Below are 467,732 nucleotides of genomic sequence, written 5' to 3' on the forward strand. Positions count from 1 at the left end.
AAAGTATAGCGGCAGCTGAACAACAATCTGACAGACAGAATGTTTGTCATGTGCAAATACATTTTGAATACCTATATAGTAGTTAATACCTACCTATGTATTATAATATTGTTCTATACCTACAATGCTGTATAAGCTATATTATATGTAAACTTACAACGGACTACAAATAATAAAAAATTAGTTTTGAATCGATTTAAATTTAGAGGTCTGACTATAGTGCCAGACTGCCAGAGTGAACTGCAACCACGCAAAACACCTATGATCCTTAAAAGGAACTCATGAAAAATACAGAAATTAAGATAACACAAATTGATATGTTTAAGCTTACAATATACGCTAATATTGTTATTTAAAGTTTATATTACCTATATCCGGCTATATGAAAAACAAAATATAAAAATATAATGAAAAACTGTAAGTATACCTATAATATGGCTCTATAGTATAGCATACGTCATAAAAGTTAACTGTTGATTCATGACTATTCAATATTCGTAGTAGATAGGTACTTATTTACTGTTAATATTTTGTTATACATTTGATATAAACCATCATAAATCATCGTATAAACATAATTTATTACATCGTTCCTTATCGATACTATAATATACTATACAACATATAGGTTATACCTAGCACCTGGCTATATACACGTCATTCTATCACGCTTGTAGATAGAACTGATCAAAGCGTATTTTTAAATTTGTAATGAAGTAACATTACAAATTGGCCGTGCCGTAGCTTGGTAGGGGGGCTTCAAAGCTTAAGTCCCCCTTGAAATATCAAATTGCAGGAAATTGTATATATTCGCCTGTCACGAGCACGAATTGTTACTCGTTTCTTGTATCTACCATCGTACATCGTAGTATTGTTTGCTGATGAATATTCACATAGAGATACATATTGATTCTGAAAAAATAATTAATATGTTTGCTTCAAAAAAAGAATGACGCTTGAATTTTAAATTATAAACAAATGTTATTTATTTATTTAATTTTTTTATTATTATTAAATGTACTAAAATTTGTATTTTCAGTTATTTTTACAATTATATAATTAAATAAATTTATACGGATAGTTCTTTTTTGCATGACTGCATGAAAAAATTAAAAATAAATAACAAAGCAAGTGGAAATTTTTGAATTCAATATTCTCAATATCATTCCATGAATTGCAGTGGCAGTCAAATGATTTTGTCTTGGGAGGGGGCGTAAAAAATAAAACAAAATTTAATACAATAACATAATAGTATAATGTACATAAATTTAATTGTTATAAATATTAATGAAAAAAAGTCATGGGAGGATCTATCCCCTCACCCCTCCACCGTCGTTAGGAGGTTCAAGCTACCATAAATTGAAATGCAGGGGCCATGGCATTCCTTCGATTTATCGAAAATTCGGCTTATAGAAGTTCGAGTTATCGAGATTCCCAGGTTCCACTGTATATTGTAAAAATCCTGTAATACCCTAGCAATTAAATATTATAGCCCCCCCCCCCCCCGCAAAAAATATCCAGGCAATAGCCTGCAAATTTTAGTAAATTTGTAGTTTATCTACTACAATCGTGATGGAAACTTAAGACTTTCCCCTTAGATAAGGAATTGTGGCCATTTAATTGGCAGCATTAACAATACCGAATTCGACTACCTATCTACATATATTTTAATATTTTGCGAAAGATAAACAAGGAATAAATATAGATTTAAGGCCCAGTGGATGTATTTCGTAGTAGGGGTACTGGACCTCCCCCCCCAAAAAAAAAAAATCTCTCCAAAAAAAAAAAACTAAAATTCTTACATATTTGCAGAACCCGATTTATGTAGGCACGCGCGGACATATTTTTTTCCCGTTAAAAAAATATTATATAAGATATAGTTTAAAATTCGTTACGCAACATATGTTCCTTCAGCATGGTTTTAAGTAATAAGTATAGAAATTATACATTTATAATAATACAATTATATATTTTGTTCAACTTCCTCCAAAAACTGCATAAGGACGTAACTATTACAAGATATCATAGTTTATATTATATAAACTATTATTCATATATTATAGTTTATCATAGATTAATTATGTATAAACTGAGGAACCCCCCCAGAAAAATTTGAAAATACGCCACTGAATTTTAGCAATAAGCATGTTACTTATCTTATTTATTTGTATAGGTACCTATTTAATATAATAATATTATCTAGGCTCTCCAGTATAAGTAAGGCACTGTAGAGAATAGAGATCTTTATAGCCTTATAGGGCTCTAGTATAAAGGTCTATGCTCAGCTATAATTTTTTATAAAGGGGCCGAACTGTACCCATAATAATATCGATGAAACATGAATAAGTATGGGTACGGTTGGGATACCACGTAGATAACACCCTTGATATTTTTCATTTGTCTTACTGGCAACACTGCTGTCACGGTCGATTACGATAAGACTATTGATAATATTTGTTTTTATTATTATTATTAATATTATTATGATTATTGCTTTAATTTTTATTTGTTACGACTACATAAATAATTTATTAAAAGAAAAAAGACGATTGATTCAAGACAAATTAATATTTACACTTACAATATGTCTACATTAATATTTACTGTATAGACATTTTTAAAATACTGTAAACTTCAACACTACTTTAAACGTCAACATCATTATTATACTTAAATTGTTAATAAATAGACTGCAAAATTGAAGGTAGAGTCAACATATTCATATTTTTATTTTATGATGTTAGAATTGGTTTAGACATATACATATTGTTTTCATATCGAATGACTTAATTAAAATATTCATGATTTATTGTGAAAAATGATTTATTTAATATTATTTTGAAACATATTGTAGATATTTAAGAAAACACATTGAATAGTATTTATATTAATTATTCATACCTAGCCTTGTATTCTTAAAATATATACAAAAATAACAAACCTTAATACTTTTGTATTAGTTTTCAACTCGATAATATTAGAATTTTAAAGTTTCAAAAGTTCTATTGTTTTATATACCTATATATGTAATACTGTAATTTTTTACAATTTTGTTTAACTGCATGTACTTTTTTATTTATTTATACATGTAAGCTGATTAATTGAAATTAAATATTATTATACAAAAGAAACATAACCATTTATTCAGTATACTCACTTCTATATTCTGCTTTTAATGAGACTCAGCATATTATGGTAATTACTTAAATGCCTGTTTCACAATAAAAATAGTTTATTAATTACAATATTAATATATTTTTAATATTACATGAAAATGTAAATAATTATTAAATAATGATCATGTAATTAACTTTAGAATAGAAAATTATTAATATATCTTCTTTTGTAGGTAGCCATTTAGATACACAGTTAAAATTATACTTTTATTTTAATATCAATAATTTATAAAATAAATGTTTATTTATTTTTAGTTCATAAATTTTTACATTTAGTAAATAAAATATAAATATACCTGGAGGGGCTGAAGGTTGAGTTTGCCTATGTCATAGGTGAATTGATAGTTGGAGAATTTTTATGAAAAAAAAATTATTAAAAATAATTATGTCATAGGTATTTAAAAAGACCTCTAACTGTATCAATGATAATAATTAGCAAAATTTAAGATTGTAAAAATAATTATTATAATATATTTTTTTTTGCATCAGGTACGTGGGATTGGTGTTCTCCACCCGTGCATCTCTTTTCATCCCTTGGTGCACGGTCTAGTGCACTACATATGGGTCCAATGGAACCAGATTCACCTTTGCCTAATCGGCTAACACACGTCTCTGATAAACATCCAAGATGTATGTTAGCCGAATTCAGTTCTATGCGCCGTCATCGTGAATTATGTGATGTTGTTCTCAATATCAACAATCGAAAAATATTCGCTCACCGTAACATTTTATCTGCATGTAGTCCTTACTTCAGGGCTATGTTTAACGGAGACCTAGCTGAATCACGACAAACAGAAGTCACTATACGTGATATGGATGAAATAGCAATGGAACTTTTAATTGAATTTTGTTATTCCGCTCGAATCACAGTAGAAGAATCTAATGTCCAAACTCTTCTTCCAGCTGCTTGTCTGTTGCAATTAACGGAAATACAAGATATTTGTTGTGAGTTTTTAAGGAGGCAACTCGATCCATCAAATTGTCTGGGCATCAGAGCATTTGCAGATACACATTCTTGTCTTGATCTTTTACGTGTAGCCGATAAATATACACAGCATAATTTTCAAGAAGTTATGGAGAGTGAAGAATTTCTTCTTCTTCCAGTTACACAACTAATCGATTTAATTGCCAGTGATGAACTTAATGTGAGAACAGAAGAGCAAGTGTTCAGCGCTGCAATGTCTTGGGTGAAATATAATATTTCTGAGCGACGACAGAATCTTCCACAGGTACTTCAGCATGTACGATTACCTTTGTTAAGTCCTAAGTTTCTAGTTGGCACAGTAGGGGCTGACTTATTAGTTCGTAGTGATGAAACATGTAGAGATCTCGTTGATGAAGCTAAAAACTATTTACTGTTACCACAAGAACGACCTTTAATGCAAGGACCCCGAACTCGACCTCGCAAACCTACTCAAAGGGGTCAGCTTTTATTTGCCGTTGGAGGTTGGTGTAGTGGAGATGCTATAGCTTCAGTTGAACGTTATGATCCACAAACAGAAGATTGGAAGCTACAGGCACAAATGAGTAAACGAAGATGTGGAGTTGGAGTAGCTGTACTTAATGATTTGTTATATGCAGTTGGTGGACATGATGGACAATCGTACCTTAACAGTATAGAACGATATGATCCTCAGACCAATCAATGGTCATGTGATGTAGCTCCTACAACTTCATGTCGAACAAGTGTTGGAGTGGCTGTTTTGGATGGTTTGCTATATGCAGTGGGAGGTCAAGATGGTGTACAATGTTTAAGTCATGTTGAACGTTATGACCCCAAGGAAAATAAATGGAGTAAAGTGGCTCCCATGACAACAAGAAGATTAGGTGTTGCTGTGGCAGTATTAGGAGGTTATTTGTATGCAATTGGTGGTTCAGACGGACAATCGCCGTTAAGTTCTGTCGAACGTTATGATCCAAGACAGAATAAATGGACTGTAATGGCCCCAATGTCAACAAGAAGGAAACATTTGGGATGTGCTGTTTATAAAGATATGATATATGCAGTGGGAGGCCGTGATGATTGCATGGAATTAAGTAGTGCTGAAAGATATAATCCACATACAAATTCGTGGTCACCAATAGTTGCTATGACATCTCGGAGAAGTGGTGTAGGTTTAGCTGTGGTTAATGGACAACTGTATGCTGTTGGTGGATTCGATGGAACAGCATACCTAAAAACAATTGAAGTATATGATCAAAGCCAAAATCAGTGGCGGCTTTGTGGAACAATGAACTATAGACGTCTTGGAGGTGGTGTTGGAGTAATGAGATCACCTCAAACGGATAACAATTTTTAAACTATTTCAGATTAACAAACTGTTTATTTTATTATATAATTAATAGTGTAGATTTATTGTTTATATTGTTTTGTCTCAAATTATAGTATATCTCAGTGATATTCTACTCTACTTTACTCTAATCAGTCACTGAGATGTATTACAGTTTGAGAAAGATTATTTTTAAAGTGCTATTGTAGAAATTTTTTTTTAGCAATACAAAGCAACTTAAAAATATACCTATTGTAACTTAAAGCTTTTAAGATAATTTTCTTTGATGTATTAATCACAAATAAATTGATAATACATATAATATGTGTAAATTCGATTGGATAAAAATATATATATATTAAAAAAAAATGTAAGCTGATACAAATTTAATTCAATTAGATAAAAGAATAATTTGATATAATAAGATATTTTTCACATCCCATTATAAAAAATAAATAAATATTTTTAAATCAAAATCTTATTTATAATGTTAAATGTTACATTTTATAATTTGGGATTGAAAATAATATCTATTTAATTAATATTTAATAAAAATAATAGATTTTAGAGATGTTATAATTGTGTACTATCAAAGTATCAACTGTTAGAAAAAGTATGTTCAAGGTGATTTCTAAGTAGACATGTTTGACAACCTGATGTGTTCTGTTAAATTGTATACTGAATAATTTTAAACAGATCAATGTTGCGTTATACCATTTATTAATTTTATGATATTTGGGAGATGTATACATTTTATGTATAAAAGTTAAAAGTAAAATTTAATCATAAATACTTACATACAAACAATGTCTTCCTTTTATTTTGTTTAACTTAAAAATAATCTATGAGTTTTTAAACTATGTTTTAAACTCAGAAAATAATTATAATATGTACATTGTCATAAATTAAAAAAAAAAATCATATTTATAAAATATTGAATCAATATTCAATATTGAAACATAATATTATTTAATTAAAAAATTTTAAAACAATGTAAACTTTTTAGTTTTAAAAGTAATTAAGACCAAAAAATATGTTTTAGTGTTTTAAAAATTATATAAATAGTTATAATTAGGACTAAGATTTATTTGTCTGCAATGAAAATCTGAACTATGCACTTAATTAAAAAAAAAATATGCACTTTTATTCATTTTTCAATATGTGTAATGATTTTATATACTTAGGCACATATAGTGAGTAAATATTTAATTATATGACTACATTTAGAAAATTTAACAGAGCCATAATTATGTATTATAAATTAATCATATTTTAACTAAAGGAATCATCAATAGTTAAAATACAAAATAAACTAACTGAACTCGCCTTATTGTTAAACAATATTACATGGTGTTAGATTATATTATTTATATTTAACCATTTCAATTTGTGTTAGTTATATCCCAAAGTTATACCTATATATATACCTAAAGGTTAGGACGGTTAGGTTGCTGTTTGATCACTCATCAAAAAAGTTACCCAAAACCTACATATGACTTCGGAGTTCGGATGAAATCGATTCATGATTTTCAAAACGCAATTTCGAAAGCCTGGCCAGTTTGAGCTTGAACTCGACTTTCCTGAATAGTGGTTTAGAATCTAAACCTTAGATGGCAGAAGCGTATTCGTCATCATTTTCTAACCATACATCATACATCACAATTAGTCGTCGGTCTGTTGTTCAGATAAAATAGGTCTAAAAACGTTAATCAGTTTTAAGAAGCCGAAAAAAAATCAGAATAGAAATGCAAACTGGAGACTGCGCACTGTCGCACTGAACATGCCAATGCCACGTATAGTGATATTAGTTACATATGAATTTTGTAAGTAATACAAATACAAACTAACTACTGTGATTTATTGTAAACTATATCTTATTTAAACACATTTTTATAAGTTACGTGTTTTGTTTTTTCCATCTTTCGCTAAAAAATAAAGATTTTTTGGGTTCGATACCGGATACCTACACATGAGCACGCCACATAGAGAATAACTTCCTCAGGAAAAAACAGGATTTTTCTAAATTTATACCTGCTACATTAAGCGTATCATCCTCAAGCTTTATTTATTGATATTGCAAATGCTGCTTTTAGAGGAAACTGTATTCTTTTAAACTGAAGTACCTATATAGGTACCTATCTAAACTGTTTGTAACAAATATACTGTCATATATTATTTTCCATAGTAGCCAGTTGTAACCTTTTTTTTATTTTTGTATTCTTCTTTGTTTTTGAAATAAAAATGTCCAATCTGTCTGGTAATTATTTTAATTAAAGTATTTTTCGTTATGCACACATTGTTTGTGCAAATTTATAAAATATTCCTAAGTTCAACACATTCACTATTATCAGTATTATCATCAATTCGTATTTCACATTTTCCACATGAACATGAATCATAAATTATATTCAATAATTTACGGAAAATATTCCTATGATAATTTAAAAATAATTCTAATTAAGGATTTCATTAAATATTTGAGACAAGCGAAAAATATTGTGCACATTGCCACGTTGGAAAATTGGAATCCTACCACAACGTATACCTAAGACTCGAGTGCATGCCAAAAAACATTGCTATTGTATCGTTATTTACTGTTTTGTCGTAGGTACTGTTATATGATTGAGATTTGAAAGTGTAGAATGTCCGGACTCAGAATCGTAAGTGAACCTTTAAAATATTGTACGATAACGAGAAAATTGAAAATCTCCCAGACGACGAGTACAGACGTACAGTATTGTTTATTACTAGCCTGCGACGATGAGGCCCGTATGTCCGTTATTTTTCCAAAGATCATTAATCATTATTATATCGTTAAAATGTTAATTATTTAATATTACCCACTTAAGTATTGGTAATATAATATTTTAACGTGAATTTTGATTTCTGTACTATACCCGTTTTATACTTTTTGGTGGATCTTTTTTTTAATATAATATATTTCTTTCGATTTAACTCTAATATATGACATACCTATTGACATATTTTTCCGATAAACAAAGTCTTTTCCTAATTATTTTACATTTAATACAATGACGATCAAGTAAAGATATTATTATTTATTATCAATATTATATTATTTTGTAAATTAATATGATTTAAATAATGTATTTCTGTTTAGCCTCTTTATTTTTTATTCAACTTTAGCACAAATACTAACTATTTACTGTATAATTTGCACTAAATCCACCCATAAACCGATAAATAGGTAATACCTATATTGAAGTCATTAATCGATATAAAAACTATCATATCTTATGACGAAGGCAAAATTACACACATAATCATAATTTCATCAAAATCAGTTGAGTAGTTTCGGAATGCATCGGAACATCATACGCGTCGATAAACTTCTCGGAACAATTCAATATTCATATCTATAATATACATTATATACACGCTGATTGACGGAAAAAAAGGTCAAGTTGCAGGTAACTGGAAACTCGCAAGCCGCACAATTATGTAAATAGGAATACAATTTACACGTTTTTTTTTAAATTAAAATTATCAATGTTTCTATATACTATATTATGCATGTTATAATAAACCTTCCTCTTGAATCACTCAATCAATTAAAAAAAACCGCAACAAAATCCGTTGCCTAGTTTTAAAGATCTAAGCATACTTAGGGACAGACAGCAGGAAGTGACTTTGTTTTATACTAGGTATGTAAAGAAGATATTATATACCTAACTGTCCAATGGGTCCGAATTAAAGATAGTGAATCGACATTTATAAATTTATGTATTTTTATGTATACCCTATGAACTGGTTGGCTGTTTTACAACATCCACTGGATACAGATATATTGTATATTATATTATATTATATTATTATGTACTCGTATAGGTATTTTATATAGGTACCTCTATTGATTGTATATTTGTATTCGTTATTTATTTTATAAGTATTTATGGCATTCGTTCAACGGGTCTGGACGATAACGACAGCGCCGTCTATCGCTGTTGTATTCAACCATTTCAACCTTTAAAGCAGTTACATGTGAAAAATGTTCTAAGTCGCTCACTTTCATTACTTTGACACTAGACGGCGCAGCCACATACAATTTTAGTTTAATTTTTTAATTCAGCTAGGAATAATAATTACGGAGTAACCGAGTTGACCGGTTGTACAATAATTTAAGACAAAAAAAATAAAAATACTCCTAAACGATTACTACGACGTTTTCTTTTTTTCCTCTCAACCACTCAATCAGCCGTATAGGTTTCTGAGAAGTTCTAAAGGGGTTGATTTGGGTTCCCAAAGTAGGTACGTCCAAGATGGATGATTCGAACCATCAGTCAACCATACACGGTACTACCATACACGGTACTATCATGAAATTGAAAAAAAAAACTGGTTAAAATTTTTTTTTAATAAGACTACGAAAGATAGAAAATTTCATTTATTAGTATTTTAAAATAAATTTACAAGTACTAAAATAATTATATCTAGGTTCTACACTATCAGAGTATCAGACTCTTTTTAGTATAATTTTTTAATTTCCATGTTTAAGAGGGCATCCACCTCTTATTCTCTAGGGTCATCGAGTTTCACGATATACCACTGGTTATGTACTTATGTTAGATATAGGTACCTGACATTTCGATATATTTATTAGTTATCTTGTACTACGTGTTAAATACTTTCGTAAGTATATATTTTAGTATTTTACATAGGTTTAGTATTTTAGATATGTCATTTAATTCTTTTATAGAATGTAAGTATGGAAAACAAAAACAACGTACCTGTAGCATATATGTACACACATACACACATATATTATATATTAACTACTACAGATTATATGGAAATATTTTTACATAATCTATGATAATGACTGTTATATACACATACAAATATATTATACATTTAGATATGTTGTATACATTTACTATGCAGATATCTACATCATTTTATGAGTATTTCGTACCATTTTATATTATATATATATACCTACCTATAACTATAGCTAATATAATGATCACAAGTGCCTGTATGTAGCATTTCGTTTATTGTATATATAGTGTTTTATTTTAGGTGTTTAAAATATTGTATGGACTATGGAATATGGATGATATAAATCATATAATATTTTAATATTTATTTTATTATTTTGCCAATGCTAGTAGGTATACTCGTAGGTTGTATATATATAGGTACTTATTGTTATTCGGTTTATATAATATAAATTATAATTTAATTTATTAATCCACATTTCAAATATTTCCTAGTAGTTAATTATGAACTATAAAGATGCATGTATGATGTCTCCGTCTTGCATATACATCATATATACAAAGTTGCAAATTTGCGTTCAACAAAATCCACTTAATGTGGTTAGTTTTAATATTAGAGTAAATTTAATTATTATCAAATTTAAGTGTAAGAAAATTAGCTAGGGAATCTCATAGGCTTTTATTAATATTATAATCTTAAAGTGAGTTATAAGCATTTTAAAGTTGTAATATTTTACATGGCTATAGCTCATTTTAAAATTGTAATATCAATAAAACCATATTTTTAACAGGTAAATTTGCTCTAATATTGAACCTATAACAACATATATTTTTAACTATGAACGTTTTTAAATATTAATATTTTACATACTCACAGTGGTGGATTCAAGAGGGAAGAGAGTTTGACCCCCTCCCAAAAAAAAACTATAAGTATAAGCTAATTATATTATCAACAGTACGGCAGTTAGCAGTACCTATTTCGCCAACGCAATAAAAAATTCGTATATAGTCAGGTATGCAGTATCAGGTATATCTTAAAAATCCAGTGCCTGATGTACGTCCATATATCGATCGATTTTTTTTATTATAGTTATTCGTTGAATACCAGAGAGTAACGTATTACATATTTTATTCTTCTTCTACTAGCAAATTCAACAATATTCTTTTTTATTTTTAACTACCCTTTTTATAATCTTTATAGTTTAATAGTTTATTTGTGATGATGAAATTCCATAAATCATATTTTCATACTCATTATAATACCTATTCTACGAGTTACGAATTTATGTTTATGACGTGCACAGTATACATATGTATTTGATTTTTTATTTATATAGTGCATTAACTTCTGTCGTGGCCCAAAGGGTTTTAAAAAAATAAATATGTAAATTTTAGAGTGCTTCAGCTGTAGAGTAATAATAGTTACGTACTACAAACAATATAAAAAAAGGTAGGTACAATTGAACTGAACTTACACAATTCGGCCAGTTTTAAATGTAATATACATATTAGTTACTACTTACAAAATATTTTAATAATACGAATACTATATATGTAATAAGAAAGCACAGATTATGATGGGTCAGGGCATTGGCATAACTTTGGGGGTTTAGGGGGACTTAGCCTCTCTGTATTTGTATTTAGCCCCCCTATAAGGCTTTACTTTTTAGCCTCAATTAGCCTTCAAATTATTTTTAACTTTGGTTTTCTACGACTCTAGCCCCTGTAACTATTAAATCCTAGTTACGCCTATGGGTCAGGGGTAATATTTTATGTTATAAGGTTTATGTTATTATAGTGATAACTGCAAACATAAGAAATCAAACTAAATTATATCCTATAATAGGTAACGCGTTACGATTATTCAAGTTTTGTATCAGACTATCAGAAAAAAAGATTCTTATGGTAGTGGGAGAAGAATGAAGATTATAATATGACACCTAAGGTCTTCCAGATAGACAAATATAAATATTTAACGCGTTAAGTATACATGGCTATTAGATATAGCCATATAACCATATAGGTATGGGTGCATCGAAAATTATCCATTTATAGTAATTTATTAGCGTACCTAACAAATAATGTGTATACAATTGTTTGTAAAAATGTTGAATTTTATTTTATCGAATATTGTAGCAGCACGAACAATTTATCTAATAAATTATATACCTAGACTTATATATATATACCTCCGTGGTCTCATCATGACCTTATTGTGCGTGCAGTCTCGCAATTACAAGGGAGAGGTGCAAACAAGGCGACACCCAGTCAAAGTGTAAAAATATCATTTTTAGGGGCCCAATTTTTTAAAATTCTAAAACATATTATCTACATTTACAGTAGTCAGTAATTTGAATTATAAAAATTGAAAACTGTTTATGAATGAATGAATGAATGATAACAAAGTTCATTCGTAATTTTACTTATTTTTTCATAGTAGATTAATTTCTCAACAAATTACTTTGGATAAGTCTTTTGTTATTTTTTTTTTACTATAACAGTAAAAGTTGCTATTGCAGAGGTATTTTTTTAAACTTGAGCCAAAACATTTTTTTTTCAAAAATTTCATGAATTAGAATCGTTTATCAAACACTGTAGTTCTAAAAATGCGGGATATTCAGCTTTAAACAAAATAATTATAAACAGAATTCTCCAATTTATAAAAGAAGAAAATATTTTTTTTATATTTTTTCTTTATATAATTAATTATTTTTAATTTTTATACATAAAGTGTTATAGTAATGATAACTGATAAGTTTTGTTTTCAAAAATATAAAATATTTTTTAAATTAATAAAAAATAATCTGTTTTTATTAGTACCTATTGGCTATTACTATAGTTAAGTAAAAAGATATTGAAATTTATTTTAATTAAGTACCTACTTTTTATTTTAAATAGGTAAGTGTTTTTATATCATAATAATATTAATAATATATTTATAATGATCACTGCTGTATACAAATTTTATTGACACAAAGGTGGAAATTTAATACTATTATTGCCTATTGGGCTAAGTAATTAATACACATAAATATTATTGATTAATGATTAGCTTGAATTACTAGCTATTATTAAAATTACATTAAAGAAAAATTATTTAATCTTTAGTAGAGTAAACTTTTAAATTTCGAAAATGAGCAAATTATTTTGTACTTAATTAAAATTGCATTTCTTTTTAAGTCTATATAGGGTTGGAAAATGTTATACACTGTTCCTCTGATATTGTTCTTAGTATTCTTATAGGTAATTGTTTAAAAAAAGTCGTATATATAGAGTTGTAGACATATGTACATATTTTTATTTTATAAGCGTTTATAGATTAAATTGTCTGTTTCCTTTGTTCAGAATTGTTTTTTCTTATTCCTACATATGAATTTTTGAACTAAAACACATTTTACAGCAAGCTGAAGTAAACTCATTGGTTTTTATAATTCATTTTTAAAATAATAACAGTCGGTTATTGTTAGCAAAGCATTAGTTAACTGTACAAATATTAATTATTATAGATTATTAGACTTTAATAGTAGGTATATAACTAGTTGTATTTCATAAAAATATAAATTATACATGTAAATTGATGTTTTAAGAAATCACGTCTAATACTATATATTTAAATATTTTAAAAAGTACCTATCTTCGTTAATAAAATAAATATAAACTTAAAGTATATATAGTTTTTAAATATTAACATAATTTATATTTATACGATATATAGGTTTATATTTTAAAATAAACAAAATAAATATAACATTTTTAACTAAATTATAATTTTTTAAATAATTATTAAAATGAACTTTTTTAACGAAGATAAATTATACTTTTTAATTGCGTTTTAAGTTGTTGTACTTGGCACAAAATACAAATTTCATTATTTAAATTAAAATAATTGGTTTCAAAACTTTTTTTGTCAGAAATGGAAATCGGACCTTATTTTTACATTTTGGCGTAAACAGCATCACCTGGCGAGCTATATTGTTTTATATTATGTATTACGTATATTGAACTTGGCATCATAACATTTTCATATCTATCCACTACGGTACACTGTACACTACTCAGTATTTAAGTACCGGTAGATTCATGTAGGGATAAAACGGAAAATAACTGTTATTTTAGTAGAAAAATAACGTTTATTTGTTGACACTAATAATGTCAAAACTAACATTTGATTTGAATACAATACTTGATACCGGCTCGCGTACCAGGGGTGGATCTAGGCCAAGATAACGGGGGAGGGGGCGAATTTGAAGGCAAACATGATATCTATGATATTTACGAAATATGAATAATGAACTATGAAGTAATTACGTTAAAAACTTAAGCCTGAGATGGGAATAGCCGATTGGATCCGCCCCTGTCACGTACATGGTTATATGATATTATGTATTCATATACGAGTTTGTTTAGGTTTTTAGATGCTGATCCAGAGTCCGTTTTAATTTTTATTAAATCAAGTTTTGTGACAACTTGCTTAAAACTCAGAACCATTTTGAATAGCCAAAACTCAAGAGGTACCTATAGGTACCTATGTATTACTAACGTCTAACCCCATAGTTCAAGGAATATTGTACTTATTTTTTAAATATCATTTTAAATATTATTTTAACTGTATTCCCTTCTACCGAGATCCAGTTGGATTCAGGGCTCCATCAATTTATTCAAAACGATTTCCACAAGAGAAATTATAAAAAATACTATTTTCAAGTTAGGTTGTGGGTTTTGAAAATAATGTACCAACTGGCTACTTCATTTAGTTCCATTAACTAGTTACCCGCCTTTGGTTAAAAGGATTGCAAATGGTCTGCAATTTTTAATTATATAGGTATACCGTGACATCGTGTATACATATTAAAAAAATAAAAAATAATATGATACAGAGACAAGTAGGTATAGGTCAGAGCCGTTGGAGGTATGCGGCACACAATGAGCGATAACACAATAAATCGTTACGTAATCGTGTATAATATAATAAACAGGAACGCAGGATGTATAATAATAATATTACGCAATATTATACCGTTTTTTCTGGAAATATTATTTAAATAGCAATACTATTTAAATATTTAATAACTAATGTCTTTATTGTGCACGCAGCACGGCCAGCACGCGAAGTTGACATGTGTTGTGTAGTAGGTCCACGAACCGTAAAAAGTTCACGACAAAATGTACCACAATACGAAAATAATAATAGTCAGGACTTGGGTCGACCAATCTGGACCAATACACGATCGGGTACGAACACCGCCTACACGTCGTCTACACGCATTAACCGGACAATAATAATATGATATTAACACTATTAACGTCTAGATCGGCCCATTACTGTGGCGATTTACATATTATTATTATTACAAGGTCTTGTTTTTTCTGATTATCCGCACGTCTCCCAAACAGCATTGCCAACTGCCGCGGCTATGTATGCTTAAAATCTATTAAGATTTATAACAATTCTATGCGTATTCTATACGGTCCGCGGCGCGTCCCACCGTTTTCGTCGGACGCTTTTCACTGATAACTGCCGAACGACGATGATAACAGTCGTGGTCAGTGACGATAACTACCTACAGACACTACGGACAGTACGTGAATATTGTCTCAGCACAAGAAGCAACACTAACACAACTCTGAACTCGCAACTCTACCCGATTTCCGAATGAAAAAATATAAACCGAACAGTACGCGATAATAATAATTATTATTGTTTTAATTTTACTCGTTATTATATTATTGTTATACGTGCCATCAGAATTTAATGTATTCATTTTAAATATAACCAATGGATTTTTATCGGAACCAATAACTTACTATATTAATAATTCGTGGATCTTCGCGCCTAAGTAGTTGAAATTTTATTTCATATTTTTTTTTTTTTTTACAAGTTATTACGTACCACATAACTTATAACATAATATACATAGATATTACGGAATTATAAGGTACCTGTCTTTATTATTATAAATATTATTGTTATTGTCTGGTGTTACAGTCGATCGACTGTGTTCTGTTTTACTATCGTAGTACAAAAAGATATAATCATCTAACACAATCATACAGGTTTTTTGATTGCAACCTAAGTTTCTCATCACCTATTTGTACTATTCGTATATTATCATATATTTTTCATCGCTCTGTTCTGTTTGTTACAATATGTTTGTTTTGGATTTTTGTATACAATATTGTCAATACCTATATACCTGATAATTAGTTTAAAAAAAATATATACCAACTTATCGGCCTGATTGTATCTAGCAAAACCATTCAGTAATATTTTTCAAGATGACATCATATTATATCGTTATAATATTTATTCAACAAATTGTGCCTTATTATAATCTTTCAACTAAAATTAATTGAGTTGTTTTATTATTTTAGTATGACACAAATGGAGGACCAAGAGAAACAATTAGAGTTTGCGTTAGCATCCGTTCAAAAACAAGGGGTGCATATGAAAATGTGCTTGGATAAAAATAAATTAATGGAAGCACTTAAACATGCATCTGCTATGCTTGCTGAACTACGCACATCTCTATTATCACCAAAGAGCTATTATGAACTATGTACTTACTACTTAATAATTTAAATTCAAAATCATATATTATTATTCACTTATTATAATTTTTTTATGGTATGTTTCCAGTTATGAAAGTAACCAACGAACTATGTTATTTAGACTTATATCTAGTAGAAGAGTTTGAACGAGGTCGTAAAGTCGATGATTTATATCAAATAATACAGTATGCTGGAAATATTGTACCGAGGCTGTATGTATTTTCCAAATTTTTTTAAAATCTTTTTTAATAAGTATTATTATTTTTTCTAGTTATTTATTGATTACGGTGGGTTTAGTTTACATAAAAACTAATACAAATTTAAAACGAGACCTCTTAAAAGATCTAGTCGAGATGTGTCGTGGTGTTCAACATCCTTTACGAGGCCTGTTTTTACGCCATTATTTATTACAATGTTCCAAAAATGTATTACCTGATATACCAGATAATGAAGAGACTGAGCACCCCGAAGGCACTGTAAGAGAACCAATTAATATTAATACATTTTTATAAAATAAATATTTAATATGATAGTAATATTTGCTACCTAATAATTTTAGGTACGTGATTCAATTGATTTTATATTGATGAATTTTGCTGAGATGAATAAACTATGGGTAAGAATGCAACATCAAGGGCATTCTAGAGAAAAGGAACGTCGTGAAAAAGAACGTGAAGAATTAAAAATTCTTGTTGGAACAAATTTGGTCAGATTGTCACATTTAGATAGTATTACATTGGATAAATATCGTAAAGTAAGATATTTTATATAATTAAAAAATACAACAAAATATTATTAACATTTGACATACTACTTCAAAAGTAAATTATTTTTAATTTAAAATTAAGTTTTAAGAAGTGTCTCGCAAAGACCAAAATATATGTTTGTACTATTATTTAGTTTACATATTATTTTGCATAATAATTTATTAAATGTTTTTACGTACAAGATATTTTTTTGCGCAGTTATATTTACATTATTTGGTTATTTAAATTCATGAAATCAGATTCTAGTAATAGAATTTGTTTATTTTTATTATATTTTATACATTACATAAAATGTAATTATAGAATAAAAGTGCTCAAGTTTATTAGGTTAGAACATAATATGCTAATGTAATATGCCCTCTATTCAATAATTTTAACTTTTAATTCCAAAACTAAAAGTATTAAGAGGATAATAAAATGCCACTTATATAATCCCTGTTTATAAATGAGAGTAATATGGAAAAATTGCTGCATCTTAGTTAATATTTGAGTTAAAAAACTAATGCAAGAATACATTTGTTTTGTGTACAACCAACATATTTTTAGATTTTGTTATGAATGGCTGTGGTAACTAAATTTACAATGAAATTTGTATTTTTTTAATTGATTTTTAAATTGTAAAAATAATTGCCTTAACAATTATTTTGTATTCTTGAAATTATTTAAACCTATTATATTTGCTAGGTAACATTACACTTATGTTAGGAACCACCTGTTCATAAATTATATAGAGAACACAATATATGCATGTGTTATCTCTGTCTTACAAACATACAACATGGCAAATTTTCTTTCATCCATTCTAATTTTGTGTTGTTAATTTTAATATTATAGTGAAATGTTTATCAAACCTAAAGGTAAGAACATTAAGCACTATTTGTGCCCCTTTGTTAATTTTTACTATGCTATTTTATTATTTTTTTAAGTAAGTTATCTATGTCTAAAAATATTAAAATCAAAAAATGCTTATAATTCACTTAAGAATTAACATTTTGTAAAAACCTACCAGAAAGTAGAAACTCAATTAATATTTATACTTTTAAGTGTGACAAAAGATTAATACACTCTAATTTTAAAGCTAACAACACAAAATTGAACCTGTTGAATAAAAATTTGATTTGTTATGTTACCACTTTGTAATATGGACACAGCATTTGCAGGTTTGACATTCTATTAATAGATTATTTTAAATAAATATATCTTATAATATATTTAATATAAAGTATCTGTAGTGCTTTTAATCTATCCTATAAGCAATCTAATAAATTTTAATAATTGCCAGTTCTTATTTATTAATTATAATTTTTTCAGGTTGTTTTGCCTGGTATTTTGGAACAAATTGTTAGTTGTCGAGATGCCATTGCCCAAGAGTATCTTATGGAATGTATAATACAGGTATGTTTAAATTGCATAATAAACTTAAGAAAAATGTCAAATTTTTATTCTTTATTATATAAAATTATTCCTTGAATTAATTATAGTGTAGGAGTTGATGGATGTTCTCTTTCCTCATATTTTCCAAGTTTAGTACTCTAATTGTTAACTTATTTCCTTATTTTATTTTTTACTGTATACTCAGATTGTAAATGTACATAATAAAAAAATAAAATAAATAATTACTTTAACAGATATTTTATATTTTCTTGTTTTGAATTTTCAAAATGAAAACTAAATTTTAATTATTTTAAAATACATGCTTACAACTGATATTGATCTATCTAATTAATACTTCTTTGTTATTAGTTATTCAAAAGGTCTTATATTTCTCTAACATTTAAATTATTATTTATATGAATTATATCCTTAATTTAATTTTAAATTACTTCAGTTATTAATACTTACTTTAAACATATATAGGTGTTTCCTGATGAATTTCATCTTTATACACTGAATGTGTTTTTAAAATCATGTTGTGAATTGCAACCATCTGTGAATGTAAAAACTATCGTCATTTTAATGATAAATCGTCTAACAATATTTACTTTCCACAATTCAAATGCATCTGAAGTGAAATTATTTGAAGTACTCACTGAACAAATAGCCAATATTATTCAGGTAAAATATATTTTCCTTTTTTTTAATACTTTAAAATTCTGAATTGTTACTATATTATAAAATGTATGCTCTAACATACTAACATAATTATTTATTTATTTTAAAGAGTCGTGATTTACCGCTTGAAGATACTGTGTCGCTTCAAGCTGCTATGGTTGGCTTAGCTCTAAAATGCTATCCAGAAAATTTAGATTATGTGGATAAATCTCTCCAAACCATTTCTGATACATTTGCAAAGCGTAAAATTGAAAAGTATGTTTTAAATTAATCTATATCTTAAAAGAATAATAATATATGTATGTTTTTAATTATAGAATCAGTCATAAAAATCCAGTATCTAGAGAGTTGATGGCTTTAATGAAACTGCCCATTGACAATTATAATGATCTTCTTTTAGTGATGAAGCTTAAACATTTCCCTGAAATTATTGAGTATTTTGATTATACTGGTCGTAAGACTATTGCTATTTATTTATTACAAAATGCTGTTCAGTGCAGAACAATGATTCCATCAGTTGAACAGGTATAATACATTTTAGTATTTTACATATTAAAATATTAAAAAAAATAATCATCTGGAATGCATAATAAAATAAATAAATACAATAAATATATTTGATTATTTTTGGTATTACTATCAAAATAGTTTACAGTAGAATAATTAATATAAAATTATCAATTTTTTACCTTTTTATTAGACTGAAATTGTTCTTACAATGGTTTCTCCGCTGGTTAAAGACCAACCTGATCAACCAGTAGGTGAAGAAGATCCTGAAGATTTTGCTGAAGAACAAAGTCTTCTTGGAAGGTTTGTACTCCATTTTTTAGTTCAAGATTTATAAATTATAATATATGATATCTATTTTTAATTAATATAGAAATTATTTTAATTAGATTTGTTCATCACATGAAAGCAGATGAACCTGATTTGCAATTTAAAATTTTAATGGCAGAAAGAGAACATTTTAGTTTGGGAGGAAATAAACGAATATGTTATACATTACCACCCCTTGTATTTCAAGCATATCAGTTGGCTTTGATATATAGTGGAAAAAGAGAACAAGTATATTAAAAAACAATCGATTACATAATAATCATAAGATCATGTAATAAATATTTTTTAATTTTAAGGATGAATTGTGGGAGAAAAAATGCCGAAAAATATTCCAGTTCTGCCACCAGACAATTTTAGAATTAACTAAAGCTGAACTTGCAGAATTGCCACTTAGATTATTTTTGCAAGGAGCTTTAACTATTTCTCAGATAAATTTCAAAAATTATGAAACTGTGGCCTATGAATTTTACTCACAGGTATACTGTTTATTTTCTATTACATAATTGCCTACATTCTATAATATTTATTTAAAATATAAAGGCTTTTACACTGTACGAAGAAGAAATCTCTGAGAGTAAATGTCAATTAGCTGCCATTATTTTACTGATTGGTACATTTGAAAAAATTAATTGCTTTGATGAAGAAAATGCTGAACCTGTTCGTACTCAGTGTGCTCTAGCGGCATCTAAATTACTTAAAAAACCTGATCAATGCCGAGCTGTAGCTATTAGCTCACATCTATTTTGGTCAGCACAAAATAATGTTGGACAACCGGTAAGCAAATGCACAATACTTTAGATAGATTGAACTTTAGATAGTATTCATAAATTCAAACTTAAATGTTATTCAAACTTTTGAAGTTCGTTGAATGTTTAAAAATTTATTCTAACAAATCTTAAAATATTATAGTAAAACAGTTTACATTTAAAAATAAAAATAAATCTGTTGTTATACTCTAATTTGATTAATTATTGCATAAGATATAAATGATATAATGTGTATGAATTTGTACATTTTTTATTTCTAGCTTCAAGACGGCAAACGAGTTATGGATTGCTTAAAAAAATGTGTTCGCATTACAAAACAGTGTATGGAAGTGTCTGTTCAAGTTCAATTGTTTGTTGAATTATTAAACTACTATGTTTATTTCTACGAAAGAGGCAATAATAATGTATGTGTAATTTCAAAAATATTTATTTTAAATTATCTAGCATTGTTAAAAAAAACAATTGCATCAGAAATTCAGAAATATATAGAAGTTTTAAATTTTTAGGTATCTGTGGATATATTGAATCAGTTAATAGGTCAGATAAAAAAGGAAATAACTGGTTTAACTGCAAATGAAGAAACTGAACAGATTACAAAACATTTTGAAAATACAATTGCATATTTACAAAACAGAATCGATTCTGCGGATACAGAAGATTCAGTTTTTAAAGCTTTAGAAGGCTTAACGTTATAATATTATCAAACTTAGTTTATTAATTAGGTCCAATATATTGATAATTATGTTTTTATTTATATTCTGAATTTTTATTTTATTTTAAAGTTAATCACTGTTTATACATTAATTATTCATATTATTATCACTAAAATACAAATAGTTGTAAACATAGCTATGAAATTTGTACTTTTGTGATTTATATATAATATAATTTAAATAAATTATGTTAAAATTAAATTATATTATACTATATTTGATTATTATAAATATTAAATAATTTTAATATTAATATACTATAATTGGTTTTTATTGTCATCATATTTTTTATTAATAATAATTATTATTTATTTTTTTCAGTAATAAATAATAATCAATAATAACTTGTGTTAATAAATTATAATTTTCCAAAATAGGTATCTCAAATAATCAACTCCATATACTTTACAACATTAAGGATTAGCAAATTTCATAAACATTTTTGTAGTGTACTCAGCATACTTGTTTGCCATTTTTATTTTTGCATTAGTTATACCACAGAATAGATGTTGTAGCATTCTTGTAAATATTTTTTAAAAGGAAATATATTTAAAAGTCGTTGTAAGTTAAATAAGCAATAAGTAAACTTGGTAGGTCTACAAAAAAGTAAAAATTATAAAGGTCAATATTTTAGTAATTTATTATTTTAATAGTAAACATAGGATTATAATATGTTGCTGAGTATGTGTATGTAATTAGTACCATTGATTACGGATTTAATGTTATCAGATTTATGATAATAATTCAAATTGAACAAATTGACTTTGGAACAAAATGCAACAATCTGTTCGGCACATGTTTTTTTGCTGTTATCAGTTTATCACAAAAATATTATTCATATTATCAATTATCATCAATCATGAGGTATTGCCGAAGCCGCACAATCAACGACGAACATTACTGACTACTAACTGTATATTTTCACACTTCAATATTTCAGTATTTACTTATGAAACCAAATAGTTCGTAATGTTCGTAAAATGTAGTTATTAGTCCATACTGTAATATTAATGTATAATAAATTCTTGTTTTTACTATGAGATAATATATACTACTATAATGATATCCCGAGTATCTTCTCGGTGGCTCGCTTGTTCGTCCCGGCACGGGCAGCACGTTTCCAAACGACGGCTGTGTGTCGGTAGTGTAAAACTATTCGAATACAAAGTAGATTTTTCAGAGAGGTAATGCAAACCATACGAGTTTTATGTTATGATCAAATACGCTAAACGTCATTTCAGGAATTCAATAAAGCTGTCTGGAGGCAAATATGCACGTCTATCAGATGGCTGTGCAGTTGCGACGCTCGGCGACACCTCCGTCATGGCAACAGCGGTGAGCAAGTCCACGAAATCGTCGTCTAATTTTTTACCTTTAACCGTCGATTATCGGCAAAAAGCAGCAGCAGCTGGTCGTATACCTACAAATTATCTACGGCGAGAACTTGCCGTATCTGAACACGAAATACTTACAAGTAGATTAATTGACCGTTCACTGCGGCCCCTGTTTCCTTCTACTTACTGTTTTGACACACAAGTAATTTACTTTTTATAATCATGTAAATAAAATGGCTGTTCTTTGATGTTTATTTTTATTTTTTTAGATTATGTGCAATTTATTAGCTGTTGATGGAATTAACCACCCTGATATACTTAGTATAAATGCTGCTTCAACAGCTTTAGCTCTATCAGATATTCCTTGGAATGGTCCTGTTGGTGCTGTTCGTGTAGGTCTGTGTGATAACAACTTAGTTACAAATCCAACTCGACGTGAGTTGTCCAACAGTGAATTAAATCTTGTTGTTGTGTCAGCTGCTAGAAACTTAGTTATTATGTTGGAAGGATCAGCAAATAATGTTCTCCAACAAGATGTGTTGAAAGCAATTAAATTTGGTGTTAAAGAATGTCAGCATATAGTAAATTGTATTAATAATTTACAAAAAGAATTTGGAAAACCTAAAAGAGAATTTGAGACAAAGAATGTAGATGACACCAATGGAAATTTAGAAACTGTTATTGATAGTTTATGTGAAATTAAACTTAGAGAAATATTTACTAATGTTGATCATCATAAAATATCTAGAGATACAGCTGTCAAGGATGTAAAAACAGAAGTTTTTGAAAATCTTAAATCAAATTTTGATAATTTAAATTTAGAACTTTGTTCAGTAATTTTTGATAAAATTTGTAAACGAATTTTTCGAAATTTGATTTTTGAAAATGATACTAGGTAATTAACTATAAAAATGACTTTATTTTTTATACCAATAATGAAATTTTAATTTGTAGATGTGATGGTCGTAAACTTGATGATCTTCGAAACATATCATGTGAAGTTGATTTATATAAACCATTACATGGGTCAGCATTGTTTCAAAGAGGACAGACACAAGTTTTTTGTACTGTTGCCTTAGACTCGATAGACTCTGCCCTTAAACTTGATCCAATGACTATATTAACAAGGTTAGCCTAATATGTTGTTGTAATTAGTATATTATAAAGATATTTTTTTTATATAACTTATTTAATTTTGAATTTTTTTTTAGTGGCATCAATGAGAAGAACTTTTTTTTACACTACGAGTTCCCTCCATATGCTACCAATGATATTGGTCGAATGGGTCCATCTATGAGACGTGAAGTTGGTCATGGTGCTTTAGCAGAACGAGGATTGAGGTCAGTTGTTCCTGAAAACTTTCCATTCACAATACGACTTACATCAGAAGTTCTTGAATCGAATGGTATGTGCATATTTTAAAAAACATTTTGTAAATTTGAATGTTTTTACTAAAATTTGTTAGGTTTGTAGGGTCGTCGTCTATGGCATCTATATGTGGTGGTAGTTTAGCTTTATTGGATGCTGGTGTACCTATTTCTCAACCTGCTGCTGGAGTGGCTATTGGCTTGATCACCAATTATGATGATAGTGACTCGACACATATTAAAGACTATAGAATTTTGACTGATATACTAGTAAGAATATTAATGTTTATATATATTTTTCTTAAATATCTTTATTATTTTGATGATTAATTTAGAGTAATTTTTTAAATGCAGTATATATTAAATTAAATGTTATTTTTATTTATCATCTTAATTTTATTGTTTATATTTAAATTCTATGTAATTCAGGGAATTGAAGACTATCTAGGTGATATGGATTTTAAGTTAGCTGGTACTAAAAAAGGCATTACAGCATTACAAGCCGATATAAAAATTCCTGGGTTACCATTAAAAATTGTTATGGAAGCAATAGAAGCTGCCACAAGTGCTAAACATAAAATTATAAATATAATGAATACAACTATTCAAAGTACAAGGTATCACGTTTTATTTTATGGTTAAAATTTCTTCATAGCTAATATTAAAACTTTGACTTTAGGAAGCAAAAAAAAGATAATTGGCCAGTAACAGAAATATTAAATATACCAGTACATAAAAAGGGTAAACTACTCGGTCCAGGAGGAATTAATTTAAAGCGTATTTTACTAGAAACTGGTGCACAAGTAATTATAACCCTTAATTAATTGTATATACTATATATTAAGTCTTATGGTTATAAATTTATTGTATTAAATATTGATTTTTTAAAAGATTTCTTCAAACACGGAAAATGATGGGTTTACAATTTTTGCACCTAATCAAGATGCATTGAATGAAGCTAAAGAAACCGTTGATAACCTTATGGCTGAAAAATCAGAACCTCAACTAGAATTTGGAGCTATTTATAAAGCAAAAGTAGTTGAAGTACGGGAAATTGGAGTGATGGTCACATTGTATCCAACTATGCAGCCAACTTTAGTTCACAATTCTCAATTAGACCAAAGAAAAGTAAATACATTTTTTTAAGTATTGAATGTGGATAATAATAATAATCATACTGTGTTACAAATTTATTTTTCTTGTGACATTTTATAAGTACATTTCACATTTTTATAACCTAATATTTTATTATCATCAGGTAAACCATCCAAGTGCATTGGGAATAGAAGAAGGACATGAGATTCAAATAAAGTACTTTGGTCGAGATCCTGTTTCAGGAATAATGAGACTTTCAAGAAAAGTACTACAAGGCCCATCTTCCAGTGCACCACGGAGTATTGGTGGTAACAGCACTAAGTCAACATGAGTGAACTAATATTTAGTCACTTGGAACCATAGAAATGAGTATTTTTTATACATTCGAAATGTGATTATTTGTATAATAAACTTCTTATAATTAAATATTTTGTTTTTATATACACTGAAATTATGTTTTTAATTAATATTTATTTCAACACCATAATTAATGTTTGTATCTAGTTGTGTTATATGTTATTTGAAATAATAGGTACTACTTTCCTAATTTAAAAATAAAAATAGTCAATGATTATGTACTATATTGAGCACCATTTACGAAACAGGATATTGGTGATGTATTATTATTATGAATTTAAATAGATGCTATAAATGTGTGTTTGTAAAATGTGGAGGCAAGCTATATACTAGTTTATAAAGGTATTAGATGTTTAGGAATATATATCTATTTTAATTTACTCAACGTAAATTGAATGACTACAGATTTTAAATAAGTAGTAATGACTAATGCATATATGACTAATGAATATGTAGTTGTAACTAACCTTGTATTAAAATGTCAAGCCCTGCCTAATATCTAAAGCAAAAAATCACGACTTAATAGATGTGAAGTGCAGTTAGATAAAAAAAATAAAAAATAATACTAATAATAGTTTCTAAATTATATAAAAATATAAATAATTCTTTTAAAACGTCAAACTAATTTTGAGTAAATGAGACTTTTTTTTTTATTAAAGTATCACTCAATACGCTTTTATATGTAGGTACCTATGTATATGACATATCGCCATGACCTTGTAATGTAACATATTTTGGTTAAAACAATATAAAATATACTATTGTGAATATTTCTCGTTACATTATAGTATAGAATGAAGTTAATTTTTGTTGAAAAAATATTAAAACAACGATGGAATTACTCTAAATGTATGAAGTATAAAGGTATAATACTATTATTCGTAATATGTTTTGTTTCTGATTAGACTTAATTAATTACGTATGAAACATCGTAGTGTGAAAATTACATCGGAGAATTTTCTAATTAACATATATACATTTCCATAATGTAGTAGGTTATTTAATTACATTATTCGTCATCGAGTTTTATAAAAAAAAGTAAATGTATTTGATACCACAAAATAATTTAAAAATATTTAGTTATACAAGTAATAAGTATAATTGGTAGTAAATATAAGTATACATATACATAAAATATGTACGTCCAATTTGTACCTACCTAAATATCGATTTCGAACCAAATAGTGTTACAAAAATATATAAATAGGTAGATAGGTACACTTGGATTTGATCAAAGTTTGTTAAATAATAGTTTGTATTAATAGTACCTAGGTACTTTCTAAAAGGAACATGGGTGCGATCAAAAATCATATACCTACAATCTACATCAATGTCATTCATTGACCATCAAAACTAGCCAAGTCATTATGGTCATAAGCGACATAAAATATAGATAGGTAAGTAGATAATAATAATTTATAATGTCATCATGGAATTTAGAGGTGATATTTTTTTTTATGAATATGAATTCAATTAGAGTGGAGAGTATAATTTGTGTATTTACATGTTTTGTAATTTTTAGAATATTTCGCTTCTATTGATATGCAAATATTATTATCTTTATGATGTTTATGTTCATTTTGACTATGATCCTTTGAAACGTCTTGGAATTCTTTCCAAAACGCCCACTCGTCACGTACTACGTCACTACGATGTTATGTTAAAAAGCAATTAAATTACCATGTCATAAAAAGGTCAAAGGATACCAATTAGTTGTTTAAATATTAAGCTAAATTACTAAAGTTATCCATAGGGGTGGCTGATTTTGTTTGTAGTTCGGTTTTATGGTGAAACAGACAAAAGTTAAACTCATGGTGAGGGAGGCAGGGCAGGGTTTGCTCTTAAATTTTTGAACGATATAAAACCGAAACCACAGTCTTACATTATATATTTACGATAAAGAGTTAAGGCCAACGTTGAATTGAAAACACAAATTCCGCTTACACATAGGTATATAGGTAGTATAACTTTAAAATAAATTATTTAAATTATTTTGTATAAATTATGTTTATGCCTACCGTAAGAATAATGACAAAAGCCGTATGGTTTTATCTGTTTAAGTAATTATTTTTAAAAATATATTCACAACTCTTTATGTGTATCAGTGTATGTGTATGTCTTACAAATGTTCAGTTAAATAATCTCGTAAAAAAATCGATATGGATAACATATAAATAATAAATAATAATGTAATTATATTGGGTAACACATGGGACTCGTTAAAATAACATGTTAAACATAAAAAAAAATCACTTTGGTACATCGTTTCCCACGTTTGCTTACGTTACACCGATTAAATAATCATATATACATCGATTTAATAAATAAATAGTCACACAATTATAATAATATTTTGTAGTATGTTCTTGGATATAAACATATAAATAAAAAACGTTTATGCTACAAAAAAAAAAAAGACGACATTCTACAAAACTAAAAAAATATATGATACAATATATATCAATAGGACAATAGTAATAATAGTAATAACTAATAATAACATCAATTCAATTAATAAACGTATATGACGAATAACGGGTTAGGTATATACCCACTAATATATTATTATTAATTATTATATATTATTATATATAACGTGTATACTGTATAGGTATGTATAAGATAAGTCTATATCGTATTTATAATAAATAATAATATTTACATTACAATAATATATTTTATCATAACATTCATAACATTAAATTATTATAGTGAGATCATCCGATGTCATGGCGTGCTTTCAGGATGGGGTTGGTGGTGGTGGTGGGGAGGGGATGTTTTTGACTACACTCGGGGACGTACAGTTCGGGAACCATATTATGTACATATCGCTATAATCCGTATAATAACTCTTATTACCGTAGTCTTGCGATTGGGTAAGGTTAGACGTCATCTATATAGACTTAAACCCGACCTAATCCGCATGCATATTATATGCGCTGAACTAATATGATGGGGCTGAGAGGTAGTGGTTTGTTAGAGGTAAAACGGTGCATAGAACATATGATATTATGTAGGTACTCATGCCTATGTATAGGTAATAGGCGCAAATCATCTAAAACTATTATAGTGTGTTTAAGCATCGAAGACGTTTTAGAGGAAACATAGGTATCCATTATATCTGATATCTCTTTATCGATCGAATCAAATAAATTATTAATTTAAATCCATTATAGGTGGGTAGGTACTATATAATATTATTTATGCAGTACAAATTATTTGTATTTGCTTATATGTAACAATACAGTTAGGTATAATATTATTATTTATTCAAAATAGTTTCTTCGTTAAGGACTACCTAGCTACATGTCTTCCGGTGTTCGCCGCGGAATAAATTATAATTCATAAGCCCGACAGTCTATATCGACCCATTCTGGTAGGTGCTCGAGATTTTTAATTATTTTCTATATAATCACTGCAGGATTCGGGGTGCTATATAATATTATGGGTTTAAAATAAGTAGGTATAGGTCGTATTAAATCTAGGCACCCTTCACACCCGTGCGATTTGCGCCAGTATAAACCACCGTATACATGATACGTCCTGCAACTGAACAGTTCATAAACCTATGTACGTTCCGTCGTCGTTTTAACACGATATTACGTATTATGTTATACTTAACAAATAATACTAATAATAACGACGTGTTCTCTATTCGGTCGTGACGGGGTTGAAGTGTGCGGACATGGGGCGGCGTGACGGGGAGGACGGTCGAGCGTCGTCCGCACCCCGTCACCAACACTCGTTGGTGGCGGACGACGACACGATCGCGGTGACCGGCAGCTCGACCACGGACGCCGAACTGCCGGGCTGCAGCGTCGAGTTGTAGTGGCCGTTGCTGGGCGTCCGGGCGCCGCCCTTGCTGGCGTTGTCCAGCAGCTCCCTGTGCATGGCCCGCCGGCGCTTCGATATGAACCACAGCCGGGCGAAACACTTGCGGAAGTTCTCGGACAGCACGCCGTACAGGATGGGGTTGACGACCGTGTTGAGCAGCGCGAACAGCAGGCCCATGATGAAGTGGTGCGACCGCAGGAAGTAGCCCGTGTCCTCCGTGTCCCGGCTGCCGTCCACGTAGATCAGGCACATCACGACGGTGATCGGCAGCCACATCACCAGCACCACGATCACGTTGATCAGCAGCACGCGCACCACGCGCACGTGTTTCCTGTACCGGAGCTCTTCGTGCCGCACCAACACCTGTTGACCGAAAAGTAACGTCCCGTCATCGGATTAGATAATGTTACATAATGATAAAAACATAAACTATGAAATATAACACTGCAATATTATAATAATATTATATTATTTGCTAGCCGTGCCCGCACGTGTTACCCGCGGCGACCGATGCCCGTAGATGTGACCCCTTCTTGAAATACGTAAACTGTATAGGTATGGATTTTTGAGTAACAATAACCGTTTGGGTGGTTTTGACCAAATACGAAACGGTATATTAATAAAAAGTGAGTCAATCGTGTTCGATAAAAAATAAGTAATAAAAAAGTAGCTTATGACACATGTTGTTGAATCTATTGATGACAATCGTATGAAAGATCGGTTAAACTCTCTTCGGATTTACATAAGGTTCATCCGTTGTAGGCGTTTTATTTTATACACAATAGTAGATTTATACTTGTTAATAAATTAAAGCTGATCCCGTGACAAATAAATGATGTCAGTGGATTACCCTGTCTTAAACTCCATAAAATGTAAGCTATGTACATATAACTTAATAATGATTTGGGTGGTTTTGACAAAATATAAAATACAGTTGTACAATTAGGTATATATAATCATAATAGCTGAAACAAATATCAATGTGAGCCACTTTTTAAAATCGGTCCGATCGCGAGGTGCACATCCTCGGGTATGGGATTACTTTTATGAACGGGACAAATTTCAGAACCATGACTGCGATGGATTCGGCGTCGAACAGATATCAATATTGCCTTTCATTAATATATTATATTAAATATCTAAATTATATATTGTACGAGTATAAGTAACGGGAGCGAAATCAAAGCGTTACATAATATATTTCCCACCAGGGTCCATTTTTCAAATTTTGAATCGTAATGCGTTTAAATATAAATTGCAGTCATAAGTCTCTATTTTTATTGTGAATATTAATTAGTAATGTTTTTTCTTTCTGAAAAGACAAATAAATCCATAAAAGAATCATTTGCAATAGAAAAACATCCGTAGTAATATACATAAACAAAAATAATGTTAAAATATACATTGTATGTGTATATAAAAAAAAAAATTAAAAATAAATATAGAATATCATATTAGTTCTGAAATATTTGTATTAATTTTTTCCCGGGAGACTTAAGGTTTTCCACTGACTCATAAAGTAAATAAAAAAAATCATTTCAAATCATATTACAAATTACATTATAACTTTAGTTTGAAATAAAAAATAAACGAGATAATGATTAATACCTATAATTATATTGATTAAATTCTTATTTTACAACACATGTGTAACTTTAAGCAAACAAAACAAATTCTGAAATTAAAGCTATAAAATATAACGTGTTATCTAATATTAATGAATATCTACAAATTGTATAAATTTCAACAAAAAATCATATCTGTAGTAATGTAAAATGTTCATCATCTCACGTTGGACAAAACTACTAAAGATATGTACCTAATTTGTTCGAACCTTGGTTTTAAATGCATAATGCGTGCACTGCATAATATTGTATACAGACGGGTTTTTTAAAATACGATTTATCCACTATTTTGATAAGTATTTGAAATTTGAAATACTGAATAATATTATTTATATTGAACTGCTTTTCTATAATAAATTGTACTGTAAAAAAATTAATTGATTTCTTAAGAGAGTATTTTCTAAAAATGTAAAATTACTACTTAAATATCTATATAATAATATCAAACAGATAGTTTTTCTTTGTAACTTGTTGCGAATGTTCCGAGTATTATCATATTTTTAAAATCGGAAGAAACACTGATTTTTTTATGTAATTAAACTATAATCATTGCTAGTATACAAATATTATATTTATTGAAATATTTTTAAAAAATTTTTATTTTTTTTATAGATATTATGAGTTACTTTGTATAAAAATTAATTTTCAGAATACTATTAGTTACACATTAAAATACGATTGGAAAATTATAATTTTAACTATAAATTATACAAGCATTTTAAACTTTATGACATATTGACATATTATTATACCTATACCATATTATAGAATGTACCTATTTCTATCGTCTATTTGAGAAACTCATGTTTTCCCATTATTGCTAGTTCGATTAATAACTGATGGTTCAAACTTTTGATGAAAATCCAATAGACTTCATAAACTACCAAGTAACAAGGAATTTCTGAATCGATATTATATTATGGATATCAAAAATTCATAAACTTTTTCCCGCGGGAATTTCGAGTACCTAACTCTTTTAAATTTTCAATATTATTTGAGGTAATTTTTTTATTTCCAAACGATTGTCACCGGATAAAGCTTTTCACTCGTTTGTCAAGTTACGCCAGTGCCTTTAACACGAGTATTCTATTCATTAATGTAATGTATATTTAACGTATTTCTTGGACAAGAATCTAGAGAGGACTTAACTTTAAAACTGTTGATGTTTTTTTTTGTTGCCTAGTGACTTCTATGCATTCAATTTATTTCGAATGTCTATGTCGAGTGATTTCGTGTTATTTACTCGTTCATACACTAATGATGAATTATAAAAACAACCTCAATAATTTCTATAAATAAATGCAGCAAAAATATATTATTAATTATCTGTATATCTGATACGATTTTAATTATTTTTTTTTATCCCTATTAATAATAATATTTAACTAACAAATTACTAACGAGTCTACGATATTCATGGTATTATTAATATTTTATGGAAAATTAGGTCAAATAGTTTATTATTTGATATTTGTAACTATTATAACTTATAGGTATACGGTATACTTAAATGCTGCGATTACCAAAAAAAAAAAATTTTTGTGTTTTAACACTCAAACATAAAATCAAAATAAAACGTGAACAGTTATAATTTATAAATACATTTATATTATATATTTATTTAATAGATAAAAACTTCTTGTTTAATAACTTATTTTCATTATATATATATAATACATTTTTGACAAATCATAGAAAAACATTTGTACGGCGTTTATAGTAATTTGCATACCGCGAAATCCATTTTTCAATTATTTGTAACTAATTTGAAAATTATTGACGACAGTTTGTAGCCGGTCAGATGAATTGGTGGAGTGAACTTCTCTATCGTACCGTCACCCTTAATACTCATTTTTCGTACTAATATTTTATTATTGGATTTAAATTTAACACATTATTGATTACAGTGACGAAATACTATATACAGTAAACTAACATTCCCTTTATTTAAAAAAAAATGTAATTGTATTTTGTTTTTTATTTGTAATATAAATTGTGTTTAATAAATGATATCAATTTTAGATTGATAATAATTTAAAATCTAGTTCTTTTTGTATGATATTAATATTAATTAATATTTTTCTCGGTAAATTTTATTGTACGTTTTCTCATACAAAATGAGAAACAACAAAAGCGTAAAAAAAATGAAATTTACTGTTTTTATAGAACTATTAGAATTTGTTTAACATATTTTTTTGAACGTTTTTGTTTTATTATTGAATTTTAATTAAAAATCTATCTAACATAAACTTTAATCTAGTCTATGAAATATAAAATGCAACTATTAGGTTACCTAATTAAAATTTTTTTTTTATAATATATGTGATGTAAATAGATTAATATTCAGCAAATACACTTATTCTAAATAGTTTTATAATTTGTATATTTTTATAATAAATTAATATTATATATTTATTTTTTTATAATTTTGTATTTAATTAGGTACTTAGCGGTAAAAATATATGTCCAAATACTTAGAACCTGATTCAGTCATAAGTTTATTATAGCCATTAGAATGTTTGATGAAAGGATGAAGGATATTTTAAACGTATATAGGTGTAAGACAAACAGAATATGAGTACGTGCATATGGTACAATATAGAATCTTAATATACCTATACATACTTAATACCTAACTTAACCTAATTAATGTAGGTGTATTCGAAAGAACTCTCACGATTTCTATCAACCATATGACACGACGTGTACAACTGTACAACTCTAATAAGAAAAAAAATAACATTTAAAATACAAAATTCTGAACATTAAGTGCTTATTGTCCTTTCGTAGTTTCATGTATATTTTTATGATGAATATATAGTTATGATATACGTTGTACGTAATCGTATATACCATCTGTTGACCTGCTGTGTGGTATGTCCACAGGCATTACACGTAAAGGGATCCAACAAGGATTTTTCTGTTTTTCAATTAATAATAGGTAAATAATTAATTAGTAATCCCGTGTTTTTCTATTAACGTGATTTTACAAAAGCACTAAAAAACTGGATAATGGATAAAATATATATTTTCATCTAATACAGATTTTTGTTAAAAGTTTATTAATGTTACTATATAAGTAGATTAACGTCGAAATGCAATATAAAATATAGAATCATGTTAGTGGAAAACGATTGAAGGGTCATATTTTTTTTTAAATCTTTATTTGCGATTAGTTTCTATATTTACCTACTATATTATATTCGTATCATGTTTGAATGCTTTTATATATGCAGAGGCGTGGTCAGAAATGTTCTGTGGGTTGTGGTGGATGGAAGCATATATTTTTTTATAAATCCTAAATATAATTATATTTATTTAAAATATAGACGATAGTTCGTTAAAATAAAAGTTTGGTTATCTTTGTTATCAAAAAGTTAAACTGTTTTTGCTAAGAATCATTTTTCATGACATTAAATGATTTTTTATAGAATTCTAATTAAACACATTCATTACAATACAAATCGTACTCAATGAAGATTGAAGAAATGAAGACTGAAGAGGTACTCTTGACTTATATTGTACAACAGAGCGGTTACTTACTTTTCTTTTTTAAATATTTTTTATTATTACAATTTTTAAATGTTCCTTTGAATGATAATTAACAATGTCGATGAATACATTTTTAATTTAATATTCTGGCAGAATATTTTTCTGAGGATTTAAATGTATAAACATTTTAGACGAGTATATATTATGTGCAGTTAACATTGAATTACCTAGTTATTAGTAAGTATTTACAATTTAAATTAGCGAAGTGGCGTGGCACAGGGTTACCTAGTGTTGGTCTACTACTACACCCACTTTAACTTATAAAGTAAATGTTAATTAATTTTAGTTGAATAATAATTGATTTTGAAACTTTTTTCAAATCAAGTTTTAAATTATTTTAAAATTAGCAGACTTGCAGATCTTGTACAACATCGCATAATAATATAAACAATCATAAATTAAGTGTCTATATATAATATATTATAATTATTACAGTATAATAACCATAATTGTAATATTTGCATACCTACAATTAACCCGGCCAGATGTAGACCGACAACACGCGTTTCCATCTCGACCAGATTACCAGGAAAAAATCAGTTTCTGTGTACTTTCAATAATATAATTAAACAAAATATTTACGGGAAACACAATAACCATGACGCGGTTGCTACCCATAACCACAGTACTAGAATCGTGTTTGGGGGCTACACGTGTGAATGAGCCACGCGCTCGTGGTAGGTATATTTATTCTCTACCACGTGTGCTTAATAATATATTAATATATTATCATATTGCTTGATGCCCCTGTCGGTACGACACAATAGTTATTATATTATACACTTTATCGCGTCCAAAAATAATGATTGTTACACGCGCGAATTCAGACTTTTGAGCTCCGATGATAGTGTGTTATATGAATTTATATTATGTTATATTGTAATACGTACTAATACACAGTGTACGAAATTCTTAATTTAAAAGTAGACTACAAGACGTATATAATGGCGAGTCGCGAATATAATACCGTTTGTTTCCAATTGTTGCGCACTGCGTGACAAGTGAATGAGGGGGGGAAATAAAATTACTTTTTTTCAAGTATTATTAATATATATTTCCAACATATATTATCAATTCGGTAGTGCTAATAACGAGCGACGGTATGTATTATACACGTATGTATATAATTTGGAATTCACGCATGACGCAGAGAGACCCCACAGCCACGCAGTCATTTTGGCAAGTCGATCCGGTACATGGGCTTAGTGGTGAATGATTGTGCAACGCAACAATATACCTACGTATTACGTTTTCAATATTATTCTCATATAATATAATATATAATGTGTATATCTAATTAGGTATTTATACTATAATATATGCGTACGCACATGTCAATTGGCAGTTGATACCGGTAGCGATGTACGATTAAAATATAAACGTGTTAGCAATGGTAAAATAGTGGCGAGAGAGAGAGAGAGTTCGATCGGAGTTTTTGTTGAGCGGTCATAAATTAAATTGTAATAATTTTTTTTGGTATGGATAATGTAACAATATCATTGCGATATTTTTTTAAATAATATTATTATATATTGTGTAGTTTAACGCTATTTCACGCGAAGACACTTTATAGATAATAAGGGTTTTAAATCCTAAGGCCTTAGGCCCTTAAGGGTTATAAATTATCAAAAATCTTACATTTCTACCTAAAATTTTGTTATCACGAAACATTCTTGAATCTTGATCCATTCAAATTTTGAGTTTTTTTTTTAATATGATATACTTACGTATAATCTAGAGTAATTATTACAATACTTTATATTTTTTCAACAAAATGTAATTTGTACTGTTATGTTTAATTTTTTTCTATTCCAAATAGCAATTCAAATTTTTAATTTCACACTCCTCAGCAGCATATTATCTTAGAAATGTAAGATCTGACCACGCATATACTATATTTATTAGATATTGAAATATTATGATTATTTTTTATAAAAATTTAAATTTTAATTAGACAGAGTGAAATGGTAAGCGATATTTCGCGTAATTTGTGATAAATTACTCCTATTATATTTTATAAACTAAATATATAAAACTTATATTAATAAATATCTTTAATATTTTATATTGAATAGGTAAAATTATCTGCTTTAGCCAATAACAAATAAGGCAATACACAATATATTAATATTATAATATGTATTGTATACTTATACTTTCCAAAAAGGGTAAATACTTTAAAAAATATTGAGTGCTTACTGTTATTATTTAAAATAAATAAGAATCATTATTCAATAATGTATATTTTATTAATTATGTACCTATGCACCTGGCCGAAATTGCGATGTTTTCTTCTTTTATTTATAAGAACTAAAATACGATAAATAAATCGAATGTTTTGAAATATATATAGATATTTAAACTATTTATAATAATATTTATGTGCTAAATCTATTGAAGTACCTACTTGTAAAATCCGGTCGCTATATTTCATATCATTTTCGAATGCAGTTAGGCAGTAAAAAGAATAATGATTTCGTATGCAACCGGAGGGCCGGATGTTGTAGGTTGAGGAAATAATATATCGTATACGTATCGCAGTGATTAAAAAATATTAGGTATATACAGTACAATATATTCACCGGAAATCCATTTAACGTAAAATACTGTTATGAGTGTATTTTAAAACCTATTAACGCTTTTGGAAAAATATTTGTTATGCATTATTTTAAAGTGTTAAAAAACAAAATGTTTCTAAAAACATGATATTGTTTACTATTTGTTTGTCGTTATCATTAATACATTTTTTTAAATGATAAATGCTTCTTGATTCTTTACTTCAAAGAACAATAGTTTTCGGAATACTTTGATTAATAAAAATCTAATTTCGAATGAGTAGTTTATGAGTTATGATTACCTAGTTAGATTTTTAAGTTTTAACGAATTGAGTGGTATAGGGATACCCTGCAAAATATTGTGTGAAACGACTTAGTGTTTTCTGTAATAATGAATCTATATTTATGTTAAATGGTTCACCTTGTATATAGGTACACGGTAATATTGCTAGAAATAAATTATATGCCTACCACGTGTAGCCCGTGTAAGTACATGTTTTTTTTTTTTGAAACATGAGACTTAATTTCATAATCCTGTCATTCAATTCGTTCACAGACATAGTAATTACTAATACATAATTATTATTTTACGATCACGTGTGACGTCATGTAACGATAACCTATGCGGTGTAACGGGGCAACTGTATAGCCACCTCTGGGAGCTTCCGTCATCATTACCTGTTTACTGGTGTAAACGTGTAGTGAGTCATTTACAGTGTCATAATATTTTGTTTCGTTTGTGTGGTGAGGTAGGGGAAGGTGATGTTAATTTTTTACATTAATATTTCCTTTGAATTTTTCGTATGTATTACAAGCACCACTCAATACAACTATTGCACGAATATTATAGGTAAATATTATAAAAATAAAATTACATAATATTTAAATGATACATCGATAATATAAAAGAATACAAATTTAATATTTCAGTCACGACTACAGTAGTTTCCTGTAACATTTTAGTATATATATATATGTACTCACACACTTATGACTAAAGGGTAAACATAAGTTTTGCTATTCTGTGCTAAAGTATTTGCTCGGAATTTGGCAATATTTGGCAGTATTTTGTTAAAAACTGTTGTTACTACAATTTGTATTTCCTATTTACTGTTTATATTAAAAAAAATCGTTTTATATTTTATGTTTTCACCTTTATTTTTAAATTTAAAACTATACACAATAATTTATTTCCGTAAAATAATATGTTTTCTCGTAGTTCTAAGTTACTGTTATGCCATATATTGCATACATTTCGAAATATAATATTTTAAAATAAGTTATGAGCATTTTTAAATATTGTAACGTTTTACACGCTTATAACTAACGAAGCTAAATAATATAATTGATTAATGTTAATTTTATATTATGTTATATACATTTGTGAGATAGACTAGATAGAGGCAACATGCGGGATAGACGTCTTCTTAAAGTACTCGTATACCTACTTGTCAGTTAGATATATAGGAAAACATTCGAGTTACTTAGTAAATTTTATTATATTTATGTGAGTAATTTTCTAAAATTAATTTTAAATATATAATATCGGGGCAAAAACAATTGCGGGGATATAACTATTTATATAGTTTTGAAATTACTATGCAGCTGCATTACAATTTGTGCGTAACCAATTGAGACGCATATGCCTATTTAAACAAAATTATATTAGTTTGTGTTGTGTCATTGGCCGTGTACTGTGGCTATTATTTTAACAGACGTACAGTAGTTGTTTGGCGATCGTTCTGTTTATCGATTGTAATTTGTAGTTTACCATTATTAACAGTCAGATCGTTACAATGTTCACTATCGTCGAAGTCTCTAATTAATGTGTAATTCTCTAGTGAGTTAAGACATTTTTTGAATATATGAACGGAAAGATTACATTCTACTGCCACTTACCTCGACTACTACCGTGGACTATAAATTAGTACACAATGTTAAATAACACAAACATTTTAAGTTCGTATTTTAATTCTTATACGTTGCGATTTTCAGAAAAATTATCCGTTAAATAATTTACAGTTGAAGGAAGAAGATTATTTGAAAAATATAAGCTTGTATCTCCGCTAGACACTACTTAAGTAGTACAACAATTTTTAGAAATTTAAAAATATAGTTAAAAGTATATTAACAATTCCAAAATTCAGATTGTATATCTTATTTTAATAACTGCATTATTAAACATATACAAGGGGGTGAGTATTCTTGACGAATCACGCTTTGTTTTTAATTTATATTGAAAATGCAATTTTTTAATTCTTTTAAGTAAGCTTATTAGTTATTTTATTTTATTATTTATGTTTCCCAATAGGTACTGGTAAAATCAATATAACCTATATAATATACTTGACATTTTTAAACTTATAGTCGTTTTTACTTTTAGTAATCTATCTAATTTACGTCTTACACAATTATTTTTTTTATAATGACAAAAGTTATACAATTATATAGGTAAATAAGTGTTGGATATTACGCAGATAAAATAAACGATATTCAATATTGTATAATAAAAAATACAAAAGTATACGTATAATACTAAGTTGTATATAGGAAGCATTAAAGAAGTTCTTGTAGCCGCGGGTACAAATAGTTTGATGTTTTATTCATCTTGACTCCGCTGTGCGCCACGGGATTTAATAATTTAAAAATATGTTTTGTTGAACATTTTCAAATTACAGGACTCGTATGAAATCATCATGGTATTTTAAATTATATATTCTATTTTTGAATACATTTTTCTTTGATTATTTGTAATATATATATTATATATTATTGTTTTAATGGTTATAGGATGCCGATGATTACTAAAATATTATTGAAAATAGTTGTTTAAATTTTTCTCATAGAACATATTTACACGCTATATTTTGTGCTATATTATAATATATTAAAAAGTAAAAACCCAAACCCGATTTTACTAGATAATTTTTGGCATACTATCTTTAAGTCAATTTAATATAATATAAAACGACATTATTATAGATAAATCGCGTATGTGAAACATAGAACATATTTTGTTTTCACGTTAATATATCCAAAAGGATATTGCAGTATTTTTGTGATTATTGGTGACTAGTAGTTAATCTTAGAAAATTTATATTTAGCATTTATTTTATGGACCACCTATATGTTACAAATTTATTACCATTTCTAAACCAATAATATTTATATCTATTTTTAGAGTCTTGGAACATAAAATTCTAACACCTCGAACGAGTGAAGTAATATATTAGAGTATTTATGTGTACAGTGTATACTGAAGGTGAATTAAATGAGTAATGTTTGATCAATAGTGTTCGAAATAACGCAATGTATGGCTGTGTATAGTAATAAATAAATGGAAACTATTACACAATCTAAAAAAATATCTAGTCGATTAAATAATATTGATTATATTTTTTAATTGAAATAAGCTTAACAGTAAAAAAAAAAAAAAGAAAAAAAAACGATACATCAATAATGAAATATCTAATTGTTGAAACTTGACTATTATTTTAAAATGTTTATTCATACGAATACGTCCGTTTTTTTGTATAATTTTCTGCACAGTACAAAGCTAGACGCAATTAATAACGATCAAAAGGTCTACTGTAATAAAATGTATAAAAATTGTCTCATTTGTCGAGTAGTATAAATATATATATTGTATATACCTATAAATACTATTCATCTGATGACGCTGTAGCATTCCGTTATAACTATCGGCGAGCGAGTGTGTTATTGCAGCGTTCAATTATATATGTACATTAATATTTAATATAATATGTAGTATTATACATTTTACTCGTGTAATTATATCAAATACTACTCATTGTAAATGATGACGATTTCTAGTCATTGAATCGAACACTGATTTTTTTTTCAAATTACCTAGTTTCATTAGAAAAATATGTCTGTAGACTTAAATTGAAATTAAATATAAAAAAGACCCCCTCTTAAAAGTATAAAACCAGTACAAAATAATACAAATCCTCGTAAGAATAACGAACATCACACTATAATAGCTGGCTAGTAATAGAAAAAGAAACGTTGTACTCGTTGTCTGGAAGGCAACGGCATCGGACGAAACCAGAATTTAGTTCATTTTCAATTCAGAGTTCAAACGTTAAACACGACCACACGAGAGTAAATATGGCTGCAGTCTACGAATCAGCCAACATAAATTAAATCGAATAGGTGCACCGACTCACTGTTGTTATTAACGAAATCATCGGTAATCGTATATTATCGCAATATGTACAATGATTTCGTGCATTGAAGATACAGCAGTTGACGAACCGACGACGTACGTAAAATTGCAGTTCTCAGTTGAAGCCATCGGATAGGACGACAGGGGGTAGGTACCCCTGAGAAGGAGGAGGCACGGAGTTTGGCGATAAGTCACTAACGCGCATTTTCCGGCATCCCGTGGAGTGACGAGTTCACGGGTGTCGCGTGCTAGGTTATATGGACGCGTTACACTGGGGGTAAGCCGAACCGCACCCGCCTTTTACAATCGAGCGGCCCGACGGCGACCCGGTCGCTGTATTATAAGCGGTACCGGAGTGGACAACCGAGTGCTACCTTATTATAACGGCACCAACAGCAGCTATAATAGCAATCTTTACTAATTTACGAGAGATCGACAATTAATCGTTACGTAACAATGCGACCGACTGCTCGGTGGACACGAAACGTCACGGATAACGGTATATATAGTCAGAGCGAGAATGTACTGCATCGCGCGTACAAAGGTATAACGACAAATGGTATAAAAGTTGGAACAGCCGGCGAAGAAGCCGGACAACGACGATAAAAACATTAAAAACGTTTAACGTCGAGTGAGTTGCCGGTCACGGACTATATTGTTATGTGATATTAACGTCAATACGTCATTGATAACAACGGAACAATTACAAGGTGACCGGCTAGCGTTTGCATCACCGGCGAAGACGCGCGATTTCGATGTGATGCGTCGTCCGGTATAATAGTGAATTTAACGGGTAGGTATTCATAACGAAACTGATGCGCCACCAATAACACACGAGGTTGACTCGTGTGATGGTAATGCAAATTACATACCAAAACGTTAGACGAATGGTGAATCGTCGGGCGACCGTACATTTTACGCACCAAAACGATACATGGTTATGAGTGTACAAAACACTCGCCACACGATCTACACTAATTCATTTTTAATCATATGTATAACATTTGTTTTTTCCATTTATATAATAAAACTTTTAAAAGATTATAATCTTCAAAAGACTTAACATTCTTAGTGAAGATATTCTTAACATAATGGCTAAAATTTCGCGAAAATTAGATTTAGTATTGTAATATTTTTTTTTTATATCAATGTTTATACTCAAAAAAAGTAGGTGTAGTACTTAAGTAGGTATAGCTAAAAAATTTCGTATGTTTATTAAAAAAAAAGTTCTATTTTTCTATAACTGATTTTCAAAAACACCCCCCAAAACTTTTTTCTGCGTACGTCCCTGAATACTGTACATCATTTACAGTATTTGATTATGTTATGGTTATGGGATTTGGGCTAGTGAGACGAAATTTGTCAAATGCTACTGTAGTAGCACTGTAGCAATATAATAGATTCAACAAAAACCTACACAGATAGGTACGAGTAAATACAAAATAAATATATGTAACAATATAATATATGTAACATTATTCTTTTCATGAGGTAAACGATTGCTATAAAAAGAAAGAAAATAGTCTAGATTGATTTAAGTTTAAATTATTTTTAAATTTTCACTTTTTTATTATTATTATTACTATTAGGCGATTATTCTTTGATTTTTCTCGAAATAAGTTTATTTATTGATAATAAATATCGCTTATCAGTTGATGATCTGACAGGAGCTAGGGGGCCCCATCGATCGCGGGGTCCTAGGCACGTGCCCAAAATGCCCAATGGGAAAGAAGTGCCTGACTATGCCAAGAACGATTGCCGGTAGAAGTAGCAAACACGCGTTTAGCCACACCAATATGCAAACAAGCTCCGCGTTGATTCACAAACCACGAATTCGGGTTCACAGCTACGTCGTCTGTCGTATGGCGTTCCCCTTTTATGGTATTCCGATTGGTCGTTTTAATCGTGGTATCATTCACTAACCACGATCTACCGCGAGTTGGCCGAGTTCAAAACTGTTTTTTAGACAGCGCACGTCACGACAGACGACGAGGCTGTGCGTCCGGCTCGACTTTACATCTAACCTGACCGGCACGTGACGTATTATCGTTACCGTATACCACGGTGTACCAACCACCGGTACGTCGTATATCGTGACGCGAAGACCTAACCGTATGCCGTATGCGCGTGTACGTACCTGCGGCGTGGAACCGTTGGTGGGCGGCGACAGGCTGTTCCGGGACGCAGTGTGGACGGCGGTGGACCGATGCGAGACGGAGTGTTCGATCCGCCGTCGGGTCTTGTTCAACTTGTGGAATATCCGCTGGTAGTGGTAGACGAACAGCGACAGCGGCAGGATGCAGGACAGCGACACCACGGACACGGTGAACACGATGGACATCTTGAACGTGTCGTTCTTGGGGAACACCAGCGTGCACACGTTCACCGCGGTGCCGCCCATCACGGCCTGCTCGTGGAACCAGAACGGCACTGGCATGAACACCGCCAGCGCGATCAGCCACGTGAGCACGGTGAGCACGGTGGCACGGCGGGGAGTCAGCTGAGATCGGTATGGCGGCACGACGATGCACCGGTGCCGGTCCATGCTGATCAGCGTCAGCGTCCACAGCAGCACGAAACCGCAAACGAACTGCGAAAACGACGAAAAAGTCACGTTAAAATTATCTCGAAACAATCACGATCGTGATATTATATAATATTATATTTAATTTGTCAGACTATAACGGTCAGTGCTATTTTCTTTTTGGAAATCCGTTATCATCTACCAGAGCACGTGTCGACTTCGTTATTAGTAGCTTATCTGACAACCTTATACTAGTATAAGTACAAAATTATTTTTATTCGCGATTTTGACAAAATTCGTTAAAATTTTGATTTTTAACGCCTATAAAAAATTGTTGTAGATTTATGTTAAACTTTTATTTTATTTCTATTAATAATAATTTATGAGGAATCTTATATTAAACTTTTAAGCTTTTCGATAGATCAAATATTTTTTTATTGACTCTAATAGAAAAAAAAAAAATAAAAAAAACATATCGTAGATTTAAATTGTGTATATTATAGACAATTAAATCTGCGATATTTTTATTAAATAACTTGATTAGAGTTAAAATATTTTAAAAATTATTCCATTTGTAGAAAGTCAAGGTAAAATATTTGATAAAAATTGTTGTCATACTATTCGCTTGACAATATTTTATTTTTTTGGATTTGCTTAAATAAACATGATACTAAAATACGTCAATTATAACACATAAATTAATTTAAGATCTGTGTTATATGAACAGCTTCAAGAACAGCTCGTAATATAAGATGATTAAAAAATATTGCGTTCAACTAAGTAGGTAAGTAGTATTTTTTTAGAAGGTCTTCCCCAGAATTCAACCTTGGATTCGCCACTGATAACAACCAATGTTTGTGTCGTTATGACCGGTCTAAAATTGTCGGTTGCAGTCACCATAGCTAAACCAGGTACATTCAATTTCATTGACTCAGTAAAATTATGGTTATGTTTGCAGATATGCTCGAGGTCGCGATCTCTTTGAATTGAACTGTACATTTAAATTGAAATATTTGTCGCGTCTAGTGACGACGTGAGGCCCTTATTTTCTATGGAATATGCGTGAATTGGTGAACGTGCGTATATATACATAGGGATTGGCAATTTGTGGCAAAATCATTATATTATTATTAAATAATTCAAACTATATATTATAAACTAAAATTGAAATCGCAACATGTCTCAATAGTATACACCACAATTTATAATATAATGAATAAGAATTAATATTAAAATATTTTACAGCGTAAGTTCCATTTGGAAATTATTATTACGTTTTGCAAGGTATAGAGAACTTATATCGTGTAATAGTTGGTATGGGTATATTATACTATATTTTATACTGAACTAGATTATTTTTTAATGAGCTATACTTCTCTTTTATAGTTTTATTGATTTTATAAATAAATTATGATAATATTTGATGGGTAAAAACGTACATTTTATAAAATAGGTATAGTATTAAATATATTTTAATTTTAAAAACTTTACGTCTACTTATACACATAATATAATATATTCATAAAAATTTTTTAAATATATATGTGGTACTTGAATTTATTCTATATACCCTCGATTCATGATCGCCCGATTGCCATATATTATAAATTTATCATTTATAATCGTTCGCAATCAATTTAATGTGAAATAATAGAACATATTATATTCTTAACGATATAATAAATAAAGACTATATAATGACATATATATAATACGATGTTCTAATTTTTAATTTTAATTTTAATTTCGTATTCCGCGCAATAAATAATAGAATTATGTATTATTAGATAGATGACAATTATTTTAGTATTGTGGATATTTTCCTTCATAACCACAATCTTTTAGTATTTTATTTTACATTTAAAATTTGTACGATTACCTATAAATTACCTATAAAGCTAGAAACTTTAAATATAATAGTAAATTATCGTATGGTAGGACATCGGTCGATGATATAATAATTGTTATTGATCGTACATTTTAAATGTTGTTTCTGGTGTAATATTACGGAAAAGTATATTGATTATTGATTCGATATCTTGATGTTTTAATAATTATAATAAGATATAGTTGTTACAACTGTTATATTACTTATATTATTTATTAAATCAAAGTTGACATGAATATGAAATATACACTGTATAGAGTGGAAAGAGTTTTAATTACGTCACATTAATTACCTAATTATAATATTATCCAGATTACTTATCGTTTGTTCTACTGATTTTATTTTATTTGACCTTGAGTATCTGTAACCGGATAATAATACCTTTAAGTCATTGGGTGACGATATGATTGGGAATGTTTATTTATATTTGAGAATGAATAATTGCTTTAGGACAGAAAATGGATTCAATATTTTTTCTTTAAGTCGACCAATCTGAGACTTACGAGAAGAACATTCGCTCATGACAATATAATATTGTTCTGAAATTGAGAGCTGTTCTTATGTTCTGTAAAATAATTAAAATTTATCGTAGAAGTTGACAAGGTATATAACCATTATAACCTAATAATCAAAAAGTATTAAATACTGTGATATGTACTTACAAAGTTGTCGGATGCCATATTCTGAGTGATTTTAGATAAAAAAAAAAAGAAAGATAGCATTTTTATTATGTTGTTATTATTTATTGTAGTAATGTATTACATTGTATAAGTGCGCACAGCACTCGCAAAATAATGAATTGGCTCGATAACAACAAATAAATATTAAAAACATTGTTGAAAAATAAATCGTTGTGTTGTTTTCGGCAATTGTTAAACTCAGAGAAGTAGTACCTATGATATTAAACATGAATGCTATTATGATTATTATATTATAAGTAAAAACAAACAAGACGACGACGATGTTAACAATTAGAGCGTGGGATAAGAGAGAGAAAATACGATTTACAAGTAAATTATTGGTAATATAAAATAAATTAAAAACATATTGGGCCTAAGCCTTAAGGTGTATATTTCCTACTTCCCGCTAGTTTATCTTATATTATTATGAACTTTAAGCTACGAAACAACACGGCTCATAAATTATTAGTATAATAAATATATTAATATTCGTATAGAATAATATGGTATTCAAACTTATCTCAAACGTTGAGTACTTATGTAAATATATTGCACACGCGGAAGGCACTGCCACTATAATATGTACCTACATTTTCCAAGAGTTTAAATAAATAAATAAAAGAGTTTAAATTAATAAGCTTTTAATTTCTTTTAAACTTATACAAATTATGATATTCTTTATTTGGTCACCATAAAGCTTAATAACAAAAAAAAAAATTATATAAAAACAAAATTAAACTCAATGTACAATGTAGGCAATTATTATGAATCTAACAAAATGTACAAAAACCATTATATACCTATGTGTGCATATACGTTTGTTGATTAATTATAGTTCTTAAATTATTTTTTTTATTTTTTAGGTACGAACGTGAGTGTTTATTTATATAAAGTTTATAATATATTAATTAAGTATCTACTATTTTACAATAATATTTATATAATAATATATAATAATAATATTATATTTAATAATGAATAATGATTTTAGTTAATGCATTAAGTTATGATACGTTTTTAGTATACAATATTATAATAGGTACACCAAATATTCTCAAACTTCGATTGTTGACATTATTTAATTATTATGCATTGACGTGGCGTCGTTTAAAAATACAAAAACTGTCGATGCGCACGATTATGGGGTTCTAACCACAATACCCTTCCACTGTACAGTACACGTCAATAATGATTATACATAGTATTTTTAATTTTGAGTGACAAAATTGGTGGATATTGCAAAGGATCTTTACTTAATCTCCTCCATTTTTGACGTACACTAAATGTGAAATACACTGCATAATATATAATATTATAATTTTATAATACATTTATGTTTTGCGAATACATTATGTTAGCCAAAATATTTGAATGGTTTCGTTCAGTGATTTTTATTTAAGCTATAAATAATGAGTTGGAATAACCATCCGCATCAGAGCATAATAATATCAAATATAATAACATGCATCATGCGTCACTTTGATGTACTCAAGTCACAGCTGTGATAGAGAAATGACTAATTTGTCACATTATTATACATTTCGGCGAATTCCTTTTAGACGGTAATTACAGAAGTAATTGTATTTGAAAATATTACTACGTTTCGTTTATATATATATCATATCATGTATGGTATTTTGGTAAAAAAAAGTATTTTCAAGTACTTAGGACCTAAGTCTTAGGTGTTATTCATATCATGTTATTGTTGACTAATAATTAATTTTTTATTTATTCGGTACTAACAATATAATACAATAATAATTTTAACCCAAATTTTGTTGTTAGAGAATTTAAGTTACATAAAAAAATAATAAATACTTATAAAGGGTACATACTTCAAATACCTAACAATATAAATATGAACATAAAAATATGTTAGTATGCATATAAGTGTAGACATTTTATTTAATTTTTTACTTTTCACGATCAAAATAAATTAGTAAATTAAATAAAAATACAAGAAAAATAAAATAATAAAATATATTTTCCATTCAAAACATACATTTTATGTATTTATTAAATAAGACATTATATAATTATATACATTATACTATTATACATTTAATGTAATACGGAAAATTAAATCCAAATAATATAAATCAATATTATAGCTAATTAGTATATTTAAAGGTATTAAATATAATACCTGACCCAAGTTCTTAGCAATATAGTTTTTATTAGAAAATATTATTTATTTCGTTAATTAAAGGGTAAATAGGTACTGTACGAGGCCCGACTATTCAATCATAAGTTAAAACAGTTTATGTTTGTATACGAGATACAATACTATATAAAAATGCCATAAGTTATTAATTTATTATTTATTTAAAAATGTATAATTTTAATATTAACAGTAATTTTTAACGACGACAATTAATAAACTTTTAACGGTAAGTAGTTATTTTTTTTTTCATTGACCTCGAAACTCGGAAGCAAGGATAAAATATATTAACAAAATAATGATAATATTGGTTGGCGAGTTGTGAAACTACATTAACAATACAGGTAAACAAAATAATAATTATGTAATAATTAGTCTAGACATTTTTTACAAGTAAGGTTGTAAAATCCATTTTTAATTTTCAATTAGGAAAGTTATTTTTGTCAGAGAATCATAAATATATAATAATAATAATCAAATCGAATTTTTTTTCTTAAGTAAATAGACAATAGTTGTTAAAATCAACAAGTATTATATTATATTGAATTGATGTCGTTTTATATAAATTTCCAATAACGTATTATTTTTATAATTATTAAAGTACTCCGAAATGTATTAAATTGTTCGACCTCGTGCATATATAATATGTACACTTGAAATGAATGCAAGTAATGCAAGTAATATACATTTTATGATATAATAATTGATCAATTTGATTGATTTATATCAACTGCACGAATAGTGCGAATAATATTATTCACATTAAATATTGTATATTATATCAAACGTTTACATTTTATACATCACTCAATAGTTAGTCGATTTAATAGTTAAATTATTATTTGTATTGAGCTTAAATATATTACTACACTACTATAGTATATTGTATTGTATACAATATTAATAATCATAAAAATATTTAAATTCGAGTATTAAATTCATAATGGAGAAGCTGATATTTTGTTGTTGGTATATAATAATACTTAATAAATACACATGTATATTTGCAATGTTCTACTTGAGCAGTTGAATTATATAACTACGTGTACCTATATACGTATTTTTGTGATGCATTTTTTTTATGTTTGTAGTAACTTTTAAAAGATGGTTGTGACCAAACCTTGATCTTTGCAATCGCAATAATACGTGTGTTAGTAGTATGGTAACAATGCAATATTATTTCGGAAAAGTGTAGGTGGCAACATTTATATTTAGATACAATAAACTCGTAAACATTATTGATAAATATTTTTTTTCTTTCGTAAACAAATTATTTTATTGTTTTGTTATTTTTTCAACTTGATAATAAAATAATAAAAGCAAAAATTAACTTTATCTTAAATATATTACAAGTGATATAACAAGTTGGTAACTGTTTCGTGTGTAAATTCATACTTCATAGTGCACTGTAAGATGATACTATTATATGCATGTAACTTGTATATTACCAGCTACACTAGAGAAACAAATGAGTGTATACGAGTAAGGATATATATTAAAGGTACAGCTAAAAGTTTCAAAATTCAAATTAATCTATATCTTTTATCATAAATAATATTAATAATAATAATAATAATACAATAAGATAACAACGTATAGAGTGTGCAGTGTGCAGGTATAACAATACGTCAATACCACAGCTGCAGCGAATGCGTCACGAGATCAGTCCGAATACGATATCATCGCTCAGAAACTATTCCTCATTAGTTTCAAGTTTCGCGATTGTTTTTAATATGATATCATACACGGTCATAGAATTAAAATAAAAGGATCCTATATTATTCTGTAGTATACGCATATGTATTATATATATATATATATATATACATATATACTGTAAGAACACAATCCATTCGTCGTATATTCGTTCAATTTATAATATTACATTGATTTATAGAACATAATAATATACACAACGTCGCGTCCTACGCGCACTTGAAACTCAAATCACGACAAAAACAACTTTTCACCCATGGTCAACCGCGCTTTGATTCAATCCAATTCGAGTTATAGATAAAATACGTATTTTATATTTATATGTATAGATTTAAGTAGACGTTATACTACACTATTATCTGTAGCAGGTGCGGCCATGTCATCACAAGCGAAAGACGTTTTAATTTTTTTAGATAAATATTGTGGTTTGTTTAAGGTTAGATCTATATATTTATATAATAATATAAGGATACTTATATAAATATGTTGGTGGAAATACAACTATTAATACTACTTCAGCTCGGACAAGTTGTCACGAGTTTGATGTAATTTTATTTATTTGTTTACTTGAATTGTTTTCATAATTTCATGGGTGTGAATCCAGTTGCGAATACATTGATCACGAATAATTAATTCGATCAAACGTTATAAAATAAATAAAGGACTGATAATACATATGAAGGGTGGATTAATCGTTTTTTTAAAACTATTCAGAGTATAAAATAAATCATTCTAAAATAAATGGTTATTGGGAAACGATTGAAAAATTTGAATATTAAGTTAGGTAGAAGTGGCAGAAGTAGAAGAGCGCAAAATAGTTTCACATAATCTTGGAAATTTGTTTAAACTATACGTAGAAGTGAGTAAAATACGAAAAGCTTTAACAAATTGTATAATATACACTATTACACTATAAATGCATGCGATATAAAAATGGTAACTATGAAATATCGATAAATACGTAATATCTATACAAAATTAATTCGGTGAGGTTGGATAATAATGTTTCTTGGATTTTTTTTATTCTGGATTGTCATATGATATTCTTATAAATATATATAATTTTTGGCGATGGGTTTTTCGATTTAATAATTCAATAATGTAATTTTTTTTATTTAAATCGTGTTTCGCACTTTATTCAGTTGTAATTTTCTTTTTTTTTATGATAATAAATCATGTCATGGTTTTTTCTTTTCTTTTTTCGTACACAGAAATTACGACGAATACACCGACAGCCGGAGCCGTTGTTTTTATCCTATATAGGATATTTATGTTTTATAGTCCAAATGTCCCATGTATACGATGTGGGAAATAATTACTGGAGGTCAATTACCGTACGCCCGCCGTGTCAATTAGTCGAAAGAGACTTTATAATAGATTTTAATTCGGCTGCATTAACCCTATATGTATACATACAAAAATGATGCGCACATTGTAAGTATACCAGACAATATCAAGCGATATTACATACACATACTAAACTAATAGTGCAGAATACCAATCTGCTGTACTATAATATCGTGTAGTATATTACACCGCGGACTTGTGTTGTAGTCGTAGTGTACGATGTCATTTTTTTTTCAACCCCTACTGCACACGTGAACCCGCAGGCGTTAATCATTCCGGAGATAATAATAAATGACTGTGTTAACAAAGACCGTGACGATAGTGTATAATCGAAAACGTTTATGTATAATGCATGCAGACGTGTCCCGGACTCCCGATGTACCAAGCGAGTTAGGATTTATCACAAACGTATATACAAACACGTAAACACTGCAGTATAATATAACTATTTGATCGTTATAACGTCGTTTTTAAGAATTATCTACAACAAACGTACCGAAGTAATGCATAAATGGTCCCGTCGCATTCCTCTGTTTTTTACCTAATAATCCTGCTTCTGTTATCCAATGAAACTTAATGCAAGTACCAAGGAAGTGCTTAGACTATCGGATCAAAAAAAGATAACTAATCTTTTCGAGCTAATAACGGTTTATAACTCAACAGAAAAACTACAGTTGTTCAAGTAAAATAAAATAAAAAAATATAATATTATATAATAATAAACATAATAATTTTTTAAGCATGCTTATCGTATTGTTATGTTAAAATTATGCATAATATATTAAAATTAAAATTTTTAGAATTTTTAAGTGCACCTAGTTAAATACAATGTTTTTGAATACTTAGATTTTCACAACATTTATAGAGTATCTTGTGATGATACCAACTTTGGTTTTTCAAATGAAAATTTTTAATGTTGGTATCATAAAAGGATTTCCTTTTAAATATTGTGCAAAATCTAAGTATTAAAAATATTTTAGTTAACTCTTAAAAATTCTAAAAATTAATATTTTGATAAATATATAATTCAAACATAAAAAGATAGGTAAGGTGTTACCGCTTTGCTGTACATTAGGTGTCGATTAAGTCACTGTTATAGGTGTGTTAAATTTGAATATAATATGTTATATATATATATATATACATATATCATTCTATACGAAAAACGATTCTGAGCGGAAACGGTCTATCAGCCTATATTAAGTGATAGTTTTTTGATAAAGTTATTAAAGTATTTTTTTTACTTTTAGTATTATAGTAAATTGATATAATTTTTCCAAAAATATTGCAGTTTTTATTATATTATTACTAATGATCAATTTATATAACACACAGTTTAATAATATTTTTCTGTGAATACCGTAAAATAAAATAAATATATATTTATAGTTCTTATTATAAATAAATAATATTTAAAAAGAAAACAAAAATATCATATCGTATAGTAAAATTCATAATAATTTAAAACATATAAAAGTTTAAGTTTCCACGAATAATGTTTTTAAATTATAACAAAATAATAAACATATCGTTATTAAATAATGATATTAATAATATAAATATAATATTATTTTATCATTTAAATAAGTAATTTTGTACAAATTGAAACTTATAATGTCTATAAAAAAAATAATATAATTGTCTTTTTTATTTTTATTTTTTTAGATTTTATGGTTTCTGTATGCACTACTTATGACGGATCTCGTATACAATTTTCAAAACATAGATACAAAAAAAAAAGTTTTAATGAATTTTTAACTACAAAATAGTTAAAATTTTAATTGTTACGAAATTTTTTAAAATCTTGCTTCAAATGTATATACTAAAAAAATTGTGCCAATGTATTTTTAATATATTTATAAACATATAAGAATAATTAAGTTTTCGAGAATTTTAACGCAGTGAATAATTGTAATCGACATTTATAGAAAGAAAAACTAAAAAAATTGAAGATTTCTCATATCTATAAATAATTCAAAAAGTCAAAACATTTTGGAAATTTGATCGTATAATGAAAATGATAATATAAATATTTGGTGAAAATATCAAGTACCTATATCTATTATTATTATTGTTTGAAATAAAATGAAATATAAACAATTTTTTGAGGAAAAAAAATATTTCACCATAACTTATCGGGCACTCATCCACAAAAGAAAAATATATTATAAAATCAGTACATTCATCGTTCCGCTCAGAATCTGAAATGGGGTGAGTATGCTTAAAAAGTCACCCTGTATATTATGAGTTATGACGAACCACTATTAATCATATATTATATTTAGAACGGACATGCAATGTTTATATTACTAGGATGACGTAAAAAAAATTACATATATAGATAAATGTATAAATTATACATACATACACATTAAAGTCTAACCGACGAAAAATAAAAAGTATATAATAAATGGTTTCCAGCATTGATGACGACACAGTTTTGTCACCGTATAGCACAATAACACGTGTCTGTTAATATTTGTATGTTATATGTATATTTTACTATGCGTAAACAAAAATATCATTGCAGCTGATTAAAAAAAAAAAATTAAAAAATCGTCGGACATGACTATCAGACCATACACGTGATACTGCATCACACAGAGATTCCATACGTCAGTTCATATTGATCATAAAGAATATTTTATGTGTTTGAAAATAATGTTCGTAAGTTAAATATGTTTAAAATTTAAATTTATAAGTCTATAATTGTTGTTTATAAAACATAACGCCACGCGCGCGTATACACACACACGCGCACACATATACCTATATAAATCGGTTAACAGATATATTATTTTGTCCATTTAAATTTTAAATACAATTTTGTGTAGGAGGTTTTAGCGTGCACTGTGGAGTGTTAACTGACAAATATGTGACTTTAGTCCTCCCTTCTAGGAGTTTAATAGAATTAAGATTATTTAGTTCCATTTTCTATATATTTTAAACAATAAGATACTGTTGAGTGTTGAGTTAAATCAAAATAAAATAAATAAATATACACGCACATAAAATAGTACGTATTATTATAATTGAATATTTTGTATACTTAGTACCTTTAATACTTTTATATATTAGGTATTAGGTATCTCAGTACCTATCTGTAGATAATTAATATAAAATAATAAAGGTAATTTTATTTTTGATGTAAATTAATAATAAAGAAAATAATTCCCTGCGGAGTTAAGTTCTGAAGTTGCGTTAGACATTTAATTTGTTCGTGTTTAAAAAAAAAAAATTTATGATAAATTATCATTAAAATTTGTATTTTAAATCACCACGTATAGATAAGTATAATAATACAATAAATGTAAATTTATTTTTGATTCTACATTAATAATTTGTAATAATAATATGTCAACATTCATACTGGAAAATAATGAACTCAAAATATCAACTAGGTACGTTTAATTTTTGATTTTTAATTATGTATAGTATTATTAGACGAGGTTATTTGAATTAAATTTAAATTATTCTTTATTATAATATTATATATTTATTTAGCGACAGAAAAAAGTTAAATCTCAAATTGACTATCTACCGGAAATATGTGGGTTGATGCACTAAAAAACTGTTCAATCTTTCTGTCTGTTATCTTCGTACTTTGCTGATACATTTTTGATTTATTGAAAATTAATCAAATAAAAACAAAAATCTGTTGTTTACATCGTATTATACTAAGTACAATATTTGGGTCAATAAAGTAAATCATATGAGAAACTTACACAAAATGTTCTACGAGCACATATATTTTGATACAACATAAAGTATATAGTCCTTTTTACTATAATGTATTAAAATCGGTTTTATATTATATAAAAAAATTATTACATTCAAAGTATAATTAATAGAGATTTATGGAAGTAAAATATATATTTATTTGTACAAATATGCGTATTATTTTACATTTTCTAAGCTAGATAATCACAGAATTCTTGTTATTGTAGATTGAATCCACTAGCTTTGCTGAAGGTCTTTTGAATATTTGTTTACTTGCCTTCATCTAATATTGTTTAGATGTGACTTAAAATTATTCATGAAATATTTGGTTGTTTAATATGATTACCGAGTTCACCGAATTCAATCTCAAATAATATTATTCTTGTCTAAACGAAATATCGACACTATACCAGTTGCACATATTTAACGCTACATTTATAACATCTTCAGAATAATGTGGCATACTCAATACTTTTTTCTGTTATCTATACCTACCATACATTATTTTATTAATTTAATATAAAAGTGTATCAGACATATTTTAATTAAATAATGTTCAAGGTCTAAAAAAATCATATCATAAATTGATCTGATATATATTATATATTAGGTCTCATCATCTAATTAATTTTAAATTTAGATATTATGTATATATAATAGAATAGGACACAGATAGTAGGTATTTGTGATATTGAGTTGAGTCCTAAAAATACTTCTGAGTTATAAGAGTCGAGTCCGACCAATATATTTAGGTTATTTGAATTGAGTCTTTTCAGCTTATTAACGTTATCCAGTAGACACCACGTGGAGGTTGACTGATTAGTCTCCCAAAAATTATTTTCTCTTGTTTACATTGTTTTATTTTATTTTAAATAGTAAAAATAATAAGAATAAAAAACATAATTAACTAAAAAAAAATATTGAAAATAATAATAGAAATAATCATTAGGTGCAGTAATATAATAATGTAAAAATTAAATAATTGCTAGTAAAATTTTAATTAATATTAATTTAAAAAAATAAAATTTTCAAATTTGTTTATCTACTCCCGCAAAAATTGTTCATTTTCAAATGTTTTTTTTCATATGATTTTATTGTTTTGCTTCGTAATTTAATATATATATACCTGAATGTATCCCCAGAAAAGTGTCAACAAGAATAAAAATATTTGGATTTCTCGAATTAAAAAATGCATTTAATTTTGCCTAACCTTGTCGTCACCGGCTATATATATATATATACAGTTAGATATCTTATCTATACGGTCTCAATTCAAATATATTAAGATAATAAACTGGCCTCAATTCAAATTTCAAATACATAAAAGTAACATGGATTAAATTCAATGTTATCCGTATAATCAGCATACATAAACTGCATGCCGTATGCATAATAAAAATATTGGGTTCCTAATGAAGGGGTTTTATGGAAAGACTGGGGGTCCGGGACTGTCGACCTCTGCGTTGGATAAACACGCAACATAACATAGCACAGTAATCTATATAAATGGTACGTTCCACTTAATTGAAAACCATTTTATTTTAGTAGTATTGTGTAAACATTGTAAATGATGAGTATGTATATAAATTAAAAAATACTGCAGATATTAATTTTTGTTTTTAATAAAATTAATTTTAGGTCACGAATTGGATACATTATATATTCCTTATTTCTGTCGATAAATTTTAAATATTACATACATGTAAAAGTTTTTTTTTAATTTGTGGTAGACGAAAGACAAATTAAAATAAAACCGATAAAAATTGTTCAAACAATTAATAACAAATCGAGCAAACCACAATGTAGAATTTTACAGTTCGAAAAACTTTTGATGGGTGACATTTAGTTTAATGCAATTGCCGTGTTTCGGGAAATATCTCTGTGACAGTGGCGTGCAATCCTGTTTTCAAAAGTACATAAGTAACCTTGAATTTTAACAGTATGATATTAATGCATGTGTTATTATTAAACTTAATTAACGACCAGCGGTGTGTTATTATTTTCGAATCTTAACAAGCGTTTTTATCCCTGAACTGGTTTTCACACATTCATACACGTGAATTGATTCCAAATTGAGGTTTTTTGAGTTTCATTAATTTATGAGTATATATAGCATTTATATCAATTTACTAATAAAAAAAAAATTTATTATGTTATTGTATGTCTAGTTTGAAGTATTTATAATTTTAGGTATATTAAAAATAATACACTATTTTTATCAGTAGTTATATTATTGGGTTTTAATTAAAGTTTTTTTTATTAATAAATTTGATATTTTTAATTTCATAAAATAAGAAACAGAATGTTTTTCTAAAAATGTATATAAGTATATTTTATTTTATTACTACGATTTAAAGTTTAGATGCTGTGCAAAGTAAAATGACAAAGGATATCCTGAAAAACTTGTGCTCTACTTATGTATCTTATATGTAACCGTCCATTAGTTTAATAACTATAGTAAATACTAGCAGATTTATAATAAAATTGTAATATTTCAAAGTTGAATCGATAAGTAATTGAATTGATTTTATTAATTTATATTTATTGTAAATAATGCACAGATTTAAATATCGTAAAAAAAAACATCGTAGTAAAAATAATATTATGAAAACAAATAAATAATACCTACTTATATTTTCTTTTTTTCTTTTACGTGGAATTGTTTGTGGTGAATTCAGAATTGTGATCAAATTTTATCCATATTTACAAAATAAACAAAAACTGCAAAATACAATTTTAATTTCTAAGTTTTTAATTGTATCAAACGAATTTTGTATTTTGAAAGCGATGTCTGAGGACATTTAGAAACAAATGCAATTTGTATTTAAATCCACGCGTTATTATAATATTAAAATCACGGCTGACCACTTTGACTAGTCATGCTAATATTATATTATGTCATAATTCATAACTATATTAATAACAATTTAATTGCATATAATCAGGCCACACTATGTACTGAGAAACGTTACGGTGCAGCACATAATAAACGTTTTTGTGTAGGATCGTGTTTGACATTGTTAAACGTTTATTGAAACTATAAAAATATGTAGTGCAGTGTCATCGAAATTTCAAGTAAATAGGCAATTTAAAGAAGATTAATTATAATCGTTTTTAAAGCAATTTTGCGAACATAATAATATGGTATCACAGCAGAGTCTAGGAACCACTGATCAAAAATACAAAATTATTATTATTAAATCGAGTTTTGCCAAATCTATTCGTAGAATCCGCAAGTTTGTATATTTTTTCTTAAATTATTAAAATTTTCGAGCAACGTCAACAACACGTTATTGTCTAAAGGCACTATGCTAATTTATGTTATTTTATCAACTACATATTACGCACAATATGTTTTCATTTAATTATTAACACTTTACGTTAGGGCAAAATATTAACGGTAATATTATGTATACCTCATATTCAAAAGAGCTAGGTAATTATTTCACCATATACATAATAATGTCATTAAATTTTCTGCGAACTTCGCGAACCAATAACTATGCATTAATCCTAGCCCTATGGTGACAAGTACACAATTTTCACTTTAACATCGAAATCATTTGTCCGCATATTATTACGGTCATTTAAAACGGAACAAAACTTTTTTATGGTTTTATGAAATATTAATGAGTAATGTCATTGCGGCTTGCGTTAACTCAAAAACCGTGTTACGACAATATTACTATGACTTTATTTTTCAATTACTTAGCCACACAAAGGAGTGAAAATCAATTAATGATCAATGCCATTGTGTATACTTTATTGTTGCAAAAATATCGTTTATTCGTTATTGCTTTGAATTGGTTTCTTCCATCGGCATGTAACTTGCATGAAAAACTTTTAATATTTAAATACATATATATATAGCGGAATATGAGAAATAAATTAAAAAGGACATTGAGTACAACGACGACAATTTCAAATAAAAAAGAACATTACGATGTATATGAACTGTAGGTAATGAAAGTTCTTTTCAATAAAATCATATAATAGTTAGCGTAAAGTTTAATTATATTAAATTTTACTGTGTCACATTTTCTTGGAAATTTATTTTTATTTTATTAAAACTGATCGTAAAAGTCATATACGTAGGTTATGTAGTTTCTTACTGTATTTTATTTCACATCCATTTCGATAGAAACTATACGTAGGTTATCTAGAATAATATTATTTATTTATTTTATTTTTATCGAATCTGATTTAACTGAAATTATTATAAACAAGTCATATTTAAAAAAATTGAATCACAAAGTAAATCCAGTTTAAACTTTAAGTTTTTTTTTAAAATATGATTTTAATTTGTTCAAACTTTAAAAGACAAACAAATGGTTTGATGTTTAAATCAGTATAGTTTTCTTAAATCGAGTCCAAAAAACACTCGCAATCATCGTAATACACGTGCATATAAAATATTTATAACTTCCACAGTATTCATATTATATTTGTTTAAATAAACTCAACTGTTTGAAACTTTAAATTTAATGAATTTAGAATTTTCCAGATAATTGACCTCGATATAGTGGTTCTGGGAAACATCACTACGCCAAAGCAGCAACGATGACTCATAGTGTGAAAAGTTTGATAGAGTATTTTTATATTAATTTATTAGGCCTAAATTCTAGTGTTACAAAATAATATCTATAAGCACTGGTCAATGGCTCACAATTACAATTAACTGGTGAATTTTTCAAAGGAGAGAAAATAGAGTTTAATTCTACTACCTTCGTATCAAACCTAAGAAGTGTTATGGAAGAAATTTTCAAACAGAAATTTAATATACGAGTATAAAATGTTTATTAGAAAATATCTAAAGAAAACTGATTTTGTGTTCATACTTCGAGGAAAATATAAGAAAGCGTTATAATACTCGTGCCAAGGTCCTTCAAAACGTCAGAAAAGAATGAAAAGTTTTTCACCATATTGTTTGGAAATAACAAAACCAACACTATCTTGGTTAATTGATTAAAACCAATTTTCGTCTTAAAATAAGAGAACCAAGTAGACCCGGGAAGGAGAGAAAAGTATGCAGTTCCAGACTGTGGTGAATATAAAAAAAAACTACTCGTAGTGGTCAAAGAGCGAAGTTAACAAATACTTATATTAAAGGTGGAAGCGGTATGGCACTTATATACGATGGTAGTTAAAAAAAATAGGTTTAAAATTTTTTATGGATTATATTTACTTAGTCAGTCAGCTAGTTTTTCTTGCTTACCAGTTTTTGCTGTTCTATGTGATATATTAATATTATTATTAACTAATTGACTTTTTGTGTTTTAAATATTATACTGCGCATTCATTATATATGCACACATCAGGTCAGAACGTACAAGAATACATATCATAATAGACTAGGTATGCATTATGTCAAATATTTTGAAAATAGCGGTTTATTAGTGAAATTGTAGTTTGTTTAACCTAGGCGTATACATTATGTTTATCAGTACCTACCTATTCAGAAGTCACATATTTGAATGTAGGCGACGGTTACGTCATCATTAAACGTAATTATTATTGTGAATCTACCGTGTACGTACAATGATACCAACACACTGCATACGCATTTTGTAAAAGGTGTTTGTGGGAATTATATTTAATTTTAGAGTCCTAGTTTACCGAAATTAAAAAATTAAACAACAGCAAGTAGTGACGCTAGATACTTTGTGGTGGTGGCGGGCGTCTCCGTGTAATGACTAATGAGCATACAACCGGATAACTATTGCATTATTACAAAATAAAAAAATTAAATAAAATAGAAGTATCTCACCAGTACAGTGTATACATTCCTCCAAAAAGACAAAAAGTATATATAGTATATAATACCCATTGTACGCATGTATATATTATAAATTATACATAATAAAGTGTTTATTCAGAAACGTGACGAGCATAATGGATACGTGACCGAATATATAGGACCCGAATTATAAAAATCTATTTTTATATTTTATCGAAAGTTTTTTTTGTTTAATATCGACTTCAAAGTTTAAAAATAATAAATTAGACAATTCGAAATGCACGTGTATTGAATATTACGTATAACTATACAAGTATATTTTTGCACTTATAACATATTTTGATTGAGTTGTTTTGAAAATGACTAAAATCTGGTAGAAGTAGTTAGTACGACTAGATCATAAACATAATATAATACATGTATTAAATAGGTAGTAGGTATCAAGTATGCACGTTCCACGCGTATTTAGTATACACTTAATATTATTACACGGAAAATGTGCGAAGGAGGCATCACAAAATAATATTCTAACGAGTATTACAATAACATCATAATTTATATTAAGTAAAATAATGATAATAATGATTATCCATAGTTTGGAAATTGAGTTGTGAGAAAGTGCGAGTTTGAGTAGCACGACGACGTTAAGGTATGGATGACAGGAAATATAAAGATAATTTAGAAGATTCTATCAACGCAACCCTCGAGGCGATCAGGGCGATGATGTCGACCTCTAAGCGAAAGTCAATAAACTCGCACGCGATAGATAGGTACTCGAAGTCTTTAACAAACATTAAAAACAATTAGTACCTACCTAGTATGTTTTATAAAATTTTATAATCTATAATACATATTTATATATTTATTTTTTCATGTTATCCGATGTTACATCTACGTAATAAGATAAGTGATCCGCGCTCGTATTTATAATTGTATAAATTATACGAATCGAAAATATTATATAATATATGCGGTGGATGGAAGTAACGAACTGTTTTAGCGTTTAGCAAGACTAAAATAATAATTTCCCACTGTGTATAACGTAAGTTTCGCTACTTTTTACAAGAATTTACCGTTTTTAACACATTAAATACAATATATCTATATTCAATTTAAATACTAGAATAAATAATAATCTTTTTAAAATGTAAAAAGAACTGTATATATATCGCCCGATATAATAATTGAAATTCAATCACTGCTATTGCCCAATATGTAAGCATAACTTTTGTTTAATAAATAAATAAATATATATATTACGTTTTTGTAAACACAAGCAGATTTAACAAGCTCACTCGAGATTTTTTTTTTTTTGAACGAGGGGACATAATATAGACGTTAGTCTTAGAATAAAAAAAAGAAAAAAACAAGGCCTATACAGTATTATGCATGCTAGTTTTTATCTTTCGACCACTAATTGTTATTTGTATTTATGTTGTATAGACCAGAGCTTGTAATCGAAATTAACAATTTTAATTTCAATTTTACTTATCGATAATTTTTCTGATTTAAATCTAAAATAATGTAGGTACTAGTATTTATTTTAATATTTTATTGCTTTATGCATTTATACTGTTGCGCAATATTGATTTAATAGTTTTATGATTTATTGGTAAAACCTTAACATCATTTTTTTTTATTTAATATATCAATTAAAATATTCTAATTTTGATATGTACGAGAAAATTATTGTCGTTCGTGCATTTCATAATATTCGTCATTTCGTGCGGCTTTGAAACGGGCCAAAGAAAACTAAATATTATTTATTACTAATTAGTAATTACCTGCTACAGATGTATAATATTATATTCCTATAAGCGGTTGTTAAATTGTAAATTGAAATTATTAATTGTTTTTAGTTTTAAATTGATTTGTATTTATAAACTATAGACCGATTAGTATCGATTTTATTTATTATTTTTAATAAAACATGTTGAATATCATAAAAAAACAAATTTTAATTTGGAAATGAATTTTTATTTTTTGATGATTTTTAAACGATTCGAAATTTATTTCAAGCCCTAGTTTTGGCACGCACCTGCGAGTAAGGCAACAACCGGCATACAAAATCGCCGAACGGCCAGTCGGGCCGAACACGGACGTAGGCTAGCGCCGGCGTGGTGACGGCGAACAGTAGGTCGGCCACGGTGAGGTTGAGCAGGAAGCAGTTGGTGACGGTGCGCATCTCCCGGTATCTGAGCACGGCCCAAGCGATGGACACGTTGGCCATGACGGACGCGGCGAATATTACCATGAACACTGTCACCTCGACAGCCGACTCGGCCTGCTCGTCGCCGAACTCCGAGTAGAACGTGAAAAAATACCTTGGACCCCATCCGCCCGTCGTGTCGTTGCCCATCAGGTACGACGTGTTGAACAGACTCATTTTGTGCGCCGAACTACGCTAGTCTCCGAGTACCGTGACCGTTATAGTTTGTACAGAGGTGCCGCCGCTGCTGCTTGTTGGCGATAACCAGGAAAGTCACCGCAGTCGCACATCTATGCAATAAAATCATTACAACCGTATTATTACACCGGGTGGTCACAAATATTTTCTACGGTTTCAACTAAAAACGATGTTAAAATAAAATAAGAAAAATCGTCTAAATCTATAGACCTTAATAATAATAGAGGTACATAATATACATAGTTGATTATTTTGTATAGATAAAATATTGAAATCAATAAAATATGGTATTCAGGTAAAAAAAGACCGTTGGGAAGGACCGTTCTCCACATCCTCTCCACTGCGTACGCCACTGATAATATATATGCACGAGGTGATAAGATGGTGGAGAGGAGTATTTCGTTAAATGGACACCATATTTTGGTATGACGGCGTAAGTAAATTAATGGACTCGTATAAATTGTACGAATCGTATGAACGTCTTCCACGTGTTTAAGGGAGAGGGGGCAATATGGGGGATCGTACTACCCTGAATATTTCTTCGTGTACATTTTTCTTCAGTTATTGAAGAGTGGAAAATAAAAATATATATTATACATTAATGAAATATAGTAAAATCAGATCTATAAAAGTACATAACGAATTGTGATTTGATAGTTAAAATTAACTAAGTATTATAAATTATTATCTATTAATACAACAATATCTGCGTATTTATAGAATTATAAAAATAATTATACATTTTTTAAAGAATCTAATGCCGATTGCATAATAATCGCTAAACATTTAATGTATCAACAGTGATGAACATATTGAAAAAAATGCTTCGGTTAAGATACAAATAAACATGTTATTAATAATGTTTATTATATGTTATATTATTGTAATATCGATGCATTTTCAATTTTTTTTATATAAATCTATAGTGTACAAAGAGAGGTTTTTAATAATTTTCTTAACTATTATACTTTAAAATAAATAGGTAATGAATAAAATACACGTGAAAAAGTATTTCGGAGAAGTATCGCAAGCTGCAGGGATAATCAAAAGGTGAAAACTATAATAATTTTGTTTGAATAAAACAATATATTTTTGTATGATATTTAAATTTATATTTTTAATTTTTGTGTTGAGTAAAATGTGATTTATTTATGAACACACGTATCACACATGGCATATAGGTATCATTTATACGATCTGCCAAACAAAAACTGAGTGGAAGAAGTTCAATTAGCATAAGTTATAAGGGTATATTGTAAATGATAATTAATTAATAGTTTATATATTATCTGAATATGCCCATGTTGTTTATTTATGCAATGTACACTCAATGCTGCACTGTCACAAAGTCTGGAAAAATATTTGAATTTATGAACGTGAAGTTAATTTTTGATTGGCTTTTTCGTGTCATCTTATTAATCCTTTGAATGAAATTGTGAAATATATACATTTTTAAACACCTAACCCGGGAGTATATATATATATATATATATATATATATATATAGTTTGATACAAATGAAATATTATATAAATGATAAAATAAATTGTGTGTATAATTAATTTTTTTGGAAGCAAAGTTTCAAAAGTTCTATAAATCCTTCTTAGAAATTCAGTTCATTAGGTAGGTAACTAAATTTGTTTAATACCTATAGGCTATTTTGAGAACTTTTCAGTAGTTTTCAAGAAAATATTCATTAGCACTACAAACAAAGATCGTACGAAAAATCGGAAAATTCACATTAAATTTATGTGTCTTTTTTTTTAAATTAATTTTTTGTCCATACATTTGTTTTTTTTCCTCGTGATATTCGTAGAGCTGAAGATAGATATTTAATTTTGAAAAACACCTTTATTCATATTTTAAGCTTAATGATAAAATATGAATAGTAATAATAAATAATTTTAATTATTTGTAAACTATGTATTGTGATAGGTACCTACTTAAAGCATAGAGCTTAAATAATTTTTAAATTAAAATGTCAAGTAAGACAAATATTTTATATATTTTGAGTAAATATCAATGTAATAATATGTCTCCTACGACTGATATATTGCTGCCTAATTATGGTTTAAGCTTCTTATTGATTGACAATAATTATTCAAAAGTATTAGTTTACGAAGACATTTTTTTTTTATAAATATTGACTAACTTAATATTATCTTTGCTTGGAAAATTAAATTCATAAAACTACATCACCATTATATCACATTTGGTGATTCATAAGGATAAATAAGAAAATTAACTGTATACAAAAAATTATTATTATATGGTATTATAAGACCTCATAATTTCATATTTATTTTAATGTGAAAATAATAACAGTTTATTTTTTGACTGCATACGAGTATATAAGATAATATTGTTACATAAAGTATTTTTAAATGTAAAAATCACGAGGATATTAAACTGTTAATTATTCAGATACAAAGTGAATTCAAATATAAAGTTAGCTTCATTAATTTAGTTGTACTCAATATATTTTTAGTATATAATAAAAAGCTTGGGTTCTAGGAGAGAGAAAACTTATTTATAATTGATAAGTCAACAATATATTTTTACCGGCAATGAATCAAAAATATTTGTTTATCATTAGGTACTATTAGTATTAGTTACCTACTTTATAAATTAGAAAATAAAAAATAAATTAGAGACATAATATCTGAAAATCCTTAAAAAAAAAAGTTAATATGTAATTTTGTTTTTCAATGAATACAAATACATAATAATATAATAATATAATAGGTATTTACTTTTTATACAATTTTTGTTTTATTGATGGTTATTAAAAAGTTTAGTTTTAAAATAAACCTATTCAATAAAAAAACTGTTAAACGAAACCAAAAACAGTTCAAGATTTGGACATAAATATTTTTATATAGGCATATAGATAAAATACAAATGTATTAAAAAAATAAGCAATATATCTATTTTTTTAAAACCATCCAAAAACGTTTAATACAATATCGTATTTATTTGTGATAGATCACATTTGCAATCGAATTATTATAAAAATTAAAAAATAATAATAATAATAATAGTAAATAGCTACCTACGACATTTCATATCCATAGGTTGTTATGAACAATAAATACATTTAAAGAAATAAATGAAAATGGACTGAGATATGTATAGTATAATATGATAATAATATAGTACAAACTAACACTACGTATTGCCAATTGGCTTGGTCAGAATAAGTCTGCGATAAATAATATAATATTTTAAAATATTACTAAAGTATTCTTACAAAGTTAAGTCACAATACTAAATCGATTTGTGCACATAATTTTATATTATATTTTATAAAATGGACAGGTGTTCAAGAAAAATCTTACACTTAAGACTTATTCGCAATTGCTAAATAATATAATTACTTTCCGTCACAAGACAATGGAATAATTAATATAATTTTAAAACAGTAAGGTATGGTGATATATGGTTTTCAGATATCTCTTGGAAAACGGAGGTTAGTACCTAATAAAATATTTACATAGATACACAAAAATCTTAAATATTGTTTGTCGCACACGACATAGCCATTAATGTACGACGCGTGGAATATTTAACACTTTTAACTGTTCTAAACGTGCTAACAGTTCAAATACACATTACTATTTTTAACACGATATTATTTTATCGCCCATACGTAATATTAGTATTGTTCAAGTTTAGGAAAACTAAGCAAGAGAAAAAAATATATAATAAAATAAAAATAGTAAAATATATTTACAAATCTCTTTAGCTTTATAAAATATAAAATATTATGAACGGTATATTATATTCATAAAATATACCAATAGTACCTATATAATATTATAATACATTATATTTTACACGATACTATTCGGTCAGTGATACTTTGTTTTTGATGTACCTACAGAATTTATTCTATGACTTGACATAATATGTTTTTTTACTTAAGTATTCAAAATTTTAAAGCATAAGTCTGTAATTTTGAATAAATAGTACATAGTGATTATGAAAATTAAATTATTTAATTTCTCAATAGTCATTCTACATAAGATACAATTAAAATAGAATATCTATGTTTATTGCCTTGCTTATAAGTATTTTAAGTTTTGAAAAATGGCTCAATCTTGACTTGCGGTTTTCAGGGTAACAAAATGGTGATGAAGATGTGCATGACATTGTATTTCATTATAAATCATTTTCGTCGACTACTATCTCTAAAAATATAACGATTAAAGATTTTTGTTTTACACTTCTTCTCAATCTTACTTAAACGAATGTACAAATTTAATTTAATACCAAGAATATTTTTTTTTTAGAAAGTAGTTTGTTGTGTACTTTATTAAAGTACATTTATAATATTTAATAATAATTATTTATAATATTTGAAGGCTTTTATAGGTATATATGTATATTTTTTTAACAATGAAAACTGTATAGTGCTTTTAGAATTAAAATGTAAATATTTTTGTTGGGTTATAAAATCAATATAATTCTAATTGACATAATATTTTGAATCTATTAAATAAATTGGATGTGGCTAAATAAAAATAAGCAATGGATAAATTTTTTATATAAACGATTAGTAGCTTATATAATATCTATATTATTTAAATTCGAAGTATTGAGATATAATATGGGTACCAGTTACATAAGAAATTGTATTGTGTCAATTGTATACAAACCTTATAATTACAAACTTAAATTAAAAAAAAAAAAAATCTAATTAAGTAATAAAACATAATTTATCATATTGATTATATGGACATTTTAAAAAACAAATTAAGTAATAGGTAACTAGGAATAGACAATATAGTAAGATGGGCACTTACAAGGAGATTACTTACGATTAAAGATTTTGAACATTAGTGAAGTATTATAATGCATGTTTTATGAGTAACCTTGTACTAAATATCCATGTCTTGGTTATAAAAATTGAAAATGTATTAAAACAATAAAAAAACTAATGAAAACGTAAAATATTCAAAACTAAATATTATATAAGTGGTCTGTATTTCTTCAATAATATTTCAGTTCTATATAGGTATCTAATTGATGAATTTTTTTTTCAAAATTTTTTTTTTTTCTCGTGTATAATAATACTACCACTTCTTAAATGTTTAATGTTTCAGCCAACTAACTTATCAAACTAATAGATAGTTTCACATGAAACATTTGTTACACTCGTTTTAGTAGACATGAGAAAGGTCAATATGAAACATTATGAAATAGTTATAATGTTATAACATACAATGATTAAAATATATTAATATACAGGGAGTCCTAAAAATAACGCTTTTTTTTTTAATCAGTTGCAATTTTTTTTGTTTTTATGTTTACAATATGGTTCTCATCATTTTTTTAATCTATTATCATTCGGGTTTGTTGTTGCGTAATCAGTTTTTGTCAAGTGTCACCATGGATCGAATTTAAATTAAAACACGTGTGTTGGTTGTTAAGAACTTTTACCAAACTAACGAAAGTGGCACAGAGACTATTTCGTAACTTACTCTAATGGGATGTTGCTCCAAATGTGTCGTAAATTTTTTTTGCTAATGAAAAATTCGAAAAAACTGGTTCTATTGTTAATCTCAAAAGCCCCGGTTAGGTTAAGGTGTCCTCCTGAAACTCATCAGAGAGAACTGAGAGGCAGTTGTTAAATTATCTCGACCGCACTTCGGCCTGTAAACAAGCTAGAGGAGAACAATCAAATAATATTATTTTTTATACATAAATCGGATGTTATATTGTAACTGTATATATTCTTTTTCTGTAATATTTTGAAAAATAAAATGTTGTTTTTTAGCTTATTTAAAAAAAGCGCTTTTTGGGACACCCTATATATAATAAAAATAATTTTTGTTTGCATTTTATTAATACAATCAAAAATAATGTCATTTTTATTAATTGATAATATTCTTCAATTGATTAGAATATTGATATTTATGTTATTGCACATTTCACGACCTTCTGCAAACAGGAATCATATTTTTCAATAATTTTAAATAGTGTAATTATTCAGTGTAATTATTAATTTAAATTTAATAAAATTCAAAATGTCGAGAATTTAATTTTTAGATTATGTCCTATATATATATATATAGATACATTATACTGCCATTTGATTGAAGTATATCTCGACAGACTATATTATAAAAATATAAACCAAGTCAACTTTAAGCAGTAAAATAAATCATGTGTGAAATAAAAACTCGATAAATTTGCTACAAAACAAGCTTGTCAGTTGAAGAACTCGTGTTAATAACTTAATTTTAGTGACAGTTATTCATTGAGTTTTAGTATTTAACTCGTGTTTAATGTTTCTATAACAAGTTTAAGAAACCACTACGTAAAATAAAATATTAGGCGAACTTTTTGTTTTAAATAACTATTATTATTTTAAAATTACGTTCAAGAGTTGATTATTATTACTTATTGATTCGTATGAAACTTTTATATATTTAAACAGAAACTGTTGTTAGACACAATGGTTTTACAATGCTTATTACAGCAAAAACTATATTATAATATTTCAGTTGTCACTAAAACAATAATATTGATAATTTTAATAGACGAGTGTGTAAAAAAACTAATGAAATATCATAAATCTGCGTAAGAAGACACAGCAATAAAAAATTCTATGTTCACACACGTATTATATAATAATAAATAAAAACTTCTCTCTAATTTCACTCATTGTGATAACATATTATTGAAATTAAAGTATAATTAACCTATTAAAACAATTATTAAATATTTTAGTATTTTGTCGGAATGGCTTTGATTAATATTTTAGTTTATATTTTTTTTAGTAACCTATTTCTAATTATAAATAATTTTCATAAAAATAAAAATATTGAAAAATCCAGCCAAAACTCATATTATGTTTTTTTTTATAATTATTAGGATAGATTATAATATTTTAAGTTCAACAAAGTAATCACAATGAGTGAAATATAGAGAGAAGTTGTAATTATATTACTGCACATGGTAACATTAAGAAAAAATTATACTGGTATTATTCGCTCTTAACATGTATACGCAATATTCTAATCATTATTATAAATTACTGAGAAAAGATTAGCTCTGTAACTAGGGAGTTCAAATAAAGATGTGTCATATGTGTGTGTGTATATTTTTTTTTTTTTGACAGATTATTGAAGTGTTCACGTTTGGAATGTGTTTTAGTACGGAACATAATTAATATTCTATTAGTTTATTGTAAATATTTTTAAATGTAAAACTACAATATTTGTTTAGTAATTTTTGAATACATAAATTAACCTATCAAATTCAAATAAATAGGAAAATTTTAATAAATATAAACATAACGTAACATTATGCTATTACCTAAGTACTCCAAGCGATTTATAATGAGTCATAAGGATTTAAAATGAGTCATAAGGATTTATAATGAGTTACAAAACGTTTTGTTTCGATTATACGCAACAATATAATTTAAGTGGATGGTACCTATATAGTATTTGAATACATAATACTTTCTAATGGAATAATCTGATCGAATTACTTGCTTAAGAACAACGTATAATATGTAATCGTTCAAAATACAAAATAATATGAGATATAATGATATAAATATCGAATGTAAAATTTGTTTATTGAAATTATTGAATAATAATTTATGATTGTTTCTATAGAATGACAAAAAAAAAACGAATTATATTATAATCTGTATGAGAAAATGGGGAAGTCTCTCTGTATTGTTATACATTTTGAGTTAACCTTAGCACTGAGTAGGCCAAAGTAATGGATGATTTAAATTTGAATTAGACCATAAATAAATTTAGACAAAATGCAATTTTGAGCAAAGGAGACAAGTAAAACAGCAACTATTTCTAATAATATTCTTTAATTTATTCGTATTTCTATTGGTAATTTATTGTTATTTACATTATATTATTCATGCTCTATATTAAACTAATTTTTTCCAATAATGTTGCACATATCATTGTTATTAACTTAAATATAAATTTATAAGTCAATAGTTAATAATTACCTACGTAATTACGGTAGAATAATGGGAATAGTTCGTGATATAAATAGCAGAAAATTAGTTCTATTCTAATATCTAAAATATTATTCGGAATACACATAATTATCAATGTTTTATTTTTTATTATTTTGTATCAGGATAATGGGTAAATAATATTACACATTTCAATAGATTTCTTCGTTTATTGTTTCTACAATTTATCACATAACTTATTCGAATAGCCTATTATATTTTGAATTCTATAATACCTTTTTTCATTTCAGCATATATTATTATTTTAATTGAAAATTAAACACTATTGTTATAAACAAAATTTGTTATTGTTTAATGTTTATAATAATACTATGACCGTAAAATATTATAATTGGGGTGAGACAATTGCGTCCCTCTGATCGTTTAGTCATAAGCTGACGGATAACAAAAAACATCTTTAAGTTACCGTAAGAGCTTCTGATAATATATAAAGATGGTAAGAAAATACATTTCTGAGAAATTTAAAAGCCTAAACTAAAAAACGTTAATTTTTTTGTTAACATATTTGTTATGAATTTATATCTAACACGTTATTGTAATAATATCGAGAACGACTTTGGTGAGATGAAAACATATTACTTATAATATTGTGTTCACATATACCCACAGCTGTATTTTAAATAAATACTTTTATTGATTTTATCGAGTGTCGAGTAATGCTCTTTTTACATAAATTGTATATAGGCTTATGTAAAAAAAATTTTGGAATTGTAAACACACACGAACTCGAATATAGTAATCCCCAGAGCTTTCTGATACGTCCAATTTGAACGATCCTTTGCAAATATTTGCTTATATTCGTTTAGTACAGGATATTTATGCAGAAATATCATAAGTTTTTGATCTCGAACTCGATTGAATTGTATGTTATATAAAACCTAATCAAACACGCGTTTTGTAAATACCCACACAGTCATACGAACTAGTCATATTATTTTTGTAGATTTGCAGCTATACAATTTGTATAATACAGTGAAACCCCTCGTAACGGACGTCTCTAGATATCAGATTCTCCGAATAGTGAATACATTTTTTGCGAGAATATCCGTTATTGAAAGGTATCACTGTATGTTGTTCGAGAGATGAGGGTAAACAATTAATCGAAACTTTAATCCCTTCTCAGACTAACAAAATAAGTATCAACAATATTTTTTTAGTATTTATGGCTGGAATAAGATTATTTTAACAGTAAAAAAAAAACTATATTTTAAATAATTTAACTAAGTACGTATCTATACATTTTCAATATTAAAAAAATATATATCAGAAGTGTGAAGATATGCACCGTTTATCACCCCTGAATACATAAATCATTATGATGTACTCACAGAATTTCGCATGCCAACCTAATCAAAACGAGCACAGAGGAGGAAAAAAAAATAACAGTAACGGCGGCTGGCAAATCGTTCACATTTCGTCGTCGGTCGAACGCTCGATCGTGTATGATAAATTATTTTGAATATTATCGTCCAATAATCTAATTTATTAATATTATATTGTTTATTTCGTACGCGGCAAATTTCACGGTTACGGACTGTCGGGACGAATAACACGCGCAACGACATGCACAACGGACAAGCGTGTGGACGTAACTCTGGCAGCGCGTCCGCGTGCGACTCGCCGACGATGTTTGCGGATTAACGCCACTGTGTCGCCCCACCCCTACCGCCTAGACGTCACGTGCGCGCGCTGTGCGGTAATGCGCTTAAACGATATTGTATCTCCGTAATCGACCGAACCGATCATCGTAAAATAATATTTAAATTACCAAATTTACTTCAAACCTATAATCACGTTTTTATTGGGTAGGAGTCAATATTGTAGAGACGGAAATAATATGCGGTAGTTGTTGAGTGAAATATTACGTAGACCATATAAAAGAAGTAAATCTCACTGCACTGCAGCTCGTGTGTTTATTAGTCAAGCTTATATAGTTTGTGGGGATAATTATCAACGATTTTTTGAAAAATTGATCGCATTTTTATTTGTTACTCATTTTTTTCTAACGCGTATTTTATATACATTTGAATGTTTGGGTCCGGAATAAGGGCTGATGTTATAGATCCACAACATACTGATAGTGACCGAACTAAACTATTCAATTATTTTACCATTTTTACATACATCCGTGACTGTTATTTCACGAATAGTGTTATTACATAGTCGAAATATTTGCAAGAGTGACACTAAAACAATATATGTTATATAAATTATAGGTAGGTGCACTCTGTGGCCAGAATACGATACATTTGTAGACTCTGTTACCGGCTATCGTGTTTACGACTTTGCTGTGTTTGAAACGTTAAAAATCACTACCGATATTATAAGCGATGTATGCACGTCAAGTTCTTACGTCGTGATTTACGAGTACGAGTCTAAAATATGAAATACGAAATATTATTGAGTTCAACGTGTGTTTAAACACTTACGTTATAGAAACGAAAATACACGTTATAATAGACCAAACAAACTTCTAAACCGCACATAATTACGAGTTTTAAAATGTTTATAAATAAATAATATTAATAATAATTTTTCAACCATATAATATATAATATCCGTTTTGATTTATAGAATAAAATTATCGTATTGTTTATCAAAAGTGTATATATATACTAGATACGACACTGCAACGATTATATACAATGTATAATATCATGTTGTATGACATACGAATAGGTATACATTATGTAGAAAATATCAAAAAAGGTTACAGATAATATTTTTAAAGTCCTAAATTAAGTGTGATGGAAAAAAAGATATTTACAAATATTGCAACTTTTAAAGAAGAATGCTGCTTAGTATATTATAATTTGAAAGGTTATTAGTTAAGCCCTTTAATTATCTTTTCAGCTATTGTGTTTCTGTGATTAGTGTATATTTATCAATTGTCTATACCCATACGGTAAAATATTTTCAAAAAGTTGTCTTTTTATTACAAATGAAATTAACGGATAAAAATTATATTCTTGACAGTGATAAACATCTAATGTAGAATTATTTTCAAAAAATACAATTTTTTCTACAATTGTTGAAAAATAAGAGTACAATTTAAAATTTTTTCTTTAAATAGTAAAAAAATCATTTTTTATTAAGCTTTTATAAATGCCATACTAATTATCCACTGTTTACAACAGAAATACTAAAATTTTGTCGTATATACCTATATCGAATGCAAATGAAGAATATAAAAATATATTTTTCAGTTTTGAAACTAACACAACATTGTCTAATATCCTCTTTAATAAATTAATTTATACAATTTATTGCTTTCCATATAAAAAAAAAATAATATATTTTGTAAAATAAATTGATTGGTTAAAGATTGCCCATTATCTTGCAATCATTAAATTAAAAAAAAATTCATTATAAAATGAAACAAACATTATTTAACAAAATATGTGGTATTAGTTTTATAATTTTTTTAATTAGATTAAGTTGTATAATACCTATTATTTAAATATAAGTATTTGTTTTTCTAAAATATTATTGTACATAAAAATGTACTGTGTTTTTCCTAATATTTGTTGTTCGTAAATTGTTATTTTTATAAATATAATATACATCTTTATAAATGTAGTTTAATTCGGCACTTATAGATATAGTTATGCCACACTAGGTACAATACAATTTTTTTCTTTATTGTTTATGGTGCACATACGGTACAATTACAAAAATCTATTGTATTACGTGAATAGTTATACTCTTATACTTCTGTTTTTTTTTCATGTATTTACAAATTCGAAATGTGTTCAATAGATAGTAGAACTTTTAACTTACGAATCTATTTATATTAAAATGAAAGGTTAGGTTTTAACGGATTTTTTATTCCAAAGTATGTACTTATAATAATTTATTGTTAGTTAATTTTATTTAAAATATATACTCTGCAAGCTGACACCCATGTTTATTATATAAGTTAAGTGTACAATACACTACACCAGTTTTGATTATAAATTCATTTTAAGTACACAAATTACAGTTTAAACACTTCATATTGCTGTATATTTTGTTATACAATGAATACACATGAATAGCATTATGAATTCAACTTATCAAAGAAAACTACAAGTGTAATAAGTAATTTAAATTCAGTAAATTTACTTAACATTCACACATGAATACTCAAATTCATTAAAACTGCCACAGATGAGTGCATTTAGGAAATATAAATAATTTGTATTTTATTTTACTGAATTGAAGGCAGGTACTATATTAAATACTGCTAATATAGTTTTAACCGTAAAGTTTAAACGTTTTCAGTTTCAATTGTACGCCTATGCAAATTGGTAATATTATTCTTGGGCGCATCGCACCAGTAGAAGTTTTATTGACAATACTAATAATATGCTAGTCTTCAATGTACAGCGGAACAAAACATCGATAACTATAAAAATATATTGGAAACAGTTCCTGTATTATATTATATAGATGTGGAATGAGAAAATAATAATATATTATTCAATATTCACATCCCGTTTGTTTGAAGGTACGAAAAGATAAATGCTTTTTTTGCCACCCTGCGAATATATATTATAGTTAACGTTATGTAAGTTATTCTTCTAGTGAATATAATCTATACAACGAGATGTTGAGCGAAATAGCTATAAAGAAAAAATGAAAAAAAGAATAGCTCGTAATAGTTAAGTAAATTTAATATCATGTGTAATATATACTTAATACTTACGTAATAAATTTAATATTTTTTTAAAACACTTAAAAATTTTCAAATTAAAATTCAGATTTATAAAGTCAAAGTAAAATCACGAAAATAATCAAAAAATAAATGATTCCGTATAGTTTTATATATTAGATTGTACTTTGAAATTAGTTTTAGAAAGTTATGGATTTGTTACCAACATGAAACAATAATAAGACAAGTGTTGTCTATGTACAGGGTTAAGTAGATACAGTATTAGATTTGACATTCTAAGTCATATAGATATTATGTTTGTATTATAATAAAAACCAAAGCGAAGTTATATCAAGACTTTTTACAGATGAAAATACATTGATTTTAAATTACCGTCTGAACAGTAAACACGACCTTACTAATTTATTTTTATTCTCATAATTGTAACTAATGGTGATTGGTGGCAAATGCACTTTCTCGTAAGACTCACGAATCACGATTTGTTTTCAGTATTCTATTATTAGAGTAATGTTGGGCTGCATTAACAATAACAAAACATTTAATGAATCAATATTATATACTAATGAGTTGTAAAATGGCTACAAATGGTTGCTTGAATATAATTTAACGTTTTATGATTGGTATATTATATTCAATTAAACTATTAAATTAATTCATTTTTTTATTGAACTTAAAATTAGTATAGTATAGAACTTTACTATTGTATATAATATTTAAAATTAATTGCATGCAGATAATTATTATTATTTATTTATAAAAGTGGAACCTTCTTTGGAAATTGCAGATACTCTCGACTAATGTCAACTATATACCTAGTATTTATATTAAAATATTATTAAGAAATAATTCAGTTGGATGATCTTTATTTTCATATTCAAAGAAAACTAAATCTATTATTATAACTTATAAGTTACAAGTTATAAGTTTTCATATATGTTAGATTATACTATATTTATTTTTAACTGATTTTAGTGGCTTAGGGCCAAAATATCATACAGACTTATTACGGCCACATAATTCACTGTTTCCAGAAGTAATAAACCGTCCCAGGTCACTATAATAAATGCTCCAGTTAAATGCACTTTTTATTTATAAATACAGCCAATTGGCTATACTACAATAGAGTAAAAATAGTATCCGACTACTATATAGAAATCAAAATACAATAAAAGCAAATGTGCACATTAATTACTACCCAATAAGTACTATAAAAAGTATATAAAAAGTGTATAGTATTTTAAAACGACCAAATTTTATTGAAGTCTGTAGAAAGTGTACTCTAAAGGCAAAAACATTCTGTCCTATCCACTATAAGATATGATTAATTTAGCTTTCTAAAAAAAAAAATGTTCTAATCAATAAACCCTAATGGTATTAAATCGATAATACACAAAACTAATTTTTAGACTTTGTGAAGACATTTTAGATTCTGAGAAAGATATATGGGTTTTAAAATGAATGAAGTTTTGTTTTCTATAAAATAAAAATGTTTTATTTGTCATCATGATATAATTTTTAAAATATGTTGGCTCTTTTAGTGCTATATTTATAGACATTTGAAATCGTGGATTAGTTTTGTTATATATTTTTTTGATTTATATTAAAATCAATTTTTCTCAATTAAAAGCCTTAAAATATAATTAAAGGTTCCTCAAAAGAGGTTCCTTTATACAAAATATAAAGTCACAATGCTTTTGTTTTCATTCTAATTTCTTATGAATTCTAAAATGCCTATTAAATATAATATTTAAATCTTATTTAACAAATATAAAACACATTGCCAATACAACTATCGGTATTTACCTTTACTAATTTTTAATATTTTATAATTTGTAATGTATATAAATAATTACAAAAGACTAGAGTACGGTTGAACACGTTGTGAAGTTAACCGACAATTTTTTATATTATATTAAATTATATACTCGTATATATACATATTTTAATATTTATATGTATATTTACGTATATATTTATAGTGAACACTGTTTTTATTTACAATTACAGTGATCTGTGTTATGAATGTGTGATGTGAAATGACGTTTTTCTGTTCTGAAAACATCAGGTCATAGGTATAGTCATTTTTTTATGAAAGCTAACAATATTCATCATGATTCGTGAGTCATGACTCATGACTATCTATGACTTTTGACTCACAGATGCCATGAAACAATAATTTTGACCTGAAGAATGACTATACCTGTGGCCGGTGATCGACGATATCGAATTTCGTATTGATCATATTTTACTAATTTTATGATACTGTACTTAATTTCACATTTAAATGTATAGCTATTATACACTTTAGTGTATATGACCACGACAATAAGTAGTACCTATTTCTCGCCGCTTGCACAGTGACACATTTATTGTATATTATGGCGATAGAATTATGTGATCACTATATTCATTAAAATGATTCAAAGATTGACTCACTTAACCGTGTTGCATATAATTTATTAAACAAAGCATTTTTATATTATTTATGAATTATAAATAAAATGTATTGGATACGTCATTATTGTTAATACAAAGCATAAACATAAATGTAGTATAATTATTAATTATTATTACTTATTACTTATTATGACAATATTAATGTATATTAATATGGTATTAAATAGTAGAAGTTCTACTACTCAATACCATAACACTGTACGAGTGTACGACAATGAATCACACATAGAAATACACAACATAGTCGTTGTATAGACTTTCTCGATTTTAATTTTCAATCAAAACAAATTGTTTATCAAATTTAAAGTGTTTTCGATGAAATTTTTGTTACGTAATGATACTTAAATAATACATAATACGAACACCGTTTTACGGTTTTATTAATCGGTCCCACAAATTTGTTGATTGACTTTGAAAATATATTATTTCTTGTACGTTTTAACCGTCTTAACGGTTCCAACCGAATATAAACAATACGCAACGTGTGGATCAACGAACCCAGCTTACTACTAAAATTGTGTTTCGATTTATCCAATAACATTACTACATTAGTTAATAAAGTAGTATTAAGTATGCATATTGTAACCTTGCGTGCATGTGGTATTTATATTGTAGATTAAAAACAAACTATTTTCATTACTCATTTTAGTCTTGTTAAATTTAATCAAATTACCGGATAAATGTAAACTTTTCATTTCATAATGACATAAATGTATGAATTTGTTGAATATTTAATAAGATATATGAATATATTAAAAACACAAAGAGTCCGATAAACGATAATTATTTTAAGTTTTACTAAATATTAATGCTTAAATACTTCAAAATGTTATTTTGAGATGGTAAATGTGTTATTTTTATTAACTAGAATAGTATATATTATATTTCAGAGAAAAAAAACGTTCACTGAGTGTAACTTTAATTATCACTTTATGGTGAACTTATAATAACTTAATTGTATTGTCTTTCATTGTAGAATTTAAAATATTAATATAAATTTCATGTTAATCATTCATAATAATTATATTATTATATATTATTCACTAATTCGCTATAAGCCAGCAAAAAAAAACATATTATCAACTCGATTTAGGTGTGTTCTTCACGTTATTCGACTGATAAGAAAAAAAACTTAGAACCATATCATATTATCTTCCAAGTAATAAAATACAATATAAATGTGCCTATTAGTTACCATGTACATAACTAACAATAGACTCTATAATATAAATCCAGTTCTTAATAAAATTAATAAGTCCAGTTATTTTTTTTAAATACATGAATCAATAGTTCTAAACTGTGACACCTGTTTATTTACCAGCTACGATTATTTTACGATTTATGTTATGTGTATAATATTATACTATTGATATACAAAATAACAACTTATATGCAACTGCGTTTTAAATTTAATGGGTTAAAATAGTATCAATATTAGGTTAAACACCTACAATTTTCGATTGGTAGTATTATGATTTATTTGTTTTAATATATAGTGTTGTTAGATAAATATTATTGTAAATTTTAATAGCTGGTTGTGATCTTAAAAAGTTGTATAGCCACTGACCTAAATCTAAATTAACCGTAGAAATTTAAAACGTTTAAGTTAGGTAATAGACTAAGATATATCTACTATACAAGTATTAAACAATATGAAAAGTACATTAAATTCACATTACCATTATATCTGTTTGCTCCAAATTGATTTTGTTTGTAAACATATAAAATTATACTGTAGATATTTTATTTTATTATATTAATTCCACATAATATGAGAAATTATAGTAGACTAAACTTGAATAAATTCATGTAAAATATAAACATTTTGGTGAGTCAGTAAAACGTAAAATAGTCTGAACTTTCTGAACGAATGCTCTCATTTATTAAAAAAAAAACATAATATGGAAGGTGTATTATAATTTACAAGCCTATATGGTACTAAAGTTAGTTATATTTGTGTAAACATTTATTATATTTACAATTATTTCGTATTTTTTTTTTTTTATATTAAACCGTTTATTAAATATAATAGAAATACATGTACAATTAGTATACTTAATAAACATTTTGGTTTATCTACCTTCTTTAAGCATAGCTTGAGTTGAAGGTAGCGAGTTATTACGAGTTGTATATTAACATAGTTTATACATCTATATTTTTTATTGTATTACTTCGAGTAAGCTTAGATAATTTAAAAACATGTATTATAATTTTATGATTTTATTATTTTAATTATTTCAAGTGCATCATTATGCGCATATTATTTTATTATATTATTTGGCGAATGAACTTTTCTTTGTATATATATAATATGATATAATGTCGTGTCCTTAGGTATAACGATTTGCAGCGTTTGGTAATAAATTATAAATCGAACGATGACGTACGTAATATTTTTTCCGGCTTACTTTTACCTTTGCTTGTATTAAACGACTATATTATTATGATATAGGTAAAAGCCTAGCGAAGGAGGGATACATATATGTCTGCCATTGACACTGATTTGTATTCACATCGTTCTTGTGGCCGTCAACAAAAAAGTTTCATACGGTTCCGTATACGGAGAAGAAAACCTATAACTTCAAGCACACTTATTACAAGCAATATAATTATATGATAAAAAATAAATAATCCATAGTAACAAAAAAAAGGAATTGGTCATCAAACATTAATCACATGTCAAATATTTTAATAAGAAGAATAATTTTTTAATTGAACACCTATTATTTTAAAATCTATTAACGTTTACGAATACATTTTTCTTACATAATTTACAGTCGAATTATATTTTTTTATATTTTTGTCGTTATATTTATTTTAAGTTTTTTAATTTTTTGAATGAACATACATTCATATGTAGTTTTTAAATTCATATTCTGAAGCAGAATATTTTTTAAAATATTTCAATACCTACAAGATATAAGTTTGGACGTGTAGCTTATGAATTATAAGTATTTAAAGGTTTGGTAAGCAAAATTAAGTGGAATGGGGATACTCCGAAAAATGTTTATCTACTACTAGTTACACGAGTTTCTTGTTAAATTTTAAATTTAAATTGAATTAAAATTTGTTCTTGAATGATATTGAATGAATGTAATTTTTATCAAAAAGTATTATAGTATAGTTTTAATATTATACAGGACCCCCCCCACAAAAAAAAAAAAAGAATTCCAATTGAACTTATCTAATGGAGTCTACGTAATTTATTTGAAGAAACACTTAACTGTATTGCGCATATACTATATACTATATTATATAAAATTGTTAGAATATAATGTGTTTATAAAACTTCAAAATAGTTTTAACGGTACGAGTACTTGTTATAGCCACTACTCTAAATTATTAATGTAAGACAATTAAATGTGTATGCTAATAATTTTTATAATTTATTATTGTGTATACAAATAATTAACAAGCAAATAAATAAATTATATTTTTTGATTATTTATAATAATATGGTTTATTTAATAAAATAAGTAATACAGTAGACAATTTAAGTGATTATCAAGTATAAAAGTGTATATTTAAAGTAATTAATAAAAGTTATTAAATGGCTTTCCTCATCATATAATTCGCACCTACTTATATACAATAATTTTAATGTAGTTTAAAGAAAACACGAACATTTTACTATTTTACTAAGGTTATTATGACGACAAAGAAAATTAATTAACTTTCAAGTTGGCAGTTTATATTCTTTAAACAACAAGTTTTATTTTATTTAAAAATATTATACAACATATTTATGTATATATTATATTGAATAATTATAATTGAATATTCGTATCTATATTTAAATAATTAAGCAAGTTAACATATTTAGTTTCTAGATTGAAATATATTTTTTACATAACTGATGTACTCGTGTGTAACTGTTTACCGCAACATTAAATCCGAATTAAATAATACATTTTATAATATATTATATACATAATTAACTGAGCTTTTCTTTTTTATTATATTAATATGGATTGCATTTATGGCTAAATTACGTTTATATCGTAGGTATGATAGAAATTAAAAAAAATATTACCATTTATTTAGTTATATTGTTGTTTTGATATTTAAATATTAAATAACATCAAATTAAAATTGTGTAAATAATAATTTTGGAAAATACAGGTACTTATGAACCCTAATATTATTATTATTAAACTATAGGTAAAACAGTACATAATTTATAATATTATGATGACATTTAAGTGTTAAATAATTACGATTTGTTATGTTTCTTTCTTTATTAAAATAGAAAAACACCAATTTGCATTTATCGAATACCAGTTTTCTTGGGTTTTATATAAAGAGTACAACTGTGCGACCGCGTTTAAGTAGATTGAAATAAAAATATTTTAAATTTTATTCTAAAATCCGCGAAGAAGTACTATTTCATCAACTAGGTTTAAAACAAACCGAACTACATTATGGTTTATTTTAGTTTTTGTTTAGATATTAGTATGGCTAGTTAACTATTGAAAGTACGCTGTATGCATGATCTATACAATGTTATTATGTAAAATATGCATTATTATTGTATAAGATATTATTAATATATCAATATTATAGTGCAATTGTAATAATCCACTGAAAAAATGCAATGTTGTTTCACTTATATATATATATATATATATATATATTAGGACATCGGGTGAAGTAAACAAAATTATCTGCGCGGTGAAATATAACGTTATTTAATGTATGAAACGATACAGCTGATCTCTGTCATCACTGTGTAGTACGATTGAACTTTAAGCTACATACTACAACAACCCAGAGAAAATAAAAATCGAATGGTTTAAGTATACAAGTATCGCATATATGAAATTACTAACTATAATCTATATAATTCATAAAACAATATAAAACAGATACTATACTCGAACACGTCGAACGTATACAAAAACCGTATTTTTACATTAAACAGGGATGTGTTATATAGAACGTTGTTTTTATTGTTTAAAAATTAAAAATATGTATACTACGTGTTTGCAATGTGCACTTATTATAGCTGGATACTATTATATAATAATAATAATAATATAATATATTTATAGAAGAAAATATTTTCTGCGTACGAAAACTACTACAAACGTAGAATTAAAAACAATTGATATTATTATGATATAACATTATTGTAATTGTCGTAAAATAAATAAGTCGTTGCTGGCGCACTGCTATTATGTATTATAATTTATAACGTATACCTATTCAGTGATCAATCATTAATATTTAATAAGTGTTAGTGCTTAAACAATAACAGAAAACGGTTTCGCGTTAAAGCCGGAGGTCAGAGGTGAATTTTAAGCCCACCATAGCTCATAGGTAATTAAAAAGTAAACGGCCTGTCGCGTATAATATTATGAACTCTGAAAAATAGTTTACAAATATTTTTCAGTTGTTACGACCCATCCGTCAGACACGATGACACGCGTGACATTATTGTTGGACCCCGATCAACAATATCGTGACGTCAGCGCGATGCTAGATGTTTATCAATCGCGAATTTTATTTTTTAACGCCTGTTTATATATATATTTCAAAGTTTCAGGCGAACGGAATATTGACGGACGAACGATGATGACAGGCAGGACTTGCAACGGAAAATTGTTGCTGTTCTATACGGAGAATCGTCAATCAAGTTGCATTTGATCTAATTTTAACAAACTTCAATCGAATGACATAAAAAAAAAATAAAAAATATATATAAACGAATTTTTCCAAAAAATATATGAGTTGTATATTTAATGTTTGACTCAAAAAATACAATTTTAAACGATTATTTAAATTATTTAAATTCAATTATTTACCAGACGCATCATAATACTTTTAAGACTTATGCAAAACAACTCGACTTTTGTTTATGTTAATGTCAGATTTAACATTAATAATTATTTTAATATCTTAATTGTTTATCAAATTCGTGGAATATTTTTACATTTATTCATTTTAATAACATCATATTGTTGTCAGTAAAAACTAAAAAAATATCATAGAATATGTTTGATGGGGGAAAAACATTTCGTAATATAAGTGTAATATGTCGTTGGTAATAGCCAATATTAATTACAGAATTTAAAAATATCTCAAATTACATCATCTCTTCTGGTTTTATGTTTTAGACAGTTTTGAGATGAAAATATTATATCAGCGAAAATGTGACAACTTGTGATGGGTTTGTAATAAGAAAAATAGAAATATAGTAATCAAAAATTAATAGGAGAGCAGATGATGACTGATAGTGAAAATAGTAAAAACGATTAAGTAGTTCATAACCCGTTAAAATTAAACTTAATATAATTTTTATCTTTATAATTCAAAACACGATTTGGCTGGTTGACAAAGTTTATATTTTTAGAACTCAAAGTTCGAATAAATCGTTAAGTATTAAAAAAAAAAAATTATATATTATATAATTTTACCTATATCGGGCTATTTGTGCATATAAGAATGCATAATTAGGAAATACTTCAAAAACTCTTGAGTTCGAGTTGTATTAAACTTTGTGTAATCGAATGAGATGTGGACAGAACACCGGTCCGTAACTGAAATAAATAGTTATTATTAGAAAGCTGATAATGCATATATACAACGTAAGAATGAAATGTTATATATTTTGGTTATACGTAATATTGAACTCTATTTACGACTTAATGTAAATACCATTCCAAATTGTGCACTTAATCGAACTAACATTTATTTTATATCCAATAAACAAAATCTAATATCGTAATCGCCTATCAAGTATATTTTCTGTGGGTAGTCCACTACTCACACTTGATAAACCTCTGAAGTTCTTCAACAATATATTATTATTATAAGTATGTTTAGTTAATATTTATGTTCTAAATTCTGAATGTATTTATTTTAAAATGCTGTGTAAAATACTAAAATACGTTGCTTTAACTTCTTTATCAATTATTAAATATTCCTTTAAACATTAATAAGCAGATGAGTTTTAAAAGGAAAATAAATAAATTTATCCAATTAAAAATATTTAAATTATATAATAATTTATATTTAAAAACCAGAGAAGTAGCTCTCGTTATAGAGTAGGCGTCGAACGTAAAACTCCTATTTGAGTAGGTCATTGTAACGGAGGTGACCAAATGGATATCGAATTCAACAAAAAAAATATTCTCAACTGAGACAAGTCAGCCTTAATTTATAAGAGGATATTTAATTATTTATTTATATTGCTGTTAGTAATTTATATTTTAATTAATATGGTAAGTATTGAACTAATTTTTCCAAAAAATAGTAGCATATATTATTATTTATTAGATAATAATAATCATGATATTATTTAAAATAATATCATTAATTTTATTATTAGCATATATTACTCAATGGTCAATACTGACTTATCGTAAATTGGTGTGAATAGTTCCATGGTATATAAATAACTTAAAAAATCGGAATACACTGAAAATGCGATAGTGTGTAGTAAATCGTATAATACATAGTATCAAAAAGTTTCGAATGCCTGTGAATAATAAATCCAAAATTTTTACAATTTTATCAATAGGTCTATGTTGTTATTTTATAAGGCATGTTTTATATCAAATTCAAATCGCTTAGTTTATATGACGTAAATAATATTTGATTTATTAGTTATTAATCATATCAAAGACGAACGATGATAGTCATATTTTGTTTTGCAATGAGTCATGATATATGAATGGTGTGTGTAATAATTCTAACGGTAACCGTAATTTAATAGTTGAAAAAAAATTGGCGAATTTTGTGAAACTAGCATTACACTGGAAATTTCATAACCACAATATTATTGTATGTTTGTATATCATAAGAACAATAAGTGTTTTCTTCCTTACAAGTAAACAGCATTATTCAAGACATTCGTGTTAGATGTGTTGCGTGCACATATAAGTTAGGAAATTATATAAGTATAATGTTATACTAATATTAGTATTACTTATTTATGGTTTTAGGATTTAAAAACAAGTAATATTATTATGATTAAATAAAAAATAAAAATAAAATAATTTAATTTAATATAAGGCTATACAATATTTAACTCAATTTTGGTCTATGCTTGTAACAATCATAATGTCAGTAATATAATATATTATGCATACTACAATATTATTATAATTACAATTAATATTTTTTTAGATTCCAACAAAATTAATTTTTTGTTAAAATAGATTCTATCATGCTGTTTTTTTGGTAGATTATAAATACAAGTAGATTGTATTATTTTTGACTACAACTAAAACCGTACAATAAAAACTGGATTTTTGATCATGAGATTGCTAATTGCTAAATATAAACAAAACATTTTTAATATTTTGTTGATACATTGTTACCTAAAAAAGTGTGAAAAAAATAAAGTATTATAATTACACTCCTTATCACTTGATTTTGTCTCATTACTCACGTCTGACACCCACACTCTACACTATAGTTTACAGACTATAATTATTTAATTTACACGGTCGACTAAATATCTAAATAGAATAGTTAAGCCAATCATCTACGACTATATTATTTATTATTTCCAGACAATTTGAATTAAATATTGGCAAAATTTTACTTTAAAAATTAAGACTTATTAATTATTAGATAATAAATTTAAAATCTAAGTATATAATTTAGTTGAGCTTATAAATAAATAACTCATCAGTACTAAAAAATTCTAAGATTATTCTCCAAGTCTATATAACACTTAAATTTAAATTTTTAAGTAAAATCATATATAAATATAATATTAAAATTTAAATTATTTCATAAAGTTATGTGGTGATTCATTATTTTTTATTATTATTATATTAAAAGTTATTGTAACAGTTCCATAGGTACTCTACATTTATAGATTTTCTTAAGTTAGTATATTACCATTATTATATCATTGCCTGGGTAGTATAGCTTTTTGTCAAATGTAATCTATATAAGTTTTAAAAAATAATGTATGTTGATAAACTAGTATACATATATTCAGTGGATATGACTTATTTAGTTTTGGAATTTTTAACAACTTGATGCGACAAGAAGAATATAATACCAAAATGGGTACATGTACCAGATAACTGGGTTACTTAGAAGTGCACGCTTATTTAAAAACGATGAATCTATTGTATTTTGAACTGCAATTGTTGTTTCAAACACACCGAGTTAAAAATTGTGGTGGGTATACACTATACAATCATCGTGTATAATGCACAGGACCGGTTTCTTCTGATGATCGCATTAAGATGAATAATAACAATAAAGAAGTTTGACTCTAGTTCCGCGGTTCAGTGGGTTCAGGTGCTTATAGTTTAAAGTATAGACCCTATACAGTAGAATAAATAAATGTGTTGGTTATCTTGTAAATTTAAAAATATTTTTTAACGATAACTGAAATTATAATATAGCATATATATTTATCTTTTTTTTTTTTGTTAGATCTACTTTACTTGTTTAAAATTGTTTCAAACTATAATATCGTTCAAAAGGAAAATATTTAAATTTCTTAAGTACGTTATGGTATTTTTTAAATAGTTTAACAAAATATTCTTTACAGCTATGTTAGAAACTTAATTAAATGAACTAAATAATTTTAAAAAATGTATAAAATGATTTATACACACGTTCATACTAATGCCTATATTTATTTCAAATACTCTGACAGTTAAAATATACTCAACACTATATTATAAAGAATTAAATAAATATATAGTAAGACATACCCATATTAGCTACACATTTAATTCAGTTCAAGTGGGTTGGAAACTGTAGAATATACTGACTCTATTAAATAGAGTCGGTATATTCTAAAGAAAACATTTTTATCTGACTCACATAAATATAAAATTAATTTATTAAATTAAGAATATTATAAGTTTTTATTTATGTCTTATTTGTAGATTCAATATGAACGTCAAATTTAGAGAAAAAAAATGTATTACTCTTACATTTTAAATTATTTTTAACAATTTTATAAGGAATTGAAACGGTTATGGAAATTTAATAATATGTAAATGGTAATTTTTATTACCTTTATTGAAAACGAGACTGTTATAAGATTATGGTTCACACATTTTCTATCTGAATCTAATAAATAAAAATACTCTCATAATATCGAATTCACGTCACACACGGAATTAAAAAATAATTTTACTCGACTTTAAGATACAGTGATTACTTTGTATTAATTCTAAATTTAAAAATACACATTTATTCATATTATGTTCAATTTTAAATATGTGCCATTTTTAGTTCCTCGTTTATATAAAAATCAATACATTGTATATTATTCATTATAAGTATTTATTAATAGTATTATTAATATTTTTCAACATTTATAGGTATTATGTTGGTTATATAGAGCATACAAATATACAATTAAACGAATTTTTAATAATTACTTTTTAAAGTTCATATAAATAATAAATAGTAATATAATAGTAAAGATACTACTAAATTAATATTCCAGGTTATTAAAGTTATAATTTATACAAATTATTTAATTATTAGTATTTATGATTAATATTATAATTTATTATCATCAAAAATCATTGTGTAATTTTTTTATAGGTACTTAAAATATATCTATATCTGTTGTCTCCGTTATGTCAGTATACTCGTATCATCCATTTCCACCTAAAAGCTAGACACCTATCTAATATATTTTTTTTGATCAACTAAATAAATAATCATACTATATATCCATACTATATACAGGTAAAAAAAAAAATGACGTTTGGGTGATGAAATTAAGAATACGAGAGTCATGTGACACATCGTTTTTGTCGGCTTGAATTAGTCGTGATCCATTGATCAAACGGTCAGAGCGTGATGACCGACTTAGAAAAAACCAGGAACTCCTACGCAAAATGTTTCATCTCATTTTTGTATTGTACCGAGTGATATATGACCATTTTTGATGGCTAAACCGTTTAACCGTGACTAATCTGTACGTTATTGTATTACTTATTTTAAAACAAACTAAAAACATATTGATATTTATATCAGAAGAATAAAATTTAGTACACACATAGGGATTGTGACACCACGTGAAAAGATAAACAATAAATTCAGAAAGTGCACATTATTATGATGTATGTAATGACAATGATATTTATATAAAATATAATGCATACAATTTTAAACGATTCATTAGATATTGATTCTACAAATATTAATATTATAACGACATAACAATAAATAATGTTATATATATATATTTATTAATATTTTACCTAGGTATGTATATGGTGAGAATATAATCAAAAGATAAAATAATTAATTATCATAATATGAGTCATTAATATAATCAATAATAATAATAATATAGATAAGGACTATTTTACAAGATTTTTATTATTATATACCTGTAGATTTTGCAAATTGTCTAATATTGTACATTATATAATAAGTATTTATAGGACCTATTATTTTAAGCATTGTATTAACTACAAATACAATTTGTAATAATAAAATCACATAATATTCAATCAATATTAGTTTTTATATATATAGGAATGTTAATTATGCGATTAATATGTGCGATTGTTGTGGAACAATTTTTGACTTACCACAATATATGCAAATATGAATTTTAATATTTGACTAGAAGACTAATAAAACGTAGTTGTATTCAATCTTAACCATATTGGCAATGCATACACGGAAACTTTGAATCACCTCCAAAACATATAAGAAGTGAGCAAAGGAATGTATTAAACGTCGGAATGAAGCGATCAAAAGGCCCCTTTTCATACATTTATAATAGTTCCATTTAAAGTTTATCAAAAGCAACTCACATTTCATTCGTACCTGTTTCGAAATGGTGTTCTGTCTGTTTTTTTATTTTAATTTTTCTCTGTACAGTTAAATCGCAATAATTCGAAAAGCTTGACAACTCTAATTTATTTTTATTCCCCTACAAATATAAATTATACATAAATTAATATAAATTCGAGTTAGATATCTCGAATAATGCATACCTATATATCTCGAAGCGAATTTTTATTTCCCTTCAACTTCGAGTTATCGTAATTCGACTGTTTTATGTTATATGTTATCAACGTATTTAAAATTTGAAACTCGAATTAAAAATGTAAGAACAAAATCAGCAATAACCATATGAATATTATCTGTAGTTATATAAATTACATATGTTATTTATATATGAATTATATTACATACTCGCATTATTAGGTACATATATTATATGAATAGCGGTACTAAATAATGATTTTTTTTTTCTGTAATATAAAATAAAAATCAATGTCATATTTAAAATATATACTTTATACAGAAATATAATAACTTACTAAATTATATTTGTTTGAAGTTTTTGCCATTTCATCAATTAACATAATTGGATAAATATGTCTAGGTGTATATGGCTCGTTGCCAAATAGTTTAATCTTTCTTGACATTTAGGCTGTAATAATAATTTTTAAGGTACTTAAAGTATAACTTGAGAATAAATGTAATGTAGAAAAAGATCTTGATAGTGAATAAATTATTAATAAGTAATAAGTATTTGTAATCATTTAAAAATTATTGGGTAAAATTCTGGATTTCAGTGAAAAATGTCGATTGTTATAGTTATTTTTGGCGATTTGAATGCATAATTATTACATTTTTAAACTTATAGTAAAATTATGACTGTGATTTAAAATGCTGTTACCATCTTATAAAAATAAGTTAATGATTTTTTATTCCTTAAAAGTTTTTTTTAGATATTAAATCAACAATTAAACCTTTGTAAATATCACATGAATTGTTTGTTAATATATTGTATTGATTTGTATTTTGCTGGTTGTTCGGAGTAGAAAAATGTAACAAAAGTTTAGAAATTACATTCCCACCACATCATTGTAACTTTTTCCAATTAAGTCGTTCAAATTGAGTCTTATGTTTCCAAGAATTTTAAGTCTAACATTGGTCAATACTTTATCACTTACATCATTAACTTCCATTTACTGTAAAAAGGCTTCTGTATTTTTTTTTTTTGTTCATTATAAATATAGCAAACTATTTTTTCTATATCTATGGTTGATAAAAAAAAAAAAAAAAAATATTAAGCCGAGAGGATTTTAACCCATGACCCCCTCCCCTAATTGTACCATTGGATGGTGAGAATATTATCAGATATGTTATTTTTAAATGTTCTTTGCAATAATAGTATAGAACTATTTATTGTATAGGTTAGGTTAGGTTAGGTATATGAGGTTACAAGACATATTATACACAAAATTTCTACAGATTTTCCATTTGGATCTATATAAGATGATAATATTATATTAGCCATGACCACATAGGTTATATGACACACATAATATTTTGATTGCCATTATAAATTTAATTATTATTATTATCATATTATTATCTTAATCATCGGAGAAAATATATACATTAGTAATCCTTCCAATACCTATATTATTATATATATAACATAATATTAATGCATATAATAGCTGATATACGATATGGTAGATAGTAAGTAGTACTGTAGTAGTAACCAAACCTATAACACGAACGTTACGCCGTTATTATTCGCTATGCAGGTACTGACTTAACGTCGTATAATATACTTTAATACACATTGGTCTATTTTTTAATTAGCATACCGTTACATTTTATATAATTCGATTTTCTGCATTTTTTGTATTTTTCACGTTATTTTTGTCAGTTATACGACTTATACGCGTTGGTAAATTGAAACAATCGCCTTTTATTCTATTGTCTTACAATCGTCTTACTATTGTTGTTATTATTTTTTACAAAGTAATTATGTCCATTTTAGTAAGATGTTCTCACGTCCGATCCGCATTTATATTTTTCATATAGATATTTAAACCGACAAATTATTTTTTTAATTTATACGTTTGTAAGAATGTGATTGATAGTAAATTACTCAAAAAAAATCAATATGATATTATAATATAATTAATAATGATGACAATGTAGCATTTTTTAAGTAAAAAGTAAGGTATTTCTTTATACATAAATATAATACAAGAATTCGCTCAAACAAAAATAAATACTTCGTGTTATACTCTATTTGGTTATTGTCTTAAATCAAAAAAAAATGTTTAATTAATGGTTGTATACATCTAAACTATATGGTTTTACAGTTAAGTGTAATAATAATGATAAGATGCATGTCATATAAGAGAAATGTAAATAGGTATCATAATATCATAATTGTATTTAAAATTAATAATTTAATTAAAATGTAAATTTGTCAGTGTCTTATAAATTTTCAGATCGTAGATATTCAATCTGACAACGCATAATAAAAATGAGTTTAAACGGGTCCATATAATTTGGACAGACAGCTTTTCTTTATGAATACTGACAATAGAGATTATTATGTAATAAGTTTTAAATTATAAATCTTTATTTTTTAAACTCCTATCATTTTTATTAAATGGGTCACTAAAGAATAAACTGGATTTTAATATAAGATAAAATTTTCCAGAAATAATAAACACAACTAAATAGTGGTATTGATCAATAGTATAATAAATAACGGGTTTTAAAAAATATATGCAAATATAAATTTAAAATAATAAATTATAATTCATCATTATGGTCATCACTTATCGTCAACTCATTCAATGAGACGAAGTAATTACTAGCTTTTAATTTTTAGTTTCATTAGTAAATAATGTTGGTACGTTGAATATGTAACTAATTGGTTCAATAAATTAACTATTTTATTTAATAATTTAAAAATATAAATATATCTTCACAAAATGAATAACTGTATGCAATACGTTTTCATTACTCGGTACTAAAAGTTATTATTGATTATACCAAGTAATAGTATTATATAATACATTAAATAGTACAAGTTTATTTAAAAAAATACATTCAATATATGTATAGGTAATTTATATAGAGAAATAAAATAAAATGTAATCTCATTGAATTTTCAATTTTTAATATTTGTAAATATAAAATTAGAAAACAATTAAGAATAAATTATTGATTGTACTCACGAGTCAAAACATATTTTCTTTTTGATTTAACACAATATTACTATAAAAATATAATTATCGAAGTAAAATTTGTTTTTTTTTGTATAAATAAAATTTTCTAAGAAATAATAATTTTGTAAGATTATTTTTGAATTCTCTTATTTAAGTATAATTAATTTTTAGTCATATATTTTATTACAATGCATTTTTGCATACACGGTTTTGGTACAAACTTATTTTTGCATGAGTAATATTCTTTATGGCTTTATTGTAATAAAATAAAATAGTTATCCAACAGTTGTTATAACTTTAATTTTTATTGGTTTCTTTTAATAATGAAAAATTAATTATGATTATTCATTAATAAATGAATATTATTCTTCATTTTCAAATAAGTTGTTTATTTGCAGTAAAAGCTATTTACTTACATCTATTGAAATCTAAGGAAATCGTAAACATGCTATTCATAAATACATAATTTATATAATATTCTGAAATAAAAAATAATGTTGATTGAATAATAAATATGTAATATTAGGTATATATTATAAAAATGTGTTATATTTTTATTTTATCATTGTATTATAACATACCTATATTTTATATTATATTTTCATATTTTTGAAAAATAACCACTAATACTAACAGGTTATAGATAATTTAATTTTACGTCTCATCATGCACCTCTTATGGAGTTTATATCAACATAAAATAAAAACCAAGGGAAATATTAAACAATTTTAAACTTTCGGTATCAATTTAGTATATGTATACCTATCGTTCAATCACGATTCCCGAATCGGCCGACTCTATCAGCACCGTCAGAAAATTTGTCATTGTCGCCAGTTTACAAGACACACTTAAAATGATTTTTAAACTATTATACATTACAATTTTTATAAACCGTGTAGGTACCTCAAAAAAATATTTTAAATTCAGTAAAGAGAAAAGTAGCTGAAAAAAATATTTATAGACAATTAAAAGTTATTAGAGAAGACATTTTTTACTCCCCTGTAAATTGAATTAACACAATCAATAAACAATAACGACATAAATCGAATATGAAAACATATATACTATGCATAATAAACATCGAAAAAAATAAGCAAAATTGAAAAATACATACAATTATATGCTCAAAAATGAATTACCCGGTTTCAGTTTGTTATAATTATTACAAAAAAATAATTGACAAGTTTAAAAATGCTTTAAAAACATTTGTAACACTTAAATATTTGAATCTAAGATATTTATTCAGAGACTGGATTAACATAAAAGATAATCTTTTTAATATTAATTTTTTGTTAACCTATAATAATAAACACAATATATTATTCGATTGTGAACTAAATATTAACGTTTCAAATTGTTGTTTACATGATAAACAACATTAAGTAGGTAATACTAAGATACGGCGATAATATTACTCCGATTAGTGACAATTAGTCAGAGGATTTAGTTTATCATAATATAGTCCACTAAAAATCTTGGCAAATTTAAAATGCGTCATGTTTTTGTACATTTTTATAAATTGTGTTAAATAATAACAATAAATTATTTTAGCATAAAAATATTGTATAAAAAAAAGTTGAAAACGGTACCCTAACCTGATAAGATGTTCTGTATTGCTTATTTTTGTATTTTTTATCTGTAGCTTTTTGGACGGTAGAATTTTCATTTAAATACATTAATATATTATATATTAACATAATTTTATTATATATATATATATAAAAATTCACGTCATCACGACAATGATCAAAATTATTGTTAGCCCGTAAATGGAAAGATAAATGAGTGTTTTTTAGAGTTAAACCCCTTAAAATTTATGATATTTTTATCAGAATACCTTTTTTGAGTCTGAGTGCATTTCAACCATTACCTGTTTTTTACCTGTGTGTAGTTCTTTGACTAATATAAGTGCAATTCGATAATACCTATAAAAATAAATGAGCCATATTATGTCTCCAACAGATAGACAGCTATTTTGCAATTACCACCCTAATATTATTGTACTTAATATGAAATAATAAATTATTTATATCTAAATGATTTACTTTTGTAATATTTTCTATTTCTGATTGATTTAATTTAATGGCATAATAAATTCAGAATGCTGAAAATCGATACATGCGTTTGACACTTAACTCGTTTACCATACTTCGGTTTAAGAGAGTGGTGTATTATTATTTTAAACTTCAACACCAGAATTATTGTTTTAAATTCAGCGATTCATCGCTAAACTAATACTAGCAAAAAATGATTATATTCTTACCTAAAATTGTGTTTGAACCATGTGATTTCATAGATATTTATTAATTCGTTTCCGCTGCTTTTACTGATGTCCCCATAAACTATAATAATATGAAGAAATTGAAAAAAGATAACCTTTATAGAATAAAGAAAAATCAATCGGATTATGCCTAGACTCACGACGAATATAGCTAATATAATATATGTATATCAAGTCTGGTTCACGGAATTTCAAAATGTCCTACGGATATTTGACTGTGATAATTATTTAACCCAACCGTGAGTGTATATAATAATATAATATGTATGTGCGTTCTATTTGTAGTCGTCATTCGAGTATCTCGTCACTTGTATATGGACCGCGTTCTTTGTAAATCGCTGAATGAAACCAGGGCTGCAGGAACTTAATTATAAATTATTTGAGTGCGAAATTAAATGGAGAAAATGGGTGTGAAATGTCGGCAAAGAGGGACGTGACGCTGATAATAGTAATACGCTCGAAATGTACACACGCGATACACAATCACATTGGCGTCCTATTGTCGTACGCCTTGGGCCGCGGACTAGAGTGCAACGCACTCGTTCTGGTCAGCGTGCATTAAACAGCATCCAATTATATTGCTATTACCCGTGTATTGGGTATGTGTATTGTGGTTCTGACTGAAATCTATGCGACGTATCCACTGGTGGGATGATCCTTCGACCGGGCCCGTAGATATCGACACATCAACGCACGAATAATACTCATTATCGTAAAAAAAAAACCGGTAAAATTAGTACCTAAATGTCCTAAATATTAAACATATGTATTTCTATTTAAAATGATAAGTATTATTATATTAAAAATGTTAATGTTTAATATCATCTAAATATTTTCCTAAGACTTCTAAGATGTTGGCCAAACTCAGTGTGATATCTTCTGCTTTAAGTTACAATCACTAGATAACTTTATTTTATACTATCAAATTTACTAGTTTGTGGTATTTAAGTAAGTTTAAGTGTATAAATATTAGTGCTCATTAAGAAACATTTTTAAAATAATACATTTGATACTTTTGCGTCTGTGCAGGAGACAAGTTCATTATTTTATTATTTTGTAAGCTTTTAAATAATGGTAGTAATAGTATTAAAGTCATACGTTATGACGGATAACCATCAAATAGGTAGTTTTGATAACAATAAAATGAAACGTCGTAATCGGTAACATGTCTAATAATAAACAGCTAACAGTGTCTTCAAAGATATATAGTAAGACATTTTTTTAGTTTTTCATATTATACTTTATTATAGTTGTAACATTACAATTATTTTCTTAAAAATAGGTTTATGATTGTTTTGCTATTAATTTTGAATAGACTATTTCGATATGTCAAGATATCAAATATTACGACAGCATAATATAATGTATATCTATTATTTAATAACATTTGTTAGATTAAAAACTGAATCAAATTGAAGTGTTTTATCAAAAATTGAATTACGCAATGCTATGTAAGTAAATATCGCATGTATCGTTCATAAAAAATATTAAGAATATTTGTTCGATCAGCAGATACTATTATTAAAAATTAATAATTCATTCGTATTTTCAATTTTGTAAGTACATTTACAAATAGTATTATGTATGTGAAATGATTAAGTTTGCGTTATTATCACGGATTCATGTGCATATACATTTTTATTTAGTGTTTCGATGAAATTCGTAAAATTTTTAAAATGTTCAAATTATTTTGTAATTAAAAATTCATAATTTTTTTTTTCATATTTAAGTTTTGAAAACTTAATACAAGGTTCATTACAAGTTTTCAACTTATATCAAAAAAAAAAATTTTATCGGGTGTCAAATTAATGTTTTATGAGCGCTTGAATTTCAAATTTTTACGACATTATATTTTCACAGGTTAAATAATTATTTTCAATTATTACAGTAACCCACTCGACTTTTACTACACAGCAGAGCGGTATCCTTTTTTCCACCTTTTTTTAATTCAACATGTTATAGTATTATTTTTCAATGGTCGGAAGTCATTTTTTTTTATACGTAACGGCATAATAATATAATACTACTACACTATAAAAACATTTCGTTACAATCATGACTTATTTTATACAAATGTAGGAGTCTACTTTAAGTATTTTTTTTTTGTTAGAAATAATATATTTAGGATTTATTCAGAAAAAAAATTTAAATCTGAATTTTAAATTTATCAATGTTCAGAAAACGTATATATATTTTTAAACATATTTAATCATGTATGTGACAGTGATGAAATTTAATTATTTTGTTAGAATGTGTAAAATTATATTTAATTTAGAATGAATCGTATTTAGTTTAGTTTATTATAAAATAAATTTATTTTATTATAGCTAGGTTATTCTAATGGAAATAAAAAAATTTGCGCTTATTTAAAAAAAAAAAAAAGTATATTATTATGGTTATACTACATTTTATCGAAAAAAAGCAGTACGCGTAATATATAATAAAAATTTGTTAGCTACTGTAGCGTTCACGTGTTATTGCTACAAATACCTTGACATCTGACCAAATTTATTATTTATACACGAGTATTATGTGTTATTATTGTTTTTTTAGGTAGGTATTATAATTGATAAGTGTTGATATTTTTTATTTATTTTTATTATAATACATTGGATATTTAACATTTAATTATATTCGTTATATTTAGGTTGAATCTTGTTCATAAATAATTTCAAACCAACATAACATAAAATACATTATAAATTATAGTAATTTAGTATAATCATTAGAAGACTTAAGGCTTATTACAAATGTATTTCAAATCCAATTTTGCTCCGAGTGAGTGAGACACTAGAAATTGGTGTTACAATATTAATGATCAAATAATCACTGTTCTGGAATACGATACATAATTAACTGATATTTGATGCTGCACACAATGCAATTGTTTCCTGCACGTCACACGAAGGTGTCAATTATCCATCACAATGAATAGAAAATTGGTTCAAAACTGTGAAAACGTGCTGTACGCAGATAATACTTCATTGGTAATTTGTAGAGGATGTATCGATGATTATTGATCCAAATTATACATTTTAAAGAAGGTAAATGTCCTAAGATAGAAAGAAAAATGAGGTTACAATACGTTAGTTTTTACGGGCTGTGAACAACTGTAATTGCCTCAACGGTCTATTTCCGTAAGATAAGACATTAGATTTATTATTTAATGATATTAATATGCGTAAAATCGTTAAATAAATCAATTTTGATGTTTGTATCATAAAATAGCTACATTTTGTTTCAGTTTAGAATAAAGCTCACAAAATTGTATAAAAAATTAATATTATAGTTTGTTCAAAGTCCAAAAAAAAAAAAAATAAAGATATATAATACATATATATAAATAGTACAATATTCAACAAATCAGTTTTAATTAACTAATAATTACAATAAACAAAAAACATTGGGTTTCAATCAAACCTGTGAAATTTGATTCTTTTTATAAATTACTAATAATAAATATATTTTGTATTTGGTATAATATTATATAACACAATACAAGTCTATATCAGAGGTTACACAAAGAAGTCTGTAGACCCCCCTTGTGTCCATGTCAACGAAGAAAAAAAATGGGGCTGCATAAGATAAAAATAGGGGTCCTCGAGAGTTATTAAATCAAAAACAAGTGCATCGTAATTTTTACGAAAAACATGTGTGAGACAATGCGAACGAAAAACAACATTATAATTTTTCTTTTATTTTATCAGTTTTAATTTTCATTTCTTGTCGTTTAAATAATTAAAAAATTAAATAAATATTGTCATTATTATAAAATGTTCATTCCGTAGTAAACATTATTCAAGTAAGTAGCTCCGTGTAAGCTATTAAAAACACCATTATATTTATTTGTACAAATTTAATATTAAGAGTTCGAAAATTGAAAAAATTGATACCTACGTGGTTTACGGGAGAAAGACGTTTAGGAACCTCTGGTCTGTATGTACTAAAATTTAAACTATGTACATATAATACATAAATATGATAATTCAAAGTTCATCTTGATTCTTGATACATAAAGTACTAAAAACAAACTACTAGAAGGACTTTCTGGTACTCCCAAATCTTAAGAGGACATATAATTTTTCATCAATAAAGAATTAGATGGAATGTTTACTTAAGTTATTATTATATACCTTTGTAATAATTTTTTTGATTCAATTCTATTTTTTCAGATGACATTGCAACAACATTTCTTACTCCAATTCGCTGTCAGTACATACGTTTATTTTCTATTGGTGTCCTCAAGGTTTATGGAAATCATATTTAACACTACAATTCATAATAGATAGAAATTATGTCAATTTTTAAGGAATGTCTAGCTAAGATTGTACATATATTAATTTAAACATTTACTAAAGTAAAAAAATGATATTTGTAAATGATAATATTTATTATTGTATGTCTTGCGATGAAACAAACATTTTTTTGCTTTAATTTTCAACATTAATGATATTTTGAAATATTTTGATTTATCGATATCAAAATTTCATTGGGTAATTTTGAGTTTTTAAATTTATAATAATAAATTATAATATTATAGTCGTTAAAAAAATTTTAACTACATATAAAATAAATTATATTGATATAGTATTTATTATACTCATATAATTTTTACAAGTTATAAAATATTAATTGATTAATATTAACTGCTATACTTTGCAAAGTATCGTTGTTCATATAGACAAACTACGTTCTAAGCATACGACTTAGTATAGGAATATATTAATTAACCTAAGTATATAAATTAAATAAGCCGAAAACCACTCGTTTGAATTTTGATTCATTTTATCAAATATTAAAAAAGGTATATGATTAAAAATTTACGGAAAAAAATGATGACTTTTATTAAACAATAAATAAATATCGCCAAAGCCTCCAGAACACTCCTGAAAAAAAATTAAATTTTTAAAACATGAAAAATCAGAATTTGAATAAATTTATTAAAAACAAAAGAAGTGAGTATACTTCGTGAATCACCTATGTAAAAAAACAGTAACTATTACTATTCGAGGTTCATATTTGTATATAAATATTAGATTTAGACGATAATCACGGATTGGCTAAAATTAATTAACCCAATAATGGGAAGATTATTAAGAAACATTGTATACATTAAATGTATAATATGTAATCAAAATTCAAAGCTACTACCAGGCTTTATAAGTATGTACCTACATCACATTTAAAAGTGTTAGTCCTTTAGTAAAATACTATCATTAGACGCTGAATACGAAAAAAAAATGGTCAATGGTCCGAAACCACTTGGTACGATCCTCTGATTATAATTATTTTATCTTCATCCACTATATACTTACTATATTTATAAAATATAAAAAATTATAAGCATTAACTACAGAAATAATAATAATTATAGTATTTTTTTTTAAAGTTAGATTATACAATTATGGGGGTACTAATGTCTAATACATTAAGAACTGAAATTATGAGGTTTTTTTTTATAAGGAACTTGAAAAGTATTCAGTGAATGACATTAAATCAACACAGATACATAAAAGTAATAAAAATTGTGTTAAGTACTTATATCATAATAAATTGGAGACAATATTGAATAACAAGAGCTTTAGAAATTTAATAGAATAAGAAAATGTACCTACGTGCATAAACAAGCGGGCATTAAAATTACTGTAGAAACAACTATAGTTGTCATCAACATGAGAAAAATGTTTGAAATAGATATCGAGGAAAATATGTTAAATTAATTTCTTAATGATATCACAAAAGACGACATTTTTAATAAATCATTTTGTAGTCATTAATACATAATAAATTAAATTATGTCTGTGTAATAGTTACTAGATATGCCACAGAAACACTATATTATAGTATCTTTTACACTATTATATTGTTATACAATACCGTTCAACTTATTTCCACGTGCGATCTAATTCACAGGCGGTTGTCTTCATTATTCAACGATAATTAAAAAAAAAACCTAAAAGAGACGCTTAAAGGTTCTGTCGTACATTTCACACACGAATTTACAAACAAGTGCATCTAGGCTCGACGTTTCCCACGAATTCATTATTTTTTATTTTGTTCTTTTCGTTTAAACTTATACTATGTAATTTTATTACTTATTCACCAACACTTATTCGTATTGAAATCATTTTCGGCAAAACATTTCACATAATATACTTTGGTGTCTTTCTAGAATAATACGAAAAAACTCAAACGAAAATAAAAAAAATACGGACAAGATACGAACGCGGAACGCACACGCCACCGGTTCGGGGTCACCGCCGCTGGAGGGATAACGGAATCTTCGGTCGGGGGGAAGCCGACCTGCAGCAGCATCAGCCAGCCGGCTGGTCGCGGTGGTTTCCGCGGTACGTCCGGTTTCTGGTGGTGGCGCAACAGCCGCCGCCGTCGTCGCGTAGCTCCTCTTCCTCGCCACCAACACAACCACAGACGCAGCTGACGACGAAGACCACCTCCGCAGTCCGCCTCAGTGTCGTACAAGACGTCGGTGCCGCACAACGTTCGTAGCGCCATAGTATATTATAATATTCCAAACGCAAACCCCTCTGACGTGTGCGCGTAAGAATTATCACTTGGACGTATTATTGCGATTTCGTTCGTCTCAATAATAACAGTACCTAATACCGACGGGTACAACAGTAGTTATACTCTCCTGCGCGTCCACCCGCACTACCGCCGGAGTCGTCTACACGCACCCACCACACCCCACAAAGAAAACCCGCTACAGCCGACGATTAGGGGATTACCGGAAGCAGGTATTTCGGCCGTCCCAGAGGCCTGGCATTTTTTCTGTGCGTTCCCAAACACGATTGTTTTGACGACGCATCCGTCCCTTTCCGGTCACGAGTGATAAAGCCGACACATTTCTACACTGAGGTAAGAACCGAAGACTAACCGTATCTAATAATTATTATGAAAATGAAAATCCATAATATCACATTCAATACGCCGCCACTATTATATTACTTAAACTTCCGAAATTTATTTTAAATGGTTTGTGCGATCACTAGGGCATTGACTTGATATGTTATTTATCTATAAGCACAGTTATTAATAAATTTAAAGGTCTGCACTCTGCAGATGGTTTCATAGTTTTTGAACCAATTAAATCGTTTCAGTGTGGTATACTAAACTTGAACTTAACAAATCATAAGGACCTGGTGTTTATATATCATTATATTATGCACGTGCAAATCGAGTATATTATATAACTATACATATTTTGTGTATCGGAACTGCATTGTATAATAATTATGTAAACACACTTTGTTATTGTTCATTTTTTATTTATAGTCTAATATGTTTCAAAAAAATATTGTGAATACACTAATAGCCTCTATCTTATATGATTGACATTGATTATTCTTAAAATCAAGTATTTTTTTTTAATTTTAATATTAGTAAAGATTTTATCCTTAACCAACTAATGAATTGTTAATCTCTTAATTAATTATGAATTTTTTAGAAATAAAACTGAAAAAATTACGAGTCGGATTTTATTTATCAAATTTATGAATAAGTAGTGTTTTGTGATTTAGTTTTTCTTTAAATAAAAAGAACTGTTTTTCAACAACATAATAAGAAACCTATATAGTTATTTTAATTAATATAAAATTGAAATTTCAAACAATAATTATTATTTTTATTGGTAAATAGTGATAGTCTTGTAATTTTTATGAATCATTTTTTAAGAAACTTTAATATTTTCCTGTCATATAAAATGTCCTAATATGTATTAAGTAAAAGTATACGGTAAATTATAAAATGTTTAACCTCGCTAATAATTTATCACGTTATTTTGGTATGACTCAATACTAACTCAGACCATTAATACATATAGGTAAGAAATTCATAATAAATAATTTTTCACGAGGTATAATAAATAATAATTTGATCTGATTTTATTTTTATTCTTGGTTTTGGAATAAGTGTCTATTATTATAAAATATCAAATTTCTCACGATCAAAATATTGAAATGCCCGTTTTTCAATTTGTTTTTTAAATAAGAATTTGAACAATATTCAAAAGTTGTAAAAATATAGCATTTTACAATATCTAGGTACTATTATATTACTTATTAGTTTTGTATTGTTTTAGTCGAATATCTATTAAGAATTTCACAAAAATATTCTTTAATATTGTGTTTTTGCATTTGTAGTCACATATTGATATTAAACATTTCACGATTTGTGATGATCGTTTAATGGATTGGTTTTTTTGTTTTTTTTTTTTGTTATTAGTAATTTAATATAATATGATTAAAACTAATTTAAGTATAAACTATGTCTTTTTTGATGCGTTTCTCGTGTTTCGGGAGTTGGTATAAATAAGCCGCTACTAGGAAACAATTAAAGTAATATTATTGTCACGATACATGGTTTAACCGTAAAAAATAACTAAAAAGTTACAGTCACTGAAGGTGACATAGTTTTACCTTATTAATAATTCAAGAGGTTTTCAGTTTGCACTGAGTCCTCAGGACGGTAAGTTGACGTAGAATTTCGCTCAATTCGTAGCATTAATATTGGAACATTAATACGTGATAGAATTATGATATCTAGGTCAAATCTTTCCAAAATGTAGAAGTAAATAATACTATCGATAAGGTTTTCCTAATGTTTATATATTAGATATTTTATTAGATCTAATATTATTTCTATTTAGTGTTATTGTATGAATTATATATTATGAGAATAATATGTTACTTATATTTTAAAGACTATACCTAATTAATAGTTTCAATAATTTTATAAAAATATAACGTATTAGTTCATTATTATTGTATTTTTAGCAAGAAAAAAGTATTTTTACTTTATGTTTGCGTGTCTATTAAATTAAACTTTTATTTTGAGTTTGTCGGTTCATTGACTGTTCAAATGAAATGCAATAAAGATAGATACGTAACATATATAATACCTTCCTAACCTATACCTTCTACAAAAATACAAATTTTTGTTTATTTTATATTAATTGAAAATTACATTTATTTAATTTGAAATTTATTTTAAAAGTAAACCCCTTAAAAATGATCGTAACCGAATCCTTTTAAATATATTATCATTATTATAACAGAAATCTAGAAATTAAGTTATCCTTTTTATTTAAGGTAATAAAGAACAAAACGCTTTATGCGATAGGTATTTAAAATGTAATTCGTGTATACCGTATAGCATGGGTCATGAAATGGTGGCCCGCAGACAGCATTATATGTGTTATTGTTGTTAAATATTATTGTTTTTTAAATAATGTAAATATGTACTTAACATTTTGATGGCCCGCAAAAAAATTTTCCGATTTCTAATGTTGCCCTTCAAAAATATTATTTGGTGACCCCTGCTGTATAGGATGTTAATATTTACATTAATAAACCACATTATTAATTTCTATTATACTATGGAGATCTACATCTTATTGTATAATACCTACTCTATTAGTATCCGTCATGAAAATATTGTCATTCACTAGTATTATGTTTTTTATTTTAATAATATAATAGAAATTATATAATTATGGTCAATAATCACTATTAAACATTATTATATAGTTTGTTTCTTTATAGTATATATTGGACGTTAAAATTGCACGTTTATTCAACAAGATAATATCATACTGATATTATTGTTGTGGTGTCATCTTAAAAACTAGTTTTTCGTCAATGGTTTTTAATAATTTCTTGTCTACAAAGGCAACAACGATAATGATAATAATTAATATAATGTATATAACGATGTAATGAAGATGTTCTTATGGCAAATAATTATGCGCACTTTACGGCCGCGTTACACGTTCCTTAGCACAGCAATAAACGGCCGTCGACCCGTAAGCCATAATATACAAACCACTATAATATACGTCTACTTATAGCTATAATTATTTAATACCGACGCTGTAATACTGCAAAAACACCGGTTAGCCGATTCAGCGTAGTTTTGTGGCGGCAGTCGGACAGGCAAACATCACGGAGCAAATTATTTGAATTATGTAATATGTTATTTTACACCCTTTTTACACCTGCGTTCCGATCCATCAAATATCTGATTTGTTCAAGTCTGTTTCGCATATGTTTTACATATATGTACACGTGTATATAACATTATAGACGTATCGTATCGTAATCATAATTTCGTGAGCACTATAACTATTTCACATCGGTAAAAAACACAATATTCGATATAGTCAATTAGATAGGTATAGGGACGTCCTATAGTTTTGGGTATGATCTATATAATATACCTTTATCATAATATATTGATGCATAAAACTCGAATACAGACGAATGCATAATGTGCGCGTGTATCGATTTATACGCAACACAAAAACAGTACAACAAACTGTTATAACATGCATCTATATACCTATACTACTGTAATTTCCTAAACATCTGTAACGATCAAAAGATTCCAGTATACATCACTGGTCAATAAAATACAATGTTTTGGGTCAGAGAACACTGGATCGATAAATTTCCGTTGAAATTAATTAGCTGTTGTTGTCGTCAGACGTTTCTGACTATAAACTGCCGTAGAGTAACTGTACAATTATTCGCGTTTACCCGCCGCAAATGATGCATTAGTCAAAGTTGTTAAATTATACGGTTTAAAAATAAAATAAAACAACGAAGAACTAAAATCTGTGTCAAATTCACAAAATTATATATTATGAACGTATAGTTACTACATATTTTTGATAAATCGTTTCAGATAAATTTAACATACCGATGGAACTGTAGATATGAACGTGTTGTAACATAATTATACGACCTGAAGCTTGCACTACACTCTAAAGGGTGATGATAATATTATTATTTTTTCCAATAGATACTATTATTATACATATATATATATATATATAGTTATATTATGTTTAATTAAAACAGTAAATAATACTTAAAATAAACGCAATCGTCGTTCATGACGGTTATTTAAATAAAAAATAAAATCCTAAGCTAGCATTATATATGTTCAATTATACCTGTGTGGCATAATTTTAATAATACTTTGATGAATGATTGTACTTTATTATTAATAATAATAATAATCATATACCGTCAAAGTGTCGATTTTATTTAATACATTTTACCGCTGTTTTGCGTTCATTTTAATATATTAATTCACGAATACGCTCTCATCTTATTGAAATGTATATTTTATACACGTGTAAATCATACAGTATATTATGTAGATTAATAGATTATGCATATTATTAAAGTTATGAAATTGTATTTCTCGTTTGTAACGACGTTGTCATTTTTCGTTTCTTGTCAACGTGTAAATTGTAATCAACTTTTTATTCACGTCTTGACAATGCACAAGAGACACGTTGAATTCGTTATTAGTTTATTACCTACTCTTCTGTATATAAAAAATGATAATAATAGAGTTTTAGATATTTTACATATAATATTATACTCGTATTGTACGAATCGAGATCGTTGAAGTTTTTGTGTGATTTTGTGGTATAATAACCGCATTATATTATTATTTCCGTTTCATAATATAATTGTCCAACGACAGAGGCGAATTCCAATCATCGCCGCAATATAATGACTACAACAGTAAATTGTAATATATTTTTGTTAATGAAATTTCATCACCTGTGGTACATAGCGCAGGTATCATGCTGTGGACCGAAAAATAGCACCGTTTTGTTTGTTTATTATTTTTCCATTTAATTGTTATTATTATTCTGTCTAGATTGCCATGATGCGTATAGATAATAATATAAATAGAGATAATAAATCTGGCCAGTCGTGTATTATTTACGGGGTGGAAAATTATGAATCTATGACGTCCAATAATGAAGCAAGTTTATCAATTTATGATATCTTAAGAGTTGAGGGTATTGGAAATGTCTGTGTCCAACAAACAACATTACCTAATTTAGAAATATTTTATTTCTAACGAATGTCAATCGATTATTAATGCAATAAGAACTTTTAAAAATGTATATTATGAATACCATGCCAAGTGATTTACAGAACAATTTTGTCTTATTGAATTTTTTTTTTTCGTAAAATCTACAGAAATGAATTAAAAACGAACTTCAACATTTATTGATATCGTTAGATTTATATAAAAAAAAAGTCGATCATTCGAATACGAGCAGTTCAATTCAAATTCGTTTAAAGAATGCGGTGTTCTGTCGATGGTCATCGCTTGCGGTCAAGGGCTTAAATGGCGATTTATAGTTTTATATTATTATTATAACATATGGCTGGCATACCTGCAGCTATAGCAGTATAATATACACAACACGGCACGTCGATAACACCATAGATGCATTATTATTTATAATAACACATATATACTATATTATATACAGTTCGTATTCACTCGCGCATACCACGTAATATCGTCTTATCGCGAAGTCGACGAGCATTATAATATTATAATATACGTAAGTACTGCAGAGCATCTCGTTCGCCCAGAAGAACTGGACGTCGTCGCGTTATTAAATCTCAGCCGTCGGCCCGGACCGGTGACCGATCCGCACACGCCGCCAGTGTTTCGTCGACCCACTTTAGTGTTCCGAGCTTACCGCCGCCTTCGCCTCCTACGCACGAGACGTGCATAATAATAATACACGATAATGATAATATATTATATATTATACGATATTAATAATAACGTCTAATATACCGTCGTCTCCCGTAACACGTATTTAACTCAAAGTGTGTGTATACGCACACGTATATAACATTATATTATTATTATTATTATATTATGCATGTACGTCCCGAGTGGAGTATCAATCTTATACAAGCGACTAGGCATCTCATCAGATATAATATATATATATATATTATATGCGGGTATAATATATTTACGTCTGTGACGGATCTTCAAATCACACCGTTTCTCACCGTCCGTCCGTCAGGTAATACACCATTATAGCGCGTAGACACGACCGCCGTCGCCGCCTATTATAAGTTATAACGGACACGTGTGCTTGTGTGCCTGTGTGTATGTGCGTATACAATAATATACGAGTCGGCCGTCGCCGCCGCCACCGCCGTACAGACCTACATCTCGGACTGTACAATATTATTATATTTATTATTATTAAATGATAGGTAGGTATACGTTCGCGCGCGTCGTCTTTGGCCCGTTTCGATATCGTGTGTGTGTGTGTGTGTGTGTGTGTGTGTGTGTGTGTGTGTTATATACGTTTCATTTCGTCCGTCTCGTTTCGCCGTAATAGATTATTATTATTTTACGATTGTGTTTCGATCACGTCGTGTATATATGTATATATATATATGTAATATGTGTGTGTGTGTGTGTAAGTGTTGTCCGGAGACAACTCCGTCGGTCGTTCGCCCGAATCGCAACTGTACAAGTGTGCGCGCACAACAGTCGGCGAGTGAACGTATAAATTCAAACATCCGTCGGCCAGTTGCGGAGATGAAAAACGTACTGTACCTATATATACCTATATATATATATATATATATATAATATAATATTGAATGCGATATAAATGTATACGGTGTACACGTACGGCGACGTGAAGTACAATTATATTTAAAAGTAGGTAGTTTTTTTTTCTCCTCTTTGATTGTGACTCAAAAAATAGAACAGTTATACAGAACATTGTCTATCTCTGCCCCCGTCGCCGGTCGATAATAGCACTGCGGTTTTCCGGACTGTCGGTTTTTTCCACCCGAAGCCGTTTGTCAACCACCCGCGTGCGAAAATGCGACGACGACTAAAACTATTATGATACCTACGCACGTGTAGAACATGTCGTTGAACTCTCCCGTGTCCCTTGGTAGATGTGTCGGTTCGTATTAAATTATACCAACTGCACATTATATGCGTATGAATATTGCACACGGATTCAATTCACAGTAACACTTCGCGCAGAGAATCGGCTTTAGCTATACAATATGTTTATTGGTTGGATATACGCCTGCAGTCACACGACGTGTTATTGTATTGATAAACGATGTACATATGCATAATAATTCACTCGTATAGGTACACATTGTAAAGTAAATGTAATGATGTTTTGATTCTATAATATCATGAATATATTATTACGTGTACGAATATTATGTATATATTATGTGTAATGTGTATAAGTGCACCATAAAGAAACATTATACTATAGTCGATCCAATATTGTTGGATTTTATTATTTCGGTTTTTTCATATCTCAACGTTACTTTCGTAGTGACGTTCTTGGTATCGTATTCACGTGGTCATTCAGCTGAAACTATACTGACCGTTTTCTTTGAAATTTAAGTAGCCCAGCATTCCATTGAAATATAAAACAAAAGTTAGACCTTCTATATATAATATAATATGTGGTACATATGTTTAATTTATTTAAAAATATATCATACATTTCTTAGAACTATTTCTAAAAAGGACTAAAATCGTTATTTTTCTAAAATTAAAAATTCTCTATTATTTTTAAAAAAATATTAGACTTTTTTTACTTCTTTAAATAGAAAAAAGATCAAATTTTCTACCAGAAACCACCTTCAAAGTTGAAAATCAAATTATTTTTACTCCTCCAAAAGGCGATGATAGACAAAAACGATCAAATTATTATAAAATCAATAGATTCATAGCTGCGCTCAGAATCTAAGTTAAATGTTTGAAAACCTATTAATCTATATATATATATATAATATTTCAGTATGATAAATATTACGCATACATTTATTTGTATACGTTTATGTAGTTTTTTTTTCGAGGCAGGATTGGTTAATCCATTTAATTTTTGTAAAATTTTATTAGCTTAATTCATTTAATTGAATTTAGCTTGGTATCTTGAGCGGTGAAGCCACTTCCGAGGACACTCCTGATAATATGTACTTTTTTTATCAAAAATATTTTTAATTATATTACCTATTCGATTGGGTAATGTAAGTATTTATTTGACATTTTTTAAGGTTGTTGATTTACACGAAATTATAATCAAGTAAAATATTAATACGAAAAATACAAATCTTAGGTGATTTTAAAATAGCATGAAAAAAAAATGATAATATCTATGCGATTATTTGTTTAGTTATTATACTTATTACTAACATGGTATTACGCAGTCTACCGCATGAGTAAGACATGCAATTATTGTTAGAGTTGTTTTTAGGTATAGTGATCGAAATCGATGTACCTATTACTACACTATATCTATTTATATATATACTATAATATATAATAATAACACTGTAACACGATATACATGCAAATTACATAGTTGAATCATCAGATCCACACGAACCATATTATTTTATTTAACCTGGTAAAATATTTTGCTTAGATCTTTATCACTATATCGCCGAAGCATCGTGTTTATTAAATACGTCATGGTTTTATACTTTATTTGAACGTTAATACTAAGTTAAACCGGTGAAGCACAAAGGGTACAAGAGGTCTTTGACTTACGGTTCTTACTAATTGTGGTAATAACACGTATATCTCGAATGCGGTATATTAATGCACCGTTATTCCGATACACTTTTTAAAACACATTTCAGACTGTCTGGAATATATTTTACGATAAAGCTACACACACTTTCAATTTTTATGAACATTTTTACTTACTTAACAATATTTATTACGTTTATATTGTGCATTTAAAATTGAAATGTATATTTTACAATATACCATAAACTTATTAAATAGTATAACGATATTTTAAATATTATATTATATATTTTGAATTCATATTTACCTTAGACTTGTCCTCGTCATTTAATAATGTCTTTGAATAAAAATGGATATTTTTATAGATATATAACAATATTTTGCATTGTTTGTTTTAAATTAAATTATGTAATTGAAAAATTTTAGCTGAAACCATTATCAAAATCAAAGTAAATATAAAAATATGAGATATAAAATTATTATATTATTTTAAATTGACCGACGCGTCAATTACAAAAATAGTTTTGTTTATTATTTAAATTATTTAAATAATACGCTTTCTCAGCAAAAATGTATTTCTCATAATACTTTAAAAAAAAATGTAAATAATAGCATAATTTATCGCATGAATAATTCATAGCAATATTTATATTTTGTAGTTTTGAGTTTTTCTCCATTTTTTTTTTTTTTTTTTTTAGGCATATTGCAGTAGTTATTACAGCAACGATACGTGATTGTATATTTTGACGGTCCAGTTCTATTAAGAGCTCATTGGATCGTTATATTCGTTATATTTATACACTGCAGTTCTGCATAAGAACGATTAATATCAATGTGTAAATTACACTACGTAATCAACAATTCAAAAGTATAATAATTATTGTTATAGCGTTTCATACAGTTCGGGATCTAGAACTAGTAGAACTGTTGACTTAACTTTAATTGGATTTTAAGCTATAAGCACGACATTTTTGTAAAAATGTTTTAAGTTTTGTAATTTAAGAGTAATATTGCTGAAAAAACATTTATTGGTACTGAATTATATTATATTCGTATACGTTACTAATGCAAAGTTACATCATTAGAAATTTTACATAAAAAATATCGTCTTTGTGACCATCGTCACCTCAACTAAAGAGGAAAATATGAGATCGCATTGATATAGTTGTGGTGTATCAAAATTATTATATATTCTTATACACGGGTAGGTATTTTAAAATATTGTATAGGTAATGTAATCGACCGTTGATTTTGTTATCCGGGTCGTCAGAGACGTTCTGGGGTTTAATTTCATTTGTATGGGATATTTTTACATTTTTTTATTTTTTTTATTCTATTCATTTCCATTCGTGTTCGATCGGTTTAACAACCAGCTTGACGAAAACGTATTTATTGTTATTCGTTATTATTGTCACCTTATCGACCGGAAACGACGATGTAAGTACACGGTGTTTTACCTGCCGACAGTTTCCGATAAATTGCATAACGAATTCTCACGGTTTTACTAGATAATGGAACATACCACGCGTACCACCGAATATACTTCTATGTCTTATTGTTATCCGCGATTGTCGTACCAGGTATGATTATTGTCTCCAGGTGATTATTTTGCACCGCGGCGGTGACGACATGACGTAGTGTTGCAGGTGCCGTGACTGGTCGGCCATCCAAAACATTTAGCTCGTCGGCGATAATATAAGTACGTTTACCGTCATCGATACTGATTCTTGTATAACGCGCATTTATCCGACTTGGTATTTTTTTCTTCTTCTACTCATTGTTCTCGAGTATGTCAGTATTACATCGGCAGCGGCCACTGCGGGTGTAATAAAGACGTGATGTGTCGCCACTCGCGGAGAGAATGCGAATAGAACACGAGTATAAGATAGCCGAAGACGACTATGATGATGACTAAACCTCGTACAGACGTACGTAATAATATAGTAATAGTTTACTGTGACGGCGGATCGAACTGTGGCGCGTAATTCACGGCCTGCCGCCCAACCGTGTATGATATTGTTCTCCGGTTCATCGGTCGTCCATTAGCCTGAATGAGCGACATTGTGCGAAGCGTATTGTGTACCTGCTGCAGTAACGAGATGTGTTTTAATGACAGCTTTTAGAAAAATCGATGACAATGATGTCATCATGCGAAGACAACGAAGATCGACGATCGACGAGACGAGAATAATATGCCAGAATCCATGACGCGCCATCATACAACGCATTCTGTACCTGCATGCAGACGAGGGGTACATCGAATTAAATATTTATTCGTAAACATCGAAATCTAGGCCAATACCATAATAATATATGATCTGTCGCGAGTGATTTTCAAAAACCATTGGTGGATATTTAATGCGTTCCTTTAAAATAAGCCAGGAGGCCGCAGTTATGTTGATCTATTTTTTTTTTTTGCAATGCATTTTCACTGATTTATGTTTGTTCAATTGTAGTATAGCTATAATCTTCCTTTTTAGTCGCACGCAATGAACGATTTCCAATTAATCGGTCCTGTAGAAATCATCTTTATCAAATTATGGCAGCCGTCAATTTGATTATTGCGTCTATCGAACAAGATTGGAATATAGTTTAATACCTGGATTTGAAACTAGTACGAACAAAATTTTTCTCTCCATTATTTTTAATAACGACTATCGATGTAGAGAAGATACAATTTCTCAATTTGTAGGATACTTATCTAGTATTGAATGAAGAAGTTTTGTGTTATTACCTTGTGTATAGTTATATAAGTTATATAAAAGAAAAAGCTTCTGATTTTGGCACTCTAAATGCAAAATTAAATTTAAAAATAGTGCGAGTGTCTACTGTATTGTTTTAAAAAAATATTGAAAAAAATGTACTGACTTAATATGCTTACTGTCTAAATTGTAGCTAGTAAATACAGTCATAAATAATTATAACAGGTAAAAATACACAAAAAATAAAAATGCAAACGCAAAATATTAAATAAAATTATTACATAATTTTAAAATAAAAGAAAATGTACGCTGTAGGTATTTATGATGATAAATATTTTTATTTTTAAATCTTAACCTTTAACAAGATGTAAAGACCAGTTATTATTGTTATTAATCAACATTTAATTTAAAAAAAATAAAAGTTATAATGTTAAATTGTAAAGCTAATGATAATTTTATAATTTTTATAGTTAACACAATATTGTTGACTAAAGTTTATTTTGTAAAATTTTTATAAATTTCTTCAGGATTTTCTACATTGAATGCTTGATGTAGTGAAAATGAGTTGTTAAAGATTTGATGTAATTAAGTATACTTGAGACAGACGATCACTAAATATTTGGTTGTTTGTCCTTTGCATGTTACTATAGGTTGATATTGGTTCTTTACTGATAATAAGAAGCGCGTTACATTTAATGCATCTAACTGATGGATGTGCCCTATTTTCACTCGAGTGATTACCATTTACTAACACAAAATTTAATTTTATGAAAATATATAGTTTCGTTAAATGTATACTAAATTGTTACCTCTACATGGACATTATAATTACAAGAGTATTAAACTTATATTCATAACAAAAATAATTGATTTTAACCATACTTCGAATCATTAAATAATAATTTATACAGTTGAAATTGAAAAATAAAATGTATGCACCACAGCTATGTTATGAGATTGAAAATACATAATATTAAGTTTTATTTTTTTTAAATGTAAATAATTTTTTATGTCCATCAACTTCTACTATAGGTATCTACTATTACCTGGGTATTTAACGTTTAGAATAATGAAAAATAATAAATTAAATTTATTAATACAAATATGAAATATAATATAATAATTGTCTACATTTTAATTATATGATAGTTATAACTTATGAGTGAAGATTAAATTATAACAATAATGACTAATTATAAAAATGTATTTTTTCAGGAAAAACTAAACAAATATTACTACTATTTATAAATATATTTTAATCGAAGGTATATATCTTTAAATTTATATATCTCTACGTATATAGTGCTTTTATTTAATAGGACGCTACACGCTACCCCAGTCCTAAATAGGACCAGTGAATTATCGAATTATCTACTTAACAACTTAATGAACTTTACTTTATTTTCGTATATTTAATATTAAATTTAATTATTCTAACTAATTTTCACGAGTCTTGGGTTAGTAAAAGTTTTGAAACTCGGCGGGCTAGTATTTACCCTATCTGGCATTGCGCTGCCCAGATTAACGAAACCATGTAATGGTCAACAGAATGCGCTACTCTAAATGTAGTGCTTGTATTCATTTAAAGGGTATTAAAAAAAAAAAAATTATCTTGAGCGAATTAAAAACTATATCATGGGATTATTGTAAAATCACTACCTTTTCATAATTCAAAGAGTTCATTATCAGCTGTACTAAAGATAGGTTTTATAAGTTCAATTATTTAATCTATTCATTTTTAATATTTTATTATTTTATTGTATTTATACAAAAAAAATTATTTTATTCAACGAACAATTTATCCGTTCAGGCATAGATAATAGTGTCATCTATTTTTCTATATAATTTTGTATTTTAATTACTATTGCTGCTCCTATATCATTTATTCACCCAATGACAGAGTATATTCACATATTCACATTACACATTACAAATGTCCTTTGCAGATTGAAAATAATAAATAAATGTTATTTGAATTCAAACTCGTCAACAAAAAGACAGATTGGTAAAAATGTATTTATACTTTAAGTATTATTAGGTTAGACTAGTGTCTATTAGACATATTATTAAATTAGATTAAAAAATAAATAACGAACAAAATATTACTTCCATCATAATTACACATATAATAAGTGCCTATAACTGTATTTTTTTCAAATATGTACTCTTATTATTTTTTTAATTGTCGTAATAACAACACTAGGTATAACATTTCTAGTCATCGCGTGTTAATATAATATGCACAGTTGTACAGTTATGTCCAATCGGCGTTCATAAAGTTACATCATCATCATCAACAATTAAATGTATATTTTATAATTTATTTTGCATAATTCAATAATAGTAGTTATTGTTTGTAGTAATGATTTAAGCAATTTTTCTACAGCCCTGGATAGACCGGTTAAACGACGATACGTCGATAACGGTTTTCTGTTAGACATGCTATTTGTATTTACAGAGATACATACAATATGTACTTAACGTTACTTTTAATTTAATGTTTGTTTTTGGCAGGGCTGGGTATAAAAAATGTTTGTCTTTTCTACACCTCATCTTGAGATCATTGACCCATAAAACAGAATCACTATACTTGTTTTTATATGGTAAATGATATCGTCAAATGTCAAATGAACTACAGGATTTGTATATTATTTTTATTACATGTCGGCGTTTTATGTGATCAGATTATTTTCTGTTACATACGTAGATTGGATGCTTGTTTTATATATTCTTATAATTCTCATGATTTCGTTACATTTCTCTTTTATGAATTTCGACGAAGTTTATGGGATAATGCGGTTTTATGCCTTATACTCGTAATATAATTGTTTAGTTAGTTACACATTTTAAATTAGTATTGATTAAATCTAATCAAATAAATATACATAAAATATTACTGCTTAATTAAATAATTTAATTTTAAATGTTTTAAAAAAACATTAAATATAGTAAATAAACTATATAAAAAAAAAAATAATAATAAATACATAATTAAAAATATGTAAATTCATTATGACATCATTAAAAGCAAGTATACTTGCTTAAATGTGCTATTTCATAAATAATATTGAAAAACATTTTAAAATTATTAAATTTTCAATCGGGCAGTGAACGATTTTTTTAAAATATACATGAATGATACGTGTAACTCAAATCATTGAAAAAAATATTATACGTCCTAAAAATTAAAATATGCATATTATAATATGATTCGTTATAGTAATTTAAAATACATTGACAATTTGAGTGATTTGATTTTTTATTATATAAATATATTTTTTTATTATAAGCGTTATGTTGATTTTTTTTCTTTTTACATTTTCATTATTACCTAATTTTCTTTATACGAATAATCGATTGTTACAGTTTTTTTAATAATGGTTAGTTTGACCGTGTGTTTAGTTGACAAAAAATCAATTAACACGACATAAACATCGATCCGTGGAAATTAAATGGAAAACAATTGTAATATCGCAGACTAACGCGAATTACCTACATTTTGATACAATTGAATCGAATACGAATCAAATTTTGTTTTTTTATTTTTCGTAAACCAATTGAGTAATATAATATTCTATTGAATTTGGTAATCGCACGAGTACGTGTAGATATTTTAGTCAATCGATTCGCATTCATATAGACGTATTTACATGTGGTTAAGAAGTGCAATACGAAGAAAACCTTCAAAAAATAAATTCGGATTTGTATTAAAAGCATTAAGGAAAAATTCAATTTTTGATTCGTTACGCATAATAATATTTTTACATATTATATCGCATTTTTTCTTAGCCATCAAGTATATTTGTAATATTATTTCAATGATTTTCACAAAATTCATTGACACGAATTTGAAAAAGGTTTAAAAGCTATGGTAACATATTAACCCAGTTTGTAGAGAAAATTGCCCGTGCAATTCGATGGAATCTAGTGTTGTCGAATGATAATCGCGATGGGTAAATATTTCGCACAATAAAAATTGAAAAAGAAAAATATTAAAAAAAAATCGTTTGATAAAACATTCTTAAAACGATAATAATATACATTTTTATTTTTGTTGTGTGTTGTGTCCTCCGCGAACGAGCCAACGTTCGTCTCGCTTTAACATTGGCACAAGGCCGATATGTCATGGAAATATAATATCTTATGTCCATTAGCCTCTTGAAAATAAGAAACGACACAAGTCGTTGACTGATTGTTGTCATCGTGTTTCATCAAACACTCATGATAGATAAATGTAAAAACTACAGCCAGTTATTATTCTTTGGCGGCATAAATTATATCTTTGATAGATCAAAATCACTAATATACCTAAATGGAAGTACCTAATGACCAACCGCAGTCATTGAATAAAACCTATTGCCCTCCAAATTGAGCATCTTGCATACAAAATCTTTATTATTTGTATGCTTAGGACCTTTAAAAATATTGAATAAATAAATTGCAATTGTAATTGAAGTAATAAATTATTTAAAGTGTACTATTTAAGTAAGCCTATTTTCCTACTTTATACCTATGTATAAAAATATATGTTCTACAAATGTTTAATATAATTACATCTTGTTTAAATGAGTATATATATCTAGCTATATTTATAAGATTTAAAAAAATATATTTTTTAGAGTCTAAATTGTCAATGTGTTATAAAAATTTTACATTCACAGTCGTTTTCACGCTCTGGTTCATGCAACCTATCTAAAACAGTTAATAGCATACAAGTATATAATTTAGCGATGATTCGTACTAGTTTGTTTTTACAGTTAAAATATTAGATCATGTTAGAAAAATACCTCGGAAAATATTCTTGTTGTACTATTTTTACTATTTTACTTTGGATCATTAAATTATCAAACATTGACTCTTAATAATTTAGTATTAATTTTTAAAAACAATAACAATAAAAAAATGAATAAATATTATGTTTTTTAGGTTTCCAAAACTAATGTAAGATTCAGACATGGCGGGTACCGATACCCGATGGCTATTGATCCTGTGTTTGCTATCTGCAGCACAATGTGTTCCTTCCAAGGTAACGTCTCAACCAGAAACAGATTCCGAAGACTCAAGAAGAGTTCTTGGTTCAAGGTTTGTTAATAAATATTTAAAATTATATAACCAGAAATTAATTTTTTTTTATTTAATTTAGTGTGGTAACGTCTGTATCTGTAATAATGGATCATGGAAATGGCACAAAAACATATTTTGCCGATGGACAAAGTAAAAACGTGCATAAACCTACTGATACCATAATCGGTAGTCCTGGAAATTTATTATCGCCAGACCGTTATGAGTTTTATACATTTGACGAAACGGGAGATTTAGTTAAACGATTAATGACATTAGATGAAATACATGGTTTAATTGCTGGAGCAGATCCAGAATCAGTAATGGCTGATGCTTCTCCTACATATTATCATGATGCACTAGCGAGTCATTCATCGGAAGCACTTATGCACTTACCCGCTTCAGATCTCGAATCACTAGATGCACCAGCAGTTCACAAGGTTTTAGAAAGTGTACAAAATGTATTGAAAAATGAAATGGCAGCCAACTCAGGTAAACCTATTCCTTCTATGCCTAGTACATCTTTACATCGCCCTGAGTCAGCTTCCGCATGGTCAGCCTTATTCCCAGGTCTAATTGAAACTCCAGATGACGTAGCTCATCTTTCCGGATACTTGCTTCCGTCCAAAACAACTGAGTCAATAGACACACCATCGACTAAAAAACCATTGTCACATACTAAGGCACCGTTAGTATCAATGCAACCTCAATCAACGACACTTAAATTGCCATCGTCGTCTATAAAAACACAATTGACCACTACAACAGAAAAAATAAGGTCAACACCAAAGTACTCTACTGTCAAACCTGAAGTAACAACGAAATTCACTCCAACACAGTCAACAACACAATGGACAACATTTAAACCATCAACAACTAAAAAACCTTTTAAGCCAATACAGTCATTTGAGAAGCAAAAACCGGCACTGCAAAAGCCAATTTCAATGTTGCATTCAACTGCTAAACCTCCTATTATTGCAGATAGTCTTGAGATAAATAAAGAAATGTCTGCTTCTATATCAGATATGCTGTCACAAGTGACTGACAGTCAATCGTCCAACCACAAACCTTTACAAACTAATGATTTAGTAGAAAAAGATAGTACATCAGATTATGTACCAGAAGAGAGTTCGCCAGAATTAAGTTACTATAGTCCAATAGCAATGTCGTTGAGCACTGGTGGCGCATTGAAACCAGTTACAGAAGCTTTAACATCTGCAAGAAAACCTCCAACTACAATGTCATTTAAATCTACAACTACGGATATACCATTTTCGCAAAAGACCGCTCCTACCATTACAGCAACAAGATTTTCACCACCCAAATCTAATATCACCAAACCTCGACCATATACGAATGCTACTACAGCCTCTTATATCACAAAGCCATCATCGATGAATAAATATACTGCAACTACTCCTCCAACTACCAGAAACAACTACCATTATCCACCAAGTAATATGTCAACTAAATATATGCAAAAAATTACACAAACTACTCAAACTTACCCAAACAAATTACTCGACAGTTTCGTAAAAGTTGTTAACAAAACAATAAATAATGCAACTCTTAGCGTGAAACAACCAATTGATACATTTTGGAATTCCACAGAGGAGACAAAGAATAAATTCGTTAAAGAGCCTGTTAAAGTTTTCCAAAGCAAAGTCACTTCATCTCGACCAAACGGCATAAATCGAACAAATGTCACTTTGTCAAATCGCATACAAGAATTAAAAACTACGGCTATTCCAAATTTCGGATTTGGTTCGTCTACCACTACGGTTCGTAGTCAAACAGAACCCGATAAATATGTATCAGTAAAAGTGGAAGAATGGCCAATTACTGCTCAACATCCAACTGCCTACCCTTCAACTACTCCATACATGAGTACTGAAAAATCGTTCTTTTCTAGCAATAGTCAGTCACTGAATTCTGTTACGGATGCTAACGTCATTAGAGATTTAATATCGTATTTTATGACTAAAACGTCAACAGCTTCCAGTATCTCCACTAGTACCGCATCTCCAACTACCGTCAGTGCTGAACAAACACTGACTGCAGCCATATCAACTACTACACCATCGGCAATAACTACTGTAACTGGAATTCCAATATCAATGATATCGTCCACAGTTAGAGATTTAGTGACACCCTCAACAACTACTACTACGACAACAACAACGCCAACTACAACAATATCAACGAAAACAGAAGCTACGACAGTGGAAACCACAACGACATCAGCGTCAACGACAGCAGTAATGGAAGCGGTAAAAACTGCCGTGGAAGCTGCAGATACAGGTATAGTTTCAACGACGACAACTGCGGCGTCAACGAGTGCTGCGAATACGATAGCGGTCGGTACAACGACTGTTCAGATGACAACTGGCACACCGATAACACAGACGACGGCCAGTGTAGCAACAGGCTCGATATCATCCACAACAGCGACCGGAACCACGATTGATAATGCGACCGCGGTTACATTTACAACACCGGAATCGGAAACGCAATACGTACCTGTGACACATTTTTTGCCAGAATTACAACTAAAAGATAGACCAGAAATTGAAAATAACAACAGTGCACCGGGCGTAGATCTGATGCTCAAAGACGGTATAAATGCGGTAACTAGTATGTTGCAAAACACACAAAAGCCAGCGGTGGCAACGGTTCTTGAAACGGACTACCAGGAAATGGGTGAGCGCCCTTACGAAAAATTGTCTTCGGTTGAGAGTAAACAATCATCTACCGAACAAACCAGCCGGAAACAAGCAACGGTCAAATCAGACTTCGACGAGACCACCACATTTACCATGTCTGAGAACCCAGCAACACAGGATTTCTACGACTTCACTACAATTGCAGCGGAATCGGTCACCAAATTCCCAGAGCAAAACGATACGATCGCCGCGGAATCGGTAACTACCAACGACACAGAACAGGTTTTGCGTAATTCAGAACTAGGCTTGGAAATGCTGACTGTGTTCAATGTTAGTTCCACCGATGGACCTGGACAAGCGGCTAAGTTGGCTGATTTGTCATCAGAAACGCAAGTGTTATTCGACACTACTACGCCATTTGAAAACCGAGGCGCCGCTACCAATCCGGCGACCGATATTGAAGAACCTGTAACTACAACGTTTACCCTTTATGTCCCTCCAGTGACGAAGGATTTGACGGCGTCAACCGTAACTGTGCCGTCTACATCGACCACCACGACGAAACCACCTTCACCAGCACCATTAGTGAAAGCAGCGACCGTAACACCAGCATCAGTAGCAACAGTAACAGAAGCATCAGTAGCTACAGCAACAGCATCAACGACAACAGCAGCAGCAGCAGCAGTATCAGTCACGGCGTCAGAACCTGAAATCCAAAACTCGACCACGCCAGCAGCCGAAAACTCTTCCGCGGCAGTGGCAAACTATACCACTTGGTCTACGCCAGCCGTAGTCACGCTGCCGCCTGCGGTCAAATCACCTGGACCTTCATCCAATGCGTACAGACCACCAATGGCTAATAGTGCATCTCCGTCTACAGTCGAGCTGCATCCTGCGCCGCACGAGAGCATGGGCATGGAAGCTAGTGTAGCGTTCTTGGGCGATGACGTGCGCCGATTTGCCGACCTTTGTAACGAGCTGTCGTTCAAAATGTGGACAGCCGTTACCGGAAAAGGTCAAATAGCGTCTAGAAGTCTGGTGCTGTCTCCCTTCGAGCTAACCGCCATGCTGGCTATGGTATTCTTAGGTGCCCGTGGTTCCACTTCCGGTCAGATGAACGACGTACTCAGGCTTGATGATATGGTGACATTTAATCCTCATCAAGTGCTTCGGAACATAACGCATTCAATAACGAATGTCAACAATCCAGGAGTGGCCACCGCATCTTTTGTCAGGGAGATATACAGCCACAAGGTAATATAATTGTTATCATAGTAATTTTTTCGATATTTGTCATCCAAACTTAGATTTAATAATATGAACATTATTTTTACCTCTCAAAATACTTAAATGTGTTTTTGTATTCACACGTTGTCATTATTTAAACAACTTTTTTTTTTATTCAGGGAAATGGAAAAATATTGGAATTCTATAAAGAACGAGTACAGCAGTATTACGATGGGCACGTAGAAGAAGTTGACTTCAATGCAATTGGAGACGTTTTAAGGAGACGAACGAATTTATTAGTCAAAAGACAAACTTTGGGTCGTGTTGTGGAATATCTTCGTGGATCTGGCTTAAGTTTGACACCGCCATTTGCTGCATTCAGTGCTAACGTATTCCAGGTAAAAATATTTTAATTAATAATAATTTACAGTTGTTAGAAGTAACTATTAATAAGAAGTATAAATCTAGTAAAATATATACTAACAAAATAAAGACACTTTATGGACATTAATTGATACGAAAAACAATATACATCATAATATATTCTTTAATAATATAATATTATCGTTCTATTATCACTCTGCATTTTGAATTTACTTATTTTAAAATATTTAAAGGTGAAAATATCATCTAGGGCTCCACGTAAGGTAAACTTAAAAATATAACCCAAAGTGATAGCCAAAATAATATTAATATTCAATCTCCAAATAGTTCAATGATTGTAAATTGTATTAATCACAATGTTATATAAGATTATTAAACAAACAATAATCGTTTAATAAATTTGCGGTTTAAAATTAGTTTGCGTCTATCGCACGTTACTTATGCGTCCCGTTCGTGTTACAGACGAGTTGCGAGAGCGCGTCAACCGAAGGCCGCGACGGTGAAATGTACTTCGTGGTGAGACCGTCGACCAGACAGCGACGGCTGGTCCCGGTGCCGGCGGCCGTGTGGCGCAGCGGGTTCCTGGCCGGCTACGAGCCCGGACTGGACGCGACGGCCGTGTGCCTGGGCCCGGACTCGGCAGTGTCCACCATACTGGTGCTGCCCGGCCAACAGGGCCAGGTGGCTCCGGGCGACGGGCTCGCCCGACTGGAGCAGCGGCTCATCGAGACGTCCTACCGGCGAGGCGGCTGGTCCCGCGTGCTCCGCAGCCTGTTGCCCCGGCCCGGGCTCGAGCTGCAAGTGCCGCGGTTCTCGCACCGGTCCGTGCTGAACGCCACGGCAGCCCTGCAAAAGATGGGCCTGCGCGACGTGTTCAGCGATCAGAAGGCAGACTTGCGCGGCGTCAACGGCCTGTACGACCTGTACCTGTCCGACATGCTGCAGGTGAACACGTTCAGCACGTGCGGCGAGGACACCATCGGGGCCCGACACCACGTGGAAACGTATCCGGCGTCGCCACAGCGGATGGGTCGCGCCGGTCGCCACGGTGGCCGAGAAAGCGGTCGAAACGACGACGACGACAGTCACACGAGCGGCGACGACGAAAGCCTCACGAGCGGCGACGGAAGTATTCACGACGGCGGTCGCCGGAAACGCGACGCGGACGACCTGCCGCTGCACAGCCCGTACTCGCATCTGCCGCTGAACCTGCGACCCAGGCAGGCGAGGCTCCCGGACGTGCCGAGGCTCCGGTTCGACAGGCCGTTTTTGTATCTGGTCCGGCACAACCCCACGGGAATGATCATCTACTTGGGCAGGTTCAACCCGAGGCTGTTGCCTTGAACCGTCGTACAGCGACCGCGATAATAATTAACGAAATCGTTGTTGTTAGTTATTGTTGATATCGTCAAAAAATATAATCTAGCGTTATAACTATGTACACACTATTACACTATTGCCAAACGATGATTTTTTAAAGTGAGTTTCTATTTTTAAAATATAAAATTGACCGCAAGACATACCTCCGTTTTTGCAACCAAAAATTGACTAATTTACACACGAGTATAATATATTGTGTTTGGCATTAGGTTTTATGGAACTAATCCGGTCGATTTCACTGACATTTAACAATAAAAGTATTTAAAAATGATCCATTATTGATATTTTTCAAATAATTTTGTGATCTTGGTAAAATCGACATCCTAAATGTTTATTTAAGTTTAATATTATATACGATAATCTTACATTTTATTTATAAAGGTATATTTATTTTTATACGTACAATTTATCATTATTATTATTATTATTATTATGATTATTATCATTTTTCAATTTATTATTATAGTAATAATTAATTATACTAAATGCGTTATTAAAAAAATTGTGACACGCTTTGTGATATATATTTTGGCAATGTAAAATTACATATTTTATATATGATAATTATATTAAATATTAGATTTTTTATACGTAAAATAAGGTTGTTCCTAGTTTTTTTAAACGAATCATGTCTACGTTTTTTTTTTATACAGAATAAGTAAATCCATGATTCCGTTTTTTTGTAAACTTTTATTATAAATAAATTATCATTTATAATAAATTTACACCAATTAATAAATCTGCAGTTGAATTTATTTTAGGTTTAGTCAAAATTATAATTATTTGATTATTTTTTTTGTAATAATAAAAAATTAAACAAGTACCTGTCTATTGTATTTAATTTGTACTTAATTCAATTTGTAGGTTGATTTTATTCAAAGGGCAACAAGTTTGTGTCTTTAATTTTATTTAATCGTTATTTATAGAATAATCAGTTTTTGTGTGCTTATCATATTATTGGTATTAAATTAACGTTTTTCAAAATACGAACAATTCCTCAGGTTTAGTAGTTATGATAAATAATTATCGTGTTATATTTTTTTTTCAAAAATAGTAAATAATATAATAATAATATTTGTTTTTTTATCATCAAAAATTACACATACAAATCTTATACGTAAGTCTCATTTCACAATAATGTATAAACAAATATTTATTGCCGTCAACTGTTGTGTATAGGACATTTTATAATATTGTTGTAAATTTTATGGACATAATATTGTAATATTGTTGATTGGTCAGTGATAAACTATTATGCTGATGACTACGTCAACATAAGCATTTAGGAATAATTACTGATTTTAGAACACTTAGTTGGAACACAACTCGATCTGGGTATCTTGGTATCATAAGTATTTTATTATTGTACATCAATGGAATAATTAAAACTATGTTAAGTAACTATTATTTAAATTATCATAGATAATAACGTTAATCCAAATAGTGTAAACAAGATCAACAGACTTTTATGAACTAATGTTAAACCGAAAAAATGTGAGTCATGAAGATCAAGGATTTTAAGTCTGGGTAATTTTGTCAGTCGGAAAAATAATAAAGACGATTTTACTCGTTCGTGGTGGATAAATGATCAACGTATTAAAACTCGGTTCATCGTAATATAGTATAAACATCATAACACGTGTGTAATGGGCGCGATTAATAATTTAGTCAAACGCACTTTGTAACTTAGATAATTTCATTTAACATGTAGATACAGTAATTGTTGTTCCGAAATTGGCTTAATATAATTTTAGTTAAAATTGAAGTTTGAACTATTCTAAACGTATAATAGGTAGTTAATTAAATCAAAATAAAATAATTTATCGTAAGTCATAACCTACTATAAATAGTATTACTATAACAATGCAGTTGTAAAAAATAAATAACGAAGCTAGGAGCTCTCTTTGCTTTAGGTTGGTATCGGTTACCTCGCCGTTAAGTAGTCACTATAATAATGGTTGAGTACATATTGAATTAAATGCAATAATCAATATGTACTAAAATATAATTCTGAATGAAAAATATGGGTTGATCAGCATCTATAATATTTCTAAAGATGTTAAATGTTATATTATATTTATATTATTATAATTGGTATTATTTTATTCAGTAGGTTAAACAATAATCTTTGCTAAAAACTGTTACATATTTCACATAATTATTATAAATCAATACAAACGGACCATACAATAATATGGCTAGGATATCTTATAGTATAAAATTATAAAAAGCTTAAAATTAGTTTAAATATTAAATACTACGATAGTTTAATTTTATAATGTACCTATATAGAAAATGATAATAATAGCGGATTTTTCCGTTTAATTAAAACAAAATAATTGAAATGCATTTAAGGAAAACCCGTTATTTTACATTTAAAATTTAAATACCCAATATAACGTTAATATAATTTTAATTTTAAACACTTACATTACAAAAAAAAAGGTGAGAAAGTGCAGTATCGCTCTGATGTATAGTCGAGATGGGGAGTAGGTTACTATAACTGATGTGTTAAATTTGAATGCAATAACAGGTATCATTGTATACGAAAAACGATTCTGAACGGAGATGATTTGTCAGTCTAGGATAATTAGTAGTATATATTATATTATTAAAATAATTATAATAGGCATTTCAAGAAAAAAATTTAAAAAAATCGAAAAGTAAATTGTCTGAAAAGTGTAAATAGCTTAAAAAAAGTCAAAATATTTTAAAAAATTAATCGTAAATAGAAAACGCAAATATAACATCTGGTGAAAATTTCAAGTATTTACAATCATTAGTTTTTGAGTTACATCAAAATAAAAAAATCGATTTTGTCGAAAACTGATTATGCGTAAAAATTCCCGTTTTTCCATCACTTTTTTAAGGGTTTTCCTAACACTTTTGAAAACTACTATACATTTTTCAGTTTTGACCCCCAAAGTACCAACTAGATGAATTTTCCTTTCCAAAGAGAGGCTGAACGCTGAAGTCAAAAATCAAAGCATTATTTCTACTCCAAATCGTGATGACAGACAAAAAAAAAAAAAACATACATCATTGTAAAATCAATACATTCCTCACTTCGTTCAGAATCTAAAATAAGTTAGGTATATTATCGATGTATTTTAGCTATTTGGTTGCTGTAAGAACAAATGAGAAACCTTTATAAATATGTATATAAAATATACCGTTATTGATTTCATTAACTCAGATTGAGCATTAAATGATAAAAAATGTGTTTTTAAATATATTAATTACATAATGTAATTTCAATGAACTGTCGTTAGTAATGAATGAAGTATGAACAACTTTTTTAATGTGAAAATAATAAGGATTAATCAAAATACATTAATGGCTTATAAAAATGCTCATCTTTATTCTTTATTTATATTCACTTTTAACAGTTCTAACACCCTATTAAATCGTGATGTTGTTTATGATATAAAATAATATTTTTAATCATAATTTCTTATTAGGACCAATCTCAACCCAAATATTTACGCCGCTATCAAAATGTAATCCTAATGACAAAACACAGATTAATGTACTTCGATAAAATAAGTGTTCTAATCAATTAGACATCTGATAGGTACTCATCTCATAAGAATAGATACATTTGATGACAACTGTAAAATTTTAAATATAAACATAAACTTGCGTAGGTATATTAAATGTTTATCATATAAACAAAGATAACCTACAGGCTAAAGACGTCATTTATAGAACAGTAACTGATTACAATTTTTATGTTTAATTAATTATAGTAACTAGGAATATAAAATAAAAAATAGTTAAATAAGAAAATACACGCTCCCCGAGTGTGATTTTACTATGGAGTTCTGTGTAATGTTATGATACAATCTTTCGATTGAAAATAATGAATATAGTTTAAGCGTACTATATAGTTAGTTAGTACTTTGAAGATTTCTTGCTGATTATTAATAATTAGTCTAGTTAATAGCCATCGATTTTCTTGTTAGTTTCTTTAAGTTTAAGAATAAGTAAAACTTTAAAACAAAATCCAAAAAATAATGGTGATATTATTTAAATAATAATAATAATAATTTTTATTTCTTGCAAACAATAAAACATAAAAGATTAAAATATTATTACATAAAATATTTAATAAAATATATTTTAATAGAATTAACTTTGGTTATTATATTACTTTAATAATTCATAGGTAATTATTGTACCATAGTACAATAGAAAAATTAAAATAAATAATTTATTTAACTAAGTATTGTAATAAGAAGTTCAAATCGATCAAAATATCTCCAATTAAATCAATATTTTTAATGTTTAGTTTTATACTATCATTAACTCTCGAAAATGTTGTGAAATAATATTAATTAGGTATCATGCAGTTACAATATTTACGTATTTACTACTATACTACTTTACCGGTCAACTATTATTAAAATGATATAGTTTTTATTTAAAAATATATATAGCTACTAATAATATATATTTATTTATTTATTTATTAATTTAGGGAATGCAACTAAAAAGTGGCAGCATTAATTTTATTGCACAAACAATCAAAACACGAATGTGATTTGGGAAAATTTTCGAACTTTAATTCATGGAAAAAAATTAGGTTTATGAAATAAATTATAAAATTGGTTTGTTTTTTTATAAATTAAAACTCACAAATTGTCCTGCAAAAATGTTTTATTTTAACTATTTTATTATCCTAAATAATTCTTAAATGCAAGAAGTATTCAGTACACGTGGAAAGGTACAGGAATTGTCAGGAAAATGAAGGGAGTATAATATATTCACAGTTCAAATATATTTTGTAAATCTAGGTATAAGATTTTTTTATGAAATCTCTACAGAAATATTGACTACTGTATTACTTTGTTTTTAAAATATTGATAACCAAACCTTAAAACTTATATTGATTAACAACTCACAAGAAAGGAAAATAAAGTTATTCGGGTATTATTTTACTTTCTTAATATATTATATACATGTGGAATTCTTTTATAAGCATTTATAACATACAAATATAGTTTTTGAATTTTGCAGATTGAACAAAACCATAATAATATTACCAAGCTAAAATTCGGAGATTGTTTCACATAACATTATTTATAATATTTCAAATAGTAATTATTATTTTGTGTTGTTATTTAGTACCTATGACAGTTAACCGGGAAATACGCGTATAGCTTTGCTACGTAATAATAGTATGTATAAAAAAGTATAAATAATAATAATAACCGGAATAATAACTATGTTTATTGTCTTCCACTTCTTGTAAATATAATACTATTATATATTATTATTAATATTGTCGTGTATTGTAAATTATAAAATCATTCACCAATAAGCAATATTGAGTTCGTAGAACAAATCTATTAGCTATTTAAGACGAAAATTACAACGCCATGAGGAAATCTACATCATACTTGACTATAAATTGTAAGTTTATGCTGAACTACTAGAGTATAATATTATTTATTAACTATACACACAAAGCACGGTCCAATTCAAATAGGTAATACAAGTAAATTATATTAATTGTTACTATTAACATAGGTATATACCACCTATCCATACGTAGTAAAGCGGTACTTTTAAGTAAATATTTTGACGTCTCTGATGATCTGCGATTGCTGACGTGCGTTGTATCACATGTCCCGGTCGTTATCGACCATTCAGGGCCTTGATCACTATGCACGTGAAGATAAGACTCTCGTTTGTTATATCGTTCGTTTCAATCAAAATATTATACACATATAACAATACATGTATACATGTTATATAATATTTATATAAGTATAGCTTAATAGTGTAACGGATGCACGCACGCGGTTCCCGCATCATCGGTACACTCTTTATCGCGGTTTACGTACATTCAATGAATCTCGCGTGGAACCAAAGTGCGCGCTCCGTCAAAAGTCCCGGAACGTTCATCCAGCGCAGACATGAGACCCGACAGTAAACTCAAACTGAAATCAGAATGCTTCGCCATCAACAGGTTACAGCTGTTGGAATACGAATATCACACTGCCCTCGACGACCTTAAAAAAGTGCGTAAATCGATTAGCAATTAAACGTATACAATTAAATTTATAAAATAGATTTGTTTATTTATAATAATATGTATGATATAAATTAATAATCGTAAATAGTATATTATAATTTAACAATACCATAACCTACGTATGGTCTGCCTAGGTTTTATTTATTATACCTATTATAGGTAATATATTATATTGGGTTTAGGTTAATTAAAAAAAAAAAAAAAATCAATAAGTACTTATTACTTATTAGGATTATCGTAGCTAAATTAAATAAATATCTTGTTTTTTGATCTATAATAATAATAGTCATTGTATGATAAAAAATGTTCGTGACCATACTTTAATATAATTTACAATATTCCGTATATTATATTTATACCGCGTGTAAATTACGGGTTGGTTGAAGTATTTAAAGTGACCATCGTTTAATTTAGAGAAGTAAAAATAAAAAAATTATATTTATACCCTTGTATTTTAATGGGTTGTATCTCCGTTTAAATTGTAAATTTATAAAACTTCAAATTTAAATTTGTATGGTTATCAGTTTATCACGCATTTTTAGATAATTAAAAATAAAGTACTATTATTTATAAAGCTCAAATTATGGTCTATCTACGAAACAATAATAAATTTAGTTATTTTCTGTATAAAAATAACAACTTAAAATCTAACTTATTAAATACCAACTCGACCACTCGAGTACTTACTAAAATCACAGAAATATATTTTTAGTTAATTTTGAATTGACCAATAACAATACTAATATTATTAGTAAGTATCAATTATTACCACATAATTATATCCACTGGTTATTTTGTATATATTTTTTTATTAAAATATAACATAGGTATATTTTAATCAAATTTCAAATTTCAAATCGAATTGTTTTACTTCTTATAATATTGTTCTGATGCGATTTACAGTTATAGAACATTGTGTAGGAATTAGAAAATATAAGGTATTAAGGTAATTTACATACATTTTATATATAGTATTATTTTCTATATTTTGTTATTAAGGCCCATTATTTTCAAATTGGTGATTAATTTAAAATGTATAATCACATGATGTTGATGGAAGCTTTCATATTTTTGGTTGTCAATGGTTGTGAATTAATTACCCAATGTTAGAAAATAATAAGCAATAGCTATAGACGTTAAAGTAATTCTGAATTCAAAATAAATTGTAATATAATATTAAATTCTTAAAAATCAAAAATCTATTTAGTGATATTTAAAATATACCGTTTTAAATATGAATTTAATATCAAGTTATGTAAGCTAAGTAAAAATTTTTGTTTACAACATAACTACAACTTCGATTGCAAGTATATTATTTATTTATAATATTAGTTCAATACAAAATATTGTATTCGAAATCGTATTTATATAATATATTATATTTATTTACAATATGTAAGGATTGTAACGCATAATATGCTAATATTTTGTTTTTCATTTGAAATAAAAATGTAATTTATTATTTGTCATAAGAGTACCTAGTTATAAATTATTCTAAAATGATCGATTCGATGTTGTTTAATCAAGCATTTAACAATGCGCATTATTCTTTATAATATAATATTATTGTGGAAAAAATAAAACTGAAGACTGATGAATTTCTATTAAGTTTTCTCATATTATATTAATACATCATCTATACAATATTACAGTAGGCACCTAACCTGTATGATTTAAAAAAATATGAACTATTATTTTTTTATAATTTTAAAATGCAACCCCCTCAAGGCCCCATGTACTATGTACTGTCTTCACGAATAATTCTGTTACCTTTAAGTTGATTAATATAACTGGTAAACTAATTTTGCTATTTATGCACTTCTAAGACGGTTGACAAAAACAGCCTGTGCAGATGAAACATAGAATATGTACTTGTGTTTTGCTCGGAACTAGTAAACTTAATCCGGATAATTTTTTCGAGAATTTATATAGGTTTCTTAGAACTACTTATAAAGGGCACCTAATATACAAACAGTTTTTATCATTACATTTTAAATGGTCATTATAAAATTATATTCTATAGACCAAAACACCGCGTGTTGACGCGATAAATATGGGTTGATACAATCTAATACAAATAAATATCAGAGCGATATATTATATTTTATTACAAAAAAAAAATGTAACTTTTGAGAGACTCTTTAAGCACAGTTATTTATGAGTAAATAATTATTTAAATTATGTTATTTTATATAAATATTATAACATACTTATTATCAGTGACGTTTAACGGTAAAACATGACGGGTATATGAGTTCAAACATGTATATTATATATTTTGTTATTGTATATACGCGTGTCATTTGAACTTCGATTTATAGACTATAGTGATTATGACTACCGTTATGTATGTATGTGTATACATATTTCAATGTTTGTTTATTGTCAACAACCATTACCGATGTCGATTACTCGAATACGTCTGACAGCGGAAATAATAAATACTGTGGAATTTTTTTTCGACGGCAGTGTTAAAATCATTTAAATCATAATCTATACGCGCCACGAGTGACTACCCATCTTTGAACACTGCAATAATTATAATTAATTATCTCGATAAACCTGTTATCTAGTTTTGCTAGGTACCGCTTACGTTTATAAGTCGCCCATTACAAAAAAAAATATTTTAACCAATATTGAATCGTTTGATACAATTTTGAACACTGTAATTAAACTGGTTTAAACATCATATTTCTTAATTATTTGTTTTATTATCACCAAACTTGTATACTGGGAGAAAAGAGTTGAAAGTTTCCCCTCCCTCCCAACACTTAAAATGTTTATACTATAATTTTAAGTTTGTATTTTGTATTGCAGGTTATGCATATATGATTTATAACTCTATACAAAATCTTATTCCCTTTTAAAAATAGTTGTTTCTGTTTACTTATACCTCAATGCCACTATATAACTTTTTAGTTAAACCTACATTTTATGAATTTTTCCTTTGAATTCATTCCACATATTTACTATTTTGTTCTATTTTAACTAAGATTAAACACTATGACGCACTTTTTGATCAATTATCCGACCATGGTAAAAACCAAAATTAGAAACAAAAGACAATTTTGCTTGAAATTACTTTTACAATTGTAAATTTTGTTTTGTACAAAAAAAAATAAGCAATAATAATCAAATAAACTGTCGCTAATAGGTGACTCTTTAATCAACCACTTTCGTGCTTTATTTACTCTTAGTATATAAAATAAATAAGCTTATTAGTTATTACCCATTTTTTGTATAAATTGTTTATTTTAAATTAAAAAAACAAGCACTGTCATACAATATACATGATTGAATATAACTTTTTATTTGTTAAAAAAGTTAATATTTTTAATAGGTATTATTCTAAAAAGTTAAAAATATAAAAATAATTATTTTATTAAACACGTTATTCGATATTAAATGTATTTACTTAAAATTTAAAAAAAATATGTAATCAGAATAATTTTATTATTTTTTCATTGCCTCAGTAAACAATAACATTATTATAATTGTAATTTTTGCTATGAAAATACAAACTTTATATTTATGTTTTTATAACTTAAGCTGAACTTTATACCTATTCTAAGTTTTACATAATAAAAGAATAACAATTTATTGAAAATACGGAAGCAATAATAATCCTATTAATTTTATTGTAAATAAAAGCGTACAAAAATAATTGTTTCGCCATATTATAATTAGTATTTACTATTTAGTAAAGTTATAAATAAATAATAATTGTTTTCTTAAATCATAATGTCTATAATTAACTGTCTTCCTTTCAGCTATAATAAGAAAATATATGATAACAATGAGTTTCAAATTTTTATATGAATCAAATTATTTTTTATAGCAAAGATCATAATGATAACTCATAATATAACAACCGATAATACTTATAAAAACAACACTTATTGTAGGTACATTACATTAACCTTTGACTTTCGAGTATCATAAATATGATAAACTGATAACTTGTGTGATATTACTGATATTAACAAAATAATCAAAAGGTTTTCAAAACGTTGTGTACTAAGAAAAGTAACTCGAATGCACCCGTGGCTTCATAAAATTCTAAATATATAAAAACTGTTATGTAAATTATCGTAATATTGTAATATTTATATTATGTTATGAGTTTTGACTCACTTTCAATATTCTTCAATTATTATCTAATTCTAATACTTTGTTTAATTGTCACATTTAAATAATTATTAAATGCACTTCAAAATCCAGTAATCACCACTACGAATTTTTATTAGTATTATCTTACTTAAGTATTGTTAGTTTTAGTTAAGTAAAATTATTGATCTTTAAATCTTAACGGTTAATTACAACCAATTTCAGTTTTGGTTTCCTTGATACATTTTACATACAATCAAAGATATTATTATAAAATAATTTCAAAATGAATTATTTGCAATACAACTATTTATTTATAATCGATGTAAATAGTGTTTCAGTCATGCAGTATTTACATTCTTATTTAGGTACCTGCACACATTGAAATACGATAAAAATCAATAATATTCTAGTAAATGTATATTATTACAAACCAAAAATAATGAAATTTATTTATAAAGTTATTTCTCTGATGCAGGATCAAATATCCTTCAGTATTCTCTCCGACGTTTGCCTGCCAGTTTCACTGCTGATCCTCGTAGTAGTATGGGGTTACCAATTGAACGCCATGACCATAGACACCGATAGCGGAGACAACCGTACGATGTTACTCGTGTGTGGCATTGGACTCATCGTGGTCTCGGGCACGGCATGCGTTTACATCGCCATACGAACCTCAGTTATGCGACCGGAAGTGGAGGTGACCACTTTTCTCCAGGGAGAGGTAGTAATATTTTAAAATTGTCAAAATTTTACTAAATTATTGTATAGGCGCGTGGGTTGAAAGAAAAAATTATTTTGAGTGGAGTAATAATTATTTTATTTTATCGTTTAACTATCATATTAATAGTTAATATATTAATATTATATCCTGATACACATTATTATTTATTCATGTGGTGTCTTAAAACGACATGTTATATTATTTATTTTATTTTGTTTTGTGGCGCGGCGCAATAAGATAGGTTAAAATTGTACAGATAATAATCTAAGCATGCAACTAGAATAGCCAAAACAAATATATTATATATGGTTATATATATATATCAAATACATTTTCGATTTCTTATATAACTAGCTATTTTACGAATGAGATTTTAAATGCTTTGATATAAAAAAATAATTATTTAGGATCTCTTAGCTATATTAGACTATTATATAATTGTATTTTAACATTGATATTTTAATAAAATATTAAAAATGAAATTGTAAAAACGCAGTTATTGAATTACCATTATGTTATAGTCATAATATTTTGGTATCGTTTGTTTTAATAAATTAAAGATAATTGCATTATTATGTATTTAATAACTATTATATATTTATAATTTATATCTATTATATTTTAATTTTCAGATGAGACCTTTACATTCTGAACAAAAGAGATCTCAGTGTTTTTACTATCAAACTATACCTGGCATACATAGGACTGATAAAAAACCAACCGACATTTTTATTGTGTAAAATATATCAATTTTTTTTATACATCCATACTTAGTCATTTTTATTTATAATATTTTAATAGAAATAATTACATATTATTTAGTAAGTAAGCTCAATTATATTGTCTGTCTAATATTTTTATATTTGTATGTTATATTATTTTATTCCGAAAGTTCGTAATACTTGTAAACTGATCAGTATTATTACTGAACCTATGTGTATTTATGTGACTTTCAGTTAATTTATAGTTTTTTTTATATATAATTAATATTGTATATACTATTTATACTATTTTAAATTTATGTAAATAAAACGTTATATTTAAATAGATAAAAATAATTTTTATTGTACTTTATTTAGCTACTTAGCTAAATCTATACGAACATTAATGTGTTATAATAGTATGGTTTTTTTTATTAAAATATATTATACCACGATTTATTGTACGGCGGTTTGTATAGGCAGTTTTAATACATTTGTGAGTAGAAACCAAAGTTTACAACATTCGATTTATGTAGTAACACGGCGCTTCACTTATGTCTCCTATAATAGTATTCCGACAAAATATGTCGAATATTATAATAATTTAAATTTGTCTTATTCTATTATTTTTAGTTACTTTTAATATTATAAATTGATATTAGTAATAAATGAAGTCAAACTAGCTGGTTTTAGAAAGAACACTGAGTAGTGATCGTGAGTAATATCGATAGTAGATGTATATTTTTCACAGTTTTTGGTATTATGACAGATATACGTACTATCCATCTATGTATAACGTTTTTAAAAGTTGATGAATAAATGATACGGGACCTGGTGGCAGCATTGTGACAAACAGTTCCCACCTGTTCCTTGTTTTTTGGAAAGAAAAACAAATTAAGGTATACATACTTTAATAAAATTATTGTATTAGAATTAGATAGACGAACATAATAAAAGTCTTATCTTGAAAATGTTATTTTGCATTACAGTATAACTATACATTTTAAGTCAATACTCGATGAAAAATTAGTATGCTTCTATATTTTCATGCTGAACGCGATACAAATAAATGTTAAATATTTTTGTTGTTAGCGATTTTTTTTTTTTTATTACATAACGATTGTATTCTATTAATAAAGGATGATGTTCAATCGTACAATAAGTAATACAAAACATAATTATATACCTTGTATCGATTAATAAAGGTAAACTCCTGCGAAGTAAAGGTCACAAATATAGTATAGAACTAAAATGTGTAAAATAGTAAAACTTTAACTGTAGCTGAACCACAAAAAATAAAAAATACTACCAAAATATCGATTTCAATAACTATAAAATCCTCAGTAAATAATTTACTCACAGAAAACTAATGATGAGAAAAGGACCAAAACTATTCTGGTAATTTGAACAGAGAAGATGATTGGGAAGATATAAGCTAGTATTCTGGTAGTTAGTTCAACTAACTTAAAATATATCACGGATGAACAGAAAATCATTGCAAAAATAGTTAATAAAGCGGTACATTAAAAACACACGTGAATGAGGTGACGTGATAGAATTCTCAAAAATTTCTTGGGAAAATTGGAAAGCCTTAACAACCAGCATATTTAAACAATCGTTGGTCGATTTCGATTTTAGAGAAGTATTACATTACTTGCGTTGGATTTTATCAAAACAAACCTATTAATAAGAATACGCACACTCTGCTCTGGACGGAATCCGAAAATGGTAAATTATTTGTTCGAATTATAAACGTGCTCGGTGTCGATATCGAGAACGAATACCATTGTGAAAACGTCAAAGACTATTATCACTTACGTGTTCTACTTTTTAATCACACCGTATACATCATAGCTGTAATACGGAACGGCCCGTAGTATGTTATATTGAACACACGAAAAATAAAAATCGATCGACGAATGGCGACAGCGTTACGGCCTGTAAGCAGTCTGTCTGGCACCGTTGCGGGCGAACGATCACACGATACAATAATATTATTATTATATTATTCTATTCGGTTCGGCGCAGTGTACACAAACGACGTGGCAGTGTTATTTTCGAGCTGTATATCTACTGGTAAGTGCACGAAAAATATCTAAATAATATTAACAATATTATCATATTAATTATCATTAATTTATGTTTGCGAATATCCGAAATATCGGTGATTATCTAGCTAATAATTAATATTATTTCGTGACATTTTAAATGTAATTCGTTTTTGGACTGATAACGTAAGTGTATTTTACCTCAGTCAATTGAGGGTCACGGTCAGGGTTATGATCGTAATAATATTATGTTTATTATTATCTTCTCGCGTGTATTCCTATTGATCGCGTCATTTTAATAATATGCATAATATATTATACCTGTTACATACAGTTTTATCGTTGTACACTTGTACGATTAGATTGACTCACCAAAAACGAAAAATTTAAGTAGGTAACATTTTTCTCATCCATATCGACCTTGAATGTGTAAAGCAAATTGGTTGTTGATGCCATCATAGCCGGCATCGCGTATGGAAATAAAAGTACAATTATATATATTTAAAAAAAAACATTAAAACACATAGAAATTTTTAAAAACAGAATTTTATTTTTATTTTTAACGGTTTTATGAATTATGAAAAATGTTTCACTGCAGATAACTGTTCATCTTTAGTCATTTTTTTTTTTTTGTTGTTTTCAAAAATAATGCTGACAAATATTTTTGAATGACATAGGTAATAATTTTTTTAATTCTTCGATTGATGCTACATCTTATTTTAAACCAATATTTTCCATTTTAATTAGTGTAAATGTAAAAGTAACTTATATATTCATAACATTTTTTTTTAAATTAATTAACACGATAACATACACTATAATACAAGTATTTTGGGTCACAAAAAAGTTTATACAATGTCCGTTAATATGTTCATAATACTATTAAAAAAATTCTAAGGATTTTTATAAATCAATGTTGCGTGTAATATGAATGTAATACAAAAAAGCTTTTAATGTTATTAATTTTTTTTAGCTTCCTGTTTATTTTAGATATTTCTGCAGCCTGAAATGTGTTCACTAGCTTAGTTAAAGGTTTTCATAGGTAATTTTTAGCACTATTAATATTCTATACAAAGCTTTAAAGACTAAAGCTTAGATAATATTACACTTGAATATTATCAATTCAAAGTTAAAAGTCTAATTACTCTATTTCCCAATAATAATATTACATATGATAATATACGTGTATGAAGTCATGTAGGTATAGTATCTATTTTAGTTCATTCGGTTCACCGTTTATAAAATGAATCATTATTTTTAATTTGTCTTTGCGGTAGTGAGGTGTACAACGATTATTTTAATCTTTATAAATAATTAATAATTATATCATAATAACTGACCTAAGACTATTTTAAATAAAATATATGATCATAATAATTTTTGTTTTATTAAATACCCATCTACTAAATATATTGTTTAACTATACCGGTTACGAGTTTTCAACACCATAAATATAATATTTTTTAAATATGTATAATTTTTTCGTCGTTGTGTTGGTGTAACGCGAAATACATTTCGTACAGCTGGACCGACAGCTTCGTGTATTTTATAAGTATGTGTCACTGGCGGATTTCCAAGGACATTCATAACACACTCTTCTATAGAACGAAATATATATATAAATATTCACCGTACACAACCAACCTTTAAGTTTAACATATAAGTTGCGTACAAACATATTGTTCATTATTCAGTGCAAGATCGTTTTTATTGCGTTATAATATGTACTCACTTACAATATAATGAATAATAATAAAAGTTCATTTTTATTTATGATCACATTGTATTGATATAATATCTAATTTAAGTGTCGATTGACGATGGATTTTGATGTATAATTTTTTTTCAATATTATTATTAATTTATTTAAATAGAATTATACCTTTTGGAACTACTTTTAAGTCAATCAAATATTTAAACACATTATGTTCTATAAAACCATAGAGTGGAACTCGCCGTTTGATGTGTAAACATTTAACCATTGAATGCTATGAATTTGTGTTATGTACATTAATTATATATATATTAATATGTGCTAATAAGACTGGTGACGTTAATACAAACATGTTTCTTCAATGACACATATTACTTTATATTTATCAATGTTGTTTATAACTATAAATACATAATGGACCTATATGTATCATTGAAATATATTTTGTTTGTCATACTTCAGATAAAATTATACAGTAATATTTTGAACTTAAACATCAAAGTTAATTTTATATTAGGTAGTATAAGCTATTTGTCGACTCTATAATATGTATTTTGATAAAAATATAAATACTTAAAAATATTAGGTTAACCATATAAAAACATTTGAGTGTGTGTTAAAAAGGGAGCAATGAAGCGATCGTCATTCCCCTCAACAATTTTTTGTTATAATAGAAATTCACTGGGTTTAACTCGTAGTTTAAATATTTAATTCCATATAGGATAAAAAAAAAATGTTGATAAATACAAAATATTATTTAAAAAAAATCTTAAACATTTATTAATTTATAGCAGGTAGCTCATATGACGTATAACTAATCCCAAAGTTTATTTTGCTTTCTTATAGATACATATAAATAACAATAAATACATGCGTAGGTAGTAGTCAACAGTCGAAAATATACACTGAATACCTATCTCAATATTATATTTTATCGTGTAGGTATTATAATATTATACAGGTACTTACAATACATTATATTTATCTAGTTCATTACGTCATGTTTATATTTTCAATAAACTCCTAAGACTTTGAATTTATTTCAACTCGTTCTATCATTCCAAAAATAGTAAATAAAATGTAAAAGCATCTTTAGAGATTAGTAATTTAAATACATTATATTATTTTAATGCTCGTTATTTAAATTTATGAATAAGTAAACATCCGACAAAAAACAACTTTCATGAATAAAATACAGAGATACATTTTTAATTATTTTCACCCGAAATTAATAATAAAAATTATGTTTCTCTTGTTCGTATCATAAATTATGTTTCTAGCCAACAATGCGACAGACATATAAATGTAAATAGGAGGCTGAAATTTTAAGGCTCATCATTATGTGGTAAGTATACTGGCGGTGCGATATAATCTGAATATCTGATGTTGAATTTTATAAGTGTTTTGATAAACTATTATCTCGAATATCATTCATCGTTTAAATTAAACACTATTGTATTTATCCAGGACATCATGCATGCATTGTTTGAATTCCTATATTAACTAAACGCATAATAATGCGACCACGAGCGAGCCCTCTGTACACAATAAACGCACACCGAACGAATCAATTAAAAATAAATTTGTGATTTAAGGACGCTCCTCTCATTGAAAAAAAACTCACGTATGCAATACACTATAACTATATAGACGGAACGTTGTATGGCAGATAGTGTATATTATTATTATTATTATTATTATGTTATGCTACTATTTCACATTTTCTCGTCGAGAATGTTACTCTGAGAGGGGAGGCGGCGCAATCGCCTGTGGCAAAATATCATCACGCTTTTTTTTTTACTATCGCCGCGATGACTCACGCAAAATTTTATGCCGACAGACGGCAAACATTGTAATGCGCTCGCTCAGTTCGTGCCGGCCAGTTAACGAGTTAACTATACAATAATTGAATATACATTTTATTATAATTTATAATATAATGTAGGTACCTACGCTACGTACAATTATTATATTGTTATACATTTTTTTTCGACTATGTCACTTTAGTAATTAATTTTCATTTTTTTTTTCGTTTTAGAACTCCGTCGACGACACTAACCACCCGATATCAACATGACCTACTATACGACTAGGGTAAGTCGTTGTATTATTATTATTATTATCGTCATCATCACTATGACAGGCGTAGATATAAACATATTATCTTCACCGAAAACCCCGAAACGGATATACAATATTGCCATGAGAATCCATCATGGGTAATTATTAGGGGCTACATTTTGGAATCCACGAATTACTTGCTTCCTTTTTTACCGGGACGGGCACGTCGCTTTATTTAGATACTGAAAATAATAACGTCTGTTGAGCTTGGTAAATAAGACCCAAACATATTCCCAGTAGTTGTAATGATGTAGTGCGTGGGTTTTAAATATATCACGACTCTTATTGTTATTGTTATTTTGTTTGTGTTTTTTTGTGCAGTGCACTCCCACGGTCCGCCCGGCAGCCGATTTCGATGCCGAAGCCGACGCAGCCGTCCTTAGAACAGCCATGAAAGGATTCGGTACGGACGAGCAAGCCATCATCGACGTGCTGGCAAGACGGTCCAATACTCAGAGACAGGAGATCAAAGAAGCTTTCAAGACACTCTACGGAAAGGTAATAAATATATTTAAGCAATGAAAACATATTATATATTTACATAAACTCTTTTTATCTGTGTATAATATATATAATATATTTAGTATATAGTACAATAAAACGATCAAGAGAGAGCGTCGAGATTATGCTGCGTGGTTTACTAGTTTTCGGTGAAAGTCTGAGAAAATCGTAAAATTACGTTACTTATTCATCATCGTTCATCGTAATACGGATAATACGGCGTGGAGCGTAGTATTAGGCGGAGGCGTTAAAAATTCATGTTTCAATCTTTGAAAGTTTAACATGCATATAAGCGTAGTGTATACGATCGATGGGATATCGTTGGTGGTCAGTTTGACCTTTTACATTATTTTTTTTTTTAAACCACCAGTTTCATAAACGCTATCATACGACATCGCATATTGTACTATTTATAATTTACCTAACACAGTATACATACAACGAACAATGATAATAGTTATAACATTTGTATTGTAATTGCACACTCTAGCACTATAGTATATTAATACTTATATTCGTTTGCTGCGTGTTTTGCGATAATGGGAATAAACCGATTATTCGGTTGACTTTCGTTTGTGTAGGAGTGCACTGCCCATAAATAAATTAACCGAGGTATTGAGGTACATAATATAATCTCTATGTATATGTATTACTTTGATTACCTATGCTATACCGTGTAAAGCAGTAAATGGTACCTACCTACAAAATATTGTGAATTATTTTATTTGTATAGATTTTTGAGTTTTTGAGTAGATGAAATAGAAAATGAATCCGACAGCGCCGAATACCGATGTTTGCATTGCAATTATATTACAATTATAGTTTTTGGAGAATGGAGATAACGCGTACAAAATTATATATTAGTATATTATATTTCTATTCGACGAGTATTGTGGTTTTGTTACGATGATAATTTATATTTGTGGCTACCTATTATCGCTGTACCTATATAGGTTTATCTACACGATGTTAAATATAGGTACACAATAAATATTTTTTGGTAGGTACACGAGAAGAAATCGGTTGCGGTAATGCGGTGGGATATCGATAACGAAATTCAAATGACTGTATTGACATGCGTGATAGATAGTTCTTGAATTAGAGGGGGTTGGAGTGCCCCTTCTTTTTAAAAAATATCTTAGCGTACGTCTTATGATTATATTCCAATCAATAGGATATTTTAATCGTCAGATATGCACATTATTTTAAATTTTTAAATATTTTATTTTCTAATTTTTTTCAATTCAAATACTGACATTGGGTATAAAACAATAAGGCTTGAAATCTTCATATCATATTATATATTTTTTGTTTTAGTTCCAATTGAGTTATTTAAAAAAAAAATCGGTTACAGTTTTTAAAACTACAGAATTACGGTTATTCTAGTTCAAGTTTCAGTTATAATTTAACGTTCATTATAGTTCGTTTAACTAAAAATTAAAATAAACGTTATAATTATACTACTGACTAATGAACCACTAATAATTATTAAATTAAAATTATCTGAAATTTAATAATTTCTGATAAATCATATAATTATCAATATTACACGCGTTATAGACTTTGAAATTGAAATTATAATAATTCTATATGGATAAAAAAAAGATAATATTTGAATTTAGATGTATTTCTTCTTCTTTAAATATTTGATTCATAAATAATATCTTAAATTGGAATACATCCGTTTATTATATTATTTTATTATAAATAAATAGTTTACATAGAAAGATATGCTTATTTTCCAACAAAATTATATTTAATTATTTTAAGCATTCTGTATTTAATATATTATCTACATCATAACATTTTTATTTTTTTCACAATGTTATGTGTTTTTACGGTATAATAATATAATCACTGCTAGTTCGTTCAAGAATGCATCGTTTATATACATATTATTATATTAAATCTTTGTGTAGGTACTATACCGTAACTGTGCCAAGGACATGTATTCAAAAGATAATTATAATGTACGTATACGCTTTTTTCTCTGTAGGATTTAATCGACGATCTGAAGAGCGAACTCGGTGGGAACTTCGAGAACGCCATTGTCGCTCTGATGACCCCGCTTCCTGAGTTTTATGCCAAGGAGTTGAAAGACGCCATCAGTGGTGTGGGCACCGACGAAGAGGCTATTGCCGAAATCTTGGGCACGCTCAGCAATTTCGGAGTCCGCACAATTTCCGCTGTCTACGAAAAACGTAATAATATATTAGTGAATCTGTATTAGATATACTCGACTCGAGTTATTGAGTATCAATGATAATATATTTGAATGCACGGCATTACTTAAGTCATATTTATTTGTATCGTTTTACAGAATACGGAAACTCGTTGGAAGACGATTTGAAATCCGATACTTCTGGATCTTTCCAGAGATTGTTGGTGTCTTTGTGCTGTGTAAGTAATAATCGTAGTATATAATTAATATATAGGTTAGCTTATAGGTAATATTATGCGTTATTAAAAACCATTTTTGTAAAACCAACATAATAATAACGTTTGATATACCTATCGTGCATAATATAACGAACAGGTGTCTATATAATACGATATAAAATATAATAGCATTATTATTCACTATTTATTATAAAATAATACTTCAGTAGACAGTAGACACCCATTTTATGGATTATTTAGTAAAAAAAATGTATTTGGCTCTATCACATATTTGATTTCCTATGTATACAGTGTAAACAGTCAACGATGATAACTTTATAAGATCTATTTAAATTGTATGTTACATGTATATTATAGGTTTGATTTTGTTAGAGAATGAAGTAGCTATGTATTTAATAAAACATCAAAATGTAATACTTTATTTCCAATAACACATACTGACATACGTTTCACAGTCGAACATAACATATATATATATATAACTATATATCGGCACAATGGTAACATATTTATATATTGGTGTGAAAAGCTAGCTTAATTTACGTGATATTGTTGCAGACTACGGGTGTTGAATAACACGGCCGTAGTAGGTACCAACAGAGGTGTTAGTTGTATATTATGTAATAATTTTACTTACACCATTGTGTACCACATAAATATATTTAGTGTTGTAGTGTATTTACTGTTAATATAATTTCGTTAGGTAACTGTAGAAAAGATAGCAAATATCGATTAGTAATCATCATAGCATTGCGATACCTAGCTTGATAGTCTTGCAATACATGACATTTAATTAATTATTTCGTATAGAACAACGAGATGAGAGACTTGATGTGATACTAATTATTCGAGTGATAATAATATGCCCACAGTATCCAATTAATTGTTATTATGTTACGTTTCAGGCCAATCGCGATGAAGACGTGGAAGTCGATCGTAGCGCCGCGGTTGCGGATGCTCAGGCTCTTATCGATGCAGGTTTGTAGTTATAGTAATTATACATTAACTTACTGATTTAGTGATTTGAATTAATTACTTATGCTATATCATGGTTATAACTCATAAGACTGTTTATATACGTTTAAACATTGAACAACCATAGTAAATATACAAGTAATAGTTACCTAATAATAATTTTAAAATAAAACTTGTGATAAATATCGACATGTTGTTTATATTTTTTAGGCGAAGCTCAATGGGGCACGGACGAATCAACCTTCAATTCGATTTTGGCCACTCGTTCTTATCCACAGCTTAGAGCCATTTTTGAAGAGTACGAGAACCTCTCTGGCAAGGACATCGTAGAGACCATCAAGAGCGAAACTTCTGGCGCCCTGGAACACGGTTTCTTGACCATTGGTAAGTATTTACATTTCCTCTCTCCCTGATCAACACTGCTATAATATTATATATTGTTCTATATTATATTATTATTACCTATCGTGTCGGTATTTGGTAACTTTGAAGTTTTCTCAGATTTATAATTTGAAGCCTTACACTGCATGCGTTGTTTTAACGGAAAATAAATATCTTATCTTAATTAAATTGATATAATATTACGATGTGTACAGTGAAAAGTGCCAAGAAGAAAAGCGACTACTATGCCGACCAATTGGAAGCCTCAATGGCTGGCTTCGGCACTAGCGACCGTCAGCTGATTAGGATCATCGTTGGCAGATCTGAAATCGATTTGGGAGACATAAAGCAGTCCTACGAGAACATTTACGGTACTTCGTTGGCCGACAGAATCGCCGTAAGTTCCCACAATATATAATATATAATATATTATAATACATTATATTATTATATAACGCATTTTATGTAGGTACCAATGTGTTCTAATCATGGATTAAGATACATTAATATTCATATTATTCATACTCATGTAAAATATAGCTAACAATGTCTATGATACACCTACTAATAATAATATATTATATTATGCACACGCTATTTCCGTAAAACGCAACAATTCACAGGTATAAGGTGTAGGTACTAAGATACATAATATTACCTCTGCCGCTGCAGTTGTCTATTAAAAAACATGAATTGTTTTTGGACATACTAGTATTGGCTTACATGATATATAGTTCGATAATCTATGCGAAGTATTATATTGTGTGATCGGGCATTAAAGCGATACAACCGGTAGACCGTTATGAGTTTTTCGTATAGACTGTGTAAATATGGAATAATTATAATAATAATTAATTAAGTAATTGATGCGCGTGAAAACAGATAGATAGTGACTAATAAGTACATATAAATAAAAAAAAAACTGTAATCGAAAAAAACCATTAGAATTTTTTACATTAGGTATATTAGCTAATTAGTTATATTATTCTGATACATAAAAAAAGTCTACAACTGTGCATGACCAACTAAATTACTATAATAGTCGCTTTGTAACATACCTATTGACTATTATAATATTATCGATGGAATCGTAATTGTATAATAAAAAATATCTTTTCTTTTTTTTGCTTTGAACGTGTCAAGTACGGAATCAATTAACTGATGATATTTATATTCTACGCGTTTTCCGAATTGTAAAACTAATATTCCATTAATAAAAATCGCATTACACAGTTCAAAACTTCAAAAGACATTTTTTTTTTTTTACTTTTTAGAATCCTTTTTACCATTGAATTAACCACATGATCACACCGATCCGTGCAGTAAACAAATAATGAATACGAATAGCAGACTAACAGAGTTCTATAATGTACATAATGTATTATATAGGTATAAGAGGGCAAGTCTATTCAATTATGTTATTCTATTGTCACTCACAACACTAACATAGCCCCATTAGTGAACGAAGAAGACGAAAATACTGCTCACTAACCCGTAACTATATATATATATAGCATTCGTATATTAACATCGAAATACTACAAATACAAATGGTTTTTTTCGAAATCGAGTACAATATATTATGTACGTATATTTAGTTTAAGTAAAAATCCTTTTTGTCGGTTTTAAATTTTTAAATAGACAACTGCAGCACACAATAATTATAATATGTCCAAGTTTATATATACACCAGACAGTAGACAGGTCGTATCACATAACACCTGGACAATGCATAAAATAGGTATATAATAATACGTATAACATATATTATTTATTATAACATCGCGCATAAGCCCTCGTAATAATCTTTAACTAAAATATGTAATAACATAATAATATACAAATTTTATTATTTTTATCATTACCTACGCAATTATATAAATACTAATATTTATTATTAAATGTATATTTGATGATCGTAGGTACACGCGATCGAATATTTGTTACTTTGCAAATGTGTTCGCATGTACCTACATTGTCGTACAACTATATTATAATAATATATATAATACCAATATATTTATGGTGTATCGTGCATCGGCTAATAAGGTTTTTTTTTAGGGCGACACCTCTGGGGATTACAAGCGTCTGTTATTGGCTCTCGTGTGCTAATAAAGCTTAGAAATGCATGAGGAAAGGCACTTCAATTCTTGCTTTATACCTGTACCGACTTTTAATTTCATGTAAATAATAAACTAGTTAATATCACGATTTTTTTATTATTATTATCATTTATACAAAATGATTTCAAATAATTATAATTGTTTTATTTGCAATAGTATTTATTATAATCATTTATTATTATTTTTTTTTTTAATAAAGTATATAAACGCAAAACTTAGATAATGTGGCCTATAATAGTATTTATGTTTGTATTTATTTTATGGATTAATACTCACAAACACTTATAGCATTGTAAAAAAAACTCGTCATCATAAAACGTCATATACCCATGTGCATTATGCACACTAGTACTCATCGTAATCATAGTATTAGTCATCCATCTATTTCATACTATAGGTTAGATTAGGTTGATTTTGTCAAAGTTTCTCCATTAGTAAAGATTTTTTGGGCAAGATATTACGGGATAAAAGAACAAAACGAAAATTTCGTTTTATATAGTTCAAAATTTCAAATTACGTATTTCGTCTTTATGAAAAGTTTTATGTTATACTTAATACTTATACTTATCTAGTTTTTAAAACTAGGGAAGGTTAGCCAAACCGAAAATAAATAATATTTGATTTAATATATTTTTTTAACATCTAAAAATAAAATCATGTACATTTATATGACATATAAATTGCCTATATGAACCCCTCAACAATCTTGCACAGGACGTTCTCAAAAAATATTATACTAAATTAATTTTTTTAAAGATTATAGTTATAGCTAATAATACAATAAATAAATATATATATATAATATGTATATGGTGAGTACCTATATACACAAAAAATATTTAACGAGTTGAAATTTAAAGATTTTAATTTTGTTGGAAAATTTAACATTAATTAAAAATCGAACGTTCTACTAAGTTTTTTTTAAATTTTTAGTTCCATTTCAAGATTTTATTGGTAAATTCTGTTTTATTACTTCTTACTTAATGCACATATTAATGCATTTTAATATGGTACACAATCAACAAAATTGATAATACCTAGTAACATATTAACTCAAGAAATTTCTAACATCACTAATTCCTTTATTGTAGTGGTGACAACAGTTTTTACTATAACCATGTATTCCAACTGGTATTATTACCTGTCATCGCCGTGCAAAAATATAAAATGTAGTTGGAAATCATGACATATAACCATATAAGAATAACATTGGACAAAAATGTCGTTTTTACGTATTTATATAATTTGTCTGTTCTCAGAGCGATTGTGGTTCAGATTACAAAAATTTGCTAATCACACTTGTGTCACAATAATATGCTATTAAAAAGAAAGGCTCTTTCATTCCACCATCATCGTGGACGCGCACAGATTACTCAACTGACTATAGTACTACTATCTACAACAACAGCAACTGCAACTACTAAACTATTACGTTTTTTTAGTACATATTTTTGTGTCACAAAATGTTAAAATTGTCTTTCTATATAAATGTTATGTAATAAATTTAATTTATTTTTTTAATTAATATTATTTCCACTGTTAAAGTTTTGCATACAGCTATTTAAAATACGATTTCTTCGCGCCACCGTAGAGAGAGGATTTATACAATCGTAGAACACTATATTTTATATAATAAAATATTGTACTAATATATTATATAACATTATATACTATACAGTTATATTATATTGTTAGCTGTGCATTATTATTCTGACATATTTTCCTAATTATTATTAATTTTTATTAATATATTATACCTATTTAATTATATAAAATTATCGCTAAATAAAATATTTTGTTTTTGCGTTAACTTATAACGGCTTGTTTATTTTTATTTTTATATGTATGCAGGGTGATATTACTTTTTACAAAAGTAAGTTGTTGCACGTTAAAAACAATCACTCTATTATATTTTATATTATTTATTCACTCGCTTGGTACCAGCTTAGGTAGCACATTTTTAATATTTAATATTACACATATATACACACATATACTTAATAGATTAGATTGGATAATATTAAGTTGTTTTTTAATCGGATGCAACATTTAAGGCCATGAGGGCGAGGGCTGTGCGTAATAACATTTAGATATAGATTCTATATTGTGTTCAACGCAATTAAAATGTGTAAAAGTCTATTACCATATAAGTTATAATTATTAGTAATTATTCATAATATGCAGTGCCCTAAATAGTAATTTAATATAAGGGGTGGGAATAAGTCATAGTAATTATATTGATTCAATTTTTATAATTATAACTGTGTAGTAAGTCAATACTATTGAAATTAAAAAAGGAAAAACCAATGTCACCGGTCCCTGGCCTACAAAACTCTTATTAAGTCAATTTATCACACATAATTCCTTACTGGAATTTCTCACCAATTTACATTCTTAGGAATCTTCCAACTCTACTGTCACTCTATCAACCATGGTCCATAACTCACTATATATACATGTTTAAGGTTACACGTACCAAAAGACAAGGTTGGCAAGGTGTATTAGGTACTTTTTAAAAACATTTAATAATTATTATATTATATTAAGTTCGTAGTCAAGTCTGTTTCATGTTTATACGCATAAAAAATACAATATGAGTAGGTAGTTAAAAATATTAGGTATATTATTGTAAACGATAAATTTAAAGTGATATAAATAATAAGCTGTTAAGTAAAAAATATCCCCAAAAAAATGCAACCATTATATACCATTATAGCTATTATTTTGTATTGTGTATGGGCATTGTTAAATTTTTGAATAGGTACTAAATGTTCGTTATATCTGCTTAGTGCTTACATACTGAAGCAATACGTATAAGTATAAACAATATATACAATATATTTTGGTATTTAAATAATAAATGTTAAAATGATGTAATAATACATAATATTATATAGGTACCTATTTATTATTTAGAACTTATACTTATCAAAAACGATGATAATTTTAAATGTATATATTATACTGGTAGAATGGTGCGGAAGAGAATATCACTGTAATAATATATTATATTAAATAATAAATAAAAACAAATTTGTAAAATAAATAAGATGAGTTCAGATAATTAATTGCATAAATAATGAGATTTTCTAAAAATAATTTTTAAATAAAAATACTACGACTGTTCCGAGAAAGAAAAAATATGCCATTTAATAATGTTGATTTAATGTACTTACATTAAAATAAATCTGTAACTTTGTAGTAATCAAAAATAGAGCAAAGTATAAACGTTGATAAAAAAAAAATGTGTCAATAGATAAATATCAAGATTTTTAACTGTTTGGATCTTTTTAAGTTTTATGTTTTAGATTTCATAGGTTTTGCAATTAATGTTTTTTATTATTAAACTCAATCAATTATTCAAAATTACAAAACATTGATTAATTGTCCAATATTAATTATTATGATTTCCAAATAATTATAGCCCCTATTCTTGAAAATTTATTATCCTTAGGAAAAATAGTTAAAAAAAAACAATTATAAAATATAAAATTCAATTTTTATACACAAATTTCATAAAAGTCATTTTGCTTAACAATTTATAAGAAAAAAAAATAATTAGTTATTTTCATTTAAAAATTGTATTGATATTGCTACTCCCTTACATAGATAAAAAAAATGTATACACAATACATAACACGTATTTACCCATACCTACTTAAATAATATATTATATAATATATAATGTATTTATGTTATTAAATTTTGTTTTTTAGGACGATTGCGGATCAGAGTGTAAAAGTCTATTGAAGACTATCGTTGATCAATAAACGATAGTTATTTATATAATATTATATTATAAATAACAATAGGTATCTTAAAAATATGAGATACTATACCTATTAATATTAGCGCCAGTTCAAATGCTTTTTATAATCTATTATTTATTTATGCGTGTTTTATTGTTATCATCAATTTAATTATACCTTATAAGGTTTATACCTGTATTTTTCTACGATATATATTTTATGAATAATTAATAGTATAAGAACAATGCACATTATAATATTATAGTTAAGTGATTCACCTATATTGGCTATACCTATTATAATTTTATATTTTTATTTAAATGTTATTTATTTATTAATTAATAATTATTATACATATTATAATATTATAAAAATATGATTTTTATAACCACGAAAATTCTTTGTAGGTAGCTTTAAAAGCTATACCGCTACAGATATAAAATATGTTCTTATAATTATTAAAATATTATAAATCCGCTTATAAACAGATATGCAAATTGTTTTGCGTTAAAAAATATTGAATGGTTCCTATATCTTATTATCTTAAATTTGAGTAAGTATAGTGGACCAGCGGTAAAAAAGCAATAATATTTTACATTGAAAAATATGTGTCATCCATTTATAATAATACCTCCGTAAAACTTGAGTAACTAGTAAGTAACTTTAGTATAGTAAGTATATTATATCATATATGCGTGGACGGTGGACGCATGGTAGGTACTAATTAGGTACCTAGGTAAATAAAAAAAAAAAATTGGGTTTATTACATTTATAATAATATAAGATGATAAGCCAATAAGGTACTGTTTCCAGCGATCCGAATGCTACATACAGCTAGTACTAAGATGTATTTTTTTAAAAGATATTTAATATATTTTTAACCGAAAAATAATAAAATTTTCATGAACTTAACAAAATGTTGAAATTTGAACTATCAATGACTATATAAAAAAAAGTGTATGTATTTTTAATAGTTTTAAATAGATTTAATAGCAAATTATGAGGAACCATGTTGTACTAAATTTTTTATCCACAGTTAATAAAAAAAAAATCAACTATTTCTCATACCTATAAATAGGTCAAGTAGAGTCAAACTACTTTGAAAATTTAAAAGTAAAGGATTTTGTCTACTTTATATCGTATACACACTACGGTATACAAAAAAGAACTAACATTGTAAAATACTAAAATTTATAGATACATTTATTGTTTTGCTTAGAATTTAAAAAATGAAATATCTATTATAATATTTATTAAACGCCTAGTTATAACCATCGAAGAAAAAATTAACACTTAGGTAGGTACCTACCTAATTTACGTAATGGATAATATAAATTATGAATAGGTAGATCATCGTTTGCAATGTATTATTTATTAGCTGTTAAACTCCTTTTTGGAGTTTGACTGAATATGCACTAAATATAAATATTAAATTTAACTTAACTTATTTTTTTTTTTTTTGGTTATACATAAAAAACCCCTATCTTATAAAATAATTTTGTAAGTATTTGCAGTAAAAATCAATAAAAGCTTCTGAAACCAACTTACGATATCTATGATATTTATTTGAAATTTTGAAATAACATAATTAAGTATATTAGATACTAAAAAGGGTACACACGAGTAAGTACATGGTATATGTATTTTATTTATTATCATCGCATCGAAAACTTTGGTGGACATTGAAAAGCAATTTCCGATTTAGGTATCTACTATGAGACAATTAGGTATAAATTACAAAGCTACAAGAATATATAACCATATAGATTTTAGGAAATCCGAATCGTCTACGCGAAATTGCGAAGTGTGAAAACAGTTTGACGATATAGACTAGAAAATTTGCCATTTTAACACCAATAATTAATTTGTGAAAACATATAATAATAGTATTTACATTTTTTTATTTTCCATGTCTATAAAATGACTTTTTTCCTTTTTTATTAGTTAGGTACCAATTTATTTCAGAATCAAAACCCAATACTGAGAATCAATACTGATTTATCGTGGAACGTGTGAATAGATTCATGGTATATGTACATAACGTATTTAAATAACTTAAAATTAGTAAATATCTTGAAAAATTAACACATCGGTTAATAGTTATTTAATCATCCACCATCATACACAAAATAGATAAAGTCGATTAATAGATTTAAATATTTAATCTATTATGTGATCATATTTTATATAAATGGTTAAAAATTATTTATACATTATAACCGTCGGTGGTAGATATCGCGTCAGTATCGATTATTATAGACAATTTTAAATATTTTGAAATACTTAAAATATTTATGTTATACAAATAATATATTTTTTAAATATTTTGGGCTTATATCATATAGGTAAAATTTTTTCAGCAGATAGTGACATAATTAATATATTATATAGGTAGGTATCTACTATCTATAGGTACATTCTACAGTGTAGAATCTACACAATAAATGGGATAGTATAGTAGGTATACGGCATGATATTTGTTGTATAGGTAGTATCAAAATGCCCCTTAAAATAGTATAATATATAAGGTTTGTGTAAAAAAAATAGGAAACCTATAGAATTAGATAGTTAATTATAAAAAGCTTAAATTAATAGCATCAGAAAATTAAAAAAAAAAAATCGTAATTTAATCATTTGCAGACCATTACATTACTTCAATAATCAAATTCATAACTTTTTACATTTGTAGGTATTGCCTAATATTATACAATAAACGTTATACAGTTAATATGTATAATATAGGTTAGTCAACATTCTAATTAAAATTCATTTTTTTATAAGTCACAAAACTGCACTTGTTGATATGTTTAAAATACTATTTTTAATGGTTGTCAATAGTTTAACATATCACTGAGATCAACTTTTTTAAATTTAAAAGTACTTAAGATTTACATTCAATTTCCTACATCCTATACATAACGCTATAATGGTATTTGATTTAGAAATTGATAAGTTTTTTTTATGAATCTATATATATTTAAAGAAACAGAAAAACATGTAACTGCAAAACCAAATTACTCGTTGTATTATTCAGGAACTAAAATAAAACATAAGCATGCAAATATAAATAGCTTTATTTAACAGAATAGTACAGAAATTTTAATATAATATTTTCAGTTTTTAAAGCCATTAATAAACAAAAAAAAAAAAATGTTTACCTTCAAAATATAACTTATTGTATACAAAATAACTTGTATTTTTACTTCTAAAACAAAATATTGGACTTAGAGTTACTTATAGTAAGTGTTTTTGAAATATATTTTGCAATTATGAATTACAAATGTATATAAAAATAAACAATAAAAAAAGTTTAAATAAATTATATTTTTGGAATTAATCTTATATAAAATGGTAATAAAAATGCATTGACAAATTTGTTTTTCTTTATTGCACTTTTATCCTTAGTAAATATTTATTGAGTCTCATGAATGATTATAAATAAGTGATTGATTACCATAAATACATTAACTAATTGTACAATTGAATACATGTAACAACCATAATAAGAAAATAAATGATTTGTGAAATGTATTATTGATCAAATACACATTTTTATTAGGAGATAGGTAACTCAATAGTGTTTTTTACCTATTTATTTTTATGTGTACCTATTAAATATATAATATATAATAAAATATAATAGTTATCATTTACTTATTAATTGTTTTTTCAAATGTAATAGGTTTTTCAAAGTATTATGTGAGTCTTGTTATGTTTATCCAAATAACCTAACAATACTTAGATTATTGATAACTATTGAAATTAAAATAATTTAACATATAACCATACAGCCTTAATCTTTATCACTTAAAAATATGTTTTTTATATAAATATTGTTTTTTTTTTTACTAGTATTATTTATACTATTATACACAAAATATAAAGGTGTTGTTTAACTATGAAAAATCATAAATTCAATGCAAACAAAAACGTGAGTACATAATAAAACATTGAACACTTTTAATTTTTAATAGTATAATAATTTAAATGAAGTAATTTTAAGCAAGTGTTTTTTAATTAACTACATTTAAACAAATAATAAAAAAAAAAATTTGTTTATTTTTCAATATAGTGTTGCATGAAGTATGCATATTAACCTAATTATTATGATAGGTTACAAAATAAATAGCTATTTAATATTTCTACATATTTGTTTAATATAATATAATTCTGTGCCCTGGGATCTGAAAGGTCCAATCTTTTTCTTATTTTTTACGACAATTAGGAAATCTAAAGTCAGAACAGTTGTTTTATATCATAATGAATTTAATATAATAATAAGTTTTAATATTTTTTTATTGATCTAGCCTTAGAATAAAATATATCCAAAAATATTAAGACTGACCTATTTTTTTCCCAGATTTAATATTTAATAAATAAATATGAATAATTCCCCAATGTACACAAAAATAAAAAATTAACAATTAATAATATTTAAATATTTAAAAAATAATAATAATAATATTAATCACATAATAATTTGAGGATCAGGTACAGAAGTACTGATTGATTTATGTGGTAAAACCTGTCCACCATTAATGTACAATTCGTCTTTAACAATAACATCTTCTCCAAGCACAGTAGTATTTTCCATACGAACCCAACATCCAACTACTGAACGCCAACCGATTATGCAAGAGTCCAACCACGTATGTGATTTAACTGTGGCCCCTGCTAGTATGGTACACCTTCTTAAGCAAGCACCATCTTCAACAGTAACATTTGGACCAATAGTAACATTTGGACCAATTTTACAACCTTCTCCTATAGTTGCAGTTGGATCAACAAGAACATTGCCAACAACACCATCAGCAGAATACAATAAAGTTGGACTACGCGTCTTTAATGAAGTCAAGTACATGCACATTCCTGAAAATAACAAAGAATTATTAAAGGTATTAATATATTACATACATAGAAGAAATTCATGAAATACATAAAAATTAACAACTAACCAGTTAGGAAATCTTTAGGTTGTCCTACGTCCATCCAGAAACCTTTTAAGTTAAATGCATATAGTTGACCGTCTTGGGCCATAAAGGGAAACACTTCTTTTTCAATGCTTGTTGGCTCCAACTTAATTCTATCCAACACAGATGGGTTTAAAATATAAATGCCTGCATTGATTTTGTTTGAAACAAATTCTTGTGGTTTTTCAATGAAACTTTCTATGCGCCCTGTGTCTTCATCATACATTACAACACCATACTTGGATGGCTCTTCAACCTTAGTCACCACGATCGTACCTTCACAACCATGTGATTTATGGAACGCAATCAGGTCTTTAAATGGATATTCACATATAATATCAGAGTTTAAAACAAAAAATGGCTGGTTTTGTTTGTTGGCCAACAAATGTTTGGCTAGAGCTAAAGGTCCAGCCGTGCCAAGTGGTTCAGATTCATGTGAAAAAACTAGCCGAACACCAAGTTTTTTGGCTTCATCACTCATCTCTTTTTCCATCTGCTCAGCACGGTACGAAACAGCCAATATAACCTAAATTGAATAATCATTATATTAGTATTATCATTTACCATAATTCAAGTATAAAAAAAATAATAGGTATAGGCAAGTAATGAAAGATATTATCTAGCCAATTAGGTATCTTGAAATCAAGTTATATATACAAATATAATAATAAAACTTACTCAAGGGAAAATTGAAATTATAAACATTGGATAACCAAACTATTGGTTTTCAAACAAAAACTACTAAAGTACCTACAAAACTAATAATTTTACTAAATTCACATGTTATTATAAATGTGCACAGGTATATCTTGTCCTGTGCGAGACACAACGGGAGTGTCGACTAACGAGTCATACTGGTCGTAGGGGGTTGATTTGAGGTGCACGAAAACGGGGTAGACTGACGACGCTAGGGGTTGTTTACCTCACGCACGCCGACCGTGACCAGTGCTTCGATCTGATGAAGTATCATCGGCTTGTTGGCAAACTCGACCAGCGGCTTTGGCCGGCTCAACGTGAGCGGTCGGAGACGGGTGCCATAGCCACCGACCAATATCAGCGCTTTGGTTTCGGCCATTTTGGTGTCGACGCCACACATGTCAGTGGGACGACGGACTTAACATGCCCCGAGTGTTGCCGACGGACGTCTCTGCGCCGGTGGTGTCGTTGTCTGCGGTGACTCGTCTCCGGCGTGTGTCTGCGGCTCGAGGCGATGTGCCGACGACGTGTGTCGGTGGTGTATGTTGGCGGTACAGCGGAGACCCGTTAAACGCTGTCGGCGCTCGAACGGTTGTTGGCGACGGACGAGTGGGCAGCGGACGATGTCGTCGAGTGTCGTCTTCGGAAACGCGGACGGTCCATAGTGCGGACAGCGATCGAGACCAACGCGGCGCGCGACACACGGACGATAAACATTAAATACGTGCCACGTCGTATGACGGTGGAAATGAGTCGGTCGGTACGCGGCGGCGACGGCCAGCCACTCAGATCATTTATTCTTTATCGGGTCGAACCGATTGGGAATTGGGAAATGGGATAACGCGAACGCTCTGCGACCACGACGGTTTGCCGCACGCACGCGAAAGCAAACGCACACGCACACACCCACTATATTATTATTATTATTATTACTATTGTCGTGTTGTAGTGCACGCACGTATTACAATATATTTTATAATAATTGAAGATGATCAATTACAATGGTCGTGTTATTAATTATTGTCGTCCCGTCGTGATAAATGGTAATTATTGTCGTAAATAATTGTCACCGTAACGCAGGCGCACTTTTTATGATCGCGGCGAACGACTATACAACGGCGTTGGACACATTATTATTATTATTATTACTATTGTTGTTATTTTTCACGAAATAATTAATAAATACTGTTATCACCGTGTACGTCAGAGATAATATCAGCTTATCAACGCCAAAAATGGTGATTACCCCGACGATAGTGATCGTTACTTCTGATTTTTACCGGTAGATAGCAATCCGCACCGGGTGGCACGTTTTCCACAAAGAATTTTTAAATTTCGTGGTCATTCCGCATTCGTAGTAGTTATTTGCAATGTGCGACAGACCACAGTGGGTGAGTGGGAATGGGAGAGTCAAGACGTAAATACTGACTGTTGTTTTCTCTAAGGTCCGTGTAACTAATCTTTAATTTAGCGTTTTGTATTGTACATAAATAATTATATAGGTATTAGGCATCACCTATTTATAAATAAAAGTCATATTGTGAATATAAAAAATACAAAAAATGTAAAACTTAAAAATTTGGATTTTTTTTGAAAACATTATAGTAATAACTAAATAATTACGCAATCTTTAATAATAACAAGCTTATAATTTAGATCACCAACAAATAATATTATTTTAACTTATCATATTATAAATTAAAAATATATTACGAAAATTAATAATTTGCTACGACAGTTTATTTCATATTACTCGTTTAAAAACAGGTATTTAAATTAAAAAAAAAAATTACCTTTAAAGTTGAATATTTTATATGTTAAGCAATTAATAAAGAATTAAATACTGTATTATTAAAACTATTGATAGTTTTATTTCTTATTGTAGATTTGTAGACATGTAGCTTAGAAATTTGTTGTAATTTTTGTATACTTAATTTTAGTATTTATGTAAATACCTGTTTAAACACTTTAAACAAATATGAAGTAAATTGTTGCAATTAATTGTCGTGAACTTATTAATTGGTTATATTTTTAATTTATACATTTATAATAATATCATAAATTTAAATAATATAGTTTGTATTGTTATTTGTTAATCTAGATAATAAGTTGCTATTAATATAAAGATTGTGTCATTATTTAGTTATACTATATTATATTTTCACAAAAAGATGTTTAAAAAAAAATCCAAATTTTTAAGTTGTACATTTTTGTATATTTAAAATACTAAAACTATAAGTATACCTACCTATACAAAAATTACAACAAATTTTTAAGCTATTTAGCTATAGGTTATATTATACGTACCTACAAATCTACAGTAAACAATAAAAATACTGTCAACATGGTTGAATAATATAATATGCTCGTATAATTCTTTATTAATAAATTACTAAAATATAAAGTTGTCTACTAAAATCTTTTTTTAGTTATTTTAATATGTACCCATCTTTTGTGATAAAAATGTTTAATGCGTTATTTTATTCATTTTTTTTTAGCAATCCGGTTTTTGTAAGGTGCAGAAAGGCCACGAGCCCACGAAACATAAAATACTGTGTATAAATATAAATTAAATTTTCCTAGTTTCTAAAAAAACACTTTAAACCTATAACATTTTAGTAGTTAGTATTCAACTGAATTAAAGATTTATTATTAAACGAATAATAAGAGCAATCGAATAGGTACCAGCTCATAACAGCTTAAAAACAAATGATCAAAAAAATATTTTTTTAATTAGGTACCTCCTACATTTTAAAAGCTTATGAGTAATTGGAGCTACTATTAAATTATTTTGTTAACTCTACATCACGACTTACATGTTTTACGCGTATAGTTACACTATAGAATATGAACATTTAAAAAGTTCAAATTTATAATAGCTAGCTGTTCCTCAGTTTCATTGTAATCCAATCAACAAAATAAGACACTCTTGTGTATACTCCTGGATGACCTGGTTCTCCACATATTTTAGGCCCATAAGATACTATTCCCATCAAATAGTACTGATTTTCTATAGGTAACATCAAAGGTCCACCAGAATCACCCTTAAAAATATGCATAATTTAAATTACAATGCTTTAATAATGCTTTAATTTACATATTATATTCCAGAGGTGGCCACTATAACATTAATTTTAGGAGCCATAAATTTATGAATCTAATTCTAAGCGAACCACATAGATAAGAGATGTTTATAAAATAATTAAAATTTAAAATACAGTAAAATCCCGTTACAACGAACTCCAAGGGACCGATTTTTTTTTTTCGTTATAACGAAAATTTCGAATAAGCTCTTTATAAGCCCTGCTTTTCGGCAGGAGACTTCTATATGACTTTCGTTATAACGGGAATTTACTATGGTTAATAGTTTTATTCTATGCTTGATAGAGGCGTAGCCAGGATTTTCTCATTTGGGGGGGGGGTTTCCAAAATTTGTTGGTAAACTTACCTATATTTATATAAATCTCTAAAAGCTTAGCATTACTCTATGTAGCAGATATTTTTTTACACGAATGTATAAAATATAAATAACTTAAGTATTGACATTATAGGTACTATATTTACTAATATAAAGATTTATAATTTATACTACACCTTTTTAATTAATTAATGTATCAAGTTTTTTAGGGGTTTTCAAAAACTCATGGGGAGGGTTGTGCCCTGATAACCCCCCTTGGCTACGCCCCTGAAGCTTGATGTCAAAAACCGCATGCGACTCGCGAGCCTCGTTGTGGCCATCTCTGTTATAATCGGTATTATTAAAAAAAAAAAATTACTCGACATGCATCTTTTCCCCCCAATGAATGTCCAGCACATAATATAATTCTATCATCGATTACGGTATTATTTTTTTCATATAACTGCTTACATTCCGTAGTATTCGTTATTGGAATCTGAATTTCCATCAAATTTGTATTGCTTGGTTCACCTGAAAAATTATAATGAATGCACTATTATAATTGTATGTTGGTACATGACACATTGACACTACATGTCTTCATGTATACCTATTCTATATACCTACAGTGTAAATTATTTTTCATACAATCAATAATATTATTATTTGTATTCATTATTGTACATAGTGGCTAATATTATATCGTTATATGTTTACTTAAAGATGATGTAGGATCGGTGGAACCCCAACCAGCAACAAATAGCATAGTTGCTGTCAAGTTAATATTTTGCACATCTGAAGTGATTGGCAAACAGATTGGTTGGATCAATTCTGAAAATATATGGGAATATTCTGCACTATTTACATTAAATGATTACAATGATTATACATATGAATAAATGATAAATTAGATTTAAAACAACCACGATGATCATACAAATTATAAAGCTTGATGAAGTTTTTAATACGTACCAGTGTAAACAACACTTTGGTTTAATTTTAGTAATGCTATATCATTGTGAACTCCTTCAGAGTTGTACTTTTCGTGTATTATAACGTGTTCAATTGGAACATCTAATGGAGTTGCGCCGTCATTGACATTTGGATCCAAATTTAATTCACCTAGGCGCGCCGTGGTCCTTAAAATTAATATATTATTATGAAAATATTAAGAAATAATATTTTTTAATAGTTTTATATAATCATATTTATGGTTCATTAAAAAATCACTAATATGGTTTACTAACAGTCTTATATTATCACGATTTTTTACGCATTGTGCAGATGTTAATACGTATGAATCTGTAATTAGTGTTCCACTACATAACCATTGTAGAGTATTATTTTTTATATTATAATTTATGTAACCAAGAGCTACCATCCAAGGCCAAGCACCTAATCAAAATTAAAATATTAACATAAAATGTTTAGTTTTCTTCAAGTTCTAACCTACCTAATTCAGATTGATCCCCTCCAATCATTCGAAAACTTGCAACCTTCCTTTGTCCACATGTGGTTGGTGATGGTAATTTATCCTCTGGAATTAAGCTATCCAATGGACAACAAACTTTTGAACTTATACCTTCAAAACCACAAATTGATTTCTGAAGAAAGATTATATTAGATTCATTGATGGAGCTTTGCAGAAGCAATCGTAACTTTTGACAATTTCTAATATCAATACAAACGCCATTTTCATAATTTGGTGTACGGCATACTGTTAGAAATAATAATAATAAAAACAAAAATTGTATTAATATTTGGTGTCAAAACAGAGTAAAAAAAATTAAAAAAAATCAATAAATATTTGAATTCATTTTTTTATTATTTAATTAAGTACTTAATACTTGTAAATTATTTCCTATTTAATATAATATATTATTATAAAATGATAAATTTCTAAATTTAAATCAGATAAAAAAATAACACGTAAATTATTTACCTTGACCATTGATTAAAATAACATTATAGATAGAATCTAGCTGATAGATATTACGATGTATGGGAGTGTACATGCGGGAATAATCATATAAATAATAATACCTATATATAGTTCTAATTTTTATAATATAATGTGAGCTAGACAGCCGCAGTAATACACACAATTAAGTTTTTGAAAGTCTTCATCTCTCATCAATACCGCAAGACTTTTAACCTTTTGCAGTTGTTTGTAGGCAATTAATTTTATTTTTAGTAATTACTATAGGTATTGAATTTATTACAATATAAATTAAATTACCTAGCTTGATGTATAAACATAATATTTACAGGTATCATAGCGTTACTTAGTTTAACATTAAGTCAATGTATTAAAAAATATTTTATTTTTTATAATATATTAATTAAGTTAATTATTTTTATAAAATGTATACCATCAAATATAACTCACCAATGTCGGATTGAGCAATTGCCATACCCACCAGGAGTATCATAAAAATGCAATAGTCTTCTAATCTCATAGTAAAACTGAAAAAAGCAAATAATTATATTTAAAATTATATTAACAGAAAATCGAATTGAAAGAACTTAAAATATAGCAAATTCATAATGTGGAAAATTTTAAAATTAAATTTTAAACTATTCCATGTTATCATATTTTTTTTTTGCATTTGTATTCAATAGATTAAGTAGAAAGTAAAAATTTAACTACCTTTTTAAGTATGCAATCTCTATTATACGTGTATTGATATAGTTGGTAGACGGTAGTAGATACTTAACAAATAACAATATAAATTTATGTCCGAGACTTGAATACCATAATACCTGTCCGGTATATTATTTTATTATAGATTTAGTTAAGTATTAAGTTAGGTGTGATAGTTTTCTGAGTTATTTATAATAGATATCTATTAACTTAATTACTGTTACAATTATTTAATAATAATTAATAAGCAATACGAGGGTTCTTATACTTATTAGATAAATAAATAATATAATATTTATCAATTACCTGCAAAACTATATAGAAATTGTTATATAAGGTATTTTTTTTTTTTTTTGCTGATTTATGATAGTGGATATTACTTAGAGTTGGTTATTGCTTTTTCTATAGCTTATTCGCAAGAGGACGAAAATAAACATCACTGAATAGATCACACGATTCATACAAAAACACGCCGTATTTCGAGTAAACGTGTTAGTATTTAAAATTAAACACTATTTCATGTAAGAATTTTTAAATTAGTACGCACGATTACAATAAATACATAACTATTATTAAGTGACCTAATCTGTAGGTTAACTATAAAGGTAATAAAATATAATATCTATCTAAATAGTACTATGAAAACTATTTGTTGCGCAGTCAACGGAAACTAACGTACTGTTTGTAGGTACATCGGATTTCTCACAACATCAGTAGATCATGTATGTTTTTTTATATTTGAGCGCACATCGACCTGTGAATCAATGGAAATTCCCAATGACGTAGTCCACCATTTCCGACGCAGCGTTATTTCCACATACCGCAGAACACGTCTCGTCGATTACGAACTTCTGTTGAGTATTCCGGTGTAAGTTTTGGAACATTGGTTGTGAGACGGAATTATTACTGTTATCAATATTTCAAAAATGAAAAGTAATCGAACAATAAGTCCGAACTCATTTATTTAGGTATTATCAGACAAAAGTTCTAGTATACAAATTATTCAATTCACGAAATTAATAATTAAAATATATATTTAAGTTTTCTTGTCCATTAATATTATATTTTATAAATCTTTGTAACTACAGTTTACAAATTTTATCGTTTAATGTATAAATTTAAAAAATATAAAAAGTTGTAACATAAAATTTGAAAATAACAATAACAAAAAAAAAAAATACATTGGTTGGTTTATCAATTCTGTATTCATCACGTGTTTATCTATATTTCTACAGCAAGTTTATCTACAGTTAAATTAAATATCTATAGGTCACGTTTAACGGTTTAAGTATAAATAATATAGGATTTCCAGAAAGTAGCGTGTACCGGTTTACTTCAAACCTTTTTTTTATACGAATTTTGCCTAAAATGTTTAGAGCTAAATGTGACAGTAGTCTTTAACCAAATTTACCATCATTAGCCCTCAACTTAATATGTATACCGTCATACCGATTGCCCTCACGTTTTAAATACACCATTACAATACCAACTCGTAAAATAGAAGAGGTAAATATTTTAATAAGTAATAATAAAAATACATATATATGATAAAAGAATAAATATTATATTATATGTGGGGGGGGGATATTACAATTATTTTCTTAAAATTAAATTTGTATTTTCACCTTTTTGTTTTACTCAAAAAAAATATGCATGCATTTTTTTTCAAATCAGATTATGTCCGTGATTTATGGATTCCATAGTGCTATAAATATATCTTGTGTAGTAGGTACGTTGCATTACATTGCTTGGCGCTGAAATGCAACCAAATATACAATGTTTCTACCGCAAGTATTATTGTACGAAAAAAATACATTACTAAAGATTAATTTCGCATTATTTCGTTTCTTTGAAATATACATTTATGAATATATAATTATTACTTTGGTAAGGGTTCAATATTTCATACAAAATTTAAGTTAAAGTTTTATAAAACTAACGTATGCTTTATTTTTATCATGTATATCAATATAAAATATATCTTAACGTAGTCTACCCTTGACTAAGCTGTACTATGGATTTTGTTTCATGGTTTTCCATAGAGTTTTAAAACTAATTTTGGATACCTAGTATTTTTGAAAATATCACTATAATTTATTTTCGTTTATCATTATTTATTTTATTTTATAAATTGCTAAACATAGACTGCTAGACGCTTATTAAGTGAATATTTTTAGTATAAATCTCTAATTCCAATATAAATAAAGTAAATATATTTATATATTTATTATTTACAAAATGTCAAAATCAAAAATATACTAAAATGACATTCATAAGCGTGCACAGAACTGAATTAAACGTGATTATTATAACTTATAAATATTCACTTTTATGTATACCGGTAGTTATTAATTATTCATACATATACATGGAAAATTAATTGGTGTAAGTGTAACAAACTAACAACGTTAACTCGTCCCACGTATATAAATGGCCTAATCAGGTTCTAAGAATCGCTCGATAATAATGCCTTTATTATCACTTTAAATTGATGAATTCGGTTTACATATAGTATATTATATTATAATATAATATCGTTACTTTTTGAAAATTAAAATTAAGATAAAAATTCCCGCGCAACAAGTAGTATACCAATCGCACAACTAGTGCTGAGTGATAACTATCTAGATAAATAATTAAATTAGTATTTAATTGGTATCTAGGATTTAAATTATGAAAATCTACATGAATATATATAGATAAATCTTGTAGTGTAATTCACGTAGGGATTGATCTGGTGATCTACCGAGTAGGGCCACTCAAAATAATGGCCAGTTTTGAGTGTTTGGTCGTTTTTTTTTTATTTTGTGATAAATTAGTACAAAAATTAGTAGAAAATATAATTGATTTGAATTATTTAAACCGTACAGTTACTATAGCTATAATAAAATGTTAGAAATTCTAAAACTCGGTAAGCTGATATCTTGCCAATCTGGCACGTATATTTTTTTCAATAATCGTATACTAATTTAGTTATTTTACATCAAATGTTAACAAATAGGCACTAGCTATATAGTATAAAAGATTACAAAATAATAATACGATTTTCCAGGCTGTTTCCTCGTGATAATTTTATTCTATGTTAGCTGTTAACAACATTTTTAGATTTTAATTCGATAAGGACAGTCGATAAAGTACCCGTCCATCCATCATAGCCGTATATCAATTTACGTTATAACACTGTGTACACCGTTCCGTCTATTTGGTAAATAATGTGGGAAATATCAAAAATAGTTCTCACGCGGCTACCTTGTCAAGCATTAGTAAAAATTAACTACTTTTTGTAAGATAAAAATTGAATTATCTATGTTCATATTAATATAAATATTTATTTAACTATTAATCTAATATCTATATCGTTATTATTTTTACTATCTGAACTCAGCACTGCGCACAATACATTTTGATATCTAATAAAATAAAAATAAATGGTGGATAATCAATACATTTAGTATGGTTTAACTTGAACGAAGCTTAGAACACGGTAAGTGATATCTTAAGTTAATTAAAAAGATAATCGTATATGTTCAGTATACAATATTTAAACTTACATTTATATTAATACATATTAGTTTAAGAGCTTTGCTAGTGACTGAAGAGGTGGATGACGTGACGGCGCTATCTTCTATACTACCATAAACTCGCTGTCTTTCCACTAGATCGTGTAGTGTGTAGTACGGACGACTGTCCGATAACATGCCGTCGTGATCAGTATTTATACGAATACCGAATAATATTATTGATTATAAATAATTGTATTCATAATATTTACCACAATGTTATAATAATACATCCGATCGAATAGACTATATTACGTATATTAAGAGTGTCTTAATACATTACCTACTAATAAATAATTATAAAATAATTTTTATATGTGTTTAATGTCTACATGAAATAAAATATAATGATCATTAAGAATTTAAGTGGATAGAAAAAGTGATTTGGTTTTAAATTTATAATACTGATAAATTATGATTGTTGAGGTTTACAATAGTATTATAATTTATATTCGCAATAATAGTTCCAGAAAAAAAAGTATTAACTTATTTTTTTTTATGTTTTCAAATTAAGTTTTCATAATATTCTATTATGTTTATATCATAATATACTTCTGTTTGTCGGCAAATAGTTATACACAATTTAAAATAAAATAACTAGGTACATAAGTATACGACAAATATTAACCGACGTTAGACTACTATAATATTAATATGTACAAATAAGTAATAATACTATGAATAAGTAGTATAAATTTATCATTTATTTATTTCATATTAAATTGATAGCCGAAAAATAAAAATAATAATAATTTATTTATTATTATATTTTTATATTTTTTTTTGTTTAATTACTTATTACTTATATTAATTATAACTTATAAGTGAATTTACGTAATAATAATTATTCTTAGCCGAAATAGCATCATATTTTAAGAATGACTGGCCAACCTTATGTAGTTCCCAAACTTTGGATTAAATTAATTCAGAAAATAATTATAATTCGTTTAAAATTACGTTGGGTATAATACAATCCGTTTAATCCAATAATCCTATTTTACTTTGGTTTTTTTTTTTTTTACATTAAAATATTCCATGGCTAATATTGACGACTATAAACATAGGCATAAGTAAGGTTATACTTTTGTATACAGTAATTTTATTATTTGATTGTATTTAGATACATACTATGTATTTTTATTAAACTTTTCCGATGTATAATGTTATAAAAATGAAAGCATAAACAGGTCACAAATACATGCATATTGCATATTATTTTGAAATATTCAGACATGAATAATAGCCAAGACATAAAAATAAATTTTTGTTTACATTTAAAATATTATTTATATAGTTATATTAATAATATTTTAAAGTTTATTAGTAATTATGTTTAAAATAATTTTGTTTTTTGTCATAATAATCAGAATAGATAAAGGGCATTACAAAGTTCAAACTTTACAAAACATTTAGAATAATGTGAAAATAGACTTGTTGGAATTTATTTAAGTCTCCTTTTTTTCTATTCTACGGATAAATTTTGTTTGGCAACTTCACATTTAGCATTATATTTTTTTTAAAACAATTTAAAAACCATTTAACAATGTTTAAATAAACTTATTGTATATTTGGAATTTGTTGGAATATTTGGAGCTTCGCTCAGTCGCTCTTATCTATATTCAGAGAACTTTGTATTTCAAATTTTACATCACTTTAATTTTCAACTTCAAATTAAAAATTTTTCTTTAATTTCAACATCTTCTTCCAATACTTCCAACCTCAATAAATATTGTTGAATGAATTTCGTTAAGTTATAATTTTTTTTTTATATATTATATAAATATGTACCTAATGTCAGTTTTTAAGTAAGCATTATATAAAGTTCAATATGGAATAAGCAAATAGGAGGTCTACAAGAAATTTAAAACATATCCAACAACCAACAAATTTATTTGAAAATTCTTTGAATGTTTTTGAACGGCATGAAAAAAAATATTTTTATTTTGGATAGATTGCCAACAGAATTATAACGTTGGTGGATAATTAATGTTTAATCATATCCTTAGACTTACTTTCGTCAAAATATTAATACAAGATTTTAGCGTATTATAAGTTTTAAGCACTTAGGTGTTTGATAATAATAATATGTAGATAGGTATTTTTAATTTTTATAAGGTATCTTCAAATAAACCACAGAGTGTTTAGGTGAAATGTTAATATGTAACCTGTCATAATAATATATTTATATTCTATGGAATAAGAGAAGTAAAAATTTTAAAACATCAATTTTATAAAATAGATCTTTTAATAATTTTATAATAACTTATAAAACCAAATTTAAATTCACTTGAACTCATATTATAGATAATTGCTGGATCGTAATGAAAAAAAAAAATCATTAAAATTGAAAATTTTAGATATTAACCTTTTAAAAATATTTTTTTAACTCAAAAGTGGCCTAAAAAAATACTTAAAATTCATATTCCCCTGAATTTAATACTGTTTTAAACATATTTTTTAATCGTCTCAAACAACTTATAAAACGTTTAAAAAATGTTTTTTAAAGCATAATAACCTTAGACCAGGAAAATATTTTCAATATTAACATGGTTCAAAAACTATGATTTATTCAACTTTTATACTCTTATAAGAACATAAAATATAACAAGTATAATTTTTCCATCTACAGTGTCTGGTAAGGAACTTATATATACGTCCCTTTCAACTACCACCTATTAACTTAATACAATTTAATATTTTTATTATTTTCATGGGTATAAAAATTAAACAATTTTCAGTTGAAAAAGTTTAAGGTATGATGTAGACCGGTATATATTGTAGTATATTTACATATTAATATATTATCTAGGCGTACTTATAATATGTTATATAACACGCTCATTTGATCGTCACAGTAAATTTTGTTTTTTGTCATAGCTAGCTTTGTTAAGCCAGCGGCGTAAAACATTAAATCCTAGAAGTACGAATCCTGTACGTTTTTTAGCCGAATGTAAAAAAAAAATGTGAGGTCTTTATTCTCAAAAAGACATCCAACCCCCTTCCTCCCCACTGTGTCTACGCGTTTAATTCCTATGATATAGGTAGATATTCTACGTACGTAGAACATATAATAATATAATGTCTACAACATAATTGCTTTTAACTATAGTAATTAAACGTTGACGTTAATTATTTGAACATTACACTATATTATTAATATAATACATTCGTATATATATTGGTTATTCGTACTATACGTGCGATAACGATAATATTCAGATTCGTTTAAACGTCCGTAATCTGTAATAGAGAAAAGAGAGTAAAACAGAAAAAAAAAATAATACGAAATTAGGCCCAGCGCGTAGAGCGCAAAATCTTGCGGAGCGTTCCAGCAACCGTTTTGCTCTAGGTAGCAAAATATGTACAGTGCATCGCGATGTGCCGTTCCGTCACAACGTGAGCGCGATATTATTAATACGACTCGTTCTCGCGAATGCTCAATACGCCACGAAAATAAATCGTAAGATTTTTTTGATTTTTTTTAAAGCCCCCGTAAAGTATAATACTATTCCAAGAATTGTGTGGGTGTTTTTTTAAATTTTAACATTTTAGAAAATTGTAGTCGTCCTATTCTATTTTTACTCCAGTTTTGCTAGTTAATACTACGAGTTACACACGTGTAATAATAAACGAATTATAATTCGAAACATCATTGTATTTCTATATGATTTATTGTTACTCTCAATTCTCTTGAATTTTGACCAGTAACAAACTTAATAATAAATGACGTATTTTATTGGATATGGCATTACTCACGGGACTTGAAGTGCATTAAGGTAAGAATATACAAATATATAATTGAATATTTTTAAATGATATATTATATTAATATGAACAGGTTAAGTAAGCGTAATATTAAGTAAATATTATTATAATTATTATTGTATTGTTTCGTAAGATCGGATTTATCGTTTTCATGGTAATTCTACGAATAAAACGTTAATATTGAATACATTTCAAACTTTAAAAAATTACTCCCTTCTAAAGGTAATTTTGCAAATCTTTAATCAAAATTATTACATCATAATATGAGAAAATACTTTTGTCATTGAAATTTGTTCATATTTATCTACAGTAGAATAGTTAGAAAAAAATATAAGTACCAAATATTACAGATGAATTAAACGCATTTAAAAAAAATTATTAAAAATATATTTGACAATTTTAAAAACATTTTTTTTTTATAATTGTTTTATTAATAAAATTAGTAAACATTTATAATACATACAAGTCATGTGTTTGATTATAATAACTGAAAGAGTGAAAAAACTGTAAACGAGCTTTTTTTTTTAAAGATGGCGATGTACCCATTCTTATGATAGTACCTAGTATAAAGCTAAATAAACAACTATATCAATGATTAAAAAAAAATTTGTAATTTTATTACTATCTTCTATTGCCTTGTTGTCGAATCAAAATAAATTATCATTAATTGTTTATAGGTACCGATTTATTACATTATTTTTTAACGAAGTATATTACTTTTTTTGTGCATGCAGCACACGTAGGTAGCAGTGATCCCATTGGCAAAGATCGTAAAAATTACAAAACCACTGGAGTAGGTTATGTATTTTTTGTTACTTCCGATGTTGTCATATACTATTTAATATGAATCACTGATATTTTTCTATTGTAATATTGAAATAATAATAATAAAAAAAATACGAATACATAGTTCCTATGCATATTTTAACATTTCAATTGTATATTAAGCAGCAATTGAAGTATAAAATATTCACTGTTTAGTGTTTATTTTATAATAGGTACCTATAATTTATAAAAAAAAAAAAAATACATAGAAAATATTATTTTTTTATTTGGTTATTTAAAAACTGTTTATGTTATGTTTGTATAAATGCGATAACGTAAAATGAACGACAGAAAATACGATAACGAAAAATTGCTAGTGTATTTTGTCTAGACTTTACAATACTGAATTTGTGTACCTATGTGGATTTAGACAAGATAAAAATTAAATGTTCAAATTTTTTTTTATGCTTAAATTATAAAATTATAAGATGTATATTCGCTTGTCTGGGGCCAATATTTTGAATTTTAAATGTAAAAAAAAAAAATTATAATGGCAACTATAGGTTTTACATACTACACCTTACATCAATGCATAACTTTATTATGGTTATGCAAGTGCCAAGTATAGAAAGCAAAAATACATTTTATGCGTTAATACTTAGAATATTATTTATGACGTAACTTTGTAATAAAATTATGTTTTTATTTTTTAGAAATAATAATATTGTGTATAACTAATCTGTATTTTAAAATTAATCAATATGTTATTAAATATTTAGTTATTAAATAATTTATTTAGTTATTATTTTGTATTGTGTTGAGAATATAAAATAATAATATAATAATAAATATTACATAATTAAATAATATACAAATAATCAATTTTTTTTATACAATAAAGAGTTTCAGAAAACAACGCAATCATGAAAAACAATATTATATAATAACTTAATAAGGTTGATTAAATCATTTGAATATTTTATTAAAACATAGGTACACGTAAATAAAAAAAAAATAAAAAATAAAACTAAATGATAGATTATCACAATGACGCTTTTTTGAGAATGAAAATAATACCAGGAAATTTGTATGTTTTTGTAGCATATTATGAATTGGTATGACATTAACTTCATGAATAACAATGATACTAATTTTTCACTGTAAGTTGTCATTATTTGACATAACATTGACAAATAGCATAATGTATATAGTTCCTTATACCTAGGTACTAATTTATTGACACAGTTGTTTATAATTTATCATATATCTGGTAACCAAAATCAAATGAATTAATTCTTTGGAATACACCATTACAATAAAGGTTCCAAAGTTTATCTTCACGTCGGAAGCGTTATACATTTGTAATAACGTTAATATTTTTATTTTCAATTCTATAGCCTTAAAGCGAAATACAATGAAATACTATTTGATTTGATGTACCCAGCTCATTGTCTTTCAATATAAAATGCACTCAATTCCTACTGGTTCAAAGTCCAAAGAAAGGCATTTTTACGAGTGAATTGCATTCAATTGTCTTTTACACAATACGCGTTTTTCATGACAGTTCATTAAAACAAATTTATATTGTAGTATCATTATATTTTATAGTTTATTAATAATTATATTTATATTATAAATAAATATAAATTGTATAATATAATAATTGGATTAGCAGTAGATATAATGGATATCGAATACTAAACCTATTGGCTATAATAATACATTAATTGTATAAGTAATAAAAAATGCGGTTTTGGTTTTATAACCATTAGTTTGGATAAGTGAATAATTTATTTAGTTAATGATGGAAATTGCATTTACAAATAATTTAATTAGAATACTTGAATAAATGAGTTACAAATTACAATGATATTGTAATCGGTTATTAAAAACAATATTTTTCTTTTAAAATAAATACGATAATTAAACGTTTATTAATGGACACATTAAAATGGCGCATACCTATTCACTGGCTACAGTACTCAAATAAAAATACCTGTATTTATTAGCAAATATTTTATTTTTAACTATACACTTGTAGGTATACTGGATTTATAATAATCTAAGTTTACGCGGTTAAAATAAAGTTTTTGTTATTATCAAATCAATAATTTTAATATTATAATTTTCTAGTTTTAAAAGTTTCTTTTATTTATTGATAAAGTTAAGATCTTTATAAACTTGACAAACCGTCTTTAAAATCAAAATACACAAATATTATTTAAGTTTACAGTATGAATATCACATTTTTTAAAGGAAAAGTTTATACATTACAATTTTGTCAAGGTTAATAAAAATTATATTGTTTTTATAACTTTTAAATTTAAATAGAGCATTAGAATCGAACTGAGAGTCTTAAAAACTCGAGTAAATAAATAATTATTTAACATAGTTTTAACTGGGTTAAAATCTAAAATTTGATTTTTGGATCAAACGAATTTTAATTATGGTATATTAATAATTGTTATTATATTTAATACAATAAAAATAAGTTTTTGTTATGTGTGGTTAAACAAACACCACCAAAAAAATCCTGTGAAATAATACTAATGTATGCAACTATGTATGTAAGCATTTTTATATAAATTAAAAAATCAAATACTCGTAAGTCACAAATTAAAATATGTGTTACCGTATTATATCCACTTAAAGTGTTTATCCCAGTATACTTACCTTAAATGTAACTTTTTTTTTAAATTGATTTAGATAAATATGTCATTATAATTTATCAATTGACATAAAAAAAAATTGTTGGGGTTATTTTCTAAGTAAAAATTAAAGTTAAATTATTTGCTTTCATTCAATGATTATGGATATAACATGTTTAAATATATTATTCGAAAAAATTAAAGAATAATAATTTACACAGAAATCTCTCAATAATTTACGCCGATTGTTATATTATATTATATAGATGTTACATAGTTTCTGTTGTTATAACATTATATAGTGTCTATAAATAATATGGTTTTGGGATAATTAATTGTCAAATGGGCTTTTGTTAGTATGCAATAGCGAAAACCGTAGAATAAACAATGTTATACAATACAAATATATTTATCAGTCATTGTAAACTTGTACGGATGTACCAACTTACCTATTGAGTGCTACGTTGTAAGGTGCATGCTTACGTAGGTTATATTATTATGAATATCTTAATTGGGTTGTGGCTTCGCGTGACGCCGAGTTCGTGGTGTAAGTTATTTTGTACAATAGACTTAATAAAACAAAATAAATTGTTTAAAATTACCGTTTTGTTATTAAGTTATAACTATACCATAATATGCGCATTCCTGACGTATATAATATATATATCATGTGATATATTATTCTATGAGTTGGTCGGAACTTTGCACTGGTTTTGTAATAACATTTTTGAAATTCTATTCTATAATATATGATTTTTGAAGGAATAGCATTATTAATAACTAATTAAATTGACAAACAATATTTGGATACATTTATAAATATCTTTTTGAAAACGAGGCGGGGTAGCTATTGAGTTTAAACTAGATTTAGTATGTTTTATACACTTATTTTTAAACTGATTAAAAAAAATAATCATCCTTAAAATAGTTTTTGCGTAGGTCCGTAAAAAACGAATAACAAAATGTACTATTATAAATAAATGATTTAAATGGACGTGGATTTAAAACAGTATTAAATCAGTAGGGATCTATAGTATCTATAGGTACATACATTATATTAAGAGTAATACAAGTCCTTTATGTGATTTTATATTATACTTTACATTTTTTGTGTACTTATTAAGTTAAACATGTTGGATTATAATGTCTGTGATTTAAAAGTTTTGATTAACCATTTTAAAATAGGGCACATGTTGTGAATATTATATTTATGATATTTTTGTGAGTGGATATATTAAAATAAAATCAATGGGTGGTATACTGGTGTCTAGAAATCTTTGCTCCTTATAGGTAAAAATAGTCCAACGGCCTATTTAGATTTCAAGTTAATAAATTTATTCAGAATAACTTATTTTCATGAAAAAATTTTCACTAATTTGTAGATAAGCATATTACAGAGTTTGAAAATAATTCATACCAATAACAAAAATTAAACCAAATGATTGGACATTTAATTATAAGCCTGTTAAAATATATTCTCAAACAATAAAAATTAATAGGTATATCGTTTGACGAAATAGACTATTGATCGTCATTAAAGACCTTAAACTATATTAAATGTACTATAATATTCTGTTTGGCGTTGAATTATTTTATTAATTTTAATAATCTGCCGTGATCGTTCTTAAGACTGTTTACTCTATTATAGTCATTGTAACGACTAACTATGTTAGTACACGCAAGTCAAATAAATTATTAGCATAACAATTACGCATCTAATTGAGATTTTTTACCTAGTTTTATATTAATCAGAATGTTAAGGATTAGTAACGGAAACGGATATTACTCAAAATAACGTGTTTAATGGTACGATCATTATACTTTTTTTATATTGTTATTGTTTTTAAGATGTATTGAGCTGTAAAATAGGTGCTATATTGTTTATATTGTTATTTATTTTTAAAGTGAATAAGACGTTGTGCATATGCATATTAAAAAAGTAATGTTGCTCGACGATTCTATTTTATAACACTTGTTACACTATTATGTTATACTAATATGGGTTTATTATTATTTCGAGTCTGATTATAAATTATAATTTTAATTGTTTAAAGTTTTCACGTTAACGAAATAATATTACAATAGTGCTACACACTTTTTGCTTTTAAGTTTTATATAGTACACTCTAACTATATTGGAATAATATTACTTACATGTTATTTTTGTTGTTTGAACAACCACTATTATTGTTTAAAATTTCAGCAGAATCACATTGTCTTACCAAATATTGAAATTTAGAACCTTTTAGTAGAATTTTATGAATACGTTTTTGATTCCTTATGTACCAGATACATCTGCTGCCCGGGTTGTTGGTAGGTAAAATTAAGTTAGACAAAATAATGCCGTTTAATGATTACTTTAATCTGTTGATCTTACCGTGATTAATCATCTAAATAAATCAGCTATAAGTACATTTTAATTTGTTGATAATTTTTTGTACATCAAAATTAAAAAAAAAAAAACGATAGTTATGCGCTTATAATGAAATCTAAAATTGTTATGTCGAGCTTCTCGTTGTTTTACTTATTTAAAATAAATTACTCGTAATAAAAAACAGCTTGTATATCCACTCATATACTCAAATATTTATAATTAGAAGAAAAAAACGTAGGAATATTATTTTTAATTCTTAAGATATTGTTTGGGAAATTAATAAAAATTATATAGAGAGAGTAGACATAGTTAAACGTTACGACTTCGAGAAGTTAATTAAATACATTATTAATTAATGTTTTTCATATTTATTATTATTGCTATTCGTGATTAATCGTTAAATGTTTTTATAGGTTTTCTATATATTATAAGCACATATAATTACCATACGAATTAAAGAAATATATTTAATAAAATTAATTATTGAAATGAGGAAGCATCCCATTAGCAGTAGGTATCTACTATATAAAATAAACGAATTATTGAAAATAATAGTAACAATTTTTTTTTTTAACAATTTAAGGATAACACGTAATGTTACGTGAATGTATAATTATTGTAGATTTGTAAAATTAATTATGAATTAGGTATACTGAAATAGTGAAATATTATTATATTAGTAAAGTTTATGTTTATTTATTACAATATAAAATTTGTTTCAGTAAGTGATGATGAGATTTACCAATACGAATGTCCGGAATTACATTATAATAATATAAAAGACGATGATTTCAACGCGGAAACGTTATTACATGACCTAAATTGGTATATAATTACTGGTAATATCTTCTATCGATGCACCATTTTTAGATACATATGGGGCGTTAGCGTATTATTTGTTTTTCCATAAACCATGTGCAACACAGTAAAAATACAGAATTTTTTTTCAGCAAAGCCAAATTTGTGTTGTTAGTTTTAATGTGAGAGTGAATTGACTTGTTATCAAATTGAAAATTAAGAATATTATTCGGGTTTTTATTTATAATATATTTTTAAACTGAGTTATAATTATGTAATAATGTAAAATATTATAATTTTAAAACTCTCACAAATTACTTTAAAATAAAAATGTCAATATAAGCCTATCAAATCGTTCTAGTTATATATTTAATTTTAACTTTAATAGTAGGCGAACTTAATATGATACTAAAACTGTACAATAAAAAATATTAGTTGTGAACGTAAATTTACTATAAATCTAACATACGAGGTGTTTGATAATAAGATCCATAAAACGATAAAAAAGGATTTAGATTATTTAATACTGTATGTAGTCAATAAATAAAATATTAAATAATTTTAAAGATAACTAAGCACAAAAATATAATAATCAAATAAGATTAATTTTAAATTCCAATCATTAACACTGTATATATTATGTTTTATTAATCTGCTAATTTGTTTGACTGTAGTCTGATGGTAACCAAAGTAAGTACATCGAGTATAGATTTTTAATACAAACCTTATCAATTAAATTAACGAATTGCTTATTACACAATTTTGACTTTATTTTAATTTCAATTTTTCCTTACGTATAAAATATATTATGTATTTTCACCTTATTCCTATAACTTATCATAAACGGTACCGTCGTATTATTACAAGAATTAAGATTTATCCAATAAATTGTATTATGTTTAGTGTGATTATTATCATTATAAATATCATCTTATAATTTGGATTGTAAATTTATCTGATATCCATCAGTCAGTCATAATAGTTATTGTTATTGTTTAAAACGCGCATAACTCAATCGAGGGAACGGTTTTTAAGGTACAGTGCACGCTGCACACCTGCACACCTAAGTTTCCGGTTTCTATATGTAATTGATGAGTTGAAGATGAAATATAGCTAATAATTATTGATATATTGCCTACCTAATCAAATTGTTCAGCATATTATTCAATTCTACATTACTAAGATGATAGACACGATGGTGTAGAATACACTTGTTGAAGAATACTACAACACACGTATCGATAAAATAGTGTCTACTATATTTCGTAATATTTGTATATCTATTACGGTCTGCGATTACTATTCATTTATTTCATAGGTCTTAATAGCTAATGATAAATGAATGCTTAATTTATTTATATAATTAGACTAACAAATACAGTTGTATTAAATTATCAATTCGATTGAAAAGGTCTATATGTATAGATGAAAGTCACAAAAGGTACGGGCAATAATGGTAAGGGTGAATAAATATCAAAAGTTGATGTCACAAAGCTATTATTAATTATGTGATTATTGAACAATAAAAAGGGGATCTGGAGGCGAATTTGCTCGTTATGTTATTCATACTAACTGAAAAAAATCGGGGAATTCACTCTGCTGTATAGTAGGTTTCAATAATTGTACCTAATACCTTGTTATTGAATAGTTTACTGTAATTAAAGAGTGTTAAATTTAATTAAAAATAATAAATCATTGCATAGGAACATAATTCTGGACGAAAAATGTAATTTCTAAGAATGTTCTATTATTTATTTAGATATTAATATTATGTTATCATTAAAATTGTCGGATGGATGCTTTTTATAAAAACGTTGATGTATCTAAATCCAAATTTAAACGAGTGGTTTTTGAGTTATTAAACTTTAATTATAAAGGATAATGGACTATAGCTCAGGCGCCGAATCTCTTATCTAACTAATTTCGTAAATATAAACAATATATACTAATTGTTGGTATTCGGGATGTAAGAGCTATATGTTATGTAGCTTTTGCACTATATTATATACCAATGTACCATTGTATCAATCACATTGATGTACAAAGTTTTAAGAAGATAATTAATGAAGAAATTATTAAATTGTTCATCTACGCACAAAAACAGTAGAATATAAAATTAAAATATATTTTGGTAAAAAAATCTAAATCCTGAAATACAAGTATATTTGAATATCTTTGTTAAAATAATGTATATACGTCCTGTAATTAATTTAAAAATTAACATTTGACCACTTCCAAAATCCAAGCGAAGTGTTTGAGTAACAAAAAAAAAATAATAATATATATCATTGATACGATCAAAAACTGCTGTTTTTGTGAAAATATTCTCGTATTTTTCTTTTCGTAATTTCAGATTTTTCAGATTACATGGAGTTTTTAGATTTAAACTTATAAAGTAGGAACCAACCATATCAAATCTTTGGGGAATTAGGAACCACCTTCAAAATAGAAGTTTGAAAAATGTTTTTTGCTTTAAAGGTGATGACTGATGACAGACGGGATAAAAAACAACACATCATTATAAAACCAATACACTAACAGCTCGGCTCAGAATATAAAATAGGGGGATTTTGCATCTCCAGTTTGTCATTGAAATTGTGCTCTAGGTTGTGATATTCTATTATTCAAGTATAAATATGAAGTTTTTATTGTACTTATTTTATGATTATGTTAATATGGTACTTACTTTTCTACTATTCAAACAATTAACATATTATAAAATACAAAATAATATTGTGTAATCGAATAAATTGTTCTAAAAATAATTACGAATACTTCAAATTAAATATTAACTGATTCACGTTTTAAAAAATATCTTTACGGAAATAAAATAAATCGAAATTGAGTGTTATATGCTATAATAAAGGCAGTAGCTGTTTTAGTCGACCACCATAAATTATTTGAGCCAAATCGTTATTCTAGATTGTTAAATAATAATCACAAAATTTACGCTGTGTGTTTTTATTGAAAGAAAATATTTAAAAGTTTTTTTAAAAACATAAGTTTTTTTATAAGAATATTTTGGTAATTAAAGGAAACGACCCCGGAAATGTTCACGATTAAATTAATTATTCGTTTATTATTATGCGATAAATACGTATTTGCTATGGTTAAAGTAACTGAAAAGAAAATATTGGCAGTGAGGGGGGAATGGGTTGATTAATTAAATAGAAGGCTTTATTCGATGTACTTACCTATGGATTTTAACTTGAAGTGTTTTGTAGTTTATTTTTATAAGTTTGTATTTTTTTGAACAATGTAATTCGATTAGAATAATTTTATTGAATTCATTGCTTTTTTTAATTTTATTAATATAATAATAGATAAGTGAAAAGTGATATAATAGTATGTAAATAGTATGTACCTACAACAGTATATATATTATATATGTTGATGGTACCTACTATAATATATACATATTTTTATAAGTCAGTATTTTTACTAGAAATTGTAAAAAAAAAAAAAAAATGCCTTCTTATAACATACATTCCATGAGGATTTATTGATAAATATTATTATTATTGAAGAGAATAATATAATATTTAATAGGTATTTCTGACCTTTCTCGTTAAAAGAATAAGTTATTGTAATTCCATTACAATTGCTTTATTTTTTTAGAAAAATACCAATCCACATTCATTTAGTTTGTTCACCTTTTTGCTGTGCGTTACTTCATTCGTGTTTTTTAACGTAGAAATCGAATTTTCAAACATGTTGTGTGACTGCGCGTTACGGTATTTCTTCGGTTGCCAAAAAATCAGAAAACATTCTACGCTAATTATAATAACAATAATAATATACTTTCCGGGGAGTCATACCGAGTCGTCTACACGTGGACACTGGACACTATCCAAAAATCACATCATGGTGCCGAGAAGGTGAAACGTTTATTTTAGCTACCTATATCTATGATGTCAACTACCTTCACGATGGTCCGTAATATGTACACACGCTACGCCTGTGTTAAACAATGCGCCTTTTGTTTGTACTTATCTCCAGCTTTTATAAAAATATATATCATGTTGTTCAGGTTGACAGCATAAATGATTATTATATAATATTTGAATAATATATTTTACTTGCCGCGAATATTTTAAATCACAACAATATCCTATCGTATCAATCCCAGTGTGTTATAAACTTAAAAAACTAAAAAAAATATGAAAATCTATTACTTTTAATCATCGTCTGTATTTATTTAATATTTTCGTGTACCTACTTACTATTTATATTATTTTGCGACTATTCTGCATGTTTGATTTATTGGTGTTCTTCGTTTGTAGAGTACTTAATGAGAAAAATTTACCCGTCGCGCGTGCCATATTAGTATTATAATCATTTACGATATGACAATAGAAATATCACGAATAATAAATCATGCATATTTATTATCTTAAATAAACCTAATAAACCATATTAATTCTATGGTTGTCTACTTACTGTTTACAGTATCAATAAAGTAGGTATTTTTAATAAAGGTAGATTAATAAACACATAACGTGCTATATAGCTCACATTAAATTACTTTAACTACAGCTGTATAATTATTTTCTTTGAGTTTCTAAAGACACAAAGGTCTGTAAGAGCATTTGCATATACGGAGTGATTCAAATGATACTTCGTCGAAAGGGCTTCATTAATCAAACGTTAGTGTTTAATTAGTCTCCCGTGCACGCGCGAGTTTTGGTCTCTCGAGAAGCGATTCTGTTTTTTTTTGTCACTCCGGATGAATACCCACTCTTCGTTTCCCAAGACTATATATTATATAATATATATCACTTGCTTTCCATTAAAAGATTCCTAGCCGCACACCCTTGGTAAATTAATATAATTGTGTTTTTTCATCTCATTTTTTTTCTCCTTGGTTGGCTTATTTTTATTTTTTATACTCATCACATACTTAATTCAGACAGAACAGGTAAAATTTGCTACGTTCGAATTTAGAATAATTGATTTTAATCATAATGTATGATCATTGAAATCTATAGTGTTATCATGAAAATATAGAATACCCAACTGATTGGTTTGAAATGTGTCTTTAATTGACATAGTAATTTGTAAAATATATTTATTTTAATGGTTTAGTCTATACGAGTTATGCTTTTAAAATGTTTAAGACTTTAACCATGTATGAAAATCGAAGAATTTAAACGTAAAATGATAATGCAACTCATTTTTGTTTTTCACTAATTTCTATTGACCCATTGTCGTTTGCCATGTGTTAGATGCTGAGTGAAGCAAATATTGTACAATTTTATGATTACATTTTTGCTCTGAATAAATTTTTAGAGAAAAAAATATTATTTATTGTTAAATATTGAGTCTAGTAAAATTGTATTACCTTTATTATTGTTGGTTCCTAAACTGTAGTCAACTATTGCTAAACATTCGATTATTCCTGTATGTGTTATTTTTATTCTTAGGTACCTACTCGTACCATGTAAGTTGAGTCATTTATTTTCATAACTTTGTGTCCTATACTTTTTTACTTGTTTAGTAATATCTATAAGGAATATAAATATAAATGCGTTTAAAATTTTATTAAAATATTTAATATTACATTTATTAAACCTATAATAATAATATTTTTAACTAAATAGCATGCATACATTTGCATTTCAGTTTTAACTTGACATTGTACTAAAATAACTATAAGAATTATATTTTAATGGCATTTAATATTTTTCTACAAACATAACCATAATTATATTAATTAAATTAACAAAAAAGTATGTAGAATCAATTAAAATGTTTGAAGTATAATTTATAAGCTAACTTAGCACCTTGGTACCTACCTATTGTACAGAATATAACTGGTATTCAGAACGGTGTATATTCGTCAAAGTTATAGACTAATTAATAAACGGATGTTTGGCTTTATAATGTAGATATAAATATGCATTAAATTTGGATAATAAAGTTTTGTAACAAAAATTAAAATTAAATAATAAAACATGTTTAAAAGCTATAAACAAGTTCTAGTGTTTTCTTTAAGTTTATGACTACAAACAATTAGTGATAGTCTAAACTATATACACTAATAAAGTTTCTTAGACCTTCCTTTTCAATTATATATTTTTTATTATTAGAAATGTAATAACATTAATATTAATTTAAATAATTTGATGCATTATAATGTAACAGATTAAAATTACGATAAAACAACGTGAATATTTTTTCATACATAGACGTAACCATTTTTTGTAAGCAATAATGTTTGATATAACAATTAAATTATATTATATAGCAGAACAAATTGTTTTATTTTTATATATTATTTTAATTAAACTGCTTATTCTTTAAACTCATTTCGAAATAATTTATAATAAATATAAAAATACTTAAAGCAAAGAAAAACTAATACATGTTCCAAAAAATTTACTACATTTCTTAAAAAATATATATGGTAATACTCTTAAATTTATTTTTCATAGCTAAAAGTTTGGTTTTTAAATAATTGTTCAACTCAAATTTATTATAAAGTTAAAAATTAAACTAAGTTTAACAACTTATTATTTTGAATATTTTTTTATAATTAAAAATAATGGAGGATATTAGTAATACTGTTTAAGTATAAATAATAGTTTTTATAAAATTCATATTTTAAAGTTTTCTACCTATAAATTTTCTTATGTTTTTTTTTTGCAAGGCTATATCTTGTTGTTGCAACAAGCAAAAATTGAGTCTCCTGCGTATTTGATATTGCATTTTCTTTAATATTGTGTTCTATTATTCCCATAGCTTCATTTATAAGATAGTGGTATGAAAAAGTATAATTAATTACATTTTTCAATATTTTAAAAACACAACGTGATCAACGATAATTGTATTAATGGTAGTAATTATCTGAATATTAAATTAAATTTAAAACGGTATAGTGTTTTACAAAATATGACAATTCGCACAGTGATTTATTTAATAAAAAAATTGAAACTTCATATTAAAGAAACATCGGCTTGATATTATAAATAATAAAATAAAAGTTGTTACTTCGTTTAAAAATACTCTTCCTGTTGATACAGTTAAGAAGATTAAAAAAGTTATGGATTGCTTTTACTTTCAAATACCTCATTTTTAAAGTATAAAAAAATAGCTATTATAATAAGTGATAGGTTTGAGTTTGTATTTAATATTTAAAATGATATATGCGAATGATGGAAAAATAAATAAATAAAATATATAAAAGTAAAATAATTATTTATTTATTTTAAATGACGATTTTTGTATTACGCATTTACATTATTTCGTATTTTTGTGAATGTTTTAGACTGATGTTTTATAGTTCATTTAATAAATGATAATCATAATGATGTATCATTATACAATGATAAAACATACGTCATACATACATAAGTATTATATATTTTTAAAATTTTATTTGTTAATAATTCCGTTAATAATTAAAACCTATACTAAATAGTAAATTATCGAATGATATACAAACTCAGTTAATTAATGTTTTATTTTTTGAGACTATTAAAATGTATATTGATCAATTACTTACTCGTATTATAATAAACAGAACATAATGTTCTCAGAAGATTAATTTTACATTGAAAATAATGTGGTATATCTAATTATTTCGTTGTATAATTATTAAAGTATTTCAAATTAAAGAAGCTTAATCTATTATAAACATGTTCATATTATGTAGATAATTGGCAAAAAGAGCAAAATCAAAACTTTGAAAACCCAAATACTGAAAAAATGTATTTATTTTAAATAATTAAATAAATAATGTTATGATTAAATAAATGGTCATTTAAAACCATTTTTTTAAAAAAAATTTTAGTATTTTTTTTTTTAACACTGTAAATTAAAATTGTGATCTATTCTAATTGCTCTGAAGTAATTAATGTTGTCGGTAGGGTCTAAACTTAATACCACGTAGTGTTTTTGGCCCAATTTCCATTCTTTTTTTTTTTTTTTTTTTTGAAGAGTTGTAGACTGTAGTATTTGCGTTAAACTGCTCATTTGTTATGTCATGAAAGTGTTGTTCAGTCCCTTAATTCCTTAATTTGAGCTTCCACGATAGTAGTTCAGTGGTGTAATCCTAAACAAATATTATTTATAAATAAATAAAATTTATAAAATAAATATTTAAATATTAAATAACATCTTAACAAATCATCTACTAAATCCACTGAGCTAACTTTAAAGCCCATTATTTATTCTGAGTAGATCTTTTTTGAGCTATTAATAACAATTCCACGCATTGGTCGGAAGATTTGCGGGCAGTTTTTCTTTGATAAACTAAAAATTTATTCTGATGACCTATATAATGATATTAAAATTGTAATTTCATTTTATTTCCAATGTTATTATACTGTAAATCTAAAACTTCTATAAAAGCAGTTATTGCTTAATTTCCAGGAAATAAGGTGTTCGAAAAATGAGAAACAAGCATTAATTTTTCAACAAATGATTATTATTACATATTATACCTATTTCTTGATTTTCATTGTTCTCTAACAACTTATTTTGTCTCTTATCGGAAAATATCTCAATCAAGGTTGAAATAACTATTTTCTTTGGTGATTATGTCATTCTATAAAACTATTTTTACTTTACAGTCTTTAAATCTTGAATTACATAATTTTTAAATGTGTAATTACTATGAACAAACAAATTTTTATATATATATATATATATATAAAAGTAGTTCTAAAAGTAGTTAGAATACATTCAAAGTTTATACATACTTTACACTACACATAATATTAATAAATGATTGAAGATAATTGAATGAAAATGACTAATTTAAAAATAGTAATATATTTTTTAATGTATAATTTTAAATATAGTGAAGTTTTCCCCTCTTAAGCCAATCAAGACATTTAATGATTATTATTATATTATACAATTTACTTATTATAATTTTTTATATAAATTGTAAATATAGGTTTTTATGAATAAAAAAAATTTAAAAAAAATATAGTGTTATTTTTAGTATTATTGTCTTAGGCATTCTGACATTTCAATACAACTGTTTTGACTAATTTTATTTTTTATTTTCGTGGTTTTGACTACTTTTTTGTTCTAAAATCATTATAAAAACATTGCTATTATAAAATCGGTAAAAATGTACCTGTATTTAATTTAAAAATCATCAAATAGCGTATATAGTTTATTATAAATTTAATATTGAACAAAATCAAACATTCTGTTTTGGACTATAAAAACGAGTATGTTTTTAACGGTAAAAAGTACCATGTAAATATTTTCATATTGAATCCTTTATATTGGGTGCTCATCGTATCCTGCATTCCTGCCACCTCTCGACTATATTCTGCTGTGTTGTATTATATTATTTTAAATTTGAAAGCAGTGATAAATCATCGCAGATGTTCCTCCCGAGTAAAATTCAGTTTACTATAGGTAGTACTATAGTAGTATAGTGTTTATGTCATTTTTCAAACTTTAAGTGCTTATAAAAAATATATATACGAGAAACGATTTTCAAAGATATTTGAAATATACGTAGTTGACGCATGATTAAAATTACACTAGGAACATTTTAGAGTTATTAACAATTATAACAATTAGAATTATTATATTTATACTCGTATTTTATTATGATGTAATTAATAATTAGCAATAATTTTTTTTTTTAAGTGACATTGAATTTCGTTGTTACTATATAAACAAAATATATTTTATAGATGGTTTAATATAAAAAACAGCAAGTGGGTTAAGTATAATACACGTACTCTTTTTGTCTGAAATTGTATTCACATTCCACACATACGCAGAATAAATAATAATTATTAAAATAGTTAAATCACTCTAAAATCAATAGACTTTTAATTGCACTTGGAATTTAAATAAAACCCCGCGAATATTACTCTACAAAGAGTTTTCGGCGATAAAAAGTTGAATAAAGAATACATTATTGTAAACACGTTTTTTCTACTCAAGAACCTCGATATTATTATGTATGGGAGACAGACATATTGTATGATAATCCTTTAAACACTGTCAGCGTCGTGTTAATACACTATAAAATACTAACTATTATTTTTACTTTATGTAAAGTTCTTATAACGTAGTAATAGATTAGTTTATTGATTAGAAGATTTTTATTAGAACAATGCATATTAATGATGGGATAATATGAACAGTATTAAAAATATTGTTTATATTTATGTGTCCGAGGATTTTGCAGGTATATAATTATTTTTCATAATCCTTGATATGGTTATTGTGAGCTTATAAAGTATTTTTATAATAAAAAAAGTCAGATTTCGTTGGGGTGAACCTTTGTTTTTATATAACTTCAATCAAAACGAATATGTTCAAAGTACCATTTTTTTTTAGTTTATTTATTTTTATTAAAACTATTCAATAGTTGTAATTATGTTTGTATGAATATATAACTGATTTATAGATATACGATATTATGGTGATGGGAATACATTATGATAAAACGATAATACGCAACGATTACAGATAACACTAATTAACAGAAGATATTATACATTCAATTTGTTATTAATTAAGCTAAATTAATCTTATTTTATTGCATGCTATAACGATATCTCATAATATTATATGTGATCCCATTTGCAAATTGAGGGTTTCCTAACTCACAACAGATACGGTTACTACTTAATTTCATAGTTAAAGCAATTCTTCATACTGATTTTGTTTCTTTAAAGTTTTATTTTATACTTTTTATATTTACAATATATATTTTATCGTTATCATCACTACCGTAGTATCATATATTCATAACTTTTTTTTTTTTTTATCGAAATCTGAAATAAAATGATGGTTTATTTGTACAAAACGAATCAAATATTATTCTTAAAGTAATATATTATGATTTATAAAGGAAGTATAAAAATGGATGTATGACAATAAGGTAACTATTTATTGCATTGTTATATTGTACGTGGTTCTTGTTATTGTCAACAAAACCATAAACATACATAAAAAAACTATACTACCTATACTGTACATGCATATTATAAAAACAAAACAGAATAAAATACAGCCGATTTTGATGTAATCTTATAAATGTAATGGTCACTGGTGAATAAAATAAAATGTAAATAATCGAAAAAATATATCTACGTATACGAAGTATATGTAGGCCAAGTGATGGAATTTTTATCATGAAAATAATGTTGATACATTTTTTTCTATAGATTTAATTTATTATGTAGATATTATATAGTATAAAAACTAAAATTAATACATTTTATAGTTAAAATAAGGGGTCATGCAATATTATGAACGGAAAAAAAATTTACCGAGAAAAAAATATGGTATGATTTACGTAAATTTACCCTACCAAATGACCACCTTTAGGTGGGACGTAACTATATTAGTACTGATAACAGTAAATGAACACATTAATAAATTGCATATATTATTATTGTTGAATTTATTGGTAAAATTCTTATAAGTCATCGACTTAAAAATAACCTGTCGTTTTGAGCAATTTTCAGGTGTCGGTCTTCAGAAAGTTTGCTTCTGATATTTTCCGCTGAACTATAGTAATTATGGATTGATGTCTTTCGTACAGCCTAGCTGTCTCCTGGTTTGCGGTCGTAATTTATTGTCGACTGTCACGGCCACGGAAGGGCGGTGACCTATAGTATTTGTTTTTCATTTTTTTTTTTTTTTAAGTCATTTTGTTTGCCTAGGTCCCTTACTTGATTTGGTTTTCATTTATATAATATTATTTTAATATTTCTCTTATTTATTTAGTACATAATTATTATGTTTAATTTGTGTACAGTTTTTTTTTATGCAAGCGCAATTTTCTTATTCTTTTGACGAAAACGTGTACATACAGTACAACTAAATTTATAATTATTTGTTTTCAAACTGTATGAAGATGTTTTATCGTTCAAAGTTTAGTTGTTTTGTTTGTACACAGATAAAATCGTGTCAACTATTTAAGGAATTGAATTCGATATGTACTACCTAAAGTTTATAGATATGAATTTAGATAGACAATAATACGACAGATATAAATATAAATATAATAATAATATATTATATTAAAATAAGAGACACGATTTATGTGGTTTTTTTTTTTTACATAACAAACCTGTTACAACAATGTATTTCATTGTTAAAAGTCGACAGAGTCTATGAATTTTCGTCTCATTAATCTCAATATTTGGCTCGTATAGTCATATTATAGCCGTGTGATAACTATCAAAGTAAATGACGTAAAAGCAGAACGAACGCTTATAAAATAATATTATACAGCGCATGATCTGTGGGATAGAAGCCAAGCAACTGTACGGTTTTAGCCAATTTTTTCAAAAGTATATTAAATTTGTATTTTTTAATATTAATCAAGATCAGCAAAATTATTCATTACGCATTGAGGCTTGTAAGTCAAATATATATTTCAAAATTATAAGTTAAAATGTGTACTTAAAAAGCGTAATGTAATTTCTAAAATATCTTAAGTTATAATTATTATTGTCTTGTTAATTAAATTAAATCGAATATAGTTATCTTTAAAATTTAATTTAATTTCTGTGTTTTCATCTAAGATGACTAATTTGTATTGAATTCTATGTAATTTCTTAAAATATTATTTTAGAAAATGTCCGTTACTTGATTTATGATCTAATGCAAATATAGAGACCTGCTTAAATGGAGTTTTTAAACATTTTTTTCAAGTTTTTTAAAAATTTAAACTTTGAAAATAGGTTCATTGCAACAATTATAATATAAATTATTATAATTTAGTAGTTATTATACTATACAAGAAATATAATTTAAATTAATTTTGAATTATACAAATTATTTTAGTTTTTGATATAATTTAAAATAGTATATAAGCTACTATAGGTTCTGGTAGTTTGTAGATAGACGTATTAAAGCTGCTTCATTTACTCCATTTACCAAGAGAATCTTAGTTAATGTTGTATTTTTTACATTTTTATTATTATTTATATTTGCTAAAAGCAATTAGTGATCAATGATAACTATTATAATACTGTAATACTAGAGTAGATAAATAACAAAAATAAAGTATTCTTAATAAATTAACAACTAATATTTTTTCCCAAAAATATCTATGCGTGTAGAATGGAATGACTTTCAACAAGCATTCTGCATACCATATGTAGAGTATGGTGAATAAATTAGTTTATAAGAATTACAATACACGATTTAGTTATCAGATTTTATTTGCTGAAGGAAGAGTATAACTTTCGAAAGTGCATTTTTCAAATATTGTTTTTTCTTCGAAGACCTCAGGGACAGTAAAAATGATAAAATTTTTTTAAAAATAGATTGGAAGTAAAACATAGAATGTACCTCAGTCCAATTTTCCCGAATCATATAAAAATATAGTCGATTTATTATATGAAAACTTTACATTCCTTCTTTTCAACAAAATCGATTTTAGTGATTTTGTTGTAGTTCAGAAAATATAACTAGGAACATCCCAAAAAGTAGAAATTTAAAATAAAGTTTAGAAAAATAATAAAAATATTTTACAATTTGTGATTTATACAATAACAATTTCAACTATTTAAATATTCTAAAATTTGAATTATTTGTCATGATTCATAAATACTTACTATATTATTGTAACTTTTACCAACATTTTATGAAAATCAGCTTTAAAATATTTTGTTATAGTCGGTTAATATTTAAATTATGGCGAAATAAATTATTTTCCCAAAATTATTACACTGCTATTGTAAATTTGTTGATTTATATTTCTTATGATAAATTTGTAATTTTAGGAGAAATAATTATCAACTATAATAAAAACATTAATATAACACTTCATCTAAGCCATAGGGTAATTTATTATTTCCACTATAATTGAAATATCTTATTAATTACCTACCAGGGCAATAATATAATATTATAATACATATACATACTACATACTAGCCGTATAAGTTACGTGCAAATGAGGATAGTCTAGAAATAGTTATTTGATATCTGTTCTAGAAAGTTTATTAAATGATATCATTGTTAGGTACGTTTTTAAATTAATACTACTCTGTACTGACGTGAAAAGAGTGAGACGAGTCTATTGTTTGTTTTTTTTTGTATTCAATTTGTTATTTTATTTATTTTAAAGCCGTATACACAATAAGTAAAAATATATACAATATATAAACTAAATAATATTTAACTTCCTAAAGTTTGTATTATTATTTAGTAGTTAGAAAAACGTGTTGTTTTTTGACTGTGTACTAAAATTAAATCATATTTTTTTTGTTTAAGTTCAAAGAACGTTCAAATTGCATTTTAGTGGTAAACCCTTTTTATAAATCTGAGTTATTACTCTATACTTTTGTTCAAATTACTCCCTGGTTAAAAAATATATTATTCCAAAACTGTAATTGATGGCATGCTATGTTTCCTAATAACCATTTTTATAATTTACATTTCATGTATATTGTTTAAAATCTAAAATTTTATTGTTTAAATTGCCTTCTAACTGGTTAAATCGTCTTCGACTGTTGGGTTTTAATTTTAATTTTTGCAAGAATTTATTGTTGTATTATATTTTATTTTAAGAGCAAAAAAATAATTACAGACGGTTATATACTGTTATTGTCATAAAAAAAGTTACAAATTCCTATGTTTACTATATTAACACTTTTTAAATCCATTCAATATTTGTACTTCTAAATGTGTTTTACTATTATTTATTATACAAATACTGTGACTAAATATTTATAACAATATAATATAATAATATATTTGTTATTATATAGTTTATAACTTGGCATTCCTTCGATAAAGTTTCTTATTATTTGTTTCAGTTTGTTTTGCACCGTAATAAAATAACTTGTTTTAAATGGATTTAAAACTTTTGAATTCAGACATTAGTAAGTATAAATTAATGAAATAACTTATGATTCTTGTATGACCTATAGCTGTAAAATTTTAACAAATTAATCAAAATGATTGCTGTGAATTTTAATATGTTATGATATTTTGAAAAACAAGTCGATTATTATTTTACATCAATACATATTATAATTCTGTTATAATATGCATAATATGCAAAATATAATTTTAATATTACAATAGAGAAGTGAATCCAAAACTTATTTTCTTTTTGACTTTGGGAATGTTTTTACAAATAATTCTTTGTGAGTCGTTTACATTTTGATATTTTTTCAATTCGAACTTACTATTAAATAAAATCCTGTACTTTGATATCATATATTTTTATAAACTCAAAATTATTTTGTTGTTAAATAATCACTTGCATAAACATAAATAATGAAATGTTTAGGATATGGATAGAACTTGCATAGGAAATTCTCGTTTTTAATAAAAAAAAAAATAAATACATACTTTTTGTATATCATGTAGCTATATTACTACTAATAATATAAATAATACCATTCTCTTTTTTGGTTATTTATCTTGGAACTCATATTAAATTATATAATGTATCATATATATATATACACTTTACACTGTGCTATATAGTATACAGATAACTTTATTTTATAATATTACATTGGTACTGTCTTTGTTTTGTTTTTACGTGACACCAATCTGTAATCTTTGTATAAAAGTTTATATTTTATCTGTAAGCTAAAGATTCATCTCGGAAACTTTATTTGATGGAAATAAATTTACGAAACTCTAGGTAAAATGTTTAACTGTATAACATTATAACTGCGTATGTTATAAATTTATAATACTATGTATGATAATTATTTAAAATAGATAAAATTAAAAGTTATTCAATAAGTGTACACCATGTCAGTACAGTGTCGTTTATACGATTTTTTTGGAGTAAGACATAGAAATTATTGATATATTACATACCTGGAAAAAAAATGGTGGTAAGGTATTAATATATAACTTTTATATTACATTTTTACCTTACCACCATTTAGATTTTTTTTCTTACTCCAAATAAATTATCACAAAATTAACTTTTAAGCACCGGTAATTGAATATTTTTGAAAAATGAGAATAAGTTTACTTAATTGTAGCTAGTAGAGGAATATTAAAATAATTAGTTTTTATAACTTTTTTCAATACTTCGTTGCACTCGATATTTCTTATTCAGACTAGTTACAGAAATACTTTAAACCCAAACATAATAAAAATGTCAATATTATCATGTTTTTAAAATTGTTAAGTTGTAAAACGCATAGAACTTTGACTAAATATATATTGTACGTTATAGTGGATACTAAATACAGGTAATTAAAGGGTAGAACTCAGTAGCGTAATATAACTCATTGCTTGTCAGTTATTTAATGGGCCAAGACTAAAACAGTACATAGTAATACACTATAACCAGTACTTTCAAAGGATATAGATATTAGAGATACAAAATCCAAAATATATTTCTAATATATTTTTATTATTTATTAGTTTATTATTTCCAACTAATTGAACTACAGTTTGCACATCTAACCCACTTGAAATATTATCAAAATATACATATAACATATCATACGCGTGATTCTTATCGTAACAAATATTTTAGTATTAATATTGAGCATTCTCTTTTTTTTCCATCGTTATTAGTATCAAATCAATCATATTTATTACATAGAGGATTTATAATAATTGTTGTAAATTTACTTACCACATGTAAGTTTGTTATGTAATTTCGTGTTAATTCAATTACCTATGTATTATTATAGTTTGCCCACCATTTGGTGTTTATACATTATATATCTTATTTAATATGTAATATATTCTGATCAATAATTTATTATGTATATATAAGATAAATTATTACATATTGTTTCAATTTGTAACCAAATATCCTAATACATTTCAATGTTAATATTATTCAATTTTAGTTATAATATATACTATACCTAGTACATTATTCCAATAACTATTATCCTTACGTACAATCTAATATTTAATAATGTCATTATTTTCCTTAAGAGATAAACAAGAATAATTAAGTATTTCCTAATTTTAAATATGATCAAGTTAATCATCACTGCCTATTTTAAGTGTAACTTATAATAGTATGTTATAAGTAATTAATAATAACTTTCCAATTCCTCAATGTATATCTGACATATTATTAAAACAATTTTTCATAAACTGATAACATTTTATTTGTGACTGTGTTAAGCCAAAAAACAATTTTCCTTATTAAACTAAATATTAATACATGACATTCCGTGTCATCGCATAATTTCGTACTAAATCGTATTATTATTTTGATAAACAATATATGCTCAATCGTTCAACCAACAATCATATTATGAACATATGATTTAAGAAAATCTCAAATGTTTTAATAATAAAATATAATAAGTATAATATTTTCTTATCGTTGTTTTTTGGTTATATATGCAACGAAGAATTTACTACTTTAATGTTGTCATACTATAGACTCTTCTCTTCAAAATTGACGTCCCAATCCATTCTAAAACATAACTTATATGGAATGGGATTAATAAGTCACCACATATCGGCGTATAATTGCCGTTGAACATATTTGCATATCAGTTTAGAAAACAGAAGAGTATCTATTATACATAAATTATATAATATCACATATTGGTGTTATCTAACACAAACAAACAAATTATGTCGAATACGTTATATAATAGTTAATTATAGGAATTGGGGATTTAAGGCTTTGTCAACAAGTAGCGAATTCATGTACTCAGTAGTATGCGGAATCCCACATAGTGAAATATATTTTTATGATTTGAATATGTAATTCCATTGATTTTAATATTCGTATACTTAAAACGACGATATAATATTTTTATAATATTTTGCTAATAAGTATTGGTTTAACGATGATGTATAATTTTTTTTTTTTTTTATAAACAGTTGATTAATAAACTTTATAATATCATTTATTTAACTATTTGCATTAATTTTATTTCATTTAAATATCTTTTGGTTTCCTCGGGATGTAAGTATTGACTATACTATATTTAATCAGTATTTATTTTTTATGGTGGGTATCTAAGTATTTACGAAAAATATGTTTTATTTCTTTAATTTTTCAGTTGGGTTTCAACACTAATTTTAACCTCCCCCACACTCATAACTTAAACACACACACACATGCATACAAAATAGTGGTTTATAATTTTGTATGTGATTTTTATCAGTTAATTGAAAAAAAAAACAAAAGTGTTTGAACGCAATGACTGGTAAAGTTGGGTACGTGCATGAGAGATAAAATAATATTGGTGTTGATTTATTTTAATTAATTGTTATACACACAACTTACGTAAGTCATACAAAGTATAATAATCACACAAGTATCGTCGACATACAATACAGTTTTTGACATTGTTTTTGACGTGTGTAAAGGGAAAGCTGAAAATATATTTATTAACTATTGATATATTATAAAAACAATTTTTTTTTTTAATTCAATAAACGGCTTAAATCAAAAAAAAAAATATATTAATAAAAGTATAAAAAAAAAAACAATTTGTACAAGAAAATAAATGAAATTGGAATAACCCGAATAACCAATCGACTACAGAAAGTGTACGTCCAATTAAATTATTGACAACTATTTTTTTATATATTTAAATGAGAGCTAAAATAACAATATCTTACTAAAACACTACATTGAAACTCATTTTTGTTTAATAATATACTCTTTAGAAAATCGTTCAACCATAGTCTCTATACAATATTTTTTTTTAAGTTTCTTATAAGTATAGTCCTATTTTTATAAATCTGACAACGTACCCATGGTTAGGTGAGTTTAAAATATGGATGACTTATTTATTGAAGGTAGCCGACCATCATGTCTAATATGGTTTGAGTAGATAATTGTGTAATGGATGCATTTCATCATCAAACTTGAATATATATCATCTAAACCGATTTCTCAAACGCATTTAACTGGATAGAACATTTAGTTATTCTAAAATCCTTGGATTAATTTGGTTTTGGTGATCCCTACTTACATAGTTTTGCTCTTGTGAGTTGTTTTATGGTTGGAGTAAAATTAAATAACATTTTTTTTTATAATTATGAACAACAATATTATATTTTTAATTTTTATCTAACAATATATCATAAAATTGCTTTTTAAAAAAAGGCCATAAGGGATCAATAAGTGGTTAATTTTTTTAGTTTTTTAGTTGGTTTTTTTTAGCTAACATTATCGTGGAGTAAAACTTGATTAGCAGATTTGAAAATTATGATTTTTACGTCTCAAAAATATATATATACGATTATATTCGCACAGTTTATAATAAACGTAGATCTAGTGCTTAGACAATATTTTTACTGTTCCAGTTTTTATAATATTATGAGCCGACTAATATAAGGATATTAAATGATAAATATAAATAACTGACGTGTCTCACGTATTTAAATTAATATGTATAATATGGTGTCCAAGTGGTGGGATTTTTACGACCGTGTCTGAAGTCATGCACGCATACGTACACGTTGTATGTGATGGGCGCGGACTATTATTCGTTTATTATTATATTATATTAGTTTTATTATTATGATGGACCCGCGGAAGTTCTATGATCGTAAATCGCAAAATAATTGCGTCGTTGTCATCGCAATGCACTTTTGCTTAACAATAAAAATAGTTTGGTATAAAAAAGTATTATATTATTGTTATAGCAGTTTGTTCAATAATAACTCACATAATATTGTATATTATATTATATATTAAAAGTAATGAAAAAAAAAAAATAAATAAAAAGAGAATAGTACATATTTTAATGGAACGTCTGTTCTACGAGAGTTGCGCTTGACAGAAAACGTGAGTCAATTTCGTACGATCACCAGTACACAAGGAATACGTATAAAACAAGCGACAGTTGCCTATACAGTTATATTATGTTGGACACGTCGTGTGACCGCTCAATAATAAGATACACGTTAAGCCCTTAAAATGTTAAGATGACGGGATAACAAGTTTTTATACGACTATATTATTAGAGTTAACGTTGAAGTATTGAAACGTTTTATGTTATACAGAGATGCATTATCTTTTACGATCATTATGTAGGTAACCGTACAATATGACGAACCGTGTAAAAAATCAACCTCAAGTTTGTATTATGGTATCTAATCACACTTCATACTTCGTATTAAAATATTATTTTGCTGATCAATCAAAATACTTCGAATAGGTTGCACGCTACACAGAACTTTTTTTACTTTTACAGCGGTATCAAGGGATATTCAATTTGAATAAATAATTTCATCTGTTATTTCGTTGAAGCAAACTATATCCATACAACACGTCATACTACGGAATTTAAAATATTAATCGCGAACACATTGAATAACGCATTAAAATTATTTGATTAAAATGTTATTGGACTAACACAACTACCACCTAGTGGTATAATAACAATAAATAATAATATTAATAAAACATATTGCTAATTTAAAGAGCAATTTCGAAAAAACTATTTATTTATATTAAAAAAAAAAACTCACCTCAGCTTAATGTAGGTAATTAAAAACAATAATGAAATTCAGTGTTTTTAATAATTATACATTTATCTTATAAAATAAATTTATTCTCTAGTTTTTGTGCTTGAGGTTTATAACATTATATACCCAATGGTATATGATTAAAGTACTGTAATTATTGTCTTGATGTAATAAATTTGTAACCAAGGGTGTTATAATATTATTAGTAAAATATTTTATACTGTTATGTCGGACATAAAATATTTTTTTTTCATATTTTGTGTGTATAAAAACTTGTGGAATTAGAATACAAGAATTGTACGCGTTCTACGTATATGAACGTAAATAATAGTGTTTCATTATGTTAATAATTAGGTATATCGATTTAATAATAATTATAATGAGACCCCCGCCAATCACAATTAGGGAAAGGAGAGGTTGCATTTTGGGTTTCCTTTGAACGGCCCTATAGAGGAATAATAAGAAGATTAAAATTGTTAAAATGAATTAACTAAAATATAATTATTTTATTAATATTGGATCACTTGATGGAATGCAACACAAACTATATCTGTTCAATGCCATTTGCAACTACGCCTCGAGATTAATAAATTCATCGTATGCTGGCACATAAGCCCGGCATTTTCTATATGCATTAATATAATATATATATATACCATATGCAATGCAAGCGTGGGGAGAAGAACACCTGTTGTACTATGAACTTGCCGAGGGCTGAGATTAATCGACTCGCGGGAGTTTTGTCAACAGAGACGATGATGGCGGTATACGACTGTCGGATCTGGTCAGTGGCAGAAGCTTTCGATAATCTGTTACGTGATAAATATAGTATAATATATACACACGCCTACAGTGCCACAGTATGAGACTTAGTGGCCCTAGGAGATGGCGTCCATAGGAGCCGGAGGCTTGCTTATAAACACACATAAAATAGTTAAATAATGTTGTAAAAAAGAGTCTAATACTAAAAGCTAATAAAAAATAAAATAGTATTAAAATTATTGATTTACTACTTACAAATCTATTTAAAATAACGATATTGTATAAATTCAATTTTTGAGATTTCTCCATTTGAAAAATATGATAGTATATAACTACAACTACCAGCTACTGCACGTAATATATTAGTATAAATACTATAAATATATACTGGCGATATCATTCAATAGATCACGCGCTCGTTATCGAAGTCGATTATCGTTATTTAGTGGGTATTATTGTGCGTGTTTGATAAATTAAAATATATTTATATATATTAATAACATGGCCTAGTCTGCTTGTCAAAACTAAAAGTGCTTAAAATTAGTGGAACGTAAGATTTTTTTTATTATATAAAAATATATGTCTTACAATATAAAACTTAAAACAGCAATTCCTAAAACAAATTCCTTTCCAGTAAACGGTTGACTGTCATATATTATGTATACATTTCTCATTACGTATACTATAGGTATGAGCGCTTCACGCGAGTGAATATTATTGTGACTGAACTCGGGTTAGAACTATGAACTTTTTACACGACGAGTGAGCATCATTTACAACGTTTCAAGTTTAAACAGAACGTAGTTGGATTAACCAAATGGGGTGGATATAACCTATATGTCAAAGTGATATTTTTACTAACGCCAACAATAAATAATGAAATACGTAGGTATTTACAATAGTGTATAATACGTAACATGGACTCAATAGTTGTTTTTCGGAATATGTACTAAAATACTTAAGTATTGTTCAAACCAAATTTTATCAAAATCAAATGTAAATTGATATTACAACGAAAAATAAATTCTAAAATGACAAAAATATAGAATATTTACATGCTTTTATTATTTCTCATAGCTTGTTACTATGTTATGAATAATGAATAAAAACAATTTGTTTGTGTATATTAAGTTCTACCTTAGTAAAATAAAGTTACTAAGACAATTATTTCAGAGACAATCTAAAATTACGAGTATAACAACAATTTTAAATTTTTTAATAGAAATCGTTATTTCACTTGTAAATATTTGTCATATGTACATTTTTTTTAGGTCAAGTAAAAATATATCAAATTTTAAAGTCATAGAAATCTAAAAAAAAAAAAAAATCACACATTGTAAAATTAAATTCAGCTTACCAGAGCATCTTTAAAATTGTATAACTTATAGAGAATGTAGAACAAAAAACACTCATTGCATTTTGAATACGTTTTTCAAATATAATAAACCGTTATATCTTATATTAAAATACTACTATTACCAGTTCCCGGGGGGTATAGTGCATTGCGTCTTACTATGGTGACAAGATTGAAAGACTAATAATTTGGAACGATTTTCTGTTTTCAATTTATCAGAAAGATATATAATATATAAATGTATGTTTTTTTATTCACTATCTTCAGAACAAATAGTATATGTACTATTGCAGAAATTTTCATAAAACTCAAACAACGTTAATTTAAAAACTATTTTAAAACTATAATGACATATATGTCATTCATCTAAATATATAGTTCAAATATATATATATACGCATTTAAATAAATTTCATATATACTATGCTCTGAGTGACATCACAAAAACAAGAATATTTGACGGATAAAATTGGTTTTTACTCCATTGGCGTACAGATAAATTGTATTGCATGTGCAATAACGAATACTCTTAGCTTTTAACAATAGTATAATAGTCACAGACAATAATAAACTCTTATTATATTGATGGTAAAAAAAGTTGAATTTTTAAATAAACAAAAATGTAATTAAACACCTTTTAATGACATATAACAACATTATGAATATTATTATACATTTATATCATGAATAAATTTACGTTTAATTGCAATGAGGTAAACTTGAACATAAAACAGGAAAACAATCTGATTTAGACATAAAGCCATATTATATTATATTGAACACAATAGCAATAATTGAATTTGGTTTATTTATATTTAGTTATATTACATTTTAGGTAGATGGAAATTATGTTGATTTTTCCACCAAAAAGAATCTTTAATGTCTTAATATTTACGTTTACTGAGTTTATTTTCGACTACAATACTTATAATTATTATTAAATTACTATGGTATCAAAATATAATAAAATAATTTTGGGACGTCTTAATTTGTTCAATTATATTAGGTTATTATATATAATACTATTCTTTACCGAGACATATGATAGAACACAGATGTGAGTTTAAATCCGTTTTTATTGGAAATCCGTGATAAATTTAAATTTCATGTAAAGTATCTGCAATACCTTATTAATATAAAACTGTGATTTTAGCAAATTTTAATAAGCGTTTGTTGAACGTTTCTATAGTTTTTACTCGTGTATAATCACTTTTATTGTTGAATATGACACATTTTCATTATACAAATTACATTGCTGTCTATTTTTTAGTACGACATAGCTTAATCATTATAGATTTTAATATGTTTTTATATTTTGTGTCATAATACAATATAGGTGTTAAGTTTTTTTTTTGTTCTATAATAGTAAAATGGATTTATTATTTAGACTGAAAGACGAACATAAATTATTTTAATATAAGTTTATATTTTTAAATTTTTTAAATATTATTCGAAAAAATAACGAAAAATTGCATAAAAACCGATGAAAAAAGTGTAAACTATCGCCAACTTTTAAAATTATGTTTTGAGATAACTAAGCTCTGCTCGAGTATTATGAGCACAATATTCTTGCTTATAAATTAGACTTGTCAAAGTAACTAGCTAAGTCAATTAGACTGTATCAAAATTTGTTTTAAATTTGATGTGATAAGTGAAAATATTCAGTTTCCTTTTGCATTGTAAATCAAAATAGTTGTTTTCTTATCTTAATATTTTCTCAAAATTTATTGTTGTAGAAATATTTTATTATCTTTCAATCAATTACATTTAAATTATTATTTATGCCAATGTTTGTGTTTACCAACCGTAATGTCATAATGTAGAATTCTGTTATCTGTCATCAATTTTTGATTATGTGTTGTTTTGAGGAGACAGATCGAATTCAATTAAACCAGATTGAAAAATTCTCAATTTGGATTTTGGAGGTTTCACATGTATATGGATTCTGCATTGGTAGTTTCATTGTGAATTTAAATGCTAATTGGACAATGGTTATTTCCTTTATACAACGTTAGTGCTTAATACTCAAACGTCAACAAAAGTTAGTTTTATAATGCACGAGGGCACAGAGCCTATTATTATATTATATTATATTATAATAGTGGATAGGACGATTAAAGTACTGTAGAGTTATTTAGTCCAGCGAAATATCATGATTGTTATTTTCTATTTCTATTTATTGTAATTAGAAATCATTATTTGACTATTTTTCTCTAAACTTTGAGATTTGCATAATATTACAGCAATTTAAGTCACTCAGACATATAAAACGTTTATCGGTATTGATCAGTGAAACAGTTGCAGGTAACAAGAGTATTATAGGAGTGTACATAAGTAATAAGTATAGTAAAATTAAAATGTGGTGTTCTTACCTTTAAATGCTAATGAATAATTAATATGAAGTATAAATACAGTATATTTTGTTTTTTTAATTTACTGTTGTTACGTAAGTAGAGCGTTTGAGCGTTTCCAGTGGAAGTTTCACACTTTTACATTGTTTTATTTTCCTTTTGTTTACTTTGTAGTTAACTATTATTCTGTTCTTTTTTCTTAATGTCAAAACTGTTAAAAATGTCTTAACTGTATTTCCGGTTTTTTTTTTTTTTAAATTGGTAACTTAGAAAGATATTATCTCTAGAGGTGTAAGTTTTGAAAGATATGATCTATATATATGTTATACACAAAGAAAATTACATTTCATTAAATTATATTGACTGTGGTTTTGTCAAAAGAAATAGTAGTTTTTTTAGTTTTGATCATTTATTTTAAAAGTTATGATTTCTAAATGTGTGCAGTAAATAAATTTACGAAATTGACTGTTTTTTCTATAATACTAAATAATTTATAAATGTTAATATTTCTGTTAACTATGTTTATACAGTAATTATATTGTATGTAATTCAACACCATCTTAATTATTTATTTAGTAGGTTGCAAAGTGGTTGGGACCAACAATTATATTTAGTTTCGTCAATGTTTGTCATCGAAGAATTTATATCATTTTCAGTTTTATATAAAATATATATTTATTATTATGTTTATTTCTATTAATATGTTTTATTATTTTACGTAAGTACTCTTACTGCTTAGAGGTTATGGATTGGTATATTCAGGCTCTGGTCCTTTGTCCCGTTACGATTCTTAGGTGTATTAAATTATACACTTCTTGATCTGTTTTGTTAATGTTGTGTTACATAATATAGAGTGTTGGCAGTAATTCGGTATTGTTTTCTCAGATAAGTGGATTTTCTACAGTAGACACTCGTTGTGCGGTAGAGTGTAAAGTGAAATGTTGGTTTGTTATTTACTATTCGTGTTTTATTTTATAATTAGACATTTGACAAAATATATTTTGGGTATTCAAATTTTAAAACTTATTTTTTTTAATTATAAAGATCAATTCTTACAAACCTGATAACTTTCAGTATGTGTGATAATGATATATGTCCACGTAATGTACCATTGCATCGAGTATAGTTAGTGTTGATATTTATATTTAGGGTTAATGTTTTCGAAAATACATTGACAAATTTGTATCGAAACTGAATTTTAGTGTCATGTTTTTAATATTATTTTTCGAAGCACTTATTATTTTTTCTGCATCAAATGTGTGTTTTCGACCGTAGTTCTTCTCATAATAATTAGTACACTTGTAAAATCATCAATAACATTGTGTTAGTAAACTAACTTAATTCCAGGTTTTTTAGGTAGTACTGTAGATTGGACACCCTTTTACTTAACAATAGTATAGGTTAGTATCGAAAATTGTCTTATTATTAGTAGATAGTTTTTGAAAAAGTACAATAATTATTAAATCCATCAATATAATTTTAGGTGAAAATTATAATTTTTCAGTTCAGTATTTTCAATTAAAGTGTAATAATTTATAATGGTAGTAAAGGGATCACTGATATTAATTTATAATGTGTATAGCATTTTTATCTGATTGAGTTTGATTTGCATACATGGCTATGCATTTATTAGTGGTACATTGAATTATTTAAAGTAAGACGAACTTTTTCACAAAATTGTATATTTTTTATTTGCATATATACTATTGGAAGGAAGTATGATAATCAGCTACTTTGTAAATACAAGGTATAAATTTGGATTCTTCGTTTGATGTTCCTTGGGCGTATTATTATAATATATGAGAAAATTACATCTTATTCACTAGTCATAGCGCATACAGCATAATAATATAATAGAACTGTGGATGCAAACTATATAAATATAATATTACTACTAATTAATTGTTAAAATAAAAAAAGAGTAACAAATAACAAAATATGACGTTATATTTTTTGAGTTTATAAATTAGTAGTGTAAGAGTACCTTCAGCTACAATATTACACGTACACTATTATTTCTTTCTGTGTAACTTATTGGAATGATCGATTTCCTAGTTTCTTACTGTATTTTGTCGTTTTACTGTCGTACATCTGCAGTTCATTGCACGTAACATGCTACAATAAAAATAGATTCACGTTTTCAGTAAATATGAATTGGATGTGAGTAAATAATGGTTAAAACCTAAGTCAAGTTTTTTTTTTTTATATATGTTCCATCTTTCCTGAAAACAGTAAGTGATGTTGTACAAGTATAATATAAACATATATAATGTATGATTTTTAAATGAACAAAAAATTTGTTATTTTTGAATTTTTTCCATAAATTGTTGGATACATATTAAACATAAGTTGTTGTTGATGAAATACAGAAACTTTCGGATGCGTTCATAATATGCAATAATATTGACACATCACTCGTATTTACTGACCAACACAAAGTATTTATTTTACTGGCCACTGAGGTTACTCATCTAAACATTCAATCACTAATATACCGATTTTGAAGGTTATACAATACCCCTGATAAGAGACTTTTTTTATGGATTTTTAATATATATATATTATAATGTAAAATATGTGGTCGTATTAAAAAAAAAAACAAAAAAAAAGTTTATATATCTATGCGTTATGATTACGGTGCATGACGTGAGCGATCATAGAGAAATACATTGCGTGTAGCTATGAGAATATATTATTATATTTTGTTAATTTATAAGATATTCATGTATTTATGGCATTTATGCTGAGTATTTAAAATAGTTATTCATATAAATTATTTTACAACCAATTTCATTTTAAAAAGTTGTTCATATTATAATAAATAATTAATTTATAGATTACTTTATTATATTTAAGTACTTTTAAAAATCAATTATATAATTTACTGAAATTGATTATTAATAAATATGAAAAAAATATTAAATTTTTATGGTTAAAATGTACTTTGATAAATTATAAAAAATGGATGCTAACCACTAAAACGAAATTAGCAAAATCACTTCCTTTTCAAGGAACGAAAAACGTCTCATTTCCGCGATAAGAATTTGTAGAACATTTTTTCTACAGGATGCCACAATAATCAATAAATGGCAAAATTAAAATTGTTTATAATATCCCTTTTTACATGCAGAACTTTCACATAATATCAGATGGACAATAGACAATTGTGTAAAACATGGTCATAAATTATATTGCCTAGATCTGTGGTCGGAGACAACCTAACACAAACAATTAATTATTAAACTATCTACAATTCTTACTTTTACACGCCTTGTAGTATGAGTGTAGAGCATTATTTGATTTGTGTAATTTAATTTGTTGTTCATCCATCTAAACTTGCAAAATATATTCACTTATCATAACACGATACTATTCGCAGGTTTAAAAGAAAAAAAATATAGTATAACGGGTGGTCATTGCAAGTTTGGATTTTTTTTATTATAAAAGGTTTTTAAAGCAATTGATAGAATCTATAATATGTACCATATGAATCTTGACGTTAATCGTTATAAATACCTACTGTAAGTATAGAGGAATTCTATTATTTTTTGTAATTTTATAATATGTTGTGTAGGTAATATACTATATAGTATTGATGTTCAGTCATTCATAAAGTCACGACAATCGTTATTTTTTATTATTATTTAAAAGATAAAATTGAAAACAATTTCAAACCACTGGTCAGTATTTCAATTGGTATTTAAAATTAAAAAGACAGTACTACCTATATAAAGAGATTTTCTTTCACAGAGTTTTGTAAATATACATTTCTTAAACATATATTGCGTGGACTTTTAACATAGTTCTGCGTACCACTGAAAATGATTGTTACTGTTCTGACTGCCTTTGAACAAATGCATTATACTTTCAAAAGTGATCCGGTATTTTCATTTATTTTTTTTTTAAAGCTCCTTTTATTATGACCTCGACAGGCAATGTTTGATAGTTGGACTTTGAAAAAGACTTTTTTTGTATTGCATTCTGTTTAGGATTTACGCATGTTTTTCAATTCAAGATTTCAGAAAAATAATTATATTTTGTTATTTGTCAGTGAAAATTGGTACATCTATTCCTATATTTCAAAAACTTTTGTTTATTTTTTTTATTTCTATTTGTTAATAACACAATTAAATTGTACGCAGCGAATACATAATTGTATATTATGAACGCTTGAACTCTCACAAAAGAATATTATGAATTTATGAATATTATGGTGATGTGAAATATTAATAATTATATATTTTTTTATTTTTTTAGGCACTCGCGTGAAAATTATTTTGATTGATGATAATCATTATTAAATAATATTATAGTATAAATACCAAATAATGCACTCGATGGACGATGCGAAACAATATGGAATTATCGAGAAACGGCTCAAATATAAATAACGGATACAAAAAGCAACGTTAAACATTAAGTCATCAAGGTAATAGTGGTTTTTATTTTTTTAAATACATTTTTGCTTGGGCGTTGAAATGGGATTTCGAGTAAAATAGTAAAGATTCGTGGTAAAAACAAGTTAAAAGTGATAACACTAAAATTAATTGAATTCGTTCATCGAATTTCAAAATCAAAGGTATTGGTTGAGTTAAAATGCATTGTATAAGACGAAAGGATTTGATTGGAATCAGTTAATAGATGTATATTACGATATGTGGCTTAAACTTCAACTAATAAAGTTTTCTTCTCTTTGAAAATAACATGACGTGTTCATTTTTTTAAAATCCCGCACTTGTAATGGAAAAGTTTAAATTTTTTTCTCATTCACAGCGAAATATTAAAAATATAACGTTTAAAATATATTGACCTAAATTGATATGTGGAACGAGGGTTTCTTTTGACATACAATTTTAAATGGTTGTAATTGATTGATTATTTCTGTACGAAGCTTTGCAGGTGTTGTTATTATGATTTATAATATTATGGTAAAAAATATTTGAATTGCCTACATCTTAATATTTACATTAAATTTCTAGATATGTTCTTGTTAAGTTGGAAATCTTAAAATATTGTTGTATCCCTGTTATTTTTTTTACTTCGGCGCCGAATTCAATATTGAAAATAAAATTTTAAGCTTGAATAGTTTCACTTGAATTAATTAAATTACAAGCATAAGAATTGTATTTAAATTTAAAAACTAAATGTTATGTGTATGATATAATTACATCGGTGAAAATAATATTTGTAATAATTTATTTTTTATTTGTAAAAAAAGTTATACAATTAGGTGATACACCAATATAGTGTATTATGAAAATATTTTCATGTACGTTGTTGTCACTTACAACTGTAACCTAGCGTGCTTTCTAGTCTCGAGTTACTTTTCATTGAAATAATTATTAACTATATATACAGTTAGGATTGATTATGTCATGTCATGTGAAATGAAATGTTTAATGGAATAATTAATGTTTTAAGGACTACTAACTATATTTATCACGATGGGCTTAAAACATTTACTTTATTTATACTTTGTGATTATTCTTATATTTATAATAAATGTATTATAATTTTAAATTTATAATTAGTTTCATGTACTATTTAATATTTACCTATATAGAAATAAGTATATAATATAACTTTTTTTTTTTAATTTCTAACATTTTTTATAATATTATGTATTTTTGTATAAATGTTTAAATTAGTTGAAAAGTTCGTTTTAATTTAATTTTTAAATATACAATTTAACATTTGTAGAAAAATAATATGATATTAAATTTAACTATTCATACGGAAGTTATATAAAATAAGGATAAATATATAATTAAGTATATAATATAGAGATTAGTTATGACTGGTCAAAGTAAATATATGCAAACTAAGTTCTTATAAGTTATCATATTAATATTATTTTTATTGTTTTTATTTTTTACTAAGAGAATTAAAAACGAAAATTTTATTTGGAATTTATTTCTATTAAAAATTTGTCAATAATTTGTCAATACAATCAATAGACCTATTTCATCCCCACTAAGAGAACATGTCAATTCCTCACATTCTGATGCGACACCCTAGCTGAAACTAAGACTTGATTCACTATGGTAAAATATCACGTGGAGACGAGCAGAAAAATGTATTTTTGTTGAGTTAAGTTGTGGTTACTTACTAGATAAAATTTAGTTACACGATAATGATTTTATAAAAATCATTAAAATTGTTATTATTTGCTTGAGAGAACGATCATGCTAGTTTTTCAAATGTTGTTCCTCATTCTTATGCATTTGTTTTTAATATTTATTATTTATAATATAATATGACATTTTTGAATTGTTATGGCCTGATTGATTGTAGGTAGATATATTTTTGAATTAAAATCAGTTAACAGAATTTTTGTCGTACCTATTACTTGGTCCGTTAATAGGATTGACAAATGTACATACAAATATGTATACATTATTTATTGTTAGTATGACATAGTGGTGGTAATATGTATATGTGCGCTTGATATATTTTCTTTAAAAAACAGTCACACATACTAATAATTATGATAATTAACTAAGCACAAAACTAAACGATTTGCATGGACGCACTTAGAAAATCACCTACATTGAATTTCTTAAAAAGATCGGTTTTGAATAAAATAATATACAATATGGGTAACACGGCGTTATAGATAGGCAAATTAGGTACACGACACTTTTACAGGATTATAATTGTTCAGGTATTTATCTCTTTTTTTACATTTTAATTCATAAAACTACCAGATATAATTCAGTAAGTATATTATAATAAAACAATTTCAGAACTCTGTTTCAAATTTGTTGCAACTGGAATGTACGTTTTCAGGATTTAGAGAACTGCCGAGTCCTAACGAATGCTCACAATACTGCAAATAGGTACTATACAACATGGCGGTGTCACAAATAAAAATGAAAAAAAAACACTTTGTGCTAAGATCAAGATACACCGATACTAATTAATTAAAATATGATAACTAAAAATTATTAAGTCAACATTTATTTTAAATGCGTTTTTATTAAAAATAAAGATTGAAAATTTTTATTTATTACAATTTTTCTATACAGAACCAAATTGAAAATAACACTTCAATCAAAAAATGAAATAATTAAAATCAAGACTTTTTTTTTTAATTTTCCATTATAAACTGAGAACTAAGATCTTAAAAAAATACCTTTATTGTGACGACTAAACAAATTGCATTAATTTTTGTAAATCATTGTTTTCGTAACGTCGTTTTACTAATCATCACATAACGAATTATCTATTTTAGTATTTAAGTAGTATGTTAATGGTTATTTGTGTATCGATACATGCTTATACTTCTATTTAGTCTATAATATGCTACTTTCAATACTATCCAATGGCCACTGTTGACATTAGTTTATTTCAAATATTTATATTTAATTAAAAAAGCATAGGATGAAAAATAAATAATTATGATATTATAACCTTCTAATTACCAAAATTGTTGGCTCAATGGTTTAAGTATAATTATTCAATGTATGGGAGTAGAAGCAACATGGTCTTTAACTCTGAGACATTTGTAAATAATACAATATATTGATATATATAATCTTAAGCTGTATGTACGTTGTATTAAATAACATTTTTTGGTGAACTATAAAAAAAATATGATAAGTAAAATATCTATTATTGACTATATAAGGTATAGATATATAAATATTATAACAATTCTTCTGGAAAATGTATAGATAATCACAATTTATTTTTTAATAAAAAATTATTTTATAGATATCAGATAATAAACAATGTATTTGTTTTTGATATTTTGGGTATAGTGAAGTATATATTTATGTCTGTCATCACGTTTTAGAGCAAACAAAATTCTTCAATCTTCAATATTGAGAGCTGTTTCTGATAAAAAATTGTATTTTGTTGGTAGTTTGGATCCTGATATTTATTTTCTTAGATATTGGGAAATGCTAACAAATATTATTAGAAAACAAGAATATTTAAATAACATAATACCAGTTTTTTTGTCATTATTCATAAAGGAATATTCACTCGACTTAAAACTTTTACCTTATCCACATTGTTAAAATTTTCTGTTCATGAAATAATTTTAAAAATATTTTGGCTCTTTTATGGCTATTATTATAAATTTTAAATTGTTGACTTAACTTTTTTTCTGTCATAAATCTTGAAAAATTAATTCAAGCTTCATCATAACCTAGATGTTATTGCATAATTTAAAAATGTTAAAAATACGTAGACCCCTTTTTTTTTAAATAAAAATGTTGATACAAAAATGTATTTAAACACAAATAAAAATGTTTCTTCTAAAGATTTCAGTTATTTTGTTGTACTTAAATTAAAACACATTATTCGTAGATATTTGAAACTTTCATAATTGTATATATCATTATTTTCTACGAGCATTTAAAAATATTTTAACTGATTCTAAGCTATTTATACCACGAAACTTACTATTCTTACTGTTAAAAGAAAGTATGTGGTATTTCTTATAGCTTGAAAATAGCTATTTAATCATCTTATATAAAAAAATATAATAATAATTTTAACCTTTTCAGACCCCAGGATCAATTTTGTGACCCAATGTTTGGAATGAATATAATGCATTTCCAATACAAACTGTTTTTTATATTCTATGATTTATCATTGAATTCGAATTCAACACGTCATTCATTTTATTAACTTATTCAATGACGAGATATACCGGCTATATACCAGCATGATTTTCCCGGATTTTTTTTTTATTACCTAGTTTAATTAAACAATACTCATTATTTCAAAATCTATTAATTATTTACAAATATTTTTCTTAAATTATTTAGGTACAGCCAAAATAAAACAATATTTAAAAAAAATATATTTTATTTTAAAATTTTTTTTTTGAATTATAAAATTATTTTTTAAATTCATATTCTAAAGCAAAATATTTTTATCACATAAAAAACAAAATTCGAATGAGTTGTTTATAAATTATATATGTATTTAAGGTTTATGTTAACTGAATGAAATGATACCGGGATAACCTGCAAAATGTTGGTCTATTACTCCTCTCACTAGAACTTTAAATACTTATAACTCAAAAACTAATCGTCAAATTTCAATTTTTGTATATTTTAATATTTCAAAAAATATATTAATTCATAATATAAAAAAATTAAAATGTATGTTATCATCCAAAAAGTAAAAATTAAAAAAATTATAAAAATTAAAAATATTAAAAATTATTGTTTTATTTTGACTGAAAATTATGAAAGAACAATATTTTTAAAGATTTTTATCGATTTTTAACTAATGAGTGCTCAACCATAAAAGAACCACTTTATTGTATACATAGAATATTATATATATATAATATGAATGTTAATAAAATAATATGCTTACAGACGTCTGAATTCTAAATGTTACTCAAATGTGTTTTTTTTACGAGGAAAAAAATCATTATTTCTTTTTTATTATTAATTCTAACTAAAAATTTTACTGTTTGTGTTAGATATTTATTTTTTTTTCGTTGGTTACTGCAGTGTATCTGCCATAAGATATGTTTTTTTTTTAATGGTTTGTATTTATCATATCAAAATATCATTATATCTCTCTATCATATTACCCCAGTCTTTATATAATTACATTTTTTTTCATATTCTTTTTCTATTGATAAATATACAAATAAAATAAAATACTATAGGTTAATTTTTGAGTAATAAAAAATTTCTTTAGTCTGATTATGGTTAATATAATTTAAAATGCTATGTTTTTGGAAAATAATAGTGAAACCTAACATATTAATGATAAAAAAATAAATTACAATTATAATAATTACAGTGCAAGTTTTAGTACTTCCTATACGTAATATATTGTTAATTTGGATGAATTATATGATAAGATACTCTATACCAATAGTCTCATATGACTTAGTTATTAAATTTTATATTATATAATATAGAACATTTTTGAATTTTTATTTTATTGGATAAAGAGAAAAAAAATTGTATACAATATAATAATTATAATAATAATAATAATAATAATGTATGAAATAATAATATTAATGTTTTAATTAAAATACAATTTATTAAGACGGTTTGGCTTAATGCAATATACTTATTTCTTACTTAAATATATGTCACAAAAACAAATAAATTTAAAATAAAAAACAAATTTGTTATTCACGTATATACATCAACCACGTATAATATAGTATGCAAACGCGTATTTTTACACTATAATTAAGGAAATAATAGTATTATTAATAGTAATAGTATAGTATAGGAATTTAGGTAATAATATAAACAAATTATACAATTAGTAGAAAGTACCTAATTATATGTTTTTTACCACACAATACAATATAAATATATTATTTCTCCAGATACAGCATTTAATTGATCTTTTACATAAAAAATTACTAATATTTTAATGGTATTAATGGAATTTAGAGTAGTGCAATTTTTAAATAATTTTAAGACATTTATGTCATTAAATGTCGATGTCACACAAACAATAATAGTTGGATCCAATGGTCTACACTTCAAATTTCCGGTTATGAATACAAGATAAAAATGTGATTGCCAAGTTCACAAGGTTATTGCCTACTCTTTGTTAGTTTAGTTTGGGCCGTTTAAATAATATTATATTTTACAAAAAAAAAAAAAAAAGAAATATGTCTGACCCAACTTAATAATTTGAAACGTAACACAGTGATAGAAAATTTAAATACAAAACCGCAAATGACTTCCGATGAATTATAATAATATATCATTGTTGTAGTATATAATTTTAAACTTGTAACCTTTGTCCTGGGATTTAGGAACGATTGTATATTGAAGCTGGTGACCTTTTGTTCACAAACCATATATTATTATTAATGTATATCTACTCTGATTCTTATTCGAAAAACTCCTCAGAGTTTACAAATCAATCTTGCTTGACATTTTTAAACGTTATATATCAGCGCTTGTCCATTTCTTCTTGAAAATACATAGATTGATGTCGGAAAATTTTTATCAGCCCAGCTAATCTGAATACATTATTTCTATTCGTTTATTCTCTGTGGAATAACTATGTAGCTATATTTAAAAATGTAATTATATAAATTTGCACTCACTATGATTAATATTGCTATGAGTTTTAATTACTATACCGGTTCTTTAATACCCTAACGACATTGTTTATATCAATTGGAGCTATCTGGACAAAAGTAGCTTATATCTTATTTATTTATTCGTTTAATAATGAATGCTTCACAGCTTTTAAAATTAAAAACTAATAATAACATATAATTATAATAATTAGAGATAAAACAATTTAATATTTATCAAAAGGAAAGGTGCAATTTAGATTGTAAAGATCAACAACGGAGTAGTTGGTTTTCATAATATGAATAAAACTGAGAAAATACATATAAAATATATACTTTATCATAATATACAGGTATTGAATTCAGGACCAAAAAGTCAAGAGTAGTTTATTGTATACTAATATTTAATTCATAATATTATTTCAGAAAATTACATTATTAAATGTAAATATAGTTTTATTTAGGAACTAAGCTAATTTAGCTTTAAAATGGTGAACAAAAATAGACTTTAAATTTTATGACATACAGACAATTATTTATGTATAAAACTATATTTTATATTAAGTTATTTTTTTTTTATAAGAACTCATTGAGGGATTGAGACTTGAAAGGGAGAGTGTCCAAATTTACGTCCACTTTATATTAAAATTAATCAAATCATGAGCAAAGTAAATAGTTTTGTAATGCCGTAATTAGAAATGTAGTTGCTTGAAAACTACAGAGTGGCATATTGTATACAATATATAATCTAGGGAAGCCCGTAAAATGAAAATTAATCGAAAATAATCCAATAATTTTATGCGGCTTAGTTTAAAATTTAATAATAATGTATTTAAAGCATCCATAATTTATTGTTATAGTTTGAATAAATATTTTAACTAATGTATGGATTTTTTTTCTATGTAACAGATTTAAAAATCTTTTATTGTCAACATATCTTGAATATTATGAAGTAGAAACATAATATTGATGAGAGTTATAGGACTAAATTATTTTGAACTTTAGTAAAACTATGTATCCGTCTCACTGAATCAGAACGGAGTAATCGAAGACATATAATATTCTACTTGATATTGAGCTAATAAACAATAAAGTCATTTCAGAGAAGTCTCAGCATGCAAATCTTGAAAGCTTACAAGTAATAAACATAGTTTTCTAATTGCTTATTCTTGATATCATAGTTTATAATAATATTCAAATAGAGTTCAAAGTAAAATACAATAAGTCCTATAGCTAACAAGATTTTTTTTTTGCAAATCTAAGTTATTTTAAATACAAATTCATTAAATTTCATTGCTGGAATATTTTTAACTATTGAATTTTAAAAATTAACTTATATTTTATACGCACATATTAATAATATACATAGACATTTATGTAACCAAGATTGATCATGATTTATGCTAATAGTTAATTAAACTAAATTATTTTACATGTAAATCGAATTTATATAGCTACATATTACGGGCAAATGTAAACGTAATCATTTAAGTCATTCAAATCAAACGAAAATATTTAGTTTGAAATATAATTTGTAAAGCATGGATGATCATTACACGTAGATATGGACTTATGCCCATCCGAAATAATGGGACCATTACAACCATGGACCACATGATTGTGTTCATTATTTCAATATAACTTTTATTAAAAAACTTTTCTGAAACGTAAATAACTTATATAATAATATATTGACTATACATGCATGTAATATTAACTTCTTCAAACACAGGCATACCATTAATCTAAGCATTTAAAAATTAGAAATAAAATAAAAATCAATAATTACAAACCATGATAGAAATAAAATGAAATAATGCAATAAGTAAGTAATTTATTGGGAAATTTTAATTATTACTTTATTTCTTCTACAATTAAAATAAAATAATTGAATATTTTAAAATAATATATCGTTTTGAATTATAATAATTTGACATGATTTTAATACCAACTCTTATTGGTAGATATTAAGTATATGATAATAATAATATAATATATTAATGAATTGTATTATATGTATTAATACTACCTAGTTACATATTGTTTTAAAATGAATAATATATTATAGTTAATAATAACGAATAAAATAAAAAATATTGAAAAAAAAAACAATAAATTAAATATAAAATCCAACATAAATGCTATGCTTGGATAATGATTTATTATTATAGCATATAGTTTATTCAAATTATAAAAGCTTATGAGCGTATATAATATTATAATATATATTTATGGATTTCGACATAACCAATATTGAATCTCTAAATCGAAAAAAATAATAATTGCATGTGACACAAAAGTTTGTACTACCATTGTATCTAAATTTATATAAATTGATATAATATATTTAGCATTTTTTGCTGACTAATATGACAAGGTTAAAAATATATACCTTACTTATTTAATATTTTACATCCGGTATCATGAACATGGCTTTTTTATGTGGATAATAATAGTCATTGTTTACTCTATAACGTGACTTACAATAACGATATATATAATACTATAATAGTTTGATGTTCTAAAATAAGAACTATGTTATATCACAGATTATAAGAAAAATAAATTGCCATATTTAATATTTTTAAATAATATGAATTCATGTGGTTCAGTTATAAAATTTTTAATAGTATACTAAAGTTACACTTTAAATAATTTTATATTTATACTAACCTGATTTTCAATTTCGAATTCCGCTCACGATGATTTCATTTAAAATTATAAATAATGCTATTTAAAAATTATAGTTTATAATTTTAAGAGTAGTTCAATAATTTTAATAGACAAGAAAATGTTAATAACATTTTTTTAATTATATTTTGTATGATTTTGTATTTTTTAGTTACACTATAAGTATATAAGTATTTTAATTATTTTGATACATTACACATTATTCATTTTAGTGGACTTTTGCAGGAATTACATTATATATTATAAAGTACTATATACCATAAATCATAATCAAGTAAATAGTACTTTCTGTATTTAAAATTAGTTCTAACTATTAATTAATTGTTATGTATTATAAATATCAACTTTGAAGTTTAGACTCGATATACTATTATTGATCACAGTTTATGATACGTTATAGTTAAATACACATACACGGATACAATAATTGAATATTCGCGTGACCAGTTTTAGTTTCACTAAAAAAAAAAAAGTCTGGAATTCGTTAGTATTTTATTCCCCGCGAGACCCCAAATATTTGGTGTGTCAAAATATGGATTCAATTTATAGATGATGCGTTTTTCATTGTCATATTTTTATTCGGAACCACCGGACCACACGGTAGGTAATAAAACCCTTAAAGGTCCATCGGTCCATGTAATAAAATCCGGCCTTTTACAGGATACTGCGAGTGTATTATAATATACGCCACAAGATGTACTTTTAGTCCTTTATTCTGTCCAAAACCGTTTTTCCCTATTCCCTGTTGAATAATTGATGAATGATGGCTGATGCAATAAATGTTAAATTCGCATGAACTGTTGATTATTATCTGTACATATCTTTTATATATATATATATATATATATATATATATATATGTATAATATAACAGGAATAATAAAAACTCAAATGTCGTGCATACATGATCTCTATTCACATATTATAATATTATACACATGTACATCAACGATAAGAAATACCGTAGAGGGTCGTAAGTTTTGTTGGTTAATTTTATTTGAAAAACGTTACATTAAATTGGAAGTTATAAAGGCAATTTGCAGTGCAGGTGTACTTTTTTTTTCATTCTAATGCATGACAGTAGTTTCGTAACAACTCTATTTTTAAAATCCTAATTTTCTTGTTGTAATATATAGTAGTAATATTATAATAATGTGTACAGTATTATAACATGTCGAATATAATTATGTTTAAGAAAAATAATTTTATCATCTCCCTAATAAACGATTGACTATTACAGTATAATGAGAACCGTGCTGAGCACTCGTCACACCCCTGGCGAATATAATTATTTCTTCTCTTCCCGTGCAATATAATAAAATTGAATAGAAAAATGGCTGCTTAAATTGCGCCCCCCCGCAAACTCGCACCCCTGAACCACATCCGCGTCAAGATGTCCTGCTAGCAAACTTTTTACGACTTGTATAGTTGTATTTATTGAAAAATACTTTTTTTTTTTTATATTTAATTGCATTATAATCTTATAAACTAAATTTAAAAACGGGGAAAAACTGATAAAGCAATATTAATATATCGTTAATGGCAATACATTTTATGGTTTTAATTAATTAAGTCCTTTCATAAAATCCATTGTTATTCTTAAAAAATCTTCAACTGTTTGTATTTTTAAATTGAATTAATTTATAATTCAGTTTGTATTGAATACGACGAAAATAATATTTAAATTATGCTGTGGTATTTAGTGTTATTTTAAAATCAACAATACGACTATAATTACAATTTTAATTTTGTATTAAATGATAATAAATTTAATATCATACAATTTTGATTCTTATTGAATAATCAAATAAGATCGTATCCTTCTCGATTGAAAATAAACAATTTCAATGTTCAACAATAATGAAAAGTAGTTTTGAATTATAACCAAAGTATAAGATAATATAATTCTTAAAAATAGGATCAGTCATATTATATTATTTATTAATACCTATTCAATTATTTAAAAAAAATTAAATGCATCCTAAATACCATATTATAATATTGATTTTACATTCACAATTCAATTAATTTATTAAATAATAAATCTACTTATAAAATGATCAAATTTCTTATAAATTATTTTTATTTCCTTACAAAATTATCTTATTCTATTATTTTCTGTTTGTGGTATACACATTTTTCAATATTCTTTCTACTCTATGTTTGAAATAAACTTAATGTTATTTTTAAATTAACAATAAATTGTATTATTTTGTATTCTCTATTTTCAACGCTGTGCTATTGCATAGTTCCTAAGCTCGTCAATCTAATATGTTTTTTTCAAATAAAAAAACTTTTTCTAAATAATTCTATACAACTAATATATACTTATTGGAAGTTTTTTTTTTTAATAACTATAATATAATATGAAGTGTGCTTTTATTCAAGTATTGCTACACACAAAACACTATCATATAATTCATATCCAGCTATTTCGTGATATCGGTATCATCGTATATCTCTTTGTCACAATATAAAGTAATTGGATTATAAAATTGGTATAAGTTTACAAACTTAAACTTTTTAACTAACTTATCTGTTATCGTAGTATAGAATTAGATGAATGTAAAAGGTCTTACCTTACAATCAACATTTCATATTATTGATACTTCAAATAAATGTAATTGTAACTATTCATTTCACTAGAATCTAGGTAGGTACTAGGTTAAGCTACTGTGATCGATAAAAATTACTAAGTGTATTTTATTATTGCCACCATATTCATTATCAATCACCATGCAGTTTATAAATCAATTAGTTATAAATTATCGTAAGGGTTAATTAATATTCTTAAATTGGAAGACTAGAACAACACTTTGATTGTCTACCTATATAATAGTGGAACAAAAATAAAATATATTTATTAAATTAAACTTATAATACAATAATATATTCTTATTTTAATTTCAGTATGGTAGAAAGAATTTATGGATTTTTCAAAACCTTTTTTTTCTGTATTATAACGTTTGTCACTTTAAAACAAATCAGAAATGGTATACAGTTCTCTATAGACCAAACAATTTTAATGGAGAATAAAGATTTTAATTTTTATAATACTCAAAAATATGAAAATCTTTTTTGACCATATATTGGATTAAAAGTAATCTAATCAAAATAATTTTTAAATACAATGAATTATAGTCATTATTTCAGAAATTGTTTTTTTTATTAGTTATTATTTTCATATTTTTTTTAATAAGGTTAGTATATAATATTACTAAGATAAATTAGTTTGTAAGATGGTTTTTTGTCTATTATACTATAATAGTATCATCTGCGTTTCTGCATAAAGTTAATATATGTAAATTATAAATACATATAAATAAAAATGTGTTTAAAACCTAGCATGATATTTATTAATTCTAAGATTTTAGGGTATACCTAAACACTTTACTAATATTTGTTTTCTTGTGTGTGGTTTAAATTGTGTTACACCCTTTTAGTTTTCAAGATATTTCAGTTTGTATGGTAATACATTATAAATCATAATTTATGATAATACAGTTTAAAATAAATTCTAAAATGCTTTTAGCATATTTTACATTAATAATAGTGTATAAGTATAGACAAGTAGAGTTAAATATAATTTTATATAATATTTATATTTCAAATGTACGTTATTAAACAGTTGGAATTATTTTTTGATAAAAAAATATGATTATCATAAAATATAAATTAATTACCGAGTTTTTAAATATTTAATGTGACTATCAGTTAAATTTACTTATTTTTTTTTAATATTTAGCATTATAGATGTTCAACCGTAAAATGATGACCATTGTTTAGAAAATATTTAACGTACACGTATTAGTTATATAATATGCTTATCGAGGTAATATTAAAATACTTTACTGTTTTATGTGTTTAACAGAACTCGAAAGTAAGTATTTTTTAATAAACCATTTTTAGAATACTTAATAAATTAAATAAAAATAATAATTTACTAAATAATGTGAAGTATAGTACTTTTGTATTATATATTTTTATTTTTTTAGCATATAAGTGTACAGTATAATATTTATTTTTGTTCAATCGTGGGTTAATACTTTATATTAAAATTAAATACAATCACAAAGTATCAAAGTTTTTTTTTTTACTCAGTTTATCGACATCGTTAGTGTAAAACTGTAAACAAATACAAAACAAAAATACAATTATTCTATAGCTGCCGGAATTTTGCCGAAGATAAAACAAATAAATAAACAATATGATTTATATTTATCCGTAATTAAATCATGTATATTTTAAATATCGGACCAGATAAAGTTAAGATTACAAATATTACGTTTGAATAAAAATACAATTTATAAAAGTAAAACTTTGATATGATCTATGATTTTTATGTAATTCCATTTCAGATTATTTCGATCTATATAACACTAGTTATTTTTAAAGCATTTAAAATTGTAATATAAACTATGCGAATTTAATCATAAACAATAACAAGTTTTTTTTTATGGCTTCCTAGTGTTATTTCAAAATAATAATACATTGAGCACATAATTATTTCATAAAAAGCATTATTATATACTTATGTATAACAATACCTATATGAAAACAATAGTTACGGTTTAACACATATTAAATTTAAAGTTGGTAAATAAAAAAAAAATGATTTCAAAATTCTGGATTTAGGTAACTTACCACTATGGATATCGCGATTTGGTATATTTTTCATGTGTACTAAACATTTCATTTCGTGATGTTTTGTAATTAATCACATTTAATACATTAATACTTAGCCAGTTGACCTTTGTTATTTTATAAAATACGAACCCAATTACTTAAAATGTTGTAAAAATATTACATTCTGAAAACAAAATTAACTTTAGAAATGTATTATAATATTACACTTTAATGGTAAACAACGTTATTATTTCATTAAAATGAGAAACCAAATTATCATAATCGTTTAGTATAATTTTTACTAAACAATTTGTTTCATTCACAGCATTAACAAGTGGGTAGATCAAACATAATAAATACGGCACTATTTTATAAAATGTATAGGTAAACCTTTGTAGCAAAGATTAGCAAAGAAAAATATTTAAGTTAGACAAATTGTTATACCTAAAGGCTAAGATATATATTATGTTAATAAATAAGTTATTATTATCCTAATTTTATAAACACGATGATAATATATAAGGAGTACTAAATACTTAAAAAGTATAGTGTAGTCTTTCTCATATCACAACAAGGGCATGCAACTGTCGTATTATTATTAAAAATATTATTTTTAAAATAAAAATACACAAGATATTTTAGATAATAAATTTAAAACTTTTTTATAATAAAATATTTTTTACATAAATACAGTATTATTTTTAATACTCTGTACTAAACTAACACAAGTTCTATAAGATTAATTTATTAAATAGCCAATATATAACTTATATAAGTAATTACATACATACGTATACACAACAATGATGGTTTTTTTTTTATAACATTTGTGTGCAGAGAAGTTAAAATTAGTTGACAGAAGTTAATCTTAAGTTGATCTTAAAATAAATTTACATATACAAATATAATAAAAAAAAATATCTACTATAGGTTTTTTCTTATTTAGAGCACACTTTTTTTCAAAACTATATAATATAAATAAAAACATGCATTTATACTTTTTTGGCCATTCTGTACACAAAATCCGTGATAATTAATGAATTTATAATACAATTGCTGTCAATTTGAATGACTAGTATTTACTACAGATAATCAATATTTATAAAATTTAAATATTAAGTATGAATAAGAATTATAATAGAAATGAGTGAAGGTTTTCATGTAAATAATGTGATTTTTTTAAAATATTTTTTTTTGTACTCATCCTTTCTTATTTTATATTTGTATAAAATACTAATGAAGTTAATTAAAAAAAAAAAATGTTTTCAACGAGCTTAACGAATCTTTAATAGTATAACTAATGACTTAACAACTTAATAAATTAATTGAATTAAATGTAACTACTTATGTTTTAATTTTGAAACAGAACATCGTGGTGTGACAATTATATAAATATAAACAATACTTTTAATAAATATACAATTTGAAAATGAATTTTATAATATTTATCAATTTATATGATAAATAATATTATTCATAATACATAGTATAATATGGCCAGACACCTACAATAGGGATGTATGCATATTCATTATGATATATATATATGTAAAGTAAATTTAATTATTTTTTTCTCGTATGGTCGTTTAGTAAACAGCGATCTATTTAAATTAATAAATTCCAACAAGCCACTACACTCGGAAACGTCGTGGGTATATTAAATAAGAATAAAAATACATAAATTAGTTGTATTTTATGTAGTTTATACATACTATACCTAATATACTCTCTGTTATTAATAAATTGAGTTGTAATTCGAATATTTAGTATATTACTTTACTATTCAAGTTTGTTTTATATGATATTATGAAGAATTTTCTAATAATATCTGAAACATAGATTCATAAAGATGAATCACATGTTCCGTTTTAGAACAATAAAAAAAATGCGTATTGTGCAAAATTACTAAAATGGTGATAAAGGTATCTGAATGTTTGAAATAGATAATCATGACAATCATGATTATAAAAATCAATAAAGTCGAATGTTATTGTTATTATTGCTTGTTTTGTTTTTTATAAAAATATACATGCATATTACATTATCTATAATAATGTAAATATTATATTATTATCTGTATAACTTGTTGCTATGCCTAATTTAAATCTTTCGGGATGCATTTTTATTTGTAATAATAATAAAAAATAATAATGTAATTATTTGGCAATATCAGAATGTCTGAACTTAAATCTAATTGAATAATGATAATAAAAATGTACACGGTACAAATGTAAAAATCCATAACATAAGTTATGTATTTTAGAATAATCATATATTTTTAAACACATTATATTTTAATTCTCTTACACAAAACAATGATTATGCATTAATATAAAATAATAATTAACGAGTAATACTAATAATAATATATTTCAGCGACGTGGTTAAACTCAGCATACGTTTATTTACTAAGTATAAATAATACCATTGGTAAATACAAAATGAATACATTAAAAGTAAACATAATTAGACGACAATATTAAAAATGACGATGTTTTCATACTAATGTAAGTGACATCTTGAATAAATTACACAAATATGTTTTTGAAATTCTACAGAGTAGATATGTCTAGTTATGAGGCGAGATGGTTCAAAGACAGTGGGGGTGGCTATGGAAATTAATATTAAAAGAATGAGAGGGAGGAGAAGGCTGTAGAAAAGGTGGTTAGTTATAATAGACTGAATAGAGAATGACATGATAATAGCAGGTGTAAATCAAAAAGAGGTGGTGGACAAAGCATTATAAAGGTGTAGGACAATGGTGGCCAACTCCATATAGTTGTCAGAGAAGGCAAAGGAAAAGGAGACAGAGGAGGTACGTCCCGCTTTGAACACTCCCCGAAAAAAAAAGAAAAAGAAAAAAGGTGCTCAGATTGTGGCTTGGTAATGATTTTAAATGGCTTGCGAAAATGTTGATACTTACATTAAAAAATTCAAATGACACCCCTAGACGACAGAATATTACAAAGTATAACAATTTATCCACTATTAATTAACTATACTATTTGTCCAACCAACGAAATACAATATAGAAAGCAAAAATATCGTGTCTTATTTGGTAAATGTTGTTATGAACTAATAATATTATATAATATTTACATAATACAAGCATTAAAAATAAGCTGTTAGTCTATTACGGGCCGCTTACATTTATATATATATATCGATGGACCGAAGCTATTATAATATAATATATATATATATTATATTTACTGTTTATAATAAATATATAATAACAATTTTATAGTAATTGGCCATTTTAAAAACGATTTCGATCGAACTCCCGGTTCGCCTAATAAATTGTAGTGATTTATTCATGGAGTTTTCATTGCACTGCACTGCACTGCAATTCTCTACCATTGTCGGTTTTTCATTTATTTAAAAAATGTATAGAAATAATTGTTTTCATGAATGTTACTAATCATTTTTGAAACTATGGGCTTATAATTTGGTGAATATTGAAAAGAAAATTATTTTAAGAGATAGTATTTTTTTCTATTTTATTTGATATCCCTTATTTTTAGTGAACGATATAGTATATATTATAGTAGGTAGTATTAACATACTAATTGTATTAATAAATATAAAAATATTTATAACTAATCAATAATAAAAAAATTAGAAATAATGTTATTGAAGCTTACGTACCAAGACTATAATAATATTATATTGAAGCTAAATACCGTCCCATAAGAAAAATAATGAGCAGTCTGTAACCGGTCCGCAAACGAATAAAGAGCTCGGAAATATATATTTTTTGTTTTACAATGCTCTGATGATCATTTTTTGTGTTTATTTATTATGTATTTATGTTTAACATTTAACATTTTACATTTTAAAATTATAATTGTTATTGAGGAACTTATTTTTCTTTTCGAGTAAGTACTTACTTTATTCGTTTATATTATTCAATTAGGTATATGAATTAGTCGGTGTTGGTGAATTGCGGCCCAATTCATAAATAAAGTATGAGTTGCAGCCCCAGTTTATTAGAGGCACGTATGAGTCGCGATCACTCAATAATGTATATATATTACATGTATGGAATATACACATCACTATATATTATATATTGAAAAAATTATTTAAAGTAATTTACCAAATAAATTATTAATATTACGTGTTTTCCAAAAACTCAATAAATATTCAAATGCAATTAATATAATATAACATAATAACATAATATAAATAATTTTGTTTTATCATTTTTTTTTTTAATCGTATAATATAATAATGTTAAAAAAAATAAAAGCATTCGTATACATAATTTGATATTGGTTGTTGTATTATTTTTTATTTTTTATTATTTTTTTGGAAAAAACTTAAAACTGTGATTTATTAACAATGGTTTAACTAAATCAAAATTCTCTATTTTTTTAAGCTCAAGCTTTGTCATCTTTTCTCAATTTAACGCTCCTTGTTTTTACACCTTTACTTTTGCATTTTATGTATGTTTCAGTTTGAAAATCTAGTAACACATCAACAAAGTTATTTGTTATATTAGGACGACTAGTGTAGAATATATATATATATATATACACAATACATAAGTAGAACATACGTATATATATAGGTAGATAGATAATGATAGTTACTCGGACCGCAACTCACCTACAACTGAAATATTTTCGAACTGCAAGTTACCCACAGCCGAATTAGTATATTAATAGCATAATTTAAAAAATAAGTAAAACCTATGTTTAGCACTCATAATAATAGTTATCATAAACACATTTAAATACAATTTTCATAACACTTATGACTATAAAATAAATGTAATTAATAACAAATAAACATATAATGTAGTAAACAATTATTTACATTACCTGTGAGCTTTGTAATCCACACCGATACAAGTTATTGTTAATTTTTTGGTATGATCGGCAGAGTATTATATTATTATACTTAAATCATTTATAATACAATAATCATAACGGATTTCATTCTAGTACCTACATAAAAATCATAAAAAGGGATTAGTGATCTGTGAATTTTGTAGGTAATTTGGAACTATATAATTTGTGTAGTCACGTGTGGTTAGGATCTCTCGTTTAGTCGTTCACCCTTTTTGATCATTGTTTGAATTGTACGTACAGGATGCAATAAACTATGGTAATAGTGAAGTAAACCGTAGATATTTTTTCAACTCAATTTCACACATTAATTCTACATTCGAAAATTGTAGGTTTTGATGCTCTAGCATTCTAATATTTATTTATTTATTTACACGCTGAGGTGTTTTACAATTTAATTTGTATATGATATCGAAGATAATACAAAAAAAATGTACAATAATAATAATTACTAATAATACAATATAATATATATATAATAGATTGAAGATAATTTAATTTATGGAGATTCGTGTGAGTACAAGGGGCTTTTAATTTAAAAAAGAATATCTGTGTCTCTCAATATTGCTAAAAATCAGTAAAACTGAAAGTCACAAAAATTGATCCTTAATATTAGTGTGTAGATAAACTAAATAAGAACAATAAAAGATTTTTAGTGAGATGAGAAGATTTAGTTTGGAAGAAATTCGTGTATGTTATGTATGATTTTACATCAAGTATCTTGTTAATGCCATATTTGGTTTTAATCAAGAAAAAAATCGCCACTCAATAAACTGTAAAAATAAATAGTATTGTATTTTAATTATGATTGAATTTGTAAATATCAAGAGCTTAATTTTGATCCCCCCATCCGCTAACGATAATTGAATTGTATGCTAATCTATAAATGTATATAATATTTACTATTTAGTAACTTTATCAATAATATTATAAAATGTGTGAATTAAATACAATAATATAATTGTCAGTAATAAATAATAATATAAATAAATATTTTACTATACCTGATATTAACTATAAAGTTATGTCTTACAAAACTGATAAAAAACGATAACACGATATTATTTAAAAATATTAAATATACGAAGAGGCGTATTATTGCAGTATAATGTAAAGACACGATTTAAAAAACTATCATGTCCGGAAACTATTTGTGATGTGGAATTATAAGGCGTTTTGTAATCCTTTTTCCGATACGAAATTTGAAGTTTTTTCACGTTTATCAGATATTTTTACAAAATCTTCTATAGTACAAAATAATGAAACCGACATCACAATGTTTTAAAGAGTTCAATTTTTCATTGCGATTGCTTTACGCAGACCTGTTTATAGAGATTTAACAGCTTTATGAACAATTGTGTAATAATTCTTACATGTATACAACTATAATAAAATATTATATAATTGTAATACTCGAATCTGCCTGGGAAATATAATCAAATTTAACCAATTTTTTAAATTTAATTTTAATTCAAATAATATTTATCGTAGAAACTTGAGACATTATATTATTACTTAAGTAATAATTATGTTATGTGCACAATAGTTATTTCAAAATATTTATGTTAATTTTAAGTTATTCTTTATTAATAATTGTTTTATATATTTTATTAAAATATTTAATAGTTAGTAAAAATTTGAAAATTTAATAAAAGTACACATAAGTCTTAAAATAATTAAAAATATATTAACAATAATTTTTTTGATGAGCGTTTGAAGTTAAAATTTACAAAATCAAATTTTAACATAATTGGATACTCTTAACAAAAAATAACTGCTTTAGTAAGTTATTTTGTTTAAATTCAAAAAATATTTTTCGTAAATAGGTATTAATCGTTTCGTCAATTCGTTTATTATATTGTTATTTTTTGTATATTTAAAATGTAAAATTGTAATTTATTTATTCCGTAATAAACAATATTATTATTACTACATTTTTTGTCTCGTATATTAGTGTTTCTTGAGTGCCACGCTATCAACAGCATTATTTTATTTTCCTAACAACTGCTTGAATTGTATTTTGATAAAATTAACTCAATAAAGCATTTTTTTTCGGTGTGATCGATTGTCGGAACCGAGCGATGATAATGAAAGTTAATAAAAATCAATTTAATTTAGAGCTATGGTTTGACCGAACTTGACAAAGGTTGAAGTGAGTTTAATATTATATGATGCAATTTTATTTTCAAAATTTTTAAATTATTAATCCACGAATCTATTTACATCGTTCTATTGATTATTATAAGTTAATGACAGCTAGTTATATTAAACGTATGAAATAATATTATTATATTTGTGTTTTATTTTCGATAAAAATATATTCAACCTACCATATAACTATTAGAAATATAAATTACTAATTATTATAGCAATATGAATATAAATATTTTTAGTTAAATTATCTGAACAAACCATTTCCGCTTAAAATCGTTTTCCGTATATTATAATAGTTTTTTTTTCCGAATACTAATGTAAGCTAAAAATAAACATAAGTAAACTTAAATTTCGTATTTTAATGGTAAAATGTATACATTAGTAACTTTTTATGGGTGTGTTTCCGGAATAAAAAGGAGCCTATAGAACCTTCTCCTTATGATTCTTTAACTAATGGTAAAAGCCAAATCAATATTGATTCAGTGGTTATCGAGATATTTACTAACATACAAACAAACGTTTCTATACAATAGTAGGAATAATAGATTGTAGAAGAGGAGGATAATATATATATATATATATATATATATATATATATATTGTTTTATAGAAAATACATACGAATAAAATATTTTAGAGGGCAATCGAAGGGAAACGAATAGGTAGCCTGCAATCATCTGAGAGTACGCTCGCGTATATTATTATAATATATTATGAGATAAGTATTTATGCCCACACACACACACACACACACACGCACGCACACACATGTACATTCTCACTGTGTTGGTCTATACAATAATCATAGGTTGACGCCTCAATGAAAACCATTGTACCATATTTGTATCTCACTTCAAAATGTTTACCTTTAAACTCCTCTCCATAATTATATACCGTTACAATAAGCTATTTTGTTTACACCGTGTTCGCCCTTCATCAAGAGACAACGGCGTCCTCGTCACAAAATACACTTCGACGTGAGACATTGTACAATGGTATAATATAATTTACATTATAATATATATATTATTATATTTATATAAACACCGAATGATTCACCCAGTATGCTTGCCACTTTTTCCATCAATATTGCAATTATTCAAAATATGATTTAAGAAATTTTTAGTGTATTTAAAGATTGTATTTTCAAAAATACCATGCCGATATCCAAACTTTTATTTTTCAAATGATAAAATTCCTTTTAGGTTAGTGGTGAAAATGTTGAAGTACCTACAGAATCAAAATTAAGAACTAGAAATTTTTCAGTTATTTAATTTTGTGTACAAAGGATGATAGGCTCGTGATAGTAAGTAATGAAGATAGGGGCTATGGCGTCTTGAAAATGTTAGTAATTAATACTAGTCTGTCAAAATTATAATTTATTTGTATAATTAGTTCAAATGTAATAAAACATTAAATCCAATATTACATTATTACATATCTATATCTTCTATTTTTGTAAAACCATATTTAAGAGCTACTATCATTACTATAAATATTTTAGTGACTGAGAAACTACTCTTTTAAATATTAAATTAATCATAAAAATATTTAAAAACAAATTATCCACTAAATAAACTTAGTTATAGTCAAAATATATTTTAACAGTTGAAAAATTAATTTTTGATTACAATTGAGCTTAGGTTTAAATATAAACCATACAATTTAAAGTAATTATTAATGACTAAATAGTATTAGTTAAAATACCAACTTATAAAATGTTAATTACATATCTATAAATAAAAGTTTTTTGAAATAAAAAACTAAAACTCATTGTGGTTGTTTTATATATATATATTTTTTTATAAAATGTATTACCTTTTATGGCGCACTTTTTATTACTCTTTAGATTTTTAGTATAACAAATTAAAACAAGGTTTTTGATCAATCCTATTTATAGTATTTTGTCGGTTGTACCATATGATATTTGGGTTTACATGTCTATAACTAACAACACATATTTTAAACAAGTCTAATTTGAATAAAATACTCGTGAAATTGCTATTCAAGTAATAAATTTATTTTAGTCAACTAGAACTTCAAAATACGTTATAATAAAGAAATATGAAGTATGTTATTTATTACACATATTGCGAATCATGTAGATTGTAGGTACATATATAAATATAAAATAAATTGTACGTAAAAAGTTATTTAATTACTATAATTAACTAAAATAACTCAAAATGTCTATTGTAATTTTGAATAATCTTTTTTCTTAGGTGGCCATGGTTAACAATTATATTTGTAGGGGGGGGGGGGGCAAAAATAAAAAAAAACGAATAATCTCAATTATACATATCAAAAAGTAATATTAATTTTTTTTTTTATCTTTTATTGATTAAGATTATTATTAAGATAACAGATTGGGTATACTTTGATAGACATATAGAAATTATATAGTTATTTAATTTGATCAGCTTAAACTTAAGTTCTAATAGCGCACATCAGTGAGTTGATATTAAATTGTAAAACGTCTATATTTTATTTTAGTTGTAAACTGAAAAGTTTCAATTTTTTTCAGGTAGAACTTTTTGATGTTATTGCACACTCAGCTCGAAAAAAAAATTGGGCGCTCTAATCTATAGAAAAAATAATATAATACAATATTATCACTGATCGATCTTATATTAAATTAAGAATTACTAATTGCATACCTTTAAATATTGTTGGAGACCCAGAGGACACCACTAAGTGGCAATTCTTATTGTTCTTAAAAAAATATTTTATCACTTATTAATTTTTTAGTTTATTAAAATATATACAAATTCTTTTTATAACAGTATGAATTACATTTTTAAATTTTAAATGTTTTTATAATACGTATAATATGAATATATTATTAAATAGATAGTTACTATTGTGTGAAATACATTTGTATAATTTGTTAATTTCTATGTAAGCAACGTATTTAAACTGATATTTTTCTATTTTTATACTTCTGAAGCGAGATTTCTAAAAAATTATTTTTTTCTTTAAATTTTGATTTTTAAAATTGAAATCGTTTATTTAGATATTTTTTTTATATAAGTTTCTTCATGCTAACAATACTGAAACATTATTTCCAAATCTTAACACAAAAATGAAATTATTTGTTACAGTATTTAATAGTATTTTTAGAAAAAATATTCACGATAAGATATTCATTGTTCTTAATATATTAAATCATGTCAAGTTAATAATGTTTTATAGGTAAAAATTATTGGGTTGAGTTCACACGTGACTTTTTTTTATTACGTCCTATTGCTGGGCTGAGTTGAAAATAGAATAAATTAATCACGGGTAAAGTTTAAATGTGAAAATAAATAAATAAATATTTTTAAATTAGGTATATAATATATATTATATATACTATAAATAAATCTTATTCAACAATATTTCAAACATAATAATATGTAAAATAAAAGTTATTAATTTACTTTAGTATTTATAATTATTAAAAATTTAATAAGAATTTCACGTTATTAATAAATAATAATATATATTTTTTGTATGAATATGATATTGCATCAAGTAGCATCGTACTTAGTGAAAAAAAAATAGTTTCATATTTATGATAAATTATGAATACTTTAATTATACAACCTGAAGTAGGAACATTTATTTGGTCGAGCAAAAATGAATTAACATTGTACTGAGCAATAAAAAACACTGTTGACAAATATAACAATTATACAAAATTACAGATTACCTATTAAAAAATATTATTTGTTTTAATTCTTAGATCAATAAATTGCATCGTAATAATTAAAGTCTTAGTTAAAAATGGAATGCATTGCCAACGTGTATGACGAGTGTATCTATTTTAAATTATCAAAATATCTATTGGTTGGTCTTTTTGCGCTCTTGTGTTCACTAATTGCGAATAATTTATTATATTTTATTTTAATATATTAAGTGTCATCAATATTATTATGATATGACTTTATAATGTATATGTATATTCACTTTAACATATTATCTATCCACTGCAAACGCACCAAGTTTTTGAGCTTACTAGACGAATTGTATTATATTATATATACCGTGTTATTTAAAATGAGAAATATATCTAGTTCGTGTTGTTTCTGCCGATGCATGTCTTGACAACACAGCATTCGGCGCGTGATCATGACGTGGTTTTCTCGTTAGTCTCTCCGAAACAAAACCAATACTTTTCGTGCGATTGAAATATTGTTTGACATATTTTTCATCTATGTGTTCCTTATTGAGCACGTCAACGGGTCATATGCATTGCTGTGGGGTGCGTCATGCCGAGACACAGTCGGTACCACTAATCGAAAACTCGCGGCACGTATTGAAAAACAGCTGTAGTCTCTACGTTTTTCTAGAAACCACCAAGCACACGCACTTTCGCTCACAAATTGTTGTTTATTATACTCGTATAACGCACGATATTGAATACACACGATGTAGGCACACACTCTTGATCACCATATCAGTATAAATTACTATATATAGACATAGACATAGACATATATCTGTAATAAAAGTCTAATCAAAACATGTATACTATTACCTCACATTTTGTGTTATTATATAGATGAGTTTACATTATGATTTGTTGTTCCTTACTTTTCGAAAGTACATTTACACCCGGAGACTCAAAAACTGATTATAATGTTTTTTGATAATAATCATAATATGACTAGTGTCATAGTTAAAGAAAATAATATCGGACACGATGGTGCATGCTCTACCACGGACGTTTTATATCCGAATTCGTAACGACGTATCGTAGCAACAGTATATGATATACTCGGGCGGTGATGGAGAAAATTGGTCGTAATTCATTTTGCGCTAATCGAATAATCTGACCGTGGCACAGGGAGTACTAAAACTTGGTTACCTACATATATATTATACAAAGGGACGTTGGATATATAATATATATGCGATGAAGTGCCGCAATATACCAGCGGCGTATCCTACGCAAAAACTCGACCCGTATTGTTTTAATGCGTGGTCGATGCGAATACACTTTTCGAGTACTCTTGGGGCTTACTTCCATGTCACGGATCTGACACACCGTAAATACATAAAGTTATGGTTATCATTATTATTAAATACTAAGTTCAAGTATACCGATATGTGATCGAACGTTTCTCCTCTCCGAGACTTGCTTGACGGGATAAACAGTCTAAAACATAACCAAGCGTAATTCTGCACGTAGACGACCTACGTAAAATATAGACAATATAATATTGTATTATACGGGGTAATCTACTTAACTAATAAGACACTCAATATTTTATAACTAATAACGTTTTTTTGAACGATAATATACATTTTTTAATTGCATGTTCTGAATTAGAATTCGAAATATTTATATCTATAAGAATAACATTATGAAAAATATCTATATAAATATAAACATTTCAAATACCTTTAAGTAGCATAGAGACATTCAAAATATTTTGAAAAATATTTCAAGTCTAGTAAATGCTATTATAAATATTTGGTAAAAATTCATACAATAATTCATTTTTGAGATTTAAAAATCGATTTTACGTTTTGCATAAAATACTCTATATTTATTTATTTATTTTTCTGTTTTCTCAATTATTTTGTAGAGTATTAAGAATTTTTTACTTTTGAGTTCTTTACGACTATCCACCCCAAAGAATAATTAAAACTCAATTTCCTTTCAAAAACCATCTTCGAATTTGAAAATTAAACAATTTTTTCTACCTAAAAGTAACTTTAAACAGAAACAAACAATTAAAAAGTATATAAACCAATGTATTAAATGTATTTGTAAAGTCATCATATTCATCGATTCACTCAAATTTAAAATTACTAATATACGAGTAGTTCTTAAGTTATGTTAATGAAATCGATTTATTTTCGATGTTCAACAACGCGTGAAACATAAACCGTGATAAAAAATGTAATTCTCAATTGTTGTGTTTGAATTAAAAATGTATAAAAGATAAATAGAAACGAAATAAAATATACAAACAATGTATTGCTATAAATTAAACTATGTTTATAATATTATACATAGGCAGAAAACTCGTAATAATGTATTCTTATCTCTTACGATATATAAAAGCATATGTTATACACCTTATATAATATTAATAATATATAATTCGTATAGTATTATAATATACTGTCTAGACCATTTTTATTTTATTTAGTACAATTTTTCTCTTTATAGGGTATCATATTATATTTGATAGTATATCAATACACATGAGTACATCACATTAAGTTGCTTCAGAATAATATATTGATATCATAATATTGTAAAAGCCAATATGATATTTGCATCAATCCATTAGATAGAGCCAAAGAAGTGTGAATACATGGAGGAAATTTAATCCACTAAATGTCTCTAGTAGTCTAGTTGAATCATAAACCGATTTGGGAAGAAAAATTATTTTATCATTTCGTACTAAAATGTAATTTGAGTATGTAATATGCATATTACCTTGAAAAATAAGTATCACACATTTCTACGTGTTTATATATACATATATATTTAAATTTATATCTCATGAGACACAAATTACAATACTTATAACTAGGATTGGATTTATATGCAATAAAAATCCATGCAATATGCAGATTTATATCATAAATATACAACACTTATTTTTCTCACAAATTAATAATAATAATAAATTAAACAATCGAAGTATAATATGTATAAAAATGCACATAATATTATTTTTATGATATTTTGTTTAAAAGTATTATACTATTTGTATTAAATTATTATTAGGTGACGAGTATCAGCATGAGGTAATAAAAATTGATTTCAAGTTTTCGAATTGAAAACTTCTACGGTTATGTTATCTTGAAGCATACTTTTGAAAATGGAAAAATTTCTTTCCACGTAACAGGATACATGTTGGTGCATATTTTATTTAAAAAAAATCTTCTTCAACTGAGAGTTCCTCAATTCCGTTAAATTATGTTACCTCACCGTTAATAATACAATACATTTTTTTCAATGTATAATATCCATTATTTTTTCGACAGAACAATCGTAAGTTTGGATCTAACAAAATTGATCCCTAATCCCCCTTCTTATAACTTATTTATAATATTGTCTATGAGCAATAGACTTGTAATATTTGATTTCTCTAATTCAGTTGTAGTTCTTATAAAACACTGAAGTGTGTTGTAATAACAGTAACCTAATTTTGTAACTTTATATTATCAAATAAATTATTTTGTCAATAAACTTCACCCCGTTTTGGTTAAAAACGTTAATAACACATTTTCTATCATTGAAATATTTTCCGTAGAAAATTGTTGCTTTAACTCCAACAAGTTAATAAGGGTTGTCGAAGTTAACTCAAATTATTGGGATACATTTTTTTTTTAAGTATTTACATGTAGAGGTGATTTTAAAAATATATTTTAGTGTATGAAATTAATTGAAAAATGTTGATATTTCTCTCTTATAACTTCAGATAGGTACTTTAGCTGTGTAGTTTATGAATAAATGACCATATTTTTTCCTGATTCAGCGACAATAGAGGAAGTTCTATATGAACAATACTACTCCTCAAGAAAAAATTAATTTAAGACATATATTTTATCAAATAGCTATCGTGAATAAAAAGCAATTTTTACTATTTTAATTAATATTGTAGAATATACAGCATACATGAAATTATCCAGAAATATTAAATTAACATGCATTTTAAATTAAATATGCATAAGATATTAAAAAAACAAATTAACCATAGAATCTACATATTATACGAAACTTTGACATTTTTAATCAAAATTATTCTAAGATAATTGAAGAGGAACATACATTTGCATATTAATTCAGTCCCTACTTATAACTAGTTAAGTCGGCTGAAATAATGAGCAGAGTTGATTTCTTACTTTGGAACGTTATTGGCCGAAGTTGTAAAAAAAATAATAGTTTCACAATTCGACTGTGAATCGTTTTTCGTATATATAATGAATAATCATTGAATACATATTTAAGATATAACACATCCATTGTAGTTATTTAAACACCTACTGTAGAGAAGAATAATAGTACTCGCCTAATTATTTCATTTAAAATTTTATTTATCAGTAGTATTGTGGAAGAAGTAATTGGGCCTCCAATCATTCAGTTATTAATTTATAGTTTCTATTTTTTCAGATTAAAATTGTATAACCGATCACTATGTTAGATAATTATAAATTGTTATAACATTTATTATCAAAAAAAAAAAAAAAACAGTTGTTTTCAATCTATTAAAATTCTAAGATATTTTCCACAGATCTTATTTTAGCAGCAGAATATAATATTATGTATATTTATATGTTCTGGATTAAATTACTAATGTAAGTTTAATCATTTAGAACAGATATGAGTAGTTAATAGTATAATATAATAATAATATAATAATATTAAAAAGTATATTATACATGTAGATTAATATAGATTAGTTGGGATATATATATGTTCACACAAAATATTAATATGATGAAACAACCTATATGGATGTATATATTATACATTGAGGTATATATAATAATTACGCAGTAGTGTTAAGCTTTAAATCGGTCTATTCGTTACTATGAATCGTACATACGATATGCCGTTAGTGTAGGTCCTCCACATATCGCTAAAATATGGCAAAGCGTAACGTTACACCGTGTAAATCAAAATATTCAAATAACACACAGGGAAGATAACACACCAACGTTGTATATATATAAATTATAATACATCCTGGTTAAACCCATATCGGGAATGAAATTGTATCCATAGCACGCGATAAGATGATGAATACATATACTCGTATATGGATATATTTAGTAGTTAAGTTATGTTGTATCTATGAATTGTAGCTATATATCATGGTTTCCAACACGTGTGTCTTGTTGAAACTCGCACATAAAACTAAAACTAATATTCAAAATTTATAAGGCTTTCATATTTTTCTAGGATTTCTAAACTTAAAAGTTGACAACATGCTGAGAGACGATACAGGGAACACTAAATTATAATAGTACCTTTATTAGACAGGATTTTAAACTTGAATCGCTAGAACCTTATAGAGTTACGTTAGGACTTCTGATATATATATATATATGATTTGATCGAGAGTCGAGTTGACACCCCGTGACTATTTGGAACGACTTTTTACAAACGATTTATTTTTCCAGCAAAAAATATTTCAGAGTTCTTTTTATCTTCTTAGATAAAACTAGGAAGCCCACTAGGGCTGAGAATTTATAGTGATTGCAAATTAAGTTATCATATGCTATAGACTTTCGGTATACTAAGATATTAGTTAATTTCAGACAATGACGATCTTTTTTTTAAAAAAAAAGTATACTTTTCATATATTTTAGTAAACATCAAAAGTATCGAAAATACATTTTTATTAAATATATCTAAGTACCGATGACATTTTTTTTTTCTTAAGTTCTATAGTTAATATTGACAATAAGCAAAAAGTTCTCCGCACATCAGATCAATCTTTTTCGTGTATTTAATTGAAACGTTTTTAATATAGTAATAAACTAATATTAATATACTTATAATACATAAAATGTTAATAAATTATAATTAATAAGCTTATATATTTTTTTCTTTTTTGAAGAATACTGTAAATTTGTTAGAGAAAAAAAAATTTTCGTAGGCCGTGGTAAACATAAAACAATTCTCATTTAATTTCAAGTTTGTATAATAAAATTTAAATGTTTAAAAATGTTGATAATATGAATTAATTAACTTTTATGAATTATTATAATTTCTAAAAGGATACGTCCAACAGAATACTTCTGCGATATGATAATATGATCATGACATACTGACATTTTAATATTTTTATTCAATGATTAGTATAAGATAATATATTTACCAATCTCAAAAGTATCGATCCAACGTGAAGTTTGTTTTACATCAACATTGGATAATAAAAATGTATAAAATATATAAACAATATTTGATTATTTATAAAAAAAGAAAGAATTTAAACATTGTCTATTCAAGCATTTAGTTACTGTAGAATTTTATGTATTACAAATTTTTAAGAATATTTCCAGATAATTTATTGATTTATAAGCTGTTAGATAAAGTTTGAGGTATTGTAGTTTACATTTCTAGTTTTGTGTTATATTTATTTATTATACTTTTAAATGTATTCGGTAAAATTACATTTATCAATACTTGCAAATTATTTTATAATAATATAAAATACAATGTATGTTAATTATTTGGAATGTTGTTCTCTAACCTTATTAAAAGTATTCACTGTACAAGGGTCTGAAATATTTAAAAACAAATATTTAATTGAGTGCACTTATTTTTTAATTTAATTTTACAATTATGCCTAAAATACTACTAATTAGATGACCTATATGAAATTAAAGCGATTACTGAAAATAATAATACTAATAATATTTTAATTTGATTATATTTTTATGTTTAATTAAATATTAATTTTTTTTTTTTTATTTCAAATATTTATCTATAAGTTTTAACACTCGATAATATAATTCTATTAAAGTCGCACATAATTCAACTTTTACATAAATCATTATTTAAGCAGTAAACAAATTTAGTATAAGCTTAAATAACATACCATTCATGTATTATGAAATGAACAAGTGAAAATATAAGCTGTTTAGTAGTATTTACAATCCAAACTGTATAAGGTAATCGTAAAAATGTATAAACAACATTTAATCGATATGAACTTATATCAAAAATATCTAAAAAAAATATGATAATGTTATGTCTTTGATTCGTTAATATAAAATTTGAATAATGTGATTTTATTATTTTTAAATTATATTTTATGCCCAATAAACATTTTTTTCATTATTTTTAAGTTCAATGTACTTGTATGTATTATTTTATACACAAATAATTTAAGTTTACGTATTAAGAGTTAAGAAATCCACAAATGAATAAGAACCACACATTTATTCTAAACTTAGTTATTAAACTAATAAATTAAACTAATACATTATAATTTGGATCATCGTAGTTGAGTGGAGTCAAGTTTTAAGTGGAAAGCCATCACTTTAAGATATACATTAATTTCGTTCTATTGTTTGTATTGAGTATAATAATTTACTATACTTTCAACTTTTTCCTTATAAACAGTACATTTTTTGGGAATTGGTGGTTTGACACGCGTATGACCACCCGTTATTTGAATACTTATTAGTTATTAGTTATTATAAATAAATTATGTTATATTATATTATATTATAGATAAAGTGATTTGGTAATTTTTTTTTTTTTAATATGTTTTATATTTTTTATGACAAATTAATAGGACTTTAATTGGTTTTGAATGGAAAAGTACTATCAATCAAATCATATTGTTGAAACCATGGTAATTAAAATTTTGCCAAATAATACATTTTTTAAATTAAGTATTTTGGACTGTATGGATTGGATTATACCTTATATTGTACGTAACTTTATAGGACAAAATAGATTGGAATAAAATGGCATAACATTAATTCTGCTAACCAACTTTTGTATATATGACTTGGTCACTAGGGTTTTGGTTTTAATTTATTAACCAATTATTAACTTTTAATTAAATTTAAAGGATCAAAACCAGTATATTTTTATGGTGAATTTTGCAAACATTGGACTTACGATTCATATAATTATATTAACGAGTTAAAATGGGTTATATCATATTATATTATATTATATAACACGTATGGTTTAAGAAAATACGTTATTTTAATGCTTTTCAATGTATTAATATTCTATTTGTATAAATTGTAAATTATAAACATATTTTGCCTTATTTCTTCCTAGAATAAATAAACTTAATCAACAGAAAATAAGGACACAACACAAGTGTCAGAATTTAAATAATTACTAAAATTTTTGTATTATTATATTAAAATATTATGCTTATGCAGTTTTGTGGTGCATTATAATTATGTTTTTTTATAAACTAAATAGGAATTTTTAAAAGGGATAACTTAATCTTAATATAATAAAAAAACTTAAAAATAAAAAGTAATCAAATATGATAAGAGTCTATAAATAAATCATATGGAAAATTTTAAATTTTTAAAAATAGCATTAAAAGCACTACTACCACTATTATTATATTATATGATATCTCAAATATACTAATATAAATACTTCTTAAATATTTCAAGTAAAAACTGGTGTTCCGTAAATATTTAAGTTTTCTCGCTATTTATTGTAATATTTTTCCAATTATAATTAAAAAGATCACTGGGACCCAAATAACAACCTGATCAAATCATTTACCAAAAACTACCCTTAGTATTGACGATTGATAGATTTCGTCCCTTATATTAATCATAGTAACGTGAAAATACACATACACGTAAAAACATAGAAAAGTTATTATTGTAAATAAATTATTCACTCCTTTCGAAAACTAAACATTTTTTATTAAAAATATTGCTATTAAAATATTAAATTGTTAATTTATGTAAGGCTGTAAGCTTTATCCTTAAAAAAAAAATTAATAGTTTTGTGTATACCGAACCATTCCGTTTTTTTTTATCAAATACATAAAATACAGAAGTTTGTCTTACAATAATCTGTTCAATGAATTGATAAAAATAATTTTATCCTAAAAGAACCTTAAAATATTATGTGTATGTCAAATAATGACACAATACAATACTGAAATAACTGTACAATGAACTGCTGTGAATTTAAAATCTTTTTTTTTTTTTTGATTTGAATAACAACTCGCCATTGCTTATTTCAAAGTAATACACAATTGATTACTTATAATTATTATATATACAGGTAAATGATTTAAAAACTGTTGTTAGTATTGCAATATTTTTTTATATAGTTTTTAATATCATTAAAATGTTTTTAATTTTAAAAATTATAGTACAATTACTATATTATTAACTGAAAAATTACGTTTACAATATTTTAATTATGTTACATTTCATTGGTTAAGCTTTGTAAGTTCAATTTATCTAACCTATACAAATTATTTATAGTTATTAATATTGTAGGTACGAAGTATATCAAACCACATATTGGTTCTACATGTATATTGTTGCGCACACGGCGTAATTATTTTCTAGTCATCTTGATTTTAATAAAACTGAATATTAATCAATTATCTAATTAGTATTTATTGTCATGATAATAATAATCAATTACAGTGGTTTTATTGTATTATTTAAGTTTATTTATCTTGTATTCATTAATATTAATATTTTAACTGTTAAAATAATTGATGTGTGTTTGGATAAAATAATTTATTAACAATCATGAACATGTTACTTTAAAATGATGATACCCACCTTATCGAATATTCATATTATTTCTTTATTGTAAGACACGAATTAAGTCGATAGTATATAATAAATAAATAAGTACATGTCATGTCTCTACTCTATTACATATATTTCAAATCGATAGGGATCATTTTGACTTTAAAATTACTATTATATTAATAATTTTTAATCAAGCCGCTATTTGCAAAAACATTTTTAAATTGTCATTGTCACTCTTTTACTTTTACAACACATTTAAATAATAAAAATAACAATAAAAAAAGTTTTTATATTTAATAAAGAAAATTTATATCTCGAATACAATGTGTTTGAATCATATTCAAAAATGTATGGGAAAATGATATATTAGCTATTGCCATGTATTTGAATTTAAAAATTATTAAAATACTTTTATTTGAATATTCTACAAACTACAAGTCTGAACGTAACATAAATAATTGCTCTAAGATCAATACAATTTCATCAACGTTTTAAATTATTTGACATGGAAAGTATAATGATTATCTCAAATTCTCTTTATTTATATAATTTTTTTTAATAAATAATAGTGCATGGACATTTACGATTCCATAGTTTCAAATAACGAGGGTAATATTAATATAAAATCATAAATAATTTAAATATTATTTTATATTTTTATAGTACTTAAGGAAACTAAACGAAATTTGACGTTTTAATTTTTGTCTGTATTGAAGCGTATTTATTAATGTGGAAATACGGTGTATCAAAATTTCAAAGTTTATGTACCAAAAAATAGGTGAAGATACACGTTAAATATTACTTAATAGGAATGTATATAAAAAAATCATTATAATATTATCGTACATTATAACGAAACCAATCGGTTAATAATTTAAATTTGACCAGAGAAACTTTTTAATTAAACTCGATGTTTCAAGTGTCAATCGTTAGTAAATTAGAATAATTAATAGCATAAATAATAATTATTGTGTTAAAACTATGCGGTTCGAGAACGAAATTTAAAACTCCACACCGACTCAATATACTAAACCTATATCATAGCCTATTTATGTGTTTTAATATATTATAACAACAGTTGCATGGGTATTGTAATGAAATGTATTTATATTTTTAGATGGCTTGAGTGAATTTTTAGCAAATAATAAATAAAAGTATTCGTTGAGAATTATCGGCAACTATTGCAGCCGTAACACATACAGACAATATACGACGCGAATAAAAACCATAATAATAGGTATACAACCCTACTGTTCGTATTACCTATAATAACACGCTACACCAATGTCAGTTACCGCTGTGCATAATTGTATATTATAATATTATATTCTACAACACATCCCCGATACGCCCAACGATATACATGAACGTTTACCGGGGCCACGTTAAAGATTCCATCGGCCGATTCGTTTCATTATAGGTATTATATGCGCTGAAATATCGTGCAGAATTACGTTTATTTTGCGGTCACCGTAGAATATCTACCCGAAACGTGTTTAATATTAAAATATGGCATACACATGTGTAATGATAGTCATAACATATAATAGGTCAACGCAGTTATTACCCCCATGTACTATATAGTACACTGTACAGTCATAATATAATAAAGTCAATTTTACGACATGTCATAGTTTTATAGTTGTAGTACCTACGCCTTTGTATTAACAATTATCACACCACACCAGTAGACATCAAACGGCTTAAGTTTAATAATACTATTAATTGTAATAGTATAGTTAACATAATTATAGTAATTGAAAGTATGCAAAACTACATGAAACAATAAATTCATAGAATTTTAAAGACGTTATCAACTTAAATATAAATTGGTAATTATTTCCACTGAATTAATTTTAATCACTAAAATGTGCATATGATGTATTATTAAATCAAAACAAAGTTTTGATTTGATCATAATAATATTTGAGATATGACTGGTACCAGTGGTACCTATTGTTATTTTTAATTCTAAGCATTAGCAAAAACAAAATAAGGGTTTTTTAATCGCCTTAACATGATATTTTCGAGCAAAATCAACAAAACGATGATACAGACATTATACCATGTGTAAATTTAACTAATTTTGAGAAAGTCTAGACTGATGAGAACGGGTTGTTAAATGAAACAATTATATTTAACATATTTTAAAGAAACACAAATTTACTCAATATTTATAATATCAGGGTTGTTTAAAATTTAAAAACTTAATAATTTAATAGGTAAGTTCATAATTGTTAGTACCCATAAAATAGGTACTTGTAGGTGTTTAAGTTCTCAATATAATTTAATTCTTAACTTTTAAAAACTTTTTACATAAACAGTTTTACGAATAAAAAAGTTCTGAAAAAGACTTTTAAACATATTTAAAATTCTATAAATATATCTTATACTATAAGATTAAAGGTACTGTTGCTCATATTATTTACTACCCGTATCAAAATATAGATATAGATATTCAAAATTGTATTTTATATATTATATCGCATTATATTTTTTAAGTGTGACCTATAAAAAAATCGTCCAATTTAGATACACTACACATCACATAATAAATTATAGTATATAATATATACTATATATAGGTACTAATACATAATATATAATAACCATGATATACATGATGATCGTGATATATTATTAAATATTTTATAAGTATATAAAACTATAAATCGGATGATTGGGAGGGCTGTGATAATTTTTGTAAAGCAATACGTCAAGTAGCTAGTATTTCTTTGTTTTTGCGGTACCATTTAGAATGAATTACATACCGACACCACAATACAATTTTCATTCGTAAATACTGCATACTTCGCTACCCTGAACGCTATTTTTTACAATCATTTAGAGTGTCTAGACTAACATATGAAATATTCCTTTTTTATCCTACAAGGAAATAAATGAGTTACATTTTGAATTTAAAAAATGTTTAAACGTCCTAAGAAAATATTGAAATAATATCCCTTTTATGTGCATAACTCGCATTTCACATAATTTTATTTGCGATTATGGGGATTCATTGTTTTTTTTAATTGCAACGCAGCGCATCAAAAGTGTAGATTTTGTAGATCCTGCAACCTCTATATAACTGTTTTAAACATTAAATATATATTTATATTATTATTATACATTAGTATTTTTTATATCTATTTTTTAGTTTTTGATAGTACTTATAATTTAAAAACTCCATTTTTAATATTATTTATAGTTATTTAGTTTTAATTCTATACATTAATACAGTATATTTGGCATGTGTTTACCGTTCTAAAATATTAGTAAAGTATAGCATATAACATTAAATATAAATATTTGTACTATTATTTTTAGAATTACAATAAGGACCTCTGTAAACATATCTTGATAAATATTAATTAATATACTAAAATGGTACATTAATTATTTTTTTACTATAAATACATTACACTATCATTTATCAGCGAGAGCTGCAAACTTCGTTTTTAATATCACGATTTTGGTCATTGCCATATTTTCATTATCTATATCTACACACAATAACTACCTAATAACAGGAATTTACACTATGCATCAACTATGTATATCACGGATATTCAATATAGGTAACCATTATAAGTTATAACCTACGAGAGAGTATCCAAGTGAAAAACATTTTTACCAAAATTCACATAAAATCTGTTATCCAACACCTACGACGAAAATGTATAAAACAATAAACAATAGATATCAAACAATATTCACATGAATGTGTTTTTTTATGTTTTTTTTTTTTATCGAACGTACAATATACAACTCAGGACGAATATTTTTAGTGATTTTTTGTATTGTAAGCTACGTCTTTGTTCAACTCACAATTTCGCTGTGTCCCCTAAGTCACGTTCTGAAAATGATTTTTATCTTCATTATTATACTCGTATATTTATTATTTACGCACAACCCAAAAATATAAATGCTTAATAATAATATATTATAAATGTATAAAATATTACACGTATACGTATAATTTTATTTCAGTAAATTTTGAAGTTCTCATACAATTTAAATAGTACTTCATAAACTGCAGTCAATGCTCAATAAATAACGTATCTTTATAAAATATTTAATCGTAATAATAGTGAGCTATTAATATTTTATAATTTTTTTTAAAAAGTTATAATAACTTGTTATACATGTCACATGATCTTAAGAATGGTTATACCTTTATAGTATATGTTATATATAATTTATATAAACAAATATATGTTATTTGTTTAGTAAATGTTTGTTTAGTTGTTTTTAAAAATAACTGTTTTGTTCACAGCAATTATAAATACAAGGAAACTACACCAACTGTCCTAATTTTAAAAACGTAATATATTTTGTAAACTTACAATAGTTTTCTTTTTTTTTACCTCTCACTAATCAGATGAATAATATATTGATCAGCAGTGTGATGGGAATTTTTATAATATCATAATAATATCGTTTCATAAGCCCGGAGACACTGACATATAATATTATAATACATGGAAACATTATGTATATATAATCTTTATATTTACACAGTTTTTGTTAACCGTGATGCCGGTCACTGTATTATTAATTATTTGATAAGTCCTTGCGATTGTTCTGATTTTTGGTAATGATACTGATAAAAAATTATCCATAAATGGGGTGGCTAGATCCGTCAATAGTTTTAATTTTGTTAGAAACAAGAGTGAATATTTCGTATTGAATTGTTTATCGTTCGTTAGTCATGGTCACAGTTTTTGGTTAACGTACAAATAAGAATTTGCACCTGTTATAATATTATGGTAATTATTATATTATAACAGGTGATAGCTTTCGAATACTATAACAATATATATTTTAAAACATAGACTATTGTACGGTACCGCAGTGTAGGGATGAAGACATTTTCCCTAAATTAACTAAGATTTTACCAACGCGTCTGTAGGTTCTACTATTGTCCCTTTGATGTGATGATGGTTCGTATGGAATCGTTTGAATTCAGTTGTTTCTGATGACGTGTTGTATAATAACGTCTATAATAATATTGTTTGATATCGATTTTGCGTAGGTTCCGGAGCGGGCCATGAACGAATCGGATTTTGGCGGGCCAAACTCGACCAGTAACGGAACTGACGGCGTGGCGTGGCCCGACAGCAACCAGTTCGAGCTGCCATGGTGGCACCAGCTGGCGTGGACTGTGCTGTTTGTACCAATGATCATGGTGGCCACGGGCGGCAATCTGATCGTCATTTGGATAGTCATGACCAACAAGCGGATGCGGAACGTGACCAACTACTTTCTGGTGAACCTGTCCATCGCGGACGCCATGGTGTCGACACTCAACGTGTCCGTAAACTTTAGCTATATGCTGACCAGCAACTGGACGTTCGGCACGGCCTACTGCAAGATCAGCCAGTTCGTTGCCGTGCTGTCCATATGCGCTAGTGTGTTCACCCTGATGGCAATTTCCATCGACAGGTACGTACACCTGTTATACTGTTGATATCATATCACTGTGAGTAGAGTGATATGCTCGTCGTAGGGTATTTTACTGCGTTGTCGGTTGTATCTATAATACCCTAAAATATTGTTTACAAGTGGTAAATTAAGTTTGGGATATTTTCACCGGGGCGAGGACAAAACATCTGTTGATGTAAAAACTGAATGTTACAACATAATACAGCTGTTAAAAATGATTTATAATTAATTTAATGTAAACTAAAAAATAATATACATTTATATTAATTTATAATAGAGGATTAATGTTCATAAATATCGTTAAATATTATGTTAGATAAATAAAAAAGTAATTTTGAACAACAACAGAGAGTAGTCGTGATGGACGGTCTGTATTCGATATAACAAATATTGAACGTATTATTCGCTGTACTCGTAGCCAGAGCTGGGAAGTTTTACAACCTTTGTTGTCTTAAACAAGTGGTTTTGTTTAAAACGTCTTACATTTAAAAAATGTATTACGGCTTAAAAAAGAAAAAAAAACATAACATGTTTATTATGATCAGACTGTATTTGAATTGTAGGCGTATATATTAATTTTAATCGTGATTATAGGTAGCAAAAATACAAAATTATTATTTTATTTTTTTAAGAAATTGAATTTTTGATTTATGATGTTATTAGATCAAAATAATGTAAAAAATGTAATAAAAAAAAATCAATTATTATAGTTAACAACCATGTTAATAAATCGTTTTCGATATTCAGTACATTATGAATATTTAAAATAAAAACTGTGTAGATATATAGAAACTCAAAAGATTGACGTAAAAATTCTTATATGTGGAATATAAAAATAAATACAATATATAAATGAAATATAATGTATGTTCTAACGACCGAATAAAAAAGATATATTATGTAAATTCGTTTATCGGTGTAAATGTCACACACGTCTCAATGTCAGTCGCATACATTTCCACAGCCAAATTCGTATTATTGCTAATATACACATTACACACGTGTACCCATTATATTAAGAACTCGTCAATTATAACTGAATAAAAAAATAAAAAATTACTAACTAAATTATTGTTAGTATAATATAATCGTAACAATAATCAGGTACACTTATTATTTCTATATAGCTACAACTTAAAATTGTGGTGCGTGGACACGCTTAAACTAGGTAGTTATAAAAAACCACGTTGGGTAAAATTCAATATCAAGGTATAAGTCCTTAATTATTTATAAATCACCTGCAGACGAAGGATATTAGCCATATAATAATTAATGTATACATACCTTTTTTACAGAATCTTTAATTAATTATTTATATACATTTATCACACGCGTTTCAGTCTCACAACACAACCAACATATTATTATTATTATTATTATTATTATTATATAGTTGCGTATTCGGGTATTATCTGATCTCATTCTTAATTAGCAGAGGTGGGTAGATACTTACATACAATCCCAACTCAAAGGGTGTACTAATTCAGTGATTGTTTTATACTTTCCAACGAATTTAATGCTCTCAGGCGACGACTTTAATACGACGTTTTGCATAATATTATAATAGTATGTACGTTTGAATATGAACTTCGCATAACGCAAATACACTTACGTATATAGATTTATATAGACTCTCAACATTACAGCGATGTACTTAAATATTGTTTTAATATTTCTGGTATTTCTGGTATTACGCTTTATTAACATTTAATTCCACAGACATGAAATGCACATCATAATAATGTGATATTATGTCATATTGTATATATATTATACATTTCCCAATAAGTACCTACTATCTGTTATTATACGATAGTCGTATCGTAGCGTCCCATCACCTTATATTGTAACAGATTTGTTTAATATCTGTTATAGTGTGTTTATAATCATAGATCTTACATTGTGTTTAAAACTGTATCATAGTTGTATATAGTCAGTAGATTAAACGACGACCCCGTTAATATAATTATAATTTTCATTTTTAGCTAATAATATTTTACTCCATTTTAAAACATTATAAAAGCTTACTTATTTATAAAATAGGTATTGTTTAATTATTTTAAAAAAAAAAAACCAATTTGTTATTTGGAAATATTTTGTAATAACCTCGGTGGCGTTTTATATTCTTAACTCTTAAGGTAATAGCTGCGATCAAATGTGATATGGAAAAAAGTAAAAACTTTAAAACGCGTAGTCATTTTCTGAAGCTATTTTCTTAATGGATTTGAAAAAAAGAAGGTTTTTTAGAAAGATGAGATCATCATTTAAAGCGACTTAAAGCTGAAATGTTGAATTTGTATGGATATATTGAGATATATATCAGAAACTACATAGAAACTGTCAAAAACGTCATACTGAAAGTGATTTTGAAAATTCACATCATTAAAGAATTTGAATATAACTATAAATATTTAACAATGTTAGCTTTAGTTGATCTATATCAAAAATATCAAATCCGTCACGAAGTGATCGCGAATTCTTAAGATACTAAAATATTTTTTATATTAAGTTTGATTGCTACCTTTGGTAATTTTTTATCTTTGGCTTTTGCATTCTAATCTTAAAAAACCGGTAATGTTAGAAATTAGATGTGTTATATTTCCAATACACTCAGCGATCTAGTGAAGTGATAAGAATTCTAAAAACAAATTTGAATTTTTCGTCAAGATGTACTTCCTCAATTTTTTTTTTATTTTGTGAAATAGTTTTATTTAAAAAGTAGAATTTAAAACAATTTCTTATTTCAATTTTTGGAAAAAATAAATCAAAATATAAAAAATTCGATGCAAAAAAAAACTTCACGAAAAATATGTACGTGTTAGATAAATATACACGAACACAAGCTTCAGATCTACTTATAGTGAACACATAGAATCAATGCAATTGAGCTGTCATATATTAAAATTAATTTACGTATTAAATAAAAGGCAATTATTGATGGGAGTTACAACCCACATAGCTTCTCCTGGCTATTTCATCAGGTACATGGTTGGCCCGACACCTTATATTAGAGAGCGGTAGTAAATCGCGTGTGCATCTCACCACAACACATAATATTCGTTAATATTATATATATATATATATTAATAGAATAATATATCCTTACTCTGACGTAGACCATAATTATTTCCGTTATATATTTTAAGCATTTAATAATATTTCGTATAACTTACGTTTTTGACTATCCGTTTATTGTACAGTACACCAGTGTTTAAATATTATATTTCAATATGAGACAAGATTTAGGATCAGAAAATATCTTCAATATAATACAATTTGTTCCATTCAAAGTAATTTCAGATATTTTTTGTAACACCAAATTGGTGTAACAATAGTAAATCACGATCAGAGCCGTTTCCTTCGTTCGCCTGCAAATAATGTGTGTTTTTTAAACCTTATGATAGTTATAATTATTGAATTGAAATTACACAATTTTATGCATAATTTTTTTTCTCCAGTATAAATATAAACAAGTACCTGCATGCACGTACATATTTCAAAAATATTATGTATTTAAAATTTATAAAGTAAACCGTGATCATATTATATTAATTTTAATATTATAATTATAATTCATCAAAATAACTGTGTATTAGCTTTTTTATATTTTAACCATTATACACGTATATTTATATTATAAGATTACTTAAACTCTTATTGTAAAGCTAAAATAATTTTTGATATTTTACATTTTATTATTCAGTACAATGTGTCTTAGAAAAAAACAAAATATTATAATAATTGTATGACAATATAAGTAGAAAGCAATGAGATCAGGGGAATCGAAATTGACCAGAATTAAGATGTATACACGTATGTTACATGGACCATTAAGTCAACCGTCAATGAAAAACTCATTCACTGATATTTATACGATAATTTAATTTTTAGACCTCATATATAAACCAGCTCCAAATTAAATATTATGATTGATGGTTATATAAGTTATTAATTGATTTGCTCAGTGTAATTATCTCATAAATTGTGACTCGTTTACAGAGTGAAACTTTGACAGTCTATTGTGCAATTTATATGATGTTGATGATAGGATATAAGAAAAGGATTTAATATAATAAACAAACCGTTAAAAAAAAGCATTCCTTAGCAAAGGTCTATCAACTACAGTAACTAACAAGGAAAAGAAATAAACGTCTAATGTGTATACTAAAATCTTAAACTATTATTAATCAATAGAGAAAAAATATCGATTTTACTTGTAATGACAACGAACAAAAATCTTTGAGTTAGGCTTAGAATTTTTGTTCACATAAATATACATATTGTACGTATATATAATTTTATATGCATGACTTAATACAAAAAGAGGTAATGTAAAAAAAAAAAAACATTCATTTTCTTAAATTTAGTTGTATAAAAATATATAATATAGTTTTGATGATTAAATTTTTATTTATTGTTTTAATTAATATTTCTAATTGGTATATTATATATATCTCATAAAAAAGTAATATAAACAAATATAATTACAAATTGTAAACAAATATAAGCTAAGCAATAATTCATAATAACAATAAACTATAGGTACTATTTTTTTGTTCAATTGTATAAATGATAGCTGGCACGAATACAAACGATAATATGTAATACTTTATCGTAAAAATAATTCGTATTCTTAAAAATTAGGTACACTATAATCAATCGTGATTTACCGAAACTATAAAACCAGAAAGAATAAAGGTTTTTATTTTTTTCGGAATATTGTATTGTACAATATTTTGAAATTGTATTTTGCACGATAGCATTAAAATGAATTAAGTATGTTTTTTATGGTCGTTTGATACTTCCCAATGAGTAAAATTGAGAAATGGATTCGAAATTATTTTGTGTTAGACAATTTTAAGCACGATACGCGTACTTATTACAAAAAATATTTTAACAGAAGTTATTTTATCATGAATTTGCTAATACAAACAAAAAGAAACATTCATGTGTAAAGAATAAAGATATAATAAGTTTTATAGCACATATTAATTCGATTTATCAAAAAAAAAAAGATATTATTATAATATTAAATTTATACCAATATTATTGTCGTTATGCTGTACTAATATTATATATTCATATGTAACATAAAAAATAAAAAAGGTGGCATGTGGGTATCTCGCTCTGCTGTATAGTAGAAATGGGGAGTAGGCCACTATAATGGATGTGTTAAATTTGAATGCAATGACAGGGATCATTGCATACGAAAAACGATTCTGAACGAAGTTGGTTTGTCAGTCTAGGATAATTAGTAGGATATTTTATTATGTTATTACCTATATTTAAATTGTAATGTATCGTTATTCGTAAAAAATTAAATTTCATAAGCTAATAAAATGTTTTCTATATTGACGCTGAAATTTATTTTTTACAGTTATTTGAAGGAAAAGTTATGAAAATCTTGTATTGGGTTTTTTAATTTTAGGTATAAATCACAAAAATGTTATGAATTTTTAACTTCAAAATTCCTTACATTTTTTGCGATTTTGACATATTTCGTAAAAATTTGAATTTTAAATGCTTATCAACAAAAATTGTGACTAACGATTTTTGATTTTTTTCTACTACGATAATTATAACTTATCATAAACCTTGTATTTAAAAAAAAAATCTTAGAAAAATCCTAAATTTAAATTTTCTATAAATAGCTTAGAAAAGGTTATGATATTTTGAAAATTTCAAGTATTTACAATGATTCGTTTTTGAGTTACAGCAAAATAAAAAAATCGATTTTGTCGAAAAACTGATTATGCGTAAAATTTCCATTTTTCCGTTTTAGGGTTTTTCGCTTTTGAAAACTACTGGAAATATTTTAATTTTGACCCCTACCTACTAGATGAATTTTCCTTTTCAATGAGGGGCTAAAGTCAAAAATCAAAACATTATTTTTATTCAAAATCGTGATGACAGACAATCAAAAAAAAAAATATATATCATTGTAAAATCAATACATTCCTCACTTCGTTCAGAATCCAAAAAGAGTATTAAAAGCAAATAAAATCGAAAAATGTATTTATAAACTTACCAATAAATCATATTAAATGCTGGCATATGGCTACATATATCTAAAATAAATAATAGGTACCTAATATTATGCAACTATTGAACTATTAAACAACTTGCATCATCTTCCATAATATTATATTATATTTTATATCGAAATTTTAAGTTTATATAACATATATGTCGTTTTATTAATGAAAACAAATATTTGTAAACTTTTACCCATTGAAGTGTGTAGAGTGTACGTAAACTTACACTATTCAAAGATAATTGCATTCCGATTGAAGGAATCTATGTACCAATATAAATATATAATATATTTATCGATATACCCAAAATGTTGGTTGTTGATTACAATCAATACAAAATAAAAATAAGTAATACAAGGTTTATTACCAACAAAATAAAACTTGTTTTAGGTAACAATATCAACCATTGTATAAAAATTAATAATTATAAAATAGTGAATACTACAGTATTTAGAAATCACTAATATTATATTAATAATTTACTAAAATATTCACATTGTAAATTGTTAGGAATAAGCATGTTTTAAATAAGAATTTTTTTTTTATTTAATCTAAAATCCTCATTAGCCGCTAATGCATATTTTTATTGAATGTTTTATCACATTTGTATTATCATTTATCACACATTAATAAAACAAGACTACTATATTTATACTTAATTAATTTATAAAACATATTTGCTAAAAATATTAAAAACTGTATTTTTCAATCATGTACTTAACGTATTACTTATTATTTTATTAGTTATGTCAGTTATTCCTATTTGATCAATAATTGTGAATCATGATATATAGCTATTTCGTATATAACAATATCATACAATTTTCGGTAGTCCTCGGAAAATAATATATAATTTGTAAATGGTCCATAAAAGATAGAAATGCCTAAAGTATGAGGTTTTATAAACTATGATACTTTGATACTATAAGAAAAATAAATGTATATTTAGTATGAATTAATTAAATTGTCATGAATAATTTCTCGTTATTGTGTTAAAGCTTACATCTGTACATCATTTCTGTATTCAAAAAAAAATTTGAATAAATATATTTTCTATTGTTCAAAATGCTACTCAATTCAGTCATGTAACCAAGATAAATTATAAGATCCAAATGTAATTACACTTACGAGTTACGGTTTTAAATTACGTTTAAACGAATAATCACTTAAAATGTAAATTTGTACCACAGACGTGTAACTATGTAATTTTAACAATCTTACTGACTCTATTTCTTAAAAAAAGATGAAAATCATTTTGAGAATTTGAAAGAAAAAATATTAAATATGATTTTAAATGAAAAATAAAAAATAATATTATTTTAAATTTAAGGTACTTATTTATAATTGTTAAAGCTAATAGTTATTATGTATTATTAGTATCTATAACTAATAACGTAAACAAAAATCGTAATAATAATATTAAATAACGTGATCATAATAACGATTAGTTTTGAAATTGAAAAAAAAATAACTCTAAACTTTGCAATTATATTATTAATAATATTTCGTATGTACTAGTACTAAAAAAAAATTTGGTTAATTAAACAAATGTATAAACAATAAAAAGAATGGTTAATACAAATGCAAGTTGAGCAAGTTGAGAATTATGAATTACAATACAAATATTACAAAGCTTAATAATTTACTGTATAGTTAATCTAAATCTGCGTTTAATTTTAATAAAAATAGGTACCTATTAAATTTACGGAAGGTTAAATGTGTCACCACGATTATGTATTTAAACAACTAACATTCCCAGGTTGTATCTAACCTGAATGTTGCAGATTTACCTTGCGCCTTTAATCTAAAAATGATGAAAAAATGTGTCTTTTGAGACTTTTTACAGCTTAACATTATCAGGCGGTTTGCCTCTTGTTTTAACTTACAACGGTACTTTCAGTAACATAATGAGGTATAACGGTCTACTTGAGTCATTTATTAGTTATGTTTCAAATTACAATTGTTATGTATATGTTTGCCACGCTTCAAAATTCTGTATAATAAAACCACGAGATTCGAGCTGACTGCCGACCTGGGTCACCTCCGTTTTTATCCAAGAAACATTGTAGTAAATGTCCCTAAACTAATAAAATATACATGATCAATAAATCATGAAAAAAATAAATCCTTATCCAAATGGTTTTATGTTATTTCACATGTATCTAACGTACACCCTTAATGTGTGTAACGAGAGACGATATTCTTATAAAATCTTGTATTTATCGTTACATAATAATATAATATAATATGATTATGCGAATAGAACAAGTGAACAAGTAGGTAACCGTTATGTTGTTGTGCTGTACAGTAGGCGTCGCGGATATTTTGTTATTGAGTAAGTCACTGTAATATTAGTGTATTAAATATGAATTCGACGATGAATCATTATTCATTATATACAGAAAATTATTCTAATTGTTGCCGGTAAAAGTGTATTTTATTACGTAATTATTTTGATATTATTATAGTAATTTATTTTACTATTAAACATTATTAATACCGTAAAATGAATATATTTTTAACGAAAACATAGCATATTTTATTATAATATCAATTTATTATCATAGTAGTAATTTTACTATAATATTTATATCGTAATATAATGTTTTTTTTTTTTTTAATTTTTGATACAGATATACTGTAGAACAATGTGATAGGTTTATGGTATAAGTAGGAAATACCTTATTAATTACCTTATTAATCTAAATATTTTAAAAATATCATTGTACATTACGTAGTAAATTATAATATTATGTTAAAGACTTAAATTATGAAATATTCAAACATAATATGTTTGAATTACAACACAATGTATAAAATCATTAATTTTTGTTTAAATATTTTATATCATTAAAATTTGAAATACAAATGTCTACAAAAAAAGTATTAATACATTTTTTTAAATGTTTAAGTTTCAGTTAAAAATCATTATGAAGAACCTTGTATCTCATGCTCAAGCCTAACATTAAATTTTATTAATTATTGACGATAAAATAATGTGCACAATAATTATTTTCGTGATTTTGAAGAATTGTATCAATATTTGAACTTAAAAGGCTAAAAACATAAAATCAATACACTTTTAATATTTTTAAATTTCTATAAGAACAACCATTTGGGATGTTGTATCAAGTTTTTAAGCTTTTTGATAATTTTATCAACACTTTAAAAAAAAAAGAAATCAATAATTTTAAATACCTATATTATATAGCCTAAATATTTTTAAAAATGCATTTAGTATAAAATAAAATAATTTAAAAATAAAATAATATTTTGAGTTTCTAATGTCAATAATTTAAAATATCTATAAATTACACAAAAAGAGCAACAATAAATTGGAAATTAAGTCATTTATAGCAAATATTAATATGAATATTTTTTGTATCTTTCAAGTCTCCGTAGTTTTTGAATTAAAACGGATAAATAAAATGTATTTTGTTATAAATTGGGTTTGCGTAAAAATTTCAATGTTTGTTTATATTAAAATGAACAATAAACCGATTATTTAAAAAAAAATACTGATAATTGTCATTGTTGACCATCCAAAAGTAGAAAACAGTAGACCTGATTGAACATGAGAAGTTCTAGTCTTCAAAGTTAAATATCAAAGCATTTTTTCTACTATGAAAAATGTACACAGACACAAATATAAAAAGTAAACGAATTGCAAGAATCGCCATAATGTGGTATTTTAAAGAGAAGAGCGATATTAATTAAACATAAAAAATTGTTACTAAACTAAAGAAATTTAATGTTTTTATTACCACTAAACATTTTTATTTCACGAAAATGATAGAATATAATGATATTGTATTGTATCATTTATACTATCAAAAGTATACATAGTGTATCACAAATATATTTTTATTCCATAATATTCAAAGCAGAATATTGTCATATCAACTCGATGCTTAATGCATATTATATTATTTTCCATCCAAATTAACAGTACTAACTTAAAATTCTACTCGTTTTCGTGTTAATAGTTTCAACAATACATACGATTCACTGATGAATTATATTTACACAAGCGCACGAGTAATGCATTACAAACATGGGAAATTGTTGGAAAGTTTTGATAAACTCGTTAATATTTGTAGTAGTCGAAACAGGAGTATAGGACCAGACCTGTATCCTCCCTGTATACCTACGCATTATTGTTTAAGCAATTGCAACAGGATACCTTTGACAATTGTTATTATAGTACAATGCGTTTATGAATGATATTTGATTTTGAAACACAATTTTCGAATACTAATGCATAGAGCCATAGATGCTATCAAAATGACAATTTGGAAACACAAATAAAAATCATATATTCAGTCATAGTGGACTAAAATCTACATATTATAATAGAAAGAAACAATTAAAAAAATATATTTTAATATAAAGGAAAAATAAGTCTAATTTTTTAAATTATGTTTATTAAATCTTATATTGTTGTTTTTTTTATTTATTTATTTTTAATATTTGGATTATATTGCATTTTTATTTATTGTGGAGCTAAAATGGCAATCAGTATTATAGTCTGTAGAGGAAATAAAATAAAATCCATGACAAATCATTGATTATTAATTGAAATATATGTGATACAAAATAAAAAGTTAACGATACTTCACAAATATAAAATAAACAAACATTATATATGTTTAATATAGATAAATAATTATTATGCATAAAATAGTATAATTTTAAATAAATAATTTATTCAAAAATAAAAATGATGAAATAAACTGTTTTCCAAAAGATTATAAAAATATTATGGTATCTAAAATATATTAATATGCTTATTTTATAATAGTATGTTTTGTTTTTATATTTTAATAATTATTATAAATGTTATTATACAACTAAGCAATCTATAAGTATACCGGATTATCCATTCAACACAAATCATTTCAAAAGTTATGTTTAGTTATGTTTTTGAAAATGTTTGTCAATATTCTACTTTGAAATAATATGAAATTAAAAATGTATTTCATTATTTAAAAAAGTAATAACTTTGAAAAAAATTATAACGATAAAAAATAGTTAATAATATAATTATTTTCCAATAACATTGTTATAAAACGACTTAAAATTATGTAAAAGAAATATTTTCAAAAATGTCGGTGTCTTCTGAAATAATGAGTGCATTCAATTTAATGGATCAGTACAGTTATTATTAACTTGAATTAAAATAATAACTAAGAAATAGTTTTAATACAAGGTTATATTCTAATTAATACGTAATAATTACATTTTATATACGAAATCTCATTTGTCTGTGTTGTTATGGTTTTAGTTTTGTCTTGATGGAATATAAAGACAAATTTCTTTTGAGTTTCCTTTTAGGATTACCAAGAATGGTTTTAGAGAACAAAATTAGTAAATTTTTGTTTTAGTGGTTAATACGCACGTAGAATATTTTATAGTGAAGTTAGGTGAGTTTGTTGACTGTTTGGATTTTCAAGTATTTCCATGATGCATTTTCAACACTATATGGTGCTACAGTAATCACACATAGACAGAATGTTAGCAATGTTTAAACTATGTGAATATACTCGTAGTATAATAATATAGATATTTAATATTATACTTACGTTTGTTTATGGCATGTATTGAGTTGTGAGATAGGTTTATTAATATAATTTTAGAACTGTTAAATGCTCGTCTGAACTAACATTTGTTCTATTAGTGCAGAGATTTGATTTTAGGGGGTTCGTTAAAAATAAGTGGTGGCTTCATGGTATATGTAGAACCAAAGTTAAAATGGTTAACAATTATGAATCAAACAATTTCTCATGAGTATCTAAAAGAATTGAAACAGAAAAAATAACATTTGATATCGAATTATTATTATATTTCTATCTATATCAGTATACTGTCAATTTAAACTTCATGATAGGTATACCATATCTTTTTAATCAATCACATTCAATATTTTTTCAAAGAAAATATTATTAAAATATCACTTGTAATAAAACTATAAATCGTGTGACTATGATGCTTATTCGTTTTGAAAAAAGTTTACAGACAAAATTTCAGATCAATATTTCGTAAAACAAAACCAGAACAATAATTAAGATATAAACATTATAAACCATGGTATTGTTAAATTCTGTTATATGTTATGTTTTTTCTGATTTAACGTATTAATAAATAAAAATATAACATTTTACAAACCACAATATTGAATTCGTTGGTATTGTTCCATTTTAAATGTATGCATTATTTTTATTTAATGGTTCACAGTTTGTTCACATATATGTTCAATGTATTATGTATTATATTATTTCACAGAAAATCGAAAAGCATTTCGTGACTATTAATAGAAGACACCGATGAGTTACGGGATCGTCTTATCACCGCACAGGTTTTGATGGATATAATATACACATTTTTTTGTGTAATATCCCATACAGATAATTAATTCTTAAATAACAATTATTTTGGCTAACACAATATTTATTGCGGAAATTCACATTTGAATACAATAAAAAAATAAATATTTATTAAAATAAAATAAACAATTTCAAAAACACATATAATAATAAAATATTGATAAATATTATTAAAAATACATACATGTTATAATGAGATTTAAATTTTTAATATTTTTATAAAAGTATAAAGATCATATCAAAATTGATAAAATTCAAAATTAAATGTTATTTTAAGTCAAAAAAGCTGTGTATCCATTATCCATTCCATTGTACAAGTTGAAATTGAATGTTCTATTTTTGAGATTTCACAGAATCCGAACCAAATCAAGAAGATTTACATAAAAAAAAAAAAAATGTTCAGAGATAAAAACTCATCATTGATGAACTACTATTTACAATGATATTTATTACCAAAGACTATTTATAAATACTATAATAATGCTTAAATATTCACTAATTCACATATTTTTAATGTATCTGTAGTAGATAATTAGTTATAATATACTAATATTTAAAATGTATATTTCGTATGTATAATTTGTAATAATATTATAAATTTTAGGTTTGTACTAAGATAATTATATTATTAAAAGCAGTTAATTGTATCATATTATTTCCATACAATTTGAAGAATTACGATTAGCATAAAGTGGTTATTTTATATAGTTTCACGACAATAACTTTTGTCGCATGGATGTGTACTAGTGAATATACTTAGAAAAGTTATTTTAGTCTATATTTATGGTTTTTAATATATATTTTTATAAAGTTTAAAATTTTTTTTATAACTCCAATTTTTACAAAACATTTAACATTGGTACTTATCTTAAGTTACAATTATAAGTTAACATTTTCAAAAAGTAATAAACTTGAAAAATGACTACCTACGTTAACATTTGGAAAATTTACTTGAATATGTTGTTTAAATTATGAGTTTTATTCAAAAAAAAATACTTAAGAATCTAGTATGATAAAAAATGATTAGATTATTATTTTTAAAATCACAAATATCGAATGTAAAACCTACTGAAGATGATTAAGTGGTCTTCTCTGTAAATACATTATACTAATAACTAATATATTAATGTGTTATAGTATACATTATTTAAATGACTGAAGAATAGTTGGAATAAATGGCATAATCAGACCTAAATTATAACTGAATACATTCTATGATGGGTTATAATATACAAAGTAATTTTTGCAAAACTATAACGACCGGTTTATGGTATTTGAAACGTACTGACCAAAAATTGAATATATTATAATGAATTTCAAACTATAAGGATATGACACAAATACATAAAATGAAATATTATTATACATTCACAAATTTGTATAGACTAATGTATAAACTCTATTCTCCGATATGGTAAAAAGGTGTTTTTTTTTCCTTTACCGTGTAGGAAACTTCCCTAAAATCATTCTGCTACTGAATTACTAATGACACGGAAAGTCCCTTCAATAAAATCTGCTACTGAATTACACATATGCAAATTCCCCCAAACCCTAAATAAAAGACCCCGAGGTATAAGATCGTACATATATGTATAACTCAATACCGCTTAGAATAGATAGGGCAATAGATATATAGGCACGTGAAAATAGAAGTTACACATAAATTTGCCTAAATCAGTGTAGCAAAATAATATAGTGACTCATTGTGAAAAACTACACTCATAATATAGAACACACATCGAAAATCCAATGTTCATTATAATATACCCAACACTTATATAGCATACGTCTTGCCGACACAATCCCATAACACCTCGCGAAGCTTTCGAATTCACGGCAGATGACAAAGTGTTATACCCGCGGGGGCCTATAATAATAGTATTATTACTGTTATATTTATTTCAATATCTTTTAGATAAATATATTTTAATCGATAATTCACGCGCGTTAATAAAGTTATTTTATAATAATCGCGACCACTATATCACGTCGTAATACACTTTTAGCATACCGTGGTTAAAGAGTTGCAGACGCACGTCGATGACGGCAGTTATCGTATATTATGACAATTTATAACATACCTACGATGTGCGTATATCGATCCATCGACGTCGCCGTAAAAACGTAATGATATGTCATTGGCCCGGTCTGGACCTGCTAAACGACACGCGGACGCCGCCGATCGTGCAACCGGGACCGCGGAGGTCGGCCATCGCCTCGTCGACGGACTCGGTCCGGTCGAAGCAGACGTTTGCCGAATGGTACGGGTAACGCAGATCGGATGGCAAGTCGCGGCTGTATCGACCGGGAAATATGCGCACCCACAGCACTTTGCCGTAACGACTGAACGCCGCGTACAGTCGGTCGGCCGTGATCGACTTGTTCAGGCGGTCGACGCGCAGCCGATCTGTCGGACCGACATCGTCGTCGTCGTCGTAATCGTCGTCGTCGACGGCGGATGTCTCGCGTGCCGACGGTTGGCGGTCAACAGCCGCCGATTCCGGCAGGAACTCTTTCATCTTCTGGTAGGCCAAGTACTGATCGATGATCAACCACAATGGTTCTTCTTCGTCGTCCGTAGACAGCGCCGCGGAATACGACATTGTCGACGTCACGTCCGACCACAGTTCGTGTTCCCGACCTTAGTTTGAAACAAATTAAAAAAATTTACAATTAAAATAACAGTTCATCAAACTATCGGAACGTACACAGATCAAAAACCTCTTGTTTTTATGGAATGAACACATCATCACGCGTGATTCGTATTTTATGTGCTATAATATTCTTTATTAGATTAATTGTATAACCGATGTGCGTATACAAGACGAAAATTAATAGATTTTTGTTAGTTAACATTTTCAAACGCTATCATGGTTTGAATAATATTATAGTGCTAAAAAAAAGGTATAAAATGCGAAACCGACGAGGGGTCTGGGGGGGGGTACTTCTAACCGCGCTTACGCGACGAACTCTTTAAACATTACTTCAAGTGATACAATGCAGTTTTTTAGAATAGTTTCTTAAAAGTTGAATAAAATATTAACGTTCTCCGTTATAAAGCAACTATTTATTTGCGAAATATTATTATTTTTTAGCTTATAAAGTTATTTTATTATTTTAGTTTTTTTCATATCATACAATTATTATTATATTGAACTAAGTAGATGCTACACTACCTATAGTTAGATCGATTTATTACATCATCTTATTTTTTCATATGTTTCAGTATATTATATCTAACTTTTTTTATTTTTAGTACAGTATATATAATATTATATATATTTTATTTTATTGTGAAATAAAATTCATTTTTTTTCAAATTCTGATTAACAATGAGTACGTCATAAACTAAAAAAATTAAAACTTATTCATTTTTACACATTTCCAAGTAAATACAATTTTTTTAAAGTATGTTAGCAATAAGTACTTATTTTGTTTAAAAAGTTTTTTGTATTTTTATACTTATTTATTCATAAGCATATTGACAATAATCATTATGCTATAAAATGTGATCAATTAAAATGTCGAAAATCTTTACAAACCATCGATCACAACGATTCATAAAAATTTATATTTTAATTAGGTAACACGAATTATTAATTTTACTTGAAATAACATTTAAAATAGTATATATTATATCATACTTCATAGTACTATATTTTAATTTCACGTCTCTTTAAACCCTGATAATGATAATTTATTTATTTTATGTTTTAAAATACATGTTTGTTTTTTTTATCAGGATAATAAATGAGATTCAAAATGTTGTATGATAATGCAATACTCACACATAATACTTGTGTTAAAACTTAATAAAAATAATTAATAAAGATTAAACATTTAGTTATTTTTATTTTATTTTTTTTAATATACCTAGTTTAAATTATATTCAAATTTACATCTCATTTGGAATAATAATAATAAAAAACTTAAATGTAGCATTCTACCTTCTGAATCCGATTGGTTCGCAAAGTCTGGATACGTATCCTGTTTAAATTGTCCTCTTGTTGTTTCATAATCGTTTTTTGCACGTTCAAAATTTGAAAAGTCTATAAAACAAATCATTTTTTATCAATGATTATTATTTAATTTATCATTTGAAAAGTATAAATTTATTAACTTTATAATTTTAATTTTTACTAGATACATGTTTTATATGTATATATTATATACATATATTAAATTGTATCTATTATTTCTTAGAAGGTTTTTTTAATTTATTTTTTTTAACCTCTTTAAATTTCTATAAGGTGACTCATACATAAATTTCGTTTTGGCTCATAAAATTGAATATGTTTTTGATTATTAAAAAGTTTTTACATTAATAAATTAACCTTATTGTGTGTTTTTCATACCAATTTATATAATTTGACTTGTATTTGTTTTAATTTGTATTTCTATTATAGTAAATGTTGATCATACCTATTATTTTGAGGTTATAAGATGCTAAAACAAAATCCAATATTTACCGTTATAAACGAGAGGTGAAAAGATTCATTGTTAAATTGAATGTGGAAAAAGCTCTAATGGGGAAATCCGTAATGCTAATGAACGAATTATTGCCAGCAAGAACGTTGAATAGTCTATTGACTCTATTGCATAGTCTCATTACACCAAATAAAAATATAGGTAGTTGTCTTTACGATATTGAATTTACGTCAATTTTTAAGCATACATTGAGTTAGTTTCGAATTTTTCGTGTTAAAATAAAAAATATATTAAAATTAAGAAGCGAAAAATCATAAAATTAATCGTGGAATTTGTGTTCATAAGGGTTTGTTTTATATATTCCAACTGAAATAAATCGGAAAACGTTAGAAAGATGGATTTTTAACCCGGATATAGTTAGATGATATAGCTAGTACATAATCAATCTTAAAAAACAATTCAAATAAATAACAATAAATAATTGTAATATATAATAGTTATAAATATAATATATCACTAATAAAACTGAATAAGATTTATATATATGTATATATTATTTTTATAATAAATAATCATTAACACTTCGTGTTGCATTAGTAATGACATCAAGTATATTCAAAACAACACTAGCAGATAAATTAAGTAAAATCATTATTTATTTGACTTTTTTATAATTAACGCTATATTATTAAAATTCCTAGAATTTTTGTTAACAATATATACGACATACTTATATATAACACGAACTAAACGTAAAACTAAGTTTATCTGCTATAGCACTCGTCTAATACTCGTCGTTTATATTGAATAAGTAAAATAACCGAAATTATACATAATATTAAACGACTTCATAAAATAGATACATAATAGTAATTTAATTTTCTTATAAAAAGTAAAATATTTACTAAATAATACTGAACACTTGTAGGTTCATTATTCATTTTAATCGAAATTCTCAACTGAATAATTATTTGGTGATATAGTGATAAATTACTACATTACTAATTATTATTTATGACATTAAAATATTCTACACAGGTGTTTATACTTTTAGTATAATATTTTAATCAACGTGAAACGTGTTTCAACATTTCTTTGTATTCAACCGAAAATATAGATCCTAACCTATCTAATATCTGTTTTTTAATTAGCATAAATCGATACTATAATAATATTGCCTGACTTCATGCATTTCTAAATGAAATCTTAATTTGTTATTTAACTAAAAAGCAATGTTTATAATATATTATAATAGGATATTTGAGTGTGAAACATTCATATTATTTTATTTAAAATTAATTTTGTCTTTATTTGTATAATCAATAATTTCATCATTTTATACAAAATGTATCCATGAACATGCTAAAGTACTAAAAATAATACATATAAGTTATATCATAAAAATTCTAAATATGTAAATAACAATATATAAATAGAATAAGTACAAGAATAGATCAAAAATATTTGTATATGCCTCAAAATTACATACAAATAAAATCTTACATTAAAAAATAAATGACATTTATATCATGAGACACACCTAACTTTAAATTATTAATAGCAATTTCGTAACCAATGTATTTTTGAAAAAAATAAGTAGGAGCCAATTCAATAGTAAATTCTTAGGAACCAATTCAAAGATACTTATTAAGGGCAAAATATTGAGTAACTGTATTTGGAAGCCAATTCAATTGCATAGGATGCTAGAATTCCGAGTTTTTACTGTTTTTAGCGACGAAGCTATGGCCCACATTTTAAAACCCGTGTTCTAAAACCTACCCAACCTTATTTTATCGTAACAAAAAATTAAATAAAAAATAGTTTTAAATTTGTATTTATATCTGAAGAATATTGTTATGTTTGATTAATCTCAATCAAAAATCTATTCAAGTATGTACTGAATAGTTTTTACTTTGACAGTTTGACCAATATATATTTGTTTTCGACCACTAATATTGAAGTAGGTATTTAAGATAAATTTATATCGTATTTGAGTCATTATATATTCGTCATGTGTAATATCTATAAACGTGACCTATCCAAGTTTTTGATTAGAACCTCGAACTTTCAAATTAGCTTTCTCGGTCCAAACAATTAAACTTATCGAAGGTTTCAAAATCAGCCATGTCCAATAACGGTTGAAAAGTTTGATTCTCTATATATTATTATGTATAGGTAGGTATATTTGGTATATATTATTGTTTTTTAGGTAAATATACTATATTTTAATTTTAATCGATAGATATTCTAAACATTGGTGTCTCGTATAATTTTATATGATGTTTTTTTAAACGTAGGTATTTTATTTTGTGTGAATTGTTGCCGAGAAGGCTATCAAAATATTTTCTGAACATAAATATTGAACATAGTTAGATAATAGTAATTTCTTGCATGCTTTTAGTATATGACTTGGATGAAATAAATATTGACCACAGTAGTATACATAAATTAGAATTATTTAACTTTGAAAATAATATTCATAATAGTAACGTTTTAAAAAAACTAATACATCTGATCTTACACAATCATGAATACATTTTTTATAAATTTAAAAAAAAAGAATATTGCAACATTTTTTGTTGACATAATTTTATCTGTTTCAACTGTTGTAATTAATATTCATTATACAAATCTCAAATAACGAATATTGTAATAAAAAATATATACAATATTTTATACAATGATTATTTTATTTTTACTTAATTTACACTATTACACTGTATTTGTTATCAAATAATTACGACTGCTGACATAATATGATATAATATATAACTATGTCAATTTTTAATTTACAAATTATATAAGAGACAACTTTGCAACAAAATATATTTAAAAAAATAGAAGGTACTACAATACTACTTTTCTAATAAAAAGTCATTATACGTCATATAATACGCGTTACATTAAATGATCCCATATTTATACAGGTAATTTTTAAAATAATTTAGTATTACTCAATTTAGAATAAATTGCAAAAATATTCAACAATTAAAAAATAATTGTATCTGACATAATCAATGTCAACAATATAAATTAATTTGATAGGTAACCTAACAAATGCTATGAGTAATTTATAGTTGAATCAAAAACGATACGGTTTAAAATCCTTCATAAAATTAATGCAAAACCTCGTGTAAAACATACAAATTCTAGAATAAATTTAGTTATGTTTATAAGATTAAACAAATTGTTATGTAAAAATATGAAAGTTTTTTAAAGTATTTTTATTTTTAATAAAATACTTTATTTTACCAAGTATTCAAAGACGAATTTTTAATTCTTTTAAAAATAAGTATCTATATTTCTACTTTAAAAAAATAACATTTACAAGATTGAACCATATATATCTATTGGCTATTAACTACTACAGATTATAATATTATACTAATAAGGCAATAGAGGAGCAATAGATGTGGCTGGTCAATCATATCGCAGAGTTATAGCCTATAATATCATCTGTGTTGTCATTGGATTTTATTGTACAATATAAAATATAGAATACTATTATATTTATAGCTCATTAGTATAGTATACAATTTGTAATATAATATACACAGAAAATAGAACAATATATGCATCGTATAACATAATAAAACATTATAATTTCAATTAAATATAATTAGAGTGATTAAATTAGCGGAAAAACTTTAAGTTAACTTTGTAGTAGACAAAATGCATATAATAAACATACACTATACAATATTAATAATATTATGATCGCGCTGTCTCACAAGACAGATAGGTACCCATTGTCTATTGCTGACTGCTCCGCTCTAGCTGATTTTATAAAAAGCCGGTCTTTTTTACTATGGAATATGAATAAATGCACTTTACAAGTCATAACACATAATATCTCGGAAATTAATGAAAATTTAAATTGAACTCGTTTTAAATACAGAAATAAACCTGCTTAATCTATTCTTATAATACAATGAAAATCTGATATTTTGAAGAAGTAATAATAAATAGAGGTATCATAATTGATAATAAAATAATTAATAATATGTGGACTATTTAACCTTATCTATACAGGAGAACATTTTCCACCGAAGCTAAAACCACATAAAATCGATTAGGTATTTTATGGAAAATATATCAAATGCTATAAATAGATAATAAATTATATTAATAAGCTATGATGCTTAAAAGAGAAACACCCCAAGGGTATAGATAATAATATTATAATGATAATATATTCTTGCACGAAAAATACCACCACAATCTTTATTATCCATGAATGCACAATTAATAATATTTATCTATAGATATATTATTTTAATAGGTACCCATTTTCAATTACGGTTTTATTTTCATCCATTGTCGCCGTATTACTATTATTATTGGTTATAATTAGTAATTACCATTACTCTGGGGCGTCCATACCTATAGATTTATACAGAGTATTCAGCCGCGAGGTTATTATAATAACTGTGTTTATAGGATTGCACGACCAAGCACAATGACAATAATGGCCTTATACGAGTGCCGTAAAAACAATAATAATAAAATGAAGCCACCAATAATACTACTACTACTACTACTAATAATAATAATAATAATAATAATGTGAGGTGTATCCACTATAGTTATGAGTATCCTCTACCCCGGTTACTTGGTTGCTAATAGCTATTGAAAAAAACTGTTTTGGTGATATTATTCGATAAAAAAAAAAAATATACACTTTCTGATGACAATAAGGTGGTCGAAATCAACATCATAAGTTACGTTAACTGTGTTGTTGCGTGTTGGTGATATTATGTCAACCAGTTAGCTAAAATTAAATGGGTTGCTTTAAATTACTTCTCATTTTTAATTGTTTATATGAATTGCGGCACGGATATATTTTATACATGTATATGTAAATATTATGGTCTAAATATTTTTTAGGGATATTTATCAAAATCGATATTTTCCTTTATATTTTCAGACTTAAAACTAGCAATACAATTATATTGATAATGATATAGTTAAAATTATTGGTTTACTGAGTGTTGTTTATAGTTAAGAAGATGTATTTTTTTTTCAATTAGTATATTTAAGTAATCGGTAAAAATATACACGACAATAATTCCCGCAAAAAGTCTTAACGAGTTATTTATTTTTATTTTTTTCTATTCATCGATATTTTCATGTAATGTTCCTTTTCCATTAGAAATAACAAAATTATCCGGGACTGCAATTTACGTAGATGGTTTTAATGCATTTTTTTTTCAAATACGCCACCATTTACCGACTCCGAATCAAATATTTTTCTATAGTTAAGCTGTAAACGTTAAACCAAATCGCTATATCAGTTCTATCTCGACAAGACACGCTCAGCACAATATTACAATATTATAATAGCAATAGCATAAACTCTCGAATCCAAATTAATATTACCGTCGTGGCTGTCGTCCGGCAGTCGTCGTCGTACCGTGGCCGCCATCAACTTGACGACAGTGATGACGATCTCAAACCGATCGCCATGGTTTTCGGCCTGCAGACACCGGACACGAAACGTCTGGACGAACGGCAACGGCACCAACGACCGACGCGTCGGATCCGTCAACTCGGCATGCACAATCACCGTCAAGTACTGGCCGTCGTCGTCGTTGTGGCTGCCGTCGTCGTTGTGGCTGCCGTCGTCGTTGTGGCCGCCGTCGTCGTTGTGGCTGCCGTCGTCGTTGTGGCCGCCGTCGTCGTTGTGGCCGCCATCGTCGTTGTGGCTGCCATCGTCATTGTGGCCGCCATCGTCGTCATGACGGCCGTCGTGATCGTCGTGATCGCCGTGATTGTTGTGGTCGTCCTGGGCTTTGTAGTCGTCATCATCATCGTGGTCGTCGTGGGCTTCGTGGTTGTGGTCGTCATCGTGGTCATCATGGTCGTCATCGTGGTTATCGTGGTCGTCATCGTAATCGCCGCTGTCGTCATCGTAATCGTCGCTTTTGTCATCGTAATCGTCATCGTCCTGGTCGTAGAATATGTTGCTGTAGTTGTCGTCACTTCCGCTGTCGACGCGTCTGAAGTATTTTTCCACCTTTGGGCCGTCGTCGACGTCGATTTGCGCGTCCACGGACAAGACCTTCACGAAACGGCGGCCGCCGCTGTATATGCCCAAAAACCGACGTACTTCCCGGACGATGGCCGGTCGACCGATCGCCGGCCGGCCGTTCAGCGAGTCCATCGAGCAGTACCGCGAACGTTCGGTGAACATGTCGATCACGGATTCGGCGGATTCGTTCAGCCGGCCGTAATAGTGGGCGGCGAACGCTTTGCCCTTGTCTTGCGCGGTAAGGTAAACCGACGGCAGGGCGAACATGGCTACCGCCGTATTGCTGCTATAATAATATTATAGTATAACGACCGCGACGACGACGACGACGACGATTGTTACGAGTTACGATGCGATGCGAGTGACGATAACGATACGATGCGATGCGATGCGAGAGACGATAACGATGCGATGCGAATGACGACAGCGATGTAGGTAGGATTAGGTATATGAAATATTTTATCGGCTTCCGAATGGTAACGTATATTGCTACGCGAAGGTGTAAACTGTAATTGACGGGTCGCTGGACGCTGCGCTGTGACCCGGTGATGTTTGCCACGGATATAATAAGTTATTATTATTATTAATTTTGTATCGCCATCGGTCATCGTGTTGTTGCGATGTCAAAATAAAACAATAAAAGTTTGCCAACTGACAAGAATTATAAATACAGTGGTGACCGATGAGCAACACGTCTTATTGGAATTACCATCGGTTAAATCTAGTCAAATCTGTAAGCCGTTCTTTATGATACTTCGCGGGTGGATGACGCGTGTGTCGTGTACTCAACAAATTATATCTGTGAACCAAGGTGGATCCACCTTGCTGTGAACAAACACCACCAATCGCGCAGTATACTGCAGTGATTATAACCTACACTATATACATTATATACTAATGATCTGGCTGTATATGATTATTATAATTTACAAGACGTGTATGTGATGCGTATAATTAATAAAAATATATTACGGGATTATTAATTATTCGTGTCCAGCTGTCAGATGGCTAGTATACACAATATTATGAATCACTCTAAATAAATATGAGTACATTTTTTTTCAACTTTTAAGCATCATTATACTGGATATTAAATAACGAATAGAACAATGTTTAAATCATAGGTGTCTTTTTAACGGGCTACACAATGAACAAGGACAACTATAGTTATAATATGTATTATTGTAATTATTTGCAATTACAGTTTCATTGTATTATAGATATCTTAACTGATTTTTGTGCCTGTTTATTTCAATAACGTGTTTATCGATAATTCACTATTGATACACCTATTCAGTTCTATACTAAAAGGCATATTTTTTGTTCAGTAGCTCGTTTATAAAAATTACTATACTCTCTATTCAGTACAAGAATTAGAACCGTACTGCACAGTAATCAGTTTTCATCTACGACGGTCGAGCAATACTAGTCCCTCGCCCACACCAGGTCTACTTCGGTATTCTAACTGTGCCACACCCTTATGCAAAAGTTTCCTGCCAAACACGTCTCTATCCTAAAACATATTAAACATTTATTACTGTTTTAGTTCTAACTTACGATTTTTGGTAGGCAATTGAGTAATGATTACTATTAGATTATTAAACAAAGTAATTTTTTTATTAAACAGTTATTATTTTTTTTTCATAATTTCCAGTCGAAATAAAACAATTTTTTTTTAAATGCTTTACTTTTTCAAATGACAATATATATTTTTAATTTCATATTCTGAAATAAAATAGGAAATATTTTTTCAAAAACATAAATAGATTTTGAAATAATGAATATTATTGAAAAAAATATTACCTGTACATAAGAGAGAGTAATAATAGGTTACTCAATATTATTTATACGTCACTGATTTTACTTTTAAATATATTCTTAAAAATATATGTATTTTAATTAAATTAAATTTTGTAGTAGTCTAGACAAATTATGTATATATACCTATACAGTTTACACTTTACTCATTTATTATACCAGTATTATCTATCATCTAGCTGTATACTCGATTATAATAATCGAATAATATGTTATTAATATATTATAAATATAATAATGAACTTAAGAACCCCGATTGACGATATTGATTTTTCACACCAAGCGCTTGAATATTAAAATATTTGTGAGATGTGACGTCTTCATTATGTTATTGATTAACATCGATGTTGTCGTACAAATCTAAACTGTTGATAGTAGATATAGTAGAACATAGTCATGTAGGTATTAAAATTTCATCGAAATGTAAGCAGATGACTGACGATAACACAATAACGCTGTAAGTGTAAAACAAACACTCATCGTTTGAATGTTTCGATTAATCCAACTTCCAAGATATTAGTATGTAACAAAAATTAGAGCTCAATGTATTTATGTATTATTGTTCTCATTTAGGTTTATATGTAGAATGTATTTCGTTAAAATATAAAAGGATAGATGTTGTACCTATAGTATATATGACACAGAATAATTTTCTTGCTGCAGAATTGCAACATTAATGAACTTGTCGCGACGTCGAGTTCAAGTAGGTGGAAATTAATTTTTGAGTAGTTACCTACCTATATATCTACTGTATATACTACCAGTATATCTACTGAAAATTGTGTAAGCAAACATGCGTTGAAATATGTTGAAGAGTCGTACACCTTACACGTGCACTTAATAAACCGTAGGCTGAGATAAAAGATCAATATTTTTTCAGATATTATTATAGATAATAGATAAAGTTTATATTGCTCAGTAGTTAATATAGTCAAAATACGGTGTATTATATTATATTTATCAAAATAGTATACGTACATGTATTACTTCAAAAAATATATAATTGTTAATATTTTATTTTAATTAATATTTAAAAAAAAATACTAATTTGTATACGAATATTAGCAGTTAGAACATAATATATTATTTTATTATAATTAATATTTGATAGGTTTGAAAAATTGTAGGAAAAACGTTGGTAAAATCACATAACGCGTTGTTAAAGTTATTTATTAATATAATAACATATCACTTATTAATTTTATGTATATTATTGTGAATTATCGATGGTTTGTTTATAAGCTTAAATTTCTAAATGCGTAAATGTGTCCTATATAAAGTATTATTGTATTATTTGGTTCAGAGAGGTTACAAGATGTTTTAGTATTATTATGACTCAAGTGTGTCCATAAAAATATATAGTGTCATGCGCCCCGAATAATTCTACAATCTTACAATACATAATTACAAAAAATATATGATTTATCGACATTAATAATAACAAAAATAGATATTTTAATTACCAGCTACCATAGTATATGTTTTAGATACACTACTACACTATACAGGTTATAGGAGGATTAAAACTGGTAATGTAACAACAAAACATTTTTTAAATTATTTTTTACTAATTATTAAAATTATGAATTTTTGCAATAGTCCAAGTAGTAAAATATTATCTACTAAAGATTCGTAATATACAAACTTATCTAAATTAATGTGTACATAGCTGTGCAAAAAAAAATATGAAAACGATTCTAAATTTCTCAAAAAGCAACGCTGTAATTATCCACACTTCGTTGACACAAGACTTCTACCGCTTTATAAATATTATATACAATAAATATATTTTTGCTAATAATTATTTAACATTTTGGAATTATTCTATAATTTAGATGAAAAAATAATTAACTTGGAACTCTAACATAATTTAAGATTATAGCAAAGTTATATAAAATATATTGCTATAATTTAGCTATTATACGATAACTAAACAAATAAAAACATTATTGAAAATTTAAAATTTAAATGTCATTATTATTTAAAAGAATACCTTTTAAAATATGTTGTATATTATATAATATTAAACATTTAAATCAAATGTATAAGATGAATTTAGATATTATATAACTAGCGTGTTTGGTTAAAATGTATTTATGGATGTAAACATTGCAAACTATTATCATTAAGTAAGCATAAATAGTGTCTATACTCTATACTATATTAATCCATACCGACAACAGATCATTATTTTTAAATTATAATAATTTAACATAGTATTTTATTGATATACTCATATTTCAATTACACGACAAGTTTTCTACAAAGGGTGATCTGAAAGAAATAAAAAATTCTAAAGGTGTCAGCTAACTATAATATCTGAATTTAAATATTATAATATATATTTTTTTTGTTTTATTATCTTTGTAGGTACTTATTGAAAATCATAAACTTTATACCTGAAATTATAATTAATTGCATACTATTATGTGAAATTAATCACTTTACTGTATAGTTAGTTACCTAAAACAAATATGTTTTAAAAACCGTACGTTACATAATATCACGAAAAGTAATAGCTTATAAAATGTTTACATATGTAAATTAAATGTAGTGTATAAACATGATATTTTTAACTTCTACATATAGGTGGCTTGTTTTTATTTCAGCGTATTATACTGATGACCATTGTCGTACAAATGTGTACCATTACTCGGGAAAAGGGTTTTCAATGAAACTGCAAGGTGCAAAGTATAAGACATTTCGTAGGCGACAGCTGCGTATATTATAATATAATATCTATTCACGCTCTACTAATAACAGTGCATTTTATATACCTATATGTAGATACAACGTAAAACATATTATCTGTATAAGGTGTTTTATTGGCTAGTTTGAATTTTACGTCTGTCAATAAAACATTACCACCACAACTATACCTATACACTTGGCTTTGACTGAAGAACGGTAGTGCATGTCTCGGTTTCGCCATTAAGAAGTCGGAAATGCAGCCAAACTTTGGTTGTAGCGAACCATTTATCTTGAGATTAAATTAATTGCTTCGTTTCTAATACAAAATAATCCATAAAACTGTATTAATAATACTATAACAGTTTGTACAGCATGTATAAGTTACAAACTATATATCGTTAAATATTAATTAAAAATAATAAATCAAACTTTTACATAATATAGAAGTATATATTTCGTAACTGAGTATGTCAATATAAAACTGTGGTTGTAATTTTAAATTTGTAAAATTCCATATTATATCTGTGCTTAAATAGCTAAATTAACTAAATAATAAATTACAATAAAAATAACATGGTATATAACTACTAGACACTAAAATGATTAGTAAAAAATAGTATCTACCTATGTTCAATATAATTCAGCCACTCTGAAATATATATTAAAGTTTATATTGTTTTCGTAATAAAAAGCTTAAAAAAAACCATTATGTCATGTCTGCTCTAAATTTTACTGTTGCGTTATAATAACTTATTTTCGAGGATTTAGGAAATTTAAATTTTTTATTATAATATTAAATATTAACTTAAAAAGTAATTGTAAGTTCTTTGAGTTACGAAATAGCTTAAGAGCTTGAGACTATGGTAAAAAAATATGTTAAAAGAAAAGTTTGAACTTAAGTGTTTTCTACAAAAAATTCGAGTTTTTGTTTAAAATACACACAACGATTAAGGTTTGGTAAACATTGGTGGATTATAAAGTAATTGTTAAACACTGCTGAAAAAAAAAGTGAATATCTTTTTATCTCTTACTCTTCAGATTTATTTTCAATATGTAGGTTATTAATTATAACAAAATATTCGTTCAGAGATTTTCCTTTTTTGATTTTTTTTTCCTGCTATTTTAATATACAAATGTCTAATCATAATAATTTATAAATAAAAATTCGTCAATATTCAATGTTAAGAAATTCGATTAGCAAATACCTACATATTATTTTATTAGAAATAAATAAATACATTTTTACATGTGACTACTCATAGAATATAATATATACTAAGTTGTAGACGAAAATAAACGCCGTAACGTCGTATAGTTAAATTTTATGAACAGTTTCGCTTTTAATTTTATTGAAGGTTAAACAACCAAGCTCAAAGATAGATTCTATAGAAAGATATTATTCTAACCCGATAAAATATGTTGATATTATTCTTAAGAAATATCTATACGAGAATGCAAGGGTATTTCTTGATCCGCTGAGTAGGTAAATGAGAATAAACGAAATGTCAAGTGCGCCGGAAGTCATATTGATATTTCCGATTATCCGTCTCATATGTATGCATAAAATATGTATCTTACTTCTTATACTCGTGAGTGGTGTTCGCAGGTTTTAAATTTTAATTAGCGGTGCTACGTAGTCTTTTGTGTACCTACCGTATACAATGACAAAAATACGAAATAATGTTATTATAATAATAACGCAATGACACGGCAATCAATAGTAATTTAAAATGGTTTTGCTCGCTGGAAAAATATCTAACAACGTAATGCTCAAAATTGTATGAATATATAAATGTAGCTATTGACGCAATTGTAAGGTAGAACTTTAATAATTAAGTCATATTTTATACTTAGGATCTATAGGTGATTTCCTCTGTATAAGTCACAAGTTACCTGTTTAGTATAATATGATTATAGTATTATTTACCTATATCATCAATAATAAAAAAAAAAAATGGTTCTGATGTTGTAAAAAAACATATACGACAAATATTACATTATTTAAATTCAGAGTAACATTGGTTTACAACGATATATGCATTTTTAATAAACACACGTAGACAATAAAACATCGTTAAATAGTTATATCATCCGTCTCATTTTTTGAAAAAAAAAAAATAATAAATAGTGTACTTACCTATATTATAAATTTATTTCTCTTTTAGATTAAACGTGTCACAATTTTTGTATTCAACTGAGTTTTTCTTGAATTCATTTCTCGAATGCAATGGTTTATCATCCATTTATCTTAACAAATAGCAATTTAATATTTATATATTGATATTTTGGATTATTTTACGTGGGAGTCCTCCAAGTTGGGTTCTATAATTAAGGGTTAATATTTACAACCCTCACCATAAATGATGGACATAGTTTAGTTATAATATTGATAGATATACCTATATACGCTTACATAATTTATTAAGTACGGTTAGAGCTTAGGAACAAAACACGATAAGAAAAACGTACTTTTTTGTACATTTAGCTTATTAAATTTATAATATGCGTGAAATAAAAATCTTTTAGAAAAATGAATTTGCATTAAATTGTATTATAGTTAATAATTTCCATATAAATTAAATTAAATATATTTTCTAGTCATTCGAAAATTCAATTAATTGTTATATTCGTTAACTTTACGAAATAAAAATGATTTTTTCTTTTATCGATAAATCGGTTGTAATATTATTCTAGATTAATTAGATATCAGAAATAATTGAAGTAATGTTTGATGAATTAGATTCTTGATATTTCATATTATAATAGAATATAAATTATAATGTTATAACTACATAATTATTTAAAAAAAATATATAATTACAAATAACATCCATAATTCCCTCTATATAAATTATAAATTTTTAATTTATGTAAAATAAATACTGGAATCATATATATAGAGCCACAAAATTAAGGTTTAGAATCATATAATATAACTATGTAAGTAAAAAGTTAGCTACACTTTGCATAAATAAATTTGGCATTTTATTTTAAATGTTTTACCCCCATATTGTTACAAACATATTGAAAATATATCTAAGCAGATTAGAGGTAAAAGGTAAAGATTTTGGCTGAAGGATTACAGTCACTTGCCAAATCAACGTCAACGAGCTTTTTATAAGTCTCGGTAGGACAGCAGGCTGGTTTGTTTTTGATCTTCACGCGCGTGGCATAATGTACAAAAGTTTAAAATATATTATGTTAAAAAAAAACCCGTTAATAACACAGTTTATTCGATATTAAAATAATTTTGTTCATTTCGTAAATAAAGTTATTTTTTTTATTTTGCTGTTATAATTATTATAATATATTATATATTTATAAAAGACGATTTATATAGTTTTATTATTATATATTTTTAAATCAAAAATGTCACAACAGTTTTGATAATTTCGACATTTTAATCAAAATGTTCATTAAAATAACATTCATTTTTAACCATTTACCTGCACAATTATTACATGTTCCAATTGAACCAATATTTGAACTATTTGTTTACGAAATATCGTCTGAAATTTAACATTATATATATATTAATATTTATACGTACGTGAACTACGTATGTTTAGTATACACGGTATAATGCATACATTCAAGCATACAATTATTACTGTCGTGACGTTCATTGAAGAAACGCCAATAATGACATTGAAAAACAAAACCACTTGAGAGTTTCGGTATTTTATTACTCCGCTGATTTTAGCGCCATTGTTGTCGTCGTTCATCACGCGAACGCGTACCAGCAACTATACACGTTTTTATTTGTATTCGCTGTTTGTTTACAGATTTGTTTTCAGTGGCTGTAGGTATATAAATCACTAAGTATTATTTCGGAAACAAATCTTCTACATAAAACATTTCCATCGCCATAATTACAACCTGCTATTCAAATGAATCCCGGAGAGAATTGACTTACGGTAGATAGATTTGAGCAATTACCATACGATTTAGGAAATAAACGACGAGATTAATGATTTGACTATTCAAGTATAAAATATAATAATTAAAAAAAAAAAACTCTAATTATATCATTTAAATACATTTTTACAATAATATAAAAAGATAAGCGTATTGCATAGCATATCCATATTGGCCTCGAAATAAATCGTTGATCACAATATGATTAATAAATATCATGAAAGTAAAATGTAATAGTTCATACATAACATTATATTATCATTGTACATAGGTCATAGGTGGTGTGTGACCACATTCAAATTGCGTACATGTTTAATAAATATCATGAAAGTAAAATGTAATTATATGTGTTTGCATAAAATATAATCAAATAGGTATTCTTTTATTACTTTTGTTATATGTATGTATTTTGTTAATGCACAATAATTGTTTTCGTTTCAATTACGCCGTTTCAAATACAAGTCAATCAACAATTTATATTAATTCTGGTTGAGTGGCACTGGCGAGTGGTAGACGTGAGTAAAGACAAAGAAAAACACATATGTAACTGACAGTTTTATACAAATACACATTGCTGGAAAACAATTGAAAAATTCAAAAGAATTTCAATAGATGTTTAAATTTAAAAAAAAACACACACACACACTAACACAAATAACTACACAAAAAATGTATAAGTTATTGATCTAAGTCAATATAGACGATTTTTATAATCAAATATATTACTAGTTTTTTATTAGGTTTTTTTTAGATTTATTTTCTGAGTTAGAAGTTTTTAGTTTTAGTTACAAATAAAAAAATATTTATGTATACGAGTATATAATTTAAATTAATAAATGGGTATCATGATGTAACGCAGCAATAGGAAATCAACAAATTGTAACTATATAGTATATCCCTACTTCAAACAAAAGTTTAATTATCTACAATGAATTAATTCAAACTGTTGAAAATCGTTGAATTTTTTTTTTAACTATACATTTACTACGGATGATAATTCAACCATAACCACTATGCATATAAATATAATGTAAATAATACCTGTACATTCAATAATAATAGTATCTATTATATTACTTATTAAAAGAAGTTTTAGATATTTATCTGTGGTTGGACATTTTTATATCTGAGGTATTAATATTAATATATTATAATAACAATTATATCATTCAAATATTTATCTTGCGAGTTGTGACTTAAGTAAAAATTGGTTTAACAGAAAACTATATTTTTTTTAACGAATCAGACAAGTACTACAATTATTTACATTTTTTTTTTCAAATAGCTACTCGTTCATTATTCTAAAATAGGTAACACATGTGTTCAATCGTAAACTTATAAAAGTTGTAATTAATTATACTGTTTGTTATTCTACTTTTATTGAACAACAACAAAAAAAAAAAAAAAAACTGTAGAACTCTTAATTCATTCACATTAAATAGAATATACTTTATAATTATTGTGTTATTATTACTTATTAACCAGTAACACCTAGTGTTTATAATACTTACGAATTGGTTTAATGAAGAAAAGTATATTACGATTCCTTGTTATTATATTATATTTTTATACTTATTTAAAACAACATTTTAGTTATTGAAATTGAGTTAGTCAAACTTTATTTCTTATTAGTTATTAGTCTGTCAGACGTAATATAATGTATTTATACATTTTATTATTATTATGAATGTTTTTAATTTGTTATAAAAATAAGTTAAGAAATGTCTATATGATCTCCAATCTCCAAACGTGATAACTTTTCAGGTTTCTATAATATTTTTAAAATAGTCATCTTATGTTTTAATTTTCAATTATGTATTTTAATATTAAATTACATAAGTTTATTTTTTTATAAAATATATACATCACACTTGGACATTTAAATTTAAACTGTCTTTTCATCGGAAGTTCTAAAATAATTGGAAAACTTAAAAAGAAGATTATTGACGTAATTATTTACTAGATGTTATTAGGTTATTATACAAATAATAATATTATTTAAACTAAAAAAATTAAGTTTTTTTTAAGTACAATACTTGAAAATTGAAAATAATAATATGCTATTTTATGTCATGTAATTTTAATCATATATTATAAGCCTTCAAGTCGAAAATATAATGTTTACAATTTTTATTTTTGTTTACTTTATACATTGTTGTATTTTAACCATTAAAAATATGATAATGAGATGATTATGTTAATATAATTTGTATCTGGTCTAATATATCTATTATAGTATCGCTAAGTGTATGAGTAATGAATATATATATGACTACGTATCTACATTCAACAAGATTCAATCAGTATTAAAAGTTTTGCAGAATGAATGTCCAAACGGTAATTAAATGACAGTCATATTATTATTCAAATAGCACCTATTGTCCTACTCTGACTTTAAAGTTCATTAATCGACATGAGTTTTACTGACTCAAATGATTCAGCATATGCATTATAATGGATTTAAAGGCAATCTGGCTGAGTGGGGTGAGGTGATCACTTTTCTAAAAGTAATTAATCTAAAAAGATAAATAGCATATTTTTAGCTTTAGTGATCTTTGGTTATTTAATAATAGTCGAGTTTAAATATCAACTGATGATTGGTCCACGCCATTATTACAGAACATTGAAAATCAGAGACTACCAAGTTTACCAATATTAATATTTACAATTATAATATAATACAAATGCTGCTTTGATGGTTTTTTAAAATAAATTATATTTACATAAAATAAATGGAATATGTAGTCGATGTGATTGAATAATATTATTTAGAAATGGCTTGGAAATAACAAATTGAGTCTAGTATTATTAAAATAAAACACACAAATTTATTTTTGATACGTGAAATAGACACCATATGCCTTTAATGCATGATTATGTGAATACTGAAGACCAAAAAACTAATGCACAAATTATCACGTCACACTCTATTAAAATCGGTTTCTGTTTCTGTTCATAAATATATTATTTATCGTTTGACATATTTCGTTGTAAATTAGATTAAAATAATAGGCGCGAACGAAAGATAATATGATAAAAACATGTTCTTGTGCGCACGAAAGGGTTCGGCAGCTGTTTACCTGGTGGAAAGCGTTTAATCACGTCACATCTGTTTCTGAATATGTTTTCTAGAATATTATGCTTAATAAATAATCATATTATATTATCGTTCACATCATAGCATTCCATTTACCTAAGCTGTAATACAATATAATTTATTTATATAACGGTCGGAAATTTTAAAGGATTCAGAATAAGGGAACCGCGTTTCCCTTACGATTTCCCTTACGAACCTCACGATCTCAGCTAAATTTCTATATCATTTCACTGACATCGATATTTTAATAATAATTTATTCTTAAAAAAATTTAAAAAAATGTTTCATCAAAATATATATTTTTCATTATTATTGAAGAACCCTTTTTCTTACCAAGAGGATGACCACAATAATTGGAATATTTCATACCTGTCTCTCCAAAATGTAATTTAAGTTATTTAATTTTGTTAATATATAACTTTTATTTAATAATTCCTACTTATTTAGTAAACATATTTTGTATTTCTATCATTTCTTACCACGTTTACTATTTACCGTTATAACAATATTTAAAATAAAAAAATAATCAATAAAATAAACTTTTAAGCACGGGTCACAGATAGCTTCACACTTGAAACCGAGTAAGATTATACCTATTGGTTTATTTACTACATTGTTCAACTAAACATTTTTGAACAAAATTTTACTGGTGTTAAAATAAATTCTATTTTTATTTGTTTTAAGCTAGCTTGATAAAAGCTATAGTTGAATAAAAAATAATTTTTCCTTTGTTTAATCTATTATTCATATAGGTATAATCATAATATGATTTGATAAATACAATTTATTATATCGTTTATACATAACATAATAATATATTGACTGATAGGCATATTTGAATGAATAATTATAATATAGTCCAGTCTTAGATAGTTAGATTCATGATCGATGTACTTGGAAAATCGAACATTTTATAACTTATTTTTTACTACATATTATTATGTTTTTATTATTTATTTTTTTGAAAATGTATAGATTTGAAAAATCATTATCAATATAATGGTTTCAATAAATTATATCCAAAGAAACTTTTTTGCCTATATATTTAATTTATAAATGTATAATGTATTTTTTAAGTTTTTACTTTCATTAATATTCGTATAATTATAACTCGCTTTTCCAACTTATTCCAATTAAAATTAATTTTTGTTGTTTACTATTTATTTAGGTTTGACAGGCAATAACCTTAGTACCTTACAACAACAAACATTTTACAATTTATTTACCTTTCGTGTTAATCATGCTTGATATCCTACTACTGTAACGAATACTCGAGTCCTATAAATAGAACGATAAAGTTTCATGTTCTCTAGAGTTTATATCGCATTAAGTTCAAAAAATGCTAAAATGACAATCCGCTTCACCTTTCATTATCCCGTCACATTGACGCTTTGGTGTGTAATAGGTTTCCAATATAAATGTAATATAAAATATGTGATTATGACATAAACATTAATTTCACATATCTTCAAAATGAGTATGTTTTCGTGATTCCTGATGCACCGTGCTAACCATATTCATACATAATATATCGTACTCTTTTGTGTAATAAGTAAATAATAGAATGTATAAATGTATAATAATTTAAAATGACTACAAAAGACGATTTGTTCTTATATAGATACGGCAACAACGCCACGTACCGTAAGTTATTGATATTTAGATTTATTTCTATTTTACGCACGAAAACGTATAATGTCGTTGATGGTAGTTAATATCGTCGTCCTCAATATAATTATATTATATATAATACTTTATGCAATTTAATCACGATTCACGAATCACAAGTACATATTACATTACTATGTGTACCATGTGGTAAACAGTAGATATCGATTAAATTCGGGTAATAGATACTAACAGAATTCTATAATAATATAGGTACCTACATTTTTAATAAATAGTAAAAAAAATGTCGACTGGAAACAAATAATAAATATAATTAAAATATCCTTCATCAGGTTAGGCTTCTAAATATATTTTACAGTATTAACAGTATAATATTATCTTTACACAGTATTCAAGCTCCGTTTGACTTAATTATAGAATAATAGTTTTATTCTATAAAATAATATAATATTTGTATATGTATTGTAAAAATGCCGTTATAAAAAAAATATAAAAATTTAAAAAATGTTCTTTGATCACGGTTTTACATCGGTAAAATTAAAAACTGAGATAATTGTAATACAAATCTATATAAAACAAGTACAGTGTATAGTTATTATTGAAACATTTAAAACGCTACAGCCCTAGTATAGGTAGTATTTGAAGTATGAAATATTTCTTGTGAAACATTGAAGTTGTTTATCAATTATTAATTATATAATCTAAAAGTTTTAGGTAAAATCTTTGAAATGAGTACCGTAGTTGATATATTTATACTATATTGGGTTTTATTTTCGACTATTCATAGTACTATAGCGAAACTTGGTTTTTTTCCTAATAAATGACTTATTTTCGACGGCGTTGACAAACAATGTATTATGTATGATGGTACTATTATTAAGACTTAAACATAAGTATAATATTTTTATTATACTGTTATTGACGGTCAATCCTTTATTATCGTAATCTAAACGTTGTAATTTAGGTATACGTTTATAATTATAACAAGTAAATATACATGGACACATCAAATTATAAAATTATAACTATAAATTATGATTTAGTATATACCGTATGGTACGTATTAGTGTAGGACTACTGTAGGTATACAAGTTTAATATTTAGGTACTGATTTATCATAAATTGTAATATCAATTATTTTTGGTCATTAGTTTACCAACGTTTATCCATTGCACAGATAAAATACTGAAATATTTCACGCATTTGATATATTTCATAAAATGTTTCATAATTTTAAATTTCGTGAAATGTTCAAAGTTTCAAACACTAATTATAGCCTATAGGTACCTACGTTGATATTTTAAATCCTGGTAGAATAATAAGTTATAATGCAGGAGATTTTGACGTCAGTTACTTTTACGTGGGTCAATTATTATAAATTAAAATAATTATATAACAGCCAGTTATCATTTATCGGATCGAATGACGTAGATTTTTTTTATGTTCTTTTTGAAGAATAGTTAATCGTGTAATAATAAATCGGATATTCATACATCGGATTCGAGCGACTCCCGTTGTCAAATTTCGAACAACCTAACCGGCATACGCGTGATTTTGGACTTCGGACAAAACTAGACGTGACGTTTCAAACGACGATTAATCGCTTCATTTAGTGTAATAATAAAATAGTAATATTACAAACAACTTGTGCGTAATCGTGATGAGACGAAGACGTCAGGCACTCGTTTTTTGTGCGTGTGTGACGCGACCGTTATTTACATGTATATAACCTGTTGGTCACGGGCCAAACGACTGCAGATAAATGTTTATTATTTTCAGTCTTCGAACCATGCAAACGCCGATAATGAACCAAAATATTTATTTTTGTCATTTCATTATATGAGTACTGTGTGTTGTACCTCTGCATCGCGAATGAACGGAAACCACGGCCACCCGAGATGGCATTTATATTTAAGTTGTCGCTACTACCTGAACGAGGTTAGACATTTTACACCACTATTTACACGATAGTGAACAGGCGCTTACTTCGATAGCAAGAAATCACAATTACAAGCTAATATTCGACAGTATTATATATCCTCCAATTATAAATAATTATTGTACTACACCTTTACATACTTATATAGAAAATAGAAATATTGACAATAATAAACACTTAGAAGTTATTATTATTATAATTATTTCGTGTTTAAATCTATTAGAGCGCAAACTAAAATATCTCTATGCATTTTTGTAACTTTTAAATATAAATTTAAGGAATATTAAAAGGATTTAAATTTTGCATTAAACATGGTATAGATACACTTTAATAGGAATAGAAGATTGTAACGAATGTGGTTTACATACGTATAATATAACTACATTGCGTATATATTGGTGTTTATCTACATATATTGGCCATTAACCGGGCTGAATAAATTTGTGGGTATTCGAGATATAAATCGTAAAATATAACAAAGCAATGTTGTCATATATACAGTATAAATTAAATGGCAATGGGCGATTAAAATATTATATTTCAATATCCTACGTGTTCGAGTAAAGTTCAATACTACAAAAATAATTTGAGAATATATATCGTTAATATAAACTTAAATAATAAATATTCAAGTTTAACAAATTAAATAGGAAATATTACTTCAAAAATCTAAGTGATTCAACCAATACATAGAAGTCATTATTTTCAATTAAAATTGTTGAAAAAAAATTGAGTGAAATAAATAATTTATTTGAAAACTTTTAAATTACCGTAATTTATTATATTCTGTTATAAAAGTACTTGTAGTATTAATTTTTAATTTAATTCCATGTAAGTATATGTACTTTTTAAGTGGTTTATAAGAAAATATATATTTTTTTTTGTTTAAATCCAATAAAGGCCTTCAGTTATTTTAAAAAAAGCATATTTGTACAAGATTTAACATTGTACACATAAAAAAACGCATTAAGTTATAAAAAAAAATACTGAAAATGTTTTCTTAATGCTATGGTTTTATTATTTTATCAACAAAATAAATATAATTTATACTTTACATTTATTATACATGTTTTTATGTAACTTATTTTATAATGTTATAACTAATAAATTGGCTCATCTTGTTAATTTATGTTTAATTTTAAACGTATAAGAATATGGCATATGCAAATTTCATATTCTATTAATTATAATATGATGGTTTCAATAATCGTCAACTATAATTTATAATTTTATCGTAGAACTAAAGACATACCTACTATTTTTAAAAAAATATATTATGCTCTGTCTATAAGATACTTAAATAAGTTTAAACAAAAATCAATTAGATATACCCACATTTAAATTTAAATTTAAATTTAAAAAAAAACACTATTCCAATGCTAAAATAAATTATATAGCAGAAATAAAAATTTGATTAACTAGAACAAAATTAAAAATCAATTAATATAAAAGGGACAGAATTCTCATAAAATATAATTCTATTATTTTGAGCCAAAATTATAGGTACTACGTGGTTAATCCGTTAAATTACGACGCTATAATCCGGGGTAATTAACATTAAACTTTAGTTTTTATCTATTAATATATTTAATCACCGCCTTTTGTTTGTTAAAAACTGCTTTTATAACTACAACATTATTAGATATATAATTTAGGTATATGTATACATAATAATATAATATGGTACAAGCAAATATAGAGTAATTTAACTTAAAAAAACTCTCAGACAACAATGGCATTATATTTATTTCACTTAATAAAACTCTAAAAATATATTTTTTTTCCACAAAGTTTTAAAAGCACAATACGCTGTTTAAAAACAAATACTCCTTAATATCGCTATCTCTCAAAATGTAGATACTTAATAAAATACAGATCTTAGCCTTTAATGAATTTAGGCAAAACTTATCGAAGGTTTTCATCAAATATAATCATGAAATAAACAAATCAATGACAATATTATTATTCATTACCTAGCTTGCTATTTTCGACATACTGGAGCAAAAATCAGATGAAAAACATAGTTAACGGATACCTAAGGTATTTTTAAAACTGTTTTTATTCCAAAATAGGGTCACTGGGGGTAATTGTTTTCGTGATAACAAAAAACAACCTTTCTAATATTCATCATTTTTTTATTTTTTTTATCGCAGCAGAAGTTATATTATTCAGGCGTCGCGGAAGAATGTTTAATGACTGTAAATTAATACAAATAAAATAATAAAATATAATTAGTTAAAATGCCATCGAAAATCGATGAGTTGACGAGTTATGCTTAAAATTTGACCACATTCATGTACTATACATAAAAACTATTTTCATGTAGGTAAGCAGATATAACACGGAATGCATTAACATATCCATGGTCTTTAACAGAAAGGGTATCAGGAATTCTAAACTTTGAATTTCTAAACTCAGCAATCAATATAACAACCTACGATAAACAAAAATGTGTTAAACACAATATAAAATATCACGAAATTTAATTAAAATCCAATAAACCCCTAAGGGCGTGTTTATATATGACTAAGAATTATATATGATAATACTCATATATTGTTACTTTGATATACATTTTTTATGGCTGAAATTTTTTTATTAATTGGTGCTGGCTGATTAAAATATATATTATTATATTATGTATAATAGTCAAATACTTTCAAATGGTTAAACAGTAATATAACTGAATTACAGTGACCGACATGAAATAATCACAACAAATAACAATATGTATTTCATTATAAAAACATTTATGGGTAAAATGTTTAAATTTTATCAAAAACCGATACAAACAAATCGACAATTTACTGATTTAAAATAATTTCTTTTTTAAAATGTTGAATATTGTATTTAAAATAAATTAAAATGTATTTATATATATATAATTATTTATTTCGGTTTTTGGTTATTTATTCAAATAATTAGTTTGGTGTACTATAAATCTAAATTCTATTGAGATCTGTTCTATTCATTTTTATAAAATGTAAATTTGTTTTTATGTTATTATCCTTTAACTATATCATACGGTTATTAGACCTCAATTAATAAATACTATTAATATAACAGACAACTTAATAGTTGGCTTTGGAGTTTTTAGTATGAATCAATCATAACAAATAATGTATGCAATGCATTTAAATTAACAAGTAAATTGTATAAAGCACAAAAAAAAACCTTAATTATTTTTGTTACAAAGTAATTTATTATTTTTACTGTGCCAATTGTTATTTTTTTGAATAAATTACATAATCATAGTTGACAATGGGTAATCGGTACTAATGTCATTTTACAGACAAAAAAAGATTGAAATGAACTTTTAATTTTTTAATCAATTGCTACCTAGGTTGATATATTATTAACAACAAAAAAAAAAAAACAAATGTATGTGATATCTTTACTGATGTTCCATTTTGAATGTATTCATTTACCTATTTAAGTAATAAAAATAATATTAACGATTCGTCAAGAATTCATACTAAGTTAATTAATGACTAGCTAGATATTGTAGTTTTTATGTTTTGTATTATCCTTCATAAAATTATCAACATAAATATACTAAACACATAGTATGTAGTATACTCTTGTTGGTAACATTTTAGACGTTATTGGATTGCCCCTTGATTTTGTTGGATTACATTTTCATAGAGTTTTTTTTACGTTTATGTTACAACAACTTTAGATGGAAACTCGTAAAGATAAAAATACATAATATATATAATAATCATTATTACTATATTATATAGTTATACTATAAATTAATAAATTATTATAATTCAAAAAGAATGTGAACCATAGAAACTTAAAACTTTGTGCCATTAAATATTATTATTTATTTTTCTCAACGACATCAGAAAATGTTTTTAATTAATTTTAAGCTATTTATACTATGGACCTATTCACACTGTTTTATGATAATCGTTTATAATGATATATACATTTAATAAAAATAATATATGATATAATATCATATTACTTAATCAATAATATACAATTTATGTTAAATAACTAACATAAAATAGTTCAACGTACGTCATACAATTACTAATAGAAAAATAAATTATAGTGCTTTTGAAAATATAGCCTAAAACCATATTCACCCAGAATCATATGAATAATTATTTATCATTGAGTTCAAATTTAGCACACCCGTAATAGTAACTAACTCATTACTCAATGACGAGATACATTTAAAACCTACTGTATGGTTCTATACTCCCTCGTTGTTTTATATTATAATAAATATATAATAATATGTTTTATCACAAATATAGATAAATGTTATCTTTGTTTTCCCCAATAAATAATTGTGTTAAATTGTTAAATTTTTAATGTATTAATAAATTATATCATATTACAATGAATCTTTATGTTTATATATTGAATTTAATATATTATGTTAAAATATTTTAATCAATCAAATATAATTTTATTTTATTAGATGATACAATTTATCAATATTTTTTTCTCTAAAAAATTATAAGTTATCATCTCAAAATAATTACAGGGTATAAATAAAATATTTCAATTGCAATCTGTTGATTTTAAATACGACTTTTTTCATAACAATATTAAAAAATGTATTATCAATAAGAAACTTTTTCATTTGTTGAGTTCGTAACAAATATAACTTATTTATAAATTCAAATATGTTAAAAATATATAAAACTTTAAATTATAAAAAAATTGTAATTCATTTACCCACCTATTAATTTAGCTGAAATAAGTGAGCAATAGTAACAATACTTTCTGACTGTGCTATTATGTAAAAATATAATATACTTTGGTTTTGTTTTATATCAGTTATTCTTTCAGTGAAAAAAGAAAAATATTATTATCAAACTTTACAAGATGTAGTTGAAGAATAATCTACATAATTTGTATCTTAAATTCATTATATGAATTTAACAGTTAACAGATAAATCTTAATGTTATTTTTAGATATTATATAATTTAAATCTAATTAATATTTTTAATGTTAAATAATAGTTTTAACAATGTTGAAAACCATAATACAATAATTTATATTTATTTCCGAATATTTCTTTATAAATGTATAAAAATAATTTTTTTTTTAATTTTATGAATTAAATTGAATTACCTTAAAAAAAACTAAGTCCCTAAGATGATACTTATAAAAAACATTGCGGATAGTAACTTATAGTAGGTACACATTTAGATACACAATAATACATTATCATTCGTTACGTTTCGTTTCTGAGAACAATGGTATCTACCTTTGACACAACTATTGTATGAAATCGAATTATTATCATCAGGAATTGGCCACTCTCTATACGTATCTCTACTCTCCTATACATTTCTCTTGGTCGTCTTGATGCCCTATTAAATTGTATAATACGAAAATGGGATCACATTTAGTCTGAGAACTCGGATCCAATGCAATGGTAAGTCCGAATAGACTTGAATTACTCAGCTCTCGTTGTTTTATGGTTAAACTAATCAGCAATCTGTTTGTGTGTATTTTTCTACATATATACTTGTATACATTCATATATATATATATATATATATAAGTATTATAGGTACATGCTTCTACTCAAGCTAATGGGTAAATAAAGTCAATTTGCTATTCGCTTAAACCCAGTATATAAAGACGTGACCACGTTTGATAAAATACAATTTTTGTAGAAAAGATGTTCTAACAACTAATTCAGTCGAAGGATCGACGACTGCAGTAAGTATATAATATATAATATATTATATTATTCGCTGTATTGGTGTTCGAAAGTAGTAACGGTACGATGCGCTTTTCGAAATCACTCTATAGAGATACCCGTCTTAATAATTATTTAACGATAAACCATTTGCCACGGAGTTGTGACCGAAATATAACGATCGTTATTTCAAATCCAAATCACAATTTAAAACATTGGATTAAATAACTCGAGAGTGAATATATTTTCGAAAAAGAATAAAACTACTTTTGAATATTAATTACGAAATATTATACTAAATCTATAATGTGATTTATACCACTGTCGTGGTTTAATTATCACAGCGGCTGTTGTTTACGACGTGACACAACACGCATATTGTATAAATTCAGCGCAGAAACGAAAAGCTATATCAGCTGATAATGTATGCGGATTAACGTTTTATATTAAAATGGTTTTCTGTGAATATTTTTAAACTTAAGTTAAGCGTCAGTATACTTGTGTTATCAGGTTATTATAGTAGGTCCCTTGATATATATATATATGTTTATATTTTATATTATATACTATTCGTTTTTCTTTATCAAGGCTTAGCCCTAAGTTAATTCACATGTAATTAGTTGGGGTGAATTTAAAAGGTGATGTTAAAATAAACGAAAGTTTGATATGATTCACGTAATCCGCTGTTGACGGTCGAGGGTTGATAACCTATATATATATATATATATATATATATATATCGCATCCCCATGTTAAAATCACCCATTTCATATGAAATGGACAATATTTATATAACTCAGTTTGTGTAATAATCGTAATTTATTTAACAACAAATGATATTTTATTATATTTTATTTTTAATAAACCATACTACGTATTATATTATATACATACTACTTTATAATAATAAATGATAATATTATCATAACAATTGATACTAAAAATGAAAATTAATTTATGTTATTTTATTGTTTTACTATTTATTTTTGCACGATGTTTGATTATAACATCAATTGTTATATAGCATAGTATTTTTATGACTTGCATACATACTTGATTGACAAAAAGTTTTCGCCTTACAAGAGCGAGACAAAAATTCTTCCACACTTGACATTTTTTAATGATATCACTGAAAATTCTACATTTTTACCAACTTTATCAGTAGTGACAAATTATTGAGTTGTTGATTTTTTTAAATATTCATTACTGAAATATCATAAGAACCTATAATTTACTTTAACTGCTTTAAATTTATGCAATCCCTGTTGTTTTTGTACACTGTATAGTGATAATTACATAAATTATGATTAGCGGATATTTAGTCCCCATATCAACTTTTGGTACTCGTACAAGTTAAAACAATACATTGATAATTTTCAAAACCATCTGTTCGTTTTTTTTCTATGTTGAAAGTAAATTTAAGTTTAGGTTTAAAAACACATCAAAACTGTATTCTATTATCTATCTCAATAATGTTTTCTGTGATTATAATTTGACCTTCATGTCTATATTCTCGCCAAGTTCGCATTTTTTTAACTCGTTGACCGCCATGGGTTTTTTGTCATGTTACTCATAAACGCCATGAGATTCTATTCGAGATCTCACAAAGAATACTATTATTGATTACTGAGATTCCATATGGGATCTCAGAAAAATTGATTTTTAGTGAGATCTCGATTAGGGTATCAATAATCGGTATTTTTTCATCGGATTTGAAAAGTACAGTGTTGCCACTTTCAGAATATATAACAAGTTTGTAAATATCATTATTGGTTTTTTTTTTATCAATTTTTGTTTAAATCGTCAAAACTGTATCTAAGTAAATTTACCAAAAACGTCGTGGCGGTGAGGACAAAGTTGGAGAGATCTCATTTTAGATTTCATGGCAGTCAACGTGTTTTAATTGAATTAAATAATTGGCATACAAATTCATTTTATTTTTTATCAATCTCTAATAATAGAAAATTCACTTCAACTTTAAAACTCCAACTTAAATCGATAATTTTTAGAAACAAAACTATTTCTAATAGATAATATAATTTTAAGGCGTATTCAAATATATTATATACTGTAAGTAGTTTCAAGTCATAACTAAGATTTTATAAATTGTTTGCAACAAAATACTTGAAGTTTGTTATTTTCGTAATTTTATACAGATATAAGAACAATTTACGTGTGATCCTTTGTTCAATTTTCAAAAATGTTTACCTATGTAACATTTTTTATTGATATTTATACAAAATAAATCGAACATTTTTCTTACTTATAAATACTTCAAGATAAATCATAATATTTTGAAAATTATAACATGTATAGAAAATAATAACACAATAATTTGTGAAATTTTAAGTATTTGCAATAATTATTTTTTGAATTACCTACAACAAAATAATACAAATCATTTGAAAAGAAATAGTTATTATAATGATATGCAATTTCGTAAAATTAAAAATTAATTCAGTTTTCAGGTAAATTTTTTTTTTTATATTGGTTGCAAATTTCATATTGAACCTTCTACTGAATTTTTAAATCTTAGATATAAATAGAGACATTTTATAAATTCTTAACTACAAAATAGCTTGTACTTAATTGTAACTTTTGAGGTTTTAAATTGTTTAAGGTATAAAATAGATCCAATTTTCTATTCTACACTATCTACAAGTTAAAAATCAAAGAATTTTATCGACTACTGTATATTATAGTAAAAAAAAATACACACACTTCGTTGTAAAATCAATACATAAATCGCTCTGCTCAAAATTTAAAACGGTAGATAAATAAATAATAATATCATGGAAAAGTAAAACATGTACGTTCAATACTTTACATTTTATGTGGTGAACCTTATTCTTCATCATCGCTTTCATAGGTTAAATCGTATTATATTATGTACTTTGGTGTATTTTTATATTAGTTCTACACATTTTTATCTAAAATATATAAAATAAATATTTTATTCATATAGTTCATGTTGAAAAAAATATTAAAATAGTAAATATTCTTGACTAATACGTCTTTAATAATACATAAAATATCTATTTTTGAAAGAATAATTACTATAATTGTATATTTGTATACTGTAAATTACATACTAAAAAATACATACTTTATTTTAGTATTATGCTTCATTTGTGTTTTATACTATCCAACTAACATTTAATACTATACTCGACAAAGAAGATATTCCATTGATTTATGATAGACACGGTTTTATATACCGTTATTAATAAAAATTAAAAAACCGAGGAATGACGGTAAAAATTATTAAAATTTTAATCAGCCTGATAACAAGGATAGTGTGCGGTAGTGTATCAGCCTCGACTCTCATACTATGATTCTGAGCGGAGTGTTGAATAAATTAATTTTACAATGATGTGTATTTTTTGTCTTTTTCTGTAGCAAAAATGCATTAAATTTCAACTTAGTAAATTGGAGATAGTTGGTACTTTTCTTAATGATCGGGAAAAAAACAAAAATAAATGAAGAAAAAACAATATTCGGCAAAATCATTTAGGAATTTTTTTTTTTTGGAATTTAAACAAATAATCTTAGAAGCTAAACATTTTTATAAAGTATTTATATAAACATTTTTTACGTATGGTATAATTTTCAAAAATATCCACAGCAATATTAAATTAACATATTGATAACAACGTTGCATCCTCTAATCTCCAATCACAACTAAACAAAATAAAAAAATGTTATCCAAGTGGAAAATCAAAATTAACGTCAAAAAATGCTGGCATATTTCATTAACCTTAAGAAAATAAATCTCACATGTCGTTCACTTTTAAGAAATATCAATTTAAATTTAAATATTTGGGCCTGATCTTAAACAAATTTCTCATCTGGGGAACACATTTAAACTCAACAAGGAAAAAACATAACTGTAGACTACACCTATTATTAAATCAAATCTTTCCATCAACAATTAAGTTCTACCAAAAAAAAAAGAAACAATTCAAGCATATCAATCAATTACCCTCTGTTCACTAACTTCTGTACCTTGGTATGTTTCTAATAACTCGGTCCACAACCTTATTATTGAAACTATAAACAATTAAAAACAATTCCACTCCAAAAAAGACCTTCAAACCAACCCACTTATAGCCGATCAAGAAAAAGCCAACTTGCCAGAAATCCACCACCCTCATCGGTTAAAAATACGCTAACGCAGCGATTTATTAAATCCCTAATCATAATGCCACCTGAAAATATTTCGTCACGGAAAGCCTCCCTTCCCATACTATAATATTATAATATAAATATTCTCTATATAATTTTATATCTCATGTGAAATTTGCTAACTATTTTACACATGTTACAGATTGTAAAATCGCTCTTAAATTATTATTAAAATAAATTTAAAAAAAATTTTAACGTAAATCCACAAAGTTTTATAAACGTTTGAAGTTAAAATATTTACGAATTTTTTCAAAATCTCAAAATAAGCAAATTATTGGGTAGGTAATTAGAAATTCATTAAATATTATAGTCTAAACAGAGCTATGAATTTATTGATTTTATAATGTGAGTTTTTTTTGTATGTGTACACTGTACACAATAAATAGTTGATACATTTTTATTTTTCAATTTAAAGGATGGTTTTGGAAGGAAAATGTAATGTTATACATATGAAATTCCCAGTATTTTTTTATAATTAGGAAAAACAAACAAAAAATTAAGAAAAATCAAGAATTTTTACGCAAATCCATTTTTTGATAAAATCAATTTTGTGATGAACTTATCTCAAAAATGAATTATCATACATACTTTAAATTTTCACTTTATGTTTATATTATTATTTTCTATTTACAATAAAATGTTCAAAATATTTTTACTCTTTTTGAGCTATTCATAGGCATGATAAATTTTATTTTATTTTTTTTTAATTAAATATTTTCTTTGATGAAAAAATATTTTATTTTTTATAGACATTAAAAGTATATAAATATTAACCAAATTACATATTTAAATTACGAATAATGATGTTAATTATTTTGTTATAATTTAAATACCCTCTATTCATGGAAACTTAAAACTTTTATGTACATCTATAAATAAACAACAGTTTCCACTCGAAATTGTTTTTCTAAATATCGTTGAATTCGAATTTAAATTTAATATATATATTTCAGAAACCTACTCAACATCAGCTATTGTACAACCAAGTGGTAACCACTTCCCATCTATAACATTTAATAACTTAGGTACGTTCATATCTCTCCACCGTGGCATGATATACTCGTTATGCTTTGTAGACTAAATAAATATAATCTAAAAATGTACAATAATGATATTACATTTAAAATATTATACTATATTTTGATAAATTAAGACGAATTCAAGTTCCAATAACAAATTAAAATTGAATATTGACGTTTGTTGAATGGTGAACTCTAACAGTTGACCCTTTATACCCATGATGAATGTATTATATGGGGCGTTGGTAATCACTACTTTGGATATAATATGCTATAATAATCGTTACTTTTATGGAAACATAGGGTAGGTACGTTATAATTATCTACTAAAAATAAAATTAATGATAAAAATTCTTCAATGTTTTCGAAAACGTGATTTACATTTTTTTGGTAATGTACATTTGGTGCAATCAATAGTGTCTAGCTACTATACCAGAGCCAATAATAATCAACAATGCACGTCCATTATCATACGTATGAACAGGGAGGGGTTCAGTTTATCCCACTCGCTCATCTTAAGACCTACCTAATATATTTTACTTAATTTTAATATACAAATTATTATTATTGCAATAAATTATATAATTTATAACCAATGGTAATAGCTATACATACATGTTAGTAGATTTCCATTGATTTTCGTTTTAAAGTTTTGTAAACAACTAATGGTCTGTTATAACTTATAAGTAGACAGCAGTTATAAAAACAGCTTACTGCACCGAGTCCCACTGCGTTTGGATAAAATGCATTGTCGTCCGAATTTCTACATACACGTATACCAGCAGCGAACGTATGTGCGCGGGTACAATTACATCGTATCATTCAAACACATAAATATTACTGTTAATTAAAATATATAATAGGTAAAATTGTGTGTATGAAGTGGATGAAAGACGAATCTCCCACTGTTTTTGTAATTGAAACCTTTTGGGCTCAAATCCTGTGCCTCTGTGTGCCCTATTTACAGCTATGTCCGCACTAAATTTATACGTTCATATCAAATTATAATTATAAAATTTAGTACATAGAATATATTTAAATGAAATTGTTCGATTTACCAGTTTCGAAGGGATAATACCCTAATCGTCTATCGATCAATCGCCTATCGATTCTTGGCATCGCCGCACGTTGTAATATTCCTCATTGCGATTCATCACAACTCGACAACGGAAAACAATAATTAATTACGTAAATCAAAATACCGTTGGGATGTAAGACAGATAAATTAAATATATATGTACCTACAGTTGTAATTGAAATCAAATATTTTGGACGGCTTCAATATAATCGTTTCCCGGAGACCATTGAGGGAGATAATGAGAACGTCTGAAACCGTCCATTTCCGCGTTCGTTCAAGTCCGTACGAATAGGTATGCCGTGATGTCATCGAGACGGATTTCGCTCATCTATTGACTGCGCGCTAACTGGACGATTTAAACATCCATAACGATTCACGGTGACCTCCGTTTATTCGATATAATAGGAAATATAAAAATAGTGTAGAAAATAAGACCACCGTAGACATTATTCTGAGTACTTACCTAAACGGTCGTCGCCGTCCGATCTCGTCATATATTTTTCAAACAGGATTTCTTATGTACTATATAAATCGATTTGTTCGAATTGAAATTCTAATGCTGTAATAAAATAGATAACTCGCGAGAATCTTTGTTAACACACATGATCCCGTTATAGTATTTAGAACATATATTTGAACAGGTCCTCACAAGTTTTAAATTATTGTTAAATTATCAAGATAATCATACATAATGACGAACAACCACAATAACAACATTTTTCTGAAATTATTATATAATTTTATTGTGTAAAAACATAATTATTATTGGTTCGAATATTATTATAAATTCGTTCGAATGTAACAATAAAATTGTTTACATATGAACTTGAAATATTATCTCATATATATATATATACTTTTTTTTTATCGAACTTTATCATAATATGATTAATATATTATAAGATTACATTTTTGTTGAATATAATATTTTATATTATTAACTATTATTATATTTACAAAAAAAGTCAACTATTTAGGCTAAGTATAGATTTTTTTATAGTATAATAATGATATGAAGCTTATACTTAGACGCGTTTAATTTTTTAAATAGTTTTTATACAATTTTATACATCATTGTAAATGTCAACTAATCATATAATATAATATAGATACCATATTTATTTATTTTACCTTATATAAATCTAAAAATATGTGTACTTATTAAATATGTTAAATAACTATAATTTAATTTAGGTTAGTTTGTATACATTTATAAAGGAAACCAATTTACAAAAGTATTATTATATTATATTATATCATATTATTCAAATATGTTAAAATAAAGAATCTTGTTTTTTAAGAATTAAAATGTACCACCTTAACTACTTATTATTTCTATAAAAACAAACAAAAATAATTTTTGAGAGAATATAACGGGATTATAACTCTTCGAAACAGACTGAAAATTATAGTTTACTTATCTATCATTTTTCGAATATTACGATTTCGTTGTAAAAATGTACAAAACAATGCTTTTAGATAGTTTTACTCAAATGTTACATTAAATAGCTTAACAGATTCATATGATGTGATTATGACGGTTAAAATTTCATACACATGATCTGTGGCTCATATTTTGGTTTTTATCATTTCCTATTTAACGGGGTTCTTCGTAATAATATGTCTTACAAGAAGATGTCCTGTGTTTTCGAAAAATTTTATACAATCTCAGCATTTTTCCATGTACATAAAAGTATCCCTTAAGATTTAGTTATCCATATAGTAAATTTTTTTACACAAGTCGTTTTTTCAAATGTTTTGGGGAGCTTGGATAGCTGAATATAATATGTATTTATGCATTCTTACTGATACTGATAAAGACACGTCGTCACCAAACATGTAAACGAGTTGGTGATTTACTTATTTTTTTTTTACATTTAAAATAGTTATAACTTTATAATTATTATTATTGATATAATTTTTCTACGATCAGTATATGTCTAATATTATATTTCCTTGATAAATAAATTTGAACCTGGTAAATTACGTATTATCACTTAAGTGTATTGTATATTTGTATGCACGATTCTTATGCACAAACTATATCACTTAATTCAATAAAATCCACGATTCCCATCATTGTAGGTAGTACTAAAATATTTAAGTAACCAATGCAAACGCATTTAATTGAATAATCATAATATATAAAACTATATACTTATTATATTATATTTAATATATTTAATTTAAAAAAATAGATTTTTATGTTCACCCAACAGTCAACTAAGATGATCACGAAGTTTATACATAATCTTTGCGTCAGTCAGGTCTATATTTATGTTATTTTAATAAACTATATTATTATATACTCTAACTTTGTTTAAATTTATTTCAACAACTTTATTCTTAACTAATTTTATATGATTTATTTCATTCGAGAAACTACTTGTATAAAAATATATAAACTATACTTTGTTACATATCGCAACTATATTTTAGTTATTGTAGTTTATTAAATATAGTGGTTTTATATTATTATATTCAATTCACGGGAAAAATATACTAACATCGATACGGTAAATTATTTTTGGTCACCAGCTGGATTGTTTTAAAAGAGCCGTAAATAACGACACTCAAATTTCACTAGTATGTTCCTGAACAACCGATGTTTTAGGGGTTTTGTTTTTAATAACATTTAATTAGAATATTGACTATAATATTCTACAACTATACCTATGGATAATTATGAATTATGAAGCCAAAGTCAGCCAATAATTATACAATAATTAAAACTAATGTATGCAGCCCATAAAGAAATAATAACATAATTTCTATAAATTTATATTATAATTCAATCACGAGTATTATTTTAATTTTAATTGTTGTAGTCTCTGCATTAATTTCCTTTTATTTTTTTTAAAGAACTCCTGTAGTTTCAAAAAATTTTTTATGTTTGTAATATAGGCTGAGGCCTTCTAATTAGTTTTTATTATTGAAAAATCGTATACTTACAATTAAACCCTTCTAAATTATTGTAAAACAAAAAAATAAAAATAATTTAAAAATAATCAATAAAAAGTAATCTAAAGTATTTTATATTTGGCAGTTACTATTTAACCAACAACTGACAAGTACAGAATTTTTTTACAAGATTAATTGAACACAAGGGAATAATTAAATAAAATTACACGCTTTTAAACATGTAATGTGTTATCGATATAACTATATACTGGGATTCATGTCAAACACGTTTATACTATTAATTTGAGTATGTCAATCATTAAAGTTAAACATTTTTTATGGAGATAATTTTTTCCCTCTTTTGAAATTTCTCTTTGTACAGTGACAGCATCTTCCATTTTTACTTTAACGATAAATGAGAGAAAATTCAGTTAAGGTGTCGTTGTTGCCCGTAGGACATCAGGAAGAGACCAACGGCTGTCATGATTTTAATTTAATTTTCGGCCATTGTATTCTACAAAATCAAGTCTTAAGTGCACAAGTCAATGTAAAGATACTGTACCTTTGATGCGCAGCTATAATAAATGTACCATTTTATATACTGTTTTAATATTTTGATTTAGTGTGTACATTTAAAATTAAAAATGTATATCATTTTAAATATATACTTATTAGGTAGATATTAAAAATTTAGAAATGTTGTTCAAATTAAAAAAATATATATTTTTATTTTAAATTGTATTGATTTTGTATTTTCAAAAATAAGTCAGTATGTTGTATAGAAGTAAATTCTTAAGACATGATTGTTCATTAAGTAAATTACTGCATTGAGAATTGTTAAACTTGAATTCAATGATAAATTATTCTACATAAAATACTATACTGATTGAAGACTTTCTGTCAGGTTGTATATATTATATTTAATATGGATTTGGATAACTATTAGTAATTTTAGATACTGATTAGGCGCGTAAATGTATTGATTTAATGATATGTACTTTTAATTTTTTTTTTAAATTTAATTTTAAACCTGTCTCTACTTCGCTATATTAACATGCAATTTTAAATAAATACTCAAATTTAATTATAAGCTTACTGCTCCAAATACACAACAATTAATGACAGCCACAAAAATAAAAAAAATATTTTAAATGAAATAATTAACATCAGTCTTGAATCAACACAATCATTGCTATGCTCAAAATTTATTGTTATATTAATTTTTAAAAAATATATTATATTTATTTTTACATAATTAGTTAATTATCTAACTATTTATATTATATTTAGAATTTCGCCCATAATAATTTTTTACAGACTAATATTGTGCTAGAACTTATAATCCACGTAATATACGTTTTATAATAAAATCTACTAATATAATTATATGACTTTATATAAAATAAAATGAAGAACATTTTTATTTGTAGATGGCTTAACAATATTCTTATTCCTATTATATAATAATATTTTTTTATAACAATAATATGGTGCAGTTGCATAATTCAATTCAATGAGTATAAAAGTATTTTTTACCAACATAAATTGTATATTATGTATAACAGAATATGAATTCAATTGTTAGTGTACCTATATAATTAAAATATTGCTATGAACAATATTTTAATACTTTTTTGTTATTTTTTTTAAAATGAAATGTAAAATTATATAATACATAATTTTAATTTTAATTTTAAATCAATATATAAGTATGTGATTAATGAAAAAAATATTAAATTATCTTGTTCTCAAATTAAAAGTAAAAACATAACTTCTAATCGACTAATTTAGAACATGTGTGTGTGCTTCGGTAAAAGTACAAAATAACCAGTACACAAAATACTTTGGTCAATAATATGTAAAATAGATGTGTGTATCTAATATTATACTAGTAGTAGCTGATGTAGTATATAATACACTTAAATAATAATAATTATAATTTTCAATTTAACATATAATATTGTAATTAATTAGAGTATGATAAAACAAAATAAAAAATATCATACAATATTGGTAAAAATGTTGGACTCTTGCCAACATTGATTGTTTATCTTAAAATTTACTAAGTATCGTTTGTAAAAGTTTAAACTATAAAAATCATTCGGGGTTTGACCAGACTATTTTCTGTTCCTCAGTTTTACCGAAATCAATTGGTAAATGTCCGTATTTGTACTTTTACCTAATACAAATATACATTAATGTACAACTATATAAGTACCAACAGTTTTTATTATTTTTATTTCTTAAGTTTTATCATTGCTTTGAAATAAAACCTGAATAAACTTTAAATTATTTTAATAAAGAATTTTTATAAAAAAAAAAAAATCATAAGAATTTCAAATATGAACTGTTAAAAAGAACTAAAGAAAAATTATACTAGATACTAACTTTATACCACTTGAGCTTTACTTTATTTTTTACAATATTTAAAATGTAACTACAACTTTTAAGCGTTTTCGTGTAATATTTTTTAGATATCCCTTATAATTTGCCATTTATACACCCTATAATTTTTAATTTCCAAAATCACTAAAATCAGTAAAAACTATTATTTTTGTGAATGGTCAAATTTTTAAAATAAATATTTATTTAATAAAAACTAATTATAAAGTATAAATAAAAATATATTTATAGATACAAATGTGTTATTAACATTCTAAACACATTTGAGTAATAAGAAAAAAATAATTAAAGTATAATAATATTTACTTAGACTTAAGTAATTATCTGCTTTGGATGTCACTTATATATTATACTGTGATATATCATATATGATTTACAATTTATTATCAAATAATTATATAAAGAAGTGTATGTTGATAAACTCAATTATATAAAATATCGTTTGTAATTGAATATCCTTTTACGAATAATATGTTACACGTTGGACAGTGATTCATTTCACAGCAAAATTATATCTCTTGACACTATTCTTATTTCTTTGTTAATTGAAAAAGCTCTAATCCCGGATGGTTCTCCAACATAACGATTTCGGGATTATTCCTGGAAAACCGTCTCTTGAAAATGAAAAATAGTCTTGTCTCTTTGCCCAAGTATTTAGCAAGCGGAATTAATTATAAGACCCTCTACGTTAACCCTTGATGTCTGATACAATTTAAATTTACCGAGCGTAAATAGTAGAATGTACATTCCAATAGTTGTGTATTTTTCAAACATTATTTTTCCTTGATTTCCGTGTACCTGCATAAAAATATACGGCGGCCAGATTTCGTTAAGACATATTATAATATATACATCACAAATGATGTTCACAAAAAGCCAGGAAAAATAGGTCATAATAACAAATAACATTAAAAAAAAATATTATTTCTAATTATGTATATTATTAAAAAGTAAAATTACTTTCATTGCAAAGAATCATTTAAATTAATTTTGTTATTTTTGTTTGTCATATAAACATATACGTATATATAAATATAAAAATAATTATAAAATTATTATTGATGAAAGTTTCCCATGATTATTTACGAATGATCTATAACTTGGTATTTTAAGTTGTATGAAGTCCTCGAAGTTCTTAATTTACTGTTTTATTAAAAAAATATTTATTTTATGTAACTCTTTATATCATAATTTCGCCAATATATAATGGATATTTTATTTTGGAATTTGTTTTTTCTAAAGTTAAGTTGGCAATTTCAATTATTTGAATAGATTATTAACGCAAATGATTCTTTATGAAGTTTTTTTTTTATTACGTAGTGTATACCTACTACAGTTCTAGAAATTTAGCGAAAAGTATCCAAGTTTTCAAGGTTTCGTTTAGGCTCTGGGATCACTCCTCTTATTACACCAATGTATAAATTGAGTAATTAATAATTATTTAATTTAATTACTATATCCAATTACAGTTATCGTGAAAAACAGCGTAAGTAAATATAATGTAAATATGAGAATATTTGCTGTTGTTAAATAATTAATTCAAGTGGAGTCTAAGTTATTTAGAAACCCAATATTATCATTTTCAAGTACCTTGTCAATTTATTTCCCTCTGTTTTTTTATATCTTTATGCTATGACTTTAAGCAAACAGAACGGTTATAATGAAAGACTCAGGTATTTATTTTAATATTGTTTTCCTCTTATTTAATCCTTTCAATGTATATTCACATAGTAAAGGACATCAACTACATGGTCAAATAAAAAGAAAAAATTAAAACCACAAACCAGAATATATGCCAACATTGTGTTATGGCACGTTTTTCAGTAGTATTACTCGAAATCACTTTCGAATGATTGAAATATCACGACAAACTACTTATTTTCTTGTTAGTTTTCCATTCTTCAAACTCTATAAATTAAATTATATATAAATTATAAAATGTTTGATACTGATTTCTGATAATAAGATCCCCTAGTTGAGAGTCCTCGTCGTATCGGTCACCGTTTTCGTCAACCATGATGTTGAGAATATGCTAGTCCCGCCATCACTCCGTGATCTAACTCATATCATCGACCATCATCCATTTCAAGATTCACAAGTTTGTACGCGATTTTTTTTTTTTTTTATTGGTTCGTCGACGATCGTCCGTGTTTTATATTATAATTGGTTAAATCTTAAATGAACACATTTTATTGCTACCTATATAATTTTTATTCTTTCAAATCAGAATATTGTGCTTCCAGTTTTAAGTGCTACTTCGAATCCCCGGCTATTTCATCGGATTCCGATTGTCAGTCGACTAACTGGAAAGCAAAAAAAACGTTTGATTTCACAACAATATGATTGTAGTAGTTCGGTGAGTGGAGTCATGATACTCATGTCAGACGTATTTTTTAAGTATTTTAAAATTTTAATTATATAAAATATAACTAAGAAGGAATTTAATAATATTAATAAAATATAATTGTTACAACCACGAATCTCTGTTAGTATAGTTGACCCAATAAGGCACATTTGTAAACCTATGTATTTTGTATTATAAACAATATGATCCACAACAATTGGTCGTTATCGTTATTATTTCATAACTCATTGTTTGTTATATTACTCACCTACCTTTAAATTAATTTAAGATTTCAACGAGTATACACCTGCCGTAATATTATGCAGATAAATGCATCTGCATAAATAACCTATAATTATATTATTATTAAATTATAATGCACGTGAATCCATGTGGACTATTATTATTTATTTTTTTACTTTCCTGAATAATACCGCTGGATGCATCTATTGGAAACTTATGGAAGTTTATAGTTACAATGTTATAAATCGATAACAGGTCACAAAATTATAATTTATCGGTTTTTTGTCTAGCCTCATTGGTAGTCTTATCAAACATCCTATATTTTACACTAAACTTAATTTTAGAATCTCGTAGTACCTTCCCTTAATCTCTATCACTTTTTGCTCTGTGAATTATTTATTAAACAGTCCTACTTTACAAATGATGATCCAGAATCTCTAGTAGGGGAATAAATCAATTATTTTGTATAATATAGTGTATGTTATGTCTTGTGTGTTAGTTATTATTATTATAATATTATACTGATTTTATGAAATTAGCTTTAAAATTATTATAACTATTCAAAACCTATTTTGGACATGTACTGCTGTGTAATAAATAAATTTGTATGTACCTATATTATGTTGTGCAAATTAATGTTAAATGGTTAAGCATAATATTAGGATAATAGGTTAATGGCTTCTAGATTATAGGTTATTTTTATTAAATTTTTAGCATGATTATGTCAGAACATATATTTTTATTTCTGTAGGTACCATCTAATCTAATTTTTCCGTATTCTATATTGACATATAATTCTGTATTTATGTTATGTTTATGAGTTATGGCTTTGTGTGCAATAACCTGGTATTTAAGTTACCAAAATTAGTTTCTCGTAATCTTATTTTGGGTAGAAATTCTGTTATTATGAGTCTTAGTTTGTCAAATTGTCTTATAGAATTCATCAATTTTCGATTATATTAGCTTGTTTTTTATTCCTTGGAATTTAAAATAATAATTGGTATTTTTTTATAGAATGAGAGGGTTATATAAGTATCTACATGTCTGTTAACTTTTAATACAACATAATATTACTGAGATCGTTAACTTGTAGGGATAAATTCAATTCTGACGATACTGATTCCATTTTGGTTTCATTTTCGATTACTTTCGGTAAAGATTCAGTAAACTTGAACCCTTAACTTAAGTTTCTAACAGTTTCTAGACTGAAATACATGCTATAAACAGAAAATTTTAATAAATTATAAATTTTATTTTGAATTGAATACTTAATGATAGATTTTTACTTCTTACCATGAAAACATTCATACTTACAGATAACCCAATTAGTAAATAGAACCATACATTTACAATTGTGTAATATGTAAAGTGTTGGTAAATAGCTCATATTAATTTAACTTAAGTTGAAGTAGAACTCAAAATAATAGTTATAATAACGAAAATCACGATGCTCTGAAATTTTGAAATTTTAATGATGTTCTTAAAGATTAAAAATAGAATATTATACAATATAGAAACCAATATTGTGTTTAAACATGGAGGAGTAAATATTTTACTTACTAAATTTCACAATATAAAAATATCTAATCTCATTAATTTTACCAATATAAAAATCGTCTATAAACTACGCCTGAATATATTATATAAACTGTGTGTGTGTGAGTATTAGATAATATAATATAATATAACTATATATATATATTATAATCGTATATATACATTTTATGGGCCTTCATAGAATTGTGAGTATTTTATCGTTTACATAAATGTACTCGTACTATGTAAACGCACTTGTCTAATCTGAAATTATGGTAGTCATATTTTGTTATTGTTGTTATGGTTTCGTAACTTACATGCATTGTTGAAAGTACATAGTCATAATTTAATAAATCTTGCGAGCATCAACAACATCATATTTTTGCTATTTAATTTAAATAATGAATCTATACGAAAAATGCACATTATGCGTATTTACTATAAGTAGTAGATATGAAACGGAGTAATGAAGGAGTCACATATTAGTAGCACTTAACTTAATTAATCATTATTTATTTTTACATAAAATATTTTGACGATTAAATAAAATCGATATACATTGTGTCATATTATGGATCTTTTATATTATGTACTTAAATTTGATATTTTGATAAAACTGATACCACGTTACAGTGTGTATTCAATATTCATATTATTTTTAATCTGTGTATGTTTAAAACGAGTACATCATATTACAATGGATAACATAAGCTTTACATTGGGAGACATATAATTAAGATTTTCTATGTATTGATGTTCAACAAAACAAATTTAAATAAATGTAGTTAAGTGGGTATCACTTTGCTGTATATTAAGTGTCAAATGGATCGATCACTATTACGGGTGAGTTAAATTTTAATTCAATGAAAAATCATTATTCATTATACATAATTTGTATACAAAAAAATTCTGAGTGGAAACAGTCTGACAGCCTATATCACAAAATATAATTAGTGATGTTTTTTTATAGCTATTAAAGTAATTTATTTTATTTCCAGTATTACGGTAGGATGATTAAATTTTTTCCAAAAATATTGCATTTATTTTATTATATCATTAGTATTTAATTATTATAATAATAAATATTTATACCATATTATTATATTAAATTATGTAACTCAAAATGTAATATTATCTTTCTGTAAATAATGGAAAATAGTAAAAATGGGTTCATAGTATAAACAGATAATAATATTAAAAAAAAATCAAAAATGTTAATGCGTATAATAAAATTCATAATAATATAATAAAGGTTCGTAAAAGTTTTAAGTTCCCACTACTAATGTTTTTAAATTATAACAAAATAATAACATCGTTTAAATAAGTAATCTCGTCTAAATTTAAACTTAGCATATTTATTAAAAATATTTGTCTTTACATAATTTTTAGATTTTATGGTTTCAGTATAAACTAATTCATAAATTTCTCATGCTTATAAAGACATAACTAAAAAAATGTAGAAATATTTTTAAAATTTAATCGTAAATAGAAAATTATAATATAACCATATCTTGAACATTTATTGTACCTATGGAAATTCGTTCTCGAATTAGATCAAACAAAAATTTATTTTTTCAAAAACTGGATTTACGTAAAAATTCTTGATTTTACTTATCTTGTTGTTTGTTTCTACTGATCATAAAAAAAATGGAATTTTTAATTTTAATTTGTTTAAGGAACAAAAGAGTTCCAATTTTCTATTATTCCATACTATCCTCAAGCTTAAAATTAAAGAATTTTATCGACTAATTATTGTGTATACACTATACAGTCACAAAAAAACAACATTGTAAGATCAATACATTCATCACCTCAAAAGCTATAATAAGTATATACGTATAATGTTATATTGTTTTATTAAAAATCTTAAATTTCAGAATAATTTACAAATTTGTTAATATCGTTTAAGTTGATAACTATTATGTTTGAAGAGATAACATATCACTATTCGTTGCAAAACTAACTTTCTATACGACATCGATTCGTGACTCAATTACACAATTTACAATACGTATATTATACTGTTACTAGTTGCTATCATATGGTCGTAGTATTTACATTTAAACGTTTAACATATCCAATATACATACTACGAGTATATTAACATATTCAAACATATTATTATTATAATGCATCCGTTTGATTTGGAGATTGTTGTTACATTATGCCCAGAGTCAAGCATGATATCGTTTAGAGTTAGAGCAGCAGAATTCTAATAATACAGATTTATACTATAATCAAAATCCAAATGGCTTACGTTGCTTAAGAAGTTAAGACTGAGTAACGGTGATAGTTTCTGTAAGTTAGTTTAGATGGAAGTCTGAAAGGTTACAACCGGTTTCTCCGCATCCACCACACTGTGTGATATTCAACGATTCCTTATACTAAACAATAGATAATATTATGTCGTATATAAACGACACAATCAAAATGAAGTATAATTGTTAATAATACACATTGTAATATCAATAAAAAACTATTTATTTTTTTGTTTATCATATTATTATTATACACCGACGAACAGAAAAACAACAATGTGCTGTGATCGTATCTCTTAAATATTATTATTTAATATGTATTTTTCTTGGTTGGATTTGTTTTTCATATTTAATTTTATATTTTTTATGTCCAATATATTGTTATTGTCATAAACTAGTTTTTAATTAAGTGCAAAAAGAAAAGGAAAATAAAATTATGCCGAGATGTGACAATTATTTAAACACGTGTATTTAAAATTATCTATATTAAAAACATTGAACATTGAAGTATAATACATAATTTGGGTCAATATTTTACAAACTATAAACAACTTTATAACTTATCGTATTTTTATATAAGATATTACGTTGATTAAGTGGCCATATTAAATTGAAATAAATTTATGTCGATATTTGATTCGAAATGCAGAATTTAGTACATACAAGATTTTAAATCTAGAAAGTTGATGCATGAACAGGCATCGCTCCTAGCCCGTGCAGTAAGCAGTAAGTTTTGATAAATTGTTTTACACTTCTACACTCCAACAATAACTTTTTAAGATGGTACCATATCATTTGAAATAGAAATACCATATACGGTAGATATTTTAAATGTATTTTTGTCGGAAAAATAATCATATTTCGAGATAACTGAATTATTTTTTTTTTATTTAAACTAAAAAATGAATAACCGTAAGGACTATTTTCAACAAATATTCATACTTGGATTTAATAGATATAATATAAAATGTTAGGTATTTTTGTGTTATTCATAGATAATTTAAATTTTCAACTTATTTTCTACTTCTTTTTTTTTCTACTCAGCTTACCAGTCCATTAAAGTAAGGACCATTGCTGTCTTCAACAGGTCTCTACATCTCTGTCTATTATTGGTCGACTCATAGGGGCACATTATGTTATATTGCTCTTAGATCTTTGGCAATTACATCGATCCAACTAGTCTCTGGTTTTCTAGGAGTCTTGTTCTGTTTTATTTTTTCCACCAGTACTTTTTTTTTTTTATTAATTGGCTATCTACTTTGAAAGTGTGTCAAAACCACTCTTGCCGTTAATTACTGATAAATTCTAGAAGTCTTAGTCTATAATATATACCAATACGATATCTATGGTTCTTGATTTTATTCTTGCATGTACATATTGTATCAGAAACAAAAAGTTTAATTAAATTAAATTAAAATACATATTATTGTAAAATTAAAAAAATTAAATGAATAATTAAATTGTACAGGACATACCTACAACAGGTTCAAATTTAATTTGAATTAAATATTTAAGCAAAAAATAATTATTCCAGTTATCTTGATACAATTCAAAAAACGTTATTCATAGAAACTTGAAACTATTTTCAAAATATTTAAACTAGTTTTAAGATACTATATTTATACCACGACCTATTCACTTATATCACTTATATCTATACGGAATATTGAATAGAAGCTGGTAATATTATATTAATTAATTATTAATGTGTAATACATACAATTTGTTGTTTAAATAAAAAAATAATAAAAAATAATAATTAAATTTCGATAAGAACAAATAAAAATTAGTACAATAACCTAACGTATTACTAATAGAAAAATAAATACTGTTAATAATTTATCATTAAATTAAAATTCAACTCTTCCAATAAAATTATTATTCAATTTTAAGCTATACTCGACATCTATTATAAAGTATATTTACTTTATCAGTTTTTCCTTCTATTTCATTAAATTATATGGTCGATCCAAATATATAGTAGATATATTATTTTACTACTAAGGTCTCTTGGACTAGCTCCAACGTAATCTAAATTAAGACTTTAGCGTTTATCTCTTCGGCTTTTTTTCAGATTGATAAATATCATAGTATTAGGATGTTTGTAATTTATTATTTTTACGGAAATTACAGCTACTCTATTTCGAACGATGACCAATTCTATCATCACGATACCCATAGATATGTCACTCCAAAATCATCATCGTATTTACGCACATACCTATGATTGGGCAATTCATTTCAACCCTTATTGAATGTTATTATATTAACTTCACTAGTTGGTAATCACTTTATGATGGAAATATTCACGTAGGTACTTATCCTTTAAAAATATATTTTAAAATATACATACACGACACACACACTCCAGCCTATAATTAAATAGCTATTCATTTTAATTAATCTGTTAACTATGTTCTTGTTACATTTATGTAATTTGTAATTTGTATCTCACAAACGAAGCGGCCCTTATTGTGTGGTTTTATTCTCACTATATTTCATAATAATAAAATCAATTATTTCAAAAAGCTATTCTTTTTTTTAGTATTTATACATATTTATATAGTATACTATAGTACGTATGTATGATTGTATGAACATATAAATCCGTAAAGAGGCACATAACGCACGTTTAAGTTCGTAGTACATATTTTTAATGTATTGGTGTACAATGTACATTTGTGTTTGAACACACTTTATACAACATTAACATAATATATGGATTACTAATTTTGCTATTTCTAACTGTTTTGTATTTAAAACAAAATAATGCTATTGGAGGAAATAAATATTGTAGAATAAATTAAAACATTTATAACAATAATGAATTATTGAATAATTTTTCAAAATAATCAGTATACTATATTTAATATATTTAATTTATACTTTATTTAATATTTCATAATAGGTGCTTCAGTTTTTATTTATCTTAAAATAATAATATTATATGTATTTACTAATTCAATCATATTTCACAGTATTATGTTATATCACCAATTGGTACAATAGTATATATTGTAGAATTGTATTTTTACATATGTAATATGCATATTTGGTTAGGAATTCAATAGTGCAAATGTTTTATTCATGTATTTTTCAGTTGCATTTTAGATTTTAAATAAACGTATGTGTAACAAAAAATACACTTTTTAATAATATAAATTCAATTTTTTTAAAAGGAAATATAGAATATTATTTAACTGAATCAATACATATTATTTTTAACAAATATACGCATCTGCACTGCACACATCACATATACATGTATATAATTTACACAAATTTATTTAGATTAAAAAATTGGTATGGTTGCAAGGTCTAGTTAATATAATATATTATATTATGTTATACAATTTTGAAATACAATTTTATAGTGTGTCCCAAGTGAAATGTACCATTATTTTAACTGATGTGATAAATCCGTCATCCAGGGTTTATCATATGCCGTCAATACACATATTATACACGTCAGTGGCATATTTATGGTGGGGGGTCTTGCCTCTATCCCTCGAAATTAAAAACACAATTTTAAATATATAGTGTGTCTTCTCCCTCCCTTTCCCCCCAAAAAAATTCAAATATATAATCAGTCCCCTCCGAAATGAAAACCTATATACGCCACTGATATACGTGTATTTCTCTTGAATTATTTTTATGTTCACAAGGTATAAAATATAAAAAAAAAAATCTAAAAGCCTTATTTATTTGTTATCGTATTAAAGTAATTATTAATGTTTGATGATTATTAAAAACATTGTGTCCAGACCGCAAGAGTACATAATATGATCAATAAAATATTAAAAATGTATTAGAATAATTTAAGCGTAAGCTTTTATTAAAATTCGTTAATAATACTATTGAATATATATTTTTTATTTACAATGCATACTCAATGGTGTAATATTAAAGATATGAATACCGTTCAATGGACTAGGTAAAAATATGTACCTTTTTACAAATCAATATAGCTAATATAATGTGAGATATTACCAATATTGATGTGATACAAATTACAAATTGCTGGACCTAACTGAGAGAAACTCGTGTGGGTTATATTAGTTTAGAAATATTCTTAATAATATATAGTGAATTTAAATCTTATTTTAACATTTCGGATAAAAAAAAATATTTAATAATAATAAGAAGAATAAGAAATAATTTTAAATTAAGATATTAAGTATTATTAAATATTGTACAAATATTTAGTTTCACTCGCTTCATATTCGCATCAGAACCAGTGGCAATTTTTTTTTGTTTATAATGGTAGCAGCATATTGGCCACATCACTGAATATTAAGTTATATATCTAAGTGCAAAAAAAAATATAGAAAACCTTTTGGCAGCTATTATTTTTCGATCAATCCAAGGTGAAATTACTGGCCGCATATCTGGTGCTGATCACATGTCCCCATGGTTTATAGGAAACAATTTATTGTGTTTTTTTTAAATATATATGATTTCTATATTAAAACATAAAAATTTTCATACAGTTCTTCCGTTGAATATTTTCCTATTTTTTTTTTACTCGCAACCCTGATATTTTTCCTATGTTAGAAGAACATTATCATGCCCCCTACCCATTTATAACGTATGTAATTCAAATAGTATTAAGTAAAATTGTTCTTATTCCATTGAATGGTAATATCTTACGTAATTGTTTTATTATGTAGGCACATCATATTTTTAAATTTACTATAAACCGACTATTATTATTTTTTATAAAATCGGTTAACAATTTTAAAAGTAAAAATTCTGTTGCATATTATTTTAAGTTTACAGTTTTATAAATAAATTTATTTTAACAAATTAATCATTATAATTTATTGTATTTATTTTTTTTTTATTCACTCTGTGTTTATTTAATTGTGGATTACAATACTTGCAATTAAATTTTAAACCATTTTACTCAAACTATACACACATATGAATAATTTACATAATATTTACATACGTACATACCTATATAGTGTGTTTATAATTACTTTAGTACAGATATTATTAATAATAAATAATAATGTTGTTTTTATTTAAAATACTACACTTGCTATAATATTTATGATACGTTTTTAAATATACTCATAATTGTTTTAAATTAATTTGACGTTTCATTAAAAATATAAATACAATAGTTCCACGGAATTATTTAATACTACCGATAATGTTTAAATGCAGCAAAACATTTTACGTTGTAATCTGTATTAATGTTTAGTATTCTAAATGTTTGAACCGTTTGCTCTCTCTAAGGTATATATGACTTTATTCCAAGCTACCACCCTCTGTATAAACTCGTGGTATCTTTAATATTATGGTCTAGGTACCATTAAGCTCTAGTAAAAAGTAAAAATTTTAATAATATTAAAATGTATTTATATATGTATCGACAAGATTATTCCTATAATATATGCGCGTTGGTGTGCAATATGTCCCATGAGGAGTTATTAATTTAAAATGGCGGAATAGATTCCGTATTAATCCTGCTACACTTCTAATCCAACTTTCATGTTGCAGGTACATAGCAATAATTCACCCTCTAAGGCCACGTCTGGGTCGGAAGACGACGCTGATGATAGCCACCAGCATTTGGGTGGTGGGTACGATACTGTCCATACCAAACCTGATATTCTTCACTACGCACACGGAGCTGTTTCCCAACGGCGATCAGCGGGTCATATGCTACGCCGAGTGGCCAGACGGAATCACTACGAATAGCTTCCAGGAATACGTGTAAGTATAAAATTTTAAATAAACCTAACGCAAGAAATGTATTAGCATATTTTATCGTGGCCGGTAATCACTTCACAAATGTATATTAAAATACGTAAAAGAAAACGAAACGACGGAAACGTGTGGCTAATGTGGGAAAAACGCGGGGACACGCAACTGGACACGTCATCGGGTTTAAAGGCAATGACAAACGGTCCTTTTGGACGGTATGAAAAATTGCATTTTATAAAAATATTATTACATCAAAAATACCTGCATTTAACTTGAATAGGATATGCATGAAACTTTCCTTGGTTTTTATGTCGGTTATTATTTGGAAGTTGCATAAAATGACAAAATGTTCTCGAAATCGTGTATAATATTTTTATAATAAAAGCCCGTGTATTTTTATATATTACATAATATAATGCTAATTTTTATCGAAAAATGCAAACACTGCTAAGAAATTACTGTGCCAAATAACAATTTATTGTTCTTATAATGATTATTATAATATTATAATGATTGCTTCTGTGATAGTAAATCTTTTCACAGAGTATACATTTTTTTTTCCTTAAAAAAAATATACTTTTTCCTATTTATTTAAACTAACTTAATTATATATAATAATATTACATTCTGTGGAAAAAAATTCATTTGATAAAAAACAATATTTAAATCTCCAAAGAAGTTATTTTAGTGAGCGCAATAATGTTAAAAATTTCTATTGACTATATACACAACAACATATTATACCACTTAAATAAATATAGTCAAGCGTGGGTTAATTTAATGTATTTTACAGTAACCATATACAAATACTGTAGATCGTTAAAAATAACCTTGGTTAAAATTTGAAATTTATTTCATTTTTACCGAGAAAAATTGTGTAAAAAAGAAATTACGTTTTCATTAGTTATACATATGGTGTTGATAGTGCAAAACAATTTAAATCAATATACTCATATATAATTGATAATATACTGATAAATCAATATTTTTGTACAAACTAAAATAATATTGTATTATATAAAACATAAAATGGACATAATATGATTGAAGATTATTTAATAATATTGTTAATAAGAGTAATAAACAATGGTACATAAATTATGGACTTAGGTTCTTCGGGAAATTTGAAGATTGTATTTTCTGGTTGAGCTGATAATGATGGTGTATGATTGCTTATATTTTTGATTAGAGTCATTTTATGACATTACCGCATAATTAGGGGTGAAAAGATTATTGTTTTGGCTGTTTTATGCTTTATACGAGTTAAGATGAGGTTTATGTTCCTTATACGAGGCTGTATGCGGCTCGAGTATAAAACGTACTTGGAGAGAACTGATGATAATTTCGAGGAATCACTTGAGTAATGACCCTCCCCGTATTTAACAACACTAATATTACTATAATAGTATTTCTTGGAATGGTAGTGAACCAAAATCTATATTTAGAGACTAAAATGCTTTCTATTACCTACTCAGTAATAGGCCCCTTCTATAAAATATATAGTAAGATAATGTTGATATTTCGAATTTGTCTCATAAATACATTTTATCAAAAATAGGTTTTGTGATATAAAATTAACTTAGGTACTTATATATATATATATATATAATATATACTACCAGCTTTATTATTATATTAGTATTTAGTTTTTTGAAGATGATTGAATGAATTCTGAAGAGTTTCAAAGCTGAAATAATAAGATTTATAGTTACATATGTTTATAAATCTTGTATTTTCACTCGCTAGTGAATGGATTTTTATTTTAAGATACTATACAGTGAATTACTGTAGAGATATTAAAAAAAATATATATATTAGTACTATTTACTAATAAGAATACAAGATCACAACTTTCAACTTTTATCATACATATAATATAAAATAATCCAAGCTGATCGTACACAAATGGGATAGTTAAAAATAAAGGAGATTACGATGAAGCAGCTAAATGAATTTAAATTATATACAAAATAATCAAACTATAATCGTGTTGACAAAAAAAAAATTGGGATCTGCTTGTGTTTCCTATCTGAAATCTGTGTTTGTCATTACTATTTGACATTTATGAATATAAATTACAATTAATTTATCTTTATTATAAATTTTCCTTAAATTTTATAAATATGTAGCTGCTCGTATAGTTAACAAGAAGTGTAAAAACACGTTTCGTTTACCAGATTTCTGTTAACTAGTGATGTTCGATAGTGATTATCGGTGAAATGTCTTTAAATAATTTCTGTAATAAATATGGTAATTATAGAATTAATAACTAATAAGTATATAATTTATATACGTGTATATTTTATTATTATGATTTAAATTTTTAAAAAATACACATTGATGCTATTCCAAAATTTAAATTCATTATAAGCAAATTATTTTGTACATTGTATAATTTAAACTACGGCGCTTAATTAATATTAATATGTTCTATAATAATAATATATTCATGGATAAAAATGTCAATTTTCTGGTTTATTATATATTTAGGTATATAGCTTCAAAAATAGATAATATAATTTATCTACTAAAAATTGAAATAATAATATGTAATCTAAAACCAAATAAAACAATAATTTGTATATATATACAATACATATTATATACATTTTATACTAAATCATAAACAGGTAAACATGTAGATACTGCTCTGTAATTGGTGTGTTAAATTTGAATTCAATGATATAATATTATCATTATCCTATACAAAAAACGATTCTAAGCGGATGCGGCTTGTCAACCTATATCACTAAGTATATCAATTTATGATATGTTTTTTTGATATAGCTATTAAAGTGATTTATTTTACGGTATAGTTTGATTTAATTTTTCCGATAACATTGTGTTAATTTCATTATTAGTATTTAATTATTTTAATAATATATTATGTTAATAATTAATACATCAATATTAATAACTTCTTATTGTAAATACCAGTGTGAATAGTTTTATAGTATAAATTATATTAAAAGATGATATTTTAAAATTAATTTACATATTTTAAGTCACTATGAAAAATGTTTTTGATTTATTGTAAAATAATTAATATAAGTATTATTCATCGTTAAAATACATAATTTCGTCCAAACTTAAACTAAAAATTATTGTGTTTGTGAAGTTTTTATATTTTTTAGTTTCAGTATAAACTATTTATAAAAAGAGTCAAAATATTTTGAAATTATAATTTATCGTATAAAAAATGTGAATATAAACTCTAGGTAAAAATATCAAGTTTCTACGGTTATTCGATTTTGAATTGTGATAAAATAAATTATTTAATCGAAAATTGGTTTAGTTTAAAAATTCTTATTTTTCTTTAATTTTTTTTGTTTGTAATTTTCTACCAGGAACTACCCCTGAAGTTGAAAATCAAATCATTCTTCCTGTCTCGAAAAGTGATGATATACAGATAAAAAAAAACCTTTCATATTAAAATTAATACATTCATCTCTTTGCTCAGAATTTAAAACAAGAAATTAATTAAGATCAAAAGCAATATTTAAATATTAACAATGTTTTATAATATAAAGTATTATTTAATTATTTATTGTTATTGTACGGTTGTGGTATTATTATACCAGTTAGTTACTGCAAATGCTTTTGTTTTTCAATTATATTGAGTAAAAAAATTGTCTGTGTAAATTCTATATATATAGTCACTGTAAGCTAAAACATTTTTTATTTATAAAACATGGTTCAAAAGTTGTAAAAAAAAGACTTGATCCGATATAGTGAATATAACTGAATAATTAACTTATAAACTAATTATTTTTCTACTACTGTGCACACATCTAACGATTGTATACACAATGCACGATGAAAATACTAAGTTTATAAAAATGTAATATTAAATCAAAGGAAAGTAGTAATTCTACGTGTGTATACGAGAATATAAATACAGCAATTTTTTACTCTGTGCCTTTTATACGTGTTTACGTACACGAAATAACGTTATCTTTACTGTTTTTTTTTTTTAGATAAACTCGTATTCTATATGAATATAAAGTATTAAAGTATTGTATAATAATTCATTACATTATATTAAAATATAATTGGCAATATAATATAACCAACGTACATCATAATAATATTATGACATTCCTTATTCAACGACTCCTATATTTATTTGATTTGCCTACTATATATTTTTATAAATACTTGTTGGTAATTATTTTCCAATTAAAATATAATTATTAAATTTGAACACGTTCTTGAGAATAAATAAGATCATCGAAAGTTATGATTGCTTATAATAAAAATTTGTTTTGCATTTTTCACTTATTAAATTTCAGTTTTACGCAGTCAATAAACTCATTCTTCTTTATTGTCTGACGATATATCTTTAACGGTGACTTTTATATTAAAATATATTTTCTGTTATTTTATTAGCTACTATCGTAAAACGTTTATGGATTTAAAAAGATATAGCTACAGTTTCCGAATATTAATGTAGATAAACTTTATTATTTTCATAGAAGTTTTTTTTTTTATATGAACTTTGACTAGATACCTATATTTTTTACAAAATATGCAATCAGATCTAACGGTAGACAGTAAAACGTTATTTTTTATTAATTTATTCTTATAACTTATTGTTATATATTGGTTTATTATTATAATTCATAACTCTTTAATATTTTTTGGTCCACCTATGACTGCAATTTAATTGAAGCAGTTGGTATTATTTTTTTTTTAAAACCCTCTTCCACATCTTCTACAATCGTTTATTGAGATATAGTCGATATAGGTACTGTTAAGAAACAATTGTAAAAAAAAAACATCAAAATGTATGTTGATATAAAACTTATAGGTTAGCTTTTAGCTAACAACGTTTACCATTAATCCTTCGTATTGTTATGTTACTACTATAAATTCAGTTTATGTCTAAAAAAATAATCTGAATTAAAAGTCTCTACGAATGTATTATCTATAAAAATGAATTTGAACATTACTTTATATAGTTGAAAAAGTAAATAATACATATTAAATTTTATTTTTTAAATAATATGATAAATTAAGTAGATAGCCCATTGGCTGAATTATTTTATCACGTTCGCAATATCACGATTTTTTTTTCTTACAAAATAATGAGAAAAATTATTATAAAAATGTCAAGCACGAAAATAAAAATTAATTAAAGAAAACATGTAGAACGCATTAATATTATTAGATACGTGTGATTTGAGAACTTCCTCAATTTCGTCTGACTTCTAAATCTGGAATATAAATTTAAGAATTTTTAAATGTAAAAAGTCAGATGTCAGAAGCTTTTTATCTATAATACACAGTCACCATTAGATATTTAATGGTCACTGTAAATCTATACAAATAATTAAAATATGATTTTATTAGGATAATAATTTTAGTAAAATCATATGTTTTATAGTTTGTGAAAATTTATCTTAATTTTATAAAATTCTATAGAAACTTAAGTATTGGTCGAAACATAAAATATTGTTAATTTTGTTAAAATATTCAAAATAAAAATTACATTAAAATAATCAGTTTCATCCAAAACACTTTTAATACATTTAAATATACATAAAAAATAATAAAATGTTATTGTATTGTAGCATGGTATTAATCATCGATATTTTTCCTCTTCAAAAAAAATTGAGAAATCATATAGATTTGTTTTTGGGAACTTTTCAAACTAAGAAACAATTAAAAATCTAAAAGTATCACAATAAGACTAGGTACAATGATGATGGTTATTATAAGCATTAATAAAAAATAGCGTTATGTGATATCGGTTACGCGAAATTGGTCAGAAAAAAAGTTGTATCCAATCAGAAAATATACCTGTGTTAAAAAATACAGTGCTCGAAATTCCAGCCTACTCATATACGCTGTTCTACAGTGCATTCATTTTATTGTTATTCACTAATTATTATATTATTTTCTTAGATATAAATAGTAAATTCTTAATAATAAAAAAAAAAAAAATGATAAAATATTGAGGTTTATAGATTATAATATTATATTGTACGGTTCATCGCGTATTATTATTAATGATAGTTGAAACAATTTTAAAGGTTTAGAGAAAAATGCCAAGATTAAAATAGTTGTGGTTCCATGTGATTATATTAAAGTTTAATTCGATTGACATCGGGTGAAAACTATTTATAATGTATCTATATAGTATGAGTTCGGTCGTCTTACAATACTTTTACAAAGTTTAACATACTTAAAAGTTCGACAATAGCTATTATCACATAAGTATGGTGTTTGTTGTTTGCCAAAAACCATTTTATCGTACAACTTTTCATTCAGTTAAAAACATGTGCAAAAAAATGCAATATTATAATTGAATAGAAAAAGAAGAAATAAAACATCATATAATTATAATTTAAAATATTGCATGACCGTACTACTAGGTGCATAGTAATTACTCATTTGTTTGTTTTTCTATTCATTCTGATGAATATATTGTGCAAATAACATTTAAGTTTGCTACATCATATAATTAATATAAATATTATAACGTAAATTGATTACGTATCTCGGTCATTTTACTGAATCATTGTTGACCATAACATTTTTGCAAAACACAAGTACTATACTATGTGACATTTTTGTCATATTAATTATTATTATTTATGTATTTATTTATTTAATACATACTGTTTTCACCCAAAATACTATACAAATACTAAATGGTCCTTTTAATTTAAATTGTTACCCAGTGTTGACTAGCGAATACTAGTGTATTTGGATTTCCAAACACCTACTTCAGTAGTTCAATCCATTAATACGTAATATATATTAAGTGTTAATTGTAGAGCGGAGCCGAACATTTTTCTAGAGATAGGTATTTTGGAAAAATTGTATAAACATTTTATGAATTTCCCGCACCCTCAGAAAAAGTGTATCGATTATGCATATAACTAACTATAAATTATTCATCATATTTTTATAAATCATAATATCCTGTATATAATTAACATTATGGTACCTTCCATAGTAGTGCATCTTTAATTATACTACATAATAATAATAATAATAATACGAAAAATTTGTTTATATATTATCCTTTTTAATATATATATATTTTTTCAATATTATCTTGATAAAATAAATGGGTTTTTGTATGTTAATTGCAATATTTTGATGTTCCACAATAAAATTGGATTGCCGTCATATCAAGTGACCCATTTATTATATAATATTATACACATCATATTATAATAACATGCAATATAAACTTGATGACACTTCTATGAGCAAATGATGAATGTCTTGTCACACCTAATAAAATACATTCCGAAAATATGTATGTTTTCTTATTTTACGATCAAAGGTTTGGAATTACGCAAACACATATATTGATCGATTACCAGTGGTTTACGAAAAATGATTCAAACAACATACTACTTACAACGTTAGAATAATAAAACATCGGTCTTTTTAAGATAAAAGAAATTATATATAAGTGTGATAAATATAATTTTTACAAAATACGCATATTTTATATAACTTATATAATTGAAGTATGTTAATTTGCAATAATTATATTTATTGTATGATATTATAGTTGTATATTTTGTATACATTATATTACATTAAAATAATAATATTAGATATAATGATGTCGTTAAATATACTGTATTTGTGGTGTGGAGTAAAGTATAGATAATTTTCTTAAAAAAATATATGTATAATATAATAATATTATAAGGACACATAACCGATAACAGTCAACAGGTCCCATTCTTTTTTATATTCTCGCACAACTTACTGATTTCATTAAACATGAGTTATGTAAATAAAGACAAAAATAAAATACAATCATCAAGTATTGAAAAACTTGTATACAACTATTTGTTGGATAAATATTCAAAATACAGAAAAAAAATAATATTAAATAATATTCAAGACGTAGGTACTCGATATTTTCAAAAGAATATAAAATGAAAAATATAGATTGATATTTAAATAAAAGAAAATTCTAAAATTCACTATAGTATAAAAGAGTGGCATATAATATTACAAGTGAAGTCATTGAGTTATTCCGCAACTTCAAAAATCTGAAATATAATTCAAGCAAAATCTTCACACACAAACAACGATTTATAATAAAAAAAAAAACTAGAATCATAATAATAATATGTACCCGAATATTATTATTATAAATGTTTAAACTATAAATATTGTTACCCAAGAACTTTTTGTGATACCAATAAAATATTATTTATAGTTTGTTATAAGGGTTAATGTTTTTAAACACCAAAATGCATGGTGTACATCCCTAATGCTACACAACCTGTTAGATGAGGATGGTTAGGTTATCGTAAGCTTTAATTCCCACAAAACTGTTTCAAAGTGATTATAATAATAAACTGAAAAAATAAACAAATTATTTTTGTAGAATTTGATTAACAGGATGAACTCAATTCACGAATACAATTTTAAAGTTTAATTATTGTAATTTTATTTTTCTATTTCATATTATATTCCTTAACTTAACATATTATACTGATACTTTTTATTAACATTTTATTTAGTTAACAGGATAAATATGATAAAGTACAAGTATAATTTATTATTGAAGTGATCATATCATTAACACAGAATAAATTTAATTGTTTTATTTTAAATATTTTAAAAATACATGAATAATTCATAAACGTGAACAACATTATACGATTTTTAGTACGCTTGAGCTGAAGGTTTTTATTTTTCAATCACCGAGTAACAAATTTTGAGAATTTTGACGGTAATACAATTTTGAAATCGTTATCATTTTGCAACTCAATATGCATTAGTATAAATGTACAAATCATTACCACTCTTACTATTTTCAATTTTGAAAACTCAATAAATTTCCAGTAACTATGCTTGGTAGAATTAGTGATAATAACTACCACCAAAAATTCTTTCAGTAAAATCGATTTTTAAACTATTTTCTAGCTCCGTTAACCACACGTTGCCGTGTATATTACTTTTATATTTATTTATGTTAAGTATAGTTTTCTAAAGTATAGCGTTAACAGAAATAAAAATTAACAACTGAAATATTTCTGGAAAATATTTTAAACACATGCACTACTGTTTTCTATAGTTTGATCTAAAAGTAAACACTGATTCCATTGTAGAGTGTGTAACGTTCCAGTAAATTTGTTATAATCCGAGTGTAATAAGTGTTATAAATTATTCTTATAAGTCGTCACTAATAATATATCAAATTCCACTTGCAATTGAATACACAGATTCTGTGTTGTATTTAAATGATGTGTTGTATTAAAATGTTTTAAATTGAAGTGAAAAGGTTAAAGGTTATTAAATTAAAAAATTAGAAAATGAATTAAAAGCTGGGTTAAGTAATTTATTTTGGTGATGAAAGAAAACTCAGGCTAGTGTTAGACCTCAATCCGAAATAATAATCATATTATTGAACAATTTTGACACATCGAAAGTATATATAATATATATACTAGTACTCTAGCTATATGCAGATACGGCTCACACCAATGACAATCATAATAAGAACAACAACAAAACTCATGGGATCAGCGCTCGTAAACTCCATGTTTAGATTACATATTATATAATATAATAAAACAATAATGGTCATTCGCCGTATGACCATAATATGAGAAAAATAAATTGTCGGTCATTAATTAAATTAGGGCTAAGGCAAGTTGACAATTGAAAATGTTCGTAATACAATGTGATGAATATTTTAAAAATAAATATAGTCAATTAATATTTTATAATTTTTACATACGCATAATTCTCATAATTTATATAATATGTTCTGTACGTTGGCCAAACTATGATAAAAGTTTTGTTTGAATTAATACGTTTTTAGGTCAATTGTTATATTTATATCTATATATATATATATGTGTGTGTGTGTTTAACCTATAATAAAAATACTAAACACATATTATTACATATAAAATGTTTTTAAAAAAAAACTGCAATATTTTATATGTATTTACTATAACATATAAATTTCGAAACTAATAACAGTAAATCTTCAAAGTTTAAAACTTATTTTGCAATTCTAACACGATTTAAAAAGTAATAATTATTATGTTTATTGTTAATAAGTTTTTCTAAAAATATGCAAGAAAGTTTTAACAATAATAATAATAGTGTAATATAGTATAATATCTAATGGCGTACCTATTATTTGAACCGACAATGCTATAGATCATAAACTACGTTTATACAATCTCAGTAATAGCTTTTGAATTACTAAATATACACAATACATATATATATATATTTTTAAATTTTAGATAGAAAATTATACCAACTTCCACATGGGTTAAACGTAGATGGCATAATGATTCATTGTGAACTTATATTTTCTAAAGCTTAAGCCGGTCGCCATGTAACGTAATAAATCGAAGTAGATATACTGCAACTGTCAGGCTAAAAATAGGAGGATGTGAACAACGAACTCGAATTACTAAATGTATTGATAGAAATTCAATGTCACAGTTTGCGGTCTTGTTGTTTAAAAACAAAATGTCCTAAAATTCAGACCAAAAGAATATAGTATTGTGATTTGGTTCAAAATATCAAGTTTATTTTTAGACTCGTCAAGGATATTTTTTTTTTACTGAATAGTTAAATATTTTCATAAGCGTATGAAGTAGATATTAAACACGATATTCTTATGAACGAAGTCAACCGGTAATACAATCATACTTAAGTGACCTTTTATGTTTAAATTATTTAAAAATAAAACAAGTTCTTTGATGATAGGTCTCATTGAAATTATGGTAATATGAACAATGTTTGATCGATTGATCAATTTTTTAGATTTTTTATGGGTTGTTGCGTATATATGGCGTATATATTATTTGTGTGTTATATAAACATTAGATAAATTTAATGCATTGTTTATGTGATTTGTGGATTATATATTAAATAACCTACGATTAGACTAATTTGTTAATTTCCATTTCCACGATGAAAATGACATATTGTATCAATAAATATATAATATAATTGTCTACATATATACTATACAATGTATTAATGTTGAAGATTAATAAATTTATTACCGAATATTAAAAATAAAAATACATTTTTATTATGTATTAATTAATAGATTATATTTTATTTAAAATCTATTTATGTATTTCATAATATGTAAATTTTATTTTAAAACTTCTCACACATAAACTATGTTTATATTTAATTTTTGTTTTATGATAGACTTCTAACTAACAACTTATTTGTGCTCGAGTTAGTGTTTATTATATTATATTACGTTATGTGCTGTAATCGAATACACAGCCCTTGAATCGATATTAATATATTGAGAGACTAAAATTTAAATATCAATATAGATTAATAACAATTGAACATTCGATAACGAAATACTGTATAATTGAAGAATCGCGAAGAAGATTAATTGCTTTATTTTATCTTAGTGATTCCATTAATTACTTTATCATCTTTTATGATATTTTTAATTTTCAAATCAATATTACCACAAAGGCAAAAATGGCATACCTAGTTAAGACCAACCTGCGTAAATAATAATATTATTTTAATAATTGAATAATGAAGCATATTTTACTTTTTTTTAGTAAGATTTAAACACTTACAGCAATGTATGATAAATAATATCTTAATCTTATTAAAGTACCATTTTATATTATGTAATCACTTAAAATTATATTGTTCATATTTATATTTGTAATAAAATAAAATAATTATTAATTAAATGCTCTATATGGGAATATAATATATACGATTTAGTTACTTCATATTTTACTGTACTTATAGTAAGTAAATGCCTTTCTTTTTCGTATTTTAATTAAGAGGCGATTGGATGTTTAAAACTTAATATTAGATTATCTGTGTCATACTTGATATATTTGTTTTGTGAAACAAAAGAGTAGTTTCTATTATTATTTATATTGAGTTTCAAAATGTATTTGTATTACATACATACAACTAAACCGCTTAAATGAATATCAAAGTTGAAGATTAATGTTCCATTAGAAGTTTTCATAATTATATATCAAACTCAAAGGCGTCTGATTTCTAAACCCGTTTATTATGAACGAACAAGGGATTCTTGATTTTGTTGCTATAAAATGCTCATGAAATAAAAAGACAAAACGGAAATATGAAAAAAACAAAGAAAATAAATTAATTTGATCTTAAGGTATGATAAATGAACACAAATGCACAATACAAAAACATTCTACAAACATATAAAACTTTTACTTTAAAACGTTATCAAATACAGAAAAAAACTACGGTATAACTGTGATACAATTAATTATGTTTTCTCGTTGAAAACTATTACATAAAATTGTCCGTAAACATACCTAGTTGAAATTTAAAATAATACTTTAAAAACATAATATTGTAGCCTATATTATGTATATACAAACGTTATATCGTTTATGTACATACCAATATAAATACACGTATATTATAATTAAACAACATATTTTTAATTTGTTTATTTATATTTATTTTATTAATATTATATTAATATATTTTTATTATTTATATTTAATTTCAGTTATAATGTTTCGTTTATGATAATTACATATTTCATTCCTATTGGACTGATGGGTTTCACCTACGCTATGATCGGTCACGAGCTGTGGGGAAGTCAGAGCATCGGAGAATGTACACAGAGGCAGCTAGAGCATATCAAGTCCAAGAGAAGAGTGAGTTTTTTTATTTTTATTTTTTTTTTATTTTTTTTTTTATCAATTTAAGAGCATCATAAAGAAACAAATTCTCTTTGCTATTAACGAAGTAGTGCAGTCGACTGGCCAATTAAAATCGTTTTGAAAATTACATTTACATCAATAAACAAAAATAATCTAAGGATTTTTTTTCGCTTGTGATTTATTTTTCGCTTAGATTAAAATATAATACGCATGTTCTTGAAATATATTTATAGTATAAAACAATGTTTTTCCGCAAGTTAAGAGGGATTGAAATTTAATCTTGTCAGCTGTCGAATTTAACTCGGGTCTTTCTGATTTTTTTCTAGTGGAATCGTTTGCGTACAATGCCCGTTAACACAACCTTTGTGAATTTCTCTGTCAAAGACATATTGTTTTAAAACCAATAAATATAATGCCACACTACGCTAGAACAATACTTTTGATATTTGATTCATTACTTAAGGTTAAGCTGCTTTTTAATTCAATCCATTCTGAAAATTGTTTTGTCACAAATGGTCAGGGAATTATGAGGAAACTGACAAAATATAGTTTAATGTTTTTGTCTGATCACATGATTCTTTCTTGTTTTATTATTGTGCTGATTCCGATTGCACTTATTTATATTCAAAAAATTATTGATTAAATATATTATATACATTATTACCAGTGTTTATTGGGTTGAACATATTGTTTATTTAAACAGTGAAAAAAATATTTGAATTGTTGATGGTTATTATTTTTTTACTAATTTAAAATAAATAATATTATAAACGTGTATTAAGTATTGATGCAGAGGTTTTCGTTATAATTATTAACTAAACTTTTATATTCATTTCAAAAATGTAAGCATGAATCAAAAATATATGTATAATATATAATACATATATAATTTATGTCTAAATGAAAATATATTACACTAATGTATTCTTATAATGTATTAAACATCATTTCAATGTATTTTATTAGGAGTATAATAATTTCATGATTTATTAAACTCTACTGATGCGTAAAAATTATAATCATTATATATTAAAGACGTAATAATGCCCGTAAAATCATTAAATTGTCTAGATTCCATGAGTATGAGTTTCGACTTCAATTCTTACACATTATTTTAAAGTGGGTAATTAGTAATTACTATATATTGCTCCATGATATAAGTTAGACTGACGTTGTCTAATATATTTACTGCAAAGAAAATGACCTCAACTTAATAGGACATATCATATACAATATATGAAAAAGGTAATCGGATTACTGTACAAATAAAATCGGTTCACAGGATACGCCCAGTTCTCATATACTACTCACTTAAATCATTACAAACCTATCAATTTTGTGTCGATAATAATACAAAGATGCTCCACCCACTTAGAATTTACAATCCACAAGGCGACTTATTCGTAGAATTAATAATTACAAGTAAGCGTGTGGGAATAGTGTAAACAATGGAGGGAAAGCTATAAATTTAACAGCTACAAAATATATGAAAATAATAAAGATTTCAACTGATATACATTTTTGGTGAAACTGCCTTAGTTTTATCTTTAATAGTTTAATTAATTGTACATAAAATAAATGCAAATAACCCAACATACGATTGTGTGATTTAATTAAATTAAATATATTTTAAGTGCTTATATAAAAACATAGACTCGTAATACAGAAATTGCCAATTTATAAAACGCAATCTCAAGTTAACAATATTTTTTCGAAGATATAAAACGCTTTTAAAAATTAAAAGTAAATAGTAAACGAATAATTAGTACCATTAATTCCAAACAAAATAATAGTTCACATATAAAAAAATTCAAAATCCCCATGATGTCATACATATTTATTTATAATTTATTATTATTATTATTATTATTATACTGTTTCTGAAATTAAATTCAGTATGAAATCAAAACGATCGTAGAATTTTATTGATTTATGTTGTTCTTAACCATTTTACAAACATGAAGTAGAAATAAAAAAAGTTGAAAATTAAATATATTATAATGTTTAATAATTATTTTTATTTAAAAATGCCTGTTCATTTTAATAAAATTAAAAAAATTACATTGTAAATAATAGAAAAATTGATTGCAAACATAAAAATATCATGGTCATACTACGACAATACAGAGTAAATAATTGTCCGGCATATAGCAAAGTTTAAAAATGTTTTATGAACGACTGATTTGATATTTTAGATCAAAATACTATTAATAATTAATACATGTATAAATGGGTACCTTATATTTTTGTAAATAATATTAATTATTTAAATTATTTTACATAAACATTTATAATTTACTTATACTTAGTAAATACATTATTATAATATATAAGATATAACCTAAATAAAACAAACAATTCTCCGTATTAACCACGCGATTTTATAATTATTTCCTTTTTTATGAGAAATGTTCAACTTCACGTTAATAAATAGATAATAATGTTCTGTAACATAGTATGGTTATTTGCATTTTAAAATATTTTAACAAAATATGTGACGTAGAAGTATTGAGTTTATCTTATACACAAAACCGTTTTCATAGTAGCATACCTTATAATACCATTTTTAATTAAATAAAACAAATATTATTTAAAAAATACTCTATAGATGGTATAATTTTAAAATTAACTTTAACATTGTTTAGTTGACATTTAATTAATACCATTTTTGATACGTGTCGCTTGTCACTTGTATGGGAACCTTTTATAAAACCACTTTTTAGATTCTGAGTGGAACAAGAAATAGATTATTTTTACAAGGATCTTTTTAAATTATTTTTTCTTGTGTCAGTCATCAACTTTTCGAGTAAAAAATGTTCTTTAATTTTTATAATTTAAGGTCTAAGTTTCTAGTATCGTCTCTGATACTAAATTTATCTAATTGGTATTTTAGTATGTTGCTTGATAATTCAGAAAGAACAGCGTATAATATATAATCATTCCACAGCAATAGGCATAACACGTTATGAGAACTACATTACTCGTCACTTCTACATGGCATTGTTTATTTGTATATATTGATTTATCATTTAAATCCAATTTAGCATATTAACTACAATGATAAATTTTATGAAGATTTACTTAAAATCTACTGGCTACTGTATATATATATATATATATATATATATATCAGATTGTGTCACCCAATTGTTTTTTTTATAACAGCTTTACAATGATAGCATCTGTAGTAACTATAAAAGATAAATGGTAAATGGTTAATATTCTAAATATTGATTAAGTCCTAACTGGACATTTTATGTTAATATTTTTCAAAAATATTACTTCAAGTTATAAAAATATAAACGTTACTTGATCAATTTATTAAACCAAAATATAAGTGTATATGTTATACCTATAATATATACACTTATATTAATGTATGTACCTACTGTCCTGTGCTCTTAGTATAAAAATTATACTTATAAAATTAGATAATACATTATAATAGAATGGCTATAATTATTGTTGACTCACTTACAGGACCTAAAATATTAAAGTTTTATATTATTATTTTTTATTGTTTCAATGGTTTTTATGAATATGATATTATTTTGGATTTTCTATTGAGTTACATTTCGTAATTTCATGCGTACTATCAATTAACAATTAGTCAATAAGTATTTCATCAAAACCTTTTGGTTGGCCCCTTTGATGTCTGGTATAGTGTATAGCGTTTATTATTATGGACTGTGATTTCGATCGCACAAAGTTTTAACTATGGTGTAAAAACGAGGAGTGCAGGGGATGAGATAACCCGTCGAACCGACCTCCGTCATGGCGTAACTACCTACCACAATTCCAAGTATGGATACAAAAGAACGACTAGGGAGAATGATCGATGTGCATACATATACAATATACCCACTGATGTCAACCACTTTTATATACTGACTGATTGCTCTCTCAGTGTCGACCCGGTCACCTAACCAGCGCCGTGCAAGACATGTCGTTTTGTAGGTGTTGCCACGCAGCAACGAATGGACTTGACCACAATAACAGCGGTTACGTTCTGATCGATCGATATCGACACCACAACGCCACATGGTATCTAGTACCCTTTTTCTTAGATACACATAATATAATATTGTGTTGTAAATTTTATGGTTTTCCATAGGTTATTTTTAATTTTATTGAAACTTTTCTGGTTTTAAATTTTACTTTCGATACATCAAACATTTTATTATAATTTACGTTTAAGCTGCACCCATGACGTGGGTACTTCTTTTGATTGTTATTTGATGATGTGTTATTTTTGAACTAAAAATAGCGTTATTCAACAGTAAAGTATAAATATTACACTAACTAAAAAATTAATTCTACACATTTAAAATACATATATATATATTTATTAAAAAAAGTGAACGTTCAATTAAGTCATTATTATCTTACTTTGTAAAACTTAAAATTTGTGGTATAGTAGGAAGATTACATTTATTTTGGATAAATAAATCCCTAAATAAGAACACATGGTTATGATTATAATTAGAAGTAATGATTGTGTCAAGTATATACATAATTAATTATTTTTAAAAACACAAATAATACACTTAATTAGTATTTAGTGTTGCACTATACTCACGTAGAATAAATTAATACTAGGTATTGAAGTTGTAAAGTTATAACAATTTTAATTTGAGGACAGTTTTTATTGTTATTATACTGGAACGTGAATACACAAATCAGAAAAAGCCTAACATGAATGAAAACAAGCAACATTAATAATAATACATCACATAAAATTTAAAACCGTTTCTGGTAATGAGCTTATTCTAAGACAAGAAATCATTTAACAGACGTGTTATGACTTCCTTCAGTATTCGAATAAATGGCGTAAATTGTCAGTCTCCATTATTGTCATTAGTTTCACCACCACTATAGTAATTTAATGGAATAACCGGAAGGAAAAGAGGACAAACCGGACGTGTTTTCATTAAAAACTATAAATTACAAGCACGCGGATGTTTATTTTCGAATTCAACGTGGGTACCTTGGGTGCATTATTTTATGTTTGTATTGTGGTATGTCACTTAATAGTGGAAAAATAAACACTGACATCTATGCTTCGTATAAAAAATATATAACTCAAATATTATGTGGTTATTTTAGACCAATCTTGAAATACCTTTATATATATGTATAGAGTAATAATACGCTTAGATAAGTTTATCAGTAATTTTTATTACGATCGTCGATCATTGTTTTTGTTGAATATATTCAACTAAGGAAGCATTTCAAGTATTTTGTTTTATGCATTTTTGGCATATTTAGACAATATTATGGTCAAAAAATAACTGTGTTCTGAGTGTAATAATTATTTATACATTTTTTTTTTTAATATTGCTTAGTTATAATATATTTACCTTATACCTATTTACCTAACCTTTTTATATTAATAGTATTTATCAAATATAACTATAGTTGAAAACAAAAACCCAGAGCCCTGTCAATTTTTGTGAAATCTCATAGTTTGTAAATAAAAAGCTGTTTGATATTGTTAAACAAAAAAAATTGCAATAAATGTTATTAATAGTTTTAATGGTAGTAAAAATCGAAATGATAAATTAATATTCGATTTATGTGTTTATTATTTTGTAAACTTAATCATAAAAGCATTGGGTTCACTAGTCAAATATCCACAAATATTATTTTGTTAACAAATTTATTGAATAGTTCTATTCGAAACATTTTAATCAGAAGCTCAGTCATCCATTTTATACAAAAAAAAAAAATAATAATAATAATAAATAAAACTTGAAGTACAAAAATTGATGAATTTAATATTGTTTAATTTAATAAATGTTGATGTTTAATTCAAGATTAAAGAAAAATTACTGACTTTCATACATAAACTATAACTAGGTTACAATTTCTAATCGATGAGCCTTTGTACCTAATTAATTTTAAAATATATATATATTAAAAAAAAGTAGTCTTTGATTTAATTTAACAGTGCACACTAAAATTATTGTCAATTTCTCTTTCAATTTAGTGTCATTAATACAAACATATAAATGATTAATCTTATTATCAAACGGTACAAAATAATATTGGGATTTTTATTAATTTAAAAATCACACACAAGTTTAATGATATAAATTATCACAATTAATTTGCTTAAAATAGTATTAAAGCATTATTTTCAATTAATACGCGTATACTGTCGAATCAATTAAATGTTGGTAAGATATAAGTACAATACGCGAGATTGCTTAATAGAGTGACAACGGAGAAATGTATTAAATTCAATCGACTAATATAGACAAATAATAAAACAAAAAAATACAAATTACTAATAAATTAAGATAATTATATAATATCATGAGATTTTGAGCGAAAACAAAAGCTCCAGGTTTTAACATGAAATTTTAAATGGATGGTATTAGGGACTAAGACCTTAATATATTTTTGCTGGTTAGGTTTTCTTTTTACTAGTGATTAATGATTGATATTGATATTATGTCAATATCAGATATAAAACATAAGGATTCGCAGAGATATTTGAAAACAGGCCGGTTATTTAGTATAAGTCTGTATAAATTATAAAACAAAATAAATATATTAGTAATGTCATTAACTTAATTCAGATAAATGTTAAAATACATTTTAAAAACAAAAGTATAAACATATCGCGCAAACGAAAAAAGAAAAATTAATTTTTAAACAAAATTCAATTATCACAAAATGTAATTTAATGGATGCTATACGCATACATAAACCTTGTTTTTTACACCTGAAATTTTATTTTTTACAGAATAAAGTAAAAAAATAACTAGCGTTATTTACGATGCCATGTAGTAGAATTCAAATAATAAATACCTATAGTTGGAAATGGGTGGTAAATGTGAATGGTAGACGGTAAATATCGTATATAGTTATTATTTTGGTGCGTGAATGATAAATTATATTTTTTGATTTGATGATTACTATGTGTTAGAAATGGATATACGTATTACAGATTGGACAATTTTCTAGCACGACCAGAAGTCTGGTAATTTTCTGTACCTACTGTTTAATTATATTGCTGTATTAGTTATCAGAGCAATATTCTTGTTTTCTACTACTGTTTATACTGTTTGTATTTGTTCTATATAATTTATTTATTTATTGTGTATATAAACAACGTGTATGTGTGAATATTCACATTTAAATAATTATATTGTTTATATGAAGGCACACATAAAATGTGTACATGCATGTCTTGACGAAAAAGATGTTTGTGATCCTTTTTTTTAAGTTATTTTGTTTATTTATTTAAGATCCAATTTATATTGCTATTAATATTATACAAATTATTATTATACTATAACCGATAACTTAAATCAAATTATTGAATATTAATTGTACATTTGACACCAAAATTACCAGTACATCCAATTTGCTATCAGAAACTACCCCCAAAGTTAAAAATCAAAGTATATTTACTGTCCCAAAAGGTGATGACATAGAAAAAACGCACATTATTGTAAAATCAATACATTCATCGCTCCGATCAGAATCTAAAAGAGCCACTAGAAGTGTGCTGCCAGTTTTCTTACACGTATGTCAAAAAAATAGTAAATACTATGAAACTTGGTTTATGAGTACTTTTTCTTAAGCACACATATGTAATATGTACTATATGAGTATATTTTATAAGAACTAGACAAATAAACTTATTCGAGAGTACATCACATAAGGTTGTTATATATGTCTTATACACGTGGAACACATTAAAAACAAATCCATGACAATGTGACATAAAATATGAGTAAACGATTTTAGAGATAATTTTGACTTTAGAGTGTACCCGTAGTAGATATTTTAGTTTTAAATTGTTTATAGAGAAACTAATGATAAAATGGTTAAATATAATATAATAAATAACATTTATAAGTTAAAACAAAATAATATGTTGATTTATTATTTTGGTTTAATAAAACGTGTAAATGTTCATTTTTATGATAAATTAATGATTAGGGAAGTGTAGAACATGGAAAATGTAATATTCTTTATATAACAATGCAGGTGTTTAATAAACTAAAAACTATAAATGTGTGTTTAATTTTATTAAGTTTAATCCCATTACAAAATATAACAGAAAGTACTTGAGACTAATAAAGTTATGAAAGCTAATCATTCTACTCTATTATGAATATCAGTGGTATTCCGAAGGTTATAAATTTCAGTTTAAATTCAACAAAATGGCAGTTGCACAACATTGTTGATAAACATTTATCTAAGTATAATTAAATTATTATCCCACAAATTTTCCTGTTTTGAGACAAAGTGAACCAATTTATATTTATTTAAAATGTTCGTGAATTATATATAATGTTGACATAACTTTATGTACCTATTTTACTTAAATGTATAATTTATGTGTTGAAAAAGCTTCATTTATTTCATAATAATTCAATCTCATAATAACTTAGAGTAAATTATAGTAATAAAAGCTGATACATATATCCTAACTAAGCTAAACTCGTATCTGCATACGAACCTCCTACTTATACATATAATTTGTTTTTCATTGAAACTCCTACACAACTAAAATTATAACTTAATTTGTAAATAAACAATATAATATAGGTATATTTAAATTATAAACTATACAATATCTTAAAACAACATATCAAGTATAGTCAAGTTAGAAATATTTATATCTATATTTACACATACCTATTGAAACTTAATAATTTGATCAACACATACATATCTTATCGAGGCCATTAATTTATTATTGTACTGATTAATTTTATATTCTGTTCTGGTCAACAAACCTGGTATTGATTTTATAATGATGTTTTTTTTTTTATCATTATGATCATTTGATTTTTCTTTTTTGGGGGTGATTTTTAGTAGAAAAATAGATTTAGTTATTAAATTAGGGTTTGTGGAAGAAAAAAGTAAAAAAATGCATAGTACTTTACAAAATAATCAAGAAAAAAATATGGAAACACACATTTTTACACAAACAAGTATTCAAAATAAAACTATTTAATTTTTTTAGTTTAACTTAAAAATGAATAGTAGTAGATAATTTTCATACAATATTTAAACACATATTCTATAGATAATAATTATTTGATTAAAAAACTTGATAGTTTAATAAATGGTTTCTCGTAAATTTTTATTTTAGATATTTAAAAATATTAAAGATACATTAAAACAATTTTTTATAAGCATTTGAAGTTCAAATTTCAACAAAATTCTTCAAAATCAAGAACATTTTCAAATTATTTGTTAGTTAAATATTTATAGCTAAGTTTTGAACATTAAATTCACAATTCATAAATGTAGACCATAATGAAACTAAAAAATTCTAAATAATATATAAAAACTGATTTATTTTATGGCTATTCTAAGTTCCAAATCAGACTAAACTAGATAAATATATATATATATAATATATATAATATTTATATTATATTTTAATTGGAAAATTTAAAATCTGTATTTATTAAAACAATAAGTAAAAAGTATAAACGTAATAAACATATACATAATAAAATAAAACAACACACGGAGGAAGTCATCCAGCGATGGATCTCTCCGATAATTAATTAGTTAAATTTATTTTAATAGGTCACGGCACCAGCGCCTCTTGAGGTGGCGCGGTGGGTTGTCAAGAGAGGCGTGATGATAGATGGGAGACTAAAGGGTTAGGATGGTTTTGCTTTTTGGGAGTAAAACCTTGGAAAAAAACTAGATATTTAAACGAAGAATAATAATTTTAGCTATTTGTAATTTAAAAATATAATTTAGGGTACTTGAAACTTTTAACGAAATATTTTAAACACACAAAATTTTCAAATGCAATCTCTTCATTAAAAGAGCATTCAACCTACTAATATAAGTTTACAGACTGTATTCGGTTAGAATTGTTTTTCGTATGCAATTATTTATCATTAAATACAAATTTAAAACATATAATGAAGGAACTAAATCCTCGATGACGAGGTACACGATCGTATATGAAAGTGATTCCTAATTATTACCCCGTTTATTTACATCATATTTATTTATATCATTTGTTTTAGTGGAATGAATTTCGTATAAATATTTTATTAGAACCTTTTAATTTTTTGTTGCAGTTTGTTTTAATTTATCTTAATAATTTTCGACATATTAACAAGAGCTGTACCTTGAGTAACTTTAATCATTAATGTAAAAATAATAAATTAAGATCCCATAGTTGTTAATTGTTTTTTGTTACTTATATAACTAATAAATAAATTTAATGTAGTGAAATTAAATCTCAATTCGTTTAAGTCTTGCAATAATAATTGTCTACTGATTAAATTAATAACTTTTCCAAGTCTAAAAAAAAATTATATATTACATTATTAGTATAATAAACTGTTAACTTGTAATAAATTATTATAAAACTAAAAATATAATAACATTTATATAGTAGAAGCCAATATTACACATTTAAATAGTTATGAAAACGCACATTAAACTATTACAGTCTACTGTAATTAATAGTTTTCACATTTTAGTAGTAGGTACTGTCAACTATTATTGTTTTTATCAAAAAGACAATTATTTCTCAATTTTAACTTATTTATAATTTTAAGAAGATATTTTCATGTGGTAAAATGTATTCAATTATGTTTAAAGGTTGTGAAAATGATGATCGTTGTAGTTACGATTTTCGCCATCTGTTGGTTGCCATATCACATTTACTTCATTGTGACATCTCATATGCCGGAATTAACTAACGCACCGTACATACAAGACGTATATTTGGCCTTTTACTGGCTAGCAATGTCCAATTCTATGCACAATCCTATCGTGTACTGTTGGATGAACTCCAGGTAAGGACTACAAATATTATTTCCTTCGAAAATATTTTGGCGAACAAGATGGGTTTTTACTTTTAATAACTACATTATGTTTATAATATTATATGATATAACATATAAGTACGTATTTAATTTTTCAATATTATAATACCAATGTAAGACAAATCAATACGCAAAAATCCACTGCCAATAGTATTGAATAATATATATTAAGCCATATGGATCGTTCATGATAGGTGATTTATGATATTTAAGTAAAGTATGATATTGTATAGGTATTTTAATCAACTTCATTAAAGGCAAATGTGGTCTCCACAGTTCTTTCAAAATATAGGAACACATAATTTATTTATTCGCCGTAGTGGGAAATCCAAGAAAGGTTATTCACAACAATAAATAGTTATATTCTATGTTCATTTTGTTTTTGCGATTGTGGTACAATGTGAATAATTATATTTTACATAACAAAATTATTTTAATTTTATGGAAATAATGTAAAATGGTATGTATAATATATACATTATACATATATTTATTCATTTATATGAAATACTGTGTATAATATAACCAGTTAATACAACTCTACTAATCCTTTGAATTTAAACTTCAGTATGCATAAAGCCACGACGTCTAAATAATAAATAGATAACAAACAATTATATATCTTTATCAAGTATTTAATAATAATTCAGTGTCATCTATAATCAATGTAATAATAATGTTAAGCCCTCTATATATATTTATTTTCATGTACTCGCGAGTTGGTTTCTGTCGGAAAACGGGTGTTTGCTGGTAGTTATCTCTAATTGCTCACTTTATCGCAGAATATTGGTGTATTAATATCAGACATTTTGAAGCAATTACATCGAAATGTATAGTATAAAATAAATAGATTTTAAAAAGATTCACTGGGAACCCGGTTCACTATATCAGTTTACTATATTGGTCACTCTTAAAAATCTAATTTGGAATTCAAATATATTTCAGAAGAGATTTTTAAAATAACGCATTAAAATTACCTAATAATACCCAATATTTTCGATTAGAGTTATCTTGTGAAATAATATTTAATTGCTAATTTATCAATAAATTGTAGATCACTATTGTCTCTGTCTTACTAACGTATATCATAGCAAATTTGCATTCAGTAGAACACATTTTATGATGTTAGCTATAATATTATAATAAATTTACCTATTATCAAATTTAAAGGTAAAAATATAATCTAGAAAATCATAATACGTCTTTATTGATATTGTTATTTTAAAGTGAGTTATAAATATTGTAAAGTTATAGTATTTTATATAGCTATAACTCACTTTATAATCTATATTTTCTAAATAATATTTTTACTTTTAAATTTGATAATAGATAAGTTTACTCTAATATTAAAGCTAACATCATAAAATATGTTCCAATGAACGCAAATTTGCTATGATATACCATATACGATAGTAAGACAGAGAATGTTGAACACATGCGGATATAATGTCCTCTTAAATGTATGATTAATTTATACTTAAATGATTGCCTAGCTTCATGACAAAAAAAAATGTATTTTATAATTTAAATATTAGCTATAGATAAATATTTTAATTTTATAAAAATTATATTTTATTTATTTATATTTATAATTTTAACTGAATAAAACCATTATAATATTTTTAAATTCTAAAGGAATCTTAATTTAAGAATAATAACATAAATGAAATATGTACTTAACATTATATTAAGTATAGTCAAATGTTTCTTTGATTACTAAATCATAAAATCAAAAATGTGTTCGAGATGTGTGACGAAATGTCGAAGCCATTATTTTTATGTCGTTTGACAAACTTGCTAACATCAAACTTACACACATCAAATACGGTTCGTTTGCTGTCGTAAACGCAGTCACATACTAACTTAAAAGCATGTGTGTTAAGCTTCACCGTTAAATATTAAATACGTGTTTTGACGATAATAACTTTGGCATAAAGTTTTCCACGTAATTGAAATGTTATTTCGCTTTTATTTTTATTTTTTGTATATATACCTATAATACAAGAATACTAAGAAAATTGTTTATTTATTCGACAATATTTTTATTTATAAACAAATTTGTTGCGAAATTAAATTTCAGTGATATATTTTGACCGTTTATCACTATTTCAGATATGAAAGAATATATATATATTTTTTAATCAACAAATATACTTTTTAATGAATTGTGATAAAATAAAAAACAATAATTGTGTTATTTTTTTAATTGATGAATATGATAATGAATAAAAACCTTGAAGAGTCTTGAAAGTGCACGTTTGAGCACAATAACTAATGTGATAAAATTATCCGAAAAGATAATATAAATATTACCCAAAAAATCAACAGGCTTTAATTCAAATTTGTATTAGCTTATTTATCTAGTTTTTAAAATAATAAACAAAAAAAATATTCAAATACATTCCCCAAATAATAATATTGAAATTTATTTTTTTTATCTTTATTAGTTATATATTTTTTTTCTGTTTTAAATTTCATAAGTAGGTATTTACAATAAATCTCGATATTTAAAATAAGTCTATACCAGTTTTCGCGCACACATATCTATTATATTATTAACAGAGTTTTATGTTTACTACAGAATAATTGTATTATTATAATACGATTGTTGATACCAGTATTCCACTATTATTCCAAAGAACTACTAACTACGACGTAGGTTACGTCACGTGCAAAAATGCATATGTGATGTTTGTTTGTAGTTTGTACACATATAATAACGTAAAACTACTGAAATTAAACAACCTAATTTTCATTTTCTGTTTTTTTTTTTAAACATACTATTTATCATAATATGCTATATACATTATCATACATCATCTAGGTATAATTACAACAAATTATACTTAATTTACGAGAATGTGAATTAATAATAACATGTTAACATAGGTTTATAACGCTTAGACACATTAACACTACTACGTATACGGTTTTATTAAATTACTATTCATAGATATATGTTAAAAATTTTACAACAAATGCCATTATATATAGATATAAATTTAGAAGAAGGTTTGTACATATACGTATATAATATATACTATGTATCTACGTTGTGCATTTGAGTATAATCTTTTATTTGTCTTTTAAAATGTTCTCAAAACTTGCCCGTGGCTAAACCAGCTGAGCTTTTTTATTGTTACACTAGTTTACAATTTCCAACCTTTCTAAATCATCATGTGTACACTGTCCTTCAACACTTGCAATGGCATCTTTATATTTACACCATTTATTTTTATTTTTTATCAGTCAAAGGATTGTTCTATAACAGTATCATATAACACTTTCTAAAACATTAAAACATATAAAATAAAACAGAATTACATTGGATGTTAGTATGAGTTTATAGCTTTTAAAAAGGTTAAAAAAAGGGTTATTTTAAATACTTTTTCTTTGTTTGCTTAACAGTAAATTCAGGACCAACAGTGCCATCAAAATCTCTCTCCGCCTATCTTCCTGATACGTTGTCAGGAAGGTTGCGTTCCGGTCTATCATTGATAAATCCTTGCTCACTGCATCACTTGGGTTGCCCTAGTGGTCTTCTTATATTTATTTAATACTACAACAATATATTTAAAAATAATTAAATTATTTATTTATTTAATATTACGGTTTAATTATTTAAATACTATTTTAGTAATATGATATTAGTGGTAAATTATAATTTTACTATAATACCTATTAATTAAAAATATATATGATTATTAAAATGTTTACGGAAAATTATAAGGTAACCAGTTGGTAGGTTTTTCTTTTATACAAAACTCTAGCAGCATCTACAGTTTTTTTCCAAAAATGTACTGTCCGAGCAATTTTCGAATCAGTTTATTGAGTAACTATCGATTGATATAATAGTTGAGATGTGGCCCAAGGGATGTGTATCGACTTTGGAAAGACTAACGCCGATTCAGTGAATTATGAAATTCGTTTAATGTGCCAAGTCTTTCCAATGGTGTAGTGGTCTGTACCTTTTCCTCTTAGTACGTCACTCAAATTCTTGAAATTTGCCACTAGACCGAGAAATATGAAGTATTTCTATAAAATGCGTATAACAAAGTATATACCTAACTATTTCGAACGATTTCCCACTCATAAACGTCGAGGGTCGTGTTCATAACAGGTCATAGAACATCTCAGATGCTGTGATTAGTATCGTTAAAAAACAAAAATTGTATTTAAACAATATTATTGTATACACATTATTTAGTTATGTACAACATGCGTATACTCTACAGTTACAACTCGTATAAAATGTTCTATGTCTATTGTAGTGATGTCTTCCACACTATTGAGCTGTCACGAGTTTTTGACCTAAATTTATAGTAAACCACTAGAGCTGGTTCAGTAGTCATCATCGTTTCATTACTGAACAAGTCACCGATTACGTTATCCTTAGACTCAGGTAACTTAACATGCTGTTCTTGACTTTTAGTGATGTTTTCGTTTAAATCTGTTTATTTATATTATCTTTCAAGTTGTTGAACAATTTCCCGTGTTAGACTTAGTTCAGCCTGACATCCAAGATCTATGTCAAATTTTTATTAAGATTTACAAGGAGACTAAAGATTAATTTAACAGTAATAAGTTAATCCATGAAAATTATTACTTATTGTGTTGTTTTATTATCTTGACGAGAATATTATGATGTATAACAAATTACTCATATACTCTTAGTATGAATATTATACATTGAATAACAAAATATATTAAGCAAACACTTTAAAAACCTCAAGTAATTTTGTTTAAATGTTTTATATATCTTGGTAATTATACATAGGACATTATTAATAAACGAATATAAATCTATTAATTGTAAAATTAAAATTTTTAATTAATTTATATTGCGTACGTTCATTTCACAAAGTTTGTGTTAAATATTTTTGTTCTTAGTAACATATTTTGTAAAACAGCTTATATTTTTTCATACATGCGTGTATTTATTATTTCCAATGTGTCAACTAATAAAAAACATCCCCATAAACGATTTCCCGAGGGATCAATATATTTGGAAACTAATTAATTAATAACATTTTTGAACAAAAAAAACGCAAAAATATATAACACAATAAGTTTAACAAATGAATATTGTTCTTCAATAGCCTAAATACCAATAAATGTTTAATTTTTACATACCTATTGTAAACTAAAGGCTGAATAATAGGTATTATACAAAAAATAGAACGACATCCAAAATACGTATTGAACAAATAAAAACTAAACTGTTAATTTAAAATTATAGTATTATATTTTTCTTTTTAAATAATTCAAAATACTTGTACAACTTTCTACTACTATACATTTACTCTAGCTTTGATTTTTGCTAACTGGACATTAGTATATGCTTACAAAATTAAGAATTCAAAATCTTAGACAGATATAAATTTTCATATACTCATAATTATTATAAAACAAAAAATAACCATAAATAAAAATATAAACAAAATCAATAGAAAAAAATATATAATATATTATAAGATAATTTTATAATTGTAGATAATAAACTAATGAAATACAAGTGTCAATCTAATTTCAATGCTAAATGTTTGTGTTAGGTACTTTAAACCTTGCATAATTGCATTCTAGATATTTGTCAGTGTAACTAAAATCATCTATATTAAACATGATTTAAATAAAAATATTTTTCTCATTTCATTTTATAAGTGATAGCGTATAAAAATTGTATATAGAAAGTTTTGCACTCATCAGCATTGAAATTTCAAAAAAACAAAACCCATTGATAACGAAAATTTAACAACATAATTAAAGGAGATTTACTTTTTGGTTAATTATTAAAGCCAAGTAAGTATTTAAAAACAATTGTGTTGACTATTGGTATCAAGATAATTGGTAAAATATAGTGAAATTGTTAATTTTAATAGATTTGCCCATCAATAATTCCTGATTTTTACATTCTGAATATGGATATAATATACATTTTGTTTCTATAAAAAACATAAAATGAAGAAATGTAATGTGGCCTAAAGTGGTAAAAAACCTATTCGTCTATTACATTAAAAAAAAAAAAATGTATGCTATCGTATATTATAATACGATATACTACATTGCTATATTTAAATCCCCTGAGGAAATCAGTGTAGCAAAATATCTGTACCACATATCATATTTTTCAAGTTATTTGGAATCTTAGATTTGAAAAAAAAAATGTCATCTATATTTCAGTTAACCACACAATAACACGTAACCTGTTTGTATACACAATAATTTACTTGTAAATAAAACTTGCCACTAAACGTATTTGTCCAAACAATATATTTACCAAAATTACTATTTATCTGATCAACTTGCGTTTGCTCGACAAATAAACCGAAAATATCACAACTGTCACCCCTTTAATGACATACGCATAAAAAAAACGCCTACCTATTAAATTTTACTATTGTTTTTGTTTGACCGTGAAACTATGTCTCCTCCATTTGCTATCGAACGATTTAGAACGCTATACCTTTTTGGCCGAACGATAGAGAACACTTAAAATTAACAAAAAAACTTACCTCTGACCCAAAAAACCAATACGATTGAGAATTAATTTACGTGGAATGCTGCCACATAGTTTATTTAGTGATTGAAGGATTCAGAAATGTATACATAAATAAATTTGTAATAAAAATATTCTTGAAAAAAGTCTGAATATTACGTAACGACTAATGAGTTACTTTATCAGTAATAGCGGGATAGCGTTGTAAGCCAATATACTCTAAATATTTTAATAAATTACTCGAATTTGTATTTTCCACGTGTGGCATATATTTACTATGAATGTTACGTATTCTGTCTTTTTGTTTTATTAGCATTTCTTTTTCTTTTTTACCCTGTTCTACCGTAACTATTTGCAATGTCGTTTCTGATTGAGTTTCAATTATAATTTTAATAACAAACATATATTGGTATATGAAAACTGTTCAATTGGCCATTGGATGTTCTGTGAAAACTTTCAACGGCAATAATACTCCTAGAAAGTTATGAATTGTAATTACTATTTTACATGTATTAATTTATTTGAAAATAACCTGAGATTTCCCGAAGGTTTTGTTACCAGTAAATTCGTATTGAATAGACACTCAAGCTCTATATAATTGTTTAAAACATTATCAAAAAAAATATGACCAATTTCTTAATTTGGACAAATAGCAATTAACTCTACGAATTTATCTTCAACTTCGCAATGACTTAAAAATTAAAGACTAAAAAACATCTTAATTCACTTTCCTAGGTCAATATCAGACTTTGTGTTTACATTCGAAGTTTACTTTCACTATTTATCTAAAAAAAAAAATGTTTTAATTAAAATGATTTATCTTTTTTTTATCGCTATTAAAATTGTATACTTATTTAAATATTATTTTAACATATAATTTTTATAAATCTAATCTTATGTTTCATTCAAAAATGATAAAACAATATTTTTCTAATATAATTTATTTTTTAAGTTACCTTTCGCCACCATCCTTGCCCTAGATGAAATTTACAACCAATAAAATTAATATCGGGAACACTTCTCTCGCCGTTCATGGGCTCCAAGTTCAAAATCTAAGCGCAATTAGGAATGGCTAATACTCTGTTTGTCATTTTAAAGCATAAATCAATAATACACCTCTACTTTTTAATATACGTAGTGTTTTAATTTGTCATTAAAAAAAAATTAACTACAGGTACATAATGGCCATTTTTAAAACAACGAATTGTGTTAAGCTGAATAAAATATTTCGGTGCATATTTAAATGTACCGTTCCCAAAAAGTTTGGTACAAATATACTATATAATATTCCATATTTTGTATTGTAGTTAAACGTATAAACAGTTGATTGTTAGGTACGTGAATACATTTTTCACCTTTACGCGCATTAAACTTTTTTTTTATTTTCATTTTCATTAAGTAGAGTAAATGCTTTATCAGGTGACTTAGGATATGGACGATAATATTTTCTTCTTTCGGTGAACATATTTTCACGTACACTTAACATTCTATAGCAGAGGTGGGGGTATTGGAATGTTTGTACTAACCAAGTCTTTCGATCAATAATATTTTTTTTTTAATCTGTTAGAATGCATGCAGTACATTTATTATTTGAACACTTCTATTTCATCCGTGTGTATACATTTCTGAATAAAACGATATTTATTAGAATCTAATAATACTTTACATCGCTTCAAAAGGGTAATTTTAATTTGGTTGTTCTGCATTATATGACGTATAGGAATACCCTATATAAAATATAAGCGGACAAATACTTCTTTGACGTTTGTGCGACGACTGTAACGCCCAACCATCATTTTCTCTTTCCTGATATCTATATAAGTTACTAATAGTATCTGACAAATCCAATAAAAGTTCAATAAATATCAACAAATTATCGTTCAATAACAATTATTAAATTTGGCAACGTTGCAAAAATAATCGAACGTTCTCAATCGTATCACTAAATATTCCGTTCTCAACCGTACCATTTTCAATCGTATTTTACCGCCTTCATTTATAAGATACAAGTAGATTTTCGGTTCGTAGACCATGCCTAAAACTTATTTGTCCATTTGTTTCTCATTGAATTAATATTATATTATACATAGTACATTATAGTAGCATACGCTTTTGCATCGACTTTTTGAAAATATTTTAACTATTATAATACTTTATTTTATTAATCAATCAGCATGAAAGTAATTTTACGGGTAATGTGTCAAGTGTCCGAAAGCAAATGTATAATACCATAGTTGTCAAAAAACAGGTTTTATAAAAATCGTGTGTTCAAAAAGTCATTTATCATAACGTCATTTGTGATTTGTGATTTTTAACTGGTTATATGCTATGCAGTATACGATTTGAATACTAAATAAATCTAAATTATGGCATTCAATTTCAATTTTAATACTTTACTAGGTACTCTAGAACGTTAAGAAATATTCTAAAAAACTTTCAATATTACCATTAACTCTATTATAATATACATACATCGTTGGTATCACTCTAATATGACAGTTTAATCGTTATCATAAGATTATAATTCATGAGAATAATTATATTTATTATATTATTATACAAATTAAACTAATATACATAGTTTTGTTTTGTTTAAAAATTAATTGTTGGAGTTATGATGATATTTTATAGAATTCAATTTCATAACCTTCATTTTATGAAAACTCAAAATGTATTTAATTTTATTAGGTCCTTTAATATATTCAATCTAGTCGTGTATATTTTAGCTAACTTAATATTTTGGCGATGGTAAGTTGAAATTAATTAAATGACTATAGTGATAATAATTATAAAACAATATGGTAAATTAGTTAACTAATTTGTTAGTTATTCTGTTAACAATTATAATCATTTATTTACAATGCATTTGCATTTGCATTTTAACGAATGTCTTCTCGGAATGGTCGAGTATACTTCAGTTATCCAGTCTCCTCCTATTGTATATTGACGTAGTGTTTCTATAGTCTAAATTACCCATAATATAACATTCTTGTTTTTGACGTCAATATCAAACCGTATATTATTCTATTAACCAGATATACGTGGCCATCAAACGCAGACTGTAAGTTCATATTTTTCGATTTTTTGATGACAAATTAAATTAGCTACCTTATGAATTTGCCCACCTATAACGTATTAAATTAAATAAAAACGGAACTTACACTATTAAAATAATCAATACATTATGTATTTTGTGTACGTTTAGGTTTGACCATATCTAACTTATAACACACTCTTTTTTATTTTTCAAGTGATTTTATTTTATTACCTACAATATTTTCCAAAACGACAATTAATAAAAACAAAAAACAATAATGTATATTATCATGAATAAATGTAGGTGCTGTAATTTAAGTGTACACTTATTACTACTAATACAACTTAGTTGAGATTTTTTTTTTTATTCTCTATGATATTGCAAAACTTTAAATTATTTTGAAAGATGTGTTTTTGTTCATCTTTTATGATATGATAATATAATAATTTGAGCTCAGAATTATATGCATTTGCAAATTTGAAATTTTTCTTTGTTAGTTTAAAAATTAGCTAGGTAAGACATACATTTGAATCTTAGACTTAAGAATTATTAAACTGCAAAATCTTATTTGTATACTTCTTCATATTTGGAACATTTTGTATTATTAGTTTTGAGTCAAAAATATTATCTAATTTTAATTATGTTTTAGTTTGTTTTTACGTTTATAGCGAATTCTTAACCTTTCTACTAATTATATTTATAATTAAATCATTACTTAACTTATAATTGTTTATTGATTGCGACCAAACAAAATAAAATTTAATGTAGGTAGGTACTAAAATGATAATTTTGATAACAAAAAACTAATATAAACACCTATATAGTGACTAAATATACTACAAGTATGCCCCAATGTTTCCAACTCTTTGACAGATATAGCACAAAGTTTTTTACGACGGAAGAACATAATATATACTGATGAATGTAAACTGGATACATTTATATTTGAAAATTAGATTTAAATTTCTTTAGTAGTCAACTTACTATGACTTTCCAGGTAATACAAACAAATATTATAAAAATGTATAGTTCCCATGTTAGGTATAAACAATTTAAACATAAAAAACAAACATTTTTAGGGCTTAATAATAATAGAACTTAATATTAATACAAAAAATTTATTAAATTTTTTATTTAATTAAAAATGTTTAAATATAACTGTATACTAATTGTTTGAAACTTAAATGAATAAAAACTTATTACAATCGTTAAAAATATAAAGTGTTTTGATAAAAATTAAAAATTAATTTGCTAAATTGCATAATAACGTGGAAAAATCATATAGATTACTTCATTTTTCTTAGTATTAATATTGATATTTTTTTCTTAAAATTATTTGTTTTTGTTTAGTCATATAATTAATCACTTTTAGATTGCCTTGAAAGAATGTATACTTGACACTGATAGTACCTATGATGTATTATTTTCAAAATTATAAGGTACTTTTTCAAACATTTCAAAGGACAGAGACCACAAAAAAATCATCTAGTAGAAGTATCTGGTTCAATTCCCACCATATCACACATGGAGGAAAACTTTAAGATCCTAAATCTTATAACATACATTTTTAACGATTATTTATTTTTGTTTTATTATTGTTTACACAATATAAATTCAGTTAAAAATATTTTACCTTTAAAAGATTTTCCTTTGATTTACATATAAATTCAAAATTGTAAATACTTGAAGTAACTTATATACTTTTAATGTTGATAACATTTTTCTGGCTCAAGATGCTTAAAATTTGTATATGATTTTAGTTTCCTAAGTTGTTCGTTTACCAAAATAAAATGAAACAATAATAAATTTAAATTGAACACAACCATTACAATAGTTTACTCGAATCTTGCTTATCGTTTTTATTTTTAGAATTTTTTAAAAGAAAACTATGTGTTGTATTGATATTATATTATATTTTAAATATTAACAGTAATATTTGTTTATTATTTTATTTGACTATTTTGTTAGTTGTTAAAACATTATGGTTAAAATATTTAACATAGTGGATATTTTTTCCTTTAAAACATTTTTTTTTATAAATTTTGGTGACTTGAGAGTGTACACTATTCAAAAGTTTCGCCATATAATTAATAAACGTAATCATGCATAATACATGCACTATTTGGTTTTTTTCTCGTATAATTATTGTATTGAGAAGGCTTCGAAATGAATGAACCTATTTTGACGGAGTTTTCATAGGTATTATATTATACATATTTTCAATCGAAGAAAAATAGAAAAAATATAGCTATTTAAATTATGTATAATATAAGAAAAGTCCAGCAATACAACTAGTATAAAATATAATTAATATTATGTAATAAATACTTTAAAAAAATCAGTTTTTCAGGATATTTATTCTGTCGTTATAGTGTTTCACCTGTTTATGAACTTTTATTTTTGTTTATAATTTTTAAGTAGCTAAGTGTTTTCATTATGAAGTAATTATATTAAAATATTTACAACATTAAATAATTTAATTAAATATGACGAGTATTTCCTGCTATAAAATATACGAATAGAAGTTTATAAATAACAATAGTACTTTCCATTGGATAAATTATTTTTAATAATCATAATATACATATGAGTTTTAATTGATAAAATGTTTTTTTAATGATAAGATTAAATGTATTCGCTTGTGGACTTAAGGTATTATGTTTACATTTTATGAATATTGCAATGGTTTATTTGTGTATTAATGCTAATATAATGTAACATAGTTTTGAGATTTATATGCTTTACCAGAAATGCAGTAAAATATTGAATACCATTAATCTAAATCGAATGTTACATTGATTTTTTTTTTGCTCCATAATAATAAATAGCTATTGGTTTTTCATAGGAAATATTCAAACACATATGATATTATTCTGTGCCAATTCAACTCATAATTATTATCATACGATAATAATAAAAATAATAATAATTATAGAAAATGATGATGTCATTCAATGAAAATCAACTAGTTGTAACGTTGAATACATACGATGATACACAAGTATACTATATTTATGTAATAATATGGGTACTAGCAAGGCATTATATATATATATTTACACGGAATAATAATCAAACCACAATTAAAATCGAAATAATTCGTTTTACTAATACAATGTTAATATTTAAATTGTGTAATGGTACATATATTATACTATAATATTCAATATACCCACAAAGGATTAGTTCATGTGAATAGTAATACGACATAGTAATTTCGATTTGCGAATACCAATTTCACTATTATGTCAGTATAATTACTCGTTATGTTTTGTAAAGGCACTTATTTACCCGTATCATCTGTCGTGTAGTGTGAATATTGATTAAATTATGCGTAAATAATCAAAAACAAAAAAAATGATGTTCAAGTAATATTTTATGTTAAAAATGATGATGTTTTGACGTTTCTGAAATACGCATGAGTTATCGATGTTATGTTAACTATTGTAGAATTAAAAATACATCGAATACAATGAGCATTTTTTGTTTAAATATTTTTATCCTTTTAGTTATTACCAGAACTATATATATAAATTTCAATTATTCTAAATACTTAATATTGTTATAATTTATAAACGTATTGTTCCTATAAAACGATAAATTAAAAAAAAATTATATATATATAATTAAATAATTTAGAGGCGGATATTAAACGAAATTAGAGTTGAGAAAAATCTTTGCGGAGACGCACGTGTAATTTTTTTCGGTAACGCATTTGTTACTTAAAAAAACAACACACCCATATATTATATATATGTACATATACATATCTGATAAATAAATTACGTCGCTTAAAACACATTTTCTTTGGTAATTTATTGTCCTTGCATATTGATTATTATTAAATTTTGTTTTAACGCACAGCAATATCAGCCATTTTTATGATCTAAATAAATAAAACGTTTATCAGTGTAGTTTTATGTTTGAATTATTTTCTTTAATAAGACAATCAAGGTGTCGTTTGTAATATTATATATGCGTTTACTCAGCCACCCATATGTTTATTTCACAAGTTTATTAGTAGCTTAAATATTATTATATACCTATATATACCTATATTTATCATTTACACTCTCGCAACTTTAACAGATGATGTATTAAATGTAATTTGACCGGAACACAATCAAATAGTTGATATATTATACGCACGGTCTGGTGGAAAAAATAAATAAAAACTAATTTGATTAACGCGTAGTCGTGGAGCTTGCAAACAACATAACTAAGTAGATACATCTTTCTGTCAAAATGATATAGCGGCCCAGATGTCACATGGCCACGTGGGGATTTTTTACACACACACACGTACACCTGATGGCGGTGATATTCTTTCCTCCCGGTTGGACCGAAATTAGTTTTTATGCGGGATATGTGTCGTCGGATGTCACACTGCAGATACATAAACATAATATTACGTGTCACTAAACTAATTTTCCGGAGTATTATACATAACTAATTTGGCCTTTTTCCTCTTCACTATTCACTCGATGAACAGTTGGAGAACGTCACTGTAGGCCACTTAAACTTGGCCAAACACTACGGGGCAACTTAACGTTTCGCAGAAAACTTCGTCGACTTTATAAATCCATATGTTCGTCAAACTTTCATCTCTGCACGCACACCTAAATCGAATGGTATACTAAACCTAACGAATCAAATGTTTGAGCTTTAACAATATTAATTTGTGTACAAATGTCTGCGGAAAAAGAAGTTTTCGTCTATTTTGAAAATGTTCTATTTCAAAGTTTTTTTCAAATAACACTTATAACTAGGTACACCTAAAGTAATTCGTAAAAGTTTAATAATAATATCGAATTAAATAATTTAAAGGATATAAATACATATTATATATTATATATATATATATGTATCATGTACATGTATAGATTTTTCAGTCTTTAAAATGGAATATATTTTACCGACAACGCTGCCGTGACTATATTGGGTTGAATACGGTTCTAGTACGAAAAAATAACAGAAACGATAAAAATTATATTCGACGTATTTTTGTTAGATATCAAGGGGTAACTATATTGTACACAAATCGACATTATACTTATTACTATAGTTTTTAACTTTAATTTAATATTAATATATGGGCCTTTAGCTATCCTTATTTTTCTCTATACATAATAGATGTAGATTATTACATTGTAATAATCTACAATTGTATTAATTATATATTTTAGAGTATATCAGTATATGATAATATAATATATTAATATAACATCGATTGTTTACCAATGATAGATAAAAATGCAGTAATTAAAGTATAACTATAAGTAACTCAAAAAGAAAATAATTGGAAAATAATTTCATAAGTTTTAAATGTTAACATAAATATTTTTTGAAATATTCAAGTATCTACGGTTATTTGTTTTTTTGAATTATCTATACTAAAATAATAAAATCAATTTTGTCAAATACTAGTTTTGCGTAAAAATTCTCGTTATTTTTGGTCTTTTTTTAAATAGGCGTCCTCTATTTGGAGGTTTTTAAATTTAAAATTAATGAACATATCCCCGTTTCCAAGACATCGTCTTCTATTGGAAGGTGTCTGTTAGGGGAGATTTCACTTGAATATTTTGTTTATATATTGTGAGATGCAAGATGAATAATTTTTTTGGAGGGAGGTAGTTTATTGCTCTGCTGTGCTTTAGATGTCGAATTGGTTACTGCAATGGATGTGCTAAATTTGAATTCAATGATAAATCATGAAACAAAAAAAAAAACAATTCTAAACAGAGAATTAGCTTACATCACTAACTTTATTTCATGTTATGTTGATTAATATCGTTTTAAAAGTAATTTATTTTACGATTAGTATTACAGTTATCAATATCATCTTAATAAACCCACAAGTTGTTTTAAATTAAAATCCCAAACATTTTAAATGTCTATAAATAGCTAAAAATTACGAAATTACATTGTGTATAGAAAATAATGATGTTGTTAACGTCAATTTAACTTATTTTTTAATTAAAAAACTTATAAGTATCTTATAATTAAATTTCCAAGCTTTTTGACTTAAAATTTCATAAATAGAAATTGAAAAAAAAACTAAGAAAGTTTAAAATTTAAAATACCTATAAATATCTCAAAACCACAATACTAGTATTATAATTATATTATTATTATTTTATTATTATCCTGATAATGTTTATATAAATATATGGTAAAAATACCAAATCCCGGCTGTTATTTCTTTTGTTATTAATAACAAAATAATTTTTGATGAAACCTAGATTTGCATAAATACGCCCGTATTTCTGTTATTTTTTATTTTTAGTTAACCTCCATTATTTTGTTAAGTTCTTTTCTTTTTATTCGGGGAATTTTCCATTTTGGATTGGTGTCTACCAACAAAATCCGATTTTATACCAGAAACTTACGTAAATGTTAAAGATAAAAGCATTTCTAGTTCTTCTAAAGGTGTTGTCGGATCAATACATTCATCGAGCCACTTAAAGTATAAAATTATATTTTGGTCGTTATCATAAATATTTATTGAAATTTGAAAATATAATACCCAAATACAATGATTATATGTATTTGTATTTTATATAAAATAATAATAAGATTATTAAAAACTAAAAAGTAATAACTATATATTATTTTTTCATATTAAAAATTAAAAATATTATTAAAGTTTACATTTTTTTATAAAATAAAATTCATTGTTATAACTTATGACTAAATCAGATAATTTATTAAAAAAGTTAATGTGATATATTTGAATTTCTGAAAAAAATTCATTTTGGTATCTATAAATAGTTACTATATGAAAATTTACCGAGGAATTATAAACAATGTTGGAAACATGTCATCAAACATTTCATTAAATATTTTTTTCAACTAGTTGAGCTCTGAACCATTTGGCGTACTATGTAGGTAGATGGTTTAAGAGAGGACTTTTTAAGTACGTTATGTATACTGTTCATCAAATTCGTGTACATATCAAAATGTTTATGTTCTTTTTAAGACATAAAAAATAATAACCATTTAAATGTATAATTATTATGTATATACAATCTACATAGGTAGCACAATAGATATAACTTATGTAAGTAACAAATAAAGGTGTGACTAATAATTTATTCGATATTATATTACTATGAAAAGTCGTCAGAGTATTGTGACGGGTTCACTAACTAGATGGATTTCATTCAATTAATATCATATTTTAACATATTTCCGCTATAAATAAATCTCCGTACCAGGCAGTTTCCGCTACGAATACGATGATGTCACACTGCCGGCGAATATGATATTACTAACACGACAATAATATACGTCCCATTAATATTCTTACTGTGCAATGTTAAAATGTATTAAGTCGGTCAGATAATCACACATGCATATAAAATATAACGTATGTTTTGTGTTATGGTATATATTGTTTAACCTAAAAAAAATCTTTTATGCACCGACATAGCTACATTTTTACATATACCTAGTGTAAGCTGAAATAAAAATAAAAATAAATACGGTTTTTAACTTTAATATTATACATAATAACGTTATTATTTTTCTAAAATAATACTATCGTGTTAATATCTGATAAATTGTTTTCGGTATTATAAATCTGACAATATATTTCGATTATTTCTTAATTAAGAAAAAATATATTAAAAATTAAAAAAAACTTGAATTATGTTGTATTATTAAACATTTTTATTATTATTTATAATATTCATAATTTATTGTTGGCATATAATTTGTATTTATTTCTCAATTATTTTAAATAGACAATCTCGTTTTTAAAAATTATATTTTCGCCTTCATTTGTTTTTGTATTTGCATATGGATATTTATTAGTACATGATATTCTGTTTTTGAATATTTGGACCTAGATATTATAAACCTATTGGAGTAGATAATACTTAAGAGTAAAGTGCGACACCATGACACATGGTAACAAATGACAAATATCTATAACAGTGTTCTGGTTGTTTAATGTTTAGTATAAACATAATTTAGACTGCCTAATAATCTATAGGCACTTAATTAATTGTTATATACGTACGTCACGTATTGTATATTTTATTAACTTCTATCCCGCCGTTAAGTAACGCCTATACAAACAAGGTATGAAAATTTTGCCACACGACCGCTTATTAAGCTTGTAAAGTTTTGGAACACCTTATAACAAATATAATTAAACTTTAGATACGTCATATTTTCAGCCTATTGAATTCCTCACAAGCAAATATTTTGAACATTGCCTATATTATAATATAATATCGTGTCGTCACAGTTATACCTTACATTTTTTCATTAAAATACAGTAACAACTACGTTCATATTTTATAATTGTATTAAAAAAAAGAAAGAAGATAAGCGCCCTTCTGTGCAGTGGGTCTTGAGAATAGCTCATCGTCCAGTAAGTCACTGCAATGTATGTGTTAAATATTTTAACTCAATAATAAGTCATTGCATATGAAAACAGTTCTGAGTTAAGACAGTCTTTATCAAAAAAAAAAAAAAAATAGTATATAATATTATTATATACAAGTGTAATTACCCAGCTTCGACCTCGTACAGTTTTTAAAGAATTGTACTACTTATTTAATTTAACTGATTTTATTTATGTAGATAATGTTTGAAAATATTATACAAATTGTTTGTTTCTAGAATGATGTCTCATTCAAAACCTTTTTTTACCCATAAGTAATTTTTATGTTTTACAATTTATTGTCTTTTATTTTTAATTTGTATATTATGTCATATTTCAATTAATTTATAAAAGTTATGTATATATGTGACCAATGGTAACCATTTACACAAACAAAAAAGTATCCTATTTCCCAGAGCCAAAACTATATTTATATGCAAGTCATCCTGTAACAACCTATATGGATTCAAAAACGAAGCTTTAAGCCCTCCCCAAATCTCATGGAATCTATTGATACAACTTTTGTTGAAAACAGTCCAGTAGTTTTTTCAGTATAAAGAGAACAAAGAAACTCATTTATATACATATAGATTTTATATTGCTATTATTATGGTAATTTATTTTACTGCTATTAATACAATAAATTAAATTAATTTTTGTCGAAGACGGTGTATTTATTGTATTTATTGTTATAAATAAACTTTGAGTCAATATCGACTTACCATAAGACACCACGAAGAGATTCTTAGTGAAAATAGTCGATAGTATATAATTTATTATTAATACATATGTTTTTAAAAAAAAAACGATACTGTGTAATAAAATATTATAATTATATAATCTAAAAATATATTTTCGTAAAATATTTTACCTTTTAATTTTTGTACTTATGAGAATATAAATTCAATTTTTAAGCCTCAACTATAACAACTTAACATTTTATAAATAATGAACTAGGTATAAAATAATTTGCTAATTTTCGTGGTTTTTAGGAATTCTGTTAAAATTTGAACTTCAAATGCTTAGAAAAAATCGTTTCAACGTATTTTTAATGTTTTTATATAGGTAGGTATACAAGAACAACTTCTGAGAAACCTTGTATACATTTTTAAAAAAAAACCTCGATACAACTTTGATGTAAATTAAGTATAAAGCAAGCATTTGAATTTAAATTTAAATCTTTAATATTATTAAATAACATGGTAAACGTATTAATGAATTATTTGATAAAAATAAAATGATAATATTATTATTATAATTATTTTCTATTGATAAATTTTGAATAAAGTTTGATTTAGTATAATAGTTTTAGTTTTCATTGTAATTTTCTTTTTACTGTTATACTCTTAACTATTTTTTTGTAACAGATTTTTACTTATATTAAATAACCAACGTTACACAATTTTTTTTCATTATTATTATCTCTAGAAATCTCTATTATATACCAAATCTTTGAAAGTCTATAATTATCTTTGAAAATCAACGGTACCTACAAAGTTGTCAATAGTTGTTCCTCTATGTTTATAACTTATAATAATATTATATAAGTTTATAACTTGAATTTCCATTAACCCTTACATAAACTATTCATGCATTTAATACAATTTTCGTAAATAACAATAATTTATCTTAGTTCCTAATATATTATAATAATTATACAAACTATACACAGGGTGTCTTACCATCTTTATTCTCATATGCCGTCTCACATCTGACCACCGCCTTTCTAAACTTTAAAACTTACTAGACAATTTGAATATTTAATAGAAATTATTAGTTCATATTTTAAAATACTTACATAAATTAAATATTTAAGGATTTAAACAAATACTAAAACAAAAACGTATGGTTTTTCAATTTTAATTTCAGCTAAGCTAAAATTACTTAATTATTATAATACATTAATATACTTGGATGGAAGGTAATTTATATTGAGAAAATTGGCTTTCTTCACTGCCAATTATATGTCCCCTGTTTTTATAGGTACACCTAAAAATGTGTACGTATATTCTACTAATAACGTGACAAAAAACTTCAATATTTTTATTGATATAATTATTAGCAATCAATGCAAATTATTCAAATTCTATACATTTTAATTTTTAATCGTAAGTACATATTTATATGTAATATTGCATGAGGCACAAACATATACATTTTAACGTCTGTGTTTCTTTTATTTCAAGAAACGCATCGAAACTAATGAACCTATTTTGACGGGGTTTTCACTGGTATTATATTTATATAATAAATACTTAATAATACTTATATTATATTTCAACTGAAGCAAAACAAAAACCTTACAATAGTTAGATTCATTTTAACTCCGGCGAAACAGTTAACATACCTATGTAGTCAAAAATATAAACAAATATAGTACTGCATTATTTTCGATTCTTATAATATGTTTCTACCCTTTAAAAATATATCAAAACTAAGTGTTTATATAAATATTTATACAATTGTACTTACATACAAACATCATATTAATGCACTCAATTTTCTTTTATTCGATGTAAAAAATGAATTATCTACATAAATTATATTCAATAAAAGTATTGTAGTACGTACATTTAAGAGCTTGGATAACAACTTTTTCTCTTATGCTTTAACAGCTTTATATTTTTAACTAATACAACGCGTAAACTATTTTTCATCAATCACTGTCAGTGGTGTTATTAAAATTTTTAAATGTTGGAATATTTCAAGTTTTCTACAAAGCCGTATATTATAGTGATCGTAATATTGTAACTATAAAACATACCATATTTCCATATCTGACTACAATATATAGATATATAATAAATGTATATACACACCACATATCTGAAGATTGCATACTACCTATTATAAAGCTATAAGACTATTATACAATATGAAGAGATTTAACTCAAAATCAAATTGTCTAAGCTACTTGATAGTTGTTTTTATTTTACTTAAAACACATTGACGTACAGTAATGAATAAGTCAATAGAATAGACTACTATATTAGTACTCGAAAAACCAACCAAAAAGACTTCTGTTATAGCAGTAGTATTTTTAATGCTATTATATGATAAACCAAGTTGTACTGCTTTGTACAGCATAAGACAACGAGGACACTATTATTGAGCACTGATAAGATAAGGTAGATATCATTTTCTTTTAAATAATGATGTTAAAAATAGATTTTTATTTCCTAGTATTAATTATGACATTATTTTCATTTATTATTATATTTAGATCGTAATTTCTATTCATGGTATCGAATCATTGAAAATAATAAACGTGTTTATCGGTAAAAATAGTATTACCGCTATAGTATTATAATAATATTTTTGTCATACGTACATCAAACATTTGCACGTTGATTTATTTAGACACGCTTTTTAGAATTATTATATATTCCTCACTGTTCATTAACGTTGGTTAATACATTTGGTTAAACTATAGGATTTATTATAATTAGAAGTATAAAACCATATCCAATATCCATATTAATAATTATTAATTTTTGGATGTAAATATTTTAAATGTTTCAATTGCTCTATAACACTATAACTTTGTCTGTTAATTTAAGTGTAAACTTCGTAAACTAATAGATTGTAGACTAATGAAAACCAAAAATTATCATAAAAGAAAATTGGAAATATGGTTAAATATTCACTATGTTTAAATATTTAACACTTAACACAAAGTTTAACTATATTTTATATTTACATTTTAATTTAAAGCACGGTTAGGTGCTAATTATGTAAATTACTAAAATATCAATATTTATCTTACTAGTGCTACACTATTACATACAACGTACAAATCAAAATGAATTTAAATAAGATATAAAGATGTATAATCAGATAGTTATAAAATCATATTATTATAATTATATGCATAATATTATGTATATGTATCTTGCATCCGGAAAAAAATATATCACTAAATAGATAAATTGAAAGATCCCAATCACAATATTAATTTAAAAACAGAATTTCTATTAACGAACGCTAACAGGTATATATTAATATTATATTATATACATTATGCGATGGCGATAAAGTTTAAACCGTGTTAGTGTAAAATGTTCATTTTATTACAAAATATACGGCGTGTAAATGACAATTAATTCAAACCGATACATTTGTTATTATTGTTTTTTTTTTTTTTTTGTCATTATAAAGTTGGATTTTCTATTAGTGCGTTGCACAAAAAAAGAGAGTTTTTTTAATATCACGCATTTAATGAATAACATATTACACGTGATCACTATAACAATAATTTATGTGAAACTGTGCGATTGCAATACGGATTTATGGAACGGCCGTGAAAAAATTGTGGAAATTATGTGAAGGAAAAAATTAGGATTAAAATATGTATGCTAATATCGTACAATAATAAATTTACTTTGTACATGATTGATAAACCCGTGATCCCTAATGGTTGTATTAAAACTTAGTATGACATTATAGGATATTTATTAATGACTTACTTAGACGTGCTCAGCGCGTATCATCATTTACCGTAGCCGGTAAACCGGCGTGGTGTTTTTTTCGTGCATTTTAACAATAATATTATTATGAGTACGCGGCGCGCGGCGTCCTGGATAGGCAATTTAGCTACACTTATGACGTGGCTCCATTTTTCTGATGTCCGTGACTCGTAACAACGATATATTTATGAATGAAAATAATAAAATCGTGATTCCCGCTAGCCCGGCCCCCCTATGCCAGTATGCCACTAGTTGTAACTAGGTACGATAAATAATTTGTATAACAATAATGTACAGTTTAGTGTAATCATTTCTTTTTTTAACTTAAATTATTAAAATACTTTTTAATTTTTGTTTTAGATATTTTAAATTATAAATCAAGTTAATATTTTTAATTATATTCAATCGTTTTAAAAATGTTAATTATTCTATAAAAATTTAAAATTGCATTTAAGATTAATTTCAAATTTATGATGATGTTATTATTAGAGTTTTTTAATAATACATTCTGTAGTTGAAACAAAGTCAAGACTTTACAGTTTATATTAAAACAAAAATGTATTAACTAAACCAAATACTTTGAACATTTTTACTCGTAAATTATTTTCATGACTATTCGATATTTTAAAAGTTACCTTCTCTTATGAACTAAACCAATACCCATGCAACGTCATTTTTAAAGTCAATATCGAGCACAATGATTTAATCAACCGTTTAGCATTGCTTTCAAATAAATCTTCTGTCATACGACTTATGAGTAAAGTAATAAAACATCGATTAGCTGAGCGAAGCCAGATCGGACTCCAGAGTATTCCGTTCTTACGTTTTGTTACTTCAACTATGATAATATATTAAAAATATAATACGTTATAACGAATAACCTTAATATAATAATATGTACTAGTATTATAGAATTATCAATTCTTCGAATTCAAAACCGTTACGATAGTGTGTATCGTCTAAAAACTTTTGCCATTTAATAATAAATCGCTTCAATAAAATATTATATTTACGAAAGCAATAGTGCGTGAAACTAAATGTACGTCTGGCGTTTATACGGCACAATAAGGGCTTGTCTCCTGTTCCTAATAAAGGGATATTATACACACGCGCGCATTTATTATGTTACGTAAAACATGTATTATGTATATAGGTATAATAACTGTAATATATTATTATTGTGTGTCGTACATCGAGGATTTATAGAGGGCTTGACGTATAGGTTTAAAATATGTGTAATGACGGGACCCACCCGTAATAATATATTACGTAAATAAGGTACATAATATTATGTGTTGTGTAGTGGTAAAATCGATCTACGAATAAGTCTCGTCGGGCTAATAAGGAAAGGCACGTGTGTGCATCTCTTCGATAATGATAAATTAATAAAAAAAAAAAAAAAAGATAAAAAAAATGACACCACATACACGTTACCGCGGCCGTCGTGCATAACGCGTAGTTAGGAAATTTCGTATGTAAATCACGCTCAATACTCGGTATCACACTGTATTATAACATGTATGCACATAGGTACGATGTGCACGACTGGCTGAGGTTGAGAGTACATTATTTTATTACATATAATGTGTAATGACGCTTTAGTGTTATAGGAAAACCCGTAACATTTTATACGTATACGCTTAACTAAATTATTATTAAATATATTATGTGCGTGTACACTGCAGGTATCAACGCGGTGAGCGAGTTCACTATTATATTTACTACAAGTGTTTTCATTCTTCTTCTTCTTTTTTTTTTTTTTTTTTTTTTATCTACATCAAACATTCACGTTCACGTGTATTTGATGGCGTTACGTGACTCGTATGAAATGTACCGTCTTAAGGAATTAGGACCGTGGGACGGTGCGTGGTATAATATACTGTAAATACCTACACGTAAAATATATACAACGGAGTATGTGTGTGTGTGTGTGTGTGTCGACTCCACACTAAACCCTGAGTCTGCACTTCGTAGTGCCGAGGTATGCATGAATAAAGTCAAGTTTTGCGCAAATCGTTTACATTTTATAACAATTTGAATTCTATGAAATCAGTTTATTTACAAAAATATTTATTTTTAAATCACAATAAAAAATACACAAGTGCGCATAGTACGGTACTATTAGTACTTATTTTATATTGTAAGTCGTATTGTAATGAAATATTACAAAATATATACACGTGCAAATGCTATTAAAAATATTCTGAATAATAACCCATTGCTTTAAAAAAAAAACTCGAAATTCGTTTGAGTATTGTATATTAAATTTAATATACTTGAATTGAACATTTACTGGGTTGAACGGAACAAGTTAAATAACAAAGAGCAAATCGTTTTATTTTATCTTGATATCCTTAGTTGTATTTTATGTTTGATTTAAACATTTAAACAGACCACGTCAGTTTTGGACTTGAAGTAGATAAAAAAAAAGTGAATAACTTCATCATATTATAATATTGAAAGTTCGACCGATTAACTATTATAGCATTTAAATAAAAAATTAGATGATGACAAACGACTTTTCAAACATAAGATTTAAAATATTATATTTTAAGTGGCATTATGAGCCACACATTTTGGACAAATCCTAACATACTTACATAACGATATAGGGATATAAAACCAGTAATTTTTTAAAGAACATGCCAGACATGAAATTTAGTTAAGTCTTATTTATTTAGCTATAATATTAAAAACATATATTTAAAATAATAAAATTATCTTAAACAAGAGTGGTGTAATGCTCCAGCTCTTTTTTCCTGACCATGTCACTTAATTTATACTTTTATTAAAATACAATAAAATGATTTTCAATCAAATATATTGGATACAAAGCTTTAATACATGACAATTATCCACACATATAATTATATGAATAAAGCCATTCAAACTTATAGGTGTTTGAAATGAATTTTATCTTTACATTTTAAACAAATATTTTTTCCGAACCAGTGATATATTTTTATTAAATTCAAAAAAATAAACACCTAGTGACGGAACGACACATATGTAAATAAAATCATACAAATGCAGTTATTATAGTTTGGCAAACAACCATCATAAACTATACCTGATCCTGTGAGAGGTTTTCACCACTCCGTTTTATATTCCAAATGTCGAATGTCAAATGCCGAATCATTTATTATATTATACCCACGTATGCTGCTGCCATGTTATAATGTGTACAAACGAAAAATGGTCGACCAAATCTAGACGTATTATTATTGGATATTTTCTGTAACACACATTATTGGGGTTTAGTTGTCTGTGTTCAAAAATAGTACGGTAAAACCACATATTTGAACCCTACTCTTGGGTATATTGGTCATTGGACATATATATTTTGATATTCTGTCTGGTAATTTCAACTCCGTTCTATAACAGATCCTGACAAATTAGGTGTATAATACAATTCCTCGTTTGTTTGCTTAACATTTTCGATAAACTTGTATTGCTTTCGTATTATCTATGACATGTATACATAGGTAATATTAGAATCGTGTTTGTCATATTCAATTCAATACTGTTAGTGGTTTTTTTTTTTTTTTTGTCAATCTTAAAGTTTATAATAAAATAAAATAATAATAATAATAATTGTTTCTTACAATAAAAAAAAAAATTTATTGAAATAAAATCCTGCACTTATCTATGTTAATATTTAACAAGTCACTTTAATTACTAATTTCCATTAAATAGTAAATAAGTTATATGATTTATAAAGGTTATATTGAAACTATAAATGATAAAATTTAATATACATAATAAATTGTAGTAAGTGTAAAAGTATAAACGAGAACAACGCGACTACAATACTGAGATATATTATTGAAAAAAAAAATACTATTGGAATTTATGAGAGATGAGGCAAAATTTAAAATTTAAATGTAGGATTACGTCATTTTTTCTTTATCAAACTTATCAGTTACTATAATAATATAATATTTTTGTACACCAATTATTTACTTTTAATTATTCTCTGTGTTAGAAATAGTTTGTTATCGAAATGTAGTACAAATTATCAAATGCTAATATTCATATTTGTTATAGTACAATTATGTAATGTATAATTAGTATAAATAATTATTGCATTATGTATTATGCCAAAATTAAAAATTGATAATATGTGCCGCATTCCTAAAAAGTTTGCTCAATTAATCGTATTATTGTTAATAAATGTCAGTTGCTTTGGTCCTAACGATATAATGAAAAAATACTTTGATGTTTTATTTTATAGAAATTCATGGTAAAACTATGTATAATACAATAATGATGTTCTCGGACGGAAATACAATTATATTTAAATGACATTTTTTATTACATATATCTCCTCAAATTAGGTGGGATTATTTAAAAAAAAAATTATAATAAATAATTTTCTAAAGTATATTTATGTAAATAAAATCGTGCGTTCATAATAAAATTACTGTATCTGTACAATTAACAGACGTGGTTGAGTTAAAATAAGATACAAACTAGAAACTTTTTATCAATTCAATTATTTCTTTAAAAATTGTCTATTTTTGTAAAAAAAAAAAAAACCTAAACTTTTTTATCGTGATTTAATCCCAATCTGTTTGATATATTTTTCAAATCTGTTATTTTTATTGTTTAAACCAAAAATAGTATCATCGAATTTATCTGAAACGTATAAAACATTAACAACTTTTCCAATACCTGGTCTTGGTCGGGTTGTTGCTACAGAAATAAAATGTGGATTTTTATCATCTCCTTGATTTCACTCTTACGACGCGCTGACCACAAATGTGCTATAAACATTGCCTTCATCGGTATATTTCGATATAAAATCATTTTGAACACATTTTTTCACACAAAGAAATCTTCAGTAACTCATTATCTAGTGCTATTTGTCATGTTCCACGTATAAAAATAGATATGGAATTGAATGACGTTAATGATCATTTTTGAAAAGGTCCAGAATCTTATTCAGTCGTAGAAATAAATTAATTTATAATCAAACCAAAATCCCACTTTCGTGTATATTATTATGTACAATATTTTGATCCATTAATATTTTTCGAAATTCTTTTGGAAATATTAAGACACATGCAAATCTAACATTTATATGTTTATTTGTTAAATCATTATAAAAATAATTAACATTTGATTTTTAAACGTCATTCGCCCATAAAATCAATTTTATATTTTTTAAGCAGAATACTGTTTTTTTTTTTTTTTTTAATTATAATAATAATTAAATATCGAATGTTGAATTAATAGTTTATTTGTATATACAAGTAGTTAAGTATTTAAAATGATCCCTCTGTATAATAAATCGTGTCCTCTTTGATGAATTTAAAGGACGCGTTGTTCCGAGACGTCAGAAACCAACATCAATTGTTATATGGAATACATATTATAATGTAACTCGGTATAATATAATATCTATTCGACAATGGTTTGAATAAATAGACTACCGCTAAATCAAAACCCTAACTGAATAGACTAGAAGCGATTTTAAATGGCCGACTGCACACCATCGATGATTATTATAATCTGTTGGTTTATAAGTATACTGTATAGCAGCTACTTCAGGTAGCTACGTTGTCATAACAATCGCCATCGTTGTCGTCGTCTTCGTCCAATACATTGTGTAATAATATTATTATTATTATTATTATTATTTGCTGCAACGATTCAGTTTAACTTGCTCTGTATGAAACCATTCTGAGCTAAAATCACGAATTGCATATTTTAATTTCAGTAAAAACTGACCGTATGTATGTTATTAATAATAAATAAAAGGATTTCCGTAATGAAGAGTTACATTTTTTTTTTATGCAAAATATAGTCATATAATATAATGATATACTTTGCGATGTTGTTTTTACACTTTTGTTACTGAAAACAAAGCATACGGTTAAGCTTAACTTAAATCCATCATTTTATGTTCTATTTTAATCTAATAATTATGTTAACTGTTTCCACCTGCAATGAACTGCCTTTGGTATATATTTTTTTAATTTATGTTAAAATGCTTTGTTCGTATAAATTACACAGCTTTATAATACTCTGCAAACATCCGTGATGTGATTCAAATACTTTTACGTTTTTTGTTTTTTGGTTTACATTTAATCTTTGAATCGAAAGAAAAACCGTAATAAAATAGATTTAAGGTACTTATATCAATAGAACATTCATTTAAGAGAAAGTCACGGATTTTATTAGTTTTAATAAAAAAAAATGTATACACATAAATTATTATTATTTCACTTTATGGAAGGCTGTAATAAAAATATTATTTGTCTAAGAATTAATTCCAGGTTATAAACTTTGGATGAAATAATTTAACACGGTTTCGTGTATAATGCATAAAGTGACTTTCATAAAATAAACCAATATAGACGACTATGTATAATGCATCAAAATTAAATATAATAAACATTCAGCGACACAAAATATGAAACAATTATCAAAAAAAAAAAAAAAAAACACGTCAATGTAATAATAACAAATAAGTGTTTGTAATTAATTGCATTAATTTTCATTAATTTTTACAGCTTTGAATTTAAATGTAGTACATAATTTTATATTTAAGTACAAAGTGGCTTTTCACAACTTTTAAATTAGTTACACATGTCGTTTATTTTTAAATTTGAATTCGTAGAAACCTCTAGATCTGAAAAAAATAAATTAAAAAGTGGCGTTTTTGAGGTATTACAAGGTTTGCGAATGGTGACGAAAGATAAAAAAAAATAGTTAGATGTTATATTAAAGCATTTATAATTTATAATAATATTGTATTTATATAATAATTCTGATATATTAAAAATATAGGTAATTATTTTAGTATAAAAAGTCATGAATAAAACAAACTAAGATGGATTATGTATTTAACTAATATTTGTATTAATTACAACATTGTGAATGCTGTTTTAATAAAACATTTCATTAGTATTAGTATCAAATATAGTATGTTTACGAATCACATTAAACTCATTATACTATCAGCAGTATAACTTGTGTAAATTAGAATGACTTGTACAGTTTAACCTGTACTTCAAACATTTATAATTCCTATAATTTTATGCTATCGTTGACTTGAAATTTCTCGTGAACCCTTCAAATTTGTTTCTTAGTAATAGAAAAAGTATTATTTTTAAGCAAACGAACTTTATTTGGATCAATTGTGACTAGTGGTTTATCAGTATGAGATGCGCGTATAAGTTCTACGAATAAGAGTACAAATAAATCCCAAGAGAAATCGTAGATTCGTGATTAAAAGAAAAATAAATGGCTACTGCATTTCAAATGAATGTTCATTTATGTGGTACCTAGTATTGATAATAATAATTACTAATGGACACTAAATCTTTTTGTAACCTGTCGCCTGTCACGCTATAGTTATTTATATAATGTGCAAAGTGTCGTGTACATAATGAAAGCAGACCGCAAGTTAGGTCCTAAGATATAATATTGTTTTAATATTATGTTTAAAACATTGTAAATTGTGTACAACAAATAAATGAAATGCTTTTTAATTACCATTTATTCAACTGTATAATAAAATTAAATCTGTGAAACGTACAATTAGCGTCTACAATTAAAATAGTTAAATGTTTTGCTTAAACATGATTTTTGAACATGAAACAAACTTCTGATTTTATAAACAATTTAGATAATATTAATTTAAGCAATTTAATCATATAATTATTTTTTTAACTATTCACATAATATACCACACCAGGGTTATTTTTTCATTTTCTTATTTGTTTAAATTTAACAAAACTATAAATAACACCTTATTTAACAAGTGTTTGATTTGTTACTGTATGATATTCTGAAAAAATTATAAAGCTAAAGTTTTTAACATAAAGTATAATTTTATGAGCTAAAAATGTGCTATATAAGTCAGTGAACGAAAATATCTAGTACGTTTATTTCAGTATTATTAAGAATACTGACATAGTGACAATGAATGACCTATGTAACCGACTTGATGAATCGATGTACCGTATGTTTAGCACATATGCATTTACAGAGTGTGTTTTGATTTTAATCTGTCAAATCTCGAGTGTTTCAAATATTTAATAACAGTGAAAAAGATAGTCACACTTTTCAGGCACAAATATATCCTGAATCTTGACAGCTTTTCTATTGGAGAATGATATTATGACAATCCATGCGTGGTTCTTGAGTTTTATTAAATGTATAAATAAAGGTTAAAAGTTAAAGTAAGTATTGAATTGTTAAAAGTTGATAGAGACAAAAAAATAAAACGAAAGAAATATTTTTGTTTTTGACAACAAACATTTTATTAGTAGTATTATATAAATATATAAATTTAATTATTCATAAAATACAAAAGTTTATAATCGATGTATAGTAAATTATACTTATGTCGTTTATCATTGTGCCAAATAAAATATATTATTTTCAAAAGAGATTTATTTAAAAATCGAAGTATTTCAGTATATTTGAATGTTTTAGCCGTTTTAGGAATTATAATTAAAAGGGATTACATAGTTTTAAATTTTTTCCTGACAATGATAAAATAAAAATGTGAATGCCAGACACTAGCTTAAATTAACGTAAAGCAACAGATTCTGCGCACTGTTAACTCTTTTTTATTGGAGTAAAATATATGAATGCTTGAAAATACCGTAGTTCAATCAAATTCACATTATTTTTCTATTTATGCGATGCAACAGCTTAATTAATTTTAATCATGATGTTGATATTAAGGTTAAAAGCGTAAACTTTGAGTTTAGACCTTAGACCACTATATCGAGATATTTTAATTTTTATCGTGTGTTTAACTTGCTTACTTAATACATATTCAATTTCTTCGGACCTCTATTGATTTTTTTTTATTTTAGTTCAATATAATTTTATCAAATGTATTCAACCATGAAGTATAAACTTTTTATGACGATAAATTAATTACCATTAAGTATTCTAAAATGTAATTTTAACCACTGTTGTTAATATTTGTTTACAATGATTTATTCATTAATACATCACCCAACAAATTACCTAACCGAGATAAAAAAAAAATATTTTTTTATTAAAAGAAAAATATAATTTAATTAAAAGTTTTGACATCGAATTTTCTTTAGTTTAACATGTTCAAAGAAAAAATAAATAATATTATATTTAATGGTTTAGTTTGTTTATATTATATTCTACTTACTAATTAATACAAGGTAGGTATAAATATTGAGTAACATTAATTTAATAAAACAAACATTGAACCTATAGACTATAATATTTTAACTATTTTGCAGATATTGTTAAGGTCAAAAATACAACAAAATAAGACCAAAGCTTTATCTGTACACGAATATTGTGAATAATACGACATGTTATTATAATAACTACTAGAATATTTAATAAAAGTTCAAAATTGAAACTATTAATAGAACTCTTTCAATGTATATTGTAGTATGTACTTCAATCGGCTTATAGAAATAATGAACAATTAAACCACAATTTTTTTAAAGTAGTGAATATACTACAGCTGCACTTGTTTTTATTGACCTTGAACGAACCTAACATAACCTTTGAGTATTCTTCTAGCACAAGTAATTTCTTCCTTTCTTAGTAAAAAAAAATGAATAATTAACAAATTTTTAAAACAAACATTATCAATTATACTATTAAAGAAAACGATCTAAAAATGAATGTCAATGAACTACTTATACCAACCATCCTTATTGCACAGCACATGGTGGACCAGCCATACTCATAAAAACTAATCTTAAATTCCACCCACTCAACAATTCTAGTTCAATCAGCAGCTTCTATGTTAAACACCTCAAACACCACAAATAACTTTACTTATCACATAAACACCTCTCTCTCCGAACCGATTCGCTCATTAATAATCAAAAAACTTAAAGCAAAAGTACATTATCAAATCAAATGACTCCCCACGCATAAAAACACATTATAACAATTTACCCAACTCATTAACTCTTTCTTGTCTCCCAAGCCTTCAACCGAGTCTGGCATGAAGGGTTACTTTTTAAATTTAAGCAATTCCTTAAGCCGTATACAGAAACATTTGGTTTTTAAAAACATAGATATTATTTTAGTAAAAATATACAAAAAAAACATTCTTATACACTCTATACATATACATATAATAATAATATAAATATATAAAAGTACGTGCGTGCATCGTTACCACACAACTATCAAGTTTACTTTGATGCAAATATTACATGTGATTTATTTAGTATTAAATATTTTGTCAACGTGATTAGTTAGGTTTGAAACGTTTTTTTAATACGTAATGCTTTTAAAAGGTTTTTCACTTTTTGAGTCGAAATTCAAAAAACTATTTAAACGATAAACACAAGTATTTTAAACATATTTTTGATAAAATTCGTTTGGCGTATGCCATAATCACGTTATAACTTTGCATGGACATAATAAACATTGATAGATATAATCCATAAGACCATAATTAAATAGATATAAATATAAGTAGATACTAAAGGTAACGAAAATGATTCATTTTTCGTACGTGAAGGATATGTGATGTACATACAAGTTCGTAAATGATACTATCTCTACACATTTTTTTTGTTACTTTTACGTAACTGTACAAAACTATATCTGTATAACTATATATATAAATTACGAGGATATCACATTAACATAAAGGAAATTCGATACTAATAAACGTCGGAAACATTTGATAACGGAGCAGTTTGTGCTGTCTGTTTGTTAAACAATAAAATTAACTTTTGCAAACATATTAAACGCCATAGACCCGCGTTGGTCTGTTTGGTTTCAATAACCAAAACCGTGATCAAGTTTGTATATACTCTTGCTGCGTATAATCAGTTATCGCATAGGACTAGTTACATTATGTCTTATACCGCGGTTTACTAATATACCGCACCTATCGCCTACGAAATTCAATCCAATAAACATTTCATACGTTGGCGCTTGTGTTCTAAAACATTTACCGCTATCGAATCTCCTCATAATTTAAAATAAAGTCTGTAGCATATTTGCATGTTATCCGTGGTATAACGACATATAACGTATAGAGATTACTTATACAGTCACCTCTGAGATCATAAAACTACCGTCACATAGGAGCTTAAAGTCCTGAATTTACACAAAATTGATCTGACATAGTTATTTATTTAATATGTTTTTTTTTATAAACTGTGTAAAGAAGCTAGTAAATATAAATTGTTCTTTAAACCTGTAATACCATCAGAATCAAAATTCAACTCGTTTCACAATAATATTGTAATTTAAATACATAATCACATTTTTCTTTTTTTAAACGACGTATCGAATAATTGGATATCGAGTAATGTACTTTATGAAAATATCGTGTTGTTTTTGTTTCAGATTCCGTCAAGGATTTAAGCAGTTCTTTTCTTTCGTACCATGCATCAATGTGAGAACCGGCAGCCTGATCCGACGGGAAGTTGTCACCAGCAGGTACAGCTATAGCGGATCCCCGGACGCCCACTATCGGATAGTGCGCAACGGTAATAGTAAGCCCGGAAAGCGAAATGCGTTTACGGCGTGCGCTGTATATATTTACTAGTAAAGGCCTGAACGAAAGAAAACTGTTAAACTGTTCCACGCCCACCTCTCCACGCCCCGACAAATTAAAAAATACTTAAAACAATAAAAACATCAAAAACCGCGTTTTAAGAATTTGAAAAATACATAAGTATGGTTAAAACTTAAAACGTATTGCAATAAAACATATAAAAATAAAATTGAAAAACATATACATAATGATAATATATAAAATCATTAAGTCTTCAAATTAGATGATCGCATTGGATGAGCTTTTTTAAAATCGTTTTTACACATTTTGTGAGCCTAATTTTAACTATCAGTTTTAAACTAAATAATATGTGTATTTAAATTTGACCTATTTTTTAAATATAAACATATAATTATAATTATACTCCTAAATATAATTATAAAATTACTGGCATTAAACTGGATGAACACTTCAGGTCTCTAACACCAAATTGACCATGTATGGTTTTACATTTGACGTTGGCTAAAGCCAACTTAAAAGTTAAGATTATGAAAAATTATACCATCAAATAAAATATGTATCAATATAACTTCAAATTTATATATTTATTTAATTTACACGGGTGATGATTTAATGGTTTAAAGACAATGTTTTTAAATGTGTAGTAAAATTATTTAATACTTCTTTCATTCTATATTTCTTATGGCATCATCAAAACTATCGTCTTTCGCATTTCTCATTTTTTGTACATATTTAATTTTTATTATAATATATTATTATATACTAGTTGTCAACAAGGATACCACTTCGCGACACATAAAAATACAATTTGGAAAAATACTATCCTTTATTTATATTTTAATTTATAATGTAATTATATGTGTAACATAATATAGATTTGTATTATACTTACTTAATTTTGATTTTGAGTAGTTTTAAAAATTTACTAACAATTGAGGAATATAAAATAAAATATCATGAATAGAGATAATTTTTGTGGATAAATCATGACTACTTTATTCAAGTTTGACAACAAATCGGTTCAACTTTTATGCTAAAATCGTTTTATTTAACATAAAATAAAAACCGTACCACGATCGACTTGAAAACTAACTATAGTTTGTCGTATTTTACTTAATATTACTTATTTAAAAAAAAATAAATAACAGGGAGTTAATAAAATAAAAATATTTAATTGGCTACTTAAAAAAAAGGTCTTAAATAATTGCTTTAATATTATTTATTTACTTATGTTATATTATTATGAAATATGAAACATTTATACTTTGTTCTGCTCTAAAACCTAAAATGTATGCCTATATAATATTACTATATATTACATTTTCAAGAATTTTGACCCAATAAATAATTTTCTAACAACATTTATGAAAAAAATAACTAAAAAAAATTGAAAATTCCCATGCCTATAAATTGTTCAAAAATAATTGAAGTATTTTGAAAATGTTATAGTAAATATTAAATGATAATATTTATATTTGATAACAATTTTAAGAATTTACACTTATTTATTTTCTAGTTATGCTAAAAAAAAAAACAAAATTAATTTTGTTCGAAAATTGAAGTTACGTAAAATTTCCTATTATTCCTATTTTTTTTTTTTTTTTATGTTTTTACTGATTATAAAATAGTACTTGGAATTTTTAAATTTGACCTCTTTAAAGTTCAAACACTTCAAACTAGATCAAATTTTCAATCCAAAACTACCCCCCGAGTTAAAAATCGAAGTATTTTATTGACTATATTTTATCGTGTACAGGCACACACAAAAAACACATATCTTCGTAAATTCTATACAATAAATGTTCCAACATATTATATGTTTCTACTTTTTAGACATATTTTACTTACCAGTAATATTTTTATAGGATAAATAAAATATTTTCATGTCAAAAAAAAATTAATTGTGTCCACAATTTTTGTTAATGTTTTTATTTCTAATTCAGTTCTAAGTATTAATATAAAAAAGTTATACTTAAAAATATATAATACTAAATGTAATACAATAACAATTTTATTCATTTCAGAAAATCTTTGTTCCAATTAAAACTTTTTTATAATTATTTCTACTTAAATATGTTTTAAGTTTGAGCAAGTTTAAGTGATAAACATTCAACTATCATGATCAAATTAAATTCAATGCGAATCTTATGATTATTTTCCGTTTTATATTTAAGTGGTAGACAATTAGGTATGTAATGTAGATATAATTATTATTATAAATTAAAATAAGATGCTAAGTTACATGTATAATCAATTGTCATGGACAAAAATAAATTATCAAATATTTATCGTCTAAAATGTCTCCAAATATTTTAGAATCTTTTTCATATCCATAACATTTTAAATTAGCAAATAATACCATAATTTAATATTCGTATTTATATAACAAAATTATAGTTTGCGAAAATATTTATAATATGTATACTTCATAAATGTTAACACCTATATTAAATATAGAATTCAATGTTATACCATGATTTGATATTTTAAACTTCCAATTTAATTTTTATTTGTAAAGAATAATGTTTTGCGATATAATAATATTTACGCAGAATTCCTACAAAATGTGTTACTCATCCTGGTTATCTCATCATTAAAACTCAATAATATAATAAACAAAAATGAAACATAAATTTAAATTTTTGATAATTTCCTCTTTTAGTTGCTTGAATCTTTGTTTTATTGTACGTCATCGTATCTCAGAAAATAAGTACCTACGAAATTAATAAGGAAACCGTTTCATTCTAGTAGTACTTATAAAATATAATAACGAAAAATAGTATACTATTCTCCTTTGTATGTTAGTTATATCATATAATATTGTATAATACGGATACAGTAGAAATTCATGTATACCCACTCAGTATTTTTATGATGTAAACAATGTGTTAATTTCAGCTTTCACAAAAAACTCTTCATTTCAACATAATAAACGTACGAAGTAAATCATGAAGTTACAGTACCAAGTAATTTTCGTTTCCAAAAATATAAGTTATTTAATAATAAGCCATTTTTTAAATTTAATTATCTTATTATCAAATACTATAAACGATTCTTTCTGAAAGTTAAAATTGAATTTCATGACATTCATTTATTTTTACAAATAAAATATGTAGCTTTCTATATTATATCTTATACATTATATAAAGTTTACCCGGATGAATTTTTAACGTGCAAAACTCGTCTCAGTCAGTGTTTATTTATTTTATTTTATTTTTAATACCTTTTTTAATCTCCGAAAGTATTTACTAAAGTTAAATATTTTTTTTTACAAAATATTGATATGTAAATAACCAATAGGTAATAATATATAACTTAAAGTATAGATGAATAAAGAAATCAGCACAAATTATCCGGTTAACCCCAACATTTAGCTGTGATAAATTTTCAATAATTATATATATATATTCAAAAGAATAATTAAAAAACCTAAATCATTTTTAAAAATATAATCGTAAAGTATTTTAAAGTAAATAAAGCTTAATATATAACCACAAGCGTCTTACATAGTCCTAATATATATATATATATATATATATATAATATATATGTATACATATATATATATGTGTACTTTATATTTTATTTTAATAACGAAGTTAATAACTTTTGACACAATTTTCTCAAACCAAGTCTTTGTATTGAAGCCCCTATGAGTGAAAAGGCAACGAATTATGAATAGAATAAAGTTTGCTATAAGTCAATAAGCTGTTAAGCTGTTTTGGTAAAAGGAAGCTAGATGTATAGTCAAATCGGATATAAAATCTCGATGTCGTATTCATTATGACTTATAAGTTATAGTATTATATTTTTTTCAATTTTTAAACTTAAACCCAAACTATGGTCTAAATAAGATACAATTGGCGCATCTCATTAAATTAATAAATATTGTCACAGTTGACCCGAAAATTAAAAAATTACACGTACAAGCAAACGTACATTTATTGTCACCGTGATTTAAGTGGTGTGTAAATAAATAAATAATAAGTATATTATAGTATATGGTACCTCAGTGGCGCCAAATTCGTGTATCATGTGAAGCAATCGATTCACTTCTCTTAAATGAATTTATCATATAAATTAGGTGGGTGAGTAGTTGGGACAAAAATTTTAGATTTTGCTTCACAAAAAATATCTGAGTTCGGCCCCATTGCATTATGCATATACTTTCAGATCCCAAACTTAAAACCATAACACGTTAGACACTTTGCTTACAACAAAATGTAGAAAAAAAATTGCACAATCAAAAGGACTTTAAAACGACTGTCGAGTATGATATAAATTTCTAAATAGTTTTTAACAGTACCAAATGAAGTAATAATCAGTAAATCGTAATGAATTTTATACTATTACACTAGTATATTATATAAATGGTAGCAACTAAAGAGGATCCTATCATTTACTAAAGATTGTCTCGAAAATTCAGTGTTGATCATACTCGTACTCTTTCTCAGTAGCATCAGCACACGTTCGCTTTTAAATTCTAACTGACAAATGTCCTGCAGTACATTATTGTGTTTCAGCATATTTTACTTTCACTATAAGTCGTTTATTTTTTCTACCAAAACCATTCATTCGTTTAACAACTCTAGAATATTATATGACATAAATCTGAGATTTGGAAAGCTCATTTCAATAACAGTCTTCTTCAAAGTTGTAGCCATTAAGAGCAAACACATTTTTTTTTGTCGATAACATTTGATTTTTCGGGTGGTAACCTTAAACGCCCTCGATATAATATTATAATATACTAATTACTATCTATGGTGAGGGCGATGCTGATGAGTGATGATATTATGTACCTGTGTGTAATACTTGGTACTTATAGGATAAAAGGGTACATTTTACATTGGATTACGTGGATTATTATCAAAACAACTATGCTGATATAAATGAACTGTCCCGGTATTAAAATGTGATCGGCGCTCACAATGTGAAAAAGATAACATGTGCGTGAAACCGTTAGTTTTTTTACGATTTTTTATTTTTATTTTTTCAAATATTATATGAATCACGGAAAAACGACGAATCCAAAATTTTTCTGGCGATGTCCGGAAATGTTTTATTTCCACTGCCAGGATCGAGGTTTACGATTACCCGTCATTGGAATTATTCTACCCGTTGAAAAGTTTGTTCACTGACGAGGCGACAATGACTATATTAATATTCGTAAGCTGCAGTGACAGATGGGAAAGAGTAAAATAAATTTATAATCATCCAGATTCTTTTAAAAACATTCCATTGTTATTTGTTTGTCTGCAAAATATAAAATATGTGGAAACGTAAAGTTGGTTTTTGTCTCTGCCTCTGGTAGCTCGTATAATTTATCATTTAATAGGTTATTCAGAACCGGAGAACCACAACTAATGACTACCTATAACAATAATAATAATTAATAAATATAATAAATAAACACGAAGAATAATAATTCATTGTCCATATAAAAACCCCAACGAAAAAATCAATTTATAAAATTTAATTTAATATGATTATATTATTTACTGTTATTAAAGAGGCAATTTATCAAACATCGTAGTAGTTTTTAAGATAACCTCCTGAATGCTGTTAAAGTTAATGCAAGTAAAAAAATGTTTAAAAAAGTCAGTTTTAAATAAATGTTGTCAATTTTTTTTGATTATTCTAAGTTGAGTTCGGAAACAAGTTTCAAATGTGAATTAAGTATCTAACTTTTCTACAGTGAACAATGTAGAACACTTTTTTTTATTAATTTAAGTTTTAAGATAATTTACTGATCGTTCATTACCAGTAAATGTTTATATTAAATTGTATACGTGAGTGAAAAACGAAAATAAAAAACCTACACGTCATGTTAAGTTAGGTTAAATTATCTGTTATATATATAAACAATATATTGATCTGGCATTCTATCAAACAGTTTTTTTTGCGTCGTATACTATAGTAGTTTTGAAATAGGACAAATGGCGTAGTTCAATTGATGGAATGTTATTTTCAATTTAATCTCAAGTGTGCAAGAAGTGCATATTATTAAGACATTTCTAAACTCATGCAACTGTAGTATAATATTATTATAAAATAATGTAAACAATTCATATTTCAAGAGATATGAATTCATTTTTTTTAAAGTAGAATGTTGGGTTATCATTGTTTAGTATTTCGCCTAGAGTTATATTTTTAGTTAAAACATTTCTAGTTCTATTGACCGATTTTTAATTAACATAAAAGCTCGCGATATAACAATTTATTATATAATAATATATTGTATGCCTATTACTGTGTTGTTTATTAATTTTTTTTCTTACTATGCAATTTTTACTATATTGGGTGAAGGTTGTCATAAAACTATTTTAACAAATTGACTTTAAGAATTCCATATTTGACAGTAAGTTTCTCAGTAAAATTCATTGCATAAATAATTTTAAATTCTAAGCGAAACGATAATGTATTGATTTTATAATGTTGTCTGTCATTACTTTTTGAAGCAATAAAATGCTTCAATGTTAAACTTCGAGTGATGGTTTCTGGTAGCGAATTGGATCTATTTGGCACTTTGGTAATCAAATGTAAAAAATTTGTACAAAAAAAAGTAGGTTTCTGCTATCCACAATAATCATAAAAACACCAAATAATCGTAGGTACTTGAAATTTTTACCAACCAATGTTTAAATTATCATCATTTTCCATTCATAATACAATTTTTAAAAAATGTAAACTTTTGAGCTATTTATATTCATTTAAGGTATTTAATTTTCTTTGAAAATCAAAATTATAAAATAATTAATTTTAATAAAAACAATATTGAAAATGTAATACAAGATTCCATAAAAGTTTTATTTTATATCTGTATAAAAAAATTGAAAATACACATAGATAGTCACAATTTTTTTATGTGCATTTGATGTTCAAATTTTTACAACCTGCTGTAATACTTATATTAAAATAAATTACTTTAATAAAAATATAATGAAATATACAGACATACAGTCTTCATTTAAAATTATTTTTTGTATACAGTGATACATTATGATTGATTTCAAATTTAACACTTATTGGCATTACAGAGATTCAATTTACATCGCATGTACAACAAAGCGGTTACTCACTTAATTTCCTTTTTATATTTAACATTTTTACCTCAATTTAACAAATATGTTTTGAATAAACTAAAAGCAAATCAATTTTTAACTATTTTTAATATTTTATTTTAATAATCGTTTGTGCTTTAATGTTTGGAGATGAAAATGTTATTGTGTAAACATCGAACATTGATTCAATATTATAGTTTGTTATTCATGATAAAATTATAAAATAAATTCTCTGCCACCAAACTCTACTTATCTAAACTTCAAATATTAATAATTTATAAATAAAAGCTATGTCTTTAATATTCAATAATATGTATGCATAGAAATGATAAGAAAAATATTATGCTTGAATGCTTGTGATGATCGAAGCTATTTAAAAATTAGTTTGTAAATCAGTATATTATTAAAAATGAGACTAAGTACCTATTTTTACTTTTGTAAACCAAAATATAACATCTGTTTAATACAAAATTGACATTATTTTAGGGCTTGCTATTTTACGTGTATTTAAACATACGGATATACGTGTAATTATGAAACAAGTGTAATAATGTATAATAAAACTTGGCAACTTGGATACTACATTCATAATACAAGTACAATAAAATTATATTAATAGCTTAAAACCACCTCAAAATTAAAATCAAAACATTTTTACCTCTCCAGAGAGAGATAATAGATAAAAAAACATATATCATTTCAACATGAATGAAAAATAATTAAATGAAATAAAACTGTACATATTACAAACCTATTGTGTTCGTTCGGGAGTCCGAATTTATTTATTTGGAGATTTTAAAACAATTTATTTCATAGTTTGTGATATGTAACAAAAACATACTTTATATACGTATCTGTAAATCATTAATTATGCTACTACGATTGATGATTGACTAAGTTTAAAACAAAAAGTTACGATATGGTTTTTTTCAGCATTTTTTTTTTTTTTTATTAGGTTACCACTGTGTAAAAATAACAACACATTTATCCACAACTTTGATTTATTTTTTATATTAGTTGTGTATTAAATTTTTCGAAAACCTCAAATCCGCTAACTAATAAATAAATAAAATTAATATTTTCATAAAAAAATCAGTATTTCTTCTTTCTTTTAATTTAAAAGATAAGTTTAACGAAACTCAGCAATCGATAACAATATTAACGTGATTATTTGTGAATTTTTCAATACTGTAGAATTTAATATGATTTTATAATGTAATATTTTCAATCACAAACGCGCGTAATATCCAAAAATAACGCCTCCGTCCAAGTTTGAATCCGTAAAAAGCAAGCTTAACCCTTATAAATGTTGACCATTATCCAAGCTTACTGTGTTAAGATAGCGGTAGTCTTAAGCTTATATATACCTACTGACTCAAAACATTCTTACTCAAAGCCCAATATATATACATTATATAGGGACGCCGCGTATTTTTATTTCGCAGTGTATTGTTTTGCTTTCCCGTAATAATCTCCTTTTCTCGCTGGATCTTAGGCAGAATTTAGGTAGCTGCACTAGAAAATAAAATGGGACGCCGACTACTATAGTCTATAACAATACACTTATACATTATGTTCAATTCTGAATACAACTTTTATTTTATTTTTTTCAATCATACACTGCTGTATAAAGAACATTTTAACGTTTTCCAATATTTTTAATTTCGATACCAATAGATTTGTGCTACAGTAACTGATTGGTCGTTACACATTTAGAACAGAAATTCTCGTTTTCACAAAATAATAGTAAATATGTATGCTTTTAAAATAATTGTAATCCTTTTCATCGTTTTTACAGCTCACTCGTATATTTCACGTCTTGGTAAAACTCCTTAGGTAACTAAATTTATTTACTCAATATTTGTTACATCTTATCAAAGGTAGTGATGGTATAAATTCGTATTATATTATGTGGAACGTGCCTATAGAAAATAGATAAAAGTTTTTTCTACATTATATACAGCTGTGACTTTGTCTTAGTGTCAAGTGAGCCTATATAAACCTATGTATAGTATGCCTATAAGTCTTGGTAGATAATGATATGTATACTAATACTATATAGACATTACTCTAAATATTATTAATTTTGCAAAATAAATATGAAAACGATGCGATATCGTGCTAACATTATCTAATCAAACATGCGTGTAGGTATAAAACTGCTAAACGCGAATCCATCGAGCACGGAGGAGAGTTGAAGTTTTTTAATCGTAAATTTGATAAGACATTTCATATTTGCCCCAGGTAACAGATATATAACAATATTTATATTTTATTGCAATGTTTGTAGATGATCATGTTTTTTTTCTTTAAAAAACCCATAACTAAAAAGTAGCTTGACAATTTACTTCCGACTGTTAAGCCCGACTCGCAATCCCACCGGAAATGTAACGTCCTCGTCCGTTACATTATATTATAACGCTTTATACGTACGCTTTGGTCGTAAACCTCGGATTCAAGGGGTGAAACGTTTAATCGCATCTGCAGGTCGGTATTTCGAGTGCTTCACAAATGGTTTATGACTTTGGTATTGTTTTTTTGTGTTACGGAAAAATATTGCAAAAAATCTACGTTTGGGTGAGGAATAAAACAACAACAACCAAGGGAAAAACAAATATTTTCTTTGAAATATTCACAACTTTCCTAGTACAGTGGCTCAATATAAAAAGACTATAAGACTATAATACAGGACGACGAGAGAATCAAGTCAACTACTTCTATGAAATCTGAGATACTATATATTCTAACTTTATCTGTATATTATGGTCTATATCAATTATACATTTATTTGTATATATTACATAAGGATATTTGGATAACCAAAACTAAAACATTATAAATATTACATCTAATACCAAACCAGCAACTACAGAGATATTATAGATCCACTGTTTATGATAAATATGGATTTTTTAAACTTCTTATGTTATTATCAACGCATATAATTATATGTAGACGTATTTGTGTGTATTTTTTATTATTTTTTTCAGGCACCGTTTGCATACCCTTGAACCACCTTTGCACCGACAACGGAAGAGGTCACCTGAAAGTACCGGCGGCACATTGGAGGCAGGCGAAAAAACACGGCATCGACAGCAGTGTTGGCGAAATGAGCAGCACCAGCTTCAGCAACGCAGTGACGGGGGTAACGTTAGCCATGGCGAGTACGTCGACCTGCAACGAAAACAGCATCAACTGCAGCGAGGACAACTTGAAGACCTGTCTAGGAAAAAATGTAAATTCCGCATCCTGACAACAATCGTCGCAGAAGGACAAAAGGAACAACGATTCCCATCACCGTCGATCGTTGACGACCGATGTTACTACTCCGAGAAACGGTGCGACACAGCAGAGTTGGATTTAACGACCGAGTTAGAGATGCGAAATCTCTCAGTTCCACTCGGATAATATTTTGCGAATACAATTATCGTAATACAAATTGAAATTTACGTGTATGTGTGTGTGTGTGTGTGTGTGTATGTGTGTGTATGTTTGTGTCCCGGTGTGTTTGTAATGTTTGTAAAATATCAGTGGCACCAAAGTCCTAACAAATTTTATGGAGAGATAAAGTGACTTACAACCACTCAAATATTATCGAAACCCAAATCATCCCCAAACGAAATCTTTCCTGTAAAAATCAAATCAACCTCTTAAAAGGACGCTATATCCGCATGTGTTGTCTCTGTCTTATACATGCGTAACATAGTTAAAAACTGTTTTGTGCGGGACAACTTTGCTCCTTCGATATTTTAATCAAAACAACCAAAATTATAAATCCCATTGGGAAGAACTTTACCTGTGACGTAGCGTTTTAATTTTTTTGATAACATGAATGCAATTAAAGTTATCGGTTTGAGAACTTTAGGTATTTTTCATTTAATTATTAAAAATTATTGGTTACCACTATTAAAAAATTAAAACGCTACAACACAGGTAAATTTCTTCTCAATGCGATTTAAAATTTTGGTAATTTTGATATAAATATCGAGGGAGTAAAATTGTCCCGCGCAAAACAATTTTTAACTATGTTACGCGTGTATAAGACAGAGACAACACATGCAGGTATAGCGTCCTCTTAATGGACTTAACTAGTTTTAAAGAACAATCTTGTCCAAATTACAAATTAAATTACAACTGCAATCCTTGTGTGTACTCTGAGGCCACTGATACAAAAGATCAAACTTGAACAATGACGCTTGGACACACGCAATTTAATTATATTATATAATTTATTATTATAACATTTAAAATATATTGTTCGCACTTCAGTACATTAGTACATGATGTAAGAAAATAGCACTGAAATATTCGAAATCGTTTTTTCCATCAGCATGCACCATTTACGGCCAACAATAAATTCCTAATAAAATAATATTATGTTTAGTATACTCTCGTCTCAACCGCCATTCTGAAATGATTATCCCAATTTTGATCTCATTATAAATATTAATATTGGTAGTTATTGTGCTCACAAAATTATTGATATATATATAAATATACATATATCGGTACAAAATATTATTTAAACGTTTCAAAAATTAATCAAAAACAATTTAACTACTAAACAAGATTTTTTCATTATCCGGTTTGGTATTGTTTAAATCAATTTAAGTATTCAATTCCTAGTAGGATTTAGCGTATTTATCTTTATTGCGATTTACTCGTATTGTGATATTTTTTCTACATGAATAACTCTATAACCATATTTTTTAATAAAATATACAGTATCTTCAATGTAAGTATTTTTTTTCTTTTTCGTGCCATCATTTGGAGAAAAATAATTCATGAAAAAATGTTATTTACAGTGAGTCGTGGGTATACTAAATATTTTCAAAACACTAAATAATTTCTTAATCTTAATCATACCATGATAGACTAAGATAAGTATACCAAACAGGAAATATTTTATAGATTTTATAGAATATGTTTAATTAAATGTATTTTAATAAATCCAACTTTGATATTTTTTTTTCTTAAGTGAGAAATACAACTCTTTAAACTTCAATCTAATTTAATTTTGTTTTAGCCTTGTTATTTTTTACTGTACAAAAAGTAAAAAGAAAAAAAAATAGAAAAAAACAGTTTCTTACTAATCAAATAATCAATAGTCAATAGAAAAAAATTAATTTTAAATGTTTATAATAGTTATTACTTTCGTATCTATTTATTTTATTGATTGTTCAATCAATTATTTTATTTATTATTTATAAAACTAAAAATGTAAAGCATAATGCATATTATTATCATATTATATATTCAAGCAAGCATTATTATTCATTTTGTTATATCGAACGATTAACTTCATAACTTTATACAGCAAAACTAAAATCCAATCGATAGCTTAAGTTGGAGGTTTCTTGAGCGTACCTAACTCATTTATTTATTACTATAATAAAAATCATGTACTTAAGTACCATTGTTGGATATACTTAACAATACAATTTAATTTAATAACAATATCCAGGTATATCTTAGTGTACAGTAATTTAACGAAATCTTTGGTTTTAACGCGCAACGTGTGGGCGTTAAATAACAGTAATTTATACATTTATTTTCATTTTCTTTTAATCGAATAACTACCTGCGAGGAAGCTTATAAAATACCCGAACCACCGCCGCCACCGCCGCTCATCCTACGAATACCACTTATAATTTAATAATATGTACCTACGTGTGCGTCCGTATATAAGGATTACGTGTGATTTTAATCCATTACACAAACCCTCCATGCGAGTCGTTGATGCTGTGTAAACGGATTCAAAGTCCTTGTTTCGCGGTTAATTCCTCGTCCGTTCGATAAAACTCGGTCATTTCGAAATAGCGCTCCAGGAAATCACGTTCTATGTATACATATACGAAATGTCACTGGATTCAATTTATTATTCATATGCCCAATCTGATAAATATCTATCAATTGTTTTATTCACTTAAACACAATGATATTTTGTCTAAGAATTTAAACACAAATGTATATAATATTAAGTCAACTTGCCAGATTCTAAACGGGAAAAAATCAGTTACGTTTTCATAGATTTTCGTTACCTGAAACGTATTATCATATCACTCTTACCATACTATTATACTAAAGTTTCACTTCATTCAATCATCATCGCACTATTATCCAAGTATTAACAAGTGGACGTCGTAGATCCATTGGACAGGCGACACAGCATGTAATCTTATTATTCTAACACAAAAATGATTCCAGTGTGAAGACATTTAAATGTTTTATGGCTCATCTTGATTGTGCACTTACAACGATCATTATCAATAATAATTGAATTGTTTCGTTTAACCAATTTGCATTGTAATTCATTAAAAACGTATTGTTGCAGTCGTTGCAGACCTAAATTAAAAATATATATTTTGTTAAATTAAAGGTTGACCGGTATTGTATTTTTGATTAGTGTTATCTGTATACAACCCTCATTTGAATTAGTTCACATTATTTCATAATTATACATATATAACACATACCTCCACCCTCTTATATGCCATTTTTTGAATGTATTCGTATGCACTATATGTGTGTATAGGGTAGGGAAATCTATCAATCTCGTAATTCTATGTTAAAAAGTAAAAACATATTTAAATTCATATAAATATTACTAAAGTTTGTTTGACAAATTAAAAATATACAATTTAAAATACATAAATAAATAATGGAACATGATTAGGTCAGGTTAGATAAGTTCTCACTAAAGCTAAATACAATATACCTAAGACCAATCATTATAATATTAAGTATAGGATCCTCTCACTGTTACATATTATATTTATAATTTCTTATCAGTTTATAATAATTATTTCTTATACTACTTCATGTAAACATTTAATTTTTTTTTTTTTATTTAACTATTAAATTTGTTAAAGGCTACATGTAAATATAAAATAAATACAACTAAAAAATAATACATGATAAAATGTGTGAAAAAAATAACTTCAAGCATCACGCTAATAAAATAGATTGAAAATAACCATAACTAAAACAAAAATATAAAATATAATTTTAATACAATTTGTGTTTGTGTACTACTATATGAGTCTTAAATAAACAGGCATCAAAATGGCCCCTTGAAAATATATTTACACGTTTTACTAAAAAAATTAACAAATCAGTAACAATTATTCTACATATTTTATATAATTTCAAATTAAGAAATATTATTTAATATTAAATAAATTTAATACAGAAAAAGGTCCCATATTGGTAATAATAATCCTACTTGTTGTAGAAATGGACTTTGGAAAAGTTATTACACTGTGTGGTTGTGTAACTTTTTAAATTAATCTTAGAAAATAAAGTATGTAATTCAATTTTACTTTATAACATAATATATATTCCAAAAATAAAATCACACTTATAGACACGCCTACGTTCTGTTATTGTATCAATCATAAGCCTCTTAGTTACGGGAGTATAATAACTGTGGAGTGAATAAAGAATATTGTAATATAGATCTAGGTAATCTTAAAAATGTTCGTTAAACATGATCGCTCTAACTGAATACAATTGCCGGATCAAATACGACACAGCCGTATTCAAGGAGAGGTCGGAGAGGACATACTAAAATAACTTAAACGTATCATAATGCACAATGTAACACTTTTATAACAGATTGATACTTTAAATTCCTCGTCAATCTCGTAACGAAACTTTGAAATTTTAAAGCTTTAAAAGTAATGACTTGCCAATCAATAAGATGTCCAGTATCAAAAGTATGATTAAATCTAAAACCAAGGTTTCAAGGTCAATTATTATTCAAATATAGAGGTATTTATCGGCATCTATTACCTAATAAATAATATAATAGTATATTATATACTATAATGCCATTAATTTAATCTAATAGTGACTGATGAGAAATGGCCAATGTTGTCGTTACACCCTGTTTTTGTTTATGCACAGTGGGGATGTATAAGTCATACACCTCCAAAAAATAAGAACCTTCTATTATATTTTGATTATTTTGGAGTAAATATTATCAACAAATACATGAACGTTTACTATAAATACAGTATACTGTATATTGAAGAATATAGGTACCTAGGTATTATTTTTCCAGCTATGACATAATATTATGAAATAATCTTTTGTGGCTAAAGATTATTAAGCAAAGGTTAATATTGTATAGAACAGATTGGTCACAGATATGTATTTATTTAAATAACACAATAATTATAATATTATTTGATTGTATTTTTATCATTAGTATGCTTCGGCAAGTGTTATTATAAGCTGTAGGATTTTTATTTTGTGACGGTAGGGTATGGCGGTGGGTTTTTGAAACACGTGTTCTCGTGTATGAAACATGACTTGATCGTTAAGAACCCGAATGGTTACCCATCAGAGAACTAATAACACTGGGCGATGCTTGATAATATCACCATTTAATAATTTCAACCAAACACTACACCTCAATAATATTATTATACTATATATTTTTTAAATAACTTTGAACACGGGTAATGACTTTTTTATTTATCATTATGCAGTATGCAATACGGCTTATATGAATGCAAGTACGTTTATTACTTCTTTGTTAATAATTCGTTATAACAGAAATCCACTGTTAAATTGTGTTGTTCGTATATTTATTATGGCTTTCTGTTTAAAAAAATTAAATATTTTATTGTTTATATTACTATAAATATTATCTATTACCTAAGCTCTATAATACATAAGTAATATTAAATCAATAATAATATAAGCTATAAATTCATAAAAAGAAGTACTCAAAAAGAAATTAACGATCAAGATCTTCAGTTTCAAATATTTCCTTTCTAGTTGCAATCAGCCCTATTTAAAAATTCATCAACTAAATAAAAATAATTCATTATTGATTTGAGTAATCAAGAGAGTGAACCATGTCACATTGAACTAGCAGTAATTTAAATTAATATAATTTACTGACAGAAAAATTAATTTTAAAATAATTGTGACAGTTTTATTTTGTAACTACGATTTTATCGTATTTTACTTATATTAAAATAAAGTACATAGATAAATATTTTTAATTATTTTTAATATATAGACGGTGTGGAAGATCTAGAGGTTAGAGAATTCTTTACAATTTGTGCACTCCCAACATTTTGTTTTAGTCACACCTAAGGTTGTTCTGTAAATACTTTAAATTAGCTGATTTATCAACAGCTTTGATAGATTGATTCACACCATTTAGCCATTGTTGTCACAACCTTCCACGTAGTCGTCTCTCAAATAAGTTTTTAGTTTATGTTAGTTTTAACTTTTATATTTTCATTATTATTATAAGATCAGTAGTCAGTACCTATAATATACCTCAAAATATTCAATAAATAAGTATACAGTTACCACGTCTTAGAAGTACATTTTCACAATAAAACCATATTATTTAACTATGTACTAATCATTTTCTACTGTATTAAATTCACTGCAACAATACTAAAAAAAATTATCAAAAAGTATCCCGCTAAAATATCAATAAATTTAAAAACGGAGATAAAGTCATTTAACTTAGAAATTAACACATTTCAGAATACGTATATAAGCCGAACCGGCTACTTGAAATAATATGATACAGTGAATATCTTCTTGGATTGATTAATCGTGAAAATAATAAAAATATATTACCCTTATTTTTCATAAATGCGACGAAATCCAACATCGGTAAACGGTATATATAATATAATATAATATCGTACGTTTTGAAACATATGTCACTGATTCACCGAAATACGTGAGGTCCTTATTTTTATTGTTTTTTTTTCTCGTATTCGATGACCATTCAAAATATTAAATTGCTAGTGTGTCATAGTATACACATTTACACACATACATACATGCATACACCTGCACACACATATATACATGTATGTACAATGTACACAAAAGAAACTAATGCGTAATGACGTTATATTTACCGTCACCGACTTTTAAACTGATCTGGTCAAATATTTCGGCCATCGTACAATTCGAAGCACGCGTATGTACATTTATAAATTATATATATAATTTTAAAATAATAATAATATGGTCGCTTCCATTTTCCACAAAATTTTAAATATAAGCTTTTGGGTGTGTCCCATCATACCCATATGTTTTATACACATGTTAAATAAATTTTTAATATTTCTAAACGATCCCGCCACTTTATCATCTCCTTTTATAATACAATATTGTACAAAGTACAGCGCAAACCGACCAAACGCGTATAAACAAAAAGTGTGTTCTTACATATAAGTATATAATACCTTTAATATATTTATCATATTTTATCGTTTCGCCGTACCTGTGTAATACGTATTTTCCCTGGTGGATGGCTCTACGCGCACGCAAAACGTCTGTCTTCTGTTTACCGATTTATGACTTAAGTCCAAAAAGCCCCGCATAACCTTGACTGTGCCAAAACACATATTGCATTATTGCCATAATACTATACGTTCCTAAATACTGTTATATAATCATAGGTATATATTTTAATATTAAGTACCCATATTTAATCTATGAGTATAATATTGTGTGTACAACTTTTATTATTACGCATTATTTATATTGTTGTTGTTATTGTTGTTGTTGTTGTTGTTGTTGTTATTGTGGATGATGTTTTTGCTGCACAACAGAACAGAATAATATAGAAACACGACGTTTTTAAGCAATAAAAGTTATATAATAACACATGTATACCTACAGACTACACTAATCCATGAATAACGTTGGTTTTATTTATTTTTTTAAATTAATATCAAATACTTCAAAATAAAATATCATTATTGTATATATTTAAAATAGTTGATAACCGTTATTAAAATATATTACGTATCCCTTAATAATATTATTGTTCCATTTAATTATTTAGCTCAAATGCCACTTTAATTAGTTACTTGTATTGAACCTTTGTAATTACACAGAGACTTATTTGACTCATTCCAATGTAAATTAACTTCCAAAAAAAATGAAAAATTTGGTAACAATGGATCATTGATGCGAATAATTTTTTAACATATTATATTATTAATATAATTATTGTATACTAGTATATATATATTAGGTAGATAATATTATAGTGTAATAGTTAACTAGACACAGCTCGCGTCTACTCGAAAATATAATTCTATCAACAACACTTGCTACAGATACTGTCGACATTAATTTTTTGTAAATTATATTAATCGTCCGTACCTACTCCAATAATTTTGAGTTACCATATGTGATTATTTTTAATTATACCTATTCAATTTAAGGCTATGAAATATTATATTGTATGTGTGCGTGTGCGTATTTTTATGTTCATGTGTGTGTGTGTGTATGTGTGTGTGTTTTTTTTTTTTTAATAAATGCTTTTAACTGTAAAATATAATTGTCTGTTTATTTATTATTTTTTCACCATAAAGCGAATACGATCATCATCCCTCGGTGGGTATATAATACGCTCCACCACAACCACCACAACCTATATTTAAAAGGTGAAACCAATACAGAAAAGCACAACTATGAATGTAAAAATAATATAAGCAGAACTTTAAAAAAAATATATAATAATAACAATAATAATGATAATACATTTGCAAAAACAACGACAATGGCGGAAATACGGCTTCAAGCGCTATAAATATGCAAAACAAGCGTATTGCAGTTGGTACTTGGATTAAAATTTGAATTTAAAAATAAACATAATAGGCCACGAGAGGCCAAAAATCATCTCACAACAACGAATAAATTTTGATATGTGCGTGGCTGTATGTGGTATTTGTAAGAGAATAACCACTCTACTTATAAACTATACAGGTTAATATTATTTAACTTTTATCGATTATTTTGCATTTAAAATATCATAATTAATAATAAAAATAAATATTAATTTTAAAATGAGAAAATATTTAATAGTTTCGTTTATGAATAATAAAATGTAGTAAAATATATAAAATAATTTTTTCTTAAAAATACTTTCAGACGTGTTAAGTATCTTTTAAGTGTTTAAAACAATTTTTCCCGTTATATAATAAATTTTATACTATTAATTTTAAACTATGTTTATTTTATTTTAAGTAAATAACCTATAGAAAAAAATACGAGTGATGGGGTGGGCGGATGCCCCCTTCGCCCACCCCCTCAAATACGCCCTTGTTTGTAGGTTTATCAAATCAAAATAAAATATTATTATTTTAACTTTAACTTTATATAAATTTCCTTGTATACAAAATATATGCAATTTTAAATAAAAGTATTCATTTTATATAAGTAAATTATAACATAATTACCTATATAAGTATCTATTAGTATATATTATAAAAAAAAAAACATAATAATATCGTCACTAAATATATTGTAAATAAATTGTATTCAGGTCATCAAAAAACATAAACATAATTTTTTATGAAATATTCTAAATTTTTTAATTTTTTTAGATTACGTACGTTTAAAACACAAATTTACTCAAAAGGTCAATAATATAAACAACTATTAATGCATATTTAATTTAAAAATCAAAATAGGACCATATCAAATTCAACATAGTAAGATATTAATAATAATCTTACATAATAAAATACTACAAAACATTAAATAAAATGTTTATAATTTAAATGTTTTAAAAAAACCTATAAACATAATTTTCTATCCAAGGAAAAAATAATATGATCAAGTAAGGATAAAACAAAACTAAAAATAAAAAAACAAATTTAAACTTAAGACATTTTGGTGTGTACCAACATCCCATCAGAATACTCATAATATTAAACTAGTAAATATGCCTCCAGCCATTAAAATAAACCGTTGAAAATGCCAAGAATCACTTTTACAAATAATGACTCATTATTTTTTTACTTTTATTTATTTTATCCAAATAAATATTTAAACGTTTTGACGTTGATATCAGCTAGATAAATATAGTTTTAAAGTTTCAATTTTTGCTTTCGCGTTTTTCATCAAAATGGTATTTTCAAATAATTTTCAAATATTACCAATTACCATCATTCGTTACTTTTAAAACTTTCTAGATTTATTACAACTTAATATTATGTTTCACTATAATATAAGTTTTTAATTAACTTTTAACAACACAGATAATTTTCTTAAGTTTAAGTTTGATAATAGGTCAATTCACTCTATTACTCAAGTCAACAACACAAGATTGGTTCTGCTAAATTAAAATTTGATAGGTTGCGCTTATATAGTTTGTCAGAGAGAGAAAACAAATAGTGTGATGATAAGCCTTATAACTTTTACATTAAAAAAACCTTTAAATATTTTTCATATAAACAGAAATTTCTATTCATTGATTATTTTTTTTCAACTATGTGGTTGAATTTTATACTTCTTATGCACTAACAAAAATATAGTTTTTTCTAAAATGTTGTACATTGTTCCATTTTTAATTTCATAATGTTGTTTATTGAAAAAAAATACATGTACCTAATTACTATTATAGTTTAGAAATATTTTATTTTACATAAACACCAATTTGTTCGTTTAATTATATCAATTATAACAGCATTCTCTAGTCATTTGAAAAACTATTAATGCAGTAGTAAAAAGAAATAAAAAATTTTACGATACACTTATTTTTTTTTTAAATATTGATTTTATTTAACGTGATTATATTTCATTACTTTAAAATTTTTATTAATAATGCTCCACTATTCTATGTTTAAATAATTGAAATAAGAAAAGTTAAACAACCAAAATTAAGTACCAAGGTTTTGTATTTTACTAAACTGTTTTCGAACTTTTTGTATTACAAATATTACGAAGTAATGGAGATACCTAGGTAATATATTATTTTAAAGACCATATTATTCTCAAAAATTGTTATTAAGAGCATATATAAAACAGTTTTACAAAGAATACTTTTATTTTGTATTAGGAATACCTACGTAGTTTATGTCTTTTTCAAGAAAACTTTATAGTCAAAAAAAAAGAATAAGTACTTATTTGAATAAATGAGTAAATAGGTATTCGGAATACTTTTTAGAATAAACACTTTTTTTCTGCTTATCTATTTACATTTTTGAATAATTAGAAATTAAAATATACTTTATATAGTTAATATACATCAACATAAAGGTAAGTTGTTTAAAGATCAGTCTGTACATTTGTAACCGGCAATTGTAACTTATTCATCCTATAAAGTTTTAAAGTGAATGTATAAAACAATAAGATGTTGCTTAAAAATATTATTTTATTTACCCGCCTTAAATAGAGGTCCGTCACTCCAGCACCACAAGTTGAGAATTTGTACACCAAAATTTCACAAGATTATTTTATCATTATGTAACGAAATGTAACCACAAAATTTTTTTCTATAACTTACCAGGAAGTTCGGAATTTTAGACTTTAATTTTGGGTGCTTGCGTGACGTGACTTCAGCACCCCGGTACGCTTCAAAATGACTTAATTGATCGAAATTTTCATAACATTTTGTAACCATTTTGGAACTTAATGTAATCCAACATTCCAGATACCTGGTTTAACTTAAATCAATTAAGAATTATTTCAAGTGACATAAACATCGTAATACTATATACGTGCATGTGTATAATATTATATACAATGTGTAAAATATATTTTTTAATATTAATATTAGTTTATTAATTTTGAAAGTTTTTACGTATAACTTTATTTTTTTAAATTATACACACGTACATATATAATATTAAAATGTTTATATCACTTAAAATGATTCTTAATTGATTACAGTTAAGCCAAGTATCTGGAATATTGAATTACATTTTATGGTTACAAAATAGTTACAACATTTTGTAAACATTTCGATTCAATTATTGAATCATTTTGAAGGATACGTACCTTTTTACACGCATGACGTACTGTGATGACCAGCCGGCTTAAAACGGTTTTAACGAGAGTTGAATTAAGTCAGGAATCTCGAATTTTGGATAAAATTTGGTTACAACATTTTGTGAAAATTTCGAATCAATCAAATCATTTTGAAGCGTACCGGGGTGCTTGAGGTGACGTCACTCTAGCACCCGAAATTAAAGTTTTAAATTCTAAACTTCCTTGTAAGTTACAAAAATGTTTTTGTGATTACATTTCGTTCCATAATGATAACATAATCTTGTGAAATTTTGGTGTAAAAACTCAAAATTTGGGCTGTTGCAGTGAAGAATCTCTTAAATAGTTACTGTATTTATAATAGATACAATATTTCTAGTAATAGTTATACAAATGAATTAATTCGAAAAATGTGTCATGTTATAACAATTTGTTGGGTATTAATAAAATTGTTCAAAATACACATTCAAATATGTTTTTCAAAAAGTATTTAATTGAAAATAGTCAAACTTTCAATCGGCATTTGTTGGTGAACAGTGAACACAATATTAACGGTATAATTATATACCCACGACGGTTGACTGCGCTGATTCCTGTGGCTGATCTTGTGGAGAGTCCTCTTCTTCCATTACTCCTTCTTCACCTTCGCCCAATCCGTGATCAACTCCTGTATCCTCTTCATCTTGAACCTCCTGTTGGGCGAGCCACAACTTTACTTCACCGTCCAACTCGTCGAAGTCGTATGGGAAAAACTTAATAGCATCATCAATGCCCGACTCGTGATCTGGACTCACGTAATTCGGCCCAACGTCAACGAACCTCAGCAGACTCTTATCCTTGTCATCCCTGAGTACAGACAACACTAATTTGGCGTCTTTACTGTGAAAAAAATACAATGTTTATCAATACATATTAGAATATATATTTTATATGAACAAAATAAATATTTAAAAAAATTACAAAAACATTAAAAACATCTATTATCCAGCTACAGATGTTGTAAAAAAAAATGTAAAAAATATGTTTAATATGATATATACATTATACAGTATCTCACTTGTAACCTTGCTGTATTTATCACCAACAACTTTTTTAAATAATATTTTTTGAACATGATTTTTAATTATATGAGTTATAAGAGTACATTTTAGTTTATACATCCGAGATACTCAACATATAGAACAAATGGCTTGTATAGATATGATGTATATATAGTTAAAGCTAAATTACTTACATATGTTAAATAACGAAATATTTAGGTAAATTTTAGAGTTTAGCAATGAAGTGAGCACAGGTAAAAACGATATCTTGTTATTACAAGCCAAACGCTTATGTGTTGGCTTACATAATATTAATACCTATTATATTGATAAACCAACAATAATATACCACTGTAAAATAAGGACAATTTGACTAATGAAATCCAAGTATAATCACGAGATAAATCATGGTCAAACAAAGACCTCTAATGTCATTAGAACTCATTATTTGTGTTTACCAAAAATTTTAGAAAATTTACAGTTTCTAGTGTCTACTTTCGGGTATCTAAAAAACTATTTCCTATGCATGTTTAATACAAACATTAGATTTCCTATTTTCAGAATATTTTTATATAATTTACAAGAATCATAGTTTTTTTATTAGTCTATGTTATACTAATAATATTTGTATTTTTTTCAGATTATTGTCACTTGGTTATAAGTTTTGTAAATTGAATACTGCATTTTATTTTGTAATTTTATTAAACCAGGTCAGTAATAAATAAATAAGGTTTGAAAATGTAATATAAGGTTCTTCGTCCATAATAGAATCATAAAAAACTAAAAATATATAGATATTTTAAGTTTAAATTAGAACGAAATTCAATATTTAAACGAAGAATAATGCATTTTTAATAAAATAAATTTTTAAACGTTTTGTTTTAATTCATAAATATTTTTTGTGAAAGTTTGAAACTTTTACGTATATTTTTATATTTTATGTACACAGTTACATTTTCAAAACATTAAGATTAAATTAATGCTATTGCATGATTGATAGTAGTTTATACCGTACCTATTACTTAATAATTAACAGCAATATATTTTCTACAATATACTGACGGTCTGTCTCTGCTCAGAATCGTTTTTGTATGTAATTATTTATCATTAAATTGAAATTTAATACATACATTACAGTGACTTACTGAATGATGAGATACACTCTACAACTACTATATAGGAAAACAATTAACTACTTTCCCCCTTTTTTCATTTAAAATTCCATTTTTAAATTCAAGAAAGTAAAAACATTGTTTGAACAATTACATGCGTAACGAAACGTCAAACACGTTTAAATTTTTAATGCACAAATAAAATTAAAAACAAAAACTGCGTAAATTAAACGAATGCTCAACTTTCTGATTAATTATAACACCTCCGGAATTTAAAAAGAAAACATTTTTATTCTTTTTTTGTTTTTGTAAACCACTAGGCACTAACTATTCGGTTTTAGAGGCTGTCTGACCGATCTTGATATATACAACAAGCGAAAAAGTCAATTAGTTTACGATGTAGGTATAAATATCAACATCAATAAACTTTTATACCATCTAGTTATTAACTGTTATTGCTTAGATCTCATCTGACTATAGAAATTTTAGAAAAACGCGCGGGTGTTAGTTTTTAAACGAAAAATGGAAATTAAGTTCCTGGTTAGTGTTATATATATATACTAGCTTGAAATATTGTGTTGACAACACAATTGTAAATACGTTTTTTAAAACATTCACGTTCTCGTACCAACTGGCATGTACCTAGATATCATTATAACTCAATAAGTTAACCTATGATTATTAAATTATTTAGTAAAAAAACCAAAAATACGTGTATGATATGTCGATCTCTCTAAGACACAATCTGACTAAACCCGGGCAGACGCATACTGCAGGTGAAAAACCATATTTATGCGACGTATGTGACAAGAAGTTTAACAGGAATGACCAACTGACTGTACACCGGCGGACGCACACGGGGGAAAAACCGTACCTATGCGATGTATGTGACAAGAAGTTTACCAATAGTAGCAATCTGACTGTACACCGGCGGACGCATACGGGTGAAAAACCGTACCTATGCGACGTATGTGGCAAGAAGTTTAACAGTAATGGTGAACTGACTAAACACCGGCGGACTCACACAGGTGCAAAACCGTACCTATGCGACGTATGTGGCAAAAAGTTCAACAGTAATAGTGAATTTACCGTACACCGACTGACGCATACGGGTGAAAAACCGTACCTGTGCGATGTATGTGACAAGAAGTTTATCAATAGTGGCAATCTGACTGTACACCGGCGTAGGCATACGAGTGAAAACCCGTACCTATGCGATGTATGTCACAAGAAGTTTATCAATAAAGGCAATCTGATTAAACACCGGCAGACGCATACGAGTGAAAACCCGTACCGGTGCGACATGTGATATCAGTGGTAAGACGTTCACTTGTTGTGACAGTCCGACGAGTCACAATAAAAGAACGAACCAGAAGTCGATGTTTTCCTCAGACATGTCGGTAAATTGCACGACACTGTCTGCTAGGCATGGTGTTTGACAACAATAATCCTTTCAATATGATTTTAATTGTTAATGATGATGCAGCTGATAACTATCATGTCTGTGATGTTTATAAGTTTATAACACGCCAGATGTTCGTTATCTACTGCACACCTGTGTTAAATTCATTGTTTTGCGTGTATCAAAAATAAATTGTTATATGTTTATTAACATTTGTAGCAAAAACCATTTAGTCGTTGTCCTCTATAATTAATAAATAAGCAGAGCTATACGCATTGTGAATTATGCAATTTTAAACATATTTTAAAGTTGAAAAATTTTGCGTAGCACTTCATGGACCAAGGTTGTATGAGACAATTATATGTTGATAAGAATACAAATCTCTAGGTATATTACAAAGAAGAAAATATGTACATTGTTAATATTAACACATTATTATGTGACATGCGACGGTTCGTTATGAGATTTAGTACTATTTAAACTACTATAAGATTTATAATATATACCATTTTACACCATAGTAACTCTGCTGTGATGTCTGGTTTTCTGTGATCTGATAAGTCGTGAGAAATTCAACGTGTAAGAATAGTGGCTTTTATCCCCGTTGGTAATTAGCAAGAGATCAAAATGATCTTTTTCTTCTTCATCCACAAGTGAATGTATCATTCTTTATCTTTAAGTGAATAAATAATATGTTTTTCGCTCTTTTTTGTTTTTTTAAACCGTATACATTTAGTTTTTTATTCGTTTTTTTTTTAGTAAAAAACAACTAAAGTAAAATAATGCAGTTATGTGTTTATCATAGAGAATATTATATGATTTTTAATATTTTTAAATATATATAATAAGTGAATGTGGGTATGTAGCAAGCTCTAGTATGTCATATATGTATATTATATTGTAAATATATATTATATATATTATGCAAAACAATAGCATTTATGATAATAATATGTGGACCATAAAACGCGTGTGTGTAGTGTGTTAATATATATATGCAAGATCTGCGAGTAGTATAGTAATAATAAATAGAAATCATATTATATAATATAGCTGAATTATCCGCCGTTGCCGGGTTTAAGTATAAAAAATGTCTACAGCCCAACTTTAACCGGACGGCCGCAGACCAAGACAGACGATTAATTTTAATAGATATATAATAAAAAATAATAATAATTTTAATAGGTTTATAATTTTATTATATTTCTATCAGCGTGAATAACCACCTGAAAATTAGTATTATTTTGACTTGCATTATCTATTGTGGTTTTTAACTCTCGAATATACTTATTTTCAGTATGCAGCATATTTTTTAGCTGTTTGACTAATGCTTGTTTAACTTCTGGATAAAGAGAGCATCTAAGTTGAACTTCTTTTTCATCTTCACCAACAAAATATATTTGTAAAAATTATGGGTTTTCCTGAGAATTTGGAATCAAACTGCCGTACAAATGGTAGACTTGGCCTTGCACTTTAAATATTGGCATAAAAACCTTCTTTAACAATCTGTTTAGCACCAAACGAAGTCATTTGAAAAAAACTATTATATTTCCTAGTACAATTAATGAAGTGATCATGATCAGGATGGTCTCCCTCAAGTAAACTGCGTAATGGTTCTGGGGGCGGCTGTAAGGGATCGAGTTGTGTTTTACCTATATTACAGCACATACCAGGAGTTTCGCCTTTTCACTTGAGAGTTGAGAGCGTTACAAAAATTACATTTTTGGTTCGTAGTGCCAATGTTATTTTTATAATCAATTGTGGGATTATATGCTAGACCAGATAATTTCTTAATTTTCCATTTACGTAAATTAATTTTAATCGGAAACCCTAAAGTTTCTTGGTGTTTGATTGCTTTGTACTTTGTTATAGCTTTCTTAACTTGGTTGATTCGAGTTTTATCTGTATATCTAGCACGGCGACGCTTCTTACTTTTTTTATTAATTTTATTTTCTTACTATTTTCTGTGACACTAACATTATTATAAATAGATAAATCGCCCTCTGAAGTAGTAATTAAATTTACTGCAACATTATAAATATTAGGAATATATAAATAAACATCAAAATGACCACTATTAATATTTCCAGTTAGACGCAATCTTTTTACTGGGAATGTATCTACACCAAATTTAGCATAAAGATTATTATTATAATAAATTTGAAATGAAAATGGGAAAATATTTCCAGCTGCAACCAATTCGCAATAACCACCGTAGACAGTAGGATTGACCATTTCACGAACATAAGCCTTAGCAGTGGAAAAGTTGTCACCATTTGAATTGTAAGACATAGTAATAAAATTATTCCAATTATCAGAAACATACGAAACAATTGTATTTCGGATCTCCTGACATCTTTCTCGAGTGTTAAACAAATGAAATGATATTGAACGGAAAAGGCAGGCACCATCACCGATAATTGGTACAACTATTTGAGGTGTTAACATTCCATTGACAAAAATGTCTTCGATCGATGACATTTTTAAAAAATATATTCAAACAATTAAATTGAATAAATATAATATTTTAAATAATTTTCCAACGTGTTCCGGGTAATCTTTATACATAAAATGTGATATACCTACGTATAATGTACAGCTAGAGGCCCAAGGCTTATTTTTCACTAAAAATCTTTATATATAAAGAAAAGTGTACTTTATAATAATCAATGTAGAGCCGAACCTATTTAAGTTATCGAATTGAAATTTTGAGGATAGATTAATATTATAATTTCACCGAGCACAAAGAAAGGATTTTTCAAAATTTTGATTTTAAAGGGTTGAAATCGGTAAAAATAAATTTGTACATGTAATTTGTGTATCTATATATTATATTCATAATATAATAAGAACAATAGTAGTCGGCCGATAACGGGAATACGGTATAGACGGCGCAGCGGCCCGAGGGTCTTACTTTATGGTTTCGTGCTTGGAACCGGACATTTTTTCGTGTGTGTATTTTATCGGCGTGTAGATATGAATTGTTCTGAGGCGTAAGACACCGAATAGCTCAATTATATTACCTCTTTATTATGTTTATTATTGTTTACACTCAACAATTAATTAAACAAAATCAATAAATCATATAAAATATAAATAATTAATAAAAAGTCCTATTAAATAAAAAATATTGGTATAGATATTAATAATATTATTATATAGGTAAGTAGATAGTAATCTACAGTCAAAAAGTTATAAATAAAATTACATATAATATTATAGCTGAATTACCCATCGTTGCCGGGTTTAAGTATAAAAAATGTCTACAGCCCAACTTTAACCGGACGGCCGCAGACCAAGACAGACGATTAATATAGATATACAAATTACATGTAAAAAATTATTTTTACCGATTTCAACCCTTTAAAATCAAAATTTTGATAAATCCTTTCATAGTGCCCGATGAAATTATTATAAAAATCTATCCTCGAAATTTCAAGTCGATAACTCAAATAGGTTCGGCTCTGCGTTGATTATTGGTAAAGTACACTTTCCTTTACATATAGAGATATAGATTTACTTTTTTATATTATAGGCTTGTATTTCCATAGGTTTAATTTATACATAATAATTTACATTATAATAACACAATTGAATACCTACCCGACTTTGTCTGTACCATATGTAGCTAACAATTCGGAATCTTTGCACAATAGCTTGGGTTTTTCAGGATCAGCGCAACGGAAAAATCCGTAATGGACGACTTTTTCTTCGAGATCTTCGATGATTGGTAACACGATGTTGGATTTGTTGATATCAAAAATGACAAGGTACTGCAAAAAAATAATGGGTCCACTATATATGTATAACTATAATAATAAATGTACGACAACATTTGAAAATGCACCTTAAGGACCATGCAGTGTGGCGATGAAAATAATAATTCAAAACAGTATCGACTTCCATAAAGAATAATTTAAAAAATTAAAAAGTCATACATGTAATAAAACTAGTTTTCTAACCTGTGGTAAAGGTGGCTGAGGTGCAATGTATCCATTATTTTTGCAGAATTCGTTGAACAAAATTGTGAGCGCCGAAGCTTTACTCAACGGATTTATGGGGGTATATAACGATGGTATTTTTTGTCCAGATTCATTTATTATCTTATGTACATCTGCAAGCCTATGATAAATAGTATCACTAATCTTCATAGCGTATACGAATCAAATAATATTTTTTAAAAAATGTATCAAAGGTAATACCTACATAAATTTTGCCTCACAATACAGGGTGATTCTTTTATTATTATACACTCATTATTTCAGTGTTGACTTTTTTCAATTTTTTTTTTTCAAAATTTTTAGTTTTATACTTTTCTAAAACTATATAACATTTTTATTTTTTTTTACCCTTATATTTAATAATAAAATCACTATCAACTTTTGATTTTCAAATGGCAACCTATATTTAAAATATCATAAAATAGTAGGGGTTTTTTTATGAATTTCAATGTTAAAATTATTATTTTTCATTTAACCGTTAGTGAGTTATAGCTACTCAAAGTTGGGTGATTTGAAGTTTTTAGGTTCGTCCTACAGATTATTACGGCTGTGAGGCGTTGGTAACTACGGGTACAAAGTTCATCACTGCGTCAATTAATAACCATTTATGAATTTATTACATATGAAAATAATATGTACCTCTTATCATTATCTGTTACCCAAGTGACTACTGGTCTTCAAAAACAAGAAGTATTATAAAAACCGAAAACCGCACAACTTTGAAAAGCTATATCACGCTAAAAAAATTGACGAAAAATAATAATTTGAACGTTAAAATTCATAAAAAAATATATCCCCATTAGTACATTTTAAATATAGGTTACCATTTGAAAATCGAAATTTGATAGTGGTTTGACTATTAAATAAAAAGGTGAAAAAATAAAAATTTCATACAGTTTGAGAAGAGCATGAAACAAAATGTTTTGAAAAAAAAATAAAAAAAGTCAATACATGGCGAAATAATGAGTGTTTAATGATAAAAGAATCACCTTGTATACTTACAAAAAAAAAAATAATTTAGTGAATATATTATATAAACAATATATTTATAGTGTATATTGAATACTCGTCACTTGGTGTATTTAAAAATAGTGTTCAAGATCATAGACCAAACACTTTATAAGAATAAGAGTCTTACAAATTCTAACTTAGAATAAATTTTTTATAGTAAAAGTAATTAAAACGATATAAACTTATAATGATATTGTTTATATATATATATATATTCACGAAAATAATATTTAAATTTTAATGTATAATATCTAATAAAAAAATATATATATATATATAAATTAGTCATAATTAATCAATTAATAACATTATAAAATTACAGCTTTTTTCTTAAACCATATGAATGACCACCATCGGTCTTGTTAAGTATTCAAATACAAGTATTAACATACAATTTTTTTAAAGTGTTTTATTATTAAAGTATCTATTTTGAATACTTTTTAAAAGTTTTATTAACAAAATTTAAATACCATAAGGCATAAAATCTGTTATAATAATTTATTTTTCACAAAAATTTGACAAAAATTTTTAAAATTACACATCTTATTTTATAATGATTTTGTATTGAAATTTAAAAAAAAATTAAAATCTAATAAAATTATCAATATTAATTTAAATATGTATTTATCTTTAGATAGTCATGTTATACTGACATACTGTTATAGTATTTGTGAAATTATTAAAATCTACTATATAAGTATAGTAACATTATAATTATATATATATATATATATATATATATATATATATATATATATATATATATATATATATATATATATGTATATATATATATGTATATATTAAATAGTATAAAATTTATATTCAAATACTTTGTAAGTATTCGTAAAATACATTTTTATAATAGTATTTAAAAAATATTTTTAATACTTTTTCAAAAGCATTTTTTACAAGACTGATCATTACATAAATATGTAATATATTAGGTATATAATATTTTATACATTGTGCCCCAAATATATACATGTATTATAGTACTACGAGTACATAAACTATAGTTTTATAGTTTTATTTATATATTTTTTTTTAACATAATTCTTTATTAAGCAATTTTTGAGAATAGCTTAAGTGATAATGATACAATAATATAAGGACAGGGTTTCTTAATTAAGAAAAGTTTATTACACTAAATATTGGTGGAATCAAATATTTTTTTCTCTTTGTATGTATGGAAGAGTATTGTGACCCCTGACTGCATATCGAAATCAATTTTATTATCATTTTTACATTAGTATAAATAGTCAGCACTTAGACAGGATACACATACGTATTCGAAAAGTGGATAGTTTAGGTACTTACGAACTCGGACTAGGGTTTAATGGGGTTCCGTCGCCATAAATGATTGTGCTTAACTTCTGCTCTATAACTCCCATCAAGTCGATAGGCTCAGATGTATTTTCATCTTCTGTGCCGACTTCTTGGGCATCAATTTCATGTTTGATAATAGGCATTGACAACATTACTGAATACACTTTTTTACTCAACAGTTGTTCGACCAATTCTTGAGGAAAACTTTCCAAAAACTCTTTTTCCATGAAAAACATCTAAAACAGATGGATGTACGTATTTAACATACTAATTCGTGTATAGTTTCATATCCAAATAGGTAGGTAGTTAGTTAATATTTATATAAAAATTTATTATAAAAACGCTATAGAGGATTCTATTATTCCTATGATTATCATTTTATCATTTTAAAAAAATATTTTTTATAATTCCGTTTTTCCGTGCACCGAAAAAAATATTAAGTAGCATGTATGTTATATTTTTTACCTAGAATGCGATGCAATTGCATTTAATTAAATTTGCTATATTTATTCCTAATGTAGGATATAAATTTTTCTATAGGAAAAAATTACTAAAAATAATATATTATGAGTATATTTTTTATTTTTTCAACATTTTTAATGATGAATATATTTAAAATATTATATACTTTACCTCGTTCAAATTATCTTCTGTCAACTCCACTTCATTAGCTTCGATAACAATAAGTTCCTCGTACTTACTAGCACATAAGTTGGCCACTTCACATACCGTTTTTTCTACCATCGCAGGTTCGGGAGGTTTGTCAAGTTCTTTGACATCTTCTTCAACTGGTGCTTCCACCATAATACACTTGACCGTGTGAGGGAAAAACACAACACATGTTTGCATTTGTATGTTAACCGAAAATTGTTTCAGAGAATGTTCTCTCACTTTCACCATTCTAAAATCTTAAATTATTAATCTTTTGAGTCATAGCGATGTTATACCAAAACCACTTTAGTATTATTTTTTATTTTTCATGATATTCTTAATAGTATTCTTCTATTAAAACCACTGTCAATAAAACATGTACATTTGATTTTTTTGTTTCATCACTCTAAGTTTATTTTAAACAATTTGTTAACAAATTATAAAATATTTATATAACTTAATAAGTCGGTTATATAAATTGTTGAATTAAATTCATAAATATTTATTTTAAAATACATGTACAACTATAACTGCAAAAATATGGATAAAAGGTGGGTAATCTGCAGTTTAACTTCCAAAATCGGATACGATAGCTATAGATAGTAAACAGTCCTAAAATACGATATTGACAAAAATTAAATATTTAATCAATTTTTCATTTATATAAAATAACTAAATATAAGTTATTGATATATTTAATATCCATTTAATTAAACAAAAGAAGTCAAAACATAATAACAATAATACAGACCTCTAATTTTTTTTTCTTTCCTTGTTTTCTGTTTTTGATAGTTTTCACTGTCGATTATTTTTTTTTGTTCCTCGTTAGTCACTGTAGTCAATGATATCTTAGTTTTTAAAAAAATTGTCTTTAATACTCAAAAACTGTTTGTGGTATCCATAGCTAAATAAATATATGTTTAGATACTCACAAACTCTCTTTGGACTTCACCATTCTTAAATTTAACATACTGTTCCAGCTCCTCCACTATTAATTGCATTAACCTAGGAGCATTGGTACCAATAATGATATTAACTAACTTCCCATCCTTGTAGGTATATTATTAATAAAGAAAAATAAATAAGTATAATTAAAGTTATCAACCAAATATTATGTTATATTGACTATTAATAATCAATATACTTACATAAAAAAACATCCAATATGACTCACTTTTTTGTCGAAACCTTTTTAACACAGTTATGTTGTCCGATTTTGCCTAGAATTATATTATCACAATCAAATAACTATTTTCTTAATTAAAAATATGCTTCAAAAGCTGTACAATATTAGTATATTAAACACGACGAATTTATAATTATTATGGATAATAAATGAATTAATTAAAAACTATACGAGTGATATGAAAAATAATTAATAAAAAGTAAACTTTCTTATTAATTTAATCACAAACTACATCAGTCAATATATGTTTAATTGTTTATATTATTAGTAATAATTTATTACCTATGTATTAATTACATGATATACAATATACTAGTAGGTGAAACTAAGTGCTTGCAGGAAACAGAAGGCTTAATCAAATATAACTAGATTTCAACTCAACCCCGTAACTCCTAAGCACTTACTGCGTGAGGCAAAGAAGTAAAGTCAATTTGGGGCCAATTCGGACTTAGTTAGACAATCTATTTGAGGATAATTGGATAGCATAGAATTGTTAATTGGATTTAGAATTTGCGATTATTTGCAAAATATTGGCACATTTTTTAAATTAATCTGCTGCTTGAAGTTGTGCTCTGCAATGCAAATTTTTGTGAGCATTTTTTAACCGATAGGAATATGTTGAGAGGTAACTTCACGTTATTAAGTTATTAAAGGCGGTCATTATTCAACTAAACATGCATGAATTCTAATATTTGATTTACAGGCAAAATAATACATTTCAAATTGTTGCTATAACCATTCGAACACATGCTAAGTGACTGCTAAATTATGATGATAATTTACAAAAAATGTTAATTTAATTTAAATAACAATATGTGGGTGTAACCGGAGACATATATTTCTGTACAAAATATACTGAGATGCCTAAAAGGAAGTGTTACGAGAACTTACTCAATTTTTTTTTAATTTTTACATTTTACATCTAATTTATTTATTATATTAATTACAATAAATATAAAAATAAATATTTCTATTCTAAAAAAACTTTGTTCAAAACTCCATTAAATATTTAAAAAATATTTCAATCAAGTATTAATTTAATATGCAACTATTTAGATATAATTAAACAAATAATATAAATATAACTCAATCACCTTGGACATGTTTTATCTGTTCGTGTATCAATTGATTTTATAACCAACTAACTTTCCCCGTGCACTTCGTTGCCCATACAAAATGTACCCGTGTTAAGTTTGGTTGCCTAATGGACCTAATGCTAATATTTAGCGTGAGGATAAAAACTATTTTTGGTTTTCTCATTTGATGTATATATGATATTTCCGACATATCAACTTAACATAACTGTCCCGGCCAGCATTGAATTTTTTCAATCGATTAACCGATTATATATCATTCAAAAACAATCTATTATTCAAATAATCGATTAAATTATCGCACAGTCCTAAACATCATAAAGAGGTATAATTGAGGTCATTAATCGGAATAAAAACTATATGACGGAGACAAAATTATACACATTGATCATAATTTCATCAAAATCAGTTGAGTAATTTTGGTATGCATTGAGAACATTATACCCGTCGTACACCAAATTTTTATTTAGAGATATATTATAGTAAGGTATTTTTAAATTGCTTTTTAGTTATTCATTCTCTCTATACATTTAGGGATTACCCTTAACAACGTCACAAACATCTTCTCTTTGTATAATAGTATAGATAAAACATTTTTATTACAACGTGTAATGGAATTAAAAATTAACCCTAACTTATTCAATTAACTATAAATCGTCATTTCTACCCACTTTAACTATGTATTACTATGTATTTTAATAGTTTGTACAGTCACTACAATTTATTGAATATGCTAATCGTATAAACTATAGACTAAGAATATTTACTATAGCATAATGTAGATTTTCACTGCCTAATTCCAACTTAATTTTTTTCAAGTATGCCGTCATCGGTATGCAAGGTCCACACCATTCTGTATAAACGTCAACGACTAAAAAACAAATATTAATAAACATAAACATAAACATATTTATTTTAATATATTATATTTTAACATTAATTATATTATTTTAGTTTTTTTACCGTACATTCCCGGTTTTTCTATAATTTTTGTCCAATCATCATCATTGTTTATTTCTTCTTGAAGCACTGCTTGCCCACCTTTTTTAGCCATTCTTCCGGATCTCTTATTCTGATTAGCCTGTATATTAGATTTAATTAAATATATTATATTAAGTATTTAATAATATAATAATATTTCATTTATTTCAACCAAAAAAATTTTCAATTTTACATAAGTAATTAGCATATACAAAAGTTGCAAGCTCATCCTAATTAATTATAAATTATTGTTCATTTAAAATAACAGAGACAACATTTTTCCCTGATTGTTTTATATTTTGTAAAATACTACTAAAAATATACGTTTATCTTATTTATATATGTAGTATGTATTTCATTCAAACGTATGTGCTATACATAGCTCATTATCATTTGGGTTTTTAAAATAAACATTTTATCATTTTACCCTGGTGTGGGTAAAGCTTGTATAATATAATTATATTTTACGAAAAAATTATTTCATAAGCGTTTAGTCAATTTAGCACTCAAATATGACTGTTCTAATCGTGTAATATGACTATACCTAATAAATTTAATAAAATAATAAGAAGAACGTTATAATTTCGTATTGTTACTTATAATTATTGTGTTAGGTAGATCATTCCAGCCGTCTCTAGGTATTACAGGTCATACTAAAACCTTTAATTCAAAAATTTAAGTTTTATTCAACTACAAAACAGTCTAATACATACTACAAGGTTTGAGGAAAGTGAGATTACTTTCGACAATTTTATTTTTTCCTTTATTTTAATATTTTATCATATGTTTACAGATTAGGTTAACCGTTAAAATAATTTGATTCATTATCTCCGTTCAATTATTTACGAAACAATATTGAACACCATGAATAAATTTTAATTTACTCTTTAAATATGTAAAGTTAATTATTTTGATTTAGAATTTTGTATAGTATAATTTTAAATAAAAAAGGGTAAACGTGTGTAGTGTACGTCATACAGTTCTTCAATAATAATGTATTTTCCCATTAATACTGTTAAATGTTAACTGTACTTGGTCTGAAACCAAATATAATTCATTTATTAGACTTATTAGAGTATAATAATTATAAAAAACATCATACAATTTTTTTTTAAATAGTCAAGTAAATAACCAATTTTTTATTTCAGATGTACTACGATTAAATCACTGTAATGTATCATGGATGTATTAAATTTCATTTCAATGGTAAACCAATGAGCATGGATAACGATTCTATGCAAATATCACGAATTCAGCGTATACACTACTTAAAAGCTTTTATAATATATTTGTATTGATATTATGCTTATTTATACTAATTATTTATTTTACTATTCGTAATACAGTACGTTGAATTAATTGTTGACAAAATCATTCTATTTATTATATCAATAATATAATTTAATTATTAATATAGTATCTACCTATTATTTGTCCTATATATTTATAAAATTCGAAAATATTTTAAAATGTCGTCAAGTATAGAAAATTATAATTTGATAAGTGATGGAATGTCTTAACGATTAATATTTTAGGGATTACAATTGGCAAATTAAGATTGACAAAAAATAAATCGAACATTTAAAATACCCAAAAAAAAAATTAAAAAAGAATAGCACAAAATAAGCCAAATATTTTGAAAATTATTTTTATTAAATGCTAATATAAATATTCGGTAAAAATGCAAGTCTCTATAATTATTAATTTTAGTTACAACAAAAAAATAAAATCAATTTAGTTACAAACTGATTTTACGTAAAAATTCCTATTTTTCTCGGTTATTTATATATTAATTGATTTTACCAAAAGTATTAACCAGATCAAATTTACTACTAGAAGTCTTCAAAGTTGAAAATCAAAGAGCTTTTACTGTTTCAGAAAATTATGACGGACTCAAAAATAAAAATTAAAAACATATCATTGTAAAATTAATAGATTCAGCATCGCTTTGTTCAAAGTCTAAAATATATTAATATTTGAATATACTTCTAAATAGATTAATAAATTTATCTCATAATAGACATTAATGATATTATTACATATCATGTAAACGGGTCATTTTATTACATACCGTTTTTGGTGGCATTTTCAATAAAAATTTTATTCCAGTTTAAAAGAAAAATAATTGAATTATTTATCACTATTTCACCAATTCTATACTCGTAGCACTGAGTACAATGATCGGTAAACACATGCCGTGAGTCTATTTATATAGGGACATTTAAAACCCCCTTGTTTACTACCTTACCTCGTGACATTCCAAAAGTTTAAATACTCGTGAAAGTTTCAGAAAATAGATATTTAATAGTAGTAATGATACGGTATAAATTAAAAGCGTGCATAAACAGTAGGGAAAACAGAAAAGTTATCAAATGCGTATGACGTGTATAGCGGAAATTAACAGCGCGATTAATGCTTCAATGAACATAACGCTACTTTATATGCCCAAAAATGGTACGACAAACCCAAGAAATTAATCTTTTTTAATGTATATATAGGATGTCCTGTGAGGATTTACCCATTGCGATATTTCCTGAAATACTCGTAATAGAGATATCATAATTCTGATTTTTTATAAGATTCACAGGAACAAGAACTATACAAATATTTCGTGTATTAATTTATTTTAATGTTTTGGTTAAAAAGTTTAAAAAAATATATATTTTTTTTTAATTATTTTCGAAAAAATTTAAAATAGCCATTTTGTAGAGTTAATTTTCTGAAAATATTGACGTTTCAACATTAATCTCCTAATTTTTAATATTTTTTCTAGTTTCGAGTAAAACACTGAAAGCGTTCACCGGCCTTACGAGCACGCGGGCCACTGTTTGATACAATAATACCACTATTACTATCGTATTAAATAATTCGCAGTTTTTTTCTAAATTGTTTTTGCGATAATTTTATATCAAAACGATTTAATTTTAACTAAAATGTTTGCTCCTATCACTAACCGACTTTTTCAGTAGCTTAATATTTTTAGTACTCGGAGTACTCCCGATAATACATTTTTAATAAGAGTATAAATCACTTTTCTGGTCGTTTTGTGATGAAAAAACTCCATATGCCGTATCAGTAAGCAATCAGCTAACTATGCTCTTTCATTACCTCCGTAAAAACACGTTTATAAATAATAATAAATTACTGGAGACTATAGGCGGTGTCATCATATTTCTTTTCAATTTTACAAATCATAAAAAAAAATTTGTTTTTATTTCAATTTTACTTTGCTTATATATTTATTAATTTTGCTATACCACTAACTATAGCTAGTTTTATATTAAATTATGTGTTTGATAAAAGTCATAAGTTATGATCTTGTCAGTGTTACTATAGATTTTTGAATAAAAATAAATTGACAAATTGTTATGTTAAAACACATATTAATTAATAATCCGTGGTTTATAATAATTAATAGTTTAATAAAAACGTAGAATAACCTAATGTACACTTAATAAATAAAAAGTGGTCATAAAGTAATAATAGATGATGAGTAAGTATATTTGAGCATTGCAAAAACTAAAAGAAAAAATATAAGCCCAGCCAACGCCACCCCCCCCCCTCAACAAAAAAATCTGACTACTACACTAGCATTATAATATACCTATTATAGGTACTGTACTTATTGAAATATAATAATAACAAATAAAGAATAATGAATGCTTCAAGTTATACTCTAGCTAGTGTACTCCGAGAAAATGCATATAATAGGTACTCCGATTTTGGCACAATCGTTTATTTTAATTTAATATAATACGGCAATACGCCATGAGTCATGCACAACAGTCTTACACACGCACGACATAGGGCAAATTTTTTGTTCGCCAGTTTCAATATTGTACTGTTAGTATTGATATTAGAATGAATTGACCTATAATAAAATTTAAAGGTAAGATTATTATCCAGGGCCCTACATAACCTTTTATCGATATTATTATTTTTAAGTAAGTTATGATCTTTTTGAAACTGAACATTTTAAAATGATCATAACTGTTAGATCCTTACATCTAACGATTACCTGTGAAAGATCTTTTTCTACAAGGCAAAGAGTGAATAATTGGCTTCAAACAAGCATGCAACAAAATCATTTTAAAAATCTAGCTTCAATATGTATTGAAAGATAAATTACCAATAACATAAATACTGAAAACATTTTAAATAAGTTTGCACAAACTAATAACAGAAAAATTAATTTATTACAATAATATGTGTATTATGATATTATTATATTAAAATTTTTTTGTGTATAATAATTTTGCTTAGGTATCATAAATAATAAAGGGAGGCTCTCATGTTGTACTATAGGTTTTATCAATCCAATATATTTCACCCTAGTTGCGCCCATGTCCATGACCAAATGCTATTTTTCATAGTAGTAGGTACGTATTGCTGAATATTAGAATCCTGAACACACTTTTCACAGCATGCCTGTTAACTGTGACATCGTATCATTAAGATTTAAGGGTTTATCGGGCTGACTTAGGCGTCGTACTAGCGTAGTAGCGTGGGACGTCACAAAAGGCTGTCAACCTTACTAGTTACTTGCCTCGACCTAACCTCGCTTGTCGAACTCAACCAGAAAATAACTGCCTAGTACTAACGCTACAACTGGAAATAATCGCCCGTCACATCCAATGACATTTCTTTACACTTAAAAAATCTACGAGTATAGTGCACATACTGAGATAGTCATATTGATAACTTATTCAGCTTTTTGACACATTTACCCAGAAAACATTATCAACGTTTTTACTCCTGAGACATAAATTAACATAGACTAATTCCCAAAACGTCTTTTTACCAAATATAACCTTCTCACAACTCAACAATCAGCCAGTCTAGAGATATTTCCTGCAATTTGTGTCCACAACTTGATTTAGTCACAAAAACGTATTTGAGTTTTATATTTAAAGACAGTTTAACAGTTGTATACATATCCATTATCCACTATGTACCTATTATGTTTTTATAATAGTTTTTAATCTTAATACATAGAAATACGTATCAACATTAATAATCCAAAATAATTTTGTCCTTTGATAAACAGAATAATTCCATAATGATAACATTAAACTATGAATACAAAAATATGATCTTTGAACAGCTGAAAATCAGATTAATTTATATTATATGATGTTTAATATTGATAACTTGATTTTTTACACAATATAAAGTCATTACAAAAGAATACTTTAGGAAAAAATTAATATAATTTAATATAATTTTATTTTCATAACTTTATCTTACTTATAGTTCTGTCGTAATAGGTATCATGTACATAAACTAAATCTGTAACTGTGTTTACACCACTACTATTTAATGTCTTTAAGATAAGTAATAGTAATTAGAATTTGTATTTTAAATACCAACGAATGTGCGATTTTTTTAACATACCTAACCGTCCTAACCTAACTCCACTTCGCCAATGTGGTGCTACTGCACGCGTTAGGTAACTAAGTAAAGTTATACAATTTTAATATATATGTATCATTTTCAAAATCAATCTTTAAAAGTAGCTAACAAAGTAACACTACGCTTTTACATAATACAGCGATATACTATAATAACATTTATAAACTGTAACTATACAGGTTAAAAATTATAATGATTCGAAAAAGACGCAATTTTTAACGAATAAATAAGTGGATACAATATAATACATGGGTACACACAATACACAAACATACACACATAATATAAATATTAGTCAAAAACGGCAGAAAATATAAAGAATTGCACGAGCGGATGCCAACCCGTACAGGGGACTTTTTCGTGTACGAGCGAGTTGACGGGCTAAGCAGACGACCGGAAATACAATTTACATGACTACTATGGCAAAATGTTAACAAGACATGCGACACACAACGGGCGGCCGTCTAAAACAGAATGAACAAAGGTGACCTCTTCAAACATATTGTTTATATCTATACAATATAATAATAAAATGTATATATTTAAATTTTATGTATACGCCCAACAATTATACATTATACATAACATATGGCTTGTACACAGGGATGTTTCGACCCTCATCAATGATCATTGATAACCTAGACACTATGTTTAATATTATAAAACTATAATGTAAGCTAACCATAAGTATATGTTTACAAAACTCTTCTACTCACCTATTTCATATGCTCAAAAACTATTACGCAATAATTTAAATATTTAATAGAAATCGATAATACAACTTTTGAAATATCTCCCTAGATTAATCATATGATTCAGCTACTTTATATTATAAAATATAACGAAAACTAAAGTTAAAATGATTGTTATTTAATTATTTAAAGTTTCAATAAGCCCAAATACATAACATCATACATTTAAATATCTCTGTTATTTTTATCAATATATAGGTACATATAAATTAAATTAAATAAAAATATATTTTCAATCAATTCCTCATTTTTCATATCCTATCAGCACATTATTTTTTCTTACTCTAAAACCCATGTGCAGGATTGTAAATTAGAGTTCAGCAGATTCAATTGTGTGTTGATAGCTTTAATATCAGAATGATATCATTAGTCATTAACAAACTTGTAAAAAATATCATATTATCATGCATCTCAAAGGCATTTATTACTATTTATGTTTAAAGAAAGATATAACTTTGTAAAATATTACAATTTTAAAATACCCATAACTTGTTTTAAAATTAAAACATTAATAACAACCTATTTAAATAAAATATTCATATTTGATTTGGATTTTATACCTATTAAGCACAGAAGATTAAAATATTAAATATCAAAATCAAAGATTTTCTAAAAAATATTAGCTAAAAAAAAAGTTATTGACTGGACAATATAATCATGGCAATAACTAATATTTTACGATAGTTAGCCAGTCAAATTTCCAGAAAATTATTTCGAAATCGGTGAAATCACAATGTTTGAAGAATACAATATTGTTAAATGCGGAACGAACAATGTGGTTCACGGACATGGTTGTTACAGTATAGCACGCGCACTGTCGTCGGCAATTCATTTTTATTCGTCATTTGCGCATACTATTATAAATGTTAGAGGTACAGACGATGGCCTGCACAGTCTACGTGTTGTCATAAACAAATATCGGGTGGTCGTAATAATACCTGGTTACCATAGACTTATGTTAATTAGTATACTTACAGTAAATTATTGATGTCATAGTAACATTAGTAACTTATCGATTGTATACAGTAAGAAGCGGACAGCAGTATACCAAAATGATATGTCATACGAGCACGAGCCACAGTGAACTAGCTCAATTTCTTTCTAGGTTTTTTTTACGATTTTCACGATACTGAACTAAAAAAAAAAAAAAACGCGACGACAGTTTAATATCGGCCGAGACATCTCCTTTGCCTTATACATAAATTGTTCCCATGGATACAACAAGGGTGGAAGTATGCCACACGTACATAATGCGTTAACGACACCTGTATTACCTGTAATCTGTATAATACAAATGCATTAATAATATTAAACAAATAAGTTACAATAATACATTACAAGTAAAGATAATATATCATATGTAGTAATATTTAAGTTATATACCAGATTCTTAGTGCTGTGACACACTGATACCAAAATAAATTTAAATTGTCGTTAAAAAATCTAGATAGCCGTATAAATACCTTTTTAATATTTTAATATTTTTGATGGAAATTCAAATCTAACGAAAAAAAGGATCATAGATACCTATTGGAGTATTCATATTTTATATGGGGTCCAAGCCCTTTAAGCTATAAATATTTTAAAATTTTATGACAATAAATTCGAAACAAATATTCAAAATGTTATAATGACTAATGAGGCTAAAGCCCAAAATTAAACAAATTTCATTTGAAAATGTTAATGCTTAAAAATTATTGAGATTTTTGTAAATGTTTCAAGTAGGTAGGTATCAATAATTATTATAGCGATTTAGGTGTCTGAAATTAGACAAAATCAAGCATTATACATTTTATCACGTTTTCAGAAATGTTTCTATTTGTTTAAAAAAATTTTAAACTAATGAATTCAAAAATGTAGGTACCTATCTATTGAATGTGATTACTACCAACAATCATCTAGATACATATTATAATTTTCGATAATAAAATCATACGATAGAAGGAAACTTTTGAAACATTTTTTCATTACTAGCATTTACCTACGTCCCTCTCTTCACTTACAAAAAATTAACTCTATTTTAATCTTGTACCTTTGTGGATTTAAAATATTTAATTAATAAATAAAATTAGAAAATATACTTTATGTTTTAAACCTTACTGAATTCATAGAATTTAAATAATTTTAGACAAGCAGACTGAAATATTATAAATTATAATATAATTCCATATTTCCATGACATCCCTTGTACCTAAGTAAAGAACCTAATATACAAGTTACACAATAGCGTATCTGCAAAGCTCGTTTCTATCAACCACCACCTCGGGACACAAACAGGGCGATTCGGTCGACTTTACCACCTTATATGATCACAGAAGATATTAACGAATAACGAGAGACTTAGTTGATTGTAGTGCTGTACCTACGGACTAGAGGCTAAAGCCAAAGGCCTTGACAGGCGCATGTAAATTCCGCCCCCAAAAAAATACAGGTAAAGAAACATACATGTAAATTCTACCCGAAAAAAAATTGATAATTAATAAACACATCCTACATAATTTAACTTATAAGTTATAAGTAAGAAGTTTTTATTACTTAATGAAGCTTAAAAGTTTAAAGTTACTTTTATTTGTATTTTTCAATCAAAACCGTATTTGTATAATAGTCAATATGTTTATAAAGAATACATTTATTACTTACTGTTAATAAACAAATTCTAAGAGTAGATATCTATTTAAATAAATATATATTATATTTTACATATTAAGTCAATAATTACAACATAAATCATATAAAATTATAAAAGTAAATATACCTAATCATAATATCATAGTAAAATTAAATCAAAATCAATAATTAGTACAATATATAAGTCATGCATATTGTATATCATATAAAATTTTTAAGAATCGTAAAAATAGTAATAATTATAATAATAAATACTAGTCAAAATATCACTTCCATATTATTATTTTTTTTTTTTTGTCAAAATCCCCAAAATAATGAGCCACATTTTCTACGTAATCATCTATATAAATATTTTATTCATTTTATATTTTCTAATTATATTTTGCATGTAAATATTTTATTTTTTTGATTTTGAATTTCTATATTTATGTGGTTCATTTATACTATTTATTTTTATGTAATTTTCTAATTGAATTTGTTTGTTTAAGTTTGTCTAAAAAGTAAAAATATAAAAATATGAAGATGATTAGATTTAAAACTTTTAATAAAATGGGAATGAAACGACTCACAAGCATTAGTCGTTCTGTTCAAATCTGCTGTAGCAACAGCCCATATGTTTGGAGGAAAAGCAGCGTCATTACTTATATAATTATTTAATAAATAATCTGAAAATTGTATTAATCTACGGTTATTTGGCTTAGAACTCATAAAAAATACTTCAAAATAATCAAAAACCATCTCGGGCTCTAAAAACTAATCCGAAACATTTAATTATCCAATTTCTAATAGTCGAGACTTCGGTTTTATATTCTAGACTTAGTCCTGCTGTTTGAAGTTTGAACATACCTATACCACGATTGTAATAAATGGAAACGACAACCATAAAGTTGAATATTTGGCCAGATGAATTTACATGTGTTGTGTATAGCTTTTTCGAAGTCAATGACAACATACTTTGGCTCAAATAAGTAATAATTAGCATGAATACAAAGATTAACTATTAATTTAAAAAATTTTAAATAAATATTTTGAGTTTTTGCTTTTAATAAACAAAAAACTAAAGGTATATAATGGCCATTGAAATAACCATGTATAGGTAGGTAGTAAATAGTTGCAAAAAAAATTTAGAACTATATTCAAATGTACCATCCATGTAAATTGATTCTGCAGTTGATAACATTTTTAGATTTGTTTTGCACCCAAAAATTATAATACCATTTTCTTTGTCGTTACTAAGTATAAAATTTTCATCTCGATTGGTTACCACCTGTATATCATCTAGCATATTTTGAAATTCTTCTCCAGATTTTAGCAAAGGAGGGAATTTCTTTCGCTATGCATTGTAAATATTTCGCTTAATATTATGTAAGTCACTTACTTGCAACGCTTTAGATTAAGGAATGCTTTTAATAACAGTACATACTATTTTACTAGGTTTCTCATTATTATCGTCAACAGCTTTACGTTTTGCCTATACTGATACAATTTGCCGTTGTATATTTTTATCACTAAAAACACAATTATAATTTCAGGTTTTAAAAAATGAATACTTTTAAAATATATTCTTTAATTAAGTTTTATATGTATAATATTGTACTTGCCTATTTACACTATGTTTATCATGATCAACATTTTGTTCAGCGATGTTCGTAGTTTCACCAAAGGTTTTCACAAAAGCTTTGCAAGTTTTGATTATACTTAGCCATTTTGTTAACCCAGAGACCAGAAGCCAAAGGTCTATTTACTTTAAAAAATTTAAAATTGTCTAATACTAAAAGTATATTTCCACGTTCTAATTCAATAAATTGAGCCATTATAGCGTATAAGCGTATATAAGACTAGGACGTTTACTGAAGACAATTTATAATATTTCTATCTGATATTTCCAATTATTAGATCCACAATATGTGGCAAAGCTGATAAGATATGACATGATTGACGATTTTCGTCTGAGATATTTCTGTTCCGTGTTCGTTCGGACATTTTGTGACTTTCAAATAGTATAACACGCCGCGTTGCGAACTGCACGGTCGCGTCGTACAGTCACGGAACGCTTAGTTTAAAAATATTTTTTTTCCAAATCCATTTTTGTACCTGCATATTTTTTCGGGCGGAATTTACAATCTCCCGCCGTGACTTACATCGGTGACGTTCTATGAGTAACCAGGTCCATAACAACGACAGTCGACCATACAAAATGTAATTATTCATATTAGTATTTCGTTCTAATAAAATCTAATAGGTACTCAATGTACATTCAATTTTGCATTTAGAGTCTGTATTTTATCCTCACCTTACACACATTAATTTCGAACAGACAACCAACGACTAAAGTCTAAAATCATCGCAGTACACAATTTAATCCCCAATGTGTCAAACACAATGTTAGGCGCAACGTGAATAAAATCATCAAATCACCCATCAGTCTTTTAAATTTTATAATAATTAGCAGCATCACATAAAAATGACTACCTAGGTACCAATAAATACTTGTATAGGCGCAGATCCAGTGGGGGAGATGTGGCGAGGTGCTAGGGAGCTATAGCGCCGCTTTCCCCTTGGTATTGTTGCTTCCTCAAAAACAAATACTCAACAGTCACAACATGTATTTTTCAGTACCTACCTAGGTTGGGTACAATTTTACACTAAATAAATAACAAAAAATAAATAAAATTGAAGTTATTTTTCCCTGCACAATACAATAAATTGATAACCTGATTTAATATATGTCTTTATTATTGGTTCTACTTCCACAGCTAAATATCCCTAAACCAAAATACCTAAATTAAAATATCGCCTCAAAAATATCCTGCGTAAATGATAACTTAAAATGTCAACCTTTATTATTATAAAAATTACGATTAGAAGCAATACTCGGACTTTATCTAGAGCGAATGTGTGTTATTCGTTATTTTGAGATTAATAATAAATCCTCTAACCATTTTTCCTATAGGTATTAAAGTGTATATCAAAACTTTCATTTCTTCTTCTTTTGAAGACATAATAGTCTTAATACTTTGTACCTATTTATAACAGCTATAGCGATACTCAACCTGGGATACAAGAGTCGCCAATACATAACATAAAATAGCAATTAAATAAGTAAAAAATAAACTAAAAAATCTACAGAATATGTCACCAACCATAAGAATGAATTTAACCAACTGTATTGAGTCAAAATAATTTCTAACCAACAACATCAAAGGAGTCATTAAATTTAACAAATATTGTATAAATATCCATATAATATAATGTAAGCAATTTTTTTTTAAATGTGGTGCCTTAGATAATAGTTTTGCTTTTTCAATTTGATAATAGGTCAATTTACTTTCATATTAAATGTTACATAGTTGCATGGATTTAGGATTATTCTAAAATGTAAAATTTGGTATGTCGTGAGTTTGTTAGATGTAAACAACACATATGAGTATAACTGTATAACATCCTTGAATTTATTCTTGATATTTTGCAATTATATTTATTTAAGAATATATAATAATAATATTAATAAATTATTTTTATTACCACTAATAATACATTGTATAATAAATGTAATACTTTTAGCAGAAACTGCAGTTGTAAGATTCTAACAATTTGTTACTTTTTTTATTTTTATAATTTATTCTCACAAATAGGAAAATTACTGAAGGAATTATAGTATTAACAAATCAAATAGTGATTAGTGTATATCTTGTAGATATGATTATTAATTTGTTAAGATATTATATAAATAGGTATTACGGAAAATAGATATAATCCTCCCTTTTCTCAGAATTTACTCAGATAAATATTATACTAAATTCAATATTTTTATTTCTCAAATTTAACCTTTTATTTGTTTAATATTTATGTTTGTAATTAAACTGTAAAACTATTATTATTTTAAAGCTAGATATTTATGAAGATGAAATAAATAAAAAAACCTTTAAAAAAAAAATTAAAACTTTAACAAACGTCATAAAAGATACAGAAAAATCTAAATTATCATTTAATATCTAAACAAGTCATGCATGCTATATAGTTACATGTTCCTAATTCAGACAATGAATCAGTGTATTTAAATAATTCAGCTTATTCACCAAAATGTATATTAAAACCAAAATTTTGTCTAAAATATAGGTTATCAGGTGATACTAGAATTAAAATATTATTTATTGTTATATTTTCATCAAATATTTATATAAATAGATCAATATTATCATAATTTTTCAACATTTTATTCTATAAAACAATAAAATATTTAATAGATTTATAAGACACGTTATAACATATTTTTAGATTGTATGTTTATTAATTAAAATTGGTTGTAGGATAATTTTGTTTAGCTAAGTATGGATTAAACTGAGAATTATACTTTTGAACAATAGTTGGTTTTGGTTGTGGTTTTGAAACTTCAACAGGTATGACTCCATTCATTCTTGCTAATAATTGACTAGCTCTAAACCTCTCTTCCCTTTCTCTCTTTAATCTTTTTTCTCGAAGTTTTTCTAAAATTAATTTTTTTTCGTTTTTGTCATTAACTTTTTCTTTTTTCTTCTCTTTTTTTTTATGTTTTTTCTTATGTTTTTTTATAGGTGATTCGTCATTTGTCTTAATCGATGCTTTAGATTTTTCACTATTCTTTTGATCAGTTTCAACATATTTCTTCATAACAATAAGTGGATCATTAAATGTTTTAACTTTTGTTTCAATTTCTTTATCAGTTTTACACAAGTCTAATCGTTTCGGTTTCTTGTTATACCATTGTACATTACCAGTAGCCTCATCTGTGTCCTGTCCTAAATAAGTAAGATAACCAACTTTTTTTTCATATGCTTCTTTCTCTTCCTTTTTTTCCTGCTCATGTTCTTTGTTAACACCTGTATGAGCGACATTCCCATCTTCGAGATCTTGGAAAAAATTAACATGAGTTAGCTCTTCTGATTTAGTTTCTTTGGGTCGATCTGCAGAGTCATCATATCTTTGTCTTGACTTATTTCTTAGTAATGCAAGTTTTGTTTCTTGTTCCTAAAGAAAAATTTAATTATTAGTAATCCGCATTTATAATTAATTATTCATAATTTAAAAATTTAAAACCAAAGTTAATAGATTAAATAAAAATAATCTATGATTAAAACACAATTATTTTACTAATTAATTAATGAGAATTAAGTACCTATTAAATTTATTTTTTACTTTTTGAAATTTAATCTCGAATTTAATTCATGTTACAAAGTTTTTAATGTTTAATTAAAATCTATTTTTTTTTTATTTTTATTAACTTACAGCAAGCTGTATCCTCATCTTAAGTTTCTTCTCTTCTTCGGCTGCTTGTGCTTCATCGCGCCTAACACGCGCAATGTTATCTTTGGTACGTACATGCCACCTATAAAATATTATTTAAAGGTACGTTTAATGATTAATTTTAAGAATATTATGAAATTTATTATATTTTTACTGTCTCAAAGTAGAATACACCAATACTAGTGGTTACACCAAAGGGTTTTGTCCAGCGACATTCCCACATAATGGAATAGGTAATTACGATAGAAGGGAATAAAAAGTACAAAGAACTGGTTGGTATATTCTACTTTGAGACAGAGTATAGATATAAGTTTTTGTTAAATATCGAATGATCTTGTTTTAATAATTAAGTATTTATCTAATACAATACAGTATTATAATTGGTACCTTATACCTACCCAAATTGTTTGTAATTAATTCAAAATACTATATTGGAATACTTAACACATTTAAATTTAAGAATATCACACTTTGAAGGATGTGTTCTGAACAATGATCATCTTGGTTGCAATGTTTTCGATAACATAATAAAATAAGATCAATATATATTTCAGAGGGTGTAATTTTGTAGATTTTATAACTATGAACAATATAAATAGGTGCCTACTACCTACTTATCAGTTATTTAAATTAATTTAACTACTAAATAATTTTTTTTTTATTTAAAACAGATAAACAATCATAATGGCCTATAATGTTAGTTCACTTACCTCTTTTTTGGCAATATATTCATTTTGATGTTTTCTAAAAACCACTCTTTTTAATCAACCGTCCTAAAAAACTACCCTATATCTATTTTGTCGAAATGACTAATGAAATAATGATTTATTTCAAAAGCGAACACCGTTGTAACTGAAACGGCCAGAAACGCGAATACTCGATTCATTAAAATCCGAGGAGTAATAATTTTAAATTATTAATAATAATGCAGCATAATATTCAATATTTATATATTATATTTAATTGTACCATAATATTTAAGATTTCAGTAAACTATAAATTATAATAAAAATAAATATATTATTATCTAATCTATGGTTTATCATCATTCATCATCCGAGGTTTAGGAAAAAGTGGTGCCCAAACATTTTGTGATAAGACCAGACGTACTACAGTGTACGTGCGCTACAGAATGTAGCCGGTCGAACACTGGCTTTTGGCCACACTGTACTCAGAGATGCCGGGCCAATCGTTTGCGGTCGTTGTCGCTGCCGCGGCCGCCGTCGTTCTCTCCTCTGACCGACTGCCGTATGATAGGTGCTTGCACATAACATCGTAAATCGTATATAAATGTTATAAGTTATAACATTATTATATTTAATAATAATAATAAATAATAATAGTAATAACAACATCATACAACGACTGATTTATTGTATTTACGATTTCCACTGACGCCAAGTCGCCAATCACCAGCGACCAGCCGACATTCGACGTACCGATTACAGACCGCAGTCGCCGACCTGACGTTCTCGTCTTTTTCGCGCTACCATTAGTTTGCAGTTGCTTCGTACGAGATGGCCATCACAAACACAGTTGGTGAGTGTACACGCGGCCGTTTCGATGAAGCACGCCGCGACATCACTGCGGGTCGTTCGGTTCCGACCGCTCTGTATTCTGTCACGACGTGCTCCTAACCGCTTTTTTGCGGTGGTGCTGATGCGGCTCCATTTCCCACGAGTCCCGTATGGTTTCTTGACTGATCTGTCCAAATTCCTCAAAAGTCACTCTTCCGCTTATAGTCCCACAATAATATTTTCGACATTTTCCTAAGTCGCGGATTTTTCTTTCATTCCATTTGTATTCTGTAACTTGAGAATAATTATTATTGACGTATTGTATGGAAATTATTGTGACGTCCATCATTGTTTGCCTTTACTGGCCATACTCCATGTGTATAAATACAAATTCGGTAGCTCGCTCTTGACCGGATATCAAATAAAGTTTTGTCAATTGTTTTGACCGTTTAAACTAATTATTTCGTTTCTCATTGACAGCAGTTATATATCCACCACGCTGTTTTTTTAACTATTGACAACATCTTAACAGTGTTAATAAATATTTTTTTTTTTTTAGTGATTCCGAGAAATTTTAGACTACTTGAAGAATTAGAACAAGGACAGAAAGGTGTCGGCGATGGCACTATTAGTTGGGGTCTTGAAAAAGATGATGATATGACTTTAACTCAATGGACTGGAATGATCATTGGACCGCCTAGAGTATAAACTATTAATTATTTTAATATCAAATAAATATCATTTTCAGCTGAGGTGTTTAGTAATAATAATTTTCTTTTATTTAGACTCCTTATGAAAATAGAATGTACAGCTTAAAAGTAGAATGTGGTCCTATGTATCCAGATGATGCACCTGTCGCTCGTTTTGTTACGCGCATTAATATGAATTGTGTTCATAACACAAGTGGACTGGTATGTTGTATGATTTATATTTTATAAACTTTTTTTCATTGTATTTTTTTACTTATTGAAACTTTATTTCACTCTATATTACTAAAATCCTATCATAGTTCTTAAGTATACAGTATATATAGATTTTTATCAAAAATTAATAATTATCATATTTAATTAAAATAAAAATGTATGATTTGGGTACTATAAACCATTATTTTAGCATTACCTACAACATAAATCATTTTTATTTTATATATAATTTGTTTTAAATATTTATTAAATAAGATGTAAGAGACAAATTTTGCCATACTTATTTTTATGAAATAGATTTTAAATTTAACAATTAACAATTTTTAAAATACAAAAGCTTATTTTGGTTTTTATATCATAAATCTACAAGATTTTAATACCATCTAAAAATTGTTGTTTTGTCACCTGCAAATGTTAAAATAAATAGCACATTTTATCCTTACTGCAGGTATATTGATTAGATACTTGGTTTTCAATTGTTTATATCTTCTATTTTACAACTTTTAATTGAATTTAAATAAGATTACTAATACCTTGATATTTGGTACTTTTCTGTAGTCTAAACTATTGTTTAATGCCATAAATTCCATCACCAAATGAAAAAATTTCATTTATTGAGTGTCATATTTAAAAAATAAGTTGTAAATACACTACTACATGTATTATAATATATACATTATACGTCATCTTAAGTATAAAAAACTTGGAATCAATTATGTCTATTATTCAAACACAGGTTGCTCATTAAATAATTTTAAAATCATTACAATGCTGATAATATTATTATATTAATTTTATTTAATTATTTTTAAATTTTAGATTTTATTTTAGAATTTCAACATTTACAGATTGTGTATATTTAAATAAACAATAAAAAAAAAAAAAAAAATTTTTAGAATTTAAAATTAACGATTTCATTTATATGAACATAAATATTATATAACTAGCGGCTGGTGTGCCTTGATCCCGGGAGTTGTATAAAAGTTGCGGGTCTACCCTGTTAATAACTCATATTAGTCATTCTATTATCAAAATTATTATTTAAGCTATAATTTATTTTATTTCTAACTGATTTTATGTTAGATATTATTAATATTCACTATTATAATTTATGTGTTAATAAATGTTATATTAATAAAAATGTATTTTGTATATAAAATACAAATTCGGTAGTCAAAAGAACAGGAAAGTACATTTATTATATAATATAATAATCTTGATTAATTAACAGTCTTCTATGTTTACTCCTGACCAACAAATCGATCACAACTTGATTTTGAGTCGACCTCAAATTATTTTCGTCTTTCCTTCAATTATTTTATAGAAAACAAAAAAAATATTGTATGGTACATTTACTTTTTATCTTTGTTTAATTCTCAAGTATCCAAATGTTGAGGTAAATCTACTAAATCAAATCTCAAGGTAAATTGATTGCAACCATCTTGAAAACATAGGTCAATCACAAGTCCATTATAGTTAACCCTATCTTCTCTATGTAATAGTATTATGATGATTATTTCTGAATTTTTTCTGTTAAATACCAATATTAATTTTATTTCTTATTATTTTTTTTTTTTTAAGAAAAATTATTTTATATAGTTGATACTGTTTTTTTCAGGTTGATAATAGACAAGTTCCAGTGTTGGCTAGATGGCAACGTGATTATAATATCAAAACTGTTCTGCAAGAGCTTAGGAGATTAATGACACTTAAGGATAACATGAAAATGTCTCAGCCACCTGAGGGTAGCACATTCTAGCCATCGCCGCTGTCTGAACCATGGAATAGTTTGTACCTTGCGCCTCGCTATCAACCTACAGCGGCCGCACCGGTACAACCTACACAGCCGATGCAAGCAGTACAACAACAACAACAACGCCGCTTCATTGGTCGTTGCCTGAGGATTATATTCCCATGCTGTTATTATACAGCTCCTCAGACCGACACCTAGATTTTACTTAAAGTGTTTGGGAAATGTCTATCCCTTTCATTTTTGGTTATAAACATATTTTCCACAGGAATATAAGTTTTACAGATCATTTTGTTTTATAATTTTTGTTAAATTTTTCATTTAATTTCATGGTTCAGAAAGCGATATCACATTTAGGCATATTTTATATACTATTTATTATATTATATTATATACTCATAAATAGATAATTAGACATTGTTTTATTTTAAGTACTAAAAAAAAACTAATATTTAAATCATAATAATGAATATAAATTGAGATTACTTGTGAGTAAGTAATTACTAATTTAATTAGATAATTTTACGAGTAATAACATTCTCACAATAGATGCTCACTATCATTAATAGTAAATGAAAATATTTATAATATTTAATACTGATCTTAATTCATGTTTTAAACTTTAGATTCACTTCAGTTTCTGTGTTTTGTGTTATTTATTGTACTAGTTTTTAATATTTAAGAACATGTAAAAAAAACAACACATATTTTATGTTTTTAAGGGGTTTAAAAACTTATTACCTGAAGTTTATTTTTAAACAATTTAATTTATATTATATTTTATTTTTAATTTTACATTTAATAAATTTTTAAGTATGTGAGGTGAGCCTGATAAAATAAATACATTAAACATTGTCTTGTCATTTAAAATGTTTTTTTTTCAAATTCTACTTACGATTACTTAGAAATTTTACTAACTAATCAAATATCAATTGAAATTTTACTTATATAATAATTATTAACGTTGTGCATTTATACCAATTTAATCATAAACTACTAATTTTTTAGTACCTATGTATGACACATATGGTTAATATTTATATTTTCCAAACAAAGTGTTTGGCAATTAATCATCCATTTTTAGTTAGGTAATATATTTACATTTAGCCATGCCAACCCTAAAGTAGGTAATATACACATAAACATTGATAATGAGCAATGTCATCCTCTATTTTTTTTTAATATTTTATAACATAGCTTTAGGTATAGTATTTATTATCTATAATAAGTAATAAAATATTAAATGATTCGTAAATTATAGGTACTTACTTAATGTAGGTAGTAAAAACATTACAAAACTGATATTTTTCAGTGTGTTATTAATTTATATCATCGAAAAGATTTTTTTTTTGGTTAGATAGGTATACAAGTATCGGTGACATATATGTAATAGCTAGGTACCTAATAATTATTAATTAGGAATCATACGCACTTATATTTGAATTAGGTGTTATTGTTATTTCTTTACAAACTTATTGACATGACAATTTAAACTTGGTTAATTAATTTGTTACATAGTTGTGAACAAGTTTGTATGGTTCAATTTGTCATCTGACAAATAGCTTAAATGAAATAAACTAAATTACGTAAGTTGAAAGAATATATTATTTGGATACGATATTATAATGTACATAATCCGTTGCAAATGACAATCACCAATCATCAAAAGACAATAAATGTGGAAATACAGAATATCTTTGACCATTGTTTCTATATTATGTTGGATATGGATAGAGAATACAAATGTTGGTGTGGTGGCCCCTTAAACAGAATGTGTATAAGTCTTGAGTCATTATTTACAGTATTATACAATATTCTCTCAGATCCTAAATATTCAAAATAGCCCAATAAATGTTAAAAACAAAAAATAACATAAATTATAAATGAACATTAGATTATACTAATAGGTAGATATATCATATTAAAAGATCTTACAACAAAAAAAATATCTTAATTTATAAATCTTTATTCTTTACTAATGCTTGGTGTAGGTAGGTACCTACTACCTAGTGAGCTTAATTAAATAGGAGTAATCAAAAAAACACGAATAATTTACGTAGGTAACAGATTTTCTAACAAGAATGTAGTTTCATTAAAAATTAAATATTTATTTGAATAAAAATAATAAAATAGATAGATTATTAAATTTTGTTTTCGCGTTATAATAGGTGTAACTACAGCACTGGCTGGTAATAGGCATCTACATCACTTATTAGGTATACACCATGCAGTGTTCAACGATAAATGTAACACATAATATTTCGAGTGCATGACTAAGTTCCATTACTTTTTAAAAACATTTTAATTTTCTAAGTTTTTTTCTATGCGTATGCAGCAAAACAAATTTTTCTTCATCATTATACAAAATCACACGGAACTTGTGAAAATTGGAAATACTGTCATAAAATAACGATAAAAATATTATACAACATGCATAAATCGAAAGTTTCGACTCGAAACTTCAAGTCACTTTCAATAAGTCAATTTTAAAGATAGAAAAAACTTAAATAAAATAACTTAGATAAAAATAAATTTAATTTCAATTTGAACTCAAAATGTGGGAGAAAGAGAATGCATTTAAAACTATTTTGTTTTTCTGTGTGTGCATGGTAAATTAAGTATACATTTTTCAAAAATAAATCTAACAAAAACAAGTCCTTTATGCAGTAAAAAAAAATCTGAGGTTATAAATATATAATATAATACCTACTTTATTACTTTGTCTGGAGCTGCTGCTGACCTACACTATATTTAAAATATCTATTCTCATAATATTATTCGACTATTATTATTTATTGTAGTAAGAATTAGAATTCTCGCAGACAAATTACAGTGTTATACTATCATAATATTATATAATATATAGGCACCTACTCAACAATCAACATTAATATCATACTTATTTTTTGATAAATCATACATTATTCGAGACTGCCGTAGCAATTGGGGACAATTTTAACATATAATATTCCTTGAGTTATACACTTATTACACCTATTATACCTACCGAATCCAAATTCAAAGTAGCAGGTAGGTAGATACTATAGTCTATATAAGATACCTATATAGGCTATATATAATTTCACAAGGCTGTCACGATTTCGTGACTTAATATTTGTGCAACCCCTTCGAAAACGGATTCTAGGGTAGTAGGGTGTGTTGCTCGCGTGAAGATTTCTCAAAAAGGGTTTTTTTACCACTCGTAGCGCTCCCCACGGCGGCGCGAAACTTCTCCTGCTGTCGGCGACGCATTTTCATCACGCTGGACAATAGTCCGTATAGTCGGCGCCGGCGTGGGCGTCGTTTGCAAGGGCGAGGCCGTCATCCACGGTCGTGTTTGTATATTATATGATATCATCGTATTGTACCGCATCGAACGTAGACCGCCAAAATCGTTTTCCATAACCGTTTTTTATTTTTGTATTTTCAAAATTCTTACGACGCGGCTTCCGATTCAGTATCTACTTTTGTCGTGGAATCCGTTTTTTTAGCCGGTTGCATACACCCCTATCACTACACACTAATAACAATTCTTATACGCCCTGTTTAGTAGTAATGTCCCGCCGTGACGTGCCGAATAACAACAACTCTGCAGCGTGACAACGTATCGCGGTTTTTCGGGGTGATATTGTTGTACACTGCACATTCGTACGCGTATGTTGAGTTACCGCAAGTTTATACGTATTTTTTCGCATCTTAAATTGTAAAAAATACCCCAATAAAATATTCTAAATTATAATTATTATATCGAGTGCCTGTATTGTACGACAAACGCGTATTAGGTGCCAATATTATTATTATCATAATATTATATCTCTCGCAACCGGACCGCAGTTCTGCGATCGATGGACATCAAGGGTAAGGTCGCCATGGTTACAGGCGGGGCCGCCGGTATTGGTCGCGCGTATTGCGAAGAACTGTTGAAAAACGGAGCCAAAGTAAGATTTCATTTAATATAATTTATAATAATTGTTATTATTTTGTACCGTTGATGTCACGGCGATGGATACGGGAGCTCATTTATGTTTCGGGCACTATAAATCCTGTATAAAACATTATCTATTTTATCATAATCATTAAATAAGTGCTAGAAGTTTCTATTTCGGATCTATCATGCTCATGCTCATGCATATATATTCAATATAATGAATATTGAGAAGAATTTCTCTGTAACTTAAGCTTGCCCCTTAAGAACCCTCCATCCTCCTTTAGTGGTAGAACATTTACTTACCTCATTGATAAAGCGCTCATTATAAGATATTGTCATAGACTTAAAAGATTATAGATTTGTTTAGTAATAATGATATTGAAATCGTTTAAAATATTATATATTAATTTCTGGTTTTATTTTATTAAGTATAAGACCTCGCAATGACCCCCCCCCCTATCGTATCTAATAACTGTTATTCAAAATATTTAAAAATCAACATATGAAAATAAAAACTACACAAAACTTTTTGGAATAATAGAAAATGTTTGAATAATACCCAATTATTGTTTACTATCGTGCAATTATATTACCTATGTGAATGGTGAAATACATAAAACTTTTTTATAAAGAGATATAATTTATATGATATGAATATAAAACAGTATTTGGATATACAACATATAAATATAGTAATACCCATACTATTTAATCTGTCATTCTAATTGCATTCTTGGATCGCTCCCTCTGGATTGTAAATGACTATTCACTATTGTGTATACAGTATTATGATATTTATTATATAATAAAGTCAGTATCGACTGCAGTATCCATATTTTAATAAATTCGTTCCGTATATTTTTCTATGCAATGGTGATTTAAATAATAAACTCCTATAGCTTATTGAATAGTGAGCTTGTATTAACTTTGTCGTGATTTAACCACATTTTAACAAAAATACAATATGACTGCACGTCTACACGCTTTCAATTCGTATCTACTGCACATATGGGTCTTTAATCCATTTATCACTCACCCCCTAAAAAATAATAACTATCACTTAATTAATTTTATAATAAATAAAGCTCATATTAACCTTTATTAATTTATTATATCTTCGTAGGATGATTGTAAACTCTCCAGATTTTAAAAACCAGTAAACTCTCCCGGATCTATCTCGACACTACCTGAAGGATATGTATAAACTTTACCGACTCTATAATACCTTCGTTCATATAATATAAATTGTATCATTAAAATGTAATGTTTATAATAATACAAATTAACTTCTTTAGCAGCTAGTGAGCTATACTTAAAACAACATAAGTAAAAATTAATAAAAACATTGATTAAATTGAAAATACATTTTAATTTAATTTTTTTTAATACAATACGAAGATGTAAATGTTTAAAAATAGAGTTATCATTATATTTACTTCAGATAAATATAATATTGACTTGAGAGATTTTAGTAGTTTTAAAAATCAGAACAATTTACTACATATATATTAAGAATTATGGAGAGTAATCCATCACCTTTTAACCGGGACCAACACTTTTATTACCTATATAAAAAATACTTATAATGTTGTCATATATTTTAAGTTATAAGTTTATAACGTTATATCTTCAATGCTGTTACGAGTGCATTGATATATTTAAGTAAGTATTAAATGTATAATATATATGTATTATGTATCACAGGTTTCTATATGTGATATTAATGAAGATGTCGGCGTCAAATTGGCCGACCTGTTGGGCGCCAAGTTTGGAAACGTCAAAGTGATATTTTGTCCCTGCGACGTCACCGATTATCCACAGTTTCAAGGTAAAAACTTACAATAAAATTAATGAAAAAACAAGTGCAATATATATAATATATATATATTTAGATGTAGTGTCACGATGACTGCAGACTGCAGTGCTGTTGAATACCTATTGCTAATATAAATACAAAAATCATGTATAATTAACATAACCGCGTAAGATATAGTAGATTTACTCATGTTTATTGATTTAACATTTTTTTCATATTGACTACCCACTTACCGTTAGTCGAAATTTGATAAAATTATAACGTTAGCATAATTTTTAAAGAACAATAATTATTAATAAAATATTATAACATTAGTAAAGCAGGCATTTAAAAAACATTTTTTTCAAAATAAATAATATCTTTGTTTCATATTTGGTAGAAATTAAAGTAATCTTTAAAATTACTAAAATAATTAATCTAGAGAGTTTTGTAGAGCTTTTATTGCAACTTTTAGGATTTTGTTTTATTTTATAATCCCAGTGTCGTCTGCATTCTACAAAGTGCAAATATTGCCTGTTAGCAGTGTTTAGTATATTAATGGGATAACTTTGCCATATAAGTTGATCAAAGTCCTAGGTCCCTAGGGTATTAGCCATTAGGGTAAATCCTTGAAAGACATCTGCTTATTATTTGAAAACTAGGGAAAGGTCAGTTCTTATTCTAACTAGGTGATTGTAAACTCCGTTAGAATAATACCAGCTAGATAAAAATCCAATGAAAAGGTCTAATGTAAACTCCGCCAGTTTTATTTGGATATAATGGATACATGGAAACTCCGCTAGAGTTAAGGCTTTCACACATTAAATATGTTAACATCCTTCTGATGACATAATTGTAAGTTGAAATATATGTTAGTTTAATACGTCAAATCTATTCATTTATTTATATTTAAAAATAATTTTAACTACTCAAAATATTAAAAAATAACATATCTCCATTTTTATGATTATTCCGAATACGATTATTTATTATTAATTATCTATTTAATATAATACACATTACGGTGATGTTGTTTATATTTAAAATTTTCGGACAATATTATTGTTTTAAATTTTCTAATAATATTTTATATAATTATACAAAATAATTTTATATTTTTAACTAACTTTTTAGTTTTTGGTTTAATATATATATGTTTTATACATTACGCGTAACTATTATTTTTAATATGAATCATTATTATTATAAAAATTATGATTTTTTTTTTTAATAACATATTAATTGTATACTGTTATTTGATTTTTTTCACTGGCGGTGGTTACATACTTCCATCCTGACCCGGATGATAGGATTCTTGATGAATGACAAGTTTGCATTATATAAAAGTTATACCTATGTTGGGAGTTATAATGTTGTTATAGACTTATAGTTTTGATAATATCTAAGTCTTTGATGTTACACACTATCATAGTCTAATAATATATCAAGGAAGGCTGTTATATATTTTTAACCTAACCTAGAAAGTTGGTATATTAGTATAACTAGTATAAGTTTAAATCTAATTTGATGTGTGATATATGCTTTGTTATTTGCAGATGCGTTTCGAAAAACTATAGCAGCTTTTGGTGGACTTGACATAGTAGTTAACAACGCGGGTGTATTCAACGATCGATTCTGGGAATTCGAAGTGGATGTTAACTTGGTAATACGGTACACCTTACTATTTTTATTAATATTATAATTATAAATGGGGTAGTTTTAAATATTAACGTAAATCAAGCTATTTGTGGGCAATATTTATAATTTTTTTTTTCATACTTAAATATATTTATTAACCTTGGAACAGTTGAAACTATACAGTGTCCTGTGAGGATTTACTCATTGCGATATCTCCTAAAATAATGGAGATATCATAATTTTGGCTTTTTAATAAGATTCACAGGGATAAGATTCTTCTATTTGTAGTTATCTACAAGTATTTCATATTTTAATTAATTTTATTATTTTGGTAAAAAAGTTAGAAAAAATATATTTTTTTATTTAATTATTTTCAAAAATTAAAATTAATAGCCATTTTGTAGAGTTCATTTTTCTTAAAATATTGACGTTTCAACATTTTAATTTCATTAATCTCCTGATTTTCATATTTTTTCTGCTAATATATTTTCTGCTATAAGCGTGCTATTAATTTATAATTTCGTAATTATAACTAAGCTAAACGTTGAAAAAATTTAGTTAGACAGAATTTGAAATTTTAAGCACAACAAAAGGAATGGATATGTATAATCATTATAAGTAGTGTCATTGATATTATAAATATTATTCTAAATTCGTGCTTAGTCGTAAAACCTTAAACCACCCCAACACTAACTACATCTACGATCTACGATTTATAGGAATATGCAGGAAAACTTAAATATATAGGTACGCTTATGCAGTCACGCACGTATTTTTTTGGGTTCGATGACCACCACGCCTTATACTTTTAGCATTATTGTCGACATTTTTAAAATCTGAAATAAACAACAGTTATTATTTATTTGTTAACTGCTAAAATAAGCATTGTTTTATTTCAAATAAAACATTTTTCTTTCCTTTTGAGGACATATGACGCATGACAGTTGGCAGCGATACATTGAAAATAATTAATTATAATAACTATATAATATATATATTATAATTAATAGTCATATAATTCTCCCAAGTAGGGGAAAATAGTTCTACTAGCTTAAAATAAAACTTAAAACAATTAGTTCAATGCTTCAGAGATATATTTGTTTGCCCTCTACATACAAATAAATTATAATTTATAAATTATCTTTTTGCGTAATCAGCAAACTTTCAACCCCCCTCTTTGAAAAAATAAATAATTTTCAAACTTTCTTATTGCTTAACATTAGTGTGACAGACTTCCGAATCTTGACTATTCTCTTCGCTAATTTTTTTTTGTTTGTTTGTGTCGTTTTGGCATTAATGGTCATCTTAGTCCGTTATAACTTATAACTTTATAGTTTATATGCAAAAAAATATAAAAAATAAAATAAAACCAAAATAATAGTTTGTTTTTATTTTATCAATTATTCTTTGTTGAACATGTTATTAAAATATATTGTAAACTTGTGGTTTTATAAAGAAAAATAATAAATAATAAATTTAAATATTTTGTGCATAATATAGAACGGTGTCATCAGAGGAACATTGCTGGCGATGCAACTCATGGGCAAGGACAAAGGAGGTCGTGGTGGTACTGTAGTCGTAACTTCGTCTACAATGGGTTATAAACCATGTCCCAGTATGCCAATCTACACAGCGACCAAACATGCTCTAATTGGTTTCATTAGATCATTTGGGGTGAGTTGTATAATACACGTTATATTATGTACCCAGTACCTACCTATAATATACATATCTACGTATTATATTTTTTATGACATTCTATTATGTACAAATATTTATTAGGTAATTTAAATTTTAAAATTGTAACTGCAATAAATGTATGTATTAATATAATAGAATTCGTTATATAACGAATAGAATCTGAGTGGCAATAACTATATGATTATTTTTCCATTAAAATGTATCTTATTACATTAAACCAGTTATGTTTCAAAAAAAAAAAAATTGAAATAGCTAATATAAATAAAATAATATTACTTTTTTTCTTGTTATAATAATGTATCATGATGCATAAATTGTATACAAATATAAAACATAGACATATTTTAATATTATTTGTTGAATTATAGTATTATATTTACTTTTTCTGTATTGATTTTCATTATGAACTCTGCTATAGTATGGCCATTAGTTACTTACATTTTCAATTTACATTATAAAATTAGTTTTAATAAGTTCAGCAATGGACGTTAAACTCTATACCCATCAATTTGTACCTGAGTGGCACTAAGTGGTACACAGTATTATAGTGTTTTTTATCATTTAATTGCATTATTATAAACATTGACGATATTGTTGTTTCTCTACTTAATACTTATGCATTTTAGGATCCTTATCACACGAATTTAACAGGGATTCGAGTAATCGCTTTATGTCCAGGAATGACACTTACTGATGCTATACCCGAGGATGTTAAACTGGCGTTATTGTCGCCCAATTTTATACACCTCTGGGATAAGGATGTCGCATCACAAGCACCCCAAGCGTATGTTTATCATCAACAACGAAATATAAAAAAGGTTTAAGAAATTACCTGTGATTTTATTTTCAGTGCCCAAAGTGTGGGACGTGCGCTAATTCACGTACTACAGAAAGCTCAAAGTGGTTCAGTTTGGGTTGCTGAGAACAACAAATCAGCCAAAGAAGTTAAGTTCCCTAACTTTTAATTTTTAACGCCATCTGCCAATTACTTTTTTTAAATAATTGTTTTGTTTTTTAATGTTTAAACTACTCTCCACTTGTGGTGATGGACAAAATTTTATTGATTATTTATAATTTATATAATTATATGTTTTTGTATAATTGAATTCAAAGTCCATAATTTACCGTTATTAATTATTATTGTTTTATTCGCGAAAATCGTCATAATGCTTTAATAGGTTAATCATATAAGCAGGTATATTATTTCATTTTATAATCAATATTTAGCGCATCGGTTCTTCAATTTATTCGGATAGTAAAATTAAAAATATATCCATATAAACGTAATTTCGACGGAAATATAAATTAATCAACGTACATAATATACATCAAATATCACCATATCGAAGTATAAATGAAAACTATATACTCGTACCTAATGCTCATATATATTAATCGTATTAAACATATGATATATATATATGTGTGTGTGTGTGTATATAGATATGCAGTCAGAAAGCCGGTAAAATATCGTTAAACAATTATCTATGTTTTTAATATCTGACGAATTATATTCACGCACACTCACACACACATATATATATATACATATATATTAAATATATTAAATATTTTTATGAATAGGGTTTTTTAATAATTGTTTACGCATTACACCAAAAATAATAATAATTAATTATCCAAATTTTGTATATTTTTAAATTAATCATCGGCTGTGAAACTATTTTGTTTTGTGATATGATATGCTATTTACTTAATTGCTTATTATATAATTAAATTATAGTAATTATACCTACCTATTTCAAACCCCCATAATACCTAGGGATATTGTTTTATATAATAAATCAAAATCAACGAAACTCACCTGGGACCATGTTATATTTAAAATAATAAAAATTATAACAATATAATATTACTTTTTACGGCCCTTGGTATTTTGTTTTTATACCTACTATTATAATATTCATTTTATATAATACAACATGATAATAGTATATACATAGGTAATATTCAAAATTTCAAAATCTAATATATGTTCGTTATAACTAATACTCAATATTCATCTGAATTTTAATTCCAAATCAAAATATCTTTATTTATTTAACAAAGTAAATACTTCACATCGGTGATATCACCTACACCAATTTACCAAATTAAATTTATCACGCAACTTCTTTTTGTAATAATATTATATAACTATAAAAGATCCTATTGTTTCTCAAAATAAAAAATATATAACTAATACATGATATATGTGTCATGTTAAAATAGTAGTAATAAAAGAAGAAACATCCGCGAAGAAAATATACGACAAGACACAGATAATCCGTTCGTTTATGGGTCGATTTGACTCTAATATTGAAAATTCAATTAACTGTCGTGTACATCGATTATACCGAATGTAAATTTAATAGATTTTGCTACTTATATTATTTTTGAGACAAGTATAACACATATGTCATTACGTCCTTTTTAAATTCAATAATTTTGTTTGAAACGATTTAAAATTATTCAACGTGTAGATAGCATATCAGACCACAGCCAATACATAATTATTATATAATATGTATCTATTATTTAGATATACATTTTTTATGATTCTAAATATTAATTACAATACTATTTAGTATTTATTGATTTGATTTTTTTTTATATACTTATAATTCGTACCTACATACCTTATTATAGTATGATTCTATGATAACAATATTTTTGCATTTACCTATATAATTAAAAAACATTATTTAGTGTATACATGATTGGGTGATAACACGTTCCGTTTAAAACGGAATTTTCCTTTTTTTGAGCGTCATATTTTCTTGTATTGACAAACTTCGTACGGAACGCTTTTTCCGTTGTAATCGCGTTATCTCCATAATATTATATATTTATATATTTATAGATATTATATGCGTAAAAGAAAAACCTGTACACAAAAAAAAAAAATACAAAACAATATTGGTATTTACTATTTACTGTTTTATAATCAATTTATCAATTACCTATTATTGAAATCAAAATAATATATTTTATAAACATATACATTATATTATACGATACAGTTTTCTGTTTTTGTGTAGTGAGCGTCAGCTGTCGAGTGACGACTAACAAGTAAGAACTAAGAAAATAATGAAAAGCTTCATACATACAATATGTTCTATGCTGACAAAAAACTGATGTCAAGGTTCAAGGATCAAAATGAAATATATCCTAAATATTCTAGTATTTGTATATTACTTAATGTAATATTATATGAATCCCAGAATCTTACAACACTCACTATTTTTACCCCATTTAACATGATTAAACATGTGTACAATTTAAGTCATTGCATAAAGAAAAAGATTGAAACGGAGACAGTGGGTCAGCCTCTATTTCTAAGAGTATAGTTTTTATAATTTAATTACATTGCTATTAGTTATTTATTCTTCTATTTGTAACACGACAATTTGAACTAAATTTTCAAAAAAACATATCTGCGTATTAACTAGTGGCAAAGTTTCAAGTCTCTACCATTATTTTTTGAATTACAATAAACACGAAATGTTCAATTTTAGGGCTTCTAGAGATTTACCCTGAAGGACTAAAGTAGTATAATGATGTAGTGATGTCCATACCAATTGGACCAACAAGACAATTAAAAGTGCATCAAAAATAATTTAATGGTTAATTGGTTAAAATGTTTTAACTTTTAAGAAAACTTGCCCAAAATGTTAGATTCAAATACACCACTTTAATACTCAGCTTTATAATCGTCAACATCAACATATTTATGAAAACTAGCTTTTATAGGCTATAGTAGTTAAGATGGTTTTGTAATAATATAAATAAAGCTCAAGGAATTATAATTTAATGTTCAAAATAATTAATAAAAATAGTTATCTATTTTTAATCATTTAAAACAAAATTACACATGAAACAAATGATATAGGAAAATACAAAAATTATCAAATAAACAAAAAATAAAAACATTTAAAATACATATTATTGTAATATTCTAATAAATTATCCGAATAATAATTATTATAATCATTAACTTATACAATATTACTTAAATATAATATGATATTATACAGACATTTCGTATAAATGTATAATATATAGTTTAATTGAACCAATAATAAATTAAAACAAATCACATCTGACGCATTATAAGACGTACATAAATATAACAAAAAAAAAAAATGTGATAATATACTGCTTAACCGTCCTTTAAAACTGTATTTATCCATTTGTGGTTGGACTTTACTCGATCGTAGAGCCTCGGTCTCATCATGCCGTCTGCCGAACATGCAATCCGCCAATTAGTGACACCCACCAATACCCAGCTCTTCTTATTAGCTGATAGACACATCATCGGACTTCCGGCAAATTCTTCCTCTGTACAATCGTTATGGTCGTAAATCGAATCGTAACACAACCCATTCACCGTCGTGATGCTTATGTTGGTACAGCTGTCCATAGAACTTTCTTTAACCTCGATCCTCTGAAGGTTGTCTCCTATAAATTTCAAATAAGTATATGGAATAACGTCGATAAATTACAAAGTTACAATATAATAAAGTAATTAAATATTTAATTTATTTCACAATATTATAGGTGAAAATAATTTTGGAAATACTAACGATTTTTCGCCCAACCCAACGTCTGGCAGTGTAGATACGGTACATCGCTCGTCTGTTCATCGTTCAGACACACCGGACGAATATGATCCGAATAAGTGACGGGTGAACTTAATTTAACTAAAACTAACGTGCTTCCTTCTACGGGCGACTTGACCATTCCGACAATGTGACGTTCTTGTTGCCAAGGTGAAACGGCGTTCAACCTCACCGCTCCTAAACGTGCCACCCATTCGGCTTTGCTTTGCCTAAATAGCCACATACAACGATTTTTAATAATATTCATAAAAAACTATAATATAATATTATAGAAGCTTTTAATTCAAACATTATTATGTAATATCTACGCTTATTCGTTCAGTAGCAGTTGACAAGCCACGAGTAGTTATAATTTTTAAATCACAATTGTTGTGATTAATTCCAACGCTCAATATTATTAAACAAATAATTTGATAATCACCCTTGAAAACACGAAGCACTGGTGAGTAACCATTCGGAAGATATGAGACTACCGTCGCAAACATGGGTTCCACTTTTGTAGAGAATGGCATGCCATGGCCAATCACCGTGGGAAGCCATTTTATTTAAACCGTCAATACCATGTTTCTGTCTCCTGTTTGTCTGTATGCCGCAAACTGTGCAAGTGTAAACGGAAAAAAAAATTAAATACTTGCCGACGGACGATTTCAAACGGTATAAAAGAGAGTAGGTAGGTGTACCACGATCACGTATATAGGAATATATTATGTATATAGCTTACCGGCATCGCTACATGCGACGCGCAACACTTTTCTACTGGGACATGTGCCCAGGTTAAAAGTTATCTCGCTGGCGAATGGATCTACGACATGTGCGTATCGTGAAGCACCGGACGTTGTTGTTTGCGGGTCTTCGTCGTCGACAATTTCGACACTTGTCAAATTCCTATAATAAGGTATGGACGTTATTATTGTTATTATACGCCGGTTGAGTTAATAATAGTGCACGATTCTAGTATAATTGGACAGAATGACGTTGTACTTATACATAGGTAATAGGTATATATATATTTATGATATTTCGTTAATCTTTATACGTAGGTATTAACTATATAGCAGTGGCGGTGAACACGACTGTTACGCGCACTAAAAATTATATTGAGCAGACATGAGTAAATGCCATGTATCAATTAATATTCATGTATTACTAAATTTCCTGGATTTGTCCGATTAAATTTATGTGAGTGGAATATTTTTTAGGTGGTCAATATATGCACTATGACTTTTATATTTTGGCATCTCTGATGAGGTATATTATTGAAATAGAACGGTATAGTGAAGGTGTTTACTTACTGGTAATTTAGCGTTCGACAGAGTGATGTTGCGATTGTTTGAAGAGCTACGGACATCTTTTCGTTTGGAATGTCTGTTTGAAAATTAGCTGCACACAACTTGCCCGACATTCCTTGTTCGACGAAAAACACGAAACCTTCAGTCGGGTACGCATCAACAGTGGCTAACGGCAGCATTTGGTCTATAGACCTGCCAGTCGACGAAATCAGTACTATAAATGCAAAATAAAATATAGTGGTATTTATCATAATACAATATATTATAGAATTAATATAGAATAAATAGCTCGAAAACCATTCTCAAGTGTCTAAGTGTATAAACATTCGTATTGTATCCACATGACCAAATTTATAATTTTTAAATATTTGACTTAGTATATTCGTCTCGACTTATTTATTTATTCGATTTATTGTACTATTATAATGTACGACTGTACGTCTGTACGAGTATAAAATATTATAATTATATACTCACGACAATTGCGTTCATCAGCCTCGCCCGGACAGTCGACCACACCGTCGCACCGTGACCGGGCTGGGATGCATGTCCGGGATGTAATGCAGTGCAGGTAACCAGCGGGACAGTAGCCACAAGTCGTCTCGTCCGACATGTCAGGACAGTCTAGGACGCCGTCGCACAGTCGGCCCGACAACCCGGTGGTCCGGAGCTTGTAATCGCAGCCGGGCTTAGACGTGCACGTCGATCCGATGTTGCTGTAGTCGGGCAACCTAGCGCAGTCAAAACCGGCCAACAATTTCTCTGGTATCCGGTGGCCGCAACCTGCGGTGAATAACCGGCAGCTGTGCTTGCACGGCAACGTCACCTCGTCCCGTCCGAGCTTGAGGTCTGGCTTGCACGCCGGTTGCAATAGTTGACAGACAAAGTCCAACGTTCTCTGGTAGCATTCTGCGTCTACAAGATCTCTGTGAAGAGGTAAATAGAAACCCAAATGTGTATTATATAATAAGGTAAATATGGGTAAAAAGTTAGATAGGGGATCTACTGAACATACTGAAAATAGTCCTAATAGTAAAATTATGCATGGATGATGTTCCAAATTCGTCCCGAAATAAAAATTATTCTTATATTGCATAACTCATATAAACTGCATTGCTCGGATTAAACCTCGAGGAGGTGAACCGAATTGCACGCAAAAAATTTTGTTTCATAATATTATTTTTAAATTCAAAATAGTAATATTATTTTGCTTATTGATAATACGCGTAGCTCAGTTGCCACAATATTAATACTAACCTGAATGCAATCAAATCGTCGTGAATTTCATCCAAATTTTTATGTCCAAAATGATTAGGATAACTCGTCAAATTGTACTCCAAAACGGATTTACATAAATTCAGTCTTACAGGCGTGCATCGTCTCGGAGGTGGTGTGGTTGGATGAAATTCTATGGTTGATATTTCTGGAGCTATTGTCGACGGTTTCGTAGATAGCAAAGCATTGTTGGTAATGTGTTTGATGTGTAAACTTCCCGGGATGATTTTCGTCGAAGGGTATAAACGACGAAATGCCGATAATATTTCTTCTACTGTAACAGATGCTCTCCATCTGACTGGTTCGAATCTTAACCAGAAATCCACTTTCAAACTGCCCTCGTCGCTAAAAATATAAGAATATTACTCTCTGTTATTACAACCTATGCTATTGTCTATTATTATTTATTATAAATAGACGTATTATATGAATTATTAAATATTATAGTTCTTACGGTTCGAGAGAAATAATTTCAGCGTCTATGAATTTTTTTTGTATCGGACTACTGCTTATAATATTTTTTATTAAATGTGTATAGTTCAAAACAAAACGTTGATAGTCTTGACTGTCTGGATTGCCATAGTCAATTAAATCTATTCCCTTTTCGTCTGCTCTCAAATCACCTCTAAATATCTTTTCTTCGCCATTATACGTACGTTGTAAATAATCATCTGAAAACCATACTAGTTATAGACTTAAAGTACATTACTTTTATATTAAAAAAATTATACAATCAACGGTACTTAAGTACCGCTTTGATATGAATATAATTTATTTACTAATTGATTAGAATTTCACGGTACTACATCATACAAAATATATTGAAGTTAATAATTGAATCTTTATTTATTATTTTGTAACTTTTTTCAATCCATAATTTTTAAATTTAATTATATGCCTAAAACGTATACTATTTTATGTTTATCTCAAATTATATAATCGATCTTAAAAATATTAATTTACATTCTAAAAAAAAAATCAATTCCATTTAAACAATAATTACTGTTCACAATTATTAAATTGTATAATGGTGTTAAGCTATGTATTTATAATGTAAATTTAATTTATTAATTTATTCCATCTTTATATTTTTTGTGCGTCTGCGATGGTCGTGTAACTTCTAAACGACTCTATTGATTGAGGTCATATTCTTACCATATAATTCTATTGTCGAGATAATGGCTCATAGCTACTTTTTAATTTGTAAAAACCAACCCTTAAGGTTATATATAAGTAATATTATTTTATAATATTAGTATGGATCGTCACTGACAGTCTTCACGCGCGTTCGTGGTTTCATTGATACGTTATGAATGCGATTCATTTGCTAATATTATGCTCTCTGTCGTGGATTCTACGGCGCCCATTAAATGAGGTCGTACATCCGTAGCGCAGTCAATTTGCTAATAGAGGTCTATATTAATCGTGTTCATTATTTTTAATTTCACACAAACAACATCGTGCGGGTAATTTAATATATCATTTTCATAAAATTAAAAGATTTTTGAAAAATTGTAAAGTATGTAATGGTCGGGGCCAATTATAAAACAATGTACAAGTTCGTATTTTTTTTTTACATAAATTGTATTATGTATATAAATATTGGAAACATAGGTACTAAAAGAAAAACACGATCAAATATTAGTAGACGAACACTATTATATAAAATCAAAGACCTTAAACGGATGACTCAAACAAATCCACAGTTTTCAACTGATTTTATAAAATTATCGTTAAGAGATTCAACCAGCTTTTTACTTTTCAACCCATAAATAATGAATATAGTTCATCACGAAAAAATTTTAATTTATATATTATTGTCGGGGTTTCAAAAAATAAAAAAGTTTTTATGATTGGATATTATTTTAAACCTTTATTTAATATTTGGCCAAAATAACCCAAACTACTGTGTTAAAAATCTATGCCGTTTACATTCAACAGAGATTAAGGAAGGGTAAATACATGGGTATTTAATCTGTCACGGACAATGATGTGCAGGATCAGCTAGACTAGTTAACAATTGTACCTATATATTAAAGGTACTTTAGGTACTATAGTTAAATTTGAGCTAGGCAAATTATTATATAATATTATTTTTACTTGTTAATTATTATAGGTATATCAGGTACACTGTACCTATATAGATATATTAAAAGATATATTTTAAGTCTTAGTGATTTAATTAAACTAAGTTTAACTTAAAATTATTATTGAAAAGTACTACATTTCGTTCTTTATATATTTTATATCTTTATATGAGACCCATAAACAAATTTTAAAAATAACATGTGTTTTTGAAGATTTCTAAAAAGATAATTTTTACGTGTGTTTAACAATATATTAGTAGAACTATAAAAATGTTTAGCTTATCACTATTACAAACAGTCAAATAACTATTTTTATAACTTACTGATAAATGAGAATTGCCTTATTTCAAATGCAACTAAATATCTATAGACAAATTATTGAATGAAAACTATAGTCACAAATGTCCTATCCTAAAATAAAATATAATAGACTTATATATAAAATAAAACCTTTATTAATAACTGAAAATTATATGTTAGAGTAATAAAAAATGGTGTTTGGCAAAGACATGATTAAATAAACAATACGTTTTACCAAATAAATTAATTTAAATAAATATTTACAAAAAAGAAAAATTAGTTTTGTACTAGCCAATAGTCAAGCTTCCGAGGCAAATACAATAATAATTATAATAATTGAATTTTTTTAGTAAATTATATAATTTTCTCTGGATGTGATCCACGAAAATTTTTTTTAAATAAGCAGCCCATCATCTCAAAAGGTAAAAACCCCTGATATAAAATCAGGCTCAACTCAAGTATTTAATCACATCCAGTCAAATATTTATTTTTTTATTCTAAAATCTTATCTCACATATTTTTACATAAATCAAAATAATTACAAAATACCTCCCTAATAATTCCACATTAGGTGACGTCTATCCCATCTACCCCTTGATTACCAGGTCAATAATTTTGTATAGTTACAGTTATGATACGGTACAGCTAAAACATAATTTATTAATATAATATTAAATTTGACTAAATATGTGTTGTATAAATATGTAAATATGTAATGGTATTTTGCTCAGCCGTGCGTGTATTATGCGTGTAACTAAAATTTAATATCGATTGTTCGTTACATTTTTTATTCCTAAAAGCATAAATCGAATCACGATCACCTAATTGCAGCCCAAGACAGAAAATCAATTTCCTTTATTTATACATATTATATACACATATTTTTTATTGTTATTATTATATTTACGTATTTTTTAAGCGTTTCAGCCGAGGAACAAAATACATCGACTCATAGATGTAGACGTGTGTTGCATGAATAGAAAAATACAACACAATGGATACGGTCGATCATGGGTGAAAGGAAGCGCCGTTTTGTTACACTTTCAATCGACAAACAAATACCAAAACTACCAATATATTACACGCAGTCTGTACGAAATAATGTCTAATGACTGTATTATACATTGGTATATATATATATAGGTACGTCAGGTGGATATTGTACAAAATTCATTATTGCCTAAATAATAATTACGCGTTCTTAATAAAACACGTGTATATACCTATAATCAATTTCAGAAAAGAAAATATTTTTGGCCATAGATGGAAACTGTACAAGACCCGCCGTATGCATTCATTGTAGATATACAAGGTATTTAATGACTAAAAAATATAATAATGTGTTTGACGACTTTCCAATTTATTTATGGTGCCTGCATCACAAAGGTTTAATTTCTATTCATATATACCCATGGTAACTATTTGAAAGGTCATTTTCTACAGGAAATGATTGACAACATTATATACATTTTTAAAATTATATAAACGTAGGTACTTTATACGTTCTTTACGCATATTTTCAACTGAAGATTTTAAGAAATGTATTTGAGTATTAAAGTGACATATTAATGATTATTCTCATTAATAGACATACTTAATACATTTTCTGATTGATTATAAGTTATAACTTTTAAGTTTCAATAATAAATTAGTAATTACTATAAGTACTTATACTTATATAATATTTATTATTTGTACATTATATAGGCATTTCTAAAAACAAATAAAAATAGTCGTTTTACTTGAAATGTATTGATTTTATAAAGTGCTAGTATAAGGACATTTATTTTCCTCTAAAACAGAAAAATTTGAAAAATTTCATATACTTAATAAACAATCTGAATAAAAGTTTTTGAAAAAGTTAACATTTAGAAATTATTATTATATATATTTAATATAACTAGAATTTAATCTACAACTATTTGAGCTTAAAAGCAGTGCCAGGCTGAAAAATAAAGTCAATAAACACTGTGCTTTCATTGGCATAAAAGAAGTTATCAATTATCGATTAACATATATAAACAATATATAAAAATCTATATAATAGGTAAATTGTTTTCACTATATATCTGAAATCAAGTAAAAAATGTTTCTATACCTATATTGAGTCACTCTTTTTAATCAAGTCACTCGTGTCATCAATTTAAATATCAAACATGCTTATTGTAAAATAAAACTTACAGTTTATCTGTTTTCCAAAAAATATTTATATATCACTTAAGAATAATCTAAATCAATCAATAATTGATTATTATTTAATCAAATTACAAGTATTTATCTTATACAACCTTCAATATAGTTGTACAAAGGTATAACAATTAGCAGATACTATAGACTTTAATACAGCAACTTCCCCTATTGAACAACTGAGTGTTTACACTATTCTTGGGTCTATAATATGTTGATATTACCTTGTTAAAACTTTATTGAATTAATACCTATAAAATTATTAATCTATTTAAAAAAAAACATTCGGAAATTAGATTCAGTTAATGAAATAAGTAGGTAATGAATAAATAATCAACGCAATATTTTTATGACAAAGTTCAATAAAACTGATATAGGTACTCGATCAAATATAAAATAGGTACGATAGACTTTTGGTCTTAATATCTGACATTCCGAAAATCTGATCAAGTGGTATTTAATTAGAAATAATAACTGTGTGCTTATCTACACTTAATTTCAAATATTACCTACTAGTATTGGTTATTACTTATTGCTTATTGCATTGCTTTTGAAAATAAATCAATAATTAATTAACATAAATACCTACTCTATTTGTAAAAAAAAATATCTTAACTTAAGAAAACGTAACATAAAGAAGTAATTATATAGTCAATATGAACCGAATTAGGTTCCCTAACAAGAACTAAATAGTACTATAGTAGGTGAACTAATTTTAATAGTTGGTAATAAAAAGATTTAGACGATTTAAGTAACTTGTGGAATAATGTGTATTCAGACAAATCAATGGTTTTTATTATATAACTATAGTTCATAATATATATAAACTGCAATTCTGATGGTTATTGAACCGAATAAACATTTTAATCCAAATGAAATAAGACAAAACCTCCCATGAAATCACTTATCTGTGTTCTTACCTACAATCCCATAAAATGTATTTTAACACGGTGTCAAAAAACGTTGTTTCATTCCAATGATAAAAAAAAAACTTATAGAAAACCCGTTAGCCAAATACCTGCTAAACGCTAAAGACTCTGTAATTTGTATCTAGTAAAGACTGTTCATCAACAAATGATCATTTTTTAATCATTCAACAGTGCTATAACTATTTAAATGAACGTTTTAATCGATTAATAACAAACCGATAACTTCATGGGAGAGTCGTCGATTAAAAAAAATACCTATTTAATTGCCATATGCTTTGTAAACAAAAATACTGTTACAACACTTATTAAATATTAAATAATATGTTATCCATGTGGGCACCTGTCTTATATCAAATTTTATGTAGGTATCTATATTTAATTTGTATAATATTATAATATTTGTATATTTATTAATATTATTAACGTGTATTTTATTTTCGATTATTAGTATTACAAAATGTAATATAATTTGCAAAATATGTATAAATTATTGTAAAACGTCTTTTTTTAGTTATTTTTTTAAACTATACAATAACAGATATATTTATATAGCGAATAATTTCACTTAAATAAGACATACACAATGAATGAACTCTACCTATCTTCTTTTCTATGATCCATATAATATGTATTACAGTTACATAATTTGTTAATAAAACTTTTCAAATACACGGTTGATATAAATTGAAAAATACTATTAGGTAACTATATATCGAAACACGAGTTTACTCAAATACATGATTTTAATTGAAAAATCATAATGTTACATAGAGTATATTATTATTAAATTCAATTTGACTTATACTACAATTATGTTTCGATAAAAATATATTTTTATCATTCAAATCGTGGATCTAGATTAGATATTGTGTAAATATACGTATAGGTACTATATATAGGATTTAACTATAGCACGTATATGGTACCAACTATAATTATTAAGTATTTACGTTTAGGTAGTATCTATATTCGGTTACCTATACATTTACGTATCTATACTTTGAATGCACTTTTATTTAATTGGCATTGTAGGTTTTAATTTAAATAAAACAACCATTGGTTGTATAATTTACCTACTTACCCATATTGTAAAATCAATAATAGATGCAACTTAAAAACCTACTCATTTCAAAACAATAAGTATAAAACCAGAGTTGAGAGTGTGGGTTAACATTAGTAAACAACTTAATATATAGGTGTCGAATAATGAATGGTGATTTTTACACATAGATTCAGCTAAAGTAAAGGACAATATCAATATGATAAATTGATAAATGCATAGCGAATTATCTTTATATATATATAGGAATATAGTATATGAAACTTCGTGTATTACTTAAAGAAACCAATCATCATGTGATATTGTGATGAATCCAATACCACTTTAAACCATGATTTATTGATCATAATATATAGATGACCTGGTTGCTTGATGATAACGTAATATTCAACTACTATCTTAATACAATGAGGGAAATTTATAATCATGAAATGGAATCAAAATACTCGATCGAATAATTGTCATCGTAAAATCAATAACAATAAAAAATAAGGTGGGCAAGTGGGTACCGCTCTGCTATAGTAGACTATTAGTAGTTGTAGTATCGAGTGGGTCACTGTTATGGATGTGTTATATATTATATTTGAATCGAATGATATATCATTGTATAACGTTTCTAAGTGGAGACAATCTATCCTATATAATTATAAGTATCTATATTTCATGATATATTTTTTGATATAGCTATTAAAGTAATTTATTTTACATTTTTACTATAAGTATTACAGTAGGTTTAATTAAATTTTGAAAAAATCATGACAATTATATAGCTTTGAAATATATTTAACTAAAAATTATTAAATAAATCAATAATTTATCTACTCGTAATAGCTATCATAAAAAATTACAATAAACTATTAATTACAAATTTTATATTTGAAATTTAATAGGTAGGTACTTTATAATTTATAGTGAAATAAAATATATTATAATGCATTACGATTATTAAAATTGATTACTTACATCCTGCATACAAAGATAGCGAAAATATCAACATAAACACTAAAATCGTTTCGATAATGCAACACCTCCATCGATATCTTTGGCTGAATTTTCTAGTGAATTTGAGTTCGCTGTCAGTCGTTGATGCATAGGAGCTCGTTGCCCCACTAACAACCGATACCTAAAAATAAATCATAAAACTCATAAAAAAAAACTTAAAAAGTACACATATATTTATGCAGTTATACTTAGTTAATTGACCTATTGGGATGTAAACCAAAACAACATTTAAAATAGTATAATAAAATGTTTAACACGCAGTAGGTATATTAACATAAAAAAATAAAATAAATATTAATATACTATTTTACTAAATAAAAAATTGATCGACTATGTAGGGCAAGAAGTATAACACGTGATGTACAAACATTAAATTATACAAGTGCATTGATTCTAAAGTCTTAATAACTAGATATAGGCGTACCAGTTGAAAGGGGAGATTCTGTTTCTACTACTCTAAATACATTTGGTAAGAAGTTTGAAGTTGACAATGGGTTAAAATAAATACAGTGGATCTGACAATACAATTTTATGAAACCATAAAGGTTGATATTACCCATATTTCTTAAGATGTCCAGCAGACATATTACACAGAGAATAGATCTAAAAGTAAAAGTTTGCAGGGATAGAAATATAGAATATTAAAAAGGTAGGTAAATGGGTACCGTTCTGCTGTACATTATAGGTGTCGAGTGGGTGACTATTGTAAATTTGTAAGTGTGTTAAATTTTAATTCGTATATCATTGTATACGAAAAACGATTTTGAGCGGAAATGGTCTATCAGCCTGTATCACCAAGTTTTTTTTTTTTAATATAGCTATTAAAGTAATATTATAATATAGTAATATTATTTTACTTTTAGTATTATAATAGATTATATAATTTTTCCAGAATACCTTAAAACGGTGAAAATAATTTTATAGTACCTTTAATAAATAAATATATTAAAAATAAAATATATTTTTAAAATGAATCAATGATGTAATCGCGTATAGCAATAATACTCATAAAGTCATAATAAAATAAAATACATGAACATTTAAGTTCCCACAAATAATATTTTTGAATTATGAAAAAATAATTAATATATCGTTATTTATGTTGTTTAATAAATAAGTCATTTCGTCGAAATTGGAACTTAAAATATCTATAGAAAATAATAGTCTTATGGTTATAGTATGAACTACTTATGAAGAATCTTGTATTACATTTTTAAAACTTAGATACAAAAAGAAAAGTTTTTTAGTACTTTTAACTACAAAATTCTCGATTTTCCTTAATTTTTTATTTGGTTTTTCTGATTATAAAAATAAGTACTATGCAATTTAAGTTTGACCTCTCTAAGGTAGGTACAAACTAAATCAAAAATACCCTCATTTTTAAATATTATTAAACATTTTATCAACAACTTATCGTTTACTCGTCCACAAAAAAAAACACATTGTTGTAAAATCAAAAGATTCATAGCTCAGAATCTAAAATAAACCTATACTTCATAGATTAAATAATATCAAATCACAAAACCTCATTTAAACGCTAAAAATGTTATTGATGGTTTCAGTTACATGGTTGTAGAATACAATAATTTAACTACGCTATGTTATGGTATTACGAAAGTTATGCAAGAGTACCTATTTTATTGCTCCGCGGTGCGTTGAATTACCGGTACGAGATACACAACGATAGCACAATGGAAGGTCGAAATCGTTGAACTGAATATCATGTTTATGTATATATATTATTCAGGATGATTTTAAATCACGGTCAATGCCGACACATTAGTCGTTTGATGAGTCCACGATGTTCTGACAATTGTTATTATTGCTGTTGCTATAAACGTTTAGCTATACTACGCCTATACACGATATAGGTACATACAAATACAAATTTATAATAATTTCTAAGTAGGTCAGAGAACGCACGGAAATCGAGTAAAATAATACTAATATAACTATATTTAAAAAGATATTATATATCCTATTCAGATTATAGTACCTACATTTGATAATATATAATATCTAAAGCTATATACCTATTACATACAAATCAATTTTGCGATAAAGCATAGATGCAGTATGTTTTTTATAAAACCGATTATTTTTAAAGGAAATTATTACATTTTTGAACAATAAAATTTTTATTTCTTCAAACTTACCTATAAATATGTCATTATATCAAATCAGTACTACTTCAGTGACGCAACCAGGTGAGGCCCCTCCCCTTTAAAAGTAATTTTATTGTTGTTACAGCAGTACCATTGTACTTACCTTTATTTTTTACATTTAATTATCATTCAACTTTACAATATAATTACAATATTTACATTAATCAAACAATAAAATAATAATTAAATTTGTTTGCTACTTTAAAATAATTATATTTTTGGACCTCCCTCCTTAAAAAAATCCTGGTTGTGCCACAGTACTGCGTCATATTAACATGGTATACAAACAATGAACTATTTAATTTCATTATGCAGGTGTAATAGCTACTGACTATTACATAATAAAATAATAACTAATAAATTAATATGAGAATCAATTAGTTAAAATTCAATTTGTTTTCGCTTAACTAGTTTAATAATTTAATTTTTACTTATTAATTTCGAAAATAATTAATTTGGTTAAAATTAAAAAAAAATACATCTTTTGGTCATCCTATAACATAATGATACTTTATTTAAAAAAATATATTATAATACGAGTTAATTAATTTTTCAATATTATAGTTTATTGACAAATTTTAAACCGTTAATAATTTCCACATTACTTATATATATATAATGACTCTATCAAGTCTTTATACTTATATAATCATAAATAAAAATAATTAAATAAGCTGTCAAAAATAAAAATATATACATGCATATTATTATATTTAGTGACATACGACATCATGAGTAGTCATAATTGAAACTATGTAAAAAAAAAATATAGGTTAATATAATATGTTATACTAAACCAACGGCCAACACTCTATGTATATTTCTATAAAAATCAGAACATACCTAATAATTGCGCTAAATTTAAATTTAGGTACATAGTATAAAATGTATAAATTGCAACAATCCTGTATACAATTTAATTAATTATATGTATAGTTAAGTAGGTACCTTAGAACAATTTATTATAAAAATTAATGGAAAACAATTATATCAATTTCTAACTATGAATATGCATCTGCAAATAGTTTGATATTACCTAAAAAAATTGAGAATTTTAATTAACAGTTAAATCTAAATTAAAATAAATTATATTTATTACTTTTTATATTGAAAAATATTAGTAATATTATAATTAAATTAAAAAAAATATATGGGCAATTTTAATACTTAATCTATTAAAAAAAAAACATTTACATACTCTTTACCGTCTATATCTTATATAAATATATGGAAAATATATACGTAGTATATTATACACTGTCAAGTACGTATGTACTAAAATTCTATTTAACATTTTATTTTATGTAAATAACCTAATCGTTTTTAAATTTGTACAAATTATTTTTGTTTATCATGGGTTAATGGTTATTTACAAAAATATATCATAGAAATTATAAATTTATTATCAACAATTAAATCTAAAAACTTTATAAAATATTTTCATTACTTTCACAGATATATATAAGATGCAAATTAATAAAATAGGTATACGTTTTGAATAGGTGCCTTTGAATATAGCTTTTTAATTTATTTTATTTTTAATACATTATTATAACACGCGTATTATACTCGTATAATGTTTATATATTTTTCTTTAATGATTGTAAAAAAGTAGAAAAAAATGTTTGCCAAATACTTAGTAGTAATATGTTTATCTAACTAAATCTATGTTATGTCTTAATTTATACAAAGAGCTCTCTGCAGAAATCGAATCTATAATAAGACTATCCAATTACCGGTGAAAATATACTCAATCTATAACATTAGCATTCAGCTATATTATATTAGTGAATTATTTTTGATATTATTTTGCACGGTTTACATGTTTATCTATCCGTGAGATTAACAAATATCGTTTTCTCGCCGATTCTTATTAATAAACGAGAGAGGAAACAACACTATTTAGATGCGTTGCATACATTACAATTTTCAGTGGGGGAAGTAGGTAGCTGATGTTAAATTATTAAATATAGTACAAATAATAACGTACTTCGATGGAGAGTAAATGGCACTGATAAACTGGACAAACGACAAACCAATCAATACAGAAAGAAAACAGAATATCAAATTATCATAGTTATATATTATAATACTTAGATAAACATCTATAGGGAATGGCTGTAACTATCTCCGCGGTTAATTGTAATAATTACCTACTCGAAAGTGTTTATTTAAATTTTTAATTTCCAAACTCAACTAATTTAACGTAAACTCATTCATCTTGCGTGCCTAGAGGACTATAACTACCCGTACATATATATATATACAGCGGTGGTTAGCCCAATTGTCTCGTGCGATTTTTTTTCGTTTTTAAGTGAAACTTTTTTAACAAAATTAATATTCTATTGTCGAAATCTTATAGCAGTAACAAGACTAAATTTTCGTGGGAGTCCCGTTTAATATAAGATTACCTGAGAAGGAAGTGTCATGGTATAATGAAATTGAAAACTTTTACTCGGAAACTACAATATAAGTTCCCATGGAAAACGCGGTATATAATGTACATAATAATTATAATTTATAATATAGGTACCTAAATTTAATTTGAAAGTGTAACATTTTAAAAATAATTTGATTCCCATTAATATACAAATGAAGAAAGTACCTATATTTTACAAACTATACCATCCTTATAATGCGGAAAATTTTCTTGTATGCAATATGTGTATTCTTTGTGTATTATGTGAAGGAATTTTTGTTTTAAATTTCTAAATTATACTACATTTAGAAAATACATAACTAACATTTTACAATAATTATTATATCTGCACACATTCTTATAAATTAATAGTTATATACCTAGTTTGTGTTACAGGTTACATACATTACAGGTTGTCATACACGAGAAAAAAGTGAAGACGGCTATGTTTTTGTTACATCTAGAACTAAAATGTAAAACTTACATGTAAAAAAATTATTTTTTAAGTACAGTAAGATGCTATTATACAATAAAAATATTTCACCTGATAGGTAGATTCCAGTAGTTATCAAGTAACTATAAATATATAAATTTTATTCGAAAAAAATGTTGCAAATATATGACCAGCCAAACAGGATTTGTATTTGTATCATTATAGTGTAATTAATCAAGAGGTCAGTGAAAAGCAAAAGCAGTAGAAATACTAATAGGCATACATTTTCATGAAAATCTAATGAACTGTTTGATTAATTTATTAAATATATGCAATATAGTATACAATATAATATAATAAATTATTGGTATTTAAGACAATCAATAAAATATCAAAAAACTGAAATGTATGAATAGAATCCCCTATTATGATTTCTCTTACATTTATAAACTTTATTAGGTATAATTTCAATACTATATAATAAATTTCCTAACCTAATCATATATTTTAAAATAAGTAATCTGATCTATTAATTTAACCTATACCTACTAATAAAACAACATAAGATAAAGTCTGACCCGACTTTTCGCGGAATAAAAATTAATGTCACTGTAAAAACTTGTCAGAAGGAACTTACAAGGGCTTAAAAGTCCACTTGGCACTCAATTATCCAATTTCAAGGAGCACGAGTTCAGTTTCTTATATATAATATATAAACTACATATTAATTAAGGAATCAAAACATGTGTTATTATTGTTTTATTATCATTTGTCAAAATATGTCCGATTTTTATGGAGATTACCTAGGATGAAAAAAACACGAATTAATTCTATAAATGTAAACATAATACAAAAGAGATGATGTATTTTTAAAAAAATTTTTTTTTTTTTTTATCATTGATAAAAGAATATAAAATAATTATTGTAGATTTAAACAAGGTCAATATTAGACATTAGTATAAGTAAACAAATACTTTATTTATTTTAAATCAAATTAGTTTTTAATGATGACGCGTAGGAAAAACTACGTTAATTTCTATAAGTTAAATAGACAACAATAGCTTATACAAGTTAATTTTTGAATTTTTAAGACTTATTATTGTATTTTAAATGTACATATACGTTTTTGAATACAACATTTTAAATATAAGTTATATATACTAATATTGAGTATATTAATATCATTATTTTTGATTATCAGATTTTTTTCGAAATATGTTTAAGCCGTTCTACTTTTGAAACATTTTTTGTGTCGTCTATATGTGATGACAAAATACCTCTGCATAAACTTATTATATACTTAAATTTTTAATTAATTTTACCCTTTAACCTCTCAACCACGTGTGACGTGCATATGTAAAAGACACAAGTGGATAACATAATAGATGTATACTTGCACTGCAGATGCATTTGTAAAAGGTAATTTACAAAACAAGCTCTCACTTTATATTTTATGACTCCGCCATAGAAACTCCATTACTTGCAATTCACTACAAAATAGTTAGCATTTTAAGTTTAGAAAATTTTCCTTTACATTATACATCTTAAACTATTCAAAAATTAAAATATTTCGATAGTATATATTATGTATACATATATATATATATATATTGTAATTGTACATAGAAAGTATAAAGTAAAACTGTTTCTGCAGTCGAGAATAACCAGAAACTGGCCAATAAAAATTAAACATGATACATCAATACGTCATCATGCATCATAAATTTTAAATTCCGTCTGGATCGTCGTTAAATTTTTAAAAATCTAATAAATATTTAACTAATTTTTTTTTTTTAACAATTCTAGTATTATTATGAGTAATATGCCTATATACATTTTATACACAAAACACAAATGTATATAATATCATACTATCTACGGTGTTGGAATACAAGAATTCAACTGTATAGTTATAGGTACGCACATCGCTCTGACGCAACGGCCCGTAATGCGCGCGCGTTTTACGTTTACAAAGCCGGAATTATGATTATATCGTTGACCTAGTTGCGTGTTTTACCTGTACGGGCAATAATATAGTGTTTGTGTTTCACTCAGTTTCAGAGACGTCGTATAATAATGCCTATAGTCGGCCACTCCGACTCGACGACATAAAAAAAAAAAATAGTAATAAAATAAAATAATACTGCTTAATGAGTCTCGTCTCGTGTATCTAATAAATCGGACGGCGGCGTCGGAAATAACGGACGATCGTCGGTATCTATATAGGTATAATAGTACTGCTGTATCTAGGTATGGATAATATATTGTATTAATAATAATAATAATAACACGCACATGCGTATATACAGGGTGATTCACTAACCATGCTCACCCCGTGTTTCTTCTTCGACAATGCATGCAAGTTATATTCAAAATCTGATTATTTGGAAGTATTAATTTGAAAGTATAGGTAATATACTTGAAGACCGTAATTTCCAATTTTCAAAATTGTTTTTATACTACCTACTTATGAAATTTCCTGTAGAGATACAAACTTCTGTTTACAAAATAAGAGAACTCCCTTTTATTGTAAATTATTAAGTGGGTAATTTTTTCGAAAATTTTGACCTATCAAAGTCAACGAATAATTTTTTTGTTATTCAATTTTGTGTAAAAAGAACAATTGGTACATCAACATTTTTAAAACAATAGTCCAATTTATAATTTACTGTAAAAGGGGATTCTTATTTGATAAACAGAAGTTTTTATCACCTTAGGACACTCTTCAATAGTAGCACAAAAAATTTCAATACTTTAAAATATAGTCCTTAGGTACTAGGTATAATATATTTACAAATTCCAAAAATCAGATTCAGTATAGGTAGCTATATTGAAGAAAAAATAGGGTAAGCTTAGTTAATCATCCTGTATATATTTATAGGTTCGTCCTGTTTCTGCACCGTATATAACTTACATTATTTAAGTACATATATATATATTATATTACTACCTATTGTTATAGGTATGATTTCAATAATGGTTACCAGTTACACGGTATAGGTAATAATAATGTGATCAATTTGTAACAATAATACACAATATATTAAGCACATACTCGTATATACATTATACATACGCCGGTGCTATATTATGTTATAGCAGCGAGGAGGTCTATGGGTTTGCCGTGCGAATTTTCATCGGTTTATCCATGCCCTATACTCGTGATAGTATATTATTATTATACTATAAGTTTAATATAATATGTAGGATGTACCTATTATATTATATTGTAATATAAATAATATGAAATTGGTACCTATTTTATTACACTAGCCCATAGTTATATATTTACTATATAAGTACTACATAGTGCCGATGTCGGTTATATGATATGAATTACGTATATAGGTATGCGTCGATTATTAGACGCACAAAAAATAATATCTGAAATACATATTTTTAGATTGTTTTGTCCACTAGTATAACTATTTTATACATCTTACATTGCAAAGTACACATTTATAAGTTAAAATTTAACGTGACATTGACATACGGACACAGGTACGGTATTAAATATTAATATATTATTTAAGTAGTTTAAGACCTCAGTATTCATATGGAATCAGTAAACTTTTTACTGACCCGTTATTTTCTAAACGTATTAATTCTTCTAGTTTATTTGCCTAGAGTATTATGTAGGTATATTATATAATAGCTTGTAGGTTAGCGTATATATAAATAACTGTGAGAATTTTGAATTTTTAAAATTTATACAAAACACTTTAAACTGCATATTGTACTTGAACATTTAAATATTGTACATAAAAATACTGTTTCCGCACGTTCAGCATTAATACGAGTGACTCTGCGACGGTACAAAATTTTAATACATATTAATAGGTACATCTTTATAGTTGGAGATCTATTTTTTTGGTATACGAATAAATTAATTTATATATGCACAAAATCTTTTTTAAATAAATACTTATAGTTAATAATTTTACATCAACTTAATATAATATGCGTCACTTGATAATTTATCACGCCTTTTTTATTGTACAGGAATAACCGAATAAAACGTAATAACTTGTATACTTCGAATAACAATAACATTTCATATTCAAAGAGCATAAATTATAAGCAGGTGCCACTGTGCCAACCGTGCTAGATACCTTACTTACCTAGTTTGAATTATAAATACATACAAACAGATGCATTTTGTATTTTTGCACATAATTTGATGCGGTTATAAATTATAATATCTATCTACGTTACTATTACTACCAATATATACCTATGTATAGTCTAAAAACTCTAAACAATTTAAACCAATTATTCATATAGGTATAACCATATTGCAGGTATTATTCGTATTCCTTCCGAATGAATTACAACTTTGTTTCCCTTAAAAATTATTCGTTCGCATAAACACGATACTTGCACTCTGCAGCAGCCCGCAGGACACTATAGTAGGTAGCAGATATCGTTATGTATGTACAAAACTACATTAGTCACTGCATCGTGGTTTCTCTTGCTTTCACGTGGATCGCGAACAAAACGAATAACAAAAATGTATATGTATAAATGGATTGAATTGACGCGTGAAATTTTATATAATCTATACGCGCGTCCTTCCATATAACAGCTCTAACCAGCTAAAGACCGTTGCGGTTCAAAGTCACGAATTTTTTTTTTTATTATCATTATACGTCATACTATTAAAACATATATCAACAGTTCGGCTTCCTCGTAGACTTGACGCATTACAGTTGGAAGGAACTGTAACAAACTGTTTCACGTATTTGTGAAAAATAAGTGGAATAAATATTTTTTTTTAATGACACGGTTATTTATTTGAATTTAGTTAGTAGACGTAATGTTAATATTTTAATAGAAGTAGTTGGATGATTAGACACGTAAAACAAAAGAAAAATGAATACGAAGAACTCAATGTTGACTTTTAAAAATTTTAGTTCAAAACTGAATTAAATTTGACATATCTAGCTGTAGTTATTAAAATTAAATCACTCCGTGAGTACCTAATTACGGTAAGTACAATTAAATGACAATACGAATGTGTCTCCTATACTGAGTACCTACTGACTGCAAGTTAAATCAAATTTATAATATACATAATAAACTTATCTTGCTTATTTCTTATTATTTTACAAAAACATTACATCCTTTTCGATAAAATAATGCGGAATTCCTCAAATAATATAAAATATAATATAATAATGTAGCGTGAAAAATTATAACAATAAAAAACTGTATTTATGAATGGGAAATCATTAAATACAGACTTACATCTGAATAAAGTCACGTTTTAATTAATATCGTTAGCTATACCTACCGCCGGCTATACCATTGTCACACGTGATATACTGAATATCTTAAATATCTATTAATACACGAAACTTATGCGTTTATTTTATATTTTCAACTTTCAAGCATTATACCTTAAAATATACTATAAATAACAAATTAAGATTAAAATAATGTATATTATAATTCATTAAATAATAGATAAGAATCCAATTGTCGTCAAACAAATAAACAATAAATGACTTTTCTAAACTATTTTTATTGTAAATTACTAAATTGTTTGTTTTTTAGCTTACAACACCTTATCAGTATTTATACAAACTAGACTAAGATACCTAGGTATAAGTAACTACTATAGTCGTGGTAACAAGTAAGTTCGAAATTTTAATTTTCAAATATGCGCCAAATGTATCTGATATAATTATAATAAAGTAATATAATTTTTTCTCAAATAATAATCAATACAATTTTTTTTAAATCATAGTGAATTGCAGGAATTTTTTAAAATAATAACCAATAATACACATTTTTTTGAAACAATAATCAGGATTGGTATAAATTGTTTTTAAAAACTATAGAATATAGATAATAATAGGTAGTTTAATAATATCCAAAGCTTTAAAATCTATAGACTTACAAAAATAATTTTTTTTATTTATTAAATTTTATTGTTTCAACATAATCTTTGTATTTATAATTTTGAAAAATAACTTTATTATACGTTACAGACACGTTGTATTTTAAATATATGAATTAACCAAGTCGTTAATTTAAAATGTTTACTCGGGTAAATTTGGCGCAAATGGGCTGTACCCAAAACAAATAAAAATTTTTTGGCGCAAATGGGTAACTCCCAATATTACAGAATTTTCTTCTGCAATTGATTATAATGTAAGTAAGATATTATATTATGTTAAAAACTACATACCGTAAATCATAGATCCCAGTAGGTACTATACAGTATATTATATTAGTATAATACAGGTGATATTATAGTATATATTAGTCTTTACAGTATAATGCATTAATACGTGTACATACGAATCACTGTGTCTGTATTACGTTGTGTATAAAACTACTAAACACTAAGTTTTGTTATAAGAACTTTTTTTATACACTAATTAGTAATTTATAGGTAGTACCTACTTATACTCAAATTTACAATTGTATATAAATGGAACATACGTAATATAGGTACATATCGGCATATTATAAACAAAATATCAAAATGGGATAGGTAGTACCTATACCTAGTCAATATCAATAATCAAATTAAATAATTTATCTAAAATTAATTTGCCACATATAATTATTAATTATGGTATTATATATTTTGAAATGATTAATTTAAATACAAATCATTACATTTTTTAAATAAGTTCGTAAAAAGAACTAATTTTCAATGTTTACGTACCTAATAAGTAGGTATCATCTATATACGAGTATAGGTATTATATTAGATACTACGTGTATTGGATTATTTCAAATTGCTTACCTTTGTATCCCAGGGATTTTTTCCAGTCATTTTAATAAGACGATCCTTTACATCTTTTGACAAACTATTTAATTTGTATTATTTATAACATAAATGTACCTACTAATAATACTATAATAGGTTTATCGAAGTAATATTTAATTTACACGCGTTCATAAAACTCATATACACTAGTGAAATTGTTCAATAAATAATAACAAGAAGAACGATATGTTAATTTGTGTTCATAACCGGAAATAATAATTTTCATAAAAACGTAAATATTATACTAAACAGTAAACACGCATTACTATAGAATTAAACTCTATATTCTTTAAGACGTCCTCGTGAATAGACTGTTTGCACATGTACTAAAAGTACCGATAGTCTTAGACTCTTAGCCGTATCCGTTTGTTAACGAAGTGGACGGGGAGATCACTTTCTCCGACATTTCCCCCCGTTCCAGTTTTTTCTACAGTTCGGCGGTACAAGGATACGTTTTATTTTAGAAATCCATTAGTTAAATAGCCCGACTTCAAATATAAATGAATTTATATTTTGTTATGATTTCACAAAATTGTAAAATAATAATGTATTTTTAATTATAAACGCATTATAACTATAATACAGATATATAATATATTACTATATTTATTATATTTCATATAGAAAACTTTTTAAAATATTATTCAAATTTATAAAAGACATGATAGGTGCTTATACACGTAATACGTATTGGTATAAACTGTATTTATTCGTGCAGTATTTTTTATACTATAAATGTATTTCGCTGTATCGGAAAGCCTGAAAAGTTTAAATAAAATTAATATGAAAAAAATGGCTATTTGAAAATGTTGTGTCTTCGGAATAAAATTATCTTTAAATTAATCTATTTATTACTTATTTTGAAATTTGCATACCTAATGAGTTAGAATTCTTATTATCTACTTAAAAATAGACAAATCGAAATATTTAATATTCTAAATAAATATAGTTTCTAATATGATATAATTATATTATCTTGATCATTATATGAATAAATATGCCTATATTAATTGTGTTTACTTTTAAATGATTATACAAATGTATTTTCCTTACCTTTTTAATATCATTAATAATTTATTATTTAGTAATAAATATTACGGGTTTTATTGTTTTATTTGGCAAGAACATAATTTATTAAAATTAAAAAACGAATAACTATAAATACTTTAAATTTTTACCAAATGATTATATTATCATTTTCTAATTTTCTATGCTTGGTATAATTTTAAAAATATTTTAACACTTTTTGAACTATTTATAAGCATGAAGAAGTTTCAAACCTTTTAGTTTTTTTTCTATAAATACTAATACAAATATATACGATGGGTCAAAAGTTGTTCTTGCATCTGTATGAAATAAATAGAACCACATAAGCACAATTTTTTTTAATGCATTTAAAGTTCTTTTCTTTTTTTTCTAAAAAATTGTGATTAACAAACTACAAAAACCATTTAGTAAAACATTTATAAAATCTTTTTTTAATAAATGTTAAAAAAAATTTAATAGATCAAAAAGTTTGAAAATTAAAGACAAGATTTCATATAAGTTTTTCTTATAACTTATAAATATATAAAAAATAATAAAAATATATAATAACAATTCATTTTTATAAACATTTGAAGTTCAAATGTTGACAAATTTCATCAAAATCACTAAAATGTGTTAACTGTTTTGCTGTTGAAAATGTATAAAGTGTGTAATTTTAATAGTTATGGATTGGAATTTTAATTAAAAGTTCCTCATAAATAGGTTATACTAAATATAACTTAATTATACTTAGTCACTTAGATATTACAAATCTAAGCATAGGCGCGGATTCAAGGAGGAGTTGTGTGTGTTTGTGCACCAACAAAATTAAGTTATATTATAAATTGTATTGTTTACCTATTTTTTTTTCTATTATTATTTTATTTATATTTATAAGAAATTAATGTTATTTTTAAGTTAATATTTAATAAATACTGATGTTTGAAAAAAAAGGTGACTCTAATAAATTAAATAGAAAGTAGAAAGGTGAAACATTTTTTTTCGAGCATTCCGTGTAAAAATATTTTGGATCCGCGTCTATTTAAACATAATTTTATTTTATAGATAACTAAGTTTAAATTTGGACGAAATTTCATATTGAAATTATGAAAAAATTTTCATTCAATTTAATTATATTTAAAATAATTATTCATGGAGACTTCAAACTATCAAACTGTTACGTATATAATTATATTTTATACACACAATGGCATTTTCAAATGCAACGTTTTCTACGAAAATTAATCCAACTTGTTATTGAACGATAACATCATAAAATACACTAGTATAATATATTTTACATCGACGATATGATACATGTACGACGTCCACCACAGTGACCTTCTTTATACCTTTATAGCAGAGTGATACCTAGTTTATATCTAGTTTAATTTCTATATATTATACCGTTTTAAGTAGCATGTTATTACAAGTATTTTAAACTTAACATCATAATATTATGTATTGTTTTATTTTAACTAATATAAATATTTTGGTACTTTTTAAAATCAATATAAACTTAATTCAGAAAATGTACAAACAAATTTTAGTACTATAGAATGATGGGAATTTAATTATCATTAACTTTCGACTCTCACAATAAAAGATTATTAAGCAATGGCGGATCCAGTGGAAGTACAAAGTGCTACAAAGGAGACATTTCCCCCTCCCCAATCGCCGTAGTTTCCCCACGTTTTAGACTGAGTTTTTTCCATTGTAATACAGTAATGGATTTTAGTTACAGGATATTTTATAGTTGTAGTTAATCGTTTTGTACTCTTGTCTCTCCCAAAATTAAGCACTGAATTCACCGTTGTTATTAAGACCATACAATTAAAAATATTTTTTCCGAATTAGAAAAAAATATAAAATTGTTGTTTTGAGAGCACATATCTCATATACATATATAAATGATCCATTTAAATGTCTACACTCAAAATCTAAAAACGTTTTAACTTTTTGAAGATATTACTTTTACTTCATTTGATTTTTATGTACCTATCAAAATACTTGAATAATCTCTGCAATGGTTAAAGAACACCATTTGAAACCTTAAATTATAGTTCTGAATATTTGCAATTAAATCCATTAGACAATTTATAAGTACCTATAGGTATTTCAATATTTGACATTATTGAAAATTAAAAAAATAACCATAATAATAAACAAAAAATTCATTTTATAAAAACCCGTAAGTCAAAATAAGTAATATTCAATGTTTATTTAGAATATATAATATTAATTTTATTACCAAACATTATATTATATTAATATTGTAATTAATTTTATGTTCAGTTCTTAAATTTTAAGATCTTCAGTTAAAAAATTAACTTTTTTTATTTACGTAGATACGAATAATTCAATTATATTGCTTATGGTTATAAATAAAAAAAAATACAGAATTAATTGTAAGCTTTATCAAAATGTTTTTATTTTACCTTCGTAATGTAGGTAACAACTAAAAGATACAAAGAGGAGTTCTAGCCGAGGCAGCAAATTGAGCAAACCCGATTTAATCAATTAGGTACTTGATAGGGGATCATTGATCATTTAATTTTAGGCTGATATAATTTTTCTGAGATATACTGATTTTATTTTAATTTTATTTCAAACTGTATAAAACAATAAAATAAACGAATTGATTTGAATGTCTCAAGAGTCAAGACTCAGCCTTTATTTTAAAGTATAAAAATTATGTAGATTTTACTTTGTAAAATGAACATTTACAATTAAGAGAATATTGGAGACTTTATTAACCATCTTTTAATTTAAAAAAAAATATATTTAATTACCTACTTGAATGATTTAAAAATTAGTCGTTTAAAAAAGTTAAGAAGTATTCCCTTGTATATTTATATAAATAAAAATATATTAGACCATTTTTGTTGCTAATTGTTCGATCTAAAGAGCAATCTCAAAATTAATTAGAATTGAAAAATAAGCATAGAACTATAGTCAAATACAGGAAAACTTGGATATAGTTGGATATGCAATTGATTTTATATTCAGAGAATGATTTGTAATTTTGTATTTTAAATAATTTATAGCTATACGCTCAGTTTGTAATAATTAGCTGTTTTATTTTATTATATACAAGAGCCGTGAATTAAAATAAAATATTATTAAAAAAATATTGAATATTTTGTTAAAGGGGACCCATTTGAAACTACAGCACCTTCCTTGGTCCCATAGGTTCTTAATCCGGCCTTAAATAGATATATGTTTCTTATATTCAAAGTTAAAATACACATTTTTAGAAAAAAACTTTATTATAGATTCAAAAATTACTCCTATTATATAAAATAAAAATGTTGACGCTGCCCGCCATATTTATTATAGTGTATTGGCCATTATATCATAAAAATAGTGCTTATAGATTTATTAAAAAATATATATTACATTTTACATTCTTCGATTTTAATTTGGACTTCAACGATCCGTTACAGTAGGTATTACTTATACATGTACAGTTTTATGTAAACAAACCGCAGATATAGAATATCCAAATAACTTTGGTCACGAACTTACTACCTACATCTGCGTGCCACCTTTGTGGTTTGTGGATAGAACATGATATAGCCTTAATGCGGTTTATTGTCAATTATAATAATTTGGATCACATCCAAAATACATGTCAATAGTGTTAATTACTATAAAAAGTTATTATAATTTATAATAAAGAAATATGAAACATCTGTTAGGTTTTTATCCATGTTGGTTGGAGTTACCGTAAAGTGTAAACCGTATATAGGTATTAGGATATTAGGTAGTGGCTTGATATGAACCACTCTTATAGGTACCGTAAACCAACTGAAGCGCAAACGCCAAACACTATTAGGTATAATTATAAATATTTAGTATTTACGTGTTTACATATTATTTATAATCAGGAATAGTCAGTTCATACTCAATGCCTTTCCATATTAATCATGGCATCTAACTAAGATGTTTATCTTAATTACTTAAGTTAATTTAATTGTGCCTACTACCTAGTACCTATCAATAGATAATCGATAGGTACTAGGTAAATTATATACCTTCTATACATCACGGCAGATCAAGAAAATGCCAGCATCAATAGAATTTTCCTATGACTAACCTAGCCAATGTCAAAATATCGAGATTATATTTTCTGGAGAATAGTGGCTGGCTAATTAATGTTTTATCTATGTCAGCCGGCGCGTTCTGTTCTTAACTATATTTTCCTTTTTGCGAATGCGTGAAGTGCTGTGCAACTACGCAACGATGATATTCTGGCGAAAAATCGTATATACTAGCTACGTATATTAGCGAGCCTCATTACTTACAGTCCAACAAAATACGTTGCTTGTTTTCTAAGAGTAGGCAAACTAAGTCCATACAAGACATTTTAATTAAATTTTTTTTTTTACCAACATGTATTTTTAAATAAAAATTTGTATCAAGCTAATAAGTACATATTAATAATTATTTATTATCTAGACTGGTAAAAACAATTTAAATTTAAGATTTTTTTATTAACAAAATATTATGTTGCAAGTGGGGTAGGGGTAAACCCGGAGTCTTCCTTTCCAGTATATTACAATAAAATTAATAACTAATCAATAAGTATACCTACAAATTTTTTGTTAATAATTAAGTTAAAGAATTAAATATTTAATAAAAAATTAATTGATTCTAGTATACCCTCCCTCAAAATGTTAAGCTACTTGAAATAATCATACAAAATTATATTTTAAAAATTAAAACATCTATTCTATTAAATAGTTATCTTTTTCTTCTTCTTCCTCTTCTTTATACCTTAGACGTTATACCTGCATGGCTACATATATTATGTTGTTTTTGTCTTACTTAACTTACATTATAACAAATTTGCGTTTCAGCAGAACACATTTTATTATTTTTAGCTTTAATATTGAAGTCAATTTACCTATTATCAAACTTAGAAGTAAGAATCTTATCTATGGCATCTCATAGGCTTTTATTGATATCATTTTAAAGTGACTTAAAAATATTATAATAATAAATTTGTAAAATATTACAACTTTCAAATGTTCATAAAAATAATAAAATGTGTTCTGCTGAACACAAATTTGTTATGATGTATCATCCATCATACTATCATGTATGTTAATAAAATAGAAACAACATATGCAGGTATAACGTCCTCTTAATGGTTCTTTAAGAACCATTGCAGCTACAACAGAATCCATTCACAATTCCCTATCTTAAATGTACTCTTCCTAGTTTGTTATACTTAGTTGTTGCATGTTGATATTTCGTCTTTCAAACAATTCTTGT

The 467,732-nt window shown here is 26.2% G+C and overlaps 16 protein-coding genes across 29 annotated transcripts; 10 read left to right on the forward strand and 6 right to left on the reverse strand.

The window, feature by feature from the left end:
- The first annotated feature begins 2,486 nt into the window (after window positions 1-2,486).
- On the forward strand, window positions 2,487-6,832 carry LOC132921397 (kelch-like protein diablo). The gene is made up of 2 exons (XM_060984404.1): window positions 2,487-2,704; window positions 3,666-6,832. The coding sequence occupies exon 2, from the start codon at window positions 3,737-3,739 to the stop codon at window positions 5,474-5,476; it is 1,740 nt and encodes a 579-aa protein (XP_060840387.1). The 5' UTR covers window positions 2,487-2,704; window positions 3,666-3,736; the 3' UTR covers window positions 5,477-6,832.
- A 4,782-nt stretch (window positions 6,833-11,614) lies between these two features.
- On the forward strand, window positions 11,615-22,127 carry LOC132921257 (vacuolar protein sorting-associated protein 35). 3 transcript variants are annotated; one of them, XM_060984178.1, is made up of 15 exons: window positions 11,615-11,635; window positions 16,558-16,742; window positions 16,823-16,946; window positions 17,006-17,210; window positions 17,294-17,488; window positions 18,813-18,896; window positions 19,359-19,556; window positions 19,663-19,808; window positions 19,871-20,078; window positions 20,254-20,363; window positions 20,450-20,618; window positions 20,687-20,866; window positions 20,931-21,164; window positions 21,418-21,561; window positions 21,664-22,127. In XM_060984178.1, the coding sequence occupies exons 2-15, from the start codon at window positions 16,559-16,561 to the stop codon at window positions 21,850-21,852; spliced, it is 2,370 nt and encodes a 789-aa protein (XP_060840161.1). In that variant the 5' UTR covers window positions 11,615-11,635; window position 16,558; the 3' UTR covers window positions 21,853-22,127. The 3 variants fall into 3 exon arrangements, with proteins under 3 accessions (XP_060840161.1, XP_060840160.1, XP_060840159.1); XM_060984177.1 differs by lacking the exon at window positions 11,615-11,635 and adding an exon at window positions 15,670-15,860; XM_060984176.1 differs by lacking the exon at window positions 11,615-11,635 and adding an exon at window positions 15,671-16,121.
- A 619-nt stretch (window positions 22,128-22,746) lies between these two features.
- Window positions 22,747-26,117, forward strand: LOC132921731 (polyribonucleotide nucleotidyltransferase 1, mitochondrial). Its single transcript, XM_060984908.1, has 10 exons — window positions 22,747-23,054; window positions 23,112-23,406; window positions 23,474-24,099; window positions 24,159-24,332; window positions 24,416-24,609; window positions 24,678-24,841; window positions 25,001-25,188; window positions 25,251-25,374; window positions 25,463-25,699; window positions 25,830-26,117. The coding sequence occupies exons 1-10, from the start codon at window positions 22,930-22,932 to the stop codon at window positions 25,995-25,997; spliced, it is 2,295 nt and encodes a 764-aa protein (XP_060840891.1). The 5' UTR covers window positions 22,747-22,929; the 3' UTR covers window positions 25,998-26,117.
- Window positions 26,118-28,064: 1,947 nt separating this feature from the next.
- On the reverse strand, window positions 28,065-73,587 carry LOC132920954 (kappa-type opioid receptor-like). Its single transcript, XM_060983710.1, has 4 exons — window positions 73,307-73,587; window positions 63,590-64,050; window positions 43,916-44,368; window positions 28,065-30,220 (listed from the first exon to the last, which is right to left on the reverse strand). The coding sequence occupies exons 2-4, from the start codon at window positions 63,935-63,937 to the stop codon at window positions 29,756-29,758; spliced, it is 1,266 nt and encodes a 421-aa protein (XP_060839693.1). The 5' UTR covers window positions 63,938-64,050; window positions 73,307-73,587; the 3' UTR covers window positions 28,065-29,755.
- A 29,163-nt stretch (window positions 73,588-102,750) lies between these two features.
- Window positions 102,751-125,670, forward strand: LOC132919593 (mucin-2). Its single transcript, XM_060981306.1, has 5 exons — window positions 102,751-103,194; window positions 119,328-119,483; window positions 119,545-123,379; window positions 123,532-123,750; window positions 124,199-125,670. The coding sequence occupies exons 2-5, from the start codon at window positions 119,356-119,358 to the stop codon at window positions 125,078-125,080; spliced, it is 5,064 nt and encodes a 1,687-aa protein (XP_060837289.1). The 5' UTR covers window positions 102,751-103,194; window positions 119,328-119,355; the 3' UTR covers window positions 125,081-125,670.
- A 5,256-nt stretch (window positions 125,671-130,926) lies between these two features.
- LOC132922866 (uncharacterized) lies at window positions 130,927-137,152 on the forward strand. The gene is made up of 3 exons (XM_060986587.1): window positions 130,927-131,142; window positions 135,742-135,987; window positions 136,620-137,152. The coding sequence occupies exons 1-3, from the start codon at window positions 131,038-131,040 to the stop codon at window positions 136,725-136,727; spliced, it is 459 nt and encodes a 152-aa protein (XP_060842570.1). The 5' UTR covers window positions 130,927-131,037; the 3' UTR covers window positions 136,728-137,152.
- Window positions 137,153-138,611: 1,459 nt separating this feature from the next.
- Window positions 138,612-153,189, forward strand: LOC132920442 (annexin B9-like). 5 transcript variants are annotated; one of them, XR_009660732.1, is made up of 10 exons: window positions 138,612-138,764; window positions 142,489-142,544; window positions 142,893-143,069; window positions 145,069-145,273; window positions 145,393-145,472; window positions 146,378-146,450; window positions 146,658-146,831; window positions 147,044-147,225; window positions 148,890-149,011; window positions 152,668-153,189. XR_009660732.1 is itself a non-coding variant. In XM_060982844.1 (9 exons), exons 2-9 carry the CDS (start codon window positions 142,524-142,526, stop codon window positions 152,719-152,721), a joined length of 966 nt encoding a protein of 321 aa, XP_060838827.1. In that variant the 5' UTR covers window positions 138,612-138,764; window positions 142,489-142,523; the 3' UTR covers window positions 152,722-153,189. The 5 variants fall into 5 exon arrangements, 3 of the variants coding, with proteins under 3 accessions (XP_060838827.1, XP_060838825.1, XP_060838826.1); XR_009660731.1 differs by lacking the exon at window positions 152,668-153,189 and adding an exon at window positions 150,211-150,761; XM_060982844.1 differs by lacking the exon at window positions 148,890-149,011.
- A 2,567-nt stretch (window positions 153,190-155,756) lies between these two features.
- Window positions 155,757-159,992, reverse strand: LOC132919896 (mannose-1-phosphate guanyltransferase beta). The gene is made up of 3 exons (XM_060981810.1): window positions 158,593-159,992; window positions 157,656-158,196; window positions 155,757-157,569 (listed from the first exon to the last, which is right to left on the reverse strand). The coding sequence occupies exons 1-3, from the start codon at window positions 158,764-158,766 to the stop codon at window positions 157,169-157,171; spliced, it is 1,116 nt and encodes a 371-aa protein (XP_060837793.1). The 5' UTR covers window positions 158,767-159,992; the 3' UTR covers window positions 155,757-157,168.
- Window positions 159,993-160,994: 1,002 nt separating this feature from the next.
- On the reverse strand, window positions 160,995-165,097 carry LOC132919897 (venom protease-like). 2 transcript variants are annotated; one of them, XM_060981812.1, is made up of 9 exons: window positions 164,714-165,097; window positions 164,414-164,526; window positions 164,153-164,229; window positions 163,217-163,480; window positions 163,011-163,158; window positions 162,736-162,902; window positions 162,481-162,594; window positions 162,143-162,294; window positions 160,995-161,410 (listed from the first exon to the last, which is right to left on the reverse strand). In XM_060981812.1, the coding sequence occupies exons 3-9, from the start codon at window positions 164,220-164,222 to the stop codon at window positions 161,246-161,248; spliced, it is 1,080 nt and encodes a 359-aa protein (XP_060837795.1). In that variant the 5' UTR covers window positions 164,223-164,229; window positions 164,414-164,526; window positions 164,714-165,097; the 3' UTR covers window positions 160,995-161,245. The 2 variants fall into 2 exon arrangements, with proteins under 2 accessions (XP_060837795.1, XP_060837794.1); XM_060981811.1 differs by lacking the exon at window positions 164,414-164,526.
- A 6,248-nt stretch (window positions 165,098-171,345) lies between these two features.
- LOC132921344 (tachykinin-like peptides receptor 99D) lies at window positions 171,346-390,303 on the forward strand. 5 transcript variants are annotated; one of them, XM_060984323.1, is made up of 9 exons: window positions 171,346-171,743; window positions 193,079-193,144; window positions 207,426-207,597; window positions 246,787-247,196; window positions 314,316-314,531; window positions 327,025-327,175; window positions 337,784-337,980; window positions 371,736-371,828; window positions 381,962-390,303. In XM_060984323.1, the coding sequence occupies exons 4-9, from the start codon at window positions 246,802-246,804 to the stop codon at window positions 382,377-382,379; spliced, it is 1,470 nt and encodes a 489-aa protein (XP_060840306.1). In that variant the 5' UTR covers window positions 171,346-171,743; window positions 193,079-193,144; window positions 207,426-207,597; window positions 246,787-246,801; the 3' UTR covers window positions 382,380-390,303. The 5 variants fall into 5 exon arrangements, with proteins under 5 accessions (XP_060840306.1, XP_060840305.1, XP_060840308.1 ...); XM_060984322.1 differs by lacking the exon at window positions 193,079-193,144; XM_060984325.1 differs by lacking the exon at window positions 193,079-193,144 and having other exon boundaries at window positions 371,736-371,884; window positions 381,962-382,368.
- A 2,646-nt stretch (window positions 390,304-392,949) lies between these two features.
- Window positions 392,950-414,904, reverse strand: LOC132923123 (uncharacterized). Of its 3 annotated transcripts, none has more exons than XM_060986955.1 (11): window positions 414,690-414,904; window positions 407,533-407,650; window positions 407,337-407,440; window positions 405,438-405,509; window positions 405,222-405,338; window positions 405,041-405,137; window positions 404,272-404,546; window positions 403,630-403,874; window positions 401,260-401,419; window positions 400,901-401,070; window positions 392,951-394,622 (listed from the first exon to the last, which is right to left on the reverse strand). In XM_060986955.1, the coding sequence occupies exons 2-11, from the start codon at window positions 407,621-407,623 to the stop codon at window positions 394,304-394,306; spliced, it is 1,650 nt and encodes a 549-aa protein (XP_060842938.1). In that variant the 5' UTR covers window positions 407,624-407,650; window positions 414,690-414,904; the 3' UTR covers window positions 392,951-394,303. The 3 variants fall into 3 exon arrangements, with proteins under 3 accessions (XP_060842939.1, XP_060842938.1, XP_060842937.1); XM_060986954.1 differs by lacking the exon at window positions 414,690-414,904 and adding an exon at window positions 409,622-409,715; XM_060986956.1 differs by lacking the exon at window positions 414,690-414,904 and having other exon boundaries at window positions 392,950-394,622; window positions 407,538-407,647.
- LOC132921775 (zinc finger protein ZFP2-like) lies at window positions 396,617-397,204 on the forward strand. Its single transcript, XM_060984976.1, has one exon. It carries the CDS (start codon window positions 396,617-396,619, stop codon window positions 397,202-397,204), a length of 588 nt encoding a protein of 195 aa, XP_060840959.1.
- A 5,577-nt stretch (window positions 414,905-420,481) lies between the features above and the next one.
- On the reverse strand, window positions 420,482-422,791 carry LOC132920903 (leukocyte receptor cluster member 1 homolog). Its single transcript, XM_060983630.1, has 3 exons — window positions 422,336-422,791; window positions 421,608-421,707; window positions 420,482-421,349 (listed from the first exon to the last, which is right to left on the reverse strand). Exons 1-3 carry the CDS (start codon window positions 422,356-422,358, stop codon window positions 420,633-420,635), a joined length of 840 nt encoding a protein of 279 aa, XP_060839613.1. The 5' UTR covers window positions 422,359-422,791; the 3' UTR covers window positions 420,482-420,632.
- A 96-nt stretch (window positions 422,792-422,887) lies between these two features.
- On the forward strand, window positions 422,888-426,104 carry LOC132920904 (ubiquitin-conjugating enzyme E2 variant 2). Its single transcript, XM_060983631.1, has 4 exons — window positions 422,888-423,164; window positions 423,702-423,844; window positions 423,928-424,053; window positions 425,684-426,104. The coding sequence occupies exons 1-4, from the start codon at window positions 423,143-423,145 to the stop codon at window positions 425,822-425,824; spliced, it is 432 nt and encodes a 143-aa protein (XP_060839614.1). The 5' UTR covers window positions 422,888-423,142; the 3' UTR covers window positions 425,825-426,104.
- A 2,966-nt stretch (window positions 426,105-429,070) lies between these two features.
- Window positions 429,071-437,806, forward strand: LOC132919895 (15-hydroxyprostaglandin dehydrogenase [NAD(+)]-like). The gene is made up of 6 exons (XM_060981809.1): window positions 429,071-429,753; window positions 431,448-431,571; window positions 433,095-433,201; window positions 434,677-434,850; window positions 435,504-435,661; window positions 435,728-437,806. Exons 1-6 carry the CDS (start codon window positions 429,661-429,663, stop codon window positions 435,840-435,842), a joined length of 771 nt encoding a protein of 256 aa, XP_060837792.1. The 5' UTR covers window positions 429,071-429,660; the 3' UTR covers window positions 435,843-437,806.
- An 894-nt stretch (window positions 437,807-438,700) lies between these two features.
- On the reverse strand, window positions 438,701-461,758 carry LOC132919894 (atrial natriuretic peptide-converting enzyme). Its single transcript, XM_060981808.1, has 10 exons — window positions 461,403-461,758; window positions 449,587-449,746; window positions 442,515-442,731; window positions 442,043-442,405; window positions 441,263-441,711; window positions 440,789-440,999; window positions 440,218-440,381; window positions 439,918-440,092; window positions 439,461-439,705; window positions 438,701-439,335 (listed from the first exon to the last, which is right to left on the reverse strand). Exons 1-10 carry the CDS (start codon window positions 461,430-461,432, stop codon window positions 439,037-439,039), a joined length of 2,313 nt encoding a protein of 770 aa, XP_060837791.1. The 5' UTR covers window positions 461,433-461,758; the 3' UTR covers window positions 438,701-439,036.
- Window positions 461,759-467,732: the final 5,974 nt, after the last annotated feature.

Source organism: Rhopalosiphum padi, chromosome 2 (genome assembly GCF_020882245.1).
Source record: "Rhopalosiphum padi isolate XX-2018 chromosome 2, ASM2088224v1, whole genome shotgun sequence".
NCBI classification, from domain to species: Eukaryota; Metazoa; Arthropoda; class Insecta; order Hemiptera; family Aphididae; genus Rhopalosiphum; species Rhopalosiphum padi.

Excerpts from the sequence above, each read along its gene's own strand:
- LOC132919897 (XM_060981811.1), bottom strand. The coding sequence starts at position 164,222 with ATGAGATTAGAAGACTATTGCATTTTTATGATACTCCTGGTGGGTATG. Across the intron at positions 163,481-164,152 it reads AATTGCTCAATCCGACATTG|TATGCCGTACACCAAATTAT; the intron begins GTGAGTTATATT and ends TATTTCTAACAG. Across the intron at positions 162,903-163,010 it reads AATCGTGATAATATAAGACT|GACCACGGCGCGCCTAGGTG; the intron begins GTTAGTAAACCA and ends ATTAATTTTAAG.
- LOC132920904 (XM_060983631.1), top strand. The coding sequence starts at position 423,143 with ATGGCCATCACAAACACAGTTG. Across the intron at positions 423,845-423,927 it reads TGATCATTGGACCGCCTAGA|ACTCCTTATGAAAATAGAAT; the intron begins GTATAAACTATT and ends TCTTTTATTTAG. Across the intron at positions 424,054-425,683 it reads TTCATAACACAAGTGGACTG|GTTGATAATAGACAAGTTCC; the intron begins GTATGTTGTATG and ends TGTTTTTTTCAG.
- LOC132921731 (XM_060984908.1), top strand. The coding sequence starts at position 22,930 with ATGATATCCCGAGTATCTTCTCGGTGGCTCGCTTGTTCGTCCCGGCAC. Across the intron at positions 23,055-23,111 it reads AAAGTAGATTTTTCAGAGAG|GAATTCAATAAAGCTGTCTG; the intron begins GTAATGCAAACC and ends ACGTCATTTCAG. Across the intron at positions 25,700-25,829 it reads CTCAATTAGACCAAAGAAAA|GTAAACCATCCAAGTGCATT; the intron begins GTAAATACATTT and ends TATTATCATCAG.
- LOC132919895 (XM_060981809.1), top strand. The coding sequence starts at position 429,661 with ATGGACATCAAGGGTAAGGTCGCCATGGTTACAGGCGGGGCCGCCGGT. Across the intron at positions 433,202-434,676 it reads TCGAAGTGGATGTTAACTTG|AACGGTGTCATCAGAGGAAC; the intron begins GTAATACGGTAC and ends TGCATAATATAG. Across the intron at positions 434,851-435,503 it reads GTTTCATTAGATCATTTGGG|GATCCTTATCACACGAATTT; the intron begins GTGAGTTGTATA and ends TATGCATTTTAG.
- LOC132919593 (XM_060981306.1), top strand. The coding sequence starts at position 119,356 with ATGGCGGGTACCGATACCCGATGGCTATTGATCCTGTGTTTGCTATCT. Across the intron at positions 119,484-119,544 it reads AGAAGAGTTCTTGGTTCAAG|TGTGGTAACGTCTGTATCTG; the intron begins GTTTGTTAATAA and ends TATTTAATTTAG. Across the intron at positions 123,380-123,531 it reads GGGAGATATACAGCCACAAG|GGAAATGGAAAAATATTGGA; the intron begins GTAATATAATTG and ends TTTTTTATTCAG.
- LOC132922866 (XM_060986587.1), top strand. The coding sequence starts at position 131,038 with ATGAGACCCGACAGTAAACTCAAACTGAAATCAGAATGCTTCGCCATC. Across the intron at positions 131,143-135,741 it reads CCCTCGACGACCTTAAAAAA|GATCAAATATCCTTCAGTAT; the intron begins GTGCGTAAATCG and ends TCTCTGATGCAG. Across the intron at positions 135,988-136,619 it reads CCACTTTTCTCCAGGGAGAG|ATGAGACCTTTACATTCTGA; the intron begins GTAGTAATATTT and ends TTTAATTTTCAG.
- LOC132923123 (XM_060986954.1), bottom strand. Across the intron at positions 404,547-405,040 it reads GAAAGAAAAAAAAATTAGAG|ATTTTAGAATGGTGAAAGTG; the intron begins GTCTGTATTATT and ends TAATAATTTAAG. Across the intron at positions 401,420-403,629 it reads TTAAACCCTAGTCCGAGTTC|GCTTGCAGATGTACATAAGA; the intron begins GTAAGTACCTAA and ends TATTTATCATAG.
- LOC132919894 (XM_060981808.1), bottom strand. The coding sequence starts at position 461,432 with ATGACTGGAAAAAATCCCTGGGATACAAAG. Across the intron at positions 449,747-461,402 it reads AAAATCCCTGGGATACAAAG|GTATCGGTTGTTAGTGGGGC; the intron begins GTAAGCAATTTG and ends ATTTATTTTTAG. Across the intron at positions 442,406-442,514 it reads GAAATTATTTCTCTCGAACC|CGACGAGGGCAGTTTGAAAG; the intron begins GTAAGAACTATA and ends TTATATTTTTAG.
- LOC132920954 (XM_060983710.1), bottom strand. The coding sequence starts at position 63,937 with ATGAGTCTGTTCAACACGTCGTACCTGATGGGCAACGACACGACGGGC. Across the intron at positions 44,369-63,589 it reads GGTTGTTGCCTTACTCGCAG|TTCGTTTGCGGTTTCGTGCT; the intron begins GTGCGTGCCAAA and ends TCGTTTTCGCAG. Across the intron at positions 30,221-43,915 it reads CCAACGGTTCCACGCCGCAG|GTGTTGGTGCGGCACGAAGA; the intron begins GTACGTACACGC and ends TTCGGTCAACAG.
- LOC132919896 (XM_060981810.1), bottom strand. The coding sequence starts at position 158,766 with ATGTGTGGCGTCGACACCAAAATGGCCGAAACCAAAGCGCTGATATTG. Across the intron at positions 158,197-158,592 it reads TCACGGTCGGCGTGCGTGAG|GTTATATTGGCTGTTTCGTA; the intron begins GTAAACAACCCC and ends TATTCAATTTAG. Across the intron at positions 157,570-157,655 it reads ACCTAAAGATTTCCTAACTG|GAATGTGCATGTACTTGACT; the intron begins GTTAGTTGTTAA and ends TGTTATTTTCAG.
- LOC132921775 (XM_060984976.1), top strand. The coding sequence starts at position 396,617 with ATGTCGATCTCTCTAAGACACAATCTGACTAAACCCGGGCAGACGCAT.
- LOC132921257 (XM_060984178.1), top strand. The coding sequence starts at position 16,559 with ATGACACAAATGGAGGACCAAGAGAAACAATTAGAGTTTGCGTTAGCA. Across the intron at positions 16,743-16,822 it reads AAAGAGCTATTATGAACTAT|TTATGAAAGTAACCAACGAA; the intron begins GTACTTACTACT and ends GTATGTTTCCAG. Across the intron at positions 16,947-17,005 it reads GGAAATATTGTACCGAGGCT|TTATTTATTGATTACGGTGG; the intron begins GTATGTATTTTC and ends TATTTTTTCTAG.
- LOC132920903 (XM_060983630.1), bottom strand. The coding sequence starts at position 422,358 with ATGAATATATTGCCAAAAAAGAG. Across the intron at positions 421,708-422,335 it reads AATATATTGCCAAAAAAGAG|GTGGCATGTACGTACCAAAG; the intron begins GTAAGTGAACTA and ends AATATTTTATAG. Across the intron at positions 421,350-421,607 it reads AGATGAGGATACAGCTTGCT|GAACAAGAAACAAAACTTGC; the intron begins GTAAGTTAATAA and ends ATTTTTCTTTAG.
- LOC132921344 (XM_060984323.1), top strand. The coding sequence starts at position 246,802 with ATGAACGAATCGGATTTTGGCGGGCCAAACTCGACCAGTAACGGAACT. Across the intron at positions 337,981-371,735 it reads TACTGTTGGATGAACTCCAG|ATTCCGTCAAGGATTTAAGC; the intron begins GTAAGGACTACA and ends TTTTTGTTTCAG. Across the intron at positions 371,829-381,961 it reads CGGGAAGTTGTCACCAGCAG|GCACCGTTTGCATACCCTTG; the intron begins GTACAGCTATAG and ends TATTTTTTTCAG.
- LOC132921397 (XM_060984404.1), top strand. The coding sequence starts at position 3,737 with ATGGGTCCAATGGAACCAGATTCACCTTTGCCTAATCGGCTAACACAC.
- LOC132920442 (XM_060982844.1), top strand. The coding sequence starts at position 142,524 with ATGACCTACTATACGACTAGG. Across the intron at positions 146,451-146,657 it reads TCAGGCTCTTATCGATGCAG|GCGAAGCTCAATGGGGCACG; the intron begins GTTTGTAGTTAT and ends TATATTTTTTAG. Across the intron at positions 146,832-147,043 it reads ACACGGTTTCTTGACCATTG|TGAAAAGTGCCAAGAAGAAA; the intron begins GTAAGTATTTAC and ends CGATGTGTACAG.